The 576,716-nt window shown below is 40.9% G+C and overlaps 1 protein-coding gene across 1 annotated transcript; it reads right to left on the bottom strand.

Moving 5' to 3' along the window:
* Window positions 1–104,082: 104,082 nt before the first annotated feature.
* smog (G-protein coupled receptor 158 smog) lies at window positions 104,083–518,981 on the bottom strand. The gene is made up of 12 exons (XM_068228547.1): window positions 518,514–518,981; window positions 423,783–423,894; window positions 339,546–339,652; window positions 187,427–187,577; window positions 183,372–183,440; window positions 161,617–161,726; window positions 158,313–158,548; window positions 153,747–153,991; window positions 140,853–141,014; window positions 123,517–123,642; window positions 111,657–111,677; window positions 104,083–105,259 (listed from the first exon to the last, which is right to left on the bottom strand). The coding sequence occupies exons 1-12, from the start codon at window positions 518,960–518,962 to the stop codon at window positions 105,044–105,046; spliced, it is 2,004 nt and encodes a 667-aa protein (XP_068084648.1). The 5' UTR covers window positions 518,963–518,981; the 3' UTR covers window positions 104,083–105,043.
* Between the last annotated feature and the right edge of the window lie 57,735 nt (window positions 518,982–576,716).

Here is a 576,716-nt window from a genome sequence, read left to right as displayed (position 1 = left end):
GTGTTTCTCACATAATGGCGTCATTCATAGACAACGCAAACCCATGGTGCTCCTCACATGGGTGTACTAATCACAGGGACTCGTACTATTCCGTGGTGCTCCTCACATGAGTGTACTAATCACAGGCAGACCCACGGTGTGCACATATATTGATACTAATCACTAGCAACGCCCAGACCCGTGGTGTTTCTCACAATGGTACTAATCACAGGCAACGTAAGCCCGGGGTGGTCCACATATAGTGATACTAATGACGGTACTGTAAAACCCGTACTGATTCACGCTCTGTTGCTACTAATCACAAACCTATCATGCACCTAACAAAGTGGTACTGCTCGCTAATAAAGGCGACTCATGGTGTTCATCGCGTGATGGTACCAATTACAAGTAGTCTCATGGTTCTAATTCAATCATCCTTGGTCGCACCTTTTAGTCGCCTCTTACGACAGACAGGGGATACCGTGGGTGTATTCTTCATCTGCGTCTTTCACCCACAGGGGGGTGAGTATTTACTATGATTAAAATTAAATCTTGGAAATTTTAAACTACAATGTTACTAATTTTACAAAATTGCATAATATTTATTTAATAACCTATACTATTTAATTTGTATTCAGAATACATATTTAGAAAATCCTTGGAAGATATAGAAGAAGGAATTTTGATAAATGGAGTGAGATTAAACAACATCCTGTATGCTGATGATACAATTGTATTTGCTGATACTATCCAAGCGTTACAATCACTAATGGATAGAATTGTAAGAGTCAGCAGCCAATACGGGCTTGAAATAAACACCGCAAAGACAAAACTCATGGTTATAAGTAAGGAAAATATTTCCGGAATAAACTTGGTTATAAATCAAAAGAGTATAGAAAGGGTAAAACACTATTCATACCTTGGAACCATAATAAATGAAGACTGGGATTGCTCACAAGAAGTCAAGGTACGCATTGGAAAAGCAAGAAGTGTGTTCCAGAAAATGAGTAATGTGTTTAAAAGCCACAATCTAACTTTAGGGACTAAAATCAGACTTCTACACTGTTATGTATTTTCTGTTCTTTTATATGGTGTAGAGACATGGACCTCAAATAAAAACACAGAGAAGACGCTGGAGGCCTTTGAAACATGGCTTTATAGGCGGATCCTGAGAATATCTTGGACCCAGAGAATTACAAACGTGGAAGTAATGAGAAGGATGAACACAACACCTCAGTTGATCAAGATAGTGAAATGCCGAAAGCTGCAGTATCTGGAACATATAATGCGCAACACAGATAGATACAACCTACTCCAAAAAATACTCCAGGGGAAAATCAACAGCAAAAGAGGTCCTGGAAGAAGAAGAATATCTTGGCTTGACAATCTTAGAGGCTGGTGCAATATGTCATCAGTTGAACTGTTCCGCGCTGCCACAAACAAGACGAAAATAGCCATCATGATCGCCAACATCTGAAACGGATAGGCACCGAGAGAAGAAGAACTTTTGAGGACGCTTCTTAGTGTCATTAATCTCAATGTAGATACAATTTCCAGCACTCTCTTCTGAACAGCTTTAAGTTGCTTATGTCTCTAATTTCAGCCGGTATAGAATCCCAGGAGCATATGGTCCCCGGTACAAATTAGTTGTTATACGTACTACTGTCATGAGTGGGGTTGGACAGCAAGGATCGTACTGATGACTTTAAAGGTTTTACACCTGTGAAGAAGAGGTATTTGAAATCTTTTCTCAGGTAATCTGGTATACCTGTTTGCAATACAGTGGTACCTCGATATCTCGAAGCTAAATTTTATTTCGAGTTATCGAAATTTCGAGATATAGAGAATATCGTTTTTGAGCATGTGTAGCACATAATTGAATTATATGTAACATACATTACATTAACATTATAGACTCATATGCCTTTCAGCGTTCATTCTGCAAGCCTCGCCACAATCCTCTATTTGCAACTAGTGCTGTGGCCTCATTTAGTTCTATACCTCTTATCTTCAAATCGTTGGAAACTGAGTCTAACCATCGTCGGTCTTGGTCTATCTCTACTTCTCTTACCCTCCATAACAGAGTCCACTATTCTCCTACGTAACATATCCTCCTCCATTCGCCTCACATGACCCCACCACCGAAGCGGATTTATGCATACAGCTTCATCCATCGAGTTCATTCCTAACTTAGCCTTTATCTCCTCACTCCAAGTATACTCCTGCCATTGTTCCCACCTGTTTGTACCAGCAATCATTCTCGCTACTTTCATGACTGTTACTTCTAACTTATGAATGCGATATCCTGAGTCCACCCAGCTTTCGCTCCCGTAAAGCAAAGTTGGTCTGAAAACAGACCGATGTAAAGATAGTTTTGTCTGGGAGCTGACTTCTTTATTACAGAATACTGTTGATCGCAACTGCGAGCTCACTGCATTAGCTTTACTACACCTTGAATCAATCTCACTTTATTACCATCCTGGGAGAACACAACCTAATTACTAGAAATTATCAACCTATTCTAGCTTTGTATCACAATCTGACATTCAATTCTGTTGCATTTCTTATCTACCGACATCAATTAATTCTTCGAAAGGCTAATTTCCATACCATACTCATTGCACCTATTTTCAAGTTCCAAGATATTAGACTCCAGGCTTTCGGCACAATCTGCCATTAAGACCAAGTCGTCAGCATACGCCAGACTGCTTACTACATTTCCACCTAAATGAATCCCTCCTTGCCATTTTATACCTTTGAGTAGACGATCCATATAAACTACGAACAGCAAAAGTGAAAGATTACAGCCTTGTCTAACTCCTGTGAGTACTCTGAACCAAGAACTCATTCTACCATCAATTCTCACTGAAGCCCAACTGTCAACATAAATGCCTTTAATTGATTTTAATAATCTACCATTAATTCCATAGTATCCCAGTGTGGCGAACATATTTTCCCTCGGTACCCTGTCATATGCTTTCTCTAGATCTACGAAACATAAACACAACTGCCTATTCCTCTCGTAGCATTTTTCAATTACCTGGCGCATACTGAAAATCTGATCCTGGCAGCTTCTCTATGGTCTGAAACCACATTGGTTTTCATCCAACTTCCTCTCAACGACTGATCGCACCTTCCCTTCCAAGATGCCAGTGAATACTTTGCCTAGTATACTAATCAATGAGATATCTCGATAGTTGTTGCAATCCTTCCTGTTCCCTTGCTTAGAGATAGGTGCAATTACTGCTTTTGTCCAATCTGAAGATACCTTACCAACACTCCATGCTAATCTTACTACTGTATGAAGCCATTTCATCCCTGCCTTCCCACTATACTTCACCATTTCAAGTCTAATTTCATCTATTCCTGCTGCGTTATGACAATGGAGTTTATTTACCATTCTTTCTACTTCCTCGAGCGAAATTTCACCAACATCATTTTCTTCCTTCCCATGAACTTGGTTGTTCGTGACACCACCATGAAGATTTCCTTTTACGTTGAGAAGATTTTCCAAATATTCCCTCCACCTGTCCACTGATTCCCTGGGATCTATTATTAGTTCACCTGAATTATTCAAAACACTGTTCATTTCCCTTCCTAAGATTCTTTATTACTGTCTAGAAAGGTTTGCCAGCTGCCTGACCTAGCTTTTCCAGGTTATTACAAAAATCTTTCCAAGACTTCTTTTGGATTCAACAACTACTGTATTTGTTTCGCTCTGTTTCTTTCATCTATGTACAATTCCCTATCTGCATCGGCCCTTGTTTGGAGCCTTTTCTGATAAGCAGGAGAGCAATCTGGCAGATGCGAGTCATTAAGACACTGTGCGGGAACTCACAGGATATTGTAGAGTCTCTACTACATGTTCGCAGAAGGCGGGTGCCGAAGTTATGGAATCCCGCACCATACAACGATCCTCCCTCGGCGTGGTGTTTCTTCGTCGATCCGAACCTGCACGACGTGATTGGGTGACCTCATGTACCCACTGAGTCCATTATCGGGCCACTAAATGGGCCACATGCCTGCAATTGCAGGATACGACCAACCAGCCTCATGCAGTCCCACATTGCGGCTTCTGTCTAATGCTGTAATTCGGTGGATAGGCTGTCTAACGCGTCTGCGAGGAACCGCGGGTGCTTCATGCTGTATGTAGTCTTCTCTGCATGTCCTGCTTAACTGTGTGACTCATAGAAGTTGACTGGTAACAGCTTATCAACAACAGGACGGTGCCATCACGAATACACTCTGGTGTGTGTTCTATACATTACAGATCCTTGTAAATCTAATCATTTACTCACACATCAATGGTATGCATGTATACCGAAATGGGATAATATTGGACCACTCCTTCTGTGTGCTTGACTTTTTTTTTTTTGTCAGGCAGTGTATTAGACTAAAACACATTATATATGGCAAGGCTTGGCATTTTATAAATAAGACATTGAAATGCGAACTGTGGACGCCCTAATGAACTGTCAGCTTTGTATGATGCTCTGTCTTTTAGTACTAATAAGAAAGTAATCACTTAGCTTAATAAAAAAAATGGTGTGTGAGTGATGCAGTTAGTGGAATAAACAAGTTGTGTTGGTGTTTGTCAGTAGAAATTAGGATAAGTGATTTATAAAATTTTATGTTGAGTAGTTCTGTTGGTGTTAGGAAGTTTACATAAGGAAAGATCTTCATTGGGGGTAATCACATAAATATGATTGTAAATAAAGGGTACAGATCTCTGCACATGGTTATGAGGGTATGTAGGGGTTCTAGTAAGGATGTAAAGGAGAGGGCATATAAATCTCTGGTAAGACCCCAACTAGAGTATGGGACCTTCATCAAGATTACTTGATTCAAGAACTGGAAAAAAATCCAAAGAAAAGCACCTCGATTTGTTTTGGGTGATTTTCGACAAAAGAGTAGCGTTACAAAAATGTTGCAAAGTTTGAGCTGGGAAGACTTGGGAGGAAGGAGACGAGCTGCTCGACTAAGTGGTATGTTCTGAGCTGTCAGTGGAGAGATGGCGTGGAATGACAGCAGAGAAACAGCGAGGCTTCGCCGATTTTCCTATCATTAGAAGTTTTAGTTTTTCGGTTCTCTTGATATTACAGTAGGTTCCAGCATCACTGTAAACCTTTCTTTATTTGTTAACTCTTCCTTACATGCCGTATGGCACAGTTAATGTTGCACAAACTTCGAGTTACAGAGTATTTTTTTGCTTTAAGGGAGGAAATGTTTTCTTTGAAAAATCGAGAAATACGTGTAACCGAATTTCAAGTAATAAATACACGTGAAGAATAGGACAAACGGCTGGGAAATTTAAGTTACTTCGAGATATTGAAAAGTGGATTAATAGAGATTCGAGATATCGAGGTTCGACTGTATTTTATGCAGAACAGAAACAGCATGGTACTTACGTTGTATCACATAATCTTAAGCAGGACAGCTGGGCTGATGTGGGAATGGAGTGGAACATTTAGAATGAATCGAAAGTAGGTATTATGCGGATATGTGATACTTACTGGAAGCTAGTTTCACTTGAATTGCTTCCACATGCTTTAAACTTCTTTTGTCGTTTCGAATCTTCTTTGGTCATATCTCCACACCCACCTTGCGTGGTATTAGGTTTAAGAAACTACTACTATTACTACTACTTTCTATCAATATACAGGGTGGTCGAAAACAACGTGAATCGGTTATATGAGCGATAGAGCGTTGGCCATACTTATGGGTAATTTGAAAAAAATTATGTGGATATCTCGTGCCCTTGCCATTTTATCAGCTGCTGAAGTTAGCCAATCAGATCGCTTCCCGGGCTACTTAGGATTGGCTTTGCAAGGCGGTGTTCCTAAATCTGCATGTGGCTTATGACCAGATTTAGAGCGCCAATAAAAGAAAGAAACTTCTCCAGGGAAGGGACTTGAACAATAGGCTTGGCCCATAGCAAAAAAGCTACGGTGGCATTGGTTGAAACCCACAAAGTGTTAGTGTTTGACGCTTGGCATGGCTCTCAAGGCCGACGAAGCCACGTGAAGATTTAGCAACACCGCTTCGTAAAGTCCATTTGAATTCACCCGCGAAGCGATCTGATTGGCTAACTTCGGTTACGTGAATGATGTTGATCCACGAAATATCACTGTAATATTTGTCACAAATGGAAGATAGTAATTGCTTTTACTCAAAGTCTCAAATCGATTGTTGATTAAGAAGTAATACGAAATATTTTATTTTAGAGAATACATACTTTACTGCCTTACAACTACTATTTCTGCTATGTCGCAGCGCTTCCATAAGTGTTTTGTTTGTCTAACACTATCGTGTGTGATGTCTTTGCTCACTGAAGTTCTTTGGTGTCGTTTTATTGATTTTCTCATTCGATGTAATTTGATGGGCTGTCACTTCATGTGCACTAACTAATTCATTAAACGATTTATTGGTCCAAGGATCATGCTATTTTTCTTTCAACAAAATACCCGCACTCCCATTCATCGGTGCCTCAAGAAAGAAACAAAAGATGGTGCAAGCAGCGGAATGCAACATAATGGAGTCCTGTTTACAGCCAGTAAATACATATACATCACGCGAAGCCCATCAAATTATGAAGACAAGACAAGACAAATACGTATACATATTTCTTGCTAGTTACGACGGTATTTCTTAATCAACCTCCGATGTGAGACTTTATTTCAGTAAAATCAATGATTATCTTCCATTTGTGACAAATATTACAGTGATATTCGTGGATCAACATTCACATAACCGCTAACTTCAGCAGCTGTAAAATATCAACGGCGCGAGGTATCGATGTATTTTTTTCAAATTACCGGTACTTATTAATATGACCAACGGTCTAGTTTGTTTCCGACCGCCCTGCATAAGTGTACTGTTACATGGCTCATGTAATAATGCATTCCTTATGAAACTCAACAGATCATCGTAGGCATTTTAACCTTGGTGAAATCTACATTTAAATGGGGAAGATTCAAGAGCATTACAGGAGTCGTTGCATATGTAATAGCAGTGTTAGCATTAACGTCTGGATTTCAACAAGAGGTGGACCACTTCACGAGGTATGCTTTACGAACCTATTATTATGATTACGAAAAAATTCAGCTTAGTAAGCTGATGTTAAGAGGGAATGGTTGCCAAGTTATACTTCATCCGGAAACATCAATCATCACCATCACCACTTTTAAGCACAAATTTATATACAGAAGTGTAAAATTACGCACAGCTGCTTCCATTCCAGTAACATTAACCATTAAATGCAAAATATTGCATATGTGCTAAGGAGAATTTATTTGCTTGCTATAACACATGCTTGAGATACATACAGCTCAGTAAACTGCGGTGGTCTAAAGTAGCAGGTGCTTCGGAGATGCAGATTTGTGGCTATCAGTGCAACGGTGGCCTAACCTGTATTTTCGGAAAAAATGAGATTTGTTTATTTATTCGTATCAGAAGCATTAATACTATAAATACATATATACTCTTACTGAATTATATACATTATACACAAAGTCACACTTATAACAAAAAGTCGACACTACTTTTTCCCAGAAATTGGCGACATCCAGTGCATTTTCTGTTGCCTCAACTGTGCATGTTTTAGGGCACTTACTACACCGCAATAAATGAGACGTCGTCTGGATTGCACCACACTCACACACCCCACTTCTGTAGGTTGTTTTTACATCTTGTCACGCCTGCCCGTAATCTGTTCATTGATCTCCAAGTACTCCATTTCTCCATGTGACCAGGAGGTAATTCTTCACTTGGTGTCAACCATTCTTCGGAGCGAGTACAGCTTGCGCGCCACGTATCAATTCGGGATTGCTGAGGTGTCCCCCATTAAGAGCCTCTGTTGTTCTGAGGAAACTTCTCCTTGATTTGAGTCTTCGACGTCCCTTTCTATCCTACCTTCACGTCCTAGAATGGCCACAAATTGAACAACGTGCACTATGTGGTAGCACCGGATGTTGTTTATGTACCGTACAGTTCCATAATAGACCAAGCACAATGCTGGCTTATGCCTCATGGGCCCCTGTCTCTCCGTTTATACACAGGGCGTAGGACAGCGGTACATCGTACCATACGTCATACAGCATGAGAAAGCCAGCGGTAGAGACAAATGCAGTGTTAACAGTATTGTGGTCGGCGAATCGTGGATAAAAGAGGTACATGCCCTGCTAGAAACAAAGCACGAATGGAAGAGACGGTTGAAGTAAAACGTTTTCCAGCATACCAAAACCATTATGCACGAATTAATAAAAGTGTGGATCCGAAGATTTTGTTACCAGTCCTTCTTGGTCTGGGGAAGTTATCTAATTTATATCGAGTCAAGCATAATCACATTCTTGGTCGTTTTAATATACGATTTAATCCGCCATTTCATCCCCCTGTAAGCGATTCCTGTCGAAAATGTGACTTCTGTAAAATTAAATTTTATGCGGTGAAAACCGCGGAAGACAAGGCTAAATGGGGACTTTAAAGAGAATTCACCAGCGAAAAGCCGAGCGCGTGCGGACGGGAATGAACCGGGATTTAGAAGACGGGTCGCATCCAGACCACGATATGACTGTTATTGCGTTTGATTTGATGAAGACACCGGTACTTACGACAGCTATCTGTTACCACACGAGGTAGTTGTGGACTTACTGCCTTGCAATGCACGACTTACGCGCCAACAAAGCTACCATGTACGTATGGTATCAATGCGAAGCATCCTGAGGCATGCTGTGGCGGCCAAAATTATCTTACTATATATAAGCCAACACCATAGCCGTGTTGAAACACCGGATCCCGTGAGATCTCCGAAGTTAAGCAACATTGGGCGTGGTCAGGAGTTGGATGGGTTGCCACGCGCTGTTGGTGGGGGGTAAGGGAATGGAGGAGCGGAAAGGAACTGGCCACCCTACCGCATGTAAACTCCGGCTCAGGAACACCTCTGCGGAGGTTCGGACCTGCCTTCGGGCAGAATAACCCTTACCCTTACCTACTATATGTAAAATGGATGGATGTGTGTGTGTGAAAATGACACATCTCCTCCTAAACCACAGGGGCAAGGGGCAGGTACACTTATGACTTACTATCTGGAGACGAGCACTGTGGGAGTAAGCCATTCGTAGCACCCTTAAGGGTCAGGGGGAGGGTTAGTTATAAAAATAATCGAAAATAGTGTCGAATCCATAGTTTTTGGGGTAGCTCAGATGAATAGTGACACTCCCGATTTAAAAAAAAAGTCGAAGCTCAGCTCCCTTTTGGGTGGGGGGGGGGAGGGGGTATTGAGATATAAAAATTATCTAAAATAGTGTCAAATCCACAGTTTTCGGGGTCGTTGAGATGAATAGTAACCCTCTGGATTTTTTAAAGTTCAACTTCAGCCCCCTGTGGATTATAGGGTGGGGCAAGGGGGGAGTGAGATATAAAAATAATCGAAAATAGTGTCAAATCCATAGTTTTCTGGGTCGCTGAGATGAATAATAACATTCTGGATTTTTAAAGTCCAAAATCAGCCTCCTTTGGCATAGGGGGTGAGAAAGGGTGAAAAAAAAATGTTCAAAATGACCGAGATAATGGACGTATGTACGTTCCAGCGTGGCTATCAACCAACATTGTTACAAGTATGACTTACTACCTGGAAAATATACTGCGGGAGTAAGACGCCCCTATAACCACTAGGGAAGGGAGTGAAATATAAGGCATATTAATAAATGGAAGTCAGTTTGGAGTGGTCTATAGGCCTATATACTGTATATATTTATAAAATGAAGGTATAAAAATGAAAACAGACGTGAATTAATAAGACACTAGCAGATATCTTAGAAACTTAAAACTTGGTACCGTACCAGACAAGCTGATGACTTCAGGATCCCTACAGAACTCGAAAGTTCTCAAAATTCTCCGAGGGGGACACGGTGGGAGTTTCATATTTTAATAAAAACGCAGTCGGATATATTTATCCAAAATGATAACCTATAGGTTTCATGGGCTTAAAAGTTTCCTGAAAGTCCACATTTTAACCCCCTCCTTCGTATCAAGATGGCGGAACAATCTGCCAGACGAGCTAGAAAACTGAAATTTTGCGACATTATAGGTTTTAGCCTGTAACTAACAGAAAAATTACGAGTTGTTAATTTTTTTTATTTCTTATCCCCGAAAAATATCGAAATATGGAGGCATTTTTAATGACGGTGCAGACCTTCCTTTCGAGGTATTTGGTGACTAAACGGTAAGTCGTATCACGAAACGGATGGCACAATCACCGGATTTGGAGTGATCTACAACTTTAGTCCTATTACTTTTTGTTGTATCTCTATCCCTTATACTTAAATTTGGCTCTATTTCTGGATTGTACCTATTTTGCACTTTGTACACATATAATTGGTGGTTGGAATCACTTATAGGAAAGATAGGATCATAAAATTCTACACTCAGTAGCCACATGTGCGTCAAATTGTATGTTTGCAGCTTTCACATGAGTATCTGAAAAGTAATGCACTGTGTGGAAACATTACACATATTTCACCCTAATCAACGTTTCTAAATCAATCTTGCATTTAAATAGATGAGATACGAGAAAATAACATATGACCAGCCATTTAGATCGCTAAATGAGGCCAGAGGCTTCTTATCGAACAATCCGTTTTTTTGATACGATGCACCGTTTAGCAGCAGTTATTCTGTGAATGAAGGGAAATATGCATATACTTCCGTATGTGGATCAATATTTATTCATTGAAGTCGATTTGTAGCGATCTAGAAACGCTGTGTCTGCCATTGTAATTAATGCTTTACAAATTGATAGTGACTGTCAGCAGGAGGGCGTCTGCTATTGCAATCAGTATTCCTCACATCGACTTTGACTGGCAGTAGGAATGGTATCCTCCTCCAACTTCTGTGTACCATTGTAATGAAGAATTCCCTTCTCGATTTGTCTAGCAGAAGGCAAGGGAGCGTGGAATTAAAAAAAACCTCTTTTACCCGATTGTTTGTCAGTAGGCAAGGGTACCCCCCACTATAAACAAATTTGCCCACCTAAAATGTGACTGATGTTAGGCATAGTTGCCTGCTATTATAATTGAAATTCATTGTAATGAAAATTTCCCAAATCGATTGCGGCTGCACAGTAGGCAATGGGGCCTACCTTTAATAAAAATTCCCAACTCCTTTGTGAATTGTATTAGACAAGTGGACCTGCCGTTATGATCACAACTCCGTAACTCGCACTTTACACTGAAAACAATGTCTGTGGACCTCCCTATTCTGTTTCTCGGATAACACCAAGAGACATGCAATGTAAAAAAAATCTTATTCACTTTATGTAGGCCTACAGTAATTTATTTCGATATCCGTATGTCAGTTCATGGTTCTTCACGCAGACTTCACGCTGGTAGAAATCTACGATAAATTCTTTGTCAGTGGTCATTCATACCTAGCGCGTGACGAAGACTTCGGTATCATCGGGAAAAACGAGAAATTTCACATAATATTGACTTTTGGGTTTATGCCGTGACAAGAAACCAACGTGAAACTCTTTAAGTTTCGCAGAGAAGTGTGCTCCGCATCCTCAAAAGAAAATCTTGACTTTTCACGAGGAAGACTTCTACAATAATGAGGGTTTGATTTAAGAATATTTTACCGATGGAGTCGGACGGTGCTTTCCCTTCTTGGATGTTCTAGTAAGAAACAAACCGAACGGCTCCTTAGGAGCCTACTTACAAAAATCGCTATCTCCATGCAGATTCTCACCACTATCCAGCACAAAAACAGGGCATTCTCACGACACTCGCCACGAGAGCAACACGCGTTTGTGAGCCATCTAAGATGGACATACTCAAAGTCACGTTCAAGGGTAATGGTTACAACGATGTGCAGAGTTACAGAGCCCAAAGGGACAGCTTATCAAAGCTCACAGACATAAGAAGTGAAGGGAACTGCCTACCTGCCTTACATTCACAACACCACAGACAGAATTGCCAAGGTCCTTCGCAAGTACACTATAAAAACGCTGTTTGGCACCGTCACTAAAATTGCTCACAATTTAGGTGAAAGCAATGACAAATATTGTTCCCACTATTACATGCTGGGGTGTACAAAAGTCCCTGTACTTGCGGCAAGGTATGCACTGGCCAAACATGCCGGTCCATTATGACTCGCAGCAAGGAACACCAAAGAAATATCCGTCTCAACTAGCCAGAGAAGTCAGCAATAACTGAGCGCGCCGTATCGTTGGGTCATGATATCATGTTCCAAGATGCTCGAGCTCTTACACACACTAAACACTACAGGTCCAGGATTATACGAGAAGCTGTGGAAATACGTAAAACTCCTAACAGTTTCAACAGGGACACTGGCTATCAATTAAGTAATACGTGGTTCCCAGCCATTAAAGATTTACGTTAGTTCTCTTCCCTGTCCTTTCTATATTTTTATTTTGTTTCGGTGTTTTCCAAATTCGTACGTTCGTCATCACCAGTTGGTTCATGCCAACTTATGTCATATTGGAGCTCAATTTTGTCGTCAGCTCCCGCTTGGTGCGCTGGGTCAGCATACAGCGAGCCACCTGGTGACGAACGAACGTACCACTACAGTTCCAGCGGTAAAACATTCTTATATTCAAACTCTCATTATTGTAGAAGGCTTCCTCGTGAACTGTCGAGATTTCCTTCTGAAGACGCAGAGCAAACTTCTCTGCGAAAGTAAAGAATTTTGCCTTGTTTTCTTAACACGGCACAAGCCCAAAGGCCCATATCATGTCTACAAGTACGGGCCGTCAAGGCATCAATGTTAACATAAGAAATGTCACCATACATATGCACACCCTCTGACTGGATGAATGTCATACCACAGTACGAAGAAAGAACCCATTCAGCGACATACCCATGACAAGGAATGACTTCATGTACACATTACGTTTAGAGAAAAACATAAGTAACGGAAAAATGTATACACAAAATTCCAGGGTTCAATGGGTGAATATACAGTGGCTTCACTATACATCTGCATGCCTCCATATAATGTATTATAAGTATTGCAATGGGCCAGATGTTCCATTTGCTGAAGTAGGTTTTGAAAAACGTGGGTCGAAAGTAATTCAGACTTTTGACTTACTGTATCCCAAAGACACGCTATTAGCGAGTTGTAAAAGAAAGATTTAGTGACCTTGCTTCAGTTTGTACGCCCTGTTTACCATGGTTATCATCATAACTTGAAGACATTTGCAATTCAGTTTGCAGACACCCTTCCTGTAATTGATGATGATAATGATGACGAAGATTAAAGACATATATGTATGTTGTCAAATGTTTGAATAAATTTTGTAATGCAATAACGGCCTGTTCCGCATGTTTCGTGTATTGCGGACAAGTGCGCCGAGACAATAGTGGCCAAACCTACATCAAAAAGGCCAATAATCCACTATTAATTTATTAACTACTTGTATGTCTGACCACCGTACACGTAGTGATGTGCGCGAATGATGCCTGGAATCACGAGAATCGGTTCCTACGACTCCGAGGCCGCACTCAATGTCGCCTGCCAGGAATCGCTTCCAAAATAACGTCACCAGAGTATCTGGGCGCACTCACTAGAATGAGTCGTCCGGGTATAAGTGCAGCAAATTCGAACGTGCAGTATTTATTATTTCTTTGATATACAATATAGTATGATAAAACACCTATTAAAATAAATGTCTTGTTGGTTGTTACGAATGAATTACACCACGTAATATTGTGGAAATAATATTACACATTTCGACACTAGGTGTAGCAATCGACTCCAAATGTTCATTGCACGCAGTTCCCGTCGCAAAGTTCTCTCGCTAACAGGTTACGATGGATCTCCACTCAATGACTCCAGCAATTCCTATCGGGTTTGGAAGCGATTTTGATTCATAAGCTGTGAAACGGGTCTCCGATCCTTCTTAGTCAGGATCTTTTTCCGACCACAATTCTGACGTCGTGTTTCGTGGCCCCGTGTAGTACACCACTGCTTGTAGACATGTTGAACAGTCCGCTGTGAAACACCAACAAATCCAGCAACTTGTCGTACCGTATGGGCGTGGGCATGGCCAAACACGATTGCACCTTTTTTCCACTCTGTCACATCCTTACATCTACTCATCTTGACGTACATTGAAACATCAATGTCTCACTGATCGCTACTGCTTCATGCTCACGTAGAGGCAGTGCGCGAGCGGTTGAGCACGGGACTCGTTCGCTGCGCTATCTGTAGAGGCTAAATGATCCATCTTTGCATGCGCACTGGAGTGACCAAGTTCTTGTCAGGTTAGCTTACTCTAGAGTAGAACATCGCGCTGTACAGATAAAGCAGAGAGTTTGACGACACATCGGGAGTTTGCACTGAAAATCTACTTCTCTGAAGACCTTGCCACTTACTGAGCTGTATGCATACAAAACAAGCTGTACATTCTCCTAGACAGTTGAGTATTGTTATTTCAATTTTAAATATTGCAAAAGCATTTACTTCTATTGTGCAGATGAATTAACTATATGCTGTTAATGTAGCAATAATACACTGAAGAAAATGGAAATTGCAACACCCAGAAAGAGTGGTGCTACTTTGCTGCAATTGAACATGCACGACCAGTGTTCAGTTGTGATTCGATGATTACACTTTCAGGTCCCTCTGACCGCAAGTTTGGACAACAATCAATACAGGATGTGCCCACCACGAGCTGCATTACATTGATGTATTCATCGAGGCATGGAGTCAATAAGGCTCTGGATCGCTTCCTGAGGAATTGTGGCCCATGCTTGCTGCTGCCTGCACGGGCCAGTTGTTCCAGAGTTGTGGGTGGCTGAGGACGGTTGGCCAGTTGTCGACCCATCATGTCCCACACATGCTCAATAGGACTGAGGTCTGGGGATCTGGTAGGCCATTCTAAGGTTGTGATGTCGTGGAGAGCTTCTCTGCAGATGTGTGCAGTGTGAATCCGGGCATTGTCCTGCTGAAACATCCCATTAGCAATGTTCGCCATCATAGGGACAACCAATGGATTGAGTACCCTATCAACGTAGTCATAGTGCCCTCAGCAAGCACTAATTGTGATTTCACATTAAAGCCAATAGCTCCCCAGACCATAATGCTTGGTGTTGGCCCTGTGTGCCTCTCGACAATAAGATCTGGGCGGCCCCTCTCCCCGGTACGTCGGCGCACACGATTCCGGCGATCACTGCGGGCAAGACAGAAGCGCGACTCATCACTAAAGACGACCCTATGCCATTCGTCGACCGACGTCGATCTTTCTCGACACCAGGCCAGCCTTACACGTCGCTGTTGTGGGTTCAATGGAACACCTTCTGCAGGGACACGGGCTCGTAAGCCAGCTGCACGCAGGCGATTACCAACTGTTTGTTGTGTAACGTGGGGTGCCACAGCTGCTCGAATTTGCGCTGCTGTTGCATGGGGTTCCATCCGGGCCATCCGAATGATGCGGCGATCCTCTCTCACAGTTGTCTGTCGCGCTGGGCCTGTGCCAGGTCTACGAGTGTGGGTACCTTCATTTGGCCACTGCTGCCATACACGTTGTACCGTAGATGCCTGTCGGCCAACACGTGCAGCGACAGTCCTTAGCGATAATCCAGCCTCACACAGCCCAATTATCCGAGCCCTCTCAAACGGCGACAGTTGTTGATAGCGTGCTCTTCTCTGTTGTCGAGGCATGTTTGACGGGGAACACTTCACTGCACAGACTGCAAGTCAACTACGCTACACCAGAGTCCGTATACTGGAGTTGATTCCTCCGCGACCAATCACGTGGGGAGACCTGTAGCAACAATCCAATGGGTCTGAAACTTTGATCGTTTACATACCTACATGGCATCGTTCTATATCTTGAAAATCAACACAAACGACCAATGTCTTCATGGTGTTGCAATTTCCATTTTCTTAAGTGTATTAATCATTTTCATGCTTATCTGATTAATTATTTTCATTTTCAAGAGTTGGCTCTAGTCGATTACGAAGTTATCTGGAGTACTATATTCTTTTTTTCTTAATCCCTTTACCCTCCAGGGTTGGTTTTTCCCTCGGAACCTGCCCTTGAGGCGGTACAGGTGGGATCCTTCGCGGAGTCCGAGGAAAAAACCAACCATGGAGGGCAAATAAATAAATAAATAAATAAATAAATAAATAAATAAATAAATAAATAAATAAATAAATAAATAAATAAATAAATAAATAAATAAATAAATAAATAAATAAATACTGCTGCTCTTACGGGACAAAATATGTATTTATAATATTGTTTACCATGTTGATGTTCTATACCATTGTTCCTATACCGTGTGATTCAGCCGTCTATTCTAATGTTGTTTTATCCAACCTGCAATATTAATTCCAACTTGAAAACATATGCCCTGCCGTTGTGCTCAGACAACACAACTGGATGTTTTGGTATTTACCGCCTCACTATGCTAGGACGCCGTAATATTAAACTCGAATTAAACACTGGAAGGCATGCGTGTGCCTTCTAGATCGTGTGAACCTGAAACGCCGACGAAACACTAAATTGATATTGTGACCGCAGTAAATCTAATACATACTATAACCTGCAGAGTGTGCTGTATGGAACAGAAGCATAGTTGATATAGGGCTTGCATGTGAGGTGGGATGTTCGAGTCTGGGACGAAGATCCCATATTTTTGAAATATTTGTTTAATACGTACCGTACGTAATGTAAGTTAAATACCCGCTTTCATGCAAATTGCATGCGAATGAATGTGTTTGTGGGCGTAAGAAGGGTCGATTAGTTAGCAAGCCGGGCACATACGGAGCGGAAACACAACAGTCCTGACAAAGTTTTATCGCAGCAAATGCTCGACGTGATGACCGTTTTGGTTTATGCACATTCAGGTCCGGTATCCAATAGATCGCCTTGCGTGCTGAAGCATTCCAGGTGTAATTGCTCGGCAGGCGTCCGTGATGAGTTGCCGGAACTGATCGGGTTTTTCCGGTGTGCCTGAGTGTAAAAGACATTCTTCAAATGCCCCCACAAAAAGAAGTCAAACGGCGTTAAATCTAGTGATCTGACGGGCCAGTGCGCCTCTGTGGTGTAGTGGTTAGTGTGATTAGCTGCCACCCCTAGAGGTCCGGGTTTGATTCCCGGCGTTACCACGAAATTTGAAAAGTTGTATAAGAGCTGGAACGTGGTCCACTCAGCATCCGGAGGTCAACTGAGTAGAGGGGATTCGATTCCCTCCTCAGCCATCCTCCAAGTGATTTTCCGTGGTTTCCTAATTCTCTTCCAGGCAAATGCCGGGATGGTACCTAACTTAAGACCACGGCCGCTTCCTTTCCTCTTCCTTCACTATCCCTTCCAATTTTCCCATCCCCCAACAAGGTCCTTGTTCAACATAGCATGGCGTGGTCTTCGTCCTTCTTCCCAGTTATATCACCCGACCCAAAGTCTCGCGCTCCAGGACACTGCCCTTGACCTTCATTTTTCGAAGTGTAGGATTCCTTCCATTTTTTCTCTCTGATTAGTGTTATGTAGAGGATGGTTGCCCAGTTGTATTTCCTCTTAAAACAATAATCACCACCACCACCATCCCTCGCTGAATTCGAGAGCGAAAACAAACCTGGAGGGTAAACAGATTAGGAAATAAAGAAAGAGAGAGAAATAAAGAAAGAAAGAATGAATGAAAGAAAGAAAGATAGAAAGATTATTTGTTGGGTCAAGAAAAAGGGCCTCCTCGTCCTATTCAATTCCATAGCAGTTCCTGGTTCAGGTGGTTACGAACGGGTAAAGTCGAATGTGGTGGTGCTCCATCCTGTTGCAACCAAATCGTTAAATGATCGTGCAAGGGTACATCCTCCAGCAGCAGTGGGAGTTTCTGACGCGGAAAGTGCAGGTAGCATGGGCCTGTCCAATGGCCATGAAAGAAATAAGGTCCAATCAGGCGATCCCCCAAGATTCCACACCAAGCAATCACTCCCCATCGTACTTGATGGGCCGCCTGTCGCACCCAGTGAGGATTGTCCGGACTCCAATAGTGCATGTTGTGCCGATTGACGTTCCCATTATTGTGGAAGCGCTATTCGTCCAAGAACAAGATATGCGATACGAATGCTGCATCATTGTCCAGCCTGCCTAATACCCACCGACAGAACTCCATTCGAGCTTCGAAATCCCGCCCATGGAGCTCTTGGTGCATCTCAAGGTGGTATGGGTGAAGTTTATGTTCATGCAGTATTCGCCAGACGGACGGCTGGCTGGTGTTCACCTGTCGTGCAATCGCCCTTGTAATGATGAGTGGATTATTACGAGCTGCCTCCAGAACGATCTTTTCTGTTTCATCTGATTTAACGGGCCTATCGCGGACTGGTGGCTGGTTGGAAATCACGTCTGTTGTCCTTAGGCGTCTTTTAACACGGCGGAATGTCGTAGCAACCGGGTGTCGCCTGTCGGGATATCATTCCTGGTACAGACGTAGTGCCTCGCACGCGTTTTGTCTTGCTTCCCCATGTACGAGGAGCGCGCCCACGTATTTCTCTGTGGAAAACATGCCGAATGTCCGCAGAGATTACATTCAGGCCCTAACCAGCGGAGTATGCGCAGGGCACAAGACGAATAACAGTGTCGTTCTACTGTTTGAATGTGGCAAACGTGGGCCTGTGTCTACGTATTCAAACATCATACCGATGCAAAAATATTTGAACGATGCAGGATTCCAACCGCCGATGGCACATTCCGTCGAGTGCTAGGCTAACGCCTGACAACATTTGCTACGCTACATTGCTGGAAACATGATGGTATTACGATTAGAGGAGAGTACATGCGCCATCCGGTTCGGTGTTGAAGACATTAATTACTGCACTGTTATCTGGTTTTATGAATTGATTCACGTCTTAGTTACACCCGGTCACGAGGCACGACACATTAACGTAGCTACATTGTCAAAAGACGTCTCTACATGATTTCAAGGCGTCATGTTTTGCAAGCGGACGATATAAACTGTCGGCAGGGTTCAGAATCGTGTGCAAAATGTGCTCACTGGAAATTAGTACCATACAGCACCTGCAAGGGAATAGCCACCTTATAACCACGTCGCACGTTAATTGGGTTACATTGAACTATATTAGAGGAAGCGGCTGAATCACACAGTATAGTGAATAATAAGGGCAATAACAGTGGCGGTCTTTTGAAAATTTAAGTCCGAAAACCGATAACTAACTGTATGCTGTGCTGTTATGGGGATCATTTCAGGAGACGTTTTAAGGATTTCGTACATCTCTTTGTACATATTGAATATTAATAATAATAATTTTAATGGTTTTTACTACCAACTAACTACGTTTTCGACGGCTTTCGGAAACGCTGACGTGCCGAAATTTTATGCCGCAGGAGTTCTTTTACGTCCCAGTAAGTCTATCGACAAGAAGCTAATGTATTTGAGCACCTTCAAATACCACCAAACTGTCAAGATCGAACATGCCAAGTTGGAATCAGCGTCTAAATCATCTGACCCACTCAGCCCAGCATTTTGAATATTAACCCGATACTTCGTTTTTTTATGTGGGAATTTTGCGATACATGCAGAAGGGAGCGAATGTAATGATGAAAGCCTAAAAACGAAGCCTAGATGTTATACTCCATTAAAATAAAATCATCAATCTCCATTTGTAATATCACGACATATTTGATGCCGAATATGCGAAAAAACTAGACAAATACACAGTTTTGAAAGAGAGCACTTACAAGGATTTAGTGTGCAGAAGCCCCGGGAACAAAGGCTAGTCGGCACTAAAATGTTATTAGAGTATTCACGAGCATGGACATCTCCGAAGACTGAAGTGTGGCAGCAGCCTCCGTAGTTAACTGCACAGTCTGCATTAATGAAAAACATTCAAAACACACCACACAGTATTTTGACTTCGAATTGACGAATCTTATTCTGATGATTATGCGCTGTTTTTTCTGAAAAAGTTATTTGAAAGAATTAGTGAATTGGACATTTAAAGTCATAGGCTATGCGACGAAGAGTAAGTCACAGATGATCAGTCTAACACAGAACAATGACTACCATACCGTATTTGTCGATGTGTAGGCTGAAGACTTACATATTTACCTTGAAAATTAGTCTTGAAATTAGCGAACATTATACACCAAAGCAATCAGGGAGCTGTCCTAATCCATGGTTAAGTGGTTAGCGTCTTGGCTTTCAATAGTAGGAACCCTTGATTTTGAATCCCGTCTGGGTCTAGGGATTTTAATTTCAAATGGTTAATTCCATTGGTTCGGGGACTGGGTGTTTGTTCTGTCTTCAACATCTCTGCAACTCGTGCACCTTAATAACTTAGAAAAAAGTAATTTTAATTACATTTTATTTACATTTGCAGATATTTCACTAAATATTCCACGATACGAAATAGTGGTGGACGAATGAACACTGACCTTCCGCATAGCCATGTCTTGAGGTTTGCGTGAAGTTTAAGAACCACTTGTGATTCGTGAACTAGTAACTGACCTAGTGAGCCTTTTATATTCACGTCCTTCCCTTTCTCTGGCCAATATCTACATTATTCGAAGGGTCCGACCTCTTCTGTTTTCTCTCTTGATTTAAGCTAAGCAGGTGCGATTATGTAGTTGTAACTCCTCTTAAAACCAAAGTCACACTGCCATCAAATGGAACACTAGAGGATGATAATCCTGTTCCAAACCTGAGCATAGCCAGTGACTGCCACAACCACCACACCAGACTGAGTGGCTCAGATGGTAGAGCGCTGGCCCTCTTAGATCTAGCTAGTGGGTTCGCTCCTGGCTCAGCCTGGTGGTTCTTAATGGTGCTCAAATACGCTAGCCTTGTGTCGATCGAACTCCTGTGGGATGAAATTCCGGCACCTCGGCTTCTCCAAACACCGCAAAGGGACGTGAAACTATTATTATTATTATTATTTTTATTATTATTATTATTATATTAACAAGCGAGTTGGCCGTGTGATTAGGGCCGCGCAGCTATGAGCTTGCATTCGGGGGATAGTGGGTTCCAACCCCACTGTCGGCAGCCCTAAAGATGGTTTTCCGTGGATTCTCATTTTCACATCAGCAAATGCTGGGACAGTACATTAATTTTTTAACCTTGATTTTCTCCCGATCTTACAGTTTTCAAACCTAATCGATCTCAACGGAGAAAAATAGAAACCAACAACTGGGAAAACCAAACAAAACTAGGAAATATTACAAGCAAAAACAAGCTAACCAAGACAACATCAGACAATACACAATACGCTAGTGGACCAAGCAAAACTGAAACTCAAAAACAAAAGGAAAGAGAAACACTGGCAGCGCGGCAAAACAAAAACAAAACTGAATACAAAACAAAAATTAAAAATACTGGCATCACGGCAACACGTGCTTAACTACCTCACTTCCTCGGTACGTGATGGTATGTGCAACTCAATCTCTCCTGAACTAGGTAGGATCCCTCTTTCTGGTGACACATGTCCCCATTGCTAGCCAGTAGTGGGGAGGGCCGCCATTTCTCCTATTCTGAGTAGCGAAATTTAACGCTCTACCTGTGTCATGATAATCCACTGCCTGCTTAGTTATGCTGTTGACCCAACTGAGAATTAGCCTTTAAGGCGACTGTACATCCGCTTCTAATTCTGATCAAAAACCTACATAAATTACCAGCACACTTCCACTCAGACACTGACCATCTTAAAAGCTTATCTCCATTCCACATATGAGCAATCCACTTCAACTGCTGTTCATTAAATACCCGCCTCTCTTCAAACGTTTCTTTACATTCTGTCAGCAAATGAAAGTACTTTCTGTCGTCACCACGTAATACACACAACGTATTTACTTTTAACTTCGTTCAACTTCTATTCATATATAAACCTAAAAACCACAAAATTAAACCTCTTCTCACTGTCCTATTTACATTTATCACTCTCAAATTCACCATCTGATTAACCCTCAGAAACATCTTTTGGGTAGCCCTCTTCCTACATTCGCTACCAGCTCTTATTCAGCAATATCTCTCGTCCTCTTAATCACGTACCCTTACTCCTTCCCCATTCAATATTATAAAACTGACATAACCCCAGTCTATCTAAGGAATTCTTCGCCTTGTCCACCAGCAATCCCTATAATTACACTTCATTTGATACTGGTAAGCCGACTGCAGAATTAGGCCCCTTTGCCTTCTCTCAATCTGTACCAGTAACCAAGCACTCTTTTTAAAATGTCCATCCTGATATACTCTTTACGTAACATCCTTACTCCTGCACTCGTGGTACACAATGGCAATCCCATAACAATCTTACAGAACTTGCTCTCTACCTGCTCTAATACCCCATACTCCTTCTTCTTACCCCAAACCTCAGAAGCATACAGGATTTTACTCATCACCACTGCATTAAACACCATGCTTTGTATATCTTAGCTTACTCCTCGAAATTTATTTTCCAATATCCTAGTTACTGAAAATTCTGCTTGACCTCTCCATTTGGCTCGCCTAATCTGTTCGACCCAACTACCATTTCTACTTAACATCACCCCAAGATACTCCATCTTTTCCACCACATCTATCTCTTCCCCATTTATTGCTCATTTTATCCCCAGTTTCTTTTTGTTCCCTTTCATACATACCATCACCTTAGTCTTTTTATTGTTGATCTTCAATGACCATTCCTTTGCAAAACTCCAAACCTCGTTCAAGCTTTTTTGCAGGCCCCCAGCTGTCAATGTCAGCAATAATACATCATCCGCAAAAATCAACCCTGGAATTTCTTGAATGCCTAATACCGGATAAGCCCACTTTTTCTCTACATGACCGCCTAGTAAGTCGTTAATTAACAATAAGAAAACAATTGGCGACAATTTTCACCCCTGTTTCAGCCCAACTTTCGATTCTCTTTTTCATATATGCTTCTGATAGCTATTCTCATCTTCTCCTGCATCCCTACCCTCCCCAGTCTTTCAAACAAGGTCTCCCTGCCCACTGTATCCAACGCCTTATGAAAATCAATTGCAGCTATAAACACTTTAGAGCCTTCTTTTCTCACATATTTTTCTATTATTGTTCTCACAATCATTAAATTATCTGCCGGCCTCCTTCCTTTTCCTAAACCACTTCCTCAACCTGTTTGCTAAAATACCCGTGTTCACCTTGCTCAGGGAGTCCAGCAGGGTTATGCCTTTATAGTTACTAGGATTTGTCCTCTCTCCTTTGTTTCTATAAATAGGACATATGATCCCCTTCTGCCATTCTTTCGGGAATTTCACTTCCTCGAATTTCGTGTTAAGAAATGTAACCAAACACTCTGTCATCTGTCTATTTTTTGCTACTTTCTTCCAATAAATATTTGTTATCCCACTTCCCCCTCCCGCAGTCCTGTTCTTCAGTACATTAATTAAGAACACGACTGCTTCCTTGTCACTCCTAGACCGTTCCTTCCCACAAGACCTAGCTGTGTCGGTGCGACCTAAAGCAACTTGTAAGAAAAAGGTTTATTATCATTATTTTTATTATTTCATATGGGTTTACTTGGGACCACGCTTATTTCAACGTTGGGGTGTACTTTTGCCCATGTGACGATAAAAAATAGTATGCGGTATCCATAAATGACATATTCATAAGAATGACGAAAACGATGTAAAACACAGCACAGGTAATGAAAAATGATCGACCCACGACACAAAGGATCATCAAACAGTATACATTTTGAGCTGCTCAGCACCCAAGGCAGGCAGGTAACATTTCACTGGTGGGAACTTGTCAGACCACGGAAGGGCATATGTTTGATACCCCAAACCATAAATCTCGTTAGGTTACGGCAACACAAAAACTGATGTGTTAAACTTGACATTTATCAATCAACAGAGTCAGTGGAACTTCGGTGGAACGACCAAGAGGGCCATCCGTGGTAAGTGCAGAGTCAAAAAAAAAAAAAAGGAGAGAACAGAGGGGAGGGAGTATACAACAAGCAAAATTAAAGAAAAGGGAATGAATTTAAACAAGTTATATTTCAACCATAAATGACTAGAACAGGCAAAGTGCAACATTCCAAGAATAGGATGTAACTTTTTGATGACTGCCAATAAATAAAATCATGAATAAAAATATATAAAATTACTCAAAAACTTAATAAAATTAATAAGCAAAATTAACCGAAATGTCCGTAGTATGGGCGCCAGAGTTCACCAGAATGGATCCCTCGAATTTTGATAGAGCATGATAAACTTTATATCCCAGGGCGTGTACATAATGCTGCGTACTGGTACATCTGCTGCAGGCCTTACCTAACCTCCTGAAAACGACTAAATAGGTAGGAACTTCACCTAGGTTCATCAATAACTCCACTGATTCTAAAATAGCTAACTATATTCTTAACAACATCCGTGCATGAGCACCTCATCAACACACAAAATTATACATATAATGCACACATAAAATATTGCTGGAAGACTCCATATTTACAACAACAACAACAACAATAATGAAAACCGTGGGAAAACGAAAGCGAGAACTAAGCTACCATTTGTAGATAGTCCGATGAACTATGTACATGTATGAAGATAAATACCCTTCACTGTCTCTATATCAATTCGACTTACCGTTTCTCATAATCGGCAGTTATCACATCACACAGATACTGTACCTTGTAATACTGTGTTCACATATTTTAACTCTTGTAAAGATATATACATTTTAGTGACACACGCTTGTCGATCCCCAGCATAATTTATGGAAAGTCTGAGATAGCTTCCACCAACATATAATGCTAGACCTCCACAAGTACAACAACACTTAATGCGTGCGCCCTCAACAATTTGTTGATCAGCCACTTTCCACGAACATAACAAGACTACTCTCCACGAACGTTTGAAGTCCAGTCCATTGCAGCCGTGTCACTCGAATACCGCATATCCAGCACTACTTCCTTCTCGTACAGTGTGTCAGTTGTCCTTCTTGTCCGTACCGAGTGGTCCTCTTATACCGTAGTGATTGGTTGTAGTTGTCTTCCTTCTCGTTCCTTTACAATGTCCCCGGTTGCCGCCGTATGATCAACCTTTATAGACATCAACATCCCCCTCCTCTCAGATGATACGTCTAGATTGGTGCTTGTCAGCCAATCATGAGTGAACCTCTTGTCAAGACCATGCCCTGAACTCATACTTGGTCTCAAGACATAAACAAACGCTCGGGTTTATTACATTAGTCAACGAACTTCCCTAATACAACAACAAGCTCATCTCATCAGGCTGGGATATATACCTGACTCATGGAATTTCCCGACACAAGTACATCACAAGAAACACTGGGGTAGCCACATGACTCATCCAAATTACCAGAGTTATTAAAGCAATGTTTTCCCACTCGTGCAAAACAAATTACTCATACCTACATATGTGGATATCTTCCAGCTTACAAATATAAATGGCAAAATATACAAATTAAATACTGATAATAATAATAATAATAATAATAATAATAACTCGAATACTGACAATAATATCTCTAACTTCTACATATAATTCTGGGGTGTGATATATGTACTATCACAAGGAATAACAAAGATTTTAGTAAGGGGTCGGCCCTTTTAACAACAAAATGCAATCGAGACAGATTTTGGTTAAAAATATTCTTGCGAATAACACCAATAAGTTTCTGCAAAAGCCCAAGACCCGTATTCGGCAGGAAACCACAATTAGTACGGTATATATTTTATTTAAATATTTTTTCTTTTAAAAATGACACTGATTACGAAAGAAGGGGGAGGTATTAATACACTGACTGACAGAGCAAATGCAACACCAAGAAGGAGTGGTCAGAACTTTATGCCAATTGCAGGGTAGACTGACGTCACTGAGGTATGCTCATGATGTGAAATGCGCCGCTGTGCTGCGCACGTAGCGAACGATAAATGGGACACGGCGTTGGCGAATGGCCCACTTCGTACCGTGATTTCTCAGCCGACAGTCATTGTAGAACGTGTTGTCGTGTGCCGCAGGACACGTGTATAGCTAAGAATGCCAGGCCGCCGTCAACGGAGGCATTTCCAGCAGACAGACGACTTTACGAGGGGTATGGTGATCGGGCTGAGAAGGGCAGGTTGGTCGCTTCGTCAAATCGCAGCCGATACCCATAGGGATGTGTCCACGGTGCAGCGCCTGTGGCGAAGATGGTTGGCGCAGGGACATGTGGCACGTGCGAGGGGTCCAGGCGCAGCCCGAGTGACGTCAGCACGCGAGGATCGGCGCATCCGCCGCCAAGCGGTGGCAGCCCCGCACGCCACGTCAACCGCCATTCTTCAGCATGTGCAAGACACCCTGGCTGTTCCAATATCGACCAGAACAATTTCCCGTCGATTGGTTGAAGGAGGCCTGCACTCCCGCCGTCCGCTCACAAGACTACCATTGACTCCACAGCATAGACGTGCACGCCTGGCATGGTGCCGGGCTAGAGCGACTTGGATGAGGGAATGGCGGAACGTCGTGTTCTCCGATGAGTCACGCTTCTGTTCTGTCAGTGATAGTCACCGCAGACGAGTGTGGCGTCGGCGTGGAGAAAGGTCAAATCCGGCAGTAACTGTGGAGCGCCCTACCGCTAGACAACGCGGCATCATGGTTTGGGGCGCTATTGCGTATGATTCCACGTCACCTCTAGTGCGTATTCAAGGCACGTTAAATGCCCACCGCTACGTGCAGCATGTGCTGCGGCCGGTGGCACTCCCGTACCTTCAGGGGCTGCCCAATGCTCTGTTTCAGCAGGATAATGCCCGCCCACACACTGCTCGCATCTCCCAACAGGCTCTACGAGGTGTACAGATGCTTCCGTGGCCAGCGTACTCTCCGGATCTCTCACCAATCGAACACGTGTGGGATCTCATTGGACGCCGTTTGCAAACTCTGCCCCAGCCTCGTACGGACGACCAACTGTGGCAAATGGTTGACAAAGAATGGAGAACCATCCCTCAGGACACCATCCGCACTCTTATTGACTCTGTACCTCGACGTGTTTCTGCGTGCATCGCCGCTCGCGGTGGTCCTACATCCTACTGAGTCGATGCCGTGCGCATTGTGTAACCTGCATATCGGTTTGAAATAAACATCAATTATTCGCCCGTGCCGTCTCTGTTTTTTCCCCAACTTTCATCCCTTTCGAACCACTCCTTCTTGGTGTTGCATTTGCTCTGTCAGTCAGTGTACAATTTGACAATAGTGCTTAAAGGCCACACTTACAATCAAATATCAAACCCAAAAGGGGGTAAGAGAGTTAGAGCACGTTACAAGACAGAAATATACGACTTAATACCGTGAAAAAAGAAAAAAAAAAAGAGACAGACTGAGAACGGAAGGAAAGGGAGGGTGATTTTTCCAGACTGCTTAAACTCTACAAGTTGGCAGTGTGAGCGACCGCTTCGGCCTCAAACAAGTTCAGGAAGTGGCAACACTTCTAACATTTGTCCAGGTACAGTTTATCATGTAAAGTAGAAGATTAATTAAGATAGCCTGAAGGACTCTGTTAGAATGAGAGCCATAAAGGCATAGAATAATCGATCGTTCAGTGTTCAAGTCTTGATGGAAAACACGAAAGATGAAAAAGTTATAACATTCGCTCACCCATTCTGAAGATTTTCAATGCAGCTTTTCACAGAATAAAAATGTAAAAACCGAGCTCGATAGCTGCAGTCGCTTAAGTGCGGCCAGTATCCAGTAATCGGGAGATAGTGGGTTCGAACCCCACTGTCGGCAGCCCTGAAGATGGTTTTCCGTGATTTCCCATTTTCACACCAGGCAAATGCCGGGGCTGTACCTTAATTAAGGCCACGGCCGCTTCCTTCCACTTCCTAGGCCTTTCCTATCCCATCGTCGTCATAAGACATACCTGTGTCGGTGCGACGTAAAGCAAATAGCAAAAAAAAAAAAAAAAAAAAAAAAATGTAAAACATCCCAACGGGCCAGCCGCCTGCGAAATATTCCGCTCTTTCTACTCAGGGATGTTTTCACTCGATGTCTGACCGGAGAAACAAAGTAATAACACGCTTATATAGGTGGTGAAGTGAGTCCAGAAATTACTCGAAGAAAAATACGTAGCGTGACGTCACAGCGGAGCAGCAGCAGTGGAGTGGAACAGGCCAGTTTGAGAACAGCTGGATGAGCAAGCAGATGGAGAGAAAATGGCAGCAGTAGAATGCGGCGGATGGCAGACGGTAAGAAGAAAAAGTATTGATGTAGTAGTGAGGCCGCAACACCTAGTATTGTCGCATCTTCTCCCGGTGTAGCACCTTTCTTTCCTCTGAGCAAGGGATACTTTTCTTCAGAGATTTTTCCTAAAAACCACGGACTTTCTTCAGGATCTGCCTTACAGTCGGTATGTTTTATAAGTCTGTAAGCCTCAGTTGTGTTATGTCGTTCTCAGTCTCCGCCAGCCACGTGGTACAGACTTTATTGTTTCGCCAGAAGGTGAACAGGCGGTTGGTCAGGCTGTTGGCCAGGCTGTTGGGAAACAAACTTACGATATAGCCATAGAAAGCTATCCTAGTTTTCACGACACATTGACACCGCTTCTCTATTTGGGTGTAGAGCTCTAATTTGTGAAGTCTCCGGTATTCTCCATCTTCCAGTAACTGGCCTAGGATCTTTCTGAGATTGATTCTCTCTCTGACTTCAAGTTTTTCACTCAAGCCTTTTCTCCGTAGTGAGTGACACTAAGGCTTCCGGGCGGATAACTGTTGTGTAGTGTTTCAGCTTCAGATTGCGTGGCAGGCACCGCTTGTTATGTCTGATCAGTCAATAGACGACTCTCAGCCTGTTAACTCTCGTGGAGAGGGCGGCTGGATCAGACAAGTTGGATTCAATCCAGTCGCCGACACACTTGTTCTTCTCCATTCGCTTGAGTTACACCTAGGTCTAGTGACATCTGCGATGTTGGTAAAAAACTTAGTATTCTCTAGTGAAACTTGACGTCCAGATTTTGTCGTTCGTCTTCCTATACAATTGATCTGGATCGTTGTTTTTTTCCAGAGATTCATCGATCAGAGCCACGTCATCTGCGAAGGTTATGTAATCTACTGTCAGTTCTTCAGTCCTGTGGCCCAGGTAGACCCCACTTTGGACACCCTAGCTGACTAGTGCCTTTGGCCATTCTCTCACAACTTTTTTTTTTTTTGCTATGGGCTTTACGTCGCACCGACACAGATAGGTCTTATGGCGACGATGGGATAGGAAAGGCCTAGGAGTTGGAAGGAAGCGGCCGTGGCCTTAATTAAGGTACAGCCCCAGCATTTGCCTGGTGTGAAAATGAGAAACCACGGAAAACCATTTTCAGGGCTGCCGACAGTGGGATTCGAACCTACTATCTCCCGGATGCAAGCTCACAGCCGCGCGCCTCTACGCGCACGGCCAACTCGCCCGGTTCACAACTTTTTCAAGGACACAGTTGAAGAGGGGTAGATAAAGTCCGTCACCTTGTTAGACACCTGTTTTTATGTGGAAGGTTTCCGAGATCACGCCACTGAATTTAATCTTGGAATGTGTGTGAGTCAGGAATTGTAGAATGAGTCTTCCGTTCCTCGAGAATTTTACTAAGAGTTTGTCTGTCCTTGGGGGAAATTCTGGGCCCAGAGAAAAAAATGAAGAAGGGTATAGTCTCAAATCACGCAAAGTTACGGAAAGACTGTCCAACCTTACCGCAGACATAAGACGTAAAACCACTAGCAAAAAATAGGCTAATATTTTTATCGTCTTCACCATTTTTATTATATATACGCGAATAAGCCCATTAAGACTTTGCAAAGTACTCAGAGGCGTGCCCATATTTCTTTCATTCTTTCACCGTGGACTTCCTTTCTGTCTTCAGACCAGGTTGTTTCAGTCTTCTTTGGTCTTTCCTTTTGGTCAACTCGCCATTTGTGAATTTTGGATCTGAAGATTACCCTGTTTTGGACAGCTGCTGGTGTAATTCCTGCCTGTTTCAAATCGGTTCTAATTTCACCAATCCATTTAATTGTGTTTGTTTTATCTTTACCCCTGTTTTCATAGAATTCGACTGTTTGGCGAGTCTGTCCGGATGCATTCTTTTAATATGTCTATAGAATCTTAGCCTGCGTTTTCTAATGTCACTGTAAATATTTGTGTATTGTTTGATTTTGCAGTCTGCCTCTAAGTTGGTATTCCCCGTTGGCGAGTTTTGGCCCTAGAATTTTTGTTATGATTTTGCGTTCCTTATCTGCGTCCCTGATTCATAAAGACATTCCGGTTTAATGACTGTATTGTAATGTCTTAGTTTTGTTCCGTTGGAGTTACATTTTTGTTACATATATTTTGGGTTAGTCTATGTGCAGTTTCCATCTTTTGGCATCTAATTTCATTGGCTTTTGTTTGGAGTCCATTTTCCTGAATTGTTTCACCAACGTACTTAAAATGTGATACTCGTTTAATTTTGACATTTTGTCTCCTTGAATTTTAGTGCATGTTTGTTGCACGTGTTATTATTATTATTATTATTATTATTATTATTATTATTATTATTATTATTATTATTATTATTATTGAAAAAATGAAAACCTACAACCTGTTTTCCAGTCATTGACCGGGTCAGAAATGTGATGAATGAATCATATATAGGCTATTATTACGATGAGGTCGCCACTCCCAAAGTGATATATTAATGAATGATAGATGCTACGAAATGAGAATGGAGAGTGTTGCTGGAATGAAAGATGACAGAGAAAACCGGAGTACCCGGAGAAAAACCTGTCCCGTCTCCGCTTTGTCCAGCACAAATCTCACATGGAATGACCGGGATTTGAACCACGGTATCCAGCGGTGAGAGGCCGACGCGCTGCCGCCTGAGCCACGGAAGCTTTATTATTATTATTATTATTATTATTATTATTATTATTATTATTATTATTATTATTATTATTATTATTATTTATTGTGTGCATTACCGCAATCCTCGCTTAATATCTAGCTTTCCACCAGGACTTCCGAGGTTGTAAACGAAGTGGAATTCGAGTTGGAATCAAATTGTGACACGGCCATTCATTCTCAAATTTCTGGTCAAAATTCGGAAGGAACAAGGGTGGTTCTACCCACTGCAGAAATATGTAGGATGAACTGAAAACCCATTATTTACTGCTTACTTTAATGGGAATCTTTGTAGTAACATCGAATCCGAAAATACTCTACCTTCTTTTTAGAACAGAAAGCCCCAGTATAAATAATGCCTTTGTTTCTGTTTGTTTATTTGTTTGAAAACACTAATATCGATAAGCCCGAAGAAAACAGAATATCTATATAAATAAAAACGTTCGTGTCTGTTTGTTTGTCTGTTTGTCTGTTCCACCATCACGTCGAAACAGCTGGATAGATCTCAACCAAACTTCATATTTAGAGTATACTCATCTCGGGGAAGGTTTCTATATGCATATCGTTTTAAAATCTTTGAATACTCGGGGGGTTTATAGGAAAATTCCACCATCACGTCGAAACGGCTGGATAGATCACAACCAAACTTCATATTTAGAGTATACTCCTCCCGGGGAAGGTTTCGATATGCATATCATTTTAAAATCTTTGAATAGACGGGGGGTTTATAGGAAAACCTGAATGGTTTTTGCACCATCACGTCGAAACAGCTGGATAGATCTCCATTCTTCACAACCATTTTACCTTACTTCATATTTCAAATACTTATCCTCTTATCACAGTCTTAACACCAGATCCACTAATAATTCCATCCTTGCTTTACCTACCCACAGAACTGCCATCTATGATAAATCATTCACAGTAATTGCCTGCCGTGAGTGGAACCTCCTTCCCGAAAATATTAGGGGGTTAAGCGCTATTCACACTTTCAAGGAAGCACTTTGGAGACATTTTATGCACCAGTAAGGATCATCTGTAAACTTGATGCTGCTACTTACAACCATTCTATTGTTATGGATGTCCTGGTAGAGAGTCTAAAATTTTTATCCGATTTGTCTTTAAAATCAAATGTTATGTACTGCCTTTTTTTTTTTACATGTAGGATATTAGTTTTAAGAATTTATCCCTTTTTATGTCTGATTTATTTAATCTTAATTTAATCTTAACTTAATCTTAATTTATTAATTTAATCTTAATTCATTTCATCTTAATGTAATCTCACCATTCTTGTATTATTATTAATTTAATTTGTATTAGACGTAGTTATTGTAATACAATGCAACATATGTATATCTCAGTTCCCGGTTAGATGGAAGAGAAGGCCTGAAGGCCTTAATCTTGCCAGGTAAAATAAAACATTACTAAACCAAACTTCATATTTAGAGTATACGCATCCCGGGGAAGGTCTCGATATGCATATTATTTTAAAATCTTTGAATTGACCGGGGGTTTATATGAAAACTAGAATGGTTTTTCCACCATCAATTCGAAACGGCTGGATAGATCACAACCAAACTTCATATTTAGAGTATACTTATCCCGGGGAAGGTTTCGATATGCATATCATTTTAACACGTTCAGTACCTGCTTCTGAGCGGGACACTTGAATGCCTGGACCAGCCATTTTCATGCCCGGCCCTCTTAACGTGCATCTATATAAATAAAATTGTAGGGGGTCCGCTGTCTGTAATTTCTTTTGTTTTGCCAATTTTTCAGATATTTATCCGTTTTAGGTCAACTCAAGACCGAATCGGTGGTTTTTACGTTTCGTGTCTGTTTGTTTGTCTGTCTGTTTGTCTGTTCCAACATCACGTCGAAACGGCTGGATAGATTTCAACCAAACTTCATATTTAGAGTATACTCATCCCGGGGAAGGTTTCGATATGCATATCATTTTAAAATCTTTGAATAGACGGTGGGTTTATAGGAAAACCAGAATGGTTTTTCCACCATCACGTCGAAACGGCTGGATAGATCTCGACCAAACTTCATATTTAGAGTATACTCATCCCGGGGAAGGTTCGACATGCATATCATTTTAAAATCTTTGAATAGACGGGGGTTTATAGGAAAATCAGAATGGTTTTTCCACCATCACGTCGAAACGGCTGAATAGATCTCAACCAAGCTTCATATTTAGAGTATACTCATCCCGGGGAAGGTTTCGATATGCATATCATTTAAAAATCTTTGAATATACGGGGGGTTTATAGGAAAACCAGAATGGTTTTTGCACCATCACGTCGAAACGGCTAGATAGATCTCAACTAAACTTCATATTTAGAGTATACTCATCCCGGGGAAGGTTCGACATGCATATCATTTTAAAATCTTTGAATAGACGGGGGTTTATAGGAAAATCAGAATGGTTTTTCCACCATCACGTCGAAACGGCTGGATAGATCTCAACCAAACTTCATATTTAGAGTATACTCATCCCGGGGAAGGTTTTGATATGCATATCATTTTAAAATCTTTGAATATACGGGGGTTTATAGGAAAACCAGAATGGTTTTCCCACCATCACGTCGAAACGGCTGGATAGATCTCAACCAAACTTCACATTTAGAGTATACTCATCCCGGGGAAGGTTTCGATATGCATATCATTTTAAAATCTTTGAAAAGACGGGGGTTTATAGGAAAACCAGAATGGTTTTCCTCCATTTTCTCTTATGCTATTGATTTTCTGTAAACTTCGTTTACCGTACGGGAAACGTCTCTTCATTATAAACAACTTTCGTTATGTTCATAATTTACCTTACTCTTCACATGACGGAGAAATTTACAATTTTCCGCTGGTATCATGCTCTGCATTGAGTGACAGACAGACCGACAAAGAACCTACAGGTTACCATGGCAAAGTTTCTGACTGCATGTCAGCAGGGAAGTAACGTATTGCCATTTTTCTCATCATGCTTTTAAATTCGTGGTTGTTCCTTGGGTAGAGGACAAGAGAGGCGTCAATCGGCCTACCTGCGGGATATTGGCGGATTATCGTTGGTTGTTATAACCGCCCTCGAATAGATTAAGTAATAACACCATTAGTCATCTTATTTGTTTACCTAGGAATCACTGGACCTAAATTTCTCCTCTGTTACCGCTTTATTATATCCATAACTCACACTAGCATAATTTATTGAGAGGCATTTGATTTTCCAATACATTCACTTGGCATTTACATATTTGTCGTTATCCGGCTGTCCTCAGTTATAATCCATTTTCTATTACTTTCAACTTTCTTAACTGTATTATTTTCTTCCTTAATTACGCCGTATGTACGCGAGTGCTACAAACTACTGGATGTATTTCCACCAATACTCATATTTAGAATACACCTGTCCTTGATAGGGTTTAGGGCAAATATTGTTTCTAAATCCCTGAACTGACTGGGGGTTTATACGAAACAGAAACAGGATTTTGGACTTCCACAAAATATACACAACCAACGTTAATTTAAATCTACCTGCCTTGGTAGAAATTAATTTCTAAACCTTTTTTCTCATGTGCATCATTTCGATACGAGGATTAATAAGGGAGATATCATTAACGGACCGTTTTTCTGTACAACTCCCATCGGACTTAACTCACGAGCGGGTGCGTGTAAAGCGTATTCCTTACAACTTGAAAACTACTGAAGACATTCGAACCAAAATTTATATTTAGCATCCACCTGTCCAAAGGTAGCTTTTAAACGTAAATAACATTTCATGTTCCGGAATGGACTGGCGGTTTATAGGGAACCGAAATGGTGATTTTACTCTTCCACAATATATACAGAACAAGACCAACCTGACTGGAAATCGACCAAACGTGATGGAATTCCACCTCTAAACATTTTTTTCATGTGCATTTTTTCGTCAGGAGGATTAATAAGGGAGATACCATGAATGGTCAGTTTTGCAGGTTAAGTCCAGCGGACATAGCCACAAAGGTGTTTTACATGGAGCAGATTCCTTATTTATATAAATCAAATCGTAACGACTGTGTGCCACTACACTGACTATTTTGGCGAAATTTTCGTACAGCTTTCCGTTTAAGGGGTAATAATGACCATCTGCACAATTTTTAACCGCCTCGCCCAACATCCAGATTGCGGCATAATCTGCCAGAAGAAAAAAAGAAGATAATTGAAATTTGACAAAATTATACGTTTTAGCCTGTAACGAACGGAAAACATCCTAGATTATTACATTTTTCACTTTTTATCCCCGAAGAATATCGAAATATGCAGGCAATTTTAATGATGGTGCAGACCTTCGGAAATTCCTATCACATAACAGATTGCACAATATCCGTTCAATTTGGAATGATCTACAACCTTGGTCTTATGACTTTTTGCCGTATCTGTATCCCTTTTACGCTTGATTTTTCTCTATTAATCGATGTTAAGTCAGTTTGGAATTTTCACAAGCATAATTCATACTTTCGATTACTTATATGAAATACAGAATCATCAAACTCTTCACGAAAATTGGCCCACCCAGTAGCCATATATGAGCCAAATGCTATGTATGTAGCTGTCACATAATTATCCGAAAAGTAATATAATGTGAGATAATCTTACAAAAACGTTACCCTGTTCCACGTTTCTAACTCAATCTGACCCTAGAATAGATGACATATCATAGAACCAGCCATTTAGGGCACTAAATCCGGCGTGTCTTATAGTATAATTCTTTGTCGATATGACGTACGTTTAGTAGCAGTTAATCTGTAAATGAAGGTCTTCAATATTGTAAACACGCATATACTTTCGTATGTCGATCTATATATATTCACTGATGTCGATTTGTAGCGATCGAGAAAGGGTGGGTCTGCTAATGTAATCAGTACCTCCCACACCGACTTTGACTGGCTGTATGAAAGAGCCCTTCTCCAACTCCTGTGTAACTGTCATTAGTAAGGAAGGTCTACAATTGCAATGAATAGTTCGCTTCTCGATTTGACTTGCAGAAGGCAAGTGAGCATGCAGTTTTGTGTAAAACTTCCCTACCCGATTGTGTTTGGCAGAAGGGAAGGGTGCCCGCCATTATAAACAAATGTCCTCATTAAAATGTGACTGGCATTAGGCATAGTGGCCTGCTATTTTGATGGAAACTCACCAACTTGGTGTGACTGGAAGTAAGCTGGCTGGCAGTAGGAAAATCGGCCTGACATTATAATGATAACGGCACAACTCAGTTTTGAATGGTGGTAGGGAATTTGCCTGCCATTATAATAAAATCTCCTCGACTGTAATCTGTTTGTGAGTAGGAAGTGTGGCCTGCCATTGTAACGAACACTCCCAACTTGATTGTGACCGCGCAGTAGGCAATGGGGCCTCCAATTATAATGTAAACTTCCCAACTCGATTGTGAATGGCAGTAGGCAAGTGAGCCTGCCGTTATATCACAAATCCGTAACAAACACTTTACATTGGAAACAACGTATGGGGACATCCCCATGCTCTTTCTCGGATAACGCTAAGAGACATGCAATTTTAAAACAATCTTATTTACTGCATGTACACTGTTTACTTCGATATTCGAATACAATGTTGAACACCGTAGCGAAGCACGGGTACATTTGCTAGTTAAGGCATACATTGTCCTAAGCTCCTAAACCCTATCAACAATAGCATTACGCTGACTAACTTGTGTTGTTAGTTGAAGTGTGTGTTCTCTCTTCTGCTGCTCCCACTGTGAGAATGTGGGTTGGCGACCAGGGTCCATTAGCTGAGTCCTGGCATTGATTCCACTTACTTACGCCAGGCAACTCACTTTCATCTATCTTATTCGACCTTGCTTGGTCAACTCTTGTTATGTTCCGACGCTGAAGGTATTAGGTTGGGAGGCCTAGGGAGTTTTTCATTTTCACGCTCTTCGTGACGCTTGTATTTCTTCGGTCGATACTTTCATTTTTAGAAGTTTCGGACCCCTTCTTTTTACCCACTAATTAGTGTTAATTGCGGATTGTTGCCGAGTTGTATTTCCTCTTAAAACATTCTTTCTAATTATGTTATACATGTTTGCGAAATTAATAACTGGTTCGATAGAAAGCAGTTCGGATTTAGGAAAGGTTATTCCACTGAAGCTCAATTTGTAGGATTCCAGCAAGATATAGCAGATATCTTGGATTCAGGAGGTCAAATGGACTGAATTGCGATTGATCTGTCTAAGGCATTTGATAGGGTAGATCATGGTAGACTACCGGCAAAAATGAGTGCAATTGGACTAGACAAAAGAGTGACTGAATGGGTTGCTATATTTCTAGAAAATAGATCTAAAAGAATTAAAGTAGGCAAAGCTTTATGTGACCCTGTAATAATTAAGAGGGGAATTCCTCAAGGCAGTATTATTGGACCTTCATGTTTTCTTATATATAGATGAGATGAGTAAAGAAATGGAATCAGAGAAAAGGCTTTTTGCGGATGTTATTCTATATAGAGTAATAAATAAGTTACAAGACTGTGAGCAACTGCAACGTGACCTCGATAAGATTGTGAGATGATGAAAACGGGGTTAAAAGTCAGGTTGTGAGTTTCACAAATAGGAAAAGTCCTCTCATTTTTAATTACTGCGTTGACGGGGTGAAAGTCCCTCATGGGGATCATTGTAAGTACCTAGTTGTTAAAATATGGAAAGATCATCGTTGGGGTAATCACATAAATGGGATTCTTCTTCTTCTTCTTGCGTTACGGCCTCTGTAGGACCACGGACAGCTCCTTCACGGATTGCATTTTCTTCTTCTCCTCCCAGAACCTCTTCATCCTTTCTCTTCTTCTCTCCCGCTCTTCTTCCGAGATATTCAGTATCCTCTTCTCTTGTCTACTCCACTGGTGACTCTCAATCCTTTTCCTGTATCCATCCCTATCATTGATCTCTGGCATATTAGTCGGTATGTACTTGCTTTTCCAATTTTCCTTTTCTTCCACCTTGATCCCCAATTCTGACCAATCTTTCCGGAGTTCAGCTACCCACTTGGTTCCTGTCTTTCCTCGTGTCCTCGCTGTTGTTTCCCATACTCTTTTCGTCATTCTATCCATATTCATCCTGATTACATGTCCCGAAAACCGTGCTCTTTTCAGTCTGATTTCTTCTGAGATTGTCCTCATGTTCCGGTATAGTTCTTCCCTGGGTCTCCTCATCCATCTCTCACCTCCTCTCTTAGGGCCTAGTATTTTCCTCAATATTTTTCTCTCTTCTTTCTCTAGTTGTTCCGCACCATTTCTTCCTAGTGCTATTGTCTCAGCAGCATATAATACAGCATTTCTCACCGTTGCCTTGTAATGTCTGATCTTTGCGTCTGTAGATATATTCTTTTTATTGTATATATCTCTGGTCATACAGAAGGCTGATCGCATCTTCTTTATCCTCTCTGTTATTCCCTCATTACTCCTATTCCTTCCTGTTATAAATTCTCCTAGGTACTTGAATTTGTCCACCTTTTGCACGGTGCCTTCCGGTGTTGTCCAATCCTCAGTGGTATTCAATGTCTTTGTCTTGTTGTAGGCGATCCTCAGTCCTACCCTTCCGGCTATATTGCTTAAGTTGTTGAGTTGTGTCTTTGCATCTTCTTCTGTCTCACTTACTATAGCTATGTCGTCCGCAAAGGCTAGACAATCTACTTGGGCCCTATTGTCCTTTTTGTCCCCAACATGCGTCTTTGGTATTCCCATTGTCTCATTCATTGTTCTCCACTGTCTGATGACTTCATCCAGAGCTATGTTGAACAACATTGGTGATAATCCATCTCCTTGTTTGACACCAGTGTTGATATCAAATTCTTCAGAGAGTACTCCTCTGAATCTCACCCTTGCCTTTGTGTCTGATAGAATTTCCATTATGAGTTCATGTGTTGTGCCATCTAATCCTCTGTTCTTCAGGATTCTTCCAAGAGTTTGTCTGTCGATGGAGTCATATGCCTTAGTGAAATCTACAAAGGTTACCACCGTTTTTTTGTTCTTTAAGGCCCTATGTTCTATCAGTTGTTTCAGTATAAATATCTGTTCTATGCATCCTCTTCCCTTCCTAAATCCTGCTTGGTAGTCTCCAATTGTTCTTCCAGTCTATTGAGCAGGACTTTCGACAACACCTTATAGCCAATCTCTAGTAGCGAAATTCCTCTATAGTTGTTTGCATCCCTCTTGTCCCCCTTCTTATGTATTGGTATTATGATCGCATTCTTCCATCCTTCTGGTAACTTCTTTGTTCTCCAAATTTGGCCGATGATGTTGGTCATGTTGTCTACTGCCTTGTCACCTCCCCACTTAATCATCTCAGCTGATATTCCATCTTCTCCGGTTGCTTTGTTATTCTTTAGATCGCTTATGGCCTGTGCGACCTCATCTCTAGTTGGAGGACATGACTCTCTCTCTTCTGTGTTTGTCCCCAGATCCAGCTCTTCTTCAGGTGGTTCACAGTTTAACAGGTCATGAAAGTATTCTGCAAGTATCCTACAGTTCTCCTTCGCACTAACTGCCAGATCCCCATTCTTATCTCTTATAAAGAGTTCTCTGCCTTTATATCCACTCAGGCTCTTTTTGAATTTCCCAAAAATGTTTCTACTATTGTTTTTCCTGAAGTTGTTTTCAATTTCATCCAATTCCTGCTTCATCCTCTGTCTTTTGGTCCATCTTATGGTTCTGGCTGTTTCCTTCCTTACTCGTAGGAAAACTTCCCATTTTTCCAGGTTCTTCTTAATGCTCCAGTCTCTCCAGGCTTTCCTGCGATTCTCAACCGCTTCCTCACAGTCCGTATTCCACCACCAGTGTTTCTTTTTCTTTTCTTCCTTTCCCCATATTTCAGCCTGTTTCCTCATATTCAGCTTCATGTCATCCCATCCATTGCCAGTTTCTATTCCTTCCTCGTATTTGGATCGATTGTGCCGTAATTTGTCTCTGTCTATATTTATTTTTCCAGTTGGTCTACTTGTCTGTGGCAGTCTACCCCTGTGTGGAATCGAAAGGCACTTGATTTCTGTAAGATAGTGATCTGATTCTATTCTTGTGTTCTTTCTGACCTTTGTGTTCATAATCTCTTTAGTGTTTGTCCGATTGATTGCCACATGGTCAATCTGGAATTCCCCAATGTGGGTGCATGGGCTTGCCCATGTCTTTTTCTTATTCGGTTTGGCCCTGAAGTGAGTTGTCATAAGTCTCATTCTGTGTTCTCGACATAGTTCAATTAACCTTTCTCCGTTTTTGTTCGTCCTCTTGTGTGCTGGGTACTCGCCTACTATCCCCTTATGTTGCTTCTCCCTCCCTACCTGTGCATTATAATCACCTACAAGTATCTTTACTTGTCTGTGTGGTATGCTTTTCAGTGTATCATCCAGTTCTTCCCAGAAACTGTCTACAGCTTTCTTGTCTTTTCTGTTCTTGTCATTGGTAGGCGCATGTCCATTTACTATGGTATATTTTTTGTTCCCTGCTCGAATTGATAACGTGGAAATCCTTTCAGACCTACTCTTCATTTCAATTATGCCATCCTCATACCTCTTGTCTCTTATGAATCCTGTACCAAAGCATGTAGGTGTGTGTCTTCCTTTTCCCACTCTGATTCCTGGTTTCCCTTTCAGCACTATGAAGCCTTCTGACTCCACTGTGTCTTCATCACTATATCTTGTTTCTTGCATGGCTAGTATCCCAATGTTTCTTTCTCTCATCTCATCTATTACCTGTTTAAGTTTACCAGTCTTTGTCATTGTCTGTACATTTATGGTCCCCATCCTGAAAATCTTTTTCGTTTTGATCCTTTTGGAGGTTCTTGGGAGCTCCGACTCTTCCCATTCGCACATTCTGGCAGGTCCCCCAGAATCCGAATGCCCTGCTTGCGTCAACTTTGGTTGACGGGGGATTGTCCCCCTGGGGTAATCTCAATTCTACAGTGCGATCCATTCCATGACCTAAAAGGAATGTTTGTTGGGACAGCTCGGGACTGTCCAATTATACGACTGAGGTTGTTAGCCCCAGAAGATGAAATATGAGCTTGATGTTCAGCTCAGGCTGGCATTTCCTCCAAACCTCACGCTTCGGTTTTCCCGCCGGTACTCGGGTGGCTGACTGCAGTGGTTTCCCACTGGGCGATGGGTGCGCCACGTCCCTACGCCAACATAAATGGGATTGTAAATAAAGGGTATATTTCTTCTTCTTTCTTCTTCTTATAATCTGTTTACCATCCAGGGTTGGGTTTTCCCTCGGACTCAACGAGGTATCCCACCTCTATCGCCTCAAGGGCAGTGTCCTGGAGCGTCAAACATAGGTTCGGGAGATACAACTGGGGAGGAGGACGAGTATCTCGCTCAGGCTGCCTCACCTGCTATGCTGAACAGGGGCCTTGTTGGGGGATGGGACGATTGGAAGGGATAGACAAGGAAGAGGGAAGGAAGCGACCGTGGCCTTAAGTTAGGTACCATCCCGGCATTTGGCTGGAGGAGAAGTGGGAAACCACGGTAAACCACTTGGAGGATGGATGAGGTGGGAATCGAGCTCACCTCTACTCAGTTGACCTCCCGAGGCTGAGTGGACCCCGTTCCAGCCCTCGTACCATTTTTCAAATTTCGTGGCAGAGCCCGGAATCGAACCCAGGCCTCCGGGGGTGGCAGCTAATCACGCTAACCACTAGACCACATAAGCTGTACATATCTCTACTAATGGTTATGAGGGTGTTTAGGGGTTGTAGTAAGGATGTAAAGGAGAGGGCATATAAGTCTCTGGTAAAACGCCAACCAAAGTACGCTTCCAGTATATGGGACCCTCATCAGGATTACTTGATTCAAGAACTGGAAAAAATCCAAAGAAAAGCAGCTTGATTTGTTCTGGGTGGTCTTCAACAAAAGAGTAGCTTACAAAAATGTTGCCGAGTTTGGGGTGGGAATACTTGGGAGAAAGAAGACGAGCTGCTCGACTGAGTGGTATGTTCCGGGCTGTCAGTGGAGAGATGGCGTGGAATGACATTAGTAGACGAATAAGTTTGAGTGCTGTTTTTAAAAGTAGGAGAGATCGCAATATGAAGATAAAGTTGGAATTCAAGGGGGCAAATATTCGTTTATAGGAGGGGGAGTTAGGGATTGGAATAACTTACCAAGGGGGAATATGTTCAATGAATTTCCCAATTTCCTTGAAATCATTTGAGAAAATGCTAGGAAAACAACAGATAGGGAATCTGCCACCTGGGCAACTGCCCTAAATGTACTGATTAATTGATGGAATAATTATCATCACCACTATCTTTTCTGGCCCGGACGGTATTAACCCTACACTGCGCAGTGGGTCTCACGAGACCCATACTACTTTTTGCATCCCTGAGCAACTGAATAACCAATCTTCCACATGAGGATGGTGTTCCTTGTGAGGCCTGGACTATTCAGACATTTTAGTTCAAAAATCATCCACCATAGACCAATAAAGGGATCACCTACAAAGAAATTTTATAGAGTTTCCATGACAACAGCCATTACTCCAAATACCTGTGCTTCTCTTGTTGATAGGAAGTGCATAGAGTGACAAATTTCAGTTGTTAAAATATTTTCTGTTATTGAGGGCTTTTAGGATAATATACACATGGTTTTTTGTGGAATTATGTTTCTTTACAGCAGAAAATTTAGTGAAAACTGTTTGTTCCTTGTGAGACCCACTGCGCAGTCATGAATATTTTTATGGAGACCATGTTAGAGGTTATATGATTTCGTTATTATTGACTTGGTTTTGTTCAGGGACCAAAATGGAGTGTTTTTAAATTGCTTGACAGTGTTTCAAAGTGTGTTTATGCCTTAATAATATTTGTATTGTATTAAAAATATCATATAATGACAAACTGATAAACAATTGTTTGCTGCACTGGAAGAAATTCTTGCAGTAGCTGAAAATAGTGAAGATGGACTGGATTATTCAGATGATAGTGATGAAGAGTTCAGGATGGAAAATATACCCTTTTCTGAGGACATAACCCCTAAGGCTTTCTCCAGACAACCACCAATTGGCCCTGAGCCTAACCAATCAACATTTGGTACTGAACAACAACCACCTACTGAGCCTTATTCCATTCAGCCACAAACATCTGTCAGTGTAGAGTCTGTCTCAGATGGTGCAAAACAGAGAGGTCCTAAGCGTATTTCTACATCAGCAAATCAAACAACAAAGTGAAATATAGAAATGTTATATGGAAAAGAGGATGTATGCAATGGGCTGACGAAGATCTCGAATTTTCTGGCACAACAGTGCTACCAGATGAAATATGTGAGCTGGATCTGTTAGTCATAAATGCTTGGCTTTTGTCTAAGAGATGCCTTACTGAAAAAGGGATACAGCCTATTATGACACTTGCTGAATTCCTTGCTGATCTTGGTGTAATACTCTGCAAGTTTGGAAAACCCATTACTCCCTCACGGGAAGGCTTAGATTTGAAGTTGAAGTACAGCTACAGCTAAAGGAGAGGAAAGGCCCTACTACACCAGCACCACCACAAGATGTTCGGAGTGATTAACCTTCTCATTTGCCAGTATTTACCGAGAATCGGCAGCGCATTAAATTGCCTGGTTGTAGTGCCAAAACACATTCTAAGTGCATAAAGTGTGCAGTATATTTGTGCCTACACAATAAGAAAAACTGTTTTTACAGTTATCACACTAATTGAAATTGAGTAGACACGATATTTCCCACTGAAAGGAAAAAATAAAATTTATTTTCAAACTGATCCTTGCTGCAGATTTTTTTTACTTCTTATAAAATGCTATTTCTTCGGGGCGTCGATCCATGTGGATCTTTTGCCCCTACTGGCACCATATTGAATGAACCTGCGTGTAATTGGAATGGCGGTAATGTGGAATGTTGTGTGTGAGTAAAAGAAAATTAAGGACGTCACAAATACTCCGTCCCCAGGCCAGGGATATTAATCATTACAACTAAAAGCCCCTGACCCGGCCGGGAATCGAACCCGGGGCTGCCGGGTGACAGGCGGACGCGTTGCCCCCTACACCGCGGGGCCGGACATGTAATAGCCTACTATCTGTGTGATAATTAGGCTTATAAAAGGAAATCACACATACATGCTAAATTTACCTGATTGTGCAATGTATTATTCATAATCAGCGTGAATGTTCATTTATCGTATTAGTATTTTTTATTTTTCAAACAATGTGTTTTGTACATGCTGTATATATGTGCCCTTTAGTTTCTCGTGCTTTCTGCTTTGGAAGGTTAATTTTTTTAATTGCATCTTTAAAAAGACCCCTGCAATAAAGTATTTATGTGTTCTAAGAGTTCTCAAACATTATTTTACCCTCAGTGCGCAGTGTTCCTCCTGAGACCCAAACCCCTTTTTAAGCCATAATCTTCACATTTTGTAAATATAATTTTTTTTTACTATTTTTCCACAAATCAGTACATTATAAGTAATAAAATATATTTTTTCATCAAAATTTGAAAAATTGTGCAGTGAAGGGTTAAGTTTGCGAGGTCTTGTCTTTATTTGGCGAATACCTTCATTTTTTCGGAGTGTCGGATATCTTCCATTTCTATCTCTGAATAAGGGTAATAGAGGATGGTTGCCTATGTGTACTTCCTCTTGAAACAATAATCACCACCACCTTCTCTTCTGCTGCCACTCATCTCCGTTAGGTGATATTACTGATGCAATCACAGAAACGAACACATCGAACACGGGTACGCTACAGGTAGTAATAAATATTATAATCGAAGTTTGGAGATTAGTTAGCACGCCAGAGAAAGAATGCCATGTATATTTTATGTGTTCAAAATTGATGGGCTCTGCGTGAACTCCTGTAGTTTAAGAAAGAGTATATTTCCTCAATATGATACGGAAATTACCGTAAATGTTTTTCTTGTTTCAGGGGGAAGAAGGAATCAGGAGAATTTGTTATCTTTTCACTTGCTGCAGCATTTTCCCTAATTGGCTTACTTACTACAACTGGCGTTATAATACATAGTGAAGTAACAGCAACACGAGTCATTGTAGTACCAGATTCAGATGACTTTTAAATTAGTAATAGATGCATTAGCTCGAACGTTGACTACTTCATTTTAATCGAGTTGTAGATTAATCTTTTATTTTTACTTTTACAAGCAATATGAGAGAACAGTTTCGCTCATATTTCAAACGTTCAACAGTGATTTCACCAAGAACGTATTGGAACCTTTCCCACCATCTCCCATGGATCATGGGACCATGTGGCAACAAAACTAACCCTGTCGGGTCACAAACACATGGGACCATGCTCCACGGAAGGCGATAGTCAAGGCCTGTGACAATGCCTTCTCATTGGGATTTTATATAATTAATCCACTCACATGAAACTTATTTGTGCCTATTTGTGCCGAAAGTTAGCATCCAAAACCTCTTCCGTTCACTGTAAGCCTTTAAGGTAGCTGTAAGTAGTATGTTTCATTGCCGCGGACGGTCTGCGACCTTGAGTGGCCGGGGTTCAGATCTTAGGAACGGGAGAGTAGCAGCGACCTTGCTGTGCCGTATGGACATTTGTCGTCTCATGTGAGTGGATTAATTATATAAAATCCCAATGAGAAGGCATTGTCACAGGCCGAAAAGTTCCCTTGACTATCGCCTTCCGTGGAGCATGGTCCCATGTGTTCGTGACCCGACAGGGTTAGTTTTGTTGCCACATGGTCCCATGAGCCATGGGGGATGGTGGGAAAGGTCCCAGTATAAACGATGGGAATAAAATATTCTTTAGATCCATCATAAATATTTTGTCCAGGTTTGCATGAAGTAATGGAATATCATACCTGTATCTCAGAGATCACGAGTTGTTACTGAAAATTCTCATAGTTCTTAGAAGTGGAGGAAAAATACTCCCTTGCGCTCTCTTATTACCGGCCCATAGTTAAGATTTTGTTTTATATTCAGCAGTTTCCTTTCCTTTCTGAGCGAATTCACACCAACATCAAGCTTACGGACAAGATAGTGGAACAAGTCACCAGTTTCCCTTATCTAGGAAGCCTGATCACCAATGACAACAGGTGCAGCAAAGAGATCAAAAGGCGAATAGCGCTTGCCAAACAGGCGTTTTATAATAAGATAAATATTTTAATCAGTGCAGATTTAGATTTAGGATTTAGGAAGGAATTTGTGATTTCTTTTGTATGGAGTGTGCTATTGTATGGCTGTGAATCTTGGGACGATCAGATATCAGGAATGTAAACGACTGGAAGCGTTTGAAATGTGGGTCTGGAGACGAATGATATGGATTAAGTGGATTGAAAGAGAACAAACAGAAGCGTTCTGCAAGAAATTCAAGGGAAAAGAGACTGATATTAAGGATACGAAGAAGAGCTAAATTCACTGTCCACATCTTGCGACACAACACCTTTCTTACCAATCTGCTGGAAGGAAAAGTCACAAGGAAGAAAGGCCGAGAACGACCGAGGAAATAATTCCCTGAAGACTTGGCACAGAGTCTCCATTATGGTTTTTATTATGAAATGAAACGAGGAGCTGAGGACAGGTAGCGTACTGTAGACAAGGCATTGCCTTCAGACACTCATGATGAGTTTATTTCTTTATAATTTTCTTTATTCGTTCAATGGAGACATATGTCGGGCTTGCTACACTGAAATTAGGCGTTCTGGATGTTGTCTTACACTTCAACTGTGGCAACAAAGTAGGACTAGAGGTCCTGAGAAAAATGAAGGTTGCACCTAGAAAGTATACTATGACTGGAGTGTCCAACGGAGGAGTAAACACCAGACTACACCCGAACAAAAACAGTGCACAAGGTACCTAAGGCGAAAGAGAAAGTTGCAAGAGAGGATAAAAAATTGAAATGGAGGTCCCGACCTATGGAGAGGGGAATTCTAAGGTTCAGAGTTGGACAGTGCCTTGACAATCTTATTGCCAACTTTCAACCCTTGTTTTCTCAGTTTTAAGAAATTACTGCAACTTCCTGCATTTGAAGTCAAATAATGGAAGTATAAATTGAGCTAGGAAGTCCGTTTGTATGTCAAATAAAAGATCGTAAACTAGAGCATGTTGTTAACCTCCGTTGTTGAAATGTATGTTAAAAACAGAGAAGGTAGAGGTGATTATAAAATTATGCACATTTTTGGAAACTTACTTCATATACTTCAAACAGTTATGTAATAAGACGGATTCTGCCTCATAACAGAAGTATCAACAAACTAGTGCAGGATTAATAATAATAATAATAATAATAATAATAATAATAATAATAATAATAATAATGGCTAACTAAAAGCATTCTCAACCTGACCCTTTCATTAAAAACCCAGAACAGCTGGCTTCGTGAAATTGAAACAGATCTCCAGGAAACCAACATCTCAGAAGACATTGTACAGGAGCAACTGCAACGTGACCTCGATAATGTTGTGAGATGGACAGCAGGCAATGGTATGTTGATAAACGGGGTTAAAAGTCAGGTTGTGAGTTTCACCAAGTCCTCTCAGTTTTAATTACTGCGTTGATGGGGTGAAAGTTCCTGTTGGGGATCATTGTAAGTACCTAGGTGTTAATATAAGGAAAGACCTTCATTGGGGTAATCACATAAATGGGATCGTAAATAAAGGGTACAGATCTCTGCACATGGTTATGAGGGTGTTTAGGGGTTGTAGTAAGGATGTAAAGGAGAGGGCATGTAAGTCTCTGGTAAGACTCCAACTAGAGTATAGTTCCAGTGTATTGGACCCACACCAGGATTACCTGATTCAAGAAATGGAAAAAATCCAAAGAAAAACAGCTCGATTTGTTCTGGGCGATTTTCGACAAAAGAGTAGCGTTACAAAAATGTTGCAAAGTTTGGGTTGGGAATAATTGAGAGAAACAAGATCTGCTCGACTAAGTGGTATGTTCCGAGCTGTCAGCGGAGAGATGGCGTGGAATGACTTTAGTAGACGAATAAGTTTGAGTGGCGTTTATAAAAGTAGGAAAGATGACAATATGAAGATAAAGTTGGAATTCAAGAGGACAAACTGGGGCAAATATTCATTTATAGGAAGGGGAGTTAGGGATTGGAATAACTTACCAAGGGAGACGTTTAATAAATTTCCGATTTCTTTGAAATCATTTAGGAAAAGGCTAGGAAAGCAACAGATAGGGAATCTGCCACCTGGGCGAATGCCCTAAATGCAGATAAGTATTGATTGATTGGATTGGATGTAAATTCAGAACGAAAATCGATAATCACCACCTTGAAGACAAACCCAATACCAGAGCTACTATAACATAGACAGAAGAACGAAGGAAGAAGCTCAGCGAGAGGATGAAGAGATTTTGGGAAGAATAGAAGGCCAACACATCAGCTAAATGCCTTTTCTGGCAGGACCTAGGGTTTACAGTGCACTGTGTCTTCTGGTATTGGCTAGAGCAATTTTGTTACTTTCATAGATCTGTCTCTCTCTTATCCTTGGCTTTGACAATATGAAAGTGACTGAGGTATGAGCGATGCTAGTACCGGTAATGCCAATCCTTATGCAGCCAGTCCCTGCTGTGAATGGTGTGTAATTGTTGCTCATAGGGTCGGTTGGTGTGTGCATTTCAGTGGGCTTGGCAGACTGATATGTAATAGCAACTCTAACTCGGTGAGGAAAGCAACGGGAAACTACCTCACTCTTCATTTCCCTAGTACGCCTCTTCAGTGATGCCTAGGCCATCTATGACAGCTGATGGCAGAGCTGTTGAGGATACCACCAGCGGCATCGCTGACGGACTGAACATAACATACATACATCAGCTAAGCAAGTTTAAACGTGCTCCTGAGTAGGGCATAACGATGTATAATATAATATAATATAATATAATATAATATAATATAATATAATATAATATAATATAATATAATATAATATAATATAATATAATATAATAACTACTTTTACTGCTTTTCGAAGGCACCGACGTGCCGGAATTTAGTCCCGCAGGAGTTCTTTAACATGCAAGTAAATCTACCGACACGAGGCTGACGTATTTGAGCATCTTCAAATACCACCGGACTGACCCAGGATCGAACCTGCGAAGCTGAGGTCAGAAGGCCAGCGCCTCGACCTATGAGCCACTCAGCCTGGCCATCAAAATCCATTAATATTTGAGACTTCTTTCTAGAAGGTTTGAAAATTGTACGCATTTTAGCATTAAAACATTATTTTACGAGATTGTAAACATAAATTGAGGAATTTACAACTGCTAATCCTTTAGTTTAATAGTATCAGAACTGTAGAGGAAACATCAGCTACTCTGGTTCAAAACTGTGGATATTTTTTATCTAAACATGTATTTATATGTATACCTTAACATGCTATTTGTATAATTCGTTTATTTGTATAATTTGGACTAAAGACTTTGTTAATTAATCGACTTTAGCCTTTGAAATGTGGACGTATCGCACAAACTCATGGGTAGAACATGTCGCCAAAGAGGAGGTACTTCGTCGAGCCGGGAAATAACCCTCGCAAACTGGAGGATAGAATTCAGTCATTTAAATGACCTATGGCAGTAGTTAGACATCCACGACAGTAGTATAATAGGCGGATTCGGCGGCCACCTCCTCCTCCGGCTCCCTCCCAGGGGTCTCCGCCTCCCGCGGGAAATTTGAATTTTGGCGGGAAATTTTAATTTTGGCGGGAGATTTGAATTTGTAAACAAAGCCGCGTGCCTTTTGACAGCTGTCATCGACAACAACGCATCGCTAACCTCACTGCTGCCATCTTGACGGGCCTAAACCTCAGTGGTACCAACTTAACCTAACTAGCGCGAGATTTGAATCGGTAAACAAAGCCACGTGATTTTTGACAGCCACATGCTTTTTGACAGACAACAACGCATCGCTAACCTCAGTACTGCCATCTTGACGGGCCTAAACCTCAGTGATACCAACTTAACCTAACTAGCGCGAGATTTGAATTTGTAAACAAATCCACGTGCTTTTTGACAGCCACGTGCTTTTTGACAGACAACAACGTATCGCAAACCTCAGTACTACCATCTTGACGGGCCTAAACCTTAATGCTATCAACTTAACCTCACTAGCGCGAGATTTGAATCGGTAAACAAATCCACGTGCTTTTTGACCGCTGTCATCCGCCATCTTTAAACTACAGAGCACCGTGCTGCCCTCTTCATCGCAGTAGCTGCAAATTCGTCACCTGTCCTCCGCAGTGCTGCCATCTTAACGGGCCTAAACCTTAGTGCTACCAACTTAACCTCACTAGCGCGAGATAAGCAAATCCACGTGCTTTTCTGACAGCTGTCATCCGCCATCTTTAATCCATAGAGCACAGTGCTGCCCTCTTTAGCTACTTACCTTTGAAATGTGGTGGCGGATAATTTGAAAAATGCTTTTTGACAGCAGCCATCTTTGAGCACCGTGCTGCCTTCTTTAGCTAGATACCTTTGAAATGTGGTGGCAGGCAATTCCGCTTGACAGCAGCCATCTTTGAGCATAGTGCTGCCCTCTTTGCGGCGGTGGCAAATTCCAAGTGCTCTTGTTTGGAAACAAACTCACGTGCTTTTTTCTGACAGCTGTCATCCGCCATCTTGCATCACAGACCTCAGTGCTGCACTCTTTAGCTAGATACCTTTGAAATGTGGTGGCGGCAATTTGAAAAATTCTATGTGCTCTTGTTTGGAAACAAAGCCACGTGCTTTTTTGAAAGCTATCATCCGCCATCTTTAATCAATAGAGCACTGTGCTGCTATCATGCGGGCAATTTCGTCAGCTGTCATCCGCCATCTTTAATTCACAGAGCACCGTGCTGCCCTCTTTATGACATGTAGTAGCGGGCAATTTGAAAAGTTATGTTAGCTGTCATCCACCATCTTTAATCAAGAGAGCACCGTGCTGCCATCTTTAGCTAGATACCTTTGAAATGTGGTGGCGACAAATTGAAAAATTCCACGTGCTCTTGTTTAGTAAACTAACTCACGCGCTTTTTGTCAGCTGTCATCCGCCATCTTACATCGCAAACCTCAGTGCTACACTCTTTAGTTGAAATATGGTGGCGGATAATTTAAAAAGAAAAATTCTACAGCAGCCATCTCTCGACGCTAATTGCACAAGATGGTGGCTATACATGACTCCTTAAAGGTGCTTATGCAAGATGGCCGCTATACATAGGTTCTTATGAGACGCACTTGGGATGCTTGCGCTAGATGGCGGTTGCTCTTATGAGGTGGCTTAAGGGTCCTTGCACAAGATGACTGGAGACACCCTAAGGATGTTTGCGCAAGATGGCGGACGCAAGATGGCGGCTATACACGACTCCTTATGAGACGCCTTAAGGGTGCTTGCGCAAGATGGCTGCTGTTCTTATGAAGAAAGCTAGCTTAGAGGGTAACGCGTCATGCTAGTTCGATTCATTAAATTTGGGGCTTAAATGCAAAATGTTAAATATCTCGAAAACGGTGCATCGTAGAGCAAAACGGACAAAATTTTTCTGCCCAATACCTCGGTTCGCAGTACGAGGAACATGATAGCATAAGAAAAACAGTCTAATGATGAGATCAACAGTTCGGTTCCTACTTAGGCCCTTTGGCATTCGCTCTGTTTTAGCTTGTATTGAAGCAAGTCTTCGTAACATGATCAGGTCTAGCTATGGTAGAGAGTATAATGTGCCGTGCAGGTTCGATTCATTAAATTTGGGGCTTAAATGCAAAATGTTAAAATATCTCGAAAACGGTGCATCGTAGAGCAAAACGAATAAAATTTTTCCACCTGATACCTAGGTTTGCAGTATCAGGAACATGATACCATAAGAAAAACATAGTATAATGATGAGATCGACGGTTCGATCCCTACTTAGGCCCTTTGGCATTGGCAGCTATCTAATTCTACAAGATGGCGGCTATACATAGCTTCTTATGAGACAGCTTAAGTGCGCTAGCACAAGATGGCTGCTGCTCTGATGAGACGCCCTAGGGGTGCTTGCTCAAGGTAGCAGCGACAAGACGGTGACTATACACAGCTCCTTATGGTACGGCCTAGAGTTGCTCACACAAGATGGTGGCTACTCTGATGAAGAAAGCTAGCTTTGCATCGTGCAGGTATCTTTACAGCACTAAACCTCATACCTTTGAAATGTGGTGGCGGGTAATTTGAAAAATTCTACGTGCTTTTCTCTTCACAGCAGCTATCTTTAAACAATTGCGGCTATACATAAGCTGTTAAGGCCTCCTCTTATGTCAAGGCATAGCTCTATCGAACAAGTTTAAACCTGCATCGGGATAGCTAGAGTAAGCACGTGCTGCAGTGATGACGTCATTATGCATGTTTAGACTTGCAAATCACTAAAGAAACATAACAAGACTAGAATCGAACACTGCACTCTATGCCGTTAACTTTATCATGTGATCGGAACATTGATTGCAGTGTTTAGAACACTAAATAAGTGATCAAGACTAAAATAGAACACTGTACTCGATACAACATGTGTTTAGAACATGTCAGGGGATACCTTTGTTCTAAGAAGATTAGGTTACCGCAATTCCTTGTAGGGCTAATAGGCTAAAGGGCTAATGGGCAAAAGGGCAAAAGGGCTAATGGGCTAAAGGGCTAAAGGGCTAGGGTGCCTCTCCTTTCTTTATCCGGGCTTGAGACCGGCTCTACAACTAGAGGCGGAGTTAACACCCTAAGGAAGGAAGAATGTTGGGAAATAATCTATACCAATATAGCTACTCGATCGACTATATACTACAGATGGATGACTTAGGTGAGGGTAAGCGCTTACTTAATAATACCTATACGACGTAATTCATGCTCTATTTCAAAAATATCTTCTTTGTACTGTGTGTAACCAGCATCATGATAGGCTCTTAGCAGTTGTAAACGTTTTACGAGTACGTTGGTGTCTTTACAGTATCTTATATCTACATAGGGTAACAGAGGCTTGTTGTGAACTTTGAGTCTATATGCAGACCGTTGATGTGTAGGGACTTATTTTGATGTAATACGTGCTTCAGCAGTAGCGTTTCTAGGTACAAACTTAACTTGTTTCGATAGCGATGAAGCGTTGAAATTTCCTTCTTCTTTACCTTGCATCTCTTCTTGAGATGTTCGCACTGCGACAGAACGTGTAGTAGGCTTAGGAAATGAAGTAAAATCATCAAGCTGTAATGGCAATGAAACTTTAAGATTTTCTTCTTCTTCTATTTTCCCGTTACTACTGTTTTGATCAACATCATTATCCTTATTATCATAATCATGATCTTGCCTCTCTTTATCCTGAAGTTTGTGCTTAGTAACAGAACTTGCAGCAGGTCTAGACAACAAGGGAGAATTAAAAATCTCTCGCAGAGGTGTACTTTTTAAACATAAATCAGTGTCCGCTGGAATATGGTTGAGCTCTTTGTATTTTGTTCCCGATGAAGCTACATTACACGCGGCTTCATGACGTTGAGCGTTGTATGCGTTCTTGAACTCTCGTCTGCTCGTGAATACTGTGCTCCTGTATGGCAAAACAGCATTTACATCACAAAGATTGATGTCCAGCTTAATGAAGCCATGGGAGTGATCACTGGTACTGTCAGATCTACTCCCATTCAGTGGTTACCTGTCTTAGCTAATATTGCCCCGCCAGATCTAAGGAGGAAACAGCTAGGGTAAACTTGCTCAAGAAGATTTCTTCTCATAAGAACTCTCCCTTGTACGATGCCCTACAACACCCACCAACAACTCGTCTGAAATCACGCAAACCACCCTGGACTGATTTTAAAAATATCAGCTCTTTCGACATGACCTCTGAGTGGCGACAGCGTTGGCATGAACATCCACCCAACAACGCTCACTTGGTTCAAGTTCCAACAAAGAAGGTTGAAGGATTCCAACTGCCGCGTCAAACCTGGTCGAAGCTGAACCGAATTAGGACGGGTCAAGGGAGGTGTGGCTACATTTTGAAGAAATGGGGTTTCCGTTCGTCTGCTGACTGCGACTGTGGAGCGGAGGAGCAGACAATGGAACACATCGTTAAGGAGTGCCCACTTCGAGCATTTAATGGTGATCTGAGGCTTCTACATCAAGTGACTCCGAGTGCTCTGGACTGGTTGTCAAATTTGGACATTTCCATTTGATATTTCTTTTTGTGTACTTGTAAAGCCATACGATATATATATTAAAAATTGTCCTATATGATATCTCATGACGTCTCCTGTAATAGCTTCGGGAAGATTCTTTTCCACACTCTTCGCAAATATACCTAGAAATAGGTTTTTCCATGACGGACTTTTATCTTCTGCTAACAGATTCTTCTTTAAATCTACTTAACATTTGTTACTCTCTACTTCGATGATGCGAACAGCTTAGCGATTAACAGTAAACTAACACAAAAGCGTATAACCAAGGTAGCAACAGTAAGGTTTAAGCCCATCAAGATGGCAAGAGTGAGGTTAGCGACGTTCTGTTGTTGGATTTTAAATTCCGCGCTATAACATGCATAAGGTGGCAGCCTTGAGGTTTACCGCCGTAAAGATGGAAGCAGTGAGGTTAGCGACGCTCTATTGTCCTTCAATGTGAGGTTAGGGTCCGTCAAGAAGACAGCTGTCAAAAAAGCACGTGGCTTGGTTTACTAAACAAGAGCACGTGGCAGTGACGTCACGGTCACGTAATCAATCCTTAGCTCTACGTCGTTAAGAGCAGCATTAGGGTTAGCTACGTTTAAAAATCTGGGGAACAGATTAGCAGTATGAATAGCCATGTTTCAAAGCGTGTACACATCACCTATCGATTTTACATGCATCGACCCTCGTACTAAACTTCTTCCGCTAGATCGTGCTGCTATCTTAGCATAACCTATTCGTATGAACTTACAGTACAAAGAATAGCCATGTTTCAAAGCGTGTACACATCACCTATCGGTTTTACATGCATCGACCCTCGTACTAAACTTCTTCCGCTAGATCGTGCTGCTATCTTAGCATAACCTATACGCATGACTTTAAATTACAAAGAATAGCCATGTTTCAAAGCGTGTACACATTACCTATCGATTTTGCATGCATCGACTCTCGTACTAAACTTTTTCCGCTAGATTGCGCTGCTATCTTAGCATAATTTTATACACATGAACTTACAGTACAAAGAATATCCATGTTTCAAAGCGTGTACACATTACCTATCGATTTCACATGCATCAAATATCGCACTAAACTTCATCCGCTAGATTCTGCTGCTATCTTAGCATAACTTATACGCATGAACTTAAAGTACAAAGAATAGCCATGTTTCAAAGCGTGTACACATTACTTATTGATTTTGCATGCATCGAATCTCGTACTAAACTTCTTCCGCTAGATTGTGCTGCTATCTTAGAATAACCTATACCCATGAATTTAAAGTGCAAAGTATAGCCATGTTTCAAAGCGTGTACACATCACCTATCGATTTCGCATGCATCGACTCTCGTACTAAAACTTCTTCCGCTAGATTATGCTGCTATCTTAGCATAACCTATGTGCATGAACTTAAAATGCAAAGAGTAGCCATGTTTCAAAGCGTGTACACATCACCCTGAACTTCTTCCGCTAGATTGCACTGCTATCTTAGCATAACCTATACGCGCGAACATAAAGCACAACAAATAACGATGTTTAACAGCGTGTACACATCACCTATTGATTTTGCATGCATCGACTATTTTTTACCGCCAGAGTGTACAACGATCGCATATGTGTATTGCTAACGTATGTGTATAAAGCTAAAGCACAAAGAATAGCTATATTACAAAGCGCGTACACATCACCTATCGATTTTGCATACATCGACTATCGTACTAAACTTCTCCCGCTAGAATGTGCAACGATCGCAATTGTGTGCTGCTACCTATGAGCGTGAATTTAAAGAATAGCGTGTACACATCACGTATTGATGATGCATGCGTCGACTATCGTACTAGGCTTCTTCCGCTAGAGCATGTAGCAATCGCTTTTGTGTATCCCTAACCCATGTGCACGAACTTAAAGCACAAGGAAGATCTATGTTTCAAAGCGTGTACACATCACCTATCGATGATGTATGCATCGACTATCGTACTAAACTTCTTCCACAACAGCGTGCGATCATCGCTTGTGTGTGCTGCAATCTTAACATAACCTATGTGCACGAAGTTAAAGCACAAAGAATACCAAAGTTCAAAGCGTGTATACATAACCTATCGATTTTGCATGCATCGACTTTCGTATTAAACTTCTTCCACTAGAGTGTGCGACAACCTTATAAGTATGCTGCTAACTTAGTATAACTTATACACATGAACTTAAAGCATAAAGAATAGTGATGTATAAAAATCTTGTGAACATAGCAGCAGCAGTAAGAATAGCAATGTTTTAAAAGCGTGTACGCATTGCCTATCGATTGTATATGCATCAACTAGAGTACAAAACTTCTCCCGCTAGAGTGTGCTGCTATCTTAGCATAACCTATGTGCACGGATTTAAAGCGCGAAGAATAGTTAAGTTTCAAAGTGTGTACACAACAGCTATCGATTTTGCATGCATCAACTATCGTACGAAACACATCCCGCTAGAATGTACAACGTTCACATGTGTTTGCGCTGCTACTTTAGCATGACCTAAGCGAACGAACTTAAAGCACAAAGAATAGCGATGTTTGAAAATCTTGCGAACATAGTAGCAGTAAGAATAGCAAGGTTTAAAAGCGTGTACATATCACCTTTTGATAATGCTTACATCAACTATCGTACTAAACAACCTCTACGCGAACGTGCGACCATCGCTTGTACTTGTCCTGCTATCTTAACATAACCTATGTGCAGGAACTTAAAGCATAAAGGATAGTTATGTGTAAAAATCTTGTGAACATAGCAGAGTGTTAACTACGTAGGTGTAGACATTGAACTTTGCATGCTGAAGCAGCATATAACGTGACCGTGACGTCACAGCCACGTGCTCTTGTTTAGTAGACCAAGCCACGTGCTTTTTTGACAGCTGTCTTCTTGACGGACCCTAACCTCACATTGAAGGACAATAGAGCGTCGCTACCCTCACTGCTTCCATATTTACGGCGGTAAACCTCAAGGCTGCCACCTTATGCATGTTATAGCGCGGAATTTAAAATCCAACAACAGAACGTCGCTAACCTCACTCTTGCCATCTTGATGGGCTTAAACCTTACTGTTGTTACCTTGGTTATACGCTTTTGTATTAGTTTACTGTTAATCGCTAAGCTGTTCGCATCATCGAAGTAGAGAGTAACAAATGTTAAGTAGATTTAAAGAATAATCTGTTTGCAGAAGATAAAAGTCCGTCATGGAAAAACCTATTTCTAGGTATATTTGCGAAGAGTGTGGAAAAGCATTTTCCCGAAGCTATCACAGGAGACGTCATGAGATATCATGTAGAACAATTTTTCAATGCAAACATTGTAGAAGAGAGTTCAAGAACGCATACAACGCTCAACGTCATGAAGCCGCGTGTAATGTAGCTTCATCGGGAACAAAATACAAAGAGCTCAACCATATTCCAGCGAACACTAATTTATGTTTAAAAAGTACACCTCTGCGAGAGATTTTTAATTCTCCCTTGTTGTCTAGACCTGCTGCAAGTTCTGTTACTAAGCACAAACTTCAAGATAAAGAGAGGCAAGATCATGATTATGATAATAAGGATAATGATGTTGATCAAAACAGTAGTAACGGGAAAATAGAAGAAGAAGAAAATCTTAAAGTTTCATTGCCATTACAGCTTGATGATTTTACTTCATTTCCTAAGCCTACTACACGTTCTGTCGCAGTGCGAACATCTCAAGAAGAGATGCAAGGTAAAGAAGAAGGAAATTTCAACGCTTCATCGCTATCGAAACAAGTTAAGTTTGTACCTAGAAACGCTACTGCTGAAGCACGTATTACATCAAAACAAGTCCCTACACATCAACTGTCTGCATATAGACTCAAAGTTCACAACAAGCCTCTGTTAACCTATGTAGATATAAGATACTGTAAAGACCCCAACGTACTCGTAAAACGTTTACAACTGCTAAGAGCCTATCATGATGCTGGTTACACACAGTACAAAGAAGATATTTTTGAAATAGAGCATGAATTACGTCGTATAGGTATTATTAAGTAAGCGCTTACCCTCACCTAAGTCACCCATCTGTAGTATATAGTCGATCGAGTAGCTATATTCGTATAAATTATTTCCCAACATTCTTCCTTCCTTAGGGTGTTAACTCCGCCTCTAGTTGTAGAGCCGGTCTCAAGCCCGGATAAAGAAAGGAGAGGCACCCTAGCCCATTAGCCCTTTAGCCCATTAGCCCTTTTGCCCTTTAGCCCTTTTGCCCTTTTGCCCTTTTGCCCATTAGCCCTTTAGCCTATTAGCCCTACAAGGAATGTGCGGTAACCTAATCTTCTTAGAACAAAGGTATCCCATGACATGTTCTAAACACATGTTGTATCAAGTACAGTGTTCTATTTTAGTCTTGATCACATATTTAGTGTTCTAAACACTTCAATCAATGTTCCGATCACATGATAAAGTTAACGGCATAGAGTGCAGTGTTCGATTCTAGCCTTGTTATGTTTCTTTAGTGATTTGCAAGTCTAAACATGCATAATGGCGTCATCACTGCAGCACGTGCTTACTCTAGCTATCCCGATGCAGGTTTAAACTTGTTCGATAGAGCTATGCCTTGACATAAGAGGAGGCCTTAACAGCTTATGTATAGCCGCAATTGTTTAAAGATAGCTGCTGTGAAGAGAAAAGCACGTAGAATTTTTCAAATTACCTGCCACCACATTTCAAAGGTATAAGGTTTAGTGCTGTAAAGATACCTGCACGATGCAAAGCTAGCTTTCTTCATCAGAGCAGCCACCATCTTGTGTGAGCACCTCTAGGCCGTATCATAAGGAGCTGTGTATAGTCACCGTCTTGTCGCTGCTACCTTGAGCAAGCACCACTAGGGCGTCTCATAAGAGCAGCAACCATCTTGTGCTAGCGCTCTTAAGCTGTCTCATAAGAAGCTATGTATAGCCGCCATCTTGTAGAATTAGATAGCTGCCAATGCCAAAGGGCCTAAGTAGGGATCGAACCGTCGATCTCATCATTAGACTAAGTTTTTCTTATGGTATCATGTTCCTGATACTGCAAACCTAGGTATCAGGTGGAAAAATTTTATCCGTTTTGCTCTACGATGCACCGTTTTTGAGATATTTAACATTTTGCATTTAAGCCCCAAATTTAATGAATCGAACCTGCACGGCACGTTATACTCTCTACCATAGCTAGACCTGATCATGTTACGAAGACTTGCTTCAATACAAGCTAAAACAGAGCGAATGCCAAAGGGCGTAAGTAGGAACCGAACCGTTGATCTCATCATTAGACTATGTTTTTCTTATGCTATCATGTTCCTCGTACTGCGAACCGCGGTATTGGGCAGAAAAAGTTTGTCCGTTTTGCTCTACGATGCACCGTTTTCGAGATATTTAACATTTTGCATTTAAGCCCCAAATTTAGTGAATCGAACTAGCATGACACGTTACCCTCTAAGCTAGCTTTCTTCATAAGAACAGAGCCATCTTGCGCAAGCACCCTTAAGGCGTCTCATAAGGAGTCGTGTATAGCCGCCATCTTGCGTCCGCCATCTTGCGCAAACATCCTTAGGGCGTCTCTAGTCATCTTGTGCAAGGACCCTTAAGCCACCTCATAAGAGCAACCGCCATCTAGCGCAAGCATCCCTAGGGAGTCTCATAAGGGGCCTTGTATAACCGCCATCTTGCGCAAGCATCCCAAGGGCGTCTCATAAGAACCTATGTGTAGCGGCCATCTTGCATAAGAACCTTTAAGGAGTCATGTATAGCCACCATCTTGTGCAATTAGCGTCGAGAGATGGCTGCTGTAGAATTTTTCTTTTTAAATTATCCGCCACCATATTTCAACTAAAGAGTGTAGCACTGAGGTTTGCGATGTAAGATGGCGGATGACAGCTGACAAAAAGCGCGTGAGTTAGTTTACTAAACACGAGCACGTGGAATTTTTCAATTTGTCGCCACCACATTTCAAAGGTATCTAGCTAAAGATGGCAGCACGGTGCTCTCTTGATTAAAGATGGCGGATGACAGCTAACAGAACTTTTCAAATTGCCCGCTACTACATGTCATAAAGAGGGCAGCACGGTGCTCTGTGAATTAAAGATGGCGGATGACAGCTGACGAAATTGCCCGCATGATAGCAGCACAGTGCTCTATTGATTAAAGATGGCGGATGATAGCTTTCAGAAAAGCACGTGGCTTTGTTTCCAAACAAGAGCACATAGAATTTTTCAAATTGCCGCCACCACATTTCAAAGGTATCTAGCTAAAGAGTGCAGCACTGAGGTCTGTGATGCAAGATGGCGGATGACAGCTGTCAGAAAAAAGCACGTGAGTTTGTTTCTAAACAAGAGCACGTGGAATTTGCCACCGCCGCAAAGAGGGCAGCACTATGCTCAAAGATGGCTGCTGTCACGCGGAATTGCCTGCCACCACATTTCAAAGGTATCTGGCTAAAGAGGGCAGCACGGTGCTCAAAGATGGCTGCTGTCAAAAAGCATTTTTCAAATTATCCGCCACCACATTTCAAAGGTAAGTAGCTAAAGAGGGCAGCACTGTGCTCTATGGATTAAAGATGGCGGATGACAGCTGTCAAAAAAGCACGTGGATTTGTTTATCTCGCGCTAGTGAGGTTAAGTTGGTAGCACTAAGGTTTAGGCCCGTTAAGGTGGCAGCACTGTGGAGGACAGGTGACGAATTTGCAGCTACTGCGATAAAGAGGGCAGCACGGTGCTCTGTAGTTTAAAGATGGCGGATGACAGCTGTCAAAAAGCACGTGGATTTGTTTACCGATTCAAATCTCGCGCTAGTGAGGTTAAGTTGGTAGCATTAAGGTTTAGGCCCGTCAAGATGGTAGCACTGAGGTTTGCGATACGTTGTTGGCTGTCAAAAAGCACGTGGATTTGTTTACAAATTCAAATCTCGCGCTAGTTAGGTTAAGTTGGTACCATTGAGGTTTAGGCCCGTCAAGATGGCAGTACTGAGGTTAGCGATGCGTTGTTGTCTGTCAAAAAGCACGTGGCTGTCAAAAAACACGTGGCTTTGTTTACCGATTCAAATCTCGCGCTAGTTAGGTTAAGTTGGTACCACTGAGGTTTAGGCCCGTCAAGATGGCAGCAGAGAGGTTAGCGATGTGTTGTTGTCGATGACAGCTGTCAAAAAGCACGTGGCTTTGTTTACAAATTCAAATCTCCCGCCAAAATTCAAATTTCCCGCGGGAGGTGGAGGCCCCTGGGAGGGAGCCGGAGGAGGAGGTGGCCGCCGAATCCGCCTATTATACTACTCACGACATGGCAACTCTGATACGAGAAACAAAGCAGAACAATATACAGTGGTCACCAACTTTCTGTAATAAGACGGCACCAGAAGAAGGTTGATTTGTATAATTATAGTAATTTTATACCACTAAGCGATGAGCAGATGCAGGATGCAACAGCTACGTAGAAATGAAAATATTAGCAAAATATTGGGTGGTATGTAGAGCTGCACCAAACCAGTGTACGAACTGATGACTCAACAAAAATAACAACAACCGAAATGAGAGATACTGCTTCCCTTTTAAACCTATAATGGATATGAATAAAACTGAGAGGTAATCCGTCAAATAAAATTACCTTCTAACAATTTCTTGCGATACCAGAACGTCAGAAACAATAAAAATGGAGTTACAATTCTTGTCCTATGAGAGTTACTGTACCTGGCAGATCCCAGGGCAACAGCCTCTGTCGGCGTTGCCACAGAGAGTTCGAAACTCTTTCACACGTCCTGGGAGCCTGTCCACATGGTGAATTACTACGTACCTCGCGTCATAATTTAGCCAGATCAATGATAGAGGACAAGGTTATAATGTCTATGAAGAAGTACACGGTCTCTCCAACAGAGGAAGCAACCGACGCATTGACATTATTGCTTTTAAGCCATCCTGTTCTGAAGGTTTCATCATTGATCCAACAATTAGATTTGAGACCAACGAAAACCAGCCGGAAGAGGTCGATGCAGAAAAAAGAAGCATTTATGAAGAAACGGTGGAGTTCTACAAGCGAAAATATAAGCTCTCATTCATTTCTGTAACCGGCTTGATGTTAGATGCTCGAGGAACAATACCTACATTTTTTGTCAACTTCTGCAATACCTTTGGGCTAAATAGAGATTTTATCTATAACATCGCCATTACCACACCCAAGAAGTCCATCATGATCTTCAAGAACCATGCTTGCGGACCTCAAATAAATGTTTGACATGCCTCACTCGACTGCCTACATTTAACATCCATACGATCACATTATCTATTGTATCCACATCCATTATTGTTGTGAAGGTACTCTTTGTCTTTGGGCAACCTGCAGCTGTTGCAGGAAGATTGTATAATAATAATTACCGTTGACTTAATTTACAATTTACCACATATAATGTTGATTTAGAATGTTATAGTAGTATTTCTTGTAATATTTTTCTTTCCATAGAAGCGCTTGTTGTACTCTTGTTGTTGTTGGGTAATTATGTTTACTTTATTATTACACTGCTGTAAGTAACCATTGCCACCGGGATATTTCCAATTTGCGATGTATTTGTTAATAATAGTACGGCTTTCTGCGTTCTGGCCTTTGGTCTGGAGGGTCCCGGATTCTATTTCCGGCCGGGTTGGAGGTTTCAACCTTAAATGGTTAATTCCCTTGGCTCCGTGACTGGGTGTTTGTGCTGTTACCAACATCCCTGCAACTCACACACCACACACAACACTATACTCCACCACAAAAACACGCAGTTAGCTATACATGGCAGATGCCCCCCACCCTCACCGGAGGGCTGCACCCGGCTAGAAATAGCCACACGAAATTATTATTTTTACCTCAAGAGACATCTGAATATTCCCACTGCCGGCAACTCTGAAGGTGGTTTTCCGTGGTTTCCCATTTTCACACCAAGCAAATGCTGGGGATGTACCTTAATTAAGACAATGGTCGCTTTCTAGCCCTCTCCTGTCACATCGTCGCTGTAAGATTAGGGCTACACTTGCGTGATTTCAAGCTGCGTCACTGCGTGTTTTTCACGCAGCTGGATGACAGGGCGCGTGACGAAACGTGCGTGTTTGCACGGCGTGATTTTATTAGTGTGTTGTATATTGTAAAGTAACAAAGCATCGCCATTGCTCTGCGTATGGAAGGAATTCCATTAAATAATAACCCCGTTGTTGCGTTATGTGCTGCGTGGGTTGTCCGTGGTCATCGTCGTCGTCGTCGTCGTCAAAGAAAATATTGGATCCATCCTATAATAAGTGACAGGTCATCAAGTGGACAAGTGGTACTCCTATACAATAAACTAAAAGGTAACCAGGATACATTTTTGAGTATTACAGAATGTCCGTGACGTCATTTGAAATGCTTTTCTGTTTGTTGCAAAATGCTATTAGCAAAAGAAACACAACGTCTTCTCGAATAGATACATTGCGCGTTATTGTTAACCACGCATCTCTCTTCATGTCTCTGTTTATGAATTCTTGGCCCTTTGTATCGTAAAGGCACGGGTACTTTTGTACCTTCAAAATTATTAATTCACTGTCTAATTCCATTCTGCAAAGTAATGAAATGAAATGGGGTATAACTTTTAGTGCCGCGAGTGTCCGAGGACAAGTTCGGCTCGCCAGATGCAGGTCTTTTGGTTTGATACCCGTAGACGATCCGCGCGTCGTGATGAAGATGAAATGATGACGAAGACGACACATGCACCCAGCCTCCGTGCCAGCGAAATTGACGAATTATAGTTAAATTTCCCGACCCTTGTGACCAAAGGCCAGCACGCTAACCATTTAGCCATGGTGCCGGACCTTCTGCAAAGTGGAAGTGCAAACGAACGCAGATGGACCACGCGCAATATTCAAACAAGAGCACAATAACGCAGCGTCTTCATTTCGCAAGTGTAGCCTGCACTGAACGGGAAAACATGCAAGCAAAATGGAACTCGGCCCGCCACCTTGAAGACGCGCCTTGTCTCGTGTCCCGCGGCGGGAAATCACTCTGTGTGTGGCCCTAGCCTTAGACCTACAGTATCTATGTCAGTGCGACGTAAAGCAGATCGTAAAATGTAAAACATCTGAATGATTATCTATTGAAGTTCTAGGAGGGGAACTTGGGAACGAACAAGTTGGCCGTGCGGTTAGGGTCGAGCAGCCGTGAGCTTGCATCCGGGAGATAGTGGGTTCGTGCCCCACTGTTGGCAGTCCTGAAGATGGTTTTCCGTGATTTCCCGTTTTCGCACCAGGCAAATGCTAGGGGCTCTACCTTAATTAAGGCTACGGCCTCTTCCTTCCCACTCCTATGCCTTTCCTATCCCATCGTCGCTATAAGACCTATCTGTGTCGGTGCGACGTAAAGCAAGTAGCATAATCGATACTGTACTGCAGGGCGAACCTTTTGAGTATGAAGAGCTATTTAAAAAAATGAGGTTCACTGTGGGGGCGCCAAGGAAAATGTCATTTTCAAAAGCCTAAAAACTTATTTATTATGATGGTTTCACTTAATGACAAACAATTGGAACTAACATTAGCTTAAATAACAAAACTCATCAAAACGGTTTCTTCCTTTTTAGTAATATGTGAGAAAATTTAAAGGAGGCAATTGTTGCATTTGATGCTAGCTTGTTTTGTGTAGTAAAAACTGACTTTTGAGATTTCAAATTGGTTTTCAAATCACTATCTTTTCTTTTTATTATTTGTAAATGGCAGGAAAACTATCGCCCAAGTTCCTGTCAGGAGATAAAGAGTTAAGGAGGGTTGGAATGCGGATAAATAAAGCTCTTTGAACAGGAGAGAGGCGGGAATACGGAATATGAAGGGATGGATTTATCCTGGATTTGCGGTTTGGGACATCGGGAAAAGAAGGATGCAGGTTCAAGAGAACGAAATAAAACGTTAACAGCGTTATGTAGGAATCTAAGGTCGGCTACTTTCCTGCGACTAGATAACGGGCGAAGGTTTATCATGTCCAGTATCTGATTGCTGCTCAAGTTTCGACAACCAGATACTCTGGCTCCAACTATGACACAAAAGAATGACTGCATGAAGTTAAGGTGATTATAGGACGAGGACTAAGAGATTGGAATAAATTATCAAGGAAAGTGTTCGACACGTTTCCAAGTTCGTTGAAAATATTTAAGAAAAAGCTGGTAAACTATTAAGACATGTAAATATGAGAGCGACCTCCCTAAATGCAGATCATTGATGATTGATGATTGAGACAATTCGCACCAATGTGTGGTGCTGATGAACTTATCACATTACTCCTTAAAACTAAATTCACCATCAACTTTTCTGATTTAACTACCACAGTACCGGATATATCTAAATAAGAAATGCAATTACTTACCGGAATTTCGATGGCTCTGTTGATATTCTTCATGAGGTCTCGGAAGTGATCGAGAATACAACAGTCACAGATATTACGACAAAGTATTTTAATTCATCTTTTCAATTATTAGTATGTAATTTAATGCTGTAACAAATTAACTTGCAACAGTCACTGCTAATATTTGAGCACAGAGAAATTATATAGTGAGTATTTTGACAGATGTCTTTGTAAAAGTAGCAGTTAATTCCTTTTAAAGCAGGATAACCAGTGTTATCCGTTAATTAACATTAAATTGATAAGTTTAAAAATATATACTTTATTATTCTGTTTTTTAAACATACACATTTACAGGCTACAAAAATGTTTTGGATGAGAGAGTGCTCGACTCTGTCAACTCAGCCTGTAGGGACAATTATTTCATGTCGAGTAGCTTCAAAATACAGACATCGAGTTCTTTTCTTAAATTCGTTTCAAAATAAATGTTTCCGGTAGCAGCGTATCCATAAATCCAACAGCTCGTTGTGCTTTTAGAAATGTCAACTCCGGGTTAAAAAAGTTTCATAAAAGATTATATAATCCCAACTATGTTTGCTGGAAATTTGCTTCATAACTTATTCTTAGCTGTACTGCAACATACTTATTATAAGGTATCATTTTTCCCTTTAAAAACCTATCTCCAATACTGAAATACGAGAAGAAAGTTTGGTCATAGATTTATGAGACCTAGCTATATTAATAATTTTCAACACATAGAGAGAAAGAGATAGAGAAAATCCACAAGTGATAGCTGCCCTGGAGTACGGGGTACTGTACGGTAAGTACATCAAATTGATAGTAATACACTTAATGCCATTCCAATATTCACACTATTTATTTTAGGATACACTGAGCTTACGTATTTCTTACTTTTCAAATTCCCGCATGGTAGAGCTATCTCCGATGAGGAAGACTTCACTTTATTTGCATATACCGTACAAATGGTGATTTACTATTGACAAAGATTTACGAAAAATATCAAAGCAAATATTTTTAAAAAACGAAAGCAAGAATACCAAAACGAAGGAAAAAGTACGGAATTTTTTATAGATCCTCCCACACCGAAGAGCAATCCAATCACCTCCCAGCAACAGTCGGGTATGTCGGGAAAGAAAAGAAGGAAGAAAGATAAAGATGGTGCTGAAGAGGCCTTCATTTTTATGATTCGAGTTACAAACGAGGAGCTAGTTCCGCGGTGTAACAAGTGTAATGTAGCGTACCAATTATCCGGAGAGCCTGGATTCGATCCAATATATTATTATTACTATTATTATTATTTTTATTAACTGTATGGCCTCTGCTACCACCTGAGGGCATTTTGATTTGTCACCATCTACTGTAGGTGAAGATAAAGTTTGAATTCAAGAAGACAAGTTGGGGCAAATATCCGTTTGTAGGAATGGCAGTTAGGGTTTGGAGTAACTTACCAAGGGAGATGTTCAATAAATTTCAAATTTCTTTGCAATCACTTAATAAACGGATAGAAAAACAACAGATAGGGAATCTGACGCGTGGGCGACTGCCCTAAATACAGATCCCCGTGGTGTAAACGTAGCGAGCCTGCATATTACTTATGTATGACTGGCTATTAAGCATTAAGCTGAGTCTGTTATTTTTTTACTTAGTCTACTTGTACCAGGCTCCTTACTTTCATCCTTTCTATCCCATCTCCCTTGCTCAATTCTTGTTCTCTTGTTCTCTTCCACCTTCATTTTTACGTCTTTCCCCGAGCCCGCATTGTTCATATTTCGGACCTCTTCCTTTTTCTCTTGTGATTAGTGTTAAGAGAGAAAATTTGCCTAGTTGTGCTTTATCTCAGAGCAATTCATCTACTTCTACCAACATGACTGATCTGAGAACTAAAATAGAAATGTGGTATAGTTCCTGGGTATCTTTCTACCTTTCATTAAACAAAAAATAAATTCAGTGGTTGTTAATATAGTACAGTAATGGATGCTAAGTTAAAATCGTTCATGATGATGATGGTTGTTTAAACGGGCCTAACATCTACGTCATCGGCCCCTGTTGGTACGAATGAGACGAAATGCAATGACAATTTAAAAGTCGAAAATTCATCCACTGACCAGAATTTAAAACGTGATGATGAATGTATGAATGAGTATGGATTTAAAACAATAGGTGGATCAGACCTGCAATGCCTCACATTACTGATCAAGGGACTGCTTTCAGATCACAATTCTGAATTAATGATGCTTATTGTTTAAAGGGGTCCAAAATCCAGGTCAACGGTCCCTCATAATGGTAGTTATCGCTAGTAAAGTAGAACCATGATATTTCTCAAGTTGCGGTATTAATCAAAAGTAGCGTAAACTCACGGTGTTCCAAACATTATGGTATTACTCACAAGAATTGTACGTCACACGGGTAACGCAGACCTATGGTGTTTCTCACATAAAGGCGCCATTCGTAGGCAACACAAACCCATGGTGCACCTCACATAGCTGTACTAATCACAAGGACTGGTACTATCTCGTGGTGTTCATTACCTAGTGGGTGCAAATCACAGGCAACGCAGACCAACGGTGTCGCTCGTATAGTGGTACTAATCACAGGCAGCGCAGAACAACAGTGTCGCTCATATAGTGGTACTAATCACAGGTACTGGGAACTCACAGTGAACCTCTCTCTGCTGCTACTAATCACAAACCCGTTCTGTACCTAACATAGTGGCGCTACTCGCAAATAAAGGCGACCCATGGTGTTCCCCGCGTGATGGTACTAATCACAAGTAGTTTCATGGTTCTAATTCAATTACCCCCACTTGGTCGCCCCTTTTAGTCGCCTCTTACGACAGACAGGGAATACCGTGGGTTTATTCTTTGTTTGCGTCCCCCACCCACAGAGAGTTAACTTAAAAGCAGTAGGATACCGAGTCTGTATTTAGTACAGCAGCTGATAATCACATTATCTTTCCCTTGGATACAACAATGTATGATGAACGCTACCACATCGTGTTCGATGTCAGTTATTTTAAAGTTACTGACCATGACATGAATTGATAACTCGATTTATGATAATTCTCCTCTAGGATAAGGATGAATAGTCGAAGATGATCAATCAAATGTAATTCGCCGTGTACGTACATAGTATGCACTAAGGAGGTATGTTATTACGTATATTATGTCATTAATATGAGTGTTATATAACTATATATTATTCAGTTTGGTTCACATACGTGGATTCATCCTCATCCTAAGTGAAGAGAGCCATTTTACCAGTGCTTTCCAACTTGCAGAAAGAAATATAAGGTCGTCTGAAGCAACTATTTTGGTAACACATTCACAGAATGTCTGCATGGAACTTTCGAGTGTATAGAAATTCAGATGTGAATTGATAAGAAGTCTTGGGGTACAATTCATTGCTGTTCGAAACAGTCTTTGACAAAAAAATGTTACCCGAAGCTCGATACGCAGGGAACTATATTTATTTTAGTTTGTTAAATCTTCCCTGTGCTAAAATATATCAGTAGATATAATTGTTTCGTGACGGAACAATTAATTGTGAATTCAGAAGAGCTTTAAAATTCTACCATTCTTCACCTGAATGGTTTTCAATTACAGTCTAGATGAAAATATGGCCTCCTTTCCCTTGGACACAAAAATGGTCGTCGCAGAAGATGTCCTTCCTTCAAAATCCTACTAGGATGAAAAACCTCTTAGCGAATATTCTCGCGTTTCGAGAAAAGATTAAATTATATATTTCTTTGACGGCCATTTTTATATGGATGAGTGTACATATGGTTTAAAACATATTAATGTGATGATACACGACACCTAACAATTTTCATATGACATTTGAAAAGATGAAGAAAATATTACCGACAATTTGGAAAGCACTGCAAAATCACACAAACAATTTGGTAGACAGACATGAAAGAATTAAATAAAATACACTGTATTCATTAATACGTATATAAGTTGTATTTTTTATTTTGGTTCTTCAAAGTTTTATTTGTACGAGGAGAGTAAGGAACAGAAACAAGCTACCAGCACAGCACATGGAAGCCTACAATGACAGGCAACAGTAATGGCACGGACTGTAACTGTGAATATTCTTCCACTATGGCAGCCAATTAACAAGCAATTCCTGTTTTGGGGTTTGTTCTATTTCAAGAATAGAAAGTAAAAGGGTATTAGTACCAATTTCCTAAGAATGATTTCTAACGCACAATGCTAAAAGTAATGCAGTACTGTCAACATTAGATATATAAGTCTTATCATATTTAAGACTGATAAGACAGGGAGTGCTATCTGTCGTTCTTTAGTGGAATCGCTATGACTAAGCTGGCTATTCAAGAGCTACCTTCACCAACCTATTGATATATACATTTCTGCAAGATTCGTTACCCGGATAGGTCTAATATAATTAGTTTTTGAAAGAAGATCGATCAGCTGATTGGGTTGAATAAGGTGAACAATGAACGGTTATAAAAATAAGCATAATTTGGAGTTTTGTTATAGCTCGTGTTTGTGGTCAATATAGCAACGATTCATTCAGATTGGTAAAAGTATGCAAGGATCAGAGTATCCCCGTGCACCTAATTTTCCTTCATGTGCCTAAGAGGGTAGCGACATGATGATAATCTGTGTGTGTGTGTGTGTGTGTGTGTGTGTGTGTGTGTGTGTGTGTGTGTGTGTGTACGTGCGTGAAAAAAGTTCTCAAGGATCCAAGGTGGTATTATTTCCTTTTGCGGCAGGCTTTTCACTTTCATCCTTTCAGTGTGACCCCACATGGACAATCCTTGGTTTCTAGATTTCTTTCATCCTCGACGAGGTTAAGTACACCGGACTTCGGAAACTTTTCATTTTCCTGCCTGTCAAGATCCTCCTTCTTTAGATGATATATTCATTCCTCGAAAAGGTCAGACCTCATCCACTTTGACCTATGATCTGATTGTGTTTCATCTTAAAACAATGACCACCACCACACATGTTGGATTTACGAGGTGTAGAAAGGCTTGCATTTTAATGTCCTTCAATGGATGTCCCCTTCCCTTGCACCTAACCTTCATTCTGCGAAGACTCGGAGTGAATTCCCATTTTCCTATGATTAAGAGAGAGATTCCTTTGTCATGTCTGTTGGCTGAATGATCAGGACTGTTGTCTTCGGTTCAGAGGGACCTGAACTCGGGTCGGGGATTTTAGCTGCGTCTCTTAATTCTCTAGCTGGGGAACATGATGTTCGCATTTTTCTCAATACACACCTCTTTGTACGTACACGCACACAGTTAAATAATGCAACAGTGAATACATCCGTCCACGTGGGTTTCGCATCAAGAAAGGCATCCAGCCACAAAACGTGACCAAGTCCAACTGTGTGACACAGTTCGCAACATTGTCCCTACCAGGGTTTGGGAAAGATAGCATTAAAAGAAAGAGTATTATTTTCCTTAAAAATCGCCATCGTAAGAGGGATGTGCCACATTATATACGAACACACGTTATGTTAATCTTTCTTGTTATTCATATTACGATTCGGTATTTTCTACACAGTGCAACCTTATTCTATAGCTTATTATACGCTTGTACTTCAACACCTTGTCTTATTGTCTACAACCTCCATATCCGCCAGCAATATCGTCTACTAGTGTTTGGTTTAAGATGTACCTCTATCTTGATATTTCTGTGTTTTCGGGACAACAGGGTGGTTAAGTTGTGTTCGTGGTCGTATTTATTGATATTCTACAGAAACCTATACGGAAGTACTGCTCAAATTTTACGCTGGATGCAATGCGAATACTTCTGATTTTAATTTTGTTTTGTCACTTGAATGATACGAGTAATCTCATACTTTGAAAATACCTTCCTTAAGTAGTTGGTACGTTCCTGTCCAATGAGATAAATATCTATTTGGAACATTTTGTTGCAACTCTTGTATTTATTTCTACCAAATTTGTATTTCTGAATTTCAGCTAGAATTGTCATCAGTGTTGCCAAACATATATTCACTATTATTGACTAAATGTCTACGCTGTCATGTTGGCAATAATACCAGGTTGACCAAAGTGTTTGTTAACAACGTATCAGTTAGTGATATACTGTATATCTACATTACAGTGTAAGATTCTCTGGCTCGAGCACTAGTTTGTCAGCATTGCCTAGGCAGGAAAGTAAAAATAAGACAGGTTTGAGAGACGGAGCAGAGTGTGCTTCAGCTCAACAACTGCTAGTTTCACTAGCCTTGCCGCTCTGTATTCGGGAGGCGGAGGGAATGGTCCCCACCAGAGAATGGTTTTCCCTGGTCTTCCTTTCTCCCGCACTAAGGCCACAGACTCCACCCCTCACCTTCTCCGCACCTCGAATCACCTCTTCATATCTCCTTCAGGATACGGAATGAAATCATTTTATAGTAGTAGTATGTGAGATATTGATGTGCATTTTACCAGAAGAGACGTTGAATCCTTCCTATTGGAACCTAATAACTGTACATCTCCTGTTTACAAAGGATTTGACCTCCTCCTCTTCTTCTTTGCGATGAGGCCTGCCAGGGACCACGTGCCAATTTCAGTTCCTCCTTCCTCCTTGTTTCCTCTTCCGTTCTTTCCAGTATTCCTTCATAATTGCACTATGCTTTATTCTTCTCCCTTCAGACCACTTTGGACCTGGTTTCCATTTCATTCTTCCTTGGAATCCTTCCTTTCTTATAACTTTATTTTTATAAATCTCTCTTTCTATAGTTTCCTCTTCTCTCATTTCCTTCTAAATCTTTCTTGACCTCCTATTGGTGATACGATAATCGAATACTTTTAATATTCGAATAACCTCCATCCGATTATTTAAATAATCGAATGAGTTTCAAATATCATTCGGTTGTATCGCATAGAATATTCGGATGCGTTATGAATCAAGTTTTCGGTTTTAGTGTGTTGGGTGGACAATCGTTTGGAATAAATGTATAGATGAACTCTTAAGAAAAATAGAAATACGCCTTTATTCCAAACGTATCTCCAAATATTGAAACTAAATGAGGAGTTAACTGTCAAAATAACATCACTCTTCCTTCGATTATTTCGAAAGCATTCTCTATTCAATTGCCTCATTCATTCCAATGCATTTTCGAATGAATAATAAAAAAATAATCGGATGGAAAAAATATTTACTATTCGATTTTCTCATTCATTCGAATGAATAATCGAATGGGATAATTGACTAAAAGAAATCGCTTATTCGATTGTTTCATTTTATTTGATTAGTCTATTATACTACCTCTTGCGTCCAGCTCGTTGTTGATCTTTCCTCCCAAAGGTACTTGAATATCGGTTTTGTCAGTCTGTTATCACCCATTCTGTCCAAAAAATAGCAATTTTTTTTCTTATTTTTTCCCTTATATGATCTGTGTTAATTATTTGTTATCCACTGTTCTGTTGTTTTCATTGCTCCTAAGATTTTTCTCATGATTATTCCTTCTAGTATTTCCAGTTTATTTAAGCTGTAGTTCAAAACGTGACATTCACTTGCGTAAAGGCATTCTGGTTTCTTTACCACTGTATTGTATTGCTTTACTCTGGGATTTTTTAAATAAGCATTTTTGTTGTAAACAAATCTACGTTCTTTCTATCTGGTGTAACCTTTTTTCTATAGCAACTTTTCCTAAACCACTATCTTGAACTATTCCTCCCAGGTATTTTAATTTATTTACGTTGTTTATTCGACCAATATGTCTTGTGAAAACTTTTTGAGCGTTTTTTTGTTTGTAATAAATTTATTTTTTCTATGGAGATTCTCAAACATGTTTTGTTGATTATTTCTTCCAAGAGATTGTTTTGTGTTGTTGCATCTGTCAGGCTCTCTGAATATATAGCAAAATCGTCTGGAAATTTTATGAGAAAAGAGTATCTAATTCTGTACATATCATAATCCATTCAAGCTCAAGTTCTATTATTACTCACCTCGTGAGTTGTTGGTCACGCCACGTAATATAACGTTACTAACGAGGGATCACATACACGTGTTACACTCGGATTCGGTTGAAATTTGGTAGGAATATTCGTGAGAGGCAGTAGAATGCTAAGGCGAAAACTGCATGTGCCCAGCGCAAGTTTAAACGCCAAAATTGAACAAATAAATAGTCGTAAAATTAGAAGTGCCGCGGGAGTATCGGGGTGTGGCGGAGAGGTAGGGAGGAGCGAAGCAGCGGACGTGAACCAACCGGGCTGCGTTGAGCTGCGCGAGCAGCCAGGCAGCGTATAGTTAGCGTGTTCCCCTTAACTTCCCGCTCAGATGTGCAAAACGTAAATGTGAAAACAGCACATGAAACAAGTGTACAAAGGACGATGTTAGAACAACAATGCCAATAAGGTTTGAAAAAAATCACGCCTGAGTTCTTGTTACTCGTTGTAATTTTCCAAACCCTATTGGCATGGTTGTTCAAACATCGTCCTTTGTACACTTGTTTCATGTGCTGTTTTCATATTTACGTTTTGCACATCTGATCGGGAAGTTAAGGGGAACGCGCTAACTATACGCTGCCTGGCTGCTGGCGCAGCTCGACGCAGCCCGGTTGGTTCACGTCCGCTGCTTCGCTCCTCCCTACCTCTCCCCGCCACACCCCGATACTCCCGCGGCACTTCTAATTTTACGACTATTTATTTGTTCAATTTTGGCGTTTAAACTTGCGCTGGGCACATCCAGTTTTCATCTTAGCATTCTACTGCCTCCCACGAATATTCCTACCAAATTTCAACCGAATCCGAATGTAACACATGTATGTGTTCCCTCGTTAGTTTGCAAGTACCTTTCAAGCTGTATGTGACGGGATTGTTTGTCTAGGTGTCATGGAACAGTCGACAATCTTTCTTCACAACATCCTAAGAGAGTGTGTATTCCTGTCAAATTTATTCTTAGCAGTTCTAGTCTCATGAGGTAGAAATCACAATGAGAGTTCGTCTGATAAACATGCAAGGTGTTCTAACAGAACGCTGCTCCTCCAACCTTTTGTTATGCTTCCTTCCTGATCTAAACTTCTAAACTGAAATCTCCGTCGTTATTTTATATACATTAGATTACTGGAAATGATTTTGTACAAATAAATTTAATGAAAATGGGCTAACAAGAGGTAGGAGATGAATCCATCAAAGAAATGTAATTTACTACCTGAAGGAATGGGTGGATAAAACCCAACTTCTGGTTCGAGACAAACGAATGAACGGTACGCTTTCATTCCTCACCCTGAAGGGGGCGAAGTGGGTCACCTGAAGAACACCCTCTCTCTGGCAGACACAGGACGAAATGTTGGAAAGTACCTTTATTGAATTTATATGCCTAGGGATATACGAGAATTCCAGTTTGATCATTACAGTATACTCCAACAAATGCAGTTTGATAGGCTTATGGCCCACGGTGAAGGTTTTCACCAAGCCTGCTTCCGGCTTGCCGAAGATCGTAATGTGCATGCGCATTTCCTTATATTCCTGACGTATATGCAACTTCCTTGCGTTTATCTGTTCTCTTGGTTACAAACTGTATAGATTGCACCTGTATAGTGGCTTGTAAACTTTTGGTGAGGATTGTTTACCTGATAATGTTAGTAGGAACCACGTGGAAGTGCTTGTCTTGGTGACATTTTAAAGACCTTTCAGAGATACAGAGAATTAGGAGAGAGCGAAGAGCTTCCTTATCAACAAACCAACTTGTTGGGTTTGTCGACACAAGTAAATCAAATGAGTTGGAAATGTTCTATAATCCATAACATCAAAAATTATACCCACTGGACGAAAATAAATTGTCCATTAAGCCAATAAAGTTGATTCAGGTAGCATATTGAACTTCCCTGTTTCTAAAATCTAACATTTTCTCTTTAGCATTAGCACTTAGCACTAAATAAAAGGCTTTTCTATATTCACAGGGAAGGCCAAGTTTATTATAGGAACAGAATAGTAATAATATATTAATACAGGTATCAATACCGGGGAAATAATCCTTAAATCATCTCAAGGCACTATATGTTGTCATAGTAGAATTCTGTTCACAGTTACCGTCCTAGCTTTCTCCCTAAGGTAAAGCATGGAGCTATGAAAAATATAAATAAAATGATACCTAATTTACGTTTTCTGTTCGAGATGTTACCTAAATCTCTGTTGCAAATATTTTTAAAATCTTAGTTACCTTCTATGTACCAGGATACCATTCTATCAGTATTACTATACCTGAATTTAAAATATCTTTTTAAGTATTGATATGCAAAATACTCTTCAAAAATTTGATTTTCCAATTGTATATAATATTATATATATCACCGTTAACGGCTGACGTATAGAGTTTAAAGCTATGGTACAACACACTGGTTTATAAAGGTTTCATAGCGTAGGGCTATGCGTTTTACTTAGCGTTGTTCTGACGTTTGAGGATTTAGGGCAGATTTCTTCTACGTAAAGAACCAAAACTCTACGAACTATACTCGGGCCATTACGTATGATGATGTGGGGAAGAAAGGATGGAATGATTGGTTTGTTGCAGGGAACACATACTCCAGCCCATTGCTTTCTAAAAGGACACATGATACATAGGATTAATTCGGAGGAGAAATCCTTTCTTATATCAAGATAATATCTCCGCCGTTACTGGAAACACGGAAGAAAAATATATAAAACTTGTATTTGGTCATTGAAGAAAGAAAACAACGAACTTCCCCGAGAACTTAATTTTTACGCTGTGCTTTATTTGAATTTCTTTTTGAGATTCCATTTCACATTTCAAGAACCTAGACAAGAACGTTAATTTTTATGCCGATTATTATCATTGGATGAATAAATAATAATAATAATAATAATAATAATAATAATAATAATAATAATAATAATAATAATAATACGGTTAGGATCATGTAGCCGTGAGCTTGCATTTGGGAGAAGGTGGGTTCGAATCCCACCGTTGGTAGCCCTGAAGACCGCTTTCCGTGGTGTCCTATTTTCATACCCGGCAAATGATGTACCTTAATCAAGGCCGCGGCCACTTACTTCCTTTACTTACTTAATTTCTCATCCTTACGTCACCGAAAATCTTCACTATGTTAGTATAACGTTAAACCACTAGAATGAATGGATAAACACGGTAAATACGTAAATTAAATACATTAAAATTGAAACTCACTGTTATTGTGGTGGGGGATACAGTTGTTTGTGGTGTAAAAGTTACAGGGATGTTGGGGACAGCACAAACAACCTACTCTCTGAGTCAAGGGGATTAATCGTTTAAGACCGAAATTCCTTCACCCGTCCGCGAATTGAACCGGAGTCCCCGAGGACCGAAGGTGAAGACGCTGACGACTTAGCCATGGAAGACGACACTGTCTGAGTTAGGACCTATAATACAATGCAATTTCTGAAAATAACAGAAGGTGTTTAATAAATACATAAAATGAATAAATACATAAATATTTTGTGTTTATTATAAACCAAGTTTCTGGCCTCACTAAAAAAGTTTCTTTGGGGATAAGAACAGAGTTTAAACCAAGACTATGAAATTGCAACCTGGTTCATTCTTTTCTAGTTGGCATTGAAATGTGAATGCTCTATTTTGAGATGAATTTCGTCAAACGAACTTGCTTCTCAGACACAGGGACTATAATGCTCCACAAAAATCGGAAAGACTCTAATTTAATCTCCAAGTGAGTTAAATGCTTTCATTTCCACTATTTCTTTCCTTTCCAACGAGGAAGTTCACTGCACCGATTGTAATAAAGTTCACTGTTTAGAAGTACTAGGGATGATAGAAGAGGCCAACACAACTTTATTATTGAATAATCACAGGTCGGATATTGATAACTGTTGTACTTTTTGACTTGACTGAGAATGACATTTTTATATTTTAATTTAATTTTAATGCTTACAAAACTGTTTAAAATTGCGGCTTCGTGCAGCAATACGTGCTATAGCCTGTCTAAAACTCCAGGCATGTGCTGTAGGAAGTAAGCAGGTACAATCACCCGAGTGACGAGTTCTTCCTCCGATTCAGTTGGAGTCTCGTACACCAGGCTGTTCAAGTGCTCTCACACAAAGAAGAAGTCAAGGTCAGGAGAACGAGCTGGTATCCTCTAGCGACTCCATGTACCATATATGTTACGTCTTTCTCTTGCTTCAGACAATTAGTGTACCTTGTGGTGACCTGTACAGTAGTATCATACATTCTGCGTTTTACGTTTGTATTTTTGTATTGTTTCGTATCGCAAGGTATAGGTAGCAGCAACGTGTAAGAAAAAAATCAATATAGTCCCCGACGTATCATATACAATACACCCCAAAAATAATCATATTTTAAGGCATGTGGTATTGTGTCCCTTAATATGAAACTTAACAGGAAACAAACAAAGTTACTGTCTAAATTTCCCAACCAGAACCCCCAAACGACCCCATACTCCAAATTTTTTGCCCCTACCAAAAATTTTTTTTGTGTGCATATTTTGTCATATTTTGTTCCCTAAGAGCCTATTAAACAAACAAACAAACAAACAAACAAACAAACAAACAAACAAACAAACAAACAAACAAACAAACAAACAAACAAACAAACAAACAAACAAACAAACAAACAAACAAACAAACAAACAAACAAACAAACAAACAAACAAACAAACAAACAAACAAACAAACAAACAAACAAACAAACAAACAAACAAACAAACAAACAAACAAACAAACAAACAAACAAACAAACAAACAAACAAACAAACAAACAAACAAACAAACAAACAAACAAACAAACAAACAAACAAACAAACAAACAAACAAACAAACAAACAAACAAACAAACAAACAAACAAACAAACAAACAAACAAACAAACAAACAAACAAACAAACAAACAAACAAACAAACAAACAAACAAACAAACAAACAAACAAACAAACAAACAAACAAACAAACAAACAAACAAACAAACAAACAAACAAACAAACAAACAAACAAACAAACAAACAAACAAACAAACAAACAAACAAACAAACAAACAAACAAACAAACAAACAAACAAACAAACAAACAAACAAACAAACAAACAAACAAACAAACAAACAAACAAACAAACAAACAAACAAACAAACAAACAAACAAACAAACAAACAAACAAACAAACAAACAAACAAACAAACAAACAAACAAACAAACAAACAAACAAACAAACAAACAAACAAACAAACAAACAAACAAACAAACAAACAAACAAACAAACAAACAAACAAACAAACAAACAAACAAACAAACAAACAAACAAACAAACAAACAAACAAACAAACAAACAAACAAACAAACAAACAAACAAACAAACAAACAAACAAACAAACAAACAAACAAACAAACAAACAAACAAACAAACAAACAAACAAACAAACAAACAAACAAACAAACAAACAAACAAACAAACAAACAAACAAACAAACAAACAAACAAACAAACAAACAAACAAACAAACAAACAAACAAACAAACAAACAAACAAACAAACAAACAAACAAACAAACAAACAAACAAACAAACAAACAAACAAACAAACAAACAAACACAAAGATTTAAAAAAGCGTCTACATTTCGCCTTGGATCTTCAGAGGGTATTGCAGCAGGAAGTCGCACTTTTGAACAGTTTTCGTAACGGATTGACAATTACATTCTATTTTATTATTTATCGTATGACATAAACAAAAACATTCCAGGCAATATAGTATATAGATTAATATTTACAAATTTACAGGGGCACATGAAAAGGCAGGCTCATATCTTTAAGTCTAAATTATCTATCCATTCTAATGCTGTGGGTTTTGCCAATTGAGATCGCGTCAACAAGTATATCCATGATCAATTTTTGACTTATGGTTATTTAATAAACCATATTTGTTTTGACCTCTCCCATCATCCCTCGAAGGTCACGTACATCGGAAGGCGATCCGAAGATTACAAGTCAATTGTAACAATAACACGTTTCAGGCATGATATATTTTGAGTTTATGCCGTGTGAAAGAAGGAAACTGCAGGGAAACACGACGTTTGGCGAAGACTTTGTTTCGGTTCCTCAGAAGTGACAGATGTGTGGTCGGTCGAGGTTCCCTTCCTAAGAATCGAAGCAAAGTCTTCGTGAACGGTTACATTTCATGGGAGTCTGTCTCTTTCACACCGCATAAAGCCAAAAGGTATAGTGTGTATTACTCTGGGTCCTAAAAGCATTGATCAAAACATAACTAATTTTCAGAAAATATGTTACGAGAAAGGAACTATGATTTAATTTCATCGATTGCGGATGCGTAAGTATTCAAGCTATTTAGATATTTTAAATTGCATTGGAAACTATATTTTTGATACAGAAGCTAAAGGAACGCATTTATACTAGAGGGGTTACGTATATCCCCTGGTGAGCCTTGCAGTGATACCTGAACAACGCACCAGTCACCAGCGCCTTGGAGAGCTGAAACATTTCATCTGACGGCCCCGCTGCCAGACTGGGGTAAACCACGGTTCACAAGGCATAAAAAGAGCTCGACTATTTTAATAATAATAATAATAATAATAATAATAATAATAATAATAATAATAATAATAATAATAATAATAATAATAATAATAATAATAATAATAATAATAATAATAATAATAATGACTTTACGTCTCACCAACTACTTTTACGGTTTTCGGAGACGCCGAGGCGCCAGAATTTAATACCACAGGAGATCTTTTACGTGCCAGTAAATCTACCAACATGAGGCTGACGTATTTGAGCACCTTCAAATACCACCGGACGGAGCCAGGATCGAACCTGCCAAGGGGCCAGAAGGCCAGCGGCTCTCAGTCTGGCTCTGAACATTTTGACCGGTAACAAATTTTGTTGAAAATTTTGAACCCTCTAATAAAATAACTTTCGACGTTGACGACACTTCACGAAATTCTCTATGATCATGTGTCCTCATGCTACATGTGAAACGACGAAAGGAACGATGAGATATACATATGGTATATTACACCTGATTATGTTTCTCTTGATGCGTGACATTTTGCTGTCAGTCTTAGCAAATTCTACTGCAATGGATACAATATCAAATTTTTATAACACACAATATTAATATTTCTGGTTATTCAAGACCAATATATTTATACGTTTAAAACTTCTAATGAAATGCTGACACTTCTTGGTCCTCTAAAGAAGACAATGGCGTCTTCAATTTTCCTTGAGTGTGTTCTTGAAACACATTCAAGCGTTTTCAGGTATGTATGCTTATAACAGCTGTGGACGTTACATTGAGCCGTAAGTACTGTATTACTTAACTGATTTGAAGAAAGGTAATGTTTATATACTGTATTTTCTATTTTAATAATAATAATAATAGTAATAATAATCATCATCATATGGCCTCAGCTACCGTGTGCAGACATTTCAATTTGACGCCATCTGGCTGTCTGCTCGTCAATTTCGACGTTCCGTTTTACTCCAGGCCCACTAGATGGCAGACCGAGTAAACCGAAACTCTCTTGGGCGTCTATAACTGAGATTTAATGAATTTTGTCGGGTGAACACCAAATGTGTCACCAGAGATCTTTTACATGCCGACATCGTACGACATGGAGTGTCGAATGGACTTTTTTCCACCCTTCAAAAATCCGACTACATCTGCCGGGTTTGAACCCACTATCTTGGGATCCGGATGCCGACACTCTACCACTACCACTGATCTCTACAACACAAAGAGTTTACCTAAAAACCTCAAAATACAACACTAGAATACAGTAGTCAACCCGGAATGCATATACACGAGTGAATGTCTAGTACCGAATTACAAGCTGACTAAATTAGAAGTACTGGAAAGAAAAACAATATACGGAAAATACTCGGTCCGCTAAGAACTGCAGAACTCTGGAAATCAAGAAGTAATGATGAAATATACCGGAACATAGAAAAAATAAACAGAAACAATGCGAAAGAGGCGATTTATATTTTTTGGACATTTATGCAAGATGGATGTCAAAAGAGTAACCAACCAGATCTTCAAATATCTTTGGAACAACAACCTGGATTCTTGAAGTCAAGAAATATTTGGAAAGAAACAGTATAAGAGAAGAAGCAGCAACGGAGAGAGAAAGATTTTTAGAAATAAGGTGTTATAAATGGAAAGAAAACAGCCTCAAAATAGTGGAAGGAGAGGAAAAGTAGACATACTGAGCAGATGAAGGAGAACTGAAGGAAGAAGAAGGTAATAATAAATAATGTTATTTGTTTTACGTCCCACTAACTACTCTTTTACGGTTTTCAGAGAAGCCGAGGTGTCGGAATGTTGTCCCGCAGGAGTTCTTTTACGTGCCAGTAAATCTACCGACACGAGGCTGTCGTATTTGACCACCTTCAAATTCCACCGGACTGAGCCAGGATCGAACCTGCCAAGTTGGGGTCAGAAGGCCAGCGCCTCAACCTCTGAGCCACTCAGCCGGCGGAAGAAGAAGGAATAACAAAGGATGAAGCATTGAAATTGTCTCGTGGTCCCTAGAAGACCCTAACGGAGAAATAATAATAATAATTCAGGTTCTAGAACAGACAGTGATAAAGTGGAAACAGGAGGCTCTGCACGGACGGTACTCGGATGAGTTGGTAAAAGCATCGCACGCCTGGCTGATTCAGGCACAAGTGTTACTGAAGACAGACGTCTGTGTTTGCCATTTAGGACCAAATCATTGCAACAAGGAAAGGAAGTACATATTGCAGGTCCAATCGGTTATCTCAGTTGGGTTGTCCGATGCTTCAGATCCATCGAAACAATACAACATATTATAAGGTGTGAAGAAAACGTTTCCGTTTGAGGGCTGCAGTGGACATGCAGTGTAGCCCGACTCCGATGCGGGTATACAAGCACGGACATGTAGGCAAAGGGATTAGTGTGGCAGTCGTGTCGTGCCGAGGTGTGGTCACGTAACTATGGGGACGTTATTACTAAATGCGTCCAAACAGGACCAACGTGCTGTTATTCTGTTCTTGGGTGCTGAAGGACAAACACCAGTGGACATCCATCGGAGAATGAAGACTGTGTATGGGACAGCATGTCTGTCAAAAACCACCGTTGTGGAATGGTGCACCAAGTTCCGTGTGGGTCGTGTTTCGACACAAGATGTCATCGATCTGCGAGACCAGCCTCATCCTAGCGGGCGGTGGATGAGGTCTATAGTCCTGATTATCACGCCTTCGGTCCCCTCAAGAAGGCCTTGAAGTCTCGACGCTTCCGGACGAGGATGTGCAGCACACGGTGTTTTACCAGCCTGCTGCGTGGGTGGGATGAGTGCCTCAGTGCTCATGACGATTTTGCCTGATTGACGTCCCGATTCTGGCCTGTACGGCCGTCGAACGGAAACTTTTTGACCGCCCCTTGTACTTCTGGTTGCCGATAACGGGAACAACTGATATACGCATGATGAAGTGGAAAAAATGATTTACTGAAACTGGCTCATCAGTAGAGTCCGCATTTTTATGTTATATAAAAGTGCGAAATTTGTACATCAAATGTAGTAAATATCAGTGAAATATGTAATTAAATATATAATATTCACAAAAAAATACTGTATGTAAGTTAGTAATATTTTAAAAAATGTTCGTATTTTAGTTTTATTATGAATGTTGGTACTGCCCGCTTGCATTTATTGATGAATACAGTACTTTTGCATCCATCTTATGGCGTAGGCCAGAGCAAAGTGTAGATTCCACCGAAGTCCCAATCTTACCCATGACTGTGACAATATGGAAGCTCCTGGGGTATGGGTGTTGCTCAACCAGTATGTTTGAGTGTTATGAAATATGTTGTTCACAGGGTTAGTGGTGCTGCACGGCTGTGAGCTTGCATCCGGGAGATAGTAGGTTCGAGTCCCACTATCGGCAGCCCTGAAGATGGTTTTCCGTGGTTTCCCATTTTCACACCAGGCAAATGCTGGGGCTGTACCTTAATTAAGGCCACGGACGCTTCCTTCCAACTCCTAGGCCTTTCCTATCCCATCGTCGCCATAAGACCTATCTGTGTCGGTGCGACGTAAAGCCCCTAGAAAAAAAGTGGTGCTGCAATAGCACTTTCTGGCCCAGTGAGGAAAGCAATGGCTAACAACCTCACTACTCATCTTGCCTAGTACGCCTCATTTTGGTGCTGCCATTATTTTTGTGGTTTTTCGTATAACCGCATAGCCTTTGGTGGTGCTATTTGATGATCCAATCTGATGACCTAACAGACAGACATAACTTATGATATGAGACAATACAATTGTATTTACGGCAAGGTCATCGTTGTTGCTGTCGGAAATTTATATAGCCAACTGCTTTCTAAATCTGACACTACTAAATAAATGCGTATTCAAAATAATTAACTTTTAATAATAACTTTATGGAATGTAAATTGCACCATTGTTGTAGCTAATTTCCTGTTACTCTCATGCCATAAAAATAAAACAAATAAACGTTACTAAACAAAGTCAATATAGAATCTATTATGTAACACATATAGTATGGTAACTTCTGTATCGTGATGGTAGTTTGTCACCAAGTACGTCTCCATGTTTTCCATTGTGATATTTTGGCCCTGATCCAATAAAATTCTCTTGGTGGCTGAGGAGGACTATTCATTGCCCCAGGAAGTCCCCAGTGTATATTTTAGAACATAAAACTAGCGGGTGAAATATCCTTCGGTGGTACAGATAGAGAGTTTGAATAACCTAGACGTTTTTTTACAAGACTGCATGAAGTTTGTGAGAAACTCTGACCAATGGAAGGCACCCAGCCATCCCAGATTCTGAGAAAGGATTAGTGCTGCTGTATGCAGTTGAGGAACTCTGACCTGCTGTGTTGCACAGACAAAGTGTTAGAAAGGAATTTCAAAGCCAACTTTAGCAACTGAAATATAATCCACACTAGCTGCTACACGCGGCTTCACTCACGTGGTCAAAGTAACAGTTCCTCTATACTGCATTAAGACATTACTTGAAAATCCCTAAGGTATAAAAACTCACCGAAAAACTAAGTTTCATTTATCCCAGGACCTCTTTGTAAATCACCTTTGTGGTATTGCCTTTTGGGGCTAATATGACCGGGCTAACTATGGAACATGTGACATCGAACTGTACAAATTCATATCCTTCAATTCTTTTCACCCCACTTAAGTGGATTTTCCGATAAAAGAATACGTGTGCCTTTGTTTGAAAGGAGATTCCAAATACCAATTTTCACGTCTGCAACATGTTGAGCATTCAATTCTTGTTGAGTATTCAATTGTTTTCATCCACTTAAGTGGATTTCCAGAAAACAAAAAGTAGTGTTTCTTTATTTTTAAACTAGATACCAAACAACATCTTCGGTTTTTGAGATATAAATGTCTTTATAAAAATAATTCAACTCCTTCACTCCTTTTCACTCCCTACCCGATTTAAGTGCAATTTCCGAAAGCAGAAATACATGTTTCTTTATTTTTAAAGGAGATTCCAAATACGAGTTTTACGTTGTTTTAATGGTTACGTTTAAGACATATAGATATACATATTTTAAAAATTCATCCCTTTTTCTCCCTCTTAGTGACGGTACATACAATAATTTTTCCGTAGTGAGCTTCTACACTGTAATATCAAAGTATCTTCAAAATTTCATTTCTGTATGTCCAGTAGTTTTCCCTCGGCGATGATGAGTCAGTCAGTCAGAACATGTTATTTTACATACTGTATACGTGGGCAGTATGTGCAATTTTACTCTAATTGTTTCTAGTTTTGCTCTATGTCGTTGTATGTTCACCAGCCGCTAGATGGCAGCGTTGTCTATGTATGAGTAGGTTTCAGCGTTATCAGATCAGTACAGCTTGCGCTGCTGCGACGTAAAGATGTTTGCACCAAGGATGAACAGCGTTCTGTAATCCGTTTTTTGTGGAAGGGTCTACCAGGAGCGGAAATTCATAGAAGACTTTCAGCACAATACGGGGACAATGTTTAGCCACAGCCAACTGTGTACCAGTGGATTGAACAGTCCAAAAGGGGTCGCACGAGCGTGAATGATGAGGAAAGATCTGCAGCCGTAACTGATGCCAGTATTGAACAAGTGCGTGATTTGATCCTAAATAACAGACGAGTGTCCAACTCTGTTGCCTGCTGCCATTTCTTGATGGATACAGTACTTTTGTATCCATCTCTTGACACAGGCCAGAGTAAAGTGTAGCTTCCACCGAAGTTCCAGGCTCATCCATAGCTGTGACAATATGGAAGCTGCTGGGGTATGGGTGGTGCTGAGTAATGACATTCACAGCACGACTAGTGCATCTGAGTGTTATGGGGTCAGTCGTGCTGCAATAGCACTTTCTGACCCAGTGACGAAAGCAATGGCAAACTACCTCACTCCTCGTCTTGCCTAGTACGCCTCATTTTGGTGCTGCATTGGTTTTTGTGGTTTCCTTATAACCGCATAACCTTTGGTGGTGCTATTTGAGGATCCAATCAGCCTCTGGGCTGACGACCTAACAGACAGACAGTCCAACTCTGCTCGGATGGTGGAGCGCTGCAAAGCACGTGAAGAAGGAGCAGACAGGCGGAGCGAGGCGTAGGGAAAGAGAGAGACAGCGCTATTGCTTAAAATCCAGGAGTAGAGGTCTGCACTCCGGTCAACCTAGCGAGGTCGCCTTTTGCCGCGCAATGCACTCTGAGAGGCCCTAAAGTGTCCGTTATCAGGCGCTGTGTGGTCCTTCCCTTTCTTTCGCTGACACCTTCATTATAGGAAGTGTCGGACCTCTTCTACTGCTCCTCTCACTGGTGTTAAGAGAGGATGATTGTCAGTTGTACTTCCTTCTTCAAATATAAATCTTCCTTGTATTGAGTACCGAAAGAGTACAGTACTAAACAATAATGAATAACAGCTGAATTTAGGGTATCAGGGTGATTCAAACGGTTCTACAATAATAATAATAATAATAATAATAATAATAATAATAATAATAATAATAATAATAATAATAATAAAGTCAAGAAAGATTTGGAAAGAAACAACATAAGGGAAGAAGAAGCAAAAAGAGAGAGAGAGAGAGAGAGAGAAAAGAGAGATAATAATAATTATAATAATAATAATAATACTAATAAAATAAAAGAAAAAAGAATATACTAGGACCGATGAAAGCAGATAGCGAGTACAGAAGGCGATCACACCAAGAGCTATACTGTTATACTGAAAAAAAATCACAGACGTAGCCAGGAAGAGTCGTCTGACTCTCTACGGACATGTCAAGAAGATGAACCCTGCTAGGATGACCTACCGGCTTCTCAACTACTGGAAGAACAGGAAGATAAGGACACCATGGCTAACAGAAGTGAAGAAAGACATACAGGAATTGGGAGTGACTGAAAACGACATCAGAAACCGAGCATCTCTCTGAAGAATAATCAAACGAAAGAAGTTTCAGGACAGATCACCTTGTAAGAAAACAGGCGCGCTCTAGACAAAGGAAAGAAGGTGAAACGTAGGCAGACAAGGCCCAAGTACTGCGCATACATCAAGTCCCTCTCCAAGTGGAAAAGTTGAACATCGAAATAAATAATAATAATAATAATAATAATAATAATAATAATAATAATAATAATAATAATAATAATCATGTACAGAATCAACAAGATGGAGATGGCATATCAGCTGACTAGGAATGTCTACAACAAAAGATCAGTGTCCATCAACGCCAAGCTTAGGCATTATTGTTCGGTTGTACGCCCGGAAGCACTGTACGCAGCAGAATGCCTTGCAATGAACAGAAGAGGTCTGATGGAGAAGCTAGAAGCTAAAGAAAGAAAAATCCTGAGAAAGATTCTTGGACCAATCAAAGAAAATGGTGAGTACAGGAGACGACACACCAGCGATCTGTACCAGCATATGGAGAGGATAACAGACACGATTCGGAAAAGGAGGATTAATTTTTATGGCCATATAGCACGCATGAGCACACAGAGACAGACCAATAGGATATTTTCCTACTTTCTTAATAAGAAAACCAAGGGACCCTGGTTTATCGAAGTTGAAAAAGACCTTCAGGAAATAGGAATCACACTCGAAGACATCCAGAAACGTGTTCCTCTCCAGAAAAAGCTCCAGGGATACAAGAGGTTCCAAGAAAGGCCAAAGTTGAAAACAGGCAAGAAGTGGACTGATGAAAGAAAGGAGGCTCACAGAACGAGAATGCGTGAGTACTGGGGAAGAATTAAAGCTCAAGGATGCAAACGGTTGAAATAACGTGGTCCACAGCAGGCCGAAACGAAGAAAGAAAGAAATAATAATAATAATAATAATAATAATAATAATAATAATAATAATAATAATAATAATAAGTACAACTTTCCGAAATGAAATTTCCATCACCATTTAGTTGAATACAGCAGCTTGTTCCTTGGTTTAATTGCCTGTCCCAATGAAGACGCTTCCAGGTTACAAGTATGTCTATATGAAATATTGAACTTTTGACATGTTCCATGTAAGAAAATATTTGAGATTTATGGTACACACAGTCTTACCGCTCAAGCTGTCCAGGCTTATAAACACACGTTTCCTGAAGCCATCTTTTATACACATCTGTCTGTAAAACATCGCTCTTAGACGAGTTGACAGCTGCTTCCTGCCAATGTAAAACCTGAGGATCTTCAGCGGAGTTCCTCAGCACAGCGCTATCCTCTAAACTGAACTTCAATCGTATTTTAATTTGAGGAACAGCCGCTAGACAACAAATATCCAGGATGAAAGGAGGATCATTTATAACACTCCATGTTGATACCTTTAATATCGCATGAATATTACATTTTTTAATATTCGTCAAGGAATTTTGAGTGATGTTCTCTCATCAGCTTTGATATTTACAAATCCATTGCTTCGAAATCGGTGGATAGTTAGGTTTCTACACAAGGTCCATGAAAGAGAAGTGAGAAAGACAATTTTTTAGGAAATAAATACATCTATACTAATCAGATTAATAAAACTCAAAGCTGATAAGTTAACACATTCTCCAGTATCCGATGAAGTTAGTCATATAGGGAGCTTTCTCGGAACAGTGCTTCAACACAGCCTTGGTCGTAGAGGAATCATAGACAGGAAATCAGCAGTTTCTCCGCAGCAAAAGCCACACTACCAGACACGTTGTGCAAACAATGAAACTTGACCAAAAATTTGGCTTCCAAATGAGGTAACTAAATAAAATTAAGGAAATTCAATCGTAAAATGAGAGATCCTCCGTGGCTCAGGCGGCAGCGCGCCGGCCTCTCACCGCTGGGTTCCGTCACTCCATGTAAGATTTGTGCTGGACAAAGCGGAGGCGGGACATGTTTTTCTCTGGGTATTCCGGTTTTCCCTGTCATATTTCATTCCAGAAATACTGTCCATTACCATTTCATTAATCATTGCCCCAGAGGAGTGCGACGGACTTCGGCAGCCGGCACAGTTCCTTTCATCGCCGCTAGATGGGGCTTCCTTCTTTCCATTCCTGACCCGGTCGAATGACTGGAAACAGGCTGTGGATTTTAATTTTAATCGTAACATTACCATTGATCCGCCCCAGTGCAGCATGGGCTCATCAGATGGATACCGCACCTTCGCAAGACACTGGTCGGCTTGCACGCCGATAGCGACCCCACTGCAAGCTACAGTATCGAGAGCAGAAGCGGCGATTGGAATTATAAGTGGGGGGGGGGGGGGTCAGGGGGGTCAAAAAGTACCCTGGTTTGTGGGATATAGCGAACGAACGTGTGTGCGTGTGTTATATACATAAAAATTCGTGGGGAATAAGACCACAAAATTGTAAGTTTTTCTAGATCTTTGAGCAAATTTCCACAGAGTTTTTACGGTTGACAGTTTACCCAAAGTGCACTAAAAACTTTCACCAAAGGAACAATAATCGCACGTGTATTACGATTAAATATAAGTACGGCGTGATTATACAATTTAAAACATGTAAGTTAGTATTTGACTGCACACTAAAAAACTAACAGACACTAAAGAGACTGACGCATGCGCGCGGCATGCGGGTGAATCATACCTTGGTGTCTATGACCTTGGCAAACAAGTATACCCCTGCTACCCTTCCTCACAGCAAATACAAAGTGTCCACCACTTGCTGTCGCGCTATACAAACGTGTTAGCGGGGTCGAACGATATTTTGTGCGTATTTCCGCCAATAGTTTTGTTAATAATTAAAGAAAATAAATGAAAGAATTAGCTGTTAATACAACAAGCCTTGCAAAAATTGATTTTTCTAAAAAATTCCCACTTCCAGGCGGCTAAAATGGAATAAAATAATCAGTCACTACTGATCTGCATTTAGGGTAGTCGCACAGGTGGCAGATTCCCTATCTGTTGTTTACCTAATCTTTTCTTAATTAATTGCAGAGAATTTGGAAATTTTTTGAACATCTCCCTTGGTAAAATTTAATGTTTTCTCCCCCATCACCCCTCCCCCCGCCCCTAATCACCTCTTCTGATCATGTGTAAAATGTTACTTGGTTCTTCTTCTAGGTAGTGTGATTAATAGGACGAGGATTTGTTACTCAGTAGATCTTTAAAAACACAATGAAAAGTCAAATTTTTACTGAAGATTATTTCATTGAAAATGTCTTTGTATCACTGCACCTGTCTCTTAAAGAATATAAAGATGAATTAAAACTAGTAATACAGTAAATTCGTTTAAAACAATTACTGTTCAGAGAGGTCTGTGCTAAGGGAACACAAATATCATAGTAAATTACTTTAAAGGCTGTTTTTTTAAAAATCACGTGTATTACGGGCATTGTAGCCGTAACGTTGTAACTCACAAATTAAAAAGATTGATGTCCACGAAATACTTTATAATATTTTACTGATTTTCTAGGCCAGAGCACGATGATAACCTTATATTTTCATCACCTGAAACACTAAGGGAGAAATTTCAAGCATCTTTCGTATCATCATCATCATCATCATCATCATCATCATCATCATGTCCGGCTCCATGGCTAAATGGTCAGCGTGCTGGCCTTTGGTCACAGGGGTCCCGGATTTGATTCCTGGCAGGGTCGGGAATTTTAATCATCATTGGTTAATTTCTCTGGCACGGGGGCTGGGTGTAATGTGTCATCTTCATAATCACTTCATCCTCATTTCGACGCGCAGGTCGCTTACGGGAGGACCGGGCGAGTTGGCCGTGCGCGTAGAGGCGCGCGGCTGTGAGCTTGCATCCGGGAGATAGTAGGTTCGTATCCCACTATCGGCACCCCTGAAGATGGTTTTCCGTGGTTTCCCATTTTCACACCAGGCAAATGCTGGGGATGTACCTTAATTAAGGCCACGGCCGCTTCCTTCCAACTCCTAGGCCTTTCCTATCCTATCGTCGCCATAAGACCTATCTGTGTCGGTGCGACGTAAAGCCCCTAGCTTACGGGCGTCAGTTCGAGAGACCTGCACCTGACGAGCCGAACGTGTCCTCGGACACTCCCGGGACTAAAAGCCACACGCCATTTCATTTCATCATCATCATACAATAAAGGCTAAGCCTTGTCACTGAACCATTCTTCTCTCAACTCCGCTTTCCTTTTCACTTCCTCGTAGTCTTTACATCTCATCGAGTTTTTCACATTCCGGAAGTATGTCTTCATTGGTCTTCCCCTTCCTTTCTTGCCTAGTATTTTTCCTTCAAAGACGTCATTATGTCTCAGGATATGACCTATACGTTTCATCTTACTTCTTTCCATATCCTTTATCAGTCTCCGTTGCTCATTGATTTCCTTCAGAACATCTCAATTCGCCTTATTTTCAGTCCAGCTTGTCCTCGTGCCAACGGCCGTAGCCGTGTTGAAACACCGGATCCCGTGAGATCTCCGAAGTTAAGCAACATTGGGCGTGGTCAGGAGTTGAATGGGTTGCCGCGCGCTGTTGGTGGGGGGTAAGGGAATGGAGGAGCGGAAAGGAACTGGCCACCCTACCGCACGTAAACTCCGGCTCAGGAACACCTCTGCGGAGGTTCGGACCTGCCTTCGGGCAGAATAACCCTTACCTTACCTTGTCCTCGTCATTTCCCTCCCAATCCACATTTCAGTTGCTTCTAATAGTCCAAAGCTTTCACAACCGTAAACTAGTACACTCCTGACAAAGGATTTTACAAAAGTCTTTCTTGTTTTGTTTTGAAAGGTCCGTTTAGCTAGAGCAATTCTTCTTTTGATTTCCTTGGGCATTTATTGCCTTTAGTGATAATGCTTCTAAAATAACAGAAATGTTGCACTTGTTCTATTTTGGAATTTACTATTCTTATGTTTGTATTAACTTTCATGCCATTTTTCCTCAGAACTAAAATTTTGGTTGTCATACTATTGATTCTAAGTTTGTAATGTTTCAATGTATCACACAGAACAGACTTCTATTTAATTCCTTCTCAGAGTCTACTACTTTGGAAATGTCATCAGCAAGTCTAAAACTGTGGATTCTTTTCAATTTATCTTTAATCCTTTAGTCATTTCCTTTAAAACACATATTGCTTCTTCAATAAAGAAATTCAAAAGTTATGGTCAGAGTGGTAACCCTGCCTCACTCCTTCCTTAATTCCTGCGATTCTTGTACATCCATTCACGACTACAATTTGCAGACTGGTTCTTGTAAATTCTCCAGACGAGCCTCCTATCACTCTAGTCAACTCCTACTTTCTTCATATATTTAAAGAATATTTACCAATTTTTTTCATTTCAAAAGCTTTTTTCAAATAAACGAATGCTATAAACACCTTTCTGTTCATTTCTAACCTTCTTACCAGTAAGATTATTAATGCGAGGATTGTTTGTATCGTTCGTTTGCCTTGTCTAAAACCAAACTGATCATTATTTATGTACTGATCTCGTAATGAATACAAAACAATATCTAATATTTACTATTTGCAATTTCGAAGTTTTATAACTGCGATATGTATGGTGCCTTGCGGCACGCGTTTTCTCCGCTATACACATTCGTATGCCGAGGACAAATAGGCATGGCAGCTTGTAGTTTTAGGTGACTAGATATCATGATCATAGCCACGGGGCACTCCATTTATACCCAACCGAACTGTTGATTGTTTGAATATCTTTTTTTTTTCTTTCGCTAACCTCGAAATTCTTTTACGCATTATACGTTATACTCGCAGCAATAGCTTAACTAAGCTGGTGAGAATTGTCCATCTTATCGAAACAGCATGTATTATATTTTCACTGTTAACTGTAGAATATGTGCACCTTGCCTTACCGACACCAGCAGTGATCAAGAACTCGCTCGGAACTACAGCACCGCGCACTGTAACCCGACCCGTTTGGCGAGCAACCTTATGTTACGATCTCCAGTTCTGCGAGTAGCAGTTGTTGATTTGTAATGAAGTATTCTGGCTTAAGGTATTGGCGTGTTGTAATTATTATTATTATTATTATTATTATTATTATTATTATTATTATTATTATTTCTTCGTTATGCCCATTCAAAGAGCGTGTTTGAACTTATTCGTTAGGTTGATGGTTTTCACCATCTTATCCTCCCAAAATTTCTTCATGAGTTCACTGTGCTGCATCTTGTGTTCAGTAGACCATTTCCTACCAGTTTTTTTTTTTAGCTTTCTCCACGAATTTGTGCTTGGCTACTATTGTGCTGAAAGCTCCACGATCTGCTATGATGTCGCCCGTGATGTTCATTTCTTGGAGATCGACCTTATTTTGTTCTAGCCAGTTTATTTTGACCTTCTATGAGTTAATTGCTTTAAATAATATATTGGTGAGTCTGTTGCTGTCAATTCTGTAGATATGGCCATGGACTCTCAGGCGTCTCTTGCGTACGGCATCAGCGAACCTGTCAGTTAATGAGTAGAGACCCACTGTTCTCCTCTTAATCCACATTACATTTTTTTCTCGCGGGACCATACATTTTCCGGAGAATTTTCTTTCCCTTTTTTTTCAATGTCTATAATTTTAGAGTGACCTCCAAGAGATATAGTTCCTGAGGCGTGTGAAGCTTCCGGCAAAACAACTGTCTTGTAATGTCGTAATATTGCATTATGCCATATGACTCTCTTGTTGTAGTAATTCCATGTTAGTCTCTTTCTATGTTTGCCCTACTGTCTAGTGCCGATGGTAGTATGATTTATACAAAGTATTTGAAGGAGGACACCTGTGAATTATTATTATTATTATTATTATTATTATTATTATTATTATTATTATTATTATTATTTCGTTCGTTCCTTCGTAATCTGTTTTCCCTCCAGGGTCGGTTTTTCCCTAGGACTCAGCGAGGGATCCCACCTCTACCGCCTCAAGGGCAGTGTCCTGGAGCTTCAGACTCTGGGTCTGGGGATACAACTGGGGAGAATGACCAGTACCTCGCCCAGGCGGCCTCACCTGCTATACTGAACAGGGGCCTTGTGGGGGGACGGGAAGTTTGGAATGGATAGACAAGGAAGAGGAAAGGAAGCAGCCGTGGCCTTAAGTTAGGTACCATCCCGGCATTTGGCTGGAGGAGAAGTGGGAAACCACGGAAAACCACTTCCACGTTGGCTGAGGACGGAATCGAACCCCCTCTACTCAGTTGACCTCTAGAGGCTGAGTGGCTACTTTCCAAATTTCGTGGCAGAGCCGGGAATGTAACCCGGGTCTCTGGGGGTGGCGGCTAATCACACTAACCACTACACCACAGAGGCGGACATTATTATTATTATTATTATTATTATTATTATTATTATTATTATTATTATTGTTTCGTTATGCCTATTCATAGAGCTCGTTGGAACTTGTTCATTGGCGTGATGACTTTCGCCTTTCTATTCTTCCAAAATCTCTTCATGAACTCACTGTGTTGCCTCTCCCGTTCTTCTGCCCACTTTGTACCAGTCCTGCTGCTAGTTTTAACCAAGAATGTATGTTTGTTTACTCAGGTCCTCAAGATTTTGCGATTTTTTATGATGTCCTCCTCGATGTTCAATTCAATCAAGATCCCTCTTGTTTCATCCAGCCAATGTATTCTCCTGTTTTGGAAATTTATGACGTGGAAGAATCTTTTTGAGAGCCTATTATTATCCATCCTAAAAACGTGTCCAAAATTTCAAGCGTCTCCCCTGTACAGTAGTGATGAAAATATCTATGTACTTGTAGATGTCTGCAGTTCACCTTTTGATCCAAATTCCATTTTCTCGAATGGGTCCGAAAATTTTCCGAAGAACTTTACGTTCTTGCTTTTCAACATCTGCAATTTTAGAACGACCTCCTAATATTAAGTTTTCTGAGAGCTTTCGGTAGAATAACTGTTTTGTAATGTTTAAATTTAGCATTACGTTACATTACTCGTTTATTGTACTCCAGTGTTAGTCTAAATGTCCTCTGAAATTTTGAGGCCTTTCTGTATTGGCCAAACTGTCTAATCCTGAAGGGAGAATTATTTATCAAATGTATTTAAAAACAATACCTTGAAATTGTCCCATATGCCGTTTCAATTTTATCTTTCTTGCACTTGTGCTGAAAATTATGCATATATTCGGTTTACTCGAATAATATCTGAAGGTCTGCCTGTGATGATAGCAAAGTATTTCTCTTTGATTTCGTCCCCATCAATCCCGATGGTTACGCCTGTGATATCCTTTCTCCACTCACTGATTAACTTATCTAAAATCAAGTTAAACAGAAGAAGAGAGAATCCATCTCCTTGTACTTCAAAACGGTCTAAATTTCTCACAAAATATTTACCTTAGATTTGGTGTTTGTGAGGGTCTGACGTATCAGTTCTCTGGTCTTTCTCGTTAGTGGAGATGTAGCCATTTAGGGAAAAGTTTTAGATGTTATAATACTTAATACTTACCATTATTTAAAATTATTTATTTGACTAGCGACGTTGTCATTTAAGCAATTATATTACAAGTCAGAAGCCTCCGTGGCTCAGGTGGCAGCGCGTCGGCCTCTCACCACTGGATACCGTGGTTCAAATCCCGGTCACTCCATGTGAGATTTGTGCTGGACAAAGCGGAGGTGGGACAGTTTTTTCTCCGAGTACTCCGGTTTTCCTTGTCATCTTTTATTCCAGCAACACTCTCCATTAACATTTCATTTCATCTGTCAGTCATCGATCATTGCCTCAGAGGAATGCGACAAGCTTCGGCAACCGGCACATTTCCTATGCTCGCCGCTAGATGGGGGTTTCATTCATTCCACTCCTGACCCGATCGAAGACTGGAAACAGGCTGGGGATTTTCATTACAAGTCACCTTCGCAATGCACTGTCAAAAGTCAACGTGTTACCTCTACAGGTAAATATCCTCGACCAGGAGAGCTCTCTGTATGTTTAAGTATTGGTCAAGAGGTTGCTTATTATGAACTAAAGATAAGAACGTCTGAGTCGCCCATGATTATATTGGTTTTCATTTTTTGTGTCTTTATCACAGACAGAACTGCTCCCTTGACATTTTCCAACCTATTCTGTTTCCAGTCTCCATGACGGACGAGGCCTCATCTACTTGTATTTTTGATGAAATGTGTTAACTGCGAGTAAAAAAGTATGAGGATTATTCGTATATTGTACGGTTGGAGGTGAATATGGAGGAGAGAGCAAACAATGAAAGACTTGTAATATCTTTTTTTTTTTTTTTTTTGCTAGGGGTTTACGTCGCACCGACACAGATAGGTCTTATGGCGACGATGGGATAGGAAAGGCCTAGGAGTTGGAAGGAAGCGGCCGTGGCCTTAATTAAGGTACAGCCCCAGCATTTGCCTGGTGTGAAAATGGGAAACCACGGAAAACCATCTTCAGGGCTGCCGATAGTGGGATTCGAACCTACTATCTCCCGGATGCAAGCTCACTTGTAATATCAATACGGTTCACCATATTGAGATAAATAAACAATCGTTTAAAATATTTCTTTCAAGTTAGGTGTTCCTCAGTTTTTAAGAAAGCGTCAGGAAACAAGAGAAATGGTATGTGCGTATATATATATATATATGGTGTATTGCAATATGTACGACCCACGTCACCAGCGGATAGCAGACACTAAAACAAAGAGAAAACTCTATATGAATATGTGTCCTAATGTACCACGTTTCCGAGTTATCATTCCTGTTTTCTTTGCAGAAATGCTGCATACACTTTTCATTAGAAGAGACGCTCAAAATGACCAGCTGGGGCTTAAATGCAAGCAGACGGTCGTCGTGTTGTAGAATTCTGCATAATTTCGGGGTGTCTGTGGGATTGAAATACGGTTGTATTTTCTTCAATGTGCTCCAATATACTCTTTGACGGCAACAGTTCAGACTCTAACCTGCCTCCCACAGTATTTCGAAACCATCCTGTCTTTCGCAGTCATTCTTGGAATCGCTGGAATATTTCCTTGTCTGGAAGATGCATATATGGTCAAGAATTCACGTATAGATGCGTTGCTTCTGCTGTGTTAAATTGGGAGAGTTCATACATCAAATGCATATCTGCCATTTCATAATATTAATTATTTGATCTTGTCACGTCGGATGCACAATAAGGGACCAACTGATATTGTTAATGACTCTCACACTGTACAGCTATACTCCAAAACGTGGTAAGTGTCCTGCGCGGGAATCGTCCGTGCATGTGGGGAGTGGCAATAGAAGGGGGCTGCCTCGACTCCCACTATTCTCGCTGCCCAGTCTGCGGCAACACACCGTACTAAGCACTGTACGTAGTGGCTGAACAAAACGTGTTAAGAGAGAAAACGCGCTAATCAGACCTCCCACACTACCCACATAACCACGCCCCACCGGTCACTCAGAAGGACGTTTACGAAGTATTTGGACTATATGTGATATAGAGTATGATGTGGTTGGATGCGAACAAGCGTAGGTAAAAATCCAGTCAGTGCTCATTGGCGTGCCTCCAACCTATACAGGTTGTATCAAAAATGCAATACTCACACTTATATCTATGATAAAGGAGACAAAAACATATTGATTATTAAATAACCATAGACCGGAAACCAATAGTTGAGGTATATTTTGAGATGGTTGGGAATAAAAATATGACATGTCAATTTAATTGTAATCTTTTACAAAAACTGTTCAGCAATGCGTTTCCTGCTTCAATATACGCTCTGCAACAACGAACCATTGCTTGCCGTGCACATTCAAAGACCCCAGGCATGTGTTGTGGAGTGGGAGGCAACTGCATGCACCCCAGCGATGATATTGTATTATCAGATAATTATTTTCTTTAATTATTAACAAAGTTGGCGAAAATACGCAAAAAATATTGTTCGTCGCAGCTAACTGATTTGTATAGCGCCACAGCAAGTAGTGGAGAGTTGGCATGTGCTGTGAGGAAGGGTAACAGGGGTATATCTTCGTTGGGCTAATCACATAAATGGGATGAGGATGTTTAGGGGTTGTAGTAAGGATGTAAAGGAGAGGGTATATAAGTCTCTGATAAGACCCCAACTAGAGTATGGTTTCAGTGTATGGGATCCTAACCAGGATTACTTGATTCAAGAACTGGAAAAAATCCAAAGAAAAGCAGCTCGATTTGTTCTGGGTGATTTCCGACAAAAGAGTAGCATAACGAAACTGTTGCAAAGTTTGGGCTGGGAAGACATGGGAGAGAGAAGACGAGCTGCTCGACTAAGTGGTATGTTCCGAGCTGTTAGCGGAGAAATGGCGTGGAATGACGTTAGTAGACGAATAATTTTAAGTGGCGTCTTAAGAAGTAGGAAATATCACAATATGAAGGTAAAGTTGGAATTCAAGAGGACAAATCGGGGAAAATATTCATTTATAGGAAGGGCAGTTAGGGATTGGAATAGCTTACCAAGGGAGATGTTCAATAATCCAATCTCATTGAAATCATTTACGAAAAGGCTAGGAAAACAACAGATAGGGAATCTGCGCACCTGGGCGACTGCCCTAAATGCAGATCAGTATTGATTGATTGATTGATTGATTGATTGATTGATTGATTGATCACATCTTACGATGCATCTGTATATTTTATATACAGGACGAGCCACCTAACATTACCACTGATAATATTTCTTAAACAACAAGGAGTTTTGAAAAACAGCTTTGACGCAGAGAACGTTAGGGGAGGGATACAATTAGTTAAAAATGTAGAAAAGTATAATTTTCAACACAAACTTACATATTTTTAAATCCCTATTATCTTCAGCATACCTGAAAGTAGGAAAATAGATATTAATAATAGCAGCTGTTCCAATGTAATATTTTAATTCAATCCCGAGTAATTATAATGTGTATTTGACGGTTGAAAATACCTTACAAGTTCATTGGCAGTGGTGTCGCTATTTTAAAAAACTTTTGTTGCAGGGTCATGCATGTTTCATACATTTTTGGATTAAAAAAGAGTGAAAAACCAAAGATGTGAATTTCTTATGACTTTTGACGTTCACGTGAGGAACCCTACCCGAAACCCTTTTCGTGACCTGTTTTACTATGAGTTGATATGAATATTTCAAATAAGGGCTACAATCAGGAAGAAAACAATTTTAGTGTCGAGCAATATGCAAACCTGAGAAATGTACGTGAGGGGTGTCCGATGTTACTGACGGTAGGTTCAACCTTACTTGCCTACTAATACCACAGCCACTGACCAATACATCATGTCCGATAGATTAACGGAGCCAGTCATCCTGTTCTGTCTGGTCAAGAGAAAGATAAACTCGAAGATTCCAAGCTGCAGTAAAAACACTTTAACTTGCAATACATGGATAATGATTCATTCTTAAAACTGAGTAATTCATAGCGGATTCATTCGATTTCCCTCTTACTTATGTTATTCCACTTCTATGTTTAAAAATTTGCCATCCTAGCATCCTGGATATTTGTAACTCTGGAAGAATTGTCTTTGCTCATCAAAATCCCTCACAATGATTGTAGAATATCAAATCAGAACTTAATAACACATCCTGGGGACGGGTATTATTTCTGATTTGAAAACTAAATGATAGAGGGAACACATCCATTGACGTTGGAAACTGGTAGCTTCCAACACAAATCATTAACATTTTCGACTGTGAATAAATCCTCGTTGGATATATCACGTAACTTCTTTCAGAGTGATTTATTCCTCAGAAGAAAACAATTATGCTCCAGTCAAGAAGCTAACCAGTACTCCTATGACGAAACTTCATTTCAAGTACTTATCTACTATGTCGTACTGGAGGCTACACTACCTTTGAAACACAACCAAACACTCAGCCACGACAGTACGTGACTTCGCCTCACAAAATGTTGTCTGCTCACCGCTGATGTATTTCTTCATTCCTGGAACTCGAAGTAAGAATTAATTGTTGCATCAACGTGAGTTAGAACAATTTTACGCAAGCAATTTTTTCTTCCCTCTTACACTTCTTTCACCATGGTACATATAAAGTAAAACAGATCAAATTCTTTAAATTTTACACTTTTGATTTTATATGTACCTGAACAACAGAACACTGAATGATGTTGAAGAGTTATTTTATAGAAGTTAAAACTGCCTGATGTTCACCCCCGTACCCCCCACAAAAGTGTCACAGAAATATGCATTTTCTAGTATCCGAAGAGTTTTGATTCAGGAATTTCCACTTCCCCGAAGTTAATTTTCTTATGAAGGATTGTTCATGTTACCCTGATCGTTATACATTTCAGCAAGTTGCCTACATTTGATTGAACAGATAGATATATTAGACACAAGGTTTCTGATAGAAAGTTGAACTCCTCTGAAAAGATAACTTAAATATTTCAGTAAGATTCGAGGAGTACCACGGAAGGACGTTGCTTGGGAATAAATATTTGTTGAATAATAAGAGCTTTAAGTATTTAGAGATTAGTAGCTCCAGGACGTTTGATCATGAGCGCCCGCAGGTAGCCATCGTTCCACTTCGCTCAACCCACTTCTGGTCTCTCTGAGACTCCTTCTTTTGTTTCCATAATATTCTTCCAACCTAATTTTACAAATCTTTCGCAGAGTCGATTGCGATCTTTTAAGGTAAAAATATTATCAATTCTATCAACATTAAGATACATCAGGATATAAGCGGTGATCGGAAGCTTAATCCTGAAGAGGTCTTAAACACACTATAATTCTATCAAAGGGCGTGAAAATATTCCTACCGCCTTAAAATACAACTTATTTGGCTACAATTTTACTTCTAACCAGTTCCACTAGTCGACACACATCTCTACCGAGATTTGTCACAATTTATTTTCTCTTCTTTGCCAACGGCCGTAGCCGTGTTGAAACACCTGATCCCGTGAGATCTCCGAAGTTAAGCAACATTGGGCGTGGTCAGGAGTTGGATGGGTTGCCACGCGCTGTTGGTGGGGGTAAGGGAATGGAGGAACGGAAAGGAACTGGCCACCCTACCACACGTAAACTCCGGCTCAGGAACACCTCTGCGGAGGTTCGGACCTGCCTTCGGGCAGAATAACCCTTACTTTACCTCTCTTTTTTGGTGTAAGTATCCTCGACCTGTCTTAACAAACAATAAATGGAGGGTACTAGTGGGCCACCTCATAACCAAGCACCTTGAGTTATGATATAATTCAGGAACTGACAATCCGAAAGAATACCAAGGTTGTATCAATTTTATTTCAGTCTTCCAATGCCGTTACAGAAAACTCCATTTCCTCCATACATCTGTTGTAAGTACTAAGAATTTCACGATTTGAGGGGTATGGACATTTCTTTTTCATTCTTTCACCATATTTGTATCAGGGACTATTTAACATCAGTTAGGCACCTTAACATCACCGAGTACTCGTAATGAATCAGCACAGAAATAATTTGCTCGGCAGCAATTCAATATAGAAATGAGTTTTACACAGTACAGAGTTAAAAGCGTTAAAAAGAAACGTAGTTTTACTCTTTACGTTTTCATTGCATATATTTTGAAGGTTTATAACCAACATTAAAAAAAAAGACCGCGTGAGTACATTTTCTCTCCTACTGGAAAAGCGTACGATCATGGATATGTTTTTGGGCTGAGTACAGATTCTTTCGTTTTTGCCCTCTTACGACATGCGGCGAGTACAGATAATGCATCCTTCGACTCCACCCATAGAGGAGTAACGAGTTCCGATTTACCGAAAGGAAAGAAAAAACAGTGTATGTACAAAAGTATGGCGAGGTTCACGAGTTGTGAGAAAAAGAAAGGCATTTTAGACCTCGTAAACAGTGGCATGAAGGGCTTTTGGACGCCGCCTTTCAAAAACATTTAACGTTATTTTATTTCACTCTGTAACTGACTACATAAAGGGACGGACAAATGTAACGAAGTTGAACCTATGTAGTGTGCTATTCAGTTATACAATGCTATCTCTATTATGTCGGCTGTAAACGTTTGTCTTTTCTATTTTCAAGGAAATGATAGATGCTTTCAGACCATGGCTGCTGTCCAGAAGAAACGATGTTTTATCTTTATTCTTGAAGCGCTCGGACTGCAACAGGAGAGCCCTCAGTAGGTTCATGGACTTGGCAAGTGCGCGCGGGGTGCGGGAGGAGCCTGGAAGGACAATTTGGGCTTGCCAGGGGAAGGAAGAGTGCGGGCGGGTGTACGGTCTGTCCGGCGGAGCCCTCATTGGGATAATCACATAAATGGGATTGTAAATAAAGGGTACAGATCTCTGCACATGGTTATGAGGGTGTTTAGGGGTTGTAGTAAGGATGTAAAGGAGAGGGCATATAAGTCTCTGGTAAGACCCCAACTAGAGTATGGTTCCAGTGTATGGGACCCTCACCAGGATTACCTGATTCAAGAACTGGAAAAAATCCAAAGAAAAGCAGCTCGATTTGTTCTGGGTAATTTCCGACAAAAGAGTAGCGTTACAAAAATGTTGCAATGTTTGGGATGGGAATAACTGAGAGAAAGAAGAAGAGCTGCTCGACTAAGTGGTATGTTCCGAGCTGTCAGCGGAGAGATGCCGTGGAATGACATTGGTAGACGAATAAGTTTGAATGGCGTTTATAAAAGTAGGAAAGATCACAATATGAAGATAAAGTTGGAATTCAAGAGGACAAACTGGGGCAAATATTCATTTATAGGAAGGGGAGTTAGGGATTGGAAGAACTCACCAAGGGAGATGTTCAATAAATTTCCAATTTCTTTGAAATCATTTAGGAAAAGGCTAGGAAAGCAACAGATAGGGAATCTGCCACCTGGGCGACTGCCCTAAATGCAGATCAGTAATGATTGCTTGATTGATTGATCAGTAGGTCCCTGGAGTTAGTAAGTGTGAGGGGTGCGGGAAGAGCCTAGAAGGATAATATGGGCTTGTTAGGGGAGGGAAGAGTGCAGGCGAGAGTAACTTCATTTTGGGATCCGAATTCAACTACGTATAAGCTCATGAAAGAATTATTTCGTAGAAGTCCACCTTTTCAGTACAATTTGTGATTTATTAGAAATTAAAACCGATGTTACATAACGGAATAACGGGACATGTGAGGACATCAAGCGGGTTAAGTTCAACGTCAATTCTTAGCCCTGCGTCGTATTCACCCCCCACCTATTTTGACTTGCTCCGTCTTTACGATGTATGTAAATAAAGCCCAGCTACTATGACATCACAATTTCGCAATTTAAAATGTTATAATTACAAAAATGATCAACAGTAGTATTTTTTTATTCCAACCAAGTTATAAGTTTGTGGAATATAATTACAAGTGTACTTGAGTTTTTATAAATATTAACTGTCAAAGACAATAAAAAAGCGTTATTTTATTGAAATGAAGTTTCAAGACAATAACACAAATGCCAAGTGTAAATGTTGTATATTTTCTTGATAGTTCTTTCAATGTCACAAGCCATTTTATATAGGCCGAGTGGTTTAAGCATAACCTAAGGACTAGTTAACCACTTTAATTTTAGTATTAAGACAACATGGTTGAAGATGCCTAAGATATTTGGGTGAAACATGTCCCGTTGCGTAGCTTCCGTGGCTCAGGCGGCAGCGCGTCGGCCTCTCACCGCTGGGTTCCGTGGTTCAAATCCCCGTCACTCCATGAGAGATTTGTGCTGGACAAAGCGGAGACGGGACAGGTTTTTCTCTGGGTATTCCGGTCTTTCCTGTCATCTTTCATTCCAGCAACACTCCAGTATCATTTCTTCTCCTTCTTCTTTTTCTACCGCTTTTCCCACACCTGTGGGGCCGCTGGTGCGAACTGTGTCGCACATGTGGATTGGGCCCTGTTTTACGGCCGGATGCCCTTCCTGGCGCCAACCCTATATGGAGGGATGTAATCACTATTGCGTTTATCTGTGGTGGTTGGTAGAGCAGTGTGAATATGAAGAGGAAAGTGTTGGGAAAACACAAACACCCAGTCCCCGCGCCAGAAGAATTAATCACAGGCGATTAAAATCCCCTACCCGGCCGGCAATCGAACCCTGGACCCTCTGAACCGAAGGGCTCAAAGGTGCCCATTCAGCCAATGGGTCGGACATCGTTTCATTTCATCTGTCACGCATTAATCATTGCCCCAGAGGAGTGCGACAGGCCTCTACAGCCGGCACAATTCCTATTCTCGCCGCAAGATGGGGGCTTCATTCATTCCATCCCTGACCCGGTCAAATGACTGAAAATAAAGGCTGTAGATTTTCACTTGTCCGCCTCTGTGGTGTAGTGGTTAGTGTGATTAGCTGCCACCCCCGGAGGCCCGGGTTCGATTCCCGGCTCTGCCACGAAATTTGAAAAGTGGTACGAGGGCTGGAACGGGGTCCACTCAGCCTCGGGAGGTCAACTGAGTAGAGGTGGGTTCGATTCCCACCTCAGCCATCCTGGAAGTGGTTTTCCGTGGTTTCCCACTTCTCCTCCAGGCAAATGCCGGGATGGTACCTAACTTAAGGCCACGGCCGCTTCCTTTCCTCTTCCTTGTCTATCCCTTCCAATCTTCCCATCCCCCCCAAGGCCCCTGTTCAGTATAGCAGGTGAGACCGCCTGGGCGAGGTACTGATCATTCTCCCCAGTTGTATCCCCCGATCCGATGTCTGAAGCTCCAGGACACTGCCCTTGAGGCGGTAGAGGTGGGATCCCTCGCTAAGTCCGAGGGAAAAGCCAACCCTGGACAATAAACAGATTAAGAAAGAAAGAAAGATTTTCACTTTCATGTCCCGTTATTCCATTATGTAACATCACAAATTGTATTGAAAAGGCGGACTTCTACGAGATTATTGGACCTGGAGGTATTTGAGATAGGTCTCCTTACTGACTTGCACCGTATTTTATCAATTAGTGTGGAAGAAAACTTAAATTTAAAACATCAAGCATATGAATATTCGTGAAGCAACGCTCATGTGCACCAGAGCAATCTCTTGAGTTGAAACTTAGGCACTGATGCTTGTTATTCAACCGGGCGAGTTGGCCGTGTGGTTAGGAGTGCGCAGCTGTGAGCTCGCATCCGGGAGATAGTGGGTTCGAACCCCACTGTCGGCAGCCCTGAAGATGGTTTCCCGCGGTTTCCTATTTTCACACCAGGCAAATGCTGGGGCTGTACCTTAATTAAGGCCACGGCCGCTCCCTTCCCATTCCTAGGCCTTTCCTGTCCCATCGTCGCCATAAGACCTATTTGTGTCGGCGCGACGTGAAACAAATAGGAAAAAAAACGCTTGTTATTGAGTACATGTTAATAAAGTTTCTCAAGAAAATTGACTGATCATTTAATGAATATCTTCACCAGTATCATCCCAGAGTGTTCCAAACATTCCTTCTATCCTCTCTCAACAGCTAGACGCTACTGCGGGCGCTCATGGTTTAATTATGATTTTGAGATCCTGAAGCTAATATTAGAACCACTCGTTACCGTAGGAAGTGCGCGGACGAGGAACCACCGTCACATCGCGCAGAGGACTGTATCATTGGCGCTGAGACACGCGGAACGATACATTGGGTGTGCCACAACCCACCAGCTCGCTGTAAGTGGACGGCGCGTCATTGTAGATGGCGCTAGGACCCTCGTTGCTGCACACCGAGTCTTCTGGGGTCCGGGACACCTCACCCTCGGGCATCTCTGCGTCAGACGTGGTGGCGTGGTGTCGTGTCGAACATCGCTGTTGACGATGGTGCAGAGCCTGCGAGGACCAAATATTATTTCATTATATAACAATCGTACATTCCAACACAAAACATAAATTATTAATTTTGTATAGTGAATGAATGATCTTTAAAAAACACTGGTTTTATGAAAACATCATGCGTAGATTACGATTTTTAATAAGAAGGAAACTACACAAAGTTGTAAATTAACATTTTTATTTATGCGAGGATTGATTTAAAAGTAACGGCAACTATTTTTGTATTTCGACAAAATGTGCCAGCGCCGTTAAAGAATCTTAAAGTGTATTAAGGCGCTCATAAAATACTCCATACATCTGTTGTAAGTACTAAGAATTTCACGATTTGAGGGGTATGGACATTTCTTTTTCATTCTTTCACCATCTGTGTATCAGGGACTATTTAACATCAGTTAGGCATCTTAACATCACATAAATTATTACAATTTCACAGTGTTATATGGTCTTTTTCTGATTCAGTGGCATTGAAATAAAAGCTTTATTCCGAAATGCTGTTGGCCTACACCAGGGGCTCTCAAACGCCCAAAATCTCACGCGTGCAAATCGAGGCGCAAGAGCTCCGTGCACTGTGCATCGGTCGTGCTCGGCTTCGCTCGGACCAACGCTTCGTCTCTGGGCTACTCGCTAAGCTCGGCTCTACTCGGCGCAACTCAGCTCGGATTTGGAGTACTACGGAGCAAGTGTGGAACAGGGAGACAGGGGGAGCGAGCAAGACAGGCGTGAGGAAAGAGAGAGTAAGCGCTATTGCTCCAAATCGAGGAGTGGGGGGTCTGCACTCTGGTCAACCAAGCGAATTCGTCTTTTGCACCGTGCACAGTGCATGCACCAAGCGCATGCACCCTGAAAGGCCCTGGCCCACACCATACTACTTTTTCTCCGACCTCCCACGAGATAATGGTGAAGTACGTGTGTTTATGAACAAGGCGACAGACAAGCACGAGAACTACACGCCCGACATCAAGGCGAGTGGCGCATGTCTTTCTGTCTAATGCTTAAACATTTGAAATCCTGTAATATCCCCTAAAGTACTCCTCGGATTTGGAAAGTAACCTCATCACCGAATTTGACGCTAGATTTTTAATTGTTCTATTGGATGAAATTAGTATAGTCTAATTGTTAAAAACAGTTGTTACCGGTATTTACCTTGAATGTAAATTCTAAGCTACAAACTGGAAAACAGAAAGAGCTGGAAAAATTGCTAAATAAACATGAAATCCAAATTCTAGCAGTTTTTTTTTTGCTAGGGGCTTTACGTCGCACCGACACAGATAGGTCTTATGGCGACGATGGGATAGGAAAGGCCTAGGAGTTGGAAGGAAGCGGCCGTGGCCTTAATTAAGGTACAGCCCCAGCATTTGCCTGGTGTGAAAATGGGCCTAGCAGTTTAAGAGACAAGATTTGTGGAAGAGAATGTGACAAACGGAAAGCTATAGAATCTTTAAAGGGAAACCCGCAATCAGAATTATGAAAGGAATGCCACTATTAGGCACCGCCTTTTATGTTCATAAAACAATGGTTGATAATGTATTAGATATCAAATCAAGTTCAGAAAGGTTAACTCTTCTCACACTAGGGTTACAATTAAGTGTAAGAACAGAAAGTACACATTTGTCAACTGTCATGCACAAATAAACGAAGAAAACAAGAAGAATCCTAGTAAAACTGAAGAATTCTGGGATCTACTGGATAATGAAATATCTAAAATCCCAAAATCAAATGTTATCATTCTACTGGGTGATTTTAATGCTCAAATAGGCAGAGAAAATGTCTTCAGAAAAACTGTAGGGGAACATCCAGCACACAAAAGAACCAACACGAATGGTGTAAGGCTTATTAATCTGTGTAAATCCTTCCAACTAAAGTTAATGTCGACCTTCTTCAAGAAACTCCCAAGAAAAGCTAAAATCTGGAGATCTCCAAATCCGGTGTTAGAAGAGTTACAATATGACCATGTAGCAGTTTCTAAAAAGAATATTAAAGAAGTCATGAATGTTAAAGTAATAAGAAGTGGGTATTTTTACTCTGACCACTATCCTTCAAAAATTAAGCTGAATCTGTTACCAACTGATACACAAAAGAAACAAAAAGTACTAATGAAATATAATACAGATAAACTCAACATTTCCCAAAAAGCAATTAAGAATTTTCAGAAAGAAATTAAAATAACTTAACGTGGTAATTGGCAAGAAGTGTCAAAACAAATTAACAATGCAGCAAGAAAGATATTTGGGCCAGCTGAAACAAAAAAAGAAGGTCTGGCGGATTGACATTTGCGAAGAAGCGCTAACAAAAAGAACGAAAACATGGATAATATGGAAATGTTCTAGAAAGAATGAACATTATGAGTTATTTAAACTACAAAGGAAGGAAACAGCAAGAATTATAAGGAGTGTCAAAAGATCCTATGAAAAATCACAGCTACTCGCAATGCAGGATAATTTCGTACAAAATAATTAAAGAAACTTCTATCAAACCTTCAAGAATAATTTGAAGGGCTATCAAGCTCCGAGTATTTGTTTCAGAGATGTAAATGGTAAAACAGGCGTTAAAAATGCAGAAAACTTTGAAATACTGGCAAAACACTTTGAAAACATTCTGAACTTCCCGGAACCAAAAAACAAATTAAATTTTCCAGAGCTTCATGAAAACCTAAAATATGGTTTGCCGCCAACTGTCGAAGAAATTAAAGACGCAATTAAATCTCTAAAATATAATAAAGCTAGTGGGGAAGGTTCCATAACAGCTGAACTTTTGAAATGGTCAGAACCAAAAATCATTGAAGATTTACAAATAATTTTTGAAGAAATTTGGAAAACAGAAAATATACCAGACGGGAAAGTGACTCTAATACACCCATTACATAAGAAGGGTAACAAGCAAGATGTCGATAACTATAGATGTATTTCTCTCCTACCAATTGCTTATAAAGTATTCATAACAATATTACTCAGCAGAGTACAATCTACACTTGACAGTCAGCTGGGTGAATATCAAGCTGGATTTACTAGAAACGGCAGGTCCGGCCCTGAACAGATATTCAACTTGACGTCAGTAATTCGTCACAGACAAATGAACTCAAAAGATATAGTCGTTACATTCATCGATTAAAAATTTTATTTGACTCTGTTGATAGAGAAATCTTAGATAAAACCATACGTGAGTTTGAAGTTAAAACCAAATTGGCAAATATGATCCGCGAAACCCTGACAGACACAGCCTCAAAAGTTTATGGGTGAGATATCGCGACCTTTTACAATAAAAACAAGTGTCAGACAAGGTGATGGCTTATCTCCACTCCTTTTCAACTGTATCTTGGAAAACGTTGTGAGAATTTGGAATGAAAACCTGAAGCACCATATTACGCTGGGGAGAAAGAACAAAGGTGTTGCAATAAATTGCCTAGCATTTGCAGATGATCTTGCCATATTCTCTAAATGCCTGACTAATGCAGCAATACAAGTAAATCTTCTGGAAGAGACAGCCAACACAGTCTCAAAAGTTTATGGGTGAGATATCGCGACCTTTTACAATAAAAACAAAATTCTTGACGAATATAAAAAAAGTTCAAAAATTGCTAGGAACAGATGTTGGTTCAATCGAAAGGGTAAAGCAATTCAAATATTTGGGGGAAACAATCCAAGAAAATGGTTTGAAAAAATCTTCTATAGAGGCAAGGATACACAAAATTAAAAGAGCACATGGTATAACAAAAAGTACATACAACAAAAATGTTTATCTAAAAGTCTTAAAATAAAGCACTACAACACAGTTGTGAAACCAGAATGGTTATATGCCAGTGAATGCTTAGTACTCAATTATAAACTTGAAAAGTTGGAAGTACTAGAAATAAGAATTATACGAAAAATATTAGGACCTCTATAAACCACAGAATTTTTGAAATTAAGAAGTAATAACGAAATTTATCAGAACATAGAAAACGTATCTACAACAGTACGGAAGAGGATACTGCTATTTTTTGGACATATTTACAGAATGGACGACAATAGACTAACCAAAATGATCTTCACGTATCTTTGGAAGAAAAGGTCAACAATCACCTGGATTGAAGAGATCAAAAGAGACTTGGAAAGAAACAATATCCGAGAAGAAGATGTAATGGAAAAAGAAATTTTCAGGAAGAAAGTTTTAAAGATGGAAGGATTCCAAAGGAGGGAGGCAAAGAAAACCGGCACAGGTGGTCTGAAAAAAGAAAAAGAAACATAGTGAATCAATGAAGGAATATTGGAAGAAAAGGAAGGAACAACAACAAAGGATGAAGAATTGATATTGGAACGTGGTCCCTAGTAGGCCCTAACGCAATAATAATAATAATAATAATAATAATAATAATAATAATAATAATAATAATAATAATAATAATAATAATAATAATAATAATAATAATACAAGCTTGCTTAGATCTCACTAATCCACTGGTAAGGAAACCTATTTTTTGCTAGTTGCTTTACGTCGCACCGACACAGATAGGTCTTATGGCGACGAGGGGACAGAATAGGGCTAGGAGTGGGAAGGAAGCGGTCGTGGCCTTAATTCAGGTACAGCCCCAGCATTTGCCTGGCGTGAAAATGGGAAACCACGGAAAACCATTTTCAGGGCTGCCGACAGTGGGGTTCAAACCTACTATCTCCCGAATACTGGATACTGGCCGCACTTAAGCGACTGCAGCTATCGAGCTCGGTGGTAAGGAAACCATCACACCCAATAGTTATACGTTCAACTTACCTTCAGGTACCACATACTTTATAAAATCCTAAAGTGCGAGCATTTTGCCTTAAAAGGAATTATTTTACTGAATGATCAATCTACCACCATGGGTCCCTCTCTTTGATAAGTCATCATCCCCGATGTTGGGAGGATGTAGAGGCATGTATTCACTAATGTGTTTCTTTAATGGTTGATATACGAAGAGGTGTGCATTAATACAAAGATCTAGACCCCAAGCCCGAGGAATTAATCAGACGGAGTTGAAATCGCCGGCCGGGATCGAAAACGGGATCTTTTGATCCGAAGGTGACTACGGTAACCATTATCTCATTCACTACTACTACTACTACTACTACTACTACTACTACTGTATCACGTTTGTTATCCAAATAGCGTATGTGACGAATTCATTCGCATAATATTCTTCCTATATCTCTTCTTTGACACTGTGCATTCGGTCCACTTTTTAAGACCGGATTCCTTTCATTACGCCAACTCTTTGTGGTGGAATGTATTATTATTTTTTTTTTGCTAGGGGCTTTACGTCGCGCTGACACAGATAGGTCTTATGGCGACGATGGGATAGGAAAGGGCTAGGAGTTGGAAGGAAGCGGCCGTGGCCTTAATTAAGGTACAGTCCCAGCATTTGCCTGGTGTGAAAATGGGAAACCACGGAAAACCATTTTCAGGGCTGCCGATAGTGGGATTCGAACCTACTATCTCCCGGATGCAAGTTCACAGCCGCGCGCCTCTACGCGCACGGCCAACTCGCCCAGTGTGTATTATTTGTTCTTTGGTGAGTAGCGCGGTGTGTGTATATATAAAGAGGAGTATATTGGGACGAAGGGAAACATGCTTTCTGTCATTCCCAGTTAACATTTGGTAAAATGAGACCACCCGCCACAACCACGTTCCTTTTCGTATCGTTTTCCACTGATTATCTTATGAAATAATTGCCGCATCAGCGTCAGGTGTGTACACGCCGTAAAACATCAAGTTGCCTATCACCCCCAAGATAACCTGTCTTTCATCCTTAACTATTACATGGCTTACAAATTATTCTCTCATCAGTATGAATATTACCTCTCCTTTCGATTCCATCCTGTCTCTACGCTAAACACTGCATTTCCGAAGAGCAGCAGAGGTTTACAATTACAGTAATATAAACCTGGCTACCTTTCAAAGTTTAAAACTGCGCTGCATATGAATACTGCAGTAATTTACTCTACTAGTGGATTGCATTTTGGAGTAAAGGCTGATCGATCAACAGTGCTGAATGCATATCCGTCTTCTCCGGCAATAGATGTATAAGAAAATACGGAACCTAAACCACGACATATTACTCATGAGCAAATAAGCCTGGGAGAGCATGAATCCATTCTTTGTTCATTATGTTATCAAAGAGAAGACTTTCTGAATTTAAGAGGATTTAAAATAACGGTTAAATAGCAAAATTGGCGAAATTTGATGGGAATTACAGACAAAATTTATGTAATATTATGGTAGGTTCTTCATTAAAAATATTACTTTAAGGAACTTGGTACATCCAGGTGACGGTCTATAACTTGGTGTAATATGAGAGAATTTCACTATTGTGCATGAATTCGAAAAATTTCAATATTATAACATTTCAAAATACTTTTTAAAATCAACTTGAATCTTCACTCACCTTCTCCCTACTTCCTTTCTTCTGCAGCAGAAAGAATGGCAAAGAAACGTTAGTAATGGAACAATAATATCACAAGGAAGAAAATAATGTCCAAAGGTATCGTTTTGTAAACAGTTCTAGAATTAATAATATACTTCCATTAATACCTAATCCAAGGTAAATTTGAAGGAAGTTATGACCTATTAGAGGGATATTTGAGATATCATTTCTTTGGGAAAAGTTATCAGGACATTTTCCAATTTGAGTGATAATTATCGAGAAATAAATAGTGAATTTATCTTAGACATGCATATTGCAAACAAACAAACAAACAAACAAACAAACAAACAAACAAACAAACAAACAAACAAACAAACAAACAAACAAACAAACAAAAAAACCCATGGCAATGAAACCCTGATTGGTCTTCACCTACCAAGTGGCCAATGCTCAACCCGAAGGCCTACAGCCAGCGTGACGAATCCTCTCGGGCGTTATTTTTGGCTTTCTAGACCGGAGCCACAATTTCACCGAAGGATAGCTCCGAGTGAGCTTCGCACCAGGCCTCAAATCCAGACAAATATCCCTGATCTGGCCGAAAATCGAACTTAGGGGTCTCTGGATAAGAGGCAGGCTTGCTATCACTAGACCGCAGGACTGTCGACAAACCCTCCTATTATTAGTATATATACACAGAATGTCAATAGATACATTATTTAATTCATAGAATGTTCTTTACTTTTTAGTTATTATGACAAGTAGGCTACATTTGAACCAACTCTTTCGTAATATGAAGTATAAAATGAAGATATATATATTCATCTTTTCTTTGTCGCTATCGCCATCCCTCAAACAAATTTGCTGATGTTTTTCTGAAGGAAAGTATATCTCTGGTCTGGTCATGATAGGTCCAGACTTGTTTCAATCTCACCTTACATGTTAGATCTAGAATCGTAGTCACCAACTTGTGGATCCCTACGAATCCAGTTTCACATTCCATACCAGTCGAAGATATGAATGCAAACTGAAATTTTAATAAATTATAGCTGTGTTCTCTCTACCATTTTTACTGATTATAAGAAACGCAGTCACTAAGGTAAATAACTATTTTATTCTGGTTTACGATGTCATTTTTCGACATTTAGTACTAAAGTTGTGTACGTTTCATGGTTCAGCACACACTTCTGAATCTACATATAAACAAATTTAACTTTATAAAGAACAAATTTAGGTCACGATTAGGTAACAAACACTTAGACGATTTTCTTCAATTAGCATAGATTAATTTAGATGCAGGATTCAGACAAATTGTTACATTAAAATAACGTCACTTGTCACTCTCAGTGAATTGAGGGGCTGATAGTTCGTGATGTGGAAGACTTCTGTTTACGTCGATCGTTGACAAGGAAACTGTCGTTTTTCAGCAGCAATCTCCACAGAAGCCGCCGCCCAGTTTATGAATTACCAGGATCTACCAAGAACAGCGCTCGGCTGGCGGATGCTCAGGGTCTCTCTTATAAAGCCAGACTGAAGACACGGTGTTTTTACTGTGCGCTACGGTAACTGCAGTATGGGAGGCGCGCGCAAGCAGCCAGCACGTGTCCGACCTGGCAAGCATCAGTCGCCAGTCTGAATCTCAGCTGTTAACATGGTGAGAGAGTAATCATTGCAACACCGTATTTTCGTTTGCAAATTTCTGGTTTCATCTTAATGGTCGTGTGAAAAGTCATAGCTCTCGCTACTGGTGAGCAGAAAATCATAAAGGTGCTTATGAAGTCCCTCATTACGATAGGAAGATTGTGTTCGGTGTGCCGTTAGTGCAAGATTAATAATTGGGTCTATTTTCTCGATACAACAGTAAATGCAGAGCGGTAGTGTAACGGTTCAAATCCCGTTACAAGATGATATCTGTATTATTATTATTATTATTATTATTATTATTATTATTATTATTATTATTATTATTATTATTATTTTGCTAAAGGCTTTACGTCGCACCGACACAGATAGGTCCTATGGCGACGATGGGATAGGAAAGGCCTAGGAGTTGGAAGGAAGCGGCCGTGGCCTTAATTAAGGTACAGCCCCAGCATTTTCCTGATGTGAAAATGGGAAACCACGGAAAACCATCTTCAGGGCTGCCGATAGTGGGATTCGAACCTATTATCTCCCGGATGCAAGCTCACAGCCGCGCGCCTGTACGCGCACGGCCAACTCGCCCAGTGTTTATTATTATTATTATTATTATTATTATTATTATTATTATTATTATTATTATTATTATTATTATTATTATTATTATTGTTCAATTCAATTCTGTAATGATTATCGCTTGCTTGATTGTAGTTAATTTGTTACGTATGAATATATACGTATGTGTTGATTAACACTAAAGTTATGTACAGTAAGAGTTGCTATATGATATCAGATGAGGTTGTATTGTGTGAAATAACTTGTGACATTGCAACATTGTGCAATACTGGTAGCGTAACTGCCGAGTCATCGCTCTTTCATTGTGTGCCTTTAGCGATGAGCTCATTTTTTGGAAACACCTACTGCCGCCCCAGGTAATTTCACCATAGTATGTAACATTTGTAGCCGGGTGGAAGTAATATTATAGTTATTTCTGGAGATTGCGCAGATGTGTCAGCTAAAGGCTATAAATACTAGGATCAGCGTCTTATAGCTTCAGTCAAATGAATGGAGAGGCCTCAGTCGGTCAGTTAGTTGGAGTCATTGGGAGAGTGAGGCCACAGTTGGTCGGTCAGTCATATGGACGGAGAAACTTGCCATGAAGTCGTATGGAAGGAGAGACTTGCCATGAAGTCATATGGATGGAGACACTTGCCAAGGAGTGTTGTACTGAGATGGTAGTAGTCAGACCGGGAGATGGAGAAGCAGAGGTCACATGGATACTTAGTCGCCAGTCACTATATGGATTAAATGTTCGGAGTGTGAATCTAATTTCAAGCCATGCAATATCTCTTCTGTGAACCAAAAAGGATATCACCAAATTAGGCTTGAGATACCTACAGCAGACACCAACTCTAAGGAATACGTCGTAATTACACTCAAAGTGTTGAAGGTACAGTCAAGTGAACAGTGAGGGATAAATTTCTTGTACAATTTTTAAATGCCCGGTCAAGAGGATTTCAAATTTAATGCCTAGTTTCTTTCAATTGTAATGTAATACTTTTATATTCTTATGTGTTTTATCGTAGCCAGTCTATTTTTATAGAAATAATTTAAAGGATATATTTTGTTCTATCAAATTAATTTATCGTTTTATTTCAATGGTAGAATTACATAACCTCAAATTTAATGGGGAAATAGAACGCCAATATCCTTTTCCTAGAACCCGTATGGTATGTTGTCAAAAGTAAGATTATTACACCACACCCTAGATATATTCAAGACTCTCATTCTCTTATTGCTGCATTGAGTTGTAGCTGACGCCCATCAAATATTGAATGTGTAAGTAATCAGGTAAGAACTAAGTGTTGAGAACTTCCTAACTGTCTGACTGAATTTTGAAACTTATATAAAACTCTGCATTTAATTGAAAATCTGAATATCTGCATTTATAATGGAAATTATGAAAATTAACATTCATTAAATAAAATACACACTCGTCGAACCCTGTACTCACACTTACTTGTTACCTGCTTATTTACACATACGTTATTTGAAGGGCGCCAGCTGTCACTCAGTACAGCAATAATACAATGAGACTCTTGACCATCTCTAGGGTGTGGGCTAATGAGCTTACTTTTGACAACATACCATATAAGTTCTGGGGAAAGGAGATTGGCGTTCGGTTTCCCCATTAATTTTGAGGTTAAGATATTTTACTGTCAATGAAATGAAACTCTGAATTCGTTTGATAGAACAATATATATTCTTTAAATAATATATCAAAAAAATAGTGAGTCTTGTTGCGATAAAACAGATGAGAATATGATATTATGACATTGCAACTGACAGAAACTAGGCATGAATTTGAATTCTTCTTGACCGGACATTTAACAATTTATACGAAATATTTCCCTCACTGATTCACTTGACTGTACCTTTAACACTTTGAGTGTAATTACGACGTAATCCATTGCTCTGGTGTTTACTGTAGATGTCACGCCTAACGTGGTGATACATCCTTGAGACTGCTTCTTCTCCATATCATCTGACTTCTTTGTAAGTCAATATGGTATGACCTCTTGGTAGGTCCAGGGTTGCCCTCTCTGACTTCTTGGTAAGCCTTGCGTCCGCGTCTTCCACTAAGTGACGGACCAATCATTTGGTCTCACTCTCTCAATGACCAATAATGGCCCACTGAGTCTTCTCCATCTCTCGTTCACACTGGTTGGCTGACCACTTAAGGCCTCTTGATCTAGTAGACTACTTCACTGTACTGCATCCGTATAAGTAATGACTGACGCTACAATGTGCACCCACCTTATATAGACTTTGGTTGACACAGCTACGTAATCTCCAAAAATAACAATGACATACTCCCACCTACGCGACAGATATTACATACAGTGGTGAAATAGCCCCGCGGCTATGACACCGTGCGCGCATATTCTAAATAAATACAATGACGTAGCCATGGCGCGGCGATGACTTGGCAGAATCGCCATATCTTGCACAAGGTACCAACGTCACGTCCCATCTCTGATATATACAACAATTCTCACTGTACAGGTATTGAGTGTTATACTACACATACGTATATATGTATACATCTAAGTGCAATCTTGCAAGCAACAGGCAATTGCAAAATTGAATAAAACGGATAATTACAATAATAGTACAATATCACAGATAACATAATAATAATACTGACATAATAATAATAATAATAATAATAATAATAATAATAATAATAATAATAATAATAATAATAAAATACAGATAAAATCATACAATAATAAAAATACAGATATCATCTTGTAACGGGATTTGAACCGTTACAGTGTGAGTACCGTAAAAGGTCTGACGATTGAGTATTTGATTTAATGAATATTATATTCATATTTTACATTTTAATGTTATTTGATATTACTTTGAAAGTGAGTAAGAAAGCCACAATATGGCACCCAACGTATGGCTCGAATACAAGTTCTGAATGACAGCATATCCCAAGTTGATTTTGGGAGGAGTATGCACATCTAAGCCAACGGAATTATAACCGATAATTGCCAGGAGTGGGTTTTGGCGGCATGTCAAGGGATTTGAAGAGGGAAATTAATCTGAGGTCGCGTACTAGTGAACCAAGGATGGACAAGGAAGACAATAACAAGTCATGTGACGACGAGGTTGTTGCTTCTATGAACATCCAAGGTGAGGTTGAGAGTAGGGAGCAGGTGAATACGATGGAAGGTTCTGTGGTAATTCAGGAAAGTGCAGAAGCTGAGAAGCACACTGAAGCTCAATAAGTCCCAGGGGGTATGAGCCAAGATCAATTTTCTTCGCTGATGGCCAGAATAACCGAGCTCTTCGAAAATAGTAGGAAAGAAATTGATGCTAGTAATGAAAATAAGAAACAAATGTAACAAGTAATTAGTAGTATCAAAATAGGAATAAACAGATGGAAGAATTAATTATCAGTAATAATGAAAATTTTAATGTGGCCATTAGTACAATAGATACTAAGATATTAGAAATAAATGATCAAATATCTAAGCCAGAAAATAAGTCAAATAGAGTGAATGTTGAAATTGGATATGGAATGGAGTTGAGTCGGAGCAATCTTCATACTCAGACCGAGCAAGTAAAGGGAACATGTATAGAGGACAGTAACAAGATAGTACCGTTATGTAATAAAATTTCTAGTAACCGGGAAGAAATTCATGAGGTGGTCGAGAAAAGATTGGACAAGATTTACAATGGGGTTGGGGAAGATACGAGGGAACAGATTAATAGAAATGAACAAATTGAAAGCAAGCTTGGGCGGGCCATTGAACTACGGAACGAACAGGAAACGCTGTCACAGGAGGCGAGAGAGAGAGAGAGGAAGAATTACGCGAAGAATTGAGAGTAGTGAAGGAGAGTGCTGAGAAAGTGTCGGAGGAAGAAAGTTTGAATTGCCAGAGTGTGCAATGGCAAGAATTTAGAGGTCAGACGGCGGGAGAAGTGGCAGTGGCGAGTGTTTTGTTCAGTAGGGAACGTGATTTACCTAGGTTTTCTGGAAAACAGTTCAATCCTATGGAATTTGTAAAACTAGTTGAAAAAAAGATTTGCAATTAAGTTGAGGAATTATATTATTGAATCGGAACATGTGTTGGAAATCTTGCTGAATGGTTTTATTGGTGAAAGTAAAATATGGTTTCGAGTGTACTGGAATTATATGTCAGAGTTAGGAGAATTTAAAGAGAAGGTCATTGACAGGCTTTGGGAGGAATGTGTACAGGGTCGCGAGAGAGAGCGTATATGTCTAGTGAAAGTAGGACAGTAGAGAGAGGGGGGGAAATGTTAGCCAAGTATCAGAGGAGAGGTAGTAATCATGATCAGCAGAGGATTAATAGTTATGTCGATGGTGATAGGAGTCAGCAGAGTTACCAAAGACAATCCGAAAATGGGACTCGTATCGATTTGAGAAATCAGAGAGATTATGATAGGCCGAATAAGAAGGTTATTCAGGAGTCGTTATCAAGCCATAGTATTTCAAACTCACAGGGAATCGGATAAAGTAAGTTAAGTGGACAGGCCGAGGTAGAAGTTGAGCAGGTGAGTAGTATAAGTAGTTATGTAGTGAAAGTAGATTTAAGAGTATAAGTGTGATTGTGACCTAAGTAATGTTAAGTGAGATTTTAAGTAATGACGTAGTCATAGTTAATGAAGTGATTAATGGTAGTAGTAAGTTAGACAGAAGAAGTGATTTGTTAAGTGATGTAAGTACTTATAATACTAAGGATATAATTAGTGAGGTAGTAGCTCCGACGATAGAAATTATGATATGGAGAAGGAAAGAGAAGATACTATTAGATATTATAACAACCGTTGGTAATAAGTCAAGGAGAGTCATAAAGACGATAGCGGTACCAATCACAATTGAAGATAGATGTAATTTTCAGCCATGTCTTGTTGTCCCAAATCTTGTGTATTCAGTTATTTTAGGAGGTAACTGGCTTACTAATCATGGGGGTAGAATTGACTTTGATTTAGGGTAGTGTTTGTTTGTCCTGTGAGACAACTAGTAAAGAAGTACGTGTAAATTATGATGGGTCTGAGGTAAGTGTTGGTAGCGTGTGTTCTATTAAAGATATTAGAGAGGTGAGTGAAAATGTTCCTAGTGAGAGGAAATGTTTTGATGCGTGTCACGTGTCTATATGACAGGATCCGACGGATAGTATGTATGAGGCAGTGGCGAAAGGTAATTTGAGTGAATTACAGGAGGAGCAATTATGTTCGATGTTAGGTGAGTATTGAGCTGTATTCAGTGATAAGCCAGGAAGAACACGTATATGAACACAAATTTGTTGTACATGACCATTCACCATTTGTGGGAGGTAAGTACCCCATTCAACTTAAATATGCTAGTGCCGTCGTAGAACAAATAAATATTATGCTGAATCACGGAATAATTGAACCATCTTGTGGCCATAGTATTGATCCTTTAATTGTTGATTCGAAGAAGGAGGGATTTATTGAGATATGTAAGTTAATAAGGACAAAACTGATTCAGTTTGGGCGACAAAGTGCTACTCAAATTTCCATTTTCATCATCTGCAGAGGCGGGAAATTTTTCTAAATTCTTTCTTTTGTATCAGGGATATTTCACGATTGTGGACGGTATCGGGAAGTGTGCATATTCTTTAAAAGCTCAGGAGGGGAATATTGTCGGTAGTTATAACAGTAGAAATCTAAAGAAGTACGTCACGTGAGATTTGTTGAGATAATAATAAGATGATTAATTTTTGTAAGAAAGTGGCAAAATAAAACTAACATTTGTGAATTGCGTGTGGACCAAGTGTCGTATTGGTGCATTGAACTCCAGTACAAGGAAAAATAAGTGCTATATTGACATGAATTGTATGAAAAGGAGAGAACGGGACATTGAACAGTTATCTATGATGACAATGTGCTAGAAGAGTTCTCATATAAGTGATATTTCATAAAATGTTTTGATATGTTAAAAAAGGAATATTGTAAATTCATTTAAAATTATTTGTATGTGTTAATTCCAGTGCTATATTGTTGTGTAGTGCAGGATAAGGAGAGAACAGGACACTTAAGGCGTTATCTATGATGACACTGTGCAAGAATAGTTCTCATATCTGTGATATTTTATGAAATGTATTGATATGTTGTAAAAAAATAATAATTGTTGTATACTCATTTGAAGTGTTTATATGTGTCAACGGTCAACGTTAGTGTTATATATATATATCTCATCTTGTTCATAAGTCAATCGATTCTTTGTTCTTCGATTTATTTATGAGGGAGGCGAATTGTACCGGTTCAAATCCCGTTACAAGTAGATATCTGTATTATTATTATTTATTATTATTATTTTATCTGTGATATTATTATTATTATTATTATTATTAGTGTATCTGTATTATTATTATTATTTATCTGTGTTATTATTATTATTATTATTATTATTATTATTATTATTATTATTATTATTATTATTATTATTATCATTGTCCAATTCAATTCTGTAATGATTATCGCTTGCTTCATTTTAGTAAATTTGTTATACATGTAGTCTATATATACGTGTGTGTAGATTAACACTAAAGACATGTACAGTAAGAGTTGCTGTATGATATCAGATGAGGTTGTATTGTGTGAAATAAATTGTGACATTGCAACATTGTGCAACACTGCTAGCGTAACTGCCGAGTCATCGCTCTGTCATGGTGTGCATTTAGCGATGTGCTCATTTTCTGGAAACACCTACTGCCGCCCCAAGCAGTTTCACCATAGTATGTAACATTTAGAGCCGGGTGGAAGTAATATTATAGTTATTTCTGGAGATTGCGTAGGTGTGTCAGCTAAAGGCTACAAACACTAGGACCAGCATCTTATAGCTTCGGTGAAATGGATGGAGAGGCCTCAGTCCGTCAGTTAGTTGGAGTCATTGGGAGTGTGAGGCCACAGTTGGTCGGTCAGTCATATGGGCGGAGAAACTCGCTGTGGAGTCATGTGGAAGGAGAGACTTGCCATGAAGTCATATGGATGGAGACACTTGCCAAGGAGTGTTGTACTGAGATGGTAGTAGTCAGACCGGGAGATGGAGAAGCAGAGGTCACATGGATACTTAGTCGCCAGTCACTATACGGATTAAATGTTCGGAGTGTTAATCTAATTTCAAGCCATGCAATATCTCTTCAGTGAATCAAAAAGGATACATCACCAAATTAGGCTTGAGATACCTACAGCAGACACCAACTCTAAGGAATACGTTGTAATTACACTCAAAGTGTTGAAGGTACAGTCAAGTGAACAGTGAGGGATAAATTTCTTGTACAATTTTTAAATGTCCGGTCACGAGGATTTCAAATTTAATGCCTAGTTTCTTTCAGTTGTAATGGAATACTTTTATATTCTCATGTGTTTTATCGCAGCCAGTCTTACTATTTTATTTTCATATTTTCCATTTTAATGCTATTTGATATTATTTTTAAAGTGAGTAAGAAAGCCACAGTACCAAAATGACATTTTGGGGCCGTTCTTCCATCAGTTAACGGATGAAGAAATATCGCCTGGGTGGTTTCAACAAGATTTATCTCCTGCTCATTCAGCAGATTTCTTTCTTATAATCTGGAAGTGTTTGCAGACCGAGTGATCAGTGCTGGTCTAGTTCACTCTCGTTCTCCAGATCTAACAGCGTACGATTTTTACTTGTAGAGTAAACTGAAAGGAAAAGTGTATCGAAGAAATCCTCACACATTGGAGTGACTGAAAGTAAACATTGCAAATTAAATCAGAAACATTACAGTGGCAGAACTCACTCGCGTTAGGCAGAATGTGGTTACCAGATACAATGCCGGTATAACCCAGGAAGGACGAAAATTCCAGCTTCTTTTATAAGGTAAGATTTCATATAAGATTGTATACACGCTTAAAGCAGGGCGGCCACACGCGACTTACGTTCGGCTGAGGCAGCTGTCGTGGCGCAGAGTATAAACACCGTGCGTTCGGCATGACTTTATATGGGAGACCCTGTACTTCAACACCTAAATATCTAATTTCCTGTAAAACCATTAGAAAAACAAAGAAAAACCATATTACTTTTCTTGTAGAAAACTGAACTTTAAGTAAACGTGCTGGGCTTTATTTTGTCATAAGATTAATTAATGAAAAATCGAAATAGGCCTGTGTTTGAACGGAATATCTGAGATATACTAAATATAAACTGCAGCTCAATTTGCCCAGTAGTTTCGGCGTGATTGATCGAGAAAGAAATTGACACCCTCTCATTTTATGATACGTAATCTCTTGCAAATAATCTGCCTTAATTCGTAGACTTTTACGACAACAAATGACATAATAATAATAATAATAATAATAATCTGTGTATATTAGGTCGCGTATTCTTAATAATCTGCTGACGCGTTTCGATCCTGCGATCAGAATCCTCTTTAGAGCAATAACAAGGAATGTGTTGACAACTGTCACTCCATAGTAACCAGACTCAGGATAGAGAGATACTCTTAGAAATATAGTTCATTCTCGGGCCTCCAGAGTCAAGAAGAAAGATGTTGACGAGGGTAGCCATGCTTTACTCGGTACACAGCCGTCACCTCTGTTTAGCAAGTTCTATCACCTCACGAATGATTCTACGTTTCTCTTTATAAATGATAGAACTTGCATCTGAAATGGATTTGATGGTTATTATAGACGGCATGTTCTGCAACAGCAGACTTCTCTGGCTGGCAAAGACGTAAGTGCCTGCGATGTTTTTCAACCCTCGTTGCTACCTTCATGCACGTTTGGTCAACATAAACTGATCCACAAGAGCAAGGAATCATTTCAGTACAGTTTAAACCAATAGGATCTTTGACAGATCGCAAGCAATTGCCTACGATGATATTAGGCTATCCTATCCGTGACAGATTGTGTGTACGGCAGGAAGGGCACACTAAAAGGACGAGAATGACGTGACAACCTGTATTTTGGCTTAGGATGCAGAACGTCGTCTATCTGTTTCCTTGAGTAGCCAATGCTCAGGAATGTTCTGATTAGGAACTCAAATTCACCGTTTAATTTATTCTTCTCACAAATCTCTCTTGCTCGGCGGATGAGGGTATAAAGCACAGCACGCTTTGACAATGATGGTGATGAGAGGTCCCATGCATATGTCTATTAGTATGGGTGGGTTTAGTTCATTAACCTGAGTGTAAATAGAAACAAATCGCATCAATAAATTCAAAATATTTGCCACAACTTCAGGTACAATTTTAATGGAAGATATGGGTCATAATGCATTTTGTTCAAGTAAATATCACTAGTACATGTAGCAAATACTACTGAATCAAAAAGAAAAACATTTTCCATATTAAAAGGGGCTTTCTAAAAAACCACCCCCTTCAAAATTTGGAGGTTGCTGGTCTCCATACTATATACAATATGTATAGGGGTAAATCGTTTTTGCAAGTCTTCCTGGTAGCGTTTACTCAATTAAAGAAGTGTTCTTACTTTGACTGCTTCAATTGCCATGGTTCCTGAGAAAAGTGTAAATTAAGATTACAGTATGTTACTTTCGGGGAGGGGGAGCGGCAGTGGTGCACCACATTTGAATAGCAACTTAAAATACATGTGTTTCAGGAAAATATACGTAATATATATGTTTGGATTCGAATAATCTTACTCTGTTCAAAGGTGTAAAAATCCAAAATGTGAAATTTTCACGTTCTTTGAAGTGACTTGCCTGTAACGAGAAACGCCGGTGGGCAACTTTCCGACCTCCGCGGCGCTTAGAGATGTGTGGGTTGTCAGCACGGATGGTCTTGTTCTTGAGAATCTCCAGCTGTGTGTAGAGACGCTTCAGCTCCGCCTGGAACATAAAGCACAGGAGTTGTTTATTCATTTTCTCTCATCGTCACCTTTAACAGTACTCATGTGCGTACAAACAGTCCAATGAACTGTGTTATTGTTCACTTCTGTTTAACTGCCTAACAAGGTTTAAGAGTAGTAATGTTTTGGCGTGGAAGGTTTACCAATAACTGGCGTTCAATAGATCGTAACACATTGCACAACTTCCTTCAAAGACACGACCCTCGGAGAAGCGTTGGTGATCACGGGGACCTTAGCTGAGTCCTGGTATTGCTTTTTCACTTAGTTGTTCCAGGTTCCTCACTTTCATGTAACCTATCCCACCTCACTTGGTCAACTCTTGTTCTTTTCTGACCCCGATGGCATGAAGTATCGAGGCCTAGAGAGTCTTCGATTTTCACACCCTTCGTGGCCCTTGTCATTCTTTCGCCGATACCTTCATTTTTCGAAGTGTCGGATCCCTTCCATATGTTTTATCTGTGATTATTGTTTTAAGAGGAAGTACAACTAGGCAAAACAATCATCACCACCACTATCTTGCGGTATGGTTGACGAATACTTATTTACGACCCTGCAATGAACGTTTAACTGACATGTTGCTTCCATACAAGCATCTTATGATTGCTATGACGCTTCTCCGAGGGTCGTGTCTTTGAAGGAAGTTCACTGGACTGTTTGTACGCTCCACAGTTCAGAGTCTTTGGGGCCCCTTTTAGTCGCCTCTTACGACGGGCAGGGGATACCGTGGGTGTTATTCTACCGCCCCCACCCACAGGGGTTCATACCACATGAGCCATGTGGTGGAATAATAATAATAATAATAATAATAATAATAATAATAATAATAATAATAATAATAATAATAATAATAATAATAATAATAATAATAATAATAGAATGTATAGAAAAAGATATAAGTTTCAGAATAAAACTCAAAACGGTATAATGTCATATTATGTCATTATCAGGCCAGAATTCTTGTAATAAAAACTCCAACCATCAGTTTTCTTTTGCTATTTGCTTTACGTCGCACCGACACAGTGGCGACTATGGGACAGGAAAGGAAGCGGCCGTGGCCTTAATTAAGGTATAGCCCAAACATTTGCCTGGTGTGAAAATGGGAAACTACGGAAAACCATCCTCAAGGCTGCCAACGGTGAGGTTTAACCGACTATCTTCCGGATGCAAGCTCACAGCTGCGCGATCCTAACCGCACGGCCAACTCGCCCGGTCCAACCATCAGTAAAGGAGGCTTTGCTCTCGTCACCCACCCCTGGACACTGCAAAGATGTTGACTGCGGGTTTAATATTAATGACTGCTGAAGACGGGCATGGCAGATTAATTCTACGACGGAACAACATAAGATGCCGTGCATAACGTCCAAGCCACGTGGCTATGAATTGCTGCGCAAAATCTGATCGGTTCTTAACCGAATAAGAACCAACACTGGCAAGTGGAAGAAAATAACTTCTCCAAGTTTTGACTGTGATGCTGAAAAGCAGACTGTTGAAGAATGTCCTCTGATAGCTTTCCCTGGCGAACCAACAGAGTTACTGCTTATCACGGAGGGATCAATAGACTACATCCGTGGTCTGGATATTAGTTTGTAATTATGAGATGATTATAAATATTAATTTTTAGTGATGCAGCCATACACTAAGTAAATAAACGATTGGGCCAGAAGCATTATACGCTGTTGAAACTTTGGACCTAAACAGCAGAGGATGGCTAGAACCACTGGAAGAAAAGGAAAGAAAGAGACATCTGAGGAAAGTTCTAGGATCTAGACCACAATGGAGACTGAATGAAAACACTTAACTATTCTTTTTGGAGCCAGAGGGACGATTTCCAAAGGATTTTTTCAGTGGAGCGAAACAAACATTAGAGAAATAACTTCAAGATCTGATTGTATCAACTATTATAAATTTTTCAGTGGCAATCGTCAGAAACCATTTGTACGGACGTCATAACCCTTGAAATTTCACTAAGAACCCATGGCTTGGAAATTTATTACAAATGCGTGTAAATCACTTATGTATTATTCTATGCCTCATGGCAAGCACATTTTAGAGTCAGATTAAATTATTATTCTGAAACGGAAGGAAGAATAGAATTGATGGGAAAGAGACGATCCATTTTTCATAGCCATATCCTCAAGTAAATAAATGTTAACGCGAACGATCTTGGCTCACGTTGAGGAGAAAGCTGTTCCCAGATGGTTTACGAAATCCGTAAGGATATAGAGAAAACGGGCAACAGACGAAAGACACTCAGGATCGAAGCAATTTCAGAAAAAGATACGGACTATAAAGGTTTTTAGAGGAAGTTGGAAGAAAACTTCCAAAGGTGCTATTTTAGGAAGGAAATGAGCAAACGAATAAGGAACACTAGTGTATCACCAAAATTAATGGAGGAAGAAGACGAATGTAAGTTATAGGTATATGAAATATGATGAATTTACTATACCATGGTCTAATAATAATAATAATAATAATAATAATAATAATAATAATAATAATAATAATAATAATAAACACCGAGCTCGATAGCTGCAGTCGCTTAAGTGCGGCCAGTATCCAGTAATCGGGAGATAGTGGGTTCGAGCCCCAATGTCGGCAGCCCTGAAGATGGTTTTCCGTGGTTTCCCATTTTCTCACCAGGCAAATGCCGGGGCTGTACCTTAATTAAGGCCACGGCCGCTTCCTTCCAATTCCTAGGCATTTCCTATCCCATCGTCGCCATAAGACCTGTCTGTGTCGGTGCGACGTAAAGCAAATAGCAAAAAGAAAAAAATAATAATAATTGTACCGGTTGGTACACCTATACGCCGCACATTTGAATTTTCCGCCTTAAAGTACTCCTCTACAGCTGAAACTCTGAACTTTAAAACTGAATTAATTCAACCGTTTATCAGAAGATGTCACTGAGTTAATTTCGAATTGTTTTTGTTTACTAATTATCAAGAAGTGTGGGCATTCTCTCACAGATGTCTCTACCAAAAACTATGATCATGCACCCTGGTGCGAAGTGAAGGAACTTTTCTTGAAGACATTTTGTATTCATAAGTTTGTTCTTTACTAAATGTTGTTCTTTCATTTGTGGGTTGGCAATATTAATCTTTCTTTCCGCCAGTTTTGAAATTAGCCAATCGTAAATTTCTCTCATTAATTTTCAGCCAATGGCGTCTTTCTTCCCCAATGTTGATGTGTAACTGTAAGCTACCCAATAAACGACTGTGGGTGTGTCTTAATCATTCATGAAAGGTCTCGAATCTTCCCCGAAAGTATAAAAACTGCTGATTTTCCTGGCTCTCCGCCACTCGTACAACATCTAGCTTAGTGTATGGAAGTATAGCAGGAGGCGCTTCCCGCCTCTTTCATCCGCCAGCAGCTCTTCCACAAAGTAATGGCCATTTAACATCTTTATTTCTTGCTAGCTCAGCAGTTTAGCCCTTGGGGAAGGTCCGATTCCTTTTCAATGTAACCTACCTTTCTAAAAATGTAACTTAGTGCCGGCTTATGTAAAAGTTTCTTATTACTTTAACTGTAAATCTGGGATAGAGTGTGCTTTACCCTCTCGAGTTCCCCTTCATTTTGAGTTTAGGTGACTACGTTTCCACAACCGATTTTCTACTCTTAATGTATAAAAATTTTCTTATACGAGTCACCTCCCTAGTTTGGGAATAGCCCCTGTGCCAGCGGCCTAGTGCCCCTTAGGTTTTATAAGGTTTCATGTAGGAGCACAAGCTACGCCTCCATTCATATTGGTATTTTGGGCCATTTTATTAACCTATTATTTTTCCTTTAAGGCCCTGTAGGCTGGGTACGAGATACCCCTGTTTAATTCTTGTAAGTTATGCCTTGATGGCAATTATGTGTAAAGGTCTGGTATTGCCTTTAATAGGCTTGAAAGATTGAGAGCGGGTCAGCTCTTTCTGGTATTTTGAAATGTGCTTCTAGGAGGCTTGACATTATTAGGTGGGAGCAAGTGCTCCATGTAATTAGGGGTTTTCTGCCCTTTGGTAAATTGTGGTTGTGAGCTGAGAGCTCAGGAATTATTGATCTTGGGGCTCGTAGTCTAGATCTTGTAATGATCCCCTAAAACTTGTATTTTCGCTTGTAAAATTATCATTGTACCTGTGTTTTTTTATGGTTATTTCACCTAGTGAAAGTTTGTTAAATCTTGTTGTCTATTGAAAATATAACCTTTATTTAAATTTTAATTAATCTTTCGGCCTTGTAGTTAGACCCATTCCAGCCCGCACCTTCTTTCACCTCTACCTTCTACGGATAACCCCGTAATAATAATAATAATAATAATAATAATAATAATAATAATAATAATAATAATAATAATAATAATAATAATAATAATAATAATAATGGAAGTATTCTTTCCGTACCGCGCGAGTTAGCCGTGCGATTAGGGGCGCACAGCTGTGAGCTTGCATCCAGGAGATAGTGGTTTTGAACCCCACTGTCGGCAGCCCTGAAGATAGTTTTCTGTGATTTCCCATGTTCACAATAGGCAAATGCTGGAGATGTACCTTAATTAAGGCCACGATCGCTTCCTTCCCACTCCTAGGTCTTTCTTATCCCATTGTCGCCATAAGACCTATCTGTGTCGGTGCGGCGTAATAAAATATTCCTTCCATACATAAATTGTCGTAGATGGGAAGACAGTCTAGCAAAATAATTTTTCATCTACTTAGATTGCGATGTCTCCTATGATAATTTCACTGATTTTTAACTCCTGGGGAACACTTTGAAGGAAACGCTAGTGCTGTAAAGAGAATGGCAAGGAACAAAACAAAAATTCGTAGAAACACAACACAAATTCCTTCCTATGATAACTATATCATTGTTTCGTTGTAGGAATGAAATTCGATTGCTTAGAATTATAATTAGATTCTAGTATTATCAACATCACTCAACCTGGCTACAAGGTCATGAATTCGCTGCACCAGTGGGTGTTGCGGGAAACAGGTGTCAGTGGACTGGAGAGAACTTAATGAGCCGTTACACACGAGAAAGTAGTTTTTTCGTCACCCAGTGCAAACAGCTCCTGAAATGACCCTTTTAAGTCAATAAGAAGTTACCAAGGTCTTGATAATTTTCGAAATGGAGATATATGCGAAATAAATTATGTGTCCTCTGGTAGAGATATTTTTGAAACTTACTAATAAGGAATGGGACGAACACAATTTAAAGATGGATGAATCTGGGACTCCTAAAAAATTTCTTTGATTAACACCTCAAAATGAAAAAGAATTCAGGGCTTCACGATATAGATTTCAGTATGAGGTAGTGATGCAAGTGTAATGGACTCGTATAATTTGGAAAAAATTATCTAGCCCATGGGTAAATAGTAGAAATATCGAGCTCGATTAGCAGGTGTTATTATTATTATTATTATTATTATTATTATTATTATTATTATTATTATTATTATTATTATGACTCGTGAGGTGTGGCTATGAAGTTGTTTACGTCTATTATAATAATTATTATTTATGTAGTTATATCCACACTTTATTTGGTATAAATCGTGGTCTTATTATTTGTGAGGTTATGTCATGAAACATCTGCTGTATGTATATTAATATGAGTTTATTGAATGTAAGAACACGTAATTAATAGTATATAATTTATTATTACCTGTATATATGATGTATAAATCCAATTCAATGTTGTGCAACACACGGTAATAGTCCAGAAGAACGTATCTTTGGAACCAGAGAGTTACAGAAAATTCCGTTCATTGTAAATAGGTTATTGGAGACTCTCGATATTTAAAAAAAACATGTTGAGTCATATTCTTCTAGAAGCCTGGCCAGGCAATGTATATAAAGAGGCAGTCTTGAGGGTTGAGGAGTTGTTGTTTTAGTGAGAGTTATGAGTGCAAGTCGTTAATCGAGTATGTGAATTTGTTACGTTGGTAGTTGGTTGACATGCAAGTGTTGTATTCTTCAGTCTTCTTCTTCTTCTTCTTCGTAGTAGCGTTTTTTTCGAGAGGGCAGTTGTTTGTTTGTGTGTGCGTGTATAATTTGTAAATAAAACTCTACACAATTGACAGCATTTCGTGTGTGTGTCTTTGTATAAGAATGATGGTGATTTAAGGGCACAGGTGTGAAAGTTTGCCCACCGTAAGTACAGTGCTCATGCTAGAAATACGTGTGCACGCGGGTGGAAGTAGGCTTGTATTTGCTCACTGAGGGCCGCGCATGCCTTCCGGTGACAGGCTCCAGTTATCTCTTATGATCTACAAGTAATGGTTGAAACATACAGTTACATAGGCTGTGGCATAAGGATTAACACAGTGATTTGTTGGTGTGTGTTTGTATTCATGTACATGCTATCAAGAGGGTTGCTTGATGAGATGTTACTTTTATTGTAGGTTATTTTATTTCGTTACATTTATTTAAAAACTATGACGTTTTGCTACAGATGTAGTAGTGACATAGTATTCGGCATTATTCTGCTTCATAATTGTTCATTCGAGCGTTCAGCATTTTAAGCCTTTAAAAACATGCCTTTAATTTTGTACTTCATTGCTTATGGCAACCTTTAAAGTAATTATTTATTTTCCTTGCACACAGTGATTACGAAGCATGTTGTTTCGTGCATTTTATTCAAACACCACGTTGAACACGTTTAATTAAGGAAAACCTTGTATTAATATATGCATGTATTCCACAGAGTACTGTAGATATGAGCATGTAACGTTCACCCCTCCAAGCTTGCGCCATCTGGTAACGTCCTGGGCTAGCGCTTGTAACATCTGTTTCTCATGCACGCAGAACTATCAGTCAGATCGTGACCTTGACATGCCTGATGTAGGGGTTGTAGTTATGCGGCCCCTGTAATTTTACGGGTGTAGAAATTTAAACGTTGAATATTTTTGTAGAGGACTTACTTGGTCAAACGTGACTCACAGACGTGTACTCTGCCATGGTCATAGTTACCATAAACCACTTAAGTTTCAGAGTATGAAAAATAAGCCTATTATACACAACTGCGCAAAACTTCAGGACGAAAGTAACTTTCGCTTGTTGCGTCACTGCCAAGTAACATAGCTCGATGAAACTACTACACTATGGTACCGCACGCAACTGAAAGGAATATGCGATAAGACGAACAGAAATTACACTTTTATCCAGATACAATAAATTACACGTAAGTCATTGCGACAATGATGGTCCCCTGGACATCACAAAAAAGAGACATGGTTCTTAAAAGGGTGTGTGATCACCACGGACAGTGATGCAGGCTCTGCAATGTGTTCCCATGCTGGCCAAAATATTGGTAACGAGTTCTTGTGGCAGGGTGTTCCATTCCTCCATCAGCACGGTTGACAACTGCTGGATGGTCGTTGATGCATGTGGACGTGCTACAGTTCGCCTGCCCAACAAGTCCTATACGTTCTCGATGGGATTTAAGTTGGGGGGACGGGGAGGCCAGTACATTCGCCGAATATCCTCTCGTTTGAAGAGTTCCTCCAACTGCCGTGCATTGTCATCCATATGAATGAAGTCAGGGCCGAATGCACCCCAGAACATGGGGGAAGGACTACACTTTCACAATAACGTTAACCGGCGACTGTACCCCATTCAAAGGTTTGGAGGTCGGTACGCCCATGCAACAGTATGCCTCCCCACACCGTAACACTTGGACCACCAAAATCATCATGTTTCTGGGTGCATTACATGCTCCCACCTCTCGACGTCTAGAAACACTTCTCAGACTGAATCTGCTCTCATCTGAGAATACCTGATGTTCTTGGCACCATCATAAACAGTGCAGCCGATGTGCGGGTGTCAACGGAACACAACGTAATGGTCGTCAGGCAAACAGACCACCCCATGCAGTCACCGTGCCACTGTGTAGCGTGCGATTTGATGCCTTGCAGTCCTGTCAAATGTGGCTGCAACTGCACCCGTTGTTTGATGTGAGTCTCTTCTTGCCTACTGCATAATGTAGCCGTCATCTGGTGCAGTAGTTGACCGTGGTCGACCCCTTCCTCTCCTTCGGGTAGCAGTGCCTGTGGTTCGAAATGCTCTCAATGCACGTGAAACAATGCTGTGAGCAATACCAAACTCCTGGGCTACACTCGTCACACTTCGTCCTTCTTCCAGTTTCCTGAACATTCTTCCCCGTGTAAAGTCATCCAAATGTTGTCTCCGGGCCATGTTGTCATTAGTAACACCACCCCAGTGCACCTTAACAGCTCGCTGATTGACTCACGCTGTCTTGTCCCCTTCCTGCCTCGTTTTGTGGGGTCAGACTCATTTGGCGTTATAGTTGCGCTGACCTCACGCCAGGTTTCAATGCACTTGTGGGAGACCTAAGGCAACGTCTTACTGCACTTTCATTCATTTCCATCAAGGAGCTGATATCTCTTCCTTAAGTTTTGCACAGCAGTGAATTACACGTTTCGTTGACCTATTCATTTTACGACGGTAGATGCAGAGTGGGTCGCGGCCCATAAGTGGCCACGGCTGGTCCGTGGTCCCACAGCTCTGCATTTTGACCGGCCAACCGAGCAGAGGAGGGGTGGCCACGGCTCTACCGTGGCTCTACTCCTCTGCATTCGGGAGACGGGACAGGGCTGGCCCTGAGAATGGTTTTCCGTGGTTTTCCATTCTACTGCACCAAGGAGAATGCCGGGACAGTTCCTAGTATAGGCCACGGCCACCAAACACTTCACCTTCTCCGAGCATCTCCTTCACCGTCACAAATCTCCTGGCCTGAGAGACGGCGTCACCGTCTAAGATGCCCGCCTCCCCCTTCAGGGGAGGAATGAAAACATTTTTAGTAGTAGTAGTAGTAGTCATCATTTTAAACAATGTTAGGGCAAATAACACATTGTAAATATCGAAACTTAAGTTCTGTTGTGACAGCAGTGTATGATGATGATGATACTTGCTGTTTAAAGGGGCTCCCCCTGCGGATGGGGGAGGTAGAATAACACCCACGGTATCCCCTAACTGTCGTCAGAGGCGACTAAAAGGGGCCTCACGGGATTTGAACTTTAGAGCGTAGGTTGGTGACCAGGGGGCCCTTAGTGAGTCCTGGCATTGCTTCCACTTACTTGTGCCAGGCTCTTCACTTTCGTCTATCCTATCCGACCTCTCTTGGTCAACTCTTGTTCTTTTCCGACCCAGATGCTATTAAGTTTGCGAGAACTAGGGAGTCTTTCATTTTCACGCCCTTCGTGACTCTTGTCTTTCTTTGGTCGATATCTTCATTTTTCGAAGTGTCAGGTCCCTTTCTTTTTTCCCCTCTGATTAGTGTTATATACTGTAGAGGATGGTTAGCTAGTTCTACTTCATCAATAAGCACCACCACCACCGTTTAAAGGGGCCTAAGAGACACCAGTGTAAGTTTACATTGTAGGACAATGCGTTGATTAGGGGAGATGTAGACCTCTAATTGTGTAAATTGGCTTTAATATCAAAGATCTCGAAACAAGTGGATACTGGTCTGATGAGTCGCGCAGAATAAATTCTGGCAGCCTGAACTGTACACCTGGCAGGCACAGCTCCTTCTGGGGCATAACACAAACTGAACGGGCAAAGTCAGCAGAGGACCAAGCTCTTTGGTAATCAACCTCCGAGGAGGCGCTTCAGATCAAGGGTGAGCTATGTATCGACAATAACAATGCTTACTGCCAAACCTGAGGTAGCCAGGACACAGCTGTAGCAATCCACTATACTCCGACAGTGGATGAAGACGAAAGAGAGCCTTTCGGCAGGTCATGACACTAACTGGGAAATGTGACAATCACTCAATCACTCGACAGACTTCGGAGTGGTGTTGGGAGATGTAGAGTGAATTTACGTAAATGGGGGGTACGTAGAGGGCTCAGAACTCTGCGAGTGTGGGGAGACACCTGCGTATACAGGGTCTTTCTTATATACCACAAACCGAACGCACAGTGTTAGTACTCTGGGCTACGAAGCGCGCGCACACTTCTTGGCCTTGCAAACAGCCTGCACATTTTCGACCTCGCAAGCGGCGGTCACCAGTCTGAATCTCAGCTGTTAACAGGGCGAGAGAGTAACCATTGCAACACCCTATTTTCGTGTGTAAAATTCTGGTTTCATCTTAATGGTCGTGTGAACACTCATAACTCTCGCTGTTGGCGTGCAGAAAATCCTAATGGTATTTATGAAGTCCTTCATTACGATAGGAAGATTGGTATTTGGTGTGCTGTTAGTGCAAGATGAATACTTGGGCCTAAATGCAGTGAGGTACCAATATGATAATTTCACACCGTTCTTCCATAAGTTAACGGAAGAAGAAAAATCGCGTGGATGATTTCAACAAGATTCAGGCCCTGTTCATACAGTAGTGAGGGCGGCCGCGCGCGACGTAAGTTCGGCTGAGTACAACCACCGTGCGTTCATTGTGTGTTTATAAGAGAGATTCTGTACCTGCAAACTATGCCCATACTCTTGCACAACGCAAGAGTTAGTGGTAGGCTTTGATACTGCCAATAAAGTGTCCGATTTCTGGGCGAAGATCATCTTGTCTGAGACATTTTATTTATTTATTTTTCATTTTATAATTGTAACATCCCTTTAGAGCATTTTTATGTTATTATTTCTGACTTGAGTAGATAATATAAAGGATTAGGTTTCCAGGAGGGAACTATAATTTAATTTCACCGACTACGAACATTAAAGTATTCAATCTGTTTAGTTTTTCAGTCGTGAAATTGCCAGTGTTGCAGCGACGTACTAGCCGCCAGCGTCTTTGAAAGTTGTGACAAGCCAACGAATGAGCGACATGCTGGTAATTTCACGCTTGAAAGACATGAAGAGTTTGAATACACAGTAGTAATGTAATATTAATGAAATAATAACGTCCGAGTTTAATCCCTTGGGAGTTGATATTTGGGACAAGTGACAGTTCTCTAAAAAGAAGTCTTCTTCTTCTACTACTTCTTATTCTGCTTCGTCGTCGTCATTGTCGTCGTCTTGCACTTTTCCCACGTTTGTGGGAGTCACGAGTGCAAACTGTGTGATACATGTGGATTTGGCCCTGTTTTACGGCCTGATGCCCTTCCTGACGCCAATCCTATATGAAGGGATGCAATTACTATTGCGTGTTTCTGTGGTGGTTGTTAGTGTAGTGTGTTCTCTGAATTTGAAGATGAAAGTGTTGGAACAAACACAAACACCCAGTCCCCTAGTCAGAAGAATTAATCGGATGTGATTAAAATCCCCGACCTGGCCGGGAACTGAACCTGGGACCCTCTGAACGGAAGGCCTCAGCGCTGACTACTCAGCGGATAGTCGGACCTAATCTTTTTAAATGTCTGTAACGTCTCATTGATTTACAAAACGAATTCTATGCACGGTGCTTTAACGGAGAATGGCTACTTAACAAAAAAAAAAAATTCTTTTGTTTGTCGCATTAAATCAGATAGGTTTTCACCGAGCAAGTATCTGTGGGCTTTCAGTCATGTACTTATCACATTGCATTCGGGGGATAGTGGGTTGGAAACCAACTGTCGTCAGCCCTGAGAATGGTTTACCGTGGTTTCCCATTTTCACACAAGGCATATGCTGGGGCTGTACCTTAAGGGGAGACGTGCACAAAATCCCTCTAAACTATATATTTTTTCCCTTTTGCTGAAATTGCTGGCTTATTATTTTGTAAATCTAGTCCCAAAAGGACTTAGTTAAATTCAGTATCTAAGTGCACTTAAAACATTAAATTCTTAACACATGTACTCAATTGCTACGTCCCCTTTTTCATGCATGGCCATATTTTATCTTCGTTGCACTTTATGTCTGTTTATTCAGGCAGTTGACGGTATCACAGTTAGGGGTATAGAAGGAGGCTGTGAAGCATCATTTCCGGTTGGTCCAGCAGGGCGATTAACTCCGAAAGTTTCTTGTGATTTGATTGATACAGTGCGAGGTTACGTGTTGTAAGAATCAATCAATCAATCAATCAATCAATCAATCAATCCTGATCTGTATTTAGGTTAGATTCCCTATCTGTTGTTTTCCTACCCCTCTCCCCCGGCACTTAACGCCCTTGAAAGGGCCCAGCGACCGCTGCTCAGCCCGAACACCTGCAGATTACGAGGGGCCGTGTGGTCAGCACGACGCATCCTCTCGGCCTTTATTCTGGCCTTTCGAGACCGAGGCCGCCATCTCACTGTCAGATAGCTCCTCAATTCTAATCACGTAGGCTGAATGGACCTCGAACCAGCCCTCAAGTCGAGACAAAAATCCCTAACCTGGCCGGGAATCGAACCCGGGGCCTCCGGGCGAGAGGCAGGAACGCTACCCTTACACCACGGGGCTGGCTTGTTGTTTTATTTTATTAAATGAATGCATAAAATTGTAACTTTATTGAAGGCAAGTTGATCCAATCCCTAACTCCCCTTCCTATAAATAAATATTTGTCCCAATTTGTCCTCTTGAATTCCAACTTTATCTTCCTACTTTTAATGACACCACTCAAACTTAATAATGTAATTTTCACACCACCTCTCCTCTGACAGCTCGGAATATACCACTTCCTTTTTGTTTGACAAATACACCTTTTCTCTTGAACTACTAAAGATATCAACCTGAAACTTGATAGACAGGCGGGGTAAACACTGTTACATATTTTCCTGCAAGAGGATTGCAAAATATGTAATTATATGGATTTCAGAGAATCATATATATGTATATTTTGTTAAGTTTTTAAATTGAAAAGTACATTTATATTTCATAAGTCGAAATAGTCATAAAATTAAAAAAACATGCAGGCTTTAAAGTCTTGGAAGTGACAAGAAAGAATCGCAAGTTCCAGGACTTTAGCGTTGCTGAGGAAAAGGTGCGTTGATAGAACTAAAACACAAAGTTGGCAAATTCTAAAACATTTTATTTAAATTAACCGATTATAGTTTATAGCTAAGAACAATGCCTTTTAAATCAGTGTGCAACGTTTCATGATTCTAACTCAAATAAAATCCGAGTTACAGAAAATTAATTAATTTTCGTACACGTCTCTGCTTAATTAAGGTCATAGATGCTTCCTTGCCACTCCTAGCCCTTTCCTACCCCATCGTCGCCATAAGACTTCTGTGCGACGTGAAGCAAATTGTAAAAGACAGGTTTTCGACGACGACGGCATAGGAGTGGCGAGAAAGCGGCAGGTGGTGGTGGTTTTAAGAAGGACGACTAAGCAACCATCCTCTAGTAACACTAAGGGAGGGATCCGACACTTCGAGAAATGAAGGTATAGAAGAAAGAAAGACACGGGACACGAAGGGGGTGGAAATGAAAAACCCCTAGGACTCGAATGCTCTAATACTGTTGGGGTCGGAAAAAACAAGACTTGACCAAGGAAGGTCGGATAAGATAGATGAAAGTGAGGAGCCTGACACAATCAAGTGGAAGCAATGCTAGGACTCAGCTAACCTTTTTTTTTTTAACAATTGGCTTTACGTCGGACCGACGCAGATAGGTTTTATGACGACTATGGGATAGGAAAGGGCTAGGAGTGGGATGGAAGCGGCCGTGGCCTTAATTAAGATACAGCCCCAGCATTTGTCTGGTGTAAAACTGGGAAAACACGGACTCATCTAACGGCCCCGTGTTCGTTAACCAATAGTCTCAAGTTAAGAGACCCTGGGGCCCCTTTTACTCGCCTCTTACGACAGGCAGGGATAGCATGGTTGTTCTTCTACCGCGCCCACCCCCATGAGGGAGTAAGGAATCAGCCATGGCCATAATAAACGTGCAGCGCATGCATTTACATGATGTCAGAGTCGAAAAAGAAGCAACTAAAAAGCATGCTCAGGATTGCCGAGGTTGTATCTACACGACTAGAACCACGTAGCCAGCTCACTCTGCTGCCGAAGGAAAAGTTTCCGGTATTTAAATAAAGTACTACCTGAGTACTTGTTGCCGAGCGTCGAAGAGAGCATACCGGTCAGCTGCTGGTCAGTTGGATTCATATTTTCAAATCACCTTATGATATCAGTCTCCCCAGTTCTATCGTGGAATTTGACTAAGCGTCCAGCTGCGATTGGTTAAAACAAGATCATTTATACCAACACTCTAGACCTTTAGTTTGAAAACGTGTTATTTCCTCAGAATTATTTGAAAGGAAATGCGAAATCAATTACTTATTTTTCTTTATTTGTAGGAGGTGGTTATACGTTTTGTGAACAGTAGTGTTCATTAAAATCTCGTGGCCAGAAATTTCTTTTCAGGCAAGGAAATCAGCACAGCCCTCAGCTTACACACACACACTCTCTCTTATTGGTCAGATCCATGCTAAAGCATAACACATCGGAAGAGAGAGCGAGATGGGGAGAGCGTATGACGTGAGATCTAACATGAACCCAATTCGCCCAGGAGGGAAGGTACTTGCTCCCCGGACTGTCCACACGCACCCCTGTCTTGACCTGGACTATGCGGTAGAGAGGGGAATGAATAAATCACACGGATTCGTATGTCAATTCATTGTGAGTAAAATCCTCCTCTTTCTTTGTAATTCTTTTGTGTGAAGGATGGCTGAACTGTTAGCGGTCTCGACCATGATCTTATTGTGAGATGGCATAGCGCCCGACAATTTTAAGAAAGAATGACCCACATTTTCGTCAGTATAAGCCCTATTAAATTACTCTACATGAATAACTTTGCAAGCACTTTCAAGAGAATAGTTGATACATTTTAGCAGTAAAAAAAACAACACTGATATCAAATTTGGACGCAAGAAATTAAGATGAAGGCAGGTAACCTTCACAAAGTACTTAGTAAGGCGATTCATTTTCCATTTAAAGACATACTCTATTACTGGATAATCATACCATGTTTTCTCTTAATATCATTATGGGAACTGGGAGAGATATTAAATGAGATAAAATGATGTATAAAAATATTTTTTTGCTAGTAGTTTTACGTCGCACCAATGGGGATGATGGGATAGGAAGTACAATGAGTTGGAAGGAAGCGGCCATGGCCTTAATTAAGGTACAGCCCCAGCATTTGCCTGGTGTGAAAATGGGAAACCACGGAAAACCATCCTCAGCGCTGCCGACAATGCGATTCGAACCTTCTATCTCCCGGATGCAAGCTCTCAGCTGCGCACCCCTAACCGCACGGCCAGCTAACCGCTGTATAAAAATAAGACAGAGACAATGCTTACATTTAAAAGACACGTAAATGAATAATGTTCTTCACAGGTGAGTTCTAATAAATACAAATAAGATATTCCCACAATATCATAGTAAACATGTTTTTTAAAACAAATAAAACGAGCGCTTCCTTTTCACAAAAATAATTGCATTTCTATAACATGAAAAGCAGAGTAAAATCTTAAACAATGCATTAGTTTTCCAGAAAAATAATAATTGTATAGCCGTTCAATTAATTGGAAGAAACTAATCAGGGGAAAACTGAAACTGGATAGTTTTTCATTACTTATTGCAGAATTACAGTATTACAGTATTTTTATTTCTGGCTTCTAAAAGAGCTGTTGCCCTTTAGACGCCTTCTTAGGTTGCATCGATTTTCTGCGAGTTTTTAGGCCCTCCGTACCCTCTTCCGATATCTTCGTATCTAAAACCAAACCGTGTCTTCTAGTAATACGGTAGAGTAGAAGCACTGGAAACTTATAACAGTCACCGACTACTGAAACATTTTAAGGTCCAACTTCATTGTATTAACAGTTTGGAAACACTGAATTCCATGAGATATCATATTCATGCGAGACTGATCTCGATCAGTATTCGAATGGGTTGATGTGCTGTGTGATATTCTATATTTCCGTAAAAGCATTACAGGTCCAAAAATTATTCACACGGGTGGAGGGGGGGAGGTGTTAAGTAGGTCAGTCTTTTTTTTTTGGAGATTTTTATGGATCTAAAATTGGTGTAAGATACCGAGTGTTCAAAAAATATTCGTAGTTCATGCTTCTAGATGCAATACTTCAGATTATATTAATTATTTACTGTTGTTATTAAGAAAGATGTGCTTTGTGAAAAACATTATTACAACCTTCACTAATTTTCTTACAAATTTTACATTTTCATGAAACTAAGTGGCGAAGACTCAAAGTGCTGTGTAATTTATTTGGTTAAGAAGGCCCGTAGAGGCAGCGCAAGTAGTAAAAACATAGAAATCCAATTTTTATATCACAGACACTTTTGTTCAGTCTGGTGTCAAATTTCCATTGCAGACGTTGGGTCCCTTTCTACACAACGCGTCACATCATATAAAGTATAAATATGGAATCGTTAGCGAAGTTCTGTATTCCTACTTGTTGGATACTAAACAGGCTGAACCGAAATTCGCGCACTCCTCACATGCCAGCAATAAAACAAATGTTTCTCACAAAAGTTTGTCCTGCGAGTATATCCGGCAGAAAAAGGACGCTGAAGAGTGGCAATCTGGCAACACTGTAACCACATGTAGGGTAACTACCTCTGTCCTGTACAGTTGGTGCAGTGGGTAGAGTTTTGGGTTAGCATGCAGGAGGTCGAGGGGTCGATCCTGGGTTGAGGCGTATGTTGTTTATTTAGTAAATGTAGTCCAGGTGGTATGGTATCTGGCATCTTAATCGTCAACAGCGATTGCAACGGGTCCTCTAGAAACCATTTGCACTTACATACTACGACCCTAAAAATGGACGAACAATCGTTTTCATTGGTCAGCTTCGAAAGACGCCCTTTCCACGTCGTGGGCGTGAGTTTATTAGCTGTTGACGATTAAGATGCCAGATACCATACTACCTGGACTACATTTACGAAATAAGAAACATACGCCTCAACCCAGTATCGACCCCTCGACCTCCTGCATGCTAACCCAAAACTCTACCCTGTACAGCACGACTAATATGTGCTGACAGAGGTAGTTACCCTACATGTGGTTACAGTGTTGCCAGATTGCCACTCTTCAACGTCCCTTTTCTGCCAGATATACTCGCAGGACGAACTTTTGTGAGAGACATTTTTTTATTGCTGGCATGTGAGGAGTCGCGCTGCGACGCCCGACTGCGCGAATTTGGGCTCACTCTGTATAGTGTCAAGCGATTTGGTCCTTTCGTCTTATTGAAGTATTTTTTAAGAATTTCCTTCGCTGTGCAAATCACATCGTAACTTCGACAAAATTGCTGTCGTACACGCACGGTTTCAAGTTTCCAAGATGAAGATCTCATCCACGGCATTTCAGTCCGAAATATTGCTTGACTCACCCGGATGTCCTCAGGGTTCATGTCGGCCAGGTTGATCTCCCCCACATCCACGTCACTGTTGGTGCCTGTGACACCGTCCTGCGGCTTGAAGGCGTCCAGAGGGGCGCGGGTTGAGAACTCATGGGGGAGGTAGTGGCGCGTCCCACGGTGCTGGTACCACAACTGAAACACAACAACACAAATAAAGTTAATATCGAATAGCCTATTATCTTCTTGTTTAGGGATATGAAAATATTTCACGATATAAGAGTTTCTAGAAATTCGGTGGTCAGACAGCTTACTCTCCGTTGACACGTACAGGGTTTCTCATATAAACTGAGACCGATCGCTTGGTGTTTGTATTCTGCACTCCGGGAGTTGCCTCAGCCGAACGTATGTCGCGCGCGGCCGCCCTGCTTTAGCGTATATACAATCTTATATGAAATCCTACCTTACAAAAATGCTGGAAGGGTCGTCCTTCCTGGGCTACACAGGCATAATAATAATAATAATAATAATAATAATAATAATAATAATAATAATAATAATAATAATAATAATAATAATAATAATAATAACAATAATAATCGTATAGCCTCAGCTACCGTGTGCAGACATTTCAAGTTGACGCCATCTGGCTGTCTGCTCGTCAATTTCGACGTTCCGTTTTACTCTAGGCCCACTAGATGGCAGACCGAGTAAACCAAAACTCTCTTGGGCGTCTGTGGCTGAGATTTAATGAATTTTGTCGGGTAAACACCAAATGTGTCACCAGAGATCTTTTACATGCCGATATCGTACAGGCATGATATCTGGTAACCACATTCTGGCTGACGTGAGTGAGTTCTGCGACTGTAATGTTTCTGATCATTCGTAATGTTTCCTTTCACTTCCTCCAATGTGTGAGGATTAGTTCCATACACTGTTTCTCTCAGTTTACCCCAGTAGTAAAAATCACACAGTGTTAGATCTGGAGAACCAGGGGCCAATAGACCAGCACTGATCACTCTGTCTGCAAACACTTCCGAGAATGTAAAGAGGGAATCTTCTGCTGTATGACTTTTCTTCTTGCGTTAACTGATAGAAGAACGGCATCAAAATGTCATCTTGGTACCTCTCTGCATTTACTGTCGTTTCGGAAAACAATACGCCCAATCAATCATCTGGCACTAACAGCACACCAAACACCAGTCTTCCTATCATAATGAGGGACTTCATAAACACCATTAGGATTTTCTGCACACCAATAGCGAGAGTTATGACTGTTCGCACGACCATTAAGATGAAACGAGAACTTTTACATACGAAAATACGGTGTTGCAATGATAACTGTCTCACCATGTTAACAGCTGAGATTCAGACTGGCGACTCATGCTTGTCAGGTCGAACACATGCAGGCTGCTTGCAACGTGAAGAACTATGCACGCGCCTCCCATACAGCGTTCGGTCTGGCTTTATAAGAGAGACCCTGTATATTTTAAACTTGGTAGATTAATAGTTCGTTACGGGTGTAGGAAAGGTAACGAAAACACAAACCGCTACATACATACATACATACATACATACATATGGAAGCGTAAGTAAATCATACTTTTCTAATGTACGGAGTAGACTGCAAATGAAACTAAACCTAAATCTTAATATGATAGCTATGATAACAGATTTGGTGAGTACTTCTTTAGGTTCGAAATAACAGAAGACTCTACATGTGTGGTGAAACAAATCATCAGTGTAAGTTACTCAACTCCGAGAGGGGTGAACGTTGTAAAAGTGTTATAAACTCAGTGGGCCGCTGGCCGGTGGAGAAATACGAACTCGTGGACAAAAACTTAAAGGATTATTCTAAATTTGTAAACAAAGTAAATTTTCACATATTATAACGAGCAAACAGTTAATATTGGCAAAAGGCATATGTAATTAATTGTATATACGGTATTAATTAGTATTGCCATTATATATATATATATATATATATATATAAATAAACATGTAGTATTTCTTTCTCTAATGGAGCATGCAATTAATAAATAATTAAAAACATACATACATACATACATACATACATACATACATACATACATACATACATACATACATACATAAGACTTCCTTGACTGTGATCGGTTCAAGATTTTGGAATTCCTTACTAGTCAGTGTCAGGGACAGTGACTCATTAACGAAATTCAAGAGATATTGCTGAGATTACCTGTTGAAAACTACCGACTAACGTGTACTCTGTACAGCCGAGTGTGTGAATGGCGATATACTGTGTTTTTCTGATATATGTAGACCTAGTTGATAGTTGTGTGTTTGTTTGCTTGTTTATTTGTTTGTTTGAGCAATATTATTTCATATTGGCTAATGTACAGTATACTATTTTAATTCCTTTACAAATTCAGAGTGAGAGCGCGTGTGTTGGCATATCCTAATGTAATTCTACTAAATTATAATACAATATATCTGCACAAAATTATTCAAAGTGTGATTAATTGTAAGAGAGGGCCATGCCCCTTAACTTCGCCACTTGAAACAAACAAACAAACAAACAAACAAACAAACAAACAAACAAACAAACAAACAAATAAATAAATAGGGCCCCGGGAATCGACCTGAGAGGAGTCATTATGACTCTGGCAAATGGGAGTGGAATGTGTTGTTGCCAGTCATATGCAACATGAAAATTTTAGATTCAGCAAGAGAATCCAACTAGCCTCTTTCACTCCAATGCCAGCACATAACCTGCAAGAGATGCCCCTCCTAAGTCGAGCAACCCAGTGCAAGGTTGGGTACCTATCCCAATGGGAAGTTGGGCCGGCGAACCGATCAGTGCTCGGGGCTTCAAGGCTTACATCCTTGGCATTTAACAATTTGTTACCTGCGGGTACCAACCCTAAACTTTTTTAAAAGCTCCCAACATGGAGAAAACGACCAGCGGAAAAGCTACCCCGGGTGGTATAAAATCCACCCCCAGGTTTGATGGGGCAAGCGAGCCTTTGGATTCTGGGAAGCTTGCACCTTCATGTGAGACGAAGGAACGTTTTAAATTCTTGGCGACAATCAACATCAACTCCCTCCTAGAGACAGGAAAACTAAACAAAACACTATATGTTTTAACTGAACACAACATCCTGATAACAGCTGTACAGGAGACCAGATTCCTCGATCAAGAAGTGATAGAATCACAAGGTTATTGGATCTACACAGGGCAACCAGGTGAAAGAGTGATGATGAATGTGCCTCACTTGGGGACAGGCTTCATAGCCAGCAACAAATCAACTCCATCATCTCCAAATGGAAGAACGTCCACTATAGCTTTTACAACTCTCAACAAAGCATACACAGTTGTTAACTTCTATGCACCTACTAATGGCACCAACATTAAATATATTGATCCCAAATCACTACATAACTATTTTAACGGGGGACTTTAACGCCCAGATTGGCAAAGAAAGAACATTCAAGAACATAGCTGGAGGATACCCAGCCCACAAAAAGACCAACAGGAATGGAGAAAGGCTGACTGACCTGTGCAGAATTTACAACTTTCAAACGCCTTCTTAGGAAAGCTATGATTTGGAGATGCCATAACTCATTGAACAGGGAATTCCATCAGTAGAAGGAACAGCAAGGAAGTGCTAAGTTTCAAAGTATTGAGAAGTGTAAACATTGATACATACCACTATCTTTCTTTGATCAAAACCAATTTCATCCGATTTACAAGAAGCAGAGAAAACCACTGCATCAAGTCGCGAATTCCAAGGTTCAATCCAGACAAGCTGAAAGATAGCAATATCTTCACCGAGATCCTGGCTAAAAACAACGCTAAAAAAGAAAGATTGGCCTCAATTACAGAAGGCAATAATAGATGCAGCGGCAACCACCATCCCGGCGGTCAGAAGGAACAAATATCCATGGTGGACAAATACTTGCGACAAAGCAATTGAAAAGAGAAAGCTAGCATGGCTAATATTGAACCGTAACAAAAGCCTGGATAACCATAAAAACTTCTTAGAAGCTAGGAAAACTGCTACTAAAATTATCAGGAACACCAAGAAGCAATACAGTAAAGATATTATTGACCAAGCAGAGAGGGATTTTCAAAGAAACAACACTAGAGATTTCTACCAAACTTTTAAATCTCAAATGACGCCCTACTCCGCTCCTACACTTCACCTTCAGGGAGCCGAAGGAAAGATGAAACTGAACATTAAAGATTGCACCGCAGCTACCAGAGTATTTCAATGACCTTAATTCAAAGGAACCGGAGGAGAAACTCCATTTTGATCCTCAGAATGTTACGAAGTTGGACTCTCCCCCTAACAAATGAGGAGATCCAGAAAGACATTTCAGAATCGAACTCTTACAAAGCAGCGGGCGAGGATGGAATCATAGCAGAGCTCTGGAAATACGCTGCTGAGGAATCAATACAAAGTATTCATGAAATCATATCTAATATCTGGGTTACAGAAGCATTACCTAGCGACTGGACCCCAGCTATCATCCACCCGTTACACGAAAAAGGCGACAAGTCAGATCTCAACAACTACAGAGGGATTCCCCTTGAATCCGTGACGTACACGGTACTCTCCAAAGTATTACTCACAAGAGTATAGGCTCAACTAAACTCCTGCATCGGAGAGTACCAGGCTGGGTTTCGAAAGTCAAGGTCATGTGCCGAACAGATCTTAAACCTAAAAACCATCATCACTTACAAAAACGTAAGCGCCTCACCCTGTTTGGCAACATTTGTCGACTTCCAGAAGGCCTACGATTCAGTAAATAGAGAGTAACTCTTCCAGAGTAACTTGCTTAACTGGGACTAGATAAGAAAACCTTGAACATCGTGAAAGCAACTCTTACCAACACTACAGCCAGAATCAAATTCAGAGGGAAACTGTCCCAGAGCTTTGAGATCAGAACAGGTGTTAGACAAGAGGATAGTTTATATCTAATCCTCTTTAACTGCCTACTCGAAAAAAATCATTCGTGAGTGGTCGAAAATGCTAAAAGATGACTCTGGATTGAGATTAGGCTATAAGAAAGACAAGTTAACAGTCAACTGTTTAGCCTTAGCAGACGACCTTACACTCCTGACATCCAGTGTGGAGGGCGCTATCCATAAACCATGAACTGTACCAACAATTAGAGAACATTACAACATCTATGAAGAAAAGGGGATTGAAATTCTATGGTCATATTATGAGAATGGACATTCAGAGGCTCACCTCCAGAATCTTCCACACCATCTGTAGAGGGAAAGCGATTAATGCCAAGTGGGCAAGATTTTTCAGAAAAGACTTTCAACAATTGGACATTGCTCCCAGTGAAATCTATGATCAGTAGGTTTGAAGATCGCCATCAACAAAACACAGTTTATCACCAACATCAGAGATGCACCCAAACCAATCCCACTGGGGGACAAAGCAGTGCAAAGGACTAACTCCTTCAAGTACCTAGGAGAATGGATAACTCCAAACATGAATGAAGATCAGGCCATGAACAGCAGAGGCATCAAATTGGAAAGCGCCTACCACCTATGTAAGAGTTGATCAGAACGTGAAACTATCTCCAGTCACTAACTGAAAAAAAGTACGTGCGGGAGGAGGTGTGAAATATACTCAGGAGCCTAAAGACGTTCACAGTGCAAGAATAAGGGAGTGATGGTCTAAGAAGAAAGCTGGTAGAGATAAGAACCACGTGGTCCATAGTAGGCCCAAACGGAACTGAAAATATATAAATACACACGTTACATTACTCGCTGTGGATGGGGATGGTGGAATATATTCACGATATCTCCCGCCTGCGTAAGAGGCAACTGAAAAGGGACATCAGGAGCTCTCAACTTGTTGGCGTGGGTTGGTGACGAAGGGTGTCTTAGTTGATTTTGATATTTATACCTATTACTTATGCTAGCTGCCTCACTTCCCCATTTCCGACTCTATTAGGTTTTGTAAGGTCTAGGGAGCCATTAATTTTAACGATTTTAGAGGCCCTTCCTCTCTTTTTTGCTGATAACTTCAATTTTCTATGGACTGGATATCTTGCGTTTTCATTGCTGATTATTGTTGAGAGAATGTAATCACTGTCACCATCACCGCATACATAGATACATACATTTCTCTTCTGAGTATTGTTCCATTTAATAATTAGTCAAAAAGCCTGTGCGAATGGTCTAATTGCATGATAATACTACTCGTCACTATCACTTCCACGCACACCAACTAAATGTCCAACAGCATGGATATTTGTCCAGGATATAGGGATCATGTTAATTGCGACGATTTCTCCCAAGTTAACTATCAAAAGCCATGCTGTGTATGTCTCCACCTTCATAACATTCACCCATCAGGCTGGTTCAAAGTGCACGTACATTATTGTCCAAGAAAATGAAGTCATTGCCTACTGCTACTCTGAAAATTTGTACATATTCTTGGAATACCTCCTCTCTGTACCTTTGATCAGCGAAGTTGTGCTGCTCCATACGTTCACCGAACAAACTTTTCAATGATTGGAAGCTTTTCTTTTGAAGTTAAAAACACCTTCCTTCGCTTCGTAGCCATAACTGCTACCACAGAATACTGACAAAGAATGCTATACCGTGCATTGTTTAGTTCTCGTGCCGTCAGCACACTTACAGTTGAGAGCGAGTTTGAAATTCACACGTATTCAAAATGCCGTGACAAAAATAAAAGTAATAATCCAATAAACCTTGGGCATGAGCGGATAACCCGCAAACCGGAAAATACGCACTCGGAAAATTGGGAGTTTGCTGTATTTCCATCCTTTCTTTCTATCACTCCTATCTACTCAAGACTTCCACTTTCGTCCTGTCTCTTTCAGATTTTCAGCTATTTTATCTGCCCCCCCCCCTCCAACCTTACCTTGGGTCTGCCAGTCCTTCTTTATGCCACCTCCAGCCCCCACACTCTCTTTACCATTCTACTTCTTTTAATTTTTCTACCCAACAGCCAGTGGTGGGCACTGGACTCTCAGGTCGAGGGGCTTCCACAGTACTTTTTCCCACAAATCTTTCTTTGCTACAGACCAGAACCACCGCACTCATTCAAGTCTTCCGCGCGAAAACAAAGTAATTTACTATTGCCAGCCCTCACAAAACGCGGGATGCAAGTCAGAGAACCAATCTGAGTCAATATTCCTGGTCTCAAACGTTACATTTGAATATAATTATTTATTATTTTTCTTCTTAAAATATAAATAATAATGCAAACAAGGTCATAAATTATTATTCAATTTTATTGCATGCGACCATAGAGATTTTCTTTTTTTTGTTAGTTGCTTTACGTCGCACTGACACAGATAGGCCTTAAGGCGACGATAGGACTGGAAAGGGCTAGGAGTGGGAAGGAAGCGGCCGTGGCCTTAATTAAGGTACAGCCCCAGCATTTGCCTGGTGTGAAAATGGGAAGCCACGGAAAACCATTTTCAGAGCTGCCGACAGTGGGGTTCGAACCTACTATCTCCCGAATACTGGATACTGGCAGCACTTAAGCGACTGCAGCTATCGAGCTCGGTACCATGGAGATTTGGCTGGCGCATGCTCGTATAGGGGTTTTTGAGGACATCTTTACTGCTCCACTGCTACGGACTCTGCCCAAGTGAAACCCTCTTTCCGCACCTTTCCTCCCACCGAAACTGTCCATCTGCCCGCTTCCCTCTCACATCTCGACCCCCTCACCCACACTATATCCTCGGACGGAAGCTGGAGAGTCCGTGCCTTATCTTCAACCTGAGAAAACATTTAACAGTGAACTGCGCGCTAGAAGTCAGTCAGTCACCTAAGTTTGATATTGCCGAACAGTCTTCTTTATTGTTGAGAATTTACTGTTTTACAATGAAATGCAATTTTGTTAGCATTGTTCGAGTCCAATATTTGACTTCAAATTTCGGGAGAAAATAGAAGAACCTTTTCATTCTCTAGGGAGGACACCATCCGGAATTTCTTAAGGGTCAGCCCCTACTGCCAACAACCGTACCTTTTACAGTCCCTCCAAGTCTTTACGGCCTGAACGGGAGAAATCCTGTTTTGGTAAATGGTTAGATGATAGAGTCACCGATTCTATGCAGAGTGCTAGGCGGCGGTAATTCGCTTGGCAAACCATACAAGGCCAACGGTTGCGCATGGAGGAGCTTCCTGTGGAAGGATAATAAACCCTCAGTGAAGAAAATGGCACTGGAATCTATATAAGTGCATGTGTCTGTACCCAGACTGCGTGGCTGTTTCTGGGAACCTGGCAGTAGGAATACAAATAACGGTAAGTGTCAGGAAAAGCATCCGACTAAAAACACCTGCCAGAATATATAAAATGACTTTAATAATAATAATAATAATAATAATAATAATAATAATAATAATAATAATAATAATAATAATAATAATAATAATAGCAACTAGAGGACCCGAGCTGCTCCGCAGCATTTGTTATAAATAAGTCAGATAACTTGTCTTGATATGAAATTGAATGTCTGCTTTTAGGATTTGCATTAGCTCTTAATTGTGCGTGAAATGAATTTTTGTAGATTTCTTCATCGTGACGGTGTCCGATATTTTATTATCTATATTTTACTTTTAAAGTTATTGTTGTGAGTTTAATTAAAAGTTTCAATTTTACATCATTTTGTTTCGCGTGGATCTTTTTCCTTGTTGCAGCACATTATGTATGGGAAGTACATGATTCCTTCAAATAAATAATAAAAATAACTGGTACATAATCGATACAGACTTTCAGCCTATTAGGTCGTGTTATGTACATTTAGTACGTGTTGAAGAGAAGTTAAGTATAGAACAAAAATGGCAAGCCGGACACCAGTGGGATCCGAACCCACAACCTCCCGATTTCGCGTAGGTTGTGTACCAATTGAGCTATGGTGACCTATACCATCTTTGCTCTGTTGGAAATAATCTAAGCTACAGGTCCGGCACTAGTGCCATCACACTGCAGAGTGCGTATTAAGTCGTCCGTTGAGGGCCAAGTCAATGAATATTGCATTTTCACGACCGCATTGTAATCGAAATCGACTTTCAACCTATTAGGTCGTGTTACGTACATTTAGTACGTGTTGAGAACATGTTAAGTACACCATAGCTCAATTGGTAGAGCAACCGACGCGAAATCGGGAGGTTGTGGGTTCGGATTCCACTGGTTTCCGGTTGGCCATTTTTATTCTGTACTTAACATCTCTTCAACACTTACTAAATGTACGTAACACGACCTAATAGTTTGAAAGTCGGTATCGATTACAATGCGGTCGTGAAAATTCAATATTCGTTAAGTGGTAAATAATTGTATGTACACTGACTGACAGAGCAAATGCAACACCAAGAAGGAGTGGTTCGAAAGGGATGAAAGTTGGGGAAAAAACAGAGTCGGCACGGAAGAATAATTGATGTTTATTTCAAACCGATATGCAGGTTACACAATGCGCACGGCATCGACTCAGTAGGATGTAGGACCACCGCGAGCGGCGATGCACGCAGAAACACGTCGAGGTACAGAGTCAATAAGAGTGCGGATGGTGTCCTGAGGGATGGTTCTCCATTCTCTGTCAACCATTTGCCACAGTTGGTCGTCCGTACGAGGCTGGGGCAGAGTTTGCAAACGGCGTCCAATGAGATCCCACACGTGTTCGATTGGTGAGAGATCCGGAGAGTACGCTGGCCACGGAAGCATCTGTACACCTCGTAGAGCCTGTTGGGAGATGCGAGCAGTGTGTGGGCGGGCATTATCCTGCTGAAACAGAGCATTGGGCAGCCCCTGAAGGTACGGGAGTGCCACCGACCGCAGCACATGCTGCACGTAGCGGTAGGCATTTAACGTGCCTTGAATACGCACTAGAGGTGACGTGGAATCATACGCAATAGCGCCCCAAACCATGATGCCGCGTTGTCTAGCGGTAGGGCGCTCCACAGTTACTGCCGGATTTGACCTTTCTCTACGCCGACGCCACACTCGTCTGCGGTGCCTATCACTGACAGAACAGAAGCGTGACTCATCGGAGAACACGACGTTCCGCCATTCCCTCATCCAAGTCGCTCTAGCCCGGCACCATGCCAGGCGTGCACGTCTATGCTGTGGAGTCAATGGTAGTCTTCTGAGCGGACGCCGGGAGTGCAGGCTTCCTTCAACCAATCGACGGGAAATTGTTCTGGTCGATATTGGAACAGCCAGGGTGTCTTGCACATGCTGAAGAATGGCGGTTGACGTGGCGTGCGGGGCTGCCACCGCTTGGCGGCGGATGCGCCGATCCTCGCGTGCTGACGTCACTCGGGCTGCGCCTGTACCCCTCGCACGTGCCACATGTCCCTGCGCCAACCATCTTCGCCACAGGCGCTGCACCGTGGACACATCCCTATGGGTATCGGCTGCGATTTGACGAAGCGACCAACCTGCCCTTCTCAGCCCGATCACCATACCCCTCGTAAAGTCGTCTGTCTGCTGGAAATGCCTCCGTTGACGGCGGCCTGGCATTCTTAGCTATACACGTGTCCTGTGGCACACGACAACACGTTCTACAATGACTGTCGGCTGAGAAATCACGGTACGAAGTGGGCCATTCGCCAACGCCGTGTCCCATTTATCGTTCGCTACGTGCGCAGCACAGCGGCGCATTTCACATCATGAGCATACCTCAGTGACGTCAGTCTACCTTGCAATTGGCATAAAGTTCTGACCACTCCTTCTTGGTGTTGCATTTGCTCTGTCAGTCAGTGTATTTACGCGTTGCCATATAGACATAATGCACACGATTCCAAGTACCATTGAGACTGCTATCATCAGCCTAGTGAACCCGCAAACTGTACATTCAACAGTAATCTCGATCACTTTAGATATTTTCTTTTTCACCTCTTTTTCAACCCGACCCCGCGTCCTATGCCTATGGAGGCTGAACATGGAATTAAATGGCATCCAGAGTGTCACACCTCATCTCAGCGACCCTGAAAACTATGTATATATTCGACACTAGTATAGGTCATTGTCAATGATTTTCACATGTCAATCTCCACTAAACCCCAACCACAGGGGTGCTAGCGGTGTCTTACCCCCACAGTATTTTTCTCCAGATAGTAATAAGTCATACCAATTTTGGTTGAAATTACGGATTTGCCTGTAGTCGTCGTCAATTTTAATCGCTTAACTTTGCCAATATCTTTACGTAAATATGTTGCTCCTTAACTGTGTTCAACCCGCTAAGTACAGGCTAGAGTAAGCCTTTGCCTGCTATTATTGGAGTGGTCATTTAGTGATTTGATTTTAAGGTCACTCAAAGTTGACTGTACTTACAAACCTATGTTTTCCGTAGTTTCTCCATTTTCACACCAGGCAAATGCTGGGACTGTACCTTAATTAAGGCCACGGCCACTTCCTTTCCCACTTCTAGCACTTTTCTATCCCATCGTCGCCATAAGAACTATCTGTATCGGTGCGACTTAAAAGCCAATTGTAAGAAACCTATCAATGCCTGATGATCCACCGGCAGGTAATTCCGGAGATAATAAAATGAAAATTAAGCACGTAGGTCCAGTAGAATGGACGGACGGATTGGACAAAGCCGCTTTTAGTACAATTTTTAAATATTTATATAATAACAATAATAATAATAATAATAATAATAATAATAATAATAATAATAATAATAATAATAATAATAATAATAATAATAAATGTAATAAGCAATATCAATCCTCCTCCAACCATAATCAATGACATTGCTGTACCGTACCTTAAAAATGTAACTAATCTTGGAATCTCAATCAATGAGAATCTGACCTAGAATGAACACGTAACAAATGTATGTAGAAAGGTTCATGCAGCTCTATATCCCCTGAAACGTCACAAGAATTCTTGTCCTCTAAAACTTAAATTAAAATTAATCCAAGCACTACTATTCCCAATTTTAGTCTACTGTGATACGATACTAGTCAATCTAAATGCTGAACAAGCTTTGAGACTTCAGCGAGCACAAAACCCTTGTATACGATATGCCTTCCAACTGCGACATGACGCTCATGTTACACCATATTTCAAAACATTGGGATGGCTACGCATAAATGAACGAAGAAATTTTCACTTAATGATACTTGTTTACCAAGTGCTCTCGACGAACGCTCCTACTTATCTCTTTTCTAATTTTTGTTTCCTTTCCTCATTCCATGAAACTAGTACCCGTTCTGGTTCCCTACTTGAAATTCCACTAAGTCGAACGAAATCCTGCAATCGTTTCTTCTTAGTTACTGCATCGAGACTCTGCAATACACTCGCAATGGACATTCGGCACCTTACTTCGTCTCATAAATTCAAATCTGCCTGCCGAAAGTTTTTCCTGGGAACATAAAACTGAGTTGTGTGAATGGGTTTATTTTATTTATTATTATTATTATTATTATTATTATTATTATTATTATTATTATTATTATTATTATTATTATAATTTTTATTATTATTTTGATTAGTATTGTATTAGTAATGTCACACTAATTGCTGTACTGAAATGTAGGCTTAACTTAGTCTTAGAATTGTACGTAGTATTACTTCTTTTTAGAATTTCTATGTCTTGCTTTTATGTTTACATTTTTAAATTTTATTGTTTATAGCGTTAAGTGTAAGAGAGGGCCGTGAGCACTAACTTCGCCACAAATGTAAGTCAGGAATAAATAATAATAATAATAATAATAATAATAATAATAATAATAATAATAATAATAATAATACTTCTGAAAATCGGCGTGAATTATTATGCTGCGAGATATGGCAGATTGGCATTAAAATTCTAAACATCTACCAGTAGCATTTTATTGAATTCTGTCAACATTCATTTCAATATGTACGTATGGCGATCCTCAAAAGATGCAGGAGAAAATACATAATTAGTCTACTGTTTTAGTTTGAAAAAGTGGACCTTTGGCATGAAAATGAGGAGCAGAACTGCGGTGTTGGTTAGCTGGCTGCGCGTGAAGTAGGCCAGGTAGCTGTAGTCAGGGTGGAGGGTCGCGTGGAACAGGATGCGCAGCACGTAGAAGATGCCGCTGACAGACGCTTCTACGGCGATGGCGAGACACAAGAAGCGACGCTCCTGGAACTGTGTCGTGGCATTACGACACGCGTAGCTTAAGTGGATGCCGAACACCAAGATCAGGATCTCGCCTGAAACATGAATATTAATGTGAGTTTTGGGGAAAAGAAATATACATTGCCCGGATGTTTATGACACGTCGTATATGTTCATTTATATTCTTTCCATGGACAATACAAGTTAAACGTGATGTTATCTATTGTGACTAAGATTATCCAATTTTCACGGGTCATATAAGGCCATAGTTTTTGGCTTTTTTGAGTTTTTCCTTTTCCGGAAATTTTTCATATTATGGTCATATTTACCCGTGAATTTTCGTATTTTTGATGTATTTTTTAATTACATTTTCGCATACCTGCTTACAGTCGTCTCAAAGACGAATTTTTCACATCTTCTAATTGTTGTCTGTAATTTCTTGCAATTATTTTTTCTTAGAAATATATATTTATGTGAATTAGGAGGGTAAGCTGTGTAGAAAGCGACAGAAAGATAAGCCTCAATTGAACTCTAATGATATGACGTATTTCAGTTATTCCCAAAGAACATCCTGCGATGTTGAGCGGTCTTTTCTCCGTTACAAGTCAATGTTACGTGAAAACAGAACACCGTTACTGTTTGAAAACTTTAAAATGTAACTTGCTATTGTAATTCTTTCTGTTCGCCCATCACAATGTAACATTTATTTCATTCTGTGCAGAGTCAAGAGTTATCTCTGGACTGAGTAATTAAATAAATGCAAAATATAATAACAAAAATAATATTATTATTTATTTATTATATTATTGAATGTGCTAGATTTTAAAAGTATATTTTCAGTATAATGTTAATTTTAACAGCGGCAAGATTTTGAAGATTTTGAAAATGTAACCAAAAGAATTTAAAATCATATTTATTGTCATACATTGATACTTTTTAGGTCATGTATGTTTGCATATTTTTAACATTTTTAGGTCATAAACATTCGGGCCCTACTGATGATATTCTAAATACTCTACATTTAATATTTCCACGTATGGAGGGAGGCATGTGAAAGCTATTTTATTGCCAACTTTGTATCAAGATGATCGTGGTAAAAGCAGCTTCTGACAGATAAACAGGTGAACGAAGATAAAAGTGGTGGTGGTGATGACGGTAGGGGCGGATGTTGTTGAATGTAATTTTTATTCCTTTCAATAGAACGTTGCTGAGTAGTATAGAAATTAACTCTGCAATTTAACGAACGCGATTTTATTTTGCATTTCTTTACATGTTTTGTGACGGAGCTCGATAGCTGACGGTCGCTTAAGTGCCGCTACTATCCAGTATTCAGGAGATACTGGGTTCGAACCCCACTGTCGGCATCCCTGAAGATAGTTTTCCGTGGTTTCCCATTTTCACACCAGGCAAATACTGGGGCTGCACCTTAATTAAGGCCACGGCCGCCTCCTTCTCACTCCTAGCCCTTTCCTGTCCCATCGTCGCTATAAGACCTATCTGTGTCGGTGCGACGTAAAGCAACTTGTAAGAAAGTACATGTTTTGCTGATTTGGGTTGATCAGTCAATATTTAATCTTTCAGGAAGGTTTTAGCTCAATATACGGGTTGAAGCCGAACGCCACCGACAAACTTACGAAGATTGTTCAGGTATACCTTCTGAGTATATTGGTATAAATAAATGACGTATTCGCTACTGTACACATATTTAACTTGAGTCACAATGTATCTGTTTCCAGATCTGGAGTGTCTTAGTGTTTACAACCTTAATGGCGTCCCTGTGGTGATACATGTGAATTTCGAAGTTGGTAATCAGTTGGTTAATACTAAATCAGTACTGTGTTCGTGACAATTTTAACGCTTCTAGCTATTTAAGGGGATTATTTTACCATGGAAAAGTTGTATGTTCAGTCTTCAGCACGAAGGCTGGTTGGATCCTCAACAGCTCCACTATCAGCTGTCATAGATGGCCCAGGCATCACTGAAGAGGCGTACTAGGGAAATGAGCAGAGATGTAGTTTAGCGTTGCTTTCCTCACCGAGCCAGAAGTTGCTATTACATATCTGTCTACCAAGCCCACTGAAATGCATGCACCAGCCGACCCTATGAACAACATTTTCACACCATTCATAACAGGGACTGTCTGCATAAGGAATGGCATTACTAGCATCGCTCATACCTCAATCACTTCCATATTGTCAAAGGCAAGGATAACATTGAGACAGATCAATGAAAGTAACATAATTGTTCTAGCCCATACCAAAAGATATAGTGCACTGTAAACACTAGGTCTTATCAGAAAAAGATCGCGAAGTACGGTAGTTATAGAAATGCAAAGAAGCAAAGAAGCGTTCTTCTGAAAGACCTTGCTCATTCCACGTTAAGAAAACAGTATTGTTCTTTTTTTTTTTTTTGCTAGTTGCTTTACGTCACACTGACACAGATAGGTCTTATGGCGACGACGGGACAGGAAGGGGCTAGTGGGGAGTGGGAAGGAAGCGGTCTTGGCCTTAATTAAGGTGCAGCCCCAGCATTTGCGTGGTGTGAAAATGGGAAACCAGAGAAAACTATCTTCAGGGCTGCCGACAGTGGGGTTCGAACCCACTCTCTCCCGAATACTGGATACTGGCCACGCTTAAGCGACTGCAGCTATCGAGCTCGGTAGTATTGTTCTTATGGACTTACAAGGAGTGAACACACCCCCTCTGAGACACGCATAATTCCTCGTGATCAAGGAATATGATACTGTACTTTGTAATGTATTATGAAATACAGATAAAAAGGATGAGGTAACTTTGCCCGTGAGTTATTAAAAGAACTACATAACATTTTCTTTTTCATAAATATATTCGTAGGGAGGAAGCACAATGACAGGAACAGCCATCGCTTCGTTGCCTTCCTTCATTTTCCTTCTTCTGTGTTGCTCTAGTACAAGCCTCGTGTAGTCCCTTACTCTGTGAATCGCCGGCAGCTCACTTCTGTAGTGAAGTCGTCTAGAGTATTTATTTGTTGCGTGTTTGCTTTTAGGCTTTAAATTAGTGCGTACCTGTCTTTTAGTTTAGTGAGAGTTGGTTCTACATTGCATAGTATTTGTGTGTGTTCTATTATTTTAGCACTGTACATCAGTTGTTACTGAAGGTTTCGGTGTTGAGGTGTGCAGCGATACGTCATGGCGTAACTTTTACTGATAAAAACACTTTCATGTTCTTTATTTGTGCTTGTTTTTTTATTTAGCTGTTCTTCCTCAAGCGCATTTTAATTTTACCACTACTGTACTTTACGACCGCGTTTAAGTTTTACTACCGACTTTGTGAGCGATACGACAGCACAGTAGTACCCTGCGTTGCTTGCGGAAATTTATTAAATTCAATTAAATGCATCCCTCATCCCTCGAGCCCATAAAATAGTTTTTTATTTATTTTCTGCCCCAATTTGCCTTACACTTTAATGCTAAAGTTTTTTTATGTGCCGTAGTTTACCTCTTATTCTGTACAAACCAAAAATAGCCACTGTAAAATCTCCGCCCCCTTTAGTTCATAAAAGTAATTTTGCGCTTTAGTTTCTTCCGATTTTTATCTTGAATTAAATACTGAATTTCACACATTATTGTGCCGCCGTTTTCCCGTGATGGCGTTGAGCATATCCGTTCGATATAGCAACCCTGTTGTCGTAAGAGCAATACTGTTTTCTTAACATGGAATGAACTATAGTTGGATTTTTTTGCTATTTGATTTACGTTGCACCGACACAGATATGTCTTATGGCGACGATGGGATAGGAAAGGCCTAGGAATGGCAAGGACGCGGCCATGGCCTTAATTAAGGTACAGCCCCAGCATTTGCCTGGTGTGAAAATGGTAAACCACGGAAATAGTTGGATTTTAAACTCCTAAATCTTTCATTGATGTTTCATCACTCTTTACATATTCAGTATTCTCCTTTCTGTAAAATGATACTTGTGCTTCAAATTTTTTGATTAATGGTCCAAACTTGGTGCAAAATTTAACAGATATATAGTGAATAAAAATTGCCGTAGATGTTGTTGTAATCAGTATTTCAATGGCTCCTAATTTGTAAATTCAAATTATACTGATTTTTAAGATAGACGTTCATTTACTTGAAATATTGTAGCGACTTATGTAATATTAATACATAACAAACCCAGACAAATTTGAATGAGTACATGTACTGGGAGTCAGTCGACAAAATATGACCCTAAGGAATTTTGTTGCGTAAGGAACATTTTAAGTAAAGTTTATTAACAACATTTCACATCTGAAACACAAATTATAAAATAGCTTTAAAAATCACTAATGGATAGGCCAGGAGCTAGTAACATCACTATCCAGAGCAAGCTAGATACACTAGATGTCCTGGGATAATATAACACAGATGATGTTGCAGTGCAGATAAAACTTACCTGTCTCCGTGACGTAATCCCACCAGAGGGCTTTACAGGCTAAGAACTGCAGTCCTTCGTGAGTGCGGCCCTGAGCGAGGATACTGTAGTTCTCCTGGATAAAGTTGAGGTTCGAGGCGGTCCAGGCTGCCATGTAACCCAGAACCACCAGCACCATACCGAGTAGATATTTGAGCAGGTCTTTGTCTCGTACAACCCAGCGGTGGGCTTTCCGAGTGCGGAACTCGATCAGGATTCTGTTATGAACAAGAAGAGAATACAGAATACAAGAGAACCTACTGAGAGTACCAAAGTGGGTAATATTTGGGCACCATTATGCTTTGTGAAGACAAAAAGTAATGACAATGAGCTATCATCCTTTCTGAATAATAAAAAGAATATATAGTTATGGTGTGTTGGAGAGGAAATAGTGTGTTTATTCCATTACTGTGAAATATTTGTGTAGTATAGTACCGTATCTGTGGTCTCTGCAGTAACTCTCTTACTAGAATTCTGTTGTAGTAATTCGGGTAGACATAACTACAGTTAAGAATTGTGTAATTCTTGTGTATTATTCTCTGTTTCCAGTTATTAACAGCAATTTTCATCCTGTTAGGGTGTTGTAGGAATAAAAAATCGTACAATTAAGTAGTATTGTAGTGTAGTAGTAGCCTATATTAATTAACATATTGTCGTGTGATCTTTGTGAACTATCCTAGACAATATTTTTCTTTTCATTTTTATTTTGCACAGAATAAGTTATCTTATTTTTTCTTTTCTTTTCATTATTCAGTAAAGAATGGCTAAGGAGTGCAAGTGTTGCGGGCAGCGGGCAAACTCGACAAGCGGCATCCCAACTCTACCATGGAGTAGAAAGCTACGTGTCTGAAAGCGTCCAAACGTTCAGCAGGAAATATTTCAACGCCATCGCGATCGCTTTGGTGTGTGAGAGCTTTTAAAGTGCATATACGGTCGTATCAAAATGTTCCCAGACTAGTTCTGTAGTACGCGAGCAGCTAACATCACACGTTTCAGCTATCAACTATAGTGACCTTCCCTTGATAAGGCAGTGAGTGTGACAGGAGACATCACTGTGTTGATATCGGGAGTTGTTATACTGGTGTTTTTGTGCATGTGTGTGATAGTGTCGTAGACAGAAAGGTGGAACAACGAGCCAACGTGAAATTTTGTGTTCAACTGAGTAAATCGGCCACAGAGATATTGGATATTCTTCGGCAAGCATGCGGGGACAAGGCAATGATTCTTACGCAATGTTGAGAGTGCCTTAGGCACTTGACATGTGGAAGAACGTCCCTTGAAGATGAGGAACAATTTGAAAGACCTTCCACGAGCATCGCACCTAAAAATGCCGAATGAATTTGGGTATTTGTGCGTGAAGATCGTCCGAGGACGATCAACGACATTGTAGACATTGTTGGGCTGTTGTATGGTCCAGTGCAGACAATTCTAATGAACTCAACATATGGCATATTGCTTACAAGATTTTCTCTGATTGCTGACCCTCGAACAGAGGGAACATCGCGTCACAGTCCGCCAGTCTCCGTGAGCGTGTCGGGGATGATCCACCCTTCACGTCCAGGATCATCACCGGGGACGAGACTTGGGTCTACGGGTGCGATCCTGGACAAAGCGTGAGTCGTTGCAGTAGAAGAGCCTAACATCTCCACAACCGAAGAATGCGAGAATGAACGAAGATTAGGTTCATTATTTTATTGGCATCCGTATCATTCTTCGTTAATCCCCCACCCAGAGCTACACCATCAACATATCATTTTACTGTGACGTTTTGGTGAGTTTGAAGGCGCGTCCAAACTTGCAACAGAACCTCGTAACGTAGTCGCGTCGCACTCCTATCTGGACGGTACCGCGCAACTCAGTCGCGTAACCTTAGCCCGCAACATGAACCATACGGAACTAGGTTCGCTGCGTTTCACTGCTTGTCGGTTTTCCACATCACATCAAAGAACTCCGCGCGCGGAATTTTCAGCAAGCTTGCACGTACACAGAACCTCGGTGCGCAACACGCAGCTTGATCAGTAAACATGGAGTGGACCGAGTGGAACACACTGCATTTTATTAAAATGTACAGAGGTAAGGAAATTCTGTGGCTGGCTGGTTTCCCAGGCATTTCAACAAAATTTTAAGGAATGTTGCTTAGGAGGCGCTAGTGACGGAACTCAACACAATGGCCTAGGAATGCCGGAAGAAAATGACGTCTTTGCTTTCTTTATTCCGAAGGCAGAAAGTAAAAATAAAGAAGAGCATGGGAACAGGGTCAGGTGTGTATAAATAATATTATATAATACTACGTCAGATTGTAGGTGACATTCTGGTCAAATATTTTAATGCCCATTAACTGTCTGAAACTCCATGTCAGCCAGCAAATTTCCACCACCATGTGTAGTCCTACATGTATATATAACTGAGTTTGTCACCATCGTCTGTATTTTCGTCTCGGTTTTCTTGCATAATGGAAATAAATATAGGCTGCTCCATGTGTGAAAGCTGTACCAGCTCAGTTGGTTTACCTCGCAACCGCGATGCATACCATTGCCCCATATTACCTTTACATTCAGAGTTGGGCGTGCCCGTCTGTACCTACCTTGACATTCGGCAAACGGCCTGATCTGTGGCGCACGAAGGATTGGATTCTCCTGGACGACAGTGCATCCTGTCACCGAGCACTCCCCGTTCATAAGTTTCTCACCAAACGCAACATATTGTCACTTCTTCACCCAGGTTTAGCTCCTGCCTGAAACGACGCTTTTGAAATACAAACTTTCTGCGAAACACGTCGTAGAGATTTATTTGAAGAAAGCGCAAGCGATGCGCTGATTTCGTCAATTTTTCTCTCCAACTCTTCTTTTCGGCTTAGGAATTTTCACATTCAGTGATCCAATTGTTTTGGTTGTATTGATAATAAGCCTAACAGTTTCTCTTCTTGGAACTGGAGCGCCAGGAAATTTCTGCTGAAATTATATACACACCTTTCTAGACTAATTCTCTTTGATGTGAATTTTTGAACTTCTGACTCTCAAAACTTGTATTTTTGCGAGTTCGCCTCTAATATCCACAATGCCTCGTATATGTTTCGCTTAGCATAGTGTAATTCTTTGCGGCTTGTGATCAACTACAATATATAAAACTGGAGAGTGACTAACTTCCTCCAATAAAATCATTGAGGGTGCCAGTCTCCAGTTCAATTCCGGGGAAAGAGTGAAACGTACTTGAATTCCATCCGTCCAAGAAGTCGTTCCCTGTAGGGTATAGTGTTCCTAAATAAAGCGGGGTGTAATAACAGTACCTGTATAGTTTCAGAATAATGGCCCCATAGCAGATGACGAAGCCCAGTTCCCGGCACCAGGGCTCCAGAAGACACAGCTCAACAGAAGGATCGAAGAATCGAACAACTACCTGAAAAGAGGGAAAATCAATTATATTTTCTGGAATGCTCCTGGCTAAGTCAGGGGTACAACAAGGTATTACTTTCCAATAAAGGCTTTCACGAGTGCATAACATAAATCACATCATTTCTGAGTTATTAGGCCCCGTGCGTGTGCAGAGTTTCGCCGAGAACGGCCTTGAAAGCCATTATTGGCATTGCACCTCTGTGGGGAGAACAATGTTTTGATAATGGAAAATTGTTTCTCCTTTAGCAGTTATTAATCCTTATTTGTTAACTTGGCGGGGTTGTTAAATAGCCTGGGTGGCGGATGCAGAGGACGATTTGGCCTACAAGTGGTCACGGCTGGTCCGTTGTCCGACAGCACTTCATTCCGACCAATCAATCGAGCATAGGAGGGGTGGTCACGGTTACACCGCGGCTCTACGCTGGTCGCTACCGTCTGCTGTCCAAAGAATGGTTTTCTGTACTTTTCCATTCTCTTGCACTACAGGTAAGGCGAATGTCGGGACAGTTCCTAGTATAGGCCGCGCCCGCCAATCATCTCACCTTCTCCACACATCTCCTTCTTCGATGCAAATCTACTGCCCTGAGAGACGGGGAGCCTCCATGGCTTAGCTGGCAGCGCGCCGGCCTCTCACCGCTGGGTTCCATGGTTCGAATCCCGATCATTTCATGTGAGATTTGTGCTGCACAAAGCGGGGGATGACAGTTTTTACTCCGGTTTCTCTGTCATCTTTCATTCCAGCAAACACTCTAATATAATTTCATTTCATTTGTCAGTTACTAATTATTGCCCCAAGGGAGTGCGACAGGCTTCGGCAGCCGGCGCAATTCCTACCCTCGCCGGTAGATGGGGGTTCATTCATTCCGTTCCTGACTCGATCACATGACTGGAAACAGGCTGAGGATATTATTATTATTATTATTATTATTATTATTATTATTATTATTATTATTATTATTATTATTATTATTATTATTATTTTCTTCTTTCTTAATCTGTTTACCCTCCAGTGTTGGTTTCTCCCACGGACTCAGCGAGGGATCCCACCTCTACCGTCTCAAGGGCAGTGTCCTGGAGCGTGACACCTTGGGTCTGGGGATAAAACTGGGGAGGAGGAACGGTACCTCGCCAAGCTGCCTTACCTGCTATGCTCAACAGGGGACCTGTGGGGGGGGGGAGGATGGGAAGGTTGGAAGGGATAGACAAGGAAGCGGCCGTGGCCTTAAGTTAGGTACATTCCGGTATTTGCCTGGAGGAGAAGTGGGAAACCACGGAAAACCACTTCGAGGATGGCTGAGGTGGGAATCGAAGTATAAGTAGTAGTAGTAGTAGTAGTAGTAGTAGTAGTAGTAGTAGTAGTAGTAGTAGTAGACAGACAGACTGGACCTAGCAGAGTGGCTTCAGCTCACCAGCTCTGCGGGAGTCGGTGGGCTGGTCCTATCTCGGCTGTCTTGAGAATGTTTTTCCGTGGTTTTCCATTCTCCTCACTAAGGTGAATGCCGAGACAATTCCGTTTATGGGCTACAGCTGATTCCCTCTCACCTTTTTCGCACCTCAAATCACCGCAACACATCTCCTGGCCTGAGAGATGGAGTCACCCTCCAGGAGGCCCGCCGTACCTCATTAGGGTCAGCAATGAAAACATTTTTGGTAGTAACAGTAAATAGACAGGCTGCCAACGATATGCAGTACCTCGGAAAGGAATGCCAGTCCAACTGACGAGCCCAAATGGCACGCGAAACACTGCACACGTACCGGACCTAATAACCCAAAACTGCTGTGATTTTTAAGGTATTACTTGATTACATTTTTAGTCTGATTCGTTTATTTCTAATCCGTTTACCCTTAAGGGTTGGTTTTTCTCTCCATCTCGGTAAGGGATCTCACCTCTACTGCCTCAAGGGCAGTGTTCTGGAGCGTGAGACATTCGGTCGGGGATACTGTAACGTGGATAAGTGAAACTGTACTTATTGGAACATATTTGACTTGTGTACTGGGATATTATTTCCGTTTTATTGTCCATTGTTTGGTGTGCATATTGTATTGGTGCATTCTGTCGTACTAATTATTTAAATTTAAATGTGTGATATCTAATTATTGCGTCGTGGCTGAGATGAAGTCTATTGGCCCCTTGAAAAATCAATACTGGCGCGCATGCGCTCAACGCGTCTTCTTCATTGAGCGTATGTTCCTCTCTGCACTCGCTGTCTGTCTGGGATCCAACATGGATGTGTGTAAGCTTGTGTCCGAGAGGACGCGTTCTGTAGTTGGCGAAATGGAGTGTGATACTCCAGGATAAACTAATATTTAAGGCCATGCCTTAATTTCTACATGTAGTTTGAATCATTTGATTTCATTTTCTTTTCTTCTTTTTCCTTCGGTGTGGGTAGTAGTGATAAAGGTTAATATTTGCATACGGCTGTGTGCCGATCTTCAAGTGAGTGCTATGTGAAGGTTTAGATTACCTTTTCTAATATTCAACTTGGCTGATGTCAACAATCTCAAATTATTATATATTTGGAACTGGAACTCTACTATCCGTTGGTTTATTCATGAAGATTATACCTTAAATTGACTCAACAAAGAAAACCGTTATGGAATCTATTCAAGTAATTTATGACGCCGTGGGAAGAAAGTAACGTTAATGTGTAACTACCTAAGAAGGACTTTCCGGCAACGATTTTCTGCACTTGATTTTGTGTGAATATTCTTCACAACCGAAACATTGTTTAGTATGCATCAATTCGTAACTCCTGTGTGTTAAAAAAAATCTGAAACCATGTTATGTGAAAGTAATTATATTATTAATGGGGTAACTGAGGTAATTTAGAATCGCGGCATATGGGCCAAGTATAAAGGTTATCCTGTAAGTTTTTTTATTTATTTGTGATTCTTGCTTGTGTTTAATATTTACTCCTGATTTTTGGGGTATCTTCTTATTATGGTGTATTTTATTCTATCAATATTTGTCTATGCTTGTAATGGGATCGTTCTTCTTTTTCTGGTGTTGGGTGTTTAGATTTTACCTCATATGTGCATCATGCCGCTTCCAAGGACACCTCACATTAAATTCAATAACCACGATTTTGCCGTCTGTTAAATTTAATGTTTATGTGCAATGAAATTTAAATTATACAATCTGTTATTATTATTATTATTATTATTATTATTATTATTATTATTATTATTATTATTATTATTATTATTATTGTACCGGGCGGTACACCTCCACGCCGCTAATTGAAAAATTGCGCCAGGTGAAACTCCTCTGCTGGAGGAAGTCTGAACTTTATCTACGCTGTTAATTCTTTACCTTCTCAGAAGATGTCACCACGTGGAAAATTTTGAGTTTTTGAACTGTGTCATTTTTGATGTGTTTTTGTTTCGCTTGAAGTAAGAAGTGTAAACTTTCTCTCCTAGAGGACACTACTGAAGATCAACAATAGTGCACCCTAGTGCGGAGTCAAAGAACTATTTTGTTGGAGAAATTTTTATTTCAAATGTTTGTTTCTTGTTAAATTTCCTTCTGTTATTGTTTAAGTTGGCTGTATACCCCTCTTTTTCCCCTTGTTTTAGGTTTATCCAATCCCGAATTTCTTTTAGTAATCTCCGACCAATCCGATGTATTTTCCCCCAACTTGGATATGTTTCTGTACCCTAGCCAATAAAATTATTGTGGGCGGGTGTTTTCATTCCCCTAACGCCTAGAACCTTCCGCGAGAGGATATAAACTGCTGATTTTTGGGTCTCTGCGCCACTTCTGTTCCATCTTTCAGTGTATTAAGTACATAGCAGGGGGCGGGAAGCGCCTCTTTCTTCGGCAGCGGTCAACAACAAGGTAATGGCCGATTTATAACTTCTTTCTTTGCTAGCTCAGCAGTTTAACTTTCGGGGCGGGTTCTAAGCGTTCAACCATGTAACCTTTTCCTAAAATGTAACTACTCTTTTCATATATTCTCTTTTAAAGCTTCATACTGGGATAGAGAGTGCTAACCCTCTCGAGTTCCCACTCATATTGTTGTGAGGTGAACTTAGTTTTCTCAACCTATTCTTCGTTAACGTAAAACAATTGTTCTCTTCTTAAGTCACCTCTTTAGTATGGGATTAGCCCTTGTATTTACGGCCTAGGGCCAAGTAGGTCTTAAGCAAAGTGTATTGGGAGTGCAAGTTCGCCTCCTCTCAAATTGTATTTTAGAGGTCATGCATTAACCTTCTTGTCATTTAACAGACCTCAGTAGGTTGGGTATTTTACCCCTGTGTATATGTCCTTGGAGGACAGCTTAAAGGTGGAGTTCGGAGTGGCCTATGATAGGCTTGTATTTTAGGGGGAAGTTGCCCTTTCTTGAAAATTGTGTTTCTGCCTCAAGGAGGCTTTTTGGGTGTAATTGGAAGCAAATGTTTCTGGCATGTTTGGGGGTTTTCGGCCCCTTTGTTGTATGGTGTTCATTGTAAGGTTGGGCTCATTGCTCAAGAATTATGTTTCTGACTTTTGAAGCCCCAAATGGGGTACCTATGTAAATGTATTTTTCAATCGTGTTTCGGCTACTAAGTACCTGTTCTATTTGTTGTTACCTAATTTTGAAAAGAAAATATAACCTTGTTAAATTTTAAAATTAATCTCACTTTAGTAGCTTGAGACCTATTCACCACCCAGCACCTTCTTTCATGCATAACTACCACAAAAATACGGTAACAATTATTATTATTATTATTATTATTATTATTATTATTATTATTATTATTATTATTATTATTATTATTATTATCATCCGTATCACCGCGGTTAGTAGAGAGTTGAAATTTGATCCTCTTAATTCTTAAATTTTGTTTTCTTAAACGCTCACCTGAACTATCCACATCGGTGTTTTGTTTTCTTCCTTTCCATTTTTACTTGCGTAATTTCTCGTTTGTGTACGCTTTTGTTATGCCGGCCTTGCCTGTTGTTAATAGTAGCTTGGCTTGGAAAGTAGCATTACAGTTCGTGTGTGATTTTGTTGTGCAGTTTTGGTGGAACACTCATATTTTTCCTTAATATTTTGTGATTGTATCGGGGAATATTTTACTATGATTTTATATTTAATCATTTAATTTGAAGTTTTAGTTGATTTGATATTAATTTCAATTCTGGTCGCATTTTGAGTTGCAGAGTTCATGTGACCGTGTTACCGTGATTGCCGTTTAAACGTTTTATGGTGTAGGTCAGTTAGGTTGAAACAAATTTCAACTTTTGTTAAACAGATTTATTAAATTAATTTAAATTTAATTATCAGAAGGAAACTATAGTTACTGGCTAGTATTAGATTTCTTTGAGAATTGTTCATCAATTATTATTTTCTTTAAATTTTGGTAAACTCAAAAAAGAATTTAAACTTCTTCCAATTTTAATTTTTTGTAATTTAAATTTATTTTTTATTAAATGTTTTTCCACCTTAAGAAGGTCTTGGTCTTATCATTTGGTAAACTGACCATGAACAGCAATTTGTCAAGTGTACAACTTTGTCTTTGATCCTGGCCTTTTACCTCTAAATAATTCTGGGTCTCTTCCACATTTTATTTATGTAGCTTTCTGCATCCAAGGTAAGTAGAATTTGTTTCTTGTTCTTTAATTTGGTTGTTTGGACCGTGTTCGTTTTGAGTGTCCTTGGGAAGAAGGACAAGTACCTCTCACAGGCTGCCTCACCTACTATGCTGAACAGGGACCTTGCGGATGACAGAATGATGGGAAGGGATAGCTAAGTAAGAGGGAAGAAAGTGATCATGGACTTTTAGTTAGGTACCATCCCGGCATTTTCTGGAGAAGTGGGAAACCATGGAAAACCACTTCGAGGATGGCCGAGGTGGGAATCGAACCCTCCCTACTCAGTTGACTTACCGAGGCTGAGTGGACCCCGTTCCAGTCCATTATCGTGTCAGAGCCAAGAATCGAACCCGGCTCTCCCAACGTGGTAGCTAATCACATTAACCACTACACCACTGAGGCGGACTAGTCTGTTTCCTTCAAGTTTAAAATTAATATTATCTTTTGCACATCTAATAGAAAATAAGTCTAGAATTGAAAATTTAGATATCTCTGGAACTAATCCGTGTACAGCATGTAGTAACACATTGTTTCTACAGCGTCCAGCTCCATGGCTAAATGGCTAGCGTGCTGGCCTTTGGTTACAGGGGTCTCGGATTCGATTCTCAGCAGGGTCCGGAATTTTAACGATAATCAGAGGTTGAGGCTGAGTGTACGTGTTCTCTTCATCGTCATTTCATGCTCATCACGACGTGCAGGTTAGTTCACAAAGACCTCCATCTGGCGAGCCGAACTTGTCCTCGAACACACCTGGCACTGAAAGCTATAGCCTACGCCATTTCATTTCTGCAGCGATCATCTTGCAAAGCAACGCTTTATGTTGTTTGTCGTTTAAATGGACCTAACAACTGAGGTCATCGGCCCAACGCATTATGTAAACATCAAAACGTTAATGTACAGATATAGAGTAGGTAATTATTGGGATCCTGAAGTGAAATAAATAAAACCATCGTTTGAGAGACAATTCATATTTTGTCCCTGTTGCTAAATATCTTGGTGTACAAAGCACCATTTTGTTCTTCCAGGCCTTTTTTTTTCTGTTACCTGGACATATCTGCTTTTTATACCTGACGAACTATTACCATCTTAGGTAACTTGGCTCCTATATAGGTATATTAATCTACTTGTTTCAATGATACCCATTATTAGTATTATTACGGGGCGAGTTGGCCGTGCGGTTAGGGGCGTGCAGCTCTGAGCTTGCATTCGGTAGATAGTGGGTTCGAACCCCACTGGCGGGAGCCCTTAAGATTGATTTCCTTGGTTTCCCATTTTTATACCAGGCAAATGCTTGGCCTGTACGTTAATTAAGACCACGGACGATTTCTTCCCACTCCTATCCCAGCGTTGCCATACGACCTATCTGTGTCGGTCGGCGTAAAGCCAATTTTAAAGAACCTCTGGAAAATCTGTATAATTAAATAAAATACGAGTTTTGCCTGTAAATTGCTCAGAATTTAAAACAATTGTATTGCTATATCAGTCGTGTCCACAGTAACAAGGAAATGCACTTTTTAATTTTCCGTAATTTCTGTTTGTCTGTCTGTCGGTCTGTCTGTCTGTACACATATCACGAGAAAACGGCTGAAGAGAATTTAATGAAAATGGGCATGTAAAGCGGGGGATGAAGTCGCTACAATCTAGGCCATAAATCATTTTATTCACGCTGAAGTTATTTGTTGTGATGTGCTGTGTGTCTTCTTCTGCCCTTCATCTCCGATAGATGGGATTATTGCTGCGTACCGAGTATAACAGCCTGTCTGAATATTGGCAGGAAGTAGCTGGGGGGGGGGGGTTTACAACTTTTTTTTTTACAATTGGGTTTACGTCACACCGGCACAGATAGGTCTTATGGGACAATGGGACAGGAAAGGGCTAGGAATAGAAAGGAATCTATCTGCTGTCGCCTCTATTAAGGTACAGCCCCAGCATTTGCCTGGTGTGAAAATGGGAAGCCACGGAAAACCATCTTCAGGGCTTCCGACAGTGGGGTTCGAACCCACTATCTCCTGAATACTGGATACTGGCCGCACTTAAGCGACTGCAGCTATCGAGCTCGGTGTTGGGGGTTTAGATCTCTCTCTTCTTTAGCATGGCATTCCTCTGGTTCATAAATTTTCTGATGCTAGTGGTACGTAACACATTAGTTCATCATAGTATTCGAGCTATTCCATCCTTGCTCTGAGGCGCTGATTGGAATGAGCAGTGTGCACATTTAGCGGAATAATGGCAGATGAGTGTTCACAGCTGTTTGCGGCCTGGCTATTCATGCACTGGAACTTTGCACTGTTAGATCGACACCGTAGTACTGTTCTATGTGCTGTTTTACATTTATCGAGTATTTCATATGATAACGTTGCTTTTAATCGCTACATCCCTACTGACGTCATTGTAATGACCTATGTTGACTTGAGTTGGGAAAATCACATTCTGAGGGTTCCGTAGCGAAGCACGGATACATCAGCTAGTAGTTAGTAAGTTTAATTGTAATGTTTAATGTTGTAATATGGAGAAGAATGCATGTATCAAAACACATTTTGGATTACAGTAAACGATCACTCCCTCTTCAGATTCAGGTGAACCGAAACAGGGGGATGGGAGTGTTTCTATTCTATTCTTCTACCGAGGGAAACGAACGTCAAGGCACCACTGTTTCGAAACTAAGGATTAGCAATGGTACAACAGGTAAATGATAATACCACGATAAGAGTTTTACCACGGTTTCGCAACGTCTGATATTATTATCGAGAATGGTGCACTCGGGCATTAATCATTTATGACACGCACCTATCTACGTATGCAGTAAAACACTACTATTGTGGCATATATTTTCCTTATAATTTTTTTTTTTATAGTATTTATTTATGAACAAACAGGCTTTCCGCCCCATTACATGTTCACAAAGCAATAAGACACCATATTAATAATTATAATAAAAAAAATAATAAAAAATAATAATAAAATAATGATAATAATAATATAATAATAATAATAATAATAATAAAAAATCATAATAAAATAATGATAATAATAATATAATAATAATAATAATAATAATAATAATAATAATAATAATAATAACTAAATACATAATAATATAATAATGATAATAGAGATAATAGGAATAAATAATAACAAAAATGATAACAATTCTGTAGCAGTCCTCGGCTCGAGGATCCAGCCGACTCATCACTTGTCCTTATGCCTACAGCAACTTTCGTCACATTCATTTTCCCTGACATACTCCCGATCAATACCAAAACATCGACAGTCAGCACTTACATTCTAACCAGCCATAACACAAACAAAAGTCCTCCACGTTCACAACAATAAATAACACAATCCTAACCCAGCAGAAAATCATAATAACTTACAATCGAATTTCAACACTGGTCTCCCTCCACACTTACCTTAAATACCACTTTTATTTCAATGCATTTCTACCTCTCATGTTGCAACTAGTCCATTATTTAGCCATGCTTGATCTCATTTTAAAACCCAAGCCATGCTCAGCATTACATTTGCTATCGCAACCACCACTCATTACGTGTCCTTGTGGATTCAGCACATACGTCATCTTCATTGTCCTCTAACTTACTCTCTGTCCATACCATAACAACCAACATTCCTCAATTGCCCTTCAATCCATCATACACTACATTTACCAACCCGCACTTAATACAATCATCTCTCCAACTCCAAAAGTTTCAGCAATAAATTAAACCATCTCATTACCAAACCATCTTCGCCTATACCAACACTTCTCCCACACCACATTTTGTTTCAATCGATAAATCTAAAATAATTCAGCAATAAATAAACCATCTACATACAAACTCCCGGATTCAGATACCACCTCTTACCCACAATTTCCATTCCAGATCCACCTCATATACCTTCCACAATACACCACTGAATCTAAATTTACAACATCTCAGATTTACCAAATAACACCGCTTAACACCGCTTCTCCCCATATTTCCACCATAGTCCTCAATAGCTGCGACCATTTTATACCACCACTTCTCCAACACCTCATTTCAGCAATATGACACATCTTAACTTAATCGTATCTAGATACCAGGCCATCTTCACCTCAAAATACCAAACACTCATATACCATCTCTTCACCAACACCACATTCCAATCTCTACCATCCAAAACTCTTGTCCCTCTTAACACTCACTTAGTTAGCATTAAATAACCTCCTACCAAACCAAAAGCTAATACATCTACCCTTCAATACCAACACATCGCTTCATATACCACCTCTCAATCTCATACCACACTATCATGCTATCCTCTCTCTTATATACATCAACAATAAATATACCACTTCCCCATTGCCACATTTCAGTCTTCACAAATAATTCACCTAATAAATTTACAGTGAATAACAATTACTGACATATCATAAAACTTACCAATCAGCGTCAACTCCAAATATCACAATAAATATATCACTTCACCCTTACCACGTCTCAGCCTTCACAAATTATTTACCCTATTTCAGTCTTCACAAATAGTTACCATCATAACCTAATAAAATTACAATGAATAACAATTACTGACATATCATAAAACAAACAGACCATGCCATCCTGTCCTCTTATCCAACTCCCCTAACTAAATACTCAGTCCCTATATACACTAAACCATTAAAATTTTAACCTACTATCTCCTTCCCTTATACAGCTAACTATTCTACCCCCCTATTCCCCTGCCCACCCTCTAACTCACTCTCCTTCATTTTACTCTCGCAGGCCTTTTTTGTCGCACAAAAATACCTGTTCAATTCACCCCCTTTTTCCCATTGTTTAAGAATCCATCTCAGTATTGCGTTCTCATCCCCTCTCCCCAGTATTTCCCGATGCTCGGCACTCAATAATCCATGTCTTAACCCCCTCGTTCCCTCACAGTCTCTTAGCAAGTGAAACTCATCATTCACATCTCCACAAAGTACACACCTTGTCTTATCCCTGCCCTGTAACCAGCCCTTATTCCTTGGCAGACCTAAAAGCCACCACATCATCCCATATCGATTTGACCTATCGACGTATCTAATATTCAACCCTGCTATCTCCTCTATTTTCGTCAAAACAATCAGCGAATTTCTTAGTCTGCTTTCCCCCAATAATTTCTGCCTATGGATATCCCTAATTCTCCTTTCCAGTATTTTCATCCCTCTCACTTCTGTCTTTGACCAAACCTCCCCCCACAGGTGCCCTAATCCTATCCTCTCTAAATATCCTTTCATTTTTTCTAACCATCCACCCTTATACATGCTCTTAAATTGCTGTACATATGCAGCCTGTAAAACTCTCCCACCTTCCTGTCTTTTTAAATTCATCCAATATCTAACTATTCTTTTCACACCCTCTGATTCCAAATCCTCCCCACACATTAATTCCGCCCCTACATTTGCTGTACACCTCGGTAAGCCCATCACTAACTTAGCAAAACTACTAACAATCTTTCTTAGTTCCTCTCTTTTTTCATCCAGCCCCCAAACTTCTGCCCCGTATAATACCCTCCCCACTATTACCGACCTGAACACGAGTCTCAGTGTTTTGTAACTGATCCCCGGGAACTTGAGTATCAAATTTCTGACTGAGGCTAAGGCTGCCAAGCCTCTATATTTCATTCTTTTGATCTGGTCACTCCAAGTTCCTTTATCATTAAAAATAACTCCTAGATATTCTAGCTTCCTTACCTGTTCCAATCTTTCTCCCTGTATTACCCAATTCCCTTCCATCTTTCTTCTTTTGTTCACCTGTACTATCAATATTTTAGACTTATTTACATTAATTTTCAATCCCCATTTCCTCGCAAATAGCATCACTGACTCTAAGGCCCTATTCATCGCCCCTGAAGTTAACGTCATCAATAACACATCATCCGCAAATATCAGTCCTGGCACTTCCAAACCATTAATTACCGGTACAGCCCAATTTCCTGCCCCAAACCCCTCTAGAATATCGTTTATAAATAAAATAAACAGTATGGGCGATAACTTGCAACCTTGTTTTAAACCCACCTTGGACTCTAATGGTCCACTCATTCTCCCTTCTCCCAATTTTACACAAAACCTGACGTCCCTGTATATTCCTTCCACTGCCCTCAACATCTTCTCCGAAATCCCTAGCCTACCTAATTTCTCTCGTAGGGCCTCTCTATTTACCTTATCAAAAGCTTTCTCAAAATCTATTGCTGCTACATAAACCGTACTTCTATTCATATTCTTATACTTTTCTAAAATAGTCTTTACTATCATTATATTATCCACTGTTCTTTTCTTTTTCCTAAATCCCCCTTGGTAATCTGTCAAAATTCCATTTTCTTCCGCCCACCCACTTATTCTGTTCGCTAGCACCCCAGTATATATTTTACTCAGAGAATCCAACAGAGATATACCCCTATAACTGTTCACATCGTTCCTACTACCCTTTCCCTTGTATATAGGGCATATGATTCCTGTTTCCCATTCCCTAGGGTAATTTCCTCCCTCGAATATCCTATTGAATAGTTTCACCATGCCCTCTATCATTATCTCATTTTTACTAATTTCCTTCCAAAACTTATTATTTATACCATTACACCCCCCGGCCGACTTCGCTCTGGCTCTGCTTATCACTCCCCGGATTTCCTCTCTTGTGATTTCTTTATCCAAGTCATAAATTGCCACTCCCCTATTACTCCAAATTACTTCTTCTCCCGAACCTCTCCATCTATCACCCCCCTTTTTTCCTAGTAATTCCTCGAAGTGCCTGACCCATTGCACTTCCTCAATACTCGTTCTCTCCATATTCCTTCCACCCTTAATAATTCTATTAATCTTATCCCAGACTCTCTCAAAATTGTTAGTCTTGCAGTCATTATTTATGGCTTCCATTTGTTCCTCTAACCACGTCTTTTTTGTCTCAGAAATTTTCTTTTTATACTCCTTCCTCAATCTACAGAAAAACTCCCTTTCTTGGCTTCCACCTTTCCTTCTATATTCTCCTAAAGCGTCCATCACCCTCCTCCGCAATCCTTCACACTCCCTATTAAACCATTCTTCTCCCTCTTTCTTATTTCCTTTTCTAGCTTTCACCTTCTGCGCTATCATCTTTATTGGATGTAGCAACAATTCCAAGGCTTTATCAGTATCATTCTCTTCTAACGCCCCTTCCCACCCATATTTCAGAAGATGTAACTCCTCCTTTACTACCCTATTCCAATCCCGGCCCACCTTCTCTGTCCATTTGTACTTATTATAACCCCTCCCTCGTTTATCCTTTGTCTCATTTTCCTTCATTGTACGCTTCTCTACCTCTCTTTTCAGCATAACCCTCACCGGGAAATGGTGTGACTCAATCCAATCTCCTATTTCCATACTTACAACTTCCTCAATCATCCCTTCCGAGCTCAGAACCATATCTATCACACTACCCCCTTTCTCCGTAACATATGTCAATTTCCCCGTCCTGTCACCCTCTATCCACCCATTCAGAATATACAAGTTTCCCACAGCACACATCTCTAGGAGCTTCTCTCCATAACTATTTGTAATTTTGTCCTCACTCCTTCTGCTTTCTAACAAACACATTCCATCCTCCCTACTATAAATTGGGCTCTGTTCTCCTATTCTCGCGTTCCAATCCCCAAATAACAACATATCCTCCTCCCCTGGATACATTCCCCTTATCCTACCAATATCCACCAATAACTCTTCAAAAAAATATTTATTTGCATATTCTGAATTACTAGGATGGCAGTAAACAAAAGCTAGATTTATTTTCTTCCTCCGTCCCTCTCTCTCTCTCCCAAATTCAATCTCAGCCATATGGTTTCCATCATATCGGTCTCTATATCCTCTACTCTTTCACTAATTTCTTCCCTAATTAGAACTATCATCCCTCCTGGTGCTCGTCCCTTATTCCTCTCTTTTCTTCTATATTTATATTTTATCTCAAACCCCTTCCATGCAATCTCCCTCCCTGATTCCAACCACGTCTCTAAGAGTGCCACAACATCGAAACTTTCAATTATTTCCCTAACTTTCTTGTTTCCTAATTTGCTCCTTACTCCTTCAATATTCACACATCCTATCTTCCAAAATTGTTATAACTTTCCCTCCCTCCCTTCTAGGTCTCCCACTCTATTCTTACTTCTAGTATTTATCGACCTCTCTCCCTCTGTATCCTCCATCCCTTTACGTACTTTTCCCCATATGTCTTTTAAGCTCTTACTCCTGACTTTACTCATAAGTTTTTTACCTTCTTGTCGATCTGTCTCCTCTTGACCTTTCTTTTTCGCTACACCACTGCACCCTGCACTCACCTCTTCTTGCTGCTCACCCCCCACTCTCCCCCTCACTATTTTGGACTTCTGAATCCATCTCCCTTTGTCCTTTCTTACTCACTGCACCACTACACTCTCCTCTCCCAGTTTCTTGCGGTCCACTCTCACCGTCCACTTCACTATCTTGGTCTTCTGTCTCCCGGCTGCACTGCCCATTCTCTTCCGAGATGCCCTGCTCTCCTGCCACGTCCCTCCTCCTCTTCTTTTCTTCTTTCTTCTTCCCATCTTGCCTTGACCTCTCACCACTCTCAACCCTCTCGTTTTCGTCCATTTCCTTTAGCTTAGAAACTGAATGAACTCTGACCCATCGCCCGTTCGTCACCTCCAACCTCAGACCTCTTATTCGGGCCTTTAGCCCCTGGTTCCTCGCTCTCCAAAGGTGCCTATTCAAGATCTTCGCGTTTTCACTTCCTTCTCTTCCCATGTCTCCTTTCACCCCTATTTTCCGCCCTTGTAAATTCTTGCTGTTTCTTAACACAGAATCTGCCATTAGGGTTGAGAACAATGTAACCCTAATTGGCCTCCGACCTTTGATTCTACCAACTCTCTCTACATCATCAATGTCTACCTCACTAAAGTTTACCTTCATAACATCACGTATAGCTTCCACCACCTTAAATATCAGCTCAATCTTGCTCTCTCTCGCCCCTTCCTCAATTCCATATAAAAATATGGCTTTTTTCAATCTCTCCTGCCTGTACCCCTCCGCTTCTTTCTTCATCTTCATCACCTCGTCTTTCAGATGCTTCACTTCCCCTCTCAATAACTCGATTTCTTTCTCGTTATTGACCACTCTCCTGCTCGATTCCTCTGTCTTCGTTTCAAGCCATTTCTTCATGTTCCCTATCTCCCTTCTCTGCTCCTCCATCATGTCCTTTATTTCCTGCACCTTATCCCATTGACACTTTTCCTGCATCACTTCACTTACGACCACCCTGAGTGCGGCCAAATCCTCCGTGCTATATTTTCCACTGGTATTTGGGCCTGGGTTTACTTCCACCCCCCCAATAACCAGTAACACTGCTATCACTGTCACCACCAGCACCGCTTCACTCATTTTCAATCCGTTCGTCACCAATCCATTCCTGACCTCCTTCTTCTGCCTTGCCTGCCATTTCCCAATAGCGGCCCGGTACTGTTCAATGCCAACCATGTTTACAGCACGCACTTCGCTACGCAACCTCTCTCCTCGACTGCTCGAGCTAGACTGTGATTTTCCTTATAAGCATAGCAACCTTGTGTATTTACACAATCCTTTCTGTAGTATATCCGGCCCCACGGTGCAGGGGTAGCGTTCATGTCCCGGGTTCGATTACCGGCCAGGTCAGGGAATTTTACCTAGATCTGAGGGCTGGTTTGATGGTCACTCAGCTCTATGTTATTATAATTGGGAAGGAATCTTAAGCTAGGGCTACACTTGAGTGATTTCAAGATGCGTTACTGCGTGTTTTTCACGCCGCTGGACGACAGGACGCGTGGCCACACTTGCGTGCTTGGACGGCGATATTTTATTAGTGTGTTGTATACTGAGAAGTGAAACTCCGTCGTTGCTTTACGTGCTGTGTTGGCTGCTCGTTGTCGTCGTGAAAGAAAATATTGGATTCATCCTATAATAAGTGAGAGATCATCAATTGGACAACTAGTACTCGTACACAATAAACTAAAAGTCAACCAAGAGAATATTTTTGAGTATTACAGAATGCCCGTGATGTCATTTGAAATACTTTTTGTGTTTGTTGAAAAATGATATGAGTAAAATAAACACAAACAACAGAGCGCCCGTTACTGATAATCATGCATCTCCCTTCATGTCCCTGTTTATGAACTCTTCGAACTTTGTATCGTAAAAACACGGGTACTTTTGTACCTCCAAAATTATTAATTCACTGTCTAATTCCATTTTGCAAAGTGAAAGTACAAATGGACCACGCGCACACAAGAGCACAGTACCGCAGCTTCATCATTCAGCAAGTGTTGCGAGGCACTGAACGGGAAAACACGCAAACAAAATGGACCTCGGTTCATTCTCGAGCAGGCGAGCTTGAAAACGCGCGTGTGTGTGTGTGGCCGGTCCCGTACAAGTTAGTGCTGTGCATTTTTGACGCGAGTTTTCACGCAGTAACACAGCGTGAAATCACGCAAGTGTAGCCCTAGCCTTACTGTGAGAAAGCGGCCCTGGTCTAGAAAGCCAAGAACAACGGCCGAGAGGATTCGTCGTGTCGACCGCGTGACACCTCGTAATCTGCAGGTTTTCAGGATGAGCAGCGGTCGCTTTGTAGGCTATTGTCCTTCGGGGCTGTTGCGCCATGGTGTTTAGTTGTTGTGCTAATACGGAATATCTTTGAAGTTACTGATCTTCGAGATTTGGGAGGTAAACTATTGGTTAATGCCCGTTCTGGGTTTAATATCTTTTAAATGAGGACGATTCAATACATACTGTATCAAGTTTGTCATTACGTCAATTTATGCAACTCGTACATTAACGTATAACACACAGTATGGACGCATCTTTGTCTAAGCATTCATTTTAATGCCAGTTCGAAATAGAAGACATCACGGTCAAGCGCTTACAGCAGGGCCTCTCAGGGTACATGCACCGGTGCATTACTCGGTGCAAGGTACAAAAGACGACTTCATTAGGTTGACCAGAGTACACGCCACCACTCCTGGATTTCAAACAATAGCGCTGTCTCCCTCTTTCCCTACACCTTTCTCCCACGCTCCGCCTGTCTCCCCCTTCCTCAGTTGCTCTGCAGCGCTCTACCAGCCAAGCAGACGTGAGCCGAGCTTAGCCAAGCTTAACCGAGTCGCCCCGAGACAAAATACTGGTCCGAACAGATCCAAGTGGGGCCGATGCACGGTCCAAAGAACCTTTGCGTCCCGGTTTACACGCGTGATCGTTTGAGAGACTCTGGCTTACATCAAGACATGACGGCTCGTGGAAATTCACCATCGGTTCGTCGTCCTCTTCAATCTAAATTTTTCTTCAACGTTAAAAGAGTGATATCGGCTGGTGACAAAACAATTCAGTGCCTCTCTGTAGTAGCGTCGAAGCAACTTCCGAGTGCAGTGGCTTAATGCGGCCTGCTGTTATACTACAAAAACATGAGACCTGTTCACAACAACTCAGGTCGTCTTCTGCGCCATTTTCAGGTGTTTATGTGAAATTGGACGCATAAATAATATCACGCTGCACTCAATGGGTGACCATTTTTATGTAAATCCAACCATTTTATAAGTGATGCTGGGACAACATTACTGATGTGAGGTTGTGGTTTAATTCCTGTGAGGGCAGTGCCGGATTAAGGTGTGTGGGGGCCCTGGGCTATTTAAAAATGTGGAGCCCCTTCTTCGTAACATCACGTAAGACTAGCATACTGAAGTCGTTATAGAACTACATCCACTTAAATCGATGAATAGGGAAGTGTTAAAATAGACTATAATTTTTCTCTTTTTTCATGTTAATATTTCATAATGCCAAGACATATATTACATTTGTCTCATTATCACTATCAAATCGACATACAAAACAGAACTAACGATTTTTGGCACCACTAGGATATTTTCTATCCATTTTATAACTTACGAATGGTTCAATAATCAGAGGTGAACTGGAGGTTCTCTTCCTGATGCAAAGATATAGTATAGCATGCGCATTCCACTGTGCTTCGCTTGTCCCCTTCCGCTCACTTCCTAGACCTCTTTCCCCCTTCTCCCTCTGCCCGTACTCGCAAGCTGCCAAATCTAAATTTTCGTCAACAATAACCTTTACAATAATTACAGTGCGTAAGTAGCGAGGACGGTCCGCCTCTGCGGTGTAGTGGTTAGCGTGATTAGCTGCCACCTCCGGAGGTCCGGGTTCGATTCCCGGCTCTGCCACGAAATTTGAAAAGTGGTACGAGGGCTGGAACGGGGTCCATTCAGCCTCGGGTGGTCAACTGAGTAGAGGTGGGTTCGATTCCCACCTCAGCCATCCTGGAAGGGGTTTTCCGTGGTTTCCCACTTCTCATCCAGGCAAATGCCGTGATGGTACCTAAATTAAGGCCACGGCCGCTTCCTTCCCTCTTGCTCGCCTGTCCCATCCAATCTTCCCATCCCACCACTAGGCCCCTGTTCAGCATAGGTGAGGCCGCCTGAGTGAGTTACTAGTCATTCTCCCCAGTTTTATCCGCCGACCCAAAGTCTGAAGCTCCAGGACACTGCCCTTGAGGCGGTAGAGGTGGGATCCCTCGCTGAGTCCGAGGGAAAAACCGACCCTGGAGGATAAACAGATTAAGAAGAAGAAGCGAGGATTCGTGTCTCCGGACGGTAATTGATTCTAGCAGTGATGTAATACTAAGGCGGACAGCTGATAAGGAGGAAGGAAGAGGGCGTGTTCGATATTTTGCGAGCGTAAATATTCATATGCATGCACGGAGGTGGAGCAGCAGGCCTTTTTATACAATTTTTGGTTCGGCCAAGGGCTGGGGCCCCTTGGCACGCGGGGACCGGGGCTGCAGCCCCTTTAGGGGAAGTGCGTGTGAATTAAGACTGACACTACACCGTGCTCTGTAAGCCAGTTTCGTAAATGGATAAATTATCATCTGCCTCTGTGAAATGCTAATTCTAAAGAGAATAAGTCTTCTTAAGCGGAGGTGCTTGCTAAGAAATGTAGCGTCTTATGCCATGAAGAAGTTTGGTAGTCTCTTGAGCAGATTTTATGAACCTCCCCGATACTGATATAGAGAATATCCGAGATGGTCTTAATCGTATGCGACATTAAATTTATCGTTAACATTGATGCTTTCACTACCCGTACTTGTAGACATGATATGGGTTAATGCCGTGTCACGGAAACAAGGGAGACTCTTTACGTTTCTCAGAGAACTTCTTTAGAAGGAAATCTCAACTGTTCACGAGGAAGAATGAGGGTTTGAATTTTACGTCACCAGGTAGCTCGCTGTATGCTGGCACAGCGCTCCAAGCGGGAGCTCTCGACAACATTAGCATTTTTTTTTTTTTTTTTGCTATTTGCTTTACCGACACAGATAGGTCTTATGGTGACGATGGGACAGGGAAAGGATGGGAGAGGGAAGGAAACGGCCGTGGCCTTAATTAAGGTACAGCCCCAGCCTTTGCCTGGTGTGAAAATGAGAAACCACGGAAAACTATCTTTAGGGCTGCTGACAGTGGGGTTCGAACCTACTATCTCCCGAATACTGGATACTGACCGCACTTAAGCGACTGCAGCTATCGAGCTCGGTATATTAGCTCTTAAATGAGATGTTACACTCGTATGCAAGTATGACATAACACATGGCTTGGAATGAGCCAACTGGTGATGACGAACGTACGAATTTGCAAAACACAGAAACGAAATAACAATATAGAAAGGATAGCGATGAGAACTACCTATGCAAATCCTTGATGGTTGGCAAACACGTAATACTTAATTGAGAGCCAGTGACCCTGCCTGTTTAAACTGTTAGGAATTTTACGTATTTCCACAGCTTCTCGTATAATACTAGACCTGTAGTGTTTAGTGTGTGTAACAGCTCGAGCATCTTGGAACACGACATCAAAACCCGACGATACGGCGTGCTCAGCTACTGCTAACTTGTCTGGCTGGTTGAGTCGGATTTTTTTCCCTTTTTTTTGCTATTGGCTTTACGTCGCACCGACACAGATAGGTCTTATGGTGACGATGGGAGAGGACGGGGCTAGGACTGGGAAGGAAGCAGGCGTGGCCTTAATTAAGGTACAGCCCCAGCATTTTCCTGGTGTGAAAATGGGAAACCACGCAAAACCATCTTCAGGGCTGCCGACAGTGGGGTTCAAACCCACTATCTCCTGAATACTGGATACTGGCCGCAATTAAGCGACTGCAGCTATCCAGCTCGGTAGAATTTTTCTTTGGTGTTCCTTGACGCAAGTCCCAATGGCCCGGCATGTTGGGCCAATGAAAACCTTGCCGCAAACTACGGGGAATTTTGTTCATCCCAGGGTGTAATAGTGGGTACAATTTGTCCTTGCTTGTACCTAAACTATGCGCAATTTTTGTGACGGTGCCAAACACGGTTTTTTTACATTATGCTTGCGAAGAACTTTGGCAATTCTGTCTGTGGTGTAGTGCAGGGGCGGTGCGTGGTATTGTTGCAGGGTTGCACAATTCCCAATAACTTTGCACTTGTCATCTTTTTCTTCTAAATGTTTTGGTTTAATAAACTTAACGTGTATTACAAAATATGTTGAAATCAACCATCTTCGGTCGTTCGCTGTAATAATGTTTCGTAACGGACCAACAAACGCTGCTGGTTTCGAATCGAACTCAGGGGGTTTGCTTTCCTACGTCAACTCCCCAGCGGACAGCGCGACGCAATGTACCTCAGCAGGGACGAGCCTAAGCCTGCATACCATCAGGTAGCATGCTCGCCAGTATCTCAGGGAGTTACACGAGACTAGCAAGTCCCTTATCGAGAACCTGTTCCAAATGTCCCCGTTAGATTGCGCCACTATGCGGAGATTACTTCATTCCTACGTTCTCTCCTCTCGCAAAGGTAATTCATTTTCATTTTTTTAAATGTACAAGTTTCAATGACGTTGCACCGACACAGACAGATCCCACGGCGACGATGGGATAGGAAAGGGCTAGGAGTTGGAAGGAAGCGACCGTGGTTTTAATTAAGGCACAGCCAAGCATTAGCCTAGTGTGAAAATGAAAAACTGCGGAAAACCATCTTCAGGGCTTCCCACAATGGTGTTCGAACCGACTATAGGCCTACCCCGAATGCAAGCTCACAGTTAAGCCACCCTAACCGCACGACCAACTTGCTGGGTAATTTCTTTTCCACGCCATACCAGACCACCCACAGCACTACCAAAATCTTGCTTAAATGAAAAACAGAAGGGCAATTTTTCAATTCAAGTTAGGCAAAAGTAACTGTGCTAGGCTGAGTGGCTCAGAATGTTGAGGCGCTGACCTTCTGACCCCAACGTGGAAAGTTCGATACTAGCTCAGTCCGGTGGTGCTTAAATACGTCAGCGTCGTGTCAGTAGATTTACTGGCATGTAAAAGAACTCCGGCACCTCGGCTTCTCCAAAAAACCGTAAAAAGTCGTTTGGGACGTAAAGCCAATAACGATATTATTAAGAATAACTATAGTATATAATTAGCCTGGGTTATAATTGCCAGATATATTACAGTTTTAGTAGGAATGTAGTTCATTACTTAATGATAGCAGAGTTTATTGTTATTTCTGTAAGCTATAAAAATGTGACATTGAAAATGTTCGTGCAACACCCAGCCCAGATACCACCAGCCGCCACTGGTGTTGTAAATGTAAGGCAAGAAGGCAGTCCCCTTCACTTCTTTCTGTGAGCTTTGATAAGTTGTCAGTTGTCCCTCTGGGATGTAGGGCTCTATGAATCTGTACATCGTTATAACCATTACCCTTGAACGTGACTTTGAGTGTGTCCATCTTCTGGAGATCAATGCTAGATCTTACAAAAGCACATATTTTCTTACCAACCGAACTGGAGGAAACATTACCGTATAAGTAGCGAGAGGCGACGAAAGTTGAGACAGTATTCATACCGAAGAAATGTACTTGAACAAGAATATAGTCAGTATTTGCTCTATGACTGCTTAAAATTAATGTGAATTACGATGCAGTTAAAAAAAGATCAGTGGTTAAAGGTTTTAATTGTTATATTCCCAAAACAGAACTAGTAAATGTAAGGTAAACTTACCGTTGAATAGAGCAGGAAAATACCTAGCAGGATAGTCTCAAGAATAGTCCACATACCCGATGCAATCGCCTGAAACATAGTTTACAACATTAGTATAAACAGGATTGTTCTGTAAATGTTTTCTTCAAGGAAGTCGATTCAGAACAGGACGCTCTGGATAAGAATTCAATTCAATTCAATTCAATTCAATTCAATTCAACTTGCTAATCAAATTTTAAAAGAATAAATGAGTGAATGGATTAAGTTTATAAATCTAATCTGACGTCCCACAGTTTTCAAATACATGGCTACAACCACAATAGCAGGTGGTTAGTTAAAGCTGAAGATTAGTTTAATAGGAAAAGATTATTGATACTTGCCGTCTATCAGCCTCTGCGGGTGGCAGTTGTAGAATGTGCGCCTTGCTTGTCGTAAGAGGTGACTGAAAGGAGGAATCCCAGAGGCTTTCAGCTAGCGGGCGTGGAATGGTCATGACGGGAGTCTGATATTGCTTTTATATTCTTGTGCTATGTTCCTCATTTTTATCTTTCCTATCCGACCTTTCTTGATAACATTTTATTCTCGTCTGACCACGGTGGCATTAGGTTTGCCAGTTCCGAATATTTTTTCTAAAAAACATCATCTACCTCCTGACTGAATGGGTATATTTCTAGAAAATAGACCTATGAGAATTAGAAGAGGCGAAGTTTTATCTGCCCCTGTAATAATTAAGAGAGGAATTCCTCAAGGCAGTATTTTTTTGCTATTGGCTTTACGTCCCACCGACACAGATAGGTCTTATGGCGACGATGGGACAGGAAAGGGCTAGGACTGGGAAGGAAGCGGCCGTGGTCTTAATTAAGGTACAGCCCCAGCGATTGCCTGGTGTGAAAATGGGAAACCACGGAAAATCATCTTCAGGGCTGCCGATGGTAGGGTTCAAACCCACCATCTCTCGAATACTGGATACTGACCGCACTTAAGCGACTGCAGCTATCGAGCTCGGTAGGACGTACTATTGGACCTTTATGTTTTCTGATATATAAATGATTCCTCGGAAACTCCCGGCACTAAAAGCCATACGCCATTTCATTTCATTTCATGTATAAATGATACGAGAAAAGAACTGGAATCAGAGATAAGGCTTTTACGGATGATGCTATCTGTATAGAGTAATGAATAAGTACACGATTGTGTGCAACTGCAAAATGACGTCGATAATGTTGTGAGATGGACAGTAGGCAATGGTATGATGATAAACGGGTTAAAAGTCAGTTTGTGAGTTTCACAAATAGGAAAAGTCCTCTCAGTTTTAATTACTGCGTTGATGGGGTGAAAGTTCCTTTTACCGAGCTCGATAGCTGCAGTCGGTTAAGTGCGGCCAGTATCCAGTATTCGGGAGATAGTAGGCTCGAACCCCACTGTCGGCAGCCCTGAAGATGGTTTTCCGTGGTTTCCCATTTTCACACCAGGCAAATGCTGCTGGGGATGTACCTTAATTAAGGCCACGGCCGCTTCCTTCCAACTTCTAGCTCTTCCCTGTCCCATCGTCGCCATAAGACCTATCCGTGTCGGTGTGACGTAAAGCAACTAGAAAAAAATAAGTTTCCTTTGGGGATCATTGTAAGTATCTAGGTGTAAATATAAGGAAAGATCTTCATTGGGTTAATTACATAAATGGGATTGTAAATAAAGGGTACAGGTCTCTGCACATGGTTATGAGGGTATTTAGGGCTTGTAGTAAGGGTGTAAAGGAGAGGAAATATAAGTCTCTGGTAAGACCCCAAATAGAGTATGGTTCCAGTGTATGGGACCCTCACCAGGATTACCTGATTCAAGAACTGGAAAAATCCAAAGAAAAGCAGCTCGATTTGTTCTGTATGTTTTCCGATAAAAGAGTGCCGTTACAAAAATTTTGCTAAATTTGGGTTGGGAAGACTTGGGAGAAAGGAGACGAGCTGCTCGACTAAGTGGTATGTTTCGAGCTGTCATGGCGAGATGGCGTGGAATGACATCAGTTGACGAATAAGTTTGAGCGGTGTCTTTAAAAGTGGGAAAGATCACAATATGGAGATAAAGCTGGAATTCAAGATGACAAATTGGGGCAAATATTCGTTTATAGGAAGGGGAGTTAGGGATTGGAATAACTTACCAGGGGGGATGTTCAACAAATTTCCAATTTCTTTGCAATAATTTAAGAAAAGTCTAGGAAAACAACAGATAGGGAATCTGCCACTTGGGCGACTGCGCTAAATGCAGATCAGTAGTGACTGATTGAAAAAATTCCCAATTATTATATCAGCCACAATTTTAACCAAAATGTGATCACTGGCCTCATCTGAATTATTGTATGCACAGTGTAACAAAAAGGTACGGTTAAACTTTGTGGGCACAAAATAAGCTCACCGGACTAAAAATTACTCACCATGTGGGCACGCAAACTTCCTGTACGTAAGCATAAGGCAATAGCGATCAGTGAGACACTGATGTTCCAAGCTGACAGTACATCGGTATCGTAGATGTAAGGATGTGACAGAGTGGCAAAAAGTGGCAATCATGTTTAGCCGTGTCCATGGCTGTACGGTGCGTGAAGTTGCTGCATTTGTTGGTGTTTCGAAGCGGACTGTTCAACGTGTCTAGACGTTGCCACAAAACACGTCAGAATTGTGGCCGTAACAAGGCCCTGACGACTTGCGAATAAAAATCGCTTCCGACAGGAATTGCTGAGTCAGTGAATGAAGGTCCATCCTAACCTGTTGGCGAGAGAACATTGCGACGGGAAATGCATTCAATGAACATTTGGAGACGGTCACCTCGCCAGAGGCCATTGCTCACACGGGCGTCTCGAATGGGCTAGAAATCATCTAACGAGGACAGTAGTTGACTGTAATGTGGTGTGACGAATCACGTTTTTGGCTGTATTCCAATGACCCACGTCGTCGAGTACACCAAAGGCCAAATGAAGTATTTCATCCTGGATGTGTGCAAGGTCAGGTTCAAGCCGTATCTTCCTGATACATAATGATTGTTAATCTCGTGATTTTTACTGTATGAAACGATTTTAATTAGTCCGCTGTATATGGTGGATGGTTCATGCCAATAAACTTCCTCACTATATGGCAAGTGGCCAGGATTGCTGCGTTTTGTAATTCTCTGTAAGTGAGAGGGTGGAGATTAAGAGCTTCAATGCTCCTGTGTAGTGTGTTTGGTATAATACCTATACATCCGATCACTACTACTGGAATGTTGACAACATTGTTGAGTTTCTACATGGTTTTTATCTCTGTGGCCAGATCTGTGTAATTGGAAATCTTCTCTGTATGTGTTGATTGGAGGTGGTGAGTATTGCTATGCTATGTTAATTATGAAGCAGATTTTGTTGTGTTTATCTATAAAAGTTATGTCTGGTCTATTGCAGGTAATAGTTTTATCAGTCATGATACTTCTATCCCAGTAAAGGTTGTAATTTTCACTTTTCAAGACTGATTGTGGTTTGTACTTCCAATACTGTAGTTCAATGGATTAGGTTATTTTGTCAGGCTAATTTCTGGTGAATAATTTTTGCAATTTGGTCATGTCTGTACCTGTATTCTGTTTTTGCCAGATGGATCATGCAGGATACGCTTTCTGTAGCAATCTCTTACTGACCAGTTATCGGTATTTGTAAACACAGGAAACGACTCTTACCAACAACAGCAAGTTCATCGGGCACACAATCACGTGTAGGCCCCTTAGTATAAGTTGTCACAAAAGTATGCACGTCACTATACTGTAGGTTGCCACAAAATTATGAATATCACATCTGCATGAAGAGTATAACTTCCGAATGGATTTTTAAAGGTCGACATGATCGGCTTTGGCAATTTAAAGTACGGGTGCTCGTACTATCGCCTGTCTCCAAGAGAGTTAATCTCACAAAGGAGCAAAAACACCTGCAATTTATATTAAATCAAGATGTTGAAAAGCACATATTACGATGTGTGGAAAACTACCAATTAGCATTATCTTGAGCACATATGGGTTATAGTCAAAGGGATATAGAGCTAACTTATATATAAAAGTTAATTGTTACCAACCTTGCATTTCCTTTGGCGGAACACAACTAACGCGAGGACCACAGTGATGCTCATACACAGCAGCTGCACCCCGAGCACCACCGTGCGTAGTAGGAAGTCAGGCCGCACCAGCCGACACCCAGCGTCCACAGTACTGTCACACGGCACGCAACTGCGACAAATAACAATTATTTTGTAGCTTAACTTCCCACAAAGGAGAGCACGGCATTACCAAATGCCATTGATCACATTTTGCGACCTTTTTGAAAGAATATATATTAAGATATTGTACCCGCTCAAAGCCTGAGTCCCAACCAGCATTTATCTCAGGGAGTGTTACGGTCCGAATCCATCGCAACTAATACTTAATAAAAAAAATATATTGAAATATAAGATCTCAAACTAAATGTAAGGGCGCCATCCAATCAGTACTACAGGGTTGAACGGGACACTCTAATCTTTAACTTTAAGGCTCATCATAAAACACACAAATTATATATATATATTCAGATCAAAGGGAAATTATGAAGGCTCCATCCTAGGGATGGGGACGGATATTTAAACGGTCACCAAGGGTTTACTATTCTACAAGAACAAGAACCTGGAATTGTTTCCTTGCAAATGCTAAAGGAGCATTTTATTTAAGTAAACAAAATAATTTTTACACACAACAAAATCTGTTGACCCTTGATTTGCCGGTAATTTGGCAAATTATTCCTGAGAAATGATTACATAATATTTATCACTTTTGACCACCCTTCCATTTGGGTGGTTTTTTTTTTTTTTTGCTAGGGGCTTTACGTCGCACCGACACAGATAGGTCTTATGGCGACGATGGGATAGGAAAGGCCTAGGAGTTGGAAGGAAGCGGCCGTGTCCTTAATTAAGGTACAGCCCCAGCATTTGCCTGGTGTGAAAATGGGAAACCACGGAAAACCATTTTCAGGGCTGCCGATAGTGGGATTCGAACCTACTATCTCCCGGATGCAAGCTCACAGCCGCGCGCCTCTACGCGCACGGCCAACTCGCCCGGTCATTTGGGTGGTAGAACCGTTGATGTCTGAAGGTATCAGATTTACCTTCGTTAACACCATGACCATATTTGATCATGGACCAATCACCTGTTGGCTAAGCAGGCGCGATCACATGGACCATGTTATCGCCTCCACTTTGACTGAGATGAGACCAACCCGGGAAACTATAAACTCTCCCCGGGTTCCTAACCAAGATATGCTAATCGTTAGTTGAAGGAATCGACAAAGAGACTCTAACCTAATGGTCCAGATGTAGGGATTTGCCTTCATTTTACAACTATTAACTTAACTTATTATTTACAACCAATTGACATTATTACGTTAATTCGCCAGCTGACTTCCCTAGTCTCATCCATCATCATCATCATCCGAAATTATAAGAAAAATAAAAAAATAAAAAATATTTTATTAAATATTATTATTATTATTATTATTATTATCTGTGGAGATCATGATTATCGTAACCCATAATCATCCTCGGAATAATATTTCAATAAAAGTAGCTTCTTTGATTATTCTTCTTCTCCTTCTTCAAATATTCTCATTATTATTATTTTTAGTTAAAAATCTCAAATTTTTCATTTCAACTCCCAACATCATTATTATGTCCAAAATATATAAAAAAGTAAATTCTTCTTCAAAAAAATAGTTTTATATATATATATATATATTATTATTGTTACGGAGATATATCCGTGGTAGGTAGAGGTGAAAGAAGGTGCGGGTGTGAATGGGTTTCAAGCTACGAAATTATAGTGCATGTAAAATTAATTTAAAATTTAACAAGGTTATATTTTCTTTTCAAAAACAAAGCAATAACAGACATGGCAGGTACAATGTAGCAAAACAAGGGGAGTTACAATATTTACAGGTTTTGGGCTTCACGCCCTGACTTCAGCGATCAGCTCAGTTTTACCACAAACACAAGTTTTAACAGAGGGGCAGAAAACCCCATTCATCCCTAGGAGCCCCTGGCTCCGAATTACACAGAAAAGCCTCCACGAGGCATATGACACTCCATTTTCAAAAGAGCGATCCGCTCTTAAAATTTAAGCCTCTCAAAGGCCACACCAAACTCTACCTTCAAGCTGTCCTTTAAGGACGTATTCACAGGGGTAAAATACCCAACCTACAGAGGTCTATTACATGAAAAGAAGGTTGATTACATGACCTCTAAAATAACAATTTGAGAGGAGGCGATCTTGCACTCCTAATACACTTTGTTTTTTTAAAACCTAATCTGGCTCTGGGCCGCTAACGCAAGGGCTAATCCCATACTACAGAGGTGACTTAGAGAAGAACACTTTACATTACATAAACGAAGAATAGTTTGAGAAAATAAGTTCACCTCAAAACAAATGTGAGTGGGAGCTCGAGAGGGTTAGCACTCTCTATCCCAATATGTAGCCTTACAAGAAAAAGATGAAAAGAGTAATTACATTTTAGGAAAAGGTTACATGATGGAAATGCTTCGAACCCGCCGCGAGTGTTAAACTGCCGACCTAGCAAGAAAAGAAGTTATTAATAGGCCATTACCTGGTGTTGAACGGCTGAAGAAGAAAGAGGCGCTTCCCGCCTCCTGCTATGTACTTAATACACTGAAAGATGGAACAGAAGTGGCCTGGAGACCCTAAAATCAGCAGTTTATATCCTCTCGCGGAAGATTCTAGGCGTTAGGGGAAATAAAACACCCTCCCACAAAAATTTTATTGGATAGGATCCCACAATCGATTCAAGTTGGGGGAAGATACATCTGATTGGATAGAAATTAATTTAAGAAATTCGGGATTGGCTACATGCAAAACAAGGGGAAAGAGAGGGGTATACAGCCAACATAAACAATGGCAGAAAGAAATTTAACCAAGAACAAACATTTGAAATAAAAATTTCTTCAACAAAATAGTTCTTTGACTCCGCACTAGGTTGCACTATTGTTGATCTTCAGTAGTGTCCTCTAGAAGAGAAAGTTCACACTTCTTACTTCAAGCGAAACAAAAACACATCAAAAGTGACACAGTTCAAAAACTCAAAATTTTCCACGTGGTGACATCTTCTGAGAAAGTAGAGAATTAATAGAATAGATAAAGTTCAACCTTCCTCCAGAAGAGGAGTTTCAACTGGCGCAACTTTTAAATAAATGGTGTAGAGGTGTACCGCCCGGTACAGACCTCCCCCCCCAAAAGTTCCTCCAGGGGTTACACATGAAATCAGTTTGAAACAAAGTCCAAGTAATGATGTTGATACGAAGATAGATAGCAGAAGCATTTACAAGATTTCTTAATTCAGTTTCAAAATGTTGTTGTTGCAGGTGAATGAAAGTCTTTATGTTTGTAGAATTTGAATTTCTGAAGATAAACTTTTAATACTTAAAGGTGAAGAAAAATTTTGCAATGTCCACCAAATATTGTAGTTGAATTCCCAAGTGTAGTTATTGCTTATGGTGACTGTCCATGTAGTTGATGTAGATTGAGTCGAATGGCCGGACCGGCCGTTGCAGCTTGCGTCCAACGGAGGCCGCTCGGACCCCTCAAGTACCCTGAGATACCGCTCGCCCGCACTATGAGGGGAGCAGAGGTGTTGAAGTACGCCGCGCCCGCGGTGAACAGATACAGGCTGCGGGCATGTAGCAGGTCGTGCGCCGCACATCAGCCTTGGCCGGGGGGAGAGCTCCGGCTCGCCGTGCACATGTCGTCCTCGCTGGAGAGGAGGGGGCCCATCCCCCTCCCCAGTCGCTGCACGGCGCTGCGCGGCTGCGGGGGCGCTGAAACATTAAAGCTAGGCGGCAGAATTGTGTTGGACTATCATCTTCTTTGAGGGTACAGGCTTGTGGAGAGGTTGAGGGGCCAGCGGCGTGTAGATATCCATGGCATTTACTATTATGAAGCCACAGTGTAAGGTGGAGCAGGAGACGGGAGCGTGGTAATGGCCGTGGCAAGAACAGGATGGCAGTTTAACGGGTCGGGGCAGGTTTTACACAAGGCTTACATCTAAAACCAAAATATTACAGAAGGGGCAGAAAGCCTTAAAAGTGCAACTCAAAAAAAATATAACCTTCATATCCTTTCAAAATAATATGGAGCAAGTTAACACAGAAATTACACCGGTTTCACCTGGGACAGGTGAACTCTAAATATCCTCTCGGTGGCTGGATTACTTAGCAGTAAGGTAACCGGCGTAAGAAAATCGAGAATGATACAAGGCCCATGAAATCTGGGGGCAAGCTTGCCCGCGGGAACAAAATTTTTGACCATAACCTGGTCACCTACCTTCAAAGTGGTGGGTCTCCGTCCACGATCATACTTTTCCCTAACCTTTTCATGAGACACTTTAAGATTGGCTTTAGCCTTCTTCCAAAGATCTTTAATGTTATCCGGATCTATTGTCTCGGGGAGAATGTCATTCAAAGACCAGAGGTTAGAGAGCGGCGAGTTGGGAACAAACTTGAACATCAAGGAAGTTGGAGTAAACTTGTGAGATTCATGAACCACCGAATTCAAAGCAAAAGCAATCCAATGCAGGGACGTGTCCCACCTGGAAGGATCTTCATGATGATAGGCAATGAGTGCGGACCTGAGATTACGGTTAACCCGTTCAGCCAGAGATGGTTGAGGGTAATAAGCAGATGTAGTTACATGAGAGATGGACAAGTCAAAACAGAATTTACGAAACAGATTTGATGTAAAAGCTTTAGCATTATCAGATACAATGTATTGGCACGGACCAAAAGAAGCAAAAATAGAATTTAGGCAAGTAATGGTGGACTGAGCGGTAGCCAGCTTAGTCGGAAATAACCAAGAAAATCTAGTAAAGCCATCTACGCACACAAAGATGAACTTGTTAGCATTACCCTTTGACTGGGGGAAGGGTCCTACATAATCGATATACAGGCGTTCCATGGGGCGCGACGCTTGATGAGAAGACAAAAGGCCTACTTTAGTGGACATGGTGGGTTTACTGATCAAACAAGATTTACAAGCTTTTACAAGTTCCCGAATTTCACCGTCCATACCTTTCCATATGAACATTTCACGAATCTTTTCACGAGTTTTAAAGATACCCAGGTGCCCCCCCAATGGGGTCTCATGATAGTATTTGAAGATCATAGGTACAAGAACCGCTGGAACAACAACTTTCATCAACTTATCATGCCTCGAAGGGCAACATAGAACACCATTCCTTAGAACATAAGGGACAGCATGTTCCCCAGAAGAAAGGGTTTCCATTATCGGAGCCAGCGTCGGATCTTCACGTTGGTATTTCTCAATATCCCTAAAAAGCATGGGAGCATCTGTTAAGATGGCATTAACACCAGATAGTATGGACTCGGAAGGTGATGAACTGTCGACCGGTTCGTGGGTCTCTACGTCGTTATGAAACATACGGCTGAGTCCATCGGCAACAACATTTTCAGTACCTCTGATATGCCGTACATCGAATTGGAAGGCAGAAATACGGATGGCCCAACGGGCTATACGACCTGTACGACGCGGCCTACCTAAGACCCAGCTTAAGGCTTGATTATCTGTCTCCAGATCGAATTTGACGTGTTCCAGATAGAGACGGAACTTTTCTAAGGCGAATAAGACTGCCAAACCTTCAAGCTCATATATGGAGTACTTTGCTTCTTGAGCTGACAATGTCCTAGACGCATAGGCGATGGGTCGCCTCCCTAGTTCAGTCTCTTGAAGAAGAACTGCAGCTACTGCTGACGACGATGCGTCGGTTTGGACGATGAATTTCTTCGAGAAATCAGGCATAGCAAGTACAGGGGCATTACAGAGAGCTAATTTCAGATCTTCAAAAGCGGCTTGTTGAGAAGGTCCCCACTCGAATTTGATGCCTTTCCTACGAAGAAGGTTTAAGGGCGCCGCTCTATTAGCAAAGTTAGGAATGAACTTCCTGAAGAAATTCACCATACCAATGAACCTGGCGATACCTTTGATGTCCTTGGGAGGTTTAAAATCACGGATGGCCTGTGTTCTAGAATGATCGACTGCTACTCCATCGGGTGACACAATATGCCCTAGGAATGACATAGAGGGCTTAGCAAAGGCAACCTTGGACAACTTAACAGTTAACCCAGCCTTACGAAGGCGATCGAGAACTTCTCGCAGATGATCTAGATGTTCTTCAAAGGTCTCTGAAAATACGACGACATCATCTAAGTAGTGATATAAGTACTCAAATTTGATGTCGGAAAAGACCCTATCTAGTAGCCTAGTGAGCACAGCTGCCCCCGTGGGGAGCCCGAAAGGCACGCGGTTGTATTCGTATAAATTCCAGTCCGTGGCAAACGCTGTAAGGTGTTTAGACTCTTCGGCAAGGGGAATTTGATTATAGGCCTGATTCAAGTCCAAGATGGTGAAGAACTTGGCCTTACGAAACCATGAAAAGCAAGAATGAAGGTCGGGAAGGGGCACAGATTGCAACACCACCTTCCGATTGAGAGCCCTGTAATCAATGACAGGCCTGAAGCCTCCTTGGGGTTTCGGGACTAGAAAAATAGGCGAAGAATACGCTGACTTAGAGGGCCTAATAATACCATCCTTCAACATCTGATCGATGATTTCTTTCAGAGCCTTCATTTTAGGTGGAGATAGCCTATACGGTGGAAAACGGACAGGAATCGAATCCGTAACCTCAATTTTGTATTCAATAAGGTCAGTAACACCAAGAGTATCAGAGAACACCTCGGGAAACGACTGACACAGTTTGCGAATACTATCAGCCTGCTCCTCAGGTAGATGTCTAAGGTCTAACAACATCTCATCCTGGGTAGGCGAAATAGAAGAACATGACACAGAATTACACTTTAATAGTGGTATTTTACAACTAGAAGCAAATTTGAATGTGCACGACCTAGACTGGAGATCGAGCACAAGACCAGTGTGAGAAATAAAGTTAGCTCCCAATATAATAGGGCAAGACAATTGCTTGGCCACAAACAATTTAACTTTCCATGTAAACTTAAAAACACGAATTTTGACCAGTAAGGAACCTAGAATTTCTAATGGAGATGAATTAGCCGAAACGTATTGAACAGGAGAAGATACATAGTCAGGGAGTTTACAAACAGATTTCAATTTAGAATACCAATCAGCCGAAATAATGGAACAAACACTGCCTGAATCTAAGAGAGCTGTTATAGGCTCGTTATTCAACTCAATCCTAAGAAAAGGAACAGGTGCGGGGGTATCCGCCGCAATCCTAAGACACTCTTTAGGGCATTCAAAAGATGAATTTGAAGGCTGGTCGTTCTCTGCATTTACAACCTGTTTACTAGGGGCTAAGTCTCGGGAAGATGGATTAGTCGGCTCAGCCGACGCCACTAGTCACTTTTTATTATTGGAATAGCTGGAATTTGCACCAGAAGTTGAGCAGGAGGGGGTGCTATTTGAGTTTGGGCAATTCTTGGCGATATGTGAGAAGGCCCCACACTTAAAACAGCCTTGTGATGACCCTACTCCATTCCTTGTCCCACTTGACTTGATCAGAGGACACTTATTCCGCAGATGTTCAGGCGACCCGCAAGCATAACATTTACGGGGATTGACTGGTCGGCGAGGTGGAGGCCGAGTGTTACTAAAGGAAGGCGGGGGTTCTTTCGCGACACGCAAAGAATCGGCGTATCTAACTCCTTCCGCTGAGACGGCCAATGCTTCAAGTTCAGAGAAGGTTTGCGGACACGCCGCGAAACACAAATATGACCTGTAGGATGGCGAAATACCTTCTACAATAGCCTGCACAATCTGATCTTCAGGAAAGTGCAGAGCAAACACCCTAGTGTAGAATTTGATATCTTGAATGAAATCAGCCAAGTTTTCATCCAAGCGCTGTACACGGTAATAGTACTTCTGAATCAGGGAGGACCTGGCCCTAGCCGGGATGAAGTTAGCTAGCAAATGGGCATGGAAATCCTCAATAGATGATTGCTCGGCAATGGCTCTTACGATTTTATCAGAGAGAATACCAATAGCATACGGATAGATAATTTGCAAAATTTGACATGGCGAAAGAGAAAAAACAAGAGCATGATCCTGAAATTCCACTAGAAATCTTAAAAATGAAATTACGTCACTGGTGGTATTAACGGAAAACTTGGATATACCTCTGAGCAACATTGCCAATGGATGAGGCAAGCTGCTAAACCCGGGCGACATAGTAGGTAAAGGTTTCAATGGCAAGGAAGTTAATTCAGCACGTACATTGTTCAACGATGTGCGGCGTTCAGACTCGTTGTCCAATGGGGCAGAGATAGTTTGAGCAGCAACGGTTATCCTATTGCCTTCTCCCTTAGCAGGTTCTTCCTCACTACTTACATTCACAACGGTGGGCTGATCAGATTTGGGAGGAACTTCCCCAGTTAACAATTGAGTGACTTTACTAGACAATTCAGAGATAGTTTCAAGGAGCGTATTAGCTTGCTTCCTCTGAACGTCATTCACCTTCAGAGACAACAGATCATTAACTCTATTTGAAAAGTGATATAGCCTGCCTTGCACACGCTTAATTTGATTAGGAGACGGATCGTTTTCATCAAAAAAGCTGACTACAGATGCTAGCCCAGTAATATTCTCGACGATCGTGGAAAGAGACTCATCAATTTCTTTCTCTCCCAAATTGGGGATGGAAATGGGCAAATCAAGGGACTCTCTAAGCTTGTTGGTGTCGATTGCAACCGTGCCTCCAGATTGCACATTTCTGATAGTTAACTCGTATATCAACTCCTCTTTGCGCAAATAGTTAAGGAGGAGAACATCGCGAGGGCCGGGCATGATGACAGAACAATTTTGAAAAACTCAAAAAAATTCCAGCAACTGAGACAATTGTTAGAGTTCGAATCAAAGCAATGTTTAGCCGTCAAAAGGGGCTAAATTGAGACCCATTCAACCACGCTCTGCTACCACTTGTTACGGAGATATATCCGTGGTAGGTAGAGGTGTAAGAAGGTGCGGGTGTGAATGGGTTTCAAGCTACGAAATTATAGTGCATGTAAAATTAATTTAAAATTTAACAAGGTTATATTTTCTTTTCAAAAACAAAGCAATAACAGACATGGCAGGTACAATGTAGCAAAACAAGGGGAGTTACAATATTTACAGGTTTTGGGCTTCACGCCCTGACTTCAGCGATCAGCTCAGTTTTACCACAAACACAAGTTTTAACAGAGGGGCAGAAAACCCCATTCATCCCTAGGAGCCCCTGGCTCCGAATTACACAGAAAAGCCTCCACGAGGCATATGACACTCCATTTTCAAAAGAGCGATCCGCTCTTAAAATTTAAGCCTCTCAAAGGCCACACCAAACTCTACCTTCAAGCTGTCCTTTAAGGACGTATTCACAGGGGTAAAATACCCAACCTACAGAGGTCTATTACATGAAAAGAAGGTTGATTACATGACCTCTAAAATAACAATTTGAGAGGAGGCGATCTTGCACTCCTAATACACTTTGTTTTTTTAAAACCTAATCTGGCTCTGGGCCGCTAACGCAAGGGCTAATCCCATACTACAGAGGTGACTTAGAGAAGAACACTTTACATTACATAAACGAAGAATAGTTTGAGAAAATAAGTTCACCTCAAAACAAATGTGAGTGGGAGCTCGAGAGGGTTAGCACTCTCTATCCCAATATGTAGCCTTACAAGAAAAAGATGAAAAGAGTAATTACATTTTAGGAAAAGGTTACATGATGGAAATGCTTCGAACCCGCCGCGAGTGTTAAACTGCCGACCTAGCAAGAAAAGAAGTTATTAATAGGCCATTACCTGGTGTTGAACGGCTGAAGAAGAAAGAGGCGCTTCCCGCCTCCTGCTATGTACTTAATACACTGAAAGATGGAACAGAAGTGGCCTGGAGACCCTAAAATCAGCAGTTTATATCCTCTCGCGGAAGATTCTAGGCGTTAGGGGAAATAAAACACCCTCCCACAAAAATTTTATTGGATAGGATCCCACAATCGATTCAAGTTGGGGGAAGATACATCTGATTGGATAGAAATTAATTTAAGAAATTCGGGATTGGCTACATGCAAAACAAGGGGAAAGAGAGGGGTATACAGCCAACATAAACAATGGCAGAAAGAAATTTAACCAAGAACAAACATTTGAAATAAAAATTTCTTCAACAAAATAGTTCTTTGACTCCGCACTAGGTTGCACTATTGTTGATCTTCAGTAGTGTCCTCTAGAAGAGAAAGTTCACACTTCTTACTTCAAGCGAAACAAAAACACATCAAAAGTGACACAGTTCAAAAACTCAAAATTTTCCACGTGGTGACATCTTCTGAGAAAGTAGAGAATTAATAGAATAGATAAAGTTCAACCTTCCTCCAGAAGAGGAGTTTCAACTGGCGCAACTTTTAAATAAATGGTGTAGAGGTGTACCGCCCGGTACAATTATTATTATTAATTTTAAAAAAATAATTTCGCCTGTTACACGGTAGTCCACTCTTAATATGTTTAACGCATAACCCCTTTTACAATTCCGATTTATTTTGGCACAAATCAATCCAGATATGATTTACTTGGAATATTAATATTATTATTAATAGTATTATTATTCTTTCGTGAATCTTTATTTTTATTCCCCATCTTTATAATTTAGTCACATACGTTCTCTCCCAAACAGAAATCACCAAGATCCGAATTCACATCGGTCGGGACATAATAGTGTTCGAACCCGCAACCTTATTTTCGTACTGTCGTTAATTCATGGAGACCATATGCTCCTAAGACAATTCTCAAATCCCATAACACCTCGCAGTTGGGCAAATACCTCCAATCTCTGCAGGTGTTAAATTATTCCTTCCTTTTCCATTTTGAAGTCCATTTATCCATTGGAACTCTTCAAAACATTTTCACTAATTAACCCTCGATATGTGGACTCTATTCTGCCACTCAATACACCGGTATATAAATACAACCTCTATGTGGGCCTTAAGATCTATCTATTTCTTCATCAACATCAGTACAATTCACTTTCATTTCGGGCCGGATTTCTGTACCACAAACTCCAAATCTCAACTTTTGGCTCAAATCACTCTGGGCCTCAAACATAGCGTGACCATATTATAAAAGTGCCTATCTCGTTTCTACCAAAATTATTTATGATTATTATGGAGTCCAAAAACGTTAAATCAAAAATTAGTGTTAAAACCGGATTCACTGCACAAATTATATTTATTCACGGCACATGTGATCTCCACATTTAAATTACTTTAATTTGCAATCATTCTATCCAACTAGGCCCGTGCCTTTATTCTCAAAGATTATTATTAAACACGCCTTTACACATTACCAAATTTTAATGTACTACTTCGACACTTGTACAGATTATTATTATTTTGTCCACTGGCGAACTTCAAGATATTTACAAACAAATCAACGGACTTCATTCCGTCCCACAACAATTTAAATCACTTGGCAATCCTACCTCTGGATTATTTTAACAACATGCCTTAATATCTATAAAAGTTCCGATAACGGAAAAACACTTTGGAAGCACTTCTAAATGAATATTAACATTATCTTTACGTGAAACGTGCTCCATATCATATCAAACAACTCAAGCACTTGAATGAACAACTCAACCCTACTATACTCTATTTAATAATCAAAATTATGATGAGTGCTCCATCTAATCATGTACATATTAATTTGTCCCTTTGTCTATCTATCTTCGAATTTATACGAGCCGGAAACGGCTCGTTTCACAATCAAGTTACCATGATAAAATAATATGATTTCCTCCCCCTAACGATAGCAATCTACAAATATTTGAAAAGGTTACTCATCTCTGCCATTGCAGTCTGCTAAAACCGGACGAGAAGCAAAGGCTCCGTCCAGTCTTTAGCCTTGCATTCCACTGGTATTCATGCCAGCTTGAAGAATTAATCCTTGACCCTTTTCAACTTTACACATTTTGAATAAAAACAAATAAATTAACTGTTGCTCTTTGGAATAATTTCCACCCTAAATTCTACTCACAAATTTTACACTCTCGGCCTTGTATCTAGCCCACTTAATGTAGATATACATTCTTCATTCCTTTCCCGGACACTAGGAACATGGGATACCTCGGGATTCCCTTTACAACGGCCCGTGCGCGCACTTGAGTTTCCCGTCTCACGTTCGTGTAGCTGACCAGGTATCAGTTTAGAATCGACTGTTTACTAGGTGACATAAACACTTGTGACCGTTCTCATGTAACGCACTTCCTTATCTGTTGGTAGAATCTCACACTCCGTAAGTTATGCTTTACTGAGTCCTGTCTATTTGAAACACTTCATACTAGTATACTGCTCAAGACTGTAATATGAGCTACATCACGTCATGAATCACTGTACTATGTAACAATATAATACTTCGAACCCTACTTCACGAGTAAGTACACACACGTACCTCTGGCGTAATCACGGCTCGAACAAATATCAGAAGTTGTCACGCACCCCTGGCGTGGTGTCAGCTCGAACGCTTTGTCAAAAGTAGTAGCGCACCCCGGGCGTGCTATCAGCTCGAACACACTGTCGAAAGTAGTTACGCACCCCTGGCGTGGTATTCGCCCGAACGCTTTGCCAAAAGTAGTTGTCAGTCCTTGTCCACGACCTCATATTTATACTTGTATCCCCTCTCTTCCGAGTTCACCAGAGTTCATCTTGGGACGCGCAGTCCCGATATCTTCATAAGACACTTTGCGGTTTGGCCCGTGGCTTAAATATATGATCCAATTACGTAATTATGTTCTCAAAGGCTCTATACCAATTCTCAACTATTATCGTTCGCTGGTAATGGATATATTCGCGAATTTAGCTGCCGTATCCCGGCTCGTGATTTCGCGCTCTTTTGTGGCTTCCTTTGCCTTCAGCCAATCAACGAATAGCGTCCATGAATTCTCAGAATTACACCATGCAATCTCCCGCAATTATTAACTTTTTATAAGTTTTATAATATAGTAAGGCTCCTAAATTCCACCTTATTCTGAATTGATAACGCACTTCGTTCTATCAGTTTAATCCTCGGAGTTAGCCTCGCTAGTGCTTCTTACAATACGAAGTTGTCGCCTTGCTTTGGTCAAGTGAATTTTTCCATTGGTCCACCTAAACCACGTGACCGGGAAGGCTCATATTTTTTTCTTCCAGTGCCAACCCCGCGTTCAACTCCCGCTAGTTACATGGAGATACCCGGCCATCATTTCTCAGAAATTTGCACCCGGCTCTCTGCGCTCTTGTCACTACCTATTCTGCTCGGGGCTATGAAAACCTTCCGCAACTAGTCAACAACTCGTGCCTTTCTCTTTCCCCCTCGTCACGATTTCTGAGAATTCTAATTCTGCCGTTCATTGTTTTTGTTAATCTCAATGGAGACAACAGTCTGTGGTATGGTGAAACCTGCCATCTCGGCCTGGCCTGCCCTTACTGTATGTACAGTAAGATACTATTTATTCTGAAAATGAAATATATATTCCTCAATAATTCATCATAATTATAATTGCATGACGCTTATCACACCCCCACCAGGGCGCAATATAAATTTGAATATTTCTGAAAAAATATTTCATAGCACGTTCAAAAAGTGATTTAGTTTTCTTTAGTATTATTTCCTGTTTTAATGTACCCACTTGTTCCAAAATACTATATTTGATTGATTATTTAAGTTTAAATCCAAAATTTGGGGAATGGACTCCCACACATGTCAGTGTTAGGTCTTAATCATTATAAAAATGGCTATGGGATCCATTCCAAATCTTGAACTCCATGACAACCTCAGCCGTGCCAACGACCCTTGGCAACACAAGCATCGTCGCTACATGTCCAGCTTAGCAGGTTCGATTCTGGCCCAGTCTGGTGGGTGCTCGAATACGTCAGCCTCGTGTCGGTAGATTTACTGGCTCTTGTGGGACAAAATTTCGGCACCTCGGCGTCTCCAATGAGCATAAAATTTAGTTACTGGGACGTAAAATCCTTCGATTATGGTGACGTAATATACAACAGCCTAAACGCCACACTTTATTATTATTATTATTATTATTATTATTATTATTATTATTATTATTATTATTAACAAATACATCGCAATTGGGAAACATCCCGGTGGCAATGCACACTTAGGTAGTGTGATAATGATGTAAAGTTAAAACATTATTACCCAACAACAACAACAACAACAGCAACTAGTGACATAGATGTTGATTCCCATAAGGAACCCGAAATATTTGTTCCGTATGAGAAAATTTATAATACGAATATACTTGGTCCGTTATTGGACATTATAAATTTTCCAGGTAACTCACTCCAGGTTGCGTTTCGCCCTATGTGCTAAGTTGGGATCATCCGTTGGTAAAATTTATAATGTCCAATAACGGACCAACTATGTTGGTATTAACAACAACAAGAGTACAAGAAGCAATTCCATGGAAAGAAAATATTACAAGAGTTTCTCTATCATACTTGCCACACTACTTCCAAGATTGAAATCGTTAAGCACGAATCTTGCACCCTTTCGCTGTACCATCTCAAGTTCCTTTAATGAGTCCTGTTTGGTATGGATCCCATACGGCTGCTCCATATTCCAGGACTGATCTAATGAGTGATATACAGCCCTGCGTCTTCGCCTGGGAATTGCTGCCCTTTGTAGCCTCATCGCGAAGTGTAAGGACTTGTAAGCTTTATAAAATAAAATAAAATAGAAATTACACTTCCTACGTGGGTGTTCCATTTTAGATCTCTCTTTACGTGGATTCCTAGGTACTTGCATGAGTCACTCCCTACAAGAACGTCCGGTCCAATACAGTATTAAAAGCCCCCTTGCCAATGTTTCTTTCCCATTCTTGTAGGACTGCACTTTCGAGAATTTATTTTGATTTTGTTATCGAGTGCCCACTTATGGAATATATTTAGATCGGCTTGTAATAACCTATTTTCGCCAGGATTCTGTAATTTTCTGTATTTTATACCGTCGTCCGCAAACAAGCTGCAGACACTTCGAATTTCGTTCAGCAGAAAGTTGATAAAGGCCGTTAACGCTAACCTTCAGCGGGCTTATAATACATGCGTCTGTTTTCTGCTGAATATGCTCAGTCAGGTATTGCCATGTATCACTCTGTCTTGAACAGCTGTCGTGGCTACATTGGGCAGAAAGAAGAAACCTTCACTTGATCTCGCTTGTCCACAACATCCTTCGTACAGACACACCAAGTTATCTGAGACCGACTCTGTGGTGTAGTGGTTAGTGTGATTAGCTGTCACCCCCGGAGGCCCAGGTTCCATTCCCGGCTCTGCAACGAAATTTGAACAGTGGTACGAGGCTCGGGGTCTACTGAGCCTTGTGAGGTCAACTGAGTAGAGGTGGGTTCGATTCCCACCTCATCCATCCTCGAAGTGGTTTTACGTGGTTTCCCACTTCTCCAGGCAAACTGCCGGGATGGTACCTAACTTAACGGCACGGCCGCTTCCTTCCCCGTTCCTTGGCTGTACCTTCCCATCTTCCCATCCCCCACTAGTCCCCTGTTCAGCACAACAGGTAAGGCCACCTGGGGGAGGTACTGATCCTCCTTCCCAGTTTTATCCCCGACCAAATGGCACACGCTCCGGGACACTGCCCTTGAGGCGGTGGAGGTGGGATCCTTCGCTGAGTCCGAGAAAAAAAAAACAGCCCTGGAGGGTAAGCAGATTAAGAAAGAAAGAAAGAAAGAAAGAAAGATTACACTCTCAAAGAAATTTATCAAAGACCTATAGTAAAATATATTTTATAAAACATATGACAGTGCAATGGAGGAAGGTTATATAACATGTCAACGACCTATATTATACTACATAGACCTTTTTACAAGTAATGGTTTTCCGTGGTTTTCCATCTTCACCATCAGTCAAACTCCGGGATAGATCCTATTCATAGGCCATAGCTGATTCCTTCCACCTCCTCACTCAATTTCATTGCTCTAATTCATTTCATATTCACTAGGTCCTCGAATGAAGATGGCCAGGAAGGGCATCCGGCCCTAAAAACTTGCCATATAATGTCATCTCACCTCCTCCCCGACTCCGTGTCAGAAAACGGAACTAATGGGTAGACATACAGCGAGCGAGATGGTCGTGTAGTTAGGGGTGCACAGCTCTGAGATTGCATTCGGGAGATAATGGGTTCGAACCTCACTGTCGGCAGTCCTGAATATGGTTTTTCCATTTTACACCAGGCAAATGCTAGGACTGTGCCTTAACTGAGGCCACGGCAACTTGGTATTTTCGATCCTGTCTCAGTCCGGAGGTATTTGAAGGTGCTCAAATACGTCAGCCTCGTGTCGATAGATTAACTGACACGTTAAAGAACTCCTGCGGGACTACATTCCGGGACCTCGGCGTCTGCGAAAACCGTAGAAGTAGTTAGTGGGACGTAAAGCCACTAACATTATTTTGCAAGTAGTATGTAATTATACATGTTTACTGTTTAGCGCAAGAGAAGTCCTAATGGCTTTAACTACACTAATAAAGACAGTTATGCATGTTTTCGTTACATCACGATGGATGAAGTTGTACGCATAAACCGGCTTCGGTGGTGGAGTCATGTGAGGCGAATGGAGGAGGATAGGTTACCTAGGAGAATAATCGACTCTGTTTTGGAGGGTACGAGAAGTAGAGGAAGATCAACACGACGATGGTTAGACTCACTTTCTAACGATTTAAAGATAAGAGGTATAGAACTAATTGAGGCCACACAACACTAGTTGCCAAATAGAGGATTGTGGCGACGTTTAATAAATTCACAGAGGCTTGCAGACTGAACGCTGAAAGGCACAACAGTCTATAATGATGTTGTATGTATGTAACAAGTTGCTTTACGTTGCACCGGTCTTATGGCGGCGATGGGGTAGGGAAGGCCTAGGACTAGGAAGGAAGCGGTCGTGGTCTTAATTAAGATACAACCCCAGCATTTTCCTGGTGTGAAAATGGGAAACCACGAAAACCATCTTCAGGGCTGCCGACAGTGCGGCTCGAACCACTATCTCCCGGATTCAAGCTTACAGCTGTGCGCACGACCAACTCGCCCGGTGCTACACAGACTGGCAGAAGACCTGCCATCTTTGAAGTAAGTTGAAACCTGCTCCGCCATATTCTCTGCTGGCAGAAAGGAACAAATACTCACTTATAAAATTATATATTTCTTCTTGTATTCCCTATACTCGTGCAATTAATTGCAGAGCACGTCTTTTGCATCTTGCCTTGTTGACACCTAACAGCTGAAGAGGAAAAATGACGAACGTGGTGCAACTTTTCTCAGCTTGGAGCACTGTATTAGCCCTTCCAGCCAGTCTATGTAGTATAAAATAGGTCGTTGTAAGATGTCCTTTTATAACATTTCTTTGACAAAAGGTATGAGCATTGTACTATATTTTGCAAAAGATTTTACTTGTTAAATCCAAAATGGCGGATCGTAATTTCAGTTGGAGTGTTGGTACAACAAAAGTGTTTATTTCCGAATACGAAATGGCTCAAATGTTGTACAACACAAGACACCTGGAAAAAAATATACATTTAAGACAGCAAGTGTAATTAAACATAGCGAAGGCGATAAATACTGTACAAGAAGGATGCACAGTTTTGGAAATTGAATATTGAATATTTAGCTGGAAAACTGAAATTGCATATAATCTTTACATTGTGTATTTTATTTGTACCAATTAATTTATTTTTTATTATTGTTAGAAACTTCTTTTACTTTCCTGATAAGCCACGTGAGATAATCTACAACTGCGTGGGTTTTAAACTTGTAGTATGAACAAGCAGACAGATGCAGAACTTGTGATGTACTCTCCTGTGCTGGTTTAGTTTAAAACATAACAGTACATTTTATGAGAATTTTTGTCATTACAATATAAGCAAAAACTAATAGTATCCAAACATGCACACAATTGTCCTTTATCCATTTTTGCTGAACTATGATAACATATTTTATGTACTGTAGTGTAATGGCTGTATGTTATAATCTTTTACAAAAGTTAATTTGCAAAAAATATGTTCAGAAGATCTTTGACAAATGTCTTTGATAGTGTAATACCAGCCATAAATACTTGTCATTCCCAAACAGTATACCTACAAGGTCAGTAACCTCTTCCCTGCTGAGCTTTCCAATTTACCACACGGCAAGTTACGGCAGTTCATTCATACCTGTAAATATACGCTCCTGGTATTCCCTTTCGCCTGTTATTAGAGACATACCCGTACACCAGGGCCTCTCAAACGCCCAAAATCTCACGTGCGCAAACCGAGGCGCATAAGTTCTCTGCACCGTGAATCATCCCGACTCGGCTCTCTTCGGACCAGCATTTTGTCTCGGGGCGACTCGGTTAAGCTCGGCTCAACTCTGCTCGGCTTGTGGAGCGCGCAGCACTGCAGAGCAAGTGAGGAAGTGGGAGACAGTTGGAGTTAATGCAACCCCCCAATACGCCCGCAACTCTCGGCCAGAGCGAGGGCGCAACCCTCTTGGTGGTCCGTCTCACCCCCTCAGGGTGGAGAATGAAAAAAAAAAAGCTGGAGTGAGCGAGACAGGCGTAGGGAAAGAGAGAGTCAGCGCTATTGCTTAAAATCGAGGAGTGCTGGTCTGCACTCTGGTCAACTTAGTGAAGTCGTCTTTTGCACCTTGCACCGCCCAATGCACTGGTGCATGCATCTTGAGAGGCCGTTCTGTACATAATAGAAATGTATTTAAAAAGAGATATGGTAAATGCTATATAAACTTAAGAAATTAATGGACAATGTAATGTTCCTTAATAGTAACTGTCAGAAATTTATATTTCGTTTATAACCAATATTTAAGTTTAAGTTCATAATTAATTGCACGTAATTAGGAACCTTAAATCACTTTAGTATCTACAAAGTAGCACATATAAGATGGTTTGGCATAACAGCAGGCTTCATAGCCTAAGCCATGCAATAAATAAATAAATAAATAAATAAATAAATAAATAAATAAATAAATAAATAAATAAATAAATAAACGCCTCTGTGGTGTAGTGGTTAGCGTGATTAGTTGCCACTCCCGGAGGTCCGGGTTCGATTCTCGGCTCTGCCACGAAATTTGATAAGTGTTGCGAGGGCTGGAATGAGGTCCACTCAGCCTCGGGTCAGCTGATTAAGAGGTGGGTTCGATTCCCACCTCAGCCATCCTCTAAGTGGTTTTCCGTAGTTTCCCATTTCTCCACCACACAAATGGCGGGATTGTACCTAACTTAAGGCCACGGGAAGGAAGCGGCCTTTTCCTTGCCTGTTCCTTCCGATCTTACCATGCCTCCACAAGGCCCCTGGTTTAGAATAGCAGGTGAGTTCGCCTGGGCAAGGTACTGCTCCTCTTTCCCAGTTGTATCCCCCGACCCAAAGTCTCACGCTCTAGGACACTGCGCTTGAGTTGGTAGAGGTAGGATCCCTCGCTGTCCGAGGGAAAAACTAACCCTGGAGGGTAAACGGATTACGAAATAAATAAATAAATAAATAAATAAATAAATAAATAAATAAATAAATAAATAAATAAATAAATAAATAAATAAATAAATAAATAAATACTAAAAACCGTAACGTCTTGTCCACTACGATACCATTCTTCTTTTACTTCTTATTAATAATATTGTACTGAATGTGTACTCCATTTCATTCAAGTCGGACTTTTGCCCGGAGACGTTGTCACAGAAACCCAGTGGGGCAGTCCCTCACTTGCCCTCACCCATAAGGCGACGGTTGATATCTTCCTAATCCTATCCCTTTCCTATATCATTGTCGTCGAAAACTTTTGTGAATTAGAATGCTATTAAAATACACAGAAGTAGCATAGAATGGAGAAAGGTTACTTCTCATTAGATTCCCACAGAGTTCGCCCACTTTCATCTAAATGTGATATGAATAAAAACACTACCGAGTCTTCAAAACATACCATGTCCCTTCATCGTCCAATTCTGTTCCGAATGGTCCATCGATAAAATACACATGAAAAGATATAACGGAAAATATCAGTTCTATACACATGCTTATTTTGACGCCCCAGAATAGTGCCCACCTACAGATTTGCTCTCCTAAGGTTCTCATTAGAGGAGACGAAAGTTAATACCTGGGGACACATGAATATAAATATAACTATATGTGGCTTCACCGCAAATTGCCACGCAAATAGAATTAATTAACATTCCATGGTTTCCTATTTCTCTATGTAATGTTTGGGCGCCAGCGTTACAGTTTTAAACAAAACTGTAAAGCAAAATTTATATTTACTAGCATAGAGACTTATACTTAGATCACAGTTTTTTTTTATTTTTTTTTTATTATTATTATTGATATATACAGTCGTATCAGCACACACGTTTTTAAAACATAACCGGTTTTCGGACACTAAGGTCCATCATCAGTGTTAATATTTAAATTTAATTTCACATAAGTGTGTCGTCAAAATGAGTTAAAAATGAGTTTAAATTTGTAGCCCTGTTGACATCAACTGTAAAATGAGAAGAAAAAAGGAACCAAGTGTTTAAAATTATTAAATCAATACATGTAAACTTACAATGTTGTTGTAAAAATTTTGGACATACCATGTTAAGGCTGGCTTTCCTTCGTGCTCAGGCTGTTGGTCGAGTACTAACGAGCGTTCAGCTTTAACTACGGAACTGCACTGCAAGCACATGATGTTACGTCACCTCAAGGTTACGTAGTGAGCACCTGATGTTTACGTCAACTCAAGATTGTAAACAAGATGTTGCTTGCGGCTGTTTCATTTAAAATTTTATCTGGTTCCCTAGTCTGCGCTAAAAATATCTCAATGTTTTCACGTGTATTTAATTCAAATCCATAATTACCTTTAAAAATTAACTTCATGTCCTTTTCGATCCCTAAAAAGCTATGGTTATTGTTATAAATGTGTTCCGCAAAAGCTGAATACTTGTTGTACCTTATTGCCTTAAAATGTTCTTGATATCTTTGATTTAAGGTTCGCCCGGTTCTACCTATATAAAACTTTTTACAGTCGTTACAAGTGAGCCTGTATACTCCCGAATTAGTATATATATCTTTTTCATTGACACTAATTCGGGAGTATACAGGCTCACTTGTAACGACTGTAAAAAGTTTTATATAGGTAGAACCGGGCGAACCTTAAATCAAAGATATCAAGAACATTTTAAGGCAATAAGGTACAACAAGTATTCAGCTTTTGCGGAACACATTTATAACAATAACCATAGCTTTTTAGGGATCGAAAAGGACATGAAGTTAATTTTTAAAGGTAATTATGGATTTGAATTAAATACACGTGAAAACATTGAGATATTTTTAGCGCAGACTAGGGAACCAGATAAAATTTTAAATGAAACAGCCGCAAGCAACATCTTGTTTACAATCTTGAGTTGACGTAAACATCAGGTGCTCACTACGTAACCTTGAGGTGACGTAACATCATGTGCTTGCAGTGCGGTTCCGTAGTTAAAGCTGAACGCTCGTTAGTACTCGACCAACAGCCTGAGCACGAAGGAAAGCCAGCCTTAACATGGTATGTCCAAAATTTTTACAACAACATTGTAAGTTTACATGTATTGATTTAATAATTTTAAACACTTGGTTCCTTTTTTCTTCTCATTTTACAGTTGATGTCAACAGGGCTACAAATTTAAACTCATTTTTAACTCATTTTGACGACACACTTATGTGAAATTAAATTTAAATATTAACACTGATGATGGACCTTAGTGTCCGAAAACCGGTTATGTTTTAAAAACGTGTGTGCTGATACGACTGTATATATCAATAATAATAATAAAATAATTATATCAGCACTGTCAAAATGGCTTTGATATTTTATAATGATTATAATTAGATCACAGTGGTAGGATTTTAAATAATTAACCATTAAGTATCGCTTGAGAAAGAAAATTAATGCAATATAAAACAAAATGAATTTATTATACAAAAAATGAGATGAATCGGAAAAGTTCCTTAAAGCTTGGAGGGATTTTAGAATTTACGTTACTGAAATTAACTGTTGCTTGCTTTATCTAATTGAAGCTCACCAATTGCAGCTTCTGTTGAGGTCATCTATTTTCCGTGGTTACTCGTTCCCCTCTTCTCGTTGTAGAATTAGCTCCATGGACATCCTTCCTTCCTTCTGTGATGTGATTTGGGCTATCTGGACTAGCACCCCCTAATTGCCTAGTCTTTAAATTAGACATTGGCCCTATACTTGTGAAAATTGATCAGCGTTGATCGTAGGAGGAGAAAATTCAGAGATATGAATTTTTCCATGTTAGCAGAAATCTCAATCCAACTTAGCTAATCTACTGATACTATACAGACATGTACCAAATGCCATGGACTTGAACTAAACGTAGTTCTTCGTCCAGAATAATTACAGAATATCTCCCAAGCCGTAAGCTTGTTTCGTCTCACGCCGATCCGACAGCATCACAGCAGCTAAGTACTGTGTTGAAGCGACAACACACTGTACGAAAATAGATATGTCTCGAAGCGACCACACACTGTCTCAAAAATAATAAAGTTTTTGACGTTCAGGTAGTGATGTGAGTGTCGAGGATTGCTCCGCGCTAGATAATATAACACCGGGCTCTCCCCACTCTTGGTAATAGCTCAATACCAAAAATCTATACAACGAAGCATCTGATTCGTAGATCGCATTATCATCTCCCTCTCTTCATTCTTGAAAAGTCCAGTAGGCTTGGCGATGATGTAGTATCCAAAGCTTGCTAGCCTTGCACGCGGGTCGCTGTGTAGTGGCTTTTGCTCATGAATTAAACCCGTGAATCATGCAACTTCCCCGCTTCAAGAATAGCTTTTCCGTGTACACAAGTATGAGATGAAATGACAATAATAATTATGTTATTTGCTTTACGTCCCACTAACTACTTTTTACGGTCTTCGGAGGCGCCGAGGTGCCGGAATTTAGTCCCGCATGAGTTCTTTTACGTGCCAGTAAATTTAGCGACACGGGACTGTCGTATTTGAGCACCTTCAAATACCACCGGGCTGAGCCAGGATCGAACATGCCAAGTTGGGGTTAGAAGGCCAGAGCCTTAACCGTCTGAGCCACTCAGCCCGGCGATGAAATGACAACAACTCTGTCTCAACATATACCATATTTACAATACATAATGAATTCCTATCCTACATAATACAATAAGTTAAATAATAAATGATGTTCTAATATATACAATATGATTCCAAAAGCCTTATTTACAAATGATTGAAGTTAAAATAAATATGTCATAAAAATAATTGCCGATGGCGGATAATCTTCATATCGAGTGATATCGCGTAAAAGGATTGTAGGCCTACACTAAATTAGTATGGCTGAAGAAGCCTGGACGCTTACACAGATACGTTATATGTTTTTCCAATTCAAGGATATTACGTTTTAACCATATCCCACGATCTGCACCAGTGCGATCTGCTATAAAATTACATAAAATCCAATATTAATTTAACAGAGATAACATTTACCGCAGCGCTCGCTGTACGTTCTCACTGCCAACACCTCAGTCTGGGCAAGGAAAACAATTAAAGGCGATCTCGTCTAAAGAGAGCACCTGCTAATCTCGTTAAGCCTCAGCAAAATCTATCATACTAACGTTCATCACTTTCCTATATGATCTCGAAACTTCCCAGCATCATTAATTTAATGTTTTATAAACACACACGCACAAAGAGGCGCAACTTGAAAATATACAAACAACAACAGAATATCAAGCTTTCTTCATACTGAAATATTTTTAATTTTGAGAATTGTTAATTTCCTAGTAAAGTATGAATAATTGAGGAGGTTTGTACAGTAATACCCAACCGTGAAAACATGAAATAGAGATATGATGTTAACATTGATGCTTTCACGGCCCGCACTTGTGGACACGATATGGGCTTCTGGGCTTATGCCGTGGCAAGAAAACAAGGTGAAACTCTACGTTTCACAGAGAACTTTGCTCCGCCTCTTCAGAAGAAAACCTCGACTGTTCACGAGAAAGTCTTCTACAACAATGAGGGTTTGAATTTAAGAATGTTTTACCGCTGGAACTGTAGTGGTACGCTCGTTTATCACCAGGTGGCTCGCTGTAGGCTGGCACAGCGCTCCAAGCGGGAGATGGTGAGAACATAAAGCTGCAGTCACGGCCGACTTGATTTGTTCCTCCAGCTGAAGCGCAGCGAGGGATCCAGTCGGCCGTGCTGCAATATAACATTAACACATAACACATGGCTTGGAATGAACCAACTGTTTTTTCGTGACTGGACGATAACACATGAGTCCAACCACACCTTTCAAGAAGAAGAAGAAGAAGAAGAAGAAGAAGAACCAACTGTTGATGACGAACGTACGAATTTGAAGAAGACCGAAACGAAATAACAATTTAGAAAGGACAGGGAAGAGAACTAAATCCTTAATGGCTGACAACCACGTATTACTTAATTGATAGCCAGTGTCCCCGTTGAGACTGTTACACAGAGTTTACACGAGGACAGTAGACTGGACAATACAGTGAGTCAAGACAATATTGTCCTCGTGTGAACGAACTAGCCGAGGACAGGACAATGTATAAGCTACTGTCTTACGAGTTAGCCTCGCTTCCTATCTATCGGGACAATGCCTTCCCCCACCATCGCTCTTATTGTCCTGTTGATAAGTATGTTAGAGTAATTTGTAATTTTTCTCTGGCGGGTATTGCTTCTCTCATTAATGTATCGTTACGTTGAATCATCGGTGAGACCCTCCTCAGAAGGTCTTCAAAACATTCAGTTGACATCTTCATGCACATTTTATATTCTTGAAGCAAAGTCACCTCCGTACAGGCCATGAAGGCCCTTGGAGGTGTGGAAGGTAAAGGCTTCCACCTTTGTTAACCTCGGCACGTGATGGGGTAGAGTGGTTAGCTCTACGCCCGACCGCCTTTGCCCCCAGGAATTAACCTGGTACTCATTTTTGGTGTGGGCTGAGTGAACCTCAGGGCCATATGCACCTCCGGAAGTGGAAATCTCGTTTCTTAAATTTTACGATTTCCTGACGGGGATTCCAACCCACGTCCTTCCGGGCGAACCGAGCACGCCTTTACCGCCTCGGCCAGGCAGCCAGGCAGGATCTTCTAATTATTTTAATAATAAAACAGACGATCCTAATGAAGATCTGCGTGACAACCATTTCCGTAACCACAATCTCTTCTTATTTTTAGTTATAACGTCTTCAACTATATCTAACACATCTTCGTATAAGATATGAATCAATTTCCTTAATTTTCCTTGAAGAGCACGGCGTCGTGGATCCATTTTGATGATGGAAAGCGGACGACTTGATATTGTCTTGTCCTGCGCAAGGGACTGTTCACGGAGCACAGGACAATACCAGGACAATACAATATTGTCCTGTCTTGCATACTGTCCTCGTGTAAACTCGGCTTTAGGAACTTAACGAATTTCCACAGCCTCCATTACAATCCTAGACCTGTAGTGTTTAGTGTAGGTAAGAGCTCGAGCATCTTGAAACACGACATCATGACACAGCAATACGGCGTGCTCAGCTATTGCTGACTTGTCTGGTTGGATGAGATAGATATATCTATGGTGTTCCTTGATGCGAGTCCCAATGGACCGGTATGTTTGGCCAATGTATACCTTGCCGCAAGTACAGGGAATTTTGTGCACCCCAGGGTGTAATAGTGGGGACAGTTTGTCCTTGCTTTTACCTAAATTATGAGCAATTTCAGTGACTGTGCCAAACACGGTTTTTATATTATGCCTGCGAAGGACCTTGGCAATTCCTTCTGTGATGATGTGAATGTAAGGCAGGTAGGCAATTCCCTTCACTTCTTTCTGTGAGTTTCGAATAGTTGTCCCTCTGGGATGCAGGGCTCTATGAATCTGTACATCGTTGTAGCTATTACCTTTGAACGTGAATTTGAGTGTGTTCATCTCCTCCTGGATATTTGATGGCTCACAAATTCGTGTCGCTCTCGTGGCGAGTGTCGTGAGACAGGGTATAAGCCCAAAAATCCATAACATGTCTGCAGAGATATGATGGTTAAAGTTTTTCTTTTATCCCAATTTGCTTTACGTCGCACCGACACACATAGGTCTTATGGCGACGGTGGGATAGAAGAGGGCTAGGAGTGGGAAGTAGTGGGGCCTTAATTAATATACAACCCCAGCATTTGCGTGGTGTGAAAATGGGAAAACGCGGAAAACCATTTTCAGGACTGTCAACAGTGGGGTACGAACCAACTTTCTCCCGGATGCAAGCTGATACTTACGTGACAGCCACTTGCTCGGTGAATAAAATTTCCACATACAGAAATATTTTACACAGCGTGTACATTATCATCATTGATCTGCATTTAGGGCTGTCATCCAGCTGGCAAATTCCCTATCAATTGATCTAAAAGAACTTTGAAGTTAACTGAACATTTCCTTTGATAAATTCTTACTGTCCCTAATTCCTCTCCCTAAAAATACATATTTAATCATTACTGGATCAGATTTTTTACAATTTGTTTTACGTTGCACCGACACAGATAAGTCTTATGGCGACGATGGGATAGAAAAGGCCTAGGAGTGGGAAGGAAGCGGTCGTGGCCTTAATTAAGGTACAGTCCCAGCATTTGAGTGGTGTGAATATGGGAAACCACGGTAAACCATCTTGTCAGGGCTGCCGACAGTGGGATTCGAACCCACTATCTCCCGGATTCAAGCTCACAGCTGCGCGCCCCTAACCGAACGGCCAACTCGTCCGGTACTGGATCACATAACGCCTCCCCTGCTCTAATTCAGTGAGTTCTATTTTCTAGAAATTTAGAAAATATTCAACCACTCTTTTGTTTAGTTCAATAGCTCTCATATCCGCCAGCAGTCTCCCATAATCTACCCTATCAAAAGCCTTGGATAGGTCAATAGCGATACAATCCTTTTGACCTCCTGAATTTAAAATACCTACATATCTTGCTGGAATCCTACAAGTTCACCCTTACTGGAATAACCATTCCGAAACTCGAACTGTGTTCTATCAAATAAGTTAGCAATTTCGTAAACTTGTCTGATCTATTCATAAAGAATGTTTTCACAGAGCTTAAAGTCACACACGTCAAGCTGACTGACCTGTATTCATTCGCTTTATGTTTATCACCCTTTTCTTTGTACACTGGGAGTACTATAGCAACTCTCCTGTCATTTGGTATAGCTAATTTATGCAAACAGTAATCAAGGAAATATTTCAGATGCGGTACTATATCCCAACCCACTGGCTTTAATATATCCCCCAGAAATCTTATCATTTCCAGCCGCCCTTGTAGCTTTCAGGTTTTGCACCTTTCTGTAAATAACTGTGTTATCCTAAGTAAATTACCGAGCTCGATAGCTGCAGTCGCTTAATTGCGGCCAGTATCCAGTATTCGGGAGATAGTAGGTTCGAACCCCACTATCGGCAGTCCTGAAAATGGTTTTCCGTGGTTTCCCATTTTCACACCAGGCAAATGCTGGGGCTGTACCTTAATTAAGGCCACGGCCGATTCCTTCCCACTCCTAGCCCTATCCTGCCTCATCGTCGCCATAAGACCTATCTGAGTAGGTGCGACGTAAAAGCAACTAGCTAAGTAAAGTACAGTACTTCGCCAATATCAAGCACTTCCTTTAACTGGACATTGCCCTAGCTTTACGTACTTCCGACTGAAAACTTCTGCATTCTGGAAATCCTCACATATCACTCCCCTTGTGCTTTAATGACCACTGGAATGTTCTTCCTGGAATCTGTGTCTGCCAACTTTCAAATTAGTGATAAACTTAAAGGAACTAACCTAGAAAATAGTGATACAGTTACAGTTAAGGGGTCAGAGTTGACCGCGCGGTTCGGTTTAGGCCTTGTAGTTGTTAACTCGCATTGGTGAGATTGAGGGTTCGAACTCGATTGTTAGGAGCCTTCAAGAGGGGTTTCCGTGGTTTCCTATTTTCACACCAGCAAATGTTTTGACTGATTTTAATTAATGCCATGGTCGCTTCCTTCTCAGTCATATTCCATCGTCGCCGTACGACCTATCTGAGACGATGCTACGATAAACCATGTCAGGTGAAGGGAAGGAAGGGCCTGTTCACTTTCCTGCAAATTACTACTAATGTACAGTCGAAACCGTTTATAACGACTCGTAAGGAACCGCCAACTAACGCTCGTTATAGGCGATAGTCGTAAAAACCGGAATTTTTTTAATTGCTAAAAATGCCAGCCATATCTGTACGTTTTAGACTGAACACTCACACGGTTAATTAACGGAATAAAGTTAAAACTTCAAAAACATAAGTGAAATAAGTAGTGTATTGGCAATACAGTATTTATGGAGTGAGACTGAGATGATTTACTCAATACGAACAGCGATAATTTGCCAGCAAACTATAAAATGAGTGAGGAAAGAAGTAGCAACAATGTAAATTGATCAATAATGTCACACGCAGTCTTGGCTAATAAATGAGATGTTCTTCCAATCGTAGAAATCGTTGAGTATGATGCCATTCTCTTCGCGATACAGATGTTTGTTTCCCCAATTTTCTTAAAATTGAAAACTTTCCGTTTCTTTCGTGACATGTTCACAGCGATGCTTACCTTGACTACTTAACAGGCAGACTGATTTGAAATCTACAATCTACTGAAAACAAGAGTTTGAAAATATAATTTTCATTAAAAAGCTTTACATTTTTGATACAGGCCAAAGGCAGGCGTTTATACAAGTGGAGGCATATGCCTCCCCTAGTGCACCGTCACTGCATTGTTCTACATAGGAGGCTTGCAGTGGTGCCTCAACGGCGCACAAGCGCCAGCGACTTGGAAAGGTGTAGCAATCCAACTGACGAGCCCACTGCTACACTGGGGCAAAACGCTGGTAATTTCACGATTGGAAAAGCCTAAAGACTTAATAAGCTTTACATTGCTTTCAGCAATCCCCAAATACTTAATAAACAAAAAATTAACATTGGACGTTATAGTCGCTATATTTCTCCGAAAATGTGACAAAAACACGTGGTTTTATACGATTTGTCGTACTAAGCGATTTTTTACACACAGTGTTTAGATGGAACTGTTAGATTTCGCCGTTATATGCAATACGTCATTAATAGCGATGTCGCAAAAAACGGTTTCGACTGTACTCCAGCATATATTTCAGTTTTCCATTTGCAAGCTCGTCCTCATTGTTTCTTTCTGTATATTATTGTAATGGCTCTCAAGTCACTGCTAGACCGGTATGCGGCTTTTCGAGTAAAAGAAAGCCTATTTGTTTCTCTCTCCGTGCCTGCACTCCCCTAGATTGCCCATGAGAAGGATCATCACGGTCTCCACGAGTGTTTCTTACTGATGTTGATTGTTAAAAGTACGTTACTATGGCAACAACGAGGTCATATTCTCTCAAGCAAGTTGTCTTGAAGTGAACAAACTATTTTCACAAGTTACCCGTCGTTCCTTTTCCTAGAAGGCCTGGTAAAATCCCCTAGGTGAAGGCCATCTCTTGTTTTCACAAGTTCTTTATTCTTGGTTAAATTGCTGGTCACTTGTTTTGAACTATTTTATGCTGTCAGGGTGTTTTGCGAGATTACTTGCAGTCATTTATAATTACAACAACGTGCCGCGCGTAATTCGTACGTGGTATCCGAGACGATATTATGAATCCAGTTAACGTTATAGTGTGTTTCTCCTCGATACACTGTTTTACAGATGGACAGGTCACGGATAGGTTTTGCTCCTCTCAAGGACAGGAAGATTGATTCAGTTATAAAAAATAGATGTGTAGTCTGAGGGATGATTAGGTTGTTTAATTGCACTAGAAGCGTATTGTATTTTCGATTATGGCTGTAATCTACGAGAGCGTATCAGCTTTTGCTTACATTTAGAGTGGTCTCGAGTTTGATTCAAAAAAAAAATTCTAAAGGGAAATGTTTGTAGATGTGTTAGGCTGAAACGGAATGCATTCACACTTGAGACGTCAATGGAGGCTAGCGTCTTGGATACAATAACCGACATATGTGATATTGGATGCTGTCAGAGTGCTGCTGCCAGTCGTAATAATAATAATGATACATTTAGAACAGGAAAACAGACATTGAAAACACTGAGAAAAAGGAAACGAACGCAAAATCGCAAGGAAAATAACTAGGCCCAAAACCCATCGATGGCCAATACCGACTTGGAGGAAGATATGAAATCAAACAATACACATATTCACAGTTGCATTAGAAAACACAGGATAAGATTCTACGGACGTATTAAAAGAATGCAACCAGCAGACCTACAAAACGAATAGTCGAATTCTATGACAACAGGAGTAGGTACAGCCAAAACAGACACAATAAAATGGATTGGCGAAATCAAAACCGATTTAAAACCGACATGAATTACAGCAACAGATGTCAAAAACACGTTAATCTTCAGATTCAAAATTGACCAAGAGGAAAGACCAAAGAAGAAGACTGGAACAACCTGGTCTGAAAACAGAAAGGAAGCCCACAGTGAAAGAATGAAAGAAATAAAGCACAAAGGAAGGCAAATGCGCCTGCAAATACTTTGCGTAGTCCTAATGAGCTTATTCGCATACATGTACATATAATAATAATAATAATAATAATAATAATAATAATAATAATAATAATAATAATAATAATAATAATTTGTGGCCTTTTCCCCAATTATTTGGGGATGACAATTAATACGGAGCTTGAGCCAGTTTTACGGTCGGATGTCCTTCCTGCCGCCAATCTTTTGTGTAAGAATGTATTCTCTTATTGCCTGTCCCTATGGTGGTTAGTAATATAGTGTGTTATATGTGAACTAGCAATTGTACCCGTGCTTCACTACGGTATTCTACACTGTATATGGATTTATCCGTAAATTACTGTAAAGGCAGTGAGTAAGATTATATTAAATTGCATTTCACTTAACGCTATCCGAGATACAAAACAGGGAGGACAACATACGTTGATCGCGATGTAAGGTAGGCTATTGGGGAAGTATTGTCGATAATGGCAGGCCACATTTCCTACTGCCAATCACAATCGAGTTCCGGAGTTTTTAATATAACGGCATTTCACTTGGCAACTGCCATTCGCAGTAGAGATGGGGAGTTTTCATTATAAAGAAAGTCCCCTTTTCCTAATGCCAGCCACAATCGAACTGGAGAGATTTGATTATAATCGAGAAATGCAGCGTTATCTAACGTATCAAAATCGAGACACGACAATAAGTCATAGGACCAAAGTAGTAGATCTCTCCAAATTGAACGGAGATTGTACTCTCTGGTACGTAACACGACTTACTGTTTAGCCACCAACTAGCCCGAAACGAAGGTCTGCACCGTCATTAAAATACAGACACATTTCAATATTTTCCGGGGCAAAAAGTTATATATTTGAACAACTTTAAATTTTTCCTCAAAGAAAAGAGTGCCCAGATTTCGGGATTAGCACTGGCATACATACGGAGTAATTAAGGAAGAAAGTTATACAGTTAAGGAAGTTGAAATTAATAGAAAATAGGATTATAACTGAGGAGAACCGGATGACGACAAATATGTAAATACCAAGTGGATGTATTGGAAAATAAAATGTCCTTCAATTTGTGATGGTATGAGTTACGGATAAAAGAAGACGGTAGCTGATGAGAAATGTAGACGCAGGGATTCTTAGGTAAACAGATAAGAAGATGACTTATGGTGTTATTACTTAAGCCTAAATAGGCAAGGCAGAGGCAAGAAATTAAAGCGGAAAACACAAGTAGAATAGAAACACAGTAACAATTATAGCAAATGGCAGAAAACACATTACAGTGTGATTACCAGGATTATCTGATTCAAGAACTGGAAAAAATCCAAAGAAAAGCAGCTCGATTTGTTCTGGGGAATTTTCGACAAAAGAGTAGCGTTACAAAAATGTTGCAAAGTTCGGGTTGGAAGGAAGTGAGAGAAAGAAGAAGAGCTGCTCGACTAAGTGGTATGTTCCGAGCTGCCAGCGGAGAGATTGCGTGGAATGACATTAGTAGACGAATAAGTTTGAGTGGCGTTTATAAAAGTAGGAAAGATCACAATATGAAGTTAAAGTTCGAATTCAAGAGGACAAACTGGGGAAAATATTCATTTATAGGAAGGGGAGTTAGGGATTGGAATAACTTACCAAGGGAGACGTTCAATAAATTTCCAATTTCTTTGAAATCATTTAGGAAAAGGCTAGGAAAACAACAGATAGGGAATCTGCCACCTGGGCGACTGCCCTAAATGCAGATCAGTATTGATTGATATTGATTGAATATTGGGCTACACTCCGCGCTACTGTTCAAATATTAACAAACCGAGCTCGATAGCTGCAGTCGCTTAAGTGCGGCCAGTATCCAGTAATCGGGAGATAGTGGGTTCGAGCCCCACTGTCGGCAGCCCTGAAGATGGTTTTCCGTAGTTTCCCACTTTCACACCAGACAAATGCTGGGGCTGTAGCTTAATTAGGGCCACGGCCGCTTCCTTCCCATTCCTAGGCCTCTCCTCTCCCATCGTCGCCATATGACCTACCTGTGTCGGTGCGACGTAAAACAAATAGCAAATAAATAAATAAATAAATAAATAAATAAATAAATAAATAAATAAATAAATAAATAAATAAATAAATAAATAAATAAATAAATAAATAAATAAATAAATAAATAAATAAATAAATAAATAAATATATTAACAACGCATCTTAGTGCTATTCGAGGATGATTGTAACATCGAACGGTATTATGCCAATACCCCGCAGAATGGCCGATGGGCGTCCCTCTTGCTTTCTACGCAAGGAACAACCACGAGTTTACAGGAATGATGACGAAAATGGCAATACATTACTTCCCTGCTGGCAAGCAGTCGGAGACGTTGCCATGGTAACCTGTAGGTTCGTTGTCGGTCTGTCGGTCACTCAATGCAGAGCATGGTACCCGCAGAAAATATCAATTTTCTCCGTTATTTGAAGAGTAAGCAAAATTATGTACAGAACAAAAATTGTTTAAAATGAAGGAGCGTTTCACATATAGTGCACGGATTTTACAGAAAATCAATAGTGTAAGAGAAAATGGAAGAAAACTGTTCTGGTTTTCTCATAAACCCCCATCCATTCAGATATTTTTAAATCCCATGCATATCAAAACCTTCCCGTGGATGAGTATACTCTAAATATGAAGTTTGGTCGAGATGTATGCAGCCGTTTCACCGTGATTGTGGAACAAACAGACACGAAAAATAAGAACCACAAATACGGTCTTGAGTTGACCTAAAACGGATTAATATCTGAACAATTGGCAAAACAAATTAAATTGCAGACAGCGGACCCCCTACAACTTTATGTATATAGATGAAGAGCATTGTATTAAGACTATCACAAACACCGAGTCTCCGAGTCAGAGGGATCAACAAATCCTAGTTACAATTCGTGAACAGGCCAGAATCGACCCTAGGGCCCTCTGAACCGAAGGCAGTATGCTGAGCATTCAGCCATGGAATCAGATATAATAATAATCATTTGTTCTCTGCGCCTCTGAGTGTCTCGTGATTGCCAGGAAACTAGAACTCAAAGAAAGGAAGATTCTGCGGAGAATATTGGGACCCATAAGAGAAGAGGGAGGCACCTGCAGAATTCGGCGCAACAATGAACTGTAGAAATATTAAGAAGACATTGTTACTTGTGTAAGGAAAAGGCACCCAGTCTTCTATGGGCACCTAACTCACATGAACCACTGCAGACTTACCAACAGGATCTTCGCTGTGGCAGGCAGAGAGAAGGCATTGGTGAACAAGTGGATCTCATCGGTCAAGTCGGATCTGGAACAACAGGGGATCCCACATGAGTCCATACATGATCGCCTACAGCTTCGGCAAGCGATCCGGCGGGGAATTTTTCCATTGTCACTTACGAGTAGGAAGAACACAGGAACCAGCACACTTACAGTATGTACCTATTCTATTCGTACGGGCTGTTTACTTCAATATTTCAACGCACTGCCAGAAAATAATAAACTGAAAAGGATTTTATTCACTCAACATACATTTAACAAGCTTTCCGGAAACATATATCTACTGTATCTGTCTGCAATCATGTTAACCAAACTTACATCTTCTAATAAAGAAAAGCGTGCCCATAATCTTGTATCATTCCTATTCGTACAAGCAAACTGAACACTTGAAATAAACACAAAAATAAAGGTTTCCTGGAACATGTTAGTATCTAGTGGAATGTCCCCAAGAATGTTTAATTGTCTGACATCATCGCCGCGTTGAATACACTCATTTCTTCCACATGTCGGGGCTGATTTTCTGCCTTTCCTGAAGAATCACACTTTTAAGTTCTTCCTTCGTTCGCACACGTTGCCTACGGAGATTCCTCATCAAAGTAGCCCAAAGATGTTCGATGGGATTTTAATCCGGAGACTGGGGAGGTGTTCTAAGCTGCTTAGGAATGTTCCAGATCAACCATGTCTTTTTAATATCAGCAGTGTGTTTTGGTTCATTATCATGCTGGAATATATAAACAGGTGGCATCCCCATATTTTCGGCACTCTGCTTCACGTTTGCCCACGGGATTGCATTATAGGCCCCCTTGTTCATTATTCCGTCAATGAAATGTATGTTACCCACACCTCTGGCCGACATACAGCCCCAAAGCATTACAGACCCACCGCCGTATTTTACAGTTGGGAGTGTATTCGCCACATCATTGTCCGTACCAATTTTTCTCCATATTCTGTGGATGCTATCTGACCCAAGAAAGATTTATTTTTGTCTCATCAGACAAGATAACATCATTCCAGAATTATTTCTCTATATTTATATGCTCCTTAGCGAATATCAGTATAAGCCGTCTGTTTTTTATACTTAAATATGGCCTTTTCCGAGGGATTTTTCCATAGTACCCATGCCGATACAGGATCCGACGGATGGTGGAGTTGCTGATCGTCTTTCCACTTCGTTCCTCCGTGAGTTGCCTCAATACTGGTGCACTTAATTTGGAAGCTGACTTTACAAGCCGAACAACAAGCCCTTCTTTCCTTTCAGTTAAACACTGTCTGTTGGGTTTCCATGGCGTGTTCTTAATAGTGCCTTTGTATATAAACATATCAACCACATATTGCACCGTACAATGTGTTCTATTGACCAGCTGTTCAATCTTTTGCAATGAAAGTCCTGTAAGTGCCAGTTTAAGTATAGTGTTCTTGAGCTCCGTACTTAAATCTGCACTCCTACCAATGTCCACCACAGATACACTAGGAAGGAGACTATCGCACTTGACCAGTCGAATGCCGTCACTGAGACTTTTCCGTGCATCACAACCAAACGGTGGGCATCATCCTGTCGATGTGTACGAATACAACTGATACACCCATTTGTCGATGCCGGCACATTAATATAAAATCTTCTTGCCTGTATGTAAATGAGTATGGTTTCCACTAACGAATTGCCATTGACAGACCGTGTTTTTACCCGCAATGTACGTTTTATTTCACTTTTTCAATCGTTAATGTGAATATACGAGGCTTGATAAGAAATTGAAGCCTGTACGAATATCAGAGACACATACTGTACGTAGCCCAAGTGAGCTCCACAGTAGGCACCAGCGAAAATGAATAATAATAATAATAATAATAATAATAATAATAATAATAATAATAATAATAATACTGAAATAATTTATCTTCCGAACTTCATTCTCCTGGCTTACAATCACGGCGGTAAGACATTCTTCCATCTACTTGTCAGCCCACGAGCCGCCACTCAGTAAAAGTAATAGCAAATGTGTTCAGGGGTTCTTGCACAGACATCTATAGAATTTAATTAATCATACCTAACATAATATTGTATTTTCATTTTAAATTTATTGTATAGAGAAAATATGGAACGAATTTGTGTAGTAAAAATTCAATTCAATGTTTATATGTCATTTCAGCTGAGCCAATATTCTACAAACACAAATTGATTTGCATATTTAAAAGAAATTAAATGAAACAGTTCCACACGAATTCAGAGAATATTTTAGAAACATAAACAAACAAATATTTGGTTCGCTAGCCACTGAAGGTAAGGCATCCTACCGACTGCACGCAATTACATTGTGAAATGAAATTTGCGTTTGAAAAATATTAGCTTAGCTTGAAAACGTTGCATTTACCTGGTTACAAACAGTTTTTGTCTTGTTGCAGTTGATGGTAAGTAAACTCGTATCTTCATCCCGAGGTGATACATCTCTTTTCAGGCACACCCCCAATGGAGGTCAGCTGCATGTACCAGCCCTCTTATCATTCTTAATTTTCTGGCAGTACCGGTAATCGAACCCGGATCCCCGACGTGGCAGTTAATAACACTAACCGTTACGTTACGGAGGTGGATGTTGCATTGATGAAAATAATGTACCACGGATGCAAGGCAGCTGTGAATGTTGGTAATAAGGTATCAGAAATTTTTGAAACAAGTGAAGGATTAGCGCAATGCTTTTCTATGGCAAACTGTGTTTTAAAGTTGTGTTCAGAAGTTGTTCTTGGCTCTTGGAATAAACAGTGCAGAATCTTGCGTGTGTCACTGCAGCACCAACACTTACATTCAATACTGTTAGCTGGTGACCAAGTACTTCTGGATGTGGATAGGGATGATGCCATGTGGATTGTGTTTGAGTCACCAGTCCATAGACTGGTTTGATGCAGCTCTCTACGGCACCCAATCATGTGCTAACCTTTCCATTTCTACGTAACTGATGCATCCAACATCTGCTCTAATCTGTTTGTCATATTCATACCTTAGTCTACCCTTACCGTTCTTACCGCCTACACTTCCCTCAAAAACCAATTGCACAAGTCCTGGACGTCTTAAAATGTGTCCTATCATTCTATCTCTTCTTCTCGTCAAATTTTGCCAAATCGATCTCCTCTCACCAATTCAAGTCAGTATCTCTTCTTTCGTGATTCGATCTATCCATCTCACCTTCAGCATTCTTCTGTAACACCACATTTCAAAAGCTTCTAATCTCTTTATCTCTGAGGTAGTTAACGCCCACCTTTCACTTGCATACAATTCCACGCTCCAGACGAAAGTTTTCAAGAAACATTTTTCTAATCCCTATATCGATGTTTGAAGTGAGCAAATTTCTTTTCTTAAGAAAGGCATTCTTTGCTTGTGCTAGTGTGCATTTTTTGCCCCCTTATTTCTGCCATTACTAGTTATTTTAATACCCAAATGACAATATTTACCTACTTTAATACTTCATTTCCTAATTTAATATTTCCTACATCACCTTACTTCGTTCAACTGTGCTCCATTACTTTTGTTTTGGACTTAGTGTATTTTTATCTTGTACTCCTTACCCAAAACTCTATTCATACTATTCAGTAATTTCTCCAGATCTTCTGCAGTCTCAGATAAAATAACAATATCATCAGCAAATCTCAGGGTTTTGATTTCCTCTCCTTGGATTGTGATTGCCTTTACGACTTCCTTTACTGTCTGTTCTATATAAACATCGAAAATTAGGGGGGACAAACTAACAAACCGCAGCCTTGCCTCACTCCTTTCTGGATTGCTTCCTCTTTTTTAAAGCCCTCAATTCATATCACTGTAGATTGATTTTTATACAAATTGTAGATAATTCTACTTTCTCGGTAACCTATTCCGATCACCTTCAGAATCTCAAATAGCTTGGTCCTATCAATATTATCAAATGCCTTTTCAAGAACTACGAACGCCATGTCCTTCTTAATTCGATCCTCTAAGATTAGACGTAATGTCAGGATTACTTCACGTGTTCCTACATTTCTTCTGAAGCCAAATTGATCTCCCAACTTAGTTTCAACTTGACTTTCCATTCTTCTGTAAATAATACCTGACACAATTCTGCAGGCGTGAGATACTAAACTATGATAATAGTATTGGCTTTCCGTCCCCCAAGTGCTTTTACTGGTGTGGGAGACGCCGAGGTCCTGGAATTTAGACCTGCACGAGTTCTTTTACGTACCAATAACTCTACTGACACGAAGCTGATATATGTGAGCACATTCCAATACCATCGGACTGAGTCAGGATCGAACCTGCCAATTTGGGGTAAGAAGGCCAGTGCCGCTCAGTCCAGCTGTGTATAAAATGTGAGTTAGTGGATGCGTATAGACACTGCGGATTAGCAGTCAATATGGATAACTTGTCTTTTTCTTGGAAGTGAACAGGGTGGGGATTTGAATTTTGAGTTCAGCTGCCATGCCCCAAGTCTCACACAGAAACCAATGATTTGGTTCTGTTGAGGATTTTAGCCCTCCGACCGATTAGGTCTTGGGTGCTATCTCCTTCACATGTGGTGTTGTACTGAATGATGGTATGTGGAAGGGGAGTCCTGTTTCAAGTCTTAGCTGGCCAGAATATGACCTGCGCCCCGTAAAGGGGCGACGCACGTAGGAGGCCGTGGGCTTGAACCAGGGATTCTGAGTTCATTGCTGGTGGTAGTTTGTTCGTGCGTTGTGATTGGGTAGTAAGCTGATGTGACGTGGGTCACCCATCCAGGTGGACACCACGCCCAATGTTGCTTAACTATCAATGGCCTAGTGCTAGAAGAAGAAGGGGAGGAAGTGAGTGTATGACTGACTCAGGGGGGGGGGGGGGGTTGACTGATAGGGGCTGCTTGACAGGGGATAACCACAGGGACTTGGAGGGATTGGTTGACTTGGGCTAATATACAATTAGCTGTCTACTGGGCATGGAGGGGAGTACTGGATGAGCTTGGGGGGAGAGTAGACTGATTAGTAGGCGGAGAAGGTGGTTGGTTTCTTGGCTGGGCTGGGGGATGGTACCATGGTAGGAGGCAGGGATGGTACTATGGTAGGAGGGAGGTAGATTGGGGGAGGTGGGGGTTTAGTAGTGTGTAGGTGTCTGGAGTGCTTGTAGTGTGCTTTAACTGCTTGCTTGATGTAGGGGCAGCCAGGATATGAGGCAGCGTGACTGCCTTCGCAGTTAGCGCACCTCGCCTGGTCCCTTGGTATAGTGCAATCGGTATGGCGGTGGGGGCCTCCACACCTATTGCAACGAGTGCCTTCCGTGCATGAAGCAGCGGAGTGGTATAGCTTTAAGCAGTTAAAGCATTGAGTGACAAGGGGGGAAGATGGTTTGTGTGTCTTGGAAGGTGAATGACTGTTGGTGTGAGTGGTGAGCCTGGCAGCAGGTTTTCTACGCCTCCTGCCAGTCTGCGTGTTTTTGTTTTGTGTAGTTGGAATAGGGTCGTTAGGCCCTAATTCCGTGTCTGTGAGTGTAGGTGTAGGGTCGGTTTGGGCTTCGGTGGACTGGGTAGGTGGGGGAGGAATGTCTACAGTGGAGGTTTCGGAGACTGTGAGAGTGAATTCAGGTTGAGGTAGAGGGTCTTTTTGAGTAGCAGAGATGGTGACAGGGTTAAATACTATTGGAGGAGGGATGCAGGCGTTTTTGAGCTTACTGAGGATGGTTGGAATAGATTTATTTTAGGTAGGGGTGATAATCATGTGATTGTTGTGAGTTTCCTCAATGACAGCGATATGATGGGAAATAATGGGTTCTATTGCTTGAATAACTGATTGCCTAGTAAGGGGAACAGGTCCAGGGTTGGTTAATGGAATAATGATGATTTCACATTTGGAGGAAATGGGAAATGTGGTGTTTTTCCGGGTGTAGTGGAAGGGACGTTGGAAGGGATGTTCATCTTCGTCTTCAGCGGGAGGATCTTCATGTTCTTGAAGGTCTTCTTGTTCTTCTTCCACTTGATGCTGAGAGGAGTAGATATTGGAGGGGATTTGATTTTTCTTGAGAGCATCAAAGATGACGGAGATGTGATCTGGACTGGTTGCGTAGATGAAGATATTGTGGTTCTCTTCGTTTTCTGCAACACCGTAGAGTTTGTTAGAGAGTGAATGGAGGGAGGTTGCAATAAGAGTCCTGTGTCGTCGAAGTGAGGATTTGGATATGGATTTAGGATGGTATACAGCTATATAAGGAGAGCTGTCATTGAAGGAGAGAGATTCATCGAATATGAAGTTAAACGGAACGTTAAAGTTACAATATGGGCCCCAGCTACTCAATCCACCGGGGGGATCCATATTATGAGATGAGGTAGACATGGTAGGTGACGGGGGGGGGGTACTGGGTCTTGGTAGGAGCTAGCACTGCTTGGTCAAACTCAAATGAGGACCTGGGCCTGCTCGAAGCGGGTACCAGTCGTGCCAGGTGTAGTTTTTGACCGGGTCACGCCGGGACAAGTCACGAACTGGTGACCACACTAGGAGCCTGACAAATTTGCTGGGGGTGGTGGTATGCAGGCTGGCTGACTGAGCGCCCACAGAGGACGACTTCCCTGGTGGGAATATGAGAGACCGCCATATTACTGTTTGGACACCCCCTAGGGGGTGACGTTTGCGGTGCCAGTACCGGTGCGCTATGCCGCGCTCCTCACCTGGCCTGTTGTAGGAAAATAAGTATAAAAAGAATAAAATATATTAGAGTGATAATAATAATAATAATAATAATAATAATAATAATAATAATAATAATAATAATAATAATAAAATGGTGAAGTTTAAAACTGTAGAGTGAGTGCTGTTGTATGGAAAATATGGTGAATCGCAACATTATTCTTTACGTGCCATGACTGGATGTTATTAAAAGTTTCTAAATTGCTTTGGGCCAGCGGCAAGGGCTAGGCCTGGGTGGTCACCCATCCATGTTTTGACCACGCCCGGTGTTGCTGTGATTGACCGGGCCTTGCCGCTGGATTGTGTGCTGGAATATATTTATATTCCTGAGTATCGGGTGGTTATGATACTTTAATTTAGAAATACAGCATTTAGGTGTGTAAGTTTACAGCATTGGAAATGCGGCAGTTCGTTGTGGTGCACCCGCTTCGGTGGCCGAGTGTTCCAGTGTTTTGTTTAGTTAGAGCTTTAAGGAGCGAGGTGTTTGTGCGGTTAAGGAAGTGAGGGCATGTTCTTGCTGACTTGGCGGGGGTGGGATACTTGGAGACTTTAGTCTATGATAATTTGTTTGCTTGGCATGGGGGGTGGGGGATTCTGGTTATGGGTCGATAGGAGGTTTAGCAGTAGGAGGTTTAGGATGGTGGTGGTGTCTTGAATGGTCTGATTTCTGGGTTGCTGGATGCAGGGTCCTGGGTTCGAGTAGGGTGGGGTATTGGTAGTTGTATGTACTGTAGGTTGAGTGTTTGTCTGTAAATGTTTGGCTGTATGTGCTGTAGGTTGAGTGTTTATCTGTAAGTGTTTGGCGTGTCGATAGTGTTCCTTCACTGCCTTCTTGATAAAGGGGCAACCAGGGAATGAGGCGGCATGACTGCCTAGACAGTTTGCACACCTCGGCTGGTCCCGCGGTACCGTGCAGTCAGTGTGGCGGTGTGAGCCGCCACATCTATTGCAGCGGGTAGCTGCAGAGCAAGTAGCTGCAGAGTGGTGTAGTAGAAGGCAGTTGAAGCATTGTGTGACAAGGGAGGGGCGGGGTGGGTCGTGGGTTCGAGTCACTGTCTGTGTGGGTGTATGTGTTGGCTGTCTGGCAGGCCTGGGAGCAGGTTTTTTACGTCTGCGCCTGGTCTGCGTGTATTTGTTGGCTGTGTCCGTGCCCGGTTGTGAGACTAATGGGATCTCAGTCCCGGGCTCGGTTTCGGGTTGGGGGGAAAGGGGGGAGGTGAGGGGTGCATCATCTACGGTGTCATCTGTTTGTGTTGTTTGGTGCTGAGTGTCAGGTTCTGTTCGTGTGGCTGTTTCCATGTCTGAGGTGTATTCAGAGCAGACTCTGTACTGGATGTTCTCAGTTCTTAGATGTTCAAGGATTGCATTGTAGCTTGCTTGTCTCTTAGTAGAAAATATGATGATACATCCATTACAGAGCTCTTGCGCCGTTTGTACGTGTTGAATGACTGGTTTGATGGCTGTATATGTGTTTTTGCGGTGAAGGTAGAGTCGTTTGGGTGAAATGTCACTGTATGGGTCGTATGGAAGCGGGAGGATGAAGGGATAGGAGCTGGGATAGCGTTCCTTGGTTCTGATTACAAGTGGTTCGTTGAAGTTGGGTGGGTCCATGGTTTTCAGTGGGAGGTCGGTGTCTCGGCTACTCAGTCCACCGAGGTGGTCCCGACAGGGCTGGGTTAGGGCTGGGGAGACTTGGGTGTTTGTTATAAAACACTGGAACGGTCAAACTCAAATAAGAGGACCGGCGCGCTGTTAGGTGCTCGCTCAGTGGGCACGGTCGGAACAAGTGTAGTTTTACCGTGTCGCAACGGGACGAGTTCCGAACCAGTGACCACACTGAGGGCTCTGACAAATTGCTCACAGGCTTGCTTGGTACTGCCTATTCTTGGCTGGCAGTTGGCGATTGTTGAATTCAAACAGGCTGTATTGCAGGTGGCCTGTTCTCCGAGAGCTAGGGGCTCTCTGGTGACTGGGCTTCGTGGCTTGGTTGGTTGGTACTGAGTACCGTAGTTTTCGCAGTAGACGTAGTGAGCTAGCTTTCAGGGTGCTAGTTTCTCGGGTGCTTGGTGCTGGGAGCGTCTGCACAGTGCGAGCGCTGGACTGCGAGTGTATGAGAGACCGCAGAACGACTGGTAGGAGTATATCCAAAAAGTCGGACCGCCCTGAAAACGGCAAGATGGCGGCCGTTGCCGGGAGACTCTTGGTGCGGCTAGCGGTCTGTGGCTGGGAGCGAACCGGGGCTCGCTTGGCAGGAAGCTCGGTGAAGCGCTCCAGGGTGCGGTACTGAGAGTACCGCAGGCGAAGCAGTTGACGGAAGACGGCTGAGCGGTGGCGGGTAACAGGAAACTCGCTCGGTGACTGGGCTCTCTGGCGATGTTAACAGCTCAGAGCATAAACTTGGAATGTGAATGGCTGGAATGGCTGTGAGTTCAGCTGGGTGGGAAATGTGGATGTGTTTAAGTACGAGGGCTGATCAACAGACTGAGACTGATTTTCTTTCACAGATGTTTATTACTCCATTTCAATGTTTATATGATCTTTGTCAAAGTAGTCCCCTCCCACTTCAATGCACATTTTATAGCATCTCTGCCAGTCCTTGAACATATGCTGCAGACCATTCTTTATCGGGTCTTTGAGCACTGCTTCAGAGTTCTCAAATCGAATGCCCCTAAGCTTAGCCTTCAGTGATGGGAACAAAAAAGAATCGCAGGGTGCAGGATCAGGGCTATAAGGTCGATGTAGTACACAGGTAATGTTGAATCGAGCTAGAAACTGCAGGACTTGATTTGCGACGTGAGGCCGTGCGTTGTCATGATGAAGTCGCCACCCAGTCCGAGAAGGCTCTGGTCGTTTCTTTGCAATGTGCTCCTCAGGGTAGCCAATACTGACGTGTAGTATGCTGCTGTAACAGTGTACATACAGTTGTAACAGTGCTGTAACATACCATTGTCTGGTATGAGAAATGCACGTAGCGTCTACATAATAGAACATTACTACCAAGCTACCGATACGAGAGTGCTGCCGCCTAGGGACATTATACATAAAAACCCGCCATTTTCAAATATTTATGTTACAGATAGGAAACTATCAAGGATGCTACAGGAAAAAAAAATCAGTCACAGTCTTTGTTGATCAGCCTACGTTTTTGTGATCGATAAGGGACAGTGATAAATCAAGCAAGGGTGGCTAGTAGATCTTTAATGCGATATTTTGGACACGGCACATATACAGACGAACAAAGAAAGTGGCGCTACCGAGCAAATGGCTGTCACATAGCTGTCAACTTGCATTCGGGAGATTGTGGGTTCGAACCCCACTGTCGGCAGCCCTGAAAATTGTTTCCCATTTTCATACCAGGCGAATGCGGGGGCTGTTTCTTAAACAACGCCACGGTCGTTATCTCCCCACTTCTAGCCCTTCCCTACCCCATCGTGTGTTGGTGCGACGTAATGCAAAATCGTTTAAAAATGGTGCTGCGTGTTGTGGTTGAAAGGATTCTGACGTATAGCTCGGAGCGTGAGAGCTACCCCTTTAGATCGCCTGAGGATCGAATATGTAAGAATAGACATGGATGTGGACGAACCGGTTACGGATAGGGTTGATGCTCGAACACTGAAATGGTTGGAGAAACAGCGATGGTCACTGGTCTCCAACAGGCAGAAGATGTTGAGGGTGACCGAGGGGGACTTAGAGAGAAAGGAAAGGTCTATCCGTAGAAGATTGGCAGGATAAGGAACATGTGGCATCTCAGATTAGGCAACTGCTGATAAATGAAAGCTCCTGCAAATGTAAGGTAAGTATTTTAACGTCCATTTTCGATGTATTCTTCTTCAGTCGTATAAGCCTTCCTGCGATCGCCGAGCTTTGAACTTTGCACAGTATTGTCGTATACTGTCCTGGTGTAGCTCCTTTCTTTCCTCTGAAAATGGGGCACCTTTCTTCTTCAGAGGATTTTTCTAATAAACGACGGACATTCTTTCAGGATCTGCCTCATAACCTGTCTGTTTTGTAGTCTTTCAGCTCCAGTTCTGTTTCTTGTGTAGCCAGAGGGTGAACAGACCAGTTGCACATGACCCAGCCTCAGTAGAGCTCTGCATTGTAACATTTTCAGTATAAGCCTAGCATCTTTCTGCGATTTCTTCTCTCCTTGACTTCCAGTGTTTCAATCACACATTTTCTGTTTAGTGACAGACACTCCACGGCATACTGAGCTTCCGGGCGGATAACTGTTATCATATCGAATGACAGGCACCGCTTGTTGTAGCTATTTTGAGTCAGTCGACAGGCCAGTTCCAGTCTAACTGCATGGAAAGGGCCGCTTTCTCAGACAAGCTGGGTTCAATCCAGCTGCCAAAGTACTTAAATGTCTCCAATCGCTTGATTTTACCTTGTTCTAGTGAATCTTTCTGTTAGTCTCTTTCATATTGGTAAAGAACATGGTTTCTCCAGTGACACTTGGTTTTCGGTTTTGCACCCCTGTCTTCAGAGATAATTGACGGATCGCTGCTATTTTCAGAAACTCAGCGATCAGTGTCACGTGGTTTGTAATGGGCGGACAGTTTACTCTCAGCCCTCCCTCTTTAGACACCTACCTTGCCTGACATCTGTTTTGATCTCGGAAACCTTTAGTTTAACCTTCGAGTGTGTATCAGTCAGCGTTTTTATGAGTCTTACCGTTTTGCTGTCTAGTCCTAGTTCCTCGAGAATTTTGCTACGGGCTTTTCACAAAATATTAATTTCATATTTCCCTATTGACATCTACACTAATAATCTTTAAATCACAATAACAATGATTTATTATTAAATACTATCCTTCTTATTCAATACATTATGGTATAATGTGATTTTAAAAAATCTTTAATTCCATATTTGTAGTATCTATACGTGTTTCGATCCTGATTGGATCATCTTCAGTAGAGTGCTAAAATTGACACATATCATAGTTAAAAACATTTAAAATTCAAGTAAGAATGGTGATGTGAATGTTAAAATGTTCTTATTAAGAAAAGATTCCTGCTCTTAATAAGTCGTGTTAAAATCTATGCCTGTCAACGGAGTCTTAGCGTGAGACTTTCGCTTGGGGATACAACTGGGAAGGAGGACCAGTACCCTGTCAAGGCTGCCTCACCTGCTAGGCTAAACAGGGGCCTTGTGGGGAGATTAGGACAATTCGAAAGGATAGGCAAGGAAGAGGGAAGGAAGTGGCCGTGGCCTTAATTGAGGTACCATCCCGGCATTTGCCTGGACAAGAGATGGGAAACCACGGAAAATCACTTCGAGTGTGGATGAGGTGGGAATTTCTTTTTTTACAATTTTTTACGTCGCATCGACACAGATAGATCTTGTGGCGACGACGGGATAGGAAAGGCCAGGGAGTGGGAAGGAAGCGGCCGTGGTTTTAATTAAGGTACAGCCCCAGCATTTGCCTGGTGTAAAAAGGGCAAACCACGGAAAACCATCTTCAGGGATGCCGACAGTGGGCCTCGAACCCACTACCTCCCGGATGCAAGCTCACAACTGCGCGCCCCTAACCGCACGGCCAACTCGCCCGATGAGGTGGGAATCTAACTCCTTCTACTCAGTTACTTCCCGAGGCTGAGAGGACACCGTTCCAGTCTTCATACTACTTTTCAAATTTCGTGGCAGAGAAGAGAATCGAACTCCGGCGTCAGGAGATGGCAGCGAAGCACACTAACCACTACACCACGGAGGCGGACAGGAGGGCTGCTATGTAGTTAAAATGGTACATGCAGCTCACAACCACTGAGGAGCTGGATCACCTCGGGACGTGGACATGAGTTTATTAATTAATCTTCCTTTTGGGCAACGGCAGTGTAATTTTGTCCCTGTTTAGAAGCCATTCAACTGCGATTCGAAGTATATTTTAACTCGGGAGGTATTATACGTAATCCAAGCTAAATTCTATTCTAGGACAGAATATTTTAATTAAAATTGCTTCACTTCTTTTACAGTAAAACATATTTCCCTTACATTGTGTAGGTTGAATAAACATAGAAATACAGAATACATCGATGGAAAATTCACCCTCATACGTTGATATTTACCCGTATATATATCCATACGATCTAAAATAATTCAGTTTCTAAGTCTAATTATTTGACTGTTTCTAAATCTACAAGTACTCGGAGTTGTTGATCACAGATTATTTTGTTCTGGCAAACCAAACAGTTCTAGATTCGCATTTTGGTCAAATTTTGTTTTCTTCTGAAGCCAGAGCTACTATATTTCAAAATCTAGGCTTACTTGAGTTTATGACCATGAATTAGACTTTTCCATCTCTGACGGTATTAGCGAGACCTAGGCAGTCCTTCATTCCCGCGCCATCCATAGCCCTTGTCTTTGTTAATATTTCTTCGAAGGTTACAATCCCTTCCTTTCTCACTTCTAATCACGTAGGCTGATGGGACCTCAAACCCTCAGATCCAGATAAAAATCCCCGACCTAGCCGGGAATCGAACCGGTGGCCTCTAGGTAACAGGCAGGCTCAATAACAATAGACAAATAGGGTATGATTCTTGTTGGTCACACCGGGCTCGATAGCTGCAGTCGCTTAAGTGCGGCCAGTATGCAGTATTCGGGAGATAGTAGGTTCGAACCCCACTGTCGGCTGCCCTGAAAATGGTTTTCCGTGGTTTCCCATTTTCACACCAGGCAAATGCTGGGGCTGTACCTTAATTAAGGCCACGGCCGCTTCCTTCCCACTCCTAGCCCTTTCCTGTCCCATCGTCGCCGTAAGACCTATCTGTGTCGGTGCGACGTAAAACAACTAGGAAAAAAAAACTTGTTGGTCACAAGGTCTATGCCTGTCTCTCACTCAGAGGTTCCAGGTTTAGTTCCTGGCCAGGTCAGTGATTTTTGTTTGGATTTGAAGGATGGTTCGAGATCCAGTACAGATTTAGCAACCCCGCCTCGTACAACACATTTCAATTCGCTTGCGAAGCGATGTGATCAGCTAACTTCAGCAGGTGATAAAATTACTTGACGCGAGATATCAACGTAGTATTTTCAAACTACTTATCAGTGTGACCAACGCTATAACGCTCATATTCTCAGTTCACGTCATTTCAAAACACCTTGTAGAGCGGGAATTATCAAGCCAGAAATAAATATATTCCTGAACCACACATATACACAGATGTAATTTTGGTATAATTTACTAATCACCTTTGCCGATATACGTACTTATCCTTTCAGGTAATGACTACTTGTCGAATTTCTGAAATGGCTGAAGATTGTTTTCGTAAACATAATTGGTACCTTTAAAAAATGCTATTAGTTCGTGGCGTCGACCTCGAAAGATCTTTTGCCACTACTTGAGTAGTATAATTGGACAGTTCTGCGGCCGCCACCGCCACCGGGCTCCCAGAGGCCTCCTCCACCACCACCACCACCACCACCACAGCTAGAGGCCTCCCAGAGGCCTCCTCCACCACCACCACAGCCAGAGGCCTCCCAGGGGTCTCCTCCACCACCCGCCAAAAATTTGAATTTGTAAACAAAGCCACGTGCTTTTTGACAGCTATCATCGACAACAACGCATCGCTAACCTCAGTACTGCCATCTTGACGGGCCTAAACCTCAGTAGTACCAACTTAACCTAACTAGCGCGAGGTAAACAAATCCACGTGTTTTTGTCAGCCACGTGCTTTTGACGGACAACAACGCATCGCTAACCTCAGTACTGCCATCTCGACGGGCCTAAACCTCAGTAGTACCAACTTAACCTAAATAGCGCGAGGTAAACAAATCCACGTGCTTTTTTGACAGCTGTCATCCGCCATCTTTAAACCACAGAGCACTGTGCTGCCCTCTTTATCGCAGTAGCTGCAAATTCGTCACCTGTCATCCGCAGTGCTGCCATCTTAACGGGCCTAAACCTTAGTGCTACCAACTTAACCTCACTAGCGTGAGATAAACAAATCCACGTGCTTTTTTGACAGCTGGCGGCCTATAGAGCACAGTGCTGCCCTCTTTAGCTACTTACCTTTGAAATGTGGTGGCGGATAATTTGAAAAATGCATTTTGACAGCAGCCATCTTTAATCTAGAGAGCACCGTGCTGCCCTCTTTAGCTAGATACCTTTGAAATGTGGTGGTAGGCAATTCCACATGACAGCAGCCATCTTTAATCAAGAGAGCACCGTGCTGCCCTCTATGTGGTGGCGGCAATTTGAAAAATTCAACATGCCCTTGTTTGGAAAGAAACTCACGCGCTTTTTTGACAGCCGTCATCCGATATCTTTAATCAACAGAGCACAGTGCTGCCATCTTTAGCTAGATACCTTTGAAATGTGGTGGCGGCAAATTCCACGTGCTCTTGTTTGGAAACAAAGCTATGTGCTTTTTTGACAGCTGACATCCGCCATCTTTAATCTATAGAGCACAGTGCTGCCCTCTTTAGCTACTTACCTTTGAAATGTGGTACGTCACAGCTTCATCTGCAGTGCTGCCATCTTAACGGGCCTAAACATTAGTGCTACCAACTTAAGCTTACTAGCGCGAGATTTGAATCGGTAAACAAATCCACGTGCTTTTTTGACTGCTGTCATCCACCATCTTTAATCCATAGAGCACAGTGGTGCCCTCTTTAGCTACTTACCTTTGAAATGTGGTGGCGGATAATTTGGAAAATGCTTTTTGATAGCAGCCATCTTTAATCCAGAGAGCACCGTGATGCCCTCTTTAGCTAGATACGTGTGGTGGCAGGCAAGTCCACGTGACAGTAGCCATCTTTAATCAAGAGGGCACCGTGCTGCCCTATTTGTGGCGGTGGCAAATTCCACGTGCTTTACAAACTCACGTGCTTTTTTATGACAGCTGTCATCCGCCATCTTGCATCACAAACCTCAGTGCTGCGCTCTTTAGCTAGTTACCTTTGAAATGTGGTGACGGCAATTTGAAAAATTCTATGTCTCTTGTTTGGAAACAAAGCCACGTGCTTTTTGACAGCTGTCATCCACCATCTTTAATCAATAGAGCACTGTGCTGCTATCATGCGGGCAATTTCGTCAGCTGTCATCCGCCATCTTTAATCTAGAGAGCACCGTGCTGCCCTCTATGTAGTAGCGGGCAATTTGAAAAGTTCTGTTAGCTGTCATCCGCCATCTTTAATCAAGAGAGCACCGTGCTGCCATCTTTAGCTAGATACCTTTGAAATGTGGTGGCGGAAAATTCTATGTGCTCTTGTTTAGTAAACAAAGCCACGTGCTTTTTTTGACAGCTGTCATCCACCATCTTTAATCAATTGAGCACTGTGCTGCTATCATGCGGGCAATTTCGTCAGCTGTCATCCGCCATCTTTAATCCACAGAGCACCGTGCTGCTCTCTGTAGTAGCGGGCAATTTGAAAAGTTCTGTTAGCTGTCATCCGCCATCTTTAATCAAGAGAGCACCGTGCTGCCATCTTTAGCTAGATACCTTTGAAATGTGGTGGCGGCAAATTGAAAAATTCCACGTGCTCTTGTTTAGTAAACAAACTCACGCGCTTTTTGTCAGCTGTCATCCGCCATCTCTCGACGCTAATTGCACAAGATGGTGGCTATACATGACTCCTTAAAGGTGCTTATGCAAGATGGCCGCTATACATAGGTTCTTATGAGATGCCCTTGGGATGCTTGCGCAAGATGGCGGTTATACAAGGCTCCTTATGAGACACCCTAGAGATGCTTGCGCAAGATGGCGGTTGCTCTTATGAGGCGGCTTAAGGGTCCTTGCACAAGATGGCTAGAGATGCTCTAAGGATGCTTGCGCAAGATGGTGGGCGCAAGATGGCGGCTATACACGACTCCTTATGAGACGCCTTAAGGGTGCTTGCGCAAGATGGCTGCTGCTCTTATGAAGAAAGCTAGCTTAGAGGCTAACGTGTCGTGCTAGTTCGATTCATTAAATTTGGGGCTTAAATGCATAATGTTAAATATCTCGAAAACGGTGCATCGTAGAGCAAAACGGACAAAATTTTTCTACCCAATACCTCGGTTCGCAGTATGGGGAACATGATATCATAAGAAAAACATAGTCTAATGATGAGATGAACGGTTCGGTTCGAACTTAGGCCCTTTGGCATTACCTCTGTTTCAGCTTGTAATGAAGCAAGTCTTCGTAACATGATCAGGTCTAGCTATGGTAGAGAGTATAACGTACCGTGCAGGTTCGATTCATTACATTTGGGGCTTAAATGCAAAATGTTAAATATCTCGAAAACGGACAAAATTTTTCTACCTGATACCTAGGTTTGCAGTATCAGGAACATGATAGCATAAGAAAAACATAGTCTAATGATGAGATCGACGGTTCGATTCCTACTTAGGCCCTTTGGCATTGGCAGCTATCTATTTCTACAAGATGGCGGCTATACATAGCTTCTTATGAGACAGCTTAAGAGCGCTTGCACAAGATGACTGCTGCTCTTATGAGACGCCCTAGGGGTGCTTGCGGGAGGTAGCAGCGACAAGACGATGACTATACACAGCTGCTTATGATACGGCCTAGAGGTGCTTACACAAGATGGTGGCTGCTCTGATGAAGAAAGCTAGCTTTGCATCGTGCAGGTATTTTTACAGCACTAAACCTCATACCTTTGAAATGTGGTGGCGGCTAATTTGAAAAATTCGACGTGTTTTTTCATAAGCTGTTAAGGCCTCCTCTTATGTCAAGGCATAGCTCTATCGAACAAGTTTAAACCTGCATCGGAATAGCTAGAGTAAGCACGTGCTGCAGTGATGACGTCATTAAGCATGTTTAGACTTGCAAATCACAGAAGAAACGTAACAAGGCTGGAATCGAAAACTGCACTCTATGCCGTTAACTTTATCATGTGATCGGAACATTGATTGAAGTGTTTAGAACACTAAATAAGTAGAACCGAACACTGTACTCGATACAACATGTGTTTAGAACATGTCAGGGGATACCTTTGTTCACATTCCTTGTAGGGCTAATAGGCTAAGGGGCTAATGGGCAAAAGGGCTAATAGGCAAAAGGGGTAAAAGGCTAAAGGGCTAAAGGAGCAACAACCTCATCGATCGCTATCAGCAAGAACGCTTGTACTTTGTTAAGTGTAGAAAATTAATCTTTATTTGTAAATGGTTTCATGTTCAGAACAAGGAATGGAACCTAGGGGTTACGTCTTACCTAATAAAATCCCAGAGGTGCGATGAGTTACGTTTTTCGAACTAGTGTTTGGAACACTGAACTTTTCAAGATGATAGCAGAGAGTTTAGCAATGTTCTGTTGTTGGATTATAAATTCCGCGCTACAACATGCATAAGGTGGCAGCCTTGAGGTTTACCGCCGTAAAGATGGAAGCAGTGAGGTTAGCGACGCTCTATTGTCCTTCAAAGTGAGGTTAGGGTTCGTCAAGAAGACAGCTGTCAAAAAATCACGTGGCTATGTTTACCAAACAAGAGCACGTGGCTGTGACGTCACGGTCACGTAATCAATCCTTAGCTCGACGTCGTTAGGAGCAGCATTAGGATTAGCTATGTTTAAAAGTCTTGGGAACAGAGCAGCAGTATGAATTGCCATGTTTCAAATCGTGTACACATCACCTATCGATTTTACATGCAACGACCATCGTACTAAACTTCATCCGCTAGATCGTGCTGCTATCTTAGCATGACCTTAAAGTACAATGAATAGCCATGTTTCAAAGCGTGTACACATTACCTATCGATTTTGCATGCAACTAATATCGTACTAAACTTCTTCCGCTAGGTTGTGCTGCTATCTTAGCATAACTCATACACATGGACCTAAAGTACAAAAAATAGCCATGTTTCAAAGCGTGTACACATTACCTATCGACTTTGCATGCAACAAATATCGTACTAAACTTCTTCCGCTAGGTTGTGCTGCTATCTTAGCATAACTTATACACATGAACTTAAAGTACAAAGAATAGCCATGTTTCAAAGCGTGTACACATTACTTATTGATTTTGCATTCATCGAAGCTCGTACTGAACTTCTTCCGCTAAATTGTGCTGGTATCTTAGCATAACTTATACACATGAACTTAAAAGTACAAAGAATAGCCATGTTTCAAAGCGTGTACACATTACCTATCGATTTTGCATGCATTGACTCTCGTACTAAACTCCTTCCGCTAGATTGTGCTGCTATCTTAGCATAACCTATGCGCATGACCTTAAAGTAAAAAGAATAGCCATGTTTCAAAGTGTGTACACATCACCTATCGATTTTGCATGCAACAAATATCGTACTAAATTTCTTCCGCTAGATTGTGCTGCTATCTTAGCATAACTTATACACATGAACCTAAAGTACGAAGAATAGCCATGTTTCAAAGTGTGTACACATTACTTATTGATTTTGCATGCATCAAATATCGTACTAAATTTCTTCCGCTAGATTGTGCTGCTATCTTAGCATAACCTATACCCATGAACTTAAAGTACAATGAATAGTCATGTTTCAAAGCGTGTACGCATCAACTATCGATTTTGCATGTATCGACTCTCGTACAAAACTTCTTCAGGTAGATTGTGCAGGTATCTTAGCATAACTTATACACATGAACTTAAAAGTACAAAGAATAGCCTTGTTTCAAAGCGTGTACACATTACCTAATGATTTTGCATGAAACGACTATCATACTAAACTTTTTCCACTAGATTGTGCTAAAATCGTGTAAGTGTGCTGCTATCTTAGCATAACCTATCGATTTTACATGCATCGACTATCGTACTAGACTTCTTCCTCTAGAGCATGTAGCAATCGCTTTTGTGTATCCCTAACCCATGTGCACGAACTTAAAGCACAAAGAAGAGCTATGTTCCAAAGCGTGTACACATCACCTATCGATAATGTATGTATCGAATATCGTACTAAACTTCTCCTGCCAGAGCGTACGACTATCGCTTGTGTGTGCACGAACTTAAAGCATAAAGAATAGCAATGTATAAAAATCTTGTAAACAAAGCAGCAGCATTAAGTATAGCCATGTTTAAATGCGTGTACACATCATGTATCCATGATGCACGCAGTACTAAACTTATTCCATCAGAATGTACAAAGTTCGCATGTGTTTGTGCTGCTATCTTAGCATAGCCTATGCGCATGAACTTAAAGCATAAGGAATAGTTATGTGTAAAAAATCTTGTGAACAAAGCAGAATGTTTACTACGTAGGTGTAGACATTGAACTTTGCATGATGAGGCAGCATACTACGTGACTGTGACGTCACGACCACGTGCTCTTGTTGGTAAACATAGCCACGTGCTTTTTTGACAGCTGTCTTCTTGACGAACCCTAACCTCACTTTGAAGGACAATAGAGCGTCGCTAACCTCACTGCTGCCATCTTTACGGCGGTAAACCTCAAGGCTGCCACCTTATGCATGTTATAGCGCGGAATTTAAAATCCAACAACGGAACATTGTTAACCTCACTCTTGTCATTTTTACGGCAGTAAACCTCAAGGCTGCCACCTTATGCATGTTGTAGCGCGGAATTTATAATCCAACAACAGAACATTGCTAAACTCTCTGCTATCATCTTGAAAAGTTCAGTGTTCCAAACACTAGTTCGAAAAACGTAACTCATCGCACCTCGGGGATTTTATTAGGTTAGACGTAACCCCTAGGTTCCATTCCTTGTTCTGAACATGAAACCATTTACAAATAAAGATTAATTTTCTACACTTAACAAAGTACAAGCGTTCTTGCTGATAGCGATCGATGAGGTTGTTGCTCCTTTAGCCCTTTAGCCTTTTACCCCTTTTGCCCATTAGCCCTTTTGCCCATTAGCCCCTTAGCCTATTAGCCCTACAAGGAATGTGAACAAAGGTATCCCCTGACATGTTCTAAACACATGTTGTATCGAGTACAGTGTTCGGTTCTACTTATTTAGTGTTCTAAACACTTCAATCAATGTTCCGATCACATGATAAAGTTAACGGCATAGAGTGCAGTTTTCGATTCCAGCCTTGTTACGTTTCTTCTGTGATTTGCAAGTCTAAACATGCTTAATGACGTCATCACTGCAGCACGTGCTTACTCTAGGTATTCCGATGCAGGTTTAAACTTGTTCGATAGAGCTATGCCTTGACATAAGAGGAGGCCTTAACAGCTTATGAAAAAACACGTCGAATTTTTCAAATTAGCCGCCACCACATTTCAAAGGTATGAGGTTTAGTGCTGTAAAAATACCTGCACGATGCAAAGCTAGCTTTCTTCATCAGAGCAGCCACCATCTTGTGTAAGCACCTCTAGGCCGTATCATAAGCAGCTGTGTATAGTCATCGTCTTGTCGCTGCTACCTCCCGCAAGCACCCCTAGGGCGTCTCATACGAGCAGCAGTCATCTTGTGCAAGCGCTCTTAAGCTGTCTCATAAGAAGCTATGTATAGCCGCCATCTTGTAGAAATAGATAGCTGCCAATGCCAAAGGGCCTAAGTAGGAATCGAACCGTCGATCTCATCATTAGACTATGTTTTTCTTATGCTATCATGTTCCTGATACTGCAAACCTAGGTATCAGGTAGAAAAATTTTGTCCGTTTTCGAGATATTTAACATTTTGCATTTAAGCCCCAAATGTAATGAATCGAACCTGCACGGTACGTTATACTCTCTACCATAGCTAGACCTGATCATGTTACGAAGATTTGCTTCATTACAAGCTGAAACAGAGCTAATGCCAAAGGGCCTAAGTTCGAACCGAACCGTTCATCTCATCATTAGACTATGTTTTTCTTATGATATCATGTTCCCCATACTGCGAACCGAGGTATTGGGTAGAAAAATTTTGTCCGTTTTGCTCTACGATGCACCGTTTTCGAGATATTTAACATTATGCATTTAAGCCCCAAATTTAATGAATCGAACTAGCACGACACGTTAGCCTCTAAGCTAGCTTTCTTCATAAGAGCAGCAGCCATCTTGCGCAAGCACCCTTAAGGCGTCTCATAAGGAGTCGTGTATAGCCGCCATCTTGCGCCCACCATCTTGCGCAAGCATCCTTAGAGCATCTCTAGCCATCTTGTGCAAGGACCCTTAAGCCGCCTCATAAGAGCAACCGCCATCTTGCGCAAGCATCTCTAGGGTGTCTCATAAGGAGCCTTGTATAACCGCCATCTTGCGCAAGCATCCCAAGGGCATCTCATAAGAACCTATGTATAGCGGCCATCTTGCATAAGCACCTTTAAGGAGTCATGTATAGCCACCATCTTGTGCAATTAGCGTCGAGAGATGGCGGATGACAGCTGACAAAAAGCGCGTGAGTTTGTTTACTAAACAAGAGCACGTGGAATTTTTCAACTTGCTGCCACCACATTTCAAAGGTATCTAGCTAAAGATGGCAGCACGGTGCTCTCTTGATTAAAGATGGCGTATGACAGCTAACAGAACTTTTCAAATTGCCCGCTACTACATAGAGGGCAGCACGGTGCTCTGTAGATTAAAGATGGCGGATGACAGCTGACGAAATTGCCCGCATGATAGCAGCACAGTGCTCTATTGATTAAAGATGGTGGATGACAGCTGTCAAAAAAAGCACGTGGCTTTGTTTCCAAACAAGAGACATAGAATTTTTCAAATTGCCGTCACCACATTTTAAAGGTAACTAGCTAAAGAGCGCAGCACTGAGGTTTGTGATGCAAGATGGCGGATGACAGCTGTCATAAAAAAGCACGTGAGTTTGTAAAGCACGTGGAATTTGCTACCGCCACAAAGAGGGCAGCACGGTGCCCTCTTGATTAAAGATGGCTGCTGTCACGTGGAATTGCCTGCCACCACACGTATCTAGCTAAAGAGGGCAGCACGGTGCTCTCTGGATTAAAGTTGGCTGCTATCAAAAAGTATTTTTCAAATTATCCGCCACCACATTTCAAAGGTAAGTAGCTAAAGAGGGCACCACTGTGCTCTATGGATTAAAGATGGTGGATGACAGCTGTCAAAAAAGCACGTGGATTTGTTTACCGATTCAAATCTTGCGCTAGTAAGGTTAAGTCGGTAGCACTAAGGTTTAGGCCCGTTAAAATGGCAGCACTGCAGATGACAGCTGTGACGTACCACATTTCAAAGGTAATTAGTTAAAGAGGGCAACACTGTGCTCTATAGATTAAAGATGGCGGATGTCAGCTATCATAAAAGCACATAGCTTTGTTTCCAAACAAGAGCACGTGGAATTTTCTGCCACCACATTTCACAGGTATCTAACTAAAGAGGGCAGCACTGTGCTCTGTTGATTAAAGATGGCGGATGACGGCTGTCAAAAAAGCGCGTGAGTTTGTTTCCAAACAAGAGCATGTAGAATTTTTCAAATTGCCGCCACCACATAGAGGGCAGCACGGTGCTCTCTTGATTAAAGATGGCTGCTGCCACGTGGAATTGCCTGCCACCACATTTCAAAGGTATCTAGCTAAAAAGGGCAGCACGGTGCTCTCTAGATTAAAGATGGCTGCTGTCAAAAAGCATTTTTCAAATTATCCGCCACCACATTTCAAAGGTAAGTAGCTAAAGAGGGCAGCACTGTGCTCTATAGATTAAAGATGGCGGATGACAGCTGTCAAAAAAGCACGTGGATTTGTTTATCTCACGCTAGTGAGGTTAAGTTGGTAGCACTAAGGTTTAGGCCCGTTAAGATGGCAGCACTGCGGATGACAGGTGACGAATTTGCAGCTACTGCGATAAAGAGGGCAGCACAGTGCTCTGTGGTTTAAAGATGGCGGATGACAGCTGTCAAAAAAGCACGTGGATTTGTTTACCTCGCGCTATTTAGGTTAAGTCGGTACTACTGAGGTTTAGGCCCGTCAAGATGGCAGTACTGAGGTTAGCGATGCGTTGTTGTCCGTCAAAAGCACGTGGCTGTCAAAAACACGTGGATTTGTTTACCTCGCGCTAGTTAGGTTAAGTTGGTACTACTGAGGTTTAGGCCCGTCAAGATGGCAGTACTGAGGTTAGCGATGCGTTGTTGTCGATGATAGCTGTCAAAAAGCACGTGGCTTTGTTTACAAATTCAAATTTCCCGCGGGTGGTGGAGGAGACCTCTGGGAGGCCTCTGCCTGTGGTGGTGGTGGAGTAGGCCTATGGGAGGCCTCTGGCTGTGGTGGTGGTGGAGGAGGCCTCTGGGACCCCGGTGGCGGTGGCGGCCGCAGAACTGTCCAATTATACTACTTACTTGCACCATATGTTATGAACCTGCGTGTAACTGTAATTGCGGAAGTGTAAAGTGTTGAATGTGACGAAAGGAACGTTAAGGACGACATAAACACTCAGCCCCCAGGCCAGGGATGTTAATTATTTACAATTAAAAATCCCTGACCCGGCCACGAATCGAACCCGGTGCCGCCGGGTGACAGGTGGACGCGTTGCCCCCTACACTGCGGGCCCGGACCTTTTCTTTACTTCTGGCAGCAGTTTTAGCATGTTGAGTATTTATTTGGTCATTCTGAGGTAAATTTCCATCCAGGTAGCGTTGTTGATTGTTCACGAGTTAATATCAGTTAAAAACACCAAAAGGAAGCAAGCTTGTCTTTTTAAACGCTTGTTGATACTGTGATCATAGCCATGGAACCTCCAATTTGATGTGGAATCCGAATTGCAAAGACACAGGTTTTAATTTCAAAGCTCTTATATTCAATGGCCGGAATTTAAACCGCAGTCACCTTAGTGAGCTGCCTGTGATAGTGTGACGTAGCTGTAAGAAATAAAAGTCTACAACGAAGCTACAAGTGCACTCGAATACCTTAGTATTTCGTGGTCAGAAATATTCATTTCAGGCAAGAAATCAGTACAGCCCTCAGAACCACCCACTACCTGCTCACACACTCTCTCTCATTGGTCACATCCATCAGACGCGTTAACACATGCACACATCTGAAGAGTGAGGGGAGGTGGAGAAAACGGAAGTACGAGGATATCTAGCATGCTCGAAACACACCCGAAGGGAAAGGTATTTGCTTCCCCGTCTTCCCCCACCTCCAACTGGCTCGACAATGAAGGGAGAGAAGACTGCAGGGAGGAACCACACGCCTCCTTCAAGGCAACAGATGTAATTTGTACGTCAATTCATTGAGAGTCAAATTCTCCAGTTTCTTTGTAATTCTTGTGTGCGAGGTCTGGCTGAAATGACTTCATTATCAAATGGCATCGCGCTCAACCACTGTAAGAAAGAATTACCATTATTTTCGTCAATATAGGCCCTGTTAAATACTATTACTACTACTACTACTACTACTACTACTACTACTACTACTACTAATATTAATAATAATATTAATAATAATAATTGATACTCTCGAAAACCAAATTAAAAATAACCTGGCATTAAATAAGTATGATTATCAGAGACGCAAGGGCGTTTGGAAAACCGTCAGTGCTGATCAAACAATTTTATTAAATTACATATATTGCGGTGGGATTACATCGTGCACACTTCATCGCAATTAAATTACAGTTAATTAATTGTTTTCCTTGATTAAGAAAAGCTAGTATAGCCAGAATGTTTAATCATATAAACATTTTAATCAATTCCCGAAAAAACGTCGCACGCCACACCTCCTGGAAGACTAACACATGTGACGTTTTCTTGGTTACTTCTCCATCCTCAAGGTTGGTCAAAATCTTCGCCCAAATGCTACCTGTTTCCTTTCCACTCGGAATTCTTATGATCGCGATTGTACAAGGAGATTTTCGAAAGGACTGGTGAGTACAACAGCGCGTGAAGTTCTATAAGTATGTCAGAAATACAGATTTAAGAAATCCAAGCAAACAACTCCAAGAACGCATGGAAATCCGCAAATCTCACGGGATACTAGGCCCATTTGCATATTATCATCAAGAGATCGCAGGAATTCCTACAAAGAAATCTGGGAAGTTTGACAACATCCTGGAATTCATGTTTCATCGAGAATTGTTGTGAAGAATTTATTCCAAAATGGCCTAAAAGCAAGAATACCTAGACCTTTAGTGCTGGGAGTGTAAAAGGACATGTAGGGCTCTCCTGGTGCAGATCTTTCTGTCTGACTCCCATAGGCGACCTGCGCGTCTGGATCTGGGATGATGATGATGATGATGAATGTGATATAGGGAGAAGGTGAAACCCGGTGCCGGCACATAGCCTACTCCTGTCGAATAGCACCAAGGGGTCTGCTCAAAGCTTTACGTCCACATCCGACGGACGAATCGCCATCAACATCGTCATATGCCCTCACTACATATGAGCACTGTGGAGAGGTTTGGAATTTAAATACAGGCTTTTGGCACGCAATCTAGTGATTAGAAATTGTATACCACCACTTCCCCCACCCTACCGGCCAACATTCTGATGGTGAAATATTTTCGACCAACGGGACTCGAACCGGCTAACCTCGGTGTCAGACCGTTTAGACTTCAACTCCTTAACGATAATGGCCACCAGGCGGGCTACCTAGGAAAAGGTAATTTCGCAACAAAAGACAACATAAAAATCGTGTGAAATGGTGTAAAAATCATAAATCATAGACTGGCGATAATAAACAGAGATCAGACATTATCTTACGGGAAAGTGAAAAAAAAACCTTGATGTACATTACATGCATTTACACAGTATAAAAGTGCTTTGTTCAAAATAAGATGAACTTACTTCGATGAAGAATTTATTATTTTACGTCTTTAATGCCTTTGAACAATTTCAAATTGGCATATGCCAGATCGACTTCTACCCTTATGATACCGGTTAATCATTCATCCGCCCGGCTCCATGGCTAAATGGTTAGCGTGCTGGCCTCTGGTCACAGGGGTCCCGGGTTCGATTCCCGGCAGGGTCGGGAATTTTAACCATCATTGGTGAATTTCACTGGCACTGGGGCTGGGTTTATGTGTCGTCTTCATCATCATTTCATCCTCATCACGACGCGCAGGTCACCTACGGGTGTCAAATCGAAAGACCTGAACCTGGCGAGCCGAAAATGTCCTCGGACACTCCCGGCACTAAAACTCATACGCCATTTCATTTTTTCATCATTCATCTGTACACAGCCACTCTTTTCAAGTGTCTGGGGCAAGGCTATGGAACACTCTCCCTGTCAGTACACGTAATAGCACTTCAACAGTCTCATTTAAACGGTCTTGTCGAGATTTCCTCTTAAATACGTGATCAGCTTGTATGAATGTTAGTGTGTATGAGTGCAAGCATGATTTAGAACTATTGTTAGGTGATGTAGATGTAGGTAGGCTAGATAATATTAATCATTAAAAATAACAATTATAATCTGTTATAATATTACTCCATAAATTTAGGTAGTTCCTAGGGACTGTTGATGGTATTTTTCCAAATTATGTGATTATGTACTGTATGTAGTGGTTAAGTGCAAGAGAGGGCCGTGAGCCCTAACTTCGCCACATACAAAGGCATACAATAAATAAATAAATAAATAAATAAATAAATAAATAAATAAATAAATAAATAAATAAATAAATAAATAAATAAATAAATAAATAAATAAATAAATAAATAAATAAATAAATAAACAAGTTAAATGTTTCAAGAATGAAAATTTCCATATTTCTTACAAAGTTTACATAATTATAGCCACCAGTGTATGCGGGCAAGATCTCAAGAAGATATGAGCAATGATCGAGAAGTAATGCCTCATTCATCTTAACTGTTTGTTCATAGTTGAAAACCGATCGAACCTGAAACCTCGTAAATAGCCCACAAATTACCCTGCTGAGTGTGTCACAGCGTTGACGGCTGACCACTGAACTTCACATATGACAGCTGTGGAGGCCAGTGTCAGGCAAACCTGTGTCCAACATGTGTAATACAAGACAGGAAGAGCTTGGGTCGTTCCCTCTGACACAGAGTGTGGATGACGCACTTTGGTTGCTGTCCAAGAATTTACAGGAACGATTCCCGACTGGATTAGCAATTAATCTTCTTTGAATAGCATAAATTAATATTGTTATCGCATGAACTCCATATTTAACCTTTAAGCTTACCACGGACGAACGCATAACTTGATCTGCACATGTCATACATACAGTAAATATCAAAACAATTCTCAGTTCAACATTATTTATATAAATATAAACACATCTTTCCAATAAAACTTAAAAGGAAATTAATTCAAGGTTTTGCGATTCCAAATTTTGATTACCGGGCGAGTTGGCCGTGCGCGTAGAGGCGCGCGGCTGTGAGCTTGCATCCGGGAGATAGTAGGTTCGAATCCCACTATCGGCAGTCCTGAAGATGGTTTTCCGTGGTTTCCCATTTTCACACCAGGCAAATGCTGGGGCTGTACCTTAATTAAGGCCACGGCCGCTTCCTTCCAACTCCTAGGCCTTTCCCATCCCATCGTCGCCATAAGACCTATCTGTGTCGGTGCGACGTAAAGCCCCTAGCAAAAAAAAAAAGATTATTGTGATGATGGTTTCAGTTAAGTTAGGCCAGAATTGTTCGTATGACTGCAGCGTGCTCAAAATGCATGTGTGAGACATGCATGGAATTTAAGAACATGTGAGATGTGTCACCACCTTTCCTAGAACTAGAGTAGTCGCGTATCTATGTTCGTCGGGACCATCCTGCTTTGTCTCTCCTCCACCAGAGTTTTTACTACATACTTCCCACCTTACCTTTATTCGCGTTTCCATTACTTCTCAAATGTTCATACAAGGGCTTAAACATCAAACCTGCTCGTCATTCCTCACCATCGAACTGCCGCATATAACAACTCATTCTCTAAGTCTTCTCCGCTAGAACGTCAGAGGAATACCAAACAGAGTGTCAGTGTTAAGAGGTGCAGCAGAATGCGAGTGAACTGTGTAGTTCTAGTCTTTCATGGATCGAGTTGTTACATTATTATTACCAGTTATTATTAATGTTACAATCGTGTGACTATGCAGCCTATATCTCACTGGGGCGCGATTTTAATTCAGTTATAACATATTTTGATACTACTCCTCCTCCTAAATGTTTTCATTGCACCCCTGAAAGGGTGTGACGGGCCTTTTGACGGTGACGCCGTCTCTCAGGCCAGGTGATTTGCAGCGAAGATTGGAGTGTCTTGTACTAGGAACTGTACCGACATTCGTCTTACGTGCAAGAGAATGGAAAACGGCGAAACACCATTCTCAGGAGCCGACGGTGGGGACCAGGCCCTGTCCTTCTCCAGAACACAGGGGCGTAGTTACGGTAGAGCCGTGGACACCCGTCCTCTGCTCGGTTGGTCGGTCGTTGAGCAGATGTTGTTTTCCAAACGACGCCTCATTTCAATTTTATGCGGCACAACGTGTGCAAACATTGATGCAGAAATCCAATATCGTTTAAAATGTGCTAGTGCGGCTTTCGGTCGTCTTCTAAGAAGAGTGTTTGACAATCATGCTCTCAGTGTGAGAACCAAACTCCACGTTTACAATGCTGTTATAATCCCTACTCTTATCTATGGTTGCGAGACCTGGACAACTTACAGGAGAAACCTAAAATGCCTGGAAAAATACCATCAACAATGCTTGCGGAGAATACTAAAAGTAAAATGGCACGATCGTCGAACGAACATTAGTATCCTCGAGGAAGGCAACACTACAAGCATGGAGGCAAAGATAGTCAGGCATCAGCTACGTTGGGGTGGTCATATCTTCCGCATGCCAGATACACGCCTCCCAAAGAAAACCATGTACTCCCAACTAAAGAATGGCCAGCGTAACCATGGAGGGCAGCTCGGTATAAGGATGTTCTAAAGTGTAATCTCAAAAGGTGTCATATTGGTACGGTCAACTGGGAAACTACAGCCGAGGATAGGTCCAAATGGTGTAGGATTGTATACAGCGGAGTTGAACATCTAGAAAAAGATAGGAGAAGATTATAAGCTGATTGGAGGAGCGAATGTGAGGGATGGTGTTCTTGCACAACCATCTGCTGCAACAAGTAGTGTGTGTGCTGTCACTTCAATAAAATCTGTGCATCCAGAATCGGACTGTTCAGCCATCTAAGACGACACAGTTAATTTGTCGAAATGACATTGTATTTATTCACTATATATTCGTTGACGAATAAATGCCTATGATGATGGTAGGTTGCAGTGCAGAATTGTCGGACCACGGACGAGCCGTGGCCACTTGTAGGCTGCAGCCTACTCTGCAACGGCCACCATTTTTATAAGCTGTTTTAGCATTAATTGCGATGGCATAAATAGTGATTATAATGTACAAAAAATCGGTTTAGTGTAAGAGAAGGCCTAGTGGCCTTAACTACGCCAATAAAGACATCTGTCTGTCTATCTACCTATAAAGGACAAGAATCAGGGGCTCTTAACTTGGGAGCGTGAGTTGGTGACGACGGGGCCCTTAGCTGAATTCTGACATTGCTTCCATTCACTTCTGCCAGGCTCTTCACTTTCATCTATACTATCCGACCTCAGTTGGTCAACTCATGTTCTTTTCCGACCCCAACAGTATCACGTGAGTAAGCCTGGAGAATCCTTCAGTTTTACTTGCTTCCAAGTTTTCATTCCCATCCTGAAGGAGTGGGGCGGGCCACCTACAGGTTGCCACCCTCTCCCTGGCCAAGGGATTGAACGGGGTTGTTTGGGATTGGAGGACCGCCCTTTGTGTCTCTTGTCTTTCTTTGACCGATACTTCCATTCTCGAAGTGTCGGACCCCTTCCATATTTCTCCCCTCTGATTGGTGCTAATAGAGGATGGTTGCCCAGTTGTACTTCCTCTTAAAACAATACCACCACCACGTTTAAGATAACTAGCAGCTGTTCATCAGTGATTGGCGTGTCAGATTTTATAACAGCAACATCTATACCAGACATTACATATACTGTACATTTCACTCTAGAGGTGTCTCATAAAAAAACTTTATTTTTAATTTCATATCTATTTGTTTATTTATTCCTAATTCTGGCTATCATTTCCAGATTTATTTCATTGCTTGAGCTCCTAACTCAACTTAAAGACATCATATTATGACAAGAAGATCAAAAACATAATTTTTGTTAGTGTTTGTATTTTAATGTTATAATTATTCCTGCAACATTATCTTTATCTTATATACATATGTTTTAGTTATCACATGACCTGTTTAATTCTTATTTTCGATGAAGACCGCCACCAAGTGGCTGAAACTAGTCCCAAGACTAATGTAATGTGATTTACTTGATTGCCAATTTATTTCTTATATACGTAATCCGACATAAATACGAAGCCAAATTTTGAAGTGTACAGACAGAATTATATTTCAATTTGTATAGATAGTAGCCTAGTATGTAGGGCTATTCATGATGAAGGAATGCTTCATACTCTAGCGTTCAACTGCAAAACCTTTTGACGCTAGACATTTGAAATATGGATATACTATAATAATAAATTATAATTTCGTGTGGCTATTTCTAGCCGGCCCTTGTAAGGCAGACCCTCCGATGAGGGTGGGCGACATCTGCCATGTGTAAGTAAATGCGTGTTCTTGTGGTGGAGGATAATGTTATGTGTCGTGTGTGAGTTGCAGGGATGCTGGGGACAGCACAAACAGCCAGCCCCAGACCACTGGAATTAACCAATAAAGGTTAAAATCGCCGACCCGTCCAGGGATCCATTCAACCGAGGACCTGTACGCTGACCACTCAGCCAACGAGTCGGATGACAATTACAGGTGCCTAGATGAGTCAGGCATTACTTCCTAGAGTCTGTATCCCTTATATTACTGCTGTCGAAACTTTTTGGTTAGCTCTTGTTCTTTTCTGACTCCGACAATATTAGGTTTCTCGCCTCTCAGGGTCCGTTTTTACTCATGAATCTCATTTCTTTTAGTAAATATGGAATTCATTCTCTTTTGATTAATGTCACAAGGAAATGACAATTTCGTTTTATTATTTCTTAAAAACAACAATTACCAAAACAGTCGACGCACGCTTTTTATATTTCCTTCATTGTTATATAATTTGTATTTTAATTGTTTTGCTAGCCTGGTCGCTTAATGGCGCAATAAACACGCATAACTTTACGGCGACGAGAGGAAATGTAAAGTCCAGAGCAGGAAGGAAGCGGCCATGACCTTAATTCTGGTACAAGCTGGTGTGAAAATAAGAAAGCACAGCAAACCATCTTCGGGGCTGCCGATGGTGTGGTACGAACCCATAATCTCCCTAACGTAGCTCACAACTATCCCGACCGTTCCGCGTAACCAACTCTTACTCGGTGTATCATTTGTACAGGTCTTGCAATTTCCTCGTTAACGACCGGCACTCTTTTGAAGCCTAGTTGGCCGGCTGTGTTTATATGCCTTGTCCTCGGGGTGCCAGTATTTCCCAATTCGAGACACAGTGTTGCCAACTCTCTGTTTTAACTACTTAGCCTCTGAGAGCGAACATCGAGACTGGACAGAACTGTATGCAGCTATGGAACATTGGAGACCTGAGAAGCGAACCGGCTCCAGGAGCGGCACGCTTTTGAAGTACTCCACGTGGACATTCACTGACAAAGCAAGGATGCTATTGGTCAAGAGCCATCTGCTGATGGTCACAACAGAAGAGACTGTAAGCAGTCATAAATCTGATTACTGTCTGGGGGGGGGGGGGGTACTGCTTAATTCTGAGTCGCCGGTCATTAACAAGGAAATTGAGAGAACTATAACTAAAATAGTAATGATGATGATGATTATGTATGCTGTTTAAAGGGGCCTAATGGTACGAGGTAAACGAAATGAAAAATGAAACTTCAAAACGTATCCACCGACTAGAGTCTAAAATGAATGACGATTAAAAAAAATGATCGTGAAACCAAAAACAGTTAGTGGATCCCATTCACAATTCCTTAAGTACTGGGATGATACTTATCTAGAGGGGTCAGAAAGCCAGGTCATCGGCCGCTCATAATGGTACTAATCATTGGTAAAGCAGAACCATGCTGTTCCTCCTATAGTGGTACTAATCACAGGCAAGGCAGACCCTTGGTATTCTTCACTTATTGGAACTAATTACAAGCCACGTATATTCACCGTGTTGCTCACATAGTGGTACAACTATTCTCAGGCAACGTAGACCCATGGTTTTCACCACATAGTGGTACTTATCATGGGCGCCAGTCAAACCCGTGATTTTTCTCACAAAGTGGTGTCAACCACAGGCAATGTGGACCCATAGTGTTCCTTATAAAGTGGTACTACTCATAGGTAACGCAGACTCGTTCTGAACACAGTGAAATGCACACGATGACACTTATCACAAGCAACACCCAGACCCGTAGTATTTGTCGCATAACAGTAGGCCTACTGCTCCTATGCAACGTAGACCCGTGGTTTTCCTTGTAAGGTGGTACTCGTCGCAAGTAACGTCGACCCATGGTGTTCTGCACATAAAAGTACTAATTACAAATAATAACATGGTTTCAGTATCATCATCCCTTGGTCGCCCCTTTTAGTCGCTTCTTGCGACAGGCAGGGGATACTGTGGGTGTATTCTTCGTCTCCATCCCCCACCCACAGGGGGTTGTGTGTTTGGTCCGCGAGAGCTATTTAATTTCGTTCAAGTTCGCCAGCAAGCCGGTTAGGATCCTCTATCCGCCACCTGGTACGCGCCACGTGGGAGTATCACCTTTGCCCCCTGCTATGCCAGCGTAGTTTAGTATTAATTCTGTTATTGGGAAATTAAGACTGGAATTTTTTGCAATAGTCAGAATGCCAATTTATTACAAAGTTGAATCATCTACAGGTTTGTGGGAAGAGTTGCATAAACAGTAGGGTTTCTAAGAGACCGTTTTCCAAATTTTCTTTCAAATTTAATTGCAGAACGGTAAATACGAAAATACATAAATTTAAATAAAATAATTCTTGGAACGTATCAACATACCGATAACGTTCCCTACAAAGTGGACACATCACTCAAGATAGTTCGGTCATCATTCACTAGGATTAGCGCTGTCTGTATGTTGAAAGTATTCTACGAGGGCGAATAAAAAAGTAAGTTACACTTCCAAGTTATGGCCACTTATGAAACCACCTACACATAGCCAACACGGCTGTGACAACATACATGAGACTGTAAACATTTCTCGGAACGGTTAACCGACTTGTCCATTCCGGATACGTAGAAATCACCTCCAGCGCCATGTAACCACCTGGAGAGAGCTGCTTTCACCTCTTCATCGTTTCAGAATCGTCGTCCACCGAGATCGTTTTCAGCTTACATGATACACATGGCCCGCCAAACGTCGGAACTGCTTCAGTGATTGAAGTGGGAGGTATGGCAACATCATCCATACAGTTCAGAGTTAGCGCCATGCGATTAACATGGAAGTGTAATCTACTTTTTGATTAGTCCTCGTATATAACTTGTTCTATACAGCAGTGCTCAAAAAGAGGCTAAATTTTGCCACTTTTTTAACGTCCCACTAACTCATCGAAGATTTTCGATGAGGAAAGCATGGGAAAGGTCTAGGATTGGGAAGGTACCAGTCGTGGCCTTAATTAAGGTACAAGCTGGTGTAAAATGGCAAACCACGGAAAACCATCTTTAAGGCTGCCAACGGTGGGATTCGAACCCACTATCTCCCGAGTGCAAGCTCACAGCTGAGTGGCTCAGGCGATGGAGTGTTGGTGTTCTGACCCCAACTTGGAAGGTTCGATCCTGGCTCAGTCCGGTGGTATTTGAAGCTGCTCAAATACGTCAGCCTCGTGTCGGTAGATGCACGTATAAGAACTTCTGCAGGACAAAATTCCGGCACCTCGGCTTGTCCGAAAGCCGTAAAAGTAGCTAGCGGGACGTGAAACCAATAACATTATTATTATACTTTGCTGCTAAATGAGAGTTTATTTCTTCATTTTTATACTTTACTTTTAACATCTATACCTTTTTTAAAAATGTTCACTACTTAGCACCAGCACAGATGGATCTTATATCGACAACGAAGGTGGGAAAGAGGTGATCGTGGCCTTAATTAAGGAACAGCCCCAGAATTTGCCTGGTGTGAAAGTGGGAAATCATGGAATATTATTTCCACGGCCGTCGACGGTGGGATTTCAACCCACCATCTTCCGAATACAAGTTGACAGCTACGTGACACTAACCGTATGGCCAACTCGCTCGGTCAACCCATCTCGATAAGTGTATTCACGGATAAAACTTGCGACTGTTTCTCCGATAAAACCTACCCGCTTTATCATTTGAATATGTGTTGAATTGATTGCATGTTGATTTTCTATAATTTGGTTGGAAAATTATACTTTAACAATTTAATGAATGTCTGAAATCAATAATAACGTCGTCTCTTATGTCTGAACTTCGTGCTCCGTAGTTTAGGATTGACGTCGTTGTAGTCACCTCGTTATAGTTTTCAAGTTCATCATAATACCGATACGACACTAAAGAACACGTAGAACCAAGTGAGTTGCTATCAGCCTGTCTTTTAACCTCGGAGAAGAGGCGCTGAACAAGAAGTTTCTGGTTGTGTCTGGATGAAAGAGCGCCACCATCATGCACAGTAGCCAAGTTAGTTATCTGTCTGCTCTTTTGTTAGAGTAGCTAGCTCCTAGGCCATGAGGGCACTTCATTCCATTCATACTGTTGAATGTCTTCCTTCAACTGGAATGTTAAGTACCTTGCCGCTTAGTCGCCAGGTCCTCTTCAACACGCTTTAATTCTCCTTACCTCAAACTTGCTTTTCACTGAGATGTTTCTAAACTCACTCACTTTGTTGGACACGTGTACTTTGAGCGACATTACCGAACAGAATACTGGACGTTTTAGTGCACCAGCTGCAACAGGGAACTGAAATGATCTTATAGCATAATAAGTTTTTCTTTTAGAAATTTCACTTATAGCATTCACACATGCTACGAGGGCTGCAAAATAAAGTAAGTAACAACGCTAGCAGTTTCCCGCTGGCTCCGCCCGCAATATACAAAGTATGGTGTTGTTCGTTACTATCCTCACGGATGTATTTGCAAAGTTTCGAGTTAATGAAATCAAGCACATGATCTGCTGTGGTAATAGAATGTAATATTATGTCAACAAAACACTTGGAAATACATCAGACAAAGAAATTGAATTAAACGTTCCTTGGAAAAACACTACGCGTCGGACTGTTAAAAAGTCCTTCAAAAATCTTCGTCATGGAGACAAATTTTTCTCAGAATTTACCAATTTAAGTAATTTAAGAAAGTGCTTGATCCACTGAGTGTTTTTAGACCAAAACAAACTGCGTACCTCAATTAGAACGAAAAATATGATTGCTTCAATGAGAATTTTATTTTGAAGAAATGAGACGTCAAATTGAATGTGCACTCATAACTTTTCTCAGAATCAAAAAATTTGAATAGTTAAGAGCTGAAATGAAAGATCTTGATCCGCTGAGTGTTCTTAGGCGTAAACAACTCCTTACCTTAGTTAGAACCAAATATATGATTGCTCTAAAGAGACAAAAAATTTAAAAAATCAAATAATTTGAGGAAGGCGGAAGTTAAGTGAATTATAGTATCTGATGAGAAATCTGTGCAAGAATACCTTTCTGTTTAAAAAATGAAGGAAATCGACCGGATAGAATGGATGGACTGACTGACTTTAGTTTTCATAATTTTTTTAAATATATAGATAGTCCAGACACTCGCAGGAGATCGGGCATACACGAGTAGGCCAGGTGGCGCTGTTCCGATGTGACGGACATCCATAGACTATGGGAGTGTTTTTTTTTGCTAGGGGCTTTACGTCGCGCCGACACAGATAGGTCTTATGGCGACGATGGGATAGGAAAGGCCTAGGAGTTGGAAGGAAGCGGCCGTGGCCTTAATTAAGGTACAGCCCCAGCATTTGCCTGGTGTGAAATTGGGAAACCACGGAAAACCATTTTCAGGGCTGCCGATAGTGGGATTCGAACCTACTATCTCCCGGATGCAATATGGGAGTGTTGTTGCTGTGTGCGTTGAAGTGAAAAGTGTCGATTTCACCGCTCTAAAGCATGTTTTCAAAATGTAATTAGCGTTCTTGGATCGAAATCGAGGTTGCCAGTGGTAAAGGATGCATCAGAATATTATCGAGAGTTACTTGAAGCCTGTGGCGATAATGCATTACTGTATAGAACGGTTCACGATGGGTCAAGACGTTTCGTGCAGGTCGGAATGAGGCTGCGGATTTGCGCCGCACAGGTCGCCCTCACATTGACATCGTGAGTGGTCCCGTTTCCGTAGATCATCGATGGAGTGCCCGGGATTTCCTGACGTGGCACCTGTACTCCGAGCTGTCTCCAACAGCTTCCCGACATTTGGCAAAAGCTAATAGACTTTGCGTATAACTACAGTCAAGGAACTGAGTAGTATAATTGGATGGTTCGGCCGCCTCCTTCCGCGGGAAATTTGAATTCTGGCGGGAAATTTGAATTTTTGGCGGGAAATTTGAATTTTGGCGGGAGATTTGAATTTGTAAACAAAACCACGTGCTTTTTGACAGCTGTCATCGACAACAACGCATCGCTAACCTCACTGCTGCCATCTTGACGGGCCTAAACCTCAGTAGTGCCAACTTAACCTAACTAGTGCGAGGTAAACAAAGCCACGTGTTTTTTGACAGCCACGTGCTTTTTGACAGACAACAACGCATCGCTAACCTCAGTACTGCCATCTTGACGGGCCTAAACGTCAGTAGTGCCAACTTAACCTAACTAGCGCGAGGTAAACAAAGCCACGTGTTTTTTTGACAGCCACGTGCTTTTTGACAGACAACAACGCATCGCTAACCTCACTCCTGCCATCTTGACGGGCCTAAACTTTAGTGGTACCAACTTAACCTAACTAGCGTGTGGTAAACAAAGCCACGTGCTTTTTGACAGCTGTCATCCGCCATCTTTAAACCACAGAGCACTGTGCTGCCCTCTTTATCGTAGTAGATGTAAATTCGTCACCTGTCATCGGCAGTGCTGCCATCTTGGCGGGCCAAACCTTAGTGCTACCAACTTAACCTCACTGGCGTGAGATAAACAAATCCACGTGAGCTGTCATCCGCCATCTTTAATCCATAGAGCACAGTGCTGCCCTCTTTAGCTACTTACATTCCACGTGCAGCTGTCATCTGCCATCTTTAATCTATAGAGCACAGTGCTGCCCTCTTTAGCTACTTACCTTTGAAATGTGGTGGCGGACAATTTGAAAAATGCTTTTTGGCAGCAGCCATCTTTAATCTAGAGAGCACCGTGCTGCCCTCTTTAGCTAGATACCTGTGGTGGCAGGCAATTCCACATGACAGCAGCCATCTTTAATCAACAGAGCACCGTGCTGCCCTCTATGTGGTGGCGGCAAATTCTACATGCTCTTGTTTGGAAACAAACTCACGCGCTTTTTTGACAGCCGTCATCCGCCATCTTTAATCAACAGAGCACAGTGCTGCCATCTTTAGATAGATACCTTTGAAATGTGGTGGCGGCAAATTCCACGTGCTCTTGTTTGGAAACAAAGCCATGTGCTTTTTTGACAGCTTTCATACGCCATCTTTAATCAACAGTGCACCGTGCTGCTATCATGCGGGCAATTTCGTCAGCTGTCATCCGCCATCTTTAATCCACAGAACACCGTGCTGCCCTCTTTATGGCTACTACCTTAAGCACGTAGTAGCGGGCAATTTGAAAAGTTCTGTTAGCTATCATCCGCCATCTTTAATCAAGAGAGCACCGTGCTGCCATATTTAGCTAGATACCTTTGAAATGTGGTGGCGTCAAATTGAAAAATTTCAGGTGCTCTTGTTTGGAAACAAACTCACGTGCTTTTTTGACAGCTACCATCCGCCATCTTGAATCAACAGAGCATAGTGCTGCCCTCTTTAGTTTGAAATGTGGTGGCAGTAAATTCCACGTGCTCTTGTTTGGAAACAAAGCCATGGGTTTTTTTGACAGGTGTCATCTGCCATCTGCTACTATCATGCGGGTAATTTCGTCAGCTGTCATACGTCATCTTTAATCTACAGAGAACAGTGCTGCACTCTATGTGGTGGTGGTAAATTACACGTACTCTTGTTTGGAAACAAATTCTATGTGCTCTTCAGCTGTCATCCACCATCTTTAATCAAGAGAGCACCGTGCTGCCCTCTTTGTGGTGGCGGATAATTTGAAAAATTCTTTTCGACAAGCAGCCATCTTTAATCCAGAGAGAACAGTGCTGCCCTCTTTAGCTACTTACCTTTGAGGCGGTTAATTTGAAAAATTCTATTTGAAAAGCTGCCATCTTTAATGAAAAGAGCATCGTGGTGCTATCTTGCGGGTAATTTTTTACGTCACAGCTGTCATCCACCATCTTGCATTGCTAACCTTAGTGCCGCCCTCTTTAGCTACTTACCTTTGAAAAAAAAATCTATTTGACAAGCTGTCACCCGCCATCTTGCATCGCAAACCTCAGTGCTGCACTCTATGTGGTGGCGGATAATTTGAAAACATCTTTATGACAAGCAACCATCTTTAATCTAGAGAGAACAGTGCTACCATCTTTAGCTACCGCCATCTTACATCGCTTACCTCGATGCTGCACTCTTTTGTTGAAATGTGGTGGCGGTAAATTCGAACAAGCTTAATCACGCATCGGGAAAGGTAGAGTAAGCACGTGCTGCAGTGATGACGTCATTGTGCATGGTTAAACCCGTTCGTTGAGTAAAAGCTTTAGTCTTCGAGAAACAGTGATAGAGAGTGGAGTGCAAACATGACGAAAACATTAATAGTTGATGTGCAAGGCTTTAAAGTAAACGGAAACAAATTTGTGTTTAAAGAGGTAGCTGTGTTAGATTGCAGTGTGTTGTGGGCTCCAAAACTTGTTAGTTTAGTATTTAGTCCACCGTTCCCTTACTGTTTGCAAACAGATGAAGATAAAAAGCAGACTCAGTGGATTGAAAACAATTTAGGTTTGAAGTGGGAAGAAAAAGGAATACCTTATCGTTTTCTACCTTTAATGATGAATGCACATTTGTCAAGAGCAGATCTTGTTCTTTTAAAGGGTTGTGAAAAGAAAGAATGGTTGCGTGATTTTCTACCATCAACATGTGAAATTATCGACATGCATGAATTAGGATGCCCATCATTTAAAACTCTTCCGAAAGAGCATAGCAGAGAAACAAGTAAACAGTCTTTACAACATGTATGCATGCTCTTTGATTGGTTGTGTCGCAGTGCATGCCGGGAAGTGAACAACATATGTAAACTGCAGTGTCGAAATAACCTTAGTGTAAAAGAAACATTTGTAGAGTAAAGACATCATGTCATTTCTAACAGATACTAAGTGTAACGCAGTTGAAAAGGCGATCGTAAAGTTTTATGCATGCAAAAAGAAACTAAACACTTTTACTGAAGAAGAGTTAAATGCATTACCAAAGGCATTTTTGGTTAATGTAGCTGCGAATGCTGTAAAGAAGATTTGGGATAAGGTGCCTCATGAGTGGACTCAAGATCCTGTTTTGTCAGAGCTTCAAACGTGTAGTTTACATCATGAACACGTGAGTTTAGTTAGACGACCTTCTGTGAGACAGTGCCGTACATGTCAACTAATTAAACTGTATCACGGACCTAAACCTAACGAGTTGTCTTCGCTTATAAACACTTATCATGGCTGTGGAGAGAGTAAACAAGGAAACGGTGAAGAAACGTGCTGGGAGAAAGATGAGGAAGCATATTGGGCGTGGACTCATCAATAGAGTGATTAATCTTCTTTTCTTCGTGCTTGATCTCCCCTGCGCCCCTAGAACACGTTCGCCTGACACGTAGTTACATGCTGCCGGCATAGAGTATATCGTGTAGCTGTTAAAATCTGCTTCGTACAGTTATGCTGTGTATGTGTGTGTGTGTTATTACTTAGTGCTTTAGCTGCTGAGAAGAATATAGCAGCACTTGTTGTTGGTGTAATAAAACGAAAACTGAGTGACAAAGACCGCAAAAATAAACAAAGGATATATATATTCTAAAATAAATATGAATTGTCAAAACATATTACAGGTGTTGTTTAATCATACAGCATGTCCTAGTAACTTAGAAGAAAGGAAACGTAGAGGATTAAAAGAAAACACACATAAGATTTAAAGTACATCCTCTTTATTAATCCATGAATTAAAGCTGTTATTAAAACCAAGCCATTTAACATACAGTTTATTGCCACGACGTCGAATAACACGTTCAACTAAATAGTGATCAGGATATTTTGTTTTCTGCAGTTCTTCGATGTAGAATCCTCCTTCAATAGGCTGTCCTCTGAGATCGCGAAGTAAATACGTAACTGGATTAGTAAGCTTAACACTTCTGATTTGAAAAATTTCAGTGCTCCAGTTAGGTGTGTATCCTTTTGCAAAGATAGACTTGTGTTTGCTGATGCGAACAAAATCACCTTCTTTAAAGCGATGGCGACGTGGATCAGCTGTTTTAATTACAAGATGAATAGCATTTATACGAGGTGTATTCTTTGTAACAAGACGTGGCTTTGTTCCGATAGTGCGATGAGGTGTATCGTTGTAGGTAGATAAAAGTCTAGGTAGCAGATCAGTCCAACAATATGAACCTTGCGCTGTAAATTCTCGCCACATCATTGTTTTGAGTGTACGATTAAAGCGTTCTACAACACTTGCCTTGAGATTGCTGAACGTAGAGTAGTGTTGAATGCCAAGTAACTTGAGGTAAGAAGAAAAATCCTTGTTGTAAAACTCTTTACCTTGATCAGTTTGAAGAAGCCTTGGGCAGCGTTTCGATTCTTCAACAATATGTTTAAATGCTTCTTTAACTCGAGCTGCTGTTTTCGAACGCACGGGTTGTGCAAAAGCAAACTTCGAGTACACATCGATAACAGTAAGTAGATACTTATACCCCTTATTACTAGAGGCATATGGAATCATTTGTACTAAGTCTGCTTGCCAGAGATCATCTTTTCCTCGTGTAATAACGCGTCTGCGACAGTAGGTGCGACGTGCTGGTTTATGTAACTCATGTGCGATGTTTACCTTTACAGGTGAGATCTTCTCTTGACGAGCCATTACAAAATAATACCAGCATAACGTAGTTCTCTCTCTATTTCTAGAATTTCTGATCCGTGACCAGTATGACCAGCCTCTTGCGATGCTCTTAAAAGTTGTAATCGTTCAACGAGTAAGTTTGGGTCATTCCAGTATCTTACATCCACATACGGCAACAAAGGCTTGTAGATAACATCTAGACTACGTGCAGTCGGAAACAGCTTAGAAATAAACTCACGATACTTGTAACTCTTATTCGCATTTACAGCTTCTGTTCTCTTGTAATTACGTCGTGTTGTGTCAGTAGCAAAAAGTATTGCTTTATATTTTTTAAGATCATCTTGTAAAATTATATCCTTGTCAGGTATTCGTGAGAAAAGAAGTTCTAAGAGTCCTTTCGTAGGTTTATAGGTAACACCTTTTACAATGAGTTTGTTGCTATTAATCTTAACATTTGAATTTCCTATCCGGAAACAGTCATCTTCGTAGCGAATACCGTAGGTAGTGTCAGTTTGTCCTGTAAAAAGTTTTTCTATATAAGGTGCAAAGAGATCCATAGGTATCTTGAATAAAGGTTCTAAACTGATTGCGATACTCTGGTGTAATCATAACCTCAGACGAAGATGGTAGATTTTGCGTCGATGTAGTAGGTGTTTCAGCAATAACATCTGTAGTTAAAAACTCAACACGCTTAGATGGTGATGTATCATTACGTTCTTCTTCTCCTTCTTCATCTTCCTCTTCCTCTTCTTGATCTACATCCTGCTTCTTCTCTTCCGTATCTTCTTCATGCTTCTCTTTATGATATGATGTTTGCATAGAAGCAAAACTTGAAGTAGACTGCGGTAATGAAGTAGAATTAAAAATTTCTTTGAGTGGTGTACTTAGTTGTGTTTTTAAAAATAAATCCGTCTCTGCTTGAATACGTTTAAGCTCCTCAAATTTCCGTCGAATATTGTTTCGAGCTTGGATGATATGTTTTGTGATCTCCTTGCTAGATGTTAACATGATGATGGTTTTTAATCAAGTAGTTACTGTAATTCTGTGTTAATGCATATAAAATGATCGAAACCCATGCGATATCGTCCATGCTGTACATCACTTTCTTTATCAATAACTAAAAAGCTGTAACGGTGTAATGACCAACATTTAGCACACATACGTTTAAAGTCATCGAATGTCATATCAGTGTTAACATGATCGTTATACACATGTCGCATGTTGCGCTCATCTTGCCGAAAAAGCACAATAACATTTGCGTTGTCGCGTATCAACTGCTTAGGCACACGAGAATAGGTTTGGCACAAATAGATGCAATCAACATATTTATGCCGACCCATACTAAAGAATGCACGAATAACGTTTTGCTGTTCTGTTGCGACATCATCAAAGATCATAAGAGAATTAGGAAGCACATCGTCTGGTGATGGTACTTGCTCATGCGAATTAAATTTAAAATATCTTATTCCATCTTTAACTAGATCGTGCATTACAGTTTGTAGAATAGTATATAGCGGCTGATAGAGTGACTTTGCGAAAACGTAAATATTCTCGAAGCGTACACCATTTACAGATGTAATAAGTGTGAGTAAAAGATTTGTTTTACCGCATCCCGACGGACCTGATATAATACATCGAACAGTAAAAGGAAACAACGTTCCATGACGTTTTCTTGTAGTTGTACTAGAACCAGGTAAGAGATGTGGAACAATGTCGGTAACAGGTAGCGTGTCTTGCTGCTTTATAATCTTCATGATAACTGAATCATAAAGTACGTAATAGTAATATATATATATTAAACGAAACAAGAGGCAACGGTTAGTTTATGATTTGCTCTTGACTAGTAAAGTCGTGTCCAGCATGGTGAAACAACGATATCCAAACGACATGAAGAAGAAGAAGAAAGTAAAAACTGTTGGATGGAAAGATGTTATAAAGGCTGCGCAAAAAGCTATTCGAGGGGAATACAATCCTCGTGTAGGTATTACTAAGGCGTTACGCGCAGCAAGAGCGAGAATTTCTCCAAAGTGCAGAGCAATATTTAGTAAACGTGCACGAATTATTCCTGTACCAAAACGAGGAGGATTTCTTCCTGCGCTGTTTGCTGGCTTAGCAGCTTTAGGGTCATTGCTAGGTGGTGCTAGTGCTGTAGCGAGAACTGTCAAAGCTGTAGAAGAAGCGAAACAACAGTTGAAAGAGAGTGAACGACATAACAAGACGATGGAGGCAATTGCGTTACGAGGCAAAGGTGTGAACATGAAGCTAGCGCCATACAAGAAAGGGCTTGGTATCTACATTTCTCCAAACAACGTCTACTGAATGCACTGCCATATCGAGCTCTAACGCATGATGAAGTTTTTACGTTTGCTAAACAACTAGGAATTCATTATTTTCGAGGAGTGTATATGCGCGATCAACTACCAGCGCGCCCACGTGAACGTGAAAGTGCCGTAATTAACTTGGACGACAGTCGTGGACCTGGAACTCATTACGTTGCTTATGTAAAACGTAAATCTAAAGTATGGTATTTTGATAGCTATGGAGATTTACCTCCTCCTTTTGAGCTCATACGTTATTTCGGAAGCAGTGCAGACATTGTTTACAATAAAAACCGTGTGCAAAATTTTAATACACGCATGTGCGGACGATTATCTCTTATGTTCTTATATCAAACCCAGACAGTAGAGAAAGTGCATTAGTGCCTACGTGATGACGAACAGTGAAAGAACGTTTGCTGTACGTGGAGAAGGACCTGAAACAACCGTCTATTTTAATCCACCAATCGAACTTGGTTATCAGCCGCATAGTCTTGGACTAGTATCGTTTGAAAGCTACAATAAAATCTATAATGTGCGTGATGGTTTAAACAAGTTATATTACGATGAGTATGTGCTAACACTACCCTCAGGTAGTTATACAGTAGACGATATTCACGACTATATTGAAAGTACGTTAATTGATCAGTTTGGGGAAGATAGTTTTAGTAATCATAATTACAAGTTCTCAATCACTATAAGCAACATCACACATAAATGTGTTATTGAATCATCATTTAAGATTGACTTCAAATCACAACCTGATTCGATTGGACCACTGCTTGGATTTTCATCGAGGGAGCTCCTACCGAACGTACGTTACGAGTCTGATCAACCTATAAAACTCTTCGATGATTATAATGTGAACATTACTTGTAATATTATTACAGACTTGAATAGTAATCTACAACCTTCGCACGTCCTGCACGACTTTATTGTTACAGAGGAACGTGGATATACTATTTGTGAGAAACCAGCAGTAGTTCTTTATCATCCTGTGTCTGTAAAACACATTAGCAACATTACTCTTAGACTTGTAAATAAACATAATCAGCTTATTCATTTAGATCAGCACTCGTACGTAGCTTAAAAACTACATCTTAAACCAGTATGAAAACCATCTATAAAACACGGTGTACATTCCGAAGACATACTACATGTGTGCAGAGACTCATCGAGTTAACAGATACCCATAAGCAGATACTCCAAGATTTAGGATATACACTACTACAACAGAATGGAAGAAATGCTAGACATTACGAATACAGTAGAAAGTCGTGAAGGTGTAGTACGAAGTGAGCTTCATTCCTATCAACCTTTTACGTTTGGATTAAATAACAATGATGAAATTCATTTTATTATTAATCAGCAAGATGTTTACACCTTACCACACGAAAGCTACCTCTATATTGAAGGACGACTAGAAAAGTCTGATGGAAGTGGACCAAGCACTTCACAACTAAACAACCATGCTCTAGCTTTTCTCTTTTCTGAAGCGCGATATGAAGTAAATAATGTTGAAATAGATCGAACGAAGAATGTTGGTATTACAAGTGCAATGAAACTCTACCCTTCTTTCTGTGATGAAGAAAGTAATCTTTTGCGGATGGCTGGATGGTGTCCAAAAGCTACTAACAACTGGATGATTAATGAGGATGGAACTTTTACGGGTATGTTATCACTGAAACATATTTTTGGATTCGAAGAGGACTTTACACGTATTATAATCAATGCAAAACAAGAGCTTATTCTAATCCGTGATCGAAGTGATTACAATTATCTTAAAGCAGTAGAAACACCAGTAGAATCGAAAATAACACTGCATCGTATACTGTGGCGGATTCCACATGTAACCTTATCTGATCGTGAAAAACTTCGATTGCTCAAGATTGTAGAAAATGATACACCATTACCTATACGTTTTAGAAGTTGGGAGCTGCATGAATATCCTGTGTTACCACCTACAAACGAGCATAGCTGGGCTGTTAAAACATCACGTTTTACTGAGAAGCCCTTGTACATTATTTTTGGATTTCAAACTAATCGTAAATTCAATCACGGAAAGGATAGCTCACTGTTTGATCACTGTAAATTAAGACACGTTAGACTATATCTCAACGGAATTACGTATCCCTACGAAAACATCGACATTAACTTTGAGAAAAATAAGTTTGGGATGCTCTATGACATGTTTTGTAAATTTCAATCATCGTATTATCAGAAAGAAGATCGTCCGCTATTTACACCTCAAGAATTTAAAAATAAAGCTCCGATTGTAGTTATAGACTGCTCTTATCATGAAGAATCTATAAAAGAATCTCCAGTTGATATTCGTTTAGAATTTGAAACATCTGAAAACATTCCTGCTATCACAGCAGCCTATTGTCTTATTATTCATATGAGTGATGTTACTTACCATCCGCTAACGAATATCGTTACGAGACTATAAATAAGAATAGATCTTTATCATTTTCATTAGTGTGTGCTTCGGCATCGTACGCTATGGAACAAAACTGTAAATGTGCATGCTGTTTGCATGCTCATACGCAACATCTTATTTATGTTTCACGAGTGAGTGAGGCTATTAAGATGTTCTATAAACATAGATCGTCGATGCCGAAACATCTTATTCAATACTTACCACCAGGATTTTTATATACGTACGCTGCCTCTTACGTACATAATTTTTGGGACATCCTTCCTCTACACAGTAAGATGTCGATCGAAGTAGCTTTATGCAGAACTTGTGAACGACATTACAAGCATCGAGGAGAAAATGGTGATGATGATTGGGATGGACCAAATCCGAGGATTGAACACTGTACACAGTGTATGAATAAACTTTCTCTAGTACCTCATGATGATGATGATGATGATTCCGAAAAGGAATAAGAGCAAGGTAAGGAGTTTATGATCTTCTCTGTAAAGCATAACATACTTAGTATAATATATTTCTAAATGTTTTGTTTAATTTGAATGTTGCAGGAGGCATTTCAGAAGCATACGTTGTTAAGAAGCACACCAACCTTGTCAGCAGCAAAAACGAACACTGTTGTAGTACATTTGTAAATAAATATTTGATCGCATTCAAAAAATGTTGTATTTATTGCATTGCTTTACACCGACTTGCTCTTAAGAAAAACGATCAGGTCTAAACATGCACAATGACGTCATCACAACAGCACGTGCTTACTCTAGCTTTCCCGATGCATGTTTAAACTTGTTCGAATTTACCGCTACCACATTCCTTTACACCGACTTACTCTTAAGAAAACAGACAAGTCTAAACATGCATGATGACGTCATCACTGCAGCACGTGCTTACTCTACCTTTCCCGATGCGTGATTAAACTTGTTCGAATTTACCGCCACCACATTTCAACTAAAGTGTGCAGCATCGAGGTAAGCGATGTAAGATGGCGGTAGCTAAAGATGGTAGCACTGTTCTCTCTAGATTAAAGATGGTTGCTTGTCATAAATATTTTTTCAAAATATCCGCCACCACATAGAGTGCAGCATTGAGGTTTGCGATGCAAGATGGCGGGTGAAAGCTTGTCAAATAGATTTTTTCAAAGGTAAGTAGCTAAAGAGGGCGGCACTAAGGTTAGCAATGCAAGATGGTGGATGACAGCTGTGACGTAAAAAATTACCCGCAATATAGCACCACGATGCTCTTTTCATTAAAGATGGCAGCTTTTCAAATAGAATTTTTCAAATTAACCGCCTCAAAGGTAAGTAGCTAAAGAGGGCAGCACTGTTCTCTCTGGATTAAAGATGGCTGCTTGTCGAAAAGAATTTTTCAAATTATCCGCCACCACAAAGAGGGCAGCACGGTGCTCTCTTGATTAAAGATGGTGGATGACAGCTGAAGAGCACATAGAATTTGTTTCCAAACAAGAGTACGTGGAATTTACCACCACCACATAGAGTGCAGCACTGTTCTCTGTAGATTAAAGATGACGTATGACAGCTGACGAAATTACCCGCATGATAGTAGCACGGTGCTCTGTTGATTAAAGATGGCAGATGACACCTGTCCAAAAAAACCCATGGCTTTGTTTCCAAACAAGAGCACGTGGAATTTACCGCCACCACATTTCAAACTAAAGAGGGCAGCACTATGCTCTGTTGATTCAAGATGGCGGATGGTAGCTGTAAAAAAAGCACGTGAGTTTGTTTCCAAACAAGAGCACGTGAAATTTTTCAATTTGCCGCTACCACATTTCAAAAGTATCTAGCTAAATATGGCAGCACGGTGCTCTCTTGATTAAAGATGGCGGATGACAGCTGTCAAAAAAGCACATGGCTTTGTTTCCAAACAAGAGCACGTGGAATTTGCCGCCACCACATTTCAAAGGTATCTATCTAAAGATGGCAGCACTGTGCTCTGTTGATTAAAGATGGCGGATGACGGCTGTCAAAAAAGCGCGTGAGTTTGTTTCCAAACAAGAGCATGTAGAATTTGCCGCCACCACATAGAGGGCAGCACGGTGCTCTGTTGATTAAAGATGGCTGATGTCATGTGGGATTGCCTGCCACCACAAGTATCTAGCTAAAGAGGGCAGCACGGTGCTCTCTAGATTAAAGATGGCTGCTGTCAAAAAGCATTTTTCAAATTATCCGCCACCACATTTCAAAGGTAAGTAGCTAAAGAGGGCAGCACTGTGCTCTATAGATTAAAGATGACGGATGACAGCTGCACGTGGAAGGTAAGTAGCTAAAGAGGGCAGCACTGTGCTCCATGGATTAAAGATGGCGGATGACAGCTGCATGTGGATTTGTTTATCTCACGTCAGTGAGGTTAAGTTGGTAGCACTAAGGTTTAGGCCCGCCAAGATGGCAGCACTGCCGATGACAGGTGACGAATTTACATCTACTACGATAAAGAGGGCAGCACAGTGCTCTGTGGTTTAAAGATGGCGGATGACAGCTGTCAAAAAGCACGTGGCTTTGTTTACCACACGCTAGTTAGGTTAAGTTGGTACCACTAAGGTTTAGGCCCGTCAAGATGGCAGCAGTGAGGTTAGCGATGCGTTGTTGTCTGTCAAAAAGCACGTGGCTGTCAGAAAACACGTGGCTTTGTTTACCTCGCGCTAGTTAGGTTAAGTTGGCACTACTGAGGTTTAGGCCCGTCAAGATGGCAGTACTGAGGTTAGCGATGCGTTGTTGTCTGTCAAAAAGCACGTGGCTGTCAAAAAACACGTGGCTTTGTTTACCTCGCACTAGTTAGGTTAAGTTGGCACTACTGAGTTTTAGGCCCGTCACGATGGCAGCAGTGAGGTTAGCGATGCGTTGTTGTCGATGACAGCTGTCAAAAAGCACGTGGCTTTGTTTACAAATTCAAATCTCCCGCCAAAATTCAAATTTCCCGCCAAAAATTCAAATTTCCCGCCAGAATTCAAATTTCCCGGGGGAGGAGCGGCCGAACCATCCAATTATACTACTGAACTGTAATGCAACTGTACTTGTTAGTTCAATAAATAGTGTTCTATAAACATTGCCGTTACTTTAACTACAGCCTTATACATCAAAACAAGAAAGATAAGTCCTACAAACATTGGTCCTAAACATTTCTGTGATATGAGCTAATGTTTACCATGAGTGTAAGCGGACCATATCTTTTACTGTGAGCTCTTTGGGGAGAAACAATTAAGGTACATTCCCAGCATTTGCTTGGTGTGAAAATGGTAAATTAAGGAAAACCATATTCAGTGAGGTTCGAATCCACTATCTCCCGAATGCAAACTCACAGCTGCGCGCTTCTAACCCCACGGCAAACTCGCTCGGTGTAGTGCTATATTCTGTTCAAGGATATTTATTGAGAGTGACAGTGCGACAAAAGGAAAACTTAGTATTTCCAATAGCGGCTAAGCGAGGCTGCGTAGATAGGAAGCGTACCAATGGAAATGAAAATCGACAGCCTGTTTCCAGTCACTCGACTAGAATGAATGAAGACCCATCTAGCGGTGAGGATAAGAATTGTGCTGGCTGCCGAAGCCTGTCGCACTTTTCCGGGGCAATGGTTAATGAATGACAAATGAAATGAAATGAAATGATACTGGAGAGTGTTGCTGCAATGAAAGATGACAGGAAAAACCGGAGTACCCGGAGAAAAACCTGTCCCGCCTCCGCTTTCTTCAGCACAAACCTCACATGAAGTGACGGGATGTGATCCACGGAAATCCAGCGGTGAGAGACCGCCGCGCTGCCACCTGAGCCACGAAGGCTCTAAAGTGTACTGATATGTGGAGCTATTTTCGTTTCTTGCCAGCGGTCATCGACGCAGGGGCTGGCCGTTGACACCAAAGTAAAGAGCCGACTCAGCGACTGTCAGGAGCTGCACGCAAGACACGGCCGTACCACCGATGGCGTTTCTCTTTCATTTTCTCCACAATTGGCGCAATGCCCATTTATTGCCGAACCGAGGTGTTGGTGACGAGGTTAGTTAGGGATACACTCAGCACCTCGGTTCGTGCAAGCAGTGCACGAGAAATTCTCTGCTAACGTTTCTGAGGCAGTATGTGATGGGATTGGATAAAATATGTGTTTATGACTAGATCGACTGCTGATTCTACAACATAGGCAGATATACGAGCGCTGTTCAAAAAATAACCTAACTTTGAAAATACTGCGCAATATAGTTCGCTGCCTTTCCTTTTGATATGTGTAGTTCTCAGGTTTTCTTAATACAACTAAAATCGCTTAAACGGATTCTAGTTATTGTATTGTTTTAAATAATCAAGAAGAGAGAATGGAGCGTTATGTCATTTAGTACACTCAGAAAACGACAAAAATCGCAGTGATAAGACTGAAAGTTAAGAATTAATAATAATGTCCACCTCTGTGGTGTAGTGGTTTGTGTGGTTAGCTGCCACTCACGGAGGTCCGGGCGAGAGAGGCGGGTTATTAAGTAAAGTAACTATCCAGAGAGATGTGAAGTAGTGCGTGGATACAGAAAGTACCTCACTGCAAAGGAAATCAAAGAGAGATTGGGAGAAGAAATCCCAGGTAATAATTAATGATGATGATGATGATGATGATGCTTGTTGTTTAAAGGGACCTAACATCGAGGTCATCGGCCCCTAATGGTACGAAATGAGACGAAATGCAATGACAAATTAAAAGTCCACAATTGTCCCCTGACCAGAATTCAAAACGTGAGGACGAATAATGAATGGATGAATATGAATTTAAAACAATCAGTGGATGCGACCCGCAATACCTTACATTCATAGAAACTGACGGGAAGAACAATAGGATTACTGACCAACGGACTGCTGCTATAGGATAACACTGAATCGATGATGCTTGCAGTCTAAAGGGGTTCCAGAATCCAAGTTATCGGCCCCTCATAATGGTACTTATCGCTAGGAAAGTAGAACGATGGCATCTGTCATGTTGCGGTACTAATCAAAAGTAGCAGAGACTCGCGGTATTCCACACATTATGGTACTACTCACAGGTTATGAAATTCGACATATAATAGAGACCTATGGTTTTTCTCACATTGCGGCGCCATTTACAGGCAACTCAACCCTATGGTGTTCATCACATAAGAGTACTAACCGCAGGGACCTGCACTATCCCGTGGTGTTCCTCGTATAGTGGGTACTAATCATAGGCAAGGAAGAACCATGGTAGCTATCATCCCATGGTCCTGCTCATATGGTGGTACTCATCACAGGTACCGCGAAAGCCGACCGAACGGTGCTCGTGTGTGCTACTAAACACAAACCTATTTCGTACCTAATATAGTGGTACTACGCGCAAGTAAAAGCGACGCTTGGTGTTCTCCGCGTGGTGGTACTAATCACAAGTAGTTTCATGGTTTTAATACAATCATCCCTTGGTCGCCCCTTTTAGTCGCCTCTCACGACAGGCAGGGGATGCCGTGGGTGTATTATTCGTCTGCCTCCCCCACCCACAGGGGGTGTGTGTTTGGTCTGCGAGAGGTATTTTATTTCCCTCAAATCCGTCGGTAAGCCGGTTAGGACTCCTCTATCCGCCACCTGGGACGTGCCACGTGGGAGTATCACCTCTCCCCCTGCTACGTCTGCGTAGCAGGTTCGTGGCCAGGTAATAAAGAGGAATTCATTCGTAGCCTTGCGATGATGTAGCCATATTAACGGAGTTAACACTGAATAATTTGCCGAATAGTGTGCATGAATCTTGGAAAAGGAAGCAAGAGGAAAATCAGTTTAAAACAAATGTAACACAAAATATAGAAAGTCAGGCGAAAAAAAGGAAAAGAAACAGAGGCTAATAGATGATCCTTTAAAATGTAGATATTTTCTGATTGTATCCGAGTTACCTATGCTTCGTGTATCACAGTATTCTACTCTGAAGAATGATCAGACTGAGTTCCTTGAAGAAGGACGTACCTATTCACCAAGCGGGCAAAGTGCGATTACTATCAGACGGCACAAAGCTGCGTGAAGCCATGAGCTTAGTGGAGAAAGGAGGGGAAGGAAAGTAGTGGAGGGGTTAACTACTGCTGTACTATTGGGGTTGAAATGAAGCCTTGTCACAACAACATAGTCGCTAGTTGACAGCTGAAGGTGAAGTGTAGACTTGGGCATTCAATTACCAGGAGGTGATGTGAACACTTCCGTAGCAATCAGCGAAGTGCACGTTCTTCCCCTCTCACTCACTCTGCAGTACATGAACTTGTCCACATACAAAACTCGTTTAGTGAGCGACTAAGCTGTTGTGCTATCAGATAGTAATCACGCTCTAGCAACGCGGTGCGTGTTCAACTAGGTACGCAGTGTCTACAGTTCGTGCGGGATCGCATAATGTTAAGGAGCAAGTTCCAAAAACTGAAGAAATAAATTCACTTCCATTAAATAACGGGAAAACGGCCAAAGTTTATTAACACAGCTAATATTCTTCTTTGACTAGGAAACAGCACTGATTTTCAATTTCATTTAATATGGCTGAGGAGGTAAAATTTAATAAATACGTTTCCAGAACATGTTAATAAATACCTAAATTATTAAGGCAATCGTTAGTGTGTTCTACAAAGTGACGCTGAACTCCACTGAGAAACCTTCGGAGGTTGTTCAGGGATACCTTCTGAGTATATTGGTATAAGAGACCCATGGTCTCCGGTGGCTCGTTTGGTTTGTTGCCCCAGTTAGCTTTGTGCCTTTATTGTACTGAAAATAATAAATACTAGTTCAGACAAATGCCTGGGCTTCGGAATTAAATCCCGCAGGAGTTCTTTAATGTACCGGAAGGCAATGATGCCGTGATAGTCGTGATTGACATTTTGAACAATACCTGTGAGGGAACAGTTCTGTATTTGTTACGTTCTGTACTGTACAGTACACTAACAGGACAGATTGAACACACTGTAACAAAAGTGTACTTGTTTCGTCTGAGGTTTGTTGCATTACTCTGTGTTTTTTGTTGTACGTTTTGGTTATGGCATATTGCTGGCTTTGCGTTACTCTGTGTTTTGTGTTGTACATTTTGGTTATGGCATATTGCAGGCTTTGAATTACTCTGCGTTTTGTGTTGTACATTTTGGTTATGGCATATTGCAGGCTTTGAATTACTCTGTGTTTTGTGTTGTACATTTTGGTTATGGCATACCCCATTATTTGCATTACTCTGTGCTTTGTGTTGTACATTTTGGTTATGGCATATTGCGGGCTTTGAATTACTCTGCGTTTTGTGTTGTACATTTTGGTTATGGCATATTGCAGGCTTTGCATTACTCTGTGTTTTGTGTTGTACATTTTGGTTATGGCATATTGCAGGGTTTGAATTACTCTGTGTTTTGTGTTGTAATTGCTGGCTTTGAATTACTCTGTGTTTTGTGTTGTACATTTTGGTTATGGCATATTGCAGGCTTTGCATTACTCTGTGTTTTGTGTTGTACATTTTGGTTATGGCATATTGCAGGCTTTGAATTACTCTGTGTTTTGTGTTGTACATTTTGGTTATGGCATATTGCGGGCTTTGAATTACTCTGTGTTTTGTGTTGTAATTGCTGGCTTTGCATTACTCTGTGTTTTGTGTTGTACCTTTTGGTCATGGCATATTGCAGGCTTTGAATTACTCTGTCTTTTGTGTTGTACATTTTGGTTATGGCATATTGCAGGCTTTGAATTACTCTGTGTTTTGTGTTGTACATTTTGGTTATGGCATATTGCAGGCTTTGAATTACTCTGTCTTTTGTGTTGTACATTTTGGTTATGGCATATTGCAGGCTTTGAATTACTCTGTGTTTTGTGTTGTACCTTTTGGTTATGGCATATTGCAGGCTTTGAATTACTCTGTGTTTTGTGTTGTACCTTTTGGTTATGGCATATTGCAGGCTTTGAATTACTCTGTCTTTTGTGTTGTACATTTTGGTTATGGCATATTGCAGGCTTTGAATTACTCTGTCTTTTGTGTTGTACATTTTGGTTATGGCATATTGCAGGCTTTGAATTACTCTGTGTTTTGTGTTGTACCTTTTGGTTATGGCATATTGCAGGCTTTGAATTACTCTGTGTTTTGTGTTGTACATTTTGGTTATGGCATATTGCAGGCTTTGAATTACTCTGTGTTTTGTGTTGTAATTGCTGGCTTTGCATTACTCTGTGTTTTGTGTTGTATCTTTTGGTCATTGCAAATTACAGGATTTTTCAATGATAAAAATGTATTTACACAACCGTAAAGAAATGGAGGTCTCGTCGTTCACAGTCTGTTCATAATATTTCTGTAAAATGTCGAAAAAGTATATTTTAGTCAACATTTCATGTAGTGAGGATCATTGAATAAATGAATCTGATATTGTGCAGAATTGCACACGTTATCTATCTAAGATATTACTTCAAAATTAAAAATACAAATTTGTTTCCTGTCTAACATGAAATTGTAAGTGTCGTAAACGTGGTAAATGTGTCGGCGCAAGGGTTTAAAGTGGCAATTTTATTATTATTATTATTATTATTATTATTATTATTATTATTATTATTATTATTATTATTGTTCCGAGGTATCTGTGGAACAGCAGAGGTGAAAGAAGGTGCGGGCGGGAATAGGTCTCAACTTACGAAATTAAAGTTATTTTAAAACTTTAACAAAGGTTATATTTTCTTTTTAAGGTAAATAAATAACAGAATATAACAGGTACCAAGTAGCAGATCAACAAATTAAGAAAGTACAATTTTAGTTCGTTACAATATTTGGGCTTCGAGCCCGACACTCACGAACCTTGAGCTATAAGCCCAACTTTACCTATATACCAAGTTCTTACCAAAAAAAGGGGCAGAAAACCCCAATCATGCCAAGGAACACTGGCTCCAGATTACCATATTAAGCCTCCTCGAGGCACACAGAAACCAAATTAAAGAAAGAGCAAACCCGCTCTCAAGGTTCAAGCCCATCAAAGGCCACAACAAACTATACATCAAACTGCCCTCAAGGCACACAAAGAACAGGGGTTAATAAATACCCAACCTACTGGGCCTATTCAGTAAAGAAGCAGGTTAATTACATGGCCCAAAATACCAACTTGACTGGAGGCGTAACTTGCACTCCTAATACACTTTTAAAACCTACTTGGCACTAGGCCGCATACACAAGGGCTAATCCCATACTAAAGAGGTGACTTGTATAAGAAGACTTTATTACATTAAGAAAGGAAGAACCGGTTGTGAAAACAAAGTCACCTCAAAACAATAGGAGAGGGAGCTCGAGAGGGTTTAGCACTCTCTATCCCAATTTATAGTTAAAGAGACGAAGTTTTACCAAGTGTCTATTACATTTTAAAGATAGGTTACATGAGAAAAGTTTCGAACCTGCCCCGAGGGTTAAACTGCTGAGCTAGCGAGAAATGAAGTTATTAATTGGTCATTACCTTATGGATGAACTGCTGCCCGAAGAAAGAGGCGCTTCCCGCCCCCTGCTACATAATCACACTAGGAGAGATGTTACTGAAGTGGCACCGAGACAAGAAAATCAGCAGTTTATATACCCTCGTGGAACATTCGAGACCTTTCATGAATGATAAGATACACCCACAGCAGTTTATTGGTTACAGAACACAGTTACAGAGCAGGTTGGGGAAGAAAGCCTCGATTGGCCGAAAATTAATTTAAGAAATTCGGGATTGGCTAATTTCAAAACTGGCGGAAAGAAAGGATTAACATTGCCAACTCTCAAACCACAGAACAAAATTTAGCAAAAACTAAACTTATGAAAGTTAAATTTCTTCAGGACAGTTCATTCCTTTACACCAGAGAGCGTTATTATAGTTTTTGCAGAGACATCTTTTAGAGAACGTCCAAATTTCTTGATCCGGAGGAAACAAACACAAGTCGAAATAGACACCGTTCAGACACTGCAAAATTACCAAATTTACTGTGGTGACATCTTTCGAGAAACCATTGGATTAATATAGTTTGTTAAAGTTCAGGCGTTCTCCTGTAGAGGAGTTTAAACTGGCGCAATATTTGAATTTGCATTGTGGAGGTGTACCGCCCGGTACAATTATTATTATTATTATTATTATTATTATTATTATTATTATTAATACCAGGGGAGCAGCCAGGCAGGTGTTACTGAGGGAAAGAACCCCCTCTCCATCGAATGTTTACAAAAATAAACTAAACAGAAACTGACAATAAACTAAATTAACATTCAGAGTCATAATTGCAGAACCAACAGATGTGTTGAGTCTATTTTTTAAGATGCCTCGAAAGTAGAGGCGGATCCAGGATTCCCTTAAAGGAGGGGCATATAAAAAAATACCACACTACAAAGCAAAAACGAGTAATTGGATGATTTTACTTCACTAGTGATGAAATTTCCCAAGTTTATTTTAAGGAAATTTATTGACATATATTTCACCATAAAATTCCGTTAAATAATGTTTAAAGTACATAAACTTTACTCTGTAGACTACAGTTACGCATTAGCAGTTCACATTAATCAACATTTGACCACTTAGAAATATCAAGATTTTCAACATTTATTGCCCTTTCCTTATGAATGTTTGCTTTCCGGCTCTATGGCTAAATGGTTAGCGTGTTGGCGTTTGGTCATAGGAGTCCCGGGTTCGATTTCCGGCAGGGTAGGGAATTTTAACCATCATTGCTTAATTTCTCTGGCACGAGGGCTGGGTGTATGTGTTGTCTTCATCATAATTTCATCCTCAACACGACGCGCTGGTCGCCTATGGGACCTCCCGGCAGTAAAAGCCATACGCCATTTCATTTCATGGATGTTTGCTAATGCACGGCCATTAAGCTGGTTGTCTCCCATTTTAATTGTACGTTTTTAGCTTGCGTAGGGCCGAGAAACTTCTCTCTTTGGAGCTGTCATCACGGGCACGGTGACAAATATTTTTAGCAATAGTCTATTATTGGGAAAGAAGTCTTCATTGCATTCAACCTTCCTATTACCGTGCCAATGCAAGACAATGCTTGTAACTTGGGGTTTTGACTCACTGATATCAGGTTCGCTAATAATACACTTTGAAGAGCAGACATTCTTTTCGCAGAAGCGGAGACAAACGTTACCACTGATGAGATGAACACACGAACCCGAAAATCTTGAAAGTTTAATCAAACCTTTAAACTTTTAGATTTTAAGTGTACCTGGAAGGGGAAGCGGGGCTAAAACCCCCATTAGCCCCTTCCTGGATCCGCCTCTGCTCTATATTGTAATCTTAACATACCATTCGCTCTAAAACAGTTGACCTTGATCGTATTTTCTTGTTCTGTATTTTAATGTAAGATTTTGTAGTGAACTACAATCTGAATATCAACACAATTCACTTGTCAGCGCCCTTGTAATGACACTCACTCACACACAAACACCTTCATCGTATTCTACAATCATTTTGTAACTATAATCCCCCTCCTCCCCATCGGCCGATCCTTGCTACGCTACAGATTTGTACCTACACCTTCTGTATGATTTTTGAGAAGTGCATCTTTTCATCTCTGCTTTACCTTCCTCCCCCTAACTGTATTTAAGAAAAGGAAGGGGAAGGTGTTGATGCGATCTACGTCCTGATAATTAGAATATAAGTCTATCTCAACAATTTCAGAAATGGGATAATTAGGAACCCGTCATAGCCGGGAGAGATAATGTAAGTTGTGATGTAAGGTTATAAATTCCCTGGATAACATGTGTTTTATAAGCACGCACCGCTGGATAGGTAAATGAAGCTTGCATGAAGCGAGAAGTGTTCTCTCGCCTCGACGGATGACTCATTCCCTAACAATTCTTTTCTTCCTCCTTATCACCGCCGTGTTCCAGACACTTTATCACCGCGGATGACAGCTTGTTATCTTCTCGCGAGCGCTATACCTTATAGCACCACGCGTCATTCATGTGATCTTATCTTCTTATAACAAGGGTTAATCTTCGTCTCCCTTACAAAGCTATCTGCAGGCTAGCCATAAGGCACTTCTTTTTCTTTCTTTCTTTCTTTCTTTCTTTCTTTCTTTCTTTCTTTCTTTCTTTCTTTCTTTCCTTTCTTTCTTCATTATGTATACATGCGGATTTAAGAATACGAGTTATATTCAATGCAGGTTTTCAAAATCGATACGATTTAAAAATAACTTGTACAGCGGTACGTGTGCTGTACTGTTGGAGAAAGTTAAGGTGAACCATGAATGAAAATGCAAAGGTATAGTCTAAATACTTAGTAAACGTCCTTGTGAGTGACCGGCGGGGCGTGGTCATGTGGGTAGTGTGGGAGGTCTGATTAGCGCGTTCCCCCTCTTCCCGGTTCGCTATCTCTTATCGCTTGTTGACATGTTGTGTTCAGCCGCAGTATACAGTGCTCTTAGCAGGATGTGTATACGACGACTGGACAGCGAGAGTAGTGGGAGACGAGGCAGCCCTCTTCGATTGCCCCTCCCCACATGCGCGGCTGATTCCCGCACAGGACGTTTGCGAAGTATTTGGACTGTAGAAACTATTCGCCATAACACTATAAAATTGCATTAATTGAGGACATGGGTGGACTAACGACTTAAGCCGCCATGACTCCAGAAAATTTAGAGTGGTTGAAGAAAGTTGTAGATAATGTGCCTTCCGATGACTTCAATGGCTTGAAAGATTATGTAAGTTACAGTGGAGAAAATTAATCGAATTTGTAATGAACACTACATCTGTATGATCTCTTATTTACCAACATATTTCTCTATAATGTTTAAAAATCAATTTTAGTGCTTCTTTTTTCGTGCACTGCAAAAATAAGTAAATATTGATTTTTCATGGATTTCCTACTCCAGTAATATATGTCATTATGATTTAAACTTCTTTTTAGAAAAATATACAATTAAGAGTTAGAGCAAACACTCATTAACTCGGAAACTCAGGTCTGAAATCTGTGACGTGTCTTTTGTGATTAAACATATGCACTAGATAAAAAATATTTCGAGTTAAAGTAAATACCTATTAACCCTAGGAAATAATTATACTGGTAATATAACGTCAAAATAATAGCCGATATATATATGTGTGCTCGATTGGCAGAGATTCTAAAATTTTGATCGTGTTTTTCTCAAAACTTCATTTTCTGACTTAAGTCGTTAGTCCACCCATGTCCTCAATAGCTAATTTTTTTATAAGCATAACTCCAAATCTTCAAGTAAATTGCTCTGAGATTTTCTGAATTATTCAACATTTTATGGCATAAATTGCTGCGTTACAAAACCGTTCCTTGTGCAGTCATTTTTATTATATTCCATTGGTGTTTCATCCATAGGTTTACAACCCATGTTACTTTACAATTTGCATTTTTTTGGAAGTGCAATGATTCTTATTGCCATTTTTGGCTTAAAATGTTTAACGTTTGTTGCTCTCAAAGAAGACAGCAACGTTTTATGCAAACCAGAACATACTCTTATATGCAGCTGACATTCAGATCTGTAGCAGATCCTTCTTTCCGTATATTAATTTATAGCTGGATCAATTTCAACCTGACAGCACTAGAACTATGACTCAAGGAACATTTTGAAGGAAGAGAAGTTGGCCATGCGGTTATAGGCGCGCGACTGTGAGCTTACATCCGGGAGATAGTAGGTTCGAATTCCACTGTCGGTTGCCCTGAAGATCATTTTCCGTGGTTTCCCATTTTTACGCCAGGAAAATGCTGGGGCTGTACCTTAATTAAGGCCATGGCCGCAGCCTTCCAACTCCTAGGCCTTTCCTATCCCATCGTCGCCATAAGACCTATCTGTGTCGGTGCGACGTAAAGCTACTAGCAAAAAAAAAATTAAAAGAGAGTGCTAAAAACAGCTTCGGCCAATCGCTACGTCCATGCTACTGGACCGATTTGCTTCATTCTTTTTAAAATTTTCCAAAATTACCTGCTGGTGAATTATGGGGCGTTATAGATCTCTGAGTTCAGTCAGATTTGAGTAATCTTAAGATCAAGTCGTTAAATGATCACTGGAATAATTGCAAGCGAAGGCCTGCACTAGCCCGCAATACATTCTGTACTTAGCGGGTTGCGCACCGTTAAGGAGCAATATCTGTACGTAAAGACACCGGCGAAGCAAAACGATTAAAAATGACGGCGACTATAGACAAACCTGCAATTTCAACCAATCAGATAGAATCGAAAACCAAATTACTTACTAAATGCGCTAAACTGACGGACGAGATAACGGATATAAAGGTTCTCCCTAATATTAAAGCAAGCAAAACAAATATGAAATTCAGGCGATGGAAAATCGGATATATTCACTTTCTGGAAGTATTGAAATTAACATCTATAAACACGAGAAAATATCCCTGCAATAACAGGTAAAATATTCACCAAGCACACAGAAGAAAGGTGTCCTGCAGCGATCGCTGCCAACTGTGACATACAGAACATTGGGAAACGCTCTCTGAGAATAGCTTTACGCCTCTTTTATATCAGGATGGCAACGCGGTCTGTCAGATATGAACCTATCTTAGTCCTACAGAGGTGAAAAGACTGGGAACTTATTCCAGTACCTATCGAGAATCTCGCGGGTCAGACTTGTGTCCCAAATGGCCGAGACAGATTTCTTTCAGAGACAGATAATAAAGAGCAACATGAGATGCTCGCATCAGGAGAAGGGAGCAAAAGGCGGTGACCACAGACTCCGACATTTAAATATTGAAAATAGAAAGTGTGAAAGGGCCTTAATGGTGAATATTCTTTTTTTGCTCGGAATTGGCAGACTTCCAGCCTTTACTATCTTACACCGTATGGTCCTTTCAGCCAATTCCGAGCAAAAATGAACGTTCACCACTATGCCATTATTACGCTTTTTCATTTTCACTCTTCATTTACCTAACTCCCGCCGTAAGTACAAGTGAGTGGAAGAAGCCGAAATTTGCACTGTGACACGAGTGTAGAAGAACTGGAGTCCGAGGCTTGCAAACAAAGTACGTACCACCAGGCATCGACTCAGTGCTCTGCGGACGGCGCTTCCAATGGTACCCTATAAGTTACTAGTTTCCGAAGGAAGGAAAAAAGTCTCTAACTTTTATGTAAATCATATGAACATTCAATATTCTGCAAGTCGATTCTGTGCACTATTGTTTAATGAATTTTCAAAAAATAGTAATTTAATGTGATTTATTTTCGTCCCACGAAGTACTTTCATGGTTTTCGGAGATGCCGACGTGCAGGAATTTTGTCCCACAGGAGTTTCTGACGTGCCAGTAAATCTACCGATACGAGACTGATGTATTTGAGCACCTTCAAATACCACCGGACTGATCCAGGATCGAACCTGTCAAGTTGGGGTCACAAGGCAGCGCCTCAATCGTCTGAGCCACTCAGCTCGGCAATTTAAAAAAAATCGTGGGGAGATAACTAGGAGTTCCTACCTTCCTGAGAATGAGGGTTTGGGATAAAGAAGAGGCGGGAGAAATGAACGATTGTCTAGGCCTCGTGGATTCATCATCATCGGTTCTCTGGCTACCAGCAGGTTTTCGCATGCATTTTCCAAGCTTCTGCCATCCTTTTAGTCTTCCAGTATCTTTTATTTATTTTCACACTCTCCATCATCTGATACCTCTTCCTTCCTCTCAATCTTTTCCCTGCAACTTTTCTTCCAATGCCTATGTTAAAAAATACTTTCTTCATAAACAGTGACCTGACCAATTCTCTTTTCTCTTCTGAATGGTTTCCAGTATTGTCGTCCTTTCTTCACCTACTCTTTCCTTATCCATTTTTCTCCATACCCAAATTTCAAAATATTTGAAACTTCCTTCTCCTTCCTTCTCAAAATCCAAGTCTCAGACCCATAAATAGCAATGCTCCACACAAAGCACTAACTTCTTCCATATTCAGTGACCCACTCATCAGAACCCTTTGCTTCGTATACACTTCCTTGGCCATTGCCATTCTGTTCTTCACCTCATCTAAAAACATAGATCACTTCTCATTGTGCTTCCTAAATATCAGAATGCAGGTACTTGTTCTATTTCTTCACCTGAGAGAACTATATTTGCTGTTACATCCTTCTTTTTAATCTTGATCACTGCCTTTGTCTTCTTTCTGCTAATTTTATACCAAAGTTTTCACACGATCTGCTCGATTTTTCCAGCATGATATTCATCATTTTCTCTGTTTATCCTAGGATCACCCTGTCGTCAGCAAATCTGATGAAGTCAATTTTCTTTTCTCCTATATTAACATCTTACTTATCTTGATAACAACTTCGAATTATTTCCTCAAGGTTGGTGAAAGACAACAACCTTGTCTAATCCCTTTACCAATTTTGCTTTCTTCCGAAAAATTCTGTACTAGTCTTACCCGAACTGTTTGATTACATTTTTTGTTTACAACTGGCTTTACATCGCACCGATACAGATGATGGGATAAATAAAATGTAGGAGTCGGGAGGAACCGGGCGTGGCCTTAACTAAGGTACAACCTAGGAGTTTGCCTGGTGTGAAAATAGGAAACCACGGAAAACCATATTCAGGGCTACCGACAGTGGCGTTTGAACCCACTATCTCCTAGATGCAAGCTCACAACTCTGCGCTCCTAACCGCACGGCCAACTCGCCCAGTTGTTTGGTTTATGTAATGATTCCCTATCAGTCTTCTTTCCTTCCAATCTAAGTCTTTTTTCTTCAGTATGTCCATTAATTTCTCCCATTGTACTCTCTCAAAGGATTTCTCAAGATCAAAAAATCCACAAACAGAAATATTCCTTTTACAGTATATTTTCTCCAATAGTTCTTAACTGGCCCAATAGCATCTCTCGTCCCTTTCCCTTCCCTAAATCTATACTACTCTTCCATAATGAATTCATGTAACTTATTGTATAATCTCGGATTTAGGACTCTAAGAGAGGGTGGGTATAGAGGATAAAATAGACGAGCCTATCCCAGGAATGTCGTAGCAATATCAGGATCAGCTGGGGATCAGTAGCTGCTATTTATGAGCCTCAGGGGTGCACCTTAATATCTGACCCACTTATAGTCTTGAAGAGTGAGCTAAGATCCTCATCCACCCTGTAATAAACAATCAGAATAAATTTTAACATGCAAAAATTTGTTCCTGACACTCGACACCCTCCCTTAATTAAAACTGTGCTTAACTAAAGAAGTTTTATGGGGAAGTTAGTGAAGCGCCCCGACGCACACCCGTCATGGAGCACACTTGGCTTCTCCCGCTGTGGTGGCGGCTGTGGCCGAGCTGCGTCGTGCAGCGCCAATATCGATTAGCTCTGCTTCTCCTCGCCAAATTGAAATGGAACAGTCTTGGCGCACTCTACCATTATCTTGAAAAGCACGGCTCATTTTTGCAGAATAATTAATTGGGCCCTTCGGGAGAAAGAGGCGACTTTTCATACTTAGACAAAACTCCGTTGGCCAGTACATCATTCCATAGTCATTTGAAAGGGATGTTTTTCTGTGCACGAGGACTGAAAGCAGCAGTAAAAACACGCTTTATTAGATAAACGGGCAAGATTTTCGTCATATTATCAATATTTATGCTCTTGTTAAATAATACCTAGTCACATCTATTCGCGGGTCACGCCTATTTGGTGAACATGAAAAACAATGAGTGACAGAGAATATATTGTATTACAATAATAATATTCTTCTTTTTCTACCACTTTTCCCACATCTGTGGGGTCGTGAGTGCGGACTGTGTCGCACATGTGGATTTGGCCCTGTTTTACGGCGGATGCCCTTCCTGACGCCAACCCTCTATGGAGGGATGTAATCACTATTGCGTGTTTCTGTAGTGGTTGGTAGTGTGGTGTGTTCTCTGAATATGGTGAGGGGAATGTTGGAACATACACAAAAACCCAGTCCCCGAGCCAGAAGAATTAATCAGAAGCGATTAAATTCCCCGATCCGACCGGGAATCGAATGGAGGACCCTCTGAACAGTACGCTGACCGTTCAGCCAACGAGTAGGACTATAATAATAATAATAATAATAATAATAATAATAATAATAATAATAATAATAATAATAATAAACAGAAACTGGTCCTCAAAATTCACCAAGCAATCACTTTAGGCAGCGGAAAAACTAGCGATAGATTGCCTAGCATTTGCGAATGACCTAGCAATATTAACCCGAGACATTTCTACAGCCCAGAATCAGATTGAACTCCTGAAAGAAATTACGGAAAAAGTCGACCTTCGGATGTCTTTTGAAAAGACAGAATACATGACTTGCAAGAAAAAAGCGCCAAAATTCATGGAGACAAAGTATGACAAAATTAAACGAGTACCACAATTTAAGTATCTTGGTGAAATAATTCAGGAAAATGGACTCGAAACAAAAGCGAATGAAATTAGATGCCAAAAGATGGAAACTGCATATCGACTAACTCAAAATATCTACAACAAAAATTTATTTCCAACCACACAAAACTAAGACTTATAATACGCTCATTAAACCAGAATGTCTTTATGGATCAGAGACGTAGATCAGGAAAGCACACATTGAAAACATTCAGAGAAAGGAACACAAAATCATAAGAACAATTCGATGACCAAAACTCACCGACGGACAATACCAACTTAGAGGCAGACAGGAAATCAAACAATACACAAATATTCACAGTGAAATTAGAAAACGCAGGGGAAGATTCTATGGTCGTATTAAACGAATGCATCCAGACAGACTTACAAAACAAATAGTCGAATTCTATGAAAATAGGAGTAAAGATAAAACAAACACAATTAAATGGATTGGCGAAATTAGAACCGATTTGAAACAGGCAGCAATTATATCAGCAGCTGTCCAAAACAGGGTAATCTTCAGATCCAAAATTCACAAATGGCAGGATGACCAAGAGGAAAGACTAAAGAAGAAAACTGGAACAACCTGGTCTGAAGAGCGAAAGGAAGCCCACAGTGAAGAAGTGAAAGAAATATGGGCACAGAGGAGGGAAATGCACGCTTCTAAGTACTTTGCGTAGTCTTAATGAGCTTATTCGCATGTAGTAATAATAATATAGGGAAAAGGATCCACATGGGTCGACGCCCCGAACAAATAATATTAAAAAAAGCTCCGACGATAAGCGCTGGGTTTCCGAACTGTAGGAGGCAAAACAAATATGACCTCAAAGTGACAAAATATGATGTAAAATTAGAAAATTACAAAAATGACAAAATATGACCTGTAAATGATTAATATAAATATGGCAATTTAAAAATAAATTATACATCGAAACGGCAATTTAGGTAAATACTTTATTTTTACATTCATATTAATTTTCTGAATACACGTGTTTTGCAGTTATTCACAGTCTATTGTCCTTGATTCAATTATCGAACTTCTGTGAATACATACCTGTAAAGTACCAAGTTCACTAAGATCTCACAGCATTTTAAAAGTCAAAACATGTTTGCACCCTGCATTGGTTATTTGAAATACGATAAAACTAGAAATCAATCTAATTTTTAAAATATTCTATGCAAGAAGTATTCCACTTGAATTAACTGCAGATGTGATACCGAAAAGCAGTTTTGTGAACACTAGTTCGCATTCGGTTAATTGAAGATGATTTTGCACGGATACAGCTGTCGTCAAACCAACGAAATATGATGTTTCCAAGAAAATAGCTCAAAATATGATCCGATGTAAAAAATAGCCAAAATAAGCATTTATATCACAAATACAATAATTTAATTGTGACGATAACCACGTGATTTGCACCGAAATCCAATCAGGCAAGAAAATAGAGACACAGTAAACAATGATTTTTCCTAAATTTCCGAGCCCTAGTGATCATATATGATGGCGTCGTATTGGTAGATTTATTGGCACGTAAAATAACTCCTGCAGTATAATATCTAGGCACCTCAGGGTCTCATAATAACGCAAAAGTAGAACTAATATAATAATAATAATTGGATAATTGGGGAAGCTCGCTGGCTCTGCCGCCAGCAGAGTCAGAGGGTAGTAGGGAAATAAAATACCACCGTGAAATAAAAACTGGTCCCTTGCCAGGGTTACGGCGAAGACTGGTAAATGACCAGAAGCCAGAAAACATCTTGAGGCAACCTCTAGGGCTAACAACCCTAGTTGTAAAAGGATGGGTACCCGTCCAAAACAAAGTCAAGTAAAAAAGCATGATGGCACAACTTTTCTAGAAACATAACCCAGGGGATAAATCGTCGGATAAATCCCTCGTCGTGAACGCCACGGCGCACGAGTCTCGTTCGGATTCTGGGGGAGACTCGACATCATGCAAGAGACGAGTCGGAGCGTCTCGGTGTACCCCGAAGAGTCAAAAACTCAGGCCAAAATCTAAAACCTTTCTAGCAACTTTCAACATAAATTCACTTACACAAACTGGCAAGCTGAAAACCCTCACCAAAGCTCTTCACGAAAATCAGATATCCATAATGGCCCTACAAGAAACAAGGCACGCAGATGAAGTGATTTGTGAATCTGAAGGCTACCGATTTTTCAAGAGCAAAGCGCAAAGAGGAATCCTCAATGGAGCTGTGATGCTTGGAACCGCATTTGCAGTTAGAACCAAGATCCTTAAATCGGTTGCAAATCTCGAACCTGTGAATGACAGATTGTCTATACTCACAATTAAATGCGCGAACAAAACCTGCGCCCTAGTTAACACACATGCTCCTACAAACGATAAGAACAAGTCTGATCCAGACGAAGTTGATAATTTCTGGGACCTATTGCATGAAAAATTGAACAAAATCCCCAAACACCATGTCAAGCTTCTTTTGGGTGACTTCAATGCCCAGCTAGGTCGTGAGCAGAAGTACAAGAAAGTTATAGGAAATTACCCTGCTCACAAAAGAACCAATCCCAACGGCAAAAGACTAGTGTCCATTTGCGAAAATCACAACCTGCAGGTCATGTCGACCCACTTTCGCCATCTACCCAGAAAGCAAATGACTTGGCGTTCTGCCGTCCAAGCTCTCGGAGAGTTCCAAATTGATCATGTTGCGATCTCCAGGAGAAACAGCCCTGAGATTATGAATGTCAAGGTAAAGAAAGGCATCAATGTGGCCTCAGATCATTACATGTCTCTTATCAAATTCAAACAAATTCCCGCAAACACAAGGACGACAACCAAACAGATCACACGCTTCGACAATGATAAACTTCGGCAAAGGGTCGAGAAGTTCCATGAGAAGGCTAGACCAAATGACTGTGACTTTAACAACGCCAAAAGTCTCCTTGTTGAGGCCGCCAAAGACGTTGCAGAAATCAAGAGAAGCAAAAAGCATGCCTGGTGGAATAGTACCTGCGAATCAGTCCTCCAAGAAAGACTCAATGCGTGGAAACAGTACTACTCTACAAAATCAGAAAATGATTGGGAAACCTACAAAACCCAACGTGCCCAAGCAGCTAGGGTGTTCAGAACTGAGAAACGTAAATACGAAAATTCTCTCATTGAGAAGATAGAACAAAAATTTAGGAAGAATGAAAGCAGAGAGTACTACAGAGCCTTCAAACGCAAACTGACTGGCTATAAACCACCATCTCTATGCTTTGAGCGAACGGATGGCACACTGGCGACGTCAAATGAAGAAAATTGCAGCATTCTGGCAGATTATTTCAAGAATTTACTTAATTGCTCTAAACCGCAAAGCGCCATTGAGACCAAGGAACCCGTACTCAGGTACCCAGATTCCAGACCACCCGACAGAGATGAAATCAAGCGCCACATTGCCCGTCTCAAAAATAACAAAGCGCCGGGGGAAGACTCAGTAGTAGCAGAACTATGGAAATATGCCCCAGAAGAATCACTTGATATCTTGCAAAAGCAAATAGAAGAAATTTGGAACAAGGAGACCCTACCCGAAGATTGGAAAATAGCTTTGATCCATCCATTACACAAAAAAGGCAGCATGAAGAACATCAACAACTACAGAGGAATATCTTTGCTACCCGTGACTTAAAAAATTCTATCACTTGCCATCCTGAAGCGCTTGGAAGCACAAGTCGAACATCAAATAGGTGAATACCAAGGAGGGTTCAGAAAAGGTCGCTCAACAGCTGAACAGATCCAAAATCTCAAAACGATCATCAGATATTGTACATTAAGGTCCAAGCAGTATGTGTCTGTCTTTGTGGACTTTAAGAAAGCGTACGACTCCGTTGACCGGGAAGTCCTGCTAAACATCTTAAATGAATTTGGAGTTGATTTGAAACTGCTGGCATTAATTAGAGCCACCCTGATCGATACAACATCCAAGGTGAAGTTCCACGGATGTCTCTCGCATTCCTTTGACATCAAAATAGGAGTCCGACAAGGTGATGGGCTATCCCCGATACTCTTCAACTGTGTTCTTGAAAAGATCATCAGAACCTGGCGGGTGAGATTACAGGAAACCAATAATAGGAACCAAATCCAAGGGGATCGCAACAGACTGCTTAGCATTTGCCGATGATATTGCTGTTCTCTCAACCGACATAGAAACCGCTAGAGCTCAAGTTGAAATTTTAAAGGAAATTGCCGAACAAACTGGTTTGCAGATATCGTTTGAGAGAACAGAAGTAATGACTAACATCAAAGAGGCTCCACCAAAACTCCATACAAAATACGGGGACATCACCCGAGTAGACAAATTCAAATACCTGGGTGAGATCATCATGAAAAATGGACTGGACAAAGAAGCACTTCAGGAGCGAGTACGCAAACTGGAAATAGATTACCAAACATCCCGCACAATCTACAACAAAAAATGCCTTTCCCAAAACACCAAGATACGTTACTATGAAACAGTTCTGAAACCAGTAGTTCTATATGCAGCCGAAACCCTGTCTCTAAATGCCAACAAAGGACTCCTTGAAGAACTGGAAAAAAAAGAACGCAAAATTGTGAGAGGAATCTTGGGATCAAAGTACAGAAATGGAATCCATCAAAAGAGATCCAACGAAGAAGTCTACAGCAAAATAGAGAAAATTACCGACACAATCAGAAAAAGACGGGCACGATTTTACGGTCATCTGAAAAGAATGGACGGAAGAAAGTTAACTAAAGAAATCTTTCACTTTTTTGATTCAAACCCCAAAATCACAATTCCCTGGTTTAGAAATACCAAAGAAAACCTGCAAATGCTACATATCTCAGCTGAAGACGCCTTTAACAGAGATCTCTTCCGCAAGAAAATATTGAAGAACGGGCTAAACTGAGACGAGCAACCGAAGAGAAGACGCGGTGCCCCTTGGACAGAGGAGCGTAAGCAGGCCCACTCACAAAGAATGAGGGAAATTTGGGCTCTAAAGAATGCGAAGTTTAGTGTCAAATGCAAGAAGACTTAACGTGGTCCTTGATGGCCCCAGCGAATTATATAATAATATTAATATTAATAATAATAATAATAATAATAATAATAATAATAATAATAAAATAGCAACAAGAACATGTCTGCAAATTTCATATGAGAAGACAAAGTGTATGGAAGGTACAAAATCAGGATTCAACAACCATCCTCTAATCACTAGATATGGGAAATCTCCCAAGTACTGTAGGTCAAATACCTAGACGAAATTATACAACCAAACGGAATAAATCAGCAAGCAAGCAAACAAAGAAAGAATTACAAAATTACAAAAAGCATACAAACTTGTCTGGAGCGGATACAACAAAAAATCTATATCCCAAAACGCAAAATTACGACACTACAACACAACACAGTTGTCAAACCAGAGGCCCTTTATGCATCAGAAACTCTGATAACTGGTGGTAGATCACAAATAAAATAACATCGAAAAACAAGAGAGGATAATTCTCAGGAAAATTCGAGGACCTAAATATGGATGATTAGGAAATTACAGGAAATCTATCAAGTAACAGAAAAAATTACAGACAGCATTAGAAAAAGAAGAGTAAAGAATTGTATGGTCACCTGATCAGGATGGATAACAATAGGCTAACAATGAAAATGCTAAATCTCGCAGTATGTCTAAAAATTACAACTGGCTTATAGAAATAAACAAAGATTTTGAGGAAATTGGTATAAATGAAGAAATCTTGAAAGACAGATATAAATTCAGAAATCTCATACACAAACACAAATTTGCTGATCAACCTGAATGGATGGACGGAAGAACGCAAAATGAAGCACAGCGGAAGGGTGAAGAGATTTAGGGAAGACAAGAAGAAACTTTGTGCTAAATAAGTTCGCATGCGCTCCTTGGTTGGCCATAACAAATCAAAAACCCCGAATGAACGCGTGGTTGTCGGCAGCCCTGAAGGTATTTTTCCGTGGTTTCCCACTCTCATACCAAGCAAATGCAGGGGCTATACCTTAATTGAGATGACGGCCGCTTCCTTTCCGTCTATATCGGCACGACGTAAAGAAACCCAGCATCCTTTAAGTATGTCCAGCCACTTGGCTGAATGGTCAGCGTCAACGCCTTCGCTTCAGACGGTCCCATGTTTGATTACAGGATGGATCGGGCATTCCTCTTCATATAGACAACACACAGGAAGCTTCCGTGGCTCAGGTGGCAGCGCACCGGCCTTTCACCGCTGGGTTCTGTGGTTCAGATTCCAGTCACTCCATGTGGGATTTGTGCTGGTCAAAGCGGAGGCGGGCCAGGATTTTCTCCGGGTACTCTGGTTTTCCCTGTCATCTTTCATTCCAGCAACACTCTCCATTAACATTTCATTTCATCTGTCAGTCATTAATCATTGCCCCAGAGGAGTGCGACAAGCTTCGGCAGCCGGCACAATTAGCATCCTCACCGTTAGATGGGGGCTTCATTCATTCCATTCCTGACCCGGTCGAATGACTGGAAACAGGCTGTGGATTTTCATAGACAAAACACGCCACAGGAGCACACATTAGTGAAAATCTCCCTCCACATGGGGTTGGCAGGATAAAAGGTATCCGGTCGTAAAATAATAATAATAATAATAATAATAATAATAATAATAATAATAATAATAATGGCTTTACGTCCCACTAACTAGTTTTTGTCAGTTTTTGGAGACCCCGAGGTACCGGAATTTAGTTCCGCAGGAATTCTTTTACGTGCCAGTAAATATACCGACACGAGGCTGACCTAGTGAGCACCTTCACATACCACCGGACTGAACCAGGATCGAACCTGCCAAGATGGGGTCAGAAGGCTATAGCCACTCAGTCTGGCCTCTCGCATTTATCTTTCCTATCCGACTTCCCTTGGCCAGCTCTTGTTCTTTTTCAGACTCCGAGAAGATTAGCTTTGCCAGGCGTCGATAGTTTTTCATTTTCACGCCCTTCATGGCCCTTGTCTTTCGTTTGCCGATACCTTAATTTCTCGAAGTGTTGGACGTCTTCAATTTCCGCTCTGATCACAGCTAATAGAGGATGGTTGCCCAATTTTACTTCCCATTAAAACAGTAACCACCACCACCACCACCACGTACGCCTCATTTTGGAGTCACCGCTGGTTTTCAAGATGATAATTGAGGATGCAACCAGTCTTAGGGCTGAAGACTTAACAGTCTTCAAAACAACCATCACCGTATTTATATTATCACTACTGTAGTCCTTTTGGTGATCCGGACTTCAAATACAATTGAAATGTCCGTTGCTTTCAAGCTTGGCACATCTGCTCGCGGGAGGAGCCTCTCTTTGAGCCGGAATACCACATCACCTTGTCACTTCCCGTTCACTTCACAGGGGAGCTTCACGCCTTCTTTCACTTCATCTGCTACATACCTCCTCCTGAACTTCGTACAAATTTTCTTGAATCCGACAACATTTCATTTTATGACGACCAATCCAGTCCTCTCACACCTCATCAGACATGTGTGCCAGCTGAAGGTCTTAATCGAGCCTGGCATTGTTTCCTCATCCTGTTGGGGTTTCACTCCAGTGCTGACTTATGAATAGTGCCATTGTTCTTCCCAAGTGTGAAACCGATCTATTGGCAGTCCCACTCCTTTGTGTGTCGAGGAATTATTTTCTGATTGGTTTACTCCCGCAGACCTTTGTTCGATATCTCTTTCAATCTACGTTTTATCTGCGGCGATTATCTCTACTCAGTTTAAAATATCCTTAATTAAGGTGGCCACGATTTGGGTTCTGTTCGACTCGTATCAATTAGGGTAATGGCGTCGTAGTCATCGGCCAATCAGCAATGATCTGCAGGAGGCAGGTTCCCTATCAGCTGTTTATATGGTCGTTTCTTAAATGTTTTCAAAGAAGTAGGGAATTTATCGAACATTTCCACGGATAAATTATTCCAGTCCATTACTTGTCGTCCTATGAATGACTATTTGCCCCAATTATTGCTCTTGAATTACAACTTTATCTTCATATTCTGATCTTTCCTACTCTTAAAAGCTCCACGCAAGCTTATTCTTCTACTAATGTCATTCCACGCCATCTCTCCAATGACAACTCTGAATATACCACTTAGTAGAGCAGCTCGTCTCCTTTCTCCCGCGTCCTTCCAGCCTAAATTTTACGTTTTCGTAACTGCTGTTTTGTCGGAAATCATCCAGAACAAATCGTACTGCTTTCCTCTGGATCCTTTCCAGTTCTCGTATCAAGTAGGCTTGTGTGGGTCCCATACACTGGAACTATATTCTTATTGCGGACTTACTAGAAGACATATATGACCTATTTTTTACATCCTTATTTCAACTTTTAAATATCTTCATAACCACGTAAAGACGTCTGTATCATTTCTTTACAATCTCGCCAACCACTGAAGATCTCTCCTTATATCAACACCTATACACTTACAGTGATACCTATGAGTTACCTTCAACCGAGCACGATATCTGTAGTCGCTTAAGTGCGGTCAGTATCCAGTATTCGGAGGTAGTGGGTTCGAACCCCAATGTCGGCAGCCCTGAAGAATTTTTTCCGTGGTCTCCCATGTTCACACCAGGCAAATGCTGGGGCTGTACCTGAATTAAGGCCACGGCCGCTTCCTTCCCACTCCTAGCCCTTTCATTGTCGCCATAAGACCTATCTGTGTCGGTGCGATGGAAAGCAACTTAAAAAACACACAAAAAACAAAGAGGTACTTTCACCCCATTAACACAGTAGTTAAAGCCGAGTAACTGTATGGGAGATCAATTCTCACCTTACAATCAGTCAGCACACTTCTTATTTGTTCAGATTTATTGCTTTCTCCTTATTCTTCTTCCACTTCTTCTTCTGCACGAATGGGTCACTCAGCACCACGCGGAATCAACATTTCTTGAGCTTTCTTCCTTGCCCGATACTTCTCAGTTTTCATCGATTGTTGTGTTGGTTTCTTCTCGTCCTCCTCAAGTCCCCTTGTGTGAACAATTTTTCTGATTAGATTCCTACCCTGCAGATTTGGTGAACTTAATTCGATGATGTCTTTCTCTACTTGCTTGTACCATTTTGATCTCGTACGTTTGATTTACAAAAAAATGTATATGATAAGTCTGTTGTTATTCATTCTTTCCAAATGGCTTATACATTGAATTCATCGCAGTATCAGTAAGTTAATTTTAAATATATTTCCGACCGAGCTCGATAGCTGCAGTCGCTTAAGTGCGGCCAGTATCCAGTATTCGGGAGATAGTAGGTTCGAACCCCACTGTCGGCAGCTCTGAAGATGGTTTTCCGCGGTTTCCCATTTTCACACCAGGCAAATTCTGGGGCTGTACCTTAATTAAGGCTACGGCCGTTTCCTTCCCACTCCTAGCCCTTTCCTCTTCCATCGTCCCCATAAGACTATCTGTGTCGGTGCGACGTAAAGCAACTAAAAAAAATATTTATATATATACTAGCGAATGTACCCGTGCTTCGCTACGGTATTCTACATTGTATTCGAATATCGAAGTAAATAGTGTACATGCAGTAAATAAGATTGTTTTAAAATTGCATGTCTCTTAGCGTTACCCGAGAAAGAGCATGGGGAGGTCCCAGTACGTTGTTTCCAATGTAAAGTGTTTGTTACGGATTTGTGATATAACGGCAGGCTCACTTGCCTACTGGCATTCACAATCGGGTTGGGAAGTTTACATTATAATTGCAGGCCCCATTGCCTACTAAGCGGACAGAATCGATTTGGGGAGTTTTCGTTAAAATGGCAGCCCCACTTTCCTACTTCCAGACAGATTACAGTTGAGGAGTTTCTATTAAAATGGCTGGCAATTACCCTACTATCACTCGAAATTTAGTTGTGCAGTTATCATTATAATGCCAGGCCCATTTTCCTACTGCCAGCCAGCTTACTGCCAGTCACACCAAGTTGGTGAGTTTCCATCAAAATAGCAGGCCACTATGCCTAATGCCAGTCACATTTTAGAAGAGGACATTTCTTTATAATGGCGGGCACCCTTGCCTACTGCCAAACACAATCGGGTAGGGAAGTTTTAAACAAAACTGCATGCTCACTTGCCGTCTGCAAGTCAAATCGAGAAGGGAACTATTCATTACAATTGTAGGCCTTCCTCACTAATGACAGTTACACAGGAGTTGGAGAAGGAACCCTTTCCTACTGCCAGTCAAAGTCGGTGTGGGGAGTACTGATTACAATATCAGACCCACCCTTTCTCGATCGCTAAAAATCGACATCAGTTAATATATATAGATAGACATACGAAAGTATATGCGTGTTTACAATATTCAAGACCTTAATTTACAAATTAACTGCTACTAAACGTACGTCATATCGACAAAGGATTATACCATAAGACACGCCGGATTTAGTGGCCTAAATGGCTGGTCCTATGATATGTCATCTATTCTTGGGTCAGATTGAGTTAGAAACGTGGAACAGGGTAAAGGTTTTGTAAGATTATCTCACATTACATTACTTTTCGGATACATACATAGCACTTGGCTCACATATGGCTACTGGGTGGGCCAATTTTCGTGAAGAGTTTAATGATTCTGTATTTCATATAAGTAATTGAAAGTATGAATTATGCATGTGAAAATTCCAAATTGACTTAACATCGATTAAAGAGAAAAATCAAACGTAAAAGGGATACAGATACGGCAAAAAGTCATAAGACCACGGTTGTAGATCATTCCAAATTGAACGGAGATTGTGCAATCTGTTATGTGATAGGAATTTCCGAAGGTGTGCACCATCATTAAAATTGCCTGCATATTTCGATATTCTTCGGGGGTAAAAAGTGAAAAATTTAATGATCTAGGATGTTTTCCGTTCGTTACAGGCTAAAACGTATAATTTTGTCAAATTTCAATTATCTTCTTTTTCTTCTGGCAGATTATGGCGCAATTTGGATTTTGGGCGAGGCGGGTAAAAATTAGTACTTTCAGGAAACTAAACCAAAAATTATGGAGATGGTCATTATTACCCCTTAAACGGAAAGCTGTACGAAAATTTCGCCAAAATAGTCAGTGTAGAGGCACACAGTCGTTACGATTTGATTTATATAGATAAGGAATCTGCTCCATGTAAAACACCTTTTGGGCTATGTCCGCTGGACTTAACCTGCAAAACTGACCATTCATGATATCTCCCTTAGTAATCCTCCTGACGAAAGAATGCACATGAAAAAAAGGTTTAGAGGTGGAATTCCATCACGTTTGGTCGATATCCAGTCAGGTTGATCTTGTTCTGTATATGTTGTGGAAGAGTAAAATCACCATTTCGGTTCCCTATAAACCGCCAGTCCTTTCCGGAACATGAAATGTTATTTACGTTTAAAACCTACCTTTGGACAGGTGGATGCTAAATATAAATTTTGGTTCGAATGTCTTCAGTAGTTTTCAAATTGTAAGGAGTACGCTTTACACGCACCCGCTCGGGAGTTAAGTCCGATGGGACTTGTACAGAAAAACGGTCCGTTAATGATATCTCCGTTATTAATCCTCGTATCGAAATGATACACATGAGAAAAAAGGTTTAGAAATTATTATCTACCAAGGTAGGTAGATTTCCATTAAGTTTGGTTGTGTATATTTTGTGAAAGTGCAAAATCACTGTTTCGGTTTCGTATAAACCCCCAGTCAATTCAGGGATTTAGAAACAATATTTGCCCTAAAACCTATCAAGGACAGGTGTATTCTAAATATGAGTCTTGGTGGAAATACATCCAGTAGTTTGTAGCACTCGCGTACATACGGCGTAATTAAGGAAGAAATAATACAGTTAAGAAAGTTGAAAGTAATAGAAAATGGATTATAACTGAGGACAGCCGGATAACGACAAATATGTAAATGCCAAGTGAATGTATTGGAAAATCAAATGCCCCTCAATAAATTATGCTAGTGTGAGTAATGGATATAATAAAGCGGTAACAGAGGAGAAATTTAGGTCAGTGATTCTTAGGTAAACAAATAATAAGAAGATGACTAATGGTGTTATTACTTAATCTATTCGAGGGCGGTTATAATATCCAACGATATTCCGCCAATATCCCGCAGATAGGCCAATTGACGCCTCTCTTGCCTTCTACCCAAGGAACAACCACGAATTTAAAAGCATGATGAGGAAAATGGCAATACGTTACTTCCCTGCTGGCATGCAGTCAGAGACGTTGCCATGGTAACCTGTAGGTTCGTTGTCGGTCTGTCGGTCACTCAATGCAGAGCATGATACCAGCGGAAAATTGTAAATTTCTCCGTCATGTGAAGAGTAAGGTAAATTATGAACATAACGAAAGTTGTTTATAATGAAGAGACGTTTCACGTACGGTAAACGAAGTTTACAGAAAATCAATAGTATAAGAGAAAATGGAGGAAAACCATTCTGGTTTTCCTATAAACCACCCGTCTATTCAAAGATTTTAAAATAATATGCATATAGAAACCTTTCCCGAGATGAGTATACTCTAAATATGAAGTTTGGTTGAGATCTATCCAGCCGTTTCGAAGTGATGGTGGAAAAAACATTCAGGTTTTGCTATAAACCCCCCGTCTATTCAAAGATTTTAAAATGATATGCATATGGAAGCCTTCCCCGGGATGAGTATACTCTAAATATGAAGTTTGGTTGAGATCTAACCAGCCGTTTCGAAGTGATGGTGGAAAAACCATTCTGGTTTTCCTATAAACCCCCGGTCTATTCAAAGATTTTAAAATGATATGCATATCGAAACCATCCCCGGGATGAGTTTACTCTAAATATGAAGTTTGGTTGAGATCTATCCAGCCGTTTCGACGTGATGGTGGAACAGACAAACAGACAAACAAACAGACACGAAACGTAAAAACCACCGATTCGGTCTTGAGTTGACCTAAAACGGATAAATATCTGAAAAATTGGCAAAACAAAAGAAATTACAGACAGCGCACCCCCTACAATTTTATTTATATAGATTTGCGAGTTTGGTTTCGGGTAATGTTTTCCATTTTTAATTCTTGACCCTAAGATTTTCCTTTCTCTAATTTCTAATTGTTCCTTTCATTTTTTGTGATGTAAATCGAGCGTTTCTGAAACATAACGTGCTTCAGGTTTGATCACTGCTAAGTAATGAGGAATTTTACTGCTCAAAGACAAGCATTTTTTGTTATAAACTTTCTTCATGTGTTGAAAAGCAGTTTCCATTTTCTGAATTCTTGAAGCTATTGATTTATTTCCATTCCCCTTTTCAGCTATCTATCCACCTTAGCACTTAAATTGCATTAATATTGCAATTTTAATCATATCAATCGTAAGTTCAGGTGGAGCAGTTTTGATATTTGTCATAAATTTAGTTTTTCATATTAATTAACTATAGTAAAATCACTATGTTACCCGCCATGCACACATAGGATAATAAAATATGTGTTCTTTGATCATTACAATATTGTTGTTTGATGATAGAGCTATCCTGCACTGATTGTACAGTTCGTTGAACATGTTCAGGTCTCTTGGAATTTATTTATTAACTTGCCCTTACTACGCCTAGTGAGCCGAATGTATTCTATAATAAAGTTATTGTTTCTACGTTTGGTTTTCAGAGAAGCCGACGTTCTGGAATTTTGTTCCGCAGGAGTTCGTTTACGTGCCAGTAAATCTACAGACAGGAGGCTGACGTATTTGAGCACATTCCAATACCACCGGACCGGGCCAGGACCTGCCAAGTTGGGCCCAGAATGCCAGCGTTCTACTGTCCGAACTACTCAGCCCGGCTCGAGTGTATTCCCAGTGATAAGAAAAGTCTTGTGCAGTATGCGCAAACTTTATCTTGGATATTTTGTTTGTTTGCAACTTGCTTTCCATCGTACCGACAGAGATAAGTCTTATGGCGACGATGGGAGAGGAAAGGGTTTGGAGTGGGAAGGAACCGACCGTGGCTTAAAAGTACAACCCCTGCATTCACCTGGCGTGAAAATAGAAAACCATCTTCAGTGGTGCCGACAGTGGGGTTCGAACCTAATATCTCCCGCATGCAAGCTAACAGCTACGTGATCAAACGACGCAGCCGCTTGCTCGGTATATCTTCGAAGCCATGATACAGACTAAACCGATCAATTAATGCTTTACAAGAAACGTACGGAAGCTTATCGCAGACTACTGACACCATGCCGTTCTTGGGCGAGCTATATGGATCAAGTGGCTATTGCGTCATTCAGTCACCCCGATACAGCACATGAAATAACCGGCAACTTGGCTGAGGCCGCACTGTACTGTTTAAGTATCTGAAACAGCCAGCAAACGGAGAGAGTTGGCCGTACGTTTAGGGGCGCGCAGATGTGAGCTTGTATTCGGACATAGTGGGTTCGAACCCCATTGTCGGCAGCCCTGAAGATGGTTTTCCGTGGTTTACCATTTTTACACTAGGCAGTACCTTAATTAAGGCCACGGACGTTTCATTTCCACTCCTAGACCTTTCCTGTCCCATCATCGCCAAAAGATCTATCTGTGTCGGTGCGGCGTAAAGCAATTTGGACTTCATTTTGGTAAATATATTTCTTACGTTTACATCGCAGGACCATGATAAGATGAACACAGAGTGCTTAGAAAGATACTACTGGCTGTCTCTGAATACAAATCCTTGACCTACAGCAACTCTTTGAATGTTGTGGCCTGTCATGAATGGGATCTACTTTCGCAAGGGTTAGAGAATATCAAACCGTAGAAGTTTTGAACAAACGTGCTCAGAATATCCCCCTGGGAAAATATCGTGCTGTGACAGCAGGTCGTCTTCCTTTAATTTTCTTCCGTCTTCGACTTTCATTTCTTCTTTTTCTCCTTATTATTACTATGTATAAACTGCTTTACTTCGCAACGATTCAGGTAGGTTTTATGGTGACAATGGGAGAGGAAAGGGCTAGGACTTGGAAGGAAGCGGCCGTGGCATTAATTTAAGTATTAGTATTTATTGAACAAAACACGCCTTCGTCCCATTCAGTGTTCAACGTCTTAATAAGTATGAGCGTAATGTATAAATTCCCCCCTTTAAAAGCAATGACAGAGTAACTATATAGTATTTAGAAGCAAAAGACCTACGGTCAACTCCCTGCCGGAGAGCCGTTGGCCTTTGGAATAAACCAAATCTACCTTTATAAACAATGATAAGTGTAGTATAGTGGGCCCTGAACGCAGTGATCATTGCCCAGTGTAGCCTATAGATGGCGAGGCTACTCACCTTAATAATAATAAAACAATAAGAAAGTAGGCTCACCGTGCAACGATCACCGCGCATATGAGCCTGGTGATTACCAGATGTTAATTGATGCCAGGTGACGTGAGGTTTCTCACGTCACTATTATACCTGGTGGCTCTCGAACGCCGTACTTTCTACTTATAAATACCTCGCATGCACAAATGATGAATGGGATATCTACCAACTGATTTTCACAGGGGAACTACTGCCAGCGGGCAGGTTACGTCAGAATATGAAGAGATAAGAAACGGAGTGTTGCTCGCAGCATGTTACTCAGCACTACCGGTCTAATGCACCCCTTGCGTTAGTAAATATCGTTTACGAACGCATAGTTCTAGGCTGGTGTATGGTACAGCCGCACTATATTTGCTGTCTGCATATCAGCAGTGCCTAGTGTGATCAGCAGTGACGAATACACAGACATTATCTTAATCTGGACAATCTGGTCGGAATGCAACAGAAGCTCCAAACAGACGTATGCCTTCTATACACGTACTTCACCGAACAGTATTCGTTTTTGTTTCATACAAGCAACTCTTCCATCGAGTGGAATATCTAAACGTGTATAAATTAATAAGTTATTAGATTTCCTTTTCTGCATCTTTGGCGTGTCTACAAACAGTAGCGGCGATTAGGGGGTGGGGCCAGGAGGGACAAGGAGAGACAACGCCCCCCCCCCCATTTTGTGGAGTAAACATATCATTTTTATTCCACTTTAGCCAGCTGGAACTAGGAATTATTTTTAAAAAGCTGTTTGTACAAACCTTGTTATATTATCTGCTAATTCCTTCGTTTATTTTCTGTAATTATTAACATAATTATTGACGGAAATATGCACAAAATGCTGTTCATCACGGCTAACCAATTTGTATAGCACTACGGCAAGTAGTGGAGGCTTTGCATGTGCTGTAAGGAAGGGTAGTAGGGGTACATATTTTTTTTCCGAGTTCGTGGCCACTGAGTTGTAATTCACCCACTTGCCGTGCGCATTCATCAGTCTGGCAGTCTCTTTATTGTCTGTTAGTTTCTTAGTGAGTATTCAAATACTAAATGAGTTTTAATTGCATAATTATGCCGTAATTCTACTTAATTATACCGGGCGAGGTGGCCGTGGGGTTACGGGTGCGCAGCTCTGAGCTTGCACTCGGGAGATAGTAGTTTCGAATCCCACTGTCAGCAGTCCGGAAGATGGTTTTCAGTGGTACCCCATTTTCACATCAGGCAAGTGCTGGGGCTCTACCTTATTTAAGGCCACGGTCGCTTCCTTTCCACGCGTAGCCCTTTCCTGCCTCATCGTCGCCATAAATCCTATCTATGTCGGTGCGACGTAAAGCCAATTGTAAAAAAAAATATTCAGTTGTAATCGTATTTGAACGGGAGCTAATACCAACATTCCTAAGTTATTTCTTTGTGTTATGTCATTTAAGAAGGAAATGCCCCCCAGTATGTTTGTGAGACCTGGTGAAAATTTGATTTTACAGCATTAAATCAAAATCTCAAAAAAACTATTATTACGAATAATCCACGGGGCAGATTAATTACATTTACACATAACATAATAAAACGAAATAATTTAGTCCGGCGAAAGAAAAGTTAGTATTTCTCTCGCGTTGAAACTACAATTACAAATAAATATATCTTTTTTACAATTGACTTTACGTCGCACCGACACAGATATAACTTATGGGAAGGAAGCGGCCGTGGCCTTAATTAAGGTACAGCCTCAGCATTTGCCTGGCATGAAAATGGGAAACCACGGACAACCTCCTTCAGGGATGTCGACAGTGGGATTCGAAACCACTATCTCTCGAGTGCAAGCTCACAGCTGAGCGACTGTAACCCCACGGCCAGCTCGCCAGGTACAATTACATAGATGTACGGCATGATTATGCAATTAAAAATCATTTAGTATTTGAATACACACTAAGAAACTAACAGACTGCCAGACTGAGGAGTACGCGCGGCAAGCAGGTGAATTATAACTCAGTGGGCACGACCTCGGCAAAAATATGTACCCCTGCTACCCTTCCACACAGCACATGCAAAGTCTCCACTACTTGCCGTAGCGCTATAGAATAAAGGAAAGATTTAGCATATAAGACAACAAGGATTGTGCAAATAGCTTTTTTAAAATGATTCCTAGTTCCAGCTGGCTAAAGTGGAATAAAATGTAATATTTAGTCTACAAAGTGGGGGTGGGAGCGACTGTCCCTCCTCACCCCAACCCCTAACCGCCGCTACTGTTTGTAGACACGCCAAAGATGCAGGAAATGAAATCTAATGACTTATTAATTTAAACACATGTAGGCATTCAACTCGATAAAATAGTTGATTGTATGGAACAAAAACTAATACTGTTCGGCGAAATATGTTTGTAGAAGGCGTACGTCTGTTTGGAGCTTCATTTGCACTCCGACCAGGTTGTCCAGCTTAAAATAATGTCTGTGTATTCACCGCTGCTGATCACACTAGCTACTGCCGATATGCAGACAGCAAATATAGTGCGGCTGTACCATACACCAGCCTAGAACTATGCGATCGAAAACGATGTTTACTGATGCAAGGGGTGCATTAGACCGGGAGCGCTGAGTAACATGCTGCGAGCGACACTCCGTTTCTTATCTCTTTATATTCTGACGTAACTTGCCCGCTGGCAGTAGTTACCCTCTGAAAATCAGTTGGTAGACATCCCATTTATCACTTGTGCACGCGGGGCATTTATAAGTAGAAAGTACGGCGTTCGAGAGCCACCTGGTATAACAGGGATGATAATAATAAAAGCTCCTCCCATTAGTGCTAACCGCTGGGTGGAATCTGATGCTAACCATAGAAATAAGAAGTAATGGAAACTGCCACTGTCTGTCATAACTGGCCCTGACCCACATTAACGTTGCCTCAGTTTGCTAGTCTGGTATTTCAATACCACTACCAGCGAATTTTGATAACCTCCTACTTTCTTCTGGGTGTATTAGTTTTTCTGCTGCCTCAGGTCCGTACTCAATACAGTTTAAATTCCTTTCCACTTGAGTGTTTACAGGCTCAATTCTTAACTCACTATCACATGCTGACTTCACTTTTCTTTCACAAAGTTTCATCACAGCAGGAATGAGTTCAGATTTCCCTTGCTGTTCCATTCTTTGGAAATTCATGCAATAAGTTTTGGTTTATCACCAGTTCTACACACTTCTTGCTGTTCAACACTTATGAACTTATTCCTCAGCTTTTCTGTCTCCACATATTCACCAACTACGAGTAATTCATCCGCCCTGTTCCCACATAGAATACACAGTGTTTTGTCATTTCTCCTTGTCCATCCCTTGTTTTTATGTAATCCCAAGATCCACCATGTTAAACCTCTTCTCCACCTTCTCTCTCCGAATCTTATGCTCATATTGGAGACCTGGGCTACCTCATAAAATAGACTCAAAGATGTTTTCTCCTACATTCCTCCATCCATCGTTGCTTTTGAATATATTTAATTCCTGTCATCAGCGCTCTATGGGTTCTGCTCCCTTTCCCTTTCCAAGTCTCGAACCAGATATAACCCATACCTATATTTTCAAGATAGTTTTTGATTTCTGCTAGCCGACTTTCTTTGTACATGTGTTTTTCTTGCTGTTTAAATACCTCCTGAACTACTCTTCCTCCTTCCCCCCGTTTCAATGTGGACCAGTAATTCATCACTCTTCTGACACACTCTACTTCTATGAATTCTCCACATAATAGCAACGCCGCCATGTTGGCTGTGCATACAGGTGAACGCAAAATAATCTTACTAAGCTTATGGATGATTTGGTTTAATGTGCCCTTTTTCCGATCGAGTCCCCATAATTCGGCCCCATATAATGCTCTGCTTAAGACTCTGCATTAGACCATCCTCAGAATCTTATAATCTACCCCCGGGAATTTAGCTACTAATGTCTTGACCGCAGCTAGTGCTGCGACACCTCTCCATTTTGCCCTCTTGATATGGTCTTCCCACCCTCCTCTTCTTTTGAACAGGACTCCTAAATACTCTACTTTGTCTACTTATTCTATTCTTTCCCCTGGATCAACCAGTACTTCTCTTTATTTCTCCGTCTTTTCTTTTAAATAGTTATCACTGTCGATTTTTTGCTGTAAATTTTTAAGGGCCATTAATCTGCGAACTCCGACAACTCATTCAGACTTTTTTGATGACCCCCTCCTGTTAAGGCCATAAGAATGACATCATCCGCGAAAATCATTCCTGGGATCTCTAACATCTGTACTACCGGTACTGCCCTTTTTGTTCCTCCGTGTCCTTCCAGGATATCATTTATAAATAACAGAAATAATAACGGTGAAAGTTTGCATCCATGTTTCAGACCAATCTTACAATCTATCGGCTCACTGATTACATTTTCTCCGATCTTAATACAACAGTATACCTTGTGGTAAATCGCCTGTAGCGCACGTATCATCTTCCTGGAGACTCCCAATCTGCCTAATTTCTCAAACAGTGCCTCCCTACTGACCGTATCGAATGCCTTCTCGAAGTCTATGGAGGCCAGGTACACACAACCCTTTTACCTTCTTAAGTATTTATCAATAATAGTCTTCACTGTCATAATATTGTCCGCAGTACATCTTCCTTTTAGGAACCCTCCCTGTAATATTGATATTATTTCGTGTTCTTCAACTCAAGTTGTTAACCTTTTTGCCAAAACCCCTGTATATATCTTGCTCAGTGAGTCCAGTAACGTTATCCCTCGATAGTTGCCCGGAAGATTTTTTGTTTCCTTTTATCTTATATATTATGGAGATGATCCCACCTTCCCACCCTTTGGGTATTATACCGCCATTAAATATCCTATTATACAGTTTTGTCATTCCCTGCCTTATCTGTCTGTATTTACAAATTTCCTTCCATACCTTGTTCTTAATTTAAGTACAGCCTCAAAATTTGAATGGTGTGAAAATGGGATACCACGGTAAACCATCTTCAGGGCTGCCGACAGTGGGGTCCGAACCCATTATCTACCGAATGCAAGTTGATGGCTACGTAACCCAAACCGCACGGCCACTTGCTGGGTGTAATATTTAGTAGTAGTAGTAGTAGTAGTAGTAGTAGTAGTAGCAGTAGTAGCAGCAGTTATTTGTGTGGCAGGCGAAAATCTTTCAAAGACACCTCTCTGTGTGGGAGTTAGGTTTCCACCAACTAAAAACCCTTGGACCTGCTTGACGGCATGGCATCAGAATGGATTGATTTATATTAGTATGCTCTTCCTTTCTCTTCTTTCTCCTTCGTCCCCATAATGCATGTCGCCATTCCCTTTATTGTGTTCCAGGCAAGCGGGCTCTCCAACATGATCTGAAGCAGATTCCCTGGCGTGAGTCATCGGCCAAGTTGTTGGCAGGATTTCCTTTGTTCTTCTTCCCATTGAACACAGTAGAAATAGTGTGTTCTACTGTATCCCTTTCAGAACAGTACTAGCAACCATCTCCCTGCGTCTTTCCCGTCTTCATGGCGTATACGCCAAATCTTCCGCGTCCTGTCAGGACCTGCGACAGAAAGTAATCTACCTGGTGATGTCTACATTTAAGCCAGCCTCCACTGACCAACATCGATTGCGCCATCAATCGGCCTTGCCAGTCTAGTAAGAGCTGGCTCCTCAAGGCTTTCTTTTCTTAAGCAGATATAGCCGCACCCCTTTCATGCCAGAGTTTTCTCTCTACCACGAGCAGGTCAATGGGAACACTGACAGCTACAATTTGTAAAACCGCTGTCGAAACAGTTCGATAAGCACAGATAATTCTGAGCAGCATTTTCCTCTCTACTCTTTCTATAGCTCTTCGGTGAATCTTCTTCCTGAGTGCATTGTGCCAGATAGGTGCAGCATAGAGTAAAATGGAATATATTGCAGAGCACATAATCTGTCTTTTAACTGTTCTTGGTCGCCCGATGTTAGGCATAAGTGTAGCTAATGCCTATGCCTTCGTCGCAGCCTTTTGAGTTACTGCCTTCACATGTGCACTAAATGTGCAATTCCTGTCAATAAGACCCCAAGGTATCGTACAGAATTCCCTGGGTCAATCTGTGTATCATTTAATAAGAAGTGGACATTCTTCCAATTCCTGGAACCTTTCAAAATTACGGCCTCAGTCTTATGTGGTGACTGTCTCAATTTATTGTTCACCATCCAAAGGTTAACTCGTCTCAATGATTCGTTTATTCGGAAGGTCAGTTCCTCTACATTCTCCACTATTACCACTATTGCAAGGTCATCTGCACAACCGATAGATATTGTCCCTTTCGTCAGCTTCACACGTAGGGCATCACTATATAGAATGTTCCACAAGGTGGGTCCTAGGACATATCCCTGTAGAACGCCAGCACTCATTTCAAGGTCTTCTAAATCAAGTCGTATTCTTCGTGCTTTGAAGTACTTGGCAATTATTTGTTGTAGATACCGAGAAATGTTCTTCCTACGAAGTTCTCTCAAAATAGTGCTCTAAGAGGCAATGTTAAAAGCATTTTTGATATCTAGCGTTATCAAAACAGCCCATTTCTCAATGCTTTCTGCCTGCATTTGAATCACCCTCTCAATAGCTTGAGTTGTGGTTCTGACCTTTCTTAATCCAAACTGGTTCAAAGAAAGTCCTCCCTGTTGTTCAAATTCTTTCTCCAGTCTCGTATTAATCAATCCTTCGTAAAGCTTACTCAAGGGGTTTAATAAGCAAAGTGGCCTGTACGCTGATGAACCTAATGATATTTTCCATGCCTTCAATAACTTTCCACTCATCGGGGAATTCACGCTTTCTCAGTAAATCATTGAAGACTGATAATATCCAACCAGGTGCTACCTCAACTGCATACTTGATGGCTTCCGGTGGGATGCCATCTACACCAGGTACCTTGCCAGTCTTCATATTGCGTGCTACCTCTTGTAACTCAACTACAGTAAAAGGTTCTGCAGCACTAAAATCTGGTTCCATTTCAAGTCTGTCACTAGTAAAAGGAAACAATTCCATCGCTATGGCTTTCCTCCTATCATCTGGGAGCTGAACTGGTACCCTGTTGATTAATCGAACAGTCACTATCTTATATCCCGCCCCCAGATATTACTGTCCAGATCTTCTCATAGCTTTTGCCATAGATTTATTTTAGATTCCTTTATTAGCTTTATAGTTCCCCTTTTATGCCTTATAGTTACCTTGAAATTGTATTAATTTGACCTGGCTGATTCTTTTCCTAGATCTTGTAAGGATTCGTCTCTTGGAGGAGGAGGAGGAGGAGGAAGTCACGTGCGACTCTCCTTTTAAGTAGGTCTAATCCGTATTCCAGTTTTTGGTACATACAGCACCTAATTCTTTCACTTCTATTTTAAGTTATCATATTTACAGTCTTCACCTCGGCCTAGGTCCGACTCGTTGGCTGAATGGTCAGCGTACTGGCCTTCGGTTCAGAGGGTCCCGGGTTCGATTCCCGGCCGGGTCGGGAATTTTAACCTTAATTGGTTAATTCCAATGGCTCTGGGGCTGGGTGTTTGTGATGTCCCCAACATCCCTGCAACTCACATACAACACATAAGACTATCCTCTACCACAACAACACGCAGTTACCTACACATGGCATCGGAGGGTCTGCCTTACAAGGGCTGCACCCGGCTAGAAATAGCCATTTACTGTATATTACTGTATATACCTCGGCCTATTTCTTAGTTTAGAAGGGTTAGCGTTTGACGTGGATCTGACCAAGTTATACGGCCAGGTGCCCTTCCTAACGCTAACCCTATGCGGGCGGCTACTATTGGACACTATACCATATAATAATATACAATGTAGACAATATTACGTGTTTGCGAGGTGGTTGACAGTGTGATGTATTGCATGTGTATTAAGGCGACAGGAACACACAGCCCCGAGCCATAGAATTAACAATACGCAGCAGTTATATATGTTACCAACGCGGCAGTAAACCGAACTCTAGACGCTCTGAACTGAAGGCCAGCATGGTGAGCATTCAGCCGAGGAGCCGAATTGAAATATTCCTTATAGTAAATTTCTCAAATATATTAATATTAGCAAGGAACTTGGTGAAGAAAAGATTAGGGGAAGAAGAGAAGAAACATTTACTAAATAATTTCAAACGTGGTCTTTAGTTGGGGAAATAATAATAATAATAATAATAATAATAATAATAATAATAATAATAATAATAATGGGGCAGATCATTGATTAAAGATGTAGAAAAGCAAGAAAGAAACATCTTAAGGATTTTTTTAACCAGTCTGTACAGGAGAAATTTGGATGATAAGTAAATGAACTCTACCGACACTCAGAGAAAATCTCAGACATATTCATGAAAAGTCGTATGAAATTTTATGGACATGTTGTCAGAATGGGTAATCAGAAATTGACCAAAAGAATTCTGAACCTTGCCCTATGAATGAAAGTAAAAAGCAATTGGCTATTCGAAGTTGAAAATGATCCTCAGGAAACAGGCATCACAGATGGCATTGTATTAGACAGAAATTAGTTCTGAAAATTAGTCGACAATTACCGCTTTAAACATCATCCAAGCACAACCACCAACAAAACCTGGTCAGGAGATCGCAAGAAAAGCCACAGCGAGAAGATGGAGAGATTTTGGGAGAAGAAAAAGGCAACGACATCGCGCTCCTTATTTGAGCATAACGAAGAAAGAAAATAATAATAATAATAATAATAATAATAATAATAATAATAATAATAATAATAATAATAATAAACTTCCACCCTGTTAATTACTTTTACGGTTTTCTAAGATTGAATGGTAGAGATGAATGCCCAATGGAAAATTACCAGAAACAATTTTCAGGACTGAAGATATTGGGATTCGAATCCACCATCCCGCGAACGTGACTTACTGGTATGTAACCCGTACCGCGTAGCTAATTCATTCAGTCTATCTAATTTGATAAAATGTCAATAAAATAATATTTTAGTTAATTAAAGATTATAGAAACAATTATATGTGAACCATGTACTGCAATCAGAGCGCAGGTATGGATGACGTCACGGACTGATTGATTAGGTGATGTTAGGGATTCAGGGCTTAACACTGATGTCGGCGAGATTACTGACCTCTAGAGCCGCAGCTTCAATGCTACAGAAGACTTTTGCTCCTTGTTCACCCTCGCAGTGAAGTGGTAGGACATCATATGTCACCACGCCTGTTCTCTCGCTCGAAAGGAATGAGTTAGAAGTTAGGTTGGGGACAGACAAGTACCTTCAGTGTCCAGGAATACCTCGCTGCTTTAAGGGCATCCAGAGGTTAAATAAAAATTCTTAAGTTTGTTTATCCTAAATTAAAGTATACTGTCAAATTTTCCCTTGAGAAAATTATGCGAGGATCTTCAAAAAGCAGAAGTATTCAGTCAGCAGTAGGTAAAGATTGTTGGTTACAAGGATAATGTCCAGATAGAGGAGGTGACTAATACTGAAGGATTATTAAAATTTACGTATGATAACAGTGACATTTACAGTAAAATACAAAAGTTGAAAACTAGAAAAGGGCTGGAATTCATAAGATTTTTGGGGATATACTAAAGACAATGGGTTGGGATATAGTACCATATCTGAAGTACTTATTTGTTCTAGTTTGCATGAAGGAGCTATACCAAATGAATGGAAAGTTGCTATAGCAGCCCCTGTGTATAAAGGAAAGGGTGATAGACATAACGCTGAAAAATACAGGCCAGCCAGTTTGACATGCATTGCATGTAAGCTTTGGGAAAGCATTCTTTCTTATTATATCAGACATGAATGCGAAATTTATAAATTTATAAATGGTTGTGTTAAGAAAAGGTTATCCCATTGAAGCTCAACTTGTAGAATTCCAGGAAGATTAGCAGATATCCTGGATTTAGGAGTTCAAATGAACTGTATAGTGATAGTGATTCTTTATTCTTTCTCCAGATCTACATAATATGTGTATGATCCATTAATGTGGAGAAGAAATAACACGTCTTACCTAAGCCAGCTCACAAAAGAAAAGGAAAGAATGTCGCCAGATAGACAGACACATGAACAAAACTACACATGGTCTGTTGGCCATGGCAGTAAGGCAGTATAAAATAAAATATAAAACAATAATAAATAATTTATTAAGGTGCGCTCAACAATAACATATTGCTGTGTAGAGCACAATAGTGTCAGCAGACGGAATCTGTAACTTAAACAAACAGCATATCACTTCCGGCCTGGTACGCAACTCAGCGCAATCCTTTCTGAACACTGACCTCTCTGTTGTTCTACTTAAGTTGCAAACCCAGCTTTCATGCTACATCCACTGACGTGCCGGTGTGCAATTATTCCCCTTACGTTTCATTACTATAGTCCACTGTTAAACTCCATTATCTTGCTACACTTATTTTCTTTTACAATTTTAGGCAACTCTCGGCATTAAATGAGCCCATCTCCCTTGCCCATCTCAACTATATCCACACAAGCCTCTCACCATATTAAATTATACCACTACATTTTACCATCTCACTATATTAAATACACACTTCACTGCCTACTAATCTAACTACTTAATCACTCTTATCTCAGTTACAAGTAACACACACCCTCCACTATTCTTATGTGCTTAACCAATTTACTTACTGCTGTTGCTTGTTTTTTACTTGTCGTTACGCCTACGTCCAATTCACTCGTCTTATCCCACATTTCTTTTAGGCTCAAGCTTCTCCCTTTCGTCAAGGCACCTCGTGCTTCTGCTTTCTCCCTCCAAGACGTATTTTCACTTAGTTTATGTACACTTGTCCCATCTTGGGCTTCACCCCCCACGTTCATTCCCTGTATCTTCTTTTCTCCTCTCGCACTGATCTCCGTCCTCATCTCCTTAAATATTGCCCTGGTCTTCCTCCTCATCCCAGTTGCTGCTTCCCTGGCTCCTTCTATGAACGATTCGAAGATAGCCCGCGCTACCTCCTCTGTCCTGTTACTTTCTTTTAGCTGCAAGCTCTGTTCCAATGCCCTATTTTCCTTGTTTTTTTATTTATCCCCATGGCCGTCTTCACCAACTTTACTGTCTCTAATTAGCCTTTCTTCCACTCTCTTCTCCATTACCACTTCGTTCGTCATATTCTTCTCCATTTCACGTAATTTTGTTCTTGTCCAAAATCTGCTCCATTGTCCTTTGGTTACCACTAATAACTGACCCTTAATGTAGGCTCTTAACCCTTGCAATCTAGCTCTGACCAAGTGTTTTTTCAGAGTGTTTATATTCTTAATCCCTTCTCTTCCCATGTCTCTTTTAATCCAAATTTTTGTCCGCCGTATATTCTACGCACCTCTTATCACAATTCCCGCCATCAGGGTGGAAAACAACTTCACTTTTATCGGCTTATTACTCCGTGCTTTACTTATCCTTTCCACATCGTCAATATCAGCTTCACTAAAGTTAATTTTCATCATTTCTTGGATGACTTCCACAACTTTGTAGATAGTCAGCACTTTGTCCTCTCCTTTTTCTTCCGGCACTCCATATATAAATAAGCATTTCTTCCTGCGTTCTAGGCTACCGTCTTCTATTTCTGCCTTCAGCTTCACGATCTCTTCCTCCATCTCCCTTATTTTCACCCTGAGTGATATAATTCCTCTCCCGTTGGTTTCCACTTTGGTCATAGTTTCATCTGTTTTTCCCTGTATCCACCGTCTCACATTTTCAAATTCTTTCACTTGTTCCTTCATCATACTTTTAATCTGCTCAAACGGGGATACTTCTTCCACAATTTCTTTAACCACTCTTCTTATGACCTCCACGTCTTCCCAGCTCATGTTGCCACTGGACGTCGGGCCGGGGTTTACTTCCACACCCCCTATAACTAGCAGTACCATAATCACCGCTGCCACCAGTATCATCTCACCCATTATTCTTGTTTCCACTTTACCTCCTTCACTCCTGGCTGTTTCCTTCTTCCATCTCCCCTGCCATCTTCCAATAACTACCCGATATTGATCCACACCAATCATCTTCCTCTTCCCACCCGTCCCTCACACTCCACTCCCGCTCTACCAGCACACTCAACTCAGCACGTTTGCCTCCGACCGCTGACTAGGTTAGACTGATGAACTGTATAGCAACTGACCTATCTCAGGCATTTGATAGGGTAGATCATGGGAGACTACTTTCAAAATGAGTGCAATTGGATTAGACAAAACAGTGACTGAATGGGTAGCCATACTTCTAGCAAATAGAACTCAGAGAATTAGAGTAGGCGAAGTTTTATCTGTCCCTGTAATAATTACGAGGGGAATTCCTCAAGGCAGTGTTATTGGACCTTTATGTGTTCTTATATACATCAATAATATGTGTAAAGAAGTGGAATCAGAGATAATGCTTTTTGTAGATGATGTTATTCTTTACAGAGTAATAAATAAACATGATACTGTATAGGCTTTTGGGCTTATTCCGTGTCAAGAAAATAAGGCGAAATTCTTTACGTTTCACAGAGAACTGTGCTCTGCGTCATCAGAAGAAAATCTCGACTGTCCACGAGAAAGGCTTCTTAAAGAGGTCTATACGTACGGGCCGTAAAAGCATTAATGGCAGCGAGTAATAAATAAGTTACAACATTGTGAGTAATTGAAAAATGACCTCCATAGTGTTGTGAGATGGACAGTGGGCAATGGTATGATGTTAAACGGGGTTAACGGTCAGGTTGTGAATTTCACAAAAGTCCTTTCAGTTTTAATTACTGAGTTGATGGGGTGAAAGTTCCTGGGGATCACTGTAAGTACCTAGGTGTTAATATAAGGAAAGATCTTCATTGGGGTAATCACATAAATGGGATTTTAAGTAAAGGGAACAGATCTCTGCACATGGTTATGAGGGTGTTTAGGGGTTGTAGTAAGGATGTAAAGGAGAGGGCATATAAGGCTCTGGTAAAACCCCAACTGGAGTATGGTTCCAGTGTATGGAATCATCACCAGGATTAGTTGATTCAAGAACAGGAAAAAATCCAAAAAATGCAGCTCGATTTGTTCTGGGTGATTTCCGACAAAAGAGTAGCGTAAGAAGTTGCAAAGTTTGGGCTGGGAAGACTTGGAAGAAAGGAGAAGAACTGCTCGAATAAGTGGTATGTTCCAAGCTGTCAGTGGTGAGATGGCGTGGGATGATATCGGTGGACGAATAAGTTTGAGTGGTGTCTTTAAAAGTAGGAAAGATCACAATATGAAGATAAAGCTAGAATTAAAGAGGACAAATTGGGGTAACGCGCAGACCCGTGGTGTTGCTCACATGGGTTCGACTCACGGGTACTGGAAACCCACAGTCCACACCCACTGCTGGTACTAAGCACAAACCTATTTCGTACCTAATATAGTGGTAATACGCGCAAGTAAAGGCGGCCTATGGTGTTCCCCGCGTGATGGTACTAATCAAAAGTAGTTTCATGGTTCTAAGACAATCATCTCGTGGTTGCCCCTTTTAGTCGCCTCTCACGACAGGCAGGGGATACCGTGGGTGTATTTTTCTTCTGCGTCCCCCACCCACAGGGGGTAGAGAGAGAGAGAGAGAGAGAGAGAAGGAGAAGAAGGAAGGGATCCCTCACTTCGAAAAATGAAGTAACGGACGAAGAACCGCAAGGGCCACGAAGGGCGTGAAAATTAAAGACTCCCTAGGCCTCGAATGCTCTAATACCGTCGGGGTCGGAAAAGAACAAGAGTTGACCAAGGGAGGTCGGACAGGATAGACGAAAGTGAGGAGCCTGGCACAAGTAAGTGGAAGCAATGCCAAGACTCAACTAAGGTCCCAGTGGTCGCCAATCCACACTTCCAAGTTGGGAGCCCCTTGGGCCCCTTTTAGTCGTCTCTTACGACAGGCAGGGGATACCGCGGGTGTATTCTACATGGGCGTCCCCCACCCGCAGGGGGTAAATTCAATGTTTTCCCATGGAGTGAACCGATGTAGGTACTTGTATTAATTTAAAATTAAGTTGGGTTCGTCAAAATTGATGTCTATTACGAATAATGATAGTAACTTCAACTGTTTTAAGCTACAGCGGAGCCTTTTTGCCACCCTGAACAAAGAAACTGACAACTAAAATCAAGAAGAGTTATTTACGTGGTCCATATTTGGCCGAAGTCGATTATGAATGAATAATAATCTGAAACCCTATCGCATTAGTTTATCACTTTCATTGAGTAGTTGCGATGATATATTGGCTTAGTAAGTTCCCACAGCCACGTTAGGTGTTGAGACAGATTATAATGGGAACACGAACAGTTCTGGTTTCCTTCGTTCGCGCTGTTTATGTTGATAATGAGAAGTAACTCCGTGAGAGTCCCGCCTTGTTAAGCTTCATGAAGTAGACTTGAGGCTTACTTGAACAGCCGTCAAGGATCTGAGTAAACACTTTGTGTGCTGAGGAGTGGTGGGGGACATCGCGCCATTGTCGAACAAATAAGTAAACAAGCCGCTAAAGAAATGTTAAACGTTACCGCACACAACGTTTAACGTACCTCATTGATTTGTCCAATGAATGGGAAAGAGCGCTTTAGAATGCACTCTCTCAGTGGCAACAGGCAGGCTGCCTTCCAACAAGACAAGTAACTCTATACACAATTCGGCCTAGCTCCTATTTTGTTATAACACAGATGTCAGTAGTATTTTCCTTCGCTGTTTCTTCGTTTACAGTACGTAAGAAAAGTTTATGACTACCAGTGAAAATCAGTATTATTATTATTATTATTATTATTATTATTATTATTATTATTATTATTATTGTTATTATTGAATATCCAATTACAAAACCCTGTTTTACAAGTAGTATATTAGGGCTATAGATAGTGAGACTAAGTTAATACACGACAATTGCATTTAAAATGTAGAAGACTTATAAATGAGGGGGAGAAATTCAACAAATACTTTATAACAGAATCTTCTCCGAGATACCGTAGTGAGAGGTGCTTGGTATTACACATGTTTAAATGCTTTAATAATTCATATCGACTTCTGTCAAAAATTGGGACACTGAAATAAAAGATGAGGAACAGTTTGCGGCACAGGTACAAATGTAGGGCTTCTGAATATTGATTTTAAACCTCTCGAAGTACGGTCCAAACTTTCCATGTCCTGCCAGAAACTGAGTTATAACATATTCATGTTGCAATAACCTACTTTGTAGTCTGTCTTGAATATTTGGAAAGAACAAGTCCCTTGTTATCCGGCCGTTTGTGCTGGTGATCCATTGGTTGTTCCACATACAGTATATTGTACATACTGTCTCAGTTCCTTTGTTTTACAAGAGACACCGGGTACTTTTCATATAGGAACAGAGCATCAGAAGAAGCAGTAGCTACTTTGGCATGTTCATCAGCTCTCACATTTCCTTCTACTCCGTCATAACCTCGGACCTATTTCATGCAGATATGTTTACTATAACCTAATATGTGTGCTCTTATATTAACAGCTGCAGGATGAAAATTATATTTTTCTTGGATTCCTTTCAAAGCTGCCTGAGAATCACTCAATATTTGCGCAGCGGAGCAGTGTTTTTTATTAAATCCACATAACTGCATGTTGTATAGCGCACAGTTCTGCTTGAAGACTGAACATGAGGGAGATAAAGCATATACCTCACTGTTATTCGGTAGCACTACAAAAGGCACATCCTACAAACCAACCATAATTTTCTTTGCTTGTCCGCGATCCGTCCGTAATCAGTTAATAAGCTTCTGGTCCTAGATTTATGGTACAAATTGGTCTGCAAATATTTTTGTTTTATTCGTGTTGATATACAACTTATAAGAAATAACAGTTGAAGTATTGAGCCAGATATAAGTTATAATTTTTGGAACATTTTAAGAACATATGAAACTATCCCACTTTTGGGTTTAAAGACCCCCCCCCCACTACCAAGCTCGATAGATGCAGTCGCTTAAGTGCGGCCAGTATCCAGTATTCGGGAAATAGTAGGTTCGAACCCCACTGTCGGCAGCCCTGAAAATGGTTTTCCGTGGTTTCCCATTTTCACATCAGGCAAATGCTGGGGCTGTACCTTAATTAAGGCCACGCCCGCTTCCTTCCCACTCCTAGCCCTTCCCTGTCACATCGTCGCCATAAGACCTATCTGTGTCGGTGCGACGTAAAGCAACTAGAAAAAAAATAAAGACCACCCAGCAGGTATTCTTCAAAAGGCTCAGTCGTGTCGCTGCAACCATTTTCCTCTCAATCTTGTTGTACTCTTCACTTCCTTGTAGTCTTTACATAAGAGCAAGTTTCTTACATCCTCGACGTATATCTTCCTTGGTCTTCCTTTTCCTTTCTTTCCTACCATTTTTCCTTCAAAGACGTTTACTTGGAAGTCATTGCGTTGTAAGGGTTCAAATCCCGTTACAAGGTGAAATCTGTATTTTTCTTCTTGTTCCTGCGTTCCGGCCTTCTAAGGACCACGTTACAATTTCAATTGTTCCTCCTTAGTTGTTCTTTCCTTTTCTTCCAGTATTCTTTCATTGTTTCACTGTGTTTCTTTTTCCTGTCTTCAGTCCACTTTGTGCCTGTTTTCCTTTCCTTCCTCCCTTGGAATCCTTCCATTTGTAAGACTTTCTTCCTAAAAATCTTTATTTCCAATAATTCTTCTTCTCGTATGTTGTTCCTTTCCAGGTCTTTCTTGACTTCTTGAATCCAGGTGGTAGTTGATTTCTTTTCCCAAAGGTACTTGAAGATTCGTTTAGTTAGTCTATTGTCATTCATTCTGTAAATGTGTCCAAGAAATAGCAATCTCCTTTTTCTTATTGTTTCTGATATGTTTTCTATGTTCTGGTAAATTTCACTGTTACTTCTTAATTTCCAAAACTCTGCAATTCTTAGACGACCTAATATTTTCCTTATAATTCTTCTTTCTAATATTTCTAATTTATCAAGCTTGTAGTTCAGTGCTAGACATTCGCTGGCATAAAGGCATTCTGGTTTCACTACTGTGTTGTAGTGCTTTATTTTAAGTTTTTTATTTATTTTATTTTATTTTATTTTATTTTAGTTATTTATTTTTATTGTTATTATTATTTTATCTGTGATATTTGTTATTTTTATTGTATCATTAATATTATTATTATCGAGCTCGATAGCTGCAGTCGCTTAAGTGCGGCCAGTATCCAGTATTCGGGAGATAGTAGGTTCGAACCCCACTGTCGGCAGCCCTGAAAATGGTCTTCCGTGGTTTCCCATTTTCACACCAGGCAAATGCTGGGGCTGTACCTTAATTAAGGCCACGGCCGCTTCCTTCCCACTCCTAGCCCTTCCCTGACCCATCGTCGCCATAAAACCTATTTGTGTCGGTGCGACGTAAAACAAATAGAAAAAAATGTTATTATTATTATTATTATTATTATTATGTGCATACTATTATTATTTATCTGTGAGATTACTATTATTGTACTACAATTATTATTCAATTCCATTCTGTAATGCTTGTCGCTTGCGTGATTGTAGTTAAATGTATGCATATATACGTGTGTGTAGAGTAACACTAAAAATATGTACAGTGAGAATTGCTATATATCAGATGTTGGATGTGACATTGCTACATTGTGCAATACTGTTGGCGTTACTGCTAAGTCATCGCTACGTCATGGCTACCTCATCGTGCTTATTTAGCGCTGAGCTCAGTTTCTTTGAGTAACCCAGACCGCCCCGGGCTATTTCACCATTGTAGGTAATATTTGTCGCGAGGTGGGAGAAGATCATTGTTATTTCTGGAGATTACGTAGGTGCGTCAACCAACGTCTATAAAAGGTGGCTGCATATTGTAGCGTCAGTCATTATTCTACTGGAAGGAGAGGCCACAGTTGGCCAGTAACTGAACGAGATGGAGAGGCCTCAGTCGGTCATTAATTATTAGTCATCGAAAGAGTGAGGCTACAGTTGGTCGGCCTCTTAGTTGAAGATACGGACGGGAAGGCTTACAACGAAGTCATAGAAGGATAAACTTACCAAGTAGTCATCAGGATACAGAAGAAGCAGTCACATGGATACATCACCAAATTTGGCTTGACACATCTACAGTAAACACCAGATCTAAGGAATACGTCGTAATTACACTCAAAGTGTTGAAGGTACAGTCAAGTGAACCAGTGAGGGATATATTTCGTATATATTGTTAAATGTTCGGTCAAGAAGAATTCAAATTCATGCCTAGTTTCTTTCAGTTACAATGTCATAATTTCATATTCTCATCTGTTTTATCGCAACAAGACTTACTAATTTTTATATACAATTTCAAGAATATATTTTGTTCTATCAAATTAATCTTTCTTTTCATTTGTACAGTAAAATTTCTTTACCTCAAATTTAATGGAGGAACCGAACGCCAATCTTCTTTTCCCAGAACTTATATGGTATGTTGTCAAAAGTAAGCTTATTATCCCACACCCTAGAGATAGTGAAGATTCTCGTTCAATTATTGCTGCACTGAGTGGTAGCTGGCGCCCATCAAATAACGTATGTGTAAGTAAGCAGGTAGGAAGTAAGTGTCAGTACAAGGTCTGACGATTGTGTATTTTATTTAATGATGATTAATTTTCATATTTTTCAATTTAAATGCAGTTATATATTTTTAAAGTTAGTAAAGGAGATAGGAATTTCTCAACGTCTCAGGATATGACCCACAAATTTTATCTTCCTTCTCTCCGTATCACATATCAGTCTCCGTTGTTTATTAACTTCCTTTACAACATCTCGATTCGTATTCTTTTTTTTCAGTCCAGCATGTCCTTTCCTCTCAATTTACATTTCAGTTGCTTCGAATGAATCTCTTACCTTTTTTCCAATAGTCCAGCTCTCACAACCGTAAATTAGTACACGCCAGAAAAGGATTTTACAAAAGCCTTTCTTTACTTGGTTACTTTATTTTCTTCTAAATACCTGTCCAATAGAGTGTACATTTCCGTTAAAGCCCAAAGATGAAAGTATCACAGGATCATTACTTTCTACATTTTTCACGACACTCACTTCCCACATCGAACGGTGACTGTAGCCTCAATGATAAGACTCCAGTCAGCGATAATTCTCAATCTGCAACACATGTCGACACCTGCCATCTGTTGAGCGAAGCCTGTACTATGTGAGGAGTGCAAGTTCGGTGACGCGGCTCATTCCAAAGATTTTTAAAGCATTTCTAATATGGTGTTACTTTTTATTATTTAAATGCGGAATTTCAAAAAGAGTATCCCTAGAAAAAACGATCCTATGTTAAATAAACTTGAAATAATTGATTATAAAACTTAACACGATAGATTGACACTAATCTTTTGTCTTTGATACCAATGTCCATTGGATAGGTCTTGAGAAAACAATAAAGTAATCATATACCTTCTGCAGTTTAATGAACAAGATGGTCTTTACATTCAAAAGTGGGATATGTCGGTAGATGCAGACTGGGTCTCGGCACATAAGTGGCCACGGCTGGTCCGTAGTCCAACAGCTCTGCAGTCTGACCGGTCAACCGAGCAGAGGAGGGGTGGAAACGGCTCTCCCGTGACTGCACTGGGGAAACGGGACAGGGCTGGTCCTCACGGCTCGTCCCAACCGTCGGCTGTTCTGTACTCCGTTCTCCTGTACTAAGGTGAATACCGGGACAGTTCCTAGTATAGGCCACGGCCGCCAACCCCTCACCTTCTCCGAGCATCTCCTCCACCGCAACAAATCTTCCGGCCTGAGAGACAGCGTCAGTGTCTAAGAGGCCCACCTCTTCTTTCAGGGGAGGAATTAAAATATTTGTAGTTTTTTTGCTAGTTGCTTTACGTCGCACCGACACAGATAGGTCTTATGGCGACGATGGGACGGGAAAGGCCTAGGAATGGGAAGGAAGCTGCCGTGGCCTTAATTAAGGTACCGCCCCAGCATTTGCCCGGTGTAAAATGGGAAACCAGAAAATATTTTAGTAGCAGTAAAGTGGGATATTTGTTATAGGTTCTCAACGATTTTGAAAAATTGTTTTTCTTATACTTCACTTGATATTTCAACGGTTGTTTTTCATAATGTGTACAATATAACAACATGAATAAGCCACAAACTACTTTGCAGACCAGTTCGTACAATAAATGCAGGGCTAGGTGTTCATTAACTGATTTTCGCTGGTAGTCTTAGACATTTGTTAGATACTGTATGTGTAGTCTGCGGAGCAGCCAGAACCCAGGATCAGTTCAGTATTTTGTCGCATGGATTTGATACTCCTCCTGCCACCATTCACAGATTTTACTGAAAATTCCAACCCGAAGTCGTCAATAATCGTGCCTGAGGTACTCAGACTGGGAGCTGAATAACTGGACTAGCTGCCCCCATTACCCCCCCCCCGCCCCCCACTCATGTTGCATCCCCCGTAGTTACACCAATACATTGAAAATGCTGTCGGAGCTGTGTGCTCGTTGAACGTGAGGATTGTCTCAGCTTAGGGTAAACCTTGTTGGATTGGCCTCAGTGTAAAGCAGGTATGTCAAGGTCACGAGCTGAATGACGGTTCCGCGTGCATGAAAAACAGCTGTTGAGAGCGCTAGCCCTGGAAGTTGTCAGACAACGTAAGATTGGAGGGGTGCACATTGATTGGAGGGGTGCACATTACATGTTCATAACTATGGTACTATGTGCAATCTATATACTGTACATAAAATGATATGTCCTGACTGACTGACTGACTGACTGAGTGACTGACTGAATCACCATCGCCGAGCCAAAAGTACTGGATATAAAGAAAACACATTTTGGGAATACATTTATATTAGAATGTAGCTGCTCACTAAGGGAGGATTTTTGGATATATATTGTTGCTAAGTGGGTGAAAAGCAGGAGGAATTGTTTAAATGAGTACATCTGTATCTCAAAAAATTAACAGTTTAGACACGTAAAAATTGGTATTTGGAATTTCATTTCAAAGTAAACACGTATTTTTTGGAAAATCCCTGAAGGAGGAGGGGTTGAAAAAGGTGAAAAAAGGGGATGAATACGTTATGGGGATAAGCATATGTCAAAAGATGTAGATATTAGAGGCGTGAAAATTGGTATTTGGAATCTCTTTTTAAAAATAAAGTAACAAATTTTTTGTTTTTGGAAAATCCATTTGAGGGCGGATGAACAGGAGTGACAAAGAGGGTTAATTTTTAAAATGACTATATCTAGAGAACGTAACATGTTACTGACGTGAAAATTGGATTTTTTAATTTTTAACAATAAAGATGCATTCATATTTTGTTTTCGTAAAAGAACACTTGGGGGAAGGGGGTGAGATGGACCGAAAAAGGGATTGAATTATTATTATGAGAATAGTTAAATCTCAAATAGTTAAGACTAGCAAATGTACCCGTACTTCGCTACGGTATTCTACATTGTATACGGATATCGAAGTAAATACTATACGTGCAGTAAATAAGATTGTTTTAAAATTGCATGACCCTTAGCGTTATCCGAGAAATAGCATGGGGAAGTCTCCATACGCTGTTTCCAGTGTAAAGTGCGGGTTGCGGAGTTATAATGATAACGGCAGACTCACTTGCCTACTGCCATTCACAATCGAGTCGGAAAAATTACATTATAATTGCAGGCCCCATTGCCTACTCGCGGTCACAATAGATTTGGGAAGTTTTCGTTACAATTTCAGGCCCCCTTTCCTACTTCCAGGCAGAAAACAGTTGGGGAGCTTTTATTATAATGGAAGGCAACTACCCTACAACCAGTCAAAATTGAGTTGTGCAGTTATCATTATAATGACAAGCCCTTTTTCCTTCTGCCAGCCAGCTTACTGCCAGTCACACAGAGTTGATGAGTTTCCATTAAAATAACAGGCCACTGCGGCTAATGGTGGTCACATTTTAGATGGGTACATTTGTTTATAATGGCGGGCACCCTGGCCTACAGCCAAACACAATCGAGTAGGGGAGTATTGAACAAAATTGTATCCTCCCTTGCCTTCTACAAGTCAAATCGAGAAGTGAAATGTTCATTACAATGGTAGGCCCTCCTTACTAATGCCAGTTACACACGAGTTGGAGAAGGACTCCATTCCTACTGCCAGTCAAAGTTGGTGTGAGGAGCACTGATTACAATAGCAGACACACCCTTTCTCGATCGCTACAAATCGACATCAATGAATATTTATCGATCGACATACCGGTACGAAAGTATATGAATGTTTAAAATATTGCAGACCTTCATTTACAGATTAACTTCTGCTAAACGGTACGTCATATCGACAAAGGATTGTACCATAAGACGAAGTATTTAGCGGCCTAAATGGCTGGTCCTATGATATTTTCTCGCATCTCGTCATTCTTTGGATTTCAAAGTTATTTCATTTCACTTAGTTGAATATGACAATTATTGATTTATTCGAACGAAGACGTCTCGGATAATTAAATTGTGGTTATTAGGCAGTCCAACACTGTCCAGTTTTGACTGAAGGATATTTTTACTCTTAATGATCACGGCTATTGTATACGTACATAAGGAGACAACCATACGTCAATGTATTGTTTTAATTTGCTGCACATTCTACATTACATTCACATTTCCGGACATAACTGCTGCACATTCTACATTACATTCACACTTCCAGACATATCTTCATGTTTTTATAAGGCTACACATTGTACATTACCTTCATATTTTATGATGCAGTTAACACCCAGAGCTCATCCGCGATGGTTAGCTGGTGTATTTCAGGAGGCCCCTACCACCCACCCTCCCTCAGGGGGCCCCAACCACGCCCCCAACTCAGCGTGACGATCAACCACAAGAAGAGATTCACCAACTAGTCAAGACATGCGACGCGCAATTCTGTCACGAGGCAATGAATTACCTCTCAAAGGAAGAGGGAATTCATGTAGTACAATATTGTACGCCATGGTTCCTCCCCTCAGTCGAGAGAACATTGCTGGCTCGTGTCAGAACTCGGATCGTCTTCAAGTCAGACTCACCTTAACAGTTGCTAAGGAAAGCTCTGCACCTGAGTTCTCGGCTTGTTGATGAACCTCATTATCGCCTCCGCTGGGGACATTATTGGATATGCATCTTATATCTAGTGGGGGCGGACCGTACAGGGAACGTGTCTCCACCTGACAGCCTCATCCATTTAATATTTATATTTCTGGTACATCTTATCGAGTAGCATAACAGTGTCGGTAGATAAAGGGTGGATATAATCCTCAAGTTCCCAAAATCTTAGTTTCGATCGCAGATGAGAAGTTCCAATTCTAGATAAATGCTGAAATCGCTACGTTATACGCGTTAACTTGACAAACTCCCTGGTTTATTTTAGTGTCCACTCGTGCGAAGGAAAACCAGGGTGCGATGTCTGATTATTTAAACCTAAGGCAATTATTTAGTGGAAAGGAAGACCTCTTGCATACTTATATTGTCGTTAGGCAGTCCAAGCCTGTCCAGATTTTATTGAAGGATATTATTACTTCTAATAATGATCACGATATTGTTGAATTGTTCCTAAGATACGGTTGAAATCTCGATCGCAATACTGTTTGGAAAATACAATCCATTTCAAACATTTTCAACGATTAATTACTTTAAGATTCTGCTTTGTATTCATAGCAGTGTTAACGTAAAAACTAAAAGCCTGAGAGTGAAACAGTTTGAATATGATGGTTCATAAGACAAAGAGTGATAGAATTTGATATATTCATGGGAATGGGTGCTCATTTGTGCTTCCTGAACCCAGTTTTGTTTGGAAGTGAGAGTGACAGGTGATGCACTGAAGAATACCGTTGGCATTATAAGTGAAGGGATTTCTTTGGAATCATTTAAGAAAATGCTAGGAAAACAACAGATAGGGAATCTGCCACCTGGGCGACTGCCCTAAATGCAGATCAGGATTGACTGATTGATTGATTGATTGATTGACTGATTTAGAAACTTTGAATAGGGTGAAATTTGTGTAAGATTATCGTACATTGCATTATTTTTCGGATAATTATGTGACATAGCATTTGGCTGACATGGGGGTACTGGGTGGGCCAATGTTCATGTAGAGTTTGATGATTCTAACTTCCCTGTAAGTGGCTAAAAGTATGAATTATGCATGTAAAAAGTCCAAATGTACTTAAAATCGAAAAATAGAGACGAATCTAAAGATTAAGGGATACAGATACGACAAAAAGTCATTAGACCAAGGTTGAAGATCACTCCAAATTGAACGGAGATTGTGCCATCCGTTACGTGAAAGGACTTCCCATTTATCCCACGAAATACCTTGAAACGAAGGTCTGCACCATCATTAAAATTGCCTCCATATTTCGATATTCTTCGGGGAAAAAAAGTGAAAAATTTAAAGATCTTGGGTGTTTTACGTCTGTTACAGGCTAAAACGTATAATTTTGCCAAATTTCTATTTTCTTGCTTGTCTGGCAGATTATGCCACAATGTGGATTTTGGGTGAGGGGGGTAAAAATTAGGACTTTCAGGAAACTACACCAAAAATAGGCAGATGGTCATTATTACCCCTCAAACGGGTACAGGCACACACAGTCGTTGCGATTTTATTTTTATAGATAACTAGCAAATGTACCCGTGCTTCGCTATGGTACTCAAAATTGTATACGGATATCGAAGTAAATTAGTGCACATGAAGTGAATAAGATTTTTAAATTGGGTTTGTCTTGGCTTTATCCGAGAATCAGTATTGTTAAATCCACAGACGTTGTTTCCAATGAATGTGTGATTTGCGGAATTGCGATGATAACGGCAAGTCCACTTGTTTACTGCAATTCACAACGAAGAAGGTAATTTTCATTTAACGGCAGTCGGTCTGGAGCGATGTATATATAAATATTTAACAATGAAAAAAGACGTGAATTAATGATGCACTTCCAGAAATCTCAGAAATTTGAAACTTGGTACGGGAGAAGCTGATGACCCCAGGTTCCCCAGAAAAATCGAAAATTCTCAAAATTCCCTCAAGGGGGCACGCTGTGGGGCCTCAAATTTTGGTCTCAGCATAAGAACGCAGTCGTCAAATTTATCCAAAACGACAACCTATAGGTTTCGTGGGCTTAAAAATTTTCGGGAATTTCCTAATTTTTATCCCCCGTCCCCCCAAATCAAGATGGCGGCACAACCAGCCAGACGAGGTAGAAAATTGAAATTTGGCAAAATTATAGCTTTTGGTCCCTACCCGACGGAAAAATTCCAAGAAGTGCAAATTTTTCACTTTTTACCCCCCAAGGATATAGAAATATGGAGGCAATTTTAATGACTGTGCACACATTCTTTTGAGCTATCTGTTGGCTAAACGGTAAGTCGTATCACAAAACGGATGGCACAATCTCGCTTCAATTCGGAGTGATCTACAACTTTGGTCCTATGACATTTTGTCGTATCTCTCTGTCTTATACGTTAGATTTGGCCGTATTTCTGGATTGTTTGTAAATTTGGTGATTTTTGCAAGTAGATTTCATTGTTTGACACACTTATATGAACGATAGGATCATCAAGTTGGGTTCGCACATTGGCACACTGAAGGGCCATATGTGGACCACATTTCATGATTCTAGCTTATACGTAAGTAAGCAAAAAGTAATGTAAAATGTTACAAATGTACCCAAATTTCACCCTATTCAAATATTGAACTCAATTTACCCACTAAATAGGGGAGATACGAGGAAATGGTATATAAAGTAACATGTAGAGCAATAAATGAGGCGCCTGATGGCGCAAACCGTTTGTTAGTATCATGCACCGTTTAGGATTTATGAATCTCGAAGTGGAAGTCTGCACTTTTCAACGTGCTCATGCTTATCCCTCATCTATATAAATAAAGTTGTAGGGGGTCCGCTGTCTGTAATTTCGTTTGTTTTGGCAATTTTTCAGATATTTATCCGTTTTGGGTCAACTAAAGACAGAATCGGTGGTTTTTACTTTTTATGTCTGTTTGTCTGTCTGTCTGTCTGTCTGTCTGTCTGTCTGTCTGTTCCACCACCACGTCAAAACGGCTGGGTAGATCTCAACCAAACTTCATATTTAGAATATACACATCCCGGGGAAGGTTTCGATATGCATATTATTTGAAAATCTTTGAATAGACGGGGGGTTTATGGGAAAACCTGAACGGTTTTCCTCCATTTTCTCTTATACTATTGATTTTCTGTAAACTCCGTGGACCGTACATGAAATGTCTCTTCATTATAAACAACTTTCGTTATGTTCATAATTTACCTTACTCTTCACATGACGGAGAAATTTACTATTTTATGCGCGTATCATGCTCTGCATTGGGTGACCGAGAGACAGAGATGAACCTACAGGTTACCATGGCAACGTCTCTGACTGCTTGCCAGCAGAGAAGTGACGTATTGCCATTTTACTCATCATGCTTTTAAATTCGTGGTTGTTTCTTGGGTAGAAGGCAAGAGAGGCGTCAATCGGCCTGTGTGTTTGAGTCATCAGTCCATAGACTGGTTTGATGCAGCTCTCCATGCCACCCTATCCTGTGCTAACTTTTTCATTTCTACGTAACTATTGCATCCTACATCTGCTCTAATCTGTTTGTCATATTCATACCTTGGTCTACCCCTACCATTCTTGCCACCTATACTTCCTTCAAAAACCAACTGAACAAGTCCTGGGTGTCTTAAGATGTGTCCTATCATTCTATCTCTTCCTCTCGTCAAATTTAGCCAAATCGATCTCCTCTCACCAATTTGATTCAGTATCTCTTCATTCGTGATTCGATCTATCCATCTCACCTTCAGCATTCTTCTGTAACACCACATTTCAAAAGCTTCTATTCTCTTTCTTTCTGAGCTAGTTATCGTCCATGATTCACTTCCATACAATGCCACGCTCCACACGAAAGTCTTCAAAAACATCTTTCTAATTCCGATATCAATGTTTGAAGTGAGTAAATTTCTTTTCTTAAGAAAGCTCTTCCTTGCTTGTGCTAGTCTGCATTTTATGTCCTCCTTACTTCTGCCATCGTTGGTTATTTTACTACCCAAGTAACAATATTCATCTACTTCCTTTAAGACTTCGTTTCCTAATCTAATATTTCCTACATCACCTGCCTTCGTTCGACTGCACTCCATTACTTTTGTTTGGGACTTATTTATTTTCATCTTGTACTCCTTACCTAAGACTTCATCCATACCACTCAGCAACTTCTCGAGATCTTCAGCAGTCTCAGATAAAATAACAATATCATCCGCAAATCTCAAGGTTTTGATTTCCTCTCCTTGGACTGTGATTCCCTTTCCAAATTTCTCTTTGATTTCCCTTACTGCCTGTTCTATGTAAACATTGAAAAGGAGAGGGGACAAACTGCAGCCTTGCCTCACTCCTTTCTGGATTGCTGCTTCTTTTTCAAAGCCCTCGATTCTTATCACTGCAGACTGATTTTTATACAGGTTGTAGATAATTCTTCGTTCTCGGTATCTGATCCCTATCATCTTCAGAATCATAAATAGCCTGGTCCAATCAATATTATCGAATGCCTTTTCTAGATCTACGAATGCCATGTACGTGGGCTTGTCCTTCTTGATTCGATCCTCTAAGATCAGACGTAAAGTCAGGATTGCTTCACGTGTTCCTACATTTCTTCTGAAGCCAAATTGATCTTCCCCCAACTCAGCTTCAACTTGTTTTTCCATTCTTCTGTAAATAATACGTGTTAAAATTTTGCAGGCATGAGATACTAAACTAATAGTGCGGTAGTTTTCACACCTGTCAGCACCGGCTTTCTTGGGAATAGGTATAACAACATTCTGCCGAAAATCGGATGGGACTTCTCCTGTCTCATACATCTTGCACACTAAATGAAATAACCTTACCATGCTGGTTTCTCCTAAGGCAGTCAGTAATTCAGAGGGAATATCATCAATTCCAGGTGCCTTGTTCCTATTTAGGTCACTCACAGCTCTGTCAAACTCTGACCTCAAAATTGGGTCTCCCATTTCATCAGCATCAACAGCCCCTTCATGTTCCAGAACGAAATTATCTACATCGTTACCTTGATACAACTGTTGGATATGCTCCTGCCATCTTTCTGCTTTGTCTTCTTTCCCTAGAAGTGGCTTTCCATCTGAGCTCTTAATATTCATGCTCCTAGATTTCCTTTCTCCAAAGGTTTCCTTGATTTTCCTGTATGCAGCATCTACCTTTCCCAGGACCATACAGCCTTCGACATCCTTGCACTTCTCCTTCAGCCATTCTTCCTTAGCTACCTTGCACTTTCTATCCACTTCATTCTTTAATCGCTTGTATTCTTTTCTGCCCTCTTCATTTCTAGCATTCTTGTATTTTCGTCGTTCATCAATCAGGTCTAGTATCTCCTGAGTTATCCACTGATTCTTAGTTGATCTTTTCTTTCTTCCTAACATTTCTTCAGCAGCCCTACTGACTTCATTTTTCATGACTCTCCACTCTTCCTCTACTGTGTTTCCTTCGGCCTTTTCATTTAGTCCTTGTGCAACATGTTCCTTGAAACAATCCATCACACTCTTTTCTTTCAACTTGTCTAGATCCCATCTTTTTGCATTCTTTCCTTTCTTCAGTTTCTTCAATTTCTTCAACTTCAGATGGCATTTCATGACCAACAAGTTGTGGTCAGAGTCCACGTCTGCTCCTGGGAAAGTTTTGCAATCCAACACCTGGTTTCTGAATCTCTGCCTAATCATAATGAAGTCTATTTGATACCTTCCAGTGTCTCCAGGTCTCGTCCTATCTGCGAGATTTTGGCGGAATATTGTTTGAGGTTATAACCGCCCTCGAATAGCTTAAGTAATAACACCATAAGTCATCTTCTTATCTGTTTACTAAGAATCACTGCGCCTAAATTTCTCCTCTGTTACCGCTTTATTACATCCGTCTCACGCCAGCATAATTTATTGAGGGGCATTTGATTTTCCAATACATTTACTTGGGATTTACATATTTGTCGTTTACGGCTCCTTAGTTATAATCCATTTTCTATTAATTTCAACTTTCTTAACTGTATTAGTTTTTCCTTAATTATTCCGTATGTACGCGAGTGCTAGAATCTACTGGATATATTTCCACCAAACTTCATATTTAGAATCCACCTGTCCTTCGGTAGGTCTTAGGGCAAATATTGTTTCTAAATCCCTGAAGTAACTGGGGGTTTATACGAAACCGAAACCGTGATTTTGCACTCCCACAAAATATACACAACCAAACTTAATGGAAATCTACCTGCCTTAATGGAAATGCATCTAAACCTTTTTTCTCATTGCTTCATTTCGATACGATGATTAAAAAGGGAGATATCATCGGACTTAACTCAAGAGCGCGTGCGTGTAAATCGTATTTCTTACAACTTGAAAACTACTGAAGATATTCGAACCAAACTTTATATTTAGCATCAACCAGTCCAAAGGTAGGTTTCATGTTTCATGTTTCCGGAATGGATTGGTGGTTTATGGGGAACTGAAATGGTGATTCTTCCAAAATATATACAGTACAAGACCAACCTGACTAGAAATCGACCAAACATGATGGAATTCCATCTCTAAAACGTTTTTTCATGTGCAGTTTTTCGTCAGGAGGATTAATAAGGGATATATTTTGAAAGGTCTGTTTTGCAGGTTAAGGCTAGCGGACATAGCCCAAAAGGTGTTGTACGTGGAGCAGATTCCTTTTCTATCTATATAAATAAAATCGTAACGACTGTGTGCCTGTACATTGACTATTTTGGCGAAATTTTCGCACAGCTACCCTTTTAAGGGGTAATAATGGCCAATTGCATATTTTTTGATTTAGTTTCCTGAAAGTCCTAATTTTTACCCTCCTCGCCAAAAATATAGATTACGGCATTATCTGCCAGACGAAAAAGAAAATGGAAATTTGACAAAATTATACGTTTTAGCCTGTAACGGACTGAAAACTACCAAGATCTTTAAATTTTTCGCTTTTTATCCCCGAGGAATATCGAAATATGGAGACAATTTTAATGATGGTGCAGACCTTCGGGAATTCCTATCACATAACGGATTGCACAATCTCCGTTCAATTTGGAATGATCTACAACCTTGGTGTTATGAACTTTCTGTCGTATCTGTATCCCTTTTACGTTTGATTTTTCTCTGTTAATCGATGTTAAGTAAATTTGGACTTTTCACATGCGTAATTCATATGTTCAATCACTTATAAGGAATATAGAAACATCAAACTTTTCACGAAAATTGGCCCACCCAGTAGCCATATGTGAGCCAAATGCTATGTATGTAGCTGTCACATAATTATCTGAAAAGTAATGCAATGTGAGATAATCTTACAAGAACTTTACCCTGTTCAACGTTTCTAACTCAATCTGACCCAAGCATAGATGAGATATCATAGGACCAGCCATTTAGGCCAGTAAATCCGGCGTCTTATGGTACAATGCTTTTTCGATATGACGTACGTTTACCAGCAGTTATCTGTAAATGAAGGTCTGCAATATTGTAAACAAGTATATACTTTCGTATGTCGATCTATATATATTCCCTGATGTCGATTTGTAGCGACCGAGAAAGGGTGTGTCTGCTATTGTAATCAGTACTCCCCTTACCGACTTTGACTGGCAGTAGGAATGGGGTCCTTCTCCAACTCCTGTGTAACGGGCATTAGTAAGGAAGGCCTACCATTGTAATGAATAATTCAGTTCTCGATTTGACTTGCAGAAGGCAAGGGAGCATGCAGTTTTCTTTAAAACTCCCCTACCCGATTGTGTTTGGCAGTAGGCAATGGTGCTCGCAATTATAAACAAATGTCCTCTTCTAAAATGTGACTGGCATTAGGCATAGTGGCCTGCTATTTTGATGGAAACTCACCATCTTGGTGTGACTGGCAGTAAGCTAGCTGGCAGTAGGATAAGGGGCCTGACATTATAATGATAACTGCACAACTCAATTTCGACTGATAGTAGGGTAGTTGCCTGCCATTATAATAAAAACTCCTCAACTGTTATCTGTGTGGAAGTAGGAAAGGGGGCTGCCATTGTAACGAAAACTCCCCGAATCGATTGTGACCGCGCAGTAGGCAATGGGGCCTGCAATGATAATGTAAACTTCCCAACTCGATTGTGAATGGCAGTAGGCAAGTGAGCCTGTCGTTATCATCACAAATCCGTAACAAAGACTTTACATTGGAAACAGCGTATGGGGACCTCCCCATGTTGTTTCTCGGATAACGCTAAGAGATGCGATTTTAAAACAATCTAATTTACTGCATGTACAGTATTTACTTCGATATTCGAATACAATTTAGAATACCGTCGCGAAGCACGGGTACATTTGCTAGTATTTATATATACATCGCTCCAGCCCGACTTGCTTTTATATATATAGATGTTACAGACGTGAAAATTGGTATTTCAAATCTCTTTTAAAAATAAAGAAATTTGTTTTTTGGAAAATCCACTTAAAGTGGATGGGGAATGTCTGAAAAAGAGTTTGAATTATTTATATGGGGGATACTTATATCTCAAAAATTGAATCTTAGCCCCAAAAGGCAATACCAAAAACGTGGTTTGCAGATAGGTACTGGGGTGAATCAAACTCAACTTTTTGGTGTTCGACCGCACTCCATTACTTTTGTTTTGGACTTAATTATTTTCATCTTGCATTCCTTCTCCAAGACTCTGTCCATTACCATTCAGCAATTTCTCCAGATACCTTTGGAATTTTCAAAAATGTCTGATTGTGAGTGCAATAGCGAAAATTGACTACTTTTTCAAATTACGACATTCACACCAGAAAAGTCGCAGGTAACAGCTGTTGTTGTTTGAGTTATCATTCCACAGACTGGTTTGATGCAGCCTCCACGCCCCCTATCCTGTGCTAACATTTTCATTTCTACATAACTACTACATCCTGCATCTGCTTTAATCTGTTTGTCATGTTCGTATCTTAGTCTACCCCTACCGTTTTTACCTCCTACATTTCCCTCAAAAACCATCTGTACAAGTCCTGAGTGACTTAAGATGTGCCCTAACATTCCATCTCTTCTTCTGGTCAAATTTAGCCAAATCGATCTCGTCTCACCAATTCGATTCAGTAACTCTTCATTCGTGATTCGATGTACCCAACTCGCCTTCAGCATTCTTCTGTAACACCACATTTCAACAGCTTTTATTCTCTTTCTTTCCGAGCTAGTTATCGTCCATGTTTCACTTCCATACAATGCCATGTTCCTGACGAAAGTCTTCAAAAACATCTTTCTAATTCCTATATCAACGTTCGAGATGAACAAATTTCTTTTCTTAAGAAAGGCCTCCCTTGCTTGTGCTAGTCTGCATGTTATGTCCTCCTTACTTCTGCCATCATTAGTTATTTTACTACCCAAATAGCAATATTCATATACTTCCTATAAGACTTCATTTCCTAATCTAATATTTCCTGCATCACCTGACTTTTTTCGACCGCACTCCATTACTTTTGTTTTGGACTTATTTATTTTCATTTTGTATTTCTTCTGCAAGACTCTCTCCATACCATTCAGCAATTTCTCCAAATCTTTTGCAGAGTCAGATAAAATAACAATATCATCGGCAAATCTCAGGGTTTTGGTTTCCTCTACTTGGACTTTACAGATTCCTCTTTGATTTCGTTTATCGTCTGTTCTATGTGAACATTAAAAAAGAGAGGAGACAAACTGAAGCCTTGCCTCACTCCTTTCTAGATTGCTGCCTCTTCTTCAGCCCTCGATTCTTATCACTACAGACTGATTTTTGTATAGATTGCAGATAATTCTCCTTTCTCGGTATCTGATCTCTATCATCTTCAGAATCTCAAACAGCTTGGTTCATTCAACATTATCGAATGCCTTTTCTAGTTCTACGGAAACCATGTACGTTGGATTCTCTTTCTTAATTCAATCCTCTAAGATCAGACGTACGTATTGTCAGGATTGCTTCACGTGTTCCCACATTTCTTCTGAAGTCAAATTGACCTTCTGCCAACTCAGTTTCAACTTTCTTTCCATTCTTCTGTAAACAATACGTGTTAAAAGTTTGCAGGCATGAGATACTAAACTAATGGTGCGGTAGTTTTCACACTTGTCAGCACCGGCTTTCTTGGGAATAGGTATAACAACATTCTGTTGAAAATCGGATGGCTCTTCTCCTGTATCATACACCTTACACATTAAACTGAACAACCTCTCCATGCTGGATTCTCCTAAGGCAGTCAGTAATTCTGAGGGTATGTCATAAATTTCCGGTGTCTTGTTCCTACTTAGGTCACTCAAAGCTCTGTAGAATTCTGACCTCAAAATTAGGTCTCTCATGTCATCAAAATCAACAGCCTCTTCTTGTTCCAGAACTCTATCATCTACTTCTTTACCTTCATACAACTGTTGGATATGTTGCTGACATCTTTCTGACTTGTCTTCTTTCCCTACAAGTGGTTTTACATCTGAGCTCTTAATATTCCTACACCTAGATTTCCTTTCTCCAATGGTTTCCTGGATTTTCCTGTATGCAGCATCAACCTTTCCTAGGACCATACAACCTTCAACATCCTTGCACTTCTCTTTCAGCCATTTTTCCTTTCTATCTACAGGTACTTCATTCTTTATTTGCCTGTATTCCTTTCTACCCTCCTCATTTTTCTTTTGCATTATTGTACTTTCGTCGTTCGTCAATCAGGTCTAGTATCTTTTGAGTTATCCATTGTTTCTTGGTTGATCTTTCCTTTCTTCCTAACTTTTCTTCAGCAGCCTTACTGATCTCATTCTTCATGACTGTCCATTCTTCCTTTACTGTGTTTCCTTCAGCCTTTTCATTTAGTCCTTGTGTTACATGTTCCTCGAAACTATCCCTCACACTCTTCTCTTTCAACTTGTCTAGATACCATCTCCTTGTATTCCTTCCTTTCTTTAACTTCTTCAATTTCAGATGGCATTTCATGACCAACAGGTTGTGTTCAGAGTGTACGTCTGCTCCTGGGAAAATCTTGCAATCCAACACCTGGTTTCTGAATCTCTGCCTAATCATAATGAAGGTAAAAGCCAGCACATGTATATATTCTTTCGGACCAAGATGCAGAAATCACTTCCTCCCCTGACGCAATGTGTTCAGCGCTGCGTTTGTTCAAAATGTGCCGAACAACATGCTTGTCATGAGTAATGAAGTACAAAATAAAAGGCATTGCCTTTTTAGGGGCGCCACATGATGAACTGTTCTACGATCAATATTATTATGAAGCAGAATAATAACTGAATCCGCCTCTGTGATGTAGTGGTTAGTGTGATAAGCTGCCAGTCCCGGAGGCCTGGGTACGACTCCCGGCACATAGCCTAGAGCTAAGATGGTGCGTTCATCTCGTACTCAGGAGGCTAGCGCACAGCGAACCATCTAGTGACGAACAAGGGTACCATTCACTATAGACCAACGAAAAAACATTAATACATTCAAACCTTCATTACTAGAGGAGTCTTGCTTGTGAACAGACGAGATATTCTTCTGAAGACGCAGGGCAAAGTACTCTGAGAAACGTAAAGAAATTCACCTTCTGTTCTAACACGGCAAAAAACAACCTCAAAGTTGCGCGTCCTTAACCGCACGATCAACTCGCCCGGTTTATTGTAACGTATTGCGATAAGATATTCACAAACCCTCAGAGGAATTAACTAGACACGATTAAAATTCACGGGAAGAAAACCCAGGATCCTTTCGAACCAAATGCCACTACGCAGACCATTCAGCCACGTATCTGGTCATTCTAACACCCAATCTAAACACAACCTGCGAGAACAGACGGACCAAGATGCGGAAATCACGTCCTCCCCTGACGCAAGCAATATTCCATGACATTAATTACAAGCTAGTTCGCTACACTTCGTGTGTTCAAGGAAGATAAGGGGTTTAAACATCTGTTTCTATACTCTATGTTCTTAAAATATACTCTTATTTTACTGCCACAAGGACATGAATATGGTAACGATGCACATTTTCCTTATAAATGTTACATGTTATGGAATTAGACTTTTAAGCACTGCAATACCATTTATAAACCGGTATGTGGAATTTCGTTTATTTAGTTAGTTACAAGTCTTAAGGCCGGTTGCAGAAAAGTCAATCAAAGTTTGACTAGAGTTTGGTTGGCAGTCAGTGTAGGTTTGACAATCATCCTATGTGAGCTGCGGAAACAGAAACAGAATCAGAAATCAGTGTTTGATCGACGATCAGTCTCCCATCAGATTTGACCAACAAATTCATGCTGATCAAGCACTGATTCTCCAATCAGTGCCTGCATCTTTAAACTCAAGGATGCTTTTATTTCATTAAATACACAAGATTAATCGTTTCAATGATAAATAAATTCAAGTTCACGTAGAAAGTGCGTTTTGTGTGACGTACTATTTTGTTTTGCGTAGTCATTATTCTCATACATAACCTAATTTCAAGATTTAATTCCGATTTTAGAACGCTGTGATCAACATATTCATTTTATTTTGAGTATCAAAACTCTATGAGACTTTCACCATTTAGTAATTGGTCTTGACACAATTAATTAATTGAGTTAATTTATATCAATCAAATCTTGAAATACATACTTATCTCTCGCGTATTAATGTCCATGTAAACCCAGACATTTTAGAATTAATAAGTCAACGTGACAAAACTTCAACCTCTCCGCAGCATGGTTATTTACTCTTTTGTAATTTTGCCCACATGGTATCCGTTTTTTATTCTCAATGCAAGTATCCCTCAACTATATTAAGTAAGAGGGCTCTATCAAATGAAAAATTTGTCCCTCTCACTTTCTTAGTGGGAATTCACTCATATTGTCGAAAATTAATTAAATCAAACGAAAGCCTCAAAAACCGCTCTTTTTTTCACCTTTCTCAAACATGATCAGGATGAGCTGTTCCCCGAATCACTGCCACTTTGATGTCTTTGCTAGACACAAATGAGGATAAATTGGACACCATCCTTAACGAAGCAATACGGCAGTGGTCATTAATTGCGCTGTTCTTTCTTTCTTTCTTTCTTTCTTTCTTAATGTGCTTACCCTCCAGGGTTGGTTTTTCCTCGGACTCAGCGAGTGATCCCACCTCTACCATCTCAAGGGCAGTGTCCTGGATCAATTCCCACCGCAGCCATCCTGGAAGAGGTTTCCCGCTTCTCCTCCAGGCAAATGCCGGGAAGGTACCTAACTTAAGGCCACGGCCGCTTCCTTCCCTCTTCTTTGCCTGTCCCTTCCAACCTTCCCATCCCCCATCAAGGCCCCTGTTCAGCATAGCAGGTGAGGCCGCCTGGGCGAGGTACTGGCCATACTCCCCAGTTGTATCCTCCGACCCAATGTCTCACGCTCCAGAACACTGCTTGCCGAGCCTTCCCCTTGTAATAAAAGCCTACTCTTGGTTTAAGATTTCAAGGAACTGGTCTTGTTTCTCACGAAGTAATGTTTCTTTCTGTCTGTTACCTTATCACGGCAAGCATTGTCAGGTGATGAAGGCCATTTTAAAGAACTTGAAGACATTTGAAAATGTCTTCCAAGAAGTCACAAGTATTCTATATGCTGGAAGATAATCATGTTACGCCGAGGTGCCAGAATTTAGTCTCGCATGAGTTCTTTTACGTGTCAGTAAGTCGACCTACACGAGGCTGACATATTTGAGCACCTTCAAATGCAACCGGTCTGAGCCAGAATCGAAACTGCCAAGTTGGGGTCAGAAGGCCAGCGCCTCAACCGTCTGAGCCACTCAGCCCGGTTATGCAGGAAGAAGCGATTTACAACATTCGGCTGGAATTTGAATATGACCTTGTCCGAAAGGAAATAAGGTGAATGACGTAACGACAAAGAACCAGCAACGTGCAACCGTAGCTACGGAAGAGTGAGTTACTGTGTCTGATACTTTACGATAACTCCACTCCTCGTATATCCTCGTGCACAGTTAGTGGCAGTGCGGAATTCACGGGTGATGGTATCACACGGTCATGCGATGATCTCGTAATACCTTCTTCAGGGTTCGATGGTCCCTGTCGGTCAAAACAGGGGATCTACGCAGCCGTGGTTTTGTTGAGGATGCGTCTTCGTGTTTGTACTTCAGAATCATGTCCCCGACAGAAATGTTTTATCATTGATCCAATAATTAGATCTGGAACCAGCCAGAAGAGCTCGATGTGGGGAAAAAAAAGAATTTATGAAGAAACGGTGGACTTCTATAAGCAAAATTATAAGTTCTCATCCATCTCTTTAATCGGTTTCTTGTTAGGTGCTCGAGGAACCATACCTAAATTGATTCTTAACTTTTGTAATAAATTTGGGCTGCATAAAGTTTTCATCTATAACATCGCCATTACCACACTCAACAACTCCATCATGATCTTCAAGAACCATGCTTGAGGACCTCAGATAAATATTTCACGTGCCTCACTCCTCTGCCTACCCATAACCTCATACGATCTCATTATCTGCTGTATCCATTATTGCTGTTAAGGTAGTCTTTGTGCTTCGGCAACTTACAGCTGTTGCAGGAAGACTGTATAATAAAACCAACCACTTTCGAAGTCGCTAAGCTCTCCTGCTGCACCTATTCTCTACGTATCTCATAGCAGTGAACAATATTGCCAATCTATAACAGTAAGGAACCCCCCTCCCCAAAGGGGGTAGCGACCTCAATTAAAATTTCGGTATCCGTGCACTTCACAACCCTTCACACCCGCGTCTCTCTAGAAAATAAGTATAAGAATAAAAAATACACCCCGAAATAATAAAGATAACATTGTCTAATGAATAACACACCACTTAACTTCGACTTCGCTACATTTGACCGTCCCTTTATGTAATCAATTTCAGAGTGAAATGACGTTAATTTTGTTTTTGAAAAGATGGCGGAGCGCCGCATAAAAGCGCTTCATGCACGAACTGCCACTGGTTATGTGTGAAATTGCATATTATAAATGCTGGTTTTAGAATACAAAACTAGTATATTTTTCTTGTAATATTTTATTTCCATGGAATTGCTTGTTGTACTCTTATACCTAGTTGCTGTTGTTGCTGGATAATTATTTTTTAACTATACTTTATTTTCCAACTGCGATGTATTTGTTAATAATAACAACTTTAAAAATGTAGTCACTCTTTATGCCAGCAGCGGCAGTCGTAGAGACATCTAGGCTCTAGTCTACGTGTACACAGGGCTGTACGGATACATTTGATCCGACAGTGTATGGTGCAATTTTTCCAATTGAATACCATCCTTCTTAATGCACTCTTCTTATCCTTCAGGAAGTTTCTCTATTTCAAAAGAAACATGATATGGTTCATAGTGAAGCAACAAATATACTGCCCCTATCATCTCGTCGTCACTGAAATCCTTCCACTTACTCTTTGAAGAGTTTTACCTTATACACGAAAATCAAATATACTGTTCAGGAAACTAATGAAACATAATTTTCTACTAATACAATCATTAGAGCACTTTACCGTGACAAGAACGCTTGCATTCAAATCACAGGGACAGGGTCTGTGCCAATAAAACAAGAACTTTGTGGTACGAGACCGAACTGTTACTTACCTATGTGGGTCCCCAATTCCTCTTCTGATTTCTGGATCACGCCAGTAGCCTGGTCGACACACACAGGTGTAACCCGCCCTCTGTCCCGAGCCGTCCGCAGGGATGCACTGAAAACAAAGAAAGTACGAACCTTACATTATTTTAAATATGGATCTGTAATGATTAGTATTTCCATATTACGATCCTTTGAAGAATTCCTTCAACTGAAAATACTGAAGGTGGAATACGCCTGAAAGCAGATGTTAGCATAGTTTTACGTCTCTATGTGGAGGGTGTATTCAAATGGTAGTGAAGTATATGGTATGCAGATAAAGAGATGTGTATTAAGAAACACAAATACCCAGTCTGCGAGCCGGAAGAATTATCCAGAAACGCATAAAGACGTGAATTGACCGGGAAATGAGTATGTGACCTTCAGAACCAAAGGCCCTTACTCTGACCAAGGAAGTAGGCAAGTTTGAAATCACAGGCAATACAAACTTATAACTAATCCGAGGGCATTTAGGCATCAAACTCCTGTTTTAGGCAGCCTAAATAGGCATTAAATGTTAAAAAGGCACCAAAAAGTAGGCACTTAAAGTTTGTATACACTGATATTAACTTCTTCTTCTGCTTCTTCTTTACACGCTTTTCCCACAACCCGGTGGGGTCGCGGGTGCAAACTGTATTGCTTATGTGTTTTACGGCCGCGTGCTCTTCCTGACACGGAGCCTCATGTGGAGGGACGTATTCAGTGTTTCCATGGTGGACGTAGTGTATTGTCTTGTGCGCTTATGAAGGGGAGTTTGTTGAGACAAACTCAAACACCCAGCCTCTGGACCATAAGAATTAGCCAGTCGTGGTTAAAATTCCCGATCCTGGTAGGAATCGAGCCGAGACTTTCTGGACCAAAGGCCAGCCCGCTAACCGTTTAGCCATGGAGCCGGACAAAGAGCATGTAGAACAATTATACAGCGTTGGTATTTTTCACTCTGTTCTTCCTGTTTCTCCTGTTTTCCCAAAACTTCCTCATCCTTTTACTATGACCAGCCGTCTTTTGTGCCCAAGCGTTCGTTAGCTTCAGGTTTCTTGCGTGCTAACTTATCTGTGTTTATCTTTCGCCTGTATATAATCCTCGTTGTTAGTGGGTCAATATTGACTTCTATGAGATCTTTTTGTGTGTCTACAAGCCAGCGTACTTAGGTTTGCCGTGTTTCGTTGATAACGAAAAAGATTTTCATGGTCAGTGGTGAGTTATGCGTTCGTGATAAATGTCACTAGAATTTCGTACGTGTTTTGTATACGACTGAAGTTGATGAACGGAGTTCTTTCGAGCCTTTCAGCATCCAGATACCATTTTGAAACTTGCGTCCGAATATTTTCCTCAGTGTCTGACGTTCAGTTTTCTCGACATGTTTGATGTTAAAGGTTTAGTGTTGATGTCCCGACTGCGTAAAATGCCTCAGAGGACAACAGTGTGGTAATATCGAAGTTTCATTTTGGTACAAAGGGATTTTTTAAATTATAGAAATTCCAGATGATTGCATAGGCTTTGTGCGGGTTTTATTGGCTGCTCTTCCAGTGCCAGTGATCCCAATGATCTCACTTAAACTGTTTAACTTATGTGGTGTTGCCATACTTTTTTTACAAGTGATGTCAGGTTTGGGCTCTTAGAGTCCATGTACTCCATTTTTCCGTAAGATTAATATGGAGGCCAGTTTTGATGGCAATCTCGTGGAGCTTGTCCATGGCGTGTCCGGCTTCCCCAGGTGCTGGAGTAATTATTGTCAGGTCGTCAGCAAAGGCAATATATTTTATGTTGATCCATTTAGTTTTATTCCCATATCTATTCCAGGTACTTCTCTCTCGCATGTTTTAATTACGTTGTCTAGAACTAGATTGAACAGGAGCGGGGATAACACATCAACTTATCTAACGCCTGTTCCTATTTCAAAAGGGACAAAGATTTTGCGCATGAATCTCACTTTAGAGGTTGTGTTGCTGAATTTTCTTGAATTTACGTGATTATTTTGTTGTCAGTGCCATATTCTCTAAGTATATCAAACAGACCATTATTATTATTATTATTATTATTATTATTATTATTATTATTATTATTATTATTATTATTATCGGCTCCATGGCTAAATGGTTAGCGTGTTGGCCTTTGATCTCAGGGGTCCCGGGTTCGATTCCCGGCAGGGTTGCGAATTTTAACCACCATTGGTTAATTTCTCTGGCACGGGGGCTGGATGTACTGTATGTGTCGTCGTCATCATCATCATCATCATCATCATCATCATTTCATCCTCATCATGACGCGCAGGTCACCTAGGGAGTCAAATCAAAAACCTGCGTCTGGCAAGCCGAACATATCGTCGGACACTCCCGGCACTAAAAGCCATAATCCATTTAATTTCATTATTATTATTGATATTATTATTATTAGCCTCAAGATCATACAAATTTCGAATGAAGTTTCACAGCTATTATGTCACGTATAGCACATTGAATACTTGTACGATTTCAGATCGAAGCATACATCTCTTCCCGTCTGGGGAATCACTCTGTTCTCTGAGCTACAAAGACACCGTCGAACTTCATTGCAAAAGGTACTCCCTGTGGATCCGACGCTGTGATCAACACAGTCATAAGATTCTATCTGATTCACTGTAGGCTTAATTCATTTAAGTACTACATACACTTAAAATATATTCGGGCCTGTTGACCGAATGGTTCAAAGAGTCCTGGATTCGATTTTAGACGCGTGCAGACCATTCCTCTGGCTCGAAGACTGGGATTCTGTGTGTTTGTATCAATATACAGTCGAAAGCGGTTATAGCGACACGGAAGGGACCATCAATTAACGCTCGTTATATGCTATAGTCGCACAATTCGATTTTTCAAAAATGTAATACCTGTAAGTTTTAGAAAGCACACTCACATGGTTAATTAACAGAATAAAATTGAAACTTTAAAAAACATAATTCAATAAGTACTGTATCTAGATAAATAAAGTTGTAGGGGGTCCGCTGTCTGTAATTTCGTTAATTTCGTTTGTTTTGCCAGTTTTTCAGATATTTGTCCGTTTTAGGTCAACACACGGTGGTTTTTATTTTTCGTGCCTGTTTGTCTGTTCCACCATCACGGCGAAACAGCTGGATAGATCTCGACCAAACGTCATATTTAGTGTATACTTATTCCGGGAAAGGTTTTGATATGCATATCATTTTAAAATCTTTGAACAGACGGGAGGTTTATAGGAAAACTAGAACGGTTTTCTTCCATTTTCTCTTATACTATTGATTTTCTGTAAACTCCGTGGACCGTATGTAAAACGTCTCTTCATTATAAACAACTTTTCTTATGTTCATAATTTATGTTACTCTTCAAATGACGGAGAAAATTACTATTTTCTCCGGGTATCATGCTCTGCATTGAGTGACCGACAGACCAACAAGGAACCTACAGGTTACCATGGCAACGTCTCTGACTGCTTGTCAGCAGGGAAGTAACATATTGCCATTTTCCTCATCATTCCAGTAAATTCGTGGTTGTTCCTTGCGTAGAGAGCAAGAGAGATGTCAAACGGCCATTCTCCGGGATATTGGCGGAATATCACTGGAAGTTATAAGCGTCCTCGAATAGGTTAAGTAATTACACCATTAGTCATGTTCTTATCAGTTCACCTAAGAATCCATGCGTCTAAATTTCTCTTCTGCTATCGCTTTCTTATATCCTTAACTCATACCATCATAGTTTATTGAAGGACTTTTAATTTTGGAATACATCCACTTGGTATTTACATATTTTTCTTATCCGGCTGTCCTCAGTTACAATCCTATTTTCTATTAATATCAAATTTCTTAACTGTGTTATTTTCTTCCTTAATCACTCCGCATGTATACGAGTGCTAATGCCGAAACCTCGACACTCTTTTCTTTGAGAAAATATTCTAAGCTATACAAATGTATAACTTTTGGCCCCGGGAAATATCGAAATATGGATGCAATTTTAACGACGGCGCAGACCTTTGTTTCGGGATAATTGGTGGCTAAACGGAAAGTCGTATCACAAAACAGAAAGCACAATCGCGTTTCAATTTAGAGAGATCTAGAACTTTGGGCCTGTGATTTTTTGTCGTATCCCTGTCCCTTATACGTTAAATAGAACTGTATTTCTCGAGTTTTAGTTACTTTTGTACTTTTTACACGTATATGTTATCGTTTGTCACACTTATAGGAAAGATGCAATCATGACATTGGGCAGGCACATTGACATGACCAGTGGCCATACGTTCGCCAAATGTTATGATTTTAGTTTCACATGAGTATCAAATAAGAAAGTAGTACGTGAAAACTGTACCAAATTTCACCCCCATTCAATGGCTAACTGAATCTAACCCATAAATATAGGAGATGCGAGAAAATGTCATAGGACCAACCATGTAGAACACTGAACGAGGCGTCTGATGGTGAAGTCCGTTTGTAAATGCAAGTTAATATAATCTTATTCACTGCCTTTACAGTAATTTACGAAGAAATCGTATACAATGTAGAATACCGTAGTGAAGCACGGGCACATTTGGTAGTTTGTATTACAGTATTTGTGGTGTGGGAGTGAGAAGAATTTTTCTTTTAATGTTTACACAGTACCAGGGGGTGAAAGTCTAATGGGGCTTATGGTTCCAATCTGTAGCTAGCTTCAGGTAGTTTTAGTCTCTTCTTTTAGATGGCGCTGGAGGTCATTCATAACGTGTAAATAGTTATATACAGGTTCTGTAGATGGCACGCAAGTAAGCATAAAATGAGCGATGTTAATAATTAAAGGCAGTTTGTCTCGAAGTGAAGTATTTCAAGTATTTCAAGTCTAACCTCAATCAGTGGGCCCTTCTAACAAATTAATTAGTCATATAACGTCAAGCATTATGGAGATAATATTGCTGGATTGCATCAAATTCAACTTTACCCAATCGATTAACCTTGTTCGAACTTATATCGATTTTAATCGATAGTTCCCATGATGCTACAGTATTTGTGTTGTTTGAATTCCAAGTGCTCATGTGCTTGTGCTGTAAATCTTTGTTCCTTGTGCTTGTTTATTTGAAATATATCTTTGCAGTCCTCCTGAAATCCTGTGTTTCCTGTTTGAGTACACATCAGGGGCTGAAAGCTGAATGGTTCTATTAATGTAGTTCTACATATTTCCTGTCTCAGTGTATTTAATTCTGTTATTTTTATTTTCATGTGGTACTTGGATATTGATGTGATACCCCATTCTCTTGCATATAGTGTGCTCTGCTGTCTTGCTTTTGAAGGGATTTCTTATTTGTTATAATATCAGCTTTGTGTTAATGTGTCAGTCACTCATTTGAAGTTAAAGCTGCTTTGAGGTGTGTGGTTATGTTCTCAGTAACATAGTATGCCATACGAACTAGGGGTATCAGATCATTATTTACAACATAGTAAGTACTTGGGAATAAAAATATATGAATTACAATGTATTGGGCATGGAAGTAGTAGAACTGCATTATTATAGCCGGCGGGAGAGGGGGGAGAGGGGCAGGGGAAAGGAGGCGGGAGGAGCCGTAAGCATACCCGGATGTGCGTCACTGCGCCGGATGTCGCTTCTCTGCGCTATCTGTTGATAATAGCGGTAAGATAGTGCACAAAATGCGCACTGTGGCGCTATCTCTGATGAGAGACTAAAACTACTAGCGCCGAGTGGCTTGGTACCGAAATTTATCATGGAGTTTCATCTCTATTCTATTCTATCCTCTTTGCACAGTACGTACAGCAATAATATGGCAGCAACATATAAAATCAAAGTGAGGAAATAAGTAGCAACAATGCAGTAATGCCGCACACGGTCTTCGCTAATAAATGAGATGTTATCTCTGTCCTTCCAAATTGTAAAAGTCGTTGAGCGTGAGACACTCAATTCCTTCGAGATGCTGACGTTCATTCCCCATTCTCTAATCGCCACATTATGTGTGAGTTTTTTCTTTTGCGATATCTTCACAGTGATGCTTGCCTTGACTATTTGACAGCCTGATATGATATCTACTGAAAACAAGAGTTTAAAGTTGTCAGTAATCCCCAAAGGCGCAACAAACAAAAACAAGCATCGAATATTAGAGTCGATACATTTCTTCGAAAATGTAATAAATATGAGTCCTTTTATCAGATATGTCGTAATAAACGATGTTGTACTAAACGAGTTTTTAAATACAGTCTTTATAAGGATTTGTACGGGATCGTTCGATTTAGCCGTTATATCCAATACGTCGTTAAAAGCGACGTCGCAATAAACGGTTTCGACTGTACTCATAACCGTTGACTGAGAATGGAAAAATATTGAAAAGGCACTAAATCACATGAATGAATTCCTGGAAACAGTTGGGGTATAATGATGTTTTAATGGGCCTATAATATATATTTCTTATTTTTACAGTTTGTTTCACGTCGCACTGACACAGAAAGGTCTTACGGCGACGAAGGGATAGGAGTGGGAAGGAAGCGGCCATTGCCATAAGTAAGGTACACCCCAGCATTTTCCTGGTGTGAAAATGGGAAACCACGGAAAACCATGCCTATGAGAATAGAGGAAAAACGACCTAAAAGAGGACGTCTTGAAGAGATGATCACCAGATTGCCAATGTGTAGATGGATAGAAAAACAAAACTCTATTAAGTGATGGAAATCAAATATCTAGGCAATCTGATCACATCTGATGGAAAATGTACGGGAAAAGTAAACACCCTAATTGCACATATGAATGAAACTTGCTCAAAAACGAAGTGTCTTCTAACTTCTAAGACCATCAACATGGAGGCATGAAAGCGCTTCGTAAAACGTTGTGAACGAAGTGATACATATACTGTACCAGGAAGGCATATGGCCTGGCACATCATTCTTCTAAGTCAAACTGCTCAGCTATAGCAACTGAAACAGCTGTAAGAACGACAGTTCTGGACTCCGCAGCTTTCTGCAAGAGTGAGAGAGACAGCGGGAGAGGGGAACGGGCCGAGTGACGTAATCGCCACATGTTCTCGACTTCCCCTATGGAATACTCTGGAAATATTTCCGTAACTTTTGAATGGCTTAACAAACAGAAATGAGAGCTACACCGAAGTGAATCCCACATTTTGAAAGGATAATAACCGAAAATTGGGGTTAATCCATCCAGTAACTTTGAAGTCGAATTTTGTCGTACGAAACCACTTTTTGTCACTTGGTGCAGTGAGCCAGCCCACAGCGGGGTATATAAGGTCAACGACTCAGTTGAAATCCGCAACTCAACCATGGGAGAAGATTATGCTGCTGCATCGCGTTACGCGAAGTTAAAGTGAATCGTGCCGTAATACTTAGAATTTCGTCGTTCGAAACCACGATACTTAGAAATTTCAACCGCGTCGTGAACGTGTGAAATATTTTACAGTACTTCAAAGTTGAACTTCGTGTTACAAGACTTAAGAATTTTTCTACCAAGTTGCGAACTTGTGATTTTGAAGGTGTATTCAGGTTGAATTTAATACAAATGCTAGACTTGTCAATTTACAGCGTATTGTAGACTTAACTATTTTCAATATGTATTTGAACTCTGTCACTATCACGTACTGTGATAAGAACATTAGAAGGACTGTGCGCCTTAATTTAAACTTATGACTGTTGACAGATTCATGAATTTCGAGACGTTTCGACGCGTGTTTCTTCTGTATATATGATTTTGAACTGTTCAAGGTGTTATGCTAGTCAACTACTCAGTGATTGGTAAGATTAAATGTGGTCAATTTTCACGTATTTTGTGAATGTTTGAACAGTATCATTGGAAAAGAGACTGAACCTTAAGGACACTTTGTGTCGGTAATAGGAAATATGGACTCTGGTTAGGCTAATTCACGAAGAAAATCTACTTAAGAAGTGAATTATAGAATTTTAGAGACTGTCGCATACATCGTGTGAACTAAATTTACGCATGATTTTCTATTGACTGTGATCCTAATATTTATGCTGAACTTACTACGTGATTTTTTAATATTCTGAACTGTGACTAGTGTTCAATTTCATGCTATACGAACTGTGCATTTAAAAACTGTGCATTTAAAATTCGTAACTTAGGAAGTGATTTAATTTTTATCGTAAATATTTTCCATGGAGACCTGACTTGTGTTTCAGACTGTGCTAAAAGACTATTATTTTGAGTCACATGTTAACTGCTGCGTTATAAAGTGCAAGTATGGACTATGCTTTCAGACTCATCTAAGTGTAAAGTGCAACTAATTACTCTTAACAGACAGTGCTACATCTTGTATTATCGTGCCAATTGAACTTTCCCCTGTGACCATCCTCTCTGACAAACACCGGAAATCTTGGCAAAGTGTCGAAACCTCGTATTACTTTAATCATCGAATCCAGCGTGGGACAGGCTACATCGTTAAAGATACGTGGTGACATCGAGGGACGATACGTGGTAATGTCGAGAGATAATGCGTGGTAACATCGAAGGATGAAACGTAGTTCGCCGCCGTTGGTGCTGAGTTCGACCTCAGACTGATCGTCGTGGGAGTTCCAGCCACCGAGCTGCGGAGTCTCATTTCAACCATTCCTGTTGCTGAATTCAGGTGATATAAGGACATTTTACAATCTTTCTTGGGTGAATAATCTCATCATATTGCACTAAAACATTAACTGACTTATTACCAAGGCACGCTATCAACCACAATACTCTAGTGCTACGTTAGTCAAGTGCAAGTGCCTAATCCATAAAAATATGTTGGTCGTGTGAATTTCAATTCTACTACCTAGAGAAGCTGTAGAAAGTAAATTAACAGAAATGTAGGTCATTCTATTCATAAGGATTTAAAAAGACTTTAGGATTTTTGAAGCAAAGTGTAATTTGAAATCATATTTAATCTATAACGACTTAGACAGACTTTGGGATTGCACAGAAGTGATTTGAAAGATTTAATATTTAATTTGAACATTGAAATAGTCAGTTGACGAAGTAATTTAAACTTATGGTTTATGAACAAAGTGTTTATTTTGAATTTTATTTATTTTGAATTCATGAGTGAAAATTTAATTGGACTTTAGGGTTTATTGAGAACAATAATTCATTCTGGACATTTTACAAACATCAAGTGGATAAATGCAACGAAGATTATATTTTGTTCAATCTTAACAGCATTTAAAATTCTGCACTTTGATTTCAATCTGAACATGTTTACTTTCAAGACAATCTTCAGTATTTGATTGAATAATAGAAGCAGGGTGATTTTTCTTCAAATCATTAATAAATTTATCAGAAACATTTTAATACCATCTATTATTCGCCCTGCGAAGCTTCCTTCTCTGTACCTGCTCCAGAAAGACCGTACACTACGTGGGATCCTTCCCATGCTCTTGTGCCCAATAACTTTTCCTGGTACAATACTATGAGTAAAGCGGAAGTATTGAAACTCAGGGCCTTTGAAATGTGGTGCTGGAATAGCCTCCTGATAATACTTTGGACCGATGGAGTCCCAAACGATAACTTTATTAAAATAACAAATGAAACACGCATCTTAGATGAAACCTTGAACAAAATAAGAACTTGCTTCGTTTGCCACTTGTTTCGCCATTCTTACTGGTGCACCATCCGGTTTGAATGGAAGCTGGAAGGTAGAACGAGCAATGGATGACCAAGAGTAAAAAGAGGCAAGCACAGATACTGCCACTTGTAGCTGTTGGCCAAAGAAAGGAAACTGCTCGATAGCAGGCATGTTACCCACCAACTTTAGGGTCGAGGAGAAGACAACGACACACAACACACCTTACTACTAACCACTGCACACACTCGTAGTAATGAAGGCGTCAGGATTATTATTATTATTATTATTATTATTATTATTATTATTATTATTATTATTATTATTATTTCTTTCTACAATTTTCTTTACGCTGCACGGATACAGATAGGTGTTATGACGACGATGGGATAAGAAACGGCTAGTAGTGGGAAGGAACAGGCCGTGGTTTTAATTAAGGTACAGTTCCAGAATTTGCCTGGTGTTAAAATTGGGAACCAAGGAGAACCATCTTCAGTGCTGCCGACAGTGGGGTTCGAACCCACTATCTCTCGGATGCAAACTCACAGCTGCGCTCTCCTAACCGCACAATCAACTCGCCCGGTAATTAAATATTCAAGATCATACTGATTTTACTTCAGGTTTCACAGTAATTACGTCGTGTATTGAGAAGGAATGCTGAATACCTTCGTGAGCTCTTTCGAAAGCTGCTTGATACAAATGCGTTTAGTAATTTCTAGGCTGTGCACAGGAACTAATTGCTTGGACGGAGCTCATTATGCGTGATCGACAATGCTTCGTTGAGCGCCAAAATTAATTACCGATGGCAATTAACTGGGTTATCAAATTAATATAGTCCTCAATATTTTCATTAAGTAGATTGAGTTTAGCTCAATATGACACCCGATCGGAAAACTAGTATTTATCATAACATAGCACACAGTAATCTCGCCATTCATTATTAAGTATGATTTTGATGCGATAGAGCTGGCGTAAGCTTCTACAAACGATCAGAACGACATGCGTTTAAATTAAACGATAGAACCAAGGTAATAGTATTCTGAAAGCCGGAGTACAGAAGTGCTTTTCTCAACGAACCGTGGAGTATGTTCCGAGAATGAAATGGAAACGACTATTAGGCCTATATAACTTTCCAACACAGTACGGAATTATTCTTTATTATAGGAGTGGGAAGGAAGCGGCCCTTGCCTTAATGAAGGTACAGCCTTAGTGTGGGAGACTACGGAAAACCATCTTCAGGGCTGCCGACAGTGGGGTTCGAACTCACTATCTCCCGAATACAGGATATTGCTCGCAATTAAGCGATTGCAATTACCGAGCTCGGTAGAATTATTTTCCCAAGTAGTTCTGTGCAAGAAAACATACAGAAGTGAAACCATGAACCTACGATATCCACAATGCAAGCTACATCTATATGGCCGTACAACACAGTACTATAATTTCATCTTCCCTTCGCCGATGCTATTTAGAATACACTCACCGTACCAGCATTATATTCAAAGCTACACTTCCTCATACGGTGGGGTGTTGCTTTAGTCTCCGAAAGCGATATATTGATATGTGGACAAGTCATGCTAATGCTTAGCCTTATTTGTATAATATGTAGGAAGGCGACAGCTGACGAGAGTTGTTGTTGTTGTTGTTGTTGTTGTTGTTGTTGTACGGTAACATTTTACTTTATTTTCACTTGCAATATTAAGCTAGTAGCAAGCTCAACCTATAGTATTGCAAGCCGTAGTAATAAAAAACCAAACCAACCCCATGGCACTACAGCCCTCGAAGGGCCTTGGCCTACCAAGCGACCGCCGCTCAGCCCGAAGGCTTGCAGATTACGAGGTGTCGTGTGGTCAGCACGACGAATCTTCTCGGCCGTTATTCTTGGCTTTCTAGACCGGGGCCGCCATCTCACCGTCAGATAGCTCCTCAATTCTAATCACGTAGGCTGAGTGGACCTCGAACCAGCCCTCAGGTCCAGGTAAAAATCCCTGACCTGGCCGGGAATCGAACCCGGGGCCTCCGGGTAAGAGGCAGGTACGCTACCCCTACACCACGGGGCCGGCAAGTCGTAGTAATAATCACTGAAAATACTTAAGTTGTGTGTGAAATACGATGATGCTAGATTTAGAAAGTTAAACTAGTAGTATTTCTTGTAATATTTTATTTCCACGGAATAGCTTGTTGTACTCTTGACATTGTGTTGTTGGGTAGTTATGTTTTAATTTTACTTTATCATCACATTACTGCAAGTGATCATTGCGACCGGGATATTTCCCAATTGCGACGTATTTGATAATAATAATAATAATAATAATAATAATAATAATAATAATAATAATAATAATAATAATATTGCGTGCGAATCAGGATGATTACAGATATCCTAGCCCCCTGAGTTAGAGAAGTAAAGCAACCGTGGTTACAACCTCCTGCCCGAACCCGGGGCCCTCTGACCTGCAAACCACTGCATTGACCATTCAGCTAAGGAACCGGATTGAAACTATCAGGCTAAGACCGCAGGCCGACCCATTAAGCTGGTTTCACACCAAACACATCCAGTCACGTGAAGCCCGTCCAGTCACGTCTAGTCCGTCAACAGAAAATCCAAACAATCTCCCTTTGTTTTAGGCTACCACAGCTATATTTCATTTACACAGACCAAGTCTCAGTCAAGTCAAGGTTAAACCAGTCCCGTCAAGTGGAAAGGGAACCAAATCGAGCTTGATTCTGATGCGTCCAGTCCAGTCCAGTCTCATTGTTTTAACGACATGAGTCACATTCTGATCAGTGTAGTTATTTAGCGTTTTTTCCTTCTTGCGTTTTGTGCATGAATCTGGAAAAGTGGATTTTCTTTTATGCAATTTTCTTAAATGTCTGTGCTTTGTAATTATGTTAATATCACTGTAATTATAATATTTATGTTAAAATAATATAATTTGTATTGTAATTATTTTGTGTGATGTAATAAATACTTATTTGCATTAAAGGTAGTATTTGTGTTAACTTACCTTAAAAATATTGCTAGCCGAAGCTCTGGTTGTATAGCCTTTCGGTAATTAGTGTTTTTCTTTTCACCTTCTTTCGAACCAGGTCATTAAGCTTCACAAACTTTCATACCCCATTCGGAAAAAAATATAAAATTTGAACGGATCGTTCACCAAGTCGGGAAAAAAATGAGAGAAAGCACCATAGATATCCCTTCTGAATTTAATCGGATGAACCCACAATCGCAATCTTGCTTTTATTTCGGCGAACTATCCGGCGCAAAACTATAAATTTAACTAGTTCGACTTCCATTTCCGAGGCAGAAGGAAAACTGAATTCTATCCACACCTTGTCCTTTCTTCTGGGGATGTGACTGGACTGGACGTGCTTGGTTTGAAACCACAGGACTTAACTAGACGGGCTTGGCCGTGACGGACCTAGAAGTACCCAGACGTGACTGGATTGACTTGTAAAGACTTCCTTGGTGTGAAACCAGCCTTACGGTATTTGTCTTTGATGACCAGAAGTTTTGAATATACTTGCACACTCACATTTGTTGTTGGAAAGGGAACCAAGAAGCTGACTGCCTTCTCTGCGAGCCCGGGGAAGTCATATCATGCTTTAATCCAAGTGTCAGAAACATTATATTTAAAAATGTATATTTCGGTATAAATGTTCCAAGAAGGTCGGCATATGGAGCATAGCAAAACACTCATATTTATCACTTACAAATGATTTTCCATCAGATGCATGAGGTCGGCAACAGTTATTAAACCGGGCGAGTTGGCCGTGCGCGTTGAGGCGCGCGGCTGTGTGCTTGCATCCAGGAGATAGTAGGTTCGAATCCCACTATCGGCAGCCCTGAAAATGGTTTTCCGTGGTTTCCCGTGGTTTCCCATTTTCACACCAGGCAAATGCTGGGGCTGTACCTTAATTAAGGCCACGGCCGCTTCCTTCCAACTCCTAGGCCTTTCCTATCCCATCGTCGCCATAAGTCCTATCTGTGTCGGTGCGACGTAAAGCCCCTAACAAAAAAAAGTTATTAATTCCACACTCCCAACGCTATCCTAGAAGACTGTCAAAAGAAAGTGGTATACCAATATTCTTCTTCTTTTTACAAGTTGTTATACGTCGCGCCGACACAGATAAGTCTTATGGCGACGACGGGATAGGAAAGGGCTAGGAGTGGAAAGGAAGCGGCCGTGGCCTTAATTAAGGTACAGCCCCAGCATTTGCACGGTGTGGAAATGGAAAAAACAGGGAAATCCATCTTCAGGGCTGCCGAGAGTGGGGTTCGAACCCACTATCTCCCGAATACTGGATACTGGCCGCACTTACGCTACTGCAGCTATCGAGCTCGGTGGATACCAATATAAAGACAAAAGTTAAAAAGTACTTCAGTCCATGCGTGACCTCTGTGCCAATAGTTACATTCCAGGTGCAGAGGAAGTTCTCAGTGAAAGTGTCCGTGGTCTAATTCAGAGTGGACAGGAGTTTAGATTTCAGCTGATCTTAGCCTTCATTAAGGTTATCTTGTCTCACGTGAAACTTTTTCAACTTCTTCAGATGATCAGGGGAAGTTCCTTCCGCAATTAAAGGGGTTATGTCCATGAAACATGTGAGTATTATGATGTTAGATGTGTGCCTTTATTAGTGTGCAACTAAACTTGGGATACAGGGAGTGGTGTACCCGCTGATATAGAGTTAATGAATCGGTTAGATCAAACCAACTTTCCGAGATTGAAAAAACAACTTTTATACGACGTTGAATGTGTCTAGAGTTATCGGCTTGGAGGCTGATTGGATTTTCACAAAGTATAGCCGTAGGATAAATAAATAAATAAATAAATAAATAAATAAATAAATAAATAAATAAATAAATAAATAGCAGTATGTCCTGAAGCCGTATATGCCTTTGAGTGCTTCACCCTAACTCACGGCAGGCAGGTCCGATAAAAGTTAGGACATTTCGAAGAGAGCCTCGGCGCATGCAAATATTCTGAGGGTGAATATAGCTTGAGGTCAAATGCAAACTGTACTCTAAATAATTGAAAATCTGTCATTTGTTACGAGCAAGCGCTGTCTCATGTTTTATTGTTATCATTCTCGAATGCCTAACACTAGAATATCACGTAGAATGCTTGGTATTTTTAAGACTGCTGCATTAACAGCCGCAGGAAAGAGAATCTGGCCGGTGCCTCGACTGGTTGAAGGAAGAAGTTAGTTTAGGACCTCGATATACGGGATAAAGGATCTTCTGGAACTGCATTCTTCAGAGAGATGAGTAGCGACAAAAGAGTAGTGTTACAAAAATGTTGCAAAGTGTGGGCTGGGAAGACTTGGAAAAAGACGAGCTGCTCGACTAAGTGGTATCTTCCGAGCTCTCAGTGGAGAGATGGCGTGGACAGACATTAGTAGACGAATAAGTTTGAGTGTTGTCTTTAAAATACGAAAGATCACACCATGAAGATAAAGTTGGAATTCTAGAGGACAAATTGGGGCAAACATTCGCTTATAGGAAGGGTAGCTAGGGATTGGAATAACTACCAAGGGAGACGTTCAACAAATTTCCTATTTCTTTTAAATCATTCAAGAAAATGCTGGGGAAACATCAAAGAGAGAATCTACCACCTGGACGACACCCAAAATGCAGATCAGTAGTGAATGGTTGATGATACGTCATCCTCGTGTAGGTAGATTTACTGGCACATTAAAGAACTCATGTGGGACTAAATTTCAGCACCTCAGAGTCTCCGAAAACCATAAAGATAGTTAGTGGGATGAAAAGCAAATCACATTAATTATTACCACCGATATCAAGCGATATTGGAAGTTATGAAAGGCTGGGAAGTACTAATTATGGTTCTAAGTGGCCGAATCGAAATATAAAGGAAGGAAGAATGTTTCAGGAGCTTTGGTCTAGGCAGGTAAGGTCAAGGGTGAAGGACAAGAATAGATGACCGACCGCGCCCATGTTAAATGGATATGGAAATTAATCATACCCCTCGCTCAAGAGTTCAGAGTTGTGTGACCATGTAGAAGTCAGGACACTATGGGAAAGGTAGACGCCCAAGAATCTACTACCCGCAATTACAGTGCCGATGATGTTCAGCTGATCTTTTTCCTTTTCCGAATTTGCTTCACGTCGCACCGTTTTATGGCGACAATGGGATAGGAAAGAGCTAGGAGTGGAAAGGAAGCGGCCATGGCCTATCTCCCGGATGCAAGCTCACAGCTGCGCGCCCCTAACCGCACAGCCAACTTGCCCGGTCAGATGATCTAAGGAATACAATAATGCTCTGAGCTTACCACCCTTTTCATTAATAGATTTAAAAAAAGCTGGTCTGTAAGATATGAAACATATTTTGTAACCCATTCCCTTGCAATTAATTAATTAATTCATTAATTCATTCGTTCATGTGTAAGTTCGCTTCCTTTCAGTCTACCAGTCTGTAATTCCCCCCCCCCCTCTCTCTCTCTATCTCTCTCACACACACACACACACACACACACAGAGAGAGAGAGAGAGTCATATGCATCAATTACTTTAAAGGATATACCTCGTCGTCAGCATCTACGCCAATCTCTCGCATAAGGTTTTGCTATACTGTTTAATGAAAATATCCAACCATTTAGAGTAGATTTAACAATTTCTACTTCTTCAGCCAAAAAAAAGGAAAACCCACAGCCTCTTTCCAGTCATTCGACCCGGTCAGGAATGGAATGAATGAGGCCCCCATCTAGCGGCGAGAATAGGAATTGTGCCGGCTGCCGAAGCCTGACGCACTCCTCTGGGGCAATGATTAGTGACTGACAGATGAAATGAAATGTTAATGGAGAGTGTTGCTGGAATGAAAGATAACGGTGTAAAATCTGCCCCCCCACCCTCCGCTTTGTCCAGCACAAATCTCACATGGAGTGATCGGGATTTGAACCACGGTATCCAGCGGTGAGAGGCCGGCTCGCAGCCATCTGAGCCACGGAGGCTGTTACATCTTCAGCTTTTCTTATTTTATTCATACTGAGCGAGGCTGCGCGGTTTGGGTGACCTAGCTATCAGCTTGTATTCGGGAGATAGTGGGTTCGAGCCCTAATGTCAGCAGCCGTGAGGATGGTTTTCCAGTGGTTTCAAATTTTCACACCAGGCAAATGCTCTGGCTGTACCTTAATTAAGGCACCGTAGTTTTCATCCCATCCCTACCGTTTGTCTATCCCATCGTCGCTACAAAGTCTACGTCGGAGCGATGTAAGACAAATAGTAAAATATGTAAAAAATAACTACTCATTTTGAACAATAATTGCACTGATTCAACTTACGGTAGATGTATTCAAAATTCAAGTGAACACCTGAATATTGGAGGGTGGATATAGAATCCATCGTCTGACACTGGAAACAATCGGAAATTGAACACGTTTGTTTTTCGGGCTGCATTACTAACCTATGAAGCCTATGAAACTTATAAGCATGGTGCCAACTTGCGAGAATTAAAGATGAAAATTCAATTCGTAAACTTTACCATCTGCTGGAATATTTATAGTAAACTTCCTTCTCAATAAATCACAGTTCTATTATTAAACATTTGTAAAAAAAAAAAAAAAGATGTACCGTTGCCTACCGGCAGAAAAATCACTGTGTATTAGTATTATTTACCGCAATTTTGAGTAGAAATATAGAAGTTCTAGTGAAAAATGGTGAGTCCGACTACACATGAAATGTGTATTAAACCAATACTTATAATGATATACAAATGATGGACAAAAGTCACGGGAAAGGGGGTCCTATTGGTAAATGTGCCGGGTATGACCCCTGAGCGTTGCCGTTAACTGCGGCGTAGCTGAGCAGACTGTCACAGACACCCAGTGTCGTGAAGATGGCAACATGTCGTGAGTTAACCGACTTTGAACGTGGGATGATCATCGGCGCACGGCGCTTGCGTCATAGCATTGCGGAAATTATACGCGAATATGGGTTTTCGAGGTCAACAGTGTCGAGGGTGGGTCTTCAGTAGTGCAGAGAGAATGTTACCGCCCGCTTAAACCGCCGCACGGGAAGACCACGGGTGGTAAACGAACGGACATCATGTCGCAGGACCATACTGGGCGCTCGACGGACTACTGTGAGTCAGATCACCGCCCAGCTGAATGTTTGTAGTCAGGAACCAACTGCACCGCACAGGCTTCACTAGCCGACGACCAACATGTGTCCCTTTGTTGACACCTCGACACAGAGCTCAACGACGTGCAATGGACCATGGAAAAGTGGCGGGGTGTGGTATGGTCTGATGAATTCCTGTTCCAGCTGATGGGCGCGTGAGAGTGTGGTGTATGCCCCATGACGCTATGGATCCTGAGAGTCAACAAGGTTGTGTTCAGGCGGGAGGTTGTTCAGTTCTGGTCTGGATGGCGTTCTGTTCTCATAGTCGTAATTAGGCCCCATTGTCCGATTGTCCGGCTGCAGGGAGCGCTGATAGGGGCACGTTATGTGGACATTCTTTCAGACCATCTGCATCCCTTTCTGGCCCTGGAGTACCCTGATGGAGATGGCATGTTTCAACAGGACAATGCGCCATGTCACCGCTCTGTGGTGGCACGCATGTGGTTGGAGGAGCACTCCAATGAAGTTACGACCATGGATTGGCCTTCCAGATCCCCTGATCTTAATCCAATCGAGCATTTATGGGATGCTGTCGATGCTAGTGTACGCTCCATGAATCCCGCACGAACTACGCAAGTACAATTCGGGGTAACAGTGCAAGATGCATGGGTCCAGATCCTTCCAGAACGATTCCAACACATTCTAGAGTCGATGCCTTGCCATATTGCTGCCGTTTTGAGGGCTCGCGGAGGAGCAACTCGTTATTAATATAACACTCAGTGTCTTCCCATGACTTTTGGCCACTCAGTGTATTATTTGCAATGTTTGCATGGTTTACTAAATACAATAATTGTACATGCAAAATTTCTCACTGGTCATTAATTTCTCCCAATCGACAGTCGACTAATCATACCGTCACAGTAATATGCAGCAGTTACTTTAAATGATGTTTTCCTTCATGTACAGCTGAAAGTTTTGGAAGAATTCAATAGATTTTCAAAGAATAATAGACTGGTAGAGTGAAAGAATGAGAAGACATGAATGAATGAATGAATGAATGAATGAATGAATTCCTGCATGAATCGTCACTGGTGGACTCGTTCTACAAAAACGTGTGTTATCTTGGATGTGATCTGCAACTCTTTTGATTCGTAGGTTGTCGCTCATTACTCTTCTAATATTTCCATTCCACTACCTAGAACCATATTTTACCGAGAGATATGGCCGCGCAGTGGGGTCGTGTAGTTGTGAACTTGTATTCGGGAGGTGGGTCCGAATCCCACCATTATCAACCCTGAAAATGGTTGTCATTTGTTTCCCATTTCCACACAAGGGAAATGCTGGGACTGTATCTTAATTAAAGTCACGGTTGCTTTCTTCCCACTTCTATCCATTTTCTATCTCATCGTCACCGTAAGACCTATCTGTGCCGGTGCAATATAAAGCAAATTACAAAATAATAAAAATGTAGGCTGTTCACGAACAGTGAGTCAGTAGTTAGAATTGGACATCAGTAGTGCTGGATGTCGTCAATGTTGGTGTGGTAGGTGTCCCGCCAGAGTCAGTGTCAGCGTATCATCGTGTTGGAGTGATGCTGGAATACTGTGTGTGTACTGCCCTGGAGTACTGAGTGAAGTAGTCTGTGTGTACCGCCGTGGAGTCTGCGTGTTGAACAGTGAGTTGGAGCAGAGTTAATTGTCGCTGTTGTGGGGAGTATCGTAGTATTCTTTAGCACCATTGAGTTGTTGCTGTTTGGTTGTGTGTTCAGTAGTTCACTCTGTGGAGTGGCTACGTGAATTGATTGTTGAGTTACCGAACACATCTGGAGTGGAACCAGGGAACAGTGGGCATGTGTTGTAGTAGCCAGTAGCCTTGCAATCGAGACTGCCGGCGTGCAGGTTTCATGTGTGAGCGTGCGAAGCCGAAGTGAAAGTGAGGCCTGGCGAGAACGATTGTAGTCCACTCCAGGTAAAAACCGCCCAACTGAAGTCCTGCTGTGAGAGTTTTACAAGTAGACAGCAATTAGTGGAGTGTTGTCATTCATGGTTGAACATAATTGTGTGTGTGTGTGCGTGTGCGTGCTGAATGGATGATCGTGAATTAAATTAGTAGAACAATAACAGAGAGTTTTGTTCGTAACAGCACGGTAACGTCAAATAACGGCTAGCATACCTGTTGATGCCTGGGTGGGGCGAGCCTCAGCTACTGAGCGGGTCGCAGGTGATGGATAGCAAATGGCTCTCAATAAGGGGGTCAGCTACGAATAAGGGGAAACCCGAGTAAACAGTCCCGGAGTGAGGCAAACTGCTGTCTTGCAGAGAGAGGGAGAAACCTCAAAGGCTAAGGGAAGAAAACCTGACAGAAAATGTAGCAGGCCGAGGGCTATAAGGGAGGCAGCCCCTCCCACAAGGCTTAGGAACTAGGGCTGATAACCCCAGTGTCCGAGATACAATGATTAAAATAAACTACAGAGGGCAAATTGGACTGATTAAAGTGTTGTAATTGTTGGACATGCGAGCAGTGGAAGGACCAGCAGTGCTCGTACCCAACAAATCAACCTCCGTGCACTCGGCTTTCCCTGCACTTTCTGGTACGGTCATCCCGATTTATGTCGGACTATTCCCGAGCTTCTTGATCCGTTCTATCAGTTTAAGTAGGCCTCCTTAATTTCTATTTGGATGAATCGGCCGTTGCAACTCAAAGTTACACTGTGTTCTACTACACGTCCACATCGCTCACACAAAAACACTTGCTATTCATCCAACGACCCAGGTGAACTGAAGGCTATGCTCGAGCAACTACACGAAGCGTCAGCCGATATGACCAGAATCTCTTCTAGTGAACGGAGTACAGACATGAGCGCGTGACTGAGGAACGCACGGTATCCGCTGTTTACATGTGCGCTGCAGTTGGCAGGCAATACAGTAGTGTGTATTGCGTAACTTAACACATGTAGGGGAGGGGCGCGGACAAGCGAGGCATCGGGAAAGATAAATTTAGGCCCGGTTGTATAAAACTTTTGATCTGAGTTTAAAGAGGAAAAATGGCTGCCAGTCAAGTTGAACTTCGATTTTCCGTTGTATAAACGCTAACCTAAGATCATCTCGTCTTGATCTAAGTTCAGATTTGACTGCCGAATATTCGTCGGTTAATCTCCTTGAACTTAGATCATTATCATTCATATTAAACATTGAACTAGACCTGAAGACTTGAGAAGTGTTTCCTTGTATCGTATATGCGTAAGAATACCGTACCTTAATAATATCGAGGTGCGTTATAAATATATTGAATGCTAGTAGTTAAATAATGCTAAAGATCGCTCGATTTTTTCAGAAGTGAGGTTATGTGAATATCATATAAACAATAGCCTACTGCTATACCAACATGTTCTTACTTAGTTTTCTATTATGTTTCAAGTTTACAAAACAAAGCATATATATTTTCTTTAGCAGGGATGTCAGATTATTCCGACTTTTCGTCTGATGAAGAGTTGATTTTACAACGAGCTCCTCGCGTCTTTCGGCACAGACGGAATCCGATTATTGAATTGTGTGAAATGTTCAAAATAAGATTTCGTTTATCGAAAGATGTTGTGGAACGACTGGAACTAAAGTTAAGGGACACACTACAAAAACCTAGTCAAATAAATTATCCCCTGTCACCCATGTGTATGTTCCTAACAACTCTTATGTTTTATGCTACAGTAAGTTTTCAAATGGTTGTTGGAGAGCTCTTTAACATTGACAAGTCAACGGCTTTCTCTTTTAACTTTGATGTCACCATATAGGTTCTTTTATTTTATATTATATGTTTGTACCTTGATAGTACAATATCCACCAGATCGCCCTCTTTTTTTCTGTGTGAAGTTCCTTCCATGTTTACTTCGCGAGATTACAATATTATCCTCTTCTCCTTCTTCGACAGTCACGGCAATTTCGTATTTCATTTGTTGACAGTCACGGCCAGGTCAATCCCACTATTTAAGTATTATCCAACGGGCCGAGCTATTTCGTATTTCATTTGTTTTGCGGTGTTGCCACGTCCAATTTTTTGAACTTCGATTACATTTGAACTACACATGTGTAAACCGAGTTCAGTTTTATACAACGCGATGAAGTCGTAATCTCGGTTCATTTTCAGAACTAAGTTCTTAATTGATCTCCAGTCAGATGTCTTTACACAACCGGGCCTTAAAGAATAATATCCTGCAAGTTTCCGCGTTTGTGCCCTGCGCCGCGTGAAACACACTACGAAAATGAAATAAAGAATATTAATATTCACAGTGTGTACGATACATAAACAATTAACAGAATTCAGTTATCACTAAGGACTCTAAAGTCAAGCTGGGAAGGCCCAGCCTGTTACGTCAGGAAATATAAATAACGTAAAGAAAATATTTTGCATTATTTGTGGTATACATTTCTGATTAACACTTATCGAAACACAATAATGGTGTGCGAATCTACCTTGGACTTATTTTTATTAACCTGTATCACAGGATACTCTGTTCTAAAGAGCCTTCGGCACCTGTCAATAGCGCACTATGGCATGAACGGAACGTACTGTATTTACCAACAAGCTTCATGAGATCAATGCACTGTGTTCACTCGAAACCGATAGAAGGTTTATTACTAGTTTTCTAATAATAATAATAATAATAATAATAATAATAATAACAGAATAAAGACGCTACATTAATCGGGCATGATGATCAGGCATCACTAGCAAGGTTGCATGTGAGCGAGCAACTACTACACTACGTTAGCGGTTATCAAGCAAGAGATCTTGGCCCGAGCTTTTGCTACGAGGAAATAAAAACACCATAGATCGATTTTCGTTTCAGAACACTATGTCCTCTTAAAATTTCTGTAACTTATGTATATGGTGGTTTGGGAGATAATGTGGATCATATGTAGTTTAAACCCGTGTCGATGGGAGAGATAGGTAGGGATGTATGTGTGGGGAGGGGAGGGCGCGAGTGTGACTGACAGCACAGTAAACTGAAAGGAATATAATGAGCACATAAATGAATGAATGCTTGGAATAAATCGATGCATCCATGATCCTTGACATAAATTTATTTATTTATTTATTTATTTATTTATTTATTTAAATTTTTTAGCCTACATAGAACTACTTTATTCAGGTTTATGGAGGGTTTGCTTATATTTGTCAGCCCAATACTGTTTCATCCTTTCCGAACGTAATTTTCTTTCTGCATCTGGAATCACTCCTCCTATTATCTGCTTGATTATTTTCGTCTGTAGTCTAGTGTTTATCTTTCAATATCTTGAGTGTATTTGTTTTGTATTTTAAATATTCTATTGTAATATGCAACTCTCTCAGTGGTGGTGGTGATTATTGTTTTAAGAGGAAGTACAACTTGGCAACCATCCTCTATATAACACTAATCAGACGGAAAATTGGAAGGGATCTGACACTTCGAAAAATGAAGATATCGGCCAAAGAAAGACAAGGGCCACGAAGGGCGTGAAAATGAAAGACTCCCTAGCCCTCGCAAACCTAATAGCGTCGGGGTCGGAAAGGAACAAGAGTTGACCAACAGAGGTCCGATAGGATAGATGAAAGTGAGGAGCCTGGCACAAGTAAGTGGAAGAAATGCCAGGACTCAGCTGAGGGCCCCGTGGTCGCCAACCCACGCTCCAAAGTTCAGAGCCCCTGGGGCCCCTTTTAGTCGCCTCTTACGACAGGCAGGGGTTACCGTGGGTGTTATTCTACCGCCCCCATCCACAGGGGGAAGCAACTCTCTCATGTCTTCTTTAAGTTCCGTGATCCATCTAATATTATTCTTACTGTTACTCTTCCATAATTTTTCTACTGATTCTATTTTCTGGCGACCGTATTGCATGCTCTAAGAACGATATTCGTTTATTTTTTATTGTGCTGGTCACAGGTTCTATCCCTTTATAGTGAACCCATGACCTTTGTGCCCTAAGAACATTATGCATAGAGTAACAAAATAATTAAAAGTTGGATTCTTGATAGCATGGAGTTGACACGTGACGAGGGGGTGATTACCTTCGGTCCCACGCTCTGGGGTACGTGACGTCAACCACACGTGTCGACGGCGGAAGAATCTCAAGTCATTTTTATGAACTATTTCAAAGCGCGTGTACACGGCGTGACCACGCCAAGTCAAAAAAATATAGTGCCTATCAAAGGAGGTCAATCATCTCACAAATCGAACCCGTAAAATTTTTAAATGTCCATGAACACTACCGTCAGAAATGTAGCAAGCATGTAGTCACTTTCAAAACTCTTGAAATTACAGTTTAGGTAAGTCAGAAAATTTAGAGAAATTTTCTTGGCGGCAAAGGGAGAGACCTGAAGAGAGGGGGTAACTGCTATAAATATGAAGGGACGCCATGACGAAGTTTCCTTCTCCGGCATTTGTGATACAAAGCGGACGAAATTGTTGAGTTGCTCCGCGAAATCAAATCAACGAAAGTAGACTGAGTTCGACTGCGGATTTTAGCCAGTGTGGCTAAGTCTTGACTCCATGGGGAGATAGTTTTCTTGAGAGAAATAAGTGTATCAGATAGGACGGTCAAAGTACTGAAATATTCTAATGTGATTAAGTAATTCGTGTGCGGGAGTAATTATAATCCATCGTGTGCGTTCAAGCAATCAAGTGAAGGGTATTTTTTTTTAATGCTTTATTCCAGGAAACCTGAAGAAACACAATGATATGTACAGCCATGAATGTAAAAATGGCTAAATAAAATGCCAGGGTCGCAGGTGAGCCCTATGACGAACAATGGTGTGACTACATAAGGTAATGTGACTTTCCATCTTACTGCCTCTTATATCTCATCTCGTGATTTCTTAAAGTGTATTTGAATGGGGATATACGACGCAGTGGTCGCCCTACTAAGTTTTGTAAATGTGAGAGTACGACTAAAAGAGTCATTGGTTTTATTTTCCACTTGGATAAATTTTGAAGTCTTGCGAAAGCCGTATAATGTTGTAAAAAGTTATTGATAAGGGTTCTGAAGTGATATCACGTCCAATGTAGATCGTCATCCGTGTGAGTGTACTGCCTATATTTTGTGATGTCAAAGTAAGATGTTCATTCGACGTAAAATTCTTCTGACTGCAATTTGACGTTAATAATAATAATCCATGGTTACTCATTTTCAATCGAGAGGAAGCGCGCTGTCGGGTGAGAACCTAGGGAGATGAATTTGGTCACGGAGAGAAACGTTTTTCTATGCCCATTTTAAACTGTGTCTGACTGACAATAAAAAGATCTAGTAGAATGTTTCAGTCATTTCTCGTAAAAATCAAGTTATTAAATACGATATCATTTATGCGAAGTTATTCATGATTAATGCATTGTGCGATATTAGACGTCGGTATTTCTAGTGAGGATTTTATTCCAGTTCTTGGTCGATGATAATTGTGGAGCTGGGAAACAGAGGTTAGTTTTGTGAATCAGGTTGGACCTGTCATTGAAGCCGGGACACTGAAGCCCGAGGAAGGTTTTATATGAGTTGAGATGAGATGTGCGAATCAGGTTAGAGTCCTGTCATTGAAGCCGGGATATGATAGCCCGAGGAATATTTATAATGTTGGGAATGGAAAGAAATTCATAGAAATCCATAGCGGTATCAATTGGCGACGCGTATAATTAGTGTGGGCATCTTGAAGCATATCTGTGCATTTTGTTGGTTAGAATATCGTATTTGTTTAATTATGTCGGCAGAGTTTAAAGGGAACATTTGAGAAGTCAGTCAACTGTGAATAAACCAGGTGGTTCCTGTAACTGCCAAGCGAGCGAGGGGGGTGAGACACCTCAGCTATCTAACGGGACAGGCTTGGTATTGAGACTGTATTCTCGGCCAGGGAAACGTTAAAATGCTGGATTTAGTTGAAATTTCATAGCCGGTAATGATCTAAGTATTGTGAAGTACTGTAATTGGGGACGTAATGAACATTTGAAATCACGAACTTTGAGTATAAGGAACAGAGTAACCCAATTTCAGGGTTGTCCAAATATAGAGCGATGGTCGTGATGATCGATTTGTCTGTGAGGGGTGTGCAAAATTCATAATGGTAATGACGAGATATGACATCGTAATTATATGGCGAGTTGTTTGGTTTGTACGTAGATTATTAGGATATCCAAGTGTTAAACGGTTAGGATTAGATTAGATTTTTAAGCATGATATCACGAGATGAGATATATAGCTGGACATGAATGATGTAACAAATTCTTTTCCAGCCAGATAAACATCGCAATATTGAATTTTACATCACAGCTGCGTAGAAATTTGTGAGGAAACCAGAGTCCGCGGAGATAAAATTTGTTGTTTGTTAATATTTCGATAAATCATTTAAATTTATTAAATTATTAAATTCAGTGAAACCGCATTTTGAAATAACTTTAATCAAGCGAATAACTTGGAGATGCATTCTGGAAATTTTAGTTTGTTTTCTGGGGAATATTAACATGTAAAGTAACGATTAAGGGGACATATCCGAAGGAAATGGATTTTACTGCCACAAAGTTTGTGAGCATTGTTGTTGTTGTAATTATTGAACTTTGATTGATTGAGCAGTGAATGTGCTGGGGATAGTAAAGTGGAACTTTGGTCATCAACCGATGTAACTTAATTGTGTTTAGCCTTCAGCCTAGAAACTTGGATGGTCAGGGGGTCATCAACCTCAGTGACTTAGATTAGGGCCATATGCCATTGTAGCATCATTTCCTTGCGGTCATCATCCACAATGACTTTAAAGTAACTTAGAAGATTAGATGTCGGTCCATGACATAGACGCAGGTCACCTCGATTCAATTAAGGGTCCATGCCGTAGAACCATTGTGTGGCACACACCGATTGGACGGCCTTAATTATACTCAGAGTCCAGAGTTCGTGTTACGAGGGCTGGACCATAACGAATCACTATGATGGTACATGTGGTCTCACATGGTAGCCGAATTTAAGGATTTCCAGACTTTCCTTTCTTAAATGATTAATAATTGAGACAATGGTTTCTAGTAAGAATGCCCATCAGGCAATTACGTTAAACTCTCACACCAGTGTTCTGACATTTATGTAAAAATGATTGTGGTGTCCAGTGGACACAATTGACTTCTATGATACCAGTGACAGATCGCTTCCGAATTTCCTGAATAAATAGGAATCTTTTAAACAGACCTTTCATTCCAGTAGATAGATTAGAATTAATGAACCCTACCTTTACCTCAGCAAGTGACGAAGAACCCGAAACGACCCAAGAGACAGATCTCATGAGCTTTGCTGATAGGTAAGGAAGGTAGGTATCCCTCAATATGGACCTAAAGGGTTCAATAGACTGTTTCATTGAAAGCTAGTCTCCAGACTCCGACTACTTGATAATTTTTATTTAAATACGTTCTCACTACTCTCCTTTCTAATTTGAGTACTCTATCTATTTCAACTGTGTTTCTTGTTTTGAATAATGTTTCACATGCATATGTAATTTGTGGCTGAGTGACTGTTTTGTAGCGTTTCAATTTAGTTGCTATTGAGAGACTTTTTATTGTATGTATTCTTGGTAACATGCTGTGCTGTAAATAGTTTAACTATTCTATTTTTCCATGCTGGTTTCTCGTTCAGGTTTTACGTGATTATTTAACATAAATATTTAAATTTTTCTACGTTTGCAAGCGAAAGTTAAGTTAGTATAATTTCTGTATTTAGAAATGAAATTTTCAAAGCAATATTTTGAGCTGTTTCCTGTAAATATTTTGTTGTTTTGTTTCCTGAATATCACTGGCCAGAAGAGCTAGATCATCAGAAAATTCTAGATAGTTCAAAAGTATGTTATACTTCTGGGTTCCAATTTTTATATTTTTCGAATTGTTCTTGTACCATTCCCTCATAACGTACTCTAGTGCACTGTTAAAAAGAAGAGGCGACAATTCGTCACCCTGTCTTAAACCAGTTGTTACCAAGAACTGAACTTAATTTTAGAAATTGTATCAGTGAGAGTAAGTTCAACCAATGTAATTAGCTTTGGGTGAAGTCCGAAATGTCTTAAAATATTTAATAATGATGGTATGTGGATGGAGTCGTAAGCTTTCTTAAAATCTATTTATTTATGTATTTATTTAATTAGTAAACCATGTAAATAATATAGTAATAAACATAATATTTTATATGTATAAAAAGTGCTCACTCTTCTCACTAGCCCTCCATTTTGCTCATGTCCGGATCGGGATAAATAAATAATACGTACTAAACAAAATAAATAAAATTTGGAATCTATATTTATACATTTCTATTCTGTGGTAAAAAGGGGATTAATATTTTAGTAAAGTATTTCGAAACAAAATGTGAATTGAGTGCTGCTGACGATATCAGCAGTAAAGGTAAAGGTCTGTTCTGTTCTTTTACATTAGAAATTAAAGTTTGAACTAATTCTTATTAACTTTTCCAATTATCGATACTATACACACACCGAACGAGTTAGCTTCGTGGTTCGTGTTAATTGCTTTACGTCGCACCGACTCATATAGGTCTTACGGCGACGATTGGACAGGGAAGGGCTAGGAGTGGGAAGGAAGCGGTCGTGGCCTTAATTAAGGTACAGCCCCAGCATTAGCCTGGTATGAAAATGGGAAATCACGGAAAACCAGATTCAGGGCTGCCGACAGTGGGGTTCGAACCTACTATCTCCCGAATACTGGACAATGGCCGCACTTAAGCGACTGCAGCTATCGAGCTCGGTGCTTTGTGGTTCGAGTCGAGTATCTGTGAGCTTGCATTCGAGAGGTATTGGATTCAAATCCTACCGCGGCAGACCTCAAGAAGGTTTGCAATGGTTTCCCATTTAAACACAAGGGAAATGCTCGGCCACTTCCCCTCCCTATCCTAGCCCGTCTCCATCGCTACGTCTCTAAAAACCTTCCTCCAGTTAAAGTGACGTCAAATAACTACGAAACAAACTCCGGACTCATTATCATAACATCTCATTGGGAACACGTTACTTTGATTTAATCTCCTTTGTTTCCATCCAGGTCGTCTTGAAATGGCCCGCACTTAACTCCCACCTACTCACTTACAAACTGCAATGTTTTCTGTCGTTGGTGGACTGTTTGTAGCCTTAATGAACACAACTTCATGGAATCGAACCCGATACAGACTGGTGGTATTTGAAGATGCTGAAATACGTCAGCCTCGTGTCGGTTCTTTTACTGACATGTAAATTAACTTCTGTGGGAGTAAATTAGGACACCTCGGCGTCTTCAAAAGCCGTACATTTTTTAGTAGAACGCAAAACGAATAACTCTTTCTCCTAGTTGTTATTCCAGCAAACGATGCACGCGATCTTGGTACAATTTCCTTATTTATTCCGGTCTTAGGCATTTGAGGGTCGAGGCCAACGTCTCTCATGTATTCCAAGGCATTCTCCGTCCGTCACTTGGAAGATATTCCTCGTGGACAGCGTTGTACTTGATTGAGATGGAGGAATGCTGTTATTACTGAAGAATTACTACCACACATCACATGACCATACGGCCGGAGTCTGTTCCACATCTTTATTCCTAAGAAGGTCCAAACAACTTGGTTCTAGTGTCCACCATAGCATTTTAATCTCCATAACGTCGATGAACTGTCTTTGCTTCCTAATGTCCACTATTCATTATTCATAATGATTAATTAATATCTTGGCAGCGTCCGGCTCCATGGCTAAATGGTTAGCGTGCTGGCCTTTGGTCACAGGAGTTCCGGGTTCGATTACCGGCAGGGTCGGTAATTTTAACCTTAATTGGTTAATTTCGTAGGCGCGGGGGCTGGGTGTATGTATCTTCTTCATCATCATCATTTCATCCTCATGACGACGCGCAGATCGCCTACGGGAATCAAATCAAAAACCTGCATCTGGCTAGCTGAACTTGTCCTCGGACACTCCCGGCACTGAAAGCCATACGCTATTTCATTTCATTTCATCTTGGCAGCACATGTGGATCCACAGTTGTAACATTACGTACCTCTGCCTTAAGTGCGGTGTATAAAACAGCTGAATACTGCCCTTCCGTCTGGCTGAATAGCGTCCACACCAAGAAAATTGACACTATCCTGAATCAGACAATGCGTATTATCAGCGGTGTCATCAAAAGAACCCCACTGGCCTGGCTTCCAATCCTTAGCCACATCCTTCCTCCAGATCTACGCAGCATGAACAATCTCGTCCGAGAAGCAAATAAAATGCAGGCCAATAAATCACTTCCACTTCACCAAGACATCCAAAGAATCGCTTCAACCTGATTGAAATACAGACACCCACCCCTGCTGCTGGCTCAAAAAATGATAAAAGAAAACCACTGTGGACTGCGAACTTGGAATAAAGAATGAACTGCTAAGGCCCCCGACGAATGGAGATCGATCGTTAACCCTATGTAGCCCCCGGCTGGATTTCATCTCGCGCAGAGTGTCTGGGTCTCACTAAACAGAGTGCGCAGTAGGCATGGAAGAAGTGGCTCTGTGAAGCATTCTTGGAGTCTTCGACCTTCTCCAAGCTGCGACTGTGGTGAAGAATTGAGGACAATGCGACACATCACCTTGAGATGCTCACATAGAGCCTTACGTGGAACTATCGACGACTTTCTGTCAACTTCAGCAACGGCTATTCAGTGGCTACAAGTGGACATCCAAATTATGTATTTACTTAGGTTAGTTTAGTTTAGTTTAGTTTAGTTTAGTTTAGTTTAGTAATGTTTTATTTTACCTACCATGATTAAGGCCTTCAGGCCTTCTCTTCCATCTAACTAGGAACTTAAATATACATATATTACATTGTATTACTTACAATAACTAGATCTAATACAAAGTAAATTAATAATAATACAAGGATGGTGAGATTACTTGTATTTTATATAAAGGAAAAGGGAGCAGAACATCACTAGACTCATTTAGAGGAGTAGCACTAGAAAAAGCATCCTTTAAAGTTTTCACGAAGATACTAAATGAAAGATTACTAGAAGCCTTCAGTGGGTACATTCCAGAAAATCAATTCGGTTTTATGAAAGGCAGGAGCACGGTCCGGGCAGTGAAATACCTAATAAATCAGGTAGAAGACGCCTTAAGACACAAAGGAGGGATATATCACGCAGTATTTGTTGATTTCAAGAAGGCATTCGACTCGATCGACAAGCGAAAGCTAATCGAGAAAATGAAATTGACAATCGGCGAGAGAGACCCACTAGTGAGAATAGTTGAAACATGTCTACAGAGGAACATAATCCGAATAAACAACAACGTAGAAATTTCTGAAGACATAATACAGACGAACGGAGTTATGCAAGGGGATTCCATGAGTCCCACACTTTTCAACATTTATATAGCAGATGTGAACCGCATAGTAGAGGAAGGATCAAAAGCAGAGCTGATCCTATACTCAGATGACATGCTGATCGGAGCGAAAGAAAAGGAGGAGGTGCAAAGGGCAGTCCACAGACTAGAGACCTGAGCAGAGGAAAACAGCTTACAGATAAATAAAGAAGAGACAGTACAAATGACCTTCAGAAAAGGTGGGAAATCAACGCCCAAAGACAACATAACATTACACCAAAAGCCACTACAAAAGGTACGAAATTACAAATATTTGGAAATAACTCTACAGACAACGGCGGCGTCCTTTGGTATACATATTCAAGAAAGAACGGCAGCACCAATCTGAGCTTCATACAGCATCCAAAACATATCAAACCTATCAATCAGCACGGCGATGAGACTTTTCAAGACGACAGTAGCGCCATATGGAATTGAGATCGTGTGGGAAAAGCTGAAGATCGGAGACCTGATGAGAAAAGAAATAATAAAAGAAATGTTCATGAAGAGGACAGCGCCATCCCGGATGGTATACGAAATGATGCGGGAGACGTATTTCATAGAAGACATACGATCATAATTCTACCTACAATCAACGGAAGCAAGCAGGGCACTAGTAAATCAGGGAAAGGAAGAAAAGTGAAAATGACCTCGACTTCTACGCCTCACCAGCGATGACGGACGATGGATGAACTAGAGAGTGCAACACACAGCGCCACGTGATAACACAACTATCCACACACGGGTTTCACCACAAGATATGCGTAAACCAGAAGTTCCATGAGCCAGACGAAGATTGTAAGTACACTTTGTGTGGACAGAAGTGTAGTAGATACCACATCATAACATGCACGAAAAGAACCCGGACAATTAAGACTGTAGCAAAGACTGAAATGTGAAATTTATTTAATGCTCAAACTTGAGTGTACATTTCTCTATTAATAATATATCATTTCCGTCTTTTCGTATTTTTGTATTTTATTCTTGTATTTTTCTGTATTGTAATATCTCTCACGATTTCTACTTTATGTTTTACCTCGACTTTTTATATTTATGCTGTTTTGTAAATTATTTTTGTTTTTACGATGTTACTCAATTTGTGCGCGGCTTAACCTTTAGCATGAAATAAATAAATAAATAAATAAATAAATAAATAAATAAATAAATAAATAAATAAATAAATAAATAAATAAATAAATAAATAAATATTATAAGACTGTAGTCCAACCTGAAATCTTATGGAAGTGGAACATTATTTAAACTAAGGCAAAAGAATAATATAGACACAATTTTTAAAATAGAAGGAAGAATAGTAAGAACATGAATTAATAAGAACTATCAAAAGAAGAAGATTAGTGTATCATTCCAAATTCTTTGGTCATCTGTTGAGAACACCTCAAGACAGGTTAATACGCAGAATTTTGGAGAAGCTTTGGAAACAAAAACAACAACCTGTCTGGATAAAAAAACAAAAGAAGACATAATTAGATATAACACTGGAGGATTTAAAGAATAAATCAAACAAAGTAAATAAATTGAAGAATAGTGAAATTAGATTCCTACCAAAAATTGATAAAATAGAAACAACTAAAAGGGTATTTTCAGAAGAAGAACGACAACAGAGATCGGATAGAATGAAGAAATGCTGGAAGAACAGAAAGGAAAAAACCATAAAATATCATAGAAGACAGGACAGAAATTGCCTACAGTGGTCCAATGCTGCCGTGAAAGCGCAGTAATATAAATAAATAAATAAATAAATAAATAAATAAATAAATAAATAAATAAATAAATAAATAAATAAATAAATAAATAAATAAAAAATAAATAATCTTGTTCTAATTCTTCCTTAGCAGTGCAGTTTGATATCACTTCAGACGTTCTGAATCGTGAAGAATCTGTATCTACTTATCCAGAACTTCAGCGTCTCTCCAGGGCTATCAGTTTCTGCTAGAATCCTTTGATGTTCTCAGGAGGGTATTTTCTTTTATATCCTAGACGATTCCGTATTGATCAAGTTTATCCATTTAATTCGATAGTTTTCAACTTTGATTCCCATGGTGGTATGTAACATGGAGGGTGGCAATGCCTGGTCTTGTTATTTGAAGACTCACTGTAGCCGGAGCGTCTGGATACATTGCTATTTGACAACTTTAAGGTGTCTTTAACCATCATAGAAAACAAGAAAACAATTAATATCTCTGGAGCCATGATTTTCATCGACCGGGTGAGTTGGCCGTACGGTTTGGGACGCGCGGCTGTGAGCATGCATTCGGGTGATAGTGGGTTCAAGCCCCACTGTCGGGAGCCCTGAGGATGGTTTTCCGTGGTTTCCAGTTTTCACACCAGGCGAATGCTGGAGCTGTACTTCAATTAAAGCCACGGCCGTTTCCTACCCACTCCTAGGCCTTTCCTATCCCACCGTCGCCATAAGACATATCTGTGTCGATGCGACGTAAGAAAAGAAAGATTTTCATAGACATTCAATCACGTAAATTGCATTTATAGCGCAACTGGTAGCTTATTTCTTGGTCATTTCTTTCCTGAACATCTTTTTTTCCTGCGGAGTTACAAAAATGACTTAGGATGCTTTATCTCTGAATTCTAATATTTTTTTTCAAGAATACAATTTTGTTTCCTTTTTTTTTACAAAATTGTATTTTTATCTTACACTTTTTAAATAGTGCACTTTTAGTGTTGTTTTACACTATATTGTATTTCTAGAGTGAAAACATCTTATCGTACTCGGAAAGAACTCGTGCTGAATATGTCCTGATAAATGAACTGATACTTAGAGCGGAAATTACTTTATGTATGAGACAGTATATACGTTGCTGTACCTGTACAGCTAGAGGCAGTCTGCTAATTCCGCGCAACGTCGCCCTCACACTACCCAGAGCAATCTCACGGCCATTTCCTTCTCTCTGTGCATTTACCTCCACGGCTACGCTATTTCCTTCCTCACAGCAGTAGTAGCCTCTCCCTCCCAGTCGAACGAACGCACGGACCTCAACCCTACCAGGTGAACGGGAAAAATAGCAAATATCGTGCGAAAATCTCGACTTCTACCAAAACTTTCTTGGAAGTTTCTATTTTGGCAGAGAGTGGCTGTCAAAATCGTTAGTAAGTTCGGTATTGCAGTACATGCCTACATCCCAGAACGAATTTATGTAAGAACCAGAGCCGTTCCCCTGTGTCAGACGTTCACTACGAAAAAGGGATTTTCCGTTGGAATAATAATAATAATAATAATAATAATAATAATAATAATAATAATAATAAAAACAACTACCTCAGAATAACCAGAAACTGATTCCTAACACTGCGTCTCACCCAGCGAAGTATTTGAATTCAGAATTCATCACTTGGCATCACCAGTCAGTCCACAGTTCATATACATCCACACATAGGCCACAATGTCACAACTTGCACGTTTCAGTGATGCGAAAGATGATGAATTAATTGAAATAATTAGTGGTCATCGAATTCTGACGGAGCTGAAAAACCCGGAGTACAAAAGTACCATAAAGAAAAAAAATTGGTCTGTGCAGATATCGGCGATATGATCGACAGAACAAGTAAGTACCTATACGAAAAGAAGTCGTTTATTGACACAACATCACATGAAATAATTATTTTTTAATATTATCATTTCGTGCACTGTAAAACAAAATAATGGCTATAAGTAAACATCAGTATCATTATTGTTGAATAGAAGTAGTCATTACTACTTTTAGTTACTGTTTTTGTGCCGACCCCGTGGTGTAGGGGTAGCGTGCCTGCCTCTTACCGGAGAATCCGGGTTGGATTCCCGGCCAGGTCGGGGATTTTTACCTTCGTCTGAGGGATGGTTCGACGTCAACTCAGCCTACGTGATTACAATTGAGTAGCTATCTGACGGTGGGAAGGCGGCCCCGGTCTAGAAAGCCAAGAATAACGGCCGAGAGAAGTAGTCGTGCTGACCACACGACACCTCGTAATCTGCAGGCCTTCGGGATGAGCAGCGGTCGCTTGGATGGCCATGGCCCTGTTGCGCCATGGGGTTTGGGTTTTTTACTGTTTTTGTTGACGTCTATCGGATAGTGTACACAAAGATCGTCTGAGCCACCAAACCGAACAAAATGTGCACTGTTGAATTAATATGTAAACCTGCTTCTTACTTGAAATCCTTCTGATTTCGCAAAACCACCTTTTCCTACAAGAGGGACCATATTCTTTGTAGGGAAATCCTCTTCATGAAAATTCTGCGACACCTTCACAGCACGGTAAGCTGATGATTAGTATACCTCTGTCAGCATTTTATGTAAATAACAGCATACGGTAGTAGTATAATACAGGGATTCTGCCGCCACCTCCACCTCAGGCTCCCAGTGGCCACCTCCACCTCCACCTCAGCCAGAGGCCTCCCAGTGGCCACCTCCACCTCCACCTCAGCCAGAGGCCTCCCAGATGCCTCCTCCACCTCCACCTCAGCCAGAGGCCTCCCAGAGGTCTCCTCCACCTCCCGCGGGAAATTTGAATTTGTAAACAAAGCCACGTGCTTTTTGACAGCTGTCATCGACAACAACGCATCGCTAACCTCAGTACTGCCATCTTGACGGGCCTAAACCTCAGTAGTGCCAACTTAACCTAACTAGCGCGTGGTAAACAAAGCCACGTGCTTTTTGACAGCCACGTGCTTTTTTGACAGCTGTCATCCGCCATCTTTAAACCACAAAGCACTGTGCTGCCCTCTATATCGCAGTAGCTGCAAAATTCGTCACCTGTCATCGGCAGTGCTGCCATCTTGACGGGTCTAAACCTTAGTGCTACCAACTTAACCTAACTAGCGCGAGGTAAACAAAGCCACGTGCAGCTGTCATCCGCCATCTTTAATCCATAGAGCACAGTGCTGCCCTCTTTAGCTACTTACCTTTGAAATGTGGTGGCGGATAATTTGAAAAATGCTTTTTGACAGCAGCCATCTTGCATCGCAAACCTCAGTGCTGCCCTCTTTAGCTAGATACCTATGGTGGCAGACAATTCCACGTGACAGCAGCCATCTTTAATCAAGAGAGCACCGTGCTGCCCTCTATGTGGTGGCGGCAAATTGAAAAATTCCACGTGCTCTTGTTTGGAAACAAACTCACGTGCATTTTTTTGACAGCTACCATCCACCATCTTTAATCAACAGAGCACAGTGCTGTACTCTTTAGCTAGATACCTTTGAAATGTGGTGGCGGCAATTTGAAAAATTCTATGTGCTCTTGTTGGGAAACAAAGCCACGTGCTTTTTTGACAGCTGTCATCCGCCATCTTTAATCAATAGAGCACTGTGCTGCTATCATGCGGGCAATTTCGTTAGCTGTCATCCGCCATCTTTAATCCAGAGAGAACAGTGCTGCACTCTATGTGGTGGCGGTAAATTCTATGTGCTCTTGTTTGGAAACAAATTCACGTGCTATTTTCTGACAGCTGTCATCCGCCATCTTTAATCCAGAGAGAACAGTGCTGCCCTCTATGTGGTGACGGCAAATTCCACGTAGAAACAAAGCCATGTGCTTTTTTGACAGCTGTCATCCGCTATCTTTAATCACCGTGCTGCCCGGTGGCGGCAAATTCCACGTGCTCTTGTTTGGAAACAAAGCCATGTGCAGCTGTCATCAGCCATCTTTAATCACCGTGCTGTCCCCTCTTTAGCTACTTACCTTTGACAGCTGTCATCCGCCATCTTTAATCACCGTGCTGCCCGGTGGCGGCAAATTCCACGTGCTCTTGTTTGGAAACAAAGCCATGTGCTTTTTTTGACAGCTGTCATCCACCATCTTTAATCACCGTGCTACACTCTATGTGGTGGTGGTAAATTCTATGTGCTTTACAAACCTATATGCTTTTCTGACAGCTGTCATCCGCCATATTTAAGCTGTAAATCCCCGATTCTCGTGTTAGAAGTTGTAAAACAGATTCTTAATCCGAGTTCTTTGACGTCAGGAAGGGCAACCGGTCGAAACAATAGTGTATGACGTGAGAGGCTAGATACTGCCAGTTTTGCATCAGGAAGGGCGACTAGTCTTAAAACAAATTCTTGTGATTTAAAAATCTTAGTTTTGCGTCAGGAAGGGCATCCGGCCGTAAAACAATAGTTCGTGATTTAAAATCTAAGAAGTGCATCTAGCTGTAAATCCCCGATACCCCGTGTTAGACGATGTAAAACAGATTTTTAATCCGAGTTGTCAGGAAGGGCAACCGGTCGTAAAACTATAGTGTATGAGGTTAGATACTGCTAGTTTTGCATCAGGAAGGACAACTCAACAAATTCATGCGATTTAAACACATTTTTATTCCCAAGAGAATCGAACCCGAGACTACCGGGTGAGAGGCATGCATACTGTAGGCTATAGATTTGTTCTACAGTCCTCGAAGTATCGGCACAGTCATTCTGAGCGAGTTGTGTGGAATGCATGTGTTAGCTGAAATTGTACACGTATCTTCCGGCTCGACCTTGAACGAGGACACTACATGCTGATAAGCGGCTTGTAACTCGCGAAGGTCTTCTTAGCTGAGTACCATTCAAGCTCTTAAAACACAGTACCAATTAATGTTGTAAAATATTCTGAAATAGTCCTCCTCTGTGGTGTAGTAGTTAGCTGCTACCCTCGGAGGTCCGAGTTCGATTCCTGGCTCTGCTACGGAATGTGTAGCATTTAGCCTATGTAAGTTCCTAACGTAAACTATCATGATTGTACGGAGAGGTTAAAACACACACAGTGCCTACTCCTATCGAAAGAACCTGCACGGTACCGGCATGTAGGCTTCTCCTGGTGAAGGAGCTTGCACATAGTTTAACGCCTCCTATCAACAGCCCTTACTTAATGCTGGCTTTCTTGCACACCCCGCCTCACACCATAGTTTTACGACCGGCTGCCCTTCCTGACTAGGATTTTAAATCGCAGTATACGTGATAAATTTGTTGTAGCGGGTTTTATAACTAGATATCCCGGTACCGACACATAGCCTACTCCCGCTGAAGAAGCCTGCACAAGGCTTATTGCTTCCATCCGACAAATGAATCACCGTCAAGTCTTGTACTCAAAAAATCATTTTCGAAGGAGTCTGCACAAGGTTTAACACCCCCATCAACAGCCCTTACTTAATGCTGGCTTTCTTGCACACCCCGCCTCACACCATAGTTTTACGACCGGCTGCCCTTCCTGACTAGGATTTTAAATCGCAGTATACGTGATAAATTTGTTGTAGCGGGTTTTATAACTAGATATCCCGGTACCGACACATAGCCTACTCCCGCTGAAGAAGCCTGCACAAGGCTTATTGCCTCCAACCGACAAATGAATCACCGTCAAGTCTTGTACTCAAAAAATCATTTTCGAAGGAGTCTGCACAAGGTTTAACGTCCCCATCAACATCCCTTACTTAATGCTGGCTTTCTTGCACACCCCGCCTCACACCATAGTTTTACGACCGGCTGCCCTTCCTGACTAGGATTTTAAATCGCAGTATACGTGATAAATTTGTTGTAGCGGGTTTTATAACTAGATATCCCGGTACCGACACATAGCCTACTCCCGCTGAAGAAGCCTGCACAAGGCTTATTGCCTCCATCCGACAAATGAATCACCGTCAAGTCTTGTACTCAAAAAATCATTTTCGAAGGAGTCTGCACAAGGTTTAACGTCCCCATCAACAGCCCTTACTTATAGCTAGCTTTTTTGCACACCCCGCCTCACACCATAGCTTTATACGGCCGGTTGGCCTTCCTGACTAGGATTTTAAATCGCAGTATACGTGATAAATTTGTTGTAGCGGGTTTTATAACTAGATATCCCGGTACCGACACATAGCCTACTCCCGCTGAAGAAGCCAGCTTAACAACTACATCCAACAAATGAATCACCCTCAAACACTCTTCAATCGTTCTCGCTACTTCGGAAGATAGCGGGTTCGAACTAGAAGCCGTAAATGCTAGGCGAGGGGCCTGCGCGATCGTCATTACATGATCTAGCTTTAGCTCAATACCTACAGGTAAGGAATACCGCGGATGTACCCTCGAGAAGTCGAGGATCACACGCTAACTTTCCAAGGCTCGAACTCTTAAATTCTGACACCTCGGCGTCAACAGGAGGTTCGATTCCGGCTTAAATACGTCAGCCTGCGGGACTACAGGAGTGCTCTTGTTGCATTCGTTCCGACTGTACTGCAGTTGTCAGCGATTTTCACATCCGCTTGGTAACAAGCAGCATATTTACTCACCGCAGTCTGCGTGAAGTGCTCACAGTTCTCTGTATGCGTTTATCACGTACACATCTCCCGTCTAAGTACTGTCTGCTGTGAATATTATTCTTCAGCCTTTATCTTAAGGTAAGCTAGAACTGTTAGTTACTGTCTGCAAAGCAACTTCTACGCTAGGTAATAGACATCTACATTCATATATGTTTGTTCTTTTCTTTTTAGGTACCGTTCGAGTTACAGGCTTGAAAGTACGCATTTTATTCATCCGAGTAACAGTCTGCAGCACATGCATTTTTAAGGTATGTTTTCGAACTTTGAGTTGTAAAGATAACTAGGCTAGCTGATACACCCTACACTACATTCATATATGTTTGTTCTTTTCTTTTTTAGGTACCGTTCGAGTTACAGGCTTGAAAGTACGCATTTTATTCATCCGAGTAACAGTCTGCAGCACATTCATTTTTTTTAAGGTATGTTTTCGAACTTTGAGTTGTAAAGATAACTAGGCTAGCTGATACACCCTACACTGCATTCATATATGTTTGTTCTTTTCTTTTTAGATTCGACCAGAATATTATCATTCAAGTTTCAGGCTTGAACGCACGCATTTTATTCATCCGAGTAACAGTTTGCAGCGCGAAGATTTTAAGGTATGTCTGACCTCTATTCGTTGAAACTTGGTTTCTTCTAAAACATCGTAACTTTAGTCTATTGATAAATAGTTGTTCTCTTTAATCCTCACGCTATAGACGAGGTGCGTACATAGCTATGTCTGCCCTCAACAGGCTGAAACTTGGTTTCTTCCGTAACTTTAAGCTATTCATAAATAATTGTTCTCTTCAACCTACATACTATAGACGTGGTATAATTTCAAACACGCACACATAGCTATGTCCGTCCTCAACAGGCTTAAACTTGGTTTCTTCCGAACATCGTAACTTTAAGCTAATCATAAATAGTTGTTCTCTTTAATCAACATACTATAGACGTGGTATGATTTCAAACACGTACACATAGCTATGTCTGCCCTCAACGGGCTGAAAGTTGGTTTCTTCTGTAACTTTAAGCTAATCATAAATAGTTGTTCTCTTTAATCTACATACTATAGACGTAGTATAATTTCAAACACGCACACATAGCTATGTCCGTCCTCAACAGGCTTAAACTTGGTTTCTTCCGTAACTTTAAGCTATTCATAAATAATTGTTCTCTTCAACCTACATACTATAGACGTAGTATAATTTCAAACACGCACACATAGCTATGTCCGTCCTCAACAGGCTTAAACTTGGTTTCTTCCGTAACTTTAAGCTATTCATAAATAATTGTTCTCTTCAACCTACATACTATAGACGAGGTGCGTACATAGCTATGTCCGTCCTCAACAGGCTTAAACTTGGTTTCTTCCGAACATCGTAACTTTAGTCTATTGATAAATAGTTGTTCTCTTTAATCTACATACTATAGACGAGGTGCGTACATAGCTATGTCTGCCCTCAACAGGTTGAAAGTTGGTTTCTTCCGAACATCGTAACTTTAAGCTAATCATAAATAGTTGTTCTCTTTAATCAACATACTATAGACGTGGTATGATTTCAAACACGTACACATAGCTATGTCTGCCCTCAACGGGCTGAAAGTTGGTTTCTTCTGTAACTTTAAGCTAATCATAAATAGTTGTTCTCTTTAATCAACATACTATAGACGTGGTATGATTTCAAACACGTACACATAGCTATGTCTGCCCTCAACGGGCTGAAACTTGGTTTCTTCTGTAACTTTAAGCTAATCATAAATAGTTGTTCTCTTTAATCTACATACTATAGACGTGGTATAATTTCAAACACGCACACATAGCTATGTCCGCCCTCAACAGGCTGAAACTTGGTTTCTTCTGTAACTTTAAGCTAATCATAAATAGTTGTTCTCTTTAATCTACATACTATAGACGTGGTATAATTTCAAACACGCACACATAGCTATGTCCGTCCTCAACAGGCTTAAACTTGGTTTCTTCCGAACATCGTAACTTTAAGCTAATCATAAATAGTTGTTCTCTTTAATCCTCATACTATAGACGTGGTATAATTTCAAACACGCACACGTAGCTATGTCTGTCCTCAACAGGTTGAAACTTGGTTTCTTCCGAACATCGTAACTTTAGTCGTTCTCTTCAATCCTCATGCTATAGGCCTAACTTACAGCCATGTCCAACCTCTATAGGTTGAACATCGCAACTTTAGGCTAATCTCTATTGGTTGTTCTCTTTTCAGATGTTTCCCTGCTCGCAGTGTGATATAACTTTCACAAGAAGAGATGTCCTTACACGGCATTTACAAATCAAACATGGAGAAGCGTCTACGTTCACCTGCGAGCAGTGTGAGGTATCGTTTACAAGGCGAGATAACTTCATGCGCCATATGAAATCAAAACACCCTAGCATAACATCTGCTTTATGTGATGTTTGCGGGCTGTACTTCGCTAATGTAGAGCAATACCAGGCTCACTTAGCAGAGGTACATCAAATATCTACTTGCCCTCAGGTAGTAGTAGGGAAAAAGCGTGCAGCTACTGATGTAGCTGTAGAAAGTACTAGTAGTAAAAAACCTAGGAAAAATGAACTTCAAACTATTCACTGCGAGCACTGTAACACTGATGTACCATCTTCACATTTTCAGGGACACTTACGGAGTAATGCGCATAAAAATAATGCGTGTAGAAGTGGTAGTAACGCAAACATCGAGGAAATTAATACAGCATTTAAAAGTAGGATTGCTAGTTACCGAATTCGCACCAGTCAAAAGTTTCAGAGCACTTCAAACTTTTTAAATTGCGTTCAACCGGATGTACAACAGCTTCTTGCTAAATCTTTGTCCAATCATAGTTTATTTAAAGTTAATTTTGAACTTTTCGCCTTGTACATTAAAAGCACGGATGAATCCGAAATAACGGACATTAAATCATTTAATACGAAGAATTTTGTCATAAGTGGGTCGACTAATTTTGGTGATGTACTTAGGGATGTCTCTAACATTATTTCAACTAAGAGCGAGGAATTTCAGGAAAAGGAATCAGGGTGGGCTTTAGTTGAGATAATGTATCTAGAAGTTAACATCAATAAGTACAATCCTATGCGTGGATCTTCGCACATTGAGCTGCCGACATGGATTCAGCAAAGAAAAGCTGTTGTAAACATCCAAAACAATGACGAAGCATGTTTTGCATGGGCGGTGATGTCGGCTTTAAATCCTGCTAAATCGAATGTAGCGTATAGAACATCATCGTATCCACACTATTCAACGCAGCTAAATTTCGATAGTATAGAATTTCCTGTGCAGATAAAGGATATTAAGCGCTTTGAGGAACTAAATAACATTGGTATTAATGTGTATGGTGTAGAGAAAAAGTCTGTAGTAGGTCCTCTGTATTATACATGTCATAAGAAGAGTACTCACGTTAATTTACTCTATATTGAAAACAGTGTGAATAGCCACTTTTGCTGGATTAAAAATCTGAGTAGACTTGTTGGCAGTCAGTTATCCAAAGAAAGGTGTAAAAAGTGGCTATGTGATGGATGCTTGCAGTATTTCAGAAATGAAGATCAGTTAACGAAGCATTCCAAGAATGACTGCAATCATGTACGTACAGAGATACCTACTACAGGCAATAATGTTTTAAAATTTACAAATTTTCATAAGCAGATGTGGGTACCGTTCGTGATTTATGCAGACTTTGAAGCCATCCTCACGCCATGCAACACATGCTCACCTAATCCTGACAACTCTTTCACTAATACTACGCACATGCATGTCCCGTATAGCTTCGCGTATTACATCAAGTGTAGTTACGATAGTACGCTTAACAAGTTAGAGCTGTATCGAGGACATGATGCTGCTAAAGTATTTTTAGAAAGACTTGAAAGTGATGCAGTTCGTCTCGGTCGTATTCTGAATAGTAATATTCCTATGAAGCCACTCACCGAAATTCAGTTAAATGATCATGAACGTGCTACAAAGTGTAGCATTTGTGATGGGGAATTTTCCGAAAATGACCCTAAAGTTTTTGATCATGATCATTTAACTGGTTTCTACAGATGTGCCGCTCATTATAGCTGTAATCTTAAGTATAGAGTTCCTAAATTTATCCCTGTAATTTTTAATAACTTATCTGGTTACGACTCTCATTTCATCATTTCACAATTTGGAGCTTCGGATGAAAAAGTAGATATAATCCCTCAGAATAAAGAGCGGTACATTGCGTTTGCAAAGTCTGTAAAAGTAGATGCTGAGCATTCTATAAAACTGAGATTCCTTGACTCGTTTCGCTTTATGGCGAGTAGCCTCGATAAACTTTCTAGTCATTTACAGCCTGACCAATTTACGGAAATTCGACGCGTTTTCCCCGAAGAAACGCAGTTTAATTTACTTCGGCGTAAGGGTGTTTTTTGTTACGAATATCTCGACTGCTTAGACCGCCTCGAAGAACGTGCCTTACCATCGAAACAATCCTTTTACAGCTCGCTGAATTCAGCAGATATTAGTGATGATGACTATTTACATGCACAACATATCTGGGAGCAGTTCCACATTCAAACGCTGGGTGAATACTCTGATTTATATTTAAAGACAGATGTACTTTTGTTAGCTGATGTTTTTGAAAATTTTCGCTGTGTTTGCATGAACACCTACAGCCTTGACCCATGTCAGTATTTTACTGCACCTGGGTTAAGTTGGGACGCGATGTTAAAATACACGCGTGTGAATTTGGAACTGCTGTCCGATATCGATATGGTGCACTTTATAAAAGCATCCATTCGAGGCGGTCTGAGTCAGTGCAGCGGCCGGTATTCGAGTGCTAATAATAAGTACATGCCGAGTTTCGATTCCAGTCAGGAATCTCGGTATATCGTTTACCTCGATGCTAATAATCAGTATGGGTCTGCGATGAGTCAGCATCTACCGGTGAGTGGTTTCCGCTGGCTGACGCAGTGCGAAATTGATGCTTTACAGCTACACGCCCTAGGTGATGAAGCTGATAAAGGTTATTTCCTCGAAGTTGACTTACAGTATCCTAAAGAGTTACACACTTCTCATAATGACCTACCGTTCTGCCCTGAAAATATGAAGTCCCCGTACATTGCATCAACGACGAAAATGCTCATTGCTAATTTATGCGATAAATCTAAGTATATCATTCATTACCGAAATTTAAAACAGTGTTTGCAGCATGGTTTGAAGTTATCCAAAATTCATCGCGTACTAGAATTTAATCAGTCACCGTGGCTAAAGCCATATATCGATCTGAACAGTAATTTAAGAACGAATGCGGTTAACGAGTTTGAAAAAGATTTCTACAAGCTCATGAATAACAGTGTGTTTGGTAAGACTATGGAGAATGTTGACAAACGCGTTGATGTAAAATTGATTACAAACTGGGATAATATTAAGAAAAGGTATGGTGCTAACTATTTAATAAGTAAACCAAATTTCCACAGCTGCACCATCATACATGAGAATTTAGTTATTATACAGATGAATCGTGTCAAGGTTAAGTATGACAAACCTACCTACGTCGGCTTCACAGTACTTGAATTGGCTAAAACACTCATGTATGAATTCCATTACGATTATATGATGAAGAAGTACGCGCATAATGCGCAATTGCTCTACACAGATACTGATTCGTTTATTTATCAAATCAAAACTGATGACTATTACAATGATATAAAGCCAGACTTGGGTAGGTTTGATACGAGTAACTATCCTGCAGATAATCAATATCATCTACCGCTAGTGAACAAAAAGGTTCTAGGTAAAATGAAAGATGAATGTGCTGGGAATATTATCGATTCATTTGTAGGTACTAAATCCAAGTCATATTGCATAAAACTCTTAAATGAATTACAAATAAATAGATTGAAGGGGGTTAAAAAGAATGTCGTTCAGAATCAGCTAAGTTTTGAAAACTATAAAAATTGCATTAAAAGTAATCCACCTGTTTTGCATAAGCAAATGTCTGTCATTAGAAGCAAGAAGCACCAGTTGTACACACATTTAATTAGTAAGGTAGCCCTTAATAGCGATGATTGTAAGCGGTTTGTCATTCCAAATTCTACCAACACGCTAGCCTGGGGGCATAGTAGTATTGATAAGTACTACTTTACATAAACATTATGCTAGAGGTGTGTGTGTACTTACGTTACGCTGTCTTACATCACAAAGAGGTACGCTGAGAGTGTAGTACGGCAAGTCTAAACTTGTACATTCAAGAATTGCATCGAGAAGTACGCAAAACATCAATGGGGTAAAATGATTCAAGATAAAACTTGTACATACAAGATGTAAATAAATAATGTAGAATTAGCATATTCTTTTATTTTAGGTTAGGCATCACCTTCCTCCCGCTCCTTATTTGCAAGATAGAGTTTTTGTTTATTACTCATAGAAGAAGAAAGAAGGTGATGAGCAGATTCGTAAGTATGTTATTGTCTAGCTCATGTTGAGAAGAGATTTTTTTTCTAAACAGTGTTTGATTGCAATGCAGTGCCAAACAAGAGCACGTGGAATTTGCCGCCACCGGGCAGCACGGTGATTAAAGATGGTGGATGACAGCTGTCAAAAAAAGCACATGGCTTTGTTTCCAAACAAGAGCACGTGGAATTTGCCGCCACCGGGCAGCACGGTGATTAAAGATGGCGGATGACAGCTGTCAAAGGTAAGTAGCTAAAGAGGGGACAGCACGGTGATTAAAGATGGCGGATGACAGCTGCACATGGCTTTGTTTCCAAACAAGAGCACGTGGAATTTGCCGCCACCGGGCAGCACGGTGATTAAAGATAGCGGATGAGAGCTGTCAAAAAAGCACATGGCTTTGTTTCTACGTGGAATTTGCCGTCACCACATAGAGGGCAGCACTGTTCTCTCTGGATTAAAGATGGCGGATGACAGCTGTCAGAAAATAGCACGTGAATTTGTTTCCAAACAAGAGCACATAGAATTTACCGCCACCACATAGAGTGCAGCACTGTTCTCTCTGGATTAAAGATGGCGGATGACAGCTAACGAAATTGCCCGCATGATAGCAGCACAGTGCTCTATTGATTAAAGATGGCGGATGACAGCTGTCAAAAAAGCACGTGGCTTTGTTTCCCAACAAGAGCACATAGAATTTTTCAAATTGCCGCCACCACATTTCAAAGGTATCTAGCTAAAGAGTACAGCACTGTGCTCTGTTGATTAAAGATGGTGGATGGTAGCTGTCAAAAAAATGCACGTGAGTTTGTTTCCAAACAAGAGCACGTGGAATTTTTCAATTTGCCGCCACCACATAGAGGGCAGCACGGTGCTCTCTTGATTAAAGATGGCTGCTGTCACGTGGAATTGTCTGCCACCATAGGTATCTAGCTAAAGAGGGCAGCACTGAGGTTTGCGATGCAAGATGGCTGCTGTCAAAAAGCATTTTTCAAATTATCCGCCACCACATTTCAAAGGTAAGTAGCTAAAGAGGGCAGCACTGTGCTCTATGGATTAAAGATGGCGGATGACAGCTGCACGTGGCTTTGTTTACCTCGCGCTAGTTAGGTTAAGTTGGTAGCACTAAGGTTTAGACCCGTCAAGATGGCAGCACTGCCGATGACAGGTGACGAATTTTGCAGCTACTGCGATATAGAGGGCAGCACAGTGCTTTGTGGTTTAAAGATGGCGGATGACAGCTGTCAAAAAAGCACGTGGCTGTCAAAAAGCACGTGGCTTTGTTTACCACGCGCTAGTTAGGTTAAGTTGGCACTACTGAGGTTTAGGCCCGTCAAGATGGCAGTACTGAGGTTAGCGATGCGTTGTTGTCGATGACAGCTGTCAAAAAGCACGTGGCTTTGTTTACAAATTCAAATTTCCCGTGGGAGGTGGAGGAGGCATCTGGGAGGCCTCTGGCTGAGGTGGAGGTGGAGGTGGCCACTGGGAGGCCTCTGGCTGAGGTGGAGGTGGAGGTGGCCACTGGGAGCCTGAGGTGGAGGTGGCGGCAGAATCCCTGTATTATACTACTTACGGTAACTAACACATCTACAGTCCAAGATTTCAAACTGATAGGCGTGTAAAAATTTCGGAAAGTTGTGCACATGATTGCGAAAGCGTTCTCAGATACTCTTCTAGCTCTGTTCAGCTCATAGTTGAACATTTGTTTGTTGCAGTAGAGTTTCATGATGTGTTCACTAAGCTTGAATGTTTCATCCCCTACTATCACATGAGGCTAATTGATATTAGAATTCGGAAAAGAGTCTGGGGGAGGGAATATAGTTTCTTTTTCCACAAGAAGCCTCATCTTTGTCTTATTGACGATCCCAGCATCACCTTCCTTATAGCAAGACATAATATCAGTTAGAGTGAACTTCTAATTGGCATCAACCATTGCAAGAAGTACGATTGAAAAATATCGTCGTTGCCGGGACAAAACCTCCTATGTGAAAATATCTTTGGAGATATACTGACCCGCAGCACATACATTATGAAGAGCGAGAATGCCTTGACAATATTCACACAATATTGCACCTTAGATGACAGAACCTTACCGGCCAAAGTTTTAAGCTAAAATATTTCACATAGGAGGTTTTGTCCCGGCAGCGACGATATCCTTTGTAGTTAAAATTCATACTTCCCGAGTTAGGGGAGGGGGAGGCGATGATTCTAACATACTTGCCATCAATTAATGCTACACAGTTGGAAAAATCCCATCGAGTGAAGAATTCTTTGGCTTTCTTTCCCCAGTCTATTTGGTCAGGAGGTGGCAATAACGCCGGTACTACTTTCTCTCTCAGTTTTAGCAACAAGTTCCGGTGCAAAAGCATATATTGCAGGTGGAGAGATGCGGTAAGAAAATGCCAATGATCTATAAGATTCTGCTGTCGCATGAAACCTGCAATGTAATTAAACTAAGACGTTCTGTCAGTTTCAGAGTAATATATAATAAAGTACTCTTTGATGAATAAACTACATTTTATTGTTTGGTTTATCGGAATAAATGAATATGTTTACTATATATTTATTAATAACTAGTGTATTTACTTTTAGTATAAAAGTTACAGTAGTAACCTAAACCCATTTTATGGCACGTCATTTAACATTATTTTATAACGCTGAGTCGTATCGCGTCATTTTCTCAATTTAGGTGAAATTTTCCTTATATTTCAATTCATTAAATTCCTCATGAAAATGTGTGTGGCATACGAATCTGAAAAGAAAATGGAACTTCTCAATTTATTACTGCACACTCGCAAAATTATTTAAATCTAAAGAAAATATGATTAAGAATAGAGTAAGTTAAGATTTTTACGAAAATTTAAGAAAATCAGGGGTTAATAAGTAGAAGCTGGGGCACTCTGTATTATTATTCTACATGTTATCAGTTATTTTGCAAGTTGCTTTACGTCGCATCGACACAGATAGGTTTTATGGCGACGATGGGATAGGAAGGGGCTAAGAGTGGGAAGGAAGCGTCCGTGGCCTTAATTAAGGGACAGCCCCAGCATTTTCTTGGTGTGAAAATGGGAAAGAACGGAAAACCACCTTCAGGGCTGCCGACAGTGGGATTCGACCCACTATCTCTCGATTACTGGATACTGGTCGGACTTAAGCGATTGCAGTTTCCGAGCTCGGTGTTATCAGTTCTAATACTACATATAACAGTATACAATATTAAAATAATGAATACAATAGTTTTATACTGTGTTATGTGCCAATATATTTGTATAATTTTTATATGTTTCACTACAGCATTATATTGTTGTACTGAATGCTGCTGCTCTTTACCTATTGCAGAAGCTGAGTGCCAGAAACGATGGAAAAGCATTCGAGAACATCACAGAAGGCAAAAGTAAGAAGTTGCAGGTACAGAATCTGCTGCGAAGAAGAAAAGGGCTACTTATTGGGACAGGCTTAACTTTCTGGGTTTAGTGGAAGATGAATGGGACAGTTTTTGTAATGTTTCTTCTGAAGATGTCTAATTTGCAACTCAAATAATTTCAAATGAAACTAGCGGAATGAACAATGACTCCATCAGTGACGTGGAACCTAGTGATCCAGAGACCTTATCTCAATATCAACTACCTCTTCAATTCTCCGCTACACCGAAACCTCTACCGAACCCACAATCACCTAAATCTGCTTCAGTGCATCCTCCTCTATCGAAGAAGCGGAAGGAAATTTCAGCATTTTAAAGATATTTAGCAGAAAAGAAAAAAGAAGACAGAGCCCGCCTTAAAACCTTTGTAGAAGAACAAACACCTCCAGAAGATGAAGTTGACACCTTCTTCAAACTGACGGCAATGACGGTAATAAAGTTTCCACCCGCCCTTGTCACCGAGGCCAAGAGAAGCATTTTCCAAACAGTCACGGACATCGAAATAAAAATTCAGTGGCAGTCGACAAACGGTTCTAGGTTTCCAGCTTTTTAAAAATGACGATACCCTGTACACATCAAGCCCCTCTCCTTCGACCACACCCCACACAGTACAATATGAGCTTGCTCTTTCCAATGACGTAATCAATGAAGCCTTGTGTCGTTCATTTTCTGACTAGAGAGCTACCTACTTCATAAGAGTTCTCTATCTTTCAATCAACACCTACTGCTCATCTTTTACGGTTTTTACTGAAGATACTGAGTTTTTTGAAATCTTAACTTTTTTAAAATTACGCTACGCTTATATTACTATTTTCAAAATATTTCCTTTTATATAAACACCATGTATTCTTGTTGTTTCATGTGTAAAGTTGTTTAAAGTGTACCCTTTTTAATATATATTTACCTCAATGCAAGGCCGAGTTTCCCAGCGGCTGTTATTGGTGATTTGATCAGATTGGGAGGTTGCAGTGAAAGGTCTTCTTCGATGAGGTGCAAAATGGAAGCGATTTTCTCACGGAAGAGTGAAATAAGCTTTATTTTTTCCTCTTTGTCCATCAAATGCTTTGTAATCAACTGTTCAAATGCTCCTTCGTCGGCTCTTTTCTTATACATCCCATCTTCCACTCTCCTTATTTTCGACCACTCACTCCTCCTCTTCATCCTCCATCACCTGATCACGTAACAGCGACATCGCCAGTACTTTCTTTCTCCTTAGCAAAAATGATCCATGACACTGGAGAACACAATACTACACAGATCGCAACACGACCGACAACCTAGTGAGCACTCTAGGAAAAACACTCTCCTTGAACGTTTTACGTCGCGCTTGGCGCATTATGTTTACCGAGCGCATTAAGTCCGGCGCGACGTGATAAATCTGCCTCTAGCAAAACAGCCCTTACTGACAGACATTCCACCTCCCATTCAACGACGTTCCTTTCCATTGAGACATTTTCCAAATGAACTGATCTTGTGACACTCCGGAAATCCTTCTTTTTCCACTATAGATATTGCTACGGGTTTCGTCTCTCTGTCCGCCGTTTCGGCCTCCGGCGAGGCGGGGCCGGGCCGAGCCGTTCGACTGTCGCCGGGCCGGCGTTCGTTGGTCGGACATAGCCCCAGGTGCCGTCGTTGGTCGCTGTGTCGCAGTGGCCTCAAGCGACGCGTCTCTGGGGGGCTGGCCACAGGTGTGTGGGGCAGGAGCAACTTGCCAGTGAACGAGATAGCGAGGAGCTCAGTTGGAACTCAGTCGAGAGTTGAGTTGGAGTAGTCTGCAGCCCAACAAAACTCAGTATAGTGGGAACAAAAGGACAGTGACTAACCGACTACGCCACTGTAGCGCCTTAAGAGATAATCAAATTAATATTTTTCAAGGAAGTAGAACAGCACTGCATTGTGAAACTATAGGAGGAATAATACACAGTAACAATTAAAGGCAGAAATTTCAAGCATTAAGAATACCAACTAATATGAAGTATCCTCTTTCCTGCAGGACAGGCTTGTCATCAGATTTGTAAAGATATTATCTTTTCGCCATTTGGTTTACGTTGCATGTACATAGACAGGTCTTATGGCAACGATGGGATAGGAAGGGGCCGGAACGGGGATAGAACCGACCGAGACCTTAATTACAGTAGGCCAGCAGTCCAGCATTTCTTTGATGTGATAATGGGAGACCACGGAAAATCATCTTCAGCGTTGCTGACAATGGAGTTCGAACTAGCTATTTCCCGAATGTAAGTACGCTATTAAAATCGCATAGCCAACTTGCTCGGCGCACAGGTATTTGGTGTATGACCCCACTCTGTACGCAACTCTCCCTACACGAGCAAGACTTTACCTACTTGATACTCTTATTCTTTCTAGCCTACACCGCAGTTATCAACCAGATCTAGTTCACGGCATTCTGTCCTTTGTAGCGAGATTCCGCAGCACGCTAACGTATTGTACGAGTTGGCAAAAATGAGGGAGAATTGGTCTCTGTTTCAGAAGTCAGTTGGTTGTATGTTTGCAGTTGTAACGCCATTTCGCCCATGTTCTGGCATTTTTGAGGGCGTTACATACGTTATTTTGTTAACTTTGCTTTTAAAATATCAAAGTTCAATATAGGTAATTTTCCTATTGAGAGGAAAAACCCTGAAGATGAGTGAAACGAAAGCGAAAACGAACAGATTCCAAGTATAAGTGTTGTGAAAGCAGTACAGGGGGAAACAAGAGGGACAGGAAACTTCCGTCGATCAAAAATGAGTGTGTGTCTTCAATTACATTTTTTGTAAGAAACGACAAGCTCAGTTTCAAATCAGTAACTCAAATCTTTTATTGTCGGCCGTAAGCCAACAATTCTCCCGTAAAATAAATTTTGAAACTCGTGAATATTTGTTCAGGCCTCACTCAGGAGACATGCTTGCTATAATAGCACACTGACACCATCTCGAGGAAGTTAGGTCCCGTGCCATAGTGGTAACTCTAATGAGAGTTGGAAGTGTCTGCTAAGGTTGTGGACGATCAAACACATCCGTTTTAAACCCGTCTCATGCATGTTCAATGCAGTTTATATCCGGTGAATTGGCTGGCCATTTTAAACGGTTGATAACCGCCTTTCGCGTGAATTCGTAACTGATGCACCTCGACGAGGGTGACATTGTATTCGACGAGAATTAATTCAGCACTATATTAATCATTGAAGGGTGTACGAATATCCGAAGAATTTTATCGGTATACCGCTGGGCGGTTCTAGGAAATTTCGTACCACTTGACCGGCGAAGTGTCAACTAATGCCTTAAAACTATTTAAGAGGGGCATTCCGTGCCTCTTGAAAGTGTGGGAAGGATTGCAAATTAAAAACGATATCCTAATAAATGTATTTATTTGTATATCCGTTGTCCACTACTGGCGCAGAAGCATCCACACGGTGTGACCACTGCTGAAGTTGACCTTCCGTCGGGCGCAACTGATCTGACTAGCACACGTGTATTCTTACCTCGTATTCGTCATTCGCGGGGACCTACTGAAGCTACTTCCACCATTCAGTAGTTTCCTGCTTCCGCGTGACCTTCAAGCCCATATCGGCCAGTTCATCAGAACCTTCTAGTTGACTGACTTGATAGTGAAATAATGCTGTAGTTTATAAATATTCACAACAATATTATCCATGCTCATCAAGCACATTGCGCCCAAACACGACGTAAATTTACATTATTTTGTTATGTTTCATGAATTTTACTTCAAAAAATCGACTTTCTTATGATAATATTTATGTAAACATAAGTGATAAGTACAGTTTAAAAGACAATTATTAAAATAACATAGAAGTTTTCTTCGGCAAATGTAAATTATTTTTGCTTCTGATTTCTAAAGCGTGCCTGCCAGACTCATTACGTCCGCTGGCGTGGAAGTGGAATTCCAATTTGACATCAAGTGGTATGGATTGTCCTAGCGTACATATTTAGGGATTAAGCGAAAACCGCTCGCGGGTAGATAACGACCCAGTGGTACGAAATGTCCAGACACCCCGCTGGGCATTTAACTTCCCCAAATGTTATCAAAGATGTACGACGGGCTTGCATAATCCCAGCCCAAAACATTACATCACCACCTCCAAATGCATGCACCACTTAAACATGCTGGTACTTTCCACCACATCCTTCACATTTCCACGCGCATTCTCGTCGGTATCTGGCCTAAGTGGTACCCGTGTCTCATCTGCAAACATGGCATTACGTCATTCATTCAACCCCCAATTAAGTTTACGGATGGCCCATCTTGTACTCTAAATACGATGCCGATTCTCTCGTGGAACACATCAAGTCTGCCAAAATGACCTTTAATTGGGCACTGTACAGTGGATTGCGTACAGTTCCTGCAGATGCATGGAAACGGTTATCCTCAAGAAGGCATCTCGAGGAAGATCGATTCTTTCGATAGACCTATCATTTCCGGGCATTTGTAAAGGCAAGTTGAGAGCGAGTCTCGAGCCCAGCGTATACGACGTGGAATTTGGTGTTCCCGCGCGCGCTTCAGCTGAAGATGAACTAATACTCGAACTATCATATCTCAGGAATTTGCTGATGAATTACAATGAGACCTTCGCCGAACTTGTACGAGTTCTTCTGTGCCATTACTGATAGTTCCTTAAACAATGAGAACACGATATAATGCACACGAGAGACGAATATTACGGGTTAGGTCAGGGTTTTATCCGCATCTGCAAAATAATTTTAAGTACGCACCGATTATAGGCCTACGCTATTTAACACCTACAAAACTTAAAGCCAGATAGGTTCAGCTGTTAGTTTTGAATATTCCTTCAAATAATATATTAACTCACTGCGGTCTCTTGGGACAAAGGCCATGCTGTTCGATTCCTGTCATACGACAGTGCCGTCTCACTAGGGGATCAGGAGGGTAGCGCTGCATTGTTACTGTATCGTATTAAATTACTGACGGTCCTCAATGAGAAATAATTGCCATGGTACTATTAATATTAAAATCATGTAAATGACCGCCTCTTGTAAAACAGAAAAAGTCCACAGGCAAGCAACTCAATATTGAAAACATCCTAGGAATATGAACTACGAATTTTAGGTAAATAAAATAGAATAAATTGTAAGGTGTTCCTGACTGTCTGACTAACTTTAGAAACATATATAAATCTGGATTTATCTTGAAAAATCTGAATATCTGCGTTTAAAATGGGAAATATGAAAATTAATATTCATTATATAAAATACACACTCGTCGGACCTTGTACTCACACTTACTTGTTACCTGCTTACTTACACATACGTTATTTGAAGGGCGCCAGCTGCCACTCAGTACAGCAATAATAGAATGAGACTCTTGACTATCTCTAGGGTGTGGGGTAATAAGCTTACTTTTGACAACATACCATATATGTTCTGGGAAAAGGAGATCGGCGTTCGGTTTCCCCATTAATTTTGAGGTTAAAATATTTTACTTTCATTGAAATAAAACCATGAATTCGTTTGATAAATAATATATCAAAAAATAGTGAGTCTTGTTGCGATAAAACGGATGAGAATATGAAATTATGACATTGCAACTGAAAGAAACTAGGCATGAATTTGAATTCTTCTTGACTGGACATTTAACAATTTATACGAAATATTTCCCTCACTGATTCACTTGACTGTACCTTCAACACTTTTAGTGTAATTACGACGTATTCCTTTGATCTGGTGTTTACTGTAGATGTGTCACGCCTAACTTGGTGATACATCCTTGTGACTGCTTCTTCTCCATATCATCTGACTTCTTTGTAAGTCAATATGGTATGACCTCTTGGCAGGTCCAGGGTTGCCCTCTCTGACTTCATGGTAAGCCCTTGCGTCCGTGTCTTCAACTCAGTGGCGGACCAAGTTTGGCCTCACTCTCTCAATGACCAAATAATAATGGCTCACTGAGTCTTCTCCATCTCTCGTTCACACTCGTTCACACTCGTTGACTGACCAACTAAGGCCTCTTGATCTAGTAGACTTCTTCACTGTACTGCATCCGTATAACTAATGACTCACGCTACAATATGCACCCACCTTTTATAGACGTTGGTTGACACAGCTACGTAACCTCTAGAAATAACAATGACATACTCCCACCTACGCGACAGATATTACATACAGTGATGAAATAGCCCTGGGGCGGCTGAGTCCGTGAGCGCATTGCTAAATAAATACGATGACGTAGCCATGGCGCGGCGATGACTTGGCAGAATCGCCACTAATCTTGCACAATGTCCCAACGTCACATCCAATCTCTGATATATACAACAATTCTCACTGTACAGGTATTGAGTGTTATTCTACACATACGTATATATGCATACATCTAAGTACAATCTTGCAAGCAACAGGCAATTGCAAAATCGAATTGAATAAAACGGATAATTACAATAATAGTAACAATATCACAGATAAAATAATAATAATAATAATAATAATAATAATAATAATAATAGTACTGACATAATAATAATAATAATAATAATAATAGTAATAATAATAATAATAAAATACAGATAAAATCATACAATAATAAAAATACAGATATCATCTTGTAACGGGATTTGAACCGTTACAATTCGCCTCCCTCATAAATAAATCGAAGAACAAAGAATCGATTGATTTATGAACAACATAATATAAATATAACACTGACACATATAAACACTTTAAATGAGTATACAACAATAATTTTCTTTTTCAACATCCATACATTTTATAAAATACTAGCAAGGTACCCGTGCTTCGCTACGGTATTATACTGAAATTTATAATTGAATGCTTATTGTTTTAGATATATAATCCGCCGAAATTCGCGATCTGACACGTTTTCAGCGAGAATCCACCAAAATTCCCGATCTGACTCGTTTTCTATTAGATTACGGCACGTTTCCTCCCATTTTTCAATCTTCCTTTCCAGCAATCGATTTCGTACTTCCCGGGCTAGGCTCAGGTATTCTTCCCGGTCAGTTGGGTCCGTAAATCTTTGCCATACCGTATTTTCCTATAATCATTTTTAATCTGGATAAAATCCTTCAGGAGATCCGGCGTGGTGTCATATTGCGTGCCTTGGCGGCACTGAACCCGCGGCTGGACTGCATTCTTAGTCATTACCCGTCCAGGAGCCGTTTCCAGCGCGGTCCGCATATTTGACGACGGTCCGGAACATTATTATTATTATTATTATTATTATTATTATTATTATTATTAATGTTATTCTTATTCTTATTATTACTATTATGTGTTGCTGGGATGAATGATGACAGGGAAAACCGGAGTATCCGGAGAAAAACCTGTCCCGCCTCCGTTTTGTCCAGCACGAATGTCACATGGAGTGACCGGGATTTGAACCACGGAACCCAGCTGTGAGAGGCCGGCGCGCTGCCGCCTGAGCAACGGAGGATCCTTATAAGTACATTAAGAACAGTAAAATCAATTGGTCTCACCTCCTTTTACACCCCACCGCCGTTAGTTTTTACTGCCAACCCCCCCTACCCCAAATTAAAAGAAGGCGTGTTTCTTTATGTTTAAGGGAGATTCCAAACACCAATGTTCACGTCTATTACCTTCAGTTTTGAGATATAAGTATCCCCATAAATATAATTTACTTTTGTCACTTCATTTCAAACTACTCCCCCCCCCCCCTAAGTGAATTTTCCCCCCCAAAAATACTTGTTTCTTTAATAGTGAAGGATCTTCTAAATACCAATTATCACGATTCTAACTTCTTCACTTTTAGATTTATGTGTCCTCATGAAAGGAATTCAACTCCTTTACACTCCCGCCCCCAAGATGGTTTCCCCCCCAAAACGCGTTTTTCTTTGTTTTTAAAGGAGATCCAAATACGAACGTTCACGTCTGTAACAACTTTAGTTTTTATTAGATGTATATATTCTCATACAATTAAAGTCAATTAATTTTTCAATTCTTTCACCCCCCCTTCCCCCGCTTCATTGGATTTTCCGAGAATACGTGTTTCTTTACTTTTAAAGCAGATTGCAAATATCAAATTGCACGTCTGTAACATCTTCATTTTTAAGATATCAGTAGCCTAATTAAAAGAATTCAACACCATTTTCAGTCATTTTCACCCCCTCCCCACCCTAGTGGTATTTTCGAAAATTAAAAATACACGTTTCTTTATGTTTAATAGAGATAAAAATACCATTTTTCACTTCTGTAACATGTTAAGTTTTTTTAGATATACTGTCAAAATTCTCATTTTAAAATTTCACCCCTTTTGGGTTCCCCTTAAGTGGAGTTTCCAAAAACAAATCACCTATGTTTCTTTACATTTACAGGAGATTCCAAACACCCACTTTTTACGTCTGTAACATTTTACGTTTCCAAGATAATCTTTCAAAAAATTCACCCCAATTTGTCACTTCTGTTTAACCGCCATTAATAGGATTTTCCAAAAACTAAAAAAATACGTGTTTCTTTATTTTAAAGGTGATCCCATATACAAATTTTCAGTTCTGTAATATCTTCCGTTTCTGAGATATTTGTATCCTCATTAAAGGCATTCAACCCATTTTTTACCCTTTTACACCCCTCCTATTGGGATTTACAGGAAAGAAAAAAATACGTGTTCCTTTATTTTTTAGAGGAGATTCTAACTACAGTAGTATAATTGGATGGTTCTGCGGCCACCGCCACCTCCGGCTCCCAGTGGCCGCCTCCACCTCAGCCAGTGGCCTCTTCCAGTACTGCCAACTTAACCTAACTAGCGCGACAGTACTGCCAACTTAACCTAACTAGCGCGAAATTTGAATTTGTAAACAAAGCCACGTGCTTTTTTGACAGCTGTCATCGACAACAACGCATCGCTAACCTCAGTACTGCCATCTTGACGGGCCTAAACCTCAGTAGTGCCAACTTAACCTAACTAGCTCGAGATAAACAAAGCCACGTGCTTTTTGACAACCACGTGCTTTTTGACAGATTTGTAAACAAAGCCACGTGCTTTTTGACAGACAACAACGCATCGCAAACCTCAGTACTGCCATCTTGACGGGCCTAAACCTCAGTAGTGCCAACTTAACCTAACTAGCATGAGGTAAACAAAGCCACGTGTTTTTTGACAGCCACGTGCTTTTTGACAGATTTGTAAACAAAGCCACGTGCTTTTTGACAGACAACAACGCATCGCTAACCTCAGTACTGCCATCTTGACGGGAATAAACCTCGGTGGTACCAACTTAACCTAACTAGCGAGAGGTAAACAAAGCCACGTGCTTTTTGACAGCCACATGCTTTTTGACAGCTGCCATCCGCCATCTTTGAGCACCGTGCTGCCCTCTTTCGTCACCTGTCATCGGCAGTGCTGCCATCTTGACGGGTCTAAACCTTAGTGCTACCAACTTAACCTAACTAGCGCGAGGTAAACAAAGCCACGTGTTTTTTGACAGCCGTCATCCGCCATCTTTAATCCATAGAGCACAGTGCTGCCCTCTTTAGCTACTTACCTTTGAAATGTGGTGGCGGATAATTTGAAAAATGCTTTTTGACAGCAGCCATATTGCATCGCAAACCTCAGTGCTACCCTCTTTAGCTAGATACCTGTGGTAGCAGACAATTCCACGTGACAGCAGCCATCTTTAATCAAGAGAGCACCGTGCTGCCCTCTATGTGGTGGCGGCAAATTGAAAAATTCCACGTGCTCTTGTTTGGAAACAAACTCACGTGCTTTTTTGACAGCTACCATCCACCATCTTTAATCAACAGAGCACAGTGCTGTACTCTTTAGCTAGATACCTTTGAAATGTGGTGGCGGCAATTTGAAAAATTCTATGTGCTCTTGTTGGGAAACAAAGCTACGTGCTTTTTTTTGACAGCTGTCATCCGCCATCTTTAATCAATAGAGCACCGTGCTGCTATCATGCGGGCAATTTCGTTAGCTGTCATCCGCCATCTTTAATCCAGAGAGAACAGTGCTGCCCTCTATGTGGTGGCGGCAAATTGAAAAATTCCACGTGCTCTTGTTTGAAAACATACTCACGTGCTTTTTTGACAGCTGTCATCCGCCATCTTTAATCCAGAGAGAACAGTGCTGCCCTCTATGTGGTGGCGGCAAATTGAAAAATTCCACGTGCTCTTGTTTGAAAACATACTCACGTGCTTTTTTGACAGCTGTCATCCGCCATCTTTAATCCAGAGAGAACAGTGCTGCACTCTATGTGGTGGCGGTAAATTCCATGTGCTTTACAAACCTATGTGCTTTTCTGACAGCTGTCATCCGCCATCTTTAATCTAGAGAGAACAGTGCTGCACTCTATGTGGTGGCGGCAAATTCCACGTGCTTTACAAACCTATGCGCTTTTCTGTCATCCACCATCTTTAATCTAGAGAGAACAGTGCTGCACTCTATGTGGTGGCGGCAAAGTCTACGTGCTCTTATTTGGAAACAAATTCTACTCGCTCTTCAGCTGTCATCTACCATCTTTAATCAAGAGAGCACCGTGCTGCCCTCTTTGTGGTGGCGGATAATTTGAAAAAATTCTTTTCGACAAGCAGCCATCTTTAATCCAGAGAGAACAGTGCTGCTCTCTTTAGCTACTTACCTTTGAGGCGGTTAATTTGAAAAATTCTTTTCGACAAGCTACCATCTTTAATCCAGAGAGAACAGTGCTGCCCTCTTTAGCTACTTACCTTTGAGGCGGTTAATTTGAAAAATTCTAGCTGCCATCTTTAATGAAAAGGGCATCGTGGTGCTATCTTGCGGGTAATATTTTACGTCACAGCTGTCATCCACCATCTTGCATTGCTAACCTTAGTGCTGCCCTCTTTAGCTACTTACCTTTGACAAGCTGTCACCCGCCATATTGCATCGCAAACCTCAGTGCTGCACTCTATGTGGTGGCGGATAACTTGAAAAAATCTTTTTGACAAGCAGCCATCTTTAATCAACAGAGCACCGTGCTGACATCTTTAGCTACCGCCATCTTACATCGCTTACCTCACTGCTGCACTCTATGTGGTGGCGGTTAATTCGAACAAGTTTAATCACGCATCGGGTAAGCTAGAGTAAGCACGTGCTGTTGTGATGACATCATCATACATGTTTAGACTTGTCCGTTTTCTTAAGAGTAAGTCGATGTAAAGGAATGTGGTAGGGGTAAATTCGAACAAGTTTAAACATGCATCGGGAAAGCTAGAGTAAGCAAGTGCTGTTGTGATGACGTCATTGTGCATGTTTAGACCTGATCGTTTTTCTTAAGAGTAAGTCGGTGTAAAGCAATGCAATAAGTACAACATTTTTTGAATGCGATCAAATATTTATTTACAAATGTACTACAACAGTGTTCGTTTTTGCTGCTGACAAGGTTGGTGTGCTTCTTAACAACGTATGCTCCCGAAATGCCTCCTGCAACATTCAAATTAAACAAAGCATTTAGAAATATATTATACTAAGTATGTTATGCTTTACAGAGAAGATCATGTACTTCTTACCTTGCTGTTATTCCTTTTCGGAATCATCATCATCATCATGAAGTACTAGAGAAAGTTCATTCATACACTGTGTACAGTGTTCAATCCTCGGATTTGGTCCATCCCAATCATCATCACCATTTTCTCCTCGATGCTTGTAATGTCGCTCACAAGTTCTGCATAAAGCTACTTCGATTGACATCTTACTGTGTAGAGGAAGGATGTCCCAAAAATTATGTACGTAAGAGGCAGCGTACGTATATAAAAATCCTGGTGGTAAGTATTGAATAAGATGTTTCGGCATCGATGATCTACGTTTATAGAACATCTTAATAGCCTCACTCACTCGTGAAACATAAATAAGATGTTGCGTATGAGCATGCAAACAGCATGCACATTTACAGTTTTGTTCCATAGCGTACGATGTCGAAGCACACACTAATGAAAATGATAAAGATCTATTCTTATTTATAGTCTCGTAACAATATTCGTTAGCGGATGGTAAGTAACATCACTCATATGAATAATAAGACAATAGGCTGCTGTGTTAGCAGGAATGTTTTCAGATGTTTCAAATTCTAAACGAATATCAACTGGAGATTCTTTTATAGATTCTTCATGATAAGAGCAGTCTATAACTACAATCGGTGCTTTATTTTTAAATTCTTGAGGTGTAAATAGCGGACGATCTTCTTTCTGATAATACGATGATTGAAATTTACAAAACATGTCATAGAGCATCCCAAACTTATTTTTCTCAAAGTTAATGTCGATGTTTTCGTAGGGATACGTAATTCCATTGAGATATAGTCTAACGTGTCTTAATTTGCAGTGATCAAACAGTGAGCTATCTTTTTCGTGATTGAATTTACGATTAGTTTGAAATCCAAAAATAATGTACAAGGGCTTCTCAGTAAAACGTGATGTTTTAACTGCCCAGCTATGCTTGTTTGTAGGTGGTAACACAGGATATTCATGCAGCTCCCAACTTCTAAAACGTATAGGTAATGGTGTATCATTTTCTACAATCTTGAGCAATCGAAGTTTTTCACGATCAGATAAGGTTACATGTGGGATCCGCCACAGTATACGATGCAGTGTTATTTTCGATTCTACAGGTGTTTCTACTGCTTTAAGAGAATTGTAATCACTTCGATCACGGATTAGAATAAGCTCTTGTTTTACGTTGATTATAATACGTGTAAAGTCTTCTGCGAATCCAAAAATATGTTTCAGTGATAACATACCCGTAAAAGTTCCATCCTCATTAATCATCCAGTTGTTAGTAGATTTTGGACACCATCCAGCCATCCGCAAAAGATTACTTTCTTCATCACAGAAAGAAGGGTAGAGTTTCATTGCGCTTGTAATACCAACATTCTTCGTTCGATCTATTTCAACATTATTTACTTCATATCGCGCTTCAGAAAAGAGAAAAGCTAGAGCATGGTTGTTTAGTTGTGAAGTGCTTGGTCCACTTCCATCAGACTTTTCTAATCGTCCTTCAATATAGAGGTAGCTTTCGTGTGGTAAGGTGTAAACATCTTGTTGATTAATAATAAAATGAATTTCATCATTGTTATTTAATCCAAACGTAAAAGGTTGATAAGAATGAAGCTCACTTCGTACTACACCTTCACGACTTTCTACTGTATTCGTAATGTCTAGCATTTCTTCCATTCTGTTGTAGTAGTGTATATCCTAAATCTTGGAGTATCTGCTTATGGGTATCTGTTAACTCGATGAGTCTCTGCACACATGTAGTATGCCTTCGGAATGTACACCGTGTTTTATAGATGGTTTTCATACTGGTTTAAGATGTAGTTTGTAAGCTACGTACGCGTGCTGATCTAAATGAATAAGCTGATTATGTTTATTTACAAGTCTAAGAGTAATGTTGCTAATGTGTTTTACAGACACAGGATGATAAAGAACTACTGCTGGTTTCTCACAAATAGTATATCCACGTTCCTCTGTAACAATAAAGTCGTGCAGGACGTGCGAAGGTTGTAGATTACTATTCAAGTCTGTAATAATATTACAAGTAATGTTCACATTATAATCATCGAAGAGTTTTATAGGTTGATCAGACTCGTAACGTACGTTCGGTAGGAGCTCCCTCGATGAAAATCCAAGCAGTGGACCAATCGAATCAGGTTGTGATTTGAAGTCAATCTTAAATGATGATTCAATAACACATTTGTGCGTAATGTTGCTTATAGTGATTGAGAACTTGTAATTATGATTACTAAAACTATCTTCCCCAAACTGATCAATTAACGTACTTTCAATATAGTCGTGAATATCATCTACTGTATAACTACCTGAGGGTAGTGTTAGCACATACTCATCGTAATAGAACTTGTTTAAACCATCACGCACATTATAGATTTTATTGTAGCTTTCAAACGATACTAGTCCAAGACTATGCGGCTGATAACCAAGTTCGATTGGCGGATTAAAATAGATGGTTGTTTCAGGTCCTTCTCCACGTACAGCAAACGTTCTTTCACTGTTCGTCATCACGTAGACACTAATACACTTTCTCTACTGTCTGGGTTTGATATAAGAACATAAGACATAATCGTCCGCACATGCGTGTATTAAAGTTTTGCACACGGTTTTTATTGTAAACAATGTCTGCACTGCTTCCGAAATAACGTATGAGCTCAAAAGGAGGAGGTAAATCTCCATAGCTATCAAAATACCATACTTTAGATTTACGTTTTACATAAGCAACGTAATGAGTTCCAGGTCCACGACTGTCGTCCAAGTTAATTACGGCACTTTCACGTTCACGTGGACGTGCTGGTAGTTGATCACGCATATACACTCCTCGAAAATAATGAATTCCTAGTTGTTTAGCAAACGTAAAAACTTCATCATGCGTTAGAGCTCGATATGGCAGTGCATTCAGTAGACGTTTTTTGGAGAAATGTAGATACCAAGCCCTTTCTTGTATGGCGCTAGCTTCATGTTCACACCTTTGCCTCGTAACGCAATTGCCTCCATCGTCTTGTTATGACGTTCACTCTCTTTCAACTGTTGTTTCGCTTCTTCTACAGCTTTGACAGTTCTCGCTACAGCACTAGCACCACCTGCCAATGACCCTAAAGCTGCTAAGCCAGCAAACAGCGCAGGAAGAAATCCTCCTCGTTTTGGTACAGGAATAATTCGCGCACGTTTACTAAATATTGCTCTGCACTTTGGAGAAATTCTCGCTCTTGCTGCGCGTAACGCCTTAGTAATAGCTACACGAGGATTGTATTCCCCTCGAATAGCTTTTCGCGCAGCCTTTATAACATCTTTCCATCCAACAGTTTTTACTTTCTTCTTCTTCTTCATGTCGTTTGGATATCGTTGTTTCACCATGCTAGACACGACTTTACTAGTCAAGAGCAAATCATAAACTAACCGTTGCCTCTTGTTTCGTTTAATATATATATATTACTATTACGTACTTTATGATTCAGTTATCATGAAGATTATAAAGCAGCAAGACACGCTACCTGTTACCGACATTGTACCACATCTCTTACCTAGTTCTAGTACAACTACAAGAAAACGTCATGGAACGTTGTTTCCTTTTACTGTGCGATGTATTATATCAGGTCCGTCGGGATGCGGTAAAACAAATCTTTTACTCACACTTATTACTTCTGTAAATGGTATACGCTTCGAGAATATTTACGTTTTCGCAAAGTCACTCTATCAGCCGCTATATACTATTCTACAAACTGTAATGCACGATCTAGTTAAAGATGGAATAAGATATTTTAAATTTAATTCACATGAGCAAGTACCATCACCAGACGATGTGCTTCCTAATTCTCTAATGATCTTTGATGATGTCGCAACAGAACAGCAAAACGTTATTCGTGCATTCTTTAGTATGGGTCGACATAAATATGTTGATTGCATCTATTTGTGCCAAACCTATTCTCGTGTGCCCAAGCAGTTGATACGCGACAACGCGAATGTTATTGTGCTTTTTCGGCAAGATGAGCGCAACATGCGACATGTGTATAACGATCATGTTAACACTGATATGACATTCGATGACTTTAAACGTATGTGTGCTAAATGTTGGTCATTACACCGTTACAGCTTTTTAGTTATTGATAAAGAAAGTGATGTACAGCATGGACGATATCGCATGGGTTTCGATCATTTTATATGCATTAACACAGAATTACAGTAACTACTTGATTAAAAACCACCATCATGTTAACATCTAGCAAGGAGATCACAAAACATATCATCCAAGCTCGAAACAATATTCGACGGAAATTTAAAGAGCTTAAACGTATTCAAGCAGACACGGATTTATTTTTAAAAACACAACTAAGTACACCACTCAAAGAAATTTTTAATTCTACTTCATTACCGCAGTCTACTTCAAGTTTTGCTTCTATGCAAACATCATATCATAAAGAGAAGCATGAAGAAGAAAAGCATGAAGAAGATACGGAAGAGAAGAAGCAGGATGTAGATCAAGAAGAGGAAGATAAGGAAGAAGAAGAAGAACTTAATGATGCATCACCATCTAAGCGTGTTGAGTTTTTAACTACAGATGTTATTGCAGAAACACCTACTACATCGACGCAAAATCTACCATCTTTGTCTGAGGTTATGATTACACCAGAATATCGCAATCAGTTTAGAACTTTTATTCAAGATACCTATGGATCTCTCTTTGCACCTTATATAGAAAAACTTTTTACAGGACAAACTGACACTACCTATGGTATTCGCTACGAAGATGACTGTTTCCGGATAGGAAATTCAAATGTTAAGATTAATAGCAACAAACTCATTGTAAAAGGTGTTACCTATAAACCTACGAAAGGACTCTTAGAACTTCTTTTCTCACGAATACCTGACAAGGATATAATTTTACAAGATGATCTTAAAAAGTATAAAGCAATACTTTTTGCTACCGATGCAACACGACGTAATTACAAGAGAACAGAAGCTGTAAATGCGAATAAGAGTTACAAGTATCGTGAGTTTATTTCTAAGCTGTTTCCGACTGCACGTAGTCTAGACGTTATCTACAAGCCTTTGTTGCCGTATGTGGATGTAAGATACTGGAATGACCCAAACTTACTCGTTGAACGATTACAACTTTTAAGAGCATCGCAAGAGGCTGGTCACACTGGTCACGGATCAGAAATTCTAGAAATAGAAAGAGAACTACGTTATGCCGGTATTATTTTATAATGGCTCGTCAAGAGAAGATCTCACCTGTAAAGGTAAACATCGCACATGAGTTACATAAACCAGCACGTCGCACCTACTGTCGCAGACGCGTTATTACACGAGGAAAAGATGATCTCTGGCAAGCAGACTTAGTAGAAATGATTCCATATGCTTCTAGTAATAAGGGCTATAAGTATCTACTTACTGTTATCGATGTGTACTCAAAGTTTGCTTTTGCACAACCCGTGCGTTCTAAAACAGCAGCTCAAGTTAAAGAAGCATTTAAACATATTGTTGAAGAATCGAAACGCTGCCCAAGGCTTCTTCAAACTGATCAAGGTAAAGAGTTTTACAACAAGGATTTTTCTTCTTACCTCAAGTTACTTGGCATTCAGCACTACTCTACGTTCAGTAATCTCAAGGCAAGTGTTGTAGAACGCTTTAATCGTACACTCAAAACAATGATGTGGCGAGAATTTACAGCGCAAGGTTCATATCGTTGGATTGATCTGCTACCTAGACTTTTATCTACCTACAACGATACACCTCATCGCACTATCGGAACAAAGCCACGTCTTGTTACAAAGAATACACCTCGTCTAGATGCTATTCATCTTGTAATCAAAACAGCTGATCAACGTCGCTATCGCTTTAAAGAAGGTGATTTCGTTCGCATCAGCAAACACAAGTCTATCTTTGCAAAAGGATACACACCTAACTGGAGCACTGAAATTTTTCAAATCAGAAGTGTTAAGTTTACTAATCCAGTTACGTATTTACTTCGCGATCTCAGAGGACAGCCTATTGAAGGAGGATTCTACATCGAAGAACTGCAGAAAACAAAATATCCTGATCACTATTTAGTTGAACGTGTTATTCGACGTCGTGGTAATAAACTGTATGTTAAATGGCTTGGTTTTAATAACAGCTTTAATTCATGGATTAATAAAGAGGATGTACTTTAAATCTTATGTGTGTTTTCTTTTAATCCTCTACGTTTCCTTTCTTCTAAGTCACTAGGACATGCTGTAGGATTAAACAACACCTGTAATATGTTTTGACAATTCATATTTATTTTAGACTATATACATACATTTTTATCCTTTGTTCATGTTACGGTCTTTGTCACTCAGTTTTTCGTTTTATTGCACCAACAACGACAAGTGCTGCTATATTCTTCTGAGCAGCTAAAGCACTAAGTAATAACACATACACACACACACACAGCATAACTTTACGAAGCAGATTTTAACAGCTACACTCTATGCAGGCAGCATGTAACTACGTATCAGGCGAACGTGTTCTAGGGCCGCAGGGGAGATGAAGCACGAAGAAAAGAAGATCAATCACTCTATTGATGAGTCCACGCCCAACATGCTTCCTCATCTTTCTCCCAGCACGTTTCTTCACCTTTTCCTTGTTTACTCTCTCCACAGCCATGATAAGTGTTTATAAGCGAAGACAACTCGTTAGTTTTAGGTCCGTGATACAGTTTAATTAGTTGACATGTACGGCACTGTCTCACAGAAGGTCTTCTAGCTAAACTCACGTGTTCATGATGTAAACTACACGTTTGAAGCTCTGACAAAACAGGATCTTGAGTCCACTCACGAGGCACCTTATCCCAAATCTTCTTTACAGCATTCGCAGCTACATTGACCAAAAATGCCTTTGGTAATGCATTTAACTCTTCTTCAGTAAAAGTGTTTAGTTTCTTTTTGCATGCATAAAACTTTACGATCGCCTTTTCAACTGCGTTACACTTAGTATCTGTTAGAAATGACATGATGTCTTTACTCTACAAATGTTTCTTTTACACTAAGGTTATTTCGACACTGCACTTTACATATGTTGTTCACTTCCCGACATGCACTGCGACACAACCAATCAAAGAGCATGCATACATGTTGTAAAGACTGTTTAGTTGTTTCTCTACTATGCTCTTTCGGAAGAGTTTTAAATGATGGGCACCCCAATTCATGCATGTCGATAACTTCACATGATGATGGTAGAAAATCACGCAACCATTCTTTCTTTTCACAACCCTTTAAAAGAACAAGATCTGCTCTTGACAAATGTGCATTCATCATTAAAGGTAGAAAACGATAAGGTATTCCTTTTTCTTCCCACTTCAAAAATAAATTGTTTTCAATCCACTGAGTCTGCTTTTTATCTTCATCTGTTTGCAAACAGTAAGGGAACGGTGGACTAAATACTAAACTAACAAGTTTTGGTGTCCACAACACACAGCAATCTAACACAGCCACCTCTTTAAACACAAACTTGTTTCCGTTTACTTTAAAGCCTTGCACATCAACTATTAATGTTTTCGTCATGTTTGCACTCCACACTCTATCACTGTTTCCCGAAGACTAAAGCTTTTAGTCAACGAACGGGTTTAAACATGCATGATAACGTCATCACTGCAGCACGTGCTTACTCTAGCTTACCCGATGCGTGATTAAACTTGTTCGAATTAACCGCCACCACATAGAGTGCAGCAGTGAGGTAAGCGATGTAAGATGGCGGTAGCTAAAGATGTCAGCACGGTGCTCTGTTGATTAAAGATGGCTGCTTGTCAAAAAGATTTTTTCAAGTTATCCGCCACCACATAGAGTGCAGCACTGAGGTTTGCGATGCAATATGGCGGGTGACAGCTTGTCAAAGGTAAGTAGCTAAAGAGGGCAGCACTAAGGTTAGCAATGCAAGATGGTGGATGACAGCTGTGACGTAAAATATTACCCGCAAGATAGCACCACGATGCCCTTTTCATTAAAGATGGCAGCTAGAATTTTTCAAATTAACCGCCTCAAAGGTAAGTAGCTAAAGAGGGCAGCACTGTTCTCTCTGGATTAAAGATGGTAGCTTGTCGAAAAGAATTTTTCAAATTAACCGCCTCAAAGGTAAGTAGCTAAAGAGAGCAGCACTGTTCTCTCTGGATTAAAGATGGCTGCTTGTCGAAAAGAATTTTTTCAAATTATCCGCCACCACAAAGAGGGCAGCACGGTGCTCTCTTGATTAAAGATGGTAGATGACAGCTGAAGAGCGAGTAGAATTTGTTTCCAAATAAGAGCACGTAGAATTTGCCGCCACCACATAGAGTGCAGCACTGTTCTCTCTAGATTAAAGATGGTGGATGACAGAAAAGCGCATAGGTTTGTAAAGCACGTGGAATTTGCCGCCACCACATAGAGTGCAGCACTGTTCTCTCTAGATTAAAGATGGCGGATGACAGCTGTCAGAAAAGCACATAGGTTTGTAAAGCACATGGAATTTACCGCCACCACATAGAGTGCAGCACTGTTCTCTCTGGATTAAAGATGGCGGATGACAGCTGTCAAAAAAGCACGTGAGTATGTTTTCAAACAAGAGCACGTGGAATTTTTCAATTTGCCGCCACCACATAGAGGGCAGCACTGTTCTCTCTGGATTAAAGATGGCGGATGACAGCTGTCAAAAAAGCACGTGAGTATGTTTTCAAACAAGAGCACGTGGAATTTTTCAATTTGCCGCCACCACATAGAGGGCAGCACTGTTCTCTCTGGATTAAAGATGGCGGATGACAGCTAACGAAATTGCCCGCATGATAGCAGCACAGTGCTCTATTGATTAAAGATGGCGGATGACAGCTGTCAAAAAAAGCACGTAGCTTTGTTTCCCAACAAGAGCACATAGAATTTTTCAAATTGCCGCCACCACATTTCAAAGGTATCTAGCTAAAGAGTACAGCACTGTGCTCTGTTGATTAAAGATGGTGGATGGTAGCTGTCAAAAAAGCACGTGAGTTTGTTTCCAAACAAGAGCACGTGGAATTTTTCAATTTGCCGCCACCACATAGAGGGCAGCACGGTGCTCTCTTGATTAAAGATGGCTGCTGTCACGTGGAATTGTCTGCTACCACAGGTATCTAGCTAAAGAGGGTAGCACTGAGGTTTGCGATGCAATATGGCTGCTGTCAAAAAGCATTTTTCAAATTATCCGCCACCACATTTCAAAGGTAAGTAGCTAAAGAGGGCAGCACTGTGCTCTATGGATTAAAGATGGCGGATGACGGCTGTCAAAAAACACGTGGCTTTGTTTACCTCGCGCTAGTTAGGTTAAGTTGGTAGCACTAAGGTTTAGACCCGTCAAGATGGCAGCACTGCCGATGACAGGTGACGAAAGAGGGCAGCACGGTGCTCAAAGATGGCGGATGGTAGCTGTCAAAAAGCATGTGGCTGTCAAAAAGCACGTGGCTTTGTTTACCTCTCGCTAGTTAGGTTAAGTTGGTACCACCGAGGTTTATTCCCGTCAAGATGGCAGTACTGAGGTTAGCGATGCGTTGTTGTCTGTCAAAAAGCACGTGGCTTTGTTTACAAATCTGTCAAAAAGCACGTGGCTGTCAAAAAACACGTGGCTTTGTTTACCTCATGCTAGTTAGGTTAAGTTGGCACTACTGAGGTTTAGGCCCGTCAAGATGGCAGTACTGAGGTTTGCGATGCGTTGTTGTCTGTCAAAAAGCACGTGGCTTTGTTTACAAATCTGTCAAAAAGCACGTGGTTGTCAAAAAGCACGTGGCTTTGTTTATCTCGAGCTAGTTAGGTTAAGTTGGCACTACTGAGGTTTAGGCCCGTCAAGATGGCAGTACTGAGGTTAGCGATGCGTTGTTGTCGATGACAGCTGTCAAAAAAGCACGTGGCTTTGTTTACAAATTCAAATTTCGCGCTAGTTAGGTTAAGTTGGCAGTACTGTCGCGCTAGTTAGGTTAAGTTGGCAGTACTGGAAGAGGCCACTGGCTGAGGTGGAGGCGGCCACTGGGAGCCGGAGGTGGCGGTGGCCGCAGAACCATCCAATTATACTACTAACTACCAATTTTTACATCTGTAAATTTTAAAGTTTTAAGATGTAGACACATTCATTTTTAAGAATTCACCCCCCTTTTCACCCCTCAATATTTGGATTTTCCAAAAACGAAAAAATACGTGTTTCTTTACATTTAATGTAGATCCCAAATACCAATTTTCAGGTCTGTAATATCTTCAGGTTCTGAAATATATGTAGCCTCATCAAAGGCATTCAACCCCTTTTTCACCCCTTTTCACCCCTCCTATTGCGATTTTCCGAAAACAAAAAATACGTGTTTCTTTATGTTTAATAAAGATTCTAAATACCAATTTTTACACCTGCAAACTTTAAAAGTTTTGAGATATAGATTCACTCATTTTAAAAATTCACCCCCTTTTCACCCTCCCATTAATTGGATTTTCCAAATACAAAAAATACGTGTTTCTTTATTTTTAAAAGAGATCAAAAGTACCAATTTTCAGGTCTGTAATATCTTCAGTTTCTGAGATATAAGTACTGGTATACTGATTAAGAACATTCAACCCATTTTCCCCATTTTCACCCCTTTTCACCCCTCCTATTGGGATTTTCTGAAAACAAAAAAATACGTGTTGCCTTATTTGTAAAGAAGATTCTAAATACCAATTTTTACATCTGTAAACTTTTAAACTTTCGAGATATAGACACACTCATTTTAAAATGTCACCCCTCTTTTCACCCTCTTAGCGAAGGGATATCCAAAAATCCTCTCTTAGCGAGCACCTACATCTTAATATGAATCTATCCCCAAAATTTCATTTCTTTATGTCCAGTAGTTTTGGCTCGGCGATGATGAATCAGTCAGTCAGTCAGTCAGGACAAGTTATTTTATATATATAGATGAAAGGTATGAGAATTTTTCTCGCACATTGTCATCGCAGATAACTGTCCAGTGTCCCATTCTCATACAATACACAAGAGCATAGCCCTTAATTTAACACACACAAATAATTTTCAATCAATATACAACATTCTTCTTTTTTTTTACATATCAAAATATTTTGTGAAAATTCACTTGTATGAGAACTTTTCTCGCATATTATTATCGTCGATAACTGTCCAATGTCCTGTTCTCCGTTTTTTTGTCACACAGTACATGACAATGTAGCACTTATTCTTCCAATACACCAATACGACACTTGGTTCACACGCAAATTCACATATGTTAGTTTTATTTTGCCAGTTTCTTACAAAAATTAATCCTCTTATTATTATCTCAACAAATCTCACGTGACGTACTTCTTTACATATATAATACTATAAACACCGACAATATCCCCTTCCTGATCTTTAAGGAATATGCACACTTCCCGATACGGTTCACAATTGTGAAATACCCTTGATACAAAAAAATAACTTCAACATATTTCCCGCCTCTGCAGATGATGAAATGGAACTCTGAGTAGCACTTTGTCACTCAAACTGAATCAATTTTGCCCTCATTGACTTACATCTCTCAATAACTCACATCCTTCTTGGCAACAATAATTAAAGTCTCAATACCATGACTACAAGATGGTTCAATTATACCGTAATCCAGCATAATGTTTATTTGTTCTTAGACTTCACTAGCACATTTAAGTTGAATGGGGTACTTACCTCCCACAAATGATGAATGGTCATGTACAACAAATTTGTTCATATACGTGTTCTTCCTCACTTACCACTAAATACATCTCGATGCTTACCTAACATCGAACACAATTACTCCTCCTGTAATTCACTCAAATTACCTCACGTCACTGCCTCATACCGACGATCCCTCAGATCCTGGTCGTTATAGACACCTGATACACTTCAACACATTTCCTCTCACTAAGAACACCTTCACTTACCTCTCATATATCTTTAAAGAACACACGTCACTAACACACTTACCTCAGACCATCATAATTAACACGTACTTCTTTGCTAGATTACTCCCAGAACAAACACACACTACCTAAATTAAAGTCTATTCTACTTCCATGATTTGCAACCAAGTCAGCTCCTAAAACAACTGAATACACAAGTTTTGGTACAACAAGGCATAGTTGAAACTTACAATTATATTCAATCGTGATTACTACCGCTATCATCTTATTTACTCACTGTAACTTACCCAACGGCTGTTATAAAATAATACCTTCTTCACATCATAATTTCCATCATCGGAGTTACTACCTCACTACTTACGTCATATTCTCGGCATTACAAGTACTTACATCACTTAACAGAACACTTCTTACGTCGAACTTACTACTACCATTAATTACTGCATAATCTACGACTACGGCACTACTTAAATATTTCACTTCACATTACTTAGGTCACACTCACACTATACTCTTAAATCTACTTTCATTACATAACTACTTATACTAAATACCAGTTCATTTTCTACCTTCGGACTGTTCGCTTAATTTACCCGATTCCTTGTGAATCTGAAATACTCTGACTTGATAACGACACCTTGATAACCTTCATATTCGGCTTATCATAATCCCTCTGATAACTCAAATCCGTACGCCTCCCATCTTCTGATTCTTTCTGGTTACTCCTCTGACCTTCTCTCTCATAACTCAAATACATACGCCTCCCATCTTCCGATTCTCTCTGATTACTCTTCTGACCTTCTCTCTCATAACGCAAATACATACGCCTCCCATCTTCCAATTCTCTCTGGTTACTCCTCTGACCCCTCTCACCATTGACACAACTATTAATCCTCTGCTCATCATGATCACCCCCTCTCCTCTGATACACGGCTAACATTTTTCCCTCTCTCTCTACTATACTACTTTCCCCAGCTCTCATGCGCTCTCTCTCTCGCGCGCGCCCTAGCACACATTCCTCCCAAAGCCTATCAATGAACACTTTAATCTCTTCTAAATTAGACATATTATCCCAGTATACTCGAAACCATATTTTACTTTCACCGATAAAAACATTCGACAACATCTCCAACACATATTCCCATTCAATAACATTATTCCTCAACTTACTTGCAAATCTTTTCTCGACTACTTTTACAAATTCTGTAGTACTGAACTGTTCTCCAGAAAACTTGGTTAAATCACAATCCCTACTGAACAAACCACTCGCTACTAGCACCTCTACCGCCGTTTTACCTGTAACTTCATGCCGTATCACTTCCTGGCAACTCAAAATTTCTTTTTCCGCTCCCCTCTCAGCGTTCCCTTCCACTATTCTCACGTCTTCCTGCAATTCTTCCTCTCTTTCTCTCACCTGCTGTGATAGCGTTTCCTGTTCGTTCTGTAGTTCACTGACTTCCACAAGTTTGCTTTCAATTTGTTCAATTCTACTAATCTGTTCCCCCATCTCTTCCCCAACTGCATTGCAAATCTTGCCCAATCTTTTCTCGACTACCTCATGAATTTCTTCCCGATTACTCGAAATTTTATTACTTAACAGTACGATCTTGTTTGTACATGTTCCTTTGACATGCTCAATTTGAGTATGAAAACCGCTCCGACTCAACTCCCTTTCTCCTCTAAGGTCAACACACACTTTATTAAACTTATTTTCTAACTTGTATATTTGACCAGTTACCTCTACTATCTTAGTATCTATTTTAGAATTTAGTGATTCATTTAACCTATCTAATTTATCATTAATCGCACTGTTACCATTAATCAATTCTTCGATTTTACTACTTATAGCGTTAATCTGTGTATTAAAATTTTCATTATTAGTCTCAATCTTTTTCTCCATCTTACTACAGATACCAATCACTTCTTCCGTCTGTTTATTATTTTCGCAACTAATAGCAATTAATTCTTCCACCTGTTTCTTATTATTTTCATTACTAGTATCAATATTTTCATCCATTCTACTACTTATCTGTTTGCTTAGATTTTCGCTAAACTCGGTCATTTTGGCCATCCACAAATTCAAAAGCTCTTGGTTCATTCCCCCCGCGATTTCCTTTTGAGTTTCAGTTTGCTTCTCAATTTCTGCACTTTTCTGAATTTCCTCAGAAGTTCCCAACGTATTCACCTGCTCCCTACTCTGAATTTCACCTTGGACGTCCGCAGAAGCAATGACCTCGTCGTCACATGACTTGTTATTGTCTTCCTTGTCCATCTTTGGTTCACTAGTGATAGTACGCGATCTCAAATTACACTGACTGACAGAGCAAATGCAACACCAAGAAGGAGTGGTTCGAAAAGGATGAAAGTTTGGGGAAAAAACAGAGACGGCACGGACGAATAATTGATGTTTATTTCAAACCGATATGCAGGTTACACAATGCGCACGGCATCGACTCAGTAGGATGTAGGACCACCGCGAGCGGCGATGCACGCAGAAACACGTCGAGGTACAGAGTCAATAAGAGTGCGGATGGTGTCCTGAGGGATGGTTCTTCATTCTCTGTCAACCATTTGCCACAGTTGGTCGTCCGTACGAGGCTGGGGCAGAGTTTGCAAACGGCGTCCAATGAGATCCCACACGTGTTCGATTGGTGAGAGATCCGGAGAGTACGCTGGCCACGGAAGCATCTGTACACCTCGTAGAGCCTGTTGGGAGATGCGAGCAGTGTGTGGGCGGGCATTATCCTGCTGAAACAGAGCATTGGGCAACCCCTGAAGGTAGGGAGTGCCACCGGCCGCAGCACATGCTGCACGTAGCAGTGGGCATTTAACGTGCCTTGAATACGCACTAGAGGTGACGTGGAATCATACGCAATAGCGCCCCAAACCATGATGCCGCGTTGTCTAGCGGTAGGGCGCTCCACAGTTACTGCCGGATTTGACCTTTCTCCACGCCGACGCCACACTCGTCTGCGGTGACTATCACTGACAGAACAGAAGCGTGACTCATCGGAGAACACGACGTTCCGCCATTCCCTCATCCAAGTCGCTCTAGCCCGGCACCATGCCAGGCGTGCACGTCTATGCTGTGGAGTCAATGGTAGTCTTCTGAGCAGACGCCGGGAGTGCAGGCCTCCTTCAACCAATCGACGGGAAATTGTTCTGGTCGATATTGGAACAGCCAGGGTGTCTTGCACATGCTGAAGAATGGCGGTTGACGTGGCGTGCGGGGCTGCCACCGCTTGGCGGCGGATGCGCCGATCCTCGCGTGCTGACGTCACTCGGGCTGCGCCTGGACCCCTCGCACGTGCCACATGTCCCTGCGCCAACCATCTTCGCCACAGGCGCTGCACCGTGGACACATCCTTATGGGTATCGGCTGCGATTTGACGAAGCGACCAACCTGCCCTTCTCAGCCCGATCACCATACCCCTCGTAAAGTCGTCTGTCTGCTGGAAATGCCTCCGTTGACGGCGGCCTGGCATTCTTAGCTATACACGTGTCCTGTGGCACACGACAACACGTTCTACAATGACTGTCGGCTAAGAAATCACGGTACGAAGCGGGCCATTCGCCAACGCCGTGTCCCATTTATCGTTAGCTACGTGCGCAGCACAGCGGCGCATTTCACATCATGAGCATACCTCAGTGACGTCAGCCTACCCTGCAATTGGCATAAAGTTCTGACCACTCCTTCTTGGTGTTGCATTTGCTCTGTCAGTCAGTGTAATTTCCCTCTTCAACTCCCTTGACATATCCCCAAAATACAAATATATATCACAAAATTACACTCCTAACATTTACCGGTAATAATTCCGTTGGCTTAAATTTGCATACTCCTCCCAAAATGAACCTATGATATGCTGTCATTCAGAACAAATTCTGAATTTATTCGAGCACCACGTTGCGTCGACACATTGTAATTATTTAATACTAACAACTAACAGGGTGTGGGGTAATAAGCTTACTTTTGACACCATACCATATAAGTTCTGGGAAAAGGAGATTGGCGTTCGATTTACCCATTAATTTTGAGGTTAAAATATTTTACTTTCATTGAAATAAAACCATGAATTCGTTTGATAAATAATATATCAAAAAATAGTGAGTCTTGTTGCGATAAAACAGATGAGAATATGAAATTATGACATTGCAACTGAAAGAAACTAGGCATGAATTGGAATTCTTCTTGACCGGACATTTAACAATTTATACGAAATATTTCCCTCACTGATTCACTTGACTGTACCTTCAACACTTTTAGTGTAATTACGACGTATTCCTTTGATCTGGTGTTTACTGTAGATGTGTCACGCCTAACTTGGTGATACATCCTTGTGACTGCTTCTTCTCCATATCATCTGACTTCTTTGTAAGTCAATATGGTATGACCTCTTGGCAGGTCCAGGGTTGCCCTCTCTGACTTCATGGTAAGCCCTTGCGTCCGTGTCTTCAACTCAGTGGCGGACCAAGTTTGGCCTCACTCTCTCAATGACCAAAGAATAATGGCTCACTGAGTCTTCTCCATCTCTCGTTCACACTCGTTCACACTCGTTGACTGACCAACTAAGGCCTCTTGATCTAGTAGACTTCTTCACTGTACTGCATCCGTATAACTAATGACTCACGCTACAATATGCACCCACCTTTTATAGACGTTGGTTGACACAGCTACGTAACCTCCAGAAATAACAATGACATACTCCCACCTACGCGACAGATATTACATACAGTGGTGAAATAGCCCTGGGGCGGCTGAGTCCGTGAGCGCATTGCTAAATAAATACGATGACGTAGCCATGGCGCGGCGATGACTTGGCAGAATCGCCACTAATCTCTGATATATACAACAATTCTCACTGTACAGGTATTGAGTGTTATTCTACACATACGTATATATGCATACATCTAAGTACAATCTTGCAAGCAACAGGCAATTGCAAAATCGAATTGAATAAAACGGATAATTACAATAATAGTAACAATATCACAGATAAAATAATAATAATAATAATAATAATAATAATAAAATACAGATAAAATCATACAATAATAAAAATACAGATATCATCTTGTAACGGGATTTGAACCGTTACAAAAGTAAGAGAATATACTCTTGATTTGTTCCTAACAGTATAATCCTTTTCTTAGTCTCCGTTATCCAGTCGATTGGATTAGCAGTTTGCCTTTTTCTACACTTCGAGTGGTAATGTGAGTCAATGCAGAGCTTCACTTAAGCCATTATAACTACATTCGGTGGGGACATTTTTCAAGAAATAAAAACCACCTGAGGGTATTGAACCAAGGAATACATTATAGAAAGAATTATGTAAATAAGTTCATTAGGCTAGGATTCGAATAAAAAGGAAAACAAGCGATTTTAGGCACTTTTTCTGGAACTGCATTAAGACCGGTAGTGATTTTCGGAATTTGTTTTTTAAGTTTGATAGAGCTCTTCAAGACTCACAATTTGAAACATTTCCAGATCCTTTAGCCCTTCAACTTTCGGCACAATTGAGGAAATTATTTAATTTTATGTTTTTCGTAGTGCGAGGACCGCATTCTATCTGCTACGAAATGTTTTCAACATTAATGACAGCACCAGTAGCTTGGATTCTGTCCCCAGCTCTATTCCAGTTTTCCAAAACCACTAATTATTCCTTCTAAATACGAAGACTTGACTAGAATCATCGTCACTGCTGTCACTGTCGGCACTGACGTTCAAATTCTGGCTCCAGTAAAGCTCTGGTGTTCATGTATTCATTTTATACTTGTTTCACGTGATAACACACTGGGCCCGACTGTGCTTCACTCATTTCCGCAACTCTCTGCTCGCAGAATTGCCACGCACCATTTAGTTGGAACGTTAAATCTCGCTGGGCGACCCACTGTTTAAAATCACCCCAAAATATTTTCAGTTCTGTTATGATCTGGGTGATAGGCCGGTAAACGAAGTACGCTACAGTGTGACCATGTTCATTTAACACTTGATATAACCCGTACGTTTATGGCGTTTGATGAAGTTCAAATTTATACATCTCATTTGTAAATGAAATCTTGTAACGCATGTGGTAGATTCAGGGGAATTAACAATTTCCACGTTAAGGTAAGGTGCACTTCCTATAATTAAACCACCGGGAGAGTTGGCCGTGCGGTAACGGGCGCGCAGCTGTGAGCTGGCATCCGGGAGATAGTGGGTTCGAACCCCACTCTCGGCAGACCTGAAGATGGTTTTCCGTTGTTTCTAATTTTCACACCAGGGAAATGCTGGGGCCGAACCTTTATTAAGGCTACGGCCATTTCCTTCCCATTCCTAGGCCACTCCTATCCCATCGTTGCCATAAGACCTGTCTGTGTCGGTGCGACGTAAAGCAAATCGAAAAAAAAAGTAAGATTAAACCCACTTTAGGCGGTAAATTAGGAAGAACCTTTTCCTTTATCCATCGCTGGTAGTTCGTACAATTGATCTGTCTGTGGCAGTCACCTTTCTTTTTGTGTTCGATTTAAAGATAAGAAGTCTCTTCGGAATGAAACCTGTCTCTCCTTCAGAGAACACAATGATTAGACGTTGTCGCATAGACAGTGGAATTTTGGGCCCGCAACACTGTCGCAGCTGATGCTTTTGTAGCGGTGTGCGAATTGTGAATATACCTTTCATCGCTGTACACAACCGGTCTACCCTTTTGACGAAATCTTGTGACTGCTCGAATATTCTGACGTTTCTTATATCATACCTCTCTATCAACATGCATCTGTTATCCTCAGTCTTCTTCCACCGAAATCCAATTTTCTTGAACACTCTCAGTAGACAATAACGTCATCCTTTATACTGGATTATCTCGCGCAATTTGCGGCATATTTCGGTGTCCTTAATGTGTTATGTTTAGTCATCAGCCCGAAGGCTGGTTGGATCCTCAACAGTTCCACCATGAGCTGTCATAGATGGCCTAGGCATCACTGAAGAGGCGTACTAGGGAAATGAGTGAGGTAGTTTCCCTTTGCTTTCCTCACTGAGCCAGAAGTTGCTATTACATATCAGTCTGCCAAGCCCAATGAAATGCATGCACCAACTGACCCTATGAGCAACAGTTTCACACCATTCATAGCAGGGACTGGCTGCGTAAGGAATGGCATTACTAGCATCGCTCATACCTTAGTCACTTTCATATTGTCAAAGCCAAGGATAAGGCAGAGACAGAGACAGATCAATGAAAGCAACAAAATTGCTCTAGCCCATACCAGAAGACTTAGTGCTGTAAAAATAATTAATCGTTATGATCACACACACGTCAAAGTCATCCAAATCCGTGCATATTCGAGGTATTCTGAAGTTCTCTCTGAAGTTCCAGCACACCACTATCTAATTTCTAATTCATTTTAAATTTTCTTAATTAACAGCGAAGAATTACCGTCCGCAGAAGATACATTAATATATACTCTTTTGACAGAAATAGTAAGGCCATTTACCGAACTTTCCTTCACCATAAATGACGATATATTTGTTTATGTGAAACGATTTCTATCTCCCACGTCCAAAAATACAACTCTCAGTATCAAAACTCATTATACACAGATCATTTGAGTAGCATGAACAAAACTGGAGAAAACATGAACCAATAGATATGTCACTTCCCTGAGCTCTGGTCACTGGCTGAGTCGTCCGCAATTTGAAAATGTGATTGCCATCTGTGCATCTCGTGGTCGTTGTCACCCTCGTGTTTAAGTACGTATACTTGAGATCAAGATGAGACGGCCTAAGTTCCTGGAAGCAAGCTGGAAGCCAGCAGTCAATTACACCCTGCAAAGTTGATGAGTTCTAGGTAATTGGTGTGGAGAGGTTGCCAAACCACTCTTTTCAATCTTTACCTTTTCTTTATGTCGAGTGCAGTAGACTACTACGTATTTGGCAGCTCTGGCTACAGTAGACGTAGTGAATCATAAAAACCGACCTGCCGCTGGAGAGTAGTGGTGTGAGGCGAAGATGTCATGCTTCTTCCTATCTAGCGGTCCTCCACCAGCTGGTCGACAGCGTGAAACGGCTCTAAACTATACGCTCTACTCCTGGACGATGCGCGTGACGCAATAAACCCGATCGAGAATAGCGAAGACAAGTTCAACAGAGCTGCTGCTGTTCGATATGTAGCCAGGCCGAAAGTAGGGATGACAAACTGACGGGCGCACCATCACATCTTTCCCCGCTAGGATCGCTCACTGATTAATGGTAGATTCGCACATCTCCGGGACTTGGCGGCATCTTCCGACAACATAAAACATCGTCACCTTATAAACGAAGTGATGAGTTCTAACACTTCCAATGATGGCATTCGCCGTGACATTCAGAGCTTCTCCGTGAGTGCCGGCAAAACGTAGGTATTCGCTCCACAAGGATATTTTATTCTTTTCACGGACGCGATTTTTCTCTCCCCGCATTCCTACTCTTGACTTCTGTGGTTATCTGTGTGCGTTTTACAGAATTTGTGTGGAATTCAGTTGAGTAACATGACAACTACTTCAATATCCAAGAATATTCATGATTTCAATTACATTTTTTCCCTGTTGTTTTCAAATATTATTTTGCAGTAAAGTTAACGTTTGCATTTGTGTACATTCATGTTAATAAAAACTTATCAAGAACATGAGTGTTATTCATTTCAGTGACGTACTACAGGTATAATATCCGTCCTTCCTTCGATTCAATCGCAGGTCTACAGAATGTGTCTATACTCTTCAGCAGCACACTGAATGTACTGTATTTCTGCTCATTTCAAGTCCTTACAATTCATCCTTTAATCTCGTGCGTTTTCATTTGGGTTGAATCCACTGCTCCTTAGTTTCTTCCTCCTTTTTATCGAGGATTGTAGCCTTCCTTGACAGTTTGTCGTGGAACAATTAACTACCGAGTTTTTATGCTCGGAACTGAAGCGTGAGAATCATATCGAAAAGGAGGGATACGGAAACCGAAAGCACCGTCACGTTCCGAAGAAGTGTGGATTGGCCTTAAACCTGTAATAGGCGAGCAGTGAAAGTTGGTCTCCTCTGCGCTGTTACGCGGATATACCGATCGTGGGTGTGGCGTTGTCACCATCGGTCGGCCTTCCTTTGGTCTCTCAGTCATATCATTGCTCTCACGCTACCTCTTCTACGATTTTGACACTGCGCTTTTGGTAAGTCCCACGATGCGAGATACCACTGCTTGTGTATGTCCACTCTGAACCTATGCCACAATTCTGGCTCGGTTACACCGGGAAATAAGCATCGCACATGAAACGTAAACACTATCTGAAACTCGTGTAGCACTGTATACACTACTATCAGTCTTCACGTGAATTCACAAAAAGTCGTTCGGGATCTCTGATGAATAGTGTGAAGGGCCCTGGCGGCGCTCTTATCAAGTTGAGCACGTCACAACGTGGAGTGATGATTCATGTCTGTCCCGAAAACCTGGATGTGGAGTTTCGTGACATGAGCTGCAACGTTGCCGAAGTGGATCGACCCTTACTGGGATAGACACATAACAGCCTCTTCCGTTGCTAAATATAGCTATTCTGCAATCCAAGGAATGTGCAAAAGGCGTGATTTCTTTATATAAAAGAATGGGATCAGTGTTGTATTGAAGAAACAGGTAAATCCACGACCATTCACCATCCGTACACAGGATATGGTGAGAAAAGTGAATGCCCTTGTCTCAGGTGATAACACTGCCCCTCAAAGGACTATCGCACGTTAGTTGGGCATGTCTGTTTCAACAATTAACACTATAATCAACAAGGAACTGCAATTAGAAAAGCGCCATAAGCGCCGAATTCACAAGCTGTTGCCTCGTCACATTTCGGAACGTCGCACTAACGCAAGAAAGCTTTATGGGGGCTATCTGGCAGGGGACAGATGAAAAAAATGTGGTGACATTAGACGAAGCATATGTGTACCTTAGTGAATATAACAAACCCCTATCGACATACTACCGCCCTAGAGACAAACAATTTATCAAACATTGTATATAGAATGCCAAGAACGTTTTCCAAGGGGTTTCATGATCATCGGTGGATACTGCTACAAGGGCAGGTAAACCATTCGCCGTGTCGCTAATAATGGGAAGGTGAACTGTACATACTATCAAAAAGAAGTTTGAACATCCATTTGCAACACAGATACCGCAGCACTGTAGGGAGAGCGAAAAATCTGGTATGGGTACATTATGATAAAGCATCCAGTTATACGTCTAGTTCGACTCGTCTGTTCTTAGAGAGAATGGAGATGGAAACTGGACACCGTGCAATTCCTTTCACTGACATTCCGGTGAATGCACCCGATGGGTCACTCGTGGACGTCTGTGCATTTGGAATCCTAAAATGGTCCTTAGGAAATAGACGTCAATGGCGTCCGTAAAGTCTGTCAGGAGGAGTGGGAAAAGGTCTGCTGGAATGGAAATTTCGTTGTCGGGGTATAGCTATGAATACTGGCTTTCGAACAGAGCATGATCGTTGGTGGAGCCATGGCTTTTCGTACCTCGTCATGCCCTTCAGACCTCGTCCCCAGAGATCCCGAACGACCACCTGTAGTTCACCCCAGGCTCAACACAGACCGTAGCCAGCGACATTGGTGTACTGTAAACAAGCGGTTGAAACTGTGTGTATACCAGGTGTACGAGTAAGTCTTTTCCGGTTTCACTAAGAGATAGCGCCAGTGACAGTAGGCAGCGTATGAAATTGACACATACGTCAGTTTGTTCGTCTGACATTAACCTGCCAACACACACAAGTTGAGTCCGCCAAACACTGTGTTGTATCGTTCAGTCATCATGTCGACGTTTGTGCCTGCGAGAAAAGAACATTTGCGGGACGCATTGCTTTCTTATTTAATCAAAAGTAAAAGACTGTGAAAAGTCACCGTTTGCTGGTAGAAACATATGGTAAACACGCTCCATCGATCAGAAAATGCGAGACATGGTTTCGACAATTTAAACGTGGTGATTCCAGTGTGAAAGACAGTGTGCGCTCTGGACTCAAACTCAACAGCAATTGGCACAAGCATTAAATGCGTCAAAAGAAATAATCAGCAAACGTTTACGAGCAATGGGAAAGATCAATAAACTCGGTAAATGGCAAATGGAAAATCCCAAAGTCACTTGTGAAATGCTGCTTCAACGCCTTGAAAGAACATCTATTTTGTACCGAATTGTGACGAGTGACGAGAAAATCGTTGCTGTCACCTAGCGAAGCCGGCCCTTCAACACTAAGGCCAAATCGCTTCGGCAAGAAGACCATGTTTTGTGTCTGGTGGGACCAGAGCGGAATTGTGTATTATGAACTGTTGAAGCCCGACGAAACCATTAATGTACAACGCTATCACCAACAAATTATTAATTTAAATCACCCATTGATTGAAAGACGACCGGAATTGGCCAGAAGACATGGAAAGTGATTTTTTTACAAGACAATGCGCCGTCTCACACAGCGAAACCAGTGAAAGACACCTTGTAATCGCTTGGATGGGATATTGTTCCGCACCCGCCGTACTGCCTCGACCTGGCGCCATCTGACTCTCACCTCTTCACATCAATGGGACACACGTTTTTCGAGGAAGTTGGAAAATGGCTCGACGAATGGTGTGCCGCAAAAGACAAGCAGTTTTTCTGCATAGTATTCATAACTTATCTGAAAGATAGGCGAAGTGTGTAGAAGACGATGGCCAATATTTTGAATAAACAAAAATGTATTTCCTTTGAAAATTACGTGTTTTATTTACCACAGATACCGGCAAAAACTTATGCATACACCTGGTAAGAGAGAATAATGTGAACACTTACCTCAGTGGACTTGAGGTCACACGAATGCGAAGCTCCAAATACGCGGCTGAAGGACTCGTTACACTGTGTCACCTCCAGGCGCTCCAATGGGAGGAGGACCCACGCCGTACCTCTGAAACACATAATAATAATAATAATAATAATAATAATAATAATAATAATAATAATTTGTACCAGAGGTACACCTACTCGGTACATTTAAACTAAGTGCCTTTTAGAAGGCCATCTCTAAGGTGAACTTTGAACTGTGTATCAGAAGAAGTTTCGAACTTTATCTTCAGATGTCTCTACTATCGACTTATGTGCCCCTCGCACAGGATGGACAATTAATTTTCAAATAAATTTTTAGTTTCTAGGTTTACATAACTGAAATGTTTGTAGATTGTTTTTTGTGTTCATAGGTTACTAGCACTGCTATCTCTTCCTTCTTCATGAAATTATCAACCAATCAGAAATTTTGGATACTAATTCAATTAGCCAATCAGTACTGAGGGTTTGTGCATGTCTTCGGCGTAGACAGTTCTGGAATCTTCCTTTTCGCTATAAAAGCTGAGACCTTTTGGGTCATGTTGTCTGTTCCATCGCTCCAGTCAGGGAAAAAACCTGCCCATCGTCGGAAGGCCTACCAGCTGAAGGTAATGGCAGGCATCTTTTAAATATGTAATTATTTCAAAAAGCTGACTCCAGGAAACGATTTCAAAATTCATTTTTAATGTAAAATTCTAAAGCTTAACATCATATTCTAAATGCATAGTTTTAAGCAAGTCTAAGGACTATATTCTAATTTAGAGAATAGAGAGTGTTCTCTCTCTTTTAAATCCCATTCAACTTGATATTGGGGTGACTATAAATTTGTAAATCTTTAAACCTTATTTCTTTTTTCGGAACTTAATATTTTTCTTCATCTAGTCACCCTGTGTAGTACAGGCGTAGTCTCTGTGTCTTAGGCCCATAAGCCCACATAGGTTATTAAGCGTTTCAAGGTATATTTCAAACGGAGTGCAGGTGTTTTGCCTCTTATCATTTTGTTTAGGGCCGATATCTTAAACCTTTTCTGTTAACCACAAAGGCCATTTAGTATGGGCACTTATTGCCTCTGGTTAATCTCTAACTAATCATTGGAAGGTATAAATCAGACTGCCCAGCGAGTGAGACAGTAAAAATTATTTTGTAATGATCTAATATAACATTTGGATTAGAAAATTGTGCCTGAGGGAGGCTAGATTGTAATAAGTTTCAGAGCACAGTCTCCTAGACTATTAATTGAATGGAGCAATAGTGCTCTTTTGAATAATGTAAGTCTGGAGCTAAAAGCTCCTCCTACAAATTATTGTGTACCTGAACTTTGATCTTTATTGTTATTTGAGCCGATTAGCTACTGATTTGTTGTGCTTGTTTACCAAAGTTGAAAGTCAGAAAAATCGGGCGAGTTGGCCGTGCGGTTAGGATCGTGCAGCTGTGAGCTGGCATCCGGGAGATAGTAGGTTCCAACCCCACTGTCGGTAACCCTGAAGAAGGTTTTCCGTGGTTTCCCATTTCCAGACCAGGCAAATGATGGGGTTATACTTTAATTAAGGCCACGGTCGCTTCCTTCCCATTCCTAGGCCTTTCCTGTCCCATCGTCGCCATAAGACCTATCTGTGTCGGTGCGACGTAAACCAACAAGCAAAAAGAAAAGTCAGAAAAAAGGAGGAAATAAAATTTCCAATTGTAAATTTTTAAAATTATGCTTCGATCATTTCTCTGTCCACTCATACACGCCCGCACTTTCTTACACCTCTACAACCTACCAAAACACGATGATAATAATAATAATAATAATAATAATAATAATAATAATAATAATAATAATAATAATAATAATCTAAACCAACAGAACATAGACAAGAATGCGTCGTGCACGTGGTTAGAACGTGCGTGGTTGTTTGAGGAGACAGAGGGATTTGCAGTTACTATAGAAGACCAAGTAATAGCTACAACCAATTAAAAAATTACATCATCAAAGACACCAGCGCACTCTCCGACAAATGCAGACGATGCTCCGTTCATCTCGAGACCATCGACCATGTCACTGCGGGCTGCCCAGTACTTGCCCCCGTAGAATACACGAGGCGACACAATCATGTCTCGGGAATTATACACCAGGCACTTGCTCAGGAAAACCAATTAATTCAGGAGTGTATCCCTTATTACAAGTACCATCCAACAGTACTCCTGGAGAACGAGTCGATTAAGCTTTATTGGGACACTTCTGTAGTGACAGACAAAACAGTCACCCATAACAGACCAGACATCATACCGGTAAACAAGAAAACTGGGACAACTTTCATTATTCACATCGCTATCCCCAGTGAAACCAACATTGACAGGAAGTACTGTGTAAAAGTCTCCAAGTACAAAGAACATGCAGAAGAGATCAAGAGGATCTGGCAGATCAAACTGGTACGGATAGTCCCTGTGATTCTGTCAGTCAATGGCCTCATTCCACACACACTTCACAAGAGCCTGCAAGAACTGGGTCTTCCTCCGAACATCTACAAACTTATGCAACATTCTGTCATCCTGTCAACATGCAACATTCTGTCCTCCTGTCAACATGCAATATTGTGCAATCGTTCCTCACGCAAGAATGAAGATCCCGTGATCTACAGTTTCTTATATCAATGTTTGTAGTATAATGTTTAAATACTTTAATTATTGTAAGGCACTTGGTGCATCCCGTGCCCCGTTGCTACCCATATTTCCTGTGGAGAAGTAATGAATAATAATAATAATAATAATAATAATAATAATAATAATAATAATAATAATAATAATAATAATAATAATTGTTCCGAGGTTTGGTAGATCAGCAGAGGTGAAAAGAAGGTGCGGGCTTGAATGTGTGTAAGTACAAATCCAAAATTGATTTTAACACTTTAACAAGGTTATATTTTCTTTCCAAAATCAACAAGTAACAGAGTAACAGGTACCAAGTAGCAGAGAAACAAGTAAAATACGCACAATATTAGTACAATTTACAGTTCTTCGGCGTTGAACCCCTACTCTTTACATATGGTGAGTTCTTGGCTCAAATTTAGAAGTTATAACTTTACATAAGGGCAGAAATCCCCTAGTACATGGAGCGCTTGCTCCCACCTAGCACTGTCAGGCCTCCTAGAGGCACACATCAAAATACAAGAAAGAGCAGACCCGCTCTCAATTTTACAAGCCTATCAAAGGCCACAATAAACTTTAATTCTAACTGCCCTCAAGGCACACTTACAAAGAAACAGGGGTACCTTGTACCCAACCTACAGGGCCTTCGCATGAAGGAAAAACAACAGGTTAAGTTACTGGCCGAAAGTACAGTGAGGACTGGAGGCGTGAACTTGCACTCCTAAATACACATTTTAAAACCTAAGTGGTGCTCGGCCGATTACACAGGGGCTAATCCCAAGCTAGGGAGGTGACTCGTATGAGAAAACTTTAACACATTAAGGAAGAGAAGAAACGGTTATGAAAACGTAGTCACCTCAACTTCAAAATGAAGGGGAGCTCGAGAGGGTAAAGCACTCTCTATCCCCGCTTTACAGTTAAAGAGATTTGTAGTTTTTACAGAGACTGAAATGGGATTTACATTTTAAAAAGGTTGGTTACATATTAAAGTTTTCGAACCTTCCCGGCGAGTTAAACTGCTGAGCTAGCAAGAAAAGATATTAAATGGCCATTATCTTTTTAAGAGCTGCTTCCGGAAGAAAGAGGCGCTTCCCGCCTCCTGCTACATGTCCACACACTAAGCTAGATGTTGTACGACTGGCCAGGAGACCATAAAATCAGCAGTTTTTAAACCCTCGTAGAAGATTCGAGACCTTTCCTGAATGAAACAGCCACACCCACAACCTTTTATTGGTCGGTTAAAATTTACACGTCAAAAATGAAGAAGAAACCTGTGATAGGTGGGAAATTAAATACAGAAATTATTGCTTGGCTAGCTTCAAAATAGGCAGAAAGAAAGGGTTAATATTGCCAACCCACAAATGAAAGAACGAAATTTAGTAAACCGAGCTCGATAGCTGCAGTCGCTTAATTGCGGCCAGTATCCAGTATTCGGGAGATAGTAGGTTCGAACCCCACTATCGGCAGCCCTGAAAATGGTTGTCCGTGGTTACCCATGTTCACACCAGGCAAATTAAAGCAAATTAATTAAAGCGACGGCCGCTACCTTCCCACTCCTAGCCCTTCCTTGTCCCATCGTCGCCATAAGACCTATCTGTGTCGGTGCGACGTAAAGCAACTAGCATAATATGAAATTTAGCAAAGAACAAACTTATGAAAACAAAATTTTCTTCCAAAAGTTCCTTCACTTTGCACCAGGGTGCATGATCATAGTTTTTTAAGCAGTGACATCTATAGGAGAATGTCCACACTTGCTGATCAATGGGAAACAAAAACAAATCGAAATACACACAGTGACATCTTCTGATAAACAGTTGAGTTGATTCCGTTTTTAAAGTTCAGAGTTTCTCCTGTAGAGGAGTTTCAATTGGCGCAAGATTTGAACTTGCGTCGTAGAGGTATACCGCCCGGTACAATAATAATAATAATAATAATAATAATAATAATAATAATAATAATAATAATAATAATAATAATAATAATAGAAATAAATATAGAAAACATAGAAACAATGCGGAGGAGGCAGTTGATATTGTTTGGACATTTATACAGAATTGATGACAACAGGTTAACCGAACAGATCTTCAAATATCTTTGGGACAAGAAGTCAACAACAACCTGGGTTCATGAAGTCAAGAAAGATTTGGAGAGAAGCAATATAAGAGAAGCAGCAATAGAGAGAATGAGAGATTTTTAGAAAGAAAGTGTTAAAAATGGAAAGAAAACAGCCTCAAAATAGTCCGAGGAGAGGAAAAGGGGTTATAGTGAGCAGATGATGGAGTGTTGGAGGAGGAAGGAGGAATAACAAAGGATGTCCCGTGATCCCTAGAAGACCCTAACGGAGAGAAAATAATAATAATAATAATAATAATAATAATAATAATAATAATAATAATAATAATAATAATAATAATATGTTGAGTTATTTCTAGCAGCCGGTCCCGTGCTGTAGGGGTAGCGTGCCTGCTTCTTACCCGGAGGCCCTGGGTTCGATTCCCGGCCAGGTCAGGGATTTTTACCTGGACCTGAGGGCTGGTTCGAGGTCCACTCAGCCTACGTGATTAGAACTGAGGAGCTGTCTAACACTGAGATAGCGGCCCCGGTCTCGAAAGCCAAGAATAACGGACGAGAGGATTCGTCGTGATGACCACATGACACCTCGCAATCTGCAGGCCTTCGGGCTGAGCAGCGGTTGCTTGGTAGGCCAAGACCCTTCGAGGGCTGTAGTGCCATGCAGGTTTTCGGGACGATATTGAGGTAGAAGAGTTAGGAGTGGGAAGGTAGCGATTGTGCATCTAATTAAGTTACAGACTTGGAATGTACTTGCTCTGAAAATAGGAAACCACGGAACATTGTTTTCAAGGTTTCCAACAGAGTGGTTCGAACTCATCATGTCCAGTACCGCGAGGTAAAGTGGCACGTCACGTTGAGTTCTCTTTCGAACAATTCCAGCACAAGTCGTAGATGTCTATGGGAACCATACTTGGGAAAAACCAATCCTGCAGTTGTACGTGTCTATCGTGATCATGGAGATGGGAATTACAGGTGAATATGCAATTCGAGCGATTCATTTCAAAATATCCACAAGTGTTGCAAGGATTCGTACCATTATAGCCGAGGTGAAAATTCAAAAAGGTCTACATAAACATATAAGGAAACTTCCACGTGGGCGACTGCAGATCATTGATGATTGGTTGAAGATGTAAACCATCTCATCACTATTAATAATCTTGACCAAAGTGGCCGGTATTTGATCCGTATTGACTTGATCACAACAAATATATAGGTGGATGGTCCGCCTAGTCAATACTAAATATTAATTATTTATATTTATTTACATAAGTCTAGTACATGTTTCGGGAATCTATATACATTCCCTTCATCAGCTAGTCAAATTAAAGTTAAAATTCCTGTACATAAAAAGACCTAATAAAAAGGGGGTCCCCCATTAAGCAATCCAAAACTATTACCTATACAATTTAACATTTCTAAAATCAAAGTGTGGATGCATGGAATTAAATTCCATCTAGTCTAATAGGATAAAACACAATAGAATAGAGTCTGTATGCATTAAAATATTGAGCACTATGTTCTTGTTGTCGCGTGTACTTGAAGATTCTATAATTTCTTGTAAAATTCAATTGGAATTGAGAATAAGAATAGTGCGAAAACGTATTATCATGCCGAAACCATCCGATAATGGGCGTGTTGTGCAGCCAGGTGACGTGAGCTTAAAATGATCTGTAAGAGGGAGAAGTAAAATAGAAACTGTAATCGGAAGACTATAACAAACAACATTTGCCCACAGTATCACGGAGAGCAAAATACAATGATATCTCTTTCACGCGGTAATCAACTACTTTTTTTGTTTTGCTAGGGGCTTTACGTCTCACCGACACAGATAGGTCTTATGGCGACGAGGGGATAAGAAAGGCCTAGGAGTTGGAAAGAAGCGGCCGTGGCCTTAATTAAGGTACAGCCCCAGCATTTGTCTGGTGTGAAACTACGGAAAGCCATCTTCAGGGCAGCCGACAGTGGGGTTCGAACCCACTATCTCCCGAATACTGGATACTGGCCACACTCAAGCGACTGCAGCTATCGAGCTCGGTAAAGTGCAAACTATGGCGGATCATCTGGGTGATCAGAGGTCACCAATCCACCCGGTTAAATGGAAGAGAGCCCGGGTGTTACCTATTTTAGTCACCTCTTACGACGTAATTTGAGCACCTTCAAATAGCCTACCACCGAACTGAGCCAGGATAGAACCTACCAAGTTGGAGTCAGAACGCCTCAACCGTCCGAGCCACTCAGCCCGGCACAGAATTTCGAATTGGGTCATTTTCATAAGGTCAATGTCAAATATGAGTCTGATACAGAATGTTGAAAGTAATAATAATGGCGTACGGACTCCGGAGAAGCCTGGTGCGGGTCTTTTGCGCGTAGACGGCCTATTAGGCGACCTGCATGTCTGTGAAGATGAGGGCCCTACTTAGGATGGTTTATAATGCTGAAAACGCCACACACACCCAGTCCCCGAGACATTGGAATTAACCAATTAAGGTTAACATCCCCGAACCCCGGACCCTCTGACCAACGAGTCGGACAAACAGTGAAGGTAAAACAAAAGAAGAAGGAGAAACAAAATACTGGTTTAATAGGCCTTTTCGTTGAAACCAGAAGGATCTGTCACCGAAAATGTTACTGAATGGTGATAATTTTGATTGTTGTTTCACGAAGCCTAACTGAATGTGAATCGACCATTAGTACTGCCAGGAATGACTTTACATTCATATAAAGATGACGACTTTGGGACTTGGACGTAAGCCAGACGAGAGAGACAAGGAACACGGAAGATAGAGTTGAAGCCCCAAAGTTACTCGGGAGAGATAAAATGAGTCCAGCTCCAGGATTTGTCATCAGAGAAGCCATCATAGCAAACTCACACAAAAAAATGTCAGGTCGTGAAGGCTTAGTCGTTTCCTGGTTACCCCGAATGTGGAGATAAGCCGTAGACATGTTGACAGGCAGGGCTATTCGAATGTCAAGATGCTGATAATGTCCTACAGCCTTGGTTGCTGAAGTGCTACTCTTGTAAGGTGACGCCTCTTGGATGACTTTTGTACTAATTTCAAACGCTGAGAGAATTTAGCAGGATGAAAATCTAGTGGATTCATGGCTATACTTCAGCAATGCAGCTGCACCTTATATTCCTTTCACTAGCTATAATCATAGGCATTCAGTCGTGTATCGCTTCTTTAGTTCTCCCTGGCAGAGGACTCTTGAAGAGTTGTCGATGAGAATATCGACGCAACCCCCGGCATAGAACGAGCATGGTCCTAGGCAATATGTGCAATACAACAGGTTTCGCAACCGTTCGTAGCCTATAAACAAGGGCGCCCCTAAAAATATCCCAATTCACGGCAGAGCCATACTCCAGGGACGTTGGAGTACCTGTTATATCTGACTGTGTCGTTTGCTCCCAAGTAACAGCGCCCATATGAATAAGTAGTAAAAGGATCAGAATGTTACTTTGCGACCAAATAATACAAATCAGACTTCAATAATTTATGTGATATGCTAGACCACATCTACAGCAATATTCCAATATTTTCTTCAATTGTTACATGAAGAGAGAGAAGCACAATACCATGGAGATTGGGATAGCAGTCCATAGTATTGCACGTTATAGTAATTAGGCCTACTTCTGTTTGCTATTCACTCCGTTAAAATGGTCAGTAAACACAACACTATAGATGTCTTCATTTTGTGAATACAAACTTGTGCAGGGGGAAATGCATGTTCATTTTCTCAAAGAACTTTTATAAAATCCCAATTTTACGAGTGCTAACAGAAACACAGTACTATCAAAAACACACATCAAAGTCCGTTTTTCATAATGACGAATAGAACTAAAAATAAAAATATAGCCATTTTTGAGACTCCTACATTGTCTTTCGTCATCTTACATTTTTTATTTTATTTTGATACAATTTGTTTTACGTCATACCGACACAGATAGGTCTTATGGCAGCGATGGAATAGAAAAGGCCTAGGAGTGGGCAGGAAGCAGCCGTGGCCTTCATTAAGGTACAACCGCAGCATTTTCCTGGTGTGAAAATGGGAACCCACGGAAAAACCATCTTCAGGGCTGCTGACAGTGGGACTCGAACTTACTATGTTCCGGATGCAAACTCACAGCTCCGCGCTCCTAATCGCACGGCCAACTCGCCCGGTCATCTTGTAAGATGTGTCGGTGGTTACAGAGTGGGCTTCGGCTGCTCCGGCTGCTCTGTAATCCGACCGGCCAACCGAGCAGAGGAGGGGTGGCCATGGCCGTGCACTCCGACCCGCCAACCGAGCAGAGGAGGGGTGGCCATGGCCCTGCCCTCCGACCCGCCAACCGAGCAGAGGAGGGGTGGCCACGGCTCTGCACTCCGACCCACCAACCGAGCAGAGGAGGGGTGGCCATGGCCCTTCACTCCGACCCGCCAACCGAGCAGAGGAGGGGTGGCCATGGCCCTGCACTCCGACCCGCCAACCGAGCAGAGGAGGGGTGGCCATGGCCCTGCACTTGACCCGCCAACCGAGCAGAGGAGGGGGGGGGGGCATGGCCCTGCACTCCGACCCGCCAACCGAGCAGAGGAGGGGTGGCCATGGCCCTGCACTCCGACCGGCCAACCGAGCAGAGGAGGGCTGGACACGGCTCTGCACTCCGACCCGCCAACCGAGCAGAGGAGGGGTGGCCATGGCTCTGCACTCCGACCCGCCAACCGAGCAGAGGAGGGGGGGGGGGGCATGGCCCTGCACTCCGACCCGCCAACCGAGCAGAGGAGGGGTGGCCATGGCCCTGCACTCCGACCCGCCAACCGAGCAGAGGAGGGGTGGCCAAGGCCCTGCACTCCGACCCGCCAACCGAGCAGAGGAGGGGTGGACACGGCTCTGCACTCCGACCCGCCAACCGAGCAGAGGAGGCGTGGCCATGGCTCTGCACTCCGACCCGCCAACCGAGCAGAGGAGGGGTGGCCATGTCCCTGCACTCCGACCCGCCAACCGAGCAGAGGAGGGGTGGACACGGCTCTGCACTCCGACCTGCCAACCGAGCAGAGGAGGGATGGCCACGACTCTACCGTGGCTCTACCAGTACCTACTAATGCTACAGGCCTAACAGCACGGCTGATGACGTCACAAGGATAGGCAGTCATTCCTGAAGCGCGCAACGGCACTTCAATGGTTGTTGAACGAATTACTTTGATGATGAGAACTTGTGTACTTTACAAAACGTTTTCAAAAGATGCTCTTTCAGGGTATTAAACCACATTGGTAATACATTCACTTAAGTTGTACCGAGACATATCAAAGCAAAAAAAAAAAAAAAAAAAAAGACGGAGAGATGGCGCACTCCGTTTTCTGGATATATGGTAAAAGTTCTGATTGTCAGTAAATAACAACAAGGGTTTTAATTTGATTGTTACTGTTTTTTAGTTAATAATAATAATTTTATGACCCTTGGTGATTAGTAATTAACCTACGTTTTACTCATGAAGAATCAGTTAACATTTTACTGGGAAATAAAATAATTATATGAATTAATAATTACGGTCCTTAGTATATATTACTAATTAGAAGCCAAAGTACACTGGAATTTCTATCCCATTTAAGACTCTTTAACGTGCCGGATACCTTCCTTTATTTCTTATTTAGAACATTTTCTTTTTACTATTTTGGTAAATATTTCTGTCTTAGTGCTGACTTAGTAAGAAACAAATCGGAGATTATACATAATGGAAATAATTAGTTACAATATGAAAAATAGGATACAAAGGAGGGAATGATCCACAGAGGATGGTGAAATTATGCTGAATTCATAACAGGAAATACAACAATTTAACAATAAAACACAGTTTTAGTTAAATAACTGAATTCTTCTGTATAAGCACTACGTTAATACAAATTTATGAACTGTTAATTCTTAATCAAGGGAATGTTCTCATGGAAACTTGTTTAAACTCATTTGTTGTTATTTAGATGAAATTAAACCCTCTAAATATTCAAAGAATAACAATTCCACAAACATTACTGAAAATCCACTGCAATTTTCCTTAAGTATTCCAGTGAAATAATCTGACATTTGTCCTAGATATTCCGTATTTCTTTTCTCCATTACTGGCAAGATGAAGTAATTTACTTAATTTTTTACTTTTCAAGTAATACACTGTCAATCATATTCCGGTTTAAACATATTTTGCTCAAATTCCAAGAAATGTTTTAAATATGTTTTGTTGAAGACAAATTAACTTAAAAACTAGCATACTGTTAGGATGGTGGAAGAAAAGCCTTTTATGGCAATAGACTAACCTTGAAACAGTAAATCTACTACAATACGCTCAGAATATGAGTACATGGGCTCAACATTATCACAAAATTAGAGCCCAGGAATGCCTGATTAAATTCAGATTACATGAAAGTGCCGATACTGAATTATGTACTCTCAAAGTCTAAATGTCAAACATTAAAAGTGTCTATTTGAAAATAATTTAACTTGGCTGTAAGGCACCATTGGGCATTAAGATAATGTTCAAAAAATATTTTTTCATTGCCAATAGAAATATACGAACGTTTGGAGCATACTTGTAAAGAGATAATTAACAGCATACATGGTAATATGGAAAGAAAGCCAATCATTAAGTGAGGTATTTCATTTCTGAAGGCTTGACCTTTGATACAATCAGTTTCCAATTTGTATTGTTCTAAAATTTCCACATAATTCATAACCTACTCTATGCAAATTCTTACAACTCTTTTGCCTTCATCTCCTTCCCAACACACTATCCTTATTGTTGAAATAATCATGCATTAAAACCATAGACCCTGAAAGATATTAATTCTTAAATTCATAACACACATTTAAAAAGGTATGCAAGCTCCTAATATTTTTCAAGGAAACTCATTAATGAAACTGTGCAAATATTTAGGTTCATTAAAAACATGATGTGATTTAATTTCAATTTCAACCTTGGCTAGAGCTCGAAAGTGAACTAATAAGTTCTTCACGAAGGCAGTACTTTAAAATTTTACGATTTTTTTCTCCTTTGCAGGAACACATACATCTATTGGTTCTGTTGCCATTGTGATAGCAATGAACACTTTATATTAATTGAAGAACACTTTGAAAATATGACACTTTTTGAGTTACACTACACTGCATGTATGAAAATATCTGAACCAGTTTATCATGACTAAGGGGTGGAATATGACAACATAATAGGCGAGTTACAGGATATGCCTCGATTATAACATTTCGTCTTCTTACTGTAGAACCACTCTATTATAAGGTAATTTAGTACTCTTAACCTATGAGACTATTAGTTTCCTCCTCTTTGTATTTATGTGACTCTTTTTTTCTTAACATACACTTATGAAAATGGAAATTGCAACACCATGAAGGCATTGGTCGTTTGTGTTTATTTTCAAGATATGGAACGATGCCATGTAGGTATGTAAACGATCAAAGTTTCAGACCCATTAGATTGTTGCTACAGGTCTTCCCACGTGATTGGTCGCGGAGGAATCAACTCCAGTATACGGACTCTGGTGTAGCGTAGTTGACTTGCAGTCTGTGCAGTGAAGTGTTCCCCGCCAAACATGCCTCGACGACAGAGAAGAGCATGCTATCAACAACTGTCGCCGTTTGAGAGGGCTCGGTAATTGGGCTGTGTGAGGCTGGATTATCGCTAAGGACTGTCGCTGCACGTGTTGGCCGACAGGCATCTACGGTACAACGTGTATGGCAGCAGTGGTCAAATGAAGGTATCCACACTCGTAGAACTGGCACAGGCCCAGCGCGACAGACAAATGTGAGAGGATCACCGTATCATTCGGATGGCCCGGATGGAACCCCATGCAACAGCAGCGCAAATTCGAGCAGCTGTGGCACCCCACGTTACACAACAAACAGTTGGTAATCGCCTGCGTGCAGCTGGCTTACGAGCCCGTGTCCCTGCAGAAGGTGTTCCATTGACTCCACAACAGTGACGTGTAAGGCTGTCCTGGTGTAGAGAAAGATCGACGTGGGTCGACGAATGGCAAAGGGTCGTCTTTAGTGATGAATCGCGCTTCTGTCTTGCCCTCAGTGATCGCCGGAATCGTGTGTGCCGACGTACCGGGGAGAGGGGCCGCCCAGATCTTATTGTCTAGAGGTACACAGAGCCAACACCAAGCATTATGGTCTGGCGAGCTATTGGCTTTCATGTGAAATCACAATTAGTGTTTGTTGAGGGCACTATGACTGCTCGACAGTACGTTGATAGGGTGCTCAATCCAGTGGTTGTCCCTATGATGGCGAACATTCCTAATGGGATGTTTCAGCAGGACAATGCCCGGGTTCACACTGCACGCATCTCCAGAGAAGCTCTCCACGACATCACAACCTTAGAATGGCCCGCCAGATCCCCGGACCTCAGTCCTATTGAGCATGTGTGGGATATGATGGGTCGACAAACGGCCAACTGTCCTCAGTCACCCACAACTCTGGAAACTGAGCCGTGCAGTGCAGCAAGCATGGGCCACAATTCCTCAGGAAACGATCCAGGGCCTTATTCACTCCATGCCTCGACGTATTCATCAATGTATTCCAGCTCGTGGTGGACATATCCTGTATTTATTGTTGTCCAAACTTGCGGTCATAGGGACCTGAATGTGTAATCATTGAATCACAACCGAACACTCGTTATGCATGTTCAATTGCAGCAATGTAGCACCACTCCTTCTGGGTGTTGCAATTTCCATTTTCTTCAGTGTAATTGTTAAGGAGTATGTTACATCCTGTTTTTACAATGTAAGAGAGAATTTTCTCATGAGTATGGCCATCATGAGTACATGACAACTCCACAAGAAGAAAACCTTATTTTCTAATCACAGATGTTACCGAGGTTTGGTGGATTAGCAGAGGTGAAAGAAGGTGCGGGGGTGAACAGGTCTCAAAATACGATATTAGAGTTAAGATAAAATTTAACAAGGTTATATTTCCTTTTTAAGATTAGGAAATAACAAATAGAACAGGTAATCAGTAGCCGAAACACAAATCGATAATATACAATTACAGAGTTACAGAATTTGGGCTCCGAGAGCCAGACACACAATTCTTGAGCTATAAGCCCAACCTTACGATATACAGAATTCAACAAAGGGGCAGAAGACCCCAATCATGCCCAGGAGCACTTGCCCCCAATTACACAGTAAAGCCTCCTCGAGGCGCGCAGAAAACAAAATTTTAGAAAGAGCAACCCGCTCTTAAGTTCAAGCCTATCAAAGGCCACACCAAACTCCACTTTCAAGTTGTCCTCCAAGGACATGAAAACAGGGGTAAAAATACCCAACCTACTGAGGCCTATTAAGTAAAGAAACAGGTCAATTACATGCCTCTAAAATACCAACTTGAGAGGAGGCGTTCTTGCACTCCAAATACACTTTATATAAAACCTACTTGGCACTAGGCCGTTACTGCAAGGGCTAATCCCATACTAAAGAGGTGACTTATAGAAGGAGACAATTTACATTACGTTAAGGAAGAAACGGTAGTGAAAATAAGCTCACCTCAATGCAATATGAGTGGGAGCTCGAGAGGGTTAAGCACTCTCTATCCCAATATGTAGTTTAAAAAGATAGAATTGATACTAAGTGTCTTTACATTTTAGGGGAAAGTTACATGGTAGAAAGGCTTCGGACCTGCCTCGAGAGTTAAACTGCTGAGCTAGCAAGAAAATAAGTTATTAAACGGCCATTACCTGGTGGTTGAACTGCTGCCCGAAGAAAGAGGCGCTTCCCGTCCCCTGCTACGTACTTTACACACTGATAGATGTTACTGAAGTGGCGCGGAGACCCGAAAATCAGCAGTTTATATACCCTCGTGGAATGTTCGAGGCGTTTCAGGAATGAGAACACCCTCCCACAAGAAGTTTATAGGCTAGCAACGAAAACCCCTACACTAGATGAAGAAGAAACCCATTATTGGTGGAAAATTAATTACAGAAATTACTCATTGGTCGAATTCAAAGCTGGTGGAAAGAAAGGGTTAATATTGCCAACTTAAACAATAACTGAAAGAAATTTAACAAAGAACAAACTTTTGTATTCCAAATTTCTCCAAAAAACACAGTTCTTTCACTTCGCACTAGGGTGCATAATTGTAGTTCTTCAGTAGTGCCATCTGGAAGAGAATGTCCACACTTCTTACTACCGGCAAAACAAAAATACATCGAAAACGACCCAATTCAGAAACTTCAAAATTTACAAGTAGTGACATCTTCTGAGAAACTTGAAAATTAACACAGTAGATAAAGTTCAGACTTCCTCCAGTAGAGGAGTTTCAACTGGCGCAAGGTTAGAATTAGCGGCGTGGAGGTGTACCACCCGGTACAGACCTCGCCCCCCAAAAGTTCCTCCAAGGGGTGACACAGAAGAACATAAACTTTTGTTTCAAAATAAGGTCCAAGTTATGATGTTGATATAGAAATTAATTGCAGAAGCATTTATAAAAATTTTCTAAATTTGGTTTGATTCACTTTCAGAATTCTTTATAGTAACTTTAGATGTAAAGTCTTTATGCTTGTAGATGTTGAATTCAGACGGAAACTTTTAGTTTTTAAAGTTGAGGAAAAATTTTCTAAAGTCCACCAGATATTGCAGTTCGATTCAAAACTGTAGTAATTGTTGATATTAAATGTCCATGTAGCTGATTGAGTACATTCAAGGTTGATTAAGTTAGACGGCCAGACCGGCTGCTGCTGCTTGTGTCCAGAGGAGGCCGCTCGGACCCCTCAAGTACCCTGAGATACCACTCGCCCGCACTATGAGAGGAGTAGTGGAGTTGAAGCACGCCGCGCCCGCGGCGAACATACAGGTCGCGGGCGAGTTGCAGGTTGTGCGCCGCACATCAGCCTTGGCCGGGAGGAGGACTCCGGCTCGCCGTACCCTGGTTGGCCTCACTGGAGAGGGGCGGGCCCATACCCCACCTCAGTGGCGGTACGGCGCCGCGCTGCTGCGGGGGCACTGAAACATTAAAGCTCGGCGGCAGAATTTTGTTGGACCATAATTACTTTAGGGTACAGTCTTTGTGACGAGGTTGAGGGGCCAGCGGCGTGGAGATATTTATTTAATTCCCATAAGCCACAGTTTGTAGTTGAGCAGGAGACGGGAGCGTGGTAATGGCCGTGGTAAGGACAGGATGGCAGTTTAACTGGTCGGGGAAGGTTTACAATAAATGGTTACACACAAAGGAAACAGATTCCAAGGGTAGAAGGCCTTAAAAGTGAAACCCTTAAACAAAAATATAACCTTCATATTTATTTCAAAATTATATGAAGCAAGTTAGCACAGAAATTACACCGGTTTCACCTGTGACAGGTGAACCCTAAATATCCTCTCGGTGGCTGGATTGCTGGTTACACACAAAGGAAACAGATTCCAAGGGCAGAAGGCCTTAAAAGTGAAACCCTTAAACAAAAATATAACCTTCATATTTATTTCAAAATTATATGAAGCAAGTTAGCACAGAAATTACACCGGTTTCACCTGTGACAGGTGAACCCTAAATATCCTCTCGGTGGCTGGATTGCTTAGCAATAAGGTAACGGGAGTAAGGAAATCGAGAATAGTACACGGCCCATGAAATCCGGGGGCAAGCTTGCCCGCGGGAACAAAATTCTTGACCATCACCAGGTCGCCTACCTTCAAATTGGTGGGTCTCCGTCCACGATCATATCTTTCCCTAACCTTTTCGTGAGACACTTTAAGATATGCTTTAGCCTTCTTCCAAAGATATTTAATGTTATCCGGATCTATTGTCTCGGGTAGAATGTCACTCAGAGACCAGAGGTTAGAGAGCGGCGTGTTGGGAACAAAGTTGAACATTAAAGAAGCTGGAGTAAACTTAAGAGATTCATGAACAGCCGAGTTCAAAGCAAAAGCTAACCAATGCAGGGACGTGTCCCACCTAGAATGATCTTCATGATGATAGGCAATAAGGGCCGACCTGAGATTACGATTAACCCGTTCAGCCAGAGATGGTTGAGGGTAATAAGCAGAAGTTGTCACATGAGAGATGGACAGGTCAAAACAGAATTTACGAAATAGATTAGATGTGAAAGCCTTAGCATTATCAGACACAATATATTGACACGGACCAAAAGAAGCAAAGATTGAATTTAGACAGGTAATGGTGGACTGAGCGGTAGCCAGCTTAGTCGGAAATAACCAGGAAAATCTCGTAAAACCATCTACACATACAAAGATGAACTTGTTGGCATTTCCCTTTGACTGGGGGAAGGGTCCTACATAATCAATATACAGGCGTTCCATAGGGCGCGACGCTTGATGAGAAGATAAAAGGCCTACCTTGGTGGACATAGTGGGTTTACTAAGCAAGCAGGATTTACAAGCCTTTACTAGTTCACGAATTTCACCGTGCATGCCCTTCCAGATGAACCTTTCACGAATCTTTTCACGAGTCTTAAAGATGCCTAGATGCCCCCCTAATGGGGTCTCATGATAGTACTTAAAGAGCATAGGTACAAGAACAGCTGGAACGACAACTTTCATCATCATATATCATGCCTCGAAGTGCAACATAAAACACCGTTCCTCAGTACATAAGGGACGACGTGTTCCCCAGAAGAAAGGGTTTCCATTATCGGAGCCAGCGTCGGATCTTCACGTTGGTATTTCTCAATGTCCCTAAAGAGCATGGGAGCATCTGTTAAGATGGCATTAACCTCAGATAGTATGGACTCGGGAGGGGATGAACTATCGACCGGTTCATGGGTCTCGGCGTCCTTGGAAAACATACGGCTGAGTCCGTCTGCAAGAACATTTTCAGTACCTCTGATATGCCTAACGTCAAATTGGAAGGCAGAAATTCGGATGGCCCAACGTGCTATACGACCAGTACGACGCGGCCTACCTAAGACCCAGATTAGGGCTTGATTATCCGTCTCCAAGTTGAATTTGACATGTTCCAGATAGAGACGGAACTTTTCTAAGGCAAATAAGACTGCCAAACCTTCGAGCTCATAGACGGAATACTTGGCTTCTTGAGCCGATAGAGTCCTAGATGCATAGGCGATGGGTCGCCTCCATAGTTCAGTCTCTTGAAGAAGGACTGCAGCTACCGCCGACGACGACGCGTCGGTTTGGACGATGAATTTCTTCGAGAAATCGGGCATAAAAAGGACAGGGGCATTACAGAGAGCTAATTTAAGATCTTCAAAAGCGGCTTGTTGAGAAGGTCCCCACTCAAATTTGATGCCTTTCCTACGGAGAAGCTTCAAGGGCGCCGCTCTCTTAGCGAAGTTAGGGATAAACTTCCTGAAGAAATTCACCATACCAATGAACCTGGCGATACCTTTGATGTCCTTGGGAGGTTTAAAATCACGGATGGCCTGTGTTCTAGAATGATCGACTGCAAGACCATCAGGCGACACAATATGCCCTAGGAATGACATGGAGGGCTTAGCGAAGGCAACCTTGGACAACTTAACAGTTAACCCAGCCTTACGAAGGCGATTGAGAACTTCTCGCAGATGATCTAGATGTTCTTCAAATGTCTCCGAAAATGCGACGACATCATCAAGATAGTGATACAAGTACTCGAATTTGATGTCGGAGAAGACCCTATCTAGCAGTCTAGTGAGTACAGCTGCTCCCGTGGGGAGCCCGAAAGGCACGCGGTTGTATTCATACAGATTCCAATCCGTGGCAAACGCTGAAAGATGTTTAGACTCTTCAGCTAGGGGAATTTGATTATAGGCCTGATTCAAATCCAAGATGGTGAAGAATTTAGCTTTACGAAACCATGAAAAACAAGAATGAAGGTCAGGAAGGGGCACAGATTGCAACACCACCTTCCGATTGAGAGAGCCCTATAATCAATGACAGGCCTGAAGCCACCTTGGGGTTTCGGAACTAGAAAAATAGGCGACGAATACGCCGACTTAGAGGGCCTAATAATACCATCCTTTAACATTTGATCAATGATTTCTTTCAGAGCCTTCATTTTAGGTGGAGATAGCCTATAAGGTGGAAAACGGACAGGAATCGAATCCGTGACCTCAATTTTGTATTCGATCAGGTCAGTAACACCAAGAGTATCAGAGAACACCTCTGGAAACGACTGACACAATTTACGAATACTATCAGCCTGCTCCTCAGGTAGATGTCTAAGGTCTAACAACATCTCATCCTGGGTAGGCGAGATACAGTAGATGAACATGATACAGAATTACACTTTAACAAGGGGATTTTACAATTGGAAGCAAATTTGAATGTGCACGACTTACTCTGAAGGTCGAGCACTAGACCGGTGTGAGAAATGAAGTCAGCTCCCAATATTATGGGGCAAGACAAGTGCTTGGCCACAAACAATTTAACTTTCCAAGTAAATTTAAAAATACGAATTTTGACATATAAGGAGCCTAAAATTTCTAATGGAGAAGAATTAGCCGAAACATATTGAACAGAAGATGAACAATGGTCAGGAAGTTTACAAATAGACTTCAATTTCGAATACCATTCAGCCGAAACAATAGAACAAACACTGCCTTAATCTAAAAGAGCAGTTATAGGCTCATTATTTAACTCAATTTTAAGAAAAGGCACAGGTGCGGGGGTATCCGCCGCAATTCTAAGACATTCTTTAGGGCATTCAAAAGATAAATTTGAAGACTGAATTTTCCCTGAATTTTCGACCTGTTTACCAGGGGCTGAGCCTCGGGAAGCTGGGTTAGTGGACTCAGCCGAAGCCACTAGTCACTTTTGATTGTTGTTGGAAGTTGCACCCGAAGTTGAGCAAGAGGGGGGTGCTGTTGGTATTAGGGCAGTTCGTAGCAATATGGGAAAACGCGCCGCATTTAAAACAGCCTTGAGATGACCCTGCTCCATTCATTGTCCCACTAGACTTGATTGATGGGCACTTGTTTCGAAGATGGTCAGGCGACCCGCAAGCATAACATTTACGGGGTGTGACTGGTCGGCGAAGTGGAGGCCGAGGATTACTAAAAGAAGGAGGGGGTTCTTTCGCGACACGCAAGGAATCGGCGTATCTAACTCCTTCAGCCGATACAGCCATAGCTTCTAGCTCAGCGAAAGTTTGCGGACGCGACGCAAAACACAAGTATGATCGGTAAGGTGGTGAAATACCTTCTACAATAGCCTGTACAATCTGATCTTCAGGAAAATGAAGAGCAAACACCCTGGTATATAACTTAATATCTTGGATGAAATCTGCCAAGTTTTCATCCAACCGCTGTACACGATAATAGTACTTCTGAATCAGGGATGACGTCGCACGAGCAGGAATGAAATTAGCAAGAAGGTGTGCATGAAAATCTTCAATAGATGCCTGTTCCGCTATTGCTCTAACAATTTTGTCCGAGAGAACACCAATTGCATAGGGATAAATTATCTGTAAAATTTGACACGGAGAAAGAGAAAAAACAAGAGCATGGTCCTGAAACTCAACTAAGAACCGTAAAAATGCAATTACTTCACTGGTAGAGTTAACCGAAAACTTAGAGATCCCTCTAAGCAACATTGCTAACGGATGCGGCAAACTGCTGAAACCAGGAGACGTAGTAGGAAGGGGCCTAAGTGGCGGAGAAGCCGATTCAGAAGGAGCATTATTTAACACAAAGGGCGGAATGGACTTGCGACGATCTGACATATTTTCTGATGGGGCAGATGTACATTGGGTTGTCGCCTCAGTCCTACTTCCTTCCTCTTTCGAGGAATCCTCCCCACTAACAATATTTACTACCATAGGTTGGTCGACTTTAGGGATAGCAGGTCCAGATAACAACTGACTAACCTTACTAGACATTTGGGACAAGTTTTCGGCCAGGACGCTAGCTTCCTTACCCTGAACGTCATTTAACTTCAGAGACAATAGATCACATTCCAGAAATGTGAAATTTTCGTCACTTGCATTTGACAATGGTTTTTGATAGATATACTTAAAACGAATATCTCTGCCAGGTGATCGTACATTTACAATTCTCCACCATGTACAAATTAATTTGAAAGTGGAAATTGCCTGAAAATTTACAATACTGTTGTTTTCTCCAAGAGCTTCCAGCCTCTGAACAGTCATTTCATTGAAAACATTCAGTACGGTAGGTACAAGTTCTACATTTTGACGCTCAAGATTGGTAGGAAATAGTGACTTCAAGTTCAGCCTCTTGGCATATTTTACAATCTAAGTACTCTCAATATCATAAAGTGTTTTAATGGCTGAGAATTTGGCCACTGCTAACTCAGTGTCTTGTAAAAATGTCTCAAATGAGGAATACATTATTTTTCAATCAATCAATCAATCAATCAATCAATCAATCAATCAATCAATCAATCAATCAATCAATCAATCAATCAATCAATCAATCAATCAATCAATCAATCAATCAATCAATCAATCAATCAATCAATCAATCAATCAATCAATCAATCAATCAATCAATCAATCAATCAATCAATCAATCAATCAATCAATCACTACTGATCTGCATTTAGGGCAGTCGCCCAGGTGGCAGATTCCCTATCTGTTGTTCTCCTAGCCTTTTCTTAAATGAGCGCAAAGAAATTGGAAAATTATTGAATATTTCCCTAGGTAAGTTATTCCAATCTCTAACTCCCCTGCCTATAAAGGAATATTTGCCCCAACTTGTCCTCTTGAATTCCAACTTTATCTTCATATTGTGATCTTTCCTACTTTTAAAGACACCATTCACATTTATTCGTCTACTGATGTTCTCCCACGCCATCTCTCCTCTGACAGCTCGGAACATAGCATTTAATCGAGCAGCTCGTCTCCTTTCTCCCCAGCCCAAAATTTGCAACATTTTTGTAACGCTACTCTTTTGTCGGAAATCATCCAGAATAAATCGAGCTGCTTTTCTTTGGATTTTTTCCAGTTATTGAATCAAGTAATCCTGGTGAGAGTCCCATACACTGGAACCATACTCTAGCTGGGGTCTTACCAGAGACTTATATGCCCTCTCCTTTACATCCTTACTACAACCCCTAAACACCCTCATAACCATGTGCAGAGATCTGTACCCTTTATTAACATTCATATTTATGTGATTACCCCACTGAAGGTCTTTTCTTATATTAACACCTAGGTACTTACAATGATCCCCAAAAGGAACTTTCACCCCATCAACGCAGTAATTAAAACTGAGTGGACTTTTCCTATTTGTGAAACTCACAACCTGACTTTTAACACCGTTTATCATCATACCATTGTCCACCGTCCATCTCACAACACTATCGAGGTCACCCTGCAGCCGCTTACAATCTTGTAACTTATTTATTACTCTGTACAGAATAACATCATCTGCAAACAGCCTTATCTCTGATTCCACTTCTTTACACATATCATAACTTTGAATCATAAAAACTTGAGCACTAGCAGCAGCATTTGAATCGTCACATGCTAAAAGGGCCTCAGTCCAAGCAAACCAGTTTTGAGAAAAACGAAAAAAAAAAAAAAAAAAAAAAAACCTGTCTCTCAGCGACCCTATTTTTTAAAAAACTAATTAACTTTACGGGAAGGTAGTACATACCTCAACGGTACCCGTCTTTACTATTTTAACAATCTTTTATGTTTATTTACTTTGCAAACTAAGTGTAAATGCCGTGGACTGAGACCCTTTTAGTATACTGCAAGGTTTTCACAAAATAGAAACAGAGCATTTTCGGTTTTTTCAATCTGTTTACTTACTATCGAAGATTCTGAGTACTATATTTATATAAAGGTAAGAAACACTCTATGTGTCAGTACAAAATGTCATTTTAGTTGAACCTAGTCATCATTTCCATCATCATTGCTGCATTCAGAGGTAGGCCAGGCCAGAATTTCAGTATAGAACTCCAGAAACTCATGAGGAATGTTTAACATTAACTTTTTAATGTCATTTACTTTGGCAGGTTTTATAGGGACTTTGTTCAGTGGGTAAGCTACTGCATCTGGAAGTTTAACTTCTTGAACTGCGGGTTTTTAAGCTGAAATGTGTGAATTATCACAGATTCAATTAAGTGTCTTGCGACATCTGGAATTTAAACTTGGAGTTGTAGGTAAAGTGCATGCATGTACTGATCATAAAATTAACTTTGTGGTCTCTAGGAACAGTCTTGGCTTTAGTTTCTTCTGAGATACAGTTCCTTTTATAGTAGCGTGGCCACCATTGTTTGAACTCGACAATTTCTTCACACTGAACTTCTTTTACTATGAATTTGTGAGTTTTACTTGACTGGATGATAATGTTTGTCAGTTCATGAATGTCATAAATTCTGTCGTGTTCTTTTCAGTGCTTTCTTTATTATGGCGAAATCCCTATCACGTGGTAGAAACAAATGTCCTCGGACAGGAAAAAAATGTTCATTTTTTCGAAAGGTTTTGTGTCCGTCAAAGCTAAAAGCATTTTAGATAGGGCATGATTTTTATTTTGCCCCCCACAGTTGTCTGAATACACATGCAGCTCTGTGTATTGTGGGGGGACACTATTCAAAAGTCATAAACAAGTGAGCATACTTCATTCGGCCCTTTTTTCCTTACACCTTCATGATACAGATGAATAACGGCCTTATTTTTTAATGTCGTGTATACAAAACACGCTGGTTGTCAGCTGACGTAGGTAGAAGGTTTATTGAACAGGTATTTGAGGTAGTTGGACATTCTCCATGAAATCAAAGCAGATAGCGAGCACATGTGGTTCGTCTTTGGTTTCCTCTTCCCTCTTCAAACGTGCATAAAACTTTGAGGCTTTTCTGTTATGAACTAAAAGCTCTTTTAGCTGCTCCATTTAGGTGGGGGATCTTTTACTTGAATTTCAGTTCGTCACAAGTGCAACAACAATCACTCTGTGGTACTCCAAAACGCAAGTTATAATTTTCTTCGAAAAATCTTGCAAAAAATGATGGGCTAACTTTGTTGTTTGGATTATTTTCATTGTAAAGGATGCACAAAAGTTTTTTGTTCAACCTTGCATCTAAGTAGTTATAAGTCTTTGATGCATAACGGGTTTGTTTTTGAGGGAAACTTTCAATATGTTCCCGCAAAAGCTGTTTTATACCTGGCAAGTGGGCTTTTTAACGTGTTTTCCACGTTGATCAACAGGACTTTTACAAACATACTTGTTGTTTGTTTGATCCTACCATCACATGGTAACGAAAAGTGTTGCTACTTTCTCTGGCAGCATCTCCTTTTCGAGGACGTCTTCGTTGTACCACACAAACATCAATCAAATGTTGCAGATGCAAATTTTGTACAACTTTGGAGGACAAATCATAAAACTTTGCCAAAATGTCAGCTTGTTCATCTTCGGTTATGATTTCAAAACAATTCATTCTCTTGCAACTGAAAGAGAACATAGAAATTATTAACAGAGACTAGAACTGCAAACAAAAACACTTTGTGTATGTTGAGTTAGGCTATATTCTTTACAGTATAAAAGGTCTAAGTCTCAAAGTCTTTAGGCCTATGTTTTTCATTAAAACGATTTTGATTTCAAGTTCCAAATTACACTTTGTATGTATAGGTTAGTTTTAAGTTTTTATCAGAACTAAGTAGTTTCAAAGATTGGTTGCAATGTTATTGCACAGATATATCTTACTTGGAAGCATTTCCAGTATTTTTCCTAGAACAATAACATTTTCTTCTGAGTCGGCAAATTCTTCATTGTTAACCCTAGCTCTTTTAATTCTACTAGCAGTCTCCCGCTGGCTCTGCCCGCAATGTGCAAAGTATGGTGTTGTTCGTTACCCTCCTCACGGATGTATTTGCAAAGTTCCGACTTAATGAAATAAAGCACATGATCTGCTGCGGTAATAGAATGTAATATTATGTCAACAAAACACTTGAAAATACATCACACAAAGAAATTGAATTAAACGCTCCTTGGAACAACACTACGCGCTGAATTGTTGAAAAGTCCTTGAAAGATCTTCGTCATGGAGACAAATGTACTCATAATTTTTCTCAGAATCTAAAAATTTAAGTAGTTATCACCTCAAAAGAAAGCGCTTGATCCACCGAGTGTTTTTAGACCAAAACGAACGGCGTGCCTCAATTAGAATGAAAGATATGATTGCTTCAATGAGAAAAAAGGTGTTGAAGGAATGGGATGTCAAATTGAATGTGCACTCATAACTTTCCTCAGAATCAACCCATTTGAATAGTTAAGAGCTGAAATGAAAGATCTTGATCCACTGAGTGTTCTTAGGTCAAAACGATCTCCGTACCTCAATTAGAGCCAAAGATATGATAGCTTCAAAGAGACAAAAAATTGAATAAAATCAAATAATTTGAGGAAGGCGAAAGTTAAGTGCCTGATGATAAATCTGTGCATGAATACCTTTCAGTTTAAAAAATGAAGGAAATCGACCAGATAGAATGGCCGTACTGACTGACTTTAGTTTTCATCAATTTTTTTAATCTATAGATTCCTCTTCCACAAGTCTTTGTTGCCTTTACGCTTTTTACCAACAGAGTCTTCACTATTCTCTACTAAATCTTCCAATGATATTATTAAGTATAACAAATTTAAATGTTTTATAAAACTACAGTAAAACAAACGTTTAATTCTGTTTATGACACACTACACACAGTCCAGGCTTGCTAAATAAGGTTAGGTTAGAAGCAACAACACCAAACAAGTATGACAGCTGATCGAGCGCGCGAAACAGTCAGGCAGTGTTGCAGCTAGCGTATGCTAGAAGGGCCTTACTCACGGATTGAGAACCTTTTAGCATACGTTAGGAATTTCCCTAGCTAATATTAGCTAATCCGTGCGTGTGACTCAATCCCTTTTAACAGACATAGTTGAAGCTATCCTATAACATGCGATTTTCATGCTTAACTCACTTTGCCATTTTTTGTGACTGAGGCCCTTTTAGCAGGTGCCGATTCATTTGAGGAATTATATGCAGCACCTAGGATGTTACCACCAGTATAATCTAGGTAAGGTTTCAGATGGATTTCAGCAACCATTAGTGGAACAATACTATCTGATACACTAAGAAATTTATATTTCTGCCTTATATAAAGGAGAAAATTCTTGTCAATTTGCTCCATAGCTGGGTTGGTATTATATGCTGAGCAAATTGTATGCAATGTGTTGGGATGGGGCAGTATAAAATAGCCCGAACTTCTCATAAATCTATATGCATGAGGTGAAATAGAAAATGCTGCAAAAAAATTAGAAAATCTGATGAATAAGAATAATGATTCTTGGGTACATTAAATAACAGTAACTGTTCACATATAAAGTTAATGAAACTAGATTCTTCTCCTTCAGGTAGCTCTGATAACTTCATTAAACTGTCCATAATAAACTGAAAATGATCTTTTATAAAACCCTGATTTTCTAACCGCCCAATCTTATCAAGTTTGAGCATACTGTCTGCTACATCATTGATATTACTAACTATTATAGGAAACTTTCTTTTATCTAGGTTAGTAAGTTCCATTTTCCCACATGTAAGGACATACTCAGGTCACTTTTCACCACAATGGAAGCTAGGAGTGCGGGAATATTGCATGTCTCGAGTAGGACAAATGAAACATTAGATTTTGATTTAACACAGATCCAGTCATCTAAAATTTGGATATTAGGGAGACTTTGAAGAAAACCTTGAAAGTTTGTGAAATTCCTTTTGTCTTGGTACTGAACATGGGTTTTCAAACTTTCTGCTAATGCAGTTTCAAGATCCCTGTTTTCTAACCTTTCTCTTTTTTGATCACCATTCTCTCTACACGAAGAAGTGGAAGAGAGATAAGAGGGGCAGTTGGGCATAATTGTTGGCACCGCTCCCTGTTTCAGACGAAGTTTCTGAAGAGGTATTCATTACTTATTTCCAATCTTACTGTCATAGCAGTCACTACGTCTCAGGATTTGGACTCACTGAAATGCAGTTCACAGACCTTAAAAAGAAAAACAAGGCTAATTTGTTATGCCGGTATCTTAAAAAACAGTGAGGTAATTAATTAACTACGGATGATCATCTCAAGGTTGGCAGTTAAAATGTGGAACTGGACAGCAGGGTGGTCTTAGACTCAAATATTATAAATAAATGTTCACTTTTATCACCTGGTTCAGTTTGAGAGATAAGTTAATGAATACGGTATAACGAGCGTCGTAGACCTTTAAGTGAAATATAAGAGCTCACAACCTAAAACAAACAGAATTTTCAAAATATCAGTACTGAGTTTACCTTTGAATTCTGCGTGACCTGGAAATTGTCTCGGTGTATTGCGTTAACCCATATCTCGCGAAGTCTTTCATCGCTTGGGAAGGAAAACACAGATACCCGGGATCCTTTAACATAATTTTCCCTGGAGCGGGGAACGGAACATTTAAACACCATTCTTCTAGGAACTGTAATACACTACACTCATTATTTCAACCATACGCCAGTATTAAGCATATTCAGCACAACATTATTTAGTCACATGTTCCTCACGCACAATTCAACATAGCAGCCATGTTTGATGATACTCATTACAGCAGTTGTGCCAACATGGAAACTTCAGCAGTTGTGCCAACATGGAAACTTCTCCAGGTGAAGAGACAGGGAAGGGAAAATACATTGGTTCGAAGTACATTTAACCGTTTTTATTCATCAATGAACTTCAATGTTCGTTGTAGTTCATCATAATCACATTTATTTACGATGCTGAGCGTGGAATTAATATTCCATACGTGGAGTGAAATCATTGACATTGGCACCTCTACTATGCTTAGTTCCTCTTTTCACCGCCAGGGAATCTCTCTCCTTGCTGTGATCTAAACGCTGGGTCGTCGACTGGCCACGTCTGCCTATCCACCTGACGTCACATACCACACATATTAGTATGTACTGGCTCTACGCCTCTGCATTCGCGAGAGGGAGAGGGGCTGGTCCTCACCGTCGGCTGTCCTGAGAGTGTTTTCCGTGGTTTTCCATTCTCCTGCTCTAAGGCGAATGCCAGGTCAGTTCCTGGTATAGGGCACGGCCGCCAACCCTCTCACCTTCATCGAAACAAATCTCCTGGAGTGAGAGACGGTGTCACCATCTAGCAGGCCCGCCTGCCCCTTGAGGGGCAGAATGAAAACATTTAGTAGTAGCAGTTTTAGATGCATTGTTATGAAACATCCACTGTCCCGTCCTTTTTTGTGCGACCAACCACCTGCCTTATTTTCTGATGTCTAATGATGAAGAATATTTATACAGCTCTTATGACGGTGCCATGTTGTCAGTCACCCATCACACCATTCAACTGGGCACGCATCGTCGCACTGGTTCAGGAAGGCTTAACTCAGCTGTTTGCAGACCATCTTGGAGTCAACCAATGTGACGTGGCACAGGTATGAGGGAGGTAGCGGCAGGCAAATGCAGTGTCTGATCGTCCGCATTTCACGATAATAGCTCCAGACCGCTTTGTTATGATATGCACCAACAGAGTTCCGGGCTTATGGCTTGCAAGTTCGTTTGCATGCTAGGGCCCTATACGGAAGTAGTGTTGGCTACTGAATGCATGATTCGAAGCAGTGTATCGATTCATTCAAGTGTCCGAGTGAATCGATTCATAGGAACGGCGAGCTCACGACACACGATTCAGCTTACTCCCAGCGGACAGTGCTGAGTGGCGCACTCACTGGACATTGACGGGGAGCCGAGCTTCCGCTGCAGCGAGACAGTGAATCATGGCACATCGAAAGAATCGTGAACGAGCGCGGCTCAGTGAGACACAAGATACACACGGCTCCCTATCGGCTCACTGGACACGCGGAGAGTCGAACTTCCGCTGCTGCGAGACACACAGTGAGCCATGGCACACCCGGCACACTGGCGGAGAGCCGAACTTCCGCTGCTGCGAGACACACAGTGAGCCATGGCACACCCAGCACACTGGACAGTTGGACACTGGCGGAGAGCCGAGCTTCCGCTGCAGCGAAACATACAGTGAGCCATGGTACAGTACACTGAAAGAATCGTATGCTATAATGGATTCTCGAGCTCAGCTCATTTGAAAATAATACCCATTTGCATTCACTGTCCTCTTCTTACAGGGAGGTTTAAATAATATATGGTGTTATTTGCAGTGTTAAAAAGGTAGTCAAAACACAATTCTGAAGTAGCTAGTAAGTAGGTAGGCTATTAGGTTATACTATTTATTAGTTTAATGAATCTTAGTATTATAACTTAGTTGACATTTGACAACTAAACTCTTCTCTAGCCTGCCCTATGACTATGAGTCATGCTTATGACCACTGGAAACTACCTGTTATATATTGGGAAGAACGGCTCAGTATTCTCTCAGTTCATATGTCACATCGTTGCACAAGACTTCAATCACATGTGGACAGACGCAATAACTTAACCAACAGCATGTTGAATCAGAAAACCAGCGGGCTACTGTACATCTCGGGTAGCCAAAATATGACGATTTAAAAAAATCCTCAGCTGATAGCAAAATACATATTTTCAAAAATGACAGAGCGAGTTGTCGTGCGGTTAGTATCGCGTAGCTATGCGCTTGCATTCGGGGTATGGTGGGTTCGAATCCCAGCGTCGGCAGCCGTTAAATGGTTTTACGTAGTTTCCCCATTTTCAAACCAGGAAATGCTGCGACTGTACCATGGCTGCTACCTTCCTAATCCTAGACCTTTCCCATCCTGCATCTCGGAAACCTTCGATGTATTAGAGTGACTAGCATTTTTTTTCTAAGAAAGGAGTTCATAGTATGAAGACCAGATGGCAGCTGCGAGCACTGAATGCTGTTGCTGCTGTCTTACCAGCACATAGTACACAGATGCAGTAGGAGCGGTGACTAATGTGCCGTGAATCGGATCACTGTATCGATTCAGAATTAAATGAATCGATTCAGTAAAATGAATCGATTCAGTAAAATGAATCGAATGTCCCATCACCATACAGAAGGGGATCCCTCCATCATGTGCCCCTCAGTCACCGCTACAAAGCTGCTCATCAGAGATTGGGCCGAAGCACACCGTGAATGGGGACTTGCAGAGTGGCGTTCCGCTGTGTTCATGGACGAAGCCAGGCTCGCCCTGCAGCAGTCGCGCAAGGATGTGCAGGAGTAAGAGATCGTGTGCCAGGCTGCAGGAAGTGCAAGAAGTGCACGTATTCCGTAGCACGTCAGTTATGTTTTGGACTGATATAATGTCGGGACAGAGGAGCCCAGTCACATTTTTCAATCAATCAATCAATCAATCAATCAATCAATCAATCAATCAATCCGCATTTAGGGCTGTCGCCCAAGTAGTAGATTTCTTATCAATTATTTAGCTAGCTTTTCTTAGAAGTTTCCAATGAACTTAGAAACTTTTCGAACATTTCCCTTGATAATTTCTTCCAATCTGTTACTCCTCAACCAATAAATGAATATTTGTCCCAATTTGTCCACTTGAATTCCAACTTTATCTTAATACAGTATTATAATCTTTCCGACCCGGCGGCCCCGGGTTCGATTCCCAGCCGGGTCAGGGTTTTAAATTGTAAATGGTTAATACCCCTGGCCTGGGGACTGGGTGTTTGCATCGTCTTTAACGTTCCTTTCCTCACATTCAACACTCTACACTTCCGCAATTACACTTATACGCAGGTTCCTATCATATGGTCAAAGTAGTTGGAAAAGATCTGCAGAGGTTGATGCCACGAACAAATATCATAAAAAAAAAAATCTTTCCTACTTTTAAAATGTCTATTCATCTACTTATGACATTCCACGCCAACTCACCACTGACAGCTCGAAACATACCACACAGTCGAGCATCTCGTCTCCTTACTCCCAAGTTCTCCTAGTCGAAAGTTTGCAACATTTTAGTAACACCCCTCCTCTGCCGGAAATCACCCAGAACAAATAGCGCTGCTTTCCTTTGACTTTTATCCATTTCTCGTATTAAATAGTCTTGGTCCCATACACTGAAACCATACTCTACTTGGGGTCTTACCAGAGACTTACACGCCCTTTCATTTACATCCTTACTCGAGGCCTCAGCTGAAGAGTGGGATCGCCTGCCTCAATATAGTTTTTCAGTTTATTGTGCGTCTTTTGCCATATTATAGTGCATGAATGCATGCCTATTTTGAGATTTGATAGTGCATGGAAATCCCGGCTCTAATTGATATTATTATTATTAATAATAAAATAATCAAACCTAGTCATATTAAGGAAGAATCATATCATATATACAAAAAAAACAAATCATTTTAATGCCTTTTTTAGGCCACCTAAAACAGGATTTTTAATTCACAAATGTCCTCAGATTAGTTATCACTCGTGTTTTGTCGATATGAATGCTGTAGTTGATTCTCACAACCACGCAACACTCTGGGCTGAAAACTACATTCATTTTGAGGAAGCTCTAAGACAAGGTGAGAGTACAGAAAACGTGAAATTCTGAAATGAAAACTATATTCACTTTCAGACAAGATAAAGTGTTTTTAGAAGTTAATTTCAATCTCATTTGTAGAATAAGCTAGCGATTAAGGCGCGTGCGCTCGCCCTCCACTGAACAAGTAAACAAGGGTGTTTGGGGCGGGCTCGCTCGAGTCTTTTGTTAACATTTTTATTGCCACTACGAGTCCTTTTTGTAATGCAATCAACGGAAACAAAACGTTCACTTAGTTGTTTATTTCTCGTTTAGTCCTTGGGAATACATTGGATGGTGATTTATTTGGAAGAACAATCGTAAACAGTGACACTTATTTAATTCTCACAAGCTCACGTCCGCTGTCGATAAGAATATGAAAGTGGAAGCCTGAAAGTGTGTGTTTATATATGGGGTTTGGGACACTGTGGTCAGCAGCCTCGTCATGTTTGAGTGAGCTTTTAGTCCTACTCCAAGAAATTGCTGAAATTGACTTTTATAAATATCCGTTATTTATTTTGCATATGTCTCATACACAGAGGTAGTGGATTCGAGTCCTGGCCAGGCCATGGGGACCTACAGCCGCCGGGTTGAGGCGCTGGGCTTCTGACCCCAACTTGGCACATTCGATCCTGGCTCAGTCCGGTGGTATTTGAAGGTGCTCAAATACGGCAGCCCCGTGTAGGTAGATTTACTGGCACGTAAAAGAACTCCTTCGGGACAAAAATTCGGCACCTCGGCGTCTACGAAAATATAAAAACTAGTTAGTGGAACGTAAAAACAATAACATTATTATTATTACCTACAGCCTACATGAGAACGACTGTGGAGGTATGTGACGGTGAGATAATGGTCCTGATCTAGAAAGAGGATAATGGCCGCGAGAATTCTTCACAATGACCACACGTCACCCTTCGTACTTAGCACCGGTCGCATGGTAGGGAAACACCCAGCAGGGAGGCAGTGTCATAGGGTTTGGTTTGATTTTGTTTTGTTCTTTTCTTTTATTACTTCAGATCCACATTGTGTCTGGAATGTCAGGCCCCATGGCTAAATGGTTAGCATGCTGGCTTTTCGTACAATGGATCACGGGTTTGATTCCCGACACGGTCGGGGATTTCAATTTTCATTCGTTAATTCTTGTGGCTCGGGGGCTGGATTTTGTGCTGTCTTCATCATCAGAAGTCATCTTACGTAAGGCCTCATTCTGACAAATGCGCAGATCGCCCATACGGCGTCAAAACGGAAGACCTGCACCAGGCCTCTTCGGAAGCCAGACGCCATTATTATTATTATTATTATTATTATTATTATTATTATTATTATTATTATTATTATTATTATTATTATTATTACAAGCTGCTTTACGTCGCACCGACACAGAATGGTCTTTCGGTGACGATGGGAGAGGAAAAGGCTTGGAGTGGGAAGGAAGCGACCGTGACCTTAATTAAGGTACAGCCCCAGCATTTTCCTGGTGTGAAACGGGAAACCGTGGATTACTATCTTTAGGGCTGCCTAGAGTGGGATTTGAACCCACTGTCACCCGAATGCAAGCTGATAGCTACGTGACTCAAACGGCACAGCCACTAGCATCGGTTATATCTGAAAATGAAATGACATCTCTCTGTATGCCTTCCGAAACGACATCACATCTAAAATACTGGCCGGATATTCGTGGAATTTTGAACAAACGTTCTCAGCAAAAGTTTTCACATGACTATGTTTTATTTTTGCGAAATTATTTGCAAAATTCCTGTAACAAGTTAAAAAGAGATGGTGTCCGTTTCTCGTTCAGTCACATCTTGTAGATAATGAAGTTGACTATGACTAACGAAATGGGGCGAGGGCTTAGTCCTAGGATGCCCTAATAACACCGAGCCGGAAGAAAAGAACATGTTATGGGCTACAATGTTCAAGCCCCTAGAACGTGCCTATATATAAAATAAGGGTCTTGTCTGTAAATTGCTCAGAATTATAATAAAAATGGTATATCTGTATCGGCTGTGTCTACAGTAATAAGGAAATGTACTGTTTACTTTTCCATCACCTCTGTCCGTCTGTATGTATGTATGTATGTATGCATGTATGTATGTATGTATGTACGTGCATAACGAAAATATGGCTGAAGAGAATTTTATGAAAATTGGTGTGTAAAGTCGGAAAATAAGGCATTACAATATAGGCTATAAGTAATTTTAATCATAGTGAGTTAAATGGTAGTTTAGGGGAGACCTAAAATTTAAAATTCAATTCTCAAAAATCTATGTTACTAGTGGTCCTATCGATAAATACCGCACAACTTAAATAAATTTTCGATCATTTATATTTTATACATATTTTATGTATCGTCTGTGATAACAGAGATATTTATGAATTTCGGGTGTTGTTGCTAAGTCCATATCAATGCCGAGCCAGGAGAAAATGGGTAAACAAAATTTAATGAAATTCGGTATGTAAAGTCGGGGAATAAAGCACTCAGTATAGGCTATAAATACATTTATTCACACTGGATGAAGTGGTAGTTTACGGGAAGGTGCCTAAAATTTATTTTTTAAATACCTATGTAATTATGCAACATTTAATAAAATGGTATTCACAGCGTGAACAAGATACACGGGTACACCACCTAGTCAGCAATAATGTTACGCTCATTACTTTTGTCAGTCCAAGTGAGTGAGTTGGTCGGGCGGTTAGGGTCGCGCAACTGTGAGCTTGCATTTGGAAGATAGTGGGATCGAGCGCCAATGTTGACAGGCCTGAAGATTGTTTTCCATGGTTTCCCATTTTCACACCAGGAAAATGCTGGGCCTGCACCTTAATTAAGGCCACGGCCGCTTCCTTCCCACACCTAGCCCTTTCCCATCCTGTCGTGGACATAATAGTGCGACGTAAAACGAACAAAAATTGTACTTTCTCTTATAACAATAATAACCACTACCTTACAACTCAACCACTGGTAAAAGAAAGAGGAGCACGAAGGCCGTGAAAATAAAACCGCAGGGGTCGGAAAACACAAAAGTTGGCCATGGGAGGTTGCATAGAAAACATAGAAGCGAGGTGCCTTACACAAGCAATACCAGGCTCAGCTAGGGGAAACCGTGGTGACAACCCATGTTCCCAACTTGAGAGTCCCTGGTACACTTAGTTGTAAGACGTAGTCATGTCAAAGCTAATTCATCAACGACGACTTTATGACAGCTAATAAATGATAATGCACAAAGGTACTGAGAAATGTATATCTCACTCCGTTCCCGGAGTTCACAATAAACGTTGAAATACACTGAGCGTCAAACTATCTGCTTTTACGATTTTCGGAGATGCCAAGGAGTCGGAACTTTGTCACAGACATGGGCGCCGCGAGAGGCGTACGAGGGGTGCACTTGCACTACTGATCTGCATTTAGGGCAGTCGCCCAGGTGGCAGATTCCGTATCTGTTGTTTTCATAACCTTTTCTTAAATGATTGCAAAGAAATTGGAAATTTATTGAACATCTCCCTTGGTAAGTTATTCCAATCCCTAACTCCCCTTCCTATAAACGAATATTTGCCCCAAATTGTCCTCTTGAATTCCAACTTTATCTTCATATTGTGATCTTTCCTACTTTTAAAGACACCATCCAAACTTATTCGTCTACTGATGTCATCCCACGCCATTTCTCCACTGACAGCTCGGAACATACCACTTATCGAGCAGCTCGTCTCCTTTCTACGAAGTCTTCCCAGTCCAAACTTTGCAACATTATTGTAACGCTACTCTTTTGTCGGAAATCGCCCAGAACAAATCGAGCTGCTTTTCTTTGGATTTTTTCTAGTTCTTGAATCAAGTAATCCTGATGAGGGTCCCATACACTGGAACCATACTGTAGTTGGGGTCTTGCCAGAGACTTATATGCCCTCTCCTTTATATCCTTACTACAACTCCTAAATACACTCATAACCAAGTGCAGAGATCTTTACCCTTTATTTACAATCATATTTATGTGATTACCCCAATGAAGATCTTTGCTTATATTAAGACCTAGGTACTTACAATGATCCCCAAAGGGAACATTCACCCCATCACCCATCAACGCAGCAATTAAAAGTGAGAGCACTTTTCCTATTTGTGAAACTCACAACCTGTCTTTTAACCCCGTTTATCATCATACCATTGCCTACTGTCCATCTCACAACATTATCGAGGTCATTTTGCAGTTGCTTGTAACTTGTAGCTTCTAACTTATTTATTACTCTGTACAGAGTAATATAATCACCGAACTCGATAGCTGCAGTCGCTTAAGTGCGACCAGTGTCCAGTATTCGGGAGATAGTAGGTTCGAACCCCACTGTCGGCAGCCCCGAAAATGGTTTTCAGTGGTTTCCCATTTTCACACCAGGCAAATGCTGGGGCTGTACCTTAATAAAGGCCACGGCCGTTTCCTTCCCAGTCCAAGCCCTTCCCTGTCCCATCGTCGCCATAAGACCTATCTGTGCCGGTGCGACGTAAAACAACTAGCAAGAAAAAAGTAATATAATCTGCAAGAAGCCTTGCCTCTGATTCGACTTCCTTACATATATCATTGATATATTTAAGAAAACATAAAGGTCCAATAATTCTACCTTGAGGAATTCCCCTCTTAATTATTACAGCGATAGATAAAGCTTCGCCTACTCTAATTTTCTGAGTTCTCTTTTCTAGAAACAGAGCCACCCATTCAGTCACTCTTTTGTCAAGTCCAATTGCACTCATCTTTGCCAGTAGTCTCTCATGATCAACCCTATCAAATGCCTTAGATAAGTCAATCGCGATACCTACAGTCCAATTGACATCCTGAATCCAGGATATCTGCTATATCTTGCTGGAATAATACAAGTTGAGCTTCAGTGTAATAACCTTTCCTAAACACAAAGTGCGTTCTATCAAACCACTTATTAATTTCGCAAACATGTCTTACATAATCAGAAAGAATGCTTTCCCAAAGCTTACATGCAATGCATGCCAAACTGACTGGCCTGTAATTTTCAGCTTTGTGTCTATCACCCTTTCCTTTATACACAGGGGCTATAGAGCAACTCTCCATTCATTTGGAATAGCTCGTTCATGCAAAACCCCGGAAACCGTATCAATTCCAGCTTCTTTTCAACTTTTGTATGCTACTGTAAATGACATTGTTGTCATGGGTAAATTTTAATACTTCTTTAGTATTAGTCACCTCCTCTGTCTGGATATTATATTTGTGACCAACAATCTTTACATACTGCTGACTGAATACTTCTGCCTTTTGAAGATCGTCGCATACACACTCCCCTTGTTCATTACTGATTCCTGAAATATCCTTCTTGGAACCTGTTTCTGCCTTAAAGTACCTATACATACTCTTCCATTTTTCACTAAAATTGGTATGATTGCCAATTATGCTTGCCGTCATGTTATCCTTAGCTGCCTTCTTTGCTGTATTCAATTTCCTAGCAAGTTCCTTCAACTTCTCCTTACTTCCACAGCCATTTCTGACTATTTCTTTCCAACCTGCACCTCCTTCTTAGTGTCTTTATCTCTCTGTTATAATATAGTGGAACTTTACCATTCCTTACCACCTTTAATCAATTGCTTTAATCCCATCCCAGAGTATGTTTAAATTTTTATTTGCCGTTTTCCACTGATCATAATTACTTTCTAAAAACTCCCTCAGGCCTGCTTTATCAGACATATCGTTCTGCCTGATAGTACTAATTTTAATATCTTCCTTTCTTTCACATTTATTTTTAACTACGACAAAAACAGCTTCATGATCACTAATACCATCTATTTCTTCGGTTTCTCTATAGAGCTCATCTGGTTTTACCAGCACCACATCCAGAATATTCTTCCCTCTAGTTGTTTCCATCACTTTCTGAATCAGATGCCCTTCCCATATTAACTTATTTGCCATTTGTTGGTCATGCTTCCTTCGTTCACATTACCTTCCCAATTGACATTTGGCAAATTGAGATCACCTGCTACAATCATGGCCCTTATCGTTTCCCACATACCTGATTATCTTATCAAATAATTATGAATCAGCGTCTGCGCTACCCTTTCCCGGCCTGTACGCTCCAAAGACATCAAGTAGCCTATTATCTTTAGAGATGAGCCTTACCCCTAGAATTTCGTTTTTGTCATTTTTAACTTTTCCGTAGCTTGCAAATTCTTCTTTCACCAGAATGAAAACTCCCCTCCTACCATTCTTATCCTATCTCTACGATACGCCCTCCATATCCGTGAGAAAATTTCTGCTTCCTTTATATCATTTCTCAGCCATGATTCAACGCCTATTACAATATATGGTAAGTATATATCTATTAAGTTAATTCTATTCCTTTCTTTACAATACTTCTACTGTTGAGCACTAACATTTTTATGTCATCCCTACTTGATTTCCAGTTCCCTGTTCCCTTAACACCGCTCCCTAGGCCACCCCGTTTCCGTGAATGTACCTCCCTATAAACCTTCGAAACAAATTTCCTAACTTATAGGTACCACTGCGGTTTAAGTAAAGGCCATCTGAGCGGAGATCCCTATCTCCTACCAACCCATTAGGATCTAGAAATTTCACTCCCAGTTTCCCACATACCCACTCCGTATTCTCATTTAAATCTCCAATCACCTTCCAGTCAGTATCCCTTCTACACAGTATTCCACTAATAACACTCTCCGCTTTCTTAAAACCTCACCCGTGCTGCATTTACAAAGACCCACACATCCCCAACTATGTTGGTACTTATACCTGCTTGTCTTACGTTGTTAGTACCAACGTGAAACACTACCACCTCCACCTTTCCCTCCTCCTTCTCTTCTACTTTCCTTATTTCTGGATAACACTGTACCCTGGTACCCTTTTCTCCACACACTTTCCCGACATGTCTAACGATGCAATCCCCCATGACCACAGCCTCAACCCTACCCACTTCATTTGAACCCCTCCCCTCCTGGTCAGTCCTATCTTTGCTGACAGCTGCAGAAGCTACTTCCTCCTCCGTTTTCTCCATCCCATGACCCTGTTCCACCTGTCTTTTCCTATCCAATACTCAACATTTCCCTTTCCTACATTTTCTCTTCCTCCTATTTCAGCACTTCTCAGCAACAGTTCCGTGTTCCTCATCTTCCCTCGGTTGTTCTACCTGCAGTGACTCGTACCGATTTCTAACAAACACCTGTCCTGAATTCTGATCCTGAATGGAGCCTTTCGCCTGCAATATTCTTCCCCTTAAAACATTAGACCACCTGTCTTCTACAATTCCCACGTTTCCTTCCCATCCCTTTTTTACACCTACTGTATCCTGTACATTGTCTCCCCAGTCCTTGAACACATGCTGCAGACCACCATTCTCTGTCAGGGCCTCACTTCTCTCGAGCACTGCTTCAGAGTTTTCAAATAGAACGCTCCTAAGCTTTGCCTTTAGTGATGGAAATAGAAAACAATCGCAGGGTGTAAGATCAGGGCTATAAGGTGGATGCGGTACGCAGGTCATGTTGAATCGATCCAGAAACTGCATGGCTTGATTTGCGACGTGAGGCCGTGCCACCCAGTCCGAGAGAGCTCGGGTCGTTTCTTAGCAACGTGCTTCCTCAGTGTAGCCAATACTGACGTGTAGTAGGTAACAGTAGTGTGAGGGGGAACTGCATGCTGGTAAATCATTCCATTACAGTAAAAAAATGTGATCACCATCACTTTCCCTGCAGATAGAACAACTTTTGCCTTTTTTGGCGATTTCCACACTGTGCTGGCCTGTTTCCCTTCAGGATCATAACGATGCTTCAGCTTTCTGTAAGTTTCAGTGGCTGTATGGTTTAAAAGAAAACATAATTTCATTGCTCTCTACTGCTCCTCTCGCGTCACCTCCATTGTCTGGTATGCGAAATGCAAAATAGAGCATTAGTACCAGCCTACCGATACGAGATGCTGCCGCCTACGGATGCTGTAACATTATATATTTTCAAATATTTATGTTACAGATAGGAAACTTTCATGGAAGCTACAGGAAAGAATCAGTCTCAGTCTTTGCTGATCAGCCCTCGTATTTTGCTGGTATAGTTCTAATACACCTGTATAAGAAAAAAGTAAGTTCACTACACCTGATTCCAGACACTACTGAGCACTTTGAAAACAATCACATCAGTCGGTTTGAAGTTAGACTGCATATTGGAACTATCATAATCTAATAGAACACTGACCTACCAATAAGGGGACTTATTTTAATTGTCTCTGTGATTTCATAAACACAAAATACAAAAATTGTAAATAATTAAATAATATATTACAAATAACAATCTTAACTTATAGTAATTCAGTCTGATGTTATTTATATTTATGCTAGGATATAAATAAACGAAGCAAGTGAATACGTAGAGTACGGAAGTTTTAACTAATTCAACAGACTTTATTAATACAACTAGCAAATGTACCCATGCTTCGCTACGGTACTCTACATTGTATACGGATTTCTTCATAAATTCCTGTGAAGACAGTGAGTAAGATTATATTAAATTCCATGTCTCTTAGCGCTATACGAAAAATAAAACAGGGAGGACGCCATACATTGCTTCCGATGTAAGGTAGGCTTTGGGGAAGTTTTGACAACAATGGCAGGCCACATTCCCTACTGCCATCACAATCGAGTTCGGGAGTTTCTACTATAATGGCAGGCTCACTTCGCAACCACCATTCACAGCAAAAGATGGAGTTTTCATTATAAAGACAGGCCCCTTTTCCTAATGCCAGTCAGAATCGAGTTGGAGATATTTGATTATAATGGGAGAAATTCAGCGTTATCTAACGTATCAACAATCGAAACACAGCAATAAATCATAAGACCATAGCTGCAGACCTCTCCAAATTGAACTGCAATTGTGCTATCAGTTTTTTAGTACGGCTTACCGTTTAGAACAAAACTACCCTGAAACGAACGTCTGCACCTTCATTAAAATGCATCCATATATCTATATTTTCCGCGGCCAAAGGTACACTTGAACAGCTTTGAATTTTCCCTCAAAGAACAGTGTCCAGGTTTAGGGATTAGCAATTGCATACATACGGATAAATGAAGAGAGAAAGTAATACAGATAACGTTGAAATTAACAGGAAATGGGATTATAACTGAGGACAGTCGGATAGGACAAATACGTAAATACCGAGTGGATGTATTGGAAAATAAAGTACCCTTCAATAAATTGTGATGGTATGAGTTACGGATATAAGAAGGCGGCAACAGAGGAGAAAGAGACAACAGATAAGAGGATGACTTAAGCCTAAAGAGGCAAGGCAGAGGCAAGAAATGAAAACGGAAGTAGAATAGAAATACAGTAGAAATGATAGCAAATACCAGAAAACACCTCACGGTGTGAAATAATAGGCTACACTCCGCAGTACTGTATTGTAACCTCCGACGGTATTCCGCCATTATCCCGCCCAATTAACGCCTTTCTTGCTTTCTACCCAAGAAACAACCACGAGTTTACAGGAAGGATGACGAAAATGGCAATACGTTACGTCCCTGCTGGCAAGCAGTCAGAACCGTTGCTATGGTAACCTGTAGGTTCGTTGTCGGTCTATCGGGCACTCAATGCAGAACATGAGACCCGCAGAAAATAGTCATTTTCTCCGTTATTTTAAGGTAAGTGAAATAATGTACATAACAAAAATTGTTTAAATGAAGGGACTTTTTAAATATAGTCCGCGGATTTTACAGAAAATCACTAGTAAAAGAGTAAATGGAAGGAAACTGTTCTGGTTTTCCCATAAATCCCCCGTATATTTAAAGATTTTAAAATAATATGTATATTGGAACCTTCCCCTGGATGAGTATAACCTAAATATGAAGTTTGGTCGAGATCTATCCAGCCGTTTTGCCGTGATGGTCGAACAAATACGAAAAATAAAAACCACTGATATGGTTTTGAGTTGACCTAAAACGGATAAATATCTGAAAAACTGGCAAAAAATAAACGAAATTACAGACAACAGACCCCCTACAACTTTATTTGTATAGAGGATAACATGGATGAGAAAGGAGACGGACGTGGTTGCTCCAAATGAGGTTACTGTAACATAAAACATACACATTATAATACTCCTATTCTGATAATACATACTGAACTTTGATTTATGATAAACTAACAGTTTTTACGAATGATATAAAAACCCTGTCTTTACAAAAAATCACGAAGATTAAACTCACATATACTGAAGTCGCCTCTGACTGAATGATTGAAAACTGACAAATAAATAGCTAGCCGCTGACCGTGACAGTAAAATCTTGTAGCTAACCATACTCCTGAAAACAGATTTAACTACATCAAAACCGCTGACTTGGAAGCAGTCATGTCACAAAGTTTTATAACATAATAGATTACCTTATGTGGCTTCAACAGCTGCCTTGTGGATATTTATTTGTTATAATCATAATGTATACGGATTTGTTTTATGACAATTATATACAGTATGTAAGACATGGTAAAAAGTTCTATATCCCAGGCTGTACATGTGATATTTACTTTACTTTTTAATGATTAACGGATCTTATACCGTGTATTCATAATTAGCTGTTGTGAACCACTTCTTGATGTGTTAGTTCTCGTAATTGCAGCAGTAACGCCATCTAGCAGAGACAGAGTACACGTCAACGACAACAATCTGTCGGTTATTGTTAAACATTTTTGGGGCGTAGGTCACTGTAAATCATCGCATTTCATTTACTTCCAACGTGGCAACATTAGGGTAGTTCAGGCTTTCAAGCCCTTCTCTTTTTACAAATACTTTTTTCTTCATTCTTCGAGGCAACGTTTCTTCATGTTTTTCTTCTCATTTTGACGGTCGTATAATCGTATAACTTATCAATAGGAGTTAATGACATCGCAGTGTTTCTTTTACCATTATTATTATCTATACAAATAAAATCGTAACAACTGTGTGTCTGTACATTGAATATTTTGGCGAAATTTCCGTACAGTTATCTGTCTCAGGTGTCATAATGACCTGCATATTTTTTAGCTTTGGTGCCTGTTTATCTATAACGTGAAAACTACTGGATATATTTCTATCAAACTTCAAATTTAGAATCCACTTGTCCTTGGGTACGTTTTAGGGCCAATATTGTTTTTAAATCCCTGAAATCTGGGGGTTTATACGAAACCGTGATTTTTCACTCCCACAAAATATACACAAACAAACTTAATGGAAAACTACCTGCCTTAATGGAAATCAATTTCTAAAACTTTTCTCTCATGTGCATCATTTCGATACGAGGATTCATAAGGGAGATGTCATTAACGGACCTTTTTTTCGGTACAAGTTCCACCGGACTTAAGAGCGGGTGCGGTAATTTGAAAACTACTGAACATATTTCAACCAAACTTCGTATTTAGCATCCACCTCTCCAAAGGTAGGTTTTAAGGTCCATACCATTTCAAATTCTCGGAATGGACTGGTAGTTTATAGCGAACCGGAACAGTGATTTTACTCTCCCACAATACCGCACAAGACCAACTTTCTAAAACACTTTTTCTCATGTGCATTTTTTCGAGAGGAGGATTAATAAGGGAGATATCATGAACGTTCGGTTTTGAAGGCTAGGTCCAGCGGACATAGCCCAAAAGGTGTTGTACGTGGAGCAGATTCCTTATCTACACTTGCAATTTGAAAAATTCTTATTCACTGCATGTACAGTAATTTACCTCGATATCGTATACAATGTATAATCCCGTAGCGAAGCACGGGCACATTTGCTAATTTCTTCTTCTTCTTCTTCTTCTTCTTCTTCTTCTTATTGTGGTCTCCGAAGAGGCCTGGCGCATGGCTTTCGAGTTGACGCCGTCTAAGCGACCTGCGCCTCAGTGAAGACGGGGCCATACCTATGACGAATTCTAATGCTGAGGACATTAGGACGGTTTAGGCTTTCAAGACACCCCCGCCCCCTTTTACAAAGACATTTTCCTTCATTCTTCGAAGCAACGTTTCTTCATGATTTTATTATCTGCTTCTCAATATCTTTCACTCAAATAACTAATTTTTATACACATATTCTTATCTTTGTACAGAACCTCTTTGTACAATAGTGTACCATTCCTATTCTGTCCAGCATCTCTTTTACTTTGCTGTCCGGCTCTATGGCTATATGGTCAGCGTGCTGGTCTTTGGTCAGAGGGGTCCCGGGTTCGATTCCCGGTAGGGTCGGGAATTTTAACCATCATTGGTTAATTTCGCCGGCTCGAGGGCTGGGTGTATGTGTCGTCTTCATCATCATTTCATCCTCATCACGGCGCGCAGGTCACCTACGGGTGTCAAATCAAAAGACCTGCACTTGGTGAGCCGAACATGTCCTCGGACACTCCCGGCACTAAAAGCCATACGCCATTTCATTTTACTTTACTTAGCCAGTAATCATTTAAATATTTCGTCTGTTGATGATAATTCTGCTGTCAAAAATCCTCTTGAAGTCTACGAAGTTTATGGCCAAAGGTTTATAGAAATGTATGCACTGTTCAACAATATTTCGCGATGTGACGTTTTGTTCAGAACAAGATCGGTCTTTGTGACAGCTAGCCCGCCTCTCTCACACAGTTCATCAATTTGCCCTTGGAGACGTCTAAGTAGCATGATAGAAATAATTTGCCAGGCACCGTAAAAAAAGGTAACACCCCGTCAGTTACCGCTATCCTTTTGATGTAGAATGCGTCGATTATTTCGGAACCGTACTTGAGCCCGTAAGTGTTACAAAAACATGGCAGTTGTAGAGCGACGTTTCAAGAACGCTTAACGGATTACACTCCAAATAATTCTAACTGCTGTGATTCTCTTGTGAAGTAAGTAGTAGAGCGGTGAGTTTTCTGCTGCGTCATCAGAACAAACTGTGACGTCACTGCTGAGTCAGCACATAGTAGAGGGGCAATATACGTTTCCAGCTGAGGTCATTGAACCCTAGTTGAGTAGTAGCGCAATGTACGTTCACGGATTTTGCGTACGAGAGCAAGCCCTTAACGCCTAGTTGCCCTTTCCGACGCCTAAGGGAGCAAGCCTAACTGACATCCACCATCTTGAGGGACTTAACCTTATTTTTAGGGCGAGGTGTACTTCCCGACGCCAATTGCACAATATGGCGGCTATATACAGCCCCTTATGAAACGGCGTAGGGGGCGCTTGCGCAAGATGGCGGCTATACATAGGCTCTTATGAGACCGCCTAAGGGCGCTTGCGCAAGATGGCGGCTATACATAGGCTCTTATGAGACGGCCTAGGGGCGCTTGCACAAGATGGCGGCTATACATAGGCTCTTATGAGACGGCCTAGGATCGCTTGCGCAAACTGGCAGCTCCTCTTATGAGACAGCTAGGGGCGCTTGCGCAAGATGGCGGCTATATATAGGCTTGTATGAGACGGCCTAGGAGCGCTTGCGCAAGATGGCAGCTATATATAGGCTTGAATGAGACGGCCTAGGAACTCTTGCGCAAGATGGCGGCTGCTCTTATGAGGCGGCCTAGGGGCGCTTGCGCAAACTGGCAGCTCCTCTTATGAGACAGCTAGGGGCGCTTGCGCAAGATGGCGGCTATATATAGGCTTGTATGAGACGGCCTAGGAGCGCTTGAGCAAGATGGCACCTATATATAGGCTTGAATGAGACGGCCTAGGAGCGCTTGCGCAAGATGGCGGCTGCTCTTATGAGGAGGCCTAGGGGCGCTTGCGCAAGATGGCGACTATACAAAGGCGGCCAAAGGACGCTTGCGCAAGATGGCGGCTGCTCTTATGAGGTGGTTTAGGGGCACTTGTGCGCTTATACATAGGCACTTATGAGGCCGCCTAGAGGCGCTTGCGCATGATGGCGGCTATACAATGCTCTTATGAAACGGCCGAGGGGCGCTTGCGTACGATGGCGGCTATAAATACGCTCTTATGAGATTCCCCAGGGGCCTATTGCGCAAGAAGGCGGCTATACAAGGCTTTTATGGAGAAAGCTGGCCCAGGGGCCTACTGCACAAGATGGCGCCTATACAAGGACGGCTTAAGGGCGCTTGCGCAAGATGTCGGCTATACACAGGCTCTTATGAGACGGCCTAAGGGCGCTTGTGCAAGATGGCGGCTATACACTTGCTCTTATGGAGAAAGATGACTACCATGGGCGATTTCACAAGGTAACGGCTATACATGGGTTCTTATAAGACTTACTCCTAGAACGTGGGTCAGAGGTTACTGTGCAGGATGGCGGCTGTACATAAGCTCTTAGGAGGCGGCCTAGGGGCGATCGCGCAAGATGGCGGCTATACAGAAGCCCTTATGAAGAAAGCTGGGTAAGGGGCTACTGCGCATGATAGCGGCTATACATGGGCTCTTATAGAGAAAGCTGGTCTAGAGGAGACATAGGATTTAAGGAGACGGCTTAAGGGCACCTGCGCAAGATAGCGGCTATACACAGGCTCTTATGGAGAAAGCTAGCCCATGGGCTACTGAGCAAGATGGCGGCTATACGTAGGCTCTTATGGCCTCTTCCTCCTCCGACGGGACACAGCCACCCTCCTCCTCCTCCTCCGTATAGCAAAAGGGCTCCTCCTCCTGGCAAAAGATCAAATGGGCAAAAATGACACCTCCTTATCCGTAGGGCAAAAGAGCTCCTCCTTATCCATTTGGCAAAAGGGCACCTTCTTCTAGCAAAAGGACAAAAGGGCTTCTCTTCCGGGCAACAGGGCAAAAGGGCTCCTCCTTATCCGTATGGCAAAAGGGCTTTTCCTCCTGTTGAAAGGGCAACAGGGCTCCTCTTCCTGGCAAAAGTGCTCCTCTTCCTTGCAAAAGGGCTCCTCCTGGCAAAAGGGCAAAAGGACTCCTCTTTACAGTTACTGAGGTTAGCTCAATCCCTCCTCCTACGGGCAGAAGCCTTCCTGAATTGAACCTTACATTACAAACAAATATACTTACGTTATGTAGCGTTGTCCTCGTCGCATAAGTTTTCCGATTGAGGAGGGAGCGGTAGAAGGAGAAGGCGGTAAGTGGAAACTAATACTTTTTCAGCATGCAAAAATATTGTAGTTTAAGCAAATGCTGTATCCAACAAGACAAAACAGGTTCAATCTAGTTTAGAATGCAATAGCAAAAATATAGAATTGACATGCTGTATGTCTTTATCCGACAAGACAAAACATGTTGACTATTAACCAGAAAACTTTTATCGCTACTGTGCTGTATGTCTCTATTCGTCAAGAGAAGTTACAATTAGCACACACAAAAATTTATTGTGGAACAAGGTAATGCTGTATGCCTTTATCCGAAAAGACAAAACATGTTTACTATTAGTGTTTAGAACAGAAAACCTTTTAACGCTGCTGTGCTGTATGTCTCTATTCGTCAAGACAAGTTAAAATTAGCACACACTAGAATTTATTGTAGAACAAGACAAAACATGTTGGCTATTAGTGTTTAGAACAGAACAACTTATAACGCAGAACATTATAAGAGTAGCCTAATCTATCTGTTGATACAATCGCACTTCTTCTTAATCACTGCAGATAAAATGATTATAGTTACTACTTAGCAGAGGATACCTTTGTCCAAAGGAGATGGATTTTGCGGGATTCGAACACATGCAACAGAAAAAATCTATTTAGTTACCGTAACAGAATAAAAAAATCATACTTCTGTGCAGATAAAATTATTTTACTACTTAGCAGGGGATACCTTTGTCCTACATCATATTGTGTTAAGGAGAAAAAATATGGATTCAAACCCTGTAAATGAAATGAAATGTCGTATGTCTTTTAGTGCCGGGATATCCCAGGACGGGTTCGGCTCGCCAGGTGCAGGTCTTTCAATTTGACTCCCGTAGGCGACTTGCGCGTCATGATGAGGATGAAATGATGATGAAGACAACACATACACCTAGCCCCCGTTCCATTGGAATTAACCAATTCAGGTTAAAATCCCCAACCCAGCCAGGAATCGAACCCGGGACCCTCTGAACCGAAGACCAGTACGCTGACCGTTCAGCCAACGAGTCGGAATTCAAACCCTGTTCTAACACAATAAAAAGTTATGGGTTTGAAACTTTGTTTACAAGGGAGAGGGATAGAAGTGTGCTTCCTCTTGAATCAATAACTACTATCATGCAGGTAAAATGAGCTGTATGAGGGATCGGATATGTATATTGTTACCTTACCTTGATTTTGGAGACGACTACTTACGCGACCCTCTTTTTAAGTCGACAGGTGTTTTAAACTGATGTAACCTTGAAGGATTTACTTCTACGAATGGAACCCTCAGCCTCATAAACTACCACATAGTAGAACGGAATGTTGACACTTACAACAGGTTTTTTTGTGTGTTTAGAACACTGATTGTCTGGTTGAAATATTTTATGAATATAGATTTAAACACTAGAGTTATTTCATGTTCTACTGTAATGTTTACAAGACTAGAAAAAGACAAGAAGACGAAAGAACTCTTCTTCCTCCTCACCGCGCCCTCCTCTTAGGGATAAAGGGCCAATGGGCTAGGGTGCCTCTCCTCTATTTATCCGGGCTTGAGACTGGCTCTACATCTAGAGGCGGAGTTAGCACTCTAAGGAAGGTAGAATGTTGGAAAATAATCTATACTAATATAGCTACTCGATCGACTATATACTACAGAAGGATGACTTAGGTGAGGGTAAGCGCTGGGAATGTAGGAAGGTGTTTAGACTGTTGTACTGTTGAGAGAGAGCTATTACTCAATAATACCTACACGACGTAGTTCTTGCTATATTTCAAAAATATGTGCTTTATACTCTGTGTAACCAGCATCTTGATAGGCTCTTAGCAGTTGCAAACGTTTTACGAGTACGTTGGGTTGTTTACAGTATTTTACGTCTACATAGGGTAACAGAGGCTTGTTGTGAACTTTGAGCCTATGCAGACAGTTGATGTGTAGGGACTCGTTTGAGTGTAATACGTGCTTCAGCAGTAGCGTTTCCAGGTACAAACTTAACTTGTTTCGTTAGCAATGAAGCGTTGAAGTTTTCTTCTATCTCATCTTGCATCTCTTCTTGAGATGTTTGCATGGCAACAGAACATGTAGTAGGCTTAGAAAACGAAGTAAAATCTTAAAGCTCTAATGGCAATGAAACATTGAGATCTTATTTTTCTTCTTCTCCTTTTCCTTTATTATCTTTATTATTATTATTATCAGCATCGTTATCATTATTATAATCATGATCTTGCTTCTCTTTATCTCTAAATATGTGCTTAGTAACAGAACTTGTAGCAGGTCTAGACAACAAGGGAGAATTAAAAATCTCTCGCGGAGGTGTACTTTTTTAAAAATAAATCAGCGTTTGCTTCACTACGGTTGAGCTCTTTGCATTTTCTTCTCGATGAAGCTACATTACACGCGGCTTCGTAACGTTGAGCGTTGTATGCGTTCTTGAACTCTCTTCTGCAATGCTTCCATTGAAAAATTGTCCTACGTGATATCTCATGACGTCTCTTGTGATGGCATCGGGAAAATGTCTTTCCACACTCTTTGCAAATGTAGCTAGAGATAGTTTTTCCATGACGAACTTTATCTTGTGCTAACAGATTCTTCTTTAAATCTGCTAGACACTTGTTATTCTCTACTTCGATGATGCGAACAGCTTAACGATTAACAGTAAACTAACTCAAAAGCGTATAACTAAGGTGGCAACAGTGAGGTTTAGCCCCGTCAAGGTGGCAGCAGTGAGGTCAGCGATGTTCTATTGTTTAACATTCCGCGCCCACGTGGTTAGAAATGGCAGCTGTTATCTTGACAGGTGTCAAAAACACCTGGATTTTAAATTCCACGCCACGACGTGCATAATGTGGCAGCAATGAGGTTTAGCACCGTGAAGATGGCAGCAATGAGGTCAGCAATGTTCTATTGTCCTTAAGAGTGAGGTTAGGGTCCGTCAAGATGACAGGTGTCACCTTGACAGCTGTCAAGAAAGCACGTGGCCAAGCACGTGGCTTTGTTTAGAAACAAGAGTACGTGGTCGTGATATCACGGTCACGTGGTATGCTGCGTCAGCACGCGAAGTTCAAAATCTACGCCCACGTGGTTAGAACTTGTTAAAAGCACGTGGATTTTAAATTCCGCGCTCTACGTAATAAATTACTGCACATAGATAGGACATGCTAAGATAGCAGCTGTCATCTTAACGCACCTCCAAATTATGTGCCGTTCTGGCACTCTTCCTACCCTCTCTTTAGCCAATACCCAAATCCTTCGAGGGATCGGAACTATCACGCTTTCTCCTGAGCTCTTAAAATAGATAAGAAGAAAAACCAAAATACGCTATTTCTTTCACGATTAATTGGAAAGTTTGACAATCCCGTCATGTTACTGCTTAGAACAGCAAAACGGCATTATAAAGAGAAGACCGATGACAAATCTTCCTGTCAGATACCTGGCAAAATAGATATATCAGGTGTAGTATGCACTGGAGCAAGCATGGTGCGCTGTGAAATATGACACAAGATAGAAATAGTGTAGGCAATAGGTTAGCGTTGTTTAATATCGGTCCACAGTCAGCCGACCAACCATAAACACAATACGGATTTAGAATGGGCAGAAACGAAATACAAGTGTGTAGGACGTAGCAGAGGTAGTCTGATATTTATTTTCTACCATATTTTAATTTGAAATCCAATACTGAATATTTCATAGCTTGTGTTTCACAAAGACCTGTTGCATATTTCCATTGATACGGTGTATCAGTTGCGAAGCCACCATCATGTGAACAAAAATCGAAGCATAAAACTTCTCTGTCTCATCACTGAATGCAGATTAATAATAATAATAATAATAATAATAATAATAATAATAATAATAATAATAATAAAGCTGCTGCAGATGATCGTATGTCAAAAATGGAGAGAGCTTATAGACTATAATGTTATTGGCTTAGCGCTCCACTAACTACTTTTACGGAGTTTGGAGACGCTGAGGAACCGGAATTTAGTCCGGAAGGATTTCTTGTACGTTCCAATAAATGTACCGACACGAGACTGACGTATTTGGACTGAGCCGGGATAGTCCCTACCAAGTTGGGGTCAAAAGTGTTATTATTATTATTATTATTATTATTATTATTATTATTATTATTCCGGGGTATTCTATCGAATTCAGGGGTGAAAGAAGATGCGGGCTGGAATGGGTCGATCTTTGGCAGTCAGAAGACTCGTTTAAAACTTTGAAACAAAGGTTATATTTCTTTTTAAAATCTTTTAACAATCAAATCGCTTTGCAAAAATAGGGTTAATGAACTATTCAGTTAGATCAGGTACAAGGTAGGTAACATCAAAAACATATACATTAGGGTCCTGGGTTTGTCGCTCTTTAAAGTGACAATTTAACACGAACACTGAGGCTCATTTCTAACACATTCAAGGAGAAAGACCTCCCAATTTTCTTTTACAGGATATTAATTATCAAGAGCACTTTTGCTGCAAAATATTACATGTCACAGCCTTCCAAAGACACCCCGTTTACATTACAATGAAGAGCTTACATGCTCTACAAATTCTACCCAGGAGACTGCGCTCCCAAACTCTTACGGCCTACTCAAGGCAACCTTTAACTTTTACATTAGAGATTCGAGCGTCTTTGCTCAATAAAATTACACCTTCAGGCCTCTCTAGGCACAACCTACAATTTACAATACGATATCGATTGCTATTTAAGTTTACACAGGGGTATCTAGTACCCATTCTACTGGGCCTTTATGGAAATCAACAGGTTCAATTACTGGCCCCAACGAAATGTATGGAGGCGGGCACGTGTGCTCCTTGAAATCAAGAGGTTAAAACCTTACTTGGGCTTGTGGCCCGACGATGTAGAGGCTAATCCTAAACTACTGAGGTGACTAGATAGACAAGTTTAATTTACAATATACAAGCGAAAACGGTTACAAAATCATAGTCACCTCAAGATTAACTGAAGGGGAATTCGAGAGGGTAACGCACTCTCTATCCCCGGTTTTCAGTTAAGTACTTTGACTTATTGAACTTTTACATGAGAAGGAAAAAGTTTACTTTTAATAAATTGACTGTTACATAGTTAAAAATAGGAACCTTCCCCTCGAATCAGCTTGCAGAGATGACTACTGAGATAGAAATATGGAAACCATTACCTGGGTTGGTGTTCTGCCTGCCGAAGAATAAGGTCTCCACCTCCTCTCTTAACACACACACTCAGAAACGCGACGATCAATAAGACAAGTTAGCTCGAAAAGGCGTCAGCTTTTATACCCGAGAGGAAGATTCGAGAAGGCTCTGGACTAAATCCGGGCACACCCTCTCATTGTTATTGGACAGTCGAAAAGTTACAAGAAGCCTATGATTGGCAGAAAAATAAGTAAGAAGTGTTGCAACACTTGAAGTATCAATAACATGGAAAGTCAATTAAGTTCGTAAAACCCATGAACACAAAATTTTGAAATTTCTAGTTATTTCACTTTGCACCAGAGTGCATGACATTTCTTTAATAGAGGCATCTTTGGAGAAAAGTCAAAATTTCTTGAAATATTTGTTGCCACCTGTGACACACACACACACACACACACACACAAAAGAAATCCAGTCAGTTTAGGAAACCATAAAATAACACACTACTCTATCACTTTAGTAGGGACATCTGTTCATAAACGTCCCAACTTCTTGCACTAGGTGTTTTAAGTTTTTTTTTTGTTAAATAGCGTTCTTCAAGGCACTTCATTTAAATGCACGGGGTTGAGGTGTATCTCCCGGTACAGACATTATTATTATTATTATTATTATTATTATTATTATTATTATTATTATTATTATTATTATTATTATTATTATTATTATTATTATTATTATTAGTCTATTATCAGCGAAAGTTTTGTTAACTTCTTCTAACAGCAGAGAAATACATCATTAAAAAAGTGTAGATAAATCTCCGTGTACTAATCAACCATGAAATCTCTATGGTTTCCTTTTTTTTAAAATTTCGGTCGTGTTTGAACTCAGCGACTTACATACTTTCAGCCTACTGCATTTTGTGTCAGAAAATGTACATGGTAATCGAATCACACGGATTTATTTATTTATTTATTTATTTATTCCTGACTTACATTTGTGGCGAAGTTAGGGCTGACGGCCCTCTCTTACACTTAACCACTATAAACAGAATTTAAAAATGTAAACATACAAGTAAGACATAGAAATTCTAAAAAGAAATAATACTACAGACGGATAATTCTAAGACTACCGGTAAGTTAGGCCTATATATCAGTACAGCAATTAATGTGATAATTACTAATAATAATAATAACAATATTAATAATAATAACAATATTAATAATAATAATAATAATAATAATAATAACAATAATAATAATAATAATAATAATAATAATAATAAATGAAGAAAACCCATTCACACAACATACACACAATGACTCACACAACTCAGTTTTATGTTACCAGGAAAAACTTTCTGCAGGCAGATTTGAATTTATGAGAGGAAGTAAGGTGCCGAATGTCCATTGGGAGTGTATTCCAGAGTCTCGATGCGGTAACTAAAAAGGAATGATTGTAGGAATTCGTTCGACTTAGTGGAATTTCAAGTAAGGAACCAGAACGGGTACTAATTTCATGGAATGAGGAAATGAAACGAAAATTAGAAGAGAGGTAAGTAGGAGTGTTCGTCGAGAGCACTTGGTAAACAAGTGTCATTAGGTGATAATTCCTTCGTTCATTTATGCGTAGCCATTCCAATGTTTTGAAATATGGTGTAACATGAGTGTCATGTCGCAGTTGGAAGGCATATCGTATGCATGAGTTTTGTGCTCGCTGAAGTCTCAAAGCTTGTTCAGCATTTAGATTGACTAGTACTGTATCACAGTAGTCTAAAATTGGGAATAGTAGTGCTTGGATTAATTTTAATTTAAGTTTTTGAGGAAAAGAATTCTTGTGACGTTTCAGGGGATATAGAACTGCATGAACCTTTCTACGTACATTTGTTACGTGTTCATTCCAGGTCAGATTCTCATTGATAGAGATTCCAAGATTAGTTATATTTTTAAGGTACGGTACAGCAATGTCATTGATTATGATTGGAGGAGGATTGATATTGCTTATTACATGCAATAATTTAGAGTTTCCTTTGATAATACTTTGTGTTTTACGAGGATTTAGGAGTAAGTGGTTGTTTTTAGCATAGGCGGTAAGCCTTTCAATATCCGAATTAATGTGCTGAACTGTTTCATGTAAATTGTTTGTAGTGGTGTGTTTGTATATCTGCATATCATCAGCATATAAGTGGTAGTTGCAATACTGAAGTGTGGAAGATATGTCATTAATATGCAAGACGAACAGTAAGGGCTCTAGAACAGACCCTTGAGGGACACCGGATGATTTTACAGCCCATTGGGATCTTTGATTGTTTACCACTACGCACTGGCGACGATTTGTAAGGTACGACTTAAAAAAAAGTAAGGGATATCGGGCCGATATGCAGAGAGCGTAGCTTGGATAATAGTATGTCTATATTTACCGTGTCGAACGCACTACTAAAGTCAAGGAGTGTCAGTATCGTCACCTGCCGTTTGTCCATTGCTAGTCTTATGTCATCTGTTACCCGAAGAAGTGCAGTCGTAGTACTGTGTCCCTTTCTGAAGGGAGATTGCAATGGGTTAAAAAGAGAATGTCTGGTTAAGAATTCTACTAGCTGCTCGTGTACAACTCGTTCAAGAACTTTCGAGAGAGGGGGAAGAATCGAAATAGGCCGGTAATCAGATGGCGCATTTGCTGTGGTACCGGAATGCTTTAATATTGGGGTTACTAGAGCATCCGTCCATGCAGTTGGAAACGTCCCGGTGGTGAGACAGTGGTTTACAATGTGGGTAATAATTGGTAGGACCGCGCCAATAATGTTTTTTATAAAGCCTATTGGGATGTTATCTGCTCCTTTAGCTTGTGACTTAACTGAATTTAAAATACGCTTTACATCATTTACACTGACAGAGTGAAAAGAGAAATTATTTTCGTTTTCTGTAAGGTCACTGATTATTTTATTTAGATTGATATGATTTTGAGGTTGAGATTCCTTTATTGGCTTAGTTACGAAGTGAGAGTTAAGTGTATCGAGATATATAGTTGGCATATGTGGCTCTTTGCATTTTCCAACACCCATAGCTCGAAGTTCGTTCCAGGTTTCACGTGCATTTAAGGTCCGTGTTACATTTTTAATGTGATTAAATTTGCTATTGCGAATTAATTGCTTTGTTCTGTTACGTAAAAGACGATACTGTTCGAAATCTAATTCATTATTTGTTTCCTTGTATCGGCGGAACATTGCGTCACGGCGAGCCATTGTTGCTTTTATATCGCTTGTTAACCAAGGTGCAGGCGAGCGAGTGACTCTAGCTATTTGTCATATAGTCCTCTGAGGAGAGAGTTAAATCTTCTCACTTTCATGTCTGTGTCCTGCACCTGCTTTATATCTTCCCAAGGTAAACTGTACGCATCATTTTGGAGTTGTTGTAGATCGATATTTTTCAGATCCCTATAACTAATGTATTTAGCTCTGTATTTTGGTACACGTAGAGAGTAGCACAGGTAAATTAAGTCATGAGTTGATATGCCAGGTACAGGAAATTGACCGTACTTCAGAACTTTATGCGGATTATTTGTAACTAGGGGGTCAATTCCAGTATGGCTTGTGTATTTAAGTGTATGAACATGATTCGTTGCATCAAGCGGTAAGATCGTCATGTCGACGGAGGTAAGTAGGTTGCTGATTCGTTCTAATTTGCCAGTCGGGGCTAAGATATTTGAGTTAAAGCCACCAAGAAGTAGTATATGCTCGTAGGTTGGTACTAGTTTGCGAAGGTCAGATTCAAGGTCAGATTTATTAGTAACATTCGGTGGTTTATAGACAACTCCTACCAATACTTTTTGACGGTTAATTATGGTCTCAGCAAACATATACGGTATTCTGTATCTGGAGTGATGCCAGATGGTGATCTGATATTTAAGAGCACGTAGACGACTGTAGAAATGTCATTCTTCGTAATAGGAGATATCGAGGTAGGACCTATGTGATACGTGCTCTTAAATATCAGAGCTTTCAGTTGGGGAAATACATGAATTTATTTGTAATAACTGTAGACAACCACAACTGTTCAAATATCATTGAAGTTAGGGTCTAAATTTGCGCTGACGTGCATATTTCACACTTGTGAGGGAAGTGATTTTAGGAGGTTCAAGAGGTGGGGAAGCGAGCCCTTTTGACATTGCACCACTTTCAATATTATCGAAGAAAACGAGTTACCGAGGACCTAAAGAGACTGGTTCTCCCCTAATATCCAGGACTCCTTACAAGTCTCGTCTGTACGAGTCAGTTTGGAATCTGACAGCCAAACCTCAGCGAAACATGACCAGCAGAACGCTATATTTTAATCTAGGAAGATAATTGAGGATCAAAACATGAGCAGCAGGGCGCTATATTTTGATCTACGAAGATAATTGAGGATCAAAACCTGAGCAGCAGGGCGCTATACTTTGATCTAGGAAGAGAAGGCGAAGAAGGAAATTGAGAATCAAAACGATAACAAAGAGGAAGGCAGGGAAAAGTATACCTGGAAAAGGCGGAGATACATTCCAAGGAAAATCAAAACGGAAACTTAAAGAATGGAGTTCAGAATCTGATTCGGAAGAGTCTGCAGACAAATCGATAAAAGTGGATGATTATGGAGATACTTCTACGGATTATCCTTTGGGATATGCAAGTCCGCGAGATGATGATGCACTATGCATATTTTGCGAAGGAGATTTTTCCGAAGACTCTTCCGGTGAATTGTGGATGATGTGTTTTATGTGTTGCATGTGGGGCATACAGTGACTATGCAGATGCAGAAAAGGAACAATAAATTTGCGACTTTTGTAAACACTGTACGCAGTATTGTTCGTATATTTTATGTGTATTTATTACTTGTCCTCAGCATCATTTCTGTGATCTTTAATTTTCTTGTATTAAGTGCGGCCAGTATCCAGTATTCGGGAGATAGTAGGTTCGAACCCCACTGTAGGCAGCCCTGAAAATGGTTTTCCGTGGTTTCCCATTTTCATACCAGGTAAATGCTGGGGCTGTACCTTAATCAAGGCCACGGCTGCTTCCTTCTCACTCCTAGCCCTTTCATGTCCCATCGTCGCCATAAGACCTATCTGTGTCGGTGCGACGTAAAACAACTAGGAAAAAAATGTCTTGTCCTTAAACCCTTGATTATATGTTGTTTGAAATAATTTTAAATATAGCCCATATTTAGACCAATGAATGAAAAAACCAAGTGACACATCTGATTTTTTGAAAAGTTGCTTTACGTCGCGCCGACATAGAGAGGTCTTACTTTTCAAATCCACTGTCTGCCGAGTACTGGATACTGGGCTCACTTACGCGACTGCAGCTATTGAGCTCGGTACACATTTGATTAAATCTAGATTTGTACTTAGATCATTCCTGCATTTCAAATGTTCGTGTTTGTATGCTATGGCTAATAGATCCAGTTAAAATTTGCAGTTATTTCTTTATTTGTGTCTACAATGGTTTTCCTGTAATATCACAGAAAGAAAGTGGTAGCCCGTATTTTGATCTTCTCCTTTGAATTTGCCTGGGAGGGGATTGGAAAACCACACAAAACTATTCTCAGGACGGCCGACTGTGGGGTTCGATTGCATGCGTCTCTCGAATACAGAGTTTGACTCCACAGCCATAGAGCGTTGACACCGCAATCACTTCGCTCGAAGGGGCATTAAGGGCTTGGAATAGAGCCTAGAGAAACACTATGAACCTGGCAATCCTAATACCATGAGATTCTAAAGAGTACAAGAGTTAATCAATGGAGGTCAGATAGGAATTATCGAAGTGAGGAGCCTAGCAAAAGTAAGTGCAAACAATAGTAGACTCAGCTAACGGCTCCGTGAACGTTCTCTTTTCAGTCGCCTCTTACGATAGGCACGAGATAACCTGGATGATTCCACCAACATCCCTCGCCTCCCACGGGGAACATAACGGTGTCTTGCTCTATTGCTACAGTAATGTAAATCTTACGGCTGACAATGGATTGCAGTGTAGCATGCGTAATACCGAGATGAGAAATGTTGAAGGGGAAGGCAGGAACATAGCTGCTAGGCTTTACAAATGACTCCCACGTTGAGTGCGATTGTTCTTATTTTCATCTTGTTTATTCTAAGTTCAGATCATTCATTTTGTAGCAAGACAAATACATTTTAAGAAAAAGTAACATTCCCCTGTAAGTTGACCATATCCCGGAGCAATTACACAATTATGTTAATTGAGATCTTTGCGCTGTATTTCATATTCTGAAGAAGAGATACATTCCACATATATGTTTAACGTTCCGCAACAGTGTAACGTGCAGTAGTTCCCTTGGACGTCGTGGAAGCATACTAAAATACAAATCCGATGCCACGTCGTTCCCTTAATCATTACCAGTGGGTACGGTAAGTATAACCATAACTGTGCGCTGATCAACATTAATTCCAGAAGTCACCACTTGTAGCGGAGATATCTAGGTGCGTATGACTGTCCTTTGCTTGTCTCTCTCGCAAGCGCGCTGCTCAAGGCTGCCAACTCAGGAAGTACGGACCACCATTAGACTACGTTGCTAGGTCCGGTTAGTAACAAAAGCACTGTGCTTAGGGCAAGCAAAGTGGGTTTGGCAGTCTCTAGCAGTCCCTAGGGTGACAGCAGTGCATTCTAAGTTCGATAGTGGTGAAACTCTGAATTAATGAAGTATGCCGCATAGTGACAAATCCATTGGTTTGGATAGGTAGGGCATCGGCAAGTTCAAGGTGGTGGTCAATGTCGTTTATTTGTTGATGGCCGAAAAGCCCGCTTTTTGCTAATTCAAAACTGTTATTGTAGGATAGAGGTTACTTTACAGTCCTATCGTGTCGTCTACAAAAACTTCTGTGCTTTATTGTCAAGCTGCCTTCACTACATTAAGTTCCGTAACCCCACATTGTTTCCTTTACAATTATTTATTATTATTTTTTTTTTGCTATTTGCTTTACGTCGCACCAACACAGATATGTCTTATGGCGACGATGGGATAGGAAAGGCCTAGGAAGTGGAAGGAAGCGGCCGTGGCCTTAATTAAGGTACAGCCGCGGCATTTGCCTGGTGTGAAAATGGGAAACCACGGAAAACCATCTTCAGGGCTAACGACAGTGGGGCTCGAACCCACTATCTCCCGATTACTGGATACTGGCCGCACTTAAGCGACTGCAGCTTTCGAGCTCGGTCCTCTACAACTTTCATATACTTGTGTTATTCTGCGTGGGCTGGTAACGGTATCTGTCTCTGTGTTGATTTCTGGAAATGATGTCATTTCCCATTATAGGTAAGCCAATGGTAGTGTTACTAGGTGCTCAACTGATAGACCGTGGCCCGTGCAACATTTCATTAGGTTATAAAAGTGAAAGTACTTCTAGGGGCGGGAAATGTGGGTCCCTGGCTATCGTGATGAACACATCTCTCCTCTAAGAGTAATTCCAAGTGACAGTTCCGTAATTTAAACTTCCTTGTAACGTTACTAAGGATGACCGGGGAATGGTGAAATTCTACCCATTTATAACGTAAGATGGTAGTATAGTGTGATTAAATCAAAGAGCAGTAAAGCTAATGCAGTGAGCTCGCAGTTGCGATCAACATTGTTCTGTAAGAAGGAAGTCAGCTCCCAGTCGAAACTATCAACTGTATACATCGTCTGTCTTCAGACCATCATTGCTTTACGGAAGTAGCGAGAATGATTGCTGGTACAAACAGATGGGAACAATAACTGGAAGGTACTCGGAATGAGGAGAAAATGCTAAGTTATGGATGAACTCGATGGATGAAGTTGTACGCATAAATCGGCTTCGGTGGTGGAGTCATGCGAGGTGAATGGAGGAGGATAGGTTACCTAGGAGAGTAATGGACTCTGTTATGGAGGGTAAGGAAAGTAGAGGGAGACCAAGAGGACGATGTTTAGGCTCAGTTTCTAGTGATATGAAGATAAGAGATATAGAAATAAACAAGGACACACAACTAGTTATAAATAGAGGATTGTGTCAGTGATTATTAAATTTACAGAGGATTGCAGTCTGAACGCTGAAGAGCATAACAATCTATAATGAAGATGTATGTATGATGTATCACAGTACTCAAACACATCCAAAAGCTCAGACATACCACCACGCAGGCTATCTCATGTCAAACATACTAACAAGGGAACTGTCCATAATGTCATATCGAAATCGATAATGAAGATTTGTAGAGAGGATTAAGGGCCCATATGAAAGCAATGTAAAAATTTTCAGCTGCCATTTCGATCTGTAAGGTCGTGAAATCGATACGGAAATATATAGTAGAATCTCAGCCACAGATGCCCAAGAGAGTTTCGGTTTACTCGGTCTGTCATCTAGAGTAAAACGGAACGTCGAAATTGACGAGCAGACAGCCAGGTGGCGTCAACTTGAAATGTATGCATACGGTAGCTGAGGCCATACGATTAATAAATTACCTTAAGACATATCTGTGTCGGTGCGACGTAAAGCAAAATGAAAAAATAAACAAAAACCCAGTCCCAGAGCTGGACGAATCAACGAATGTTTAAATCCCCGAACCGGCCGGGAAACAAACCTCAGGACCTCCGAACCGAAGGCCAGAACGCTGACAATTGACAAAGGAGCCGGATATTATTATTATTATTATTATTATTATTATTATTATTATTATTATTTTTCTTTCTTTCTTTCTTTCTTAATCCGTTTACCCTCCAGGGTTGGCTTTTCCTTCAGACTCAGCGAGGGATCCCACCTCTACCACCTTAAGGGCAGTGTCATGGAGCGTGAGGCATTCGGTCGGGGCGGATATAACTGGGGAGAAGGACCATTACCTCGCCCAGGCGGCCTCATCTGCTATGCCGTGTGGGGAGGTGGATGGGAAGGTTGGAAGGTATGAGGAACGAAGAGGGAAGGAAGCGGCCGTTGCCTTAAGATAGGTATCATCGCGTCATTTGCCCGGAGGAGAGGTGAGAAACCACGGAAAAAACAATTCCAGGATAGCTGAGGTAGGAATCGAACCCACCACTACTCAGTTGACCTACCGAGGCTGATTTGACCCCGTTCCCCTTTTCAAATTTCGTGGAAGAGCTAATCACACTTACCACTACACCACAGATGTGGAAGTGCGGCCAGTATCCAGTATTCGGGAGATAGTAGGTTCGAATCCCACTGTTGGCAGCCCTGAAAATGGTTTTCCGTGGTTTCCAATTTTCACACCAGGCAAATGCTGGGGCTGTACCTTAATTAAGGCCACGGCTGCTTCTTTCCCACTCCTAGCCCTTTCCTGTCCCATCGTCGCCGTAAAACCTGTCTGTGTCGGTGCGACGTAAAACAACTAGCAAAAAAAAACCAGATGTGGACATTATTATTATTATTTGAATCATTATTATTATTATTATTAAATCAAGCGAGGTAACAGTGGAAGAATGATAGCTTGGAAATCTGGAGAGATAGTTTCGAAAATCCTGAATGGTATTATTTCGTACGACAGTCGGCATGGAAATGATTTCTAACACCCATGAGGATGAGGAAGTTACGGCTGAAGAAGAAAAATTGTGAAGGTCCGAAAATAGGAGTGTTTTATATCAAATATTCCGTTTCATTCATGTTTACGTCATGCTGTTGGAGCGTAGCGATGCCCTCGTGTTGGATGATGCCACGGTTTCTTCCAAAGCACGTGGCACGCCCCGTCGTGGTGGTGGCCAAACTGGGTTATGTAGATTAGCACTAATCCAGTTTAAAGGACTCCAACTGCCAACTTGGGGATCTCTTGCTAATAGGTTCAAGTTGCGAAGTAATGTCTCTCCCCCCACTCCACCTTCTTGCAGTTAACCTGCGGCTCGGTGACATTCTCCACTTGACAAAGTTAGCAGTTACGTGCCTTCCCTAGTTTATACGTCAGGCCAACATGTCAGAGAGGATGATTTTAAATGGATCTCTTTGATGGTCTTATGCTGAACTGGACCAAGTGATATAAAACTGGGCGAGGAATGTTCTGAGACATGGGGGCAAATCTCCTGGGCGTAGAATGTCACGTGGGTGTTAAATGAATACGCAGAATGTTCAGTGTTTGCATGTTTGTCTTCAGTCACCAGTGATTTGTATTTAGGGTAGTCGCCTAGGTGGCAGATTCCCTATCTGTTTTATTATCTAGTCTTTCCTTAAATTATTGCAAATAATTAGGAAATTTGTTGAACATTTCTCTTGGTAGATTATTCCAATCACTAACTCCTCTTCCTACAAGTGAATATTTGCCCCAATTTGTCCGCTTGAATTCAAACTCACAACATTGTCGAGATTTATTTTTTCAGTTACTCACAATCCTGTAATTAGGTTACTTGTATTATTACAGTAATGGAGAGCAGTGGGACGAAGGCAAGTGATGCAGGAAATATTAGATTAGGAAATGAAGTCTTAAAGGAAGCAGATGAATATTGTTACTTGGGTAGTAAAATAACTAACGATGGCAGAAGTAAGGAGGACATAAAATGCAGACTAGCAGAAGCAAGGGAGAGCTTTCTTAAAGAAAAGAAATTTGCTCACTTCAAACATTGATATAGGAATTAGAAAGATGTTTTTGAAGACTTTCGTGTGGAGCGTGGCATTGTATGAAAGTGAAACATGGACGATAACTAGCTTAGAAAGAAAGAGAGTAGAAGCTTTTGAAATGTGGTGTTACAGAAGAATGCTGAAATTGAGATGGATAGATCGAATCACGAATGAAGAGAATCTGAATCGAATTGGTGAGAGGAGATCAATTTGGCTAAATTTGACGAGAATAAGGGATAGAATGATAGGACACATCTTAGGACACCCAGGACTTATTCAGTTGGTTTTTGAAGGAAGTGTAGGTGGTAAGAACGGTAGGGGTAGACCAAGGTATGAACATGACAAGCAGATTAGAGCAGGTGTAGGATGCAATAGTTACGTAGAAGTGAAAAGTTCAGCACATGGCAGGGTGGCATGGAGGCTGCATCAAACCAGTTTATGGAGTGATGACTCAAAAAACACAATGCACTTCGGGTGCTTGAAGCTGTTTACTCTCTACAGCACATGCCTGGTGTGTTTGTACGTGTTGCAGAGCGCGTATTGCAGCAGCAAGTTGCACTTTGGACAGTATTTGTCAACGAATAGCAATAAATTGGAAAGTAAGAGTTTAATTCTCAATCATATAAAAAAATTACATGAATTATCAATTTCCGACCTGCCGGGCTGAGAGGCTCAGATGTTGAGGCACTGGTCTTCTGACCCCAACTTGGCGGCTTCTATCCTCGCTCAGTCCGGTGGTATTTGAAGGTGCTCAAATACGTAAGCCTCGTGTTGGTAGATTTACTGGTACGTAAAAGAACTGCCGTGGAACGAAATTTAGGCATCATCTTCGTCTCCGAAAACAGTCAGAAATAGTTAGTGGGACGTAAAAGCATTATTATTATTATTATTATTATTATTATTATTATTATTATTATTATTATTATTATTATTATTATTATTATTATTATTGCTATTGGCTTTACGTCGCACCGACACAGATAGGTCTTATGGCGACGATTGGACAGGAAAGGGCTAGGACTGGGAAGGAAGCGTCCGTGGCCTTAATTAAGGTACAGACCCAGCATTTGCCTGGTGTGAAAATGGGAAACCATGGAAAACCATCTTCAAGGCTGCCGACAGTGGGGTTCGAACCCACTATTTCTCGAAAACTGGATAATGGCCGCACTTAAGCGACTGCAGCTATCGAGCAAAAAATTCCGACCTATTCTGCGATAAACATATTTACTTCGGTCTCTTCCGTTATCCCTAGAAACATGAGTACTTTTTTTTATCACACTTGGCGTATGCATATGGATTACAGTGTCGTCCACAGAACTGAGGGAAGATAAGATCATGTTATCAGACACACGATTAATCACTACACTTGATGCAACATATTGCAAGAAGCTTGCCTCGATGGCCAGATAACTTCAGAAGAATACATACAACAGCAAACCTGCCTAGAAGGGTATGAATACGTACATGTCATATGTCTTCATTTCAGCGTTCAATCTGCACGCTTCTATGAATTTAGTAAGTTCCTCCAAAATCCTCTATTTCCAAACAGCTCGGTGGAATTGTTTAACTCGACGCCTCTAATTATTAAATAATTAAAAAAAGGCGAGTCTATCCACCAGCATCTTGATCTCCCTCTAGTTCTCTTACCCTCCATTACTCTCCTAAGTAACCTAACCTCCTCCATTCTTCTCACGTGACCAACGCATATTTGATTGTGCAGCATAGGCAAAACAAAACCAGCCCAGAAAATAGTTAACTCTTTCCTATCTTTGACTCACTGTCTGGCGAAACCTAGAGTAATAATTTGCTTGTCAGGTGCAGTTGTGGAGTACGTTCACTAAATACCACTTAAGATATCGCTTTCAAATATTGTAACAATGGGAAAATACATTATAGTTATTCTAAAATGATACAATGAGATCACCTAATTACAGGTAGGACCTCCCCCCCCCCCCTCTAATGTTCAGAATGATACAACGAGAAGCATCCAATATGGTGCATAATGTTAAATTGCTTGTTCTTAAAGTCAGTATGAATTGCTCGACCTGGTGGGGCTCTTATTTTCTTGGTAATGCAGAGAACGCAGGAATTCACCCTGAATCCCCCATTTACTGTATTTCATTTTCGGAATCCGTCGGATGAAGATATTTAGATAGCAAGTCATACTTCATCTCGGACATAAAAATTATTTTAAAAATTCACTGAATGTGATTGGAAGATAAACTGACATTAGTTGAAATATTATGTAATTACGTAGAGGTCGTCCGCCTCTGTGGTGTAGTGGTTAGCGTGATTAGCTGCCACCCCCGGAGGTCTGGGTTCGATTCCCGGCTCTGCCACGAAATTTGAAAAGTGGTACGAGGGCTGGAACGGGGTCCACTCAGCCTCGGGAGGTCAACTGAGTAGAGGTGGGTTCGATTCCCACCTCAGCCATCCTCGAAGTGGTTTTCCGTGGTTTCCCACTTCTCCTCCAGGCAAATGCCGGGATGGTACCTAACTTAAGGCCACGGCCGCTTCCTTCCCTCTTCCTTGTCTATCCCTTCCAATCTTCCCCATCCCCGCAAGACCTCTGTTCAGCATAGCAGGTGAGGCCGCCTGGGCGAGGTACTGGTCATTCTCCCCAGTTGTATCCTCCGACCAAGGGTCTGAAGCTCCAGGACACTGCCCTTGAGGCGGTAGAGGTGGGATCCCTCGCTGAGTCCGAGGGAAAAACCGAACCTGGAGGGTAAACAGATGATGATGATGATGACGTAGAGGTCCATAGTCTGAAACAGAATTAATTGGAGGATTAAAACTGATAATTATGTTTCGTACAAGTAGGCCTATCATTTTAAAAGGACATGGTACCTGAATGAAAATTTCCTGTCCTGTGCCGTATTTTGATTTCCCTCAGATTCCTCTTCGGTCCCAATTGCTTCCCACACCATTTTTACCATCATACCTACTGTACAACTTCAACCTCACTAACATTTCATTCGTCAACATATTAATTCAATTTGTAACAAATAATAACCTCTGCACTCAACTGGTTACATGCAGTCATGTTGCTGCAATGTGTTTACATTCAGTCAGCCGTCTGTTCTATCTAAGAAAACGTATAAAAGAACACTTTAGGATTCCGTGCATGCCAGTTGTATCTAGAAAGCGTAGGGACTTCACTGGTTCCAAGAAATTATATGTTTAGCAGACAGATGGCAGGCAAACCGCGGGAAAGGGCTGACTCGGAACTGACCCTTCTTAATGAACTGCCCATCACAGGAAATGCTGGAAACCCTAATTTGGATGCACTAATCCGTTGCTGTCACATGTCTACGTATTTTCCCTGTCATCTTTCATTCCAGCAACACTCTCCGATACCATTTCATTACATCTGTCAGTCATTAATCAATGCCCCAGAGGAGTGCGACAGGCTTCGGCTGCCGGCACAATTCCTGTCCCCGCCGGTAGATGACAGCTTCATTCATTCCATTCCTGACCCGGTCAATGACCGGAAACAGTCTGTGGTTTTCCATTTTTCACTAGCTACACCCCTTTTCCACCTCGAAGCTATTAGAATACAGGCTTTCAGCACAGTCTGTCATTAAGACCAAACCCGATGCCTTGCACCTCAATAAATTGCTTGGCATCCAGATTTGCAGCAATTTAAAATGGAACAAGCATGTTGAGGAAATAAGGTGCAAAGCATGCAGAGTCTTGGGATTCATCCGCAGTTCACTACTGGGAGCTAGAAAGAAAGCAGTTCAGTTGGCCTATTTGGCATTAGTACGGCCAATACTGTAGTACGCGCTTCCTTCCTTCCTTCCTTCCTTCCTTCGCCGAGCAGAACGACTCAACACGGTCATTTAAATACAGCCAGGTCACTACCCCCATAACAGTTCTCTGTAAACAAATATATATGCCTTTATCGAAAAAATCCCTCGCAGGTAACATTCATATCAAACCTTTCAACCGCTTACAGCTGAACTATCGTTCCGCTCAAAGAGGTCGTGGCGTGTCTCTTTTCGCTCCACTTCCTAGAACAGTATCATATCAAAGTGGCTTCTTGATTCGTTCTGCTCGGCTATGGAATGAACTCTCACCACAGATAAAAGAACTACCTGCAGAAACATTTTGTGAAGGGGTAAAAAGAATGTATATGTAACGAAAACTTTCTGTACATAACATAAATGTTTTACTGTATGCGTAGGAGGACGGATGAAAGTTTATGGGATCGAGAGTGAGTGAGATGTATGTTGGTATGAGTGAGCCGGCCTAGCTGAAATATACGTGGGGATTCTAGTGTATGTGTATCGAATTATTTGAATGTTGAACAGGTCTTGTAAATATTATGTAAATATATGTCTATGTAAATACGGTAACTGTATATAAGCACACTATGAAGAATATAATTGTATATTTTAATATCATTCAGCAGACGATCCGTTTAAACTATGAAAGGTTCGAAACCCACTGTACCAGACGAGTTGGCCGTGCGGTTAGGGGCACGCATCTGTGAGCTTGCATCTGGGACATAGTGGGTTCGAACCCCACTGTCGGCAGCCCTGGTTTCATATTTTCACACAAGGAAAATGCTGGAAATGTACCTAAATTAAGGCCACGGGCGCTTCCTTCCCACTCCAAGCATTCCCCATTGGCGCCATAAGACCTATCTGTGTCGGTGAGACGTAAAGTAAATTGTAAAAAAATGCATAATAGTAAGGACCGTTCGTGTTATCTCAGATTGTACTAATCGTGTGTGAAGTATACACCGTAATGTCAGTTCGTTCGTAAGAAATCTACTTGCAAAGCGGATGACCAGCAATAAGTCTAACCTTTAAAATAAATCACAACCATCGCACAGATATTCAAATCACTCAAATACCTGGACAAAATAAGCAGAAAGGCCGGGTTCCGCCTTTTGTTGAATGAAATGTTATATGGATGCACACTACTCCAATGTAACGTGGACATTCCATCCATTTGTCTGTGTTGTACTCGCTGCCAAAGTCACCAGTAAGCGGATCAACAAAACTTGTCGGTTTCCAAAGCCTCCAATTATGTGTTGTTCAAAGAATTTACGTGACATAACACCTCATTTTTTGACAATTAATAAATCGAACACATTTTGAAAGTATAATATCAAGTATTTCCAACTCAAACACATGTGGATCCTAACCTCTTTCGCGTGACCATGCTATTCTCAAAAATTGTTGGCTAGAAATACTTCGAATGGAAAATTCTAAATTCCTATGGAGGGAATAGAGCATGTCAAAACAGATCAGATGTAGGGCTTCTCAGGCGTTTGCTCTATTAACCAGCGTTTCGTCTTAGGTCTGACACTAGACTCATCAGAGTGGGATGTGTCAGACCCTACCCACTGACGCTGGGGTGTATGCAGGTAAACTTATTAGAAGCCCTTATAAGAGTCACAGTCTGATAACTGCATACGGGAGATAAATCCCCACAATGGAATTATTGCCCGCCTAGCAATTCCGAATGGAAAATTCTAAATTCCCACGGAGGGAATTAAATATTTTTCACCAATACAGCATCTCAAAAATGTCAAAACAGATCATATGTAAGGCTTCTCAGGGGTTTGCTCTATTAACCAGAGATTTATCTGTATTTAAACGAAGAGAGAAAGAATTAGCCTGCCATATTTGCCCAAACTTATTTGTTCGTCATTAATTTTTTACAATTTCCTTCATGTCGCACCGACACAGACAGGTCGTATGGCGACCATGGGATAGGAAAGGCCTAGGAATGGGAAGAAAGCGACCGTGGCCTTAATTAAGGTACAGCCCCAGCATTTTCCTGGTGTGAAATGGGAAACCACGGAAAACTATCTTCACGACTGCCGACAGTGGTGTTCGAACCCACTATCTCGCGGATGCAAGCTCACAGCTGCGCGCCCCTACCTGCACGGCCAACTCGCCCGGTGTTCGTCATTTTACTGCAGCAGTGCGTAGCAGGTATTTTTTCGAACATGTGCCCTTAATCGCACAAATGTTGGGGGTTGATGAGGAAAATATGGCAAAGAAAAGGTTCTCTTGCAAGCAATGGCATTTTTGGATCCGCAATTTTGAATTACGCAACTCTGACACCAAATTAAAATTCACCTACCTGGGAAACCCTTATATACATAGATTCACGCGTATTCGATTAATTTTTCAATACTTGACTCGCCATATTTAATCTGCCATTTTGAATTTTGCAATTTTGAAATCAGCGACCCCAAAACCTTCAAGTACATTTTTAATACGTTTCTGTATACATCTTCATATTATGATCAGATCTTTGAGTCATCTGGACCACCATCAACAGCTCCATAACCGGGCGAGTTGGCGCGGGGTTGTGATCTTGCATCCGGGAGATAGTGGGTTCGAATCCCATTGCGGGTAGTCCTGAAGATTGTTTTCAGTGGTTTCCCATTTTCACACCAGGCAAATGCTGGGGCTGTACCTTAATTAAGGCCACGGCCGCTTCCTTCCAACTCCTAGGCCTTTCCTATCCCATCGTCGCCATAAAACCTATCTGTGTCGGTGCGACGTAAAGCCACTAGCAAAAAAACCATTTCCATAAAACAGATGACAACTTCGTGCTCAATGCTGTGTATTATTTAAATTTTCTTATACTACTACTGTTCTTCAGATTCACCGATACAAAAATCCTACCGATGTTTCGAGTGTCTCGCTCGGGTCTCATCTGCTCTAAGAACTCAGAATTAAAGTTATCGACCTTGTCTGCCGCGAGAATTAGTGCTCGGGACTAATGGAAGCCCGATTCGTTTTACAGACATCTTAAAATACATGGCTGGGCGCGACTCCCCTGTGTAGTCAGCCTCCGATTATGTTACAGCCTCTTACAGTTAACAGCTCAGTTCCATTTGTGTTTGGGTTTCTTACGTTGCATTATTACAAGTAAAGTCCGCCTCCGTAGTGTAACGGCAAGTGCTATTAGCTGCCATCCTTGGAGGCCAGAGTTCGGTTCCCGGTACCGCCAGAGAGTTAAAAATGGCAGGAGGGCTGGTATGTGCTTAGACCGGTACATGCAGCTCACTTCCATTGGGGGTGTGTCTGAAAAGGGCTGAACTACCTGGGGACAAGGATACGAGTTTGTTTGTCCGGGTCCATGGCTAAGTGGTCAGCGTGCTGGTGTTTGGTCCAGGGTTCATGGGTTCGATTCCCACCCGGGTCGCACACTTTAACTTTCATTGGTTAATTCCAATGGCTCGGGGACTAGGTATGTGTGCAATGTTCATCATTAGAATTCATCATAGGTAGGGTCCCATCCTCATAGGTGCGCAGGTCACCTACACGGCGTCAACGACTGGATAGACGTCCACCAGGCCCCTTCGGAGGACATACGCATTATTATTATTATTATTACCATACCATTATTGCCCTATTATTATTATTATCACCGCAAGAAATAGTCGTCCTAGGGGAAATATTAATGTGGTTTTAATCATTTCTTTCAAGGGAAAGGTGACCTCAACATACATACCTTCTTCGCGCTATCGCCTCTATCTTGAGTGAAATTTGAAAGAGAACACACAAGGTGTCTCAAAATTGTAGGTACAAACTGCAGCGGAAGGGGGTGGGGCCGGCGGTGTAGAGGCTTGGATCCGGAAACCAGCCGTTTCTGAGATATGACGTAATTGCATTTTCTACCGTTACAGCATTGTTCATGATTTGCGTTCCTAGAATCTGGATTCATATAGGATGTTAGCAGCTCCTTGTAGCGCGTGGACAAAATAACACTGACCCGGAAAGTATTTACAATAGGACTGACGCGGGATATATATTTTATTAAAGAAGATCACAGATGATGTTGGAAATGAATTCATGTGAAGAAATGAAAAGCTGAGGATCCCAAAGCCCTGACTCCACTTCACTCAGAAACCACTCAAGGTAGAGGCGATAGCGCGAAGAAGATATGTATGTTGAGGTCACCTTTCCCTTGAAAGAAATTATTAAAACCACTCGTGAAGGTTCGCCTGGACGCTTTAACGGATGTATGAGAGTAAATTTGTAAGGATACAGATGCAGGTCCTTTTTGATAATATTTCGACACGACGAACTCTTAGTTCCCACTTACACAGTGTAACGATTCAAATCCCGTTACAAGATATCTGTATTTTTATTATTTTATCTGTATTATTATTATTATTATTATTATTATTATTATTATTATTATTATTATTATTATTATTATTATTATTATGTCCGTATTATTATGTTATCTGTGATATTGTTACTATTATTGTAATTATCCGTTTTATTCAATTCGATTTTGCAATTGCCTGTTGCTTGCAAGATTGTACTTAGATGTATGCATATATGCGTATGGGTAGAATAACACTCAATACCTGTACAGTGAGAATTGTTGTATATATCAGAGATTGGGTGTGACGTTGGGACATTGTGCAAGATTAGTGGCGATTCTGCCAAGTCATCGCCACTTCATGGCTACGGCATTGTATTTATTTAGATATGCGCTCACGGAGTTAGCCGCCTCCGGGCTATTTCACCACTGTATGTAGTATCTGTCGCGTAGGTGGGAGTATGTCATTGTTATTTCTGGAGATTACGTAGCGGTGTCAACCAACGTCTATATAAGGTGGGTGCATATTGTAGCGTCAGTCATTAGTTATACGGATGCAGTACAGTGAAGTAGTCTACTAGATCAAGAGGCCTTAGTTGGTCAGTCAACCAGTGTGAACGAGAGATGGTGAAGACTCAGTGAGCCATTATTGGTCATTGAGAGAGTGAGACCAAATGGTTGGTCCGTCACTTAGTGGAAGACACGGACGCAAGGGCTTACCATGAAGTCAGAGAGGGCAACCCAGGACCTACCAAGAGGTAATACCATATTGACTTACAAAGAAGTCAGATGAGATGGAGAAGAAGCAGTCACAAGGATGTATCACCAAGTTAGGCGTGACACATCTACAGTAAACACCAGATCAAAGGAATACGTCGTAATTACACAAAAAGTGTTGAAGGTACAGTGAAGTGAATCAGTGAGGGAAATATTTCGTATAAATTGTTAAATGTCCGGTCAAGAAGAATTCAAATTCATGCCTAGTTTCTTTCAGTTGCAATGTCATAATTTCACATTCTCATCTGTTTTATCGCAACAAGACTCACTATTTTTTTGATATATTATTTAAAGAATATATATTGTTCTATCAAACGAATTCATAGTTTCATTTCATTGACAGTAGAATATCTTAACCTCAAAATTAATGGGGAAACCAAACGCCAATCTCCTTTTCCCAGAACTTATATGGTATGTTGTCAAAAGTAAGCTTATTACCCCACACCCTAGAGATAGTCAAGAGTCTCATTCTGTTATTGCTGTACTGAGTGACAGCTGGCGCCCTTCAAATAACGTATGTGTAAGTAAGCAGGTAACAAGTAGGCTAAGTGTGAGTACAAGGTTCAACAAGTGTGTATTTTATTTAATGAATGTTAATTTTCATAATTTCCATTTTAAATGCAGATATTCAGATTTTTCAAGTTAAAAGCAGATTTATATGTTTGTAAAATTAGTCAGCGAGTCAGGAACATCTCACAACAGATAAACGTCGTTGAGATCTCGTCTGACTTTCTTCCAGGATTTCCTTCACTCGAGCAATGTTTCCTGTTGTCCAAACTCTTTTCGTATAAATACGGTTTTTATTCGCTACAGAGCCCGTTTCACGCATTTTGCCACTAAGTTGTGTATTGCAGACTTCGCTGGAGGTTTTGTCAAAACACTTCCAGTCTTGCGCAAACATTTCCGCACAGATTTTCCACTAATCGTGCTTCGCATAACACTCGACAATGAACATAGCGCTGTTTCATTGTCAGCACCATTTTGTGTTCCAGTCAATTGTCACTGAACACGTCTGTTCCTCTCAATCACTCACACGTAATGACACAGCGACGTACTCGGGAGATGCTCAAGCAATCGATTGTTGCATCGAAATCACGGTTTCCAGCATTTCTTGTGACGGTCAGTTCTCCTGTTCATTAGCAAGTGTTAATACTTCGTCAGTTTCATAAATACACCAGTTCTATTTTTCCTACCTGTATATCTCGTGACATCTGAAACAGTTGTCGAGATACTACACTTGTTTCCTAAGGAAGAGATGGTCGCCAATTTTGTATTCCCACTCAGTTCCCTTAGGTTTCTTTCCTACTGACTTCACTTTGGGAAGACCAGTCCACTTGTAACATCAGCCATATCAGGAGTAGGTCACTTACTCTACACGGAAGGTAACCTACCTATGTCGTTACACAAACAATGAAAATTTGCAAGGCAGATATTATTGTTCGAAGCTCAGCGTTGACGCTATCTTTGTCGCTTCTGCGGAGGTTTCCTCTCTATTCGTGGATCCCAGCCGTTCACAAGCAGTGGAACGTGTGTTGAAAACAGTGAATTATGCCTGGTCTCTGTGAATGGCATTTTCATTATATTATGTTATGCCGCTGTCTGACATCTTTTGGTACATATTACCCCCCTCTTCAGCACGTAGGAGCCCTGTTCAGGAAAATTATTTCACTTTGCAAATACCGTAGATATTCGATGTCTTAGCAGTTTCAGCTATGTGGTGTTGTGCAGTGGTGTTCCCCTTACGCAGTCAGCAATTTGACACGCATTTATTTATTTATCTATTTAATTAATTTATTAATGACTTTCTGTACATGACGGGGTTAATTCTATGAAGCCTGCTATTGCGCCAAGCCATATAATTATACATCTGTATAAACATAAACATTAATAATAATGTTATTTGTTTTACGTCCCACTAACTACTCTTTTACGGTTTTCGGAGACGCCGAGGTGCCGGAATTTAGTCCCGCAGGAGTTCTTTTACGTGCCAGTAAATCTACCGACACGAGGCTGACGTATTTGAGCACCTTCAAATACCACCGGACTGAGCCAGGATCGAACTTGCCAAGTTGGGGTCAGAAGGCCAGCGCCTTAACCGTCTGAGCCACTCAGCCCGGCGAACATAAACATTATAACTATTGAACATTAAATTTAATATAATTTAAAGTATACGTAAAATGTAATTTAAATGAAATATAAATTATCATTAAAATAATTTTAAAATAATTAAATGAATGTACAGTATTTATATTATTTAAACGAAATCTCGAAAAAGTTAAAATCTACATTGTTACTAACCTTACTTTTACATATTATTTATTATTTTAATAATCTAACATTTCAGGCTGCTTTTTAGAATAGCAGTTTTCGCCTAACAGCTGATAGTTTGCAAGAGCGTTGAGTATGCGTTGAAAATTCTGAAATGTCTGAATATTACAAACAGCATATTAACTTTAAACTGGGTAAAATGGTTTAATGGAAGCTCGCTAATTAATTTCAGCCTTTTTGGACATTCTGTTATATGATATAGACTGCACTTTTGATCACAGAGGGAGCAAACGCACTCATCGTTTGGTTTACGAAAGATGGTATTCCTGCAAATACAGTGCTGAAAGCCACGTATGGCTAGCCTGGTAAAAATATACCTTTGACTTTCTTTAATCCAGTTTCTGTCACACATAGCGCTTGTACTGTAGAACTCCTATCTCTTCTCTGTTCGCCTCTCTGTCGTTGAAGCTTCTGCCTTGATCTAGTAGCTTGCAGACAGTATTTTAATCGTATGTCTTCTATGAAGAAGGTTTCCCTCATAACAACATAAACTAGCCTTGAAAGGGATGCCTTCCTCACACCCATAACTCTCTTCATGAAACACGGCTTCACCTTTTCAATTTCCACTAAGTCACTAAATGACAGCTTTTCCCATATTATTTCAATACCATAGGTGACTACTGGTTCTATTGCACTGTGAAAGAGTTTCATCGCCGTATCAGTTGACAGCTGAGTCATATTTCTTATTTTATAAGTGGCTCTGATGGCCACTGCGGATTTTTCCTGAATATGTATCCTAAAGGAACTTCCTAAGTACTTGTACTTCTTAACAACTTGAAGCGGTACACCTTCTAACATTATGTTGTCTTTTCCTGCTTGTTTCCCTGCTTTTCTGAACACCATTTGGACAGTTTTCTCCTTATTTATATTAAGATGATTCACCTCAGACCATTTCTCCCCTTCAGCTATTGCTGTTTGCACTTCTTCTTTGTTTGATGATCCAATCATCATGTCACCTGCATACACGATCAAAGTAGCCTTCTAATTATCGTTTATAATTGATTTTACACTTGCTGTTAGTATGTTAAACAGAGTAGTACTGATAGGATCACACTGCATGACACCGTTGGTTTGCCTTATTTTCCTTGATGTTATATCGTTGTTACTAATTTCAATGTAATTGTATCTCATGATGATTTGTATTATCAAGGTGAGTGGGTGGCCTTCCCCTATTATATAACCCGACAAACATCATGTGATTCCTTGCCGAATGGCGCAGTTGTGTTCTCCTCTGACGAGGCACATTTTCACCTCAGTAGCTGCGTGAATAAACAGAACTTTATGAGAGGCCCCTTCATTCGGATCGTGTCACGGTATGGTGTGCCATTGGTCCATACTATTTCAAGAAAACGATCGTGCTGTTATCGTCAGTGACACCGTTTCCATGGGTGTTCTTGAGAGCAGCCTTCCCCGAACGATTTAGCTCCTCCTGATTACTTCCCATGGGGTTATCTCAAGTCCCTAGTTTACAAAGATCGTCCCCACATCCTGGGAGACCCGAGCCGAAACTGACAACATCCCGGTCGATAAGCTTGAAAAGGTGACTCAGAGTTTTCGAAGTCGACTGAATCAGTGTATTGACAATGGAGGGCGACATTTAACGGGCATTGTGTTTAAAACTATGTAAATTCAAATTTCCTATGTTGTGTGCTAGGGAAAAATAACAATAAAATTGAATGAAACATATAGTGTGTTTTATTGCATTTTCAAAACAGCAAGTTTCCACGCCCCAAGCTGTACTTCTTAAAACAAAAAAATCATCACCAAGTTCAGTTATATAATTTAATTAAAATAGTTATTGTCTGATACACCTCGTCATTATAGAAACCCATTAATTGGAAGTAATAACGGAATATTAAACAATCTTCTAAAACTATTGTAACGTAGAATGACCCCCTGTGGCTAAAACTAATTATGTCCTTGAAATCTTTATTATGCCCGAGTACAATGGAACACATATTACCGTGGATAATAGCGACGTGAAAAGCGCAACAGGATTATGGAATTAAGCTATTTTAAATGGCAGGAGCTACTTCCATCTGGCTCAGAACAAAGTGCACAATTTATACTTCATTAAGGATTCTGAGTGCTCCTAAGTATGTGAATTATACACGTTAACAGACACCGTTACATTAAACATTTTCACTTTTTATGGTACCGGTATGTTGAAATGTCGTATGGCTTTTAGTGCCGGGATATCCCAGGGCGGGTTCGGCTCGCCAGGTGCAGGTCTTTCTATTTGACTCCCGTAGGCGACCTGATGATGAAGACAACACATACACCCAGCACCCGTGCCATTGGAGTTAACCAATTAAGGTTAAAATCCCCGACCCGGCCGGGAATCGAACCCGGGACCCTCTGAACCGAAGGCCAGTACGCTGACCGTTCAGCCAACGAGTCGGACACCGGTATGTTGAAGTTATCGCTAAGAATCTTATAGCGCAACTTTACATCTTTTCAATCAGCTGAAACACTAAACATAATAAATGTAACCCTATAACATACCTGAAAAGAAAAGGCCACACTAATAAACAAATTCCTCAGATTGTAAATTGGTGATATGAACAAGTGAGACAAAATTATGAAGGAAGAAATCCTCCTCTGTCACCTTAGAAACTTCGAGTAAGTACTTATAAGCTGTTAACCGCCCGGTATCTCTAGCGATTACGTTTGGACTGAAGCTGGTTACCTTGCTCCTGTCGAAGTTTGCTATATAGTAGCGTGAGAGAAAGGCAGTAGGTAATAACTCTACTTCGTTCTGAGGTTAAGGGAAGTGTTACTTGGTTATAATAGAAGTATTGGCGAGTAAATTCATAATAATGGTCTAGGATGAAAATGTGGAAATGAATTAAAAAGTACCTTGAAAGACCTAACTTTTAGTGATAAATAATAACACACTAAAACGGTTCGAGTGGTGGGAACGCTGCCTAAATTCAAGCAATTTAGTACAGATAAGGATGAGCTAACCCATATTCTAGAAGTGTCCGAGTAGCTTCCCGTGGGATTCATTAAGCGCCGAAGAAAAATAATGTGAAATTACACAAAGAGAAAACCAAAAAAATACACATGAAAAATTGCATTCTCCTCAACTTTGTGATAATCATCAAACGCACGAAATAGCTGAAAGTAACCTTTAGAACAAACACGCTGTAAAGACACATCAGCAAATGCTACCTAAACAAACAAAACGTTTCTCCAAATCAGGAGATTTCGAACCGGTAGCGGCGTTAGGATACTCGGGGGTGCCCCGAAATAATTAAAAATCGGAGCCTCGTTTCCTGATAAGGAACGTTACAGGTTTTTAAATTTTTTTTTTTGTAAGTTGCTTTACGTCGCACCGACACGGATAGATCTTATAGCGACGATGGGACAGGAAAGGGCTAGGAATGGGAAGGAAGCGGCCGTGGCCTTAATTATGGTACAGTCCCAGCATTTACCTGGTGTGAAAATGGGAAACCACGGAAAACCATCTTCAGGGCTGCCGACAGTGGGGTTCGAACCCACTATCTCCCGAATACTGGATACTGGCCGCACTTAAGCGACTGCAGCTGACTAGCTCAGTGTTACAGGTTTATTTCGTAAAAGAAATGATTGTATGTTATTAGAATGAACAGTATCGACGATGATAATAATAATAATAATAATAATAATAATAATAATAATAATAATTTACACAATGCCGTTTTCAAATCCGAAAGAATAAAAATAATACACTGTATGGTACGAACACACACACACACACACACACACACACACACACACACACACACACACACACACACACACACAAGAAATGCATATTCCACTTATAGTAACCAAAACACGCTGATCCTCACGATATTAAGAAATGATCTCGTTGCTAGGACCAAGTAATTTGTAACTTAACCGTCCATCGGAGGCCTACTTAGCTACAGTGACTGCTGAGAGTTATAAACAGGTTCGAAACTTGAGTATTTAGAGTTTAGATGAGGAGGATGCGTTTGTTACTGCATCTTCGCTGACTGCTGGGGTCTCAGAACTGGCTAATTACTTCAAAAGCCTTCTTGGTTGTTGTGAGTGGCAGCAAAGTATGGTTATTATTGGAAACCCACATTCTTTCAGAAATAACTGCCGTACTCTTATTGACGAAATAAGCTCTGCACTACGACGGCCTAAGTTTGCAATAACCCTCTGTAATACAAACTGTGTTGTTTACTGTAGCTTTATCAAGATGTAAAATCACTCTTCAGCTACTGAATAAAGAAAGAGTCGTGGGCCCCTCGCCCCGCGGAGCTTTATCGCCACCACTCTTACGAACTCAAGTATAAAGAACCAAACTGCCACGCTACATATATAGGATGAACAGAATGTAATTTCCACACCAGACACAATGAACACAGAAGTGTAGTTAGATACAATCGACAATCAAATTTCGGCGAGCGTATATACATAGATCGTACCATTTACAGATATCAACACTGATCCAAAAGTGTTGCACATCGAAAATAAAAGCAAATAAGTAAATATTACATAATTAATATGAATTCACATCGCAAAAGAAAGAGATGAAACCCAACCAAACCAACTTCAACGATCACTCGCATTTGAAAACTTCAATCAATCAATCAATCAATCAATCAATCAATCAATCAATCAATCAATCAATCAATCAATCAATCAATCAATCAATCAATCAATCAATCAATCAATCAATCAATCAATCAATCAATCAATCAATCAATCAATCAATCAATCAATCAATCAATCAATCAATCAATCAATCAATCAATCAATCAATCAATCAATCAATCAATCAATCAATCAATCAATCAATCAATCAATCAATCAATCAATCAATCAATCACTACTGATCTGCATTTAGGGCAGTCGCCCAGGTGGCAGATTCCCTATCTGTTGTTTTCCTTGCCTTTTCTTAAATGATTGCAAATTTATTGAACATCTACCTTGGTAAGTTATTCCAATCCCTAACTCCCCTTCCTATAAACGAATATTTGCCCCAATTTATCCTCTTGAATTCCAACTTTATTTTCATATTGTGATCTTTCCTACTTTTAAAGACACCATCCAAACTTATTCGTCTACTGATGTCCTCCCACGCCATCTCTCCACTGACAGCTTGGGCCATACCACTTAGTCGACCAGCTCGTTTCCTTTCTCCCAAGTCTTCCCAGCCCAAACTTTGCAACATTTTTGTAACGCTACTCTTTTGTCGGAAATCGCCCAGAACAAATCGAGCTGGTTTTCTTTGGATTTTTTCCAGTTTCTGAATCAAGTAATCCTGGTAAGGGTCCCATACACTGGAACCATACTCTAATTGGGGTCTCACCACAGACAAATATGCTCTCTCTTTTACATCCTTACTACAACCCCTAAATACTCTCATAACCATGTGCAGAGATCTGTACCATTCTACCCTCCTCACCTAAATTAATTTTTGGACAAATTTTCATTAGGCTACTCTGACGCTAAACGTCTGGAATGTGGGTTAGGATATTTTTATCTCTACTAAATTCTCTGAATTTAGACAATGTTCCTGAGACTCGAGACGTTTAATTAGATTGTTATTTCTCACTAGGAGGAAGGTCTCACAAGGTACTCTTTAATTCATTTCCGCATTTTTATTCAAAGGTCTGCAGATTATGAGGTGTCGTGTGGTCAGGACGACGAATGCTCTCGGCCATTATTCTTGGCTTTCTTTACCGGGAACAATAATCACCTCACTGCAGTTGGAAATAATGACTCTACTCATTCACCTAGTTCAGATGCTGACTGCAAGGTGAGGAGACCGAAGTCGAAGTGGGCGCTTTCATTTACTGTTGTACAGTGTCTTCAATCCCCACCACCACCGCCTACAGTATGCCGCATTTTAGTCCACCAGCATGACTGTGCTCTTTTCCCTTGAGATATGCTCTGACTTCAGGCACAATGATGAAGTTTTGTTCAGGGATCATTTTCCCTGCGAGTACCAAGAGCCTCCCGTGACCAACTGATAAATGAATATGAACAACGGAGTGTCAAAGATAAAGCCTGCTTTTCCCTGCTTCAATTTTGAAAGAGGCGGCTCGAGTTGTACGTATTAATATTGCAGGACTTCCTCTCGGTATCCCTGCACGTGCTCCACTTCCTTCCGGCCTAATTTAGTGTAGCAGAGGCCACAAACTGTATTCGTGGAACGTGCACACTCAGCCAGTACAGCGATTGGAGTTTTAGGAGTTGGTGAAGGGGGAATTAATCTCTTCTGGGATCCCTCTCGCATGTGACATCTCATGAGATTCATGCACATCGAATATGTGCAACTATTTCAAAGCCGAAGTCATTGTTAGTACATAATTTTACCCCATCAATCTTCTGATAATACGCCGACACACACAGCCAAGTCTGAAATCCAAAACCAGGCAAGATACGTGGTATGAGTTTATGGCCAGAGAAACAACATTATTTGTTTGGTATTTGGCGCAGAAGTTTTGCCTTGCAATTAATAATAATAATAATAATAATAATAATAATAATAATAATAATAATAATAATAATAATAATAATAATAATAACATCATCAGACAAGTTTACGTTTCGCATGAGACCAAACCGAGAACTATACCAAAAATCACCACCACAATGAAAAAGAGGAGATTGACCTTCTACGGACATATTAAAAGGATGGGATCGGAGAGACTCGCCAACAGGATCCTCACCTTCCAGGAGAACAGGAAGACACAAGTCCCGTGGGTAAAAGAAGTCCACCGAGATTTAGAAAAATGTGGGATCACGGCAGAAGTTATAACAAACAGAAAAATCTTCAGGCAGAGAGTTGCGGAGAAGAAGGACCTAGCTGATGAGAAAACGAGGAAGAATAGAGTATTCTCGGCAGAAGAACGAGCACGACCAAGGCAACGGATGAAGGAATACTGACGAAAGAGGAAGGAGAAAGAACTTGAGAAAGCAATGGAAGTTGCGTAATCGCAGCCCATAGATGGCTGAAACGAAAATAATAATAATAATAAGAAGAAGAAGAAGAAGTCGGGATGAGTGGCTAAGACAGCTGAGGCCTTCTGACTCCAACTTGGCAGGTTCGATCCTGGCTCAGTCCCACTGTGTTTGAAGATGCTCAAATAGCCTCGTGTGTCGGTAAATTTACTGGCACTTAAAAATTGCGGGACAAAATTCCGGCACTTTAGCATCTCCGAAAACCGACGAAAGTAGTTAGTGGGACGTGGAAGCAATAACATTGTTTTCTTTACAATCTGTTTTACGGTGCACGATGGGATAGGAAAGGGCTGGGAATGGAAAAGCAGCGAGACCGTGGCCTTAACTGAGGTGTGAGAAATGAAAATGGAAACCACAGAAAACCATATTCAGGGCTGTTAACAGTGGGGTTCGAACCCACTATCTCCCGAATGCAAGGTGACAGCCACAAGAACCAAACCGCACAGCCACTTCCTCGGTAATAAAATTATTATATTGTTACTACTTCAGCTTATCCCACTTATTTCTGGGCCACTGCAGCCACCGAGGTTCATTTTGTTTTTAGCCGGGATTTAAGGCCGGATGCCCATCCTGTGCCCCGTGATTTTTGAGATGAATTATTATTATTACTACTATTATTATTATTATTATTATTATTATTATTATTATTATTATTATTATTATTATTATTCTTTCCTAATCTGTTTACCCTGCAGGGTTGGCTCTTCCCTCGGACTCAGCGAGAGATCCCACCTCTACCGCCTCAAGGGCAGTGTTCTGGAGCGTGACACATTGAGCCGGTGGATACAACTGCGGAGAATGACCAGTACCTCGCCCAGGCGGCCTCCCCTGCTATGCTGAGCAGGGCCTTGTTGGGGGGATTGGAAGATTGGAAGGGGTAGACAAAAAAGAGGGAAGAAGGCGGCTGTGGCCTTAAGTTACGTACTATTCCGGCATTTGCCTGGAGAAGTGGGAAACTACGGAAGTACACTTTCAGGATGGCTGAGGTGGAAATCGATTGCACATATACTCATTTGCCCTCCCGAGGCTGAGTGGACCCCAATCCAGCCCTCGTACCACTTTTCAAATTTCATGGCGGAGCCGGGAATCGAACCCGTTTCTCCGGGGGTGGCAGCTAATTTTACTTACCACTGCACCACAGAGGTGGACGTTATTATTATTGTTATTACGGCATTTTAATTCAATTTTTAAATGCTTAAATATATCAATTACTACCTCTTCTGTTTGATCTCATTATTCTACTATTTGTTATTGAACTTATTGAATAAATGCGTTTGCATGGGAATGAAGTGAGTTAAGTTTAACATTCAAACATAGCCAAGTGGTCGTGTACCTGCTGCAATGTTTCGCTTTGTCTCTACTCGCTAAACCTACTGTTTTCACGTCATCTGCCCTGAACTTGTACGCTTGCCCTGGATGCGTTCTGGTAGCTTTTGAACTCGTCATAAAGCCTAGGTCACACGACGCCTGTTGATGAGACAATTGCCAGAAGATAGTTGACTGGTTACAATTATTGGCTACGTGTCAACAATTCGGTCCAGTTGTCTAGGCGATTCATTGTCTCCAGGCGTAGACTGTGGACAACCAACTGGTCCCAGCAGCGACCCCCGCCACAGGGAAGCTATGGCACATGGAGGACCTATTCAGTCCACCTATAGGGCGTGATCAATCAATCAATCAATCAATCAATCAATCAATCAATCAATCAATCAATCAATCAATCAATCAATCAATCAATCAATCAATCAATCAATCAATCAATCAATCAATCAATCAATCAATCAATCAATCAATCAATCAATCCTGACTGGAAATTTATTGAACATTTACCTTGGTAAGTTATTCCAACACCTAACTCCCCTTCCTATAAACGAATATTTGCCCCAGTTTGTCCTCTTGAATTCCAACTTTATCTTCCTATTGTGATATTTTCCTACTTTTAAAGACACCATTCACACTTATTCGTCTATTGATATTCTCCCACGCCATCTCTCCATTGACAGCTCGGAACATACCACTTAGTCGAGCAGCTCGTCTCCTTTGTCCCAAGTCTTCCCAGCCCAAAATTTGCAACATTTTTGTAATGCTACTCTTTTGTCGGAAATCACTCAGAACAAATCGAGTTGCTTTTCTTTGGATTTTTTTCAGTTCTTGAATCAAGTAATTCTGTTGAGGGTCCCATACACTGGAACCATACTCTAGTTGGGGTCTTACCAGAGACTTATATGGCCTCTCCTTTACATCCTTACTACAACCTCTAAATACCCTCACAACCACGTCTAGAGATCTTAAACAATCATATTTATGTGATTACCCCAATGGAGGTCTTTTCTTATATTAACACCTAGGTACTTACAATGATCCCCAAAAGGAACTTTTACCCCGTCAACACAGTAATTGAAACTGGGAGGACTTTTCCTATTTGTGAAACTCACAACCTGACTTTTAACCCCGTTTATCATCATACCATTGTCCACCGTCCATCTCACACCACTATCGATGTCACCCTGCAGCCGCTCACAATCTTGTAACTTATTTATTACTCTGTACAAAATAACATCATCTGCAAACAGCCTTATCTCTGATTCCACTTTTTTACGCATATCATTGACATATATTAGAAAACATAAAGGTCCAGTAATATTGCCTTGAGGAATTTCCCTCTTAATTATTACAGGATCAGATAAAGCTTCGCCTACTCTATTTTTAACAGGTAGTAAGGCGCAATTTTCAGCCGTTTCTGAGGAAATAATTAATAAAAAATTCCAGTGCGCGCATGTGCTAACTTTGCCGAAAAAGCAACGAGCTCATGGCGCAACGTCAAGCGCTCCGCTTTGTAAGTGCAGGTTCGCGGCATCGAATCCCACCGATGGACGATTTTTTCAAGTATTTCACATCTCTCACAAATTAGGGTGTCTTCAATAATGTTCATTTTCGAATCAATTCGAATATTTTTTTTTTGTGGGAAAGGGGTTCTGAAAATATCCTACCAAAATGCAAAAAACGGCTTTTATCACTCGCGCAAGATGCCATACTAATTATTGTGTCTCCTGCTTCTATGACCAACTCATCCTAGTTAGTGCATTAATTCGTCGCGCGAACAGCACGACCACCTCTGTGGTGTAGTGGTTATCGTGATTAGCTTCCTCCCGCTGAGGCCCGGGTTCGATTCCCGGCTCTGCCACGAAATTTGAAAAGTGGTACGAGGGCTTCAGCTTCGGGAGGACAACTGAGTAGAAGTGGGTTCGATTCCCACCTCGGCAATCCTCGAAGTGGTTTTCCGTGGTTTCCCACTTCTCCTGCAGGCAAATGCAGGGATGATACCTAACTTAAGGCAACGAGATCTCTCGCTGATTCCAAGGGAAAAACCAACCCTGCAGGGTAAACAGATTAAGAAAGAAAGAACAGCACGATAAAAACTTGGGTAGATTAAGTTGTACAAAATATGGGAATAAAAGTATTAATTTTTCAAACAGCTCTTGTACGACTATTTTCAGAACCCTTTTCCTGGTAAAAAACATTATTGGAATGAAGAGGGCCTAAGTGTGAAGAAGCTATCAGTGTCAATAAGTGCCAGTGAAAATTCTCATGAACATCGAACTAGCTGCCCAATTCCGCCAGCCCCATCTGTGCAGCCTGTGCAGTTGAATACGTCTCAGCATACAGCTAGCCAGCTTGCTCCAAGTCAACAGGTACGAAGCAGCGCTCAGCATGAGTCATACCTCTATAAGTTAGATGATGAAGGTCCGTTCATAGTGTATGCTGAACATAAACCGGATGAGGCAGGTGCGGTAACTAAAAATATCGGCCGGTTACATCCAATGTCCGTGGGAAAGTGTATTAGGGCCTTAATTCCAGACATGCGTACTTCTATAATGAACATTACTACAAAGGGACGTAATAGGGTTCAAATAGAACTTTCTTCCGCTACCTGTGCAAACAGGCTTGCTCAGTTACAATCCCCCTCACTCAGTCTTTACATACCAAGGCATCTAACGGTGAAGACAGGTCTTATTCGTGCAGTAGATACGTCCTTCTCGGAGGAAGAATTACTTTCAGAAATTCAGTCAGATAAGAAAATATTAGAAGTACATCGCTTTCACCGTAAACTTGTACGAGACGGACAGACTGTACTAGTGCCTCGGCAACTGTTGCGTGTTGTATTTGAAGGTCGCACTTTACCTCCTTACGTGTATATATTTAACACTCGGTGTGGTGTAGAACCTTACGTCCAGAATGTAACCCTTTGCTACCAATGTCTTAAATACGGCCACGTAAATAAACAGTGTCGTAGCAAAGCACGCTGTGCATGCTGCGGCGACAGTCACATCACTGCAGATTGCCTTACTCCAGATCCGCCTAAATGTATTTACTGCTCTGGCCCTCATCGTGCAGATGATCGATCCTGTCCAGAATACGAACGACAGCGTAGGATTAAATATAATATGGCCCATTTAAATATCACCATTGAGCAAGCACTCGAAATGGAATCTACAAGCACATATGCTAATACTGTGATGCAAAATAACACTCCTCCAGCAAGTACATCTTATCACAAGGAATTTCCACCCCTTCCTTTCCCTGCACGTGGGCCACTTCCCACCAATAACCTTTCCAACTCTTCTTTCCCTAGTACCTCTAAGGTGTCCTCTCGTTTTACACCCAAACGTCCTTCCACCCCAAAGTCTAGAGTTCCAGTTCACAACCAGTGGAAAACATACTACAATGGACAGCGTTCTGCTGCCAATTCCACTGGACCTATATATCCTACACAACAAGTTCAACCAAGTCAACAGCCTCAAACAACACCACAGGCTCTACCTACAACTCCACTGCTTGAAAACATTGTCCAGTTTATTTTGACGCTTAAAAACACGGCCTCCTCGGAAATTGATCCCTCTCATATACGTGACGTTATTTCATCACTTTTAAATCAGAATAACCATGGATACCACACATCAACTGAATAAAATAATACAGTGGAACTGTCACTCAATACGAGCGCATAAACTTAGCCTTCAGACTCTACTGCGAGATTACTCCGTTTCAATGTGTGTAGTTAGTGAGACCTGGCTGAAGGATACTACCCCCTTTCAGCTTCCAGGCTACAATTTTATAAGAAGTGATCGTGGTGATGGTTATGGAGGGGTTGGAATTCTCCTCCAGAAGAACATCATTTATGATCAAATAACTCTTAATCTTCGAGGATCGAAATTGGAAACATGTGCCATCAAGGTTAACTACAGGGGTTCACCGTTAACTATTGTTTCCGTATACCGATCACCTAACCAACTGGTATCTGTACACGAACTGCGTCGACTGTTTTCCCAACTTTCACAGCCTGTACTTATCTTCGGAGACGTCAACTCACACCACTTGAATTGGGGAAGTTCTTCTACTGACTCACATGGAATACAACTCATGGGTGTAGCTGAAGAAGAAAACTTAGTGCTACTGAATGATGGGTCCCCTACCCGAATTTCCCGACCTAATCAAGCTCCTTCGGCAGTAGATGTTACTTTTGCATCTCCTTCAATAGCACTCGACTTCTCCTGGCAGGTTCTACAGGATACTCTAGGATCTGACCACTTTCCAATATTATTAACATCGACTAATACATCAACCATTCCTCATACCATCTACCCAACATATCGTTGGAAAATTCGACAAGCTGACTGGGCAAGTTACAAGGAGGCAATAGATCTCATCCTGGAAGAATACTACGAAACGAATGACATTATCAGAGACTACGAAACATTCTGCGATTCCATTAATCGAGCAGCCTGCCTTACAATTCCACAAAACAGACCATATGCATACAGCAAACGACCTCCAACTCCCTGGTGGGATAACGAATGTCAAGCTGCGTTGCATGACAGGCGTGTGGCACTCCATCATTATAAACAGGATGCTTCTGAAGCTAATTTCCTCACCGTACAACAAACTCAAGCGAAAGCAAAACGCTTATTCAAGCTTAAAAAGCGTCAGGGTTGGCGCCAATATTGTACTTCTCTCAACTCATCTATCTCTCCTGCTACGATGTGGCGGAATATTCGTCGTTTCCGAAACTCACAGAACTGCCCTCAGTTTACATCTACATGTACGATACCAATAAAAGAGGACATCCTGAGAAAAATGGCCCCTCCTTCAGCTCATATAGGTTATTTACCACGCAATGGCCATGAAGATAATTTCCATCCACTACTTCGTCCATTTGAATTTAAAGAACTTATTAAAGCCTTGAAAACGAGTAATAATACTTCCCCAGGCCCAGATAACATCCATTACCCAATGTTACTCAACATGTCTAGTGATGGACATAAGAAACTACTTAAGCTGATGAACAGGATGTGGTTTCAAAGAGTGCATCCTCCGTCATTTAAACTTATACGTCTGGTACCATTATTGAAGAATGGGAAAAATCCACGACTGTCTTCATCCTATCGCTCACTGTCCTTGATATCCTGCTTGTACAAGACTATGGAAAGGATGATTAAGCATCGATTAGAATGGTGGGTAGAACATCACAAGCTGCTACCACCTCAACAAATGGGTTTTCGACGTGGGAAAGGTACAATAGATACACTTGTACATCTAATTACAGACATCCAACTTGGTCTGTGCAATAACAATTACGTTGTGGCATTGTACACTGATCTGTCTTCTGCGTATGACAGCGTGCTTATTCCCGTCTTAGAAGACAAATTACGCTTCCTACATCTCCCAGAGGACTTTATTGGGAACCTCAGTTGCCTTCTACAAGATAGACATCTCACCATGTTTCACAATGGCACGACAATTGGTCCTCGAATGACATCCCAAGGTCTTCCACAAGGCTCTATCTTGTCTCCGTTGCTTTTTAACATATACACAGCAGACCTCACATCTATATTTTCTCCTGAGATTCAAGTTCTTCATTATGCTGATGATATTTGCATTTATACAGAAGCTGAATCCTTGGACAAGTGTCAAGAACATATGACGGTTGCCATGAGGACTTTCACTCCTTGGCTTCATAACCATGGATTAACGATATCTGCAGGAAAATCAGCAGTCTCTATCTACACTCGACATTCGAGACCCCCACTGGACACGATTCATCTGGGTTCCTACTTATTTCCCTACAAGGTGGTGGTGCCTTATCTAGGACTTCTCATCGATCACAAATTGACATGGTCTCCACATATTCATCATGTGCTCCGTAAGTGTGATATTTCAGTCAATATCTTACGAGCCATTAGCGGCTCTTGGTGGGGCTGTGACCCGAAAATTGCGCTGCAACTGTACAGAAGTTTGATTCGACCTCTCCTGGATTATGGAAGTGGATTCTTTGCTACGGCTTCCAAAACATTGTTAACTAAACTAGACAAATGTCAGTATAAAGCCCTTAGACTCTGCATAGGAGCAATGCAGACTACACCTACAAATGCTCTGCTACTTGAAACACTCGAACCTCCTCTCCATCTACGAAGGCAATATCTAGCGGGGAAATATATTTTCAAACTTTTTCAATACAGGGAGTCTCCAATACTTCACAAGATATCCAAGCTGACTACCCTAGTACTGACTTCACGCTACTGGAGAAAGAAACGTCAACCGATCCTAGTGGATGAATTTACCAATCTCAGTGGTTGCAGGCGTATTATAAGCACTACAGATACCCATCCCAGTTTTAACTGTTCTTTTGAAACTACTATTAAGAAACTGGATATTCGACTAGAAACATCATTTGAGATCACTGTGAACTGTAACGATGTCAGCCTGAAACGTTATCTGGCAGAATGGCCACACGCCCGACACATCTACACAGATGGATCAAAGGACTGTAATACAGTGGGTAGCGCCTATATCGATGTTCAATCCGGCAGTTGTGGTAAGTTCAAGCTACCTCCGACAGCATCTATATTTACGGCTGAGCTTACAGCCATTTTGGGGGCCCTCGAATACGCTGCAAATCTTCCTGAGCGGTTGATTGTGGTATTGTCTGATTCTAGATCAGCACTGCAGAGTCTACAAACCATTAACTCACGGACATCATCTTTGATTCTCGTACACGAGATTATTGCACAGGTACATCGACTTGAGACACAGGGGAAGAAAGTTTCATTTGTGTGGGTAAAAGCCCATGTAGGAATCCCAGGCAATGAGCTAGCAGACAAAGCAGCACGATCTGCTGCCACTGAAGGCCAACAGACTTACACGACAGTTCCAGCATCGGATTGCACCTCCTTGCTTCGTCGACGGCAATTGACGGCGTGGAACAACGAGTGGCATGATACCTCCCAACAACGCGGAAAACACTATGCCACTATCCATCCAGATATTCCAAACGTTCTTTGGCACCATCAGCGTCCCTATTCGTGTCAATTCATCAGAGCAATCGCAAGAATGAAGTTTCATCATGGTTGTTTCCCTCAGCATCTGCACAAAATCCAAGTACTACAATCTCCCTTCTGTTCATGTTCAGCTGATACCGTTGCCGATCTTAATCATATATTCTTTGGATGTCCACACCACTTTGTACGCACTACTTGCCTACTTCAAAATTTATTGGCATTAGGATACCAATTACCCCCTATTCTTTCGTCAATTCTCCACAAAAGTGATCAATCTGCTTACTTTGAGTTATACGCATTTCTTTCTGACATTGGACTGCGAATCTAAGTCCTTCGCCTAGCATCGAACTTACCCTATAGTACTACAACACTCCTACCTTCTTCTGATCCACGGCCTAGTCACGCGTACCACTGGATGTCCTCATAGGCATTATGATGAGAAGACGAATCCATCTCTCCTGTCTCCGAGCAACAAATAAATTAAAACATAAGTTCCTATAAAACTCCCTTCCATTCATAATTCACTGGCTGAGTGGGCTTCGACCCGAATGCCAAAAAAAAAAAAAAAAAAAAAAATCCAGTTGTTATGCGTTTGACTTAGCCTACTTAAATATCTCTATCTCTGGAAATATTCAGTCTGGAAGGCTGTGGGCTACACTGAGTACTGGAAAGCCAACCATATGATAAAAAACCAGATTTAAAAAATTGAATGTGTGGGCCACGTTCAAAAACGGATGGAAACATGCCTTCAAAAATTGATGCGGACAGAAGGAAAAGAGAAGTTGTAGACGAAAAGTCTCTAAATGGTAAAGGAAGACTTACAGATAAAAATATCGATGAACTCCGGCATTATTATCGAATGACAATAAGAAACAACACGATTGAAAAGAGGAGTGTGTTATTAAACTAATGATTCTGCTGATCAACATTTTACGGCAAAACACGGTGTTAGAGCTGTTTTCACTGTACGACTTAACCTATATCGTAGTAAGAGGTACCGCCCGATAGTCCGGCATTTTCGGTAATCCGGCACCGGGCCGGTCCCGATCGTGCCGGACTATCGGACTTCTACTGTATTACAAAATAAATTGAATTCCTCACGGGGCACTATAGACGCTGCTCACTCAGCCATCTCTCGTCGGCTACTGGCGTGGCAATGGCTTACTCGTGGGAGGGGCTTCTCGTTCAACTGGACTGATCAGCATTTGTTCGGCAATAATCACTGGACAACTGCCACCAACAATTGTCTCAGCATCTGGCATCGTGTAAACCAGGCATGACTGACGTGCAGGACCGATAACGATTGAAAGCATAGGATTATACTGGAGTTTTCCTAGCATCAGAAAGGTGTTGAAGATCCTAAAACATGCATGTAGCTGTGGTTCAGTTGAGGGCACCTCGACATTAAACAAACAATGTTTTATGGTCCATTTTGTAGGTTCATATCTCAGAAACTACAAGATGGGGAAAACAAAACTGGCCCGAAAAATATTTACAAATAGGACTGAAGCTGGATTGACCCTTGGCAGACGATGCTGGAAATGGCCACCGTTGACGTCGATGCAGCGCAGTGCTCGATTTATCAAACTGTGAGACACGCGCAGCAACTCTGCTTGAGGGATAGGAGCAATAGCGTTTTCAGAGGATTATTGGACTACACCTGAACCTTCAATTTACCCCACAGGAAGAGAGATCAGGTATTCGAGGTGGCCAGTTGATTGCACTGCCCCTGCTGATTGTCGTCTAATCACTGAACACCTCATGAACTCGTGACAAGGTTGTCAACGCGGTGTGCGCTGTTGCTTCTTCTGTTGTCAAATCACTTCCAGTCTTAAACACTTTCACAGTCAGTTCCGCGCAGGGTGTCCACAAATCGAGCTTCGCATAACACTCGACAGTGAACACGCACATTTTTCAAATCGTGAGCACCATTTTGTGTTGTATTCAACTGGTCACTAAACATATCCGCTCCTTTCACTCACTCACACGTATTTACGTACTCGTGACAAAGCATGCGGGAGATGGGTACGCCCAGACATCTGACAGCAAGCGAATGGTGCATCGAAATCACGGTTTCCAGTGATAGGCAGTGATAGGTTCATTAACAAGGGCCAATTCGGCGTCAGTCTTATAAATATTTTTCGGCACACTTTTACATTTCCCACTCGGTATTTTTTCGAAGTTCACCAAACTATGCTCACGTTTCAACATCAACTTAGTCGAAGTTCATGACTAATATGAGTAAACTATTTTCGTTCTAGTTAATAACACACGTGCCAACAATAAAGACTACATGTGTATTGTAATAGTACATTATACAACAAGCGTATAATGGCAATAATTAAGACACGAGTACGGGTGTCTTAATAACCGTTATAGGCGAGTTGCATACGACTGTTCATGCTCGACGATAATTATAACTCTATTTTTTAATATTCATACATTTCTGTCGAGATGTCGCTTGACAGCTGCGTTTACTGAACAGAGCGCATGCGCTGGGCTATTGATTTTCCATGAGTGGATCAGCGACCATGACAATGTCATTTATGTTCATAGCTTTGATAGAAAATTATCATAACCTAGCTTTATTACGAATACAAACTGTTTATTGTACAGTTGGTGAAGTGAATTTGCGGGATTGTGTCGTGTGGTTGTGGAATATTGAAAGTAGAAGGTGCACTGATGTTAATGTGTGTGTCCGACATGTTTGATTTTGGAGACAAGTGCGAAGCTAGTGCGTTGAGCGCAGGTGCGATGCTATCCTTACCTAACTGGTCAAACAGTTGTATCATAATGAATATCTGAAAGCTGATTGGTGGAGAGCCTGTATCATAATGAATCTTGAGCTATAATGAGCCTCAATGAGATTCAGTTTTCTGGCATATGATATTTATTTTTCGGCATCGTCGAGCATAATAGTTATTTACGCAACTGGCACGGATTTTTGAAAGGAGTAACTTACCCGTTTGGTGGCTCTTGTGTACAATATTTGTTTTATACTCTGGTGATTTTAACTTAACGGTAAGGTAGGGGGGACAATTTCCATCCCCGCACCTAATTTCCTCCCCCTAGGGATTTCGAGTTAGCACGGGTGGTACCTAATGTTTATCCGCTCATCCTGTGTCCGGCCCCATGGCTAAATGGTTAGTGTGCTGGCCTTTGGTTCAAGGAGCCCCGGGTTCGATTTCCGACCGGGTCGCAGAATTTAACCTTAATTCGTTATTTCCATTGGCTCGGGGACTGGGTGTGTGTGTCGTCCTTAGAAAATAAAAGGAAAAAATAAGCAAAAATAAGAAAACGGAAAAAGATGGAAACATTTTAAAAATTAAGGAAAAGACAAAAGTAAAGCTGGTTGTGTGCACCACGTTTAGTTTCCGTGTACAAGAAGGATTCATTTGTCATGCTGAGCTGAGTTAGTGCAGCATTCAAATAAAGAGCCTGTTATTGCTAGAGTGAGCACTGATATGTGTATGAAATAGTGGACTGCATTTCAGTCGTGTAGTGTAGTTCCTGTCGTGTAATTGCTACAGTAAGGTGGTTGACGTGACTTACTGTCGCGGCCATTATAAGAAATTAGGGAATGTTCGTAATTTCGTCCCTCTTCATTTTTTATATTTATGACGCTTATTATTATTTTCGGATGGGAGAACGCAAGCTGTGGGATAAGGAATAGGGACAATGTAATGGATTTAAAACGTGCAAGTAAAGCGTTTAACATCCCAGGAGTAACGCCGAAAAACAATGTTAAAAGGAATAACATGAAAACATTCTTCAAAGTGGCCTTCAAATAATACAATATATGAAAAATCTTTGGTAAGGTTAGAATGGAAAAATATATTAAAATAATTGTGTTTTTGATAAATTTGGCGGGGGACGAAATTAGGAACACGTTTTTTGTAATTTTTGTAGTGTTTATGTTTTTATCAAATACACATCACAATAACAAACACTCGAAAACGAGTAGGTTAATCTTCCAATGAGAAATTTTCTCTTCATTTGTGAGTCCGTAGGTGATTGAACTGCCCAATACGGGAGGCACACTATTTCCCACAGGGATGGCAGATAGTTCTAGGTGGAGCAGCCATTGTTCTCCTTTTTCGTTCTTTTTCCTTCCTTCGTTGTCTCTTATCGTTCGTTATTCGCCTAGGATTTACTTAGAAAAGTAGTGTACCACGATGAACTAAAGATCACCAGGGTGAACGGTTGAGGACTAACCTGTCCCAATTGTTAACATCAATGTGGCATATCTTCATGTTAGCCTTAATTACATCCTTAAACCGCTTCATCTGACCTCCAAATTAACGTTTACTCACTGTTAACTCAGAATAAACCATTTGCTTGGGAATGGGATTATCGGGCATGCGTATTACATGCCCTGTCCATCGTAGCTGACGTCTTAATACAATGGCTTTTATACTGGTGGTCTGTGCCTCTTCAACTACCTTAACATTTGTGCACCGAGATCGATAGCTGCAGTCGCTTTAGTGCGACCAGTATCCAGTATTCCGGAAATCGTGGGTCCGAGCCCCACTGTCGGCAGCCCTGAAGATGGTTTCCCTTGGTTTCCTGTGGTTTCCCATTTTTACACTAGGCAAATGCTGGGGCTGTACCTTAAATAAGGCCACGGCCACTTACTTCCCACTTCTAGCCCTTTCCTGCCTCATCGCCTGGACCTAACTGTGTCGGTGCGACGTAAAGCAATTGTGCGTCTATCTTGCCAGGTTATATGAACAATTCTCCTTAATCATCGCTGGTGATATTGTTCCAACTTTTTAATATGCCGTCTGTAGCATGTACAAGACTCAGATCCATATAGTACGCTCGGAACTACAACTGAATTGTCTACGAGGATCTTTGTCGGTATTTGCAGTGTTTATATTTTTTTAAATATTGTCTACCATGATTATGTTGTAACAGTTTCATTGTAACTTGACCGTAAAATGAGAATATATATAACAATTTCTAGCCTTGTTCATAATATTCTTGAATTTATACAAATATTTATACAAGAATCGTCCATCTTTGATCCACGCATTGACGTTTTCTTATTTTGCTGTTCGTGTCTTGCTATAAAAGATGTAAGAGGTCTGTACATGGGATTATGTTTTATTAAAACTTAATAATGAATGTTATGTAAGTCAGGATCTATGACTAAATGGTTAGCGTTCTGTTCTTTGGTCCAGGTAGGGTTGGCGTCAGGAAGCCTTAAAACAGGGTGAAATGCATATGTGCGACACAGTTCTCATCCGCGACCCGACAGTTGTGGGAAAAGCGGTGTTTCTTGAGGCGAGTCCCAATGGACTGGCATGTTTGGCCAATGTATACATTGCCGCAAGTACGGAGAATTTTGTACACCACCAAAGAAACATCCGTCACAACCAGGCAGATAAGTCAGCAATATCTGAGTACGCCCTATCTTTGGGTCATGATGTCTTGTTCCAAGATGTTCGAGCTTTTACTCACACTAAACACTACAGGTCTAGGATTATACGGGAAGCTGTGGAAATACGTAAAACTCCTAACAATTCCAACAAGTACACTGGCTATCAATTAAGAAATACGTGCTTGCCAGCCATTAAGAATTTACGTAGGTAGTTCTCCTCCCTCTCCTTTCTATATTATTTCGTTTCGGTGTTTTCCAAATTCGTACGTTCGTCATCGCCAGATGTTTAATTACAAGCTATGTGTTAAGAGTTACATGTCGTATTTCATGACGTCAATACAGCGGTTATGCCCCTCCCCCCTCCCCCATCATACCGTCACACATCCTTATCATCTTCTCGTTTTCTCCACATACATTTTTACCATTGTTCAGTTCTGTTCTACTCTAACCTGGTGTCTTTCATTGCATTTTATTTTATTAGTTTCTATTTATTGCTTCTTTCACGTTCGTCCCTCATTCGTCTGATGCCCTCTATTGACATCTCTATTGGAGCTTAATGTCGTCAGCTCCCGCTTGGAGCGCTGTATCAGCATACAGCGAGCCACCTGGTAACGAATGAGCGTACCACTACAGGTCCAACGGTAAAGAATTCTTAAATTCAAACCCTCATTATTGTAGAAGTCTTCCTCGTGAACAGTCGAGATTTTCTTCTAAAGACGCGGAACAAAGTTCTCGGCGAAACATCAAGAGTTTCACCTTGTTTTCTTCACAGGCCATAAGCCCAAAAGCCGGTATCATATCTACAATAATATATTTGTTGCAGCCAATGGCCATGGACACACATAAATTAAACAGATATAAAACGTAAAATTCCCGTTCAAGGAGAATTGCTTGAGTGACATACGCTGGTTCTCACAAAAGAGCACGTGGTATCGATTGCATGACCTTTCACACAAAGAGCATAATACAATCTTCGTGGAATTCAAAATGTACTTTAGTTGTGGAACATAGACATTTGTACATTTTTGGATTCAGGAAGGCTGTGTCTATTCAAGGAAGTGATAACTATTCACAACCAGGCGGCTATGAAAGTAATCTACGTTAGATTAAGTAAAGTGATGTTACCTGAGAGGCTCAGCGAACAAGACGGTGTAGCCGAACAGCCACTTGCCAGACGGGCAGTCATTGAACGGGCGAGACCAACCACCACTCTCATTAGCCTCGGCTTGATCCAGCAGCTCCCAGAACGTGTCCATAGTTGAATTAGACTCCCCATCTTCTCTGCGATACTGCACAACCTCCAAGGACTGAGCACTAGAGTTCACTCTGATGGCAACTGCCTCAAGCTCGGAGTGTTTGCGGAGCACCAGGCTTACGGCCGACTCCAGATCGGAAGAAATAGCGTCGGCAAGAACGCGCACAGCGTCCTCCGCCAGGTGACGAAGATGAATGGGCACAGCCTCCCATGATATTGGGTTCGGGAGGACCAAAGGGATGCAGTTATCAGCGTCCGCGGAGCCTTTAGCGTCCGCCACCAAGAGGAGGAGTAGCGCAGACGCTGCTGCCGCTAGCATTGCGGCATCTGGACGGCGAGCGCCTCGTCACCGACCTCTGCCGACTCTGGAACAGATCAGAAGAATCAAATTAATGCTTACGATAGTTATGCTCATAACCGAACCCATGTAAACAAAAATATTCTAAGTCACTTTCAAAACAATTTTACTGATTTTAGAAGGGAAGCTTCCACGGTGTGTGGAGTTATTTTGTTCTTTTGGGTTGAGCCGTGTTGTTGTTTTCTGTACATTACGTACAGTTTGTCGACGTTTCCAATACATTGCAGTATTCTTTGTCAAGGCGACTGAAATACCCCTACACGATCCGTGGTAATCAGTATCGCAGGCAAAGAATACTGCAATGTATACGAAGCATTAGCAAATATGTACAGAAAACAAGAGCACGGTTCAACCCGGAAGAAGAATAGAGAATGGTTGCCCAGTTGTACTTCCTCTTAAGACAATAATCACAACCACCACTACTGGAAGAAAACTAAATAATTAATGAACGTGGGTTTTCGTGGTTCACTGTATTAAAATAAAGAAATAATGTGCTAACTGGATAAAGGCCACCTATATTTATTAACAAAGCTGAGTTCTCTAGAAAATTGCATTGGCCTTCATCAGGGTATGTAAAGGTCTGCCTCCGACAGTGAGCAAAGACATTCTTCGAAGGAACGCGAAGTCACGACCGTACTATCCACGCCCCCTCCCCCCCACTAACTCGACTCGGTGATCGTCGCACTGTGCTGTGGTGGTTGGGAGGGAAGTCCTGTGGGTGGGGGCGGTAGAATAACACCCACGGTATCCCCTGCCTGTCGTAAGAGGCGACTAAAAGGGGCCCCAGGGGCTCTGAACTTTGGAGCGTGGGTTGGCGACCATGGGGCCCTTAGCTGAGTCCTGGCATTGCTTCCACTTACTTGTGCCAGGCTCCTCACTTTCAACTATCCTATCCGACCTCCCTTGGTCAACTCTTGTTCTTTTCCGACCCCGACGCTATTAGGTTTGCGAGGGCTAGGGAGGCTTTCATTTTCACGCCCTTCGTGGCCCTTGTCTTTCTTTGGCCGATACCTTCATTTTTCGAAGTGTCGGACCCCTTCCATTTTTTCTCTCTGATTAGTGTTATATAGAGGATGGTTGCCTAGTTGTACTTCCTCTTAAAACAATAATCACCACCATCACCACTGGGAGGGAAGTTACTGATTCACCGCCCTCTTGAGCGCGTCGCGCTGTGCCATGATGGTGTTAAGCATATATTTCTGGAGAACAGATTTCCATGTATATGATAACTTAAGCCTTCTTCCTTATTGGTGGCTTCCCTTAGAAGTCTTTTACAAGTGCGATGATCTTCACCTGGTCAAAGAGGATTTCACGGTTTGTACTATGGAAATGTTCTGCTATATTGTATACAGGTTTTTAGGCCATTAAGGCTCTCTCTCTCTCTCTCTCTCTCGTCAGGCCCAAAGTAGAATACTCAAGCGTTGTATGGAATCCAGCAAACAAAATATATATTGCACAGATCGAAAAAATCCAAGTGAGGCATTTAAAATATTTACATTTACAAAAAAACGGTAAATATCCACATATGGTACGTTATAACGAACTCCTCCTAAATATTGAAATAGAAAGCTTGGAACTGAGGAGAAAAAAAGGATGACATGAAGTTTCTGAACAAAAACTGTAAATTCCATTATTGACAACTCTGACTTTTTATGCCTCTGGAGCTTTCACGTGTCCCACTTTAATGTGAGGACAAATGTAACATTTCAGAATTAAAATGTCAGAACAACCGGTCACAAATATTCCCCACTCTACAGGCCATGCAATGTCTTGAACAGTCCAGTTCAGAAAAAATAATTCTTTAGACTTCTGTACACATGTAGACCTGTTTCTACAACAATTCACTATCTACGTAGACTCTCTAATTAATTTGTCTCTTATCAGACATATGTAGCGCCTATGTCCTGCATTACTTTCCCTGTCTTTTATTTTCGTTTCCGTCATTTTATTGTGATTCGATTTACCCACCTCACCTTCAGCGTTCAATTGTAGGTGATAGTATATACAGTATATATTTTGAATTTGATAAACAAAATACCAAATATATTGTAAATTCCGATTGCTACTTTATTCTTAATAAATTTTTATTTTATATTTATTGATATTCAGATCCTACCTAATATATGTTAATTTTAATAAGGTAATGAATTTGTAGTGACTAAGGCACCTGTAATTGGAAAAACATTTCTGTTGTTGGTAATAAATAAATAAATAAATAAATAAATAAATAAATAAATAAATAAATAAATAAATAAATAAATAAATAAATAAATAAATAAATAAATAAATAACAGTTTGTCCAAGATGAAGAGTCTAAGTATAGAATAATTTGTGTTAATCATTTGAGATTAGAAATCCCCATTCTCAGCAACCATGTATCCTGAGAAATTAGCCCCCCCCACCCCCACCTGAATTAACTTCAAGAAATAAATTCTGGAGGAATGCAGGGTCGTCATAATCGACACTCCATCACTGGTTCAGAGGTCAGGGAGAGGAGCGCATGGACTTCAAAGGTTGCAGGGAGAATTTAACGAATACATATCGGCGTTTTCTCCCATCTGAGGTTCAATATTGTGAGATTATTGTCAAGAAATTCTCACTGTTCATAACGTATTTGCTAGGGGTCAGCTCTTCTCCAAGAATATAATCACAAAGCGGTTTTTTCAGGGCAACCACCATATTTGAATTGTACTGTCTCACGCGGTAGATTTTGTATGACTGAGAGCGATGGTATATTCCGCAGGTGAAGTGGATAAACGTGTTCCATTTTAAACAATGATAAAATATTCAGGAGTAACTTCAGTAAGGCAAGGATTTCTGGCTGTGAATTAAAGTGAGATGGCATGGTCGGTGATATCCTACACTCGTGACGTGAAGACAAACATCGAATATTACACTGAAAATAAAACTTGTATAATTCGAGATTTGAGCAAAATTTATACCCGGAAGAGAAATTAAAGAGTAGACAACATAAATATAGTATTGGACGTACTCGGACATCTTTTTTACAATTGGATTTACGTCGTACCGAGAGAGATACGTCTTATGATGACGATAGCACAGGCAAGGGCTAGGAGAGGGAAGGAAGTGGCCGTGGTCTTAATTAAAGTACAGCCCCAGCATTTGCCTGGTGTGAAAATAGGTAACCACGGAAAACCATCTTCAGGACTATCGACAGTGGGATTCGAACGCACTGTCTCCCTAATGAAAGCTGACCGCTGCGCGCCCCTAACCGCACGGCCAACTCTCTCAGTATACTCGGAAATAAAATCTGTCAAAGTAATCAAGAGATTAGCAAGTAGCACTGCATGCAAAGAAATGAGAATGATGTGTGAAGAGAGGTGGGAGGGGGGGGGTCGGAAACAACGTGATCGGGGTATATGAACGCCCTTTTTCTGTCGGGTGCTGAAGTTAACCAATCAGATCGCTTCGCGGGCGAATTCAAATAGGCTTTGAGACGTGGTGTCGCTAAATCTGTACGGAGGTTAGACCAGTTTGAAAGTACGAACTGAAGAAAAACTTCACCAACAGAGGGATTTGAACATGGACCTCCGAGCTGACATGGTTTTCAAGCCGGTCCTAAGCCGTGTACAGATTTAGCACACTGTCTTTTGAATTCGCTTGCGAAACCCGCTGATTAGCTAACTTCAGCAGCTGATAAAATCACAACGGCGTGGGGTATGGAATTATATTTTTTCAAATTATTTAACAGTGTGACCAACACTGCAACGCTCATATACCCGGCTCACGCTGTGTCCGACCACCCTGTGTACTAGCAAATGTTCACATTCTCCTTTATGATCTCTGTGCGGAACAAATTTTCATGCATAATTCTTACTAGACACTCTTTTTCCTTTTAAAAATGGAATTTTAGTGAGAAGGTTTATGCTTTATTCAGAACAGTGTGCGTGGCATATGTTCTCAACATCGCTCCTGTCAGAGCCGAGTTATTTACTCCCTTGGTCAACAAATAAACTAAGTTTGATTTTGGTCCTCATATTTCAAGATTTACCTGGATGAAACAAAATGAGCAGAGATTGACTAAACATTGCAGGGACTACAGGGAAAAATCCACTAAAAGTGAAACCAACCAACCAACCAACCAACCAACCAACCAACCAACAAATGATTTGCATTTAGGGCGGTCGCCCAGGTGGCAGATTCCCTATCAGTTGTGTAGCTAGTTTTCTTCATTTTCAAAGAACTTTGAATTTTTCCAACGTTTCCCCTCATAACGTATTCTAACCGCTTACTCCTTGTCCCGTAAATGAATATCTGGCCCAATTTGTCCTCTCCTATTCCAACTTTATGTACGCTCAAGGATTGTTCGTCTGCTAATGTGATTCCACCCCATCTCTCCACTGACGGTTCGGAACAGACCACTTAGTCGAGCAGCTCGTCTTCTTTCTCCCAGTTCTCCCAAGCCCATACTTTGCAACATTTTCGTAACGCTACTCTTTTGTCGGAAATCATCCAGAACAAATCGAGATGCTTTTATTTGGATTTTTTCCAGTTCTTGAATCAAGTAATCCTGGTAAGGGTCCCATACACTGGAACCATACTCTAGTTTGGTTTCTATCAGAGTCTTATATGCCCTCTCCTTTACATCCTTACTACAACCCCTAAACACCCTCATAACCATGTGCAGAGATCTGTACCCTTTATTTACAATCCCATTTACGTGATTACCACAATGGAGATCTTTCCTTATATTAACACCCAGGCACTTACAATGATCCCCAAAAGGAACTTTTACCCCATCAACGCAGTAATTAAAACTGACAGGACTTTTACTATTTGTGCAACCCATAACCTGACTTTTAACCCCGTTTATCATCAAACCATTGCCTGCTGTCCATCTCGCAACATTATCGAGGTCAAATTGTAGTTTCTCACACTCTCAAATGCTGGGGCTGTACCTTAATTAAGGCCACGGCCGCTTCCTTCCCACTCCTAGCCCTTTCCTGTCCCATCGTCGCCATAAGACCTATCTGTGTCGGTGCGACGTAAAGCAACTAGCAAAAAAAAAAAAAAAAAAAGAATTCTGTTAATGAAAATTAAATGAATATCACTGATTCCAAATTCTTTCATATGTGAGAATACGAGGTATTCGATTTCCACCTAAAGTCTTTCTAAATATGAGCACACACTTGTAATTGCAAATTGACATGAGAATTTAAATTTCTGTTGAAAGTTTTTCAGTTTTCAGTTTGTAAACCTTGATATATAGCACACTTGAAAAGCCTAAAGTTCTTTTATGAGATGTGAAAATTAAATTTGAAAATTAAATTAATCACAAAAGATGAACTTCTGAGAAATTATGAGAACTCTGAAATATTTTTTGACACGCGGCACTGAAGTTTCCACTGTTCAAAATTAATGAGAAAAATTTTAGTCAGTTTGTTACTACTCACTTAATGAAAGAAATGTTGCTACAAATGTTGAAGGACGGACGTCTGGAACGTTCCGTGGAGAATCAGGATCGGCGATGTTCCATTAACACACCATGTTGACGTCTCGATTAGGTGATGATAGTTGGAACTGGATCGTATAGAATTGCAGCTCTTAAGGTGATTTTTCGCACACGGAAAATTCACTTAGTGCGAGTAGTTATCACTGACACTGTCATTTACTGTCGAACACAGTTTATGGCGTTATTGAACTTTAAGACGTTAAATGAATTATCACAGTCCTTTCTGTATGAAATACTATTTAAAGTCGTTACTGAGAACGTCCATAATTAAACAGTTCACACTTGAAAAAGGCAAATCACAGTCTATAATCACAGTCTTTGAACACGGTCATAGTCACTGAGGATAATTTTCTGATTATCTGGTTATTATAACGTTATATTACCTCAGAAAAAGTTCTTAGTATTCACCCAGTTTACTACTGTAAGTCGTATACTAATATGGCATGAACACTACGTGAATAAAGAAACACAGTTCAATACTCGAAAAGAAATGAGTCCTGGTAATTCTACACATTAGTTTCTGTTCATTGTAGAAGTTCAATATTATGTGAAGTAAACTAAGTCCACACGTAATGATATACTCTGTGAACGTTAAATATTTGGTATTTGCACTTCAATAAGTTCACTCGTATTATATTCTCAAATGTCTTTAGAATTAAACCGTAGTCGCGACGCGATATACTAAATACAGTGCGACGTATTTTATAATTTTGTCGGCGATATAACTTCGTATTCCGGAAACGCGACGGCAAGTACTTTCACCGTGACTGCGCGGACATACTGTACGAGAGTCGGTCTCCCCTCTGTCTCACTCACATACACATCTGTGTACTCGTCCTTGTACTGCTCTGCTCGACTTGTTAGCCTTGACATATATACCGGCGCTGGGAGGGGTGGTTCTCTTGGTCATGTGACCGTGAGTGCATAATCTTCTTAGACTTTAAATTATTATAACTCAACAACCATGGGATAGATTAATTCGAAATTCACAGGGGTTAACTTTTATGACGTCCGCTAAAATTCAGCGTCTGTCCCGTTGAAATTGGTTAAGGCGTTGAAAAGCTTGCGAAAAGAAAATTCTTTTCGAGAAATATCTCTAGGGATGGTGAGCTTCGAGCGACAGGTGACGTCACTTGACTTCACCTAGTGCACTCGTGGAGTCTGGCACATGCTGGAACATTCCTTTGCTCAGTTGTTCGTACGTCGGACGGATATTTTATGCTGGTCTAACGTTTCTTTCAATTGATATGGGCCAGGACCTAGGCTTTCCTGGTACGCAAAGAAAGTACACAAAGATCACACGACAATAAGGCAATTAATATAAGACTACAGTACAATACTACTTAGTCGTACTCTACTTTATTCTACAACACCCTAACAGGATAAAAACTGCTGTTAATTACTGAATACCGAATGGAATACACAAGAATTATACAGTTCTAAACTGCAGTTAAACCTATCCTAATTACAACGACAGAATTCTATTAAGAGAGTTTCTACTGATACCTCTACTATAGGTTACTACACAAATATTTTACAATGATAAAATAAATGCACTAATTTCTAATAATATATTGCTCGTATACTACTGTACAGTACACTACAATATAAACTACGTTCAGACGTATCCTAATTACGAGACCGGTACCGCATGTCACTACTAAGCACAAACAGAAATGAAAATTTCAAGTTTGAAATTTGCAAGAACTACTGTACTCGAAGATTACCAAAAATGCTAAATGCTTAGACAGATCATTATTAGTACTATGCTCTAATAGATACACACGAAAGACAGACACGAATATAGCTGACAAGATACGGTACTATCTAAATATACCGTATCTACACTACAATTACCAACTGAAATGAAATGGCGTATGGCTTTTAGTACCGGGAGTGTCCGAGGACACCAACTGAAATGTTGTTATATGATGTTTACCGGTGGTGAATTACTATTATTTTCCATACTACGCGGGACGGAAAATAAAAGTGTCCTTAAATTCTGAAAACTAAGAGCTTGTCGATAATAATTTCTGTCAAAACTACGCCGGGGGCTTGAACTGCAATATTATTGGTATTTAGGAATTTGATTATTAACTTTTACTCGATGAATAAACGGAGGTGCAAAGTACAAAGTATGCCAGGAACTCAGGCTATAAATTATCGAAATAAAGTAATCAGCTGATTTTGTATTTGATTACACAACTACCATGTGCATGTAGCAACAATCGTCAACAATCCAAAAACTGTTAAGTACCGTAATTATCCAGTGAAATTACCATGTATTCATTTTAACTTCTTTTTAAATCGAAGTTTACAGGCGTATCGTGTTATTTAATTTAATAAATTATTACCTTCGTGATAGTTTTAACGGATATCTGTACGAAATACCGGAAAAGTTGCGGCGGAAGTTTCAACTCCTTTTGATAATCTGCCTTTGTAAGTATTATACCAACGAAGCTAAATATTTAAACATATTTAAAAAAATTAATATAATTACCTAAATTATTTCCTAAATTTAAATTCGAAACAAGGTGCACCTAGCTAGCCTACTTAACCTGGAAAACCTAATCTACTGAACACCGACTGACTTACTGATTATAAAATTCAAATAAATATCACTACTCCCAATTTCTACCAACAAGCACTCAATACCAGTGTATAAAAGCACTAAATGGATCACACACACACACAAAATTTAATTTCAATAGATTTTAACTACTTTATCACTACAATAATGCAAGAGCTCTCTCAAAAGCCGACCGTTCAAAAGCGCATCCAACAATGGACCTCATAAAGTGGTGGTAATATTGATAGAACGCACTAGTTAACGAACGAACAAGTCAAATAGTATTACATCTCTTCAATGTAATCACCCGCAAAATGTTGGGAAGCCGTTGGGGACCGTTGGCAAGGCGTTCTCTGTTGAAGACACAACACTCGGTGGGGTTCCTTCAACCTCGGGAACAGGTGGAAGACACAAGGACTCATGTCTGATTTGAACGGAAGGTGTTCCAAGACCACCCGATACCATTGTTGCAATAAGAGCTTGACATTGTTTACGACATTACAACGTGGGTTGTCATGCAACGTGGACGTTTGCGCCGCATAGCCGGACTTAGATATCGCACCACAAATCGGCAATAGTAGTCACTGTCGACGGTTTGTACTTCAGGCACAGCATGCGTAAGAATAACACCCTCGCAGTCGTACGCCAGAATCAGCATAAGCTTCACCCGACTGGGTTCCTATCGACCTGGACGTGGCGAACCTGGGTGACGCAATTCAGGCCCGTGCCTACGTCTCATCGAAGGCGACAATACGTTGCGGTAATGCGTCTCCTTAGTTGCGGTATCTGTCCAGCTGGATGCCAGCCAGTGCCATTTCTGTACGTCGGTGAGCCTGTGTGGAAACCAGCGAGACGCAATTTTCCTCATGTTAAGACATTTCGTCAGTATGTGCCACACGGTTTGATGACTGACACCAATCTCCGGACAGTGCATCGATGGTCAATGGAAAGGAGACCACTCACGATGTCAATGTGATCTTAAGGATCACCTGTGCGGTGCAAATTCGCAGTCTCATTCCGACCCGCACGAAACGCCTTGGTATAACTCCACATAGGGTTCGCCAGGGTAAATAACAGTAACAGTAATCATGGCTGACAGTGGGCCAATAGACTCTGCCATTGGTTCAAGATTACGCCAATGAAATGTCGTTCCCAGAATTCAAGACAGCGAGAAGTTATGACAAATTTACGCGGTATAAAAAGTCTTAAGGGAATGAGGCAATGTGAAAGAATATGAAATAAATACGAATAATAACATCTCGTTGTCTTGAATTAACTTGTTGATTATCATAGCAACGAAAAAATAAACATCGCGCACAATCAGTGCCCTCCCCTTCATCCCCCAAGTTGGTACTGTACCTGGTGTTACGTAGTATTAGGAACTGAGTTTAGTTGTTGGTACGTCATACTAGAAAATAATTAAAGTTGGTACCACGAACTAATTGAACTGACATCCCCAATGACTAATGGACATTAAACAGCGGTTCTGCGCTGGTGAGCCTTAACGGGAGTTATACCCATTCGAACTCATTTTGGCCACGGGCAACCTCGATTTTAATCCACAAACGGTGTTCACCTTTTGAAAACATATTTTACAGCGGGGTAGAAATTGACACTGTTCACTTCAGTATCACACTGTAACAACACTCTCAACTGGATGCCCGTCAGGTTCACACTACACATCGACAACAGCGCCACCTGACTGCACCTGCTATTTGCCCATGCCCGATCTCCTGCCAATGTCTTGACTACGCTGCCGCTACTTTATTGATAGCCCTCGTATTACGAAACAATTTTGTGTACAGTGCACAAAATGTTGGGCCTCACGGAATTGAAGTACGGACCACGTACTGAACGTTCCTTCATATGCTTTCTATGGTTATTCACCTAGTGCAAAACGGCCTATCGCTATCTTGAACTAGTAAGAAGATGTTAAGTTGAAAACTTAGGTTGGCCAACCTGTACAGCATGTTCAGCAGAGTTATTTTACAGGTAGCCTACGGACACTTGTTCACTTATCTGTGTAAGACTTTCATCCTCTCCTTTCTCTCTAAACATTTTACTTTTCATGTGGTATTTGAGAGTACAAAGCCACCTCCAATCCCTCAGGATTACATCCCAGACTTAAACAAATCTCACCACCTTTAATCGTTAGCTTACAAAGCGAGACTTAACTGTGAGATTATCTCGCTCGAACTCTACATTACCGAGCTCGATAGCTGCAGTCGCTTAAGTGCGGCCGGTATCCAGTATTCGGGAGATAGTAGGTTCGAACCCCACTGTCGGCAGCCCTGAAAATAGTTTTCCGTGATTTCCCATTTTCACGCCAGGCAAATGCTGGGGCTGTACCTTAATTAAGGCCACGGCCGCTTCCTTCCCACTCCTAGCCCTTTCCTGTCCCATCGTCGCCGTAAGACCTCTCTGTGTCGGTGCGACGTAAAACAACTAGTAAAAAAAAAAAACAACAACTCTACATTCAGATGTAAAACACTCCATCATGAGTTTTTCGGGTGCATTACAGCTGATAGTACAATCCTCACTTTGAGGACGAACATCGCCAGTACTTGAGGAAACGTTTGCTATTTCGAATGGTGAATCATATAAATCCTGCCTCGTATGACTTGCAAGAGGGTAATTGTTTGTCCCCAAGGCCAGAGACCTACGTACCCACCCTCAGAAATAGTATTTACTTTTATAACAAACTTTCATCAGTAGTGCGATATTTTCCAGAGCATTCACTTTAACATCCATGAATCACTACTGATCTGCAGTCGCCCAGGTGACAGGTTCCATATCTGTTGTTTTCCTAGCTTTTTCTTAAATGATTACAAATAATTGGAAATTTATTGAACATCTCCTTTGGTAAGTTATTCCAATCCCTGACTCCCCTTCCTATAAACGAATATTAGCCCAAATTTGCCCTCTTGAATTCCAACGTTGTTTCATGTTGTGATCTTTCCTACTTTTAAAGACACCACTCAAACTTATTCTTCTACTAAAGCCATTCCATGCCATCCCTCCACTGGCAGCTCGAAATATAGCACTTAGTCGAGCAGCCCAAACTTTGCAACATTTTTGTAACGCTACTCTTTTATCGGAAATCACCCAGAACAAATCGAGCTGCATTTCATTGGATTTTTCCAGTTCTCGAAACAAGTAATCCTGGCGAGGGTCCCATACACAGGAACCATACTCTAGTTGGGGTCTTACCAGAGACTTATATGCCTTCTCCTTTTCATCCTCACTACAACCCCTAAATATCCTTATAACAATCCTATTTAAGTGATTACCCCAATGAAGATCTTTCCCTACGTTAACACCTAGGTACTTACAATGATCTCCAAAAGGAACTTTGAATCCATCAACGCAGTAATTAAAACTGAGAGGACTTTTCCTAATTGTGAAACTCACAACCTGACTTTAACACCGTTTATCAACATACTATTGCCTGCTGTCCATCTCACAACATTATCGAGGTCACGTTGCAGGTGCTCACAGTCTTGTAACTGATTTATTACTCTACACAGAATAACATCATCCGCAAAAAGCCTTCTCTGATTCCACTTCTTTACTCATATCATTGATATATATATAAGAAAATATAAAGGTCCAATAATACTACCTCGAGGATTTCCCCACTTAATTATTACAGGGTCAGAGAAATCTTCGCCTACTCTAATTTATTCTCTGAGTTCTGTTTTATATAAATATAGCCACCTATTCAGTAACTCTTTTGTCTGGTCCAACAGCCCTCATTTTAACCAGTAGTCTCCGATAATTTCTCTATCAAATGCCTTAGATAGGTCAATCGTGATACAATCCAATCGTCCTCCTGAATCCAAGATATCTGCTATATCTTGATAGAATCCTACAAGTTGTGCTTCAGTGGAATAACCTTTCCTAAACCAGAACTGCCTTCTATCGAACTAGTTATTAATTTCGCAAACATGTCTAATATATCAGAAACAACGCTTTCCCAAAGCTTGCATGCAATGCATTTCAAACTGACTGGCCTGTAATTTTCAGCTTTATGTACATCACTCTTTCCTTTATACACACGGGCTACTATAGTAACTCTCCATTCATCTGATACAATTCCTTCTTGCAAGCAGTAATCAGATAAATACTTCAGATATGGTACGATATAACAATCCATTGTCTTTAGAATATCCCCAGAAATCTTTTTTTTTTTTTTTTTGCTACGGGCTTTACGTCGCACCGACACAGATAGGTCTTATGGCGACGATGGGATAGGAAAGGCCTAGGAGTTGGAAGGAAGCGGCCGTGGCCTTAATTAAGGTACAGCCCCAGCATTTGCCTGGCGTGAAAATGGGAAACCACGGAAAACCATCTTCAGGGCTGCCGATAGTGGGATTCGAACCTACTATCTCCCGGATGCAAGCTCACAGCCGCGCGCCTCTACACGCACGGCCAACTCGCCCGGTCCCAGAAATCTTAACAATTCCAGATGCTTTTCTCATTTTCAACTTTTGTATCCTATTGTAGATATCGTTATTATCACACGTGAATTATAATACTTCTTTAGTATTAGTCACCTCCTCTATCTGGACATTATCCTTGTAACCAAAAATCTTTATATACTGCTGACTGATTAACCCTACTTTTTGAAGATCCTGGCATACACACTCCCCTTGGTCATTAATGATTTCTTGAATGCCCTTCTTGGAACCTGTTTCTGCCTTAGTTTGCTACATACCCTTCCATTTTTCATTAAACTTTTTATATGGCTGCCAATTGTGCTTGCCGTCAGCAAACATCATTCTTGGCTGACTTCTTCGCTAGATTCAATTTCCTGGTAAGTTCCCTCAATTTCTCCTTACTGCCAAAGCCATTTCTAACTCTATTTCTTTCCAACCTGCACTTCCTTCTTAGTCTCATTACTTCTCTGTTATAATATAGTAGGTCCTTGCCATTCATTCCTCAACAATTGCTTTAAATCCATCCCAGAGTATGTTTACATTTCTATTTACCGTTTTCCACCGATCATATTTAATTTTTTAAACTCCCTCGTGCCTGTTTTATGAGCCATATGGCACTGCCTAATAGTCCTACATTTGAGACCTTGCTTTATATCACATTTACTTAGTAACTACGACAAAAACAGCTTCTTGATCACTAATATCATCTATTAATTCGGTTTCTCTGTAAAGCTCATACGGTTTTACCAGCCCCGCGTCCAGGATATTCTTCCGCCTAATTGATTCCATAACTTTCTGAATCAGCTGCCCTTTCCATATTAACTTATTTGCCATTTGTTGGTTAAGATTCCTGTCGTTCACACTACCTTCCCAATTGACATTTAGTAAATTGAGATCACCCACTACTATGTCGTTCCTTTCCATTTCGTTTCCCACAGAGCTGATTATCTTATCAAATAATTCCGAATTCCGAATCAGCGTCAGCGCTATCCTTTCCCGGTTTGTACGGACTACGTTCCAAAGATATAAAGTTGCCTATTATCTTTAGGGATGAGCCTTACACCTAGAATTTCATGTGTCTCATCTTTAACTTTTTCGTAGCTTACAAATTCTTCTTTCACCAGAATGAATACTCCCCCTCCCACCATTCCTATCCTATCTCTACGATGCATACTACAGTTCCGTGAGAACATTTCTGCATCCATTACGTCATTTCTCAGGTATGATTCAACTTCTATTACAATATCTGGTAAGTATATATTTATTAAATTACTTAATGCTATTCCTTTCTTTACAATACTTCTACAGTTCAACACTAACACTTTTATGTCATTCCTACTTGATTTCCATATCCCTGCACCGTTATCACGGCACCCTAGACCACCCCATTTGCCTGAATGTACTGCATCTCTGGTTGAAATGTATAGAATTTGTCGTCACTTCCAGAATTAAACACAGACAGATGTATTAATACGTGGACCTTCACGATCACTAAATGACATTATAATACTTATTTGGGGATACTAGGTGACATCGCGTAATTCTCGTCCTTTGAGCTTGTCCTTCCCGCCATACGTATAATCTGTTACGCATAGGATTGGTAGTGTTCTCAGAAGGCACAATATCAAGGCCATTTTAATCCTAATATCATCATAGGCAATTGCTTGGGAGTTGTCACAGATCCTATTACCTTAAAATGTACTGGAATATATATGATTCCTTGCTCCTGTGTATCGGTTTATGTTGGCCGAACGTGTAGGAAGGTGGAAACAATGGTTAAAGAACATCACAGGCACTTACGTCTTTGTCAGCCAGAGAAGTCTGCTGTGGCATAACATGCCATACATAATGGCCATCAAATAATTTTTGATGCAACTTCTGTCATTCATAAAGGGAAGCATTTTAATAATAATAATAATAATAATAATAATAATAATAATAATAATAATAATAATAATAATAATAATAATGCTATTTGTTTTACATGGCACTAACAACGTTTTCGGTCTTTGGAGACGCCGAGGTGCCGGAATTTAGTCCCGCAGGAGTTCTTTTACGTGCCAGTAAATCTACCGAAATGAGGCTGACGTATTTGAGTACCCTCAAATACCACCGGACTGAGCCAGGATCGAACCTGCCAAGTTGGTGTCAGAAGGCCAGCGCCTCAACCGTCTGAGCCACTCAGCCCGGCAGGGAAGCATTTTATACCTAGGCCAGGGCCTCTTAGAGTGCATACGCCGGTGCATTGTGTGGTGCAAGGTGCATAAGACGACCTCGCTAGGTTAACGAGAGGGCAGATCCCCCACTCCTCGAGTTTAAGCAATAGTGCTACCTCTGTCTTTTCGTACGCCTGTCTCGCTCGCTCCGCCTTGTTTCCCCCTTCCTCACTCGCTCTGTAGGGCTTATCATCCGAGCCGAGTTGAGCCGAGCTTAGCCGAGTCGTCCCAAGACAGAACGCTGGTGCGAGCTGATCCGAGTCGGACCGATGCACGGTTCACAGAACCTCTGCACCTCGTCTTGCACGCGTGAGAATTTGGACGTCGAGAGGCCCTGACCTGGAATCATTCGTTAGGCGATAGAAATAAGCTTAACATGCGAATCATTTTAACAACAGTATACGACTTTTTCATGATGACACTTTCTGATACTTTTTTTAAAATTTTATGCTACGGATTTCATTTTATCTTGTTTTTATTGATTGATTGATTGATTGATTGTTTGTTGTTTAAAGGGGCCTAACATCGAGGTCATCGGGCCCTAATGGTACGAAATGAGACGAAATGAAATGAAAACTTAAAAGTTCAAAATCCTCCACTGGCCAGAATTCAATGCGTGAGGACGAAGAATGAATGGATGGACGGATATGAATTTAAAACGATCAGTGGAAATGACCCACAGTGCCTCACATGCACAGAAGCTGGCACAAAACAATAGTATTACTGACCAAGGGACTGCTTCTATAGCACGATGCTGAACTGATTATGCTTATAGCCGAAACGGTTCCAAAATCCAGGTCATCGGCCCCTCATAATGGTATTTATTGCCAGGAAAGTAGAACCATGCTATGTGTAATGTTGCGGTACTAATCAAATGTAGCGGAGACTCGTGGTATGCCACACATTAGCGTACTATTCACAGGTAGTGTAATGCGCACATGTAACACAGACCTATGGTGTTTTGCACATTGCAGCGCTATTTACAGGCAACGCAAACCTATAACGCAAACTTATAAAGGCAACGCAAACCTATGGCGTTCCTCACATAAATGGACTAACCACAGGGACTTGTATTATCCCGTGGAATTACTCACATAGTGGGAGCTGAGCATAGGTAAGGCAGAACCATGGTGTCGCTAATCGCATGGTGTCGCTCATATAGGAGTACGAATCACAGGTACTGTAGGACCCACCTCCTGGTTCACAAACTGTCGCTGCTAATCACAAACCTATTGCGTACCTAACATAGTGGTACTACGCGCAAGTAAATGCGACCCATGGTGTATCCTGCTTGATGGTAGTAATTGCAAGTAGTCTCATGGTTTTAATTGGATCATACCTCGGTCGCCCCTTTTAGTCGCCTCTTACGACAGACGGGGATACCGTGTGTGTATTCTTCCTCTGCGTCCCCCACCCACAGGGGGGTTTTGTGTTTGGTCCGCGAGAGGTATTTTATTTCCCTCAAGTCCACCGGCAAGCCGGTTAGGAACCCCCTATCCGCCACCTGGGACGCGCCACGTGGGAGTATCACCTCTCCCCCTGCCACGCCAGCGTAGTAGGCTCGTGGTTTATTTGTTGAGCTTTGGTTTCATTCTTCTTTATATGTTCTCCATACGTGTTATTTAGGTTAGTTATCCTTGATTTTACAATAGAATAGTGTATCTCTTTTATTTGTATTAACTTGTAATTTATGTGATTAAGTATAATAGAGGGGCACAAGCCCTAACTTCGCCACTGCTAAAGTCAAATAAATAATAAAATAAATAAACAAAAAATGTACCGACTAGATCATGGCTACACTGACTCGTCAACATCTTTGTCGTTGACTCTGGAGACCCTGGAATGAACTATATTCTGACAGGGTCTCTCTGTCTTCACTTTGGTTACTATGGAGTGACAGTTGCAATACATTATTTGTTATTGCTCTGAAGACGAGCAGGACCGGGATCGAAGCGCGTCAGCAGATTATAAACATTACATGACCTAATATCGACAAATTAGTATTATAATGGCAGATAGATGTCCTTAATGAGAGCCATGACTGAATTATTCTACAATTTGCCACTTATCAAAACCAAATTTAAAACACAAGCACATATTAATAAGGTATAAACTCACACAACATTCGGAGTTGATTAGATAAGTGGTTGCAAAGATATTGAAAAAACACTTTTTATTTTTTATATGAAAATCCACCGTTTGTTTTCAGTCATTTGATCGGGCCAGGGATGGAATGAAATGAAGCGGCGAGGATAGGAATTGTGCCGGCTCTTGAGGCCTGTCACACTCATCTGGGGCAGTGATTAATGACTGACAGATGAAATGATACTGGAGACCGTTGCTGGAATGATAGATGACAGGGAAAACTGGAGTGCTCGAAGAAAATCCTGTCCCGTCTCCGCTTTGTCCAGCACAAATCTCACAGGGAGTGACCGGAATTTGAAAGACGGAAACCAGCAGTGAGAGGTCATGGAAGCTCTACACTTTATTTTTATTTGTTGCGTCGAAAATGCTCCATATGGTACAGTTTTCATTTTTTGGGTCATCATTTGGCAAACTTGTCAAAAAACTCATATATTTAAGATATAAACTATTGGAAATATATTTTTCAGTTTCTCATTACTCATATATACATACATACAAACATACATACATACATACATACATTATCATTAGAGAACGTTATGCCTTTTAGAGTTCAGTCTGCAAACCTCTGTGAATTTACTAAACGTCGCCACAATCCTCTGCTTGCAACTAGTGCTCTGGCCTCATTTTGTTCTTTACCTCTTATCCTTAAATCGTTAGAAACTGAGTCTAACCACCGTCGTCTTGGTCTCCCTCTACTCCTCTTACCCTCCATAACCGAGTCCACTATTCTCCTAGGTAACTTATCCCCCTCCATTCGCCCCACATGACCCCACCACCGAAGCCGGTTTATGCGTACAGCTTCACCCATCGAGTTCGTTACTAACTTGGCCTTTATCTCATCATTCCGTGTACCCTCCTGCCATTGTTCCCATCTGTTTGTACCAGCAATCATTCTCGCTACTTTCATGTCTGTCACTTCTAACTTATGAATAAGATATCTTGAGTTCACCCAACTGTCGCTCCCGTAAAGCAAAGCTGGTCTGAAAACTGACTGATGTGTAGAGAGTTTCGTCTGGGAGCTGACTTCCTTTTTACAGAATACTGTTGATGGCAACTGCGAGCTCACTGCATTAGCTTTACTACACCTTGATTGAATCTCACTAACTATATTACCATGCTGGGAGAACACACAACCTAAATACTTGAAATTATCTACCTGTTCTACCTTCTACCTACCTTCTACCAACCTGACATCAATTTAGTCTTCGAGAGGCTAATTTTCATACCATACTCATTGCACCTATTTTCAAGTTCCAAGGTATTAGGCTGCAGGTTTTCGGCACAATCTGCCATTAAGACCAAGTCGTCAGCATAGGCCAAACTGCTTACAAGATTTCCACCTAACTGAATCCCTCCCTGCAATTTTATACCTCTCAGCAGAAGATCCATGTAAACTACGAAAAGTAAAGGTGAAATAATACAGCCTTTCTTAACCCCTGTAAATACCCTGAACCAAGAACTCATTCTACCATTCTCACTGCAGCCACATTGTCAACATACAGTAAATGCCTTTGATTGATTGACCCTTAATTCCATAGTCCCCCAGAATGGCAAACATCTTTTCCCTCGGTACCCTGTCATATGCTTTCTCTAGATCTACGAAACATAAATACAACTGCCTATTCCTTTCGTAACATTTTTCAATTACCTGGTGCATTCTGAAACTCTGATCCTGACAGCCGCTCTGTGGTCTGAAACCACACTGGTGTTCATTGAACTTCTTCTCAACCAGAGATCGCACCCTCCCTTCCAAGATGCCAGTGAATACTTTGCCTGGTATACTAATTAACGAGATATTTATTCAATAGTCAAAAATCTAAATTAAGGACGTTTCAAAAATAAAAATATGAAGTCAATGTGCAAACGAAAATAAAATGTAGAACTACTTTTAATTCCTGTAAATATTCAAACATTCCCAAGAAATTTCATGTGAAACCGATAAGAACTCTGTCGCAAGGACCATTTTATGCATTGCAAAGAGCTGAAAACGTTTTAAGGTAGATAAAAGGAATTAAAGCCCTGCAGTGTAAATTAATCCCTCAGAATTATTTCTCCTTCTACGCACAGCGTAGGCCTACTGCAAGGTGAACATATTCCAGTGGGATTATTGAAGTGGTCCACCTTTGTGGTGTAGTCGTTAGTGTGATTAACTGCCACCCCTGGAGACCTGAGTTCGATTCTCGGCTGTGCCACGAAATTTGAAAACTGGTACGAGGGCTGGAACGGGGTCCACTCTGCTTCGAGAGGTCATCTGAGTAGAGGTGTGTTCGATTCCCACCTCAGCCATCCTACAAGTGGTTTTCCTTGGTTTCCCACTTTTCCAGGCATTTGCGGGGATTGGTATGTAACTTAAGGTCACGACCGTTTCCTTGCTTCATCATTGTACATCCCACTACAAGGCGTAGCTGGTAAGGTCTCCTGGGCGAGGTACTGGACCGCCTCCCCTGTCGTATCCCCAGACCCAAGGTCTCACGCTCCAGGACACTGACCTTGAGGATGTACAGGGGGGATCCCTCATTGAGTCCGAGGGAAAAACCAACCCTGGAGGGTAAACGGATTGAGAAAGGAAGATAATTGAAATGGAAGTCCGAAAGAACTTCGAAGTTAATTTCGTCTGACAGAGGCGTGGACTTGTTCTATGTACGCCGAAACGCTACCCTTTAAAGTCGGAATTTGGAGTTTAAAAATGGCGTTATGGAAAACTGATAACGGGATTTGAAAGAGAAAGGATTGGGGATTTTAAGGTAAAAATTGAAAATCAATTTTTTTAATAAAAATCGCAATAATTATGTGTTGACTTCCATTAACAACTGCGGCACAATGAACAATTCTAAGCAAACACTTCGTTTGTCATATATGCCGCAATCCAGGAGTTCCTAACCGGAGTTCCGCGATGCCTTGTTAGGCATTTGTATTTGGTGTAGGTACGTGAACGAATCGTATCCATGAAGCTTCATACTCATTTTTGTCTTAAATGGAAGATAATACCTGGTTTTACGCATATTAACAGTAAAATTAGCGGTGAATTAATAAATACTTTTATTAATAGGGAAATGTACACATACACACTTCATCACATTACGACTATGAATTCTACCTCGACACAGCGCTTCAGTATGTCTTTTTTTTTCTTGTAACACTTTTGTGTGCGAGGTCTTTGCTCACTTAATTTCTTTGAACTTCTTTGCTTTGCTTTGGTTCGTGTTACTTGGTAGAGCGAGTTGTTAACTTGTGCCCATGACTCATTAATTAATATAATTATCGGTCCAGGGATCATGCTATTTTCTTTCAACAAAAGTCATTTTTGTATTATTTACGATGTACTGTACTTTCCACCTCCATTTTTCCGTTTGAACTGCCCGTGCTAGTCATGATGGACAAAGATATTGAGAATTCACGGACATAACACTTTCTATTCGTCGGCGCTAACCCTGGACCTCAGGAAGCAAACAAAAGACAGCGCGATGAAGCGCGATGCCACAAAAGAGAGTCGTGTCTACAGCGAAATAATCGCTGTAGTTAGTATTAATAGTATTAATCAATTTATCGCTAATTTTCTTGTTGATTTGCATAAATGCAATTATTATCATCCATTTAGGGCAAAAATTACAATGAAATTTCATGGACAGGACTCGTTCACGTTCAAGTAGTTAACGAAGAGTGGATCTTTGAAAATAAATCTTTGTGGTATAAAGGCTGTAATCAGCAAAAATAGTGAAAATTGCCATTGAGTCAAATCGGATAGATTATATACTACTCGTTAGTCCTTCATTATATAAACACTCGTGATATCTGCCATCGAAAATGGAAATATTTTGGGGAGGTGTCAGTTTGAACGTGAGGATAGGGTCGAAGTACATCTCTGCGAAACCTGAGGCAGAAACGTCTTCAAAATGTGTGGGACACCGATACGAACATCTCACAAAAGTTAGCGAAGTTTTTCATCGCATTGTTATTGTTTTTAATGTCATCATTTTGATAAAAACAAATATATTCGAGTGAATAATGTTTTTTTGTATATAGTTGAATCATAAATCCTAGTATTTACTGGGTGTTTCACCAGCCCCTTACGATTTAGCTTTAATTCATCCCGTCGAGTTCACTACACTGCTGAAATAGATCGGTCTCTCACCCTGAAGCGCGGTAATACTACCAGATGTGTGGTTACGGGATAAAAACCAGCAGAAACCGTGACCGACACTATTAATTAGTGAGTACCCCGAATTAACCCGTAAAAGGAGCACAGGTACGAGGAATATGTACCTTAAAACAGGAGGTGCACATACAGACCAGGCTGTATAGGCTGGAAACTGCGCGTTGCATGTTAAGCCTAGCAATAGCTCACTTGGCAGGGGCGCGGTGGGAGTTGTGATAGTCTACTGGTGGGCCTACATAAACATGATCTATAAGGTTTCTTTTTTGCTACTTGTTCAACATCGCAGTAACAAATCGAAGAATTTTGGCGACGGAGTGATGGGAAAGGGTTATGTTTGGGAAAGTAGCAGTCGCGGCCTTAATTAATTAAGGGAAACCACAGAAAACCACCTTCATCGCTGCCGACGATGATATTCGAACCCACTACCTCCTGAATGCAAAGGGATAGCTGCGCGACCCTAATCGCGCGGCCAATTCGCTCGGTGATATATAAGAGTTGTGTTTTACAATGTCTTAATTAACAGGTTTCAGAGTCTTGGAGGGGTGTGCCAGTCCAACTGACGAGCCCAAATGGCACGTCTGGGCGAAAGTCTGTAAATGAATACGGCCTAACCAACCAAAATCAGGTTCTATTCCCGTGATTTTAATCATCAGAGCTCACGAAGTGATCAAGCGAACTTCCAAAATTTCCTTCGGTTATATCCAATGTTGCTAATAACCTTCGACTAGGGGTCTCTATAGAAACAAGAATTTATGGATGAATTTTCATTTTTTCTACTCCAATATAATCTCTTCTTCTTTGAGAGCAGTGCAAAAGAACGTCGTACTTAATTAATGACACAGAGGAACAACGCGCCGCTGATTACATACGGTCCAGCGCGTTCCACGACGCAACGAAATATGGCCCGACATTTATTAATCAATCAGTCAATCACCACTGACTTGCACTCAGGTCTGTCGCCCATGAGGCACATTCTTAATGTATTGTTTACTTGTTATTTTCTTAAATGGTTTCAAAGAAGTTGCTAGTATTTCGAACAGCTCCCTTGGTAAATTTTTACATTCCCTAATTTGTTTCCCTATACATTAATATTTACTCTAATTTGTCCTCAGGATATCCTTCATATTATAATATTTTATACCTAAAAACTCAGTTTGCCGGGCGAGTTGGCCGTGCGGTTAGGGGCGCGCGGCTGTGACCTTCCATCCAGGGTTCAAACCCCACTGTCGGCAGCTCTGAAGATGGTTTTCCGTGGTTTCCTATTTTCACACCAGGCAAATGCTGGGGCTGTACCCTCATTAAGGCCACGGACGCTTCCTTCCCACTCCTAGCCCTTTCCTCTTCCATTGTCGCCGTGTCGGTGCGACGAAAAGCAAGTTTAAAAAAAGCCTCCATTAAGCTTATTCTTCTACTAATGTCAGTAGTATGTATAATGTTATTCGCTTTACGTCCCACTAACTAGATTGTTACGGATTTTGGAGACGCCGAGGTGCCGGAATTTAGTTCCAGCACCTTCAAATAATATCGGACTGCGCCAGGATTGAACCTGCCAAGGTGGGGTCAGCAGGCGAGCGCGTCAACCATCTGAGTCACTCAGACCGGCTCTACTAATATCATTCCACGCCATCTCTCCTCTGACAGTTCGGAACGTACTGCTTAGTGCAGCAGCTGGTCTGCTTAGTCCCAATTCTTCGCAGCCCGGAGTTTGTCAGATTTTGTATCACTACTATTTTGTAAGAAATCGTCCATAACCAATCGGTGCTACTTTCTTTTTTTTCTTTGGTATTTCGTTTACGTCGCTCCGACACAGATAGGTCTTATGGCGACGATGGGGTAGGCCTAGGAATGGGAAGGAAGCGGCCGTGGCTTTAATTATGGTACAGCCCCAGCATTTGCCTGGTGTGAACATGGGAAACCATGGAAAACCATCTTCAGGGCAGCGAGCTGTGGGATTCGAACCTGAAAATCATCTTCAGGGCAGCGAGCAGTGGGATTCGAACCAACTATCTCCCGGATGCAAGCTCACAGCTGCGCGCTCCTAACCACACGGCCAACTCGCCCAGTCAGAACTTTATTGAGGCGTCTTTGCAGTATTACATCACCAATACAAAGGCGTTTATGTAATTCCAATTCTTTCACCTGCTTTAATTCCCCGAGTCCAGTTTTCTGTAAATTTAGCCATCCATTAAATCACTTTTTTGTCTAGCACAATGACAAATGGATTGCTGAAAAGTTACCGCGACGTGAAAGCTGGTTTATAAAAGATGTCTAAAAAGGAGTCTGATAACAGAATTTACTGAAGGGATCTCCAAAATGTTGTCACAGGAATTAAATTGTTATAACGCGCAATCCATGCAATTCAGAAATTCCCCAGTCCGGCTCCGTGGCTGAATGGTTAGCATGCTGAATTTGGTTCAAGGAGTGTCGGGTTCGATTCCCGCCATGGTCAGGGATTTTAACTTTCATTTGTTAACGCTTCCGCCTCGAGGGCTAGGTATGTGTTGTGATTTTCCTAACTCTCTGACTAACTTTTACAAACATATTATGTATAACTGCATTTAACTTGAAAAATCTGAATATCTGCATTTAAAATGGAAATTATGAAAATTAACATTCATTAAATAAAATACACACTCGTCGGACCTTGTACTCACACTTACTTGTTACCTGCTTACTTACACATACGTTATTTGAAGGGCGCCAGCTGCCACTCAGTGCAGCAATAATAGAATGCGACTCTTGACTATCTCTAGGGTGTGGGGTAATAAGATTACTTTTGACAACATACCATATAAGTTCTGGGAAAGGGAGATTGGCGTTCGGTTTCCCCATTAATTTTGAGGTTAAGATATTTTACTGTCATTGAAATGAAACTATGAATTCGTTTGATAGAACAAAATATATTCTTTAAATAATATATAAAAAACAGTGAGTCTTGTTGCGATAAAACAGATGAGAATATGAAATTATGACATTGCAACTAAAAGAAATTAGGCATGAATTTGAATTCTTCTTGACCGGACATTTAACACTTTATACGAAATATTTCCCTCACTGATTCACTTGACTGTACCTTCAACACTTTTAGTGTAATTACGACGTATTCCTTTGATCTGGTGTTTACTGTAGATGTGTCACGCCTAACTTGGTGATACATCCTTGTGACTGCTTCTTCTCCATATCATCTGACTTCTTTGTAAGTCAATATGGTATTACCTCTTGGCAGGTCCAGGGTTGCCCTCTCTGACTCCATGGTAAGCCCTTGCGTCCGTGTCTTCAACTGAGTGAGCGACCAACCTTTTGGTCTCACTCTCTCAATGACCAATAATTAATGGCCCACTGAGTCTTCACCATCTCTCGTTCACACTCGTTGACTGGCCAACTAAGGCCTCTTGATCTAGTAGACTTCTTCACTGTACTGCTTCCGTTTAAGTAATGACTGACGCTACAATATGGAGCTACCTTATATAGACGTTGGTTGACACAGCTACGTAATCTCCAGAAATAACAATGACATACTCCCACAACGCGGCAAATATTACATACAGTTGTGAAATAGCCCGGGGCGGCCAACTCTCTGAGCGCATATTCTAAAAGCTCACAATGACGTAGCCATGACTTGGCAATGACTTGGCAGAATCGCCACTAATCTTGCACAATGTACCAACGTCACATCCAATCTCTGATATATACAACAATTCTCACTGTACAGGTATTGAGTGTTATTCTTCACATACGTATATGTGCATACATCTAAGTACAATCTTGCAAGCAACAGGCATTGCAAAATCGAATTGAATAAAACTGATAATTACAATAATAGTAACAATATCACAGATAACATAATAATAATACGGACATAATAATAATAATAATACAGATAAAATAATAAAAATACAGATATCATCTTGTAACGGGATTTGAACCGTTACAATTCGCCTCCCTCAAAAATAAATCGAAGAACTATGAATCGATTGATTTATGAACAACATAATATAAATATAACACTGACACATATAAACACTTTAAATGAGTATACAACAATAATTTTCTTTTTTTAACATCCATACATTTTATAAAATATCACAAATATGAGAATTCTTCTCGCACATTGCAATCGTAGATAACTGTCCAGTGTCCCATTATCTCTCTTTCTCTCATACAAATCACAAGAGTATAGCACTTGATTAAATACATACAAATAATTTTAATTGATTATACTACATTCTTCTCCCTTTTTTTAACATATCAAAATATTTTGTGAAAATTCACTTATATGAGAACTTTTCTCGCATATTGTTATCGCATATAACTGTTCAGTGTCTTGTTCTCCGCCTTTTGCCACACAACACATGACAATGTAGCACTTATTCTTCCAATACACCAATACGACACTTGGTTCACACGCAAATCGCAGATGTTAATTTTATTTTGCCACTTTCTCACAAAAATTAATCATCTTAATCTTATCTCAACAAATCTCACGTGAAGTACTTCTTTACATATACGTATAATACTATAAATACCGACAATGTCCCCTTCCTGAATTTAAAGAATATGCACACTCCCCGATACGGTTCACAATAGTGAAATACCCCTGATAAAAAAATATAGCTTCAACATATTTCCCGCCTCTGCAGATGATGAAATGGAACTCTGAGTAGCACTCTGTCACTCAAACTGAATCAATTTTGCCCTCATTGACTTACATATATCAATAAATCACATCCTTCTTGGCAACAATAATTAAAGGTCAATACTATGGCTACAAGATGGTTCAATTATTCCGTAATCCAGCATAATGTTTATTTGTTCTTAGACTTCACTAGCATATTTAAGTTTAATGGGGTACTTACCTCCCACAAATGATGAATGGTCATATACTACAAATTTATGTTCATATACGTGTTCTTCCTCACTTACCACTAAATATCTCTCGATGCTTACCTCACATCGAACACAATTTCTCCTCCTGTAATTCACTCAAATTACCTCACGTCACTGCCTCATACCGACTATCCCTCGGATACTGGTCGTACAGGCACGTAACACACCCAACAAAACATTTCCTCTCACTAGGAACAACTTCACTTACCTCTCATATATCTTTAAAGAACACACATTACCAAACACTTACCTCAGACCATCATAATTAACACGTACTTCTTTGCCAGTTTCCTCACAGAACAAACACACACTACCTAAATTAAAGTCTACTCTACTTCCATGATTTGCAACCAAGTATCCCCTAAAACAACTGAATACACAAGTTCTGGTAAAACAAAGCATGGCTGAAAGTTACATTCATTTTCAATCGTAATTGGTACCGCTATCATTTTATTTACTCACTGTGACTTACCCAACGGCTGTTATAATATCTAATAGAACCTTCATTTACCTTCTTCATCTCACAATTTCTATCATCGGAGTTACTACTTCACTACTGACAGTATATTCCCAGTATTACAAGTACTTACATCACTTTACAGAACACTTCTTACGTCTAACTTACTACTACCATTAAGTACTTCATTATCTACGACTACGTCATTACTTAAATATCTCACTTAACATAACTTAGGTCACAATCACACTACTCTTAAATCTACTTTCACTACATAACTACTTATACTACATACCTATTCATCTTCTACCTTCGGCCTGTCCACTTAACTTACCCAAATCCCTGTGAATCTGAAATACTCTGGCTCGATAACGACACCTGGATAACATTCATATTAAGACTATCATAGTCTCTCTGATAACTCAAACCCGTACGCCTGCCATCTTCCGATTCTCTCCGATTACTCCTCTGACCTTCTCTCTCATAACTCAAATACATACGCCTCCCATCTTCCGATTCTCTCTGATTACTCTTCTGACCTTCTCTCTCATAACTCAAATACATACGCCTCCCATCTTCCGATTCTCACCGATTACTCTTCTGACCTTCTCTCTCATAACGCAAATACATACGCCTCCCATCTTCCAATTCTCTCTGGTTACTCCTCTGACCCCTCTCACCATTGACACAACTATTAATCCTCTGCTGATCATGATCACTACCTCTTCTCTGATACACGGCTAACATTTTTCCCCCTCTCTCTACTATACTACTTTTACCAGACATCATGCACTCTCTCTCTCTCTCGCGCGCGCCCTTGCACACATTCTTCCCAAAGCCTATCAATGAACACTTTAAACTCTCCTAAATTAGACATATTATTCCAGTATACTCGAAACTATATTCTACTTTCACCGATAAAAACATTCGACAAGATTTCCAGTACGTATTCCCATTCAGTATTATTATTCCTCAACTTACTAGCAAATCTTTTCTCAACTAATGTTACAAACTCTATAGAATTGAACTGTTCTCCAGAAAACCCAGTTAAATCACGATCCCTACTGAACAAACCACTCGCTACTATCACCTCTAAAGCTGTCTCACCTGTACCTTCCTGCCGTATCACTTCCTGGCAGTTTACAACTTCTTCTTCTTCTTCTTCCGCTGCTCTCTCAGAATTCTCTTCCACTATTCTCACTTCTTCCTTCAATTCTTCCTCTCTTTCTCTTACCTGCTGTGATAGCGTTTCCTGTTCGTTCCGTAGTTCAGTGACCTCCACAAGTTTGCTTTCAATTTGCTCGTTTCTACTAATCTGTTCCCCCATATCTTCCCCAACTGCATTGCAAATCTTGTCCAATCTTTTCTCGACTACCTCATGAATTTCTTCCCGATTACTAGAAATTTTATCACTTAATTCTTTGATATTCTCTGTACAAGTTCCTTTGACACGCTCCGTCTGATTATGAAGATTGCTCCGATCCAACTCCATTTCACCTTCAATTTTAACACACTCTTCATTTAACTTACTTTCTAACTTATATTCATGATCATTTATTTCTAATACCTTAGTATCTATATTACCAATGATTGCACTGCTCCTACTATCAATTATTTCTTCTACTTGTTTATTTCTAGTATCAATTTGTCTCTTACAGTTTTCATTATTACTACTAATTATTTGATGCATTTTACGAATACTTTCGTTATTCCTACTAATCATTTTATCCACTTTTCTACATAGAGAGTTACTAATTTCTTCCATCTGTTTATTGCTATTTTCGATACTACTATTAATCATTTCTTCAATATGTTTTTTATTATTATTATTTTCCCTACTAGTATCAATCTTTTCTTCCATTTTGCAACAGCTACCAATCACTTCTTCCATTTGTTTCTTATTATTTTCACCAGTACTACTACTAATAAAAAATTCTTTAATTTCTTTATTATCATTATCAATCTTTTTCTTACACTTTTCGAAACTCCTATTCATTATTTCCTCGAACTCGTCCATTTTGGCCATCAGCAAATTAAAAAGATCCTGGCTCATCCCCCCCGCGATTTCCTTTTGAGTTTCAGTGTGCTTCTCAATTTCTGCACTTTCCTGAATTATCTCAGAAGCTTCCATCGTTTTCACCTGCTCCCTACTTTGAATTTCACCTTGGATGTTCGCAAAAGCAATGACTTCGTCGTCACATGACTTGTTATTGTCTTCCTTGTCCATCTTTGGTTCACTAGTGATAGTACGCGATCTCCAATTAATTTCGCTCTTCAAATCCCTTGACATATCCCCAAAATACAAATATATATCACAAATTATACTCCTGACATTTACCGGTAATACTTCCGCTGGCTTAAATGTGCATACTCTTCCCAAATGAACCTATGATATGCTGTCATTCAGACCAAATTCTGAATTTATTCGAGTCCCACGTCGCGTCGACACATTGAGAACTTTCTTAACTCTCTTAATGAATTTACAAATATTATAAAACTGCATTTAACTTGAAAAATCTGAATATCTGCATTTAAAATGGAAATTATAAAAATTAACATTCATTAAATAAAATATACACTCGTCGGACCTTGTACTCACACTTACTTGTTACCTGCTTACTTACACATACGTTATTTGAAGGGCGTCATCTGCCACTCAGTGCAGCAATAATAGAATGAGACTCTTGACTATCTCTAGGGTGTGGGGTAATAAGCTTACTTTTGACAACATACCATATAAGTTCTGGGAAAAGGAGATTGGCGTTCGGTTTTCCCATTAATTTTGAGGTTAAGATATTTTACTGTCATTGAAATGAAACTATGAATTCGTTTGATAGAACAAAATATATTCTTTAAATAATATATCAAAAAATAGTGAGTCTTGTTGCGATAAAACAGATGAGAATATGAAATTATGACATTGCAACTGAAAGAAACTAGGCATGAATTTGAATTCTTCTTGACCGGACATTTAACACTTTATACGAAATATTTCCCTCACTGATTCACTTGACTGTACCTTCAACACTTTTAGTGTAATTACGACGTATTCCTTTGATCTGGTGTTTACTGTAGATGTGTCACGCCTAACTTGGTGATACATCCTTGTGACTGCTTCTTCTCCATATCATCTGACTTCTTTGTAAGTCAATATGGTATTACCTCTTGGCAGGTCCAGGGTTGCCCTCTCTGACTCCATGGTAAGCCCTTGCGTCCGTGTCTTCAACTGAGTGAGCGACCAACCTTTTGGTCTCACTCTCTCAATGACCAATAATTAATGGCTCACTGAGTCTTCTCCATCTCTCGTTCACACTCGTTGACTGACCAACTAAGGCCTCTTGATCTAGTAGACTTCTTCACTGTACTGCTTCCGTTTACGTAATGACTGACGCTACAATATGGAGCTACCTTATATAGAAGTTGGTTGACACAGCTACGTAATCTCCAGAAATAACAATGACATACTCCCACAACGCGGCAAATATTACATACAGTTGTGAAATAGCCCGGGGCGGCCGACTCTCTGAGCGCATATTCTAAAAGCTCACGATGACGTAGCCATGACTTGGCAATGACTTGGCAGAATCGCCACCAATCTTGCACAATGTACCAACGTCACATCCAATCTCTGATATATACAACAATTCTCACTGTACAGGTATTGAGTGTTATTCTTCACATACGTATATATGCATACATCTAAGTACAATCTTGCAAGCAACAGGCATTGCAAAATCGAATTGAATAAAACTGATAATTACAATAATAGTAACAATATCACAGATAACATAATAATAATACGGACATAATAATAATAATAATAATAATAATAATAATAATAATAATAATAATAATAATAATACAGATAAAATAATAAAAATACAGATATCATCTTGTAACGGGATTTGAACCGTTACAGTGTGTCGTCTTCATCATTATAATCCATCTTAAGCAGGGCCCCATCTTCACAGACGTGGAGGTCTCCGATAGGGCGTCAGCTGGAATGACCTCCATCAGACCTATCAGGAGGCCACCATTTTTCCCACTGTGGTGGAGTAGCGGGAGTGAACTGTCACGCATATGGACTTTGCCATGTTTTACGGTCGGATACCCTTCCCGACGGTAAGCCTGTGTGAAAGGATGCATTCACTATTGCATGTTTATATGGTTGTTGGTATTGTGGTGTGTTGTGTTTCTGTGTGTGTATGAAGAGGACATTAATGAGACAAACACAAACACCCAGTCCCCGAGCCAGAAGAATGAACCATACACGACTAGAATCCCCGACCCATCCTGGAATCAAAACCCAAACCTTCTGAACCGAAGGTCTTGACGCTGACTATTCAGCACAGGAGTCGAACAGGTGAGGGAAATCAATTTCGGACTAATTTGCGCTCCCCGTGTGATTCTTGAGAACATCGCTAAGTATACTGAAGAAACCATGAATTACAGTGGAGGTACTTCATTCATATTTACCTCTTGAAGGTACAAAAGTAAAGTTTCATTGCATTTCATTGCAGATTAATATTTGGATGTACTTCTACTTCTTTCCTAGCGTTTAGTCCCGCATTGGTGCAGCTTCAGTGATGCCTACAAGACGCATGTCTTTCTTGACGCAGTCGAACCATTGGTTCTTGGAACGACCTCGGGGTCGATATATTTGGATGTACTATTGAAGGAATACTGCCATCTTAGAAGCTGAAAACGGACGTATTTGGGAGGTGGGATACAATAAATTTTACTCAAATCCAACTCACAGGGTGTTTAAGGGAACTGTAGGTGGTTAATTATTTTGTATACGTTGGTTCGGTTATCATATACATAGGAAACAGTGAGAAAGAGATAAACAGACATATGCTCCTGAGGAATGTATAATTTTACTAAAATCTGTCAGAAAAAGGCAATATCTAAAATTACGAAGATATGTTTCGTTCAAAATCCGTGTTGCTCTGGAAAACTGGACGATCAATGCTGAAGATGTATGTCAAGTATGTGTCTTTGAAATGTGGTGATGACATAAAATGCAACGTGCAGCTTGGACTGAAAGAAGAATGCCTCCGTTATTTAAAACAATCCTGAATGTTTAAGTCTTTCCTTCCGTGTCCATGAAGGAATTCTTTAATTCCTTGAAAACATTAGAACTGGTGCGGGTTTAACTGTCACGTGCAGTAGGGTACTGGTCTGTACAGACATAGCCAGCGATGGTCGGACGTGCCTGCTTCAAGGGTGGGGCTGCTGTTCTTCCTCGTTGAGTGGTGGACATGGTACCAATGCTGTCCTTACAAAAATCCACAAAAAGTGCCCGTTCTTTTATTTCCACATAGTGACTTGTCACTGTCAACACTGCGAACACATTTTCGAAAGTCAGGAGTTATTTTTCAGAATCGTCAACGCAGTGAACAGCCAGCCATGTCGCTTCACATCCCTCAGAAGTAATAAAATACTTTCATTTCTCGTTTCGTTTCGTAATCTGTTTGCACTTCAGAGTCGGTTTTTCCCTAGGACTCAGCGAGGGATCCCACCTCTACCGCCTCAAGTACAGTGTCCTGGAGCTTCAGACATTGGGCTGGGATACATCTGGGGAGTATGACCAGTACCTCGCCCAGGCGGCCTCCCCTGCTATGCTGAACAGGGGCTTTTGTGAAGGGATGGGAAGATTGGAAAGGACAGGCAAGAAAGAGGGAAGGAAGCGACCGTGGCCTTAAGTTAGGGACCATCCCGGCATTTTCCCGGAGGAGAAGTGGGAAACCACGGAAAACCACTTCCAGGATGGCTGAGGTGGAAATCGAACCCACATCTACTCAGTTGACATCCCGAGGCTGAGTGGACCCCGTTCCAGCCCTCGTGGCAGAGCCGGGAATCGAACCCGGGCCTCCGGAGTTGGCAGTTAATCACGCTAACCACTACACCACAGAGGCTGACACTTTCATTTCTCAAACCATATAATCCTCTACAAGTCGTCATTTATTTATCAAAGACTCTTAGAAAGTAAGATATAACGTTGTACAGCCACCACAATTTAAAATCGGTGCCATTTGACGATTGACTGCAAAACTACGTTCGAATTTAGACACCTTCCCTCTGAGAGATCACTACTCTTCATAAAGAGCATAGCGATAGAATTGAATTTGGAAAGTCTATCATTCAAAAGAAAGTTGAAAGCAGTAGACCACGAAGGAGAGCAAAGAAATTGCTAGATCAGGCTAAGGAGATCTTCAATATATCCTAATAAGCGGTGAACATGGCTATGTGTGCCACACGTCCCAAGCAAGTAGCCTAATTCAACAAGCACACAAAACAAGGGGGTCACAGGTCGGACGAGAGTAAATTAAGATAGGAAGTTTTAACAATAGTCATCTTAAGAAAATATTATGGTTACAAAGGCCCACATATTATCAAATTACCACGTATATGGTAATTAGCACTTTTATGTCAACTAGTTAAATTTTTGTGCAGAAAAATATGTTCCTTTTAGGCGGACTCATTAGCAGTAAACTTCCCTCCAAACTCCAGGATAAAGCCCTGAATAAATATAGGCCATACAAAGTATGCAGACACACCTGCTCCAAACTTTCCCTTAACCAAGATGAAGGGGATTTTCGTATTTGAGGTGAAATCTGTAACGTTCAGGGTACTATAAGAACTAATGAAAATGAAGTAAAAAATTATTTAGTGTTTCTTTGAGGAATATCACACGTTTTTATTTCTGTGGGGTCAGTGAAAATACAATCCAACAAGAGATAGACACCCTACGGTGATGCCAACTCAGCATTTTCCATATCCATGCAGACCACTCAGTACTAAAGAACATTGTTTTTATGTCTCACTGACTACTACAGACCAAAATTTTAACTCCACTATTTGTGAATAATATGCAGTGTATCATGATTGTGAAATTTTATATTATGTCTAGGTGGTTTTTAACTCAGCACAATACAAGTTGTACCTTCAATATGTCCACTGAAGATGGCCCATAAATAAGGGCCGAAACTTGTATGTTTTTCAAATAAATTTAACATGAACTCGTAACCTTCTCAGGAAGGTTGAATAAGATATTTAACAGGAGTAAAAATAAATTCTTACACTTTGTAAAATACTACAGACCACTCAGAATGTTTCTATATTCACTCTCGAAGTCCCTGCTCCAGAGAAAACTGTATGCAAATAAACAAAGTGGGTATAATAAGAATACTGAATAAGATATGGTATTATAGAAAACCTCTGAACGGACATTGTTATACAAGGCAATTCATCAAAGATGGTGCATCGAAATTACTTTTAAACCATTAAAGGTATCGATGTACTGTTTTCACATTAGTACACGGTATTAAAGGCGTTATACAACATTGTGTCACATGGTATTATTCATAACGAAGATATTGACACCGACTTCGTCCTTTTAAATTGTATGTTGAGTGCTCAGCCCGAAGGCTGATTGGATCATCAACAGCTCCACCATCAGCCGTCATAGGTGGCCCAGGCGTCACTGAAGAAGCGTACTGGAGAAATGAGGAGTGAAGTAGTTTCCCGTTACTTTCCTCATTGAGCCAGAAGTTGCTATTACATCTCAGTCTGCCAAGCCTACTGAAATACCCGCATAAACTGACCCTATAAGCAACATTTTCACACCATAATAACAGGCACTGGTTGCATAAGGAATGGCATTCCTTGCATACCTCGGTCCCTTTCATGTCTTCAAAGCCAAGGATGAGACTGAGACAGTCCAATGAAAGTAAGAAATTTATTCTACACCAGAAGACATAGTGCACTGTAGACACTAGGTCTTGTCTTATTTTAAATGAGACTACGATTTTTTTTGTAGTAGCAGAAAATATTAAACTTACAAATTGAGGCATTTATTAATTCTTGCATCGGAGAGTTATGTTTTGAAACATTAATAATAATTCACTTTGGGTTCTAGTGGCTGAGAGCGGGCGCTGGTCTTGCCGTATCAGACGCAAAGACGTGTTCACACCCTAGGTGCTTCCTTGGGGACCCAGCCAAATAACTCGTACTCGTGTCTTAGAAACAATGTGATGTAACCCGTTGGATTACTTTTTTATAAAAGCGAACTAAAGAGGGGGAGGGAGTTTTATGTTTTTTCTAAAAAGGAACGGAACTAAAGCTTAATTTCCTCTGTTTTGAGAGTACTTTACATATGAAGAATTATCATTATTATTTCATGATTTTAGCACCCAGGGTTGGTTTTTCCCCGAACTCAGTGAGGGATACCTCCTCTACCACCTCGAGAGCAGTGTTGTGGAGCGTGAGATATTTGGCCGGAGATACAACTTGGGAGGAGGACCAGTACCTCGCCCATGTAGCCTCACCTGCTATACTGAACAGGGGCCTTTTGGGGGTGGGGAGATTGGAAGGGATATACAAGGAAGAGGGAAGGAAGTGGCCGTGGCCTTAAGTTACGTACCACCTGCGATTTGCCTGAAGGAGAAGTAGGAAACCACGGAAAACCACTTCTAGGATGGCCGAGGAAGGAATTGAACCCCCCTCTATTCAGTTGACCTCCGGAGGCTAAGTGGATCCAGTTCTAGCACTCGTACCACTTTTCAAATTTCGTGGCACAGCGGGGAATCGAACTCGATCCTCCGGGGATGGCAGGCAACCGCACTAACCACTACTCCGCAGAGGCGAAGTTAAATGTGAATTGAGAAATGAAAATAACACAGACAAACAGAATGGCTCATGTTAGAAAAACAAATGAATAATGTCCAAATCAGCCGGCCCTGCGGTGTAGGGGTAGCGTACCTCCCTCTTAACCGAAGGCCCAGAGTTCGATTCCCGGCCAAATCAGGGATTTTTACCTGCATCAGAGGGCTGGTTTGAGGTCCACTCAGTCTGCGTGATTACAATTGAGGAACTAACTGACGGTGAGATGGCGGCCCCGGTGTAGAAAGCCAAGAATAACGGCCGAGAGGATCCGTCGTGCTGGCCACACGACACCTCATAATCTGCAGGCCATCGGGGCTGTTGCGCCATGCGGTTTGGTTATTGTTAATATCCGAATTAGATGTCATTGGCAATGATCGAAGTAGAGTGGGCATTATACGATAACACAGTATCGTCTGTTTAAATGTCACTATACCAACAGGAGTTTAGACTTAAAGAGTTTGTAGGCAACGAGACGTTTTCGTTCAATACCATATTCTACTGTAGGTCATGCCACGTAACTTCGGACCCTCAGGGAGCAAACTAAATATTTCTCCCATAATACAACTGAAGGTAGTGATTATTTTCTAAGGTGTAACTAACCATTCAGTGTAGGGACCCTGCTTGCCAATTTCCCGTCTTCCAGTTATCTTGTGACGAACGGAACAGCCTGGCTGAATGGCTCAGATGGTTGAGGTGCTGACCTTCCGACCCGAACGTGTCAGGTTCAACCCTGGCTATGTCCGGTGGAATTTGAAGGTGCTCAGATACGCCAGCCTCGTGTCGATAAATTAACTGTTACGTAAATGAACTCCTGCGGGACCGAATTCCGACAATTCTGCGTCCCTGAAAACCTCAAAATTAATTAGTGGGAGGTGAATAATAATAATAATAATAATAATAATAATAATAATAATAATAATAATAATAATAATAATTAGGAATTGAACAGTTTACATTGCACCGACACACATAGGTTTTATGGCAATAATGGGATAAGGAAGGGTTAGGAGTAGGAAGGAAGCTATTTGCTTTGCGTCACACAGATATGTCTTACGGCGACGATGCGATAGGAAAGACCTAGGAATTGGAAAGAAGCGGCCGTGGCCTTAATTAGGGTACAGCCCCAGCATTTGCCTGGTGTGAAAATAGGAAACCACGGAAAACCATCTTTAGGGCTGCCGATAGTGGAGTTCGAACCCACTATCTCCCGAATACTAAATACTGGCCGCACTTAAGCGACTGCAGCTGTCGATCTCGGTAGGAAGGAAGCGATCGTGGCCTTAACTAAGATACAGCCTCACCATTTGCCTGGTGAGAAAATGAGAAACTGTGGAAAACCATCTTCAGTGCTTTCGAACCCACTATCTCCCGAATGCAAGCTCACAGCTGCGCGCCCCTAACCTCAAGGTTAACTCGCTCGGTAGTCATATTAGCTTTTCAGGGACCAATCTTACATGTTTTCAAGTATACCTAGTGCCAACACCAAAAAAGAAAAAAAAGAAAGAAATGGGGTAAAGGCAAGGAGAAAGACCATACTCTACTACCTAACTGACTTCCTCCAATGTATTAACTTTCACATTCATGAACGTTCTTAATGCAATGAGAACGGTTTGGTTAAACTTTGTGATTTCTTCATTTCTCAGTTAAAACATATTAATATCATGAATTACTTGTCTGAATTTATGACAGTGCGAACTTCTCCTGTAGGGGCAGATATTCGTACAGCTCTCTTTAAAATGAGGAAGTTGATTCCGAAATCGCCGTTACCAATTCCACGGGAAGGCGTAGCACAGTGTTTCAAGAGCCTCTTTATGTTACTTTAATGTGAAAACAGAACATCAACATCTTCAAATATTAAGAAGTTACCTCGATGTATCATCTTACAAGAGTAACTCTGTACCGCTTTATGAAGACGTAGAACTGTTTACCGGTAAAGAAGCTATGCATTTAAAGAAATTTCAGCCAACACCGGTTAGGTTCTTCTTCATGTCTCGCTTTTTCTTTTCGGCCTTGTTATCTGTTCTTTAAAATTGTTCACGAATTCCCTTTTAGTTTATAATACAGTATTGTGTGTTTGAGTCATAGGTCCATACACTGGTTTGATGCAGCGCTCCATGCCACCCTATCCTGTGTTATACTTTTAATTTCTACATAACTGTTGCATCCTACATCTATTCTAATCTACTTACCGTATTCATACTTTGGTCTACCCTTACCGTTCTTACCACCTAAACTTCCCTCAACCGGGCGAGCTGGCCGTGCGCGTAGAGGCGCGCGGCTGTGAGCTTGCATCCGGGAGATAGTAGGTTCAAATCCCACTATCGGCAGCCCTGAAAATGGTTTTCCGTGGTTTCCCATTTTCACACCAGGCAAATGCTGGGGCTGTACCTTAATTAAGGCCACGGCCGCTTCCTTCCAACTCCTATTTCCTATCCCATCGTCGCCATAAGACCTATCTGTGTCGGCGCGACGTAAAGCCCCTAGCAAAACAAAAAAAGGAAACTTCCCTCAAAAACTGCACAAGTCTTGGGTGTCTTAAGATGTGTCTTATCATTCTATCTCTTCTTTTCGTCAAATTTATTCAAATAAATCTCCTCTCACCAATTCGATTCAGTATCTCTCTTCATTCATGATTCGATCTATCCATCTCATCTTCAGCATTTTTCTGTAACACCACATTTCAAAAGCTTCTATTCTCTTTATTTCTGAACTAGTCATCGTCCATGTTTTTCTTCCGTACAATGTCACGCTCCGGACGAAAATCTTCAAAAAAACATCTTTCTAATTCCTATATCAATATTCTAAGTGAGCAAATTTCACTTCTTAAGAAAGGTTTTCCTTGCTTGTGCTAGTCTGCATTTTATGTCCTCCTTACTTCTACCATCATTAGTTATTTTACTACCCAAGTAACAATATTAATCTATTTCCTTTAACACTTTGTTTCCTAATCTAATATTACCTGCATCACCTGCCTTCGTTCGACTGCACTCCATTACTTTTGTTTTGGACTTATTTATTTTCATCTTGTACTCCTTACCCAAGACTTCGTCCATACCATTCAGCAACTTCTCGAGATCTTCTGCAGTCTCAGATGAAATGACAATATCATCAGCAAATCTCAGGGTTTTGATTTCCTCTCCTTGAATTTTGAGCCCCTTTCCAAATTCCTCGTTCACTTCCTTTACTGCCTGTTCTATGTAAACATTTAACACAGTGTTATACTTGAAAAAGAACCGACTTAATAAAATAAAATGAAATAAAATCTTTTTCAAATGTAACACTGTTACCACATATTTTGTTTTTCAGATAGTTTATAAGGCAAAGTATTTACTGGTATCTTGGAAGGGAGGGTGCGATCAGTGGTTGAAAGGAAGTTGGATGAAAAACAGTGTGGTTTCAGTCCACAGAGGGGCTGTCAAGATCAGGATTTTAGTATGCGCCAGGTAATTAAAAAATGTTACGAGAGGAATAGGCAGTTGTGTTTATGTTTCGTAGATCTAGAGAAAGCATATGACAGGGTTCCGAGGGAAAAGATGTTCGCCATACTGGTGGATTATGGAATGAAGGGTAGATTATTAAAATCAATCAACCGGGCGTGTTGGCCGTGCACGTGGAGGCGCGCGGCTGTGAGTTCGCATCCGGGAGATAGTACAGTAGGTTCGAATCCCACTATCGGCAGCCCTGAAGGTGGTTTTTCGTGGTTTCCCATTTTCAAACCAGGCAAATGCTGGGGTTCTACCCTAATTAAGGCCACGGCCGCTTCCTTCCAACTACTAGGCCTTTCCTATCCCATCGTCGCCATAAGACCTATATGTGTCGGTGCGACTAATGCCCCTAGCAAAATCAATCAATCAAAGGCATTTATGTTGAAAATTGGGCTGCAGTGAGAATTAATGGAAAAAAATGAGTTCTTGGTTCAGGCTACTTACAGGGATTAGACTAGGCTGTAATCTTTCACCTTTGCTGTTTGTAGTTTACATTGATTATCTGCTGAAAGGTACAGTATAAAGTGGAGGGAGGGATTCAGTTAGGTGGAAATGTAGTAAGCAGTCTGACCTATGCTGACGATTTGGTCTTAGTGGCAGATTGTGCCGAAAGCCTGCAGTGTAATATCTTGGAACTTGGAAATTGGTGCAATAAGTATGGTGTGAAAATTTGCCTTTCGAATACTACCTCTAAATGGATGTCAGTAGGAAGGAAATTCAACAGAATTTAATGTCAGATTTGTGATACAAAGCTGGAACAGGTAGATATTTTGAAGTATTTAGGTTGTGTGTTCTCTAAGATGGTAATATTGTAAGTGAGATTGAATCACGGTGCAGTAAAGCTAATGCAGTGAACTCGCAGTTGTGATCAACAGTATTCTGTAAGAAGGAAGTCATTTCCTGGACGAAACTATCTTTACATCGGTCTGTTTTCAGATCAACTTTGCTTTAGGGAAGCGAATGCTGGGTGCACTCAGGATATCTTATTCATAAGTTAGAAGTAACGGCCATAAGGTAGAGAGAATGATATCTGGTACAAACAGGTGGGAACAATGGCCGGAGGGTACTCGGAATGAGGAGATAAAGGCTAAGTTAGGAGTGGACTCGATGTATGTAGCTGTACGTATAAACCGTCTTCGGTGGAGGGGTCATGTGAGGTAAATGGAGGAGAATAATAGACTCCGTTATGGAGGATACGAGAAGTAGTGGGGAACCATGACGACAATGGTTACACTCAGTTTCTAACGATTTAAAGATGAGATATATAGAACTAAATGATTTTCAGCACTAGTTGCAAATAGAGGATTGTGGCGACATTTAGTAAATGCACGGTGGCTTGTAGACTGAACGCTGAATGGCATAACGGTCTATAATGATAATGTATGTATATGAATATGTTTGTTTGTCCAACCCTTGTCCCGTTTCCCTACGGGGTCGGGTGTGAGGTGAGATGAATTTGTCGTGGCGGTTTTTTATGACCGGATGCCCTTCCTGACGTCAACCTCATCAGAGGAGTTAATGAGAGATGAAATGGATGACGTGATATATGATAGTAGGGAGAGGGTGAAACCCGGTGCCGGCACATAGCCTACTCCTGTCGAATAGCACCAAGGGGTCTGCTCAAGGCTTAACGTCCCCATCCGACGGACGAATCACCATCAACAGCGTCATATGCCCTCACTCCATATGAGCACTGTGGAGAGGTTTGGAATTTAATCCAGGCTTTTGGCACGCAATCTAGTGATTAGAAATTGTATACCACCACCTCCCCTACCCTGCCGGCCAACATTCTGATGGTGAAAATTTTTTCGACCAACGGGACTCGAACCGGCTAACCTCGGTGTTAGACCGTTTTAGACTTCAGCGCCTTAACGATCATGGCCACCAGGCGGGCTATTGTATGTATATGAATATATTAATCAAAATTAGTTACAGCAGACTGAAGTAACGAAGTGTTAGAAATTAACTAAGTCGAAAATGAGAAGAGATGGCTTCACACATTACAAATTATTAATGTGCATAATACTGATAGTTATACATTGTAAACTTTCTTCGGGACGTACCTCATTTTGTGCACCGTCTCACTTCTACATGATCCCCGCTCCATTTTTCTATACTCATAATATGGAAGGCGATATTCATTAGAGTGTGTAATTCCCTTATAAATGTAGGCAGGGCTGTACGAGATTTATAACAGACTGACAGAGAGCTGACCAGTACGCTGATTGGCTGTGAAACGAAAGCCAATTTAAAGTACTCATTCCACGTGATTCAGTTATCATGGATACGATTTGTCCACTCAATCTGGCACGTAATTATTACGTTTATCATCATGTTCATCATTCATCACTGATGAGATGCTCTGGTAAAAATTGTACAAAATAATGAATGGCCTTCACGAATATCGCCGCATAAAAAGCTTCATTTTAAATTGCTGATTGCGCTGTGTTATCAGGGGTGGGGGTGGGGGGGGTGGAGCGCAATCCTGATTTAATGAAATTGGTACCAGACCATTATATAGATCGACGGGAACTAATATCTTCTTCATTATTCTTCGAGGGTATGAAACGAATTTAGATCAGGTAGTTTTCCATATACTGGAATTAAACTTGTTTCCTTGTAACGCCAGTAATGAAGGGCTTCTAGACGTGTAGCCCGCATGCCATAAGGCTATTTTGTAGGTCCATTTCAATGGAAGTGTTTATATCAAGACAACCAAACTCTGCTCAACTGTACCACATGCATAATACCAAGTCTCCCTCTCTCTCTCTCTCTCTCTTCCCCCTGTGACTGTGGGTGGGGGTGGTAGAACAACACCCACCGTATTCCTTACCTGTCGTATGAAGCGAATACATGGGCCCCAAGGGTTCTGAACTTTGGAGCGTGAGTTGGCGACCACGGGGCCTTTACCTGAGTGCTGGCACTGTTTCCACTTACTTGTGCCAGCCTTCTCACTTTTATATATCCTATCCGACCTCTCTTGGTCAACTCACGTTCTTTTCCGACGTCCACAGTATGAGGTATCGGGGCCTATTAAATCTTTGATTTATCGGGCGAGTTGGCCGTGCGGCTAGGAGCGCGCGGCTGTGAGCTTGCGTCCGGGAGATAGTGGGTTCGAATCCTACTGTCGGCAGCCCTGAAAATGGCTTTCCGTGGTTTCCTATTCTCACACCAGGCAAATTCTGGGGATGTACCTTAATTAAGGCCACGGCCGCTTATTTCCAACTCCTAGGCCTTTCCTATCCTATTGTCGCCATAAGAGCAATCTCTGTCGGTGCGACGTAAAGCCACTAGCAAAATAATCTTTGAGTTCCACGTCCTTCGTGGCCCTTGTCTTCCTTTGACCGATACCTTCATTTTAGAAAGGAAAACTAGGTGTATGAATGTTAGGAGCTCAGATCGAAAACCACTTCTAGGGAAAGAACACAAGGCAGAATGATGGCAACAACATATCCAACAGCTCTATCAAGATAAAGAGCTGCTGATGAAATGGGAGACCCAGTTTTGAGGTAAAAATTTGACAGAGCTTTGAGAGACCAAAATAGGAAAAGGGCACCTGGAATTGATGACATTCCCTCTGAATTACTGACTGCTTTAGGAGAAACTACCATGGCTATGCTATTGAATTTAGTATGTAAGATATGTGAGACCGGAGAAGTGCCATCCGATTTTCGGACACCTATTCCCAAGAAAGTTGGTGATGACACGTGTAAAAACTAGCGCACCATTAGTTTAGTTTCTCATGTCTGAAAAATTCTAACACGTATTATTTACAAAAGAGTGGAAATACAAGTTCAGACTGAGTTGGGAGAAGATTATTTGGCTTCAGAAGAAATCCTGACTTTACGTCTGGCCTTAGAGGATCGAATTAAGAAGGACAAGCCCACGTACATGGCGTTCGCTGATCTAGAAAAGGCATTCTATATTATTGATTGGACCAAGCGATTCTGAAGGTGATCGCGATCAGGTACTGAGAACGAAGAATTATCTACGATCTATATAAAAATCAGTCTGCAGTTATAAGAATTGAGGGCTATAGAAAGAAAAGCAGCGAACCGGAAAGGAGTGAAGCAAAGCTGTAGTTTACCCCCCTCATTTTCAATGTTTACATAGAACAGGCAGTAAAGGAAATCAAAGAGGAATTTGGAAAGGGAATCAAAATCCAAGAGGAGGGAATACAAACCCTGAGATTTTCAGATTATATTCTTATTTTATCTTAGACTGCAGATCTGGAGAAATTGCTGAATATTATGGACTGAGGTTTGGTAAAGAGTACAAGATGAAGTTAAATAAGTCCAAAACAAAAGTAATGGAGTGCAGTCGTGCGAAGTCAGGTGATGCAGGAAATAATAGATTGGGAAACGAGGTCTTAAAGGAAGTAGATTAAAATTGTTACTAGGGTAATAAAATAACTAACGATGACAGAAGTAAGGAAGACGTAGAACAAGCAAGGAAGGTCATTCTTAAGAAAATAAATTTGCTCACTTTGAACATTGATAGAGGAATTAGGAAAAGTATTTCTGAAGACTTTCGTCTGGAGCGTGGCATGGACAATAACTAGCTCAGAAAGAAAGAGAATAGAAGCTTTTGAAATGTGGTGTTACAGAAGATTACTGAAGGTGAGATGGATAGATAGAATCACGAATGAAGAGATACTGACTCGAATTGTTGAGAGGAGATCTCTATGGCTAAATTTGACGATACCGGGCAATTTAGCCGTGTGGTTAGGTGCGCGCGACTGTGAGATTGCATCCGGGAGATAGTGGGTTCGAATTCCAGTGTCAGCAGTCCTGAAGATGGTTTTCCGTGGTATCCAAATTTCACACCAGGCAAATGCTGGGGCTGTTCCTTAATTAAGGCCATGGCCGCTTCCTTTCAACTTCTAGGCCTTTCCTATCCTATCGTCGCCATAACACCTATCTGTGACGCTGCGACGTAAAGCCACTTACGAGAAGAAGAGATAGAATGATAGGAGACATCTTGAGACACCCAGGACTTGTTCAGTTGGTTTTTGAGGGAAGTGTAGGTGGTATGAATGTTAGGGGTAGTCTAAGGTATGAATATGACAAGCAGATTAGGGCAGATGTAGGATGCAGCAGTATGTAGAAATGAAAAGATTATCACAGGATAGTGTGTCATTCAGAGTTGCATCAAAACAGTCTATGGACTGATTGCTCCAACAACAGCATGGGTATATGAGCTGGAAAAGTGTGTTTCGAACATCACTGGGGCAGAAGACTCGATCATAAGGCGCAGTGCTCTCGTGTCCATTAGGTCGAAAGCGCAAATGCCAACGTTATTTTGAGGCTAGAGAGATAATACAATATTTAAAGAAGTTTCCTCCCCTCTATTAACCTTTGCGAGCATCAAAAGGAAATAAGCACAAGTGGCGAGCAATATAACAATACCAACTAACGAAGAAGGGCTGTTAGGGAAATAGTGGATATCACTTCTGTGGCCTGAAAATAATTACCACCAATATTCTCAATAGTTCTCAGAGACTGATGATAATGAAGGACCTTTCTATGGTCCAGCAAAATTAGGTATCGATAGATACATTTTAAATGAAACGTATAATACCACCATAATTAAAAATGAAGTCCCTGCTGAAGTTGACTCTACAGCAGGCCCCGGCCATGTTCTAATGAGAGCCATGACATGTACAGAGTACACGAGCGTTACAGTATTGATCATGCTGATGAATAATTTGAAAGAAATAATTCCACACACCGTGCCGTTGTCATTTTATCAGCCAATCAGATCGCTTCGCGGGTGAATTCTAATGGCCTTTGCGAGCCAGTGCTGCTAAATATGTACGTGGCTTAAGAACACGAACTGAAGACAGGAGAGAGATTTGAACACTGGCCTCCAAGTTGACAGGATCGTACCGTAGCAAGTACGCTACGGTAACACCTCGCCCCCTCCCCAGGTGTTTTTGTTTCATGCTGACTTCTCCGTATCATTAGCCGCTACGCGTTCTGGCCTGCGTACAGTGGTCTAGGACTCACATTGCAACGCAAGCTTAGTCAGTGTCGACATTGCCATGCAACGGTTCTCTTGTGCAGAGTTTGAGGATATGCATTTAGCTCATGGCGCTGCTCAGTAAAACTGAGCAGAGGATTAACAGTGAACGATTTCTTCACCGTGTCATTCCGTGCAGCAACACACTTCCATCCATTGTCCTTATTCGTGGCGAAGTTAGGAATCACGGCACCTCTGTTACACTTACCAACTTTCTTTCTTTCTTTCTTTCTTTCTTTCTTTCTTTCTTTAGTAATCCGTTTATCCTCCAGGTTTTGTGTTCCCCTCTGACTCACCGAAGGATCGCACCTATACCGCCTCAAGGGCAGTGTACTGGAACGCGAGACATTGGGTCGGGGATATAACTGGGGAGGACGACCAGTACCTCGCCCAGGTGGCCTCACCTGCTATGCTGAACAGGGACCTTGTCGGAGGATGGGAAGATTGGAGGAGATGGATGAGGAACAGGGAAGGAAGCGGCCGTGGCCTTAAGTGGGGTACTATCTCGTCATTTTCGTGGAGGACAAGCGGCAAACCACGGAAAACCACTTCGAGGATGGTTGAGGAGGGAATTGAACCCCGCTGTACTAATTTGACTTCCCGATGCTGGGTGGACTCCGTTCCAGCGCTCATACCACTTTTCAATTTCGTGGTAGAGCCGGGAATCCAACCTGGACCTCCGGGGATAGCAGCTAATCACACTAACCACTACACCGCAGAGGCGCACATGCACTTAACCACCACATTTAAAAAAGATGTAAGGGAAATGTAAACTAGATTACAACAAATCATTTAAAAATAATATAGTATTACTAATAACAAAATATGGAGATAATAGAAATAATTATAGAATGTACAACATGACAATATAAATGAACAAGATAATTACAGAACTAACAATAGTAATAATAAAAAAGGAAACACAGCAAAAACATATAAGAAGTAAATACAATTCTAATTTTTATGAAAACATGCCCCTTCACACTTCACTCATTGTTCAAGTCATCTAGAATTATCCAGCAAGTGATTTAGGCAATCCATAGTAAATCTCCTACGAGAACGGAGATCTCTAATGTTGGCAGGGAAGGAATTCCACAACCTACCGCCAGTGATTACAAAAGAGCTGCTGTAAGTCTTGGAATGACTGAGAGATATTGTTAAAGAGGAGCCAAATTAAGTACCGTGGTTATGATAGTAGAAATAATTAAAGTTTAATGAAAGGTAATTCGGTACACCTGACTGTAGAATTCCATACAGAATGGACAACATGTGGAGAATGCGATTATCCTGCTTACGAAACCTTGACAACTCCCTATAATAAGGTGAAATGTGAGGATCATATCACAGCGTAAATAAATAAAAATCTGACACAGGTACTTAAACTCCGTTCGAGCATCTTATTACTGTCTTGATATATGTCCGTAAGTCAATTCAGTCATAATTTTGTTGATGAAGCAGAAGAAAGTTAATTATTTTATCACAATATTCTACATAAATAAAGTCTTAATGGCCGTGTGTCTGTACATTGATTATTTCGGCGAAATTCTCGAACAGTAAAATTTTTGCTTTGGTGTCTGTTTGTTTGAGTTTTTTTTTGTTGCTATTTGCTTTACGTCGCTCCGACACAGATAGGTCTTATGGCGACGATGGGATGGGAGAGGCCTAGGAGTGGGAAGAAAACGGCCGTGGCCTTAATTAAGGTACAGCCCCAGCATTTGCCTGGCGTGAAAATAGGAAACCATGGTAAACTATATACAGGGCTACCGACGATGGGGTTCGAACCCACTATCTCCCGGATGCAAGTACACAGCTGAGCGCCCCTAACCAGACGGCCAACTCACCCGGTTGAGTTTCTATAACTTGAAAACTACTGGATATGTTTCTACCACACTTGATATTTAGAATACATTTGTCCTTGCGTAGGTTTTGGGGCCAGAATTATTTCTGACTACCTAAAGTGACTAGGGGTTTATACGAAGCCAAAACCGTGATTTTGCACTCCCACATAATGTACACAGTCAATTTTACTGGAAAAATACCTGCCTTAATGGAAATCACTTTCTAAAGCTTTGTTCTCATGTGTATCATTTCGACAGGAGGAGTAATATGGTACATTATCATTTACGGACTCCCAGCGGACTTAGCTCATAAGCGGGTGCAGAATTGTGTTATCAGGTGCATATGATGTCAAGTTACCACTTGGTGTTACCTCTTATGAAAAGTTTATTCCCAATCTATATTCGTTTAAATTCGTTCTATCAAAAGTCTGTATATAACGAACGTTTAAGAATATACATTTTTCCGTTATTTTGTGCCAAATACGCATTTATTATCCGACGGTAAATAACGGAGTTGTTTCTGAAAAATGGGATGTTTTGACCAATTGCCGTGGAACTCTTCCTGCATTTCACTTCAACATGGGTTAGCTGGATGAAGTAAAGAGCCAGTTTACTCTTTTCGATAGAACATATAATACACGAGGTTATCATCCACGCTGTGGTTCATGAGTCCTCAGTCTTAGCGCCTCTCCAATGGTCAGAGAAACAACACTATGTAACCGAGGACCATGGAGAATTTCGCACAACTTCGAACTTGGAACTCTGCCGTACAATAAACTCTCTAATCGTCCTAATTATTTCTCGACTTTGCTGACCTTTATCGTTCTTCACGTTACTGTCACGTGCATTCGTAGAAAAATATAAGTTAACATGCCCTTTTAAACGTTTCCATACATGGAAATTTGTATGTACTAATGAAGAAAACATGTAATTCATTACAAATTCCCGTGCGAAGAACGGGTACATATGTTAGTTTTATAATCAAATATATTGCCTGGTGAAAATGAGCTCGATAGCTGCAGTCGCTACAGTATTCCGGAGATAGTAGGTTCGAACCCCACTGTCGGCAACCCTGAAAATGTTTTTCCGTGGTTTCCCATTTTCACACCCAGCAAATGCTGGGGCTGTATCTTAATTAAGGCCACGGACCCTTCCTTCATACTCCTAGCTCTTTCCTGTCCCATCGTCGCCATAAGACCTATCTGTGCATCCGGGAGATAGTAGGTTCGAATCCCACTGTCGGCAGCCCTGAAAATGGTTTTCCGTGGTTTCCCATTTTCACACCAGGCAAATGCTGGGGCTGTACCTTAATTAAGGCCACGGCCGCTTCCTTCCAACTCCTAGGCCTTTCCCATCCCATCGTCGCCATAAGACCTATCTGTGTCGGTGCGACGTAAAGCCCCTATCAAAAAAAGACCTATCTGTGTCGGTGCGACGTAAAGCAACTAGCAAAAAAAAAAAAAAAAAAAAAAAAACCGAACACCTATTCAGACTTAACATTGGAGGACTGAATGTGACTGTATCTAGCTGGTAACCTTACAGGTGGCGTCCAATCATAGGCTCGTCCATTATAGATGCTACACAGAGCAGGTGGATCCCATCTCATCTATAATGTGTCTCCCAAGAACACGGGCCTTGTCCACTAAGTGCTCAGCGCGAAACAATGGCGAGCTATTATTTAATATACGTTATTAATGGTCGTGCCTTACGACACGAACATGGCAGAGGTTGAAGACCGGCCTTCCACCCGCCCAACTGCGTGACGTCATGCGCTCCACTTTGCGATCGTTAAGACGCTTCATGGACGACCTCTGTCGGAAAAAACCCTACGCAAACACATTTACGTGGACTCCTAATGTAATTCTGTTGCACGACGGATCGCCTGTCAATCATTCCTCTTAAGCGGGTCATCTTCCAGGGCTTTTCCCCACAGTGAAAAAATGAAAGCAATTTTCTAATTTCACTAACGAGGGTAAGTCTTATTATCCATCCCGCTATCAAATCAATATTAACATATTTAAATCCTCTAACGTGACAGGAATACAGATGTGTGCACTTGCTTTGTAGCTTATGAGAATACATTTGATAGACCACAGTGTGTACATAGAACAGGCGATATAGGAAATGAAAGTCCAAAGAGAGGAAATCAAAACCCTGAAATTTGCCGATGATGTCATTTTATCTGACTCTGCAAACGATCTGGAGAAATTGCTGAATGATATGGACAGAGTCTTGGAGAAGGAATACAAGATGAAAATAAATGTTCAAAACAGAAGAAATGGAGTGGTCGAACAAAGTCAGGTGATGCAGCAAATGTAAGATTAGGAAATGAAGTCTTACAGGAAGTAGATTAGTATTTTTACGTGTTTAGTAAAATAACTAATGATGGTAGAAATAAGGAGGACATAAAATGCAGACTAGCACATACAAAGAAAGCCCTTCTTAAGTAAAGAAATTTGTTCGCCTCCAAGATTGTAGGAATAAGAAAAATGTTTCTGAAGACTTTCATCCGGAGTATGGAAGTGAAACATGGACGATAACTAGCTCAGGAAGAAAGAGAATAGGAGCTTTTGAAATGTGGTGTAACAGATGAATTATGAAGGTGAAAGGGGTAGATAGAATCACAAATGAAGAGATACTGAATTTAATTCGTGAGAGGAGATCGAGTCCGCCTCTGTGGTGTAGTGGTTGGTGCGATTAGCTGCCATCCCCGAAGGATCGGTTTCGATTCCCGGCTCTGCCACGAAATTTGAAATGTGGTACGAGGGCTGGAATGAGGTCCGCTCAGCCTCGGGATGTCAACTGAGAAGAGGTGGATTCGATTCCCACCTCAGTCATCCTGGACGTGGTTTTCTGTGGTTTCCCCACTTCTCCTCCAGGCAAATGCTGGGATGGTACCTAATTTAAGGCCACGGCCACTTCCTTCCCTCTTCCTTGTCCATCCCTTCCAATCTTCACTTCCCCCACCAAGGCCCCTGTTCAGCATAGCAGGTGAGGCCGCCTGGGCGAGATACTGGTCATCCTCCCTAGTTGTATCTCCGACCCAATGTCTCACGCTCCAGGACACTGCCCTTGAGGCGGTCGAGGTGGGATCCCTCGCTGAGTCCGAAGGAAAAACCAACCCTGGAGGGTAAGCAGATTAAGAAAGAAAGGGAGGAGATCGATTTGGCTAAGTTTGACCAGAAGAAGAGACACGTTGATAGGACACGTCATAAGACACCCAGGACTTGCAGAGATCGTTTTTGAGGGAAGTATAGAGGGTAAGATCGGGCCCCGTGGTGTAGGGGTATCATGCCTGCCTCTTACCCGGAGGCCCCAGGTTCGATTCCCGGCCAGGTCAGGGATTTTTACCTGGACCTGAGGGCTGGTTCGTGGTCCGCTCAGCCTACGTAATTAGAATTGAGGAGCTATCTGAGGGTGAGGTAGCGTACCCGGTCTAGAAAGCCAAGAATAACGACTGACAGAATTCTTCGTGCTGACCTCACGATACCTCGTAATCTGCAGGCCTTTGGGTCGAGCAGCGGTCGCTTGGTAGGCGAAGGCCCTTCAAGGGCTGTAGTGCCAAGGGGTTTGGTTTGGTTTGGTAGAGGGTAAGAACTGTAGATGTAGACCAAGGTACGAATATGACAAGCAGTTTAGAGCATATGAAGGATGTCACTGTTAAGTAGAAAAAAAAGGTTAGCACATGATAGGGTGCTATGGAGGGCTGCATCAAAACAGTATATGGACTGCTGACTAAAACAACAACAGCAACAAGACCACAGTATGGGAAACAATGGCATTTTGCAAACGATTGGCCTTGATAACAGAGATACTCGAATTATAGTCAAACTTCACTGGAACCGAAAGACCAGTGTCAGAATTGAAGTCCAAACTTCCCACGAAATATTTGGCGGGAATATACAATATGTCCGTTCGTACTGTAATCTATAGTACAGTCTGGGGAGGCCATAACCCGCTCTACAGAAGCGATAACAGTGTCTTTGCACTGCAACGGCTAGGAGTTACGCTGGCAATTTGCCCGTCCACGCTGTTAAGTGGCTATGCATATCTTCCAGGCGTTACAAATTGCGATACGAACGGAGTTTTGTCCCAACCAGATAGACACTTTTTTGTGTGTGAAGTTCGTGAAGGTTGAATTTTATCCATTCTCCTCTTTAACATATACTATAAAATGATTATCTGTTATGTACTGGAGACGTTATCCACAATAGGCATCGCAGAGATTAAAACGCATGACACTGTTCTACTCGCTCAAACGGCAGAAGATTTGCGATCATTACTTGAGAGAGTTAACATCGCCTGTGACAAGAGACTTGAGGAATAATATTTAAAAAAACAAGCGTATGATAAAAAGAAGGAACAGGAACACCATCATGCACCTATTGCTTGGTAAAGAAAGAAAAAATTGTGTTTCGTACTACAAATATTTTCAGACAATATATCAATATTTTGAACAAACATGAAGTATATTAGTCAAAATGAAAAACCCACTGAGATGCAAGGAATTCTATCTTGTTTGCCTTCTCAAAATATTCGATGATTCTGTAATGAGAATTGCGAACTCCTCGAAGTACAACACCGTGAAACGACAAACTTTAGAGTAACAAGGAGGAGTTGGTGAATCATTGTAATAAAGCTCTGACTTCTTAATACATTCTATAATAACCGCTAAATGATATTTTAGTTAGAATAGATTTCAACAAGTTAAGGACAGAGATCTTGCTCATTAGTTATCCCCATTCGTCAGGCACCTTGCAGTATTTCCTAAAGGGAGCAACACTACCACGCCATGGGTTTTAGTCGTAAAACTCATCTTGAAGGAATAATTAGCCCACTTAATATATTTGTGCATCATTTTCTATTGACAATGGTATTTATGAATTTTATAACACTGGTGTAAGAAAGGAATACCTTTATCAAAATGAATTCCATGTGTAACATATCAGGTGAACATTCCGATCACGAGACGACGATAAGTGCGAAGAATCTTGCTGAATCCCATACTGATCTGAGCATCATCTAAGAACAAAAAGGGTGCAGCTCTAAGGGAGGTTATATTCTCAATTTGAATATGGCATTGCGTAATTTTGCGGCGCATAAAGACAAGAGGGCTGATTTTATCCACAAACAATAAACTGAGGTAAGCTATGTTCTAATATTTGAAAGCAATAACTAATTTGCTATAGTGGAAGCCGTTTCTATTCAGGTTTTACTTAATCTATAACTAGCTATCAGTATGTCTCAGCTATGCTTTTTTAATTAAATCTAAATCTAGCCTTCGAAATCCCTTAAGGGCAATGGCCTACTGCTAAGCAGGGCTTCACTCGGACAAACTCGTTACATGAGCATCATGTGGTGCACTTTTCATGCCTCTTAGTGACACGTACATTTCTAACCTATACATCTTGTCTGTTATGTACTCTTCTTCATATATCTGAGCACATATATAATTTTAATGTACATTTATACACTTAGAGGAGTTCTTCAAGGGTCTTCCATTCTTCTCTGTCTCTTGCTCTTCTTGTCCACTGTACATCAGCCATTTTCTTGAACGAATCAGCCCATCGCATCTTCTGCCTTCCTACGTTTCTCCTGCCGATTCTATGATCCCACAATGTTAGTCTGCGTGTCCACCTCTTGGGCTCCATTCTTGCTATGTGGCTTCCCCATTTCTACTTCAATCTGTCTCTATGTTGAGTGCGTCTCTTATACCGGTCCTTCTGCGTATCTCCTCGTTTCTCATTCTGTCTTTCAGTGTGATGTTGAGGATTTCCCTTTCCATCCTGCGTTGGCCTATTTGCAGCGTTTTTCTTTGCTTTGAAGTTAATAACCAGGTTTGGCATCCATAAAGCATTTCTGGTAGTATACACTTCAGGAGAGCGGTCTTCATACTTAGCTTTAGGGATTTTCCCCCTAAAATTAATTTCAGGGGCCAGAATTTTTTCCACGCTTGACCAATTCTTCTTTTAATTTATTTCTCCGTATTGTTGTGGAATGATATGTTGTGGCCCAGGTTCCTGTAGTCCCGTACGTACTACAATGGTTCACCGTCTATGTGTATGGGTTCTGCTGTTGCATTTGTCAACAGCTTTGTTTTTCTTGGATTCATGGATAGGACAGTTTCCTTGCTGACCTTGTCTAGTTCCTTTAACATCTGCTCCAAGTCCGATACTGATTTTGCTATCAACATGATGTCGTCTGAAAACCGCAGGTGTGTCGGTCATAGTCCATCTATGTTGATGCCGTATTTAGTTTCCCATTTCAGACTTCTGAATTGGTATTCTAGCAAGCTTGTGAAGAGTTTCGGTGATAATGGGTCTCTCTGTTCCACACCTCTCCCTAGCTCGAAGCTCCTACCCTCCATCCCTGTCCTTATTTTTGCCCGGCTGTTTTCGTAGATCTTTGCTAAAACTCTGATATATCCTTTTTTGAATGTTTTGGTTCTCTAGAGCTTGTAGGACATATTTGTGTTCCACGCAGTCAAAGGCTTTGTTATAGTCTACAAACGCTATATACGCCTTGAGGTTGAATTCTTGCAGTTTTTCAATTATTTGGTTTACTGTTTGTAGGTGGTCCACCGTGCTGAATCCTGATCTAAAACTTTCTTGTTCCATAGGTTGGTTCTCCTCAAGGGTCTTTGACATTCTCTTAGTTAGAATGTTTGTGAACAGTTTTATATAGACTTATCGGTCTATAGTTGTTGATGTCGTCTTTTGCTCCTTTTTTATGGAGTAGGATTATTGCGCTTTGTTTCCATTCCTTTCGTACTTCTTTGGATTCGAGTATTGCGTTGAACAATTTCGCGATGGCTAGTACGAGTTACTCACCTCCCCATCTGAAGCAAGCAAGAAAATATCTGAAAAATAAAATATTGGATAACAGATTATAACTGAAAATATACTTTGTAGTTTTTCAGGTATTTTCTAAATTGTATTTATACCTGAAAAAGAGATGGGTATGGCTGAAGCGCATACGCCTATCTCAAGTCTCAAGGCCTGACAATAAAGACTGGTTCCGTCCGGGGTGACTCTTGCGAAACGAGATGGTATCGCGAAATTTCAAATTGCTTGTGCAATTGTGCTTTAGTTACATATTTATTGTAACTAATAAGTACTGCATAATGAATGGTTTAATAAGGAGTATACAATGTCAAATATTTCATTTTCAGGTATTTCCTAAGTGGTATTTATACCTGGAAAAGAAACTGGTAGTAGATGTGTAGCAGGTGTATAGTACCGCGGAAGCGTCATCTTTTTAATGTAATAGTGTACCAATAGTATCTAAAAACTTTTAGCATCAGGATTAATTTACTACCCTAATGAAGACTTATTTATATGAATTTAAAAGAAACTTGGTAGACTAAATTCATTCATATTGTGTATCTGCTCTTTTTTTCCTTCCTCTATTCTGAAAAACACAAAATACAAATTTACTGAGCTGGGTGCCAATAGAATTCGAGTGAAATATTTAGTTATAATTTTGCATGAGAAAACAAACTTTGAAATTTTCGTCCATGTATGTCAGAAGTGAACGTAGACATTTCAACCATCATGATTCTATGACCACATTGATTTTCAGCCAGTATCATTGGAATGGTTGAATATTTATCTAGTATTTGCTTCATTAGAAACAACAGCATAATATAAGTAGATTCTCTGTCCTATGAGAACATTGAGTGGATTTTGTTTTAATTCGTTATTACTATTTCTTATTCGAAGACAAAAGTGTGATTATTGAGCTCGACAGCTGCAGTCGTTTAAGTGCAGCCAGTATTCTGTATTCGGGAGATAGTGGGTTCGAACCCCATTGTCGGCAGCCCTGAAGATGGTTTTCCGTGGTTTCCCATTTTGACACCGGGCAAATGCTGGGGATGTACCTTAATTAAGGCCACAACCGCTTCCTTCCTACTCCTATCCTTTTCCTATCCCATCGTCGCCATAAGACCTATCTGTGTCGGTGAGACATAAAGCAACTTGCAAAGAAAAAGGTGATTATACTTGCAGATAAATGCTTCATCATCGAGGCACTGCACTGAGCAACATCGGTTTTTTTAGTTTTTCAATGCCTTCTCCATTTCTATAAGCAAAAGCTGTGAATGATCTGGCTGAACCGAAAGAGTTACCTTATTAGAAGCAAGGTTGAAAATAGTGGAAACCTTGAATTTTCATTCCTTCAAGAGCCTTCATGCCCTAAGAAGGTGGCCTAAGCTTGTTATAGTCCTACAATGTTATTACACTTGAACGAATATGAATTATGTATCATTCAGTGTCCAATGGCTATAGCACTTGAGAGATGTATTTTTATCTGCGGGGAGTAAGAAGTTCGTCGTGTTAAAGCAATTAGCAGAGTTTATTTTGCTCTGGATCAATTCACAGCCGTGTTACCATTTTACAGATGTCTGGAACTAGTGATGGGCTGCGAATGGACTCGCGAAGACTCGAGTCTGGGATCGTAAAACTCGAGGTACTCGAGTCCGGACTCGAGGCCGAGGACGCTGGCAGCGTTATCTGCGAGCCGTGTATGGAAACAACACGATGCTTAATATTTTAGGTAGGCCAAGGACAAGTATTGGGTCCGTTTCCAAATAATGCACAGTGATATAATGTACGAACTGATGTACATTATGCCGTATTTACATGAATGTATAGGCCTACACAACAAAACCATATTGTAACGTAAACTAAGGAATGTGTGGACTCAGGTGCTTATGAGCTACAGTCCGGCTCTATGGCTAAATGGTTAGCGTGCTGGCCTTTGACCACAGGGGTCGCGGGTTCGATACGCGGCAGGGTCACGGATTTTAACCATAATTGGTTAATTTTGCCGACACGGGGGGTGGGTGTGTGTGTTGTCTTCATCAACATTTCATCCTCATTATGACGAGCAGGGCGCCTACCGGTGTCAAATCGAAAGACCTGAATCTGGCGAGCCGAACATGTCATCGGACACTCCCGGCACTAACAGCCATACGCCATTTCATTTTACCGGCGCACAGTGTGAAATTGTAAAGATCAGGCAGGACAAACGTACATTTTCGACTAATCTATTTATATTATAAAGGGCATTATTGTACGCTCGTGACTATACAAAGAACCGTAAAGCTTTTAAAGCTGTGTGTGGTATATCTGACCTCTACAATTGTGTGAACATTGCGCCCCTTACCGAACCTTGCGTCTCGCACTGTCAATTGTCTGCAGTGTGTTCAGATGAATCTACGTAACTAGCGACTATGTTAAGATATTTTTAATGTGAAGTAGAGATGGTCCGCCTCTGTGGTGTAGTTGTTAGCATGATTAGCTGCCACTTCCGGAGGTCCGGGTTCGATTCCCTGCACTGCCACGAAATTTGAAAAGTGGTACGAGGGCTGGAACGGGGTCCACTAAGAGTAGAGGTGGGTTCGATTCCCACCTCAGCCATTCTGGAAGTGGTTTTCCGTGGTTTCCCCACTTCTCCTCCAGGCAAATGCCTGGATGGTACCTAACTTAAGGCCACGGCCGATTCCTTCCCTCTTCCTTGCCTATCCCTTCCAATCTTCCCATCCCCCGCCAAGGCCCCTGTTCAGCATAGCAGGTGAGGCCGCCTGGGCGAGGTACTGGTCATCCTCCCCAGTTGTATCCCCCGACCCAAAGTCTGAAGCTCCAGGACACTGCCCTTGAGGTGGTAGAGGTGGGATCCCTCGCTGAGTCCGAGGGAAAAACCGAACCTGGAGGGTAAGCAGATTAAGATGAAGAAGAAATAGGGATACAGCTAGATTGCTCTTTCCTAATCTGCTTACCCTCCAGGGTTGGTTTTTCCCTCGGATTCAGCCAAGGATCCCACCTCTACCGCCTCAAGGGCAGTATCCTGGAGCGTGAGACAATGGGTCGGGGGATACAACTGGGGAGAATGACCAGTACCTTGCCCAGGTGGCCTCACCTGCTATGCTGAACAAGGGCCTTGGTGGGGGATGGGAAGATTGGGAGGGATAGACAAGAAGAGGGAAGGAAGCCTACAATTAATAGTTAAATCATGTTCCTAATCTTTACTCCGTATCTCAAGTTACCAAAGGCTAACCTACTGGGCGATATAATGCAAATATGCAAACTCATATCCTCATCCCGAGGTGGTGCAGCTCCTTTCGGGAAAACCCCCATTGCAGGTGAGCTGCATGTACCATTTCAATCACATACCAGCCTTTCGGACATTCTAAAATTTCTGGCGGTACCGGGAATCGAACCCAGGCTTCCAAGGATGGGAGTTAGTAACACTAACCGTTACGCTACATACAAGTGCTGTAATGAGCGCGCCCAACTAAATATAGACGAAGGAGAAAAGAAGAACATTGTGTGACAAACTAAACGAATGGTATTTCGAAACAAATAGGGTAAATGTACCGTTAATCGGCACTGACCGAGTGATCGGCACTTTTGCGATTAAATGCCTATATCAAGGCTTTAACTGAATAGGTTTGCCATCTGCTGGGATTTTCACAAACCTTAGGTACACACGATTCATCCAAACTCCACTAGAGGCGCTTGTGTCGAAGGTTTTCTGCCACGCTGTCAGTTGAAGTGAACTCGTGTGATGTCACTGCCGTTGCCTAGCGTGCGTGTTAAGGAGTAGGACTTCAATATTCGTAACATCGGCGTGATTTGCAATGTAAGTACTGTTGAACTTTTAATTATTCTGTTGCAAAACTACGTGTTGCATGAGTCAGAATACACAGAACATGATTTTAATCATTTATATTATATTTTCGGTCAGTGCCGAATACTAGTTCAAAGAAAATCATAGCCGTACCAGTTATCGACAGGTGTGCCGATAACTAGTGCAACTGAGGCTTCCAGGAAGTATACCTTTTCTTAATATATAACTCCCGCTTCATAACCTTCCGTTGGAAATATCAAAAAGAAATACTTTGAGTACATTTGAACTAGTAATCGGCATATACATTCTTCACTCAGTTTCTTTCTAAAGTCTGATAAAATAAATGCCGAACATTAGGTCATGTATGTGCCGATCACTCGACAGTGAATTCACATTTACCTTTCAGATGGCTCCGAAACTGCTTTATTCAGAAAAAAGCATGAGGAAGGCTTTGGAAGCCGTGGCTGGAGGTATGCCTGTCCTTAGAGCAGCGAAACAGTACGGAGTGCCAAGGTCAACACTTCAGGACAAAGTAAACGGAAGAAATCCTTCTTATAGAAAAATGGGACCTTCATCTGTTCTTAGTCAAGATGAAGAGGCAAAACTGGTTAACTGGATAATTACTTTGAGTAAAAAGGGGTTTCCTGTGACGAAGCATCAACTTTGCGATTCTGTAGCTATGGTAGTGAAAACATTACAGAAAGAAACCCCTTTTAGTGAAGGTAAACCA

This window comes from Anabrus simplex, chromosome 7 (assembly GCF_040414725.1).
Source record: "Anabrus simplex isolate iqAnaSimp1 chromosome 7, ASM4041472v1, whole genome shotgun sequence".
NCBI classification, from domain to species: domain Eukaryota; kingdom Metazoa; phylum Arthropoda; class Insecta; order Orthoptera; family Tettigoniidae; genus Anabrus; species Anabrus simplex.
The sequence above is the reverse complement of the archived record's forward strand: the minus strand, read 5'-3'. Positions and strand labels throughout refer to the sequence as shown.

Bases quoted from the DNA above. Each gene is read 5' to 3' on its own strand.
- smog (XM_068228547.1), bottom strand. From the start codon at position 518,962: ATGCTAGCGGCAGCAGCGTCTGCGCTACTCCTCCTCTTGGTGGCGGAC. The intron at 161,727-183,371 runs GTAAGTTTACCT...CCCTCTTTTCAG, and splicing joins TTTTCCTGCTCTATTCAACG to GTAGTTGTTCGATTCTTCGA. The intron at 153,992-158,312 runs GTAAGTTTTATC...TTCATGTTTCAG, and splicing joins GGATTACGTCACGGAGACAG to GCGAGATCCTGATCTTGGTG.